Source organism: Ursus americanus, chromosome 26, assembly GCF_024610735.1.
Source record: "Ursus americanus isolate L20-20 chromosome 26, mUrsAme1.1.p, whole genome shotgun sequence".
Taxonomy (NCBI): Eukaryota; Metazoa; Chordata; class Mammalia; order Carnivora; family Ursidae; genus Ursus; species Ursus americanus.
In genome coordinates this window covers 8,353,752-8,891,653 of record NC_142152.1, presented here as the reverse complement: position 1 = coordinate 8,891,653, position 537,902 = coordinate 8,353,752, and the positions used below count along the sequence as shown (strand labels likewise).

Here is a 537,902-nt window from a genome sequence, read left to right as displayed (position 1 = left end):
GATTGTGGGGTATGTTATGCTTTTAGCTAGAAAAAATTCAAATTCAAGAAATGAGCAAATAAAAACGTTCTGACCTCCCTTACTTTTTCTTCTCTGCAAAGAAACCATTGTTACCAGTATTTGTGTTTCTGTCCAGAGATATTCAATTAGTATACCAAAAGATCTGTTTTGTGTTCTTTCCTTTTTGTACAAATAATAAGACTAGCATACACTTTGACTACCTACTGAATTTATTTCATATAACAATATTATTTGGAGCTTATCTCTCACCAGTTCACATATATCTAATATTTTCACTATTTACAATGAACAGATGTATATGACACAGAATGCAAAATCATCAGAATTTTAAATTAAAATTAATGTTAATATGTATGAACAAATATCTTTAATTTTGATTACAAATAAAAGTGGGTTTCTCTAAGCAGGTTAACAAAGAGACATTAAATAGCTAGAAAGACAAATTTTCATATTATAATTTGCTTTGGCAAAACCTCACCATGTCATTTTCCTTATTCATTTCTGAAAGCTATCAACTTTAAATTAATTATAAATGGGAAAAAATGCCTGTATTTTACCTGTACCAATTCTAACCAGTTATAAATTATTTTTTCTTTCTTTTGTCCTTATTATCTTCAGAGCAACTACTCTGATTTTGCATACCATACATCATTTTTTTCAGCGGCAGGGACACAAAACTCCTTCACTGTAAACAACTAATGACTTAAAAATTCAGTTCAAACCAGCTGGGTTTCATCTGGTTTTTATGAAAGTGAAGAGTGAAAGGGACACTATGAATCTAAGAATTCTATAGTAAAGAGTTTTAGGAATTCACTTAATAGATTTTGAGCATTTCTGATTGTGATATGAATTAATATTACATAATTATTTTGGGGGATAAAAATTTAGATTTGCTCACGTATTTCTAGAGGAGAAGTATCTTCAGTTTCTAAATATAGTCTGATGAGGTTCTGTCAAAACCCTGTTAAACAATAAGTTCTTGCAAGACTATAGCCTTCCAGAAATTCTGTGCATCTCCGTCAAATTTTGTTTCAATGCTATAAGCAAAAAAAATTTTTCTAAGTATAATACAGGTAACCAATGATAGACGGTAGGTGAGAGAATCCAAGAATAAATCTTTGGACCGAAGTGCTTACTTTTAAAAACTGTTTGTGTGATATACTCATTCTCCCCAAATCAACTGTGGTTTCTATTCGGAAGAAAACACTACCAGAACATTAAAAATGCCAGTGAACATGGCATTTAAAAAGTACTTCTCCTTTAGATGTTAATTTCTACTACAAATTTATCTTTCTTTCATCCAGGGAATTTAAAATAATCATTTTTAAGTCAAAAACTGTGATAGAAAAATTATACCAGAAAGAAAACAAGAATCTTACATTGCTTAATATTTATCCTAGCTTGGTTTTCTTTCCATGTGCACTAAGCCACTGGCAACTCATATTTTCCAAATTTTGGGTGGATAATATTTTCCTTTTGATTTTCTTGTGGGTAATGCAGAAACATTAGCTGTTTGGCTCTTTTATTGGAAAACTTACAAAGATTCCTTTGGTTAAGTGTGTTAAGACTTGCCTACGAAGAACCAGAGGCAGTCACAAGAAGTTGATTAATTTTATACCTGGACTTGCAAAGACAGGTTAGCTACTCTCCTGTGTGAGTGTAAATCACATGGCAATACCAAATAAGCCAAAGCTTCACAACACTATCTTATTATCAAGGCTCATGATACTCATGATATTAAACACACACTGTGTGCCAGGGTTTGGGGTGGATCTTGGGAATCGCAGACATTGTCTATCATTACTTCAACCAATACCTTCTAGTCCTGACCCTCACCTCCACTCCCCACTTCCTATCCACGTTTCTAGGATTGTATGGGATAAAGGGAAATCAATCCTATAAGTTATTGAAAGCTTTTGTATTTGGACAGATAAGCATCTGGATTTATGAACTGTTTCTCCCTACTCCCTGTGTGGCCAGGCAGCAGAACATCTGTGATACTTGCTGCATAAACATTCCTCAAGCCCTTTCCAAATCCCGTTAGCAGGATCTGTGGCAATTAGGTTTGGGACAAGAATTTATCTCAAGGTGTTATTGCTGCTGGTACTTCATTGATACTTTCTGTTGAAGCAAAGACAAATCCCAGAGCGTAGCTATCCTAGGACCTGCAGGAGGAAATATTTGAGAATATTATGTGGCGCGAAAATAGGAGTCCATCCTAAGACATTATCATATTGATGTGGTGGTGGATACACACGTACGCCCATATTTCAAAACACACCAAACTCACATTGAATGGTTTTATTTTATTGCGTGTAAATTACACCTCAAAAAATTGATTGGAAGTGACACTATTATAAAGAGACTGACCACCTATTCACTGTGCAACTGGTCTAATTTCTGACCCTTTCTTTGGTATTATCTTCACAGGCTACATTTCAACTATCAATTGGTTGATCACCTGACTGCTGCCTTCATCCTAGTCCTTGGTTGTCTTTCATCTTGGCTCTGTCTATGGCTCATTGAATCCTGGATACCAGCTCCATTTTTCAGAGCTTTACGTGCTCTGTTCTCACAACTCCAACCAGGAGAATATATAGCAGCTGAGTGTCAGCTGGCATAAAGAAGAAGAATTCAGGAGGATAAAATAGTTGAATGAATTTCCTCTGCTGCAAAGTGTGAAGGGAAAATAAAATGGCCAGACACAGATGTTAAAAAGTGGCTCTTTTCTCCTTCCTGCTCAAGTAAGGGCTGCTCCATGCTTAGGAAATGAATGTCACCAAAGGTCTGTATTAACAATATATGTTTGTCACTGAGTATGAGGCAGATACCTGAAACATACAGGTGTATGTTTCTCATATTGCATGTGGGCCTCTGTAGGCATATTGTTAAATGGTGAAAGGACTTGGAAACTATTTTGAAGAAGACCGAAACTTGAATATTAGTCCAATATGGAGAAGAAATGTTCCAATAGGAGACTTCCAACTAAAGAAATACACTGCCAAGGAGAGCATTAGCTGTGTATCCTATAAGCTTGAGCGAACAGGTTAACATGTATATTGCTTTTATGTCGTGTTTCAATAGAATATAAGCTCTATTATAGCAATGATTTGTCTGTCTTGTTAAATGCCGATTTTTGGTGCCTCAACTAGTACAGAAAAGGAACTCAATAAATACCATTTTGTTGGTCTCCTAAAAACTGGGCTCTATGAGCACTGGTGTGTAAAAGCTCTGGGGATAGGAATGGTGTGAATGAATACCACAAGCTTACCTGGAGGGCTGGTGAATAAGTGTGATGGACAGCTGTTCATATTGAATAATCTCTGAAAGGAATTAATGTCCTTGAGGGCAGTCTTCTATGATGTGTGAAGTGAGTAATATGTATTGATCAGGATTTGGAGTTCCTGACCTTTTATGCCATCCACAACTGAGATAACCTATCTTTCTTGGGGACTCAAATTCCTCATCTGAAAAATGAGAGATTCAAGCTATGTAATCTCCAAAGTCCCTTCCAGCTCTAAAATTCTATGGCAAAGCTCCTCTAATGTAATTTATCTCATATATCCTTTAAAGATTGATTGAGAAACACAGAATGAATATCATAGCTTACTTAGTAGGTGGACAATTAAATTCAAAAGGTAAAATTTTAATTAAATATTATAAAATAAGAGTCCTTCACATTTGAATAGTACAGTTAATATTTTACAAGCACTTTCATATCTATTTATCTGATTGTGTGTTTGATAATCAAAGCCACCTTGTGAAACTATTTAATATGGTGTGGGAAGAAATAGGTTCACAGCATGAGATCACACAGAAAACTAGAGACAGAGATAAGACTAGAAACCCGATTTCCAGAATCCTAGTTTTAGGGTATTTTTTCTTTCTAAATATATAAGTACTTTTAAAGTTGCACAGTAAAAGCTTCATGCTTTCTCTGAGAATGTAATAGGACATCCTAGTTTGGCTAAAACTAAAATTCCAATACAGTTATAGGCAGACAGGCAACTTCCTGTCTACCTACATCTTTTCTTTTTTTTAAAGATTTTATTTATTTATTTGACAGAGATAGAGACAGCCAGCGAGAGAGGGAACACAAGCAGGGGGAGTGGGAGAGGAAGAAACAGGCTCATAGCGGAGGAGCCTGATGTGGGGCTCGATCCCATAACGCCGGGATCACGCCCTGAGCCGAAGGCAGACGCTTTAACCGCTGTGCCACCCAGGCGCCCCTACCTACATCTTTTTACATTTATTCCATTTGATTCGATTTATACAGATGCTGATAAGCCCTTGAGAAAATAATTGGGATGTCAATTACTGAATTTCAGGCACCTGTAAATTGTGAAGAACTCAATGGAAGCAAATTACAATAAAAGGACAACTAAATCTCAAAGACAATTTATCCTATAGAAAGTCTGGTGTAGATTGTATCTGGCAACATAATCTAAGTGATTGAAGAAAGCAGACCTTGTTTGTCTGATTTTTAACATATTTGATTTTAAGAATGTTGCTATGATATTGTTACTGCACAGAGGACTGGTTCCGAACTCAGGTTTGGCTGCTGTCCTTTGGAGAGACAAGTATTGTTTGGAAAGGAAAGGTTGCTTTACTCAGGAGGTTGGCAACCTGGGAAAGTGGAGGACTTGTGTCCCAAGTATCATCTTCCCCTTGCAGGTGAAGCCAGAGGTTTTTATTTATTTATTTTTAAGATTTTTTTTTTTTTTTTTTTTTGAGAGAGAGAGAGCGCGCACGAGCGGGATGGGGGAAGGGGAGAGGGAGAGAGAAGCAGACTCTCTGCCAAGCAGGGAGCCCTGATATGAGGCTCAGTCCCAGGACCCTAAGATCATGACCTGAGCCAAAGGCAGACACTTAACCTGCTTAACCGACTGAGCCACTCAGGCGCCCCGGAGATTTTCAAAGCAGAAGGCGCAGGAAATGGTGAAGGGACTACGTGCAGGAGAAGCCAGTGCTCAGCAGTTAATCTTTTGTCCTTGCAAGGCTTCCAGAGTCCTCCGCTCTGTCAGTAATCAAGGCTCCCAGGTGTCTCTCGGTAAAGGATACCCCTAGAGCCCGACAAGTCAGGCCTGGCAAGGCCATCCACACTCCTCCTGTATCAGGAATCAAGGCTCCCAGGTGTCTCTTATTGAGGATACCACAGTCAGGGGTGGCTGTTTTTGAGTGTGGTCAGGCCTTATCTTTCCAAAAGATATCTTTTATCTGCCCAATCCTTTGTTTCTCAAGGCCAGGGGTCTACAGGATTTCAAGGGAAGTAGGTTAGTTCTGTTATAAATTACGGAGTTTAGGTCAGTAAGCAAGGAGTGCATAAGCTTGAAGTAAGTTAACCCTTAAAACTAGTTGGAGTGCTGTTAAAAGACCCTCTAACAACATAATGCAGAGGGGAGAAAACAGTTTCCCTTCTCACTTTGCAGCTCCCTGCTGCTGGACTATTACGTGCAGCAAGGGTTGAGCACACTGGTAGCTGGAGTGATTGGCAAGGATATGTACCTGGCGTACAACGTCAACATGGCGGAAGCAAGCAACAGCATTTAAGCGGATCTCGCACTGGCACTCACCACAGCAGAGCCCGAGCACTGCGGGGGCCAGCCATAGTAAGGAGTGAAGGACCTGCACTAATCAGGTATGTGAGATACTTCTCCGGGACTCTCAGAAATACTTCGGGGAATTGGAGTTCTTACCTAAACAGGTGGGAACTTCCACTAACAAAGTGTCATGCAGGATTAAAAGACAATGAATTTTTTTTTCTTCTGGATTTGGCTCTTAAGCCATGCTGCTGTAGCTTGCTAACTGGTTAGAAGTTTGACTTCTTAAACTGACAAATTCTTTTTTTTTTTTAAGATTTTATTTATTTATTTATTCAACAGAGATAGAGACAGCCAGCGAGAGAGGGAACACAAGCAGGGGGAGTGGGAGAGGAAGAAGCAGGCTCATAGCGGAGGAGCCTGATGTGGGGCTCGATCCCGTAACGCCGGGATCACGCCCTGAGCCAAAGGCAGACGCTTAACCGCTGTGCCACCCAGGCGCCCCTTAAACTGACAAATTCTTAACCTTATTCTTAGTGACTAATGCATTGATTTCAGTTAACTCCTGCATTGTTACATCATTTTCTCATTCAATTGATTAAAGATATTTCCAGTTCTCCAGTGAAGGTTGCTAAAATTGCATATTTATATAATATATAATTTCACTTGAAGTTGAAACGATACTTATATTGAGTTTTCTGAAAAATTCAAACCATAGTATATAAACTGTTTTTTGTGTTTGCTGATCTCCTTTGCTTCATCTGTCTCCGTTGCTTTCTGAAAAAGGAATTATTTCAAAAAGGCTTGCAAATCTGGTTAGTTTCCTTCAAGAAGCCATCTGACTTCTGTTTGCAGAAGAAGCCTCACTTACTGTTCCTTATCAACATTAAGTTTTATGACAAGGTGATCATATTTGCTATGTGACTATTTGATTGATGGCTTTAATCATAGTAGTGAGGTAAAGGACTGGATTAACGTTTGTTGCAACCAGTTGATGTCGATGTACAATGAAGTTTATTGCAAGAACTTCAGCATATATACTTCCTTTAGATGGGCTGTAAATCTTTGCGTCTTCCAACTGTGTAATTTGGTCCATCAGAAGCACAGGGCACTTAATTCTACAATGGTACTTATATTTCATCAAACCAAAGTTCTACAACAGCAAAACTACATACTCTAGTATAGTTAGTTTCTAAAGAACTTACAAACATCCCTTCTAACAGTATATAATCATCACAGAGAAAACAATAGTTGCCATTAAAAGGCCTTGTCAGTAACTGTATTTCATCAATCTCAATAGAAATTTTTCTTGCTTTTTTTTTTAAGAGAGAGAGAGTGTTTATGCGCATGGAAGGGAGAAAGGGAGTGGGGGACAGAGGGAGAGGGAGAGAGAAAATCCCAAGCAAGCTCCAGGCCCAGTGCAGAGCCAGACCTGGAGTTCGATCTCATGACCCTGAGATCATGACCTAAGCCGAAATCAAGAGTTGGACGCTTAACCGACTGAGCCACCCAGGCGACCCAGAATTTTTCTTGTTTTTAATGTGCCAATGGCAGTTCTTTTAAAATACTAGATTTTGCTGCATCATTATTGAAATTGTAGTCTCTACATTCATACGACAGTCTTAGCAACTTTTTGAGCACTATCAAGTTTTGTAATGATTTCTGCAATTTTCTAAGACCCAAGCACTCTATTGTTGTTTGTTCATGTGTTCTTCTTAACTACGGAAGTAGCAGTGTTACATAGCTCAAAATTCTGTTTTAAAGATTTGGAATATTATATACATTTACGTACTTTATCAGGCTGTTTCCTTTTCCAGTGATCAAGTGGTTTCATAGCCTTGGGGGTAAAGAACTATCACTATGACATATATACTATCTGAAAGCCCATTCATTGAGTTGAATGGGCGTTGGTAAAACCATTGGCTGATACTCAGTGAGATACTGCTGACATCTCTTAAATGCTTGACATAATTAATGATGGGTTGAAGGACTTTTGTGGAATTAAATTATAAAATATAAACTATTTTTACTTAATTATTAAAATCCAAGTCACACACATCAGCACTGAGGATCAAACATAGATATCTACAAGGTAGGAAATGGCAGCCAATAGACACATACACACAATCTACTCTCACTATATGACTTCAAGATAAAGCAATCCATCAAGAGAAAATCTGCCAATTGCAGCCATCATTCACCGTAGTTTTAAAGCACTCATCTTATATATGTCTTGTGTATTTTTCATGAAATCAATATTAATGCTGCTCATGTAATGGCCAAGAAAATCCAGAAAGAGAAATGAAATATTAAGGAATATGATTTTGTCAGGTAGAGTTGAGCTTTAAAGAACTACAAACCATTGTATTATCTGTGAGTTTTTTCTCCACCCAAGACTCATTTATTGTGGGTGCTATCATCCTTATTTAAAATGAGTGTACTAGAAGTATTTGTGGTGGGAAAAGATATCATTTGTAGTTCATGGCAAGTCTCAAAGGAAAATCATAATGTAAACCTCTGGGGTTCTGGCACAAGTCCTTACCTTCTGCTGTGAAAACTACACACCATTCAAAAAAGCACTCAGTGGACTATTGGGCCATGGTAGAGAGAGAGCATGTGACCATGAGACATCAAGTAATCTTCCAGTTTATGATGCCTGTCATTAGCTGGATTCTTTCAGGGCCATGGAGGGACCTACTTTACAACAATGGGGTGCAGCAGTGGCACATGGCCATGGGGTCCATTGGTCCTATCTCATGCTGTATCCCCAGAAGCCATCAGTCTGGTAGAGTGGTGAAACAGCTTCCTAAAGATGCATCTGAGGCTCCATCTTGAGGAGGATACCTTGGGATGTTGGCACCATCTCCCAGCATGCTGTATAAATCCTAAATGACAAACATTATATGGAATTTCTGTACCCCTGATAGGTAAAATACAAAAGTTTGGAAACCAAGGATTGGAATGGGGCTGTCCTTTTATATCATCACTCCCAGGGACCCGTTTGAGAAATCTGTACTTCTCATCCCTGTTTTGGGCATTGTGGGTCTGGAGGCCCTGTTGTCAGAGGACATATTAAGAATCCCATTACAATTTAGCTTCAGCTTTCAACTGGTTACTTTGGGCTCCATGTGCAAAGAGACTAACAGGCAAGAGAGGAATCACTATCCTAGCAAGAGTAATTGACCCTAGTCATCAGGAGAAGTAAGGTTACTGCTCCATAGCAGGGGTAGGGAAGAATATGTTTGGCAATTGGGTGATCGATTAGAGCCTGTCTTGTTTTTCTCATGCCCTCATGTTAAGAGTAAATGGACACCATCGGCAGCCACCACCTGAGGAGAGTAAAGGTAACTAGAGGCTCGTATTCCTCAGAGATGAGAGTTTGGGTTACTCCACCAGGCAAGCTCCCTAGATCACAGAGGTGCTAAATGAAAGTGGATGGTGAAGGAGGATAATGAGTGTCAGTTATGGTTCTAAGGTCAACTGCAGCGTCAGGCGGTATACTTCATCCCACTAACCTTTCTAAGTTGCCCAGGACACATGAGATTTCCCAACCGTGCTCCTGGAGAAGCTACTCCTGGGTGAAGTAAACTTCTAAGAAACAAGTGGACTCTGCTGTGCGATGGTGGGCTTTCATGGATTCCACGAAAGCTTCTTTCTTCAGGGCCGGCTCATCCAACCCCAACTGCTGGGAATATCAACAGCTTGCAGGCGTCTCTCACAGGGCATTGCCCTCGGCTGCAGAGAACAGCCTTGCCAAATGCTGTACCCTCTCCTATGCAGCGGGCTATAGCCAATGCCTAGCCAGCCTGGGAGTACAAAGGCACAGTTGGATTGCCTCAACTGGGGACAACTCTGAAGGACCATTCCTCTTCAGAGCTCTCTGTTGGACAAGCTGAAGTCTCAGTTGCAAATGTGTTGTGGATTGGCTTCTCCCTCTGCCCAATTCTATTTTCCTCTCTTCTTTGTAAGAATAACTCCTTAAGAGGTCTCTCCAGTAAGTCTTCTGCATGCAGTTTTTCATTTCAAAGCATGTTTCCAGGAAACCCAATCTCAGACACTGTCCTAGAATGTAACCAAAAATGTCCCCAACAAACCAACCCTAACAGTTAGTATCAACTGAAACCAGGTAGCCAAAATTACAAACCTTGCTTATGACATTATTATTGTTAATGTCAGATAAAATAAATATTCATTGGTATATTCATGTTTTAAGAAATCATTTTTTAATGTAGTTTACCTGAATGAGTACAACATATTTTTGTAGAACAGTACAAATATTTATCACTCAGTAGAAAGTTGACTGATTTTTAGGGGAAAATAAGGTGAGGTGGTGGAGGTGAAAAGGCAGAAAGGATGTATCCTCTTTTCATGTATTTATTTCATGGATTTTTTTTTTTAAAGTAAAGGCTTTTGTTACTGATGGCTGAGAGAAAAGTACTCCTCATTTAAGTCACATAAAAAAATGAATGGGGTAATTGGGTGGTGGGCATTAAGGCAGGACTTGATGTAATGAGCACTGGGTGTTATGTGCAACTGATGAATCACTTAATTCTGCCCCTGAAACTAATAATACACTATATGTTAACTAAATTGATCTTAAAGAAAATCTAAAAAAAAAAAAAAAGTCTCCCTAGACCTTAGTACTCTTTTTTTTTTTTTTTTAAAGATTTTATTTATTTATTTGACAGAGATAGAGACAGCCAGTGAGAGAGGGAACACAAGCAGGGGGAGTGGGAGAGGGAGAAGCAGGCTCACAGCAGAGGAGCCCTATGCGGGGCTCGATCCCAGGACTCCGGGATCACGCCCCGAGCCGAAGGCAGACGCTCAACCGCTGTGCCACCCAGGCGCCCCTAGACCTTAGTACTCTTAAGACAAAGTCTTACCATTAAACATTCTGCTAATTTTTAAGTTTAAAGCTTGCAGGTTTATCATTTATTCTTATAAAATGCATTTTCAACTTTCTACCTCATAACTATCCATAATAAAGAAAGGAATTTATAGAAGAAATTGACCTAAAACCAATCTGACTTCAATTATAGTCTGTGCTAAGAGAGAGATTACTAAAGGTCACACGCACTGTGATGGATTCTTAACCCAGGGGAGTTTTATGGCATGCTAAGTAAAAGCTGTGTTAATCCAAGAAATTTTTAGAATACCTCTTAAGAAAACATTGTCAAAACATTGCTTGGAGACCCAAGTATCTTGCACATTGCATAGGCGCACGAAAGGCCCTTCACATATATTAACCATAGGAAATGAGACCCATCTGGTTGTGATTTAAGGGCTTTGGTTTACAGATGGGCATTGTGAGGCATAGGGAGATTATTTCTATCCACTGGCCCTTCTGCAAGCAGATTGTACTGTAATTATGACTGATAATTTAAAGTAAGTCTCAGGCAATGAAAAGCTTAAAGAAAGATGAAATTATGTTATAGATAGCTTAGTGTAGTATTGATTACATTCTATCCTACAGTTTTCTAATTCCGTGAAAATTGGTAAACATGCACAGTATACATGGAAACTATTAAACAGATCCATCCAATAACCTTGCCGTTTGGATTGTCCCCTCCTCCTCCCTAACAGCCACTGTCCTGGCCAGCATTTCACAAAGAAAGTAGAGGTGAATGGACAGGCCCTTACTCTGCTTCTTGGGTCCCCTAACAACTTTGCCTGTGTCTATTCCCATCCTTGCTTCTCTGTCTCCAGGAAGAAATCTCTCTCCTGCCGCCAGCAGCTAATCTTTGCTCCTGTTTGGATTTCATCACCTGCCCTTTCTTTGGGGATCTGGAAACACTGCTTATCTCCTCTCTCACCTCTCCAACCTTTACCCTGATTCTTTTCCCTCCTAGTACAAACAGGCTCAGATGCCTCCCATTTCAAAAAGAGACTCTTTCAAGAGTCCCCTGTCGCTGTCACCTGATACTGCTTTCCCTTCACAGCCAAATTTTCTTAAAGGAGTAGTCGGAGCTTCTCTCTACTTTTTACTTCCCAATCCCTGTTTGTCCCCATGGTCTTCTACTTCCACTACTCCATGAAACTGCCTTTACACGGGTTTTAAATTACTTATTTCAAGAAATGATTTAGTTCTTATCTCACTTCACTGATCTGCAGAATAAGACACTGTTAATTGCTTCCTTCTTCTTGAAACACTTCCCTTGATTGTTAGAGTACTGCCCCTGTTGGCTTTCTATCTGCCTCTTCAATTTCTTTTCTTTTTTCTTTTCTTTTCTTTCCTGTCATTCTGTTCTATTATCCTTTACTTTCTTCAGCCTCAGCTCATTTTATCTCCTCAACATTTTATTATGAAAAACTTCAAGTTAAAGAAAAGCTGGAAAAATTGTGCTGTGAACATCCATATGCCCATTCCGTTCTCATTCCCATCCCATTTGAACTTTTGTAAGTTCAGACCTATTTAGTTCAAATGCAAATTTCTTCCTTGATGGACAAAAGACCTCTCAAACCCAACATGTAGAATTGAACTCATAATTCTAGATTTACTCTGTATTTTTTCCTTTGTCTTATCAATTAGTCACCAAGTCCTGTCAATTCTGTTTTTTTAATATCCATCTCTCTGCTCTGCCCACGTTCAGGCCCTAATCTTTTCATGTCTAGCTGTTTTTCCTATAGCCAGCCTTGTTTGGCTCTAAGTCACTTACCACACAGCTTCCAGAGTGGTGTTTGTAAGTGCAAGTGTGGTCATCTCCATTCCTTGTTTAACATCTTTCAAAAATTTCAGTTTAAGGTCTTAACTCTTTAGCAAGGCCTTTCTTACCCCTAGTTAGCCTCATCTTTTACCATCTTTCCTCTCAAACTCTATGAACCAGGCTATGCGAAGCTACCTAAAGTTTCTGGAATGATCCTCTGTGTTCACACCATGTCAAGTTTCCTCACTGGTATGCTTTCCTTTGCTTTTTCACTGAATTGTTCTTTTTCTAACTGCCAACCACCTTTCCAAGTTGTCCTTCAAAATAGAGTTTAGATATTACCTTTTCTGGGAAAACTTCCCCATCCTTTCCTTCTCAACCTTCTACCACCTGGGTCTGGGTGAGATGCTCCTTATATGGCACCTTCCCAGAGCACCGTGTGCTTAGTTGATTGAATGAATCATTTAATAAGGATCTGAAGTCTTGCAATGTGCTGGGAACTGTGTTAGGTGATAGGAATATGACAGCGAATAAAACAGAGCTTCTGCTTTCAAGGAATTTACACATTATTTGAGATTTAGTACAGTAAGGGGAAAAGCGTGATAAAGTGTGTTTAGCTCATGCACTGTGGGGATACTAAGAAAGGACACAAGCCCGGACTCGGAGAGTGAGGGGTAGCTGTTTGGAGGAAGACTTACCTAAGGTATGAAGGAAGAATAGGAATAAGTTAGGGGATGGGAATGGGTGAAACAGTGGCTGGGGAAGAGGAAGGAGAGGTGGGGTGCTGGTTAGTAAGAGCCTGGCTCATTCAGGGTAAGAGTGTCCTGAGTACTTGGCCCAGTGTGTGACAGAGAGAATAGGCACTCGGTGAACATTTACTGATTGAATGCACATTCAGTGAATGAACAAACGAGGCTGAAGAAGGGGCCAGATTAGAAGGACCTCTTTATGAAAAAGAATTTGCATTTTATTCTGAGGACACTCCGTTGGTCCTCCATAGAAGGAAGAAAGGTGTTAAGCAAGAGGTTGACATAATCAGATTTGTACTTTATAAAGCTTACTTTGGGTAAAATGAATTGGAAGGAGAGCAAGAGGCAGGTCTAACAGCAGGAGATCAGTTGAAAGGCACATGTGGTCATGGATGTCAGGGATGATAGTGACCTGAAAGAAGGATGTGCAGCTGAGATGAAGAAGAATGATTGTTTTGAGAGACAAAGGAGACAGGGCCAACGGACTTGGGGACTGATTGTCAGAATGAGGGTGAGAACACAATCAAGGACGGTATCCAAGGTTTTGGCTTGTGTAGTTGTTGGCAGCAGTCATTAAAGTGGGGGGGGGGGCGGCAGGAGGATGGAGAAGTTTCTGGGGATCGGGTTCGGCTGTGAGGGAAATGAAAAGTTCAGTTTTGAAAGCTGTGAGTTTGAGGCGTGTGCTGGTCCTGGGCATTTGCCCACAGATCATTTTCCTCGCTGTTCCCTGCTCTGTTGTGTATCAACAGGAGCTGACTTGCTGGTTAGGATTCCCAGGTTCCCATGTTAGCTGGCTCGCGGCTTGGTTTGGGCAATGGGAGGCACTGGCAAGGGATTAGACAACAAAGGGAGGGGAAAAGCCAAGATACTGTTCTTCCCTTTCTACCTCTGGCGGTGTCTCCAGCAGCAACTGCATCTGCTCTGCCGCCCAGTTCCCTCCTGACAGGCTTGTTTCATTCTCCTCCAATAACCCAGAGCCTGCTTCCTAGTGACTCATCACCTTCCTTGGTCCCTCCACTTTATAGGTGGTACTGGCTTCCTAGTGTTGCCAGAGGCAGGGTTTCCTCTGAATCTCCTGTTCAGCCTTTCACCTCTTCTCTCCCCTGAGTAGCATTAAACTTTCTCAGTTTTAAAGATTTATTTCTGGGTGCCTGGGTGGCTCAGTCAGTGAAGTGTCTGCCTTTAGCTCAGGTCATGATCCCAGAGTCCTGGGATCAAGCCTCCCCCCCCTTGCTCAGTGGGGAGCCTTCTTCTGCAGCTCCCTCTGCTGCTCCCCCTGCTTGTGTGCTCTCTCTTTAATAAATAAATACAATATTTTTAAAAAGATTTATTTATAATGCAACTGATAACTCATTGAACACTACATCTGAAACTAATGATGTACTGTAAGTTGGCTAATTGAATTTAAATGTTAAAAAAGATTTATTTATCTGAGAGAGAGAACGAGAGAGCAAGCACATGAGCAGGGGGAGAGGCAGAGGGAGAGAAATCCTTAAGTAGACTCCTTGCTTAGCCCTATGTGGGACTCCAGCCCAGAACCCTGAGATCATGACCTGAGCAGAAATTAAGAGTCAGGTGCTTAACTGACTGAACCATCCAGGTGCTCTTAAACTTTCTCTGTTTTATTTTATTTATTTATTTTTTTTAAAAGATTTTATTTATTTATTTGACAGAGATAGAGACAGCCAGTGAGACAGGGAACACAAGCAGAGGGAGTGGGAGAGGAAGAAGCAGGCTCATAGCGGAGGAGCCTGATGTGGGGCTCGATCCCAGATCGCCGGGATCACGCCCTGAGCCGAAGGCAGATGCTTAACCTCTGTGCCACCCAGGCGCCCCATCTTTCTCTGTTTTAAATACTCAGATGTCTGAGGAACATCTAAGTGACGCTATTCAAAAAAGCAGTCAAGTATGTGGAAGAGATAACCGGAGTTTCTATCATAGCATTTACCTTCCTGAAGAGCAATTGTCTCCTCACTTTTATGTGTCCTGAACCAGCCCTGGGGATCCTTAAGTACAAAAAGATTATCTTCTTTCTTTTTTTTTTTTTTAAGATTTTATTTATTTATTCGACAGAGATAGAGACAGCCAGCGAGAGAGGGAACACAAGCAGGGGGAGTGGAAGAGGAAGAAGCACGCTCCTAGCGGAGGAGCCTGATGTGGGGCTCGATCCCATAACGCCGGGATCACGCCCTGAGCCGAAGGCAGACGCTTAACCGCTGTGCCACCCAGGCGCCCCAGATTATCTTATTTCTGTCCATATTGCCAGGACCACCTCAACACCTGGCAGGGAATAGGCACTCAATGATGTTTGCTCACCAAATGAAGAAATGAATGCATAGACCCTACACATTATTTTTAGGTGACATTTATTTGTGAGTATATTTTTACAAGAAAGTTAAACACAGTTGACATGGAGAATGCCGAATCTGAATTAATAAGAAATCCGAATCACTGAATATTTGTTAGCGTATATAGTTTTATTGCCCTCAGGATTGTCATGATACAAATAGAGGAACAGGAAAAAGTGCCCCAATTGTTAAGTCATGTATTGAGTAGATAAGAATAATTAGAAATCGTTGCAGTTGTGTATACAACTGTGTACACAAAGGATATTGCTAAATAAATTGAAGATAGCAGGTTTGCCCAAATGCGTCAAACATTCTCCTGAATCTCTTTATCTTAGATACGCAATCAGTTTCCCTGGAAATGATTTGCAGAAGTAACCTCAGTCAGAGCTCATATTAGCAACTTTGAACTGTGGCTGAATAAATTAGATATTACAAACAGGGCATTACAACGTGTAGATGTTGGCTTTGACCTTGAGGAGAGTCACGTCTGTCTCTGAGACTACGGGTCATGGGCTTTGCTTCTGTCACCAGTGGAAGGGACCATGCTGGGCTCTAGGCTCTGCACACACATTGCATACTGCTGGATTTGCGGTTGGGAGGGAAGGAACGAGGCCAGTGACAGCTTCAGTTCGTCCTCTGTCTTCTGGTAACTGAGAAACCATCAGAAACCTTCCCCCTCCTTCCTATATCAAAAAAAGGAAGAAGCAGTGAGAAGCTAGGGAAAGTGAGTCTTTGATAACTTACTTTGAGTCGCAGTGATGAAACTTGTATTTTAGAAACGTTTCAATTTTGTAAAACAATAACAAAATTAAACTATACAGATAAGAAAAAAAAAGAAATTAAATCATTCTTAATTCCACTGTGTAGAGGTAATGTCTTCTGACAATTTGGAATAAACTCTTTTGCATCATTGCCACATGAATTGCTATAGACTAAATGTTTGTGTCCTCCAAAAGTCCTATGTTGAAACCTAATCCCCAATGTGATGGTATTTGGAGGCAGGGCCTTTGGGAGGCGACTAGGTCATGAGTGCGGAGCCCTCATGAATGGGATTAGTGCTCTCATAAAAGAGACCTCAGATTGCTCCCTTGTCCTTCCCTGCATGTGAGGACACCACGGGAAGACCGGCATCTATGAACCAGGAAGCAGGCTCTCACCACACAGTGAATCTGCCAGCACCTCGATCCTGGACTTCCCAAACTTCAGAACTGTGAGAAATAAGTGTTGTTTATAAGCCACCTAGTCTGATATTCAGTTCTAGCAGCCTGAAGAGGCTAAGACACAAATATGCATATTTAAAAGTGTCTTTATACTGTACATACTGCACTGTAACCCACTTTTGCCATGCAAAATATGTCATGAATCATCGTCCATGTCAATACATGGTTGCATTATTGATGGTTGTATGATATTCTATTTTATAAATTCACCACAATTTATTTAACTAATCACCCACACAGAAATATTTGGCTCAGCTCCAATTTTTCACTATTGCATACATAGGATAAACTATCAGCAACTGATTTTTAAGGTGTATCTTCAAGTACTTGTAACAAGATATTGGAGCAGGCTGTGGGCAGGACAGAATAGGCATATGAAAGGGCCCAAGGGAGAGAAGTATTTATGCAATTATATTGTTCTTGATATATAAAGGACATCAGTTAACAGGAATCAGGTAGGGAAGGATGGTGTAAGGTGGGAGAAAGTAAGAGAGACTGAAATGACAGGTCTGGAAAGAGAGAGAAACAGACTACAGGCTGAGAGACAGATAAGGAAAGAAGGAATGTGACTAGAATAAATAGAAAGGATCAAATAATTATCAAGGCTACTCAAGAAAAAAAAAACTTTTGTGATGATCGCCAAAAAAGACAGTGACATTTGTACAACCCAAATGATGATATGTCACTGAATGAATGAAATGGTGGGACAAATTCCTCAAAACCCAAAGGGGACTTTGATTATCAAATTAGTAACCTTTAAGAAACTCTGAAACAAAGGAAAAATAGTAATTAAGGAACCTCATTCTAGTTTGCTTAATTCGTCAACCTATACACATATGCATATCATGTGTTGAACATTGTCTTTAAAAAATATATACTTTTTAAAAATATATGTTTCTTTAGCTCTTTGACGCTTTTAATCATGTTTTCTGTTATGGTGATTGACTGGAGTTTAGATATTTTTCATCATTGCTTTGCATCACAGCCCCTGTGAAAATAAGAGGAAGGAGTTAGCTTCCCCTTTCTCCCCATTATCTTGGCTGCTTCCTGTTTTAGAAGAATTAGGGTATGAACAACCACTTTCTCTTGAACATCATTCTTCCGTATATTTGGGGAGTGGGGTGGAGTATATATTTGCAGGAGATGGAGGATGGCCTCTATTACCAAACTTCCTATATACACTGTAGGGAACGGTGAAAGTCTCTTGAACACCACTTGTGCACATATTACAGTGAATTCAAAGTTTTCAAAAAAATCAACTTCTAGAAAGAGAACAATATTCATATCTCATGGAAAGCTGTGAGGCACAAATGAAAGTATTTATGTGAAAGCATTTGGCAAACCGTAAAAGTCTATACAAGTGTAAGGTCTTTTTAGTTATTGGGACTCTATTACACTCTGGCATCAGAAGAATCTTACTAAAGACAGAAATTTCTGCTACTTCCCTACACCCAGGAGTTGGAATGCGGGGCATAGAGCCACAAATAGCCTTGCCATTTGTTCTCCCCAGGATGATCTTTTGCATGGACAGAAAAATTAAGAAAATGCCTTTTCCTTTGCTGAAATGTAAGATTTGGTCAGGTTTCCCTTATTTTAACTGAAAAAAAAAAAAAGTCTACTCTACATTGGCTCATATGAATCACATCCTGTGTGGGCTCTGTCCTGTGTCACTGACACACATCAAGCAAAGGAGGAGGGTAGGTCGTTGCTTCCAATGCTCCTAAGGGCACTTTAATTAAAGCAGTAATGCTACATGCCCAACAAGTTCAACATGACTCAGCAGGATTACTCACTTACGCCATCCCAGCCCAGGAGTAGATGGACATGTCCAATCACATGACCTTGGAGAACAGGGGGTACCAAACCAGACTGCTTTCGGTTGACCGCTTGCTCACATCAGTCCCGTTACTGAAGAGCGACCAGAGAGGCTGGGCAGAGTGAGGGCAGCTCAGACCACGGTAGATCTTCTTCACGTTTCTCTCTCATGGTACCTGGTGTCTAGCTGAGTGGGTGCCAGCCACTTCTGCAGGGCGGCTGGAGGCAAACCTCCTCAAAGATTCTGATTGGTATCTTCCATTTGGAGAGGGCTTTTATTCTGTTCATATCCGTGGCTTTTTGTCCATTAAGGATTGATGCATTGCACACCCAAATGAGTCCCAAGTATTTTAAGTGAAAAAAAGCTCTGAGCCTCATCTTCATCAACTGCACCCTACCTCATCATTTTTTCATAATATCGACATAATTTAGTACTTCCCGAGCATTCCGTTCTTTCTGAAAGCATAAGCACCGTATGTGTAATTTGCTTGCCTTGTCATTTCTGCAATCTTTCATGCGTGCGGTTCAGGGATCCTGTTTGCTTCGTATGCGCTGTGCCAACTTATTTACTGTAAAAAATGGACTTCTTTCTTCTTCTGGAAAATAGGAAAATTAAATATAACACACAGAGTTAGGCTGTTCCAGTATTCCAGTCTAACACAGAGGCTGTTGCTGAATACTTTAACACAGTGTCAGGGAATTTCACAATCCTGCTTGCTTTTTGGTTTTATTTTTATATGTTTTTTTTTGAATGTCATATTGTTTAATTGCTACAATACAGGGCAGAAGGACATTTTTGGTGTCTAAATGATACACAGTGTCTTCACGCACTTTGGAAATTTAAAATTGGCTGATTCTAAAAGTGGGAGGGTTCAAGAGAATGAACAGATGTGGTCAATTGTGCTCTTATGGCTCAGGTTTGTGTTTTGGAGGTATTAGGCAAACATATCTATAACTGCTCCGACAATTCTGGTATTTAAAATTTTTGTTGGTTTTACGTGGGAGTTTCATGACCTTCATGATATTACTCATGTGTATTTGTAGGTTTAGCTTTGAATGTGGAAAGGATGCCACTTGGTAAACTTGTTTTTCTTTTGCTTCTTGGAATTTTTGTATCTAGCTCAGTAATCACCAATATTTGCTCCCTTGGGCTTTAGGTATCTGTTGGACTCTATATTTCTCTCCCTTTTTTTTGTCAGTAAACTTGATAGGTGCATTGAAATGTCCTCTGCACAAATTTACTCTTCTATGTAGCAGAGAGATTTGTCTTTTTTTTTTTAAATCCCCTTCCACTTGATTTTCCTCGTACAAATAAATAGCCTTGCAGCTCGTGGTGTGATATGCTTAGGTCTCAGAGTAGCCACCGTGGTAGACAATGTCTGAAATTCTATACATACACTGATTTCTGACCCCTTGGAAAATACAGTCCTTGAGAAGTTGAGTTGAAACCCACACAAACTTTCAAATGCTTGATGGTTTCAAATTCAACATCCTTTCCTTTGAAGTTGTTGCTAGGAAATAATTTGAGTAACAAGTCTAGTCGTCACCATGTCCTGATAACCCACCAGGAAGATAAATTACTTCCTGTAAGTTACAACAGTTCACCTCCTCCCACACCAGTTCATTCTATTACCCAGTTGTCTTCTAAGTAAATGATGTCTGAAAATAGTTAAAAGGGATCCAGTGTAAAATATACTCACAAGTACTCACGTAAGTACAAAGCCACGCAGTGTTTAGAAAGAAAGAAGTAAACACAACCTTTCCTCCCTTTCAATGTGTCAATGACTGAAACTTTCTGTGGCACCCTCATCCTAAAAGGAACCTCACAGAACCGTGTCATCCATTCTCAGACATCTGGACAGACTGGCTAGTATTGTGCTTGTCTCTCACAAAGTGGCCAAGGTTCCTTGGTGACCTTTACAGTTTTGCTTTGTTTGTGGCTTGGGTGTTTTCCTCTCAGCTGAATAGATCTGCTTGAGAATATTGGGCCAATGACGGGTTCCACCTAAAGGTGAAGAAAAGAGAAAATTTTGCCAGGACAAACTTAATGGGGACAACTACCGTAGTTTAATTTGGCAATTGTTTTCAGACCATACAAGCAGACATGACATGCACATTATTATGAAATAATGTAACCGTGGCTTTAAAAATACCTTCTAATGGTTCTGTCGCTGGGCTGTTCCCTCTCTGCCCACTCAGAAATGGAGCTTTCCCGACTCTTTTCTAACAGCTACGTGTTGATACCAGTTAAGGAGTAACCTGACATTTGATCCATGTCACAATGATCTAGACCATGTGCGTGTTTTAGGAATGGAACAGACAGGTCATTTAATATATAGCAAATTTGTTTCTTCAATTGTCCAATAAGTTGTGCAGGACTAGGCTACCTCACAACTATGTGTGCTTCTTCTCATAGTTCCTTTTTGTCTGATGGAATCCTCTCATGGCTTTTCAGGGTCCAGATCTAATTTGGCAATTCCCAAAAATTATACTTTTGGAGAAAGTATATCTTTTGTGCTTATTTTCTGTAATTTGGTTGCTTTGTCATTCAGAAAGTCTTTACCCAGATACTCTATTTATTTAAGGCCAATTTATTTTCTTTGGTAGTATCTGTTGTTGTCATAAAAAGCATTTCATTTTTATCCTAACGGGAATTTATCTGATCTATTCCTCTCATTTCGAGGTTAAAAAATACTGAGCCCAGAGAAGCTAAGTGATCTCTTCATGGTTAATAGACGCTGGGGTAGTTGACAGAGCTGAGACTACACCTTCTGATTTCTGGTCTAGGACTTTTTTTGAGGAGGGGGGTAGAATTTTCATCTCCTTATGTGTTTTAGCATATGGATTTCAAAAATCCTACCAATAATTTAAATGAGTGACCAGTTTCTCCTCTGATCGTTAAGATTATATTAACAGTCCCTTAATGATTTAGAATTTAACGCAAGTAGAGCTTTCTCCCACTTGAAAGTGGGGACAGTATTTTCTGGACCCACTCTTCTAAGGGCCGCTAAAAAAATAAGCCAAAATATTTACACTTAGATGGATATAGTGTTGTACCACTTAACTTGCTAGTAATCAGCCTGGACCTGTATTTGAAACAATTATGTTCACATTTATTTTCTCCTTCCAGAAAGCGCCAAGACTACAAAGCAAGTCCCACTAATCGTGCTTAAATCTCATTAGAAAGAATTTCAGAAAAAAAAAAAAATCCAATATCTAGTACTGGGAAATTCAAGCTACATCAGCAAAGTAGGCAGTTTCTTGAGACAATCAGAAGGATTCAAAGGAAGTTGGAAAACGGAAAACCTACCTCTACAATGTCATGTTCCCCACCTTGCCACTTGCTATTCCCTTCCACTGGATAGATTTTCCCCAGATCTTTACAGAGCTCCCTCTCACTGACTGCTACTCAAATCTGCCTTATCAGAGAGGTCTTTCCTGACTGACCACTCTCAGTAAAAAAGCTCCCCATCTACACATCCATCCACCCATCCAGTCAGCCAGTCAGCCAGTCAGCCAGTCAGCCAGCCAGTCAGCCAGTCAGTCAGTCAGTCATTCAGTCAGTCAGTCAGTCAGCCAGTCAGCCAGCCAGCCAGCCAGCCAGCCAGCCAGCCAGCCAGCCAGCCAGCCAGCCAGCCAGCCAGCCAGCCAGTCAGCCAGTCAGCCAGTCAGCCAGCCAGCCAGCCAGCCAGCCAGCCAGCCAGCCAGCCAGCCAGCCAGCCAGCCAGTCAGCCAGTCAGCCAGCCAGCCAGCCAGCCAGCCAGCCAGCCAGCCAGCCAGCCAGCCAGCCAGCCAGCCAGCCAGCCAGCCAGCCAGCCAGCCAGCCAGTCAGCCAGCCAGTCAGCCAGTCAGCCAGTCAGCCAGTCAGCCAGTCAGCCAGCCAGTCAGTCAGTCAGCCAGCCAGTCAGTCAGTCAGCCAGTCAGTCAGTCAGTCAGTCAGTCAGCCAGTCAGCCAGTCAGCCAGCCAGCCAGTCAGTCAGTCAGTCAGTCAGTCAGTCAGTCAGTTAGTCTGGGTTAACTTCCATTGCAGTCTGTCTTGCTTCCTTCCTTATCTGACTTGATTCCTCTCGGAATGGCTGGTTTTCTTTAATATACACTCAACCAAAAAAAAAAAAAAAAAGTAATTTCTTCTCCTCTTGTTAGCTAAATGATACTGTTTGGTGTGTATAGCAGGATTAATTTTTATAAAACAAATCTGCATATGCAAAAACTACACAGAAGAATACACAAAACATCTTAACCAGTGGAAGTTACGGTGATTTTCATTTCCTTTGTTATACTTTTTTTCATTGACTGATTTTATTCCAAGTAAAATCAGTCAAGATTACACAAATCTCTGTTGTTGTTGTTTTTTAATCAGAGAAAACAATAGTGCCAGTTCCGTGTGGGAAAATGAGTGCTGTTTAACAGAAGTCTGGAGGACATTAAACTAGGGAGTCAGAATAAGGGCTCAGAATCAAGCCTCGTTTAGGGGAGTAAATTTAGTGAGAGAAATTCTAGTCTACAAAGAAGAAAGAAAAAAGAAACTCTCCTCTACAGAATGTAGATTTTTTAAATGTGCCTGTGGTCACACGGGGTGAAGTTAGAAAACAAATCAAGGCTTCTACCCTATGGATGGTGGATCAGATGTCCTTCTTTCCCAGGACAAAAGACCGTGCTATATGCCAGCCTCTAAAGCTTATTGAGTCTTCAGCATTCAGCACTTCCCTCCTGCCCTCCCCAGATTCTGCTTAGAATGTTATAGGGCAGACCAATGAACCAAACAAAATTAAGATCTGTTAAACTAATAATTTCATTTTCCTGATTAAAAATTTATTTTGCATTTACAAAATTGAACTATGGCCTTGTGTTTATTTTTAATGGGGGAATATATTAGTGAAGCAAAGTTGTCTTCTCCATTTGGTATTTTGGAGCAAGTTTTATTTATACTCGGGAAATGATAGCTTCTCTGGTAATTTCTCCTTTTCCCAGCAAAGAAACCTTAATCTCCTCTCTGAAAATGATTCTATTTGGGCAGCAAACCCTACGTTGCAAATTGTTCCAGATCTCAAGTTATATAACTGAACAGATGGCTGTCTTATGGCTTTGACATGTTAGGCTGCCATCACAGGCCATGCTGAGGACCAGCCCTGGAGCCTTCCAGTGGTCAAGCAGGCAGATCCTAGGAGGAGGCAGATATGTGTGGCCGGGGGATCCGATTAAGAACTGCGCTCTGGATCAGCTTCCCACATTCACTACTCAGGAACAAATTCCTCAGGATCCCGAAAGAGGCACACATGGTTATGGAGACACTAGTGGTAAATTTGATTGAATCATAAAAATAAACAACTCTCTCCTGTGGGAGAAAACAAAACCTCTCAGGGAATGCTATACCAGAAGAATGACTTCGTTTATGGTGATAGTTGAAATGTCACTGGCAGGTGGATATAGAACTGAACACAGTCTAATTGTACCTTGGGCTTGGAGCACAAAGGGACACAATGGATAAAAATCCCTGTCTTCACAGAGCTTGCAATTTAGTGAGGGAGAAAGATAATCAATCAATCAACAAAGGAACAAACACATATATGAGAGTGATAAATGCCAAGAAGGAAAAAAAAAAAAACACAGAGAGGTGTATATAAAATTTTAGATAGAGTGGCCACAGAAGTCTTCTTTTAAAAAGATCACACTTGAGTAAGACCTGAAGCAAATGAGGATGCAAATCATGTCTATATCAGGGGAAGAGCATTCTAGAGAGAAAAAATAGCAAATCCCCAGAGTCAGGAGATAACCTGGAGTATATAAGAAGCCACAAAATGTCCACTGTGGCTCAGGCACATAGGTGGCCCCGTAGGTTAAGTGCCCAACTCCTGGTTTTGCTCAGGTCGTGATCTCAGGGTGGTGAGATGGAGCCCTACCTTAAGCCCTGCGTGGACTCGGCGCAGAGTCTGCTTAAGATTGTCTATCCCTCTCCCTCTGTCCCTCCCCCGCCCCATGCACTTTCTCTCCCTCTAAAGTAAATAAATACATCTTTTTAAAAAAGTCCATTGTGGCTGGAGCAGAGTACACCAGGGGAGGGTTGTCCAAGATGATTTTTGAGATGTAATGTGAGGCGAGATCCTATAGAATTTTAAAGGTCATAGTTTGGGGGCACCTGGGTGGCTCAGTTGGTTAAGCATCTGCCTTTGGCTCAGGTCATGATCCTGGGTTCCTGGGATCGAGCCCCACGTTTGGTTTCCTGCTCAGCCTTCCTCTCCCGCTGCTGCTTGTGCCCTCTCACTTGCTCATTCTCTCTCTCAAATGAATAAATAAAATCTTAAAAAAAAAATAAAGGTCATAGTTTGAAGTTTGCCTTTCATTCTGAGTGAAGTGGAAACCGTTAAGAGGGTTTTCAGCAGACACAGGGCATGATTGAATTATTACTTATCAGGATTACTCTTTGCAGGAAATCAATTGCAGAGTGGTAATGGCAGATAGGAGGAGCGGGGGAGTAAGGAGACAGGAGGAAGCATTTAGGAGGCCATGGAGAGAGAATGAGGTGAGAGATTATAGTGGTTCGAACCACATCAGCAGTGGAGGTGGTGAGAAGTGGGTAAATTCTGGCTGTATTTTGAAAGTACAACCAACAGTTCTGGTTGATAGATTAAGTGTATTGTCTAAGAAAAAGAAAGGAGTCTAGGATCTTTCCAAGGTTTGGGATCTATGTGGCTGAAAGGGTGGAGTACATCTGAGCTTAGTGAAAAGGAAAAGAATGTGGGAGGAGTAGACTGGGAGATAGCAGGAGTTCAGCTTGGGATATCTTATTAGACGTGTCTATTAAATGTCCAAATGGAGATCTTGAGTGAGCAGTGGTATGTGAAAGTTCAATGTGCCAAGGGTAGACTTGGGCTAAGGATATACATTTTGGAGTCATAGGGATATGCACGGTATTTAAAAATATGAGGCTTGATGGACTTACTTAGACAGTGAGAGTGAGTGAACCAGGTGAGTATGGAGAGAGCGATCATATGTATGGAATGTTGCTGATAAGTAACATGAGGCAAGTTGAAAATTGGATTTCACCATGCACAAGTCATCATGAATCTTCATCAGAGCAGCTATAGAGAGTTTAAGGCAAAATCCTTGTTGGAGTGAGTTCAGGACAGAATGGAAACATTGGCGACATTAAACAAAAACAATTCTTTCAAAAAATGGGCAGAAGACAAGAACAGACATTTCTCGAAAGAAGACATACAAATGGCCAAGAGACACATGAAAAAATGTTCCACATTAGTTGGCATCAGGGAAATACAAATCAAAACCACAGTGAGATACCACCTGCACTAGTCAGAATGGCTAAAATTAACAAGACAGGAAACAACAAATGTTGGCGAGGATGCAGAGAAAGGGGAACTCTCTTACACTGTTGGTGGGACTGCAAGCTGGTACAGCCACTCTGGAAAATGACATGGAGGTTCCTCAAGAAGTTAAAAATAGAGCTACCCTATGACCCAGAAATTGCACTACTAGGTATTTACCCCCAAAATACAAATGAATTGATCCAAAGGGGCAACTGCACCCCAATGTTTATAGCAGCGAAGTCCACAATAGCCAAAATGTGGAAAGAGCCAAGATGTCCATCGACAGATGAATGGATAAAGAAGATGTGGTGTATATATGTGCATGTGTATATATATATATATATATATATATATATATATATATATATATGCACATATATATATATATACACACATATATATACAATGGAATATTACTCAGCCATCAGAAAGGTTGAATACTTACCATTTACATCGACATGGATGGAACAGGAGGGTATTATGTTGAGCAAAATAAGTCAAACAGAAAGACAATTGTATTGTTTCACTCATGTGGAATATAAGAAACGGTGCAGAGGATCATAGTTGTAAGGAAGGGAAAACTGAAGGGGAAGTCATCAGAGAGGGAGAAAAACCATGAGAGACTCATAACTATAGGAAACAAACTGATGATTGCTGGAGGGGAGGGGGTGGAGAGATGGGGTAACTGGGTGATGGGCATTAAGGAGGGCATGTGATGTTATGAGCACGGGGTGTTTTATGCAAGTGATAAATTATTGAACACTTCATCTGAAACAAATGATGTACTATATGTTGGCTAATTGGATTTAAATTAAAAAATTTAAGAAAACATTTGCTTTAAAGAGGAGTGGAATGAAGTGGTAGCTGGATAGAAAGATAGGATCAAGAGAGAATTAAAAAAATTTTTTTTATTAAAGCATAAGGTACATGATAAAAATAGCTCTATAGTTTCACAACCAAATACACTAGGTAGCACCTGTTTTCCATTTATCAGTCTCCAAGAAGCCTCATGCCTATTCCCTCTCAGTCACTGTAGCACCCCCCTCCACGACCTCCCTCAAGGGCAACAAGTATCCTGACTTTTGAAACCATAGATTCATTTTGCCTGCTTTTGTACTTCAATAAATGGAATTATATAATTCATGTTCTTTCCTATTTGTAGTTATTTTTTTATAATACTTTTTTATTATGATATGTTAGTCACCATACAGTATATCCTTAGTTTTTGTGTAGTTATGTTTTAATCATTCTTATTGCTATATAATAATCCATCATGTGAATAAATCAAGATTTATTTATCTGTTCTACTGTTGCATGGCAATTGGGTATTTTCCATCTGTATTTTCTACTTGTATTTTCCATACAAATAGTGCTGTTATGTACGTTCCAGTGTATGTCTTTTGGTGAGCATTTATTGGGTATATTTCAATGAGCAGAATTGCTGGGGATAAAGTATACATATAGTCACCTTTAGTTTTCCAAAATGGTTATACCAATTTACTCTCTCACCAACACTGTAAGAGAGTAGTAGGAGAGATATTATCTCCATCTGTCACTTCTTTGTCTTATATCTCAATTTTTGGAGAATTAAGGCAGTATAGAGGGCTAATACTTATTGGGCCCCCTCAAAACCTTAAGGATAAGATGCTACTGCTCACAGGGTGTTCGTGATGACTGACCGACAGGGAAGTGCTGGCACCCTGCCTAGCACAGGATATGTGTCCAGAATGTGTTTACTTGTGGCTCTTCTTTTGTAGTCATCTTCTCAGACCTGCCTCCAGGCAGAGGTAAGGTAAAGCAGTGATAACTGCACAAGTCTTCTCCTCCAGCTCCCGCTTATCCAACCATTCTTGCTTTGTAGGGTTGGGAAAGGATGAGAACTCAGGATGCTTCACTGACCATATTGTAATACCAAGAACAACACAGAGCCTCAAATACCCCTTTCCATAACTTGCACTGCATCCTTTCACCGGACCAGGCATTTCACCAGGTTGTTGGAGAGGTTGAAGAACAGTAATGCCCTGGCTGTGTTAGGTTTCATTGTAAAATAAGTCATCTAATACATGAGAGAGGATACTCTAGCCAGGCACTGAAATTCTAATGGTAGAGATCCTAAGGAGGGCTAATTATACAGCTAGGTATAGTTTCTTGCCTTTTGCAACTATCTGGAAATTGTAATTGTTTATTTAGCCAAAAAATTAAATATACTTCTGGATTTAAAAAAAAATCTCTTTTCCAATATCTGTATCAAACTGAAATCATCATTACATCTAAGGAGATAAATTGATTTTCTACTGATTGTGTCTAATTGCACCTTTTATCCCCATGTTGAAACTTGTTTATGGAGTTGTTGAGAAGCAGTATCTTTCAGTGATGTGATCTTCTAGGTAAAACCAAAACTTTCCCTGTTTAAAAAGATGTACTTCACATTTTAAGCAGTTTTATATTTAAATAAAAATTACAAAGATAGGGGCACCTGGGTGGCACAGCGGTTAAGCGTCTGTCTTTGGCTCAGGGCGTGATCCTGGCGTTATGGGATCGAGCCCCACATCAGGCTCCTCCGCTATGAGCCTGCTTCTTCCTCTCCCACTCCCCCTGCCTGTGTTCCCTCTCTCACTGGCTGTCTCTATCTCTGTCAAATAAATAAATAAAATCTTTAAAAAAAAAATTACAAAGATAGTACAGAGAGTTACTAGCAACCCCATGCTCAGCTTCTACTGTCAGTAAGATGTTAGTATGGTACATTTGCTATAGTTAATGAACCAGTATCAATGTACTATTACTAACTAAAGCCCATACTTCCCTCAGTTTCCTTAGTATATAGCTAATGTTCTTTTCCTCTTCTAGAATCTCACCCAGGATACCGCACTACATTTAATTGTTGTATCTCCCCAGGCTTCTCTTGGCTGTGACATTTTCCAAACTTAATTTGTGTTTTTGAGGAGTGCTGGTCAAGCATTTTGTAGAATGTGCCTTAATTGGAATTCATCTGATGTTTTTCTCATGATTAGATGGGGCTATGGGTTTTTAGGAGGAAGACTACAAAGATGAAGAGCCATTTTCATCACATTGTATCAAGGGTCCATTCTATCCATATGACCTATTACTACTGATGCTGACCTTCATCCCTTGGCTGAAGTAGTTTGTCATGTTTCTCCACTGTCAAGTTAAACTCTTTCCATAATGTACTTGTTGTAAGGAAGTCACTATGCACAGCCCATGCTAAAAAAAGTGGGGAGATATGCTCTACCTCCTTGAGAGTAGAGTATCTACATGAATTATTTGGAATTCTTCTGCAAGGGAGATTCATCTCCTTGTCCTCATTTATTTATATATTCAATCATTTATTCATATTAGTATGGATTCATAGATGTTTATTTTTACACTTCGGATTATAGTCTAACACTACATTATTTATTTTATTGTTCAAATTGTTCCAGGTTTGCCATTGGGAGCTCTTTCTGTTGGCTCTTATATCCCTTTGACATTCCCTATCATTTGTGTGTGTGTGTGTGTGTGTGTGTGTGTGTGTGTGTGTGTGTGTGCGTTTTAATACTTCCTTACTTTTTGGAACTACAAGATGTTCCAGGACCATCTTATGTATTTCCTGACCTAGTCCTAGAATCAGCCATTTCTCCAAGAAGCCCTGGTTCCTTCTATTGGAGAATAACATTAGAAACTAAGATCTGGGGGTGCTTGGGTGGCTCAGTCATTAAGCGTCTGCCTTCGGCTCAGGGCGTGATCCCAGGGTCCTGGGATTGAGCCTCGCATCGGGCTCCCTGCTCCGCTGGGAGCCTGCTTCTTCCTCTCCCACTCCCCCTGCTTGTGTTCCCTCTCTCGCTGGCTGTCTCTCTGTTAAATAAATAAAAATAAAATCTTAAAAAAAAAAAAAAGAAACTAAGATCTGAGCACTAGGAGTGCTTCTTGGTAGTGGGGTGTCATTGCTTCTCAGCTCGCTCAGCTGACAGAACATAGAAATATACTTGTATATACTAACTCCTGTATATACACAAAATTATAAATATTTTTGTATGTAGCCATATGTATGTTGAGCTAAACATGAATTCATACTGATAGTTCCAAATCTAATCCATTACCACATAGAACATTCTAGCCTCCTCACATTGTTGATCTGTAAACTCCTACTCCAACAGTGAGAAACCTGGCTCTTCCTAATCCGTTTACTTAATTGTTCAATTCCAGTGTATATATAGCAGTATCAAAATTCTTTTTTTTTTTTTTAAAGATTTTATTTATTTATTCGACAGAGATAGAGACAGCCAGAGAGAGAGGGAACACAAGCAGGGGGAGGGGGAGAGGAAAAAGCAGGCTCACAGCGGAGGAGCCTGATGTGGGGCTCGATCCCGGATCGCCGGGATCATGCCCTGAGCCGAAGGCAGACGCCCAACCGCTGTGCCACCCAGGCGCCCCAGCAGTATCAAAATTCTTAACCTGAAACCCCATGGGAAACATTATATTCAACTAGAGTTATAGTTCGATGTACATTTTCTTTTGGCTTTAGAGGTTTTTTTTCATTTTTTTAAATGAAGTATAATTGACGTACAGTGTTATATTAGTTTTGGGTATACATGTCATAATTCAGCAATTCTATAAATTGCTCAATACTTGCTAAGGTAAGTGTACCCTTGATCCCCTTTATCTATCTCACCCCTTCTCCCACCAAGCCCCCCTCTGGCATCCACCAATTTGTTCTCTGTATTTAAGAGTTTGTTTTTTTCCTTTGTCTCTTTTTTCTTTGTTTATTAATTTGTTTTTTAAATTCCATATATGAGTGAAATCATATGGTATTTGTCTTTCTCTGACTTATTTCATCTAGCATTGTACCCTCTAGGTCCATCCATGTTACTGTGAATGATAAGTTCTTTTCTTTTTTCTTTTTCTCTTTCTTTCTAGCTATCTATCTTTCTTATCTTTCTTTCTTCCCTTCCCTTTCTTTTAATTTTTTTATTTGAGTATAGTTGACACGCAATGTTACATTATGTGTTACAGGTGTACAATATAGTGATTTAACAAGTTTATACACCATGCTATGCTCACCACGAGTGTAGCTACCATCAGTCACCATGCAACACCATTACAACATCATTGACTATATTCCTTATGCTGTGCCTTTTATTCCTGTGACTCATTCACTTTATAACTGGAAGCCTGTATCTCCCACTTTCCTTCACCCATTTTGCCTGTCCCCCACCCCTCTGGCAGCCATCAGTTTGTTTTCTGAATTTATGGGTCTGTTTCTCTTTTTGTTTATTTATTTATTTGCTTTTTTTAGATTATACAGGAATGAAATAATATGGTGTTTGTCTTTCTCAGTCTGACTTATGTCACTTAGCATAATACTCTCTAGGTCCACCCATGTTGTCACAAGTGGCATGATCTCATCCTTTTCTTATGGCTGCATAATGTGTGTGTGTGTGTGTGTGTGTATCTCACATTTATCCGTTTGTCTACTGATGGACACTTAGGTTGTTTCTATATCTTGGTTATTGTAAATAATGCTGCAGTAAACATAGGGGTGCATATATCTTGTTGGATTAGTGTTTTCATTTTCCATGGGTAAATACCCATTAGAGAAATTATTGGATCATACAGTATTTCTATTTTTAATTTTTTGAGGAAATTCTGTACTGTTTTCTGAGTGGCTGCACCAGCTCGCATTCCCACTGACTGTGCACAAGGGTTCCTTTTTCTCCGCATCCTCCCCACATTTATTTCTTGTGTTTTTGATTCTAGCTATTCTGATGGGTGTAAGGTGACATCTCATTATGGTTTTGATCTACACTTTCCTGATGATGAGTGATGCTGAGCATCTTTTCATATGTCCGTTGGTCATCTGTATGGTTTCTTTGGAAAAATGTCTACCCAGGTCCTCTGCCTATTTTTTAACTGGATTATTTGGTTTTTTGCTTTGTTTTATTCTTTTGGTGTTGAGTTAAGGTCTTTATATATTGTGGGTATTAACTCCTTATTGGATACATCATTTGCAAATATCTTCTCCCAGTAGGTTGTTTTATTTTGTTTTGTTGATGGTTTCTTGGCTGTGCAAAAGCTTTTTATTCTGGGGTAGTCCCAATAGTTGATTTTTGCTCTTATTTCCCTTGTCTGGGGAGACATATCTAGAAAAATGTTTCTACATCTGCTGTCAAAGAAATTACTGCTTATGTTTTCTTCTAGGAGTTTTATGGTTTCAGGTCTCGTGTTTAGGTCTTTAATCCATGCTGAGTTTATTTTTGTGTGCGGCATCCAGAAAGTGGTCCAGTTTCATTCTTTTACATGTTCCTTTGCCTTAGGTCTTACAGACTCCGCCCATTTCCAAAATTACTTAGGTCAGCACCTTTACCCCTACCTCTTTCAGTGACGTTGTTTCAAATATTTTTAATACATTTAGATTGTGCTGTCACTTTCTGTATTTCATCCTAGGATCCCTTGACCTCCTAAATAATTTTTAAATTGACGTGCGTTAAGGTTCGCTCTTTTGCTGTAAATAAAGTTCTGTAGGTTTTGACACATGTGTAGTGTCACACACCCACAGTTACATACAGAACCGTTTCACCACCCAAAGACATTGCCTGTGCCTAATCTATTTAACTCTTCCTCCTCTTTCTCTGAGCCCCTGGAAATCACTGGTATCTTTACTGTCTCTATGGTTTTGCCTTTTCCAGAATGTTATGTAAGTGGAATCATATGGTATATAGCCTTTTCAGACTAGCTCCTTTCACTTAGCACTATGCATTTAAGATTCATCTGTACCTTTTTGTGACTTGATAGCCCATTTCTTTTAATCTCTGAATAGTATTTCAGTGTATGGATGTACCACAGTTTGTTTATTCATTCACCTGCTGAAGGACATTTTGGTTGCTCCCAGTTTTTGGTGATTATAAATAAAGCTTCTATAACATTCCTGTACAGGTTTTTGTGTGGACATAAATCTTCAGATCAGTTGAGGAAATACTTAGCTGCGTTATATGGTAATTGCTGAGTTAAATGGTAAGACTATGTTTAGCTTAGCTGCTCTATTTAGCTCACATGCCATTCCTCAAAATCAGGTGGTGACCACCCCTACGCTTACTGACAGCCATCACTATCAGCTATCTGTTTCTTCTGCCCCCATTTGAATTTTTGCACGTAAATACAGTTACTGAACTTCCTTCCTATGTCAGAAAAATCACTCTGTGCACTCTTCTTAGTTCTTTCACATACATGATGGTAGTAGCAGCATAGTAAATAATCTATTCAAGGGAGAATCCTGTTCCTGCCCCTGACCTATAACCTGACTCTGGGAAGACACCTAAATCCTTTCACCTGTGAAAGGCGATACTGGTAGCACCTATATAACCCTACCACAATGGTTATGAGGATTTAATGAGTGCTTAGAGCAGAGTCCTTCTTTGACCAAGCACAACGCTGTTTGAAGACTCTGCCAAGATTAGAATGTGAATCTGTTCATTCCTATTCCTATGCTACTTCCACTGGAGATGAGATAACACCCCAACTTCATTTTCTTGCTACCTAGCCAACATATGGACTTTGCTGACACCGAAGCAATTGATCTAGCCAGTCAATTTAGGAGAGCCTCTTGTAACTTATGCATGTGCATGGTAGGCAAGGAATCTGTTTTTAGTTTAATAGGATGATCTAGTAGTCATTAGCAGAAATAATTAGTCTTTTTTCATCTTTAAATGGAAGAAAAAGGACAACAGACTCCATTTTAAGGTATAGGCTTGCAGATGAATGATTGTGCTAAGCACTGAAGTGGTTTAATGATCCATGAATTAAACTGCATGAACATGAATTAGTGCATTAAACTCTATGGGCATAAAATGGATCTGTTCAGAAACAAGTTTGGGCAGTTCACATCTGGTACATAGTGTTTTCAGAATAAGGTTTAATTTTTAAAAGAGGTTTTAGAGCTCTGTGTCCTCGCCAGAGAATGCTTATCTGCTCTATGCTAGTTTTTACCTGCAGGGTTTTTGTCTTTGTGACATCATTTATTTGCTCCTGTATTTTAAATGCATTGCACAATGGTGGGAACTCATCTAAGAAAGTTAATCATACCCTTGCAATCCTTTTTTTTTTTTTTAAGATTTTATTTATTTGAGAGAGAGAGAGAGCACACACATGCACAAGCTAGGAGAGGGGCAGGGAGAAGACTCCCTTACGGAGCAGGAAGCCTGATGCAGGGTCCTGGGATCATGACCCAAGCTGGAGGCAGAGCTTAACCAACTGAGCCACCCAGGCACCCCTACCCTGGCAATCCTTGAGTATGCTTGTAGTTACTGAGAAAAATTTAAGAAAGATGTTATATCAAGATACACTAGGTTTTCTATATGGTCAAGTTGATTTCCTATGATCATTTGGTTGAACAGTGAATATGCAAAAATCCTAGAGAACTGACAGGCAGAGATTAATATTGTGTTAGCAAGATCAGCAAGCAAAAAAAAAAAAATCCACAAATACTTTCACACACACACACACACACACACACACACACACGCAGGCACAAACATATCTTTGCTGGCATCTGTTTGGCTTGGACTAGATATATGTGTGGGATGTAACTGGAACTACCAAAACGGATCACCACGTTTCCAAATCACTTGCAGTGATTGATATCAGTTAAAACTGCGTGAGTTACCCAACTGATCAGGGTCACAGTCTAGTTTGGAAACCTTTTATAGATAAAACGACATTCTAAACATACCAGAACAACTTAAATATATAGGTATCTCTATAGAGATATAAATATTTCAATTAAATGTTAATTACATCCTAGTGTCTTTATCAGGGAAGAATAATAATCAGATCATTCAGTGTTCTTTTTACAGTTATAATGTGAAGGATAGCTCTCTGTTGGATGGGTCAAATGTGTGTATCTTGAATATTGGTATCAGAACTCAGAGCTATTTCTTTTTTTTCTTTTTATTTAAAATCAATTAATTAACATACAGTGTATTATCAGTTTCAGAGGTAGAGTTTAGTGATTCATCAGTTGCATATAACAACCAGTGCTCATTTCATCAAGTGCCCTCCTTAATGCCCATCACCCAGTTACCCCATTCCCCGACCCACCTCCTCTCCAGCAACCCTCAGTTTGTTTCCTGTAGTTAGGAGTCTCTTATGGTTTGTCTCCCCCTCAGATGTATTTCTTGACCTACACACTCCTATCAGGAAAAGCACGAGGTGTGGAATTTTTTATTAATTAATTCGCTTAGTTCATTCATTCTACAAATATTCGGCACTTACTATGTACCTGGCATTGGACTTGTTACTGGGGAACAGACAATCCAATGGTTGTTTTGGGGAGTTGAAACAGCTATAGAGCCACGTGATTTGATTGACTAAATGTTTTTGTTTAAAGTTGAAGACTCAGGAAAATTAAGCAACCAAAAAGTTTTGACCAGTTTTACCTGTGCACACCCAGTATGCCCACACCCACCTGCCACTGAATCTCTCTTGGCATCTTTGCCTGCTATCTAACCATCGCCTGTTGGCTGTAACTCCAACCAGTATATAGGCTGTAATTGACAAACGTGATGGTTTATAAATGCAAAATATCTTAACCTATTCAAGTAGGTACCATGAGAGTCAAATAAATGTAATTTCATACTAAACAATGAGATATGAAGTTTTAAATTTTCATTTAAAAATGTCAGAAGGGATGCAGAAATGACCACAACAGAGGCAGGTGGACATCCCCTGGAACCCCTTTCTACTGTCCATTTTCTGACACTGTTTTCCTATAGCTTCTTCCTTCATTTTGTATCACAGATGACTACTTGGTAAATGTGTTTAATTCCCCTGCAATTAGATTTGCAGAACATATTATTTCATTTTAATGAAAAAGTTTTTTTGAACGACAGCCAAATAGCTGTAGGACAAGCAGATTTTGTTTTCTTACAATTTTATTAGTAAAAAAAAAATGAAGATCCAAATATTGAGAAGTCACAAATATGAAATTTTAAGTCAAATATCTGTGTTCTCTTAAAGGAGAATATCCTTTCTGAAGCTTGGGAGTTTCCATTAGCGGACAAATTAGTTAAATAGACATTTGCAATGAAAGAAAATTCCCATTAGTTTGGTTGAATGTTTTGTTTTACTTCAGGTTTATTTCATTATAAAAATAGAAAAAATCCACATAAAATTATAGAAGAATAAGAAAGAAGGCAATTAACTTTGGCTCTGCCATGTAAATGATTCCGATGTGCTTCACTGAACTCAAAACGTAGCCTGAGACTCCAAGAAGCTGGTTCCTTTCCCTGGTTTGGCAGAACATCTGTTTCTCACAGATGCCTGAAAAAATACCCAGCTCTCTGGATTGCTGGGCTTCATTTCTGGCCATTGCACTTCCGTGGCACGGAGTATAACCACGCGATCTTTGCGTAAGGGATGGAACGCTGTGGGTGGTTGTGTTGGGTGTACTTCCGATTCTACGTATGCTGAATGCCATGGACTGGACATTTGGATCCCCCCTCCCTCCAGTTCGTCTGTTGATGTTCTGATCTCCAATATGATGATATATGGAGGTGGGGCCTTTGGAAGTTAATTAGCTTGTGAGGGTAGAGCCCCCTAGAATGGGATTAGTGACATTCTAAGAACAGACATGAGAGAGATGATCTCTGTCTCTATCATGTGAGGATACAGCAAGAAGGTGGCCATCTGTAAATCAGGAAGTAGTCCTCACCAGAACCCAACCATTCTGGCACCCTGATCTCAAACTTCACAGCTTCTAGAACTATGAGAAATAAATTTCTGTTTTTTAAGTCACCCAGTCTATGGTATTTTGTTACATGGCCTGAGCACACTAAGAAATTCTTGTACAAAAAAAAAAAAAAAAAGAAATCATGTTGAATTCATGGTCCATGGTTGTACAAACAATAAGAAACACTGTGTCTGATACTGCAAAAAAGCAAATGCAAGAAAATAACAATTTCTTTTTTAGATACAGAAGTAAAAAGTGCATATCCAGTACAAAGGAAGGGGTGACTGGTCCTCTCAGTTCTGGGAATTTTATCTTTAGTTATTCCGAAGAAATGCCGACAAGCTGGAAGGTGAGTGCATGACTGCTGTGTTCCCTGCTGAATACCCAGCCCTGGTGTGGAGCACTCAGTGGACACTCATGTGGAGCACTCAGTGGACACTCAGTGGTTGAGTGAATACAGGGAGAGCAATCGGAACTGAGGCGGAGTTCTAAAACAGACCATGTAGTTAAAGAGAATGAAGATACCTTCCTCTGGGAAAATGGCAACTCAGGGCACACAACAGTTCTCTTCAAGGTATTTGAAAGACATGTTCATGTAGGAGGAGACCTAGACTTAATCTATGGAACAAAATTATTGACATTATAAATAGGAATTTACTACTACAGCTGCTCTCGGTAGAAGAGTAACCACTGGGATAACTCTTGGTATGCCTTGACCACTTTAATTCTGAATTAGTTCCCACATCTTCCTGTCACTGGGGTTGCTCATTCATTCATTTATTCATTCAAAAACATATACTGAGCATCTTCAAAATACTCTTTGAGGTACCAGGAAACAACAGTGAACCCAACAAACATGGCGTCTTTCCTCATTCAGCTTATAAGCTAGTGAACAATGAGATCAGATACTGCAGTGAGTTGCTTAAAAAGAAGCTACATGATCATTTGTTAAGGATAGCAAAAAGGGAAGTTCTGAGTCCCGTGTAAGGGCTGGACAAAATGATCTTGCTAGTTCTTCCAAGCCTGAAGATTCCTGGGATTCTTCATTCTCTCCCTGGATTCCCATTTTGACCCCATGATGACGCCTGGGAGTCATTACATTCACCTTCATCCTCCTCACCTCCACTTTCAAGTCACCACTTTCTTTTTTAATCATTCTAATTCTAGTTTCCATACCCATATCACAAGCTCATCCTCATGGTTGCTGACATCTTCTGATTGGGCCCATATCTCTAGTCCAGCAGAATGCAAATGACAGAGCACAGCATTCCAGATCTTTCAGGAAACTCTAATGGAACTTTTCTGTAGATCAGAGGTTAAAATATACAAATCTGTAGTGGGTTGAACGATGACGTCCAAAAAGATACGTCTATGTCCAAATCCCTGGAACCTGGGAATGTTACCTCATTTGGAAAAAGAGTCTTTGCAGACGTAATTAAGTTAAGGATCTTGAGATGAGATCATTCTGGATTCCCCAGGTGGGCCTTAAATGCAAAGACAGGTGTCTTTAAAAGAGACAGAAGAGGAAAAGACCAACAGAAAGGAGAAGGTGATGCAAAGGCAGAGGCAGAGATGAAGTGATATGGCCACAAGCCAGGGAAGTGAAGGATTGCTGACAGCCACCAGGGGCTGGAAGAGGCAAGCAAGGGTTCTCCCAGAAAGCCTCCAGAAAGAGTGCAGCCCTGCCAACACCTTGATTTTGGACATCTGGCCTCCAGAATTTTGAGAAAATAATTTTCTGCCTTTTAAAAGCTACCTAGTTTGTGGTATTTGTTGCAGCAGCCTTAGTAAACTAATATATGATGCCCTCCAGCATCCAACAACCAGTTTCTCCCGATGCTGCTAGAGGGGTCTTGCTGAATGCAAACGTGACCATCTCACACCTCTGCTTTAAGCCCTTCCTTGTCTCTACGCAGCCTGTAGCAGCCCTTCCTTTCCTCACCATGACTCCAGGAAAGACGGTGTTCTCTTGAGTGACACACGCCCCTGGGGGTACACAGGTGATGTTCAACTCACAGCATGATGGAATTAATGCCACTTTCCCTCGCACTCAAGAATTCAAACCACAATGGAACTGAGATGATTGGTGTGTGATGATGATTACAGGGGTAGACACTCTGATCTCATTAAACCTAACAAAATCAGAAAAGAAACCATTTTCAAGCTGTTGCCTGCCATTAGGCTGCTTGAAACTCATCCCTGTTGATGACACTTGGCTGCTGTCTGGGGTCACCTGGTGTCTGCCTTTCTCTCAAGCTGTTTTCTCCCCTGAGCATACCACGCTTCAGCAGTGCCAACCTGCTTCTAGTCCCTAAGACACAACTTGCTCTTTCAACCCTCTTTATCTTTGCACATACCCTTCCCTTTGCTTTGAATGCCCTTCCACACTTAGTCACCTGCTAACTCCTATTCATCTTTTAAAGCCAAATTCATATGCCATTTACGCTAGGAAGACTTTTTGCCTCTGTAAGGTTTGATCGTTTCCTCTTTTGTGTAATTAACTTACTTTTTATAAAATGTAAAGTCTTATTTTACTTATTATACTGCACTGCAATCCATTGTTTATTTGTCCATTTTCTTGACACCCAGGCCATTTAAAACTCACCTTACTATTCTGAGCATCTAGCACAGAGACGAAGCTCAGTACCAGTCTATTGAATTATATTGATTCAGAATTTACATTCTGGAGTCGGTGATCATGTTTGAGGCTTGTGATGCTTCTGTTGTGACGAAAATAGCACAGATATCAATATTTAATGGAATTTTTCATGATTTTAAGGGAGCACTCTGTGAGAGGTTGGTAGAAAAAGTGAAGAAAATGTATTTATTTCTTAGGACGTTCGATTATTAGGCGGCAACACTGGGTATTGTACAATTAATTTGAGAACCGAGACCTTGACGATCTACTTTTATGAAGACCCGGTGGTAAAATTAAAGAAGAGTTACTTCTGTTCTCCACAAAAAGAAACAAAAGTAGTTTTGAGAGTGAGACGGCATTTTCTCTTCATGTTTCACGTGCAGATTTGTCCTGGACCCTGGTCCTTATCAACTGTCATCTGCCAACGTCCCTTCACATAGCTTTCTCAGCCCCTCCCTACCAGAACAGAGCAGCACCCCCCTCCCCCCGACACAGAAGGACATTGCGGCTTAGGGTTCCTTTGGGAATAGATGTTTGGAATAAAAATAATGCACGATACCATTTCCATGAGTTCTCTAAATGGCTTGAAAGGATGTATCCTGGTAAAAGCACCATTTCTATCCCTGTCCTCAAGCTCGGCTTCTGCCCGAGCTATTTTCGGCGTTGTTTCCTGTTGCCGCTGGCCAGTGGCAGGATTTCACACTTGGCTGCCACTTCTCATTACTGCCCATGGCTCCCTATCTTGGTAAGGCTTCTCCTCCCAGGCTGACGTATGCAGAACTGCCCCTGCCTTGCTGGGCCAGGAAGATGCTATGTGCAGTCTGCTGTGTTTGTGTTTGACTAGGTAGGACCTGCATGTCTCCTTCCAGGAAGATACTGCTTTCTCCCCTAAGGCTGTGAGTGCAGGGGATTTAACCACTTCTTAGGGAGCTGCATTCAGAAATGTAACCAGGTAAACACAAATGAAGCAGACTTCTCTACCCTGGAGTACTGAGCCGTACGGACATCTATACGTTTCCTTGCACTCATGCTTCAGGTGGGGCTTGACCAATGGGGGGCCCCAGGAGGATGTTGGAGGCAGGGAAATGAGGTCAGGGTACATTTCCCCCAACTCCTCCCTATGAGGTTGCCTCAGGCTGGCTGTGTTCCTTGACCTAAGTCGCTGCTCTTCTCAAGGTGTTTCTCGGCACAGGAGTCTTTTTCTGAGTTCCAGTAATCGTCTCCCCCTTTGTTCTTTCAAGCGCAGGTGTGGTAAATATTCTGCAATGACTAACCTTGGGTTTCTGCACAATCCCTTGTGGCTCTAATCAGTCCCTCTCCCCCCAACCCCCCCCCCCCCCCCCCGCCGGCACACACACCTTTGAAATCTTCAAGTCGAGTGTGCCATCGGTTTGCTGCTGGGGTTCTTTTTGACACACTCACCTAAAGTGGAGTTACACTAAAAGGTTTAGTGAAAAGGGGTTTTTGGTTTCCAGGGATTATTTGGTTTCAAGGAACAGAGACTCACTCAGACTTTGAATGAACAGAGGGTTGATTGAAAGGACAGAGCAAATAGAAAAACAAATGAAGTACCATAAAGGCAAGTCATTCTCTCTGAGAACGAGGAGACTCTATTTCTTGACCTCAGCTCTTGTAGTTTGTCTCTCTCGTCTGTTCCATTTGCTCAATAGAACATCTTCCTCTGCTTTCTCCTGCTTCTTTCTTCATGCCCAACCCCCAAACTTCACCCGTGCATCATTTGTCTTGCCAAGATCTAGACTTCATTTTTCACCTCTGACACGGCAGTTGCCTTAATAATTAAGTAGACATTAAAGGATCATAAAGCAAACTAATAAACTAACAAGACTGTAGTTATCAATGAGGAGATGAAAGCAAAGTCAAATCCTTTTTGGAAGAGGCAGAGTACAATGAATGTTTGCAAAAGATGGAAAGTTGGGTCGCTTAAGATATGCACTAACCTATTTCTATAGGATCATAAATGGTGACATATGTCTGCTATGTACTCGTATTTTTCAGAAATGAGGGTCTAGTCTCCCAGGCAGTTGAAGAGAACATTGTTGTTCTCAGACATGATACTTTCGGGATAACATGGAATGGGGGGCTAGAGTTTTCTGTATATAGCAGCCTATTGGCTTTGCCTCCCTCAAGCTGGTCTGAATGTCTCTAGGAGCTCAGGATGTTTGCACCTTAAAATGGTGATAAAGAATCCACAGCACCTTCATAATGGTTGAGTTTATTAGACCTCAAGAAAGAATTTGAGTAGACTGAGACTAGACCCTTGAGCCTTCTTTCTGGTGTGTGGCCCAGACCATAAGCATGGATTGGAGAAAAGAGTAGAGGGCTAAAACAGGGTTGTTTCAGCCAAAATGACATTTATTGCTGAAAAGATCATTTACTTGAATGTTCTTATTTTACACGAGGAAACTGAGGACCAGGAAGTTGAAGTGACCTATTCATAGTCTCACAGAGAGTTGGCGTATACTGCCCCAATTTCTCTATAGTTGATTACCTATAGTACCAAAGATGTTTTCAAATGTAGGATGACCAGAATAGAAGCAGATTTCCGTGTTCATGGAAAACGCTTCAAGGGTGATTTCCACAGTAGGTTGACAAGATGTGGCACTAACCATGTAATTTATGGTTCCAACTAAGACCATTTGGAGAGTGAAAATGAGTGCTGTTATTCACTGGGCCAGAACATCAGGCATAACATGAGAGTGTCTCTCCCAATAAGAAGCCATGGCAGAGAAGTGGTAAAGAGGAAACTTTATGTTAATCCAGGACACCAGTGAAGCCTGAAAAATCCATGCCTATGTGACCAGGTCCTTGTCAGCAATGTTTGCCAAGATTCTAAGCCTCTGGCTGCTGAAATCCAGAAGAAAGGCTTGGGCTGAGATTCTTCCTATAATTGGGGGTTTCCTATTCTTTTTGGTGGGAAAGGGGAACGATTTATCTCTCAAATTATAGACCACTAGTCTGTTGGACAGCTCTCAGAAGCACTCATGTCTTCTCAAATTATGGGGTCAAGTTTTTCAGTCTAGTACCTTGTGTGAAGAGCAAAGATGTTATGGTATCAATTCCGCTACTGATTTTGCTCTGTTCTCTTTTATTTTATAAAAAAAGTAGGTACAAGTAATAGAGGTCCTTTCATAGTGCAGATCAATTCCCTCATTTATCTCACTCCATAAATAGGGGACCGAACTCTGTAATCTGTTTTCAGGCCACTGGTCATTACTATTTTTTCTGTGGCTGTGTCATGGCACCACTGTCAAAGTCTTGTGTTAATTGAACTCCAGCCCTAAACTGTAGAAAGTTGGACTGTGTTCTAAGTTCCTTATCTCTTCTTTCCAATATATATTTAAATTACCTTGTTACCATTATGCAAAAGAATAGGATCTATGCCTTCCAGGTAGAGCAAAAAGGAAGACAAATTTTTGAGGGCTTGATTATATTTTTTCAAAACAGAAGCAAATGAGCCTATTGACTAATAATTTCCAGGAAGAGCAATGTGACTGAAGAATACTAAAACTAAAGTCTCTCAATTAATCAACAGTCTTCCTCAATTAGTTGAAATACGAAACCACTCCATCAAATAGATAATTTATTCACTCGTTTGTTCTTTCCTTCCATCAATAACTCTTGAATTCCTTTGGTCTGGCCCTGAGCTAGATACTAGGTACCAGTTTAATTTATCATATTAATTTTTGGTATGTTTTTCTTCTACTCTGTCCTGCCTAACCTAGCAAGAAAAATATTATGGAGAATTAGATGTTTTACAGAAGACTTAGTGAAGTTCCTTCGTGATCAGGGCAGTCAAGTGTTAACACCTATTTTTAGTATTTTTCACGTCAAAATCATATTTTCCATGTTAGCACCAAATTCTGCATGGTCAACCAAGTACCTGTCTACATGCATGGGTAGATTCAATGCTTTCCTTTTGGAAAAATATTAGCCTCACTGACAGGTACCCTCATAGCTTGCACCAACACTGAAGAGGAATGACTTTCTTTCTGGCCGGTTCTGAATGACAACTCTTCCTCGCTCATTCCTGCTTTCTTAAGTGCCTGGCTAAATCTCCCTGTAGTCAAAAATAGTGTCTCCATATTTTCCAGTGTCAGAACATGCCCTTTGACATTTCCAAGGCTTCTCTTGTGACAGCTGATATTTGAAAAGGACAATCCAAAGGATGTTACCTGGTTCTTCTTCCAGGTTCTCTCCATGTGTTGAATAAAGCAGCTTCTCATCCACAGTGTCTACTCAGACCTACACACCCTTTGGGAAACTCTCAGAATTATATAAGATGGAAGGTGTTCCAAGACCTCATTTTTAATGATCTTATTTAATGAAATGTGCTATATACAGATGAAAATTAGTGTTGAAATATGAAATTATATAGAATTTTCTATCCTCTATGTAATAAAAGGAATCATATTTCTGTCATTTAGTTTTCTACCTCAGGAAAGGGCATTACTGCCTCGTAATCCTTCCAAGTTTAACACGAAGTTGAACTGTTTCATATTTGACACCACTAGGAAAATATCAAAAGGAGAAAATTGTGCAGAAGACATGGATTTAAACTTTTCAGTGTGTGATACTAGATAGGTAAATGGTAGTTTCTCCTGAATCATTCTTTTGCCCTCCTCCTAGTTTTGGGGAGTTGGGGGTTATTGCTGGACCACTCTGTGTCTTAATTCCTGCAAAATCCAAGTAGAGGATTCTGCAAAGCTGTCATCTGCTATTAACTCTACTGTAAAAAAGAGGATCAAGTAAAGTTTGAATCAAGACCATGATCAAGGTATGGAGTTTCTTGGAGGTTACATTTACTAATTCTTTTTATGAGGAAACGTAAGGGTTGTACTAAGAAATTAGATTGTCAATATGTTTTGAACCTCGTTTTTTAAAATTCTTTTTAAAATTTTATTTATTTATTTGAGAGAGAGAGAGCACGAGCAGGGGGCAGAGGCAGAGGGGAGAGAAGCAGACTCTCCCCTGAGCAGGGAGCCTGATGTGGGACTCAACCCCAGGAACCTGGGATCATGACCTGAACCAAAGGCAGGTGCTTAACTGACTGAGCCACTCAGGTGCCCTATTTTGAACCTCATTAATAGACAGTAAATAATTCTATTTAGTATCTGTTAGTCATTTAAATATTAAACATAGACTCTTTAAAAAATTCAATATTTGAGAGGGGTCATGGGAATGAAGAAAGGTGAGGGGCCATTTTGGAAAAGAGGTCATGTTGCCAGTAATTTGATATTAATACTGTCAGTCATTTACCTTCTTTTTAAAATATTTTTGTTTTATATAGAGAGAGATCGTGCACAAGTCGGGGGGATGACAGCAGAGGGAGTGGGGAGGGACAGAGGGAGAAAACGAAATCTTAAGCAGGTTCCACGCCCAGTGCAGATCAGTACATAGCCCCGCCCTAAGATCAGGACCTGAGCTGAAAACAAGAGTCGAAGCTGAACCGACTGAACCACCCAGGTGTCCCTTACCTTCTTTTCTAAAGTAAAACAGTATAAATATTATGCTCATAATACTGTCCCCTTAATTTGCATCCAGATGTGCTCTCTTAAATGGGAAAGATAGAAAAGGATGCAGAAAGAATTAATTATCCGTAACTGTGATAGTTCTGTGGCACTATGTCACACTTTTAAACATATACGCACTTTGTTTTGGTGGAACCACAAAATTAAATCACCATAAATAAATTTCTTATACAACTTCAGACAATCTTTTCAATGAAATGCTTTCATGGAGTAATAGTTTAATTTTTGATCTTCAGGCTTTATATAGGATCAATACATGAAAGTTCTCTAGAATACTTTCATAATTCTATAAAACTGTAGTTGAAGAAATTATGTCTCATTGTTTGAGGACCACACAGCAGCAATTCATCCCTGAATTCAGGTTAAAAAAATTTTAATTTTATGCAAATTATGCTTCTTTCCTTTTATTAGACAAAGGTACCATATTATACTTTATCCCTACTCTTCTCAAAGCTACTAAGGAACTCCAAATTAGATTCACTGCCCCAACTGGAGCAATTCTTTTAATTCAAGTGCTTGGTGACTTTTGTTATTTTAAAAGTTGGCCATATGATAATTCAAATTGACCATGTTGAAATGAAAAGGTATAAATATGAAATAGATTACAGATACATGTTTACATTCATAAATTCTGTTTGGTTGCTTTTAAAAAAATTCTCATTATCCTAGAGTCATCCTGTTTTTGCTTTGCTTTTGCCAACATGAGCATTATTTATCATGTCGAAATACAACTTCATTGATATTGTAAATGGGGATTATTATAAATAGCAAGTTTGTTAAAAATATACACACGTTTTCTCTCACACCGCAATTAGTAGAGAGGATCATAAAATTAACTTCTAGTCCTTCGCTGAATTGGCCAATGGTCAGGAAAAAATATTGGTTGCTTTGTCAATGTGTTTACTTTCAAACTTTACCAATATGGTCGTTCTTGCTATTTGCCTTAAAAATAATTATGGATACAGATTTTGTTCACCTTGGTAAATGAACATATTCTCTCCTTTACCATGTCTTGATGGAAAAAGGAATATATTTATGTGAAGGACGTAGCATCCTGCCTGGGGAGAGAGGAGCTTTGACTGAAAAGATGGAATTAGTTTTCTGCGACAGCAGCTGCTCTGCGATACGTGTAGCAAAATCAATGAGTTCTGATCCTTGAAGTACTTATATTCACAATTCCTCCTGACTTCCAACAAGAGTCATGCTTCTAGTTCCTAAGGGTACTAACTTCAATATTGTATGGAATAACTATAACCAAAAGTATATACATGATTTTTATGGTTTACAATATACATGGATAGGCAGTCCCAAATTTTTTCAAACTTCTCCATTGGTTAGGATTAAATTAGGCTATATAGACAACAAATAATAAAAAAAAATACACACATAAATATATAAAAATTACACTGGCTGAAATAAATAGAATGGTAATTCTTCTTTAGTCTAAGAGAAGATCTGAGATAGGCTGTCTGTGGTTCATGTCCTGGTTCTACAATATCTTGCTGCTCTGTCATCCTTATTATTTCACTTTATGGCCCATAATAGCTTCCTGCACTCCAACCTTTGTGTCTACATTCCAGTCAGAAGAAAGGAAGAACAATGACATGTCTGCCTCCCTCCATTTTAAGGAAATTCCCCAGAAGTGCCACAGAACAGTACCACTTACACATATTAGTCAGGATTTAGTCACATGATCACATCTTGCTGCAGGGGAGGCTGGGAGCTGTTGTCCTTTAGCTGAGCACATTGCTTTCCCAAATAAATGCAGGGTTTTGTTACTAAGGAAGAGGGAGAGAATGGATATTGTGCCAAACACTGTTTTGTTCACTGGAGGAAGAGTATCATGTTACAGTCAAGGGCATAGGTTTGGAGTCAGGCTGCTTGGTTTCAGATTCTGGCTCCTTCCATACTAGTTTTGTAAATTTGAGCAAGTAACTAAAGAAATGCCTCAGTTTATAAAATGAATTGACAGTGGAAACTAACCCATAGGGTTATTGATTATAAGAATATAAGCGACTTAATATGGTACCTGACACAGAAAATGATCAGTGATAGTTATTAATTTGCTTTTTATGTATCTTATCTCATTGATTCTTCAGAACAAGTCTATGAAGTACAAATTCTTATCCTTATTTTACAGATAAACAATCTGAAAACTACAGAGATTAGTCTCTCTATGGGCATTCAGTCTGCAAATGGCAGAGACTAGACCAGAGCCCAAGTCCCTTGAGTCCAAATCCTCACTCTTTTTATCATACAGACTGTTTCATTACTACATGTTGGTTATGTGATATATCAGCAGTAAGAAAGCCCCAGGGTAGAGGGTCATACTGTATCATGGACATGAGGCAAGGCATTTTTAGGATGTTCCTATCCAAAACTGAAGCCCACACAGAGTTGATATGATGGAAGTGGCTGGAGCAGAACCAGCATCCATGGACCCTGGATGAGGTCAAGAGGATATAGGGAGTGCATAGAAATTTTGAGAAATATTGCTACTGATACTCCCTTAATAAATCTTTAACAGCTCTTAGCTTGCACCCAGGTCAAATAGGATATTGCTTAGTACAATTGTCTAGTTTATTCTGACACTTCCAGGTTTAATAGCAGTTAAATATAAATAGGAGTAAATGCATTTTGACCAAGAGAATCTTAAGCTGGGGTTGCCAGGTAAGGTAGAGGATGACCAGTTAAATTTGAATTTCAAATGAGCGATGTATAAGTATGGGTCAAATATCTCATGGGCACCATGTTAAATTTGACTTTTGGGTAAACAATGAATACCCTTTTTACTGCAAATATGTCCCAAATATTGTCTAGGACATACCTATATTTAAAATGTGGTTTGTTAGGGCACCTGGGTGCCTCAGTCGTTAAGCGTCTGCCTTCGGCTCAGGTCATGATCCTAGGGTCTTGGGATCGAGCCCCGCATCCAGCTCTCTGCTCAGTGGGAGTCTGCTTCTCCCTCTCCCTCTCCCCCTGCTTGTGTTCCCTCTCTAGCTGTCTCTCTCTCTGTCAAATAAATAAATAAAATCTTAAAAAAAAATGTTGTTTGTTGGGGGTGCCTGGGTGGCTCAGTTGGTTAAGCATCGGACTCGATTTCCGCTCAGGTCACGAGCTCAGCGTTGTCAGATCAAGCTCCCCATTGGGCTCTGCACTGGGCATGGGGCCTGCTTAAGAGTCTCTCTCTTCCTCTCCCTCTGTCCTTCCCCCCTCCCTCTCTAAAAATAATAATAAATAAATAAAAAGTGTTTGTTGTTTATCTGACATTCAAATTTAACTGGGTGTCCTTTCCTTTCTTCTTAAACTTGCAACATTAGTGCTATCTCATGTGATCATTTAGGATTCTAGCTAAGCACCCAGAACCGGCTCCACACAAAAGTAAGCAGGCATATAATACATGTGACTGAAGAATTTAACAGGCCTTTTCTTTTTTTTTTATTACAATATTTTTTTATTATATTATGTTAGTCACCATACAGTCCATCAAAAACCAGGGATGTACTGTAACAGACCTTTTCTACTTAAAAAATGTTCCCAATAAATTTGTAAGATAGGAGCTGAAATTTCTACCATTTGAATAATTTGCATTATGACATTTTTCACTATGACACCTCCATAATTTGTTATACTTTATTTGAGCATTGCAAAATCCTGGAAGTTATATGAATATAAGTAGTCCCATTTTATAGATTAAAAATTTACAACTGGAAGATTAGGTGACTTGCCTGAGGTCACAAAGGTGGTAAGTGACAGAAAAGAGACTGATCATACATTTTGTGACAAATTTCCTGTACTTTCTACATCAGTATAGTTCAAATTTATTCAAGTGGCAGAACCCCTAAAGCTATGGTATTCCTTGTGGAACACCTGTTTTATTAAAGACTACATTATGTGCACACAATACAAAAATCAAAATCAGGGGCGCCTGTGTTGCTTACTCGGTTTAGCATCCAACTCTTGAGTTCAGCTCAGGGGGTGGAGCCTGCTTAAGATTCTCTCTCTCCCTTTCCTCCTACTTCTCCCTCCCCCATCCTCTCTCTCTTTCTCTTTCTCAAAAAATCAAAATCAGAAACACTTACATCCACATCAAAAACAGGCTGTTAAAATACAAATGAAGTGTCTACAAGTTTTTCCGTAAGTATCACCATAGCAATTAATAAGCAATTTACAACAACCCTATGAGACAGGTGCTGGTACTACTGCCCTTTTGCAGATGAGAACATGGAATAAAGAAGTTAAGTAACTGGCCCACAGTCACCCAGCAAGTGGTGAAGGTAAGAATCAAACCCAGGCTATCTGACTCCAGAGCCCATGTTAAGTATAAAGCTGTCATTTTGTCATTGATGAGGAGCAACAAAAGTGTAAGAGAAATTTAAAAATAAAGAATGTTTAAATGGGGAGAAACCTATATGTTAATTTGTGTGAGTGTATGAATTAGAAGAGGTTGACATTATTCAATTTTAGTGGTAAAACAACTCAATCCACCAATGGTGTCCACTGCTTAGAGGGAGTCCGGTTTGAGCATCTCAGCATTGGAGTATGAGAGAAAGGCATCTGATGGGGTATGACTATAGGAAAAATAGGAGTGCCCAGGGCATCTTCAGTGACAGGCTCTCATTGTCAAATATACTCTATGGACAACGGCGTCCAAGTTTATTTCCAAGCCTTGACAAAGAAGCAGCGCCATATAACCCCTAAATGGGATATATGCATTAAAATGACAGATGCCAAGTTTTGTTTAGTGAACAATGGGCAGAAATTCAGGGGATAGTCAAAAGTCACCTATCTCCAAGATACACCTATATTCGTACCACATCCCCCAACCTGATTATTTTACTGAGCGCTGCAACCTACTCTTATACTATTTCTGTGTTCTGGGGAGCTGCTGGGCAGTTTGAGTCATTGTCTAGTTGCAAGAAAGGCCAAGCAGCTTCCCTGGAAGAAACTAGTTTTAAGGTAAGAGAATCAGGATGCTTGATACCTTTCCTTGAGGTAAAAGAATCAAGTTTTTGCTCAAGGACAATGGGTCCTGGTCGAAGGACAGGAGGTGGAGAATTTTTAAATGTCAAAAAGCTGCCCTCTACTCAGTCTCTTCTAACTACATGGGGAAAGGACTGCAAAAGTAGAGTCAACAAGGGCAGTTTCAGACTTTCTGCTTTTGTTCAAAACAAGTTCACTCCAGCTTTTATCTGAGAAAACACATTCACCCAGGCATAATCCCAAGTTAATCCTACCCACTCTGTTTAGAGGCAAGTCTATTACAGTATGGTGGTTCCTCAAAAAGCTAAAAATAGAACTACCCTATGATCCAGCAATCACTCCACTAGAAATTTACCCAAAGGGTACAAAAATACACATTTGAAGGAGTACATGCACCCTGATGCTTATAGCAGCATTATCAACAGTAACCAAACTATGGAAAGAACCCAAATGCCCATCAACTGATGAATGGATAAAGAAGATGTGGTGTGTGTGTGTGTGTGTGTGTGTGTGTGTGTGTGTATACACACACACACAATGGAACACTCAGACATCAAAAGGAATGAAATCTTTCCATTTGCAATGATATGGATGGAGCTAGAGTGTATTATGCTAAGAGAAGTAAGTCAATCAGAGAGAGACAAATACCATATGATTTCACTCATATGTAGAATTTAAGAAACAAAACAGATGAACATTCAGTAGGGGGAAAAAAGAAAGAGGGAAACAAATTAAACAGATCATAAGAGACTCTTAACCATAGAGAACAAACTGAGGTTGATGGAAGGAGGTGGGTGGGGGATGGGCAAGATGGGTGATGGGCATTAAGGAAGGGCACTTGTTATGCTGAGTGCTGGGTATTATATGTAAATGATGATCCACTGAACTCTACTCCTGAAACCAATATTGAACTATATGTCAACTAACTAGAATTTAAATAAAAATTTTAGTCACCATACAGTACATCCCTAGTTTTTGATGTAAAGATAACATAATATAATAAAAAAAAGTTATTAAAAAAATGAAAGTTGTTGAGAGAGTAGACCTTAAAATTTCTTGTCACACACACAAAAATTCTGTAACTATATATGATCGTGGATGTTAACTAGACTTACTGTGGTGATCATTTTGTAATATATACAAATACTGACCTGTTATGTTGTATACCTGAAACTAATACAATGTTGAATGCCAATTATATTGCAATAAAAAAGTCGATACCAATTAAATACTAAAATAAATAAATAAATAAATAAATAAATAAATAAATAAATAAATAAATTTTTTTAAAAAAGAGGCTGGTCTATTGACTGGCCACCTCTTGTTACCATAGAGCATGGCTCTTGAAGGGAGAGGATATCTCATCCTCTTTTATTCCTCTCTCCCTTTCACCTCGAACAACTCATAGAAATATGTCTACCAACCACATACCATACTTCTCCTGAAATGGTTTCTGGATAATATTGTTTTCTCTGTCTTGTTACATTTTTTTGATGTCTTATTAACTAGGTGATACTTTAATGTGCTTTATAGATTGGCAGCTGCTTCAGGGGACTCTTATCTAGTGAAATAAGGGGAGGTGTCTTCGTTCTGAGGTAAATGAGTGTTCTCCTCATAGATGGCTGAGAATCATTATGTTGGAACTCTACAGAGAAATAGAAATCAATATTCTGCAGACAAGCACTCCAAAATATTGCTCTCTTACTATTATTGAGAAACTTTTGTGTCCACAGGTGGATATGGTTTGAGCAAAAGTGAGAGTTGTGGGTGATGGTGTAAGTAGATTAATCATTACCTCCCTAAACATCCTGATCATGTGTATTGGCCAAGGTTCTAGCAGGAAACAAATGGCATTAAAACTGGATGAATGGGGAAAGTTTAATGAAGGGAATATATACAAGGGTGAAGGCAGGGTTGAGGGAAATCAACAGGGGATAGTGCCCCTGCCATTCCTAGCAACAGCAGGGACTGTTTTCATTCCTAGGACCTTTAGACCTAAGAGGCAACAGGAAGAGAAGATTACAGGTGTCTGGAGAAGTCCACCCGTAAGAGCTGTGGCATTTAGTTGAGGAATGTAACCATTGTCAGACTGTAACCGGGCAGGGTGGAAGCAGTCTCTGTCTCTCCTTCCTTCCTCTGATCTCTTGCTGGTGATGCTCATTGGTCAAACCAGAGAAACCAGAGGGCCAAGGAGCCAAGTTGGTGCAATCCTCAGAAGTCAGCCTCCTGGAGCCACAGAACAAGGTAGAGAATAGATCTGAATCAGGCAAATGAAGACGATTCGCTGCATCATGTACTGCAATTAATGATGACCATATTTTAAAATGGACTGAATCTGCTAGGATTATGTTAAATACAGTGTGTACACTGAATCCAACAATTACATGTAGTTATTTACAACCCGATAGCATGATTAAAGTCATCCCTCCTGTCTCTACATATTGCAGATGAATTCCATAAAATTTCTGAATTCATCTTTTAAAAAGAACTACGTGTTTTTACACGGGTTTCTTAAAGGAATCATTACCACATCAAAAACACTATAGTATGTTCACTAAAGGCTATAATTAATTTTAGACAACTTATAGACTTTGAAATGCCTTATTTAAAGGCCAAAATTTCTGACCTTTTCTGGAAGGAAATTTACCCAAGAGGCAAGACAGGAACGTTATTGTGGATTAATAGTTGTCCAGGTTGTGTGATTCACCAGCATCAGGAAAGTGCCTCCCCACTGGACCCTGAGATGGTACATCAAATAATTCAAAATTTCTTTTTATGGCTTAGTAGTTGTTTTTGCCACCCCTTTTCTTGTAAAATGTAAATTCCCTGAGAGAACATCATTTATCCATTTAATTCTTCCCTCATTAAACATTTACTGTTACTATCTGCTAGTTGTTTGTTAGGCCTTAGAGTAACAAACATGAATAAGACAGTCCTTGTCCTCAAGGTGCTCAGAATCTAATGGAGATTGGACACAAAGTATTCAAGGACTCCAGAACTGGTTGATACATGCTAGGGGAGAGGTATTCTAAAATACGGTGGGGGAATATCTAACTCTTTCTCAGAGGATGGAAGAAGGGAAGGAGAGCGGTAAGAATAAGGAAAGACTCGTCACGTCTGAGATAATACCTGAATGAAGATAAATGAGAGTGCACCAGGTGGACAAAGTAGAAGTGACTGTAGAAATTAGACTTTACAGGGGGAAAAAGGGCCCTTCATCAGATCATAGCCAGGGAATAAGAAACTAGAAGAGTACACTGAGGTCAAATAATAAAAGGCCTTGAATGCCATGCTAAGAGTCAATGGAGGATTAAGTGGAGCAATGGTCCTTTAATATTTGATCTACAAAAAAATCATCCTTGAGACTGTGCAGAGGATTGGATGAAGGAGACAAGACTAGAGAACGAGTTAAGAGGGGCTTATGATGGTTTTAACGAGAGATGAGAAAGTATGAATAAATGAGGTAGAAGTGGAGGGATTCTAAAAATATTGAGAAGGTTCAGAGCATTAGACTGTAACCAACTTGTGGTGAAGACTGGGAGGGGCTGTGAATAATTGAGAAAGAGCGATTAGAATGTTGCCCATATATTTGCCTTGGGTGACTGGGTAGAGGCTGTAGCATTGACTGAGATGAGGGATATAGGAGGAGGACCATGTCTGCAAAGGAAAATGAGTTTGGTTTTAAACATCTTGAGATAGAACCTGGGAGAAAGGTCGGAGGGTGTCAGAGTATGGGTGGTAATTAAAGCAGCAGGTGTGGGGGCTTTTCTCCGGGGGTAAGCAGAGAAGAGGCTTAAAGATTGAAATTGGGAAGCACCTATGTTTGAAGAACATGTGAAGGAAGGAGAGTACATAGTTGAAACTCAACTGACTACCATGGAGAGAAGAGTTTTTAAGAGAAAAGTGGTCTATCTACAATATCAAATGCCACGGGGAGAAGGTGTATCAATTAGGATATACTTGGCTGCAAGTAACAGAATAAAAGTGACTAATGTCATTACAAATGACTTATCAAGAAGTCTGAAGTAAGTGGTCTCTAGACGGGCTTGTGAGGCAGCAATGCCGTGGAGGACCCAAGGACTTTCCATCTTTCTGCTCTGCCACCTTCAGTGTGTCAAAATGTTTCTCACAGGATCACAGGCTGGGCATGGCAAGTAGCTGAGAGCCTCCCAAGCAGAAAGCAAGGGGGGTGGAGACAATACGTTTTTCTCTTTGTGTGCTTCATTCTCATTCAAGGAGAAATATCTTTCCCAGGAGAACCATCGACTTCCCCTTATGTCTCATTGACCAAGGCTCATTCCCACTCCTAGATCGATTGTTGGCAAAGTGAAAGGGGCTGCCATGACTGGAATAGATCAATCATGACTCATCCCTTGGGGCTGGGCAAATAAACAGGAGTTCTGCTGGCAAGAAGGACAGGAAAATAGCAATTTTCACCATCTTTCTCCTACAGGAGTTTATTAAGAATTGGACTGAGGAGTAGCCATTGGATAAGTGTGATTAGGAGCATATTGGTGGCCTCAGTAAGAGAAGTTTCAGTGAGAGGTTAGAGGTTACCACCGGAGCCAGAATAGAGTGGGTTGCAGAGTGTATAGAAGTAGACCTTAGACTACTCTTCAAATACATATAAATATGTTTTTCTAATCCTTTTCTGAAAACATGTCTTGATGAATGAAAAGATGGCAAGGATTATCCGAAGGGTTCAGGGGGAAAGAAATCAACAAAGAAGCTGGAACCTGGAAGACAAACTTCGCCTAATTCCTCACTTGAACAAGGACCTCTCTTTGGCCAGGAACATGGTTTTCTCCAGATTTCTCCAAATTTGAATTTCTCCTCATTGCTAGGCTCAGCCACAAACTGTAATTTTTAGAAATCTGAGTCAGCAACAAGAAAGAGGTTATTTTGAACTCTAAATAGAGCCTTACTATTCCACAGCTGTGTACAATTGGGGGGGGGGAGAATGTGATTAAAAGGTTTCTACAAAGCACTTAAATTAAATTAGCAAGGAAGAGATTCAATTTTGAACTCCTTCCAAGATTTCTAATAAAGAGATTATATATTTCATTAAAAAATAAACATAAGGCAGGGTGTGGAATGCTACATCTAACTGAGGAAGAGCACAGACTTTCTACTAGAACGAGGCACTCTATTTTTTTCTCTGGCTCTTGGGAATAGTTTGTGTGCCTGTATCAGCCTCAAAATGCATCTTTTCCTCTGCTGCTCACTGAGTAGAATAGTAGATAGCCTCCTCTTCGTATCAATCAGTTTGAAGACAGACATAATCAGCTAATCTTTTCGGTTGATGAGTGTCTTTTTTTTTGCCCCCTTTTGTTTGTTTTTAATAGACTTTATTCTTTAGGGCAGTTTTATGTTCAGTTTAGTTTAGCAATAGTAAGTGGAAGATACAGAAATTTCCCGTACCCTGTGTCCCCACACGTGCACAGCCTCCATTGTTATTGACATCCACCTCACAGTGATACAATTGTTAAAGAGGAGCCCACATTGACATGTCATCACCCAAAGTCCATAGTTTACATTACAGGTCACTCTTGATGTTGTGCATTCTATGGGTTTGGAAAACGTATAATGACATATATCCATTATCAAGTATCATCCAAGGATGTTTCTGCCCTAAATTCCTTCATGCTCCTCCTAACCATCCCCCTACCTCACCCCTGGCAACCACTGATCTTTCCACTCTCTCTATAGTTTTGCCTTTTCCAGAACGTCACATAGCTGGAATCATGCAGTATGTAGCCTTTTCAGAGCGGCTTCGTTCACTTACTGATATGGATTTAGGGCTCCTCCGTGTCATTTCATGGCTTGAGAGCTCATTTCTTGTTAGTGCTGAATAATATTCAATCGCCTGGGTGTGTCACAGTTTATTCATTCACCCACTGAAGGACGTCCACATCCAAGTTTTACAATTATGAGCAAAGCAGATATAAAACAAACAATCAGCCAATCTTCCCGGTTGATGAGTTGTCTCTTAGGCAGCTCTGGTCACTAGAGTCCTAGTTTTTGAGCTTAAGAAAATATAAAGCAGTAAGAGAAAGGTTGTGGCCTGTGGATAAATTTACTGGACAGAACAAACAGAAGACAATAGATGACCGCTTTTTCTGGTTGTTAACACTATCTCTAAATACACATTTTAGTGAAGGAGTCTTAAGTACAGAGAAGTTAAATACAGGGTAATTCAGTCTGACTCTATCTGGCTGGCGCCGTTTTGAACTGCTTTGACCAATTTGGAACAGAATTCGCCATGGGTTTTAATAATTTAGAAGTATAACATACCAGAGATGAAGGAATCTAAGCAGTCATCGGATTACTACGGGAAAACAGAGATCCAGTAATCTCTGTCAGATACAACCCCAACCCAGAATCTGGGTCTCCTGACTTCAGTTCAGCCTTTTCTCTGTTTTATCCGGTGACCTCACTTTCACAATATCTTATTAAATTAAGACAAAACCTTAAGACAGTCTTAAAATCTAAGTCATTGTCAAGCTAACTTTGATTTTCAGGCACCTGAAACGACTTAAAACCCACACTGACTTGCAGCTCTTATTCTAGGCAATGACAAGCAGCCAGCTCAGAAAAGCTTTATACATGTGGAATTGGTAAAGGAAGGTTCAGCTACTGTTTACTTATTTATCCAGTCCTTCATGTTTATGTCTCTTTTTTTTTTAAATTGAAACTTGAAGAGTGCTTCATCTAGGTCTTATAATTATTCTTCCTTGCAATAACAAGCCAAAAGGTAGGCATTGTACCAGTCAGAGTTCTTAGCTGCAAGCGAAAGATACCGAACTCTGGCTAATGTAAGCAGAAAATGGAATCTAATAAAAGGATATTGGATAGTTTCTAAACTCTCTGGAAGGGGTGACAATCAGGTTTAGAGGACATATATCCAAAACAATGTTGAAAATCATGTCAACGGAACCACCTATGAGCACGCCCACCCGCTGCTGCTGAATCACCAGAATTGAACCCTGGATGTTGCTACTTTCCCAGATGCCTCTGGAAATTGGATGTTCCTACCATTCCTGCCACCGCTCCATTGCCAGAAAGGATTTGGTTTGGGTCCCCTCTTTATCTCTCTGTACTTTCTAATTTAAAGTCTGGGGAAACTACATGTGATTGGCAAGACTTTGGTCATGTGCCAATGTCCTAGAAGCAGAGGAGGCAGGAAAAGTGAGCAGCTGGCATATTCAGTTTCTACAGTGGGAGGTTAACTCTACTTCATAAGGTGAGTGGTTCGGATGCTGGGTAGCCAAAAAAGAAGGACGATCGTTGACTACAGTGACCTATCATAGGACTTTCATTTTAATATTTTTACTATTTTTCACTGTTTTGAGTAGGTGATATATTTATATGTTACAAATTTCAAAAGATAAGAAATGATATATAGTAAAAAAATAAGTCTTATTCCCTGGAAAAGGGAGAGAGATTTAGATTTATTTTAAGGAAATGGCTCAGGCATTTATGGAGGCTGCAAGTCCAAAGTCTGAAGTTCAAATCTGAAGGCTGTCTGCTGGCAGAATCCCCTCTTGCTTCAGGGAGGTCAGTCTTGTGTTCTATTCAGGCCTTCAACTGATTGGAGAAGATAATATTATGGAGGGCAATATTGCCTCGAACCCCACCAACTTACACGTTAATTGCTTCTAAAAACACCCTCGCAGAAACATCCCGAATAATGTTTGATCTGGTACCATGGCCCAGACAAATTGACACATAAAATTGACCATCACAGGGGGTTATGTGACTCATGGGTAGGACTCAATGCAAAATATTGAAGGAAATGGTAATCTGATTCCATTGGCAGAGGTGTTTTAAAAAATCAGATACATGTCAGTTTCTCTATCTGTCAGGGTCAATCAGATTAGACACTGGGTAAAGTCTAAGTAAAATTTCTAGTAAAATTAAGTAAAATTTATTTTGTATATAAATTTCCTTTATAAGCCATACAGAACAATTCCAACCATGTAGCCAGAAGTATGGATTTTCACATCAGACAGTTTTAGCTTTCAGCCCTGGCTCTACCCTCTGCTTGTTTGGACAAGCTCGTTGCTCTCTTTTGGCTTTGGTTCTCTCATTTATAAAATGTTTTCTTTAATGTGAGGATTAATTAGAAAATGTATACAAAGCCTTTAGTATCTGAAGCAAAATAGATGCTCACTATGGGTATTGTTGGTAAATCGTCTTCCAGAAAGATGGAGTGCAAATTTGTATTTCAGTTCATAATCACATGAAAAGAGGCACATCACTATGAAGTCTTTTAGATATTTTTTTCTCTTTGGAAATTTGAGAAATTGTGGTGATGAAACTTGCCACTTGCAGACTTTTATCTGGTGTGCGGGAACCACAAGAGGATTCCTGTAAGTGAGGCAAAGAAAGGGGGCTTGGCTAGGTGGGTAGGAGAACAGCTCAAATGTCATAGCATTCACAAACCTTGTGTCTGGGAGCAGTTTCAAATTTGGGACAGCTACATGGATGTATTGGCAAAAAAACGTTCTCTCCTTTAACTAATTACAAATTCATTGCTAACCTTAATGAGAAAAATGAGAAAGGAAGTGTGAGCTCAGCATTGGCAGGAAAAGTCTATGTACATTGCCTTCTGCCTTTGAGTGATCAGGACTGTGATGTATTGTATGAATTTAAGCCTCTCCTTGCTCGCAGGGCAGAGAAAACTGATGCTGTTGAATCAGGAGTGTATTCAGTTTAACACAAGAAAGGGTCAGGGATGAGATGAGCAGCGATCTTGTAGCTTTCTAGGTAGAAGTAACCAGAGCTGACCATGTACTCTCCTGGGTCATGTTCCTGACCTCTGCCTCACCATTTTAGCTATTTGCAATGTGTCTAATGGGCAGTCACTAACACTCTGAGGTTATTAGTCTGTGATCATCAAAAACCATGTGTTGTTAAGCTGATTTAATCCAATGCTGCTTGAAAGGTGGAGGAAGCCACAGAGCAGCCTTGACATTTGGGGGTAAAATTCCGTAGCTTCCCACAGAGCTCTGCTGCTGTTCATATGAAGGCTTCTGGATGGAACAACTAATAAATGTGTTTCCCTTTGTATAATGATCTTCACTCTTTCTTTACTCATCATATTTTGCTTTGCTCTGTTGATTACCCAGGTCCTAGAACATTAGCATCAAAAAATTCTAGTAAGAATTGTTTTGAATCTTTTGAGTACCTGGTCATCTTTTATATACATCCACAAAAAAACTGATAGAATTTTTCAGAAACACTCCCCAGTTTCACGTTTTCCCACTTTTAAAAGTAAAATTATAAAACAAAGTTCCTATGAACTTAGGGAGTTCCCAGGTTAATGTCAGTTGGGTGTAAATATTTCACAATATTCTCTCATACTTTCAGAAGTCATCTGATTGGATTTTTGACAGAAACCTTCCTCTAGAAGCATCGACATTTCAAGTTTGCTGTTACTGTTCTCAGGGATCTTTCTTTTTCTGTTCCTTTCTTTCCTCCACTACCTATTCCTTCAGCAAAGATAATGTGGGACAGGAAGATGGGAGAGCTGGTGGGGAAATTGGGAAGGCAAGGAAATCAGCGGGACCCGGACTTCCTCAGTCACACACTCTAATATTTGGACTCGGCAACTATAATGGACTTTGAGGCACAACAGAGTAGAACAACATCATCCTTAAGTGTTTCCAGCCTTATAATTCGATGAACCCCATGAAGCATGTAAAGTATGTTATCCTTTTCAAATGAGGAAAGGCCAGGCTTACAGAAATGCTCCTTCATCCTCAGGTTTAAGGCTATCGCTTAGTGGGCCATAATTTTATCCCTGTATTTGAAGAATAGTGTATTTGTCTTTACATTTTAAAAATTACAACTATTAAAAATATTTTTTTAAGATTTTATTTATTTATGAGAAAGAGAGAGACCAAGCAGGGGGGAGGAGCACAGGGAGAGGGACAAGCAGAGTCCCCACTGAGCACTGAGTCTGAAGCAGGGCTCCGTCTCAGGACCCTGAGATCATGACTTGAGCCGAAACTAAGAGTCGAACGCTTAACTGACTGAGCCACTCAGGTGCCCTTAAAAATATCAAATATTATCTTATAGGGTAACTTTTTAATGTTTTTTTTTATTGTGGTAAATAACACATAACATAAAATTTACCATCTTAACCATTTTTAAAGTGTACAGTTTCACACTGCCGTGAAACACACTCCAGCACTTTTTCGTCTTACAAAACTGAAATTCTATACTCATTAAATGACAACTCTGCTCTGTTCCCTGTACCCAGCCGCTGGTAGCTACCGTCATACTTTCTATTTCTATGGATTTCAGTGATTTAGATCCCTCATATAAGTGGAATCATCTAGTCTTTGTCTTTTTGTGACAAGCTATTTTGGTTATTGTGATATCCCTGTTTTTTAAATATTAAATTTAACTTTGACTTTCTGGTTCCTTCTGGTAGATGTAATAAACATGCCATCATCTATAAGGAACTTCTGGCAATCAGGGAGAGAGTGTAGCATGAGAAGAGAGTTGAAGACAGAATCCTTGAGAACCCTGTCCCTTTCAGATGCTGGCAGAAGAAGAAGAAGGAGACTGAGGTATAAGGATCAGTAGGAAAGGAGGAGCCCAGGAGATGCGGGTGTTTCCAAGGGGAAGTAGACAAATGTCAGAGAATGCAGGGGAGCCGAGGAAGAAAGGTGTTAGCAGTAACAGAGCTGTTAGGATTGTTTGCAGTTTCAGGAGAGGACAGAAGCTTGGTAAAAGTGGGTGGAGGAGCGGGAGGTGAGAAGGGAGAGAAATCTGTTGGAGACTACTTGGGGAGTTTAGAGATGAGGAGAGGAAGGAGACTGAGTAGTAACTAGAGGGGAGTGTAGAGCTTTTTTTTTTTTTTTATATTATGTTTTTTTAAGCTAAGAGAGGCTTGAGAATGTTTAGTTGTTGGTTTCAATTGTGGCTACTTAAAAAAATGATCCCAAACTGAATGTCTTAAAACCTCCATTTTATTGTGCCCCAAGATTTTGTGAGTCAAGGATTCAAGAAGCGTTGTCTGGCTGGTCTGGCTTCTACCCACGTGGTGTCAGTGGTGGTGGCGAGGACTGGAGGAGGGTCTACTTCCAGGATGACTGTGTCACCCGCCTGTGTGGTGCCTGGGTACTCCTTAACACCTCCTTCTCCTCTAGGGCCTCTCTGACTGGGTTGGGCTTCTCGCAGGATGGTAGTTTCAGAATAACCACACTCATTACATGGCAACTCACTTTCAAGGCTATTATTTTAAGGGACTCAGATGGAAGCAGCAAGGTTTCTTTTGACCTAGACTTTAAAGCCTGGGGTCAATTCCATTGCTTTCTATTGGTCATACAAGTTGTTAAGACTCATGCATATTCAAGAGAGTGAAGGACTAGACCCCACCTCTTGACTAGGATGGCCTGAGCCTGTAGCGAGGGAAGGACTTCATGGCAGCCATCTTGGAAAGAAGTAGAGGAAGGTGGTTTGAGGTTACTCAGGTACCTGAGGTTACAGGAGTGAATGAGACTTTTGAGATTTGAAACCAAAGATGGGTACACGGAAAAGCCTTGGCAAGAGGAGGAAGATCCTTTTATGACACTATAATCCTTTACAAACCATAAACTCAAAGGTAATGCAAGGACATTTTTCAGTATGCTGCAGTCACTGAGTTCTACCTACTTTTTTCAAGTACCTGGCCCATCCTGAGAGGAAGTTCCAATACTCATGGAGCACTTTTCTAAGGCCGAGGGTACTACACAGGGTCACAGCTGCATACACTAACTGGTCTATTGCCATACATTGATCTTCTAAACGCCCTCATTTCAAATGCTTGCTGAGGACATCCCTGCTTGCTGAAGACATCCCTTGCTATCTTTACCCATCCACCTTCATGCGTGATCAGCTGTAACAATTCCAATAAAACTATCATTCTATCTGTTTGAGAGGAAATACAGCGTATAATCCCTGGAGTTAAGTTAACTACTCCATCTACTAGCTGTGTGATCTCCAGGCGACTTCCTTGGCCTCCTAAAGCATCAGTTTTCCCATCTGTAGAATAGGCACTAATCACCTCAGGAAGCGCAAAGGGTTGTTGTGAGAATAAAATAATTCATGTAATGAGGCACTTAGTAAGCTCTCAGTAGGGGATAAGTATTTTTATTATTAAAACTGTTATCCTCAGATGAGCTCCTCAGTTTCATCTTTGGGTGGGAAACCAAAGTTTGGATTGTGAACATCTAAAAGCATTTGCTAGACAAGCTGGAAATCATTGTGACTCACTCTCCACAAATGGTACACTTTGAACCAGAGTGGAATTTTACCTTGTGTGCCACAAATCTTTACAAGCTTCTCCAAGGCCTAGTTTATAAGGAGAAAGTATCTTGGGCACTTACATAAGGTAATAAAGTTCACTGAATCAGAGGACTAAGAAAGGGACTGTGAGCATCTGTCTAATTTGCTACTACCTAAGCCATCCAGACATGTGAGAATCTGTCTTGGTGCAGACAGCTCCTGGGTCTTACCAGTTCTGTTTCCAGCTCCTCCTCCTCCAGCCAACCCTGCCCTCCTTGGACCCAGCTGGGCTCCTGAAGCCCAGTCTGGCCTGGGTTAGAGCCCTGAGCCTCCTTCTTACTAGGGACCAAAGTTAGCATGTTGGTATTAACAATCTTTTGCCTTATTTGAGAATGAGATACGGTAACAGAGCACTTTGACTAGGATTTTAATAAATACTATAAAAGAAAATCTTTCTTGGGCCAGTTTCAAGAATTCAGGTCATTGTGCTGGTGAGTAATGATTCAGAACTGACTTGATCCCTTTGTTTTGGCTGCCAAATACCCATGGCTGGTCACAACCACCTATGGGTTCTCCAACACCCCCCTTGCCCTTCACAATATTCAGTTTCCTGCAGTTAGAATAATTTCTGCACATGACACTGAGCACTCCCATAGCCCCGTGTTACCCTCCAGAGTCCAGACTAAACATTGCCTGACCTCAAAGTTTCCCTGGTGCCTGCTTTCATCTCTCACCCTTGCCCTGACAGTACAACGGAATTGGGTGAATCCTGGATGTTTTTTGTCCTAACTGTGCACAACAAGGCTTCTCCCTCACATTCTAGAAAGGGTTTCCTCACCAATTCTTCCATTCTCACTCTTCATTCCCCAGAACATCTGACCTTCTTTTTCCAGTGAACTCACTTTCATAAAGATGGAGTTTCTATGTATGCTTGGTTTTCCTTCCTTCCTTCCTTCCTTCCTTCCTTCCTTCCTTCCTTCCTTTCGTCTTTCTGGGAAAAAAAAGGAAAAAACCCTAATTCGAGCTCTTAATCCAAAGTGATTCCCCCCAGACTGTCAGGAAAGGGGACTGAAATGATGCAGGTGAGTGTGGGGGGCTGGGAAGTGGGTAGGTAGCTAGAGGTATAAGTAGCCGCAAGGAGATTGAGGTCAGCAGGACTCTCTGACCTTTTTGAGGACAAGTGTTCGTCTCTGGGTCAGAAGCACCTTGTAGGCCAGGCCCAGGTCTGTTTCCTGTTTTTTTATAATTATTATTTCATTATTGTGCCAGATCCCACAACTGAGGTAAAAATGAAATTAGAAGTCAATATTCATATTTGATCAGTCATCCTAACAAATGAGATGTTTTTACTTTTATTTGTCTTATTATTAGTATGAGTCTGTTCCCCTGCCAACCCTTTCACAATATTTCTCAGCCTTTGTAAAAAAAAAAAAAATTAACCCCCTAAGGAACCTTTTTAGACATTTTTTCCTTAATCGCCCCCACGTGAATGTTTAATATAATAGATGGACTGTAAATTTGTTAGTGTAATGTGTGTATATCTGTGCTTTATATATAAAGAGTGAAATTTTGTTACCCTTCCTCCAAGTAACCAAGCATCACCCCTTGAGGACTATATCACTGCTGTGGAGAATGTATGCCCCAGAATCAAACCAAGACCAGCAAGGAGTTTATTTAGGCGATGAGGAGAATGCTGCTAGAGGAGCGCGAGAGTGAGACAGAGAAGGAAGGAAGCCAGTAGCATGTGATTCAGAGCAAGAGACACTGTGGGCACCTGGGGCGTAAGCTAAGTGGGTTCTCTGGGACCCACGGCGGGACACCCCCCTCCAGGATATCTTGCCCGAGGGACCAGGTATATACCCAGACGCTTTCATCAGTCATTTGTTGAGGTTTGCTCCCAAGAGGATGTTAATTCTCCAGCAATTTTATTTTGTCCCTCGCCTGGGTAGGCTGAGCTGTGGAGGACAGAGAAAGTCCTCAGGCGGAGTTGTGGGTGCTGGTAGCAATCTCCTGTGCTCATTCAGGCCACATAAAATGATGCGTGCTGGACGGCATGGCGGGGGGCACTGATTTTTGTATTTTCTTTTTTAAAGATTTTATTTATTTGACAGAGAGAGAGAGACAGCCAGCGAGAGAGGGAACACAAGCAGGGGGAGTGGGAGAGGAAGAAGCAGGCTCCCAGCGGAGGAGCCTGATGTGGGTCTCAATCCCAGAATCCCGGGATCACGCCCTGAGCCGAAGGCAGACGCTTAATGACTGAGCCACCCAGGCGCCCCTGTACTTTTTTTTAAAATAGACTATTTTTTAGAGTACTTTTAGTTCACAGCAAAATGGAGCAGAAAGTACAGAGAGTTCTCATAGACCTGCTGCCCCAACTCATGCATAACCTCCCTCACTATTAACATCCCCCACCAGAATGGTCCATTTGTTACAACTGGTAAATCTCCACCGACACATCATTATTACCCAGGCCGTAGCTTTCATTCACAGCTGCATGGTTACATACATCATACGTATCAGCTACGGATGGCTCACTCTTGGAGTTGTACACTCTATGGGTTTTGGCAAATGAATAGTGACATGTATCCACCATTATAGTATCATACAGAATAGCTTCACTGCCTTCAAAATCCTGTGCTCTGCCTGTTCAGCCTTCCCTCCCGGCTGTGTTATTTTTACGTTTCCTTCTAGTCTGTGTTACCATGTTATACAATTTTTACATACGTATAATCACAATGGGGATATAATTTTGAACTGTGCTTTTTTTACTGGAAGCATTTTTTCAGGTCGATACCGTCTCCGTAATTGTAACTGTTAAAGACCGCATAATTTTGCTTCCTATGCATACACCATAATTCCCACAACCATTCCCCCACTGTTAAACATTTAGTTTATTTCCATTTTTCCTGCTATTATAAATAAATAAATTGCTAGAAAAACAGAACTGGAAGAGACTCATTAAAAGCAAAGTGTTGATAGTGGTTGTATGTGATAGAATTCTGCGCTTTTTTTTTTTTTGGTTTGCTTATTTTTCTAAAATTGCTTTTATGACAGGAAAATAACAGTTTTCTGTGTTAACCTGGCTAAGCTAAACCTGATTGTTGAGTTGAACACCACGCTGGGTGTTGCGGGGATGGTATTTTGTGGATGTGAGGGATAGCTACATTCAGTTAACTTTACGTGGAGGAGATGATCCTTGATAAGCCGGGCGTAGCTGATGCAATCAGTTGGAAGGCCTTAAAAGCAGAACCGAGGTTGACGTGAGGGAGAAATTCCGCCTTGTTGTACGATGTCAGCAGCTGCCCTCGCTTCCAGCCTGCCGGTCCCGCAGCCTGTCCCGTGGACTTGGGAGTCGCCTACCCAGCTCCCATGGCCACATAAACTAATCCCTTGCAATAAACACTTTATATATATATATATATATATATATATATATATATATATATATACACACACACATATATATATACACATACATACATGTGTTTATATATTACATATACTATATGTTTATATATATTATGTATAATGTTGTTTATGTATAATATTTATTTATATATGATGATTACTTTACATATATACAACCCCCTTTCCCTCTGGTGAAACTTAATGGCCTAATAACCTATTAGTGCCCCACCCCTCCTCCTGAAAAACACGTTGCAAACAACATCTTAAGGCATACAGCTTTTTTCTTCTCATTCTGTCCTTTTTGTCTTCCCAGGATTGAGCTTTCTGGATATGGCATGAACATATTTAACTAACATATACATTCTTTATTATGAACCCCAAACGATTGGTGTACTGAACTCAGGAGCCAAATTAAAGCGTGAGCCAGATGGGTCATTTGATGGAGTGTTGATTAAAAATGGGTCCTGAAAATATCTGGAAATGTATGTTATAAGATGGAGCAAATTTTGTTCACCAGGAGCCCTCTTGGGGAGAGTACTGTGTGTGATTAGAAGGAACGATTTGGTAAGTTGCTTGGGCTGGGGCAATGACACTTCCAAAGAAAATGCTCAAAGAAAATGCTAATGGCCTAAACTGCCCCATTAATTGTAGGACTTTTTTTTTTTTTTCCTGACTGGAGTGTGCCAGTTTGGGACAAGAGCTGAACTGCAAGGGACAAGCAAGGAGAGGCAAACTCTGTTCCAGTGGCCAAATTCCCCCCCAAGGAACCCTTTGCCTCCATTCTAAGAAAATTTGAACAAATATTTAAACAAATGTCTGTTGAATGGGGTGCCAAAATATTAATCAGCTTGAGTTGTCCACTACCTAGGCCCTCCAACCTCAAGTTGGTCCCTGGATTAAGCTTACCAACCAGATGCAGTGTACATGTAATGTCTTCGGACAGTAAGGGGCGAGCATCATGACGTTGTTAGGGTTTGGAACAGAGAGAGTTGCACGGTGCTGGGGATATGAAGAACTTGCCTCCCAGAAGATCGCATGAAAGATGTGGAGTTTCAAGAGCAGTTTTCCATTTATTCAAGCAATATAGTTCAGGTACCAGGCATTATACAAAGTGTGATGGGTATAGAAGCGAGAGAATTATGGACTCTCCTTCCGATGGAGTCTGGGGGAAATATGGACAGGAGTTGCATAGAGATTATGTATATAATTATTTAGTAAAGAGTACAGTGAGGGAAACACATCTGGTGCCGTGAAAACATGTAACAGAGTGAACAGATCTAGACCAGTCAGAGTGGTGGAGGCAGCTTTGTAAAAGCAGAGGGTGTTCTGGGGGGACTGACAGAGGAAGCTGACTTTCCTAAGGTGTACCCGAGTGTCTGAATTAGAGGGGTGTGTGTGTGTGCATGCACGCGCTGGGGGCGAGAAGGAAGAGCAGATGGGAGATAGGTTGAGGAAGCTGGTACTGGTGCCGATTCATCTTGATATTTAGAAAGACCATCTAATTACCTCTTAGCAAAGCAGCAGAGGGAAGGCACAGCAAACATGGCGCTGGTACCGGAAAGCTACCTCCAATGGTTCTTGGTCCTTAGCAGGTGCTCACCAAAGACTAAATGAGGGAAAGATTGCCCAGGTGAGGTACTATGTGCGAGGCACTGTGTTAGGGCGCTTTCTGTAATCTTTCTTAATTTTCCCATGAGGATGTCACTACCCCAGAAGAAAAAGGAGAAAACCTTAGTCTAGAGATTTTAAAGAACTTGCTCAACGTCATCAAACCTAACACAAAAGCGAAGTGTTTGTCACAGCTGCAATGGAGAAGAATGGAATCAGTAGGGATCATTTTGGAAATCGAGTAGAGTTTGAACTGGATTCTTATACTGAATGTTACCCACTCCTGTGATACGTTATAGAATTAATGTTTCTGCAGCTTGTGGATGAGATTTCCATTCCTTTGATCTGAGAACATTCAGAGCAGAGCAAGCAATTAAAAATAAATGGCTGGATGAGACATTTTAAACTTGGCTTTCAGACTTCTACTGACAAGATACCTTCTGTTTCTCTATTATTTGTCTTTTGTTTGCCTTAACCACAGCCCTTACTGGATACTTTGAAAATGGTTTTTGCCCCTAATTTATTTTACATGGAGTAAACTCTATATAGATTTTTCTAATCAAAGAGAGCCTCTGGCTTTTGTCTTATCAGCCCTCCCAAGATCTGGCTAGGGTGGTCAGGGACAGTTAGCATGTGAGCTAGGCTTTGACATTTCTAGTAAGGCCACCTCTCTATATCTGTAGGGCTCTTATTTGTCTGCTATAGACAGTTATCATGGACTCCAGAATCATCCTCAGAGTCTTCCTTTGAGTTAGGAATACCAGTAAGGGTTTTTGATGACGAGTAACACACTGGCTCTGGTTAACTTAAGCAGAGAAAGAATTTGCTAGAAAGAGTTCAGGAAGCTCAGAGAGTCAGCTGCATGCCCATTGAATCAGGCTTAACAAACACGCAGAAACCGAGGTACATAAGAAGGCCAGAGTTAGAGGCAGAATCAAAGGACAGAAAGGGTCTGGCTAAACACCTCTGCTGCCCCACTCCAGGCCCCATCGCCACTCCCACAAGGAGGGATTCCAAACTATCCCTGCATCTTTGAGTCACTTGCTTGAGATCCGAAAGTCCCGGTGGAATTCTGCTGACCCTCGTGGGCCAAGCTTAGGTCAAGTGTCCGTGCTCCAGCTGCTGCAGCTCAGAGAATAAGCAAATGTACTTTTCGGATTTCCATAGTAGGAGGCATGGCTGGGGTTAAGGGGAGGCACAAAATTGAAGGAGGCACTCACTTTAGGCATGTCTCATTTTCAAACAATTAACAGTTTTCATAAAGAATAAATTTTGATTTTGAAGAACTTCAAATTCAGTAAAATATTTCATGTATGACCTGAAATTTGCACATAAACCAAAAATATTACATCAAACAGTTTGCAATCTGTTTCACTGTCTTGAGTTTTATTTTATTTTATTTTATTTTATTTTATTTTATTTTATTTTATTTTATTTTATTTTATTGTTTCATTGTCTCCAGTGTTAAGTACAGATGAAAACTCCTTGTGGTCAAATAGGCTTGAAATAATGCATGTCCTGTTTCTTCATCTAGACAATGGCTGTGTTATCATTGCTTATTCTGAACCTGCTTAAATGCAGGAATGTCTGTATAACAGGGTCGGAGACACAAAATGTGCAAAAGGGAGCTTGGATAATTCCAGGCTGTCACAAACTTACTTTCAAAAGGAACACCTGCAGCTGAGTCCACCTGTGTCCAGGGCAACAACAGATAAGCAGTTGTTTAGAGCTCATCGGCAGAAGTATTTTATCACTGATACTGTTTAAATTGTCAGCATGGGTGATAAGAAGCAGCAGTTTTATTGATTTGGCAATTTTGTTATTGTTTTTAAATTCTCCGCAGCAGTGTGTCCTCTTATTGCCTGTACCCCCTGTCCCATCTCCCCACCATCGTCCGCCTCTGAGCGGAGCATACGCGGGAAGCTGGTAATAGACATTAACTCCTGGGAGGAACCCGGGTCCAGCGGAGGCCAGGAGACCTGGTGTGTAGCAGCTTCCTCTTGCCGATCCAAAGACAAAGATAAAGCAAGATGGCTTCTGAGGGTTGTCTTCGTTCCAGCCCTTTCTTACGCCAAAGCCCAGTGTTCATGAACCAGCTGGCAGCTTGTGAGCCCAGGGCTGTGTGGCCCAGCGAGCTGCCCCCAGCTCAGGACTGGCCAGCTGCCTCAGACGTGAGTGCCTCCGGCCGTGCTGGCAGCAGGGACAGGCGAATCGTCCGTTCGGTTCACAGGCATTGCCACTGTGAGAAAGAGAAGAAAAAGTACACAGTCTGCCCATGATGCGTCCTCATCTCTGAAAGATGGGACGCTGCTGATTAAAATCAGATTCCTATCCTAAAAGCACATCTTCCGCTAATTAGGCACATTAGCTTTGTGCAAGGCTGGGTGTAAAATAACTTCATTGTCACTCACTTCAGAAGACAAGGCTGACGAGGGCAAGAGGATGTGCCCCACATAACCAGCGCTGTTGTTCGGGTCCTGAGGAAGGGATTCCCAGTGCAAGACAGTGGGATTTTCACAGCCGGGCTCACCTCCAAAACATCATTTTATAAATAGTGTTCTTGTGTTTTTTTCTTTTCAGCTTCATTAGAAAATATAAGGGATGCCTAACCCTACCCCTAACCCCTGGACGAATAGACGTAACGAATTCCCAGACGCACAGACTTGGCAGTGACTGCTTCACCCCTGAAAGGTTGCTTTGCGCTAAGCGCTTCTGACACTAATGTTCATGCTTAAGCAAACACATTACTTAGCGAGAAGAATGGCTCTGTCAGCCTGCCCCGGCTGCTCGGCACCATGGGAGCCGCAGCTGCGCTAGGTCTCATTCAGACGGGCACACGGACACAGCCCCGTAGACGCACACGGAGACCCTCGGATTTGCACCCTCTTGCTTACACACCACACACAATCAGCGTCAAACAGCGGACTTCAAGCAGTTCCTAAGGAGCAAAAGAAACCTTCACTCGTTATTAACAAGCCTGACATGTCTGCAGATATTAATAAGCCTGAAATACTTGCAGTATTATCTCTGGATTCTCTGCCATGCTTTTGTCTTCCCTTTGTTTCTTTTTGCTTTACGTGAAAATCTTCACGTTTGTGAAAATCGGCCTGTTGGAGAAGCAAATGATTTGTAAAGAGAGCTATATTTGGGACCATTTCTTAATCTTTTCCACTGGAGCTGGTTCGTTGGAGTGTCTGTGTTCACATTAGCATTTCTGTCTGGGGCTATGAATTATGCTGTCAAAGGAGTTTCAAACTGGGTTTGTTACCTGGATACCCACAAATATGCTTGGTCTGTTTGTATAAATCTGAAAAACCTTCCTTGTCCTTAGGAAACCAGGCCACTCTGCATATTAGGAGGGGGGCCGTGAATCCAAGCTCCCGTTGGTGCTCCAGGCCGTTAGGGAAACGGTGCCTGGATAAATAGCTATAGAAGGGAGCCCAGAGTCCATTCTTGACTGGGGTGGTTGTATTCCATTCACAAGGAGGTAGCCTTCCCGGTGGCCGGAGACGCAGAGTGGAGCGTGCCGTTAGACGTCCTAAAGGCGAGCTTAAGACCAAGTCACGTCTGGCTAGCATCATAGCAGAGACTAGTAAAGAGCTCCTTCGCACGGTGCACTCTGCCACGGGACAGTCCAGCTTGAAGCATCAGCTGGAAGGGACCAGGGGAGGCAAGGGCAAGGCAGGCCCTGGAGGGATGACAGAGTCCTGTGGCTAAAATCCTGGACCACGTGCGCACGGCAAGAGCCCACCGGGAGATTTGCTGAGAGACGGGGCAGCCTGTTCTTCTGAGGCATTTGATTCCGACAGTGCGTCATTCTCACTCCTTTCATAGCCCACTTGCCCCAGCCCACGGCCCAACCCCCGCAAGCCGTCTGTGAATGAGGGTGATCCGGCCAAGCGCAGACGTCTGGAGGCACCACGCCCACAGCACGCTCATGAAGGAAATGCCTCCGCGCCTTCCGGTCCGCAGTCGCCCTCCCCAGATGGCTGTTGTCGATTTCCATCACCCAGACCCCTCTGCGCCTAGCCCGCCGGGATTGGCTCTCCCTAAAGGCAGGGGAAGCAAGGCTGCCCGGGCCAGCTGCCTGCGTGTCGTTTCTTTGCTGCTCGTGCTGGGCAGATGTTCACTGCCATCACCCCTGCTGGTTCATCTCCCACCACTGTCGTGGTAGCGTGGTGTAACCTACTTCATGGCGCCTCCAGCGTGGCCCAGGGTCCACTTACAGGGGAATCATTTGAGGGGTATGTTTAAAATGCAGGTTCAGGATCTCTGGATGTGAGGCCCCCAGATGCGTTTTTCAGCAGGTACCACAAGCATTCTCATGCACGCTAAAATTTGAGAGTCCCTGGAGTTCTTTGGCCACTGGCCCTATGTATTTCTATTTGATTTTATTTGGTCCTCAGGAGAATGGCCTAGAAGTTAATCACTCATCAGTTCATGTACCACCGTCATCATCCATCTGCCCTCCTTAACTGAGGTATAGGGGACATACAAAAACCTGCACTTGTTTAAAGTTGACAGTTTGATAACTTTTGACACACACGCGTGCGCACACACACACACACACACACACACACACACACACACACACAATCTGTGAAACTATCTCCACAATCAAGATAAGCATTTCTCATCCCCACTTCTTCCTCCACCGTAGATACTAACTTGAACTTCTGTGATTCTTTCCAATCTACCTCCACTGTTCCATGTATTCTTAAAAATACATTATATGGTGCCATTTTGTGTGAGTGTTCTTACTTCACAAATACAGTTCTGTGCTGTGGAACTCATTCTGGTTCTTACCTATTTTATTCATCATTGAGCTTTGGTGACCCAACCATGTGGCTGATACAGAAATCTCTTTTACTACTTCTGGCTAGCCTAGTGGGCCATATTGTTTCTATTTTTGCTTAGCCAAACCATTGCTTTATTAATAAACACCAGGTTTCCTCCAAGTTCTTGTTCACACACACACACACACACACACACACACACACCCCATTTATGTGCTTCCTTACAATCTACAGGTGAGAGTTGCATTGGGCATGTACTCAGTGCTAAGATGGTGTCCTTCATTTCTCTCAGGACTGACTGCTCTGACCAGCAGCCCCAACTGCTCACACTCACTAGCTGTCCATCTTTGCTGTCCTTGATGTTATCTAACTTCCCATGAGGTGATCTCTCCTTGATGTTTTAATTTGCATTTCTGGTTGCTCATGATGTTAAGTATCTCTTCATACATTTGTTGGCCATTTAGAGGTTTCCCCTTCTATGAATTGTTTATTCATATATTTTGCAAATTTTTTTTCTGTTGTTTTCCCCATCCATTTCTTACTGTTTTGCAGAATTTCCTACATATAGATTTTTTTGGTTTGGGATGTTAATGACATCTCCTTCCACTCTACTGTCTACCTGTTGACTTTGTGGCATTTTTGTTAGAATAAATCTTTAATTTTGTTTTATAGACAAATCTATCAATTTTTCTCCTGCTTATGGTTTGAACATCTGGGGCTTTCTTTCTCTTTCTTTCTTTCAAATAGATTTTTATTTATTTATTTGTCAGAGAGAGAACGTGAGCAGGGAAAGTGGCAGGCAGAGGGGGGGAATGCAGGGAGAGGGAAAAGCAGGCTCTTTGCTGAGCAAGGAGCCCAACACGGGACTCGAACCCAGGACCCTGAGATCATGACCTGAGCCGAAGGCAGCCACTTAACTGACTGAACCACCCAGGCATCCCAGTTTGGGGCTTTCTTTAAGTTATGGTCTCTGCTAAAAGTTACAGAGATAGTCACCCATATTCTCTCCTATTAATATACAATTTTATGTTTAACATTTAGGCCTTCAATACATTTGGGGTTTCTTTTTAGATCATCTGAAGTGGGACTGAATGTAGTTAATTTTCCCAACACTCTCTACTAATTGATCTATTGATCCCTCAGTGATTTTGCAATGCTCCCCTCTTATTATACACCGAGTTCCCAACCACAGCCATGTCTATCTCTGGGCTCTCAATTCTGTTGCATTGGTCACCTTGCCCTCCCCCGTCCTTTTTTATTGTGGCATTGTGATATGCCTTAATATCTTGTAAGGCAATCTCTTTTTTGCTTATTTTTAAAAATTAGCTGTGTGTGAGATGTTTATTCTTCTATATACATTTAAAATTTGGTTTCTCAAAATTTCAAAAGTTGGACAGTGGGGCATTTTACTGGAATTACATTGGCTCTGTAGTTTAATTTGGGAAGTGATATCCTTCAAACATTGTTTCATATAATTGATGTATCACTCCTTTTATTCAGGTCTTTGTTTACATCCATTACTGGAATTCAAACTTTCTCCAAAAAGAAAAAAAGAGCCTCCTACATTTTTGTTAGATTATTTCCTAGATAATCAAGACATTTAAATTTTCCATTCCTAATTCCTCTTGATCTTCCACTGGCTGACTTGGACTTTTCCTCCACCCTAGTCTTGTTTTCCCCTTTGGTTTTTATAGCCTCTTTGTTTCTCTTTGCTTTCCTGGCCTTGGCCTCTTCAGTTCTGCCTCCCTTTCCCTTGACCTCTAGCTACCTGGTCATCAGATGTGACCATTTAGATATTCTTTGCTCAGGGGGCTTTAGAGGTGTTCCCTAAAGCCTTATCTGACCTGTAGCCTGTGATGTTAATGACAATTCTATTTGAGAATAGATACAATTCTACAGCTTATATGGGGGCAGAAACAGGACCACTCATTTGCTTATGCTTAACATTCATATACCCAGCTTTAGGTCATAGAATTCACATGAGTTTGAGTCACAGTTTGAGAAAAAAATATTGGCTCCTACAGTATAAAATTCAAATAATAGTAGCCTGAATAATAAAGACATTTATGATCTCACATAAAAGTTTGAAGTGGTGGGGCGCCTGGGTGGCTCAGTTGGTTAAGTGTCTGCCTTCAGCTCGAGTCATGATCCCAGGGTCCTGGGAGCAAGCCCCACATTGGGCTCCCTGCTCAACGGGGAGCCTGTTTCTCCCTCTCCCTCTGCCTACCACTCTGCCAACTTATGCTCGCTCTCCTTCCGTCAAATAAATTAAAAAGAAAAAATAAAAAAGAAGAAGTTTGGAGGTAGTTCCAAGGTTGGCACAGAAGTTCAATGAGGTCATTTTGGCATTTCTTCAGGCCTTTCCCCCATGGTTGCGAGACAGTTGCTGTTCTAAACATGATGTACTGGCCCTGCCGCATTAGGAAGTGAGGGGCTGGGGGCAGCGATGGCTAAAGAGAGCTCTCTTCATATTTTTCTTTCTTTCCATCGAGGACAGACATCTTTCCCAGAAGCCTTCTAGATATCTCTTATCAGCCCATTAGCCAGAACAACATGGCACACCTATTTTGATCCATTGCTGGTACAAGGGAATGGGATTGTATGATTGATTAAGATCAATTCATGATTTAGTCCTTGGGCTGGTCATTTTGCCAACTAAACAAAATCCATATTCTTTTTTTTTTTTTAAGATTTTATTTATTTATCAGAGAGAGAGAGAGAGAAAACAAGCAGGGGGAGTGGCAGGCAGAAGGAGAAGCAGGCTCCCTGCTGAGCAACTAACCCGATGTAGGACTCGATTCCAGGACCCTGGGATCATGACCTGAGCCAAAGGCAGATGCTTAGCTGACTGAGTCACCTAGGCATCCCCAAAATCCATTTTCTGATAGCAAAGAACATGTGGAGAATAGCTATTGGGTAGAAAACTAACAAACGTTCCTGGTGTGGATGGGCAAAGATTTGAGGCAAGATTATCTATGTTCTTCAATCTTAGGGCATTTCATTGCAGCTGAGTTAGTGTGAGTATATCAAATCAACCTTATGGGGAAAGTGCTATTATTGACTCCTTTCTGTAGACAAGGGAATTGAGACTCAAATAAGATAAGTAAATTATCCAAGGTCATTTAGTTAACAAATGGCTTTTGAACTTGAGCCTAATGTGACTTCAAAACCTCTAGGCTTTTAAGCACTTACAAGATACTACTTAATAAGATGGTAAGTACAGTAAGAAGTACAGATAAACTTTCAGGATTATGTTGAGGAGGAAAAGATGGCTTTTTTCAAAATGGAGGACTGAAGAGAGCTTCATCGAAGACGTACCAGTTGATTCCATCTTTTCATCCATGTTGTCTGTCTTTCCTTATTAACAAACAATGGTGGGAAATTGTCAGTCCCTCTCAGCTACTTCAACCTCTGGATCACCTGTCTGTTTCCATGGTCTTTTTCCCCTTGGTTTTTCAGTCATGTGAACCTGTCCCTTGGTGTACCTAGTAAATTTTAATTGAACGCTGAACATTGTGTATACTAAGATGTCAGATGATATATTCTTTTAGAGAGGGTTTACCATCCCCCTGCTGTAACTGACAGAATGGTGTTTGGTCATGTTCTGGTGATTTGCTGAGTCAGGGTTGAATTATAGCTCTGGCATATCTCAATCTTCCACTGGTTCATCTCTGACCTGGGCTTCCAACAAAAAGCCTATTGTATTCTACAAGGCCCCTCCCACAGGGTACTAAACTCTAATCTTAGTCTTACAAGACTGCTGAAAAACTTCCGCTCTGCTTTTCAGAGGCAGGATTTCCCCTTGCATTTTAAAACCCCTGCTCTAAACAGCCCCAGTATTTGGCAAAAGTTCTCAAGAGGAAAATAGGCTGTGTGCTTGAGCCCCTCCCAAGTCCTTCACCGAAACTCCACGGGTTTCTCTCCCTCCTTAGCAGCCCTCTGCCAGGCTTTGCACTGCATCTTGCCCCGGCATTCTCAGCAGGCTGCAAATGCTCTGAGAACTTAAAAGTCCTTCCCCTTCCAATGCCTTCACGTTTCCAGTTTTCCTTGCCTCAGCAGCTCTCAGCTCCCTTCAAAGGATAATTTCTGTGTTTTATTTGGCTTTTCTAATTATTCTGTTGGGAACGCTGGTCTGCTGACTGCAATTCCCTCCAACCAGAAAGAGAAGCAATTGAGGTGGAAAGGGTGGATGGATTTGAATATGGGAAGTAAACTGCTCTAAAAAGCAGCTATGAGCTCCCCGTCACAAAATCCATTGGTTTTTTTCCTCATCCTCAACCTCGTTGATCTTTCTGTATTACTTGGCTCCTCCTCAGAGACTCTCCATTCTCCACTGTTAATCCTCCTTTCCTTCCCCCACAGTTTCTCCTCTAGGTCCTCCTTCACACTTTCTTGTCTTGGTGTGATACAAGGTTCGGCATCCATCGCTCTTCTTTCTCTACACGTTCTTCCTTGTAAAGCAACATTCTCTGGGCTTCAGCGGCCACCTCGGTGTGGCTAACCCCTGATTCTGTGCTAAGAGCCCTGCCCTGTCTCTGAAACTCCAATCTTACCTTCGTAGCCACTCACCTGTGCCCACCTAGTGTGGGGTGGAAGAGGAACAATTTGCAGTTTCTTCTTAAAGGCGAAGAAGAGGTACAAACACTCCTAAAATTCAGGGTAATATCTGTCTGGGAAAGCAGAAGTGCTGGCGGAAGGAACGTGAGAGAGGTTTAGAGCAGGATCTGGCTTGCAGAATATAACTTTAAAAAACATACTCAATGTTTTTAGAGCAGTTTCAGATTCATAGCAAAATTGAGAAGGCACAGAGATTTCCCAAATGCCCTCTGCCCCCACTCATGCACAGCCATTATCAACACCCCCACCAGCGTGCTACGTTTGTTGTAATCGGTGAGCCTACACTGACACATCAAAATCACACAAAGTCCATAGTTTATGTTAGGATTCATTCTTGGTGCACATTCTGTGAGTTTGGACAAATGTAATGGCATGTATCCATCATTATCGTATTACACAAAGTATTTTCACTACCCTAAAAATCCTCGGTCCTTCTCTTGTGTATCCTTCCCCACCATCATTCCTTGGCAGCGACTATCTTCATGGTTTTGCCTTTCCAGAATGTCATACAGTTAGACTCATACAGTATGCAGCCCCTTCAGATTGGCTTATTTCCCTTAGTAATATGCATTTAAGTTTCCTCCACATCTCCTTATGGCTTGATAGCTCATTCCTTTTTAGCACTGAATAACATTCCACCGTCCAGATGTACCAGAGTTTATCCCTTCACCTACTGGAAGGTATCTTGGTGGCTTCCAAGTTTTGGCAATTATGAATAAAACTGCTATAAATATCTGTTGTACAGGTTTTTACGTGGATATAAAATTTCAACTCCTTTGGGAAAATACTAATGAGAACAATCACTGGATGATAAGAGTATGTTTAGTTTTCTAAGAAAGCACCAAACTGACTTCCAAAGTGGCTTTACAATTTTGCACTCCACCCACAATGTCTGAGAGTTCCTATTGCTCCACGTCCTTGTCAGCATTTGGTGTTGTCGGTGTTCCAGGTTTTGGCCATTCGAGTAGGCGTGCAGTGGTATCTCCACCTGTTGTTGTTTTATTTTTTTGTTTAATTTGCATTTCCCCGATGACATATGATGCCGAGCATCTTTTCATGTACTTATTTCCTCTCTGTATATCTCCTTCGGTGAAGTATCTGTTAAGGTATTTGGCCCATTTGAAAAATCAGATTGTTTTCTTATTGTTGAGATTAAAACTTATACTCTTTTTTATTTGATTTGATTTATTTGCGAGAGAGCACAAGTGGAGGGGGGCAGAGGGAGAGGGAGAGAGTGAATCAAGCAGATTCCCTGCTAAGCACAGAACCTGATTCAGGGACTCGCTTCCAGGACCCTGAGATCATGACCTGAGCTGAAGTCAGATGCTTAACCGACTGAGCCATCCAGGTGCCCCTAAAACTTCAACTCTTAAAGAGTTCTTTGTGGATTTTGGCTAATAGTCCTTTATTAGATGTGTTTTTTGCAAATATTTTTTCCTGTCTGTGGCTTGTCTTTCATTCTCTTGACATTATCTTTCACAAAACAGAAGTTTTAATTTTAGTGCACTACAGTTTATCAATTATTTCTTTCAGGGATTGTGCCTTTGATGTTGTATCTAAAATGTCATTGTTATACCCAAGATCATTTAGTTTGAATTGTACACTTAGGTCCATAATGCCTTTTGAGTTAATTTTTGTGAAGGGTGTTAAGATCTGTGTCTGGATCCATTTTTTGCATATTGCTGTCCAGTTGTTTCAGCATCATCTACTGAAAAGACTATTTTTGATCCATTACTTTGATCCTTTGTTCCTTTGTCAAAGATGAGTTGGCTAGATTTATGTAGGCCTATTCCTGGGCCCTCTGTTCTGTTTCACTGATCTATTTGTCTGTTCTTTCACCAGTGCCACACAGTTTTGACCACTGTAGCTTTATAGTAAGTCTTGAAGTTGGGTAGTGTCAGTCCTCCAATTTTGTTTTTGTCCTCAGTATGGTGCTAGATATTCTGGGTCTTTTTCTTTCCACATAAACTTTAGAATCAGTTTGTCAATATCCAAAAAAATCACTTGCTGGGATTTTGATTGGGATTGTGTTGAAGCTATCGATCCAGTGGGAAGACCTGACATCTTGACAATATCAAGCCTTCCTGTCCACGAACGGGGCCTAGTTCTCCACTTATTTAGTTCTTTGATTTTGTACGTCAGAGTTTAATGGTTTTCCTCATATAGATCTTGTACATATTCTGTTAAATTTATACCAAGCATTTAATTTGGGGGGTGTTAATGTTAACATCATGGTTTTTAACATTTCAAATCCGCTTGTTTTTTTGCTGGTACATAGGAAATTGACTTTTGCACATTAACCTTGTATCCTGCAACCTTATTATAATCACTGACGAGTTTCAGAAATTTTTTTGTCAATCCTTTTAGATTTTCTACATGGATGATAATGTCATCTGTGAACAGAGACAGTTTTATTTCTTCCTTCCCAATCTGTGTACCTTTTATTTCCCTTTCTTGTCTTATGCATTAGGTAGGCCTCCCAGTATGGTGTTGAAAAGGAGTAACGAGAGGGGACACTCTTGCCTTTTTCCTGATCTATAGTTGGAAAATATTTAGTTTCTCATCATTAAATATGATGTTAGTTGTAGGATTTTTGTAGATATTTTTTTTATCAAGTTGAGGAAGTTTCTCCCTATTTCTGGGACTTTCATTATGACGGAATATAACATTTTATTTTTTTAATTTTTTTTATTTATTTATTTTTTTTAAAGATTTATTTATTTATTTATTTGACAGAGATAGAGACAGCCAGTGAGAGAGGGAACACAAGCAGGGGGAGTGGGAGAGGAAGAAGCAGGCTCATAATGGAGGAGCCTGATGTGGGACTCGACCCCAGAACGCTGGGATCACGCCCTGAGCTGAAGGCAGACGCTTAACCGCTGTGCCACCCAGGCGCCCCCGGAATATAACATTTTAAAGCAAAGGAGAGAAGTAAGGGAAAGAAAATGATGAAAATGTGTTTTCTCAGTAGTTGTAAGAGACTGATATGAAATCATTATAAAGATTTTGAAGACAGTTGTTACAAGGTAAAAAGTTTTATTATAAATTATAATATGTGAATATATTGAAAATATAAATATTAAAAGGTAGTACTTCAAAGCAATAGAGAAAAGAAAGATTATCTAATAAGTAGTTTTGAATAACTGGTCAGCCATCTGGAAAAAATAAAATTGTATAGAAACCTTAAACTTTAGACCAGGATAAATTTCAGATAGATTAAACATTTAAAAGTTAAAAATAAACCATAAATGTAGAAAAAATAAGACATAGGATTTTTTTTTATTACAATCTTAGACTGGGAAAGTATGACAGAAAACACAGAAGCCATAAAATAAAATGGCTTCTAAAATGCCAACTATAAAGTTAAAAGACAGACACCAACGGGGAAATACATGCAACTAAAACCACAGATAAACTGCTAATTGCTTCACTGTATAAAAATCTCTTACAAATCAGTAAAAAAAAGATCAATAACATACTAGACAAAACCCTAAGGCTATTAATAGTTTCTAGGACAGAAATACAAATTGCCTTTAAATATATGAAAATATTCTCAATCTCACTCATAATAAGAGAAATACAAATTAAAACTGTACTGAGATACCATTATTCGCCTATCACATGAACAAAAGTTAAAAAAAAAAAAAGTCGGTTCCATACTACATTAGCAAAGGTATGAAGAAACGTGCACTTTCTACACTACCGGGAGGCCTTTAAATTGATACAATCTCTATGAGGGAAAATTAAGCAATTTCTGTCAAAATTACAAATGCTCGTATCCTTATATCCCACATTTCCCTTTCTGAGACTTTATTCTTTTTTTTTTTTTTTTTTTTTTTTTAAAGATTTTATTTATTTATTTGACAGAGATAGACAGCCAGTGAGAGAGGGAACACAGCAGGGGAGTGGGAGAGGAAGAAGCAGGCTCCCAGCGGAGGAGCCTGACGTGGGACTCGATCCCGGCACGCCGGGACCACGCCCTGAGCCGAAGGCAGACGCTTTAACGACTGCGCTACCCAGGCGCCCCTCTGAGACTTTATTCTTGATATAAATTGGCGGATATGTCAAATAATATATTAGTTGCAGCCTTGTGTGTAATGGCAAAATTCAGACAATAAATACCAAGAGGGGAACTGGTTAAATAAGATATTCTTTATTCGTACAACAGAGTATAACGCAATGCATCTGTAACAAAGAATGAGGTAGGTCTGTATGTACGGATACGAATATCCTCAAGATAGGAAGTAAAAGCGGTAAGTGCTGAACGGTGTGTGTGGTACGCTACCCTTCGGGTAAACATTTTCACCAACGAATACATGTGTGTTCTTCTATGTTTGAATATATACAAAATAACTCTGGAATGGTCTCTAAGAAACTAGAACTTGTTTTTCCCCAGGACAGGAACTGGATAGCCATGGGTGGGAGGGAGATTTCTCACTGTGTATTTTTTGGTATCTTTTGAATATTAGACCAGATAGACCAGATTTCCTATTGAAAAAGAAATTAAACTAAAATATATCTTTAGGAAACTACACATACGTTTAAAACATCAGTGATCTTAGAAGGTTGTTTGCTAGAGAATGGATTTCCATGAGGTGGGAGGGGTGAGAGAGCCTGGACGGCTTTTCAAGACTATAGCCTGAAAATCTTCTCAATAGAGAAAAGAAAACACAAGCTTAGCACAGCTCTTCTGAGATGATCAGTTTGCTCCCTTGCCTTGGCTATAAAAAGCTTTTCTCCTTGGCGGGGCTCTCAGAGCCACACTTGTCCTGCATCTCAGCAGCCTGCTCTTGCTGGCATCTGACCTCAGTGACCTGTACAGAGCCAACCAGGGCGAGAGTGGCACTTCGGAGACATGTCTGAAACTTCTCTTCAAAAGGTCAATGCTCGCTACGCTGCTTCTATGGAATGCATGTGTGTATTTGCGTGCTCACTATTTAACACGTCTGTAACATTGAGAGATGCGTTCTTTCTGTGGGGAGTTTTCTAAAGACCTGTCAGTTGACAGCAAGGGCTCCTCCACATTTAACAAGTGCTCTGAAAACTTCTCATTTTCTTCCAAGTTAGATTCTGAAGATCTAGGACAAAAAGATCCTTTTATTAATTCTGCTTTTGCTGACCTTGATAGACCCTCACTGTAACCACCTTCATCCAGCATGATTTTAGGGGAATATGTCTTGGTTCTAGTCTCACTTCTCCATTAACTAGCTCTCACTCAGATCTTGGTTCCAGCCTCAGCTCTGCACTGCTAGCAGTGCTAACCATAAACAAGTCAGCTAATATTTCTAGCACTCACCTGTGAAACTAGGGCCTTTTCGTAGAAGGTCTTCAGGTCTTTCGACATCTGAAATTCTCTGACCTAGGGGGGAAATTCCCTCCTTTACCCCAACTCCAAAGTAAGTAAGTAGACTTGTTCCTTCTATTAGAAATAGCAGCCATTATTCTAAAAGCTTGAGGGGTCTAGGAAATAAGAACTTTCAATCTAGATGGTTAAAATAATAGGTCTAAAAGACTAACATTTATTTATTTGAGAGAGAGAGTGAGGGAGGGAGGGAGAGAGAGCGTGAGTAAGGGAGGGGGGCAGAGGGAGAAGCAGACTGCTTGCTGAGCAGGGAGCTCAATGTGGGGCTTGATCCCGGGACTCCAGGACCATGACCTGAGCTGAAGGCAGATGTCTAAGCATGATCCAAAAGTAAGAAGCAAAAGGAAATTATTGACACATTAGCCACTTAATGCAAAACAAAACTTCTATTTGTCTAAACTACACAAAGTTATGAGAAACTGAGAAAAGAATTCACAACATATATGACAGAAAAGGGTTGATATTTTTGGATTATGACAAACTCTTAGAAACCAATGGAAAAAAAAATCCATTAGAAAAATATAGTCGAAACATGGTCAGGCAAGTTACACAAAAGGAGAAATGCAAATGGCCAATAAACATGAAAAATATTTTACCTCACTAGTAATAAATGAAATGCCAATTAAAAGAAAAATGAAAATACCTTTTAACCTATAAAACTGGAAAATTTTGAAAAGAGTTATAATAACTAGTGTTGATGAGGGCTTGAGAGAGTAGGTACATTTATGCACTTTAAAGGGAATGTAAATTGGTTCAAACTTTCTGGAGGGCAATTTGGCAAATTGATGTAGCATTTTAAAATGTGCATACTGACATTTAAACGTTCACATTTAAGAACTTATCCTAAGGAAATAACAGGATAAATGCACAAAAAATGCCTGTACCAGAACATTATTTTTTCTTTTTTAAAGATTTATTTATTTATTTATTTATTTATTTATTTATTTATTTTAGAGAGAGAGAGAAAGAGAGAGAGTGTCTGAGCAGGGGGCGGGACAGAGGGAGAGGGAGAGAGGAAGCAGGCTCCCCACAGAGCAGAGAGCCCCACCAGGGGATCACAACCTGAGCCGAAACCAAGAGTAGGACGCTCAACCAACTAAGCCACCCAGGCACCCCTACAAGAACATTCCTCAGTGTGTCATTTACAAAAACAAAAAGTTGGCAGACCTAAATATCTGTCGAGAGAGGAAGAGAAAGCTATGCAATATTTTAAAAAATATGGACAGAAATGTCCTCAACATATTAAGTGAAACTGAAGATTATATAATGAAATATATAGTATGCTCACATATACCTATATTTTTTGCATGTTTGTATTAAAAATAAAATCGGGAACACCAAATGTTAATAACTATCTCTGAATATTTTGGATAATAGATCATCTTTACTTTCTTATGTATGCTTACCTGTGTTTTCTAATTATTCAGAAATAACGAGTATTTATTTTTATCATAAAGAGAAGCAATGAAGCTGTGACACTTTTTCCAAAACTCAAGTATGACCCTTAGAGACGAAAAGAAAACCATCATAGATGAGTGATGTGTGTATTTCCATGACATGGCTTTTGTTACCATAGCAAAGTGCACAGAGCAGCGACGTCCAAGACTAAACAACTGTGTGTCTGTCAACTGTCTCAGCAAGATCTGCTTCCTCTATTGCAGATGGAAAGCTAAATTTTCCAGTGAACGTCCCACAAAGTTGTCGCTTCACCAGGTGGGCTCCAGCAATAATATTTTGAACAAGGTTTGTCATGTGAATGGTCTTTGGTTTCCATTTTCCATACAGAACAGACGTCCAAGACAGAGCAACCTACAGTTCCTTCTGTCTGCCCGTCCCACCCTCTCTGTCTGTCCCACCCTCTTTCTCTGCCCCATCCCTATTCTCATTCCCTCCACTTCTTCCTTGACCTTTCTTTCTCTCTTCTTCCTTCTTTTTCTCTTTTCTTCCTCTCCTTGCCTTCCCCCTGGTTCTTTTTCCAGCCATTGCCTCCCCCAGACATTGCCTGAGAGCTTCCCAGACACCAAGCACGGGGCTGGATGCTGCACGCAGCTTCGGAAGCATCGTGGGGGCGAGGGAGCGAGCGTGTGCTCCAGGTCCCTGCAGCTGATGGCAATTCCAAGGCAAAATGGTAATTGCAGGATTTTTCGACTTACTCCACTTATTGGTGAAAAACTGGGATTGATACTGTGATTATATTTTTAAATATAAAAAACAGTGAAACAATACCTTTCAAAACAACACTTTATAAGCCTGTTTCAAAACATTAAGCAAATGTGTAAGTCATTAAAGATGTGAGCATTAAATAGACAGTATTAAGTTATCACAAGTGACCCAATTAACAATATAACATTAAAAATAAGCAGTCATAAAATGAAAATTTAAATTTGAAAAAATTATATTTGAAATATCATACTCCTGTTATTTGATTTTAAAAGGGAGTGCAATTTTAAAAACGAAGTGCTTCAGTGGTGTCCCTGTTGAATTGCCAGTGTACTTTTATGCCAAATTTCCCAAGTGTTAAAAATAACTCTACGATACTGAGGACCGATTATAGATTAGCTTTAAATTATTTTCTTCTGGCTCAAATTATAGGATTTCCTGCTTTGCAACCAAGGATTTCTGGGACCTCTTAAGAGTTTTTTGGTGTGTGTGTGTGTGTACAAGTGTATGATAGTGTGTATAAGGTGTGTGTGGGTCTATGTGTGCGTATGTGTGTTGTGCGGAATATATGTGGGTGAGTATGTATGTGTGTGTGTGCAAATTGTGCATGAGGTCTTTGTGCGTGTATGTGGTGTGTGTGGTGTGTGAACAACTGTGTGAGGTGTCCACGCCCGGGTGAGGTATACGGTATGTGTGTATGTGGTGTGTGGGCATCTGGGGTGGGGAGCTGGCAGAGACTAGCCAAATTCCCTCACTCTGCAGTTTGACTCTGAATATGGATCTTTCTCGACCTAATCTTGGCGGGCTGTAGTCAGAAGGTCATGTTTGGTGCCTTGTTTATTCATGCAGGGACACGCTGCCCCAAAACCACAGGTAGTTTGGGAAGCCGGACTGATAGAAAGTGTCAACCCCAAGTCACCCCTGCAGCTACCAGGTCAGGGGAGGGCTAGACACTTGCCTTACCAGGAAGAAACCTCAAAGAGATTCTGAGCAGCCCCAAGGGTGGGGAGGTCAGGGAGCCAGGGCTGGAAGCTGCCTCAGAGGGGGTCCAGGCCCGTGTTTGTCAACCTGAGGATTTCACATTTTAGGGGGTAGTAAAATCAGTCGAGTAGATTGCAAAACTCTTTTTTGAAAGGTAGAAGAGAAAAGTGGGCCTTGTACTAGTGAAGGTAAGTAGAGATTCTTGAAACTTCTGCTTCAATTCTGTGCGTGTGTGCGTGTACGTGTGTGTGCTGGGTTATGACACAGATGAATTTGACATCCTTAGTTGTGGTCACTTTATGTTTTTAGTTTAGAGCAAGAAAATGGAGAGTGTGAGGGGAAAGAGATTGCTTTCTAAGATCACAGCTCACTAGTGATGGGAACAGTCTTCCCATGATATCACATATTAGAGCCAATAGTGAGTCACTGGGAATGACCAGAATAATGACTCCTCTCTTCCTTTTGTGGAAAACAGCATTTTTAGTCTTTTTTTCAAATATGATTGTTTCTCAAAATTTTCAAACTTCCCGGAATTTCCAAATGAATTTGAACAAGTTGGCTGATGTTCAAAGTTCCCTTCAACTTTGAAAATTCTAGAGTTCTAGGATTTTAAGGAGGTCAGAGAGAATTTAAGTGACTCAGTGGGGGTCTATGGGGAAAACCATTTTTATCTAGAAACAGTGAACGGGGGTTCAAGTGTCACCTCTGTCCCTATGGGACCTGTCGTAAGTCATTGGACATCCTCCCCCCTATTAAAACAGTCTGTCTCATGGTGACTGTGGGAGTCCAGTGTGGTCATTGTGTGAGATGCTTGGGAAAGCGCAAGAGTGAGGCAAGAGTTGTTACGAGCGATCTAATATCTGCTCTGCTCTTGGCCTCCTGTCTTGGAGCCAGTCTGAGGGGCCAGGTACAGACACTGAAGGCCAACCTGGGTACCCTTCCCACACCTTTGCAAGGGAACGCAATGGACCTTTTATCCTAGTAAGAATTATGTCACATAATCGTGACTTAAAGGACTTTTTTAGTTTATGAACATACGATGATAGGATTCTCATTAGAAATATTAAAATCAAAGTGGAGTCGGACTCGATGAAACACTATGTCCTGACTTTGTCAGTCACTGTGCCGCTCACTCAGTGCCCCAGGTAGCTGGCGTGACCCTGCCCACCTCTGCAGTCCAATTCTTGACCGTTGTCCCTCTCACCTGCACAGTCGGGACGTACTGGCCTTCTCTGAGGCCTCCAGACATTCCATGCTTCATCTTTGCCTTCGTGTGTGCTGCTCCCTCAGCCTGGAAAGCTCTTCCCTCATCAATTTTCCTCTGACTACAATTTCTCAGCCTTCAGATCTCAGCTCAATGGTTAGTTTTCAGAAGTCACGTTAGGACTCCTTGGGGGAGCCCCCAGAGCACCTTGAACCTTGGCTTGGAAAGGTTTGGGTTGGAAATTTACATTCAGTTGTGAAATCGTGTGATGACTGTTATCTTCTTAAACTAGAAGTTCCATGAGGGAAGGGAGGTTTTCTGCCTTAAACTCCCACTGTGTCCCCAACACCAAGGACAGTGTCTAGTGCACGGGTCCATGCTTAAAAATGGCACGATGAATAAGTGAATGTATTTGTGGGTCTGGAGACCACACTCAGAGAGCGTGTGTTTCATGCCCCTTTGTAATCAAGCGCTATGCTCATGGTTACATAATAGGTGCTGAATGAATAAGGCCGTTCTTGAGCAACTTCATGTTTTAACCATGACCAAATAGGATTTTTCCAGAGAATGTCAGCCTAAACCTAAACCTCTTCATTGCCAGGAGAGTCTGTAGTCTCAATTGGCATATCTTGTGTTTTTCTGAATAACCGGTTAGATGCTACCGTTTTCTTCCTGCTGCCTTTTGACCCCTCAGTAGCTGAGGAGAGAGGGAATGAGAGAGGCCCTTTGTTTATTGTCTCCTCTTTATTTCTCATTCACTCCGTACAGTGGAGATTCAAAACCTGTTGGTAACTGTCTGATAGGTACTGTCCTATTGTCTGGTTCCATTGTGCATCTAGGAAACAGTGTTTGGGTGCCTGCCTATGAAATATTTAACAAAGAATATCTGTGCAGCATTTCGCAAAGCACCACTGCCTGTGTTACCTGATTTAAACTCCACAATGCTGTTATGAGCTGAAAGCATTTTCCATATTTTACACCCAATGAAACTCAAAGACTTTAAGTTACTTGCCCAAATTAATGTAGCAAGTATTTTGGAGAGCAGGACTCAAACCTGGCTCTTTCAGTTCCAGTGTTTTCTATTAATCTAGAACACCCCTTTTGCATTCATGTTTCATAGGATTCATAATACTTCATAATTGTTCCTTAGATTTTATGGCACTTATTTTTTCCAATTATACAACAGTAATTCATGTGATACTTAGAATAACTTCCTGAGGTAGGTGGGGCAGGGATTCAGCCCATTAGTAGAATGGCTTGGGGCAGATTTCACTTCTCTGCTCTCTGCATGACTCCCTATGGTAGACACAATGGCTCCCCATAGATGACCAAGTCTTAATCTTCAAATCCTGTCAGTATGCTATCTTAGGTGACAAAAGGGACTTTGCAGATGTGGTTATGTCAAGAATCTTGAGATGGGGAGATTATCTCAAATTATCTGGGTGGGCCCAATGTAAACCAAGGGTCCTTAGAGAGGCTGGAGGGTAGGAGAACAAGATGTGATGATGGAAGCAGGCATCAGAAAGAGAGAGACATTTGAAGATACTACATCATGAGCTGTGAAGATAGAGGAGCCAAGAAATTAGAACCAAGAAATTAAGAAATTCAGGCAACCTCTAGAAGAAAGATAATTCCAGAAGAAACAGATACTGCTTCCAGAAGGAACAAGACCCTGCCAACACCTTGATTTTGGAATTTCTGATCTCAAGAATGATAATAAATTGGTGTCATTTTAAAGCCACTAAGTTGTGGCGACATTTTGTTACGGTAGCAGTAGAAAATGAAAACACTCCCCCAAACAGTGATCGACCTAGAGTAGGTAAGGAGAATTTCAGATGATTTCTGGTGTATTCCAGACCCCAAGCTCGGAGAAAAGCGGCTATGGCAGGTTAAGAGACAGGCCTTAGGATGTAGAGAGAGGTCAATATGTCACCAACTTCTGCTGTCTCAGGAGATGTGAGGTCCTGCGGTTCTTGTCTCTAAAGTCTTCGTTTGTCCTCCAGCTGCCTGACCCAGCCCATGTGCCTGACCTATCTTAGCCTATCTCTTCCTTACTCACCGTGCTCCAGAGACATTCTTCCTGTTCCTAGAAGCCTCGGCACATCCTGTCTCTTCTGCCAGACACACTCTCATTGCAAAATTCCACATTGCACCTTCTCATTGCCTCCTCAGGCAGGATGTACTTGGCCTCCAAAGTGGACCCCAAATCATTCTCAACTCCATCAATTAATTTTATCTATTTTATAACTTTATCACTACCTAAGAATATCTTCTTCATTGTTCCCTCCTATTTTCTGGTGCCCCTCACTAAAATGTCCACTCCATGAAAACCATATGGGTCACAGCTCTATCCCAAGTGCCTGAATATATTAGGTGCTCAATAAATGTGTGTTGCCTGACTAAAGAGACCAGAGGCAGCCTTACATCAGGAGCACCTGGTTTCCCGAAGCCTCTCCTCCAGGAGTTCCCGCTTAAAACATGAACATTGCAAGCCCTCAAGTTCTTTTCTCTCCAGGGTTTCTGGCTACTTTGAGACGCAGACCTCAGTTCCAACTGAGAAAGAGAAAAGCTGCCCCTCAGATGTAGGACCCAGCCTGGCGCTGGCAGGCTGGCCCTCAGCAGTCTCCTGTTTAACAGAAATATTTCCATAGAACACCAACATCAGACAAGGCTGCCCTGAGACCTTGATGGAGCAGAGCAAAAACAAGATTACTCCATAATCATGCCTGGACTCAGACAAAAATAAGAACGTTGTCCAAACCACAAAATGACCAAAGATGCCCTTTTCCTGGCTTATAGGAGTGACTGATATTTCTTAACTATTTATAGCTTCAGCCTTGTCTCACTCCTCTTAGCCTTTTACATGAAAATAATCAAGATACCCAATCATAGAATCACCCCTGCTTCTGATAATATCTAATCCAGAGCAAAGTCCCACCTCTTTGAGCCCTCCCCCCAAACCCCCTGAACCAAGCCTCGCTCCTGTAAGTTCTCGGTGCCATCCTCTGACGGAGACGCCCCAGGGCCCCCCACGGCGTGTGTTAGCCCTCACTGCAACCGCTCTGAGACCCCAACACTGGGCAGCTCCAGGTGACCCTGCTGACCTCTGGCCGGAGGCCGTTGACAGTCGGGACTGCAAGTCAGGCCCGGCTGCTTTGCCATCTTGGAGGAAGAAATGCAAGTTGGGCCAGCTAGTCAGCTAGAAAATCCTGTACTTGGCCAGTCCATCAGTCATCCTGGCTACACGCTGGGTGTGTATTACCCGGCTTGCACAAGAGCGGGTGGTGAGGTTCCAGGTGGAGCAGCTTCCTTCCAGGCTCAGGGCACGTAGGGGCCCCGTAGGAGCAGCTGCGGCCTGCCTGGCTCCCCACAGGGATGCCTCTGCCCCAGACACAGCTGCTCCCTGTTGCCCAGCTAGTCAAGTCAGTCTCCCCGACACAGGTTCAAAAGCCAGTCACACCGCACTCTTTTCCCTGCCCCATTCTCCTTCCTGAGCCCATGCCTTTGTGGATCTTCTTAATACCCCCCCCCCCGCCCCCACCGCCACCGCCGAGTCGGAGCCACGGCAGCCACCAACACAGCCTCTGGCACAGGTATGCGCGTCTGTGCCGCTGGGCTCTGACCTCTGGGCCGCCTTCCCTCTTTCACAGTCCTGCTGGGTGATTAACTCACATCCTCCCCAAAGTGTTCTCGGTGGAGCCCGGCCGGCTGCCCACGCTGCAGCAGCTGCTCTCCACGTTGACCGAGCAAGCTCAGGTTACAGTAGCTGTAATCCGCTTGATGCACGGGTTTGGGATAATCGTGTGGACGTTATGTTTGTTTAATTTTGATGGGGCGGTGGGAGCGTGGTTCCTATTGACCATTCCCCCTTCCAGAGCTTAATGCCCCAGCGCCGAGGCCACACCTGCTGGCCTCCTTTTTTGACCACTTTCTTCCCACTTCCTGAGTCGGGAATGGTGACTGCCCGCACCCGGCAAGCTCTCCGTGCCCTAGCAGAAAGTCAGGCAAGGACTGATTTCCTGTGAAGTCGAGGAATGACACGGATTTCTCAGGCGATCCCCCATCCCACCTCCAGGACAGCATCTGTGCGGCCAGGAAGGTGGCAGAGGCAGCTGTTTTCAGGGATCCGAGAAGCTTCTTGGTTCTCCTGACCGGTCCCGCCCAGGTTGTTTGTTCCTAGCTCTGATGGCCTTCTTGTCACAAAACACTGACCCTAGAGTATTGTTTTTTTCTAAAACTGGACATTTGCCAGCCTGACAACTCCAGGGAGCAGCTCACTCCTGTTAGGGGTGAGAGTTAATCTCTGATGTCCTTCTCATCAACCATCTCTTGTAAACACCTGATGACACTTTACACAGCAAGGTCCAATATAGCCAGACACTTTTTTTTTAAAAGGGGATCATTAGGATTAAGGATACTCTCCTGCCTTAAATAGAACCAGATTAATGTAAATGCAAGATATGGAGAAATGTCCAAGATACAATGTTAACTGAAAAAAAAGCAAAGGTTGCAAAATAGTATATATACCATGAGCTCATTTTTATAACCCTATATTTTTAATGCTTTTATGTTTAGAAAAAGAGTTGAAGGGATGTTTACCAATCTGTTCTAGAAGGAGAGTTATAAGAAGACTTTCAATTTTTTATAAAGTCACGTCTGTTGTTTTTGCACTCAGTAACTAGTTTTTTGAAAAGGAGACTTGAGATAACAACTTACTTTCAACCCATTTTTTGCTTTATCATTAAAAGGATTTTACTTAAAGGGATTTTTATGTATATCTTTAACTTTTTATTATCTGTCATTTCTAATTTATTTTTTCCTTTTTAAAAAGGAATTTCTCACGAGCTTCACACTGATACCAGCCTGGGGAAATGCAAGAAGCAGGGATCATTCTAGAACCCCTCTGAAAAATAGTTCCTTGGGGAAGTGGTTGAGGGGCAGTTACTCGTTGTCTTCATTCAACAGACATTACTGAGTCCTGCTGAGTGTCAGGCTGTGTGCTTGTTGCCAGGGCCAAACAGTTGACAACAAGAGATTAGAATTTCAAGGAGACACTCTAGGCTCCTGGGTTGCGCTCAGACCGCAGGCTCGCCCCAACAGTCCAGGGCCGTGGGCAAGCATGGGGGCTGGAGAGTCGAGCTGCCTGAATTCTGACCCCAGCACCACCACCACCTAACAGCCTCAGGGGTGTATGCCAGTTAGGGCCTGGGTCAGAGAGTAATAACAATAACCAGAAATAACACAGGCTTAAACAAGATAGAAGTTTACTTTTCCTTCATTTAAACAGACATGTCTGGAGGGAGGCCGTGTGAGGCTGGGACAGCAAGTCACAGTCATCAAGGACCCAGGCTCCTTCTGTCCTTCTGCCGGGCCATCTTTAGCTTGTGGCTTCCTTTCTCAAGGTCGCAAGTTGGTGCTGGATCCTTAGCCACCAAATCTGTGCTCCAGGCAGGCAGCCGGAAGCAGGGGAAAAGAGTCAGAAAAGAAGCCCATGTAAGCCCACACCCTTTTTAGGAAGCTTTTTTTTTGGAAATCCAACCCAGTGAACTTTACTTCCATATTATAGGGTTAGCTGCCTACAAGGGAGTCTGGAAAATGTAGAAAAATGTAGACTTTGAGCTGCCCACATTGCCTGCTCAAGTGAAGTCAGGCTTCTCTTCACAAGTAAGAGGGGGACTTTACTAAGTCCTAGCTGGGTACCCAGTTGTCTCTGCCCCAGGGTCATAACATCACCTGTTTGCCCAACGGGGGAGGATTCGATAAGATGACACTTGCAAAGCCTTCCAATGTCAATTCTCTGAAGCTTTCCTCAGTAAAGTTGGTCATTGTTTGACTTACAGATCCAGGAGCACATTCTTCATGCCCAAATCCTAACGCTGCCCGGGGTTTATTGTAATTTTACATGACTATCTTCCCCACTGGGCTTTGAGGCCAGGGGTGAGGCCTTATTCACCTTTGTACCCGGAGTGTCAACACACTGTACGTTCTCAATCAATCTTTATGGAATAATTCAAAGAATTCCCTCTATTTCTTTTTGATGGAACGTCCAGAACCAAGTTTATTTCTAAGCCCAAATACCCTCCAGGCCCTAAACCTTCATCTTTGAAAAGTCACTTTTGGGTCTGAGACACAGCGGGAAGAACAATGGCACTGGCCTCAAACACCTGCTTTGTCCCTCATCTGCTGTGTGACATTAGGAAAATTGCTTAACCTCTCTGAGCTTTAGTTTTCACTGGGAAGTTGGGATAATATTAATGTGCATTGTCTGTGATACAAAGATTAAATGAAAGTATTCAGTACGTATCTGGCGTGGACCAGCACTCATCGGTAGACATAAGCATTTGTCTTCTTTTGATATTTTCCCCTGTGCTCCAGTAGAGCTAGCCCAGGCAAGTTAAAAATAGACAACACTTTTTGAGCGTTTGCTGTATGCCAGGTGTTACCTTGCAGTAGGTGCTATCATATCACCCCATTCTACAGATAAGGATACTGAGGTTCAGGGAGTCAGAGCAGTCTGGCCACAGAGCTCATGTTTCTATACGCACCACCATACTGCTCTTCGTGTTGGATTTGGCCATGTTTAGCTTCAGCATATCCCCAACAACTTCTCCAGGGGCCAGTCATTGACGATTTCTCTGGGTACTCCAGAGCCCACATCACGCTGGAGGTAGACAAGGAGGACTCTGGGTCAGTTTACCCACAGAGATGATTTTCTCAGCTTAAAAGCCTCCACAGAACCCAGCAGCTACTCCTACTGCCAGAGCACATCAGGAAAAGTTCAGTTTAAGAGCCTGAGAACAGCTGTGACCTCAGAGCTGTTGTCATTGTAAGAGTCACCCCTACCTCATGAAAATCCAGCCTGTGAAAAATTCAAACTTATAAAGAAAAGATCAATGTGTGTGTGTGTGGGGGAGGGATGATGTACATTATCTAAGGATAATTTACTTTATAAAGTATGGCACCTAAGCCTTCCTTTATTTGGGCAATCTTTCCCTGTGTTCTTATAGTGATTTCATTTTTTAAAAAATTCCATTTATGGGAAAGTTCACAGGGACACAGCTGTTAAGCCAAGTGAGATACACCCATATAATTCTGTGATCTTGATATTGCCAGGAAATTGCTGCAAACACTGCCCTGTGTTACCCTTTCCCTTGTATTCTTCTCTTCCAAATTTTCCTCTGAGGAGGTCCTTTTGAACCCAATTATAAGAAGAACATCATTGAAAATCATTCACTTATCACAATAGAAAGAAGTTAATTTTGGCTGTGCTGGGAGCTCCCATCAACCACTACCGTCCTTTTTCAGCACTGGAAAATTACGAAGTTTCTTTCCCTACTGTTTTAAAACTTGCAGAGCCTTTTGGGAATTAACCTAAAGGATCTGGCCGCCAGCCAGTAGCAGAGGGGCGGGGGCAGATTGCTCATGACATCAGCGAAGGAAGAGACGGTTCAAGGAGCTGGCCTCCTGAAGCTGGCCTTGGCTCCTGGGCAAGCTGGGCTACATGTTGTCTCCAGTGTGCCTTTCTGACCAGACTGCCAGTCACGGGGTGTGAGATTACTGGCCAGACAGGGCAGAAAGCAGTGGGGAGGGGGAGGAGGGCTGGGGTTGAGAATCCATAAAACCTTGGAGAGAGAAATGAAGTATATGTTTTCATTACATTTTCAGAAAGTTTAAACCATACTTGAATATGAAACAGAAGTTATGGGCTGCCAGGGACTAGAAGCTACTCAAACATCATCAGCCTCAACTGAAAAAGAATGAGGCACCCAAACATTTGATAATTTTTGTGAGTGGCCTTCTAGAGGAAACTGGAGCCAGCTGCAAGTTTACATTTCAGGAAAACCTGGCCTGGTGAAGCCTCTTCTGACTCATGCTTATGGGCTAGAGCTCACGTCTGCTGCTGGAAAAGCTTCACGTTTCCTTGTAAAGCAACCAAATACAGAGATGGGACCCAGGGCTTCTTAGAAATCCCCAGAAGCTCTTCTCTGAAATCCTGCACCGGCTTCTTTTATTTTTATTTATTTATTGTTTAAAGATTTTATTTATTTACTTGACAGAGGGAAAGAGCACAAGCAGGCAGAGGAGCAGCAGGCAGAGGGAGAGGGAGAAGCAGGCTCCCCGCTGAGCAGGAGCCCAACGCGGGACTCCATCCCAGGACTCTGGGGTCACAACCTGAACTGAAGGCAGACACTCAACCAACTGAGCCGCCCAGGTGCCGCCCCCCCTCCCCCAACCCACTTCTTTTAACAGGGCCTGTCAGGGTGAGACCAGCAGGAGCACGGGACACAGATTTAAGGAGGCCTTCACTCTCAGGGTTGTGCAAGTGCATGGTCGGGCCCAACAGTGAGGGGCTCCTTAAATCTGGCTCCCTAGACCCTTGCTTTGCTCACTCACCTCCCCACCCCATCTTTCAAAGTCTCCACCAAGCAGCCCCCATTCTAAGTCCCTGGGTTTGGGATAGGCTGTGAGATATTTAAAAGCTCTTCAGAAGATTCAAATGTGTAACCAGGATGGAAAGACACTGCTTTCAGTCAACAAGGGTTGATGGCAAATTGAAGGACTCTAACTAAGAGCCATGAATCAACCTTGACTTCATCTCTTCCCAGAATGTTAAGTGGGGAAAAGTTCTTACCAAATTCATTTTGGTTCAGTCTGTTCACTATATTATAGGTCACGAAGGGTCACTTCATCTCTTCCCAGCATGGTAAGTGGGGAAAGAGTCTTACCAAATTCATTTTGGTTCAGTCTGTTCACCATATTATAGGTCACAAAGGGTCCTCTATCCAGTTGCCAGATAAAATACAGGACATCCAGTTGAATTTGAATGTCCGGTAAACAACAAATGATACCAGTCCAACGAGGCATCCTATGTTTCTGTTTGCTAAATCTGGCGATCCTCATTTTGCATGACATGCCAAAGTATGTGGACTTGACTGTGGGCAGCATTTCCTAGTTTGTATTACAGAACAAAGTTGCAGTGGATACAACGTGTATTATACTAAGAAGAAAATTCCACAGTCAGCTAAATTTGGCAAACAGTGGGTGAAAACAAGTTAACCAGATTTTTTGACCACAAAACGTCTTGGAGCCTTTAATATGTAAATGTACACAGTGCCCCTTCAAGTTGGAGAACTAGGGGGTTCTTACATACCTGGGGGACTTCTTAAATAACAAATATTCCAAAAAACTTAAATGTGGAAAACACTACAGTGAGAGGTGGGTGCTGCTGAAGGGTTTTAAGCAGGCAAGAGACAGAGACCAGTGATTGAGACAGATAATTCCACTTGGAGAAGTATTGATTTTGAGAGGGACAAGACTGAAAGCCAAGGACTGAGATAGAAGGCTCTATTAGTTTGCTAGAGCTGACATACAAAATACCACGACTGAATGGTTTAAATGACAGAAATTTATCTTCTCACATTTCTGGAGGCTAGAAGTCTAAGACCAAGATGTCAGCAGGGTTGGTTTCTTCTGAAGCTTCGCTTCTTGGCTTGTAGGTGGCCATCTTCTCCCTTTGTCTTCATGTGGTCTTCCCTCTACGCATTTTTGTGTCCTAATCTCCTCTTCTTGAAAGGACACCAGTTAAATTGGATGATGTAACATTCACAGGACCTCATTTTACCTCAATTACCTCTTCGAAGTTTCTATCTCCAAATAAACATTTCTGTAGTACTCTGGACTAAGCCTTCAACATACAAATTTGGGTAGGGGAATACAATTCATCCCCAAACAGAAGCTATTACAATAATCCTACTGGAAGATGATGGAGTTGTTAATTAAGTTGGTGGTGGTAGGAATGCAGAAGAGATTGGATCCTAGAAATTTAAAGGCAGGACTAAAGGGACAGATGAATTAATTAGATGTGGTGAATGAACAAAGATAAGACATAGTTTCTAGTACAGAATAGCACTCAAATATCATTGTTTCCATATATGCTTTTCCCTGAGTCTGGAATAGAATCTTTCATGTAACAAATATCTACACTCATGCAGTGTTGGTGTTGGACTGAATTCATTTCAAAGATAGAAGCATGAACAACACAGTTATTAAATATTTCCTCTTTATTTCAAAAAATGACCACTAGTTTTTGTATTGGGGTGATTGACTAATCTCTGCATCATCTCTCCCCACCCTTGGAAAAAAATATCGAGCATTATGGGAATGCCTGGCTTACCTGTGCCAGATTCATTCTGGCTCCAGTGAGTGGAGTTCTGGTGGTTTCCAAGGAGAACAAAGCCTTAGTGAGGAGCAATGTCTTGGATAGACCCGGCTCCCCTGGAGGCTGAGGTCCTCAGGCCCTTTAAGACACATTGAAGACCAGCCACAGTCCCTGCCTTCAACCTAGGAGTTAGCCAGAGTAGACAATAACTTCAGAGAATTGAAATCCTGGTCACATTTTGATCATATGAAAAAAAATTACTGAGTGGTTTATACAGATGAAAAAGTAGCCAAAAAACATTTTGGGGAATGGTCTTCAGCTCTGCAGAATCTGTAGAACTAAGTCCACAAAAAAGAAACCCTTGGGATTGCTGGAGTTCGGGACTAAAGAGCCACAGGTCAATGCAACCTCTGAGTCCCAGCCTCTAAGCTCTCTTGGCCTCATTTGGCCTGGGCACTGAGAACATCGGCAACTGGATGGTTATAGTATGAAGGGGGTGTCTTGGTAACACCCTGAAGCTCTGCCAGACCTACCACAAGCTAGGACCCATCTTTGCTGAGGTATACAGAGTTCTTGTTGATACAAGTGTTCTTTAAATAAAAAGCAATAAATTCCTTTTGGTTTAACTTAAAAAAAAATCAGTTGAGAGAACTTGGATTCTTTTCCCTTTGTCTCCTGAGGATTGATGCATTTCTCAGCCTTTTGGCCTTTCTACCTATTAAATAAAAATGCTGGCCAAAGTGCAACCACTGCCTGTAATCTTCGTCTCTTTTGAGTCTTTAATCTTTCCATGGCTTCTTCCTTTCAGCCTACACTTGAAGTTTACCTCATTCCAAAGATTTCCCCTTGTCCAGTCATCTTCTAGCATTAATATTCTGCCTTGTCCTAGAGCTGACTTGCCCTGTGCTCCTTATTCAAGTAATAGCTACTTGAAAGGCAGGAAGGAGTTCCACCGTGACTCTCTCTTGGCTCCCAGCACATACCTTGATGATGGCAAATACTCATCCGGTTGTCCTGAATCTGATACACAGCCTCTACTACTACCTCCTCCACTCGCAACACTCAAAAATTCCTAGTCTGCTCCAGGGTTGACATCCTTTCTCCTTACATTTAATTCAAATTCATCCCACAACAATTTCAGTCCATTCCGTACTCCATTTGTAGTACCTTGTTTGCAAAAATGGTCAAAATCATCTCCTTCCTTGTATTCATGCCCCTTCGCAATGTGATTTTCCATCTCCTCCCAACAAGGGATAGAATCTATTTTCCACCCTCTGAATGCAGGCTGACCATGGGACCTGCTTTGACCAGTAAATCAGAGCAGAAGTGATGCTGTGCCTAGCCTTTTAGAGACTTGGTGAGTTTCAGTTCTCTCTTTTAAATTCTGTCCAGCTACCATGGGAACAAGCTTAAGCTATGCGAATGACCACATAGCCAAGTCAACTTCACCCCCCCACCCCGCCGTTGGCTTTAGCTGACAGTTAATTCTCAGAAGCAGAGCTCCTTAGCTGACCTGTAGCTGACCACGGATGCATGAAAGAACCCCGCAAAGACCAGAAGAACGCACAGCTGATCCCCCCACAAACTGCCGATTTGCAGAATCATGACTGAAATAAATGGCTGCTGTGTTAAGCCACTAAGTTTGGGGGTTGTTTGTTCCACAGCAATAGTTACCTACACACCACCCAAAATGTTCATCTGAACATCTGCAGAGTGTAAGGAACTTCCAGCCAATCCATATGGCTCCACCAATTCATGCTTTTATACAATTTTGGTGCTCTAAACTCATAGTAATAAGAAATAAAATTGGAAATAAAAACTGGGCAGCTGGCTCATGGACAAATATTTTGACAAACCAGAAATGTACAGTGCTCCAGGAGTGAAGGAGTGGGCACTGGGAGTTTGGTCTCTGCAAAGTAAAGGGAATTCCACTTGAGGCAGAGGATGAAAGCCAGTTTACTGCTGAAGCCAAGGGGTGGTGGGAAGTAGATAATGCTCCCAATGTCAACAGCTCATGAAAGGAGGCTTAAAAATAATTGCCAAGTATTACCGTCCAATCAGGCATCCTCCCCTCACCTCCCCCTACCGACTTCGCTAAAACCAGTGGTCAGTTTTCACTCTGAATTTTACCAGCAGACTTTGATAGAGTTGATCCTCTCAAACTTTCTTCTTTTCTGTGGGAGGATACAACCCTTCCTTGGTTTCCCTTCTACCTCACTGCCCACTTCTCTCAGTTTTGCTTTTTCTTTTTTCTCAGTTTCACTTTTAATGGTTCCCCCTCATCTTCCCAAACCCTTAATGTTGGCGAATGCTTAGACTCCATCGTTGGACCTGTTCTCTATCCATCTTCACTCCTTTGGTGATCTTACACATGTTCACAGCTTTAAATATCACCTAGATCCTGGCCACTTCCAATTTAAATTTCCAGCTCAGATCTCTCTTTAAACTCCAGGCCCATATATCCAACAGCCTACTTGATATCTCCATTTGGATGTCTAACAGAAACCTCGAATTCAAATGAACTCCTAATTTTCCCCTGCCTTACCTGCTCTACCCTCAGTCTACCCCATCTCAGGTAATAGCAACTCTGTCCTTCCATTCCTGAGGTCCCAAACCTCAATATAACCATGCTTTCACATCTTTCAACAAATGTTCCAGGAAATAATGTTAATTCTACCTTCAACATTTACCTAGAATCTGGTAATTTCCTCTTTGGGATCATGGCTTTGGCAAACAGTGAGCCCGGGAAAGTGAGAGGACCTGGACACAGTCTCGTGAATGGGAAATGAGTAAAGCTACCTGCTGGCTCAGTGCCTGGATCTAGAGTGCCCCGATCTCACCAAAAGGCAGAAGCCCCACCTGCTCCGGAGACCAAGTGAGGCAACTGTGAAACTACTATTTGGGGGGAAAGTAGGAAGAGAAGAAAGTAAAAATCTTCCCAAATAAGATTTGGAGAGCCTGCAGATCAAGATTCTAAACCCTACTCAAAAAAAGTCTAACATTAATGAAGTAAGTCAACAAATTATTTATCCTGAATAATAATTATTCTATGGAACAGCCTGAAAAATATTTTTAAAATGAGTATGTTTTAGAGTATTCAAAGAAATAAAGGACTAGCTTCTGTTTTTTTTTTAAAGAGCATGATGATATGAAACACAAATCGGCATAAACAAAATCAATTTTGTAATTATGAAAAATAAGCTTTTGAAATCTTTGAATTAAAAATGATAGTAATTTGAATTTAAAATTCAATCAATAGGATAAACTCAGACTGAACACAAATACATAGAGAATTAAAGAATTGCAAAATAGTACTGAGGAATTTACCCCTACACAGCCAAAGACAGAGAGAGAGAAAAGATATGAAAAAAGACAAGGACCATAGTTTGAATAGCTACCGCACATGGCAAATAGGAGTTCTGAAGAAGGAAACAAGGTAAGCAGTCTTTGAAGAGGTAAATAGCAGAGACTTTTCCATGACTGAAAGAAGAGAAGAGTCCTCAAACTCTGTGTCCTAAGATGACTAAAGGAAACTCATGCTTGCTAGGCACACTGAAGTAAAACTGCAGAATGCTAACATTAAAGAGAAGAGCTCAGAAATTTCCAGAGGGGGAAATATTATATTATCTACAAAGGAGTGACAACTGCATAACAGATTTCTTATCAACAATAACAAAGCAAAAAACTCCACTAAAAGAACTATTAAAGGATGTTATTCACTAAGAAGAAAAGTGAGCCTGAGGCATGAAATACAAGAAATAATGATAACAGAAATTGATAACTATTGACCATGAGGGCATACATATTAACATACTTTTGGATTTAAAAAAAAGAGTACAATTCAAGCTCTACACAGCAGTAATAAGATAGGGGGAAAGTAATACCATGTTTAATCTCTATTAGGTCTATGCAATAGTAAATAGAAGGATGGAAATTCTGAATAACTCTGGCCTTTGTTAAAAAAGTTTATGGCTAAATATGTATGCCTAGAAAATTAAAGGAAATCACTCTAATCAACAAATACATTTATACCTATTCAAACATTTTAAGTATATGGAAACTTTATATAGGAGAAGGCAGAAAAGGAGAAATTGACAAAGAAAAAAAATTATGGTAAGGAGAAAACCCAAAATAAGAAGGCAGAAATTCAAATATACCACAATAAATATAAAGGGATTGCATTTATCTACTGAAAATGGTTATCAGAGTGGATTTTTTAAAAATCCAGCTATATGCCTCTTATAGGAGACATAATTAAAACAAAACCATAAGAGAAACTTTGAATATAAAAGAATTAAAACGCTGTACCATGCAATAATAACAAAAAGAAACCTGGTATGACAATATTTATATCAGACTAAATAGAATTTCAGGCAAAAAGCACTGCATAATATTAGAGGAAATAATCCACCAACATGTAGCGTTCCCGACCCTGTACGCATCTAAGAGCATAACTCTGAAAACTACAAAACCATGGCTGAGAGAAATATAAGGAGACATCAACAAATCTATAATCATAGTGTAGATTACTGAGATCAAGGAAAATGAAACCTTATCAGGAATGTAAAAGATTTGAACAAGTTTACTATATATGTAGGAAAAAGCCCTTATATTCAACATTAGACCTAAATACATATTTATATAATCTTACCTCTTTTGAAATCACAAAGGATACTTTAACAAATATGAAAAGATATTAGAGACCATATTCTCTGATTATAGTGCAATGAAATTTGAAATCAATAATGAAAAGTAGTAACAAACTCACTATACCATATGTTTGGAAACCAGTAATCTACTAAACTCATGGGTTAAAAAGGAATTTCAAGAGGGATAGTGATTTGCCAGACTTAGTTTCCCTTCCAAAGATTTTCAGTTTCACCGATTGGATAAAACAAAAACCTGCCGTGTGAGAAAGTTGCAGGTCCTGCAAATGAGCAGAGGAGACCACAATGCCTGTTGTGTATGAAACAGCATCTCGGGGCTGCCGGCACCATTCGTTAGGAATTGCCTTGGGGATAAACACAGACTAGTGACTAAACAATGATGTCACACAATTGTTTTAAACAAATGAACCAAAAAGGCAATTTGTGCCACATTCCAACTAGGTCATAAAACTTTATTTAAGAAGTTTTGACCCTGGGATTTCTCTAAGCCTTTCATAATACTTTGTTTTGACTCCTCTCTCCATGGGCCCTGATTCAAAACAGTGCAGCCCAATCTCATTTTCAATGTTTCCTGCGAAATCGGGCTCTTTACTTCAGAACAGTGAAGTGTCAACACATGACCGACAGATTGTTTCCAGACGCTCAACACTATAGAGAAAGATCCGACGGTGGAGGACGAAAGCAGGAATATGGCGAAGCACCGTGGGATCACCGAGGAGTGAACATGAGTGCGGAGGAAGGAGGAGAGAGAAGTGAGAAGACAGAAGAGACGGAAGAGCAACGTGTGGTTTCAAGAAGAGTTTAAGAATGGGTTTTGGGAAAAATCTACCAGCCCCTACATGTTCACAAGATCTCTCCGCCGCCAGGTAAACCTTTTTGGTGAATAAGGAGAAAGTTCTAGACTGAAGGCCTTGGGAAGGTGGCACCGTGGAGAGGCATTGCTAGAGATGGAAGAGGCGAATACAGATTCCAGGTGTGTGATGTCCCTGGTTTCTCAGTAGATTGTGTGGGTCAGATGGGGCAGGCCATGTGGATTGTTCGGGACCTTGCTCGTTTTGCAGCAGACTCACTTTGCCAGGCTCCTTTGGGACGCCACTCTCCCCGACCCATCAGACCCATTGTCTTGGTCCTGTGTTACTTCACAAAGTCCGAGTGACTCTTGGGCAGATGGCACTCGCAGCATATTGGCAGCCAGAAGGAGACTAGCAAATTATGGCGCTTCTACCACATAGCACAGTTTAGGTTTTTAATGAATTCTTTGCCTCTTTATTTTATGTCAAATCCTGTCTATCTTAATTAAAATGACTTCGGAAGATAGAACCTGGACTGATCCTGGAAGTGCACATTTTACCACTAGCAAGTACAGAGGGTCAGGAACGACCTGCAATTTATATGCTGTGCCCAAGTATCATCATCTCTGGGGAGATGGCTTCGCTTATGGGGGTTCCAGCCTTGCTCCCTATTTCACCTGACCAAACCCCGGTCACAGCTCTTTCCTACAGGAAACCTTTCTAGCCTGGATGGGTCAGGCTGAGAATTCCTAATCTGCCAGACATAAGTGCGACTACCTCTTTCTAAACTTTCCTCCCTGACAGTTATCAGCTTTGAAGGATAAAAGAAGAAAAATCTGACTATCTGAAGGTAAATATTTGATGGGAACAATCAGTGAAGTTTCTGGTGCAATTTGGGGGGTCACAGAAAATAGTGCTAGTAGACAGCACCGTTCGAACTTCCTCTAGAACCCCACATTTCATAACGATGCCAAATCATCACTGCCATCTTCATCATCGAGTCCATCTTAACTCCTCATCCCTGCAAAAGGTTTCACTGAACATCATTGAAAACCTCCAGCTTAAGAAAATGAGGCCCAGAGAAATTGCGATCCATTCCCCAGGCCTGCCAGCTCATGGATAGCAGTACTGGGACCACAGCCCTTTTGCCCACGGAAGCATTTGCTCATTGCCTGGAAGTCACTGCATCACAAAAAATGGATGGCAGAGACTCCAGGAATTTTCAGTGTAAGAAAGACGGTGTCAGACTCAGCACACACACAAACGTGTTTTCAAGCCCTCCAAATACGGGCAGCCAGGCTAAAACTCTTTGCAGCATTTATATTCATATGTAGCAGACTACGTCTCCAGGAATTTGAAAGACTTCCCTCCAGACCAACATGAGGTCCAGGCTATGGAGATGGCGTAAGAAAGCAAACAAGACAGAGACGCTGGGCTTGTGTATTCTCAGGAACTCTTGCATGGATCCCACGATGGTGCCAGCCTTCTCCACTCTGGCCAGGACTTACATCAGGCTTGCCATCACATAGTTTGGCAAGGATTTTGTTCCTTTGTTTTTTTCCCAGGGAGCATAGGGAGAAAGGATGGGAAACACTGCCTCACATAATAGCACGGTTATATTTGCGTACTATTTTAACCCTTTGCCCAGTTCACCCACATACAGCAAATGAAGTAAGTTTTACAATAATTCTGTGGCAGCATAAGAGCAATATTTTCCTTATTCTGCAAACAAGGAAAGGAAGGAGAGAGAGGTCATGTGGTTTGCCCAAGGCCACTCCATCAGTTGGTGACAGATGGGATGGTCAGTCAGTAACTGAAGGAGGAACACTCCATTTTCTTTTCCAGCAGACTCTAGACCGGATTCGGGCTCTGTCCTTCAGTGAACAGGTTGTAGACCCAAACCGAGGGACGGTTCCGATTTGAAGGAACAGAGTCGAGGAGACATTTCCATGGTGCATGAGTTAGAAGGAAAAACCACCGTAGAAAAATGATAACAGACATCACAGAATTCCCTCTGACCTCTGTGTTTATAGATCATCTGTATTCAAATATAGACTTACATTTGGTGAATAATTAAGTTGCAGTACCATAGATTTGCATACCCTTTGCCGGTTGGAACTACCCTTCCCTCTGAAGGGTTTTAAATCAGTTTAATTCAGCCCTGAAATAAGGTTGAAAAAAACTTTTTAAATGAAGAGTAGACTCTGAAAGGAAAGATCTGTGGTCGTGCCAAAGCAACCCCAGGGGTGAGAGGGCTAATTTGGCAGCTGTCAGGACAGATCAGTTCATGGAAGGAGAAGTGGGTTGAAGGGAGGACATTCTGTCTACAAGGACAAAGCGGGGCATGTGAGTCCAATTTTTCAAGCTCTTCTCTTCCAGGGGGAGCCACCTGTAAAGCCCCACATGCCTTGCCACCTCGTCTGATGGAAGTCGAATGCAACCTCTGGCGCAGAGTCATTTCTAATTTCAATGGCATTACTAGGGCCTGAGACATCCATGCTCAAAAGTCCTGAAATAACACAGGTTTTTCAGCAGCTTGTCTGAGCACTCCTGGAATTCCTTTAAAATGCAGAAGGATGAGTAACTCTGGGGTCATTTCTGCACAGAGGGCCAGGGAAAGGCCCAGACACAAAACGCCAACAGTGCAAAATTTGTAAAGCAAATCTAGTGAACAAGCTATCCCTTCTCAGATCCAAACCTGTTGAGAATTAAGATGTCTTTCCGGCAACCCAGGGGTTGTTCATATGCCTGTTTCAATTGTACCTGCGGCTTCAGGAAGCGGTAAGGTGGGACAGCCCACAAGAAAGCTAGCATTAACCACAAAGGATGATCACGGCTCAGGCGGAACCAAACTTGGTCACAAAGGCTTTTCACACAAGGAATCACTTCCCACTCTAAGAGTTTCTCATCACCCCAGAAGGTGATCCTGGGAACTTCAGAGCCTTACAGTAAATGAGAATACCAAAGAACAAATGCAAGCATTTGGGGAAAGACAGATTCCTTCCGTCTCTTTCTCGGTGACCCACGTTCAAAGCCCCCGACAGCATTCCTGGGGAGCACATCCTCCCTCGTGTGCAGGGAACTGGGAAGCTGTCCTTGGTGTGGCAGCTGAGTAATCCATAGACCTTGGGCTAATCATTTAATTTGGAATCGGTAATTCTCAGTCAAAGCCGTGATTACTGTGATCTAACAGAAGTAAGCCTGCCTGGGCATGGGGACCCAAGGGTTATAATTTTAAGGATTTATTCCTTGGGAGTGGAGGCAAAATGCTGATGGAAATAAAGCAGCCCAGATTTGAATGCCTTAGCTGTGAGTTTTACCAGGGCTCCCACACCTTCCAGCAAGGGCTCCCACACCTTTCCACAAGCCCTGAGGGCTTTCTCGTGGGCCTGGGGAGGCATAACCCACACCAGCTCAGACGTACTGAAGCAGGACTTGGGTGGTACATCGCACTACACGTGGGACACTTGGAAGGCATCAGAGAAATGACCTTTGTGCTCACCACTGTCTCACCAGAACAATCTTCTGGAAACTTAAATTTAATGTTCTCATTCCCTGCTTAAAAGGGCTTTCTACTGTTCTGAAATAAAAGCCAAACTCCTCAATACTGTTTACACGTCCTCCTGTGATCCAGCCCCTCCCTACCTCTCCGGATCCCTGCTTGCCTCCTTCCCTTCAATCCAGCCTCAAGGACCCTATTGCATTTCCTCTAGTGACCCAGCTCTTTCTATCTTGAGCACTTCATTACTCCTCTTTACTTTTTAAATAAAGCTCTTTCAGAGCTCAGCTCAAATATCACTTCCTCTGAGAAGCCCTCCTCAAATCTTCCATTAGATCAGATAAAACCTAGTGTTCTTGTCGAGCCTCCCATTCTTTTCCTTTAGGGCCTTTATCACAGTTGGTAATCACAGGCTTACCTGTTTAATTATTGGATTACTTCCAGACTCTCCCATAGATTATAAGCAGTATCTATTTGCCATTGTATTTCTGATGCCTACCAAGGGCCTGGCACATAGCAGACGCAAGATCCAGCCATCTCCCTAGGATGAAGGTGATGTAAGTGGAAGATAGCAAACTTACTCTGGAAATCCACAGCACTGCTGTGGTCCACACCTGTGGGCCTTACTGCGCAATGGCCACTGACACTCTAGCTAGCCCACCACCTGCTCTTGGAGGAGCACTAATACCTGGGAATAAAACAAATCCATTCTTTTGTTTTGGGTGCTGGGAACACCAGGGGAATTTGAGAAGAGAAGAAATCCCAAACTTCCTTGTTTACTTTCCTTAAGCAGAGACCCAGCTTGAACACCTTCCATCACCTGCCCCGTCTCTGGGGAGTGCACAGGGCGAAGTGAGGGAGTCCCGTGTGGGGGCACTCTGGCCTGACGGTGGGGTCCAATACAGCAGATACTCTAAAATATGCTGACATGGAGTTATGTCTCTTCAATGCACTGGAGGCCAAAAAACCCTTGTTTTTAAAACAAAGCATTCATACAGAGCCAAGAATGTCCCTGAGTCAATAGTCCTAGCCCTTTCTCAGTCTGCCCATGAGGCCCTGGGTCTCAGATGGATGAGCCAAGGACCTGCCACCTAGACATTACTGTCTTCTAGACCCAACTGACATTGGTTGAGCACAGACTGTCTACAGGAGGAGCTTGGGGGGTAACAGGAGATGAGAAACACAGAAGGCTACTGATGTATTTGTGTGGACAAGAACAGGGCAATTCGAGAATAAATCCAAGGTTACACAAAAACGAGAGTGTGATGGTATGGTCAACCCTGCTCCCGAGCAGTGACTTTCCTTTGCATTAAGGATGAGATCCCTATGAGCTGAGGTCATTCAGGAAGTCTTCCTGCCCGAGGTGAGTTTGAGCTTTAAGGGGAAAAAAAATGGATTGGCAAAGTGAGCCAAACTGTAGGTAACTGGACCCACAGAAACCAGGCTGCCTGGGGCCGAGAGTCTGTGTTAGCGTTGTCACCACGTGGGATGCCTCTCCTCAACCATTTGGGGGAAAAAAATCCCTTTGTGGCATCTATAATAGCTTGCCTGGCAGTGAGGTGTTGGGGGTGAAGTTTTGTTCTGCTTTTCCACTATATGTTAGGATGCTATGTAGTCCCAGTGCCTCTTGGATTCTCTCACTAATCCAGGGTCCCAAGTAGTAATCACTTTGTTCCGCCAGCTGAATCAGGGCCAAAAAAAAAAAGGAACAAAAAAAATTTTATCACTTGGACTGTGAACTTTTGCTTACTGTTCGTTATCCTTCCTGTTTGAATCATTCTCCAAGGAAATGCTGAAGTTCCAGCAAATTTTAAGCAGCTGTGTCCACTTAGCTTCTGTTCACCTAGGCAAAGAGGCGAGAATAGAAGCACATGGCCCACCGCAATGGCAATTACTTTCCATGCCGAGTCAGAGATTGGAAGTGAAGCTAAAACATCTTCAGCTGTAATGGCATCTCTTTTAAGGCAAGCCATTTCCCCAGGGAGAGTTTGCAGCTTGGAGCAAAGGCAGGACAATAAAAGATCAAGGATGTCTTTCTAAGGCTGCAAACAGAGCAGCTGACACATTGCAGTTGGTCTGCTTCTGACCTCTTTAAAAGTCAGGACGGCAGCGAGGTGCCCACATCACATTTGCTATAAGCTGGCCAAGCAGCTCTCCTTTTTTAAACCACAAGCCCCCAGTATTTGTAGCAAATAGGCAGGGAGGGGTCTCCTGGGAGATCAGGCCCCTGTCTCAGCTGGTGTCACTCAAGCCTGTCTTCCCCAGGGTAGCTTTCTGCACTTCCATCTTTCCCCTGTCTGTCCCACTCTGCAAGTCTGTCCAGCTCTCTGCTCTTACCTCCCATGGTTTCTGCACCTTCATTTTTGAAGGCCAATGAAAATAGTGCTAGGCTGTGCAAATGAACCGCTCCAGGGTGATCCTTCTCCCTTCTCCCTAACGCATTTGGTAGTTAGACCTCGAGACTGACACCAGCAGCACTGAGGCCAGAGCTCCTGTTAAAGCTAAAGCCAAATTCGATTTTGTGTAGGACATGGTCCCTTGTCATTTTCATCTCCAAATAGAAGACCTCTGTTTCCCCAGAAAATAAAACAATAAAAAAAAAAAGTAGCCCAAGGTGGGTGACTCTGCAAACCGGTGGATGAGGTCTCTAGTGGAGGGAAGGAGGTGGGTCCTTTGCGAGCGTGGCCATCATGTCCTGCAGACAGAGCTTGGAGAAGTTTCACCCATCTGTTGTGGTTTTCCCAGGTAGGAGAAAGACATGCCCGGGACTCCACACATGACCACTATCAGCGACTTTGGGTCAGGGCTCTCAAACTTACCATGTATGCAGATGCCCCTGACTTTAAAATGCGGATCTCCTTTCACTCTGGTCTTCTACCAAGCACCTTGGGGATGTTGAAGCCACGGATCCCTGCACATTTTGAGTAGCAAGGGGTTAGGTTTTTATTTACTGCCTTCCTACCTCCAGCTGGGCTATGTCACTTTATCAAAACAATATGGTAGGAGTGAGACCCAATGATTAGCCTCCTGAATCATCCATTGTTAGAACTATTTCTTGCAGTTAAATTAAAAAAGCCCCTCCCGGTAGTTCCCCATTGCACAAGAAAACAATTTGTAACAAGACACTTGAGGCAAGCAAGCCACTATGCAAAACATTTTTGGCTCTTTCTGCCGCCTGACAGGTGGCTGCTGGTTGATGTTGGACTAGGAAGTTTTATATGATAGTGTTGATGGTGCGGATTCAGAAGGGGGTGACGAGTACTTTGCTGTGGCAGCTTGGGCTCCCACTCAATGGCCCCCCCTTCCAACCCTGGGGCTTATGGGAAGGATGAGGAGGAAGCTGGGAGAGAAGCAGTGGGCCATGCTCTGCAGACTGGGGGATATTATTTTTCACTTTCTCTGCTACAGGGCATCCCACGCCTTTTATAAATATTAATAGGACAACTTCCTTCTTGAGAATGCCCAAGTGTGGGGGATGGTGTGGAGGCTGGTTGAACAGAGAAAGTAGGTGCTCACACGTATGGTGATTAGAAGGTGGGGGGAAGCCCCGGAGGGCTTGTTTTAGGCCAGTCTCCTTATCTGCAAGAAGAGGAGTTCAACAAGAGTGGAGGTGTCAAGCCTGGGGTCTGGGTTTAAATTAGCAACTCCCTGCAGTTGTAAGCAATGTGTGGTTGGTGGGTAAATTTTTCTAGGGTGAAAGCCCATAGATTTCTATGGGTTCTCATAGGGTCCCTGATTTACAAAACGTTAACCAGCACCTTTTCAATCAGGATCATCTTCTAGCCCCTCCCAGAGTGAATATTTCGAGTGCAAGTCTCCTAGAAGCAGCAGACATCAAGTTCAGGTCATGGGATTCAGAGGGACAGGGCAGCCACTTAGAATCATTTTCTAGCAGAGGCGAAAAGGGGTCAGCTATCCGCAACCTCATTTTACAGAGGAAAAGCTGAGCTACAGTCAATTCAAGTGACTCCCCTAAACCACCGGGTTAGAAGATAAGCCTGGACTAGAACCCAGGCCTGGCACACAGAAAGCTGGTCTTCCCTAAGCAAAAAGCCCCCTTCAATCAGGCCGTCGCCTGGGAAGGGCAAGACATTTGTGGCCACAGCGCCAGGAGCCCAGCTGGTTATTTCTAGCTTGCCGAATGTCAAAAATCCAGGCCGCTTCTCACAGCAGCCTCTACTTGTCAGACCAAATCAAGGCATCCACGCGTCAAGCAGGCGAATCAGCTGCCTCCAGCACTGGCCTCGCTGAGCCTGCCCCGCCCGCGCGGTGCACCTGACCTTGTCCGAGCGCAGCCTCCCGGCGCGCCCCGCCCCCGCGCCCAGCGCGGCTGCTCCCACCTGCGGCCCCCGCGTCACGCCTGTGCGGCCACCGCGGTTTCTCAGCGTCGAGCCAGTTTGGCAGCCTGCCTTGGCCGAGCGTGGCTACAGAAGTCGGTGTCCCACGGCCTTTGACCCCAGTGAGGGATTGGGCAGAAACCTCTGGCTTCTCTCTGGTCTGTTGTGGAATCTCCCACCTTCTCTTGCTTTTCTTCTCCACACACCGCCCACCCCTGAGCCCAGTTCCTCTCTCGGTCCAAATCAGTGAGCTTGCTGGTGTCTGCAGAATCCAGCTTCACGCAATGCCAGCAGTCCTGAGTGTCTGCTCTTGGTTTCTCGTCCCGACTTCCCTTCATTGCACGAACACTGGAGCATCTGCTGGCTCGACTTTGGACACAGCAGGCTGGCCTGGCCCCTCAGGGAGCGGACAGTCTTCTGGGGGAAGAGAAGGTGATGTTTTAAAGCTGTGATTTGATGGTTGAGCTGGAGTTTGCTAGAGGAAATGGGGACTGGGGGCAACAAGCATTGCCCACAGAGAGAACCCCACAAGGTGTAAGGCCTGAAAGAAGGCAGGGTGGCCATGGGGGTAAAGAGATGGGCGTGAGTAGCATGCGATGAGTTGGGAAAGAGCCAGAAAGGCACTTGTGAGCAGAGAAAGGAGTGTAGACTATCCTGACAATACAGGGCTTTGGAGGGAGTTTTATGGGTTGGGTTGGGTTTTTGTTTGCTTTCCTTGGAGGGTTTTTAACAAATGATCAATCAGATTTGATTTCTTAGGCGGGACTGGAGGCAGAACTCCTGTCAGTCCCAATACAGGGGCCTAGCAGCATTTTCAAGGGCAGAGGCCATGTTCTCCCACGTGGGGCGCAAATGACCCAGTTTTCTTCACCCCCCCTCCCTGCTTTTTTCCAACCCCTACCCCCACTGTGACTGGTTTGGCCTTCTGCATCCTGCTGGCCCTCCCTAACCTTTAAGTAAGACAACAGGTTGACAGTACTTCTGATCCATCACCCATCAATCATTTATTTACTGGTCTCATTTATAAGAGGTTGCTATATGCCAGGCGTTGTGCTGGTTGCTGGGGGATGCAGAAGGGAAGACTCACATGTTTTCTGATCTCACAGAGCTTAGAATTTGTCCAGTGGTTCCTCAACTCCCCCGTGCATCAGAGTCATCTGTAAAGTTTTCAAAAATACAGCTGACTGGGGGCACCTGGGCGGCTCAGTCAGTTGAGCATCTTGATTTTGGCTCAGGTCATGATCTCAGGGCCGTGAGATCCAGGCCCCGCATTGGGCTCTGGGCACAGCAGGGAGTCTGCTTGAGATTCTCTCTCTCCCTTTCCCCCTACCCCTCCCTGCACCCCACCCCCACTCCTGCACATACACTCTCTCTCTAAAATAAATCAATCTTTAAAAAAATTATATAGCTGATTGAACATCACCAGACTGACTAAATTGGAGTCTTTGGGGCTAGTTTCCATGGAGCCATATTATTTAAACTCTCCTCCAGGTAACTCTGCTGAGCAGTTAGAACTGCTGATCTTGGGAGGAATTTCTCTAAGGGCTGTTTCTCTACACGGTCGATGGGGAGAACAAACCCAAAGTCCGGCTGCTGGTCATAAGAAAGTCAGAAATCACCAGAAAGGAAGACGGGACAAGCTCAGTCCAAAGAGCTGTATGCCTGGGACCAGCTCACATGCCTTCAAAGGACAAGGAGGGGTAGCACGGGGGGGTAAATGGAAGGGAGGAGTAGAATGTATTGGGATGTTGGGGAGGGCTGTGCCTGCCAGGAATGGATAGTGCCTCTTCCTCAACCTGATTACATACATTGTCCAGTTAGAAAGCAGGAGACCAGCTTGTTGACACAAAGACCCCTTTTCAGGACCACCTTGATTGTCATGGTCAATCCTAGGGATGTTCACACTGGCCAGTTTCAAATGGTGACTGTGATGAATGATAAAAATAAAGCAGCAAGCCCATTATACACAAGCCCGCACATCTCCACCAGCTATGTCTGAACACAAGGGCAAACCGAGGCAGAGGGGGTCTGTTCTCCCACTGTTTCCAGAATTCGCCCCCGTAAACTTATAGCCACCTTCTGGGAGATTTCAGGCAGGGGCTGTCTTGTCCAATCATGCCTGGAATCTCACAGCCCCGAGGATGGGTCTTCAAGGGGTTTGAGAGGATTAAACTTCCAGTTCCACTTTCTGTCTCTTGGTAAAGACTGTTCTGAGAAATCTAAGTGTTAAGTATTTATTTATAGAAAGCTAACTATGGGCCAAGTCCTGTGAAGCCTCAGTGACTATATGTACAATTCACCTGCGAAGATAAGACACAATTTTGCGTGAAAGTAAATAAATATAAGACAGATATTTCCAGACTAGCCTGGAAGAACTGGCTTGTGGTTGATTGGGGCTTGTATCCTGACCACTTAGCCACCCAGCATGTATTTGAGTACAATATATTCTGGGTCATATGCAGACGTGTAAGGCATGGTCTTTGCCCTCAAGGAGCTTGCAGTCCAATAGGGAAGAATGTATCAGTATGAAATATATAAAAAATAGCATAGGCTGGGACAAGCGAGTGATTCGGTGTCTGCTTTGGCATTAATAGGGCTTGTACTGAAATATCCCATTCTCTCCACCCGCCCCCCCCATACCCTGGACATCTTTCAGGAAGACAATTCTGATCACTTTGGGATTCATCCTATTGGAATTAGTGGCCAGGACACGACAGCCTCTTCTCTCACCATGATCAGACCCTGTGGTCTGGCCCACGTGCTGGCTCTCCCTTCTCCCTCCACCCCCGTACGTCACCTCCATTTCAGTTATACGCCCATCTCTGCTGCCAGGAGCTGAGTCACTCTGGGTGGGAGGCTGAGAAAAAGAGACAAAAGAAAACTTAATACCTGATCATCTCCAGAAAAGGGGGAAGGAGAGTGCCACTTCACAGTAGCAGAGTCTCAGAAATGCCAAGCATGCGAACTGGTCGAGGGTCTTGCACTTCTTTCAATCATGTCCCAGAAATGCCTGTGATTTAAAAGGACAGGCATCAAGAGCATCAAGTGTGGACAAGTGGGTGAGAAGTGACTTCCACCTGGACAAAGTCACTGCACCCCTGTGCAGAGAGGCAGGTGCCCTGATCCTTGCCCGCAAGCTGCAGGTGGCTCAGAGGCAGGTAGGAGGAGGTCACTTCGTGTCTCCCTGAGAGGAGGTGAGCTGTCTGGCTCCTGCTTAGAAACCTATGTGTGATTGTGTGATTTTCTGAGTCCTGACCATAGGCAACGAGGGAGGCTTCGCCTGGCAGGCCCGGGGAAGGCTGCCGTCCGCACCGCAGCCTCCGTGCGCGGCTGGTGTATGGCTGTGGAGGGGGGCGCAGGCACACACTCGCGCCCCCTCGCTGGTCACGCGCTGCACATGTGTGCTTTCCTCGCTGGGCGGCACCTGCATTCCTGCCTCTGAGGCTCGGGCAGGGGTCCTCTTGAGGTTCGCATCTCTGCTGAGGCCTCCTTCAGGGGGAGTGCGGGTAGGGGAGGAAACCACGAAGACACTCTCTTCTCTGCCTCAGTACCCAGGACTTCTCCACGCTGAGCCCTTCCCCCATCCCTCTCCTCCAACCTCAGGGGCCCTGAAACTGCCTTTTCTTCAGGGGCTTCCTCAGAGCAGGACAACCGTCACATCTACAACTGACCCATCGGACCCTGACTCGTACGCAGTACGCGGTTCCATGGGGGAAAATGGGACACAGGATGGCCACCTTCTCGGATTTTAGACTCTTGCTCGTACCACCGCAGCGAGTGATTAAAGGCTTTTGCTTTAATTGGCTCCTCCGACTCCTGACAGCAAAGCCCGCTCTCTCTCCCTTCCCCGCAGCTGAGCTCCTGCAGCAGGGACTCCGCAAGCTCCCTGCCCAATGGGAGCACACACTCCAAGCGTGGCCCCGCGTCTGTTGGCGGCTACGGCTTCTCCTGCACGTGTTCCTAGTTCAGCCCCATTCCCAGAGTGTCTGATTCGGTAGGTCTGGGGTAGGGCCTGAGAATTTGCCTTCCTAACAAGTGTCCAGGTGTGGCTCCTGAGAACCACCGGGCTCGACTACAAACAACCAAAAAGCAACAGAGAAAGAAAGACTGGAAACTCGGTGAAGGAAGGAGGAAAGGAGTAGGGGTGGCATGGTTTATTAGGGCAAGAAATGAACCTCAAGGGTTGGTCCCTGCAAGGTTTTCCTCTTCCTCACCCACCCTGACCTCAGGCTTGTCTAGAAGTGGTCAGAGTATCCTTTAAAGCCCTCCCCCACCTTCCCTGCTCTGGCCCACGGGTGAGGCCAAAGCCTCCACTTAAAGCCCTTAGAGGTGGTGCTTCAAAAAGCCCAACACGGGCTCCCCTCCCAACGCCTCTCATCTCTGCTTCCCCGTTCGGAGGTTGCAGGCTGCACAGCAGCCAGCCTCCCGTGAAGTCCGAGGGCTCGTGTCCCAGAAGCCCTGAGGATAAAGAGTCCTGGAGGGTGTGTGGCCATCTCTCCCCGGCTGCCTCCGCACACGCACAGGAGACCTGGAAGAGCGCCGATGCCCAGAGAAAGGTAAGGGGGGGCACGTTACAATAGGATGGGTGGAGGAGTTAAAAACCGCAGCTCACTGACTAAGCTCATCTTTCAAGTTCTCCTGAATCATCAGTGATGCGGACTTGCTTTCATAGTCCCCAGGTCTGAATGTGGGTCATAAACGTGTTTGAATGAACAGCACAGAAGTGAGCCAGGAACGCAGGAAAAAAGAGCTCTTAAGCAGGTGTGACAACCCAGGAGCGACCCTCCCCTCCAAATCTGTTAACTGTTTGACTAGCTCTAGTTGGTCGTGGGAAAACCAAGGCACAAGTGTTCTGTCCAGGGCCCCAAAGCTGTTCTAGCAACAGCAGGAGGAGGGCCAGAGAGTAGTCAACGCCAAGGCCGAGAGAAGGAACCCTGCACCTGGAGCAGAGGCCCGGGGGGGGGGGGGTGAGGACAGCTGGCACTGCAGCCCCTCCGGCTGCCTAGCGAGCCATAGCGCACCACCCGACAGGCGGCTGCTCTGAGCTTCTCGGCTCCGGGCTGGCTCCGCAGGTGAGAGGCTGCCCTCACACTGAGGAAAATGCACGCCATGCCCCTCAGAACCTAGAGACTTCTGCCTCTTTCATTGTTGCTGTGAACTCCAGGGGAAAAAAAATTCAAACCGTGAATGGATTTTCTGTTTCAAAAGACTGAAAATATTTCCAGAAGACCTAAGAATCTGGGGCTTTGAGGTCTCTCATCTCCTCCCTATTTCTCCAGCCCCATGGGTGGGGAGCTCCCAGGCAGCCCCCCCTCAGTCCCTCTCAGAAGAGCCTGTGTGTGGCTGGCGGGTGTCTCTCGCCACAGGAGAGGTGGTGGGTGAGGCCCTGGCCGTGCTTCCTTAAAGCCACGGGGAAAGAGGAGGGTGCTGATTCACCCACAGCTGCTTCCTGGAATTGCAGTGCCGGGCTGGCAAATGAATGGTATTTTTCCAAGGTGATCCAGAGCTCTTACAACATTCCTGCCCTATCCCCAGCAGACCTTCCTGTAAGTCAAACCAGAAAGTTACCCGAACCATGCATTCCTGAGCAGTCAAGCACATGAGATTCCAGACACAGTGTTTCCAGTGTGCCTCCATAGTTCTCTCAAGAGCTGAGGTCCAGTCACCCCCAGGACCTCCAGACTTCCCTAACGGGGCCATGCGTCTGGCTGGCTGGCACTGGGGTCATGTGGAGCCCTGTGCGTGGCTCCAAGTCAGCCAGGAAGTGCAGGTCTGGCCTGATTCCCCTAAGAGGACCGTCAGCTGAGAAGGGAGTGGAGCCTTCAGCCTGCTTTGTCCTGCATTTCACAAAGACCCTTTCTCTCCTCCTGCCCGGCTCTCCAGCTGGTCTGAAAAGAAAGCTATCGGGTCCCACATGGAATCAGTCTTGGCTTTTTCTCAGCAATAAGGCACGGGTTTGCGAGTGCCCCTGATTAACCCGTGGTCTCCTCTCTCTCACATGCAGGAGGCATGAAGAGGATCCAGTCTCTGCTGCCTTTGAGTGTAGAGGCGTTCACTTGGGGATGTGCAGACAGGGGCGAGGAGGATTCTGGGCTTCTCATGTTCTGCCTCTGAGACAGATTGCGGCGGCAAACAAAAAAATAAACCTACTCGGCTCTACTTCCCTTATCCCTTCCCCAGTAAGTGGAAAGCTACTGAGTGCGGGGGTGTCTGGGGAATGAAACAGATGGAGCTGAGGACTAGGGGCTTGCTAAGAGCTTTCTCTGGGATGAACTGGAATAGGACTTCCCCTCCCTCCCCCTTGACTGATGGCTTCTGGAGCCTTGAGATGGGAAATGCTGACTGTGCTGAAGGGCCTTGCTTTTAAACCTAATTCCTCAGTTACAGTAAGTAGAATATAATTATATTTTGTACTGAGAGTTAAGAGTTTACAAGGTATCTTTTTTTTTAATCATCACAGTCTTCTGAAGTTGGTATTATTATTATTATTGCTGTTGAATCAGTAAAGAGGGCAAGGTTTGGGAGCGTTTAACAACTGGCCCAGGGTGAATGCAGAGTCAAGTTTCAAATCCATGGTCTCCTGACTCAAAGTCCATACTCTTCAGAAACAAGGCATGACTGGCTAGGAAATGGTGTTTTCTAGGGTCAGGTGAGCCAGCTACAGCAGAGCTGGAGGGCTGTGATTGGTGTTCGGGCTCTTTGGCAGGTGTTTCCTGTTAAGCGCAGGCTGACTTAGATTTGTGATGGGGACCGGACCACTGGGGCAGCCTTGGTTTTGTGGGTCCCTGATACACGAATTCACTTTATCAGGGCTCTAACCTTCTGAGAAGATACAGATTAAATGGAGAAGTCTGGGGGCGCCTGGGTGGCGCAGTCGTTAAGCGTCTGCCTTCGGCTCAGGGCGTGATTTGAGCCCCACATCAGGCTCCTCTGCTAGGAGCTTGCTTCTCCCTCTTCCACTACCCCTGCTTGTGTTCCCTCTCTCGCTGGCTATCTCTGTCAAATAAATAAAATCTTAACAAAAAAAAAAAAATGGAGAAGTCTGCTGTGCCCGTGGCTCTGCGGAAATGTTGGTCTTCAGGCACGTGGTGGTTGTGATATTGTAATTTACCATAAATACATATTTAGTTTTTGACCTATTCCTGGTACGGAGCTCCTAAAAACCCCTGGAATTTCCTGTGTTGAGAGCAATAAAGATGTCTTGTTATGTTAATGAGGTGGTTTTAGGTTTTGTTTTGTTTTTTTTAAACACCTAAGGATGGGACTGCTTGCCAGGGGAACCAACCACCTGATTAGAGGGTTGGAACATCCAGTCTCACCCCCTCTTCCCTCCCCTCCCTTCCCTCCAGTTGAGAGAAGAGGGGCTGAAGATTGAGTTCAGTCTCCAATGTCTAAGGATGTAATCAGTCATGCCCAGGTAATGCCTCCATTAAAAACCCAATGAGCTTCCGAGGCGAAGACACGGAGATTTGGCAATTGTGTGCTCTGAGAAGCCTGGAAGGTCCGTACCTCTCCCTGTACCTCACCCCATGCACGCATCCCTTCCGCCTCTCTGTTCTTGAATGAATACTACGCTCTTAATAATAAACCGATAATCTAGTAAGCCAGTGTTTCTGGGAGTTGCTTTAACACATTGGTTAAAACCAGGGAGCAGGTCATGGGGACCTCCATTGTACAGCTCAGCTGATAATCTGGATCAGAATTGGTATGGGTGGGGCAGTTTTGGTGGACTTAACCCTCCGGTTCCCACACCATCTGCATGTAGATGGCATCAGAATTGTGTTGAATTGTAAGGCGCTCAGCTGCAGCTGCTTGGAATTACCCCCTCATCGAAATTGGTGACTAGAATCTTCGTGGTCCCGAGAGGGTGCAGAATGAACAGGGCAGCATGTCTTATGCTCTCACTATACACTGAAAAACTTTCCTTTTTTTTTCTAAAGTATCTTTTTGAGAAGTATTGATTTAAAAGGTTATTGTCTATTGCTGATTTTACTATTGATATAATTGACATGACCTGTATTTCAAGTGTACAACGTCATGATTTGATGTGTGTGTATATTGGTGATATAAGATTCCCACAATAAGTTAACATCCATCCCCTCACATAGCTGCACGTTTTTTTCTTGTGATGAGAACTTTTAAGATTTATGCTCTTGGCAACTCTCAAATCTACACTACGTGTTTTGTTAACTATAGTCACCATGCTGTATATTACATCCCAGGATTTGTTTATCTTTTCACTGGAAGTTTATACCTTTTGACTATCTTCACTCATTTCACCACCCTTCTTGCCTCTGGCAACCACCAACCTGTTCCCTCTATGAGTTTGGTTTTTGTTGTTTTAGATTCCACATAAAAGTGAGATCATACAGTATTTGGCTTTCCCTGACTTATTTCACTTAATACTCTCAAGGTCCGTCCATATTGTTGCAAATGGCAAGATTTCACTATTTTTTTCTTTTTTTCCTAAGAGAGGGTGTGAGCAGGAGGAAGAGCAGAGGGAGGAGAGAGACTCTCAAGCAGACTCCTTGCTGAGCACAGAGCCCAATGCAGAACTTGATCCCATGACCCATAAGATCATGACCTGAATGGAAACCAAGTGTTGGCTGCTTAACTAACTGAGCCACCCAGGCACCCTAAGGTTTCACTATTTTTTAATGGCTGAGTAATCCAGTGTGTGTGTGTGTCCTGTCTTTTTTTTACCCATCTGCCTGCCCATGGACGTTTAGATTTTCACGTCTTGACTGTTGTAAATAATGCTGCAGTGAATTAACATGGAGTGTATATATCTTTTCAAGATAGTGACTTTGTTTCCTTCCGATAAATGCTCACAAGTAGAATTGCTGGATCATATGGTAGTTCTATTTTTAATTTGAGGAACCTCTATATTCTTTTCCATAGTGGCTGCATCAATTTACATTCCTACCAACAGTGCACAGCGTGCTTTTTCTCCACATCCTTGCCAACACTTATTTCTCTTCTTTTGGATGATAGCCATACTTACAGGTGTGTGTGGGATATCGTGTGGCTTTGATTTGCACTTCACTGATGATTAGTGATATTGAGCACCTCTTTATGTACCTGTTGGCCATTTTGTATGTCTTCTTTGGAAAAACGTGTATTCAGATCCTCTGCCCACTTTTAAAAATCAGGTTTACAAAAATCAGGTTTCTTGTTCTCTTGGTATCAAGTTGTGTGGGTTCCTTATGTGTTTTGGATATTATCCCTCATCAGGTATATGACATGCAAATATTTTCTTCTGTTTTGTAGGTTGTCTTTTCACGTTGTTGATGTTTCCCTTTACTGTAGAGAATTTTCAGTTTGATATAGTCCCACTTGTTTGTTTTTACTTTTGTTGCATTTGCTTTTGGGTGTCAAATCCGAAACAATTACTGCAAATACCGACAGCAAGGACCTTACCCCATGTCTTTTTTTTTTTTTAAAGGAGTTTTATGGTTTCAGGTGTTACATTCATGTTTCTAATCCATTTTGAATTTGTGGGGGGGGCGGTATAGGACCCAGTTTCGTGCTTTCGCCTGTGGCTGTCCAATTTTCCTAACACCATTTATTAAAGAGCTTGTCCTTTCCCCACTGTATTTTCTTGGCTCCTTTGTCATAAATTGAACATACATGGTCACTCCCATTTGTGGGCTCTCCATTCTATTTTGCTAATCTATGTGTCTGTTTTTATGCTACTACCCTACTGTTTTGATTTCTGTAGCTTTGTAATATAGTTTGAAATCAGGGAGCGTGATGCCTCCAGCTTTGTTCTTTATCAAGATTGGTTTGGCTATTTGAGGTTTTAGGTGGTTCCATACAAATTTTAGGATTATTCTATGTCTGAAAACGCCATTGCAATTTTTATAGGCCTTGCATTGAATGCGTGGATTGCTTTGGGTAGTACAGACATTTTAACCATACTTTTCTGATCCGTGAACGTGGAATAACTTTGCGTTAATTTGTGTTGTCTTCAATTTCTCTCATCAATGTCCGTAGTTTTCAGTGTGCAGGTCTATGACCTTCTCGGTTAAATTTATTCCTGGTACCTTTTTCTTTTTGATGCATTTGAAAAATGGGGTAGTTCTCTTTATTTTTGATAGTTTGTTGTTAGTGTATAGAAACACAACAAATTTTTGTATGTTGATTTTTGTATCCTACAACTTCACCAGACCTGATTATTCTAACAGGTTTTTTTGGTGGAGTGTTTAGGGCTTTTCTCTATATAATATGTCCTCTGCAGTAGAAATACTTTTACTTTTTCCTTTCTGATTTGTATGTCTTTTTTTTTTTTTTTAAAGATTTTATTTATTTGACAGAGATAGAGACAGCCAGCGAGAGAGGGAACACAAGCAGGGAGAGTGGGAGAGGAAGAAGCAGGCTCATAGCGGAGGAGCCTGATGTGGGGCTCCATCCCAGAATGCCGGGATCACGCCCTGAGCCGAAGGCAGACGCTTAACCGCTGTGCCACCCAGGCGCCCCTGATTTGTATGTCTTTTGTTTCTTTGTTTTGCCTAATTGCTCTGATCAGGACCTCCAATACTATGTCGAATAGGAGTGGCAAGAGCAAATATCCTCCCCTGCCATCTTAAAAGCTTTCAGTTTTTCCCTGTTGAGTATGATGTTAGCTGTGGACTTGGCATATATTTGGTCTTTATTATGTTGAGGTACAATCTCTCTATACTCAATTTGTTGAAGGTTTTTTTAATGAAAGGATGTTGAATTTTGTTACTTTTTCTTCTATTGAGATGATCATATTTATATTTTTCATTTTTTTAATAAGGTGTATCACCTCAATGTTGTAGATGTCGAACCATCTTTGCTTTTCTGGAATAAATCACACTTGATTGTGGTGTATGACCCTTTTAATGTATTGTTGACTTCAGTTTGCTTATATTTTGTCGAAGATTTTTGCACCTGTGTTCATCAGGGATCTTGGCCTGCAGTTTTCTTTTCTTGTGGTGACCTCTGGTTTTGGTATCAGGGTAATGCTGGCCTTATAAAATGAGTTTGTAAATATTCCTTTCTATTCTATTTTTGGAAGAGTTTGAGAAGGATTGGCGTTAATTCTTCTTTAATGTTTGATGGAATTCACCAGTGAAGCCATCTGGTCCTTGGCTATTGTTTGACAAGTTTTAAATTATTGACTCAAACACCTTATTAGTAATCCGTCTGTTAAGATTTTCTATTTCTTCACGATTCAATCTTGGTAGGTTGTATGTTTCTAGGAATTTATTTCTTCTAGGTTGTGCAACTCATTGGTATATACAGGCATACCTCAGAGATCTTGTGGTCCAGACCACTGCAATAAAGTGAGTATTGCAATGGAGTCAAATTAATTTTTTGGTTTCTCGGTACATATAAAAGTTTATATTGTCATCTATTAAGTGCAATTACAGGTCTAAAAACGCACGTACCTTAATTAAAATATACTTTATTGGTGAAAAAATGCTTATCATCATCTGAGCTTTCAGTAAGTTGTAATCTTTTTGCTGATGGAAGGTCTTGCTTTGATGTTAATTGTTGACTGATCAGGGTGGTGGTTGCTGAAGGTTGCCGTGGTGATATTTTAAAATAAGTCTACAATGAAGTTTGCTGCATTGACTCTCTCCACAAATGATTTTTCTGTAGCATGCGATTCTAACTGAAAGCATTTTACCCACAGTAGAACTTCTTTTTCAAAATTGAAGTCAATCCTTTTGAACACCATCAATGCTTTATCAATAAAATTTATGTAATAGTTTAAATCCTTTGTCATCATTTCAATAAACTTCACAGCATCTTCATCAGGTGTGGATTCCACCTCCAGAAACCACGATCTTAAAAAGGCATAAAAAGGCATTTCTCATCCTTTCAAATTTGATTTTATAGCAATCCAATCACATCTGTAGGCTCCATTTCTCTCTTGCTCTCGCTCTCCCTCCCTCCCCCTCCCTTTTTTTTTTTTTTTTTTAGGGGGTGAGAGGGAAATGAAGAGGGAGGAGGGGGGAGAGAAAAATCTTAGGGCTTGATCTCACAACCCTGAGATCGTGAGCTGAGCTGAAATTGAGTCGGACACTTAACCAACTGAGCCACCTGGGCATCCCAAGTTTCCACGTCTAATTCCAGTTCTCTTGCTATTTCCCCTCGATTCTGCAGTTACTGTCTCCACTGAAGTCTTGAACCCCTCAAAGTCATCCATGAAGGCTGGAATCAACATCTTCCAAACCTTGTTAATGTTATTTTGACCATGTTGTTGTTAAAAAAAAAAAAATACTCTTCATGGCATCTAGAATGGTGAAGTCTTTCCAAAGCGCTTCTAATTTACTTTGCCCAGATCCATTAGAGGAATCCCTATCTATGGCAGCTATAGCCTTATGAAATATATTTCTTAAATAATAGTTCCAAGTCAAAGTTACATCTTGAATCGTGGGCTGTAGAATGTATTTTGTAGGCATGAAAATCAACATTGACCTCGATGTACACCTCCATCAGAACTCTTAGGTGACCAAATGCCTTGTCAGTAAATGGTAATATTTTGAAAGGAATCTCTTCTTAGCATCAGGTCTCAAAATTGTGTTCAAAATATTCAGTAAACCATGTTGTAAACAGATATGCTATAATATAGACTTTACTCCTCTATTCATAGAACACAGGCAAAGTAGATTTAACATAATCGTTAAGAATCCCTAGGATTTTCAGAAGAGGCAGTGAGCACTGGCTTCAACTTAGTCACCAGCTGCATTGGCCCCTAACAAGAGAGTAGCCTGTCTTTTGTTTGCTTGGTTTTTTTTTTTTTAATAATTTTTTATTATGTTAGTCACCATACAGTATATCCTTAGTTTTTGATGTAGTGTCGTATGATTCATTATTTGCGTATAACACCCAGTGCACTATGCAATATGTGCTCTCCTTAATACCCATCACCGGCCTATCCCAATCCCCCACCTCCCTCCCCTCTGAAGCCCTCAGTTTGTTTCCCAGAGTCCATAGTCTCTCATGGTTCATTCCCCCTTCTGTTCACCACCCCCCTTCATTCTTCCCTTCCTTCTCCCTATCTCCCTGCTATCTCTTATGTTCCATAAATGAGTGAAACCATATGATAATTGCCTTTCTCTGCTTGACTTATTTTACTTAGCATAATCTCCTCCAGTCCCATCCATGTTGCTGCAAATGTTGGGTAATTGTTCTTTCTGATGGCTGAGTAATATTCCATTGTATATATGGACCACATCTTCTTAATCCAGTCATCTGTTGAAGGGCATCTCGGCTCCTTCCACAATTTAGCTATTGTGGACAATGCTGCTATGAACATTGGGGTGCATATGGCCCTTCTCTTCACAATGTCTGTGTCTTTGGGGTAAATACCCAGTGGTGAAATTGCTGGGTCATAGGGTAGCTCAATTTTTAACATTTTAAGGGACCTCCACACTGTTTTCCAGAGTGGCTGTACCAACTTGCATTCCCACCAACAGTGTAAGAGGGATCCCCTTTCTCCACATTCTCTCCAACATTTGTTGTTTCTTGCCTTGTCCATTTTTGCCATTCTAACTGGCGTAAGGTGGTATCTCAGTGTGGTTTTGATTTGAATTTCCCTGATGGCTAATGATTTTGAACATTTTTTCATGTGTCTGTTAGCCATTTGTATGTCTTCATTGGAAAAGTGTCTGTTCATATCTTCTGCCCATTTTTTGATTTATTTGTTTCTCGAATATTGAGTTTGAGAAGTTCTTTATAGATCTTGGATGCCAGTCTTTTATCTGTAGTGTGTCATTTGCAAATATCTTCTCCCATTCCATGGGCTGCCTCTTAGTTTTTTTGACTGTTTCCTTGGCTGTGCAGAAGCTTTTTATCTTGATGAAGTCCCATAAGTTCATTTTTTTCTTTTGTTTCTCTTCCTTTGGAGATGTGTCATGAAAAACGTTGCTGTGGCCGATGTCAAAGAGGTTGCAGCCTATGTTCTCCTCTAGGATTTTGATGAATTCCTGTCTCACATCGAGATCTTTCAAACATTTGGAGCTTATCTTTGTGTATGGTGTGAGAAAGTGGTCAAGTTTCATTCTTTTGCATGTAGCTGTCCAATTTTCCCAGCACCATTTATTGAAGAGACTGTCTTTTTTCCACCGGATGTTTTTTCCTGCTTTGTCAAAGATTAGTTGCCCAAAGAGCCGAGGGTCCATTTCTGGGCTCTCTATTCTGTTCCATTGGTCTATGTGTCTGTTTTTGTGCCAGTACCATGCTGTCTTTGTGATCACAGCTTTGTAGTACAGCTCGAAATCCGGCATTGTGATGCCCCCAGCTTTGTTTTTCCTTTTCAACAGTTCCTTGGCTATTCGGGGCCTTTTCTGGTTCCATACAAATTTAAGGACTGTTTGTTCCAGTTCTTTGAAAAATGTCCTCGGTATTTTGATCGGGATAGCATTGAAAGTGTAGATTGCTCTGGGTAGCATGGACATTTTAACTATGTTAATTCTTCCGATCCTTGAGCATGGAATATTTTTCCATCTTTTTGTGTCTTCCTCAATGTCTTTTAAGAGTGATCTGTAGTTTCTAGAATATAGGTCCTTTACCTTTCTGGTTAAGTTAATTCCGAGATAAAATGATTTTTGGTGCTATTGTAAATGGAATGGATTCCCTAGTTTCTCTTTCTTCAGTCTCATTGTTCATGTATAGAAATACAACTGATTTCTGAGCATCGATTTTTGTATCCCGCCACATTACTGAATTGCTCCATAAGTTCTAGTAATTTGGGGGTGGATTCTTTTGGGTTTTCCATATAGAGTATCATGTCATCTGCGAAGAGAGACATTTTGACTTCTTTGCCGATTTGGATACCTTTGATCCCTTTTTGTTGTCGGATTGCTGTTGCAAGGACTTCCAGTACTATGTTGAATAATAATGGCGAGAGTGGGCATCCTTGTCATGTTCCTGATCTTAAGGGAAAGGCTTTCAGCTTTTCCCCATTGAGAACGATATTTCCTGTAGGCTTTTCATAGATGATTTTTATGAAATTGAGGAATGTACCCTCTATCCCTACACTCTGAAGGGTTTTAATCAGGAAAGGATGCTGTATTTTGTCAAATGTTTTCTCTGCATCAATTGAGAGGATCATATGGTTCTTGACTCTTTTCTTGTTGATATGATCTATCACACTGATCGACTTGTGAATGGTGAACCACCCTTGCAATCCAGGGATGAATCCCACTTGGTCATGATGGATAATCATTTTAACGTCCTGTCGGATCTTATTAGCTAGGATCTTGTTGAGAATTTTGGCGTCCATATTCATCAGGGAAATCGGTCTGTAATTCTCCTTTTTGATGGGGTCTTTGCCTGGTTTGGGGATCAAGATAATATTGGCCTCATAGAATGAGTTTGGTAGTTTTCCTTCTGTTTCTATTTTTTGAAACAGCTTTAGGAGAATAGGTATTATTTCTTCTTTGAATGTTTGGTAGAATTCCCCAGGGAATCCGTCAGGCCCTGGACTCTTGTTTTTGGGGAGGTTTTTGATCACTGCCCCAATCACTTCATAATTGATCAGTCTGTTTAATCCATTTCTTCCTGTTTCAGTCTTGGTAGTTCATAGGTTTCCAGGAAGACCTCCATTTCTTCCAGACTGTTTAATTTATTGGCATAAAGCTGTTGAGAAAAGTTTCTAATGATCCTTCCTATTTCATTGGTGTTGGTTGTGATCTCTCCCCTTTCATTCATAATTTTATTAATTTGGGTCCTTTCTCTATTCTTTTGAATAAGTCTGGCCAGTGGCTTATCGATCTTATTTATTCTTTCAAAGAACCAGCTTCTAGTTCTATTGATCTGCTCTACTGTGCTCCTGGTTTCTAATTCATTGATCTCTGTTCTAATCTTGATCAACTGCCTTCTTGTGCGTAGGTCAGGCCTGTTCTTCTGTTCCAGCTCCAGCTTCTTGAGGTGAGAATATAGAAACTGCATTTTAGATTTTTCTATTCTTTTGAGTGAGGCTTCGATGGCTATGTATTTTCCCCTTAGGACCGCCTTTGCAGTGTCCCATAGGTTTTGGACCAATGTGTTTTCATTTTCGTTGGTCTCCAAAAATTGTTTAATCTCCTTAATTCCTGGTTTACCCAATCATTCTTGAGCAGTTTCCAAGTGTTTGAGTTTCTTCCAAAATTTTCCTTGTGATTGAGTTACAGTTTCAAAGCACTGTGGTCTGAGAATATGCAGGGAATAATCTCAGTCTTTTGGTATCAGTTGAGACCTGTTTTGTGACCCAGTATATGGTCTATTCTGGAGAAAGTTCCATGTGCATTCAAAAAGAATGAGTATTCTGTTGTTCTGGGGTGTCGTGTTCTATGTATATATATATATATAGAACAATCTATGAGGCCCATCTGTTCCAGTATGTCATTCAAAGCTCTTGTTTCTTTGTTGATTTTCTGCTTAGGTGATCTGTCTATTCCTGAGAGTGGAGTGTTGAGGTCCCCTACTATTAACGTATTATTATCTATATGTCTCTTTGTTCTGGTTAAGAGTTGGCTTGTGTATCTAGCTGCTCCCCTGTTGGGGGCATAGATATTTATAATTGTCATATCCACTTGTTGGATACATCCTTTAAGAATAATATAGTGTCCTCCTGTAGCTCTAACAACAGTCTTTGGTTTAAAATCTAATCTGTCTGATGAGAATTGCTACCCCAGCTTTTCTTTTGAGGTCCCTTGGCATGAAAAATGGTTTTCTATCCCTTCACTTTCAGTCTGGATGTAACTTTATTTTTATTTTTATTTTTTTAAAGATTTTATTTATTTGACAGAGATAGAGACAGCCAGCGAGAGAGGGAACACAAGCAGGGGGAGTGGGAGAGGAAGAAGCAGGCTCATAGCAGAGGAGCCTGATGTGGGGCTCGATCCCATTACGCCGGGATCACGCCCTGAGCCGAAGGCAGACGCCTAACCGCTGTGCCACCCAGGCGCCCCTGGATGTAACTTTAGGTTCAAGATGAGTCTTTTGTAGACAGCAAATGGATGGGCCATGTCTTTTTATCCAATCTGCAACCCTGTGGCATTTTATGGGAGCATTTAGAGTGATTATTGAGAGATATGATTTTAATGATGTTATGTTGCCTGTGAAGTCTTTGTTTCTACAGATTGTAAATTTCTGTTCTGTATCACTCTTGGGGCCTTTTTACTTTTATAGAACCTCCCCCCTTTAATAGTTCATGTAGGGCTAGTTTGGTGGTCACAGATTCCTTCAGTTTCTGCCGGTCTTGGAAGGTCCTTATCTCTCCATCAATCCTGAATGACAGCCTTGCTGGATAAAGGATCCTTGGCTGCATATTCTTCTCAGTTAGAGCTTTGAAAATACCCTGCCAACCCTTCCTGGCCTGCCAGGTCTCTGTAGATAAGTCTGACGTTATTCTGATATTCTTCCCTCTGTATGTAAGGATTTTCTTCTCCCTGGCTGCTTTCAATGCTGTATCCTTGGATCTAATATTTGCGAATTGCACTATGACATGATGTGGTATAGGTCTGTTCTCATTGATCTTGGGAGGTGTCCTCTCTGCCTCTTGGACACGAATGCTTGTTTCCTTTGCCAGTTATAGAATCTCTAAGATTCTGGCCAGATTAGGGAAGTTTTCAGCTACAATTTGTTCAAATATCTCTTCTAGACCTCTTTCTTCACCCCCTCGGGGATGCCAATGATTCTGACATTGGAACATTTCATTGAGTCAGTAATCTCTCGTACTCTACATTCTTGAGATTGGATTATTTTGAGCCAAGTTTCCATTTTTACTTTCTCTTCTACCATCCCATCCTCCAATTCACTAATTCATTCTTCTGCCTCATTCACCCTGGCCGTCAGAGCATCTAGTTTTGACTGCATTTGATTCATAGCATTTTTAATTTCTGCCAGATTCACTCTCATTTCTGCCCTTAGAGATTCTATATTCTCGTAAATATTTTCGTTAATATTTTTTTTCAAGCCTACACGTCATCTTGACCATTGTTACTCCGAAATCCATCAAGGAGAGGAACAGAGTTGGGGAAACAGCTGGTTGTGGGAGCCGTGAGAACACACACATGAAGTTTGCAGTCTTATATGGGCATGGTTCATGGTGTCCTGAAACCATTTGTAACATCAAAGCTCACAGATCCCCAGAACAAAAGAAGTATTTCAAATTTCTTCATTAATATTAAAAGAATTACCAAAATGTGACAGAGATATAAAGCGAACAAATGTTGGGGGAAAATGGTGCCAATAGACAGGGCCAATGCAGGGTTGCACAAATCAATTTGTAAAAATGAAACATCTGTGAGTCTCAATAAATGAAATGTAACAAAATGAGCCATGCCTGGGATTGTTCATAATGGTCTGTTAGGATCCTTTCTACTTCTCTGGTATCAGTTGTAATGTTTCCTCTTTCATTTTCTGATTTTATTTGAGCCCCCTCTTTTTTTTTTTTTCTTGAGCCTAGCTAAAGTGTTCTCCGTTTATGTTAAAACAAAACAAAACAAACAAAAAAACTCCTGTTCATTGGTATTTTCTCTATTTCTTTTAGTTTCTATTTAATTTATTTCCACCCTCCTCTTTATTTCCTTCCTTCCCACTTTGGGCTTCGTTTGTTCTTGCCCTAGTTTCCTCAGGTATAAAGTTAGGTTGTAGGAGATCTTTCTTATTCCTTTAACGTAGGGGTTTATGACTTAGAAATTCACTCTTAGAACTGCTTTTGTTGCATCCCATAAGTTTTGGTAGGTTGTATTTCCATTAGTCATTTGTCTCATGGTATTTTTTAAATTTCTTTTTATTCTTTGGCCCATTGGTACTTTAAGAACATGTTGTTAAATCTTTATTTGTGCATTTTCCATTTTTCTTAGAGTTGATTTCTAGTTTCATAGCATTGTGGTCAGAAAAGGTGCTTGATGTTTGTTGAGATCTGTTTTGTAGCCTAACATCTGATCTGTTCTGGAGAATATTCCATAAGAATGTGTATTCTCTTGCTTTTGGGTGGAATGTTCTGGATATGCCTCTTAAGTCCATTTCATCTAATGTGTCATTTAAGGCCAATGTTTCCTTTATTTAATTTTTTTGGTCTAGATCGTCTATTGATATTAGGGGACTTTATCCCATTTATATTATTGCTCTCTTTTTTGTCCCTTCAGATTAATATTTGCTTAATAGATTTAGGTGCTCCTATGTTGGCTGCATGAATGTTCCTAAATGTGCTATCCTCTTGTTGGATTGACCTCTTTGTTACATGATGATTTTCTTTGCCTCTTATTACAGTGTCTCTCCTAAAGTCTATTTTGTCTGTATAAGTGCAGCTACCCCAGCTTTCTTTTCTTTTCCTGTTCCATGGCATATCTTTTTCCATCCCTTCACTTTCAGTCTGTGTGGGTCTTTAAAGCTGAAGTGAGTCTCATAGGCAGCATATAGTTGGGTCTTGTTTTTTCTAATCCATTCAATCCCTTTATGTCTTTTGAGTGGAGACGTCAGTCCGTTAACATTCAAAGTAATTATCGATGGGTATGGACTTATTGCCATTTTGTTAATTGCTTTCTGGGTTTTTTTTTTTTTTTTTAATGCACTTGTCCCTCTTGCTCTCTTCATTTGTGATTTGATGATTTTCTGTAGTGGTATTCTTAATTCCTTTTTCTTTTGTGTATCTACTGTAGGCTTTTGCTTGTGGTTCGCATTAGGCTTACATAAAACTTATTTATAACCATCTATTTTAAATTGGTAACAAAGTTTGAACACATTCTAAATCTCTACATTTTTACTCCCTCACCCCATGCTTTGATGTCACAATTAAGGGATACACAAAATAAGTTATTGTAATTGTTCTTACTACTTTTGTCTTTTAAATTTCACACTAGATTTATAATTAACCTACTACCACTACAACAGACTATTCTGAGAGTATATATTTACCTTGACCAGTGGTTGTTTTTTTTTTTGTTTTGTTTTTTTTTTTATACTTTCAAATGCTTTCCTGTTGCTACTTAGTGCCCTTTCCTTTCAGCTTAAAGAAGTCCCTTTAACATTCCTTGTAAGGCAGGTCTAGTGGTAATGAAATCTTTCAGCTTTTGCTTATCTGGAAAACTTTGTCTCCAATTCTGAAGGACAACTTTGTGGAATATTCTTGGTTGGCAGTTTTTTTCTTTCAACACTTCGCAGGCAAGAAGGGAATGGTGTAATATATTGGAAGTTTCTGCTGAAAAAAATTTGCTAGTGGTTTTATTGGGGTTCCCTTGTATGTAACAGGCTTTAAAAAAAACTCCCCTTGCTGCTCTTAAGATTCTCTCCTTGTCTTTAATTTCTGACAACTTAATGTGTCTTAGTGTAGGTCTCTTTGGGTTCATCTATATCCAGGAAAGCCAGAGTTCCAAATAAGAAGTCTGTTTCCTTTCCCAGGTTAGGGAACATTTTAGCCATTACTTTATCAAATAAGCTTTCTGCCCCTTCTCTGTTTTCCTTCTGGGATATCTACAATGTAAATTTGGCCTGCTTGATGTTGTCGCATCATAAGTCCCTTAGAAGTTCTCTTCACTCATTTTTTTGTTCTGTCAATTGGGTGAATTCTATTGTCCTGTCTTTGGACTTGTTTATCTTCTCCTTCATATAGGATGCTGTTGAACCCCTTTATTGAATTTCCCAGTTCAGTTATTATATTCAACTCTGTGACTTGTTTGGTACTTTCTTATATCTTCTCTTTGTTGAAATTCTCACTTTGTTTTACATTGTTCTTCTGACCTTGGTAGCTGTCTTTGATTTCCATTTTGAACTCTTTATCAGGAAAATCACTTATTCCCATTTCATTAAGATCTTTTTCTGGGGTTTTATCTTATTCTTTCATTTGGAACATATTCCTCTGTATTTCTAACTTTCTTTGACTCTCGGTATTGATTTCTATGCATTATATAAAAGAACCACCTCTCCTAGTCTTGATGGAGTAGGCTCATGTGGGAGGTTGAACCTTATTATTTAACCCTGCCTGAGCTCTTTGTTGGCTGCTTGGACGATCACAAATGTGTGAGAGACATCTTTGTTCTTAGTAGTTCCCAGTAGTTGAGGGTGTGGCAGGACCTGTCAGTGTCCCAAAGGGGAGAATCTCTATCAACACCTACCTGTAGGCTGATTGGAAGCTGGACCTTCAGACAAAATACCCCAATATATCTCTTTCAGTGAAAGCCTGGAGATGAGTGTTTCTGTCGTCTCTGCACTGAGCTGTGGAGGGATGTACTGTTAAGAACTATGTCATTGTTTCCTACTGTCCCATTGAACCTGTGAACATAAGCCCTACTGGCCACCAGACTCTCAGGGGTGTCATCCTCAGGCAGCAACCACAAAAGCTGGGATACCAGATGTATGTAAAAGCTCCATTGTTGTTTGGTCTTTGGTTTTTGTTTTTTTTTGTTTGTGTGTGTGTTTGTTTTAGAGTTAAGAGTGACCTGGGGCGGAGCAGAGGCAGAGTGTGAAAATGGCACCCTCTGGCCTCCATGGTCTCTGTAGAAGATTGTAGCCAGCAACTAGATATGTATTAAATTAGAAATCTGGCCCTCAGGCTTCAGCTTTTAAGATCTGCAAATAGGCCTTTCTTACAGAAAGACTGGACATTTCAGTCTGCTGCCTCTGCACTGTGCCTTGGGATGGTTAAGAACAGTTTCTGTGTCAGTCCTGTGAAATCCACAGATGTAAGCCCCACTGGCCACTAGAGTTAATCAAGTGGTGCCTGAGTGGCATCTAGAAAACCTGGGGTGCCAGATGTGTGCATAAGTTCCTTTTGGGGAGATAGTAGTGACCGGAGTGAGGCAGAGTACAAAGATGGCACCTCCCCAGTCTCTGGAGAACATTGTAGTTGGTCCCTAGGTATGTGTTAAATTGGAAGCCTGTGCTCCAGGCTGTAGTTTTTAAGATAAACAAATAGGCCTTTTATGGAGAGGCTGGGCATTTAATTCTGCTTTTCTGTGCTGGGCCTTGTGGGGAATGATAGCCATGGTGAGTCCATGTTGTCAAAAACTGTTTCTTAGTTTGCTATAACCTGTGGGTCTCATGGACACAAACTCCATTGGCTTCCAGAACTAGATGTTCTGAAGGCCCACTTTTCAGGTGGAAGTTTTAAACATTGGGGCACCAGATATGAGGTCTAAACTCCTCACTCCTCACGGAGAAGATTGGAGTTTTGAGTTCCTTCCTGGTTGTGTGTCACAGCACTAGGGGAGAAGTTTATGACAAGACAGTCTCTACCTCTTCTACCCATTTTGATGTGGGTTTTTTCTCATTTACCCCATGTGTAGGAGTCACTCAGCTAGATCCTGGATTTCTTTCAGAGGAAATTGTTCTGTATGTAGCTATAGATTTGGTATGTCCATAGGAGGAGAGGATTTTGGAGCTGCCTATGTCACCATCTTGAACCAAAACTGTAAAAGCTTAAACTTTGGGGCTCCTGGGTGGCTCAGTCGGTTAAGCATCTGCCTTTGGCTCAGGTCATGATCTCAGGGTCTTGGGACTGAGCTCCACATCCAGCTCCCTGCTCAGCAGGGAGTCTGCTTCTCCCTCTTCCTCCACCGCCCCCACCACCAAGTGGCTCATTCTCCCTTGTTCTCTCTCTCAAATAAATAAAATCTTAAAAGAAAAAAAATGCTTAACCTTCTCTTACCTACCCTTATTTTCTTAAATCTTAATTCAAGGCTTCGCTTCTGTTCTCAAACAGTTGAGTATCTTACTTCAAAGTACAACCATTTATTAATGCCTCTGGTTTTCCCTGCTGAGCTCTTTGCCCCGGAAATGTCCAGTAGCTGGGAATGGAGACCAGGGCCAACGTTGGTTTTATCAAGTAACCAGCATTCTCCTTCTTTTATCCCTCCCACACTCCTAGAACCTGATTTGGTTGTCATCCTTATCCTTCAGGAGAGATTGAATCCCTCTCTAGCCCCAGTTGGTTAAGTCATAATTTGCCTAAGACTTAGACTCTAAGCCACTGGTTCTGTATTTTAACTGCATATTGAAACCATCTGGGAAGCTTAAAAAAAATGCCACTAATCCCACCTGGGGCTCTGGGTTACCCTCAGGGACAGTGGCTTGGCTTCCATTTCCTTTGGCAAGTGACTGGTTTTAGGTATGATCATGTGATGCTAAACTGGTCAATGGGATACGGGGCTATGAAGCTAGGAAACTTCCAGGAAGGCTTTCTACTTAATTTTTTTAATTTTTTAAAATAATATCCTTTCATTATATTATGTTAGTCATCATACAGTACAGCCCTAGTTTTTGATGTACAGTTCCATGATTCATTACTTGCGTATAACACCCAGTGCACCATGCAATACGTGCAAGGCTTTCTACTTAAAAAAAATTTTTTTTTTAATTTTAAAAAGTCATGATTTGGAGGTGTTGTGTTGTGTGCATGTGCTCCAAGGTAAAGGAGCTTTGTTCAATTTAGGAAGTGATCTGTGGATATTATCTCATTTGATCCTCCTATCCTCTAAGGCAGTTAGTAGCTTGCTGCTGGTGGTGATTCCCACTTTACTACAGTCCAGGAGACTAAGGTTCACAGAAGTTTCAATGCCTTCTCCCCAATGACCTCTCTCCCCAACAACAACAGCTCATAGTAGCAGAGACAGAACAAACCCAGTTCAGCCTGGTTCTAGAGACCATGATTTTCAACCTATTAGCAGGAGTATGCTGATAAGCTGCCAAATACATAAAAAGCAAAAACTTCAGATTGGTAAATGCTACAAATGTTCATGGTATAAATATTCTCACTATACCCAATTTTAAGCTATGTTGTGAATTCACTGAATACTAACTTAGGAAGAGTTTCGTGCAGTCGAGTCTTGGGAGCCTGTATGAGGCAGCTTCAGCAAACCACTAGAAAGTGGGGCAAGTGCTTAAACCCAGCCTTTGGTGCTAAGAACCATATTTCTCACCAGCCTCCTAAATGGAGCTTTCTCTTAACACATGCCTCCCCAGAGCAGATTTTTTTTTTTTTTAAGATTTTTATTTGTCAGAGAGAGAGGGAGCTCAGCAAGGGGAACAGCAGGCAGAAGGAGAAATAGGCTTCCCACTGAGCAAAGAGCCCAATGTGGGACTCCATCCCAGGACCCTAGGATCATGACCTGAGCTGAAGGCAGTGTAACTGACTGAGCCCCCCAGGCGTCCCCCAGAGCAGATCGGTATGCTGAAGTTCTGCTTTGTTAGGATGGATGCTTAGCTCTTATCCGTAGAAGGCAGAGAAGCACTATGAGGAACAAACTAGTAGGGGTGAAATTCCGAGGTGTTCTAACGCCTCCAGGATGCCAGTGATGCAGACAGGAGTCCCAGGGGGCCATTTATCTTTCTTTGGTATAGTGAGCCAGGGAGCCTTTACCGTTTGCTGTATCTGTTTGCCATCTGAGCTGCTGTGCCTTTTGTACACACTCGCTGAGCACCCCAAGCACTGTTGTGCACAGATTCAGGACCGTGTGGTACAGCGAAACAGCAGGGCCTGGGGCATGTGGCCAGCGGAAACATTATGGTAGGACAACTCCGGGCCTGCTGCCGTGGGCCAGGGGAAACAGCACAGTGACAGTGTGCTTGCTAAGCCCATTTCAGACTGTGGCATGATAGTCTCTAAAAGCTGCCAGGGGCCTCTCTGATTGTTCAGTCTGACCTCCTGTCCATCATCCCGCCAAGGGTTTTAGACTGTGTGAAGATGTCCAGTGATGGTAAACTCCCTCCCTTCCAAGGCAGTTGATGGTACATTTGAGTACCTTTCTTAAAAGAAATTCATTTCTTAAGGTTATAACAAATTCTGTAACCCCCGTTGGAGCTTGTCATCCTAGTTCTAACCCTGGGGGTTTAAATTTCCAGGCTAGTTTCTGCGTATGGCAATCAGTCAGGGTAGACCAGGTTATGCTACAGTGATGAACTGCCATGATCTCAGTGGCATTAAATAGTAATAAAAAGAACTATTTCTTGTCAGGCAAAGTGTCCAACAAAGTTGACTGAGGGCTTGGCTCACGTTGGATGTAGGCTGTCAGAGTCCAATTGTCATCGTTGAACATAGCCATTCACTGGAGGAAAGAGTCTGGTCCGTCGGAGGAAAAGGGCCGTCTCTCCGCCGCACCGAACTGTTCTAACTTGCAAATACTGTGCATCATTCCTCTCTTGTAGGTTACAACTATCCTTGTGGCCTCACCTGTCCGCAACGAAGCTCCCACTACATGCCCGGGAGGCAGAGAGCTGGAAATGCTCCGACAGCAGCCTCCGCGATCATCACAATAGTTTTTCATATATTTGAAGGTAGTTAGGACATCCTCCTGCCTTCTTCCTCAGGCTCCCCCCGGGTAACCTCCTCACTACTGTGTTCTGTGTTATTTTGCTCTTTTTTTTTTTTTTAAAGATTTTATTTATTTGACAGAGATAGAGACAGCCAGCGAGAGAGGGAACACAAGCAGGGGGAGTGGGAGAGGAAGAAGCAGGCTCCTAGCGGAGGAGCCTGATGTGGGGCTTGATCCCATAACGCCAGGATCACGCCCTGAGCCGAAGGCAGATGCTTAACCGCTGTGCCACCCAGGAGCCCCTATTTTGCTCTCTTGATTGCTCAGCTGACTTTTCTCTGAACCTGGTGGAACTTTGTATCTTTTCGTACTAGGTGTCTAGAGCAGAGTCCAGTTTTCCAGACCCCTTCTAATCTCGGCAGAGCTCAGTGGGGCTTATCCTTTCCCCCGAGACCCCACAGTTAGAACTCTGGAACCTAAGATCCCATCTTTATTTTTGTGGCAGCCACAGCACCCTGCAATTGTATAGTCACTATTCACTGGACTGCAAGCTCCAAGGTGGTGGGGACTGTTTGACTTGTAGTGTCCCCATCACTTGGAAAAAGGTCTGATAACTCCTAATTTGTTGAATACATACATTTATTTTATGTATGTTGAATACATACATTCTTTACCTCTGCCTCTTTTTTTTTTTTTTTTTTGCTCATACTGTGAAGTCCTAACTCCATCTTGTCCTGACATAATTAGCTTTTCGGACTCAAGTACAGGCTATATTTATTTCTTAAATTTGTTCCAGCATATAGCTATGAAAGAATATTGTAGGTCAAAAAATGTGTGTTTGACACCCAGCTCTGATTATATCCTTCAATAGCACCTTTAAGCACCTACAATGTGTCAGATGCCATGGATACAATTATGAAGAAGACCAGAGGCCACCATTCCACTGAGTAGGTTAATTCAGGCAAACAATATCAACCTCCTCAGACTGTATACTCCGGGAATGCAAGGCTCTTTGGGTGTTCTTTCACTCTAGTTTTCCCAGCAACAAGATCATACCTGGCAGATAGTCAGTGCTCAGTAAATACTAGTCTAATGAGTACATGGACCTCTAAGCTTTAGTTTGCTCTTTCGTATCAGAGTCTGCTGGGAGGGAATGTGTAGTTTAACAACATAGTAGCTCTTCGTCCCATTGTCCAGTTTTTGTATTTCATCATGTTGCTTGTTTTGATAAAAGATTAAAGGTGTGAAATTTGTCTGTTAATCCTAAGGGAGTAGAGGTTACCTAAGGTTGTAGAACATTATTCCAGATTAGTATCCATCTATTAATTACCATACTTAGATTACCATTTTTCATTGAATCCAGCTAGGCCACAAGTTAGACTGTCAATTGCTCAGGTATGTGAAACCTATCATATACCTCTCGATCAACCAGTCTAGAAACCATCCAAAAAGCAAATGAGATTAGACTTTCCAGATTTATCTTTATGAGCCCCTGTACAGCCCTGATGATCAGTACCCTTTCTGGTGCTCCTAACTACTAGAATAATTCCGTAATTTTGCCTGTACTTGCCTAGATGATTTATATAATCTATTTATTTACCTTGGGCTACAATTCATTTTATCACTGACTTTTATAATCTTTTATATCTTAAATCATTTTCCTCAAGGAAAAACACAGGAAGTAGAGCTGAGAAATCTTTTTCTTTAATTGTGTTCTATTATCAGTTTCTAGAAGGGGGCTTCTCTTGATCTTGTGCTGATCTTTAGAAAGCCATTTTTCCTTTCCGTGTATAAACATGAGAAATAAGGCAATCAGGTGCGAGAGACCGGCATGTGATTTTAGGCGCAAGTGATCTGTATGAGCCTCGGGAATTTGGGATTGAGAGGGTCTGCGGAGAGGGTGTGTGGGTGTGAAAATTGCACGGAGAGGGACAGGGAGGCCATCTGAGTGATGGAGTCTTGTGTGAGGCATGAGCAATATGGCGGTGACGTCTACTGGTGGCGGATGACCAACCATATCCCTCTGCTTACCTTTTAGTCATGAGGGCACAAGGCTGGGAGAACTTGAGGCATCATCTAGGTTATGACTGACACGGTCAGGGCAAACAACCACTAGATTATCTCTGGTTTCTATTTTGAAATATCTCCAAAGAAAATTCCCGTCTCAACCTCTGCAACCCACTTGAATGTTTGGCCACACTCCGTGCCTACACAATCTTCACTTTGTTTAGCTGGAATTCTAGTTATGATCTAAGCCCTTAGAAGAATGAAACCTCTGTGGGTTAAGACTGCTCGGTGGCATGAGAAAGGCAGTTTTGGGTGGTGTGGAAGGGTGGTACATGGGGCCCGGGTTGTAATGCCCAGTTTCTAGTAAGAATACATAGGACTTCAGTGTCTCTCATTTTATTAGGAATGATCTTCACAGAGATCTTCATCTAGGTGGTCAAATCCCATGGTTCTACTAGTGGCTTCGAACCCTAAGGCATGCCAGGACCGAGGGAACATCTTGAGAACACATCCTCTTTTCTGTGAACTGGTCCACAGGCATGTTGAGTGTCTAAAGGGTGACCAGCAGGTACTGGGGTTGGTGTATGGACTCTGTTATCTGGTCAGAAGTGAGTTAAATGTGCCTTCAGCTTAAGTATGAGAGAACAAAAGCATACCTGAAGGGCTTGAGGGAAGAGCTACTTTAGGGAAAACGGATATTTCTTAGCCTCTTTTTTATACCGAGCAGCACAGTTTCAAGCATAGTACTGGTCACGCATGTCAATCAGGGCAGGATGAACTCAAAACAGCCTGAAAGAAGTTTGCAAAAGAGGCTCCTGAGAAATCTCTGCAGCCAGCCAGTTAGAAAAGTGAAAGCCCTCCAGCTTGGAGCTGGCACAGCCTCCCTGTCAGGTGGGACGGGCTGCATGAGGAACACGGGTGTCCCCTCCCGCCCAGGTTCTGGTGGAGCCCCTTTGCAACCCTCCCTCGGCGCTCTGCAAGAGCGGACCATCATCGCCACTACCGATGGGCCATTTTCTCGGTCCCAGCCCTGGGTTAAATGCTTGACCTAGAGTATCCCAGCGAATTTCTGCAGTAATAACACAAGGCTGGCAAGTGCTATTCTCCCATCTCACATGAGAACCTTCTAAGCTAGGGGAAAAGAACACCTTTCAAGAAGAACAGAGAGGAAATGGCAAATCTGGTGCATAGGTCTGCACCGTACTCAAGTCCATGCTCTTCAGCCCCGGTGAGGAGGCAGGATTACGCTCACCCGCGGTCCGCACCGGGGCAAGAGCTGACGCAGAGATGCCAAAGAGGCAGGAACACAGGGCAGAAACACCATGGTAGCCGCCCTTTCAGGGCTCTCAAAGAGCCTCCAAGATAAATACGCAAATCAGGATTTTTATGGAGTCTTGGTGGTTGGAAAACTCTAATTGGTTGAGCTCTGAAGAATCAAATGCCAGGGGGAGAGTGTACCGCAGTGATCAGCTCCCGGGGGTGAGTGAGGAAGGTGGCAGGAGGGGACCAACGCCTGCCGGGGGAGTGGAGGTGAGGGGGGGGCAGCCGGGACAGGATGAAGCGGACGGCGGCATTCTTCCTTTTGGATCTAATTCAACGCAGGAAGGAAGGGAGACTACAAAGCCCCATTTATAGCTGCCCTCCGGCCCACTGTGTCAGCCTGCAGCTCCGCTCAGAGGAGCATCTGACCCCGGGGTTGATTTCCACTGCAAATGTCTCGGGCTGTATCCGAGTCTTATCCTCAGATGATGTAAAATAAGTTATAGGACCCACTGGGACTCGGTGCCAAGGGCATTTTCATTTTCAGTGAGTGCAGCCAGATTAAGCCACTAGGATGACCAAATTTGGGAATAAAGAGGACAAAGTTTTATGGTGTTGGCCATTTTATGGTCAAGGCCAAATCGGCTGTGGCTGGGACATTTTTGAGGCAACATACACGGAATTAAGATTAATAAGTGATAAATGGGTGTTTTTATTTTTCTTCTTTTCTTTGCTACCAATCAGCTCTGTAGCTGTCACAGCTGCCAAGGTTGGCCCCACGCTACACACCTTCTTCCCAGTGATGCCATGGGTGGGTGGTGAGTTACTGAAATAGGAGGCGCCTCTTGGGGCGGCGGGGGGGGGGGGGGCTCATGAGGAAAGGCCTGGAAGCACCATCACGGGTCTAGAGGTTCTGCAGTGGTTCAGACAGGGTTCATATGGCTCAGTATAACCCAGACCATTTCCTCTTCCTCAGGGAGGCCAGAGACCCAGATTGCATCACTCCGGCCTGCCCCAGTTCCTTTGGTGGGGGGGGGTTAGTGGTTCGAGGCCCTTGACACACAAATCGTATAATCTCATTGCTGATAAATGGTTCTGCAGACAGGATGACTAATACTGTCCTGCCCAGCTGGCAGTTTATCTAGTGTTCCCTGCTAATCCCAGTCTACACCCTTATTTTCAAAACCCTACAAAACTGGGAAAAATAAAATTGGCCTTAATAGAAGGTACTCACCAACTTGGCTAAAAGAAGGGATTCTGGGGTTAAACTGCCTGGTTCGGATCCTGACCATAATGCTTTAGTTGTAGGACTTGGGACAAGTTACTCAATCTCTCTGTATCTCAGTTTCCCCATCTGTACAACCGAGAGTGCCCGCCTCTTGGGGTTTTGAATGAGAAAATACACTTAAAGCATTTGGAAGAAGGCCTCATGCAGAATACAGCTGAATTAAAGGTCATTATTAAGTGAAAACCTCTGCTGTGGTCAAAGCTGATCAACGTCTCCATATCTCTGTCCTCCTTTCAAAGACTCCAGCCTGCTTGTCTACAACGGAGGAACAGCTTGGGAAAGTAGGGGGAGCTGGGGATGGGGAGGAGGACTGGCTCGGGAGGACGGTAGGGTGATAAGGCCTGATTGTTTTTCAGGGTTCCTCATCCGAGAGGCAAGATGGTATTGTGGGGAAGGGTAAACATGACCTTGTCTTGACCTCCATGGTGTCAGCTGAGCTGGAGGGGAACCCAGCAGCCCCAGCCGACTCAGCACCTGCTGATCAAATGGCTTGTGTCCAGTGTGTTGCAGGAAGTATGGGCGGGTGACCTTGTTGATCCTCAGAAAGGACCCAAGAGTTAGGAGGATGGATTACAGATGTGAAATGGAGCCCTAACCCTGGATTTGGAGACTCCTGGAACTTTAGGTAAATATCCTGTACCTCCTCTGTCTCCTCACAGAAGAGGGAGGAAGCAGCAGCACTGGAAGTCTTCTCGTAGCATGATCATTGATATTCTGTTGGGTAGGCCTGGGATTGAAGGAATAGAGTTAAACCAAACCAGGGGGCCCGGGTAGCAGTTCTGAATAGATTGTGAAGAGGGAAGCCGCTGAGTGATTACACAGATTCATTAAAGAGGACAGGTGGGGCCTTTGTGGGGCCATGATGGTTTCTGTAAATAAACCCAGGAGTCATGCTTTATCGTTCATCCTTCTTTACCAGTGTGAAGTAAACTACATCGAGCAGCTCCTCGGCCCCACACAGCAACAGAAGACTCTGAGCAGCAACCTAGCTATGTAGGTTCCTGATCTCCCCACTGCCCCCCAAAATAGAACAATCCCTCCCTTTCCAGAAGTCTGTTGGATTAGAACTTTAGTCATTTGGAATTTAGACCTACTCTTTCCCGAGTCTGAAACCTCTGGGCAACCAGTTAAGCTTCTCTGACCCTTTCTCTTCTCCTTTGTAAAATGAGCCCTGGTAATCACACTGGAACAGTGGTAGAAGGACCTGAAGATGTAGTGAAATTGTGTAGGCTGAGTGTGCCTCTGCACTGCTAGGTGCTAAACGAAAGTAAAGAGAGGCTTCTAGCAACTCTCAATTAATTCAAAAGTCCTATTTCAGCCGGTAATACAAAAAAGAACCCAGGACCGAGATTTTCAATATGGGCTAGATACCCTCTGGCCGCTCTGCGGTTCTACACCCCGTTTGTAGACAGAGGCCAATCTGCTGTGCGCAGAAGCGATGCGTAGCCCTCGCTGGAGATGGAGTCGAGCACCTCCTCCGTCTCTTTCTTCCTTGCTATAGCAACCTTGGAATTTCTGTTTTCCAGATGGCATATTTATATGATCAGAGGGCTGTTGAACTTGTACTATATTTTATGCAGATGAGAAATTAACATTGGGCCGAGGCACTGGGAGTTTTGGGGATTTCTCTGTTGCGGCACCGCTTAGCAGTTTCTACCCTCGGAAGAGAAGTTCTGGTCAGTAAGAAAGAGGCCATGTCCACTTAGGGACACATAGGTGATACCAGCTTTTCAGGAATTTGCTTCAGGAGTTCTATCCATTCTGCCCAAAACATTTTAGCTATCTATCTCGTCTCCTAGTGGGGACGGAACAAATCACTTTAGACAAAAAGTTTGCTTTTGCTACAAAATGCATTTATTTCCAGACAGACAAAATTCTCCAACTGCATATATGAGTACATCTTATAAGGTCCTTCAGTAAATGTCCTAAGAGTCATTTCTAATTATTAAAATGCATACCAAACATTTTGGTCTCTTAAAATATAACTTAAATAACCTGCTAATGTATAAGCTGTTAAGTCTGGTCACTGACATGAGTGACGTGCACTTCTTCACAGAGTTTGGCGCGATATCAACACATCATCCCATGATGAGATTTAACGAGTCCTTCGGCAGCAAGCACTTCGCTCACCTGCTGTCCGTGTGAACAGTGGCTGTTGTGTCAGCGAGCCCTCTTCCGTGGACAAAGTTATATGCAGACAAAGAAGCATGATATATGCAATGTGGAAGGCATTTCACAGAATGCAAACACCATTCAGGTAAATAAGTGGACTGGAGCGTGGAAGTTCAGTGCACACAAATCTGTTTACACTAGCAGGGCACGTGGCACCACCTCACCAGGCTCTCAGTAAATATCCGTTCATGGGAGGAGGAGAGAATACGCTGGAAGAGTGGTCTTGGAGCCCAACATCTGTTTTCAAGATGGGGCTTTACGTTGTGAGTTTTGTTTCTTCAGAGTAAATCACTGTTGGGAAAGCCTTTCATTCATTTCCTTACCTTGGAATTCCTTAGCTTGTACAGACTTCTTGCACACGGCTAGTATTCAGGGCTCCCCGGCTTCAGAAGAGCACACAGTGGCCCAGACCAAGTCTTGATTTGTGAAGTCAAAGGCCGGTTGGCTCAGAATTTCTAGGATCTAGTTGATTCTTCACACCTTCTCTTCTGTTGGTTCCCTTTAATAGCCCAAGCCCAAAAGAGCCATGGCAACTCCTAGGTTGAGCAGTATACTTCTTCATGAAATCTCATTCTGGCATCCGCTCGTCCCAGTACCCTGAGGACTTGAAAGAGTTGACCTCCTGAAGTTCTGTCCTTCAGAGTCTCCCACCTGTGTGCTGAAGGTAAGGTTCTTGTTCTAAGGCTGATACGAGGGAATGCCCCACAAAGGAAATTCCTGGAAAATCTGGATCTGCTTGTGATTTTCATGCCATGTCTTTCATTCCCCATAAGGCTAAGGTTGCAATTCTGGAGACACAAAGGAAAAGTTTCTAAATTCATCCTGGTTAATCATAGGAAGATGTCCCTCATCAATTGGGGTTAAAACTGGCTCTTCCTTAATGAAGTCAGGGTCAAAGTTACTGACATCTTCTCGGGATTTCTGTCAAAAGGAAACAAGGGTCAGCTTTGAGGCACATGAGGCTTCCTCATCTTCCGTGGGCCCGCGCCGGGGCGGTCAGACGGGTGCTGCAGCCCTGGGAGCAGCAGTAGTTCCAGTCAGGACCGTGAGGACTAAACAGCGCGTTATAGTAAATCTGCCTGTGTATCGTTACGGGCATTCGGGAACCCCCGCTTCACCGACCCCACGGACATCTTGCTGAGCAGGCCCGCCCTGGCCCGGGAGGCGAAGCAATTAATTTGGTCACCTGATCCAGCCCTCTCAATCACCCTTTACTCGGCATTTCACCAAAATGCCCCTTCTCGACAGGCTCTACTGAGGGACACACACGTTCGGTTGTCAACAGAGTCGAAGTTCACACTTGCCTCACCTATCGTTTATACACAGGACTCTAGGTGTGAAGAGATTTTCCTGAAAGACGTGGAAGCGCTGAGTTTAGGAAACAACCGCCTTTCGCTTTACTCACCAGGTGGCTTCCTGCTGGCAAAGCCTCCCCGCTCCCCGAGGGGTTGGCAGGGGGAGGCCTGGTGCCCAACCTTAGGGGCTGTTAGAGATTAAGCTAGCTGTGACGCTGGAAAGCTCATTTCTGCCATGGTTAGACCTCTCATTTCTCTTACCTAAGTTGAAGATGCGTTTCTGCTTTCTCCACCACGGCTCTCTGGACCCACAGATGAGAAGGAGCTTTGCTCTCAAGTCAAGAGCTAGACCACCCTCAGGAATGCCGCTCAGCTGCCTTGCTTGGGAAGGTCCCCCCGCGCTCCTGGTATTTCTCCAGGCAAAAGGGATTGGGCCTGAGCTCTGGGCTGCTGTAGCTGGTACAGACCCAGCTCTCCAAGCCACGGAGCCAGATTCAGTGAGGGGGAGCATAAGGAATCTAGCTGAGAAATTCATCATTCCTATAAACTCTTTTGGGGCAACCTAGAAAGTTTCAGGTCTCTTAGTCTCCAAAAAGCTTCGGTGAAGTAAGAGGTGAAAGATTGGAGAGAAGTAAGCTGGAAAGGGAGAGATGTTGCCTCAAGGGCCAGCCTCGTCCTGGGTGAGGCCATCCTGCAGAGGGTGAGGCTGAACGTCCGGTTTGGTTATTCCATTGGGGACAACAGATTTTGGTAGACCACGGAGACATTTTAAGAAAGAGGAAAGTCTACTGTGATGGTCTTAGACACTTACGATTCTGGGTCTGAAAGGTGGTTCTACTTGGCGATGGTTCAGCTGGGCCCAGTCGATTTCCTTAAAGAAGGGATGTCTCAAGATGGCATGCTCCCCACCCTGAGTCAGGCTGCCAAGGCGCATGGTGGGGTTCTTGGTCATGAACTGAGAGGGGAAGAGAGAGAGTCGATCATTCGCTAATACACAACAAGTAGGTCACAAGATGGCGGCATCAGCTCTGGCAGAAGAGCCTGTGCAAGGCTTTCTGGCTGATCTTGCTTAACTAGCTGAATTTTCCATTATAGGCAGCACAGCCAACATGAATCATCCCTTAAAGGCGCAATTGCTTGTGTGTATTTATGGCCTTCGCCACTTCCATTTCAGACGTGGCCACTAAAATAAAGCTGAAGGGTCCAGTTTTCTTCACTGTAAATACCATGTATTTTTCTTTCCCTTTTAAAGAAAAACTCTTTATAAAATAGGGTGCCTTTCTCCAACATTGCAGTTGTCGACAGCCCACAGCTTATGAATAGGGCTACTTTTAAGAACAGCTGTGCCATTTTCTGAGGACCTGACCAGCCGGCCCGGATTCCCGCTCTCCAACAAGACCGCAGAGAGAAGAGTGAGGGTCATTATTTTGAAGATCTGTGGGAAGAAGCTGCGAGAGTAAAAAACCCAAAGTTGGCCACTTTTCTTTATGCAACAACGATGCTCCTCTTCTCCTACCCTTCCATTTTGAAATGTTTCATGATTAAGACTCTTGCTACATACACCATTTAAGCAATGTGTCTATATAAATCCTCTGAATTTCTACCAATTGGGAAACTCCCCTCAGGCTGAGCTCCTATCAAGATACTTGGAACTAAATCGACTTGGACAAAAAGGCCCATAAGGTGTTCTGATCGCATCCAAACCAGGATTCGTACGGGATAATTTACTCTTCAGGGCCAGACACTTAAGCTAATTTAAAATAATTCAAAATAAAAATTGCCTTGGATTAAAAAGTTTTGTTATAAAGTTTAAATCAAGTTGTTTGATCTGTGAGCACAAAAGCAATGCAGTGTTCCTAGAACTTGCTTTGCAGTGGAATTTCCAGAGTCATAAGCAGCCCCTGGTGTTGAAGGCTGCAGACATGAGAGGGGAGTGTCTGGAGGCGGCCGGCCCAGCCAGGCGTCCAAAGCTGCACAGCCTCTCATGGTGCTTCAAATGAAAACGACCCTGTGGAGGGAGAAGGCGGCAAAACTCCCTCAGCAAAGCTGACAGGAAAGTCCTCAGAAAATGCTAGAAAGCCCTCCAAGGGAGCTAATAAAAAATGCAGACACTGATGGGGTTTAATAGCTTTTCCTCCCTCCGACGGACAAAGAATGCAAGGCCGTGGTGGGGCTGGATTGGAGGTGGAACCTGAAAGTCTGAGGAGCTTTCAGAGCTGCACAGGTCCAGTCAGCACGGTGCGGACTGAGGAAGTACATGCCTCGCAGCTCAGTTTTGTGGGAACGAGGCATTCATGCTGCTGGGGTTCTCCTGGCTCAGCCTGTGCGCTCACAAAGGAAGGGGAAAGTATATACGCAAGAAACATGAATAAGTTCTCTGCATCAACGGGATGCAATCCCCGATGGAATAGCTAATTAACAATGCTGCAAAAAACCTCAGAATACAAGGATGGTAGAACAGACCCCGACGGCTTGTGGGAAATTCCCAGGCCTGCCAATGATGAGAGCAGAGGACATCTTGTGAGTGTGTGGGTACAACTTGTTCTTCTGGGCAAGGGGAACAGTGCCTGGCTCTTGCTGACAGAGTGGCAGAAGCCCAGTGTCCAACAGACTTTGGCTTCAGTGCCAGGGACAAGGAAGAATGGACAAACTTCCAAGGGGCACTGTGCATGAGGGAAAAGAGACCAGATCAGGGCTGTTCTTCCTCTAAACACTGCATCCCTGGACAAGAAGACCGTCAGAATAACCCTTTCACTAGCTTGATACCTTCTCTTAGGTTCTGGTAAGTCGTTCTGAATAACCAGTTTTGTTTTGACTTTTGTTCTGAGCCCTTTAGACACAGAATTCTCCACTTAGAGGACCAATTTACAAAGGTGTACATGGTGTCTACTGTATGCTAGGCAGCAGACTAGCCATTGTGGGGAGAGAGACGACAAAGACAGTGTCTATCCACGACAGAGCTGATCAAGTGAAGGGGGAAGAGGCCAGCAAGCTTTGTGGGCAGTCACAGCTGGGTGAGATGAAAAGAGCAGAACACGCGGGAGCTTTGAAGAGGGGCTGGTCATGAGGAGGCAAGTAATGGCTCCCTGGAAGAGGTGGCACTTGACGAGAGAGGAGGTGGATGAAGAGAATGAACACAGTCATGAAGGAAGAAGACCACTGTGCCCAAAAGCCAGCACAGGTGCACACAAACCCCTAGTATGCTGGGAGAGGAACATTCAGCATGGTATGACGGGCACGTGGGGAGGGCTGAGGAGACGGGGGAGGGGGCAGCCCACAGGAGCCACCAAAGTCCTATAGAGAGGTGAGTGATGACTCTAGCCACAGTGTACTGAGTACATCCTGAAGGAGGAGATAAAAGATTGGTGGTGGGTGAAGAGTTGAGAAAATGCCTGAGAAGAGTGGACAAGTTCAGAAACTAGAAGGGTTTCTGGTTAGTGGGAAGGCAAAGTTGGGCGCAAGTCCTGGAGAGCTTGTAGAAGAAGAATGAATGTGATCCACACTGGTTGGCCTTGCCGTGAAGGGGCAAGCAGGAGTGCGGGGTCACAGGGTCTGCTCTGGCTGCCTGCTGGCAGAAGTCGGCAGCAACAGAAGGCCAATAGATTACTGATAGTATTAATCATAGAAGCAGTAACCTTAGTAATAGCAGTATTTGGGGGGAATGAAACAAAAACACCCAGCATTTCTCAAGACCTGACAGGGTGCAGATCTGGGAGGCTGAGCTCAGCTTTGCATTTGAAGTGTGTGGACATCCCCCTGGAGAGGACTAGTCCTACACATCCAGGGTGCAGGCGAGGATTAGAGATCTGACTCTCCAAGACACCAACATTTGGTGAAACGGCAAGCGATGCAGCTGGTAGAGCAGGCAAGACTGTGGAAAAGGAGAGAGAGTATAAAAGTAAGACCAGCCCCAGGCCTCAGACAGCTTATTTGGCTCACACAGCCTGTTTTAAAATAATTTTAATTACTTGTCAAATATTTAAAAACTAGGAAATGTTATTTAAAAGTCAAGTTTTCCACTTTGTCTTGGAAAACAGGATATTCTAGAACGCCAAACCTGCGCCTCTTCATATAAAGGGCCTAGAGTCCAGCAGTGGCTGCCTTTCTAGATGGAGCATATGATCCCTGGTCAGCCGCATGTCCCACCACTCCGCATTGCCTCACACCTAGCGGGCTTCACTCACTGACTTTGCATGGCTCTAAGCCCTGGCCTAGGGACACAAAAAAGCCAGGGTGGGGCTTCTGGTTCAAGATGGCAACATAGGAAGACCCCGAACTCCTCTATGGACATAGCAAATCCACACCTATTTTATAAAGCAATTCCCCCTGGAGAGGAGTGAGGGCTGCCTGAACAGCTTCTGCTAGATGGAGACATAACATGATCATAAAGGGAACACCCAATGCTGCAAACTGCAGGGGGAGGAATAGTACTGAGGGACTTTGAGTAGATTCAATTGCCCAGGAGCACAGAAAAAACCATTTAAGAGTGCAACTAAAGCATTCAGCCCTAGAACCTTGACGAACGGCAGGAGACATTCTAGAAATCTCCCCGGGTTGGAGGGGCTGGCAAGTGTGATGATTACAGTCCCCCTCCACCTTGGTAGCACGGAGGGGAGCAAGGTCCAGTGCCCTAGTGAGCCTGACACCTCAGTAAGCCCTGGGCCCCTAGTCCACACCAGCCCCAGCTTTCACACCAAAGTGGCCCCAGCACGGCCTATCCCAGGGTTCTTCTGATCAGCACTCACTACAGTTCCAGCTTCCTGCCAAGGTGCAAAAGGCACACAGCACCTGAAATACTCCAGGCCATACCACTTTGGCTCCAGATGACTTGCTACGGCACCCCCAGTGCAGAGTGCTCTGGGACCTTCTAATTCAGCTGCAGCAGCCCAACCAGGGCCCCCCTGTGTAGAGCACCCCAGGCAGCAACAGCCTTGGCTACAGATGCCCCATGTGCCGAACACTCTGGGACACCCTGGCTTGCACCGGCTTCAGCTGTCTGCCAGGGCACCCTCTGCATAAAGAGCCACAGGACTGTCCCAGCCCACACCCACTTCGCCTCCTGCCATCCCACCAGGGCAGCCCCAACATGGAGTGCCCCAGGACTCCCAGTCCACACTAGCCTCAGCTCCAGTGAGCCAACCAAAGTCACCAGGCACAGTCTACACAGGGGACAACCCTATGCAAGACCATTCCTTCAAGTTTAGGAGAAATCGCTATTCTGCTTAATTCACACAAAATCAGGCAAAATGAAACAGGACTATGTTCCAAAACTAAAACTTAAAAAAAAAAAGAACTAAATGGAGATAAGCAGTATGCTGATAAAGATTTTAAAGTAATACAAAGATTTTCACTTAAGAATGAACTGAGAACTTCAACAAAGAAATAGAAACTATAGAAAAGAATCAGCTGAAAAATATAAGTGAAATGAAAAGTACACTAGAGGGAATCAACAATCCATTAGCAGATGCAGAAGAATGGATCAGTGATCTAGAACAGGATAAAGGAAAGCCCCCAAGCTGAAGGGCAGAAAGAATTGTTAAAAATGACAAATTAAGGGATCTCTTAGCATCAAGCAAACATTTGCATTATAGGGGTCCCAGAAGAAAAGGAGAGAGAGAGGGAAAGGGGCAGAAACTTATTTGAAGAAGTAATAGCTGAAAACTTCCGTAACCTGGGGAAAAACACAGACAACCAGTTTCAGGAAGCAGAGAGAGCTGCAAACGAGATGAACCCAGGGAGGATCACATAATGACACATAGTAATTAAAACGTCAAAGATTAAAGATAAAGAATTTTAAAATCAGCAAGAGAGAAGCAGCTAGTTACTTACAAGGGAAACCCCATGAGCTGGTTTTTTAGCAGAAACTTTGCATATGTCATGCTACTCCCTTCTGGTCTACAAAGTGTTGAGAGGTAAAAACTTAAGACCAAGAATACTCTAAACAGCAAGATTACCATTCAGAATTGAAGGAGAGATAAGGAATTTCCTAAACAAAAGTTAAAGTTAGTCATCAACATTAAACTGGCCTTACAAGAAATGTTAAAGGGACTTTTTTTAAATGCAAAAGTGAAGGCCATAATTAGAAAATTATAAATAAAAAAATGTAAAATATGACGACATAAAACATGGAGTGGGGAGTGAAAACATTTTTTTAGAATATGTACGAACTGGGGCACCTGGGTGGCTCAGTTGGTTAAGTGTCTGCCTTCCACTCAGGTCATGATCCCAGGGTCCTGGGATTGAGCCCCACATTGGGGTCCCTGCTCAGTGGGGAGTCTGCTTCTCCCTCTCCTCTATCCTTCTCTCTCCACTTGTGCTCTGTCTCTTGCTTTCTCTCTTTCAAATAAAGAATCTTAAAAGTGGGGTTAGAGAGAACATACCTTAACAAAAATAAGAGAAACCCACAGCTAACATAAGTCAGTGGGAAAAAGCTGAGAGCTTTTCCTCTAAGATCAGGAACAAGACAAGGATGTCCACTCTCACCACTTTCATTCAGCATAATACTGAAAATCCCAGCAGTACCAATTGTCAAGAAAAAGAAATAAAAGGCATCTAAATTGGTAGAGAGAAGTTAAACCGTTACTATTTGCAGATGATATGTTACTATATATAGAAAATCCCAAAGACTCCACAAAAAAACCCCTATGAAAAATAATATATAAATTCAGTAAAGTTGTAGGATATAAAATTAACACACAGAAATCTGTTGGCATTTATATATTCTGATAAAGTAGCAGAAAGAGAAATTAAGAAAACAATTCCATCTATTGCATCAAAAAGAATAAAATCACTAGGAATAAGCTTAACCAAAAAGGTTAAAGGCTTATACTCTGAAAAGTATAAAATGGAAGAAATTGAAGACCTCACAAACAAATGGAAAGATATTCCATGCTCATGGCTTGGAAGAACTAATATTGTTAGAATGTCCATACTACCCAAAGCAATCACAGATTCAATGAAATCTTTACCAAAATACTAATAGCATTTTTTTCCACAGAACTAAAACAATCCTAAAATTTGTATGGATCCACAAAAAACCCTGGATAGCCAAAGTAATCTTGAGAGAGAAGAACAGAGCTGGAAGTATCACAATCCCAAATTTCAAGATGTACTGCAAAACTGTACTAATCAAAACAGTGCAGGAGTAGCACGAAAACAGACACATACTTCAATAGAACAGAGCAGAGAACTCAAACTCATGCTTAAAATAAACTCAAAAATGGGTTAAAGACCTAAATGCCAGACCCGAAACCATAAAACTCCTAGAAGAGAACATAGGCAGTAATCTCTCTGATATTGGTCTTCATAACCTTTTTCTAGGTATGTCTCCTCAGGCAAGGGAAACAAAAGAAAAATAAACTATTGAGACTACATTAAAAAAAGCTTTTGCACAGTGAAGAAAACCATCAGCAAAACGAAAAGGCAACCTACCGAATGGGAGATGATATCTGCAAGTGATATATCCAGTAAGAGGTTAATATCTCAACTATGGAAAGAACTTACACAACCCAACACCTGAAAACAGAAAATCCAATTAAAAATGAGCTGAGAACCTGAGACATTTCTCCAGAGAAGACATCCAGATGGCCAATAGACACATGAAAAGATGCTCACCATCTCTAATCATCAGGGAAATACAAATCAAGACCACAATGAGATACCACCTTTCACCTACTCAGAATGGCTAGAATCAAAAACATAAGAAATAACAAGTGTTGGCGAGGATGTGGAGAAAAAGAAACCCTCACTCACTGTTGGTGGCAAAGGAAAACGGTGTAGCCACTGCAGAAAACAGTATGGAGTTTCCTCAAAACATTAAAAATAGGAACACCATATGACCCAGTAATTCTACTTCTGGGTATTTACCCAAAGAAAACAAAAAAACACTAATTCATAAAGATAGATGCCACCTCTATGTTTATAGTAGCAATATTTACAATGACAAAGATATGGAAGCAACCAAGTGGCCACTGAGATGACTAGATAAGGAAGGAGTGGTATATGTGTACAATGAAATATTTCTCAGCCACAGGAAAGAACGAGTCCTTGCCATTTGTGACAATGTGGATGGACCTAGAAGGTATTAGGCTAAGTGAAGTCAGAGAAAGACAAATACCTAATGACTTCAGTTCTATGTGGAATCTAAAAATTAAAACAAAAAGCAGAAACAGACCCATAAAAACAGAGAACAAACTGATGCTTGCCAGGGCGGGGGGCTCTGTGGGGGATGGGCAAAATGGGTGAAGGGTAGCGGGAGATAGGGAATGAATAAGTCACGGTGATAAAAGGTACAGCATAGTGACTCTAATCAATCGTATTGTAATAGCATTGTATGGTGACACAGCATAACAGACTTGCCAAATCACTTATGCTGTGCACCAGAAACTAACATTGTGTGTCAACTACACTTAAAAAAAAAAAAAAAGATGAATACCATGGAACAGAAGCCAGGACAGGGCCCATAGCAAGGAGGAGCTTCGAGTCTCTTCATGACTACCCATCCAAAGATGCAAAGATGGGGAGTTATGGAACATTTATCTCTACCCAGGCCTGAAATCTTCAGTGGTACATGTGGGTGGAAGTGAGCAGGGCAAGCAGGAGGAGCTTGCCGCCCTAGGCCAGGCACAAGACTCCCGAAACACCATATTCCTGCTGCTGTGAACAGTGACGGCATGATCCCTTTGCAGAAAACTTCCTCTGTTTGCTTATGTCCCTCATGGTTCCCAAATGCCAAACAAGGTACCGACAGTGGTGTTTGGAGCAATCATCTGTCCATGTCTAAGGTCATCCTTCAGCTTGCCTCGCCTCAACTGACCTTTTCCCCAACTGTGGTCCAAACGAGAAAGTCAGCCCAGGAGGAAAATAAAGTGACTTCATGAAAGATTCTGGACACATTTACTAAAGGAAGCAGAATGTTTTCTAGGGTCAATAAAAGCACTTTATAAGCTGCAAAGAGTAAGTGAGAAGGCCAGGGTGGAAAATCTGCTTCTACCCCAAATGTAAGTGTCAAGGCAATTGGAGAGCAGGGACAGGAGAGGGGTCAAGAATGCGTGGATTCAATTCGTAGTCTCCTTCCTTTTGGGGTCCTCATTAGCGTGGAATTTAACTAGAGGATACGGAAGTAATCAGAGATACATAGAAGCTTAATGGTTCTTTCAAGGCTGCAGAGAAGGTAGGACTACAGGGGAAAACAGACATGTGTCTTCCTGAAGGTAGCTCTCCGGTGAAATGGAGGCTGGGTTTGTACAAGGATGTCCTGGGAAGCCTCCACTCCACACACTAAGGAAAGGACAGACGAGCTCCTCTGATAGGGAGGGCGCAGAGGTTAACTGGTTAGGCTCTGCAGCCTGACTCTGTGTTCGTATACCAATGAGCTGTGTGACCCTGAACAAATGTCTTACCTTCTCTGGGCCTCAGACTTCTCAACTATAAAATGGAGATTTTCCTGTACTTCATAAGGCTGTTATGACAAGTAAATACCTGGCACAAAAGAAGCCCTCAATAAACGTATTGGTAAGCATCCTGTTAAACCCCTCGTAGGTCCGTCCTGTCCTACCTAAAGCCAGAGGCACGGGCTGGACGCCTCCAAGAGCGAAGTCTGAAGTCGGCCTTGACCCTGAGGCTCATCTGGCTCTCCCTGCTACTCCGCTTGGAGGCCAAGAAAGACACAACAAGGCCTGTTTCTGCTTTCACAGTTTCCAACAGTGGGGTTGTTATAATGGTCTCTGGAAAACAGTTTTTCTGACAGCAAAGATTTCTAGAGACAATCTTAAAACAAGAAATACAGATAACAGGTTTTGCTGTGCAGTTTTGTCTCCTTGAACAACAGAAGGGAGATACTGAATTCAGGATGCAGGATGCAATCGGGCAACTTCTTTGTGAGCCCCGAGCCAGGGCAGCACTGTCGCGTCTGCTAGGCTCTGCTACACCCGAGGCAGCTTTGGTTTTCAGTGGCTGAATGTCCCAGAGGATGGAGTTTAAACTCACCCTGTATATTAATGTGTCTTGAGAAAACAGGATCCAAATGTACTTTGAAACTCATTAAAATGTAGGCAATGGCTATTTTTTCCTCTTTCAAAATCTGTCTGATTTCAGAGGAAGATGACTGGTTATATAAATAGACCAATTAGTCTAATAAGATTTTCTTCTAGGAGGGAGAAAACACTATTTTCTCCTAATAGTTGGATTTGGCGGTTGGACAAACAAAATGACCTTCTCCTCTCATTCAATTTCAGACTGAAGAGCAGAAAGCGCTAACGCTGGCAAATCCGAAGGGAAGGAAACCATTCCACGGGACAGTCCCATCAGTGTTCCGGGGAGGTGCTCCTAAATGGGAAGAAGGTACTTTAAGGCTCTACAGAGGACGCTGGGGAGGGAGGGCAGAGAAAGCACACACGACCCGGAACACAGTAGGGTTCACAGCTATGATGGCCAAGCTCACCACGGGTGTACAGCCAGAAGGGATGACAAGATGCATGCCCGTGTGTGCCTGTTGCAGCCACAGGTCTGTCTGTTGCCAGTGTCACAGGCAGAGTCTAGCCTGGTGATGAAGAGTCATCAACCACCTCCTTTCAGCCCCTCATGCCAGCTGCACTGGTGAGCACAGACCTGGGAATGACCTACACTGGCAGCACCAGCCAGCCCAGAGCATGGGTAAGAGGGACAAGGGGAGGCATGTGAATTAGCTGATGGGGCAGCAGGGAAGGAGAGAGACACCAGGGCTCTGACTTGGCATTGCGAAGTCACTTTTCCATAGGAGAAGGCAGAGACAGATATTTAAACATGAGATGAGGGTGACAACAACCCACACTGGGGCTGGGATGGGGCTCAGAGGCAGGTGGGAAGGCTACATAATGTATTTTTAAGATAGCTCTGGGGAAACAAACTAATCTTCTCAAGTACAGGTTATTATACAGACTGGTGTTGCCATGGAATATTGGAAGAGCCAAGAGAAGGAGAAATGTTCTAGCTTGTTCAGATTGGGTCTGAGTGGAATTTACTAGGCAGGGCTGGAACTAGTAATCTGCACACCTATGGCAATAGACCACCTGGCCGTTCCCAAAGCACATAGGGCTCTAGATCCAGACAGACTTGGGCAGAAGTGGAAGAAAGAATGGTACAAATTTGAAGATTATTTGTTCTAGTTTTGTGAACAACAGTATTGGTGTTTTGATAGAGATTACATTCTATCTGTAGATGGCTTTGGGCAGTACAGACATTTTAACAACATGAATTCTATCTTTCCATTTATTTGTGTCGTCGAATAATCCTTAAATTTGTATGGACACAAAAGACCCTCAATAGCCAAAGCAATCTTGAGAGAGAAGAACAATGATGGAGGTATCACAATCCCAGATTTAAAATTATACTACAAAGCTGCAGTTACCAAAAACAGGATGGTACTGGCACAAAAACAGACACAGAGATCAATGGAACAGAATAGAACCCAAAAATAAACCCACACTTATGTGGTCAATCTATTGCAAAGGAGGCATGAATAATCAAAGTCTCTTCAATAAATGGTGTTGGGAAAAGTAGACGGCTACATGCAAAAAGAATGAAACTAGACCACTTTCTTATACATAAAAATACACTCTAAATGGATTTAATTCCTAAATGTGAGACCTGAAACCATAGAACTCCTAAAAGAAAACGTAGGCAGTATCTCCTGGACATTGGCCTTAGCAACATATTTACGGGTATGTCTCCTCAGGCAAGGGAAACGAAAGCAAAAATAAACTGTGAAGAATGCACCAAAATAAAAATCTTTTGCATGGTGAAGGAAACCATCAACAAAAGGCAACCTACTGAATGAGAGAGGATATTTGCAAATGATATATCCAATAAGGGGTTAATATCCAAAATATAGAAAAAAGTTAGACAACACCAAAAACCCAACGATCGGATAAAAAAATGGGCAGAGGACCTGAACAGACATTTTCCCAAAGAAGGCATACAGATGGCCAACAGACTATGAAAAGATACGCAACATCGCTCAGCATCAGGGAGACGGAAATCAGAACCAAATGAGCTATTACCTCATACTTGTCAGAATGGCTCAAGTCAAAAAGACAAGAAACAACAAGTGTTGGCAAGGATGTGGAGAAAAAGGAACCTTCGTGCACTACTGGTGGGAATGTAAATTGGTGTAGTCACTATGGAAAACAGTATGGCGGTTCCTCAAAACATTAAAAATAAAAATACTGTATGATCCAGTAATCCCATCTCTGAGTATTTACCTGAAGAAAACAAAAACACTAATTTGAAAAGATATATGCATCTCTATGTTTACTGTAGCATTTTTTGACAAGAGCCAAGATATGGAAACAACCCAAATGTCCACTGATAGATGAATGGATAAAGATATGGTGTATATACACAATGGAGTATCACTCAACTGTAAAAAGTAATGAGATGTTGCCATTAGTAACAACATGGATGGACCTAGTGGATATTATGCTAAGTATAATAAGTCAGATGCCATATGATGCATGCCCGTGTGTGCCTGTTGCAGCCACAGGTCTGTCTGTTGGAATCCAAAAAAAAAAAAAACCATGTGGAATCCAAAAAAAAAAAAAAAACCAAAAAAACCCAGAAACAGACTCCTAAATACAGAGAATAAACTGATGGTTGCCAGTATTAGCGGGGGGGGGGGGGGATATAGGCAAAACAGGTGAAGGGAATTAAGAAGTATAAACTTATAAAATAGATCAATCACTGCATGAAAAGTACAACATAAGGAATATAGTCAATAATATTGTAATGATTTTGTATGGTGACTGATGGTGACTACACTTATCATAGTGACCATTTCATAATGCACATAATTGTTGAATCACTATATTATAGATCTGAAACTAACATGATATGGTACGTTAACTACACATCAATAAAAATGGTATAGTTTTTGTAAATGCTATAGCTTAATAAGTGGTAGCCATTACTACTATATACACATATCTATGTTATATGTTCTTGTATTATAGCAGATATTGACTTAAGTGTTTCAAATTCATTCTGTATAATGTTTACAGTGACCCTGATTATCATTCCCATTTTACAGATATTGGAAAACTGAAGAACAGTCCAATCTGTAACCTGTCCGAGGCCACCCAGTTTGGGGGCGGTAGAGTTGGGATTCAAACTCAGGCCTATGTAGCACTAGAAGCCTCTGCTTTCAGTCACTCTGCCAACCCTCCTTTTGAGGTGACCAGGCATCTCATTTGGATTTTGGATTAAAAAAACAGTGTGGACTGACAGGTCAGGACAATCATGGGATGACATTCAGGACTTCACTTGAATGAGAATGCATAGCCTTTGTGTGCTTACTTATGTTCCACTTTCTTTGCTGGCCCATGGGACCAGCGGGTACTAAGAGAGGGGAGAGAAAACAGTCTTGAAAAGAACCTAAGGAATCCTTTAGTCAGACTACCTTGCTTTACTTTAAACAACTGGGGGTCTTTATATTGAAGAAAAAAGATAAAAGGGCACTGCTGATATTTTCAAATACCAGGAGAGGTGTTGGCAGTAAGAGGCATTTCTAAATAAAAGAAATATGTTTAGGGAGTGGGAGTTAAGGGAAACATATAAGCTTGTAAGGGCAATTAAACTAAGTTTAATACTCAACGCCATGAAGTGATAGAAAGGGCTTTCCCAGGAGGAACACGACTGTCTTATTGGAAACTCTGAAGAAGAACTTCTGGGATTTGTCAAGGACGCCGGATGACCTATCTGGCATCAGGTGGGAAGGGAGACCAATGGCCTCCATGGACTCTGCTATTATCAAGAGTCTACAATCTTATCCTCTCTTTTGTCTCTTTTTGTATTTATCATTAAAATTCAGGGAAAGAACAACTGACATTCTGAAGGTGACTGTACCTCCTCCCTCAGCTAGAGAAGCGACATTTTCCTTGGGTCTCAAATGGTCTTTATAAAACGTAAAATGAAACAAAACTTGCTCAAGCTCATCTCCTTGAACTAGTCATGAGGAAGGCGGCCTGTGACTATATGAGTATACTTGAAAATACCAATGGATCAACGTCTATACTGATAAGTTACTTATAACTAACAGAATATTCTGTTACATATATATATATATATATATATATATATATATATATATATACATACACACACACACACACACATCAGAATATTCTGTAAGTCTCTCCAGAGACACAGTACACAGTGTACTTTATTACTCCTCATGAAAGCCAGTACAGTCAGTGCCCCGTACTGTTGCCATTCCTACAAGGGGGCAGAAACAGTGCTAAAATCTGTAGTGGGTGTGTTGGCTCTATTTTTCGTGCTGCCTGTGGCTGGAATCCAGCAGCCTTTCTGTGGGCATCTACTTAATTCCTTTTCAGAGCTTTTAACACTCTGATTTTCCTGTGTTTTATAATCACTATAGCTTCTGCTGAATCCCAAGTCATAGGACAATGTTGGCTTAAAAAAGGGTAAGGGTTAGAGGTGAGTCCCAGAGATCGAAGTCCAAGGTCAGGCATTTGTGCCAACACCCATGTTGTTGGCCAATATGGTTTTATGACTGGCAAGTGAGTTTGAAGCATCTCTGACTGATGGGGTGGGTTTCATTGCTCTCCCAAGTGTTAAAGGAAAAGAGAGCTCTACTCACTGTGGCCGCTCCACAGGCCCAGACTACTTCTTTGTTTCAGGTGTGATCTCCCCAAACATAGCTATTTAAAGGAAGCAAGTACTAAACCAGGGTCCTCCGGAGGACACTACACAATGCCTTTTATTTCCTCCTGATGAAACCCGGGCCAACACCCTTCTTTATCTAAGATATACATTACCTTTGGTGTCCAAACCAAACCTAACCATCAGCTGCTAAAACTTATTGATCTTTGATAGTTGGAAAGAAGACAAAGCAGACAAGAATTTTTCCAGCTTAAAACAAAAAGCTCTTCTGACCCACAGATCTTGGTTAGCTAATCACCACGTAGAAAAGGTTTCTACACTCATTTTACAAAACCTCTGATATCTTTATCCTCCTGGCTGAGATATGGAGATTAAAGGGGTAAGTGGTATTAGTACTACATTAAAAAAAAAAAGAAGAAAAAAAAAGGAAAAAAAAGTCCTTCACACTGCCAGCCACAAATAAAACATTAGGACCTCTATTCAAGTAAACTTATAAGCTAAAATGAGGGGGAGGGAAGCTGAAAACAGGAACCTTCATAAAATATGATAAAAAATGCCAAATAAGTCTATGGGAAGATCAGTGTGCTAGTGTTTTTCTGTCTTCTGCCAACACTAGCATTGATCTATCTGTAAGGGAATGGTTCATTTCTGAAAGGTGTTAATAGCATGAGCAGTTTCAGGATGAGGCCTGCAGAGCAGCTCCATTTCTTCATATGGGAACTCCAGTCCTAGTAAAGGGCTGCCTGGCTGCATGTTAGCCATCTCTCTTGCTAAAGGATCTTTCAGTGAACTTCTTTTGGATTTTCCCCATCAGTGTTTGGAAATCAGTTCTAATGATCCAAAGTTGGATCTTCTACATTAATCTGGTCCCAGTTTTCCCTCCACTTCCTCAGCCTCCTTCTGGCTGACCATCTCCCTTGAGCAACTCAACTTCTGCCAGGAGGGGAGTGGGTAATGGAGGCGGTCAAACTCAATGCTGCTCTCACGGCTAAAAGAGGATCCCAGCATTCATTGTGATTCTCCCTTTGTGCACAGAGGCCACCAGGATTCCTGCAGACAAGGCACAGATGATGAAATCCGAGAGGTGTGAGGACAGATAAAACCCACACAAGTACACACACACTTCAGTTTCTATAAAGCCTAGGAACAAAAGCACTCTGTAATCTCCCTCTAATGCCAAGTTTACAATGCCTCCCGAACTGACAAAGGTGACTCAGGAGAATGCACCAAACTCCTTTCAGCGCTTATTTCGCCTGGCCACCTGTGTGAGCTCAGAGAAAGGGCAATGACTTCACCTGAGTCAGCACCCAGCCTCGTGATCCCTCACAGGAGATGATTTAGCACAAAGGAAGACTCACCTTACAGAAAGGCCCTTCTGAAGCTCTGTGGATTCGTGAGGACTTCCCCAAGTCTCTCTCTCTCTCTCTCTCGAGCTATGTGAAGGCAAAACTCAGTGCAACCACAAAAACTCTCTATTTTTGTCTGTGTTATGATTATTAGCATTTTGGGATCACTTTGTGCCAGTTAAGGAAACTCAGCCAGTAGAAAGCGTGTATTATTCTAAAACTAAGGGAAAAAACATTTAAAAAATCTTTAAAGTCATAAATCCGGAATTGGCTTTACACAAGTGTGTCTCATATATCTTTTCTGTGTTAACTTCGGTGGGTGTTGCCAGTTTCTGTCATCTCATGAGAGCGAACGGGTGGGACTGTTTTGCTTTTAGAGCATGGACGTGTGAGCATTTCACATACACATTTAAAGGGAAGATGAGAAATGAGAGACAAAAGGGCAAGCAAGAAAAAGAGTCTTCCCATTGCAGTTTTTTTGAGTGTATGCAATGGTTATTTTTAGTTGTAAGGATTACTTGTTAATGATTTGGAAATTTTTTCCCAAGTAGAAGTCCTGGGCTAACCACTGTGTATATTCCCGCTCCCCTCTTCCCGACAGTTCTGTGCCCCAGGGGAATGTCCTCACAAGCGAGTCCTCTGCCTCTCTCTGCCTCTATATGAAATGTTTGGACATCCACACGCAAAGAACTCAAAAGTTCACAACCTTGGGGGGTGTGATAAAGGTGATCACGGAAAGGGCTGGGAGTTCTGTTGGGTAAGACACCAGTGCCCGTTCTGTTCAACCACTCATTTTCTGTGGAACAGGGGACAAGAACACCCCCTCATCCCCACTTCAGGGGACTCAGTGACAGAATTACACCATATGAAGCCACAAGGTCCTTAACATCTATGAATCTACAGTATGCTACATAAATGGGTATCCAAACAGTGTGCACAGATAATACCTTCCATTTTAAAAGGTAAGAAGGAATTCAGAAAGCATTTTGTTTTGAAGAAAAAAAAAAAAGCAACCAAAATATCCAGCAGACACCAATTCCAGGAACAGGGCTGACCTTATGTTCCAAAGAAAAGAGCATCAGGAAATCTCGGAAGCCAAGTAGGGATGGCCCACCAGGCTGAGAGTGGCGCAGAGAGCGGATGTGAAAGGCTGGCTTGGAGATCTTGGCCCTTGCTGCCTTGGTGGGAAAGGGCGGACCCAGCCCGCAGGAAAGGATCCCACAGGGCAGCAGGGGAGCAGCTCAGGGCAGAGCTCACCAGTGACTGCTCTCTTCTTCCCTGTCGTTTGTTTAAAAATCCTTCTTTGGGGTACACTTAGTTACTCAACAGGGGTTGGGTAATACTTCTTGGGAAGGTACGAAGACTGTTTATGGATGTTGAAGAATGAATATGCTAAAACCACTGATACATTTTATCTCTTAGCATAAAAATGACCAGGGTGGTGTGGACTCTCGGCCCAGGACCTTGCGACTCTTACCAGCAATCAAGAGGTATAGTTGGATCCAGATCCACTGTTACTGAAACATTTCATAATAAATTCAAATCTAAACTGGGGGGGAAAAATCAAAGATGTAGCTGGATCAGCCAGATAGCTGGTATGTGCCTCACATTATTTCTTCTTTTTCTGTGTTTGTGTTGTTAAACCATTTTGTTAAATTAAATGAAGGCTGGGTTCAGTTTTTCTACACAGTCTGTAATGTGTGCGTATACATATATACACATGTACACACACACACTTTAAACTTGTATAAAACGGATTCATATGTTAATTTTAAAAATTTGCTATAGGGGCACCTGAGTGGCTCAGTTGGTTGAGTGTCCAACTCTTGATTTCAGCTCAGATCATCATCTCAGGGTCGTGAGATCAAGCCCTGTATTGGGCTCTGCACTGGGCATGGAGCCTGCTTGAGATTTGCTCTGTCCCTCTATCCCCCGCTTCCTTCCCAACCCAGCTCTCTTTCTCTTTCCCTCTCTCTCAAAAAAAATTACTATTCTGGGAATTTTCAAATATACACAAGTATGTAAACATCATGCAGCCTTGACACTTGTGAAACATGCCCAAACTTGTTTCATCTGCTCCTCTCTTGCCACCCTTGGATTATTCTGGAAAAAAAAAATCCTAGATATTTCATCTGCAAATGTTTCTGATTGACAATATCTCTTTATAAATATTCAGAATGATCACTTAAACACGAAAAAACATTTTGTCCCTCATACTTGCTTGAAGTCCTTCAGTGACTCATCTTGGCACTCCCTCACATGGCCTCCAGTGTCCTTCATGCTCAGCCTCAACTCCTCTAACCCCCGTGGCCCTACACCTTGGCTCATTATAGTCCGGCCACACTGCCAGAGTTACTCAAATGGACTCCTTCTCAAGCTCTTTGTGTACTTCTTGAACCTAACTTGTCTTCAGCCTTTGGGTTCAGCTGAAATGTCATTTCCTCAGGATGGCCCTGCTTGGTGACCTAGATTAGGTTTGGTCTACCTGTTATATCTTCTCAAAACACCTTAGACCTTTTTTAAAAACCAAATTGTAGTTTAACGATAATGTTATTTTATTTAACATCAATTGTAAGGTAATGATAGTTATTTGTATAATTTCTTTTTTCTTATCTGTTTTCTTCCCCATCCCAGCTGTACTTAAATTCCTTGAAGGCAAAGATGATGTCTGGCAAGGTCCTCTCTGCACTCCTGGCCCCTTGCTCGTAACTGAGCCTAGCAAAGCCACGGCTGCTACGCACATATGCACGGATTCATGCCTGTTAAATGAGTAGGTAGATCAGTATCTATTTGGCTATTTACATCCCACATACGTGTCTCTGGTTTAGCTAGAAAGCTCCTGGAAAAACACAATATAGTTCTCTCTGGAATAAAAATGGAACCCAGCCTCATGTACAATTTAGCACTTAGTAATCTTGATGATGTTGGTGGACCTTATTCAAGGAGAGGATGATGACAATGACACGTTCAGTATGTTATAAAATTACTACTCATAACCCAACAATACTAATAACTTACTCCTGCATTGCAACTTCGCAAATGCTTTCATGTGTATGCCCTCATTTGAAGTGGGTACTGTTGGTGTCCTCATCCCTGCTTTGCAGAGGGAGACTGAAGAGCAGTGGCAGGAGTGGAAGGAGGTCCCCTGACTCTCAGACTAGTGTGTGCTCCTTCCACGCTACCACGTGAGGTTGCGTCACCTCTCTGGGTCTCAGCTTCATCTATCAGCCAGGGATTCAGACAAAGAGCTTTTTAAAGATCTTCTATTTCGGCAATTCTGTGTGTGTGTTTTTAATAGTCACCAAGCTCTGTGAAATGAAAGGTGATGACAAGTAATTATAATTCAAAACGTAGCATGCAGGACCTCCTGGCAATTTTTAGGACCATGTAGGACACCATCCAATGGAGTCAACATTCAACATCAGGAACTCTTGAAGTCACCAAGCTCCCAGAACCATGGTGGGGGGGGGTGTCACAAAATCCTGGAAAAGGGCTTGGAGTCTGTATTTTTAAAGAAAGCAATGCCCTTTATCTTGAACAGGAATTGCACAACAAAATGAAGACTGGTTCACAGTCCTTAATGATGTCTCAGCTTACGTAACTTCTGACACGGATAGCTCCCCCAAGCCCTCAGTTATCTGGCCGAGGACTATTTGTTCCTACTTAGCTAGTACTGCTCAAAAGTTACTGCAGGCATCAGTTTCTGTGTAGATCACACTGTAAAACCACCGGCCTATTTCGCCACAAGTAAAACTAGTAGCCATGGTTCAGATTTAGATGTTTATATAACCTGAAGTCCTTCCTTCCTAACCTCCCCACTGAATCCACTTCCGTGGTCACTCCTTGAACCTTGGTGGGCCCTAAGCCCCATCCTCCAACCTCCTTTTATTCTTCAGCTCCTACCCCAGTCATGTCTGTGCCCATGTTCTTATTAATGGGAAGTAGAAGAAACATGGGGAATGGCCAGATGTTGTCTAGCTCAGAACCCCGGCCAGGAGTTAAGAATATCTGGATTCTGATCCCAGAGTTTTGGGGTTTTTCTATTTTTTTTAAAAAACTGTGGCATAGTATGCAGAATATGACATTCGCCTTAACCATTTTTAAGCGTCTAGCGCAGCAGCATTAAGTAGTCACACTGTTGTGCAACCATCACGACCATCCATCCCCAGACCCTTTTCCAGCCTTCAAAACTGCAACTCCATACCCTTTGAACACTAATTCCCTACACCCTCTCCCCTAGTCCCTGGCAAGCACAATTCTGCTTTTTGTCTCTATAAGTTTGACTTCCTAGGTCATTCTAGCTATTTCATAAACGTGCAATCATACATTTGTCCTTTGGGGTTTGGCTTTTTTCATTAGGCATGTCTTCAAGGTTCATCCATGTTGTAACACGTATCAGAATTTCCTTCCTTTTTAAGGCTGAATAATCATCCACTGCATGATGCATAGGCCACAGTTTGTTTATCCATTATCTGTCAATGAACACTGCATTGTTTCCGCCTTTCAGATATTGTGAATAATGCTGCCTTGAAGACGGGTGTACAAATATCTGTTCAAGTCCCTGCTTTCAGTTCTTCTGGTGATACATCCAGAAATAGAATTGCTAAACGATGTGGTAATTTTATGTTTAATGTTTCGAGAAACTGCCTGCCATACTGTTTTCCACAGTGACCGCACCATTTTACATTCCCATGAAAAAATGCACAAGCGTTCTAATTTGTTTGTTTAAACTACTGTGCTGAATGGCCTTTGGTGAGTCATAATTTCTCTGGACTCAGTTTCCAGATCTATAAAATGAGGGGATTGGAATGGACAATCCCCAGTTTCTTTCAGCAATAAAAAAACTATATTGGTCTAGTTAAATCAAGCTGCAATTAAAGCCAGAACGCAGTCCTAAAGGTTTATAAGCGTGACTTGATACCTTAAACCTTCTTCCTAATACAATAAACGAAGTAATCATTTTTCAAAGAAAAGGGCAAAGAGTCTAAAAATCATCTCATGCACCCAGCTGTCATGGATGACGGTAGTGGCCACCTCCAGAGCATCTCCTCTGCCGAACACTGTTCCAAGTATCCCCCACACAATATCTCATGCCCCGGTTGTACAGATAAGGAAACTGAGGCATGGCAAAATTACACTATGTGTACAAGGGAACACAGCCAGCAAGTGAAAGAGCTGAGATTTGCCCTTGGACAGCTCTGCCGTTGGGGGCAAGTTCCTCACCACCAGACCCGGATGAAGCCTTTCTTCTTCTTTTTTTTTTTTTTTTTTTTAAGATTGTATTTATTTATTTGACAGAGAGACAGCCAGCGAGAGAGGGAACACAAGCAGGGGGAGTGGGAGAGGAAGAAGCAGGCTCCCAGTGAAGGAGCCTGATGTGGGGCTCGATCCCAGAATGCTGGGATCACACCCTGAGCCAAAGGCAGACGCTTAACCACTTAGCCACCCAGGTGCCCCCAGATGAAGCCTTTCTTCCTCAGGTTTCTCCTTGAGTCCTGAGTGTTCTTAACTGTTTTCTTTCTTTTCCTTGATCACACTTCCGTTTAAATGTCTCAGCCCCTCTGCAAAAGAATAGCTGAATCTCCTCTGCTATGGCACTTAAGCTTTTTATTTTTAGGCATAGAGGCTGAAATGTACAAAACTGTCCCAGAAATCCTCTGGGTGAATGCTTTTTAGTAATTTTATCTGATACCATTTCAGTGTTTTTCAGAAAATCACTTTTAAGGGACGCTCCTTGAAGGAAGAAGAAATAGAATCCTTATGGTGTTCTGGGCAATAATCTTATGACGTGGCTTTTATTACCTTGATTTTGTAAGCAAGGACACTGAGATCCAGAGAGGTGCGGCAGCTCACCCAGGTCCCTGAGCCAAAACAGAATAGAGCTGGGAGGTAAGCCTGTCACCAAGCGAAGCCCACACTCCTTCCTACGGGGAGACATCCCACCAAGAACACAGAGCGCCACTTAGGAAAATCACTGCAGGGTCAATGACATATCACAATCTCAAGTGCTGTCTCAATCCAGCCGAGCAACTGGTGTCTGAAAGAAAAATACAGGGAAGTGAAGAGGTTCACAACTTCCCAGGAGCAAATCTGCAAGGAGAGGGAGCAATTCAGTCTCAATGAAGATCAGATTCTCTTTGGGCACCAGAGGCTCTCTTTTCTCTTAGAACAAAGACTGTGGAGGGAGGATATTACTGGATAACACATATTCTAGTTACCAAAACTTATTTTTATATATATCAAAGATATAGTTTAAAGTAATTGGACTTATCTGCTTAAGAAGAAACCAGCCTAATAATTCCATATGGTTCTGAATCTTGCTTAGTACCAGCTCTAGGTTTTATAGGGATTAGGTGGGGGCGGGGAGGGGGGGTAAGATCCTGGTCCCAGATTTAGTTGAGAAAAACTCTCTCAAAAGGATTCTGAAATACTAGAATAAAGTTAAGGACTTCTAGAATTTTGAAGAAAAAAAAGAGAAGCACGTGTGAGTGATGTTCAACTCAAATGATACGGTGACCTCAAGATTTCCACTGGATTCAGACAACAGGTAGGAGATATTTATCAGAAAAATGATGGTCTGGATTGTTAACCCTTCACAGGGAACATTAAAATCTCTTGAGGCACAGACTGACTTATTTCCTACCGTTCATGGTAGTAAACATATGACATTTACATACCAAGCCAGCAATGCACATTTCTTTATAGTTTGAACTAGTATTTTCATTTGAACTATCAACTTTGAGGTCTTTCTTTTAAATATTAAAAATGCTAAATGAGCTATAGTAATTGAATTAAAGACATGCGCCATGAAAAACCATGAAAATGATGGTGGTGGTTTTTGGCCACAGGGGGTTAGCACATCTGAAGAGCCAGATTCTGGACCTCGGTCCCGGAAAAGTAATAATGCAAAGTGAGGCTGATCCTGCAGCATGATAGGTTGTGTTCAAGTAGCTTAGGTCATCAGAGTTGGCCGGGCGGGGCCAACCCAGGTGAGTACAGTTCCTTTCCAGAAGTTAAGACACTTCAGGGCACGAATCCACAGAGACAAGCCCTCCTCCATCCTTTGTTCATGAAATTATAAAAGCCACAGTCTTTGTTTCCTCGGTCTTAAACTTCTACCAACGATACAAATCATTGTTCTTGTGAAAACATGCTAGATAGGAGACATTTGGGAGAGTCCAAAGTGACTTCACTTTTGTTTCCATAAGAGATTAGTGTTTCCTCAATATTAGGAGAGTCCTGGCACCTAACCTTGAGAATCAAGCCACCAATTACAATTCGCTTTGGCAATATTTGCCTAAGAAGGATTTCTATGATTATTTCACTTTCAGTGACATGGAGATTTCTCAGGGAGAATCATGCCTGCAGCCCCAGCACACAGTGACCTGCATACAAAATGTTCTTGAAACGGCACTGATTATGTGACTGGCGATTTCTAGAGAGAGATAAGTCTCCCAACAAGACAGCCAATATTTCCCAAATTTAGTTTTCTGTCTCAAATCACTGAAAAGGATATAACTTGAGGAAAGTAATTCTTATCCCATAGAAACTATCCGACAGAGAATGGATTGTTCTGATTTTTCCCTACTTGAAGAATTGCCCTTTTATCCCTCTTCATTCCCCTGTGCATCTAATAGGTGATAATACATGGTTTGTGAATTCAACTAATGTGGTTACAGGAATGACACAGATCACATGTGCTTTTTAAATTTTCAACATAAAGGCATCAAATCCATGTTTCCTCCTGACTTCAAAATAAGGCTTCCAGCATAGTACCTTAAATGCACGCGAAAAAGACTGCTCATGATACATTAACCTCACTGCACCGGAATCTGGGCCTGGCACCTCACTTGTTATTCAGCAGAATAATAGGGACCCAAAAGGCATCTGCAGAAGTTGGAAAACCTCTCCCGGCCTTGCCCAGCACGCAGGGAAAGACCCCTTCATCCCAGAAACACCGTCAATACCCGAACAAACCAGGAATGGCATTCATCTGACACAACCCCCCGGCGTGTCCCGACTGTATAAAGGGGGTGCATCACTGCACCTATGCTAGGGCCACGAGTGCTAAAAATACTTGATATTTGGCAAACGTTATCCATGGCTCACAGTTGGCCCAGAAAGAATTATTGCATAACAGAGGAAAACACTCCAAGAGAACTCTGGTTCTTTGATTCTGCAGATTAAAGCATACACTACAGTTAGCACTGGGAGCTGACCAGCGCGAGGTACTGGAAGAACACAGAGAAGGACACACAGCCAGCTGGTTGGCGGTAGGCCGGGAGCTGGAAGCCTAGGCCAAACTTACAGATTTCAGGATCCCTGTGGCATCTTCATGGAGCCACGTAGGGTAGACCACTTCATCATTCAGGATGGCCTCAAAGAGGTCGTCTTCGTTCTCCGCCTCAAAGGGCGCGTGACCACAGAGCATCTCGTACAGCAGCACGCCCATCGCCCACCAATCTACTGCAGGTCCGTAGAGCATTTCCTGGAGGATCTGTGCAGGGGGCAGTGGGAGAACAGCTGACTAACGAATGTGTCCTGCAGGACTAGGGGAAACGATGCATTAGGAAATAGGTTTCAGTTCATCTCTAGAGGGCGGTCTGTTTTCTCTGTGGTTCAACTCCGAGGACTTTTCATCCAGGTGATCAAACCTTTATGGCCTGTTTCGGCCAAGGTAATGGCACGTGCAGATCCAAAACAGAAAGGGTTTGGGCGCTGCGTCCCTGTAGAGGGAGGAGGGGGTTGGGCTCACTCGCATGGGAAAGACTGAGGAACTTTACTTCTGCTAAACGGGGCTGGGATCAAAGCACTGAGTAGAGACAAAAAGGAAAACAAATAGCTCTGAGTAGAGCACACTTTGTCCTCGTTCGTGGCTAATGCCTAAAGCAATTGCAAGGTTTACAAAAAAATTTTTTTAACCCAAACTGTTATTTATTGGAACCAAGGACGTTTTCAGGCATCATTCACCCAATGAGGCTTCGGGGAGTGTGGACGTGTCAGCTTTCCATGCGCCCAGAGCTCAGGACACAAAAGCAGCCTGTGACATTAACGCTCGGGGTTTCCCAAGCTGCACTCACCTCTGGAGCGATATAGTCGGGCGTGCCACAGAAGGTGGCCGTGGTGACTCCGTTACAGATCCCCTCCTTGCACATTCCGAAGTCTGCCAGCTTGCAGTGGCCCTCGTGGTCCAACAGTACGTTGTCCAGTTTGAGATCTCTGAGAGAGAGAGAGAGAGAGAGCAGTCTGTGTAGGACGGCCAGGCCCCAGACCCGGAGGGCTGGCTCGTGGGGTGGGTCATGAGACCCTCCCAAGCAAGCTTCCCGCCTGCACTTCAAAGGTAACAGGCTTCTTTGGGTTATCTTGGAAAAAACTTATGTCAACTCTCAAAATTTGCCTCATGGTTCCTAGATGATGGTCCCATGGGAACAGGCGAACCACACAGAACCACGGAGGCGCCATGGTGTCCCCTCACGGGGGCGTCTTCCCAGTCGCTACCGGCCTGTCGTTCTGGAGTTTCACCCCCACAGTGGGCTGTGGCGGGGCTCCCACGGCTCCGCGTTCCCAGCCCTGCTCTGGGAACCAAGCTCTGTTGGCCTGCTTGGCCTGAGGGAGAGACTGGTGTCCGTCCAGCCCGGATCACGTTCCACTCAGAGGCGGCTAGGTGATGACAGAGCTGGCGGGACCAGTTTCCAGGCCGTGCCCTGCGAGCTGACGAGCTGACACAGCCTGACCACACAGGTCTTACAGAGAGCGGTCGCCGCAGACACCCAGGAACGCAAACAAAGTCCTGTTTTCTAGGAATGCCCGATAAGCGAGGTCAAAGCGGAGGAGCTTCCCGGCTGGGAACGCGGAGCGGGCCTCCTCTCCGCCCGGCGCTCCTGGCCGCAGCCTCCCTGGGAGTGAGCGGCTAAGCCAAGCTGTGCTGGGCCTCTGAGCGCCTGCTTCAGAAGCAAGCCTTTCCCACCCTAAACCAAACCCGGCCTCGTCCCCTTGTCCAGACAAAATCCCACTTCCCAACAAGCAACTGTTTTCAGGGGGCTGTGATCTGTGCAGACGGTTTCCTCCCCCCGCAGCCCCTGCCCTATAGGAGCAAGCCGTATTTAACCCCCGCGAGGGAGGACTCACGAGAGGCAGGGTGGTGGCTGGGATGACTGCGATCGTGTACTCGGGAGGGAGGCCACTGCCAGAAGTGAGGTCTTTCTCAGCCATTCTCCCAGGAATGGTCGCAGACCCCAGGCCCTGTTAGCGCCTGGCTGTCTGGCTTCTCCGTGATGGCACACATCAGAGGTGGCCAAGGTTAGAGATGACAGCCTGCCGGCGCAGGAGAGAGCAAGACCGTGGGGGTCTCAGTGAGCCTGGGGGTGGCTTCTGTCGACACCATGTTCTCGCCCAGCCGGCCAGGCCCGTGTGGACCTGCGCCCCGAGCCTGCTCCTTGGCGTTGCCAAACAAGGTTACTGGGTCTCTGAATTTTCCCAAAGTTGTTAGCTTGCTAAGGACTTGTACAGGATTTTCTTTGGTAACAGAAAACAAGTGCTAACAGAAACCTACAACGGTCTCAAGAACTGACCTGCGATTGCTCAAAAGCGTTTGTGACTAACATCCCAAGTAAGCGGTTTAATTGGATATTACTCAGTTGCTGTCACGGGTAGCAGGAATTGTTCCGGGAGAGACGAGTGCTTGCGATCAGTTTTGTAAGCCACCCAGCACCATGCCCTCTGCACCGAGAAGTCCGGGAACACAGCCTCACTGGCCAGAAGACAGACCTGAGCAGTACATGGGGCGCGACTCATTCCCGTCACAGGAAGCCCGAGGCCGCAGAGGCAGCTTACACACTTCAATCCTGACATTTCAAACTCATTTTCGGTATTCTTCAGAACTGTATAAGGCCCGAGGGAAATACCATTGCTGGTTTCATAGCAGGTGCTATCCAACAGACAAAACTCCCAAATTGGGATCCCAAGGGGGCTCAATTAAGAGTGTAATATAATCCCAGGCTATCAGTTCTGCCCTTACGTCCAAGCATCTCACACCTTTTCTCTAAGTTCTGTCCTGATATCCCCGGAGAGTCAACGTTGCCCCTAGAGTACCCAGTTCATGCCTCTATAATGGTGTGTCCTGCACTGTATTCTGGAAGGCTCTGTGTACCTGTCTTCCCCTTAGCTGGAGCTAAGGCTTCCTCCTCCCTCAGTCTAGCTTGGGCCTGGCAGAAGGTGCTGACCACAGAGGTAAACAGAAGCATTTCAGACAGACAAGAGTGGGCTGCCCTAGCCAACTCAGAGCCTGTCTTTTTTTAGGGGAAGAAAGGAAGCTTCATAAACCTCACTGGGATCCTTGTTCCAAAGTAATTAAACTTATAAAAAGGGATGTGCTTTTCCCCTTAGAGATGGATTCCAGAGGGAAAAGAAGAATCCTGAAATACAAGTTCAAATTCTTCGCTTTGGTGAAGCTGGAGAAGGGAAACTACTTTCGGAAAGGCAGTTATGGACCCAATCATAATACTTTTGCTTGGGCTTGCAGCCAGATGAAAGAGTAAAACATTGACGGGGTTAGTCAAATAGATCCAAAGGTTAAAGACCCATTCATGGCCACAGTCAGCTTCCATTCTAAGGGTAATCATTATTTTTACTTTAAAAAAGCAAAAGCAAAAAAAGTCACCCCATGACTTCTGACTTCAAAATAGGCAGAGGTCAGTTTGTGGCTTTGGAGTAGTTCCTCAACCTTCAATGCCAACATGTAACTCAACAGCCAAACTTAACAAGGCTACACAATGAAGATTACAAGTTCATACAGGGCAGAGGCTCAGATCCCAAAATGCCAAATACACAATTACGGGCTCATCATTCATTAGCTCACTGAGCACCAGTATTTCATAGCTATAGCTTTTGTCCTATAAACACGGAAAGGTAGAAAGAGTTATTTTATACATTGTTGTTGCTGGGTAATTGGGGTTACTTAAAATGCCCTCAGTGGTTTCAGAGAAGCATCCCAACTGGTTGAGGACAAAGGAAATTCAGAAATTCTATTTATTTTGTTTACACCGTGAGCTATTCCGAGAGTCATACAACAGAATGACATGAGTCTTTCTGCTTAGATCACTGGAATCAGTGACTCTTCCCAAAGAAATAAAGGAAGGTGAGTTGAGAGCTGGCTCCCTGAACAAGAATGACTCTAAGAGGCTATTCAGTAACTATTTTTAATGTATCTGAAAAAATTTTTTATCATGGAAAATTTCATATCTATACAAATGTACAGAGACTATAAGAACTTCCGTGGTGATCGCAGACCATAAGCGACTGTCAGTGCATGCCCAATTTCGTTTGTGTATACCTTCACTCCCTACCTGACCCATCTCTTTTCAGATCTTGAAGCAAATCCAAGACATAAAATCATCTCATCTGTAAATATTTTCATATCTGAATCTAAGAGACAACAATTCTTCAATAAAATATAACTTTGATATTGGTCATTATAAAACATACAGTCAATATACTATTACAGGTATATTGCTTTTTGTCTGCTCATTTGGGTATGTGTGTGCCTGTGTCCAGAGAACCTGAAAAAAGATTCTGTGGATAAGAATAATAGTATGATAGTACCTAACACACACGGAATGTTCACTAGATGGTAAGTGCTTTAACCATATTATTTTATGCTCGTAACAACCCTCTGAACTAGGATCTACAGCAGCATTATTTAGTTACCCAGGGGTAAATCCAGGATTCACACTCAGGTCTGCTCAGCTCCCTCTAAAGCACGGGTGCGTAACCCACCATAGCAGGCAATCACTCTTTTATATCCTGGTATTACACTGTCGGCTAATCCTGCTAGTGGATTATTTCCTGAGAACACGTCCCCAATTGAAATAAGAACTATCTGATAATCAGTAAATATCCCAAGACTGAATTATGACAAAGGGGCATTTTTGTGCACATCGTTATGAAATGCATAATCAAAATTTTACCAAAAAAAATTTTTTTTGCTTTGGATTTTAGTCTGTGCATGGAGAGGGAGTTCAGTGGATTTTACCCAATCTTTGAATGTGCAGGAATAGGGGTGTGCACAGCAAATACGTCTCCAGTGGTCAAATATTCAGAAGATAATTCACTGCTCTCTTCTAAGGAGAAGAGACTGGTAGGTGGGTAAGGGTGAAGAGGTGGCTGGAAAGAATGAATTTAATATTATGATCACAAATTCACAACAAAACCACTTAGGGCTAGCTTGGATTTTGAGTGTCTGGGTTTACATAAACTTGCGATTTTTTTCAAGGCAAGACTGATTGTGTTAAATTGGTAAAAGAATGTTGAGGGGCGCCTAAGTGGCTCAGTCAGTTAAGCATCCGACTCTTCATTTCGGCTCAGGTCACGATCTCAGGGTTGTGAGATTGGGCCCTCCAGGCTCGACCAGCTCCAACTGGCTCTGCTCTGGGCGTGGAGCCTGCTTAGGATTCTCTCTCTCCCTCGTGCTCCCACACACTCTCTCTCTCTTAAAAAAAGATGGTGAAAAGTCACTGAAACAGCAGAAGTCTAATATCTGATTTTATCATCAATGAGCTAGAAGTGCCATTCATGTATTACTTAACGCAAGATGTTCAGCCATTCACCCACCCCACAAATCTTAGAGGACCATCTCTGAGCCAAACCATATGCAAAGGGCTCAGAGTCCCGAATGAGACCGGAGATAGCAGGAACCTGATAAGGCAGGGGCCAGTCAAAATTCCAGTCTTTGGTCCAAGAAGAAAGAGAAATCATCGAAAGGTCATACACAGGAGACGGATGGCATTAACCTGTGATTTTACAATGAGCCTCCAGCTACAATGCGGACAACAGGTTAGAGGGGGGTGAAAGAACTTGAGGAAACTAGCTGGCAAGCTACTAAAGTGTTCACGACACAAATGATAGTGGCCTGGAACAGGGTGGGGCAGTAAGGCAAAGGGCACTAGATGGTCCGAGACCAATTAGGGGGGAAAAGTAATGGGATGTAGTAATGGAAGGATGTAGACAGTAAAAGGGAACAAGGCGTGAGCCTATTCTGGCTCACAGAATTTATTCTGGACATACTGAGCTACTTTTTAGACATCCAAGTGGAGACGTTTAAAAGCAGCTGGATATACATGGCGAGAAGTCAGAGGAAAGGCTAGGCTGGAGATATAAATCTGAGAGTCAGTAGCTGGGCATGGATGAGTTCACCTGGGGAGAAGGAATGGAATGGGAAGGGTATCCTGAGGATAAGATCCCTGGTCTTTTTCACACCGGGACCACAAATACTGGTGATAAATTAGAGCCAGGGTGGGCGGCACCGTTGAGCGCCCGGGGAAGCAAGGACCCAACTCTTCTGCCTCCAAATGGGCCATCCCTAGTCTTGTCAAGGTTTAATAGGGTTAGAAAACAATAACCTTTTACATTCAAAATCATCTAATAGATTCTTTCTTGGTTTAACTCTCAACCCCTGCTACATGATGCGATGCCTCTGTACGCGTAAACTTCAGTATTCTGTTTTACAAAAATGTTCATTGCTGCATCTTACGTAACAGCAAAAATTTGGAAATAAGCCACATTATTTATTAATAGGGGAATGGCTAAACAAATTATGGTGTATACATGACAGAATTTTATGGAAGCTGCTAAAATTTTATAAAGGACTAAAAATGTAGGGATATTTTTATCTTTTTTATCTTTTGAAAATTGTTTCTTTTGTGATTACAAGGGTAATATTTCCATTACATAAAATTCAATCATTCCTGAAAAAATCATGGGGAAAATGATGACAGTCTCATAGTCTTCAAACCTTTTCTTCTTAATGCTTCACTAATATATATTATGAAGCAATTTGCTTTTCTTACCTAACAAATATTTTGGACATATTTCTATATCCCATAGATCTGTCTCATTCTCTGTAATGGTTATCTAAGATCCCATTAGAAAAGCTTATCATAATTTAACTAGTCCCCTCTCCATGAACATTTAGATGGCTCTCAATTTTTTACAGCCTCAAATCAGAGAGGAATGAACATTATTTGCACACCTGCAGGAAGGTTTACTTCAGATAGACTTTTAGAAGTAGAAATGTTGTGTCAAAGGATATAAATGTTAATAAACAGATGTTGAACTGCTGAAAAAGTTTGCACCAATTTATACTCCCACCAATAGTGTACGAGAACATCCATTTGGCTTCCTTATTCAGGTCAGACATCATCATCCTTAAATCCTTGCCAATCTGCTAGGGAAAATGATCTCATTGTTTTAACTTCATTTCTTATTAATGAGAGTAAGCTTTTAAAAAAATATATGTTTAACGACCATTTGTATTTCTTCTCTCTGTTGCCTGTCCACATGTTTTACCCATTTTAGAATTTGAGTTATCTGATTATTTTTTAGAAGCTCATTACATATTCTGGATAGTAGTGATTTGTTATATAGATTGCAAATATTATTGCCCAATTTGTTTTTAAGTTTTATTAACTTTCATATTTTTATACAGTCAAATCTTTCAATTTTTCCTTAATGGCTGCTGGATTTCATGACTTATTTACAGGCTGATACACTTCTAAGTGGAAAAGCAGTATACAAAATTATATTTTCAATAGTCTCTTAATTATGGTTGTGAGGAAGGTAGAGGGAAGGAAGCAAAACAGGAGGGAAGGAAAGATGGAAAGCTAAGAGGGAAGGTTAAAAGTCTATTTCTGGGTGATAAGTTTATAAATAGTTTTTCTTTGCTTTGTGTTTTCTAAATTTCTTATGGGAATTACATATTATTTTGATAGCCTGGAAGAAGTCATTAAAATATATGTTTACATGTTTTGGCTTTAATTATTTTCTTTGGTTTCTGTACCATTTACGGCCATAATTTCCAAGGAAGATGTGTAGGGAATATAATCCACTGGTAGAGATGGAAAGGATTTCTTTTGGAATTCAGGCTGCAAGGGCATGTTGAAAAAAATCAACTTCCTTGCTTACGGAACCTGAACGTTTGTGGGCTCAGAATTCCGAACCTGTTGCCACAAGCTCATTATTCACTCCTGAAATTACCTGAAGTGTCTACCGAATACATAATTGTTGTGATGGCATTGATTTTTCAACTGCCCCATGATGTGTCCCCATGGTGCTTAACCAACTTAATCATGAAAATGAGGCCCTGCTAAAGAAACAAAGCAACATTCCTAATTATGAAATGAAGTCCCCATGCCATTTCTCTTCACAAAGTGACATTTTATCTGGTTTCGTGGGGCTGATCTATTGGAACAAATTAGGAACAAATATGTGAGACATGAACACTCATTCTGAGGCTGAATGTAAAATAACTCGTTTTCTAAGGAATAAAGTCTCGAAGACAAATTCCAACCCTGGAAGTATTACCAACTCTCCTCTGAGGCTCCCCCATCCTTTCATAGTTCTCCCATCAGCTACTTAAGTTGGGAAATAAGCATACAAATGACCCTGTACAAGTCTGGCTATTACACTCCCTTTAAAACAGGGCCAGGGACTCACAAATCCCCCAGGCCAGGTGCTGGTTTCCATCCAGGTCTGGTGGCGGATGCACTCAGGATGCAGGCAGCGTGTTCCCACCTTCACCGCTGGGTATATACAGGACCAATTTAACTTGAGCAAAGGGATCGAGAAATTTCCCCTTGCCTTGTCTTATGGCTGGAAAAAAAAAATGTACAAAGAAAACACCCGTTGCCTCTCTGGACAAATGTAGCAGGCAATGAGTTTGGTGAACGTCCACGGCGTGCAGACCACACGTCTCCCTAGGGACCATCCAGTAAATGAGCCATCAAGCTGACAGCTGAGCCTTCTCTCTGAAGTTTTTCATTCCAGGCCTCCCACCCCTACTCCCAGGAGGGTTGAAATTCCCTAGCTGAAGTGGCACAAATTTATTTAGTAGCTCCCTACAGTACTTTTATTTTATAGTTGCCAAGAAAACCTCTCTCACTGACTCCCCTTGCCAAAATGCTTCCTACGTGATACCGAGTGACGTTCAGCGCGCAGATGCCGTCTGCGCGGGAAAGCAGGCAGGCAGGATGGAGGGCTTCAAAGACACCAAGGAGATGACTGATCCCTGGTGGTGATGGGACTCCTGACCATTGGGCCTCGTTCTGACAACACAGAAAGGATGCCAGAGCCAAGGATACACGTGCACTTGACAGTCTGGGGGGGATAAGGTGGTCAACACGATGAATTCTGCTTGACTTGTCAGGCTTCCCCCATGCAGACAGCTGGGTGCAGCGGACCCCATGGAAAACCACTTGCGAGGGCAGCTTTGCTTCCGGCCACAGAAATCCAACAAAGAAATGGATCAGAGAGTCACAGGGATTCCGAGAGCCTGCCAGCGAGCAATAGCATAGGTGTGGAGGAGCTCCCCGCCGGCTGCTCGCAGGGCGTGCTCTCTGGATAGATAGAGGTAGGGAATGATTTCCAATGAGGAGGCATCAGAACACGGGTCCCTCTTAACCCCCGTGATCTTAACGATAATTGGGGCAGCGGTGGAGTGGGGACGGGCAGGGGCAGAGGGATCCTGCTAGGTTTATGTGCACACACGGCACCAATACCAACAGACAGGTTCACAGAATGAAACTCTTAAACCTTAGAGGGCACACAGCGCTAGGCTAATAAATGTTAGCCACTGTTGTCACCATTATTACTGTTAGTAAGTGGCTAAATGTTGCGGCTGTCATGCTCAGAAAGATTAGCCACACAACTGAGGCATCCATGCAAATACACAGCCTGACGAGTGAAGGGACAATGAGACTTCTTAGCCGGTCCAGCTGTGGCTGGTGCCCTCAGAGGAAACCCAGGGCTCTTCTGACTTGGGGGTACTAGGCTGTCAGCAGCGAGGCTGGTTCCCTGAAGGCATTCTGTTGAGAAGAAATAGGAGCGTCTGAGAGGGGCTGCGGACACTGCTGGGGGGAGGTGGGGTGGTGAGGAACGCTTTACGACAGGAAGGAGTGCAGTTGATAGCACCAACCTCAGGAAGGGACAGTCAGGCTGTTTTTGGCAACTGGCCAAACACAAACCTTTGCCAACATTAGTAATGCCTTGTGCAATATCAAAGGGGAGGGGAGACAGACTTCTGACTTGAACCAGAACTTACGGCCACATCAGCAGGTCTCATTGGATTACCTGCTCTTTCCATCAGAGATTAAACCTGAGCTATTTAAACAGAAGTCTGAAAAACCCAAGAGAATACCTATGGTTTCAGAACCACTCCCGGGTCCTTGGAATTAAATAAGAATCTCACATTTTATTATTTATTTATAATATTGTTATTATTATTATTATTTATTACTTTTCTTTTTTTTAAGAACCTCACATTTTAGTTCTGGGTTATAGTTGGTATTGCTGTGTTCTCTAATTGTGTTTTGCATAAAGCTTTGTTTTTTCCAATATGATCAAAATCTCCAAGGGCAGGCCCGGAATATTTCTGAGGTCATTTTCAGAGTACCGATCACAGGCTGGACATACGACAGCAACACACATCTGAGTCCCTTTCCAAGGATTTACGGATCTCCTCCTAATTCTGGGCATATCACAGCAAAACGCACAGAAGACATCGAATTCGCCCCTAAGAAACTTCCTTTGGAAGAACTCACTGCTACTTCCTAAGCACCTACCCCTTCTGCCCCTAGCACTCAGTCTTATAACCAGGTTTCCCAAAACATCCATATTGTTGAGTAATCTATTTGAGTAAATGTGGAGACATCATCCAAAAACTATTTCAATTTTATGTAGTATTATTCTTAATAAAAGTAATCTCTTAGATGCATAAGTAAAGTCATTGTAACTTCCCAAGATCTTAAAAGTAAATAATTCACAAATTAGGGAGAAAATTATTTTTTAGCCTGTGTGTCTTAATTAGCTTAGAAAGTATCATCAAACCTGTAAGCAAAAGTTGCTGATGAAGAGACCTTTTGAGAGACTAACATTCTTGTTGCCTAAATGCTGGACTAATATTGGTGCAGTAAATAATGGTTACTTCAGTTTGCTCAATTTTTCAGCACCTCAGTTTCTCTGTTAAAACATTAAGGTCACAAGGTGCTAGACTTTAGTCACCAACCCTGGATTTCACTCCACAACTGACCTGTGTGGCAACATTTTATGTCCATATGTATATTACAGAGGCATTTAAAGATCTTTTGCAAATATAAGGTTTCATATACCAATAATAGTGGGGTATATTTTATATTTCCTAGAGAACTGAAATCCATGCTGATGATCTTATCTGGTAACAAATCTGGAGTGACCAATTCTGGGGACACAGCAAATTCAGACTAGTGGCCAAGCACGCAGTCCTCACACACATGGCTAGATAGAGGCCAAGGGCAAATTCTCAACTGTGCTCTTGTGGAGAAATACAGCTCCCATGTGCCTCCCTCATTCTGCTTCCTTCCCTAATCCCCGCACAACCTTGGAGAGGTTACTCAACCAACCTCTGTCTGATTCCAAAAGACAGTACAGTGTAAGGTTAAGGGTATAGATTCTGGAGCCAGGCCGCCTGGGTTTGAGTCTTGGCCCTGCTATTTACTAGCTATGCGATCTTGGGCAAGTTACGTGACAATTCCATACTTGTTTCCTCATCATGAAATGCAGATAGTAGTTCCTGCATCATGAGAACTGAGTTATTTAATGCGAATTATTTAGAACCGTGCCTGAATGCATTAAGTACTAGAGAAACCTTAACTATTATTTTCTCGTTAGTAAAAAAGATAACACATACATGGCTTATTCCTCAAGATTTTTATAAGAATCAAAACTGATAGAGAGGATACACAAACATTGGAAATATTAAATAACACTGGCAGCTTTTGCGTTTGGGGCAGGTAGGTCTCTTATATTATAAAGAGACACATCTGGCTTATAAACTGCTCTGTGGGTAGTGGAGCAGGGGGCCAAAGTAAGATGTGCATACAGTGCTGGGGCCCGGCGCTAGCCGTGAGCAAAACAGCTCAAGAACTGGTTAAGCTCCATCAGCCACCATACCTTCGTCTACTTTCCCCATCTTTGCTGAGACCAAATACTGAAGCGCTAAGATAGAGGAATTAGGCATTCCTCTGTTGATGGGCACCCGGGCTGCTTCCATAGCTTGGCTAATGTAAATGATGCTGAAATTCACACAGGGGTGCATCTGTCTTTCTGAATTCGTGTTTTCATTTTCTTTGGGTAAATACCCAGGAGTGAAATTACTGGATGATATGGCAATTTTTTGAGGAATTCGAGAAACAAAACAAAACAAATGAAGGGAAGAGAGACAAACAAACATAAAACACCAGACTCTAATTACAGAGAACTAGCGGCTGCCCGAGAGGAGGTGGGTGGGAGGGATGGGTGAAATAGATAAAGGGGAGTAAGAGTTCGCTTATCTTGATAAGCACTGTGAAATGCATAGAACTGTTGAAGTATTATACTGTACACCTGAGATTAATATAATACCGTGTGTTGGTTATACTTGAATTAAAAATAAAAAAGATAGAGGAATGATCTCTGTTCACTATCAGCAGCCCTGCTCAGTGCAATGAGAAAAGGTTGGCTCAAGTTGAGGTTCACCCAGTTCCATCCCAGTCTGTCAAATGCACAAATGACCCATTTTTCTAAGCAGAATAAGCTGACAGAGGAACTGTAATTCTCCAGAAATAAAACACAGAATTCCCAATAAGTAACATGGCAACCGTGCCTCGTAATGCAGTCAAAACTCCGCCAGCGCAGCCAGTCCTTGCTTTCTAGCCATTCCCTGCCTAATTATTTAGGACACGAACCCAATAGTGGACACTGCCTCATACACTCAGTGATGTGATAAAATCCAGATCCTGCAAGGCCACTTTTGGGAGAAGTTGTTTCCAATTTTTCACTGTTAACAAGCAACGCCATGATAGATAAAGGTATCTTTCCGTCATGTCCAAAGCTACTAATATTTTTTATCGCGTGTTTTCACAGGTGAGTAGTCAAATCCAGGTATCGTGCTCACACTTAAGAATCTCTGTTACGGCCATTGCGTTGGTGTTTGGCTTCCTTTGCCACAGGAAGCCGACAAAGGTTATGGGGATTCAAGGGAGTGGGCAGGCAGAGAGCGCAAATTCCAAAATCCTGCCCCAGGATACTATTATTTTATGATTCTTATTTTCCCAACTAAAATATGATCTCCATGAGGACAGGTGCCTCATTGTTTTCCTTTTTCTATCCTTCTATTTTGAGTTCTCTTCGGTGCTTAACACAGTGCTTTGCACATAGTAGGTCCCTGATAAACGGCTGTTCCTCTGAACGGCATGCCCCCCCCCAGCCCCCTGGTATGGGTTTGGTTCTGAAGACCCAGTGAGGCTAGAGGATGTGGGGCACTACTAGGAAACTGGGTGGATTCTGGTTTGTCCTGGGCCCCTGGCATCCATCCGGGACTTCCGAAGCCAAAATGAAGCTGGAGTCCTGTCTCAGGGATGACCTAGGACGACCAGGTCGACACCCCAGGAAACTCTGTGGCTCGGAACACACTCTCAAATCCACCCTACTCCAGACATTAATCCTTCCAAACCAGTCACGAGATACCAAGAGAAACCAGAAAGGAAAATTGGCTCCGCTTGGTGACTGCCTGTTCATGTTTGGCCTATAGGTGAGAGCAACCTTTGTTCCTATAAAAGAAGGATATTAAAAATTCTGTCAGCTGCCTAAACAGGATTTACATGAATTTAACTGGCTACTACAGGACACAGTGAACCTTGGAGTAGCTTCGGTCATGAAGGTAGGGACTGGGAGAAGAGAGCACGGGAGGTCAGGTAGGCTGGCTGAGTGTAGCTGGGCAGCGGGGTGGAGGGGTGTGAGGTGTCTGTGAGCTAGCTGGTGTCTCAGTGTACCTGGAACCTTCAGAAGGACACACAACCTTCCCTCTCTTCAGAGGTAGCATGGAGACTCGCGGTGCACACGCTGGAATGCTGGTATTACCTGGTATCCTGTCTGGTCAGTTAGTCAAGGGGTAAGAAAACTTGTCCTGAGCCAGAAAGCAGAACTTCTAGACTCAGCTCTGTCACCTGGCTGGGCCTCAGTTTCTTCATCTGTAAATGACCAGATGGTACTGGGTGACACCCCTTCCCCACTTCTCTATGCAATCACTGAGAACTGACAATCACTCCTCCCGACTGTATTTAGAACCAGACACCCTCTCTCCACCACGCCGCCCTGGCCTCCGTGTAGCTCCGTCATGTCCCACCTGGATCCCTGTCTCTCCTAACTGGTCTCACCACCTCTGCTCTCGCCCCTTCTTTGGGCTGGGCCAGCTGTTTTTCTGAAAGTCAGTTCTTGAATGCTTGTACCTTTAAGAGGCCCTGCCTAACTTCAGCGCCCACAGGGCTCCACGGTGGGGCCTCTGCCTGCCCCTGCAGCCCTATTTCCCGCCCCAGGGCTCTCCCTCTTCTCAGATCCCCCTGCTCTCTCGTGGACCTCTCTGCCCTCCCCTGTGCCCTGCTGTGCCCTTGGATTAGTACTCACCAATAAACCACGACTGGCCTGCAATGAAGTAGCAAATGAAAGAATGAAGACGAATAAATGAAGTACTAATGAAGTAAGAAGAAAAGTTGAGTAAGCGCTTAGAGACTTTTATAACTATTGGACAGTACTTTCATGTTTGTTGAATCTACTTTATGTCCTTCTAAAATTTTATTTTTCTAGTGATTGACTTTTATTACATTTTATAAAAATACCAGTCCTAAATGGATTGAAAAAGGAAAAACCCCACCGGTTTACCACCACAGACAGTGTGAGGAACCCCCGGCCTGCACCTTCCTTCCTTCCTCTCTCACGGGCAGATGACTTCTCTCTCGCTGAAGCCTCGCTGTCTCGGGAGGGCTCTGCATCCCTTCCAGGACAAGCTTGGTGTCTCCCCTCCGTGCTGCGGTGGTATGCGGTGCATACTTCTAATTATAGCATTGACTACGCTGACTGTAATTGTTGGCTTCTCTGCAGGTCCTCCCCATGCTTATTTCTGCTAACCTCAGAACAAGGTGCCTGGCCCAGGGCTGAGTGGGCAATTAAGTGTTGACTGAACTGAACAAGCCCGAAGTTTCTTACCCTAAACTCTGGTTGCCTTCCCTTTACCCAAATACTCCTTATGTTTAAGATCCTTCCGGCCGGTGTATCTCCCTCCCATGCCAAGCTGGTGTCCTGTAGAGACAGGGAGCTGAGGAAACGTGGAAGAAATGACAAGAGCTGCTTTCTGCATCTGCTGTGAATTTCTGATGCCACCCGTCCAGGTGCACTGTCCCCTCTCTAGCGCTCAGGCTGGTCCTCGAGTTAACTGAAGGAAGCTGGGCTTGTAGGTACAACAACCGGTGACTAATGTGTGTGCCTGGTGATTAAGCAGCCTTACGGCAGCGCGGACTGTAACCAGACAAGACAAATCACCCCTGTACGTCTTGCATAAAATTAAAAGGTCAGTCCAGGAAGAGAAGGAATAATGAGATTCCTGAAGTCCTTCATCAAGTTGAAAAGCTCATCTGATTGTTTTTTCTTCAGTTCAATGGAAAACTCCAAAACCAGAAGGGATTGGAATATTACATAGAAACTACTTAAAAGCTCAATTTAAGCCTAAACCAAAGAACATGATTTCCATCATATGGAACTAATTTCTTTTTTTGAAAGTTGATAAACCAAAATTTCACTGGAAACCAGCCGGGTGCCTGTGTTTTTCAGAGAAGGCAGTCTGGGAACACATTTCCTGAACCTCAGCTTCTTGGGTTCTACTCCTGGATTTTCCCCCTGACGCCACAGAACATGTCTTTGCTCTCCTCTCTGTTGCAGAGTCCTTTTTTTTTAAAGGGGTAAAGTGATCACCTGCCCATTTAGAGGATGTAGTATATGAAATCACCCCGAGAGCTTCCTGAGAGCCTTGGATGTACAGAGCCAGGGAACCTAGGCTCGCTTATGGTTAGCAAAAACCAGAAAACAGAACATAAAACAAAAAACCCAAAAAAACCAAGCAAGCCACAGAGACAAGTGATCTTTTTTCCAATGGAAAAGGGACTCTAACCCTCGTTCTAATTAAGAAGCAGAGAATCAGCTGATAAAGAAAATTATTAAAATTTAAGATCTGAAAAAAGTGAATTCCTTTGAAAACAGCACATTTGCACTGATCTAGGCGATACACAAGCAATCAAGGTCCACCCCCTCAGAGAGGCTCCAGTTTCATTCTGAGTTTTACGACCATTCCAGTGTCTTCTCTGCCTCTAGAGCCAGAATCCCGTTGACATAGAGGTGAACTTGGAGTTTTTGATCTGGGTTACCTGACACATTCCTGGCCAGAAAGGTGGTGCTCTCTCTCCTCCTATAACTTTCCGCTGATACAAATGAGGTCAGAAGCGCCAGGAGGCGGCAATGACAGGTCTGCGTAGGCAGAGAATCATGGGCCAAGGCACGCTTTCTCTTCTGTAAGAAGTATTTATACCATCCTGTTGGCACACATGGGGAAGGCTGTAAGCTTCCAAATGTAGTTTATTGCCAAAAGGAAGTTGAGACAGCCTCCAAGCCATTGTTCTGGGGTTGCCTTTTCTTTCTTGTGTGGCTCAGGAGGCAAAAGCTTCCTCTACCCTGCCAGGCCCTCAGAGGGTGGGACTCAGGGCCAACAGAGAGGTTCTCCCTGTTCTGGGTGGGGAGCTGCCTCAGCGGCTCCTGACTCCTGGCTGGCCCGAGCCAGATGGAACAGGGGTGAGTGACCTGAGGTAGTAGTGCCCTGCCCTAGGGACAGCAAACGTGGCCTGCTCTCCTAGGACCCACAGGGCAGGCTCTGGCTTGGGCGTTGCAGAGGCTGCTAGTTGTCCTGGGTGATGCTCATAGCCCCCGCTGGCTCTCAGGAACAGAGCCCCAGGTTTGATGGTTCTCTGTCCTAGCAAATGGGGACGGTTAACTCTCCCACCTGCTGGGTCAAGGCAAACCCCGTGGCTATAGGAAAAGGGAAAACGGACAGATAATATTAGTGGAGGCTCTACTTTGAGTCACTAAACCGAAGTCAGATGAGAGTTTACGGTGTGAAGGCTGTGTTTTCAAGTAAATTCCAAGGCAACCAAATACAATCCTACTTAAGTCTCTAACCCATCCTCATTGTCTCCTTTGTGGGCTCCTCCTCCACTCTCCCTTAAAGGGCGGGCTCTTTCCTAAGGTTCTGTGCTTGGCCTTTTCTTAGCTTTCTTTCCAGAACTACCACTAGACCAAATGGTGCCTTCGCTCAAATTAGAAAAAGGCTCCCCTTTCTGAAGACATGTTACCACCAGCTCCTAGAAAATTCATAGTTATGACACAAATCTTCAAGGACTTTGACGGGGTGCCTGAGAGTTGTTTAGTGCACAACGTGCCCAGCTGTGCAGTTGCTGTGTGCAACTGGATCCCACGGATTCGAACATTACCCTAGACAGATGGCTCCCCAGTTTAGATCTCTACCGTGACACCACTCTCCAGAGATCCAGACCTGCATGAAAAATTAGAGAGTGACTGACTTGGGGGCATAGCTACTAGGAATGTCAAACCTTCAAACAACAAAGGATGGAACCTGGATTTTACCCAACTGCTGTCTTCACTCAGTTAAAAGTTTTAGAGTTCTCAGCTGGGAATCTGGAAATCATCCTTAATGTCTACTCCTCAGACCCCATACCCAATTCCTCAGCGTCCTCCCTGCTCTCCCTCCTCCCCCTGCTGTCCTGGCTTGCTTCAAGTCATGCCTATTTCTTTTTTTTTTTTTTTTAAGTTTGCTTATTTTTAGTAATCTCTACACCTAGCATGGGCCCAAATTCATGATCCTGAGATCAAGAGTCACATGGTCTTCTGAGTGAGCCAGCCAGGGGCCCCACCACACCTTTTTCTTGCCTGACTTATTCCAAGGCCTCCTACCTGAACTCCTGGCTTCTAGGCTTTCTCCTCTATATTCTGTCTAACACACTATGTTTATTTCCTTCTCAAAAACCTCTGATGGCTTCTACTGACAGGTAAATAAAGCCCACAGTTCCCGGCCTGGCATTCAAAGCCTTCCGTGTTCTCACCCCAACCTACTGCCGCCTCCCCCTGCTCTGCTCTTCCGGTCACACTGAGTCCTCATGATTCCTTGGCACAGGACACACTTCTGCCTCCAGGCCTTCATTCCTATTGCTCCGTCTCCCTGGCCTGTATGTCCATAGTTGGCTGTTAACGAGAACCCACGGCTCAAATACCATTTCCTCTCTAAAGCCTCCGCTCATTCTCTCCATCAGAGTTAATAACTTCCTCTTCTGTGCTCTCATGACATTTTACATTGAGTATTCATGGTACTATGTCTTCAACTGTCAATTTATATATGCACTTGGAGCCCCCCCAGTAGACTAAATCCTTGAGGGCAAGGATCCTGTTTTACTTATCTTTTGGTCTTCAGAGACAAACCCACTACAAAGCAGATGTGCGGGACAGAGTCAATGAGTGACTCAATGGCAAAGTCCTCGTGGTCAGACAAAGCCCAGGGACCACTCAGGGATGGCCTACTCTGAGTCTAAATGTTTGTTTCAAAGCACCAGCCAAACAAGGACAAATGAGTGAACTAGAGTGTGTCAGGTGGAGGTGAAGGGCACTTTCCAAACAGAAAAGTCCATTTAAAACAAACACACATTTATGCTATAACTCGCAACCTGCATCAAACGCAAATCCTAGAAAGCACGAGCTCCATCAGGGGACTGAAGCTCGGCACGGGGGAGGACGGTTGGCAGGATGTAGGGCCCCCTTCTGCCTCTCCGGACCCTGGACTGGCCCAGCCCCACCATCCAGGCTAAGAATGCCTGACAAGAATCTGAACATTCCTCAGGACCGTGCTCACCTTGAGAATGTGAGAACTGGATGTGAACGAAGTGACAACAGGATGCTTACAAATCTAGTTAGTGGCACTGTCTTGAGAAAATAACAAAAAATGTGACTGTAAGTTCTGATGGAAAGCAATAATGTCCTCAGGCTCTACTGCTTAAGATACATTTAGAGAGGAGAAATCCAGCAGAGAAAGACCATTGATAATAGAGGGCCTCATTTGCAAGATAAACTCAACCACCTTCCGGGCATTTTTGATCTTTCCCCTATATAATACTGAGAGATATCCAAAGCCACTCTTATCTGAGACCAGATTCCCCAGTTTCTGGCAAAGGAATTACTAAGAGCACAAATTCACCCAGAGGGAAACTGAGGAGGGGCAGGCAGACTCTGCTTTTCTGACACAGTGGAAAATGTGGGTGTCTCACATACCACTGCTCTTTATATACTGTCCTGGAGAAGCCTGACTAGCACATAAAAAAGGAAGAACTTGAAAATCCAGCTGATCATACATTTTTTCCAACCATCTGGGCTTCTGTTTCCCTTTCGCTGTCACTAGGATGGCCTTAACAATATCTTTAACCGTGCTAATCTCTATCACTGTGCCTACAGAGGAAAACATTCCTTTTTTGCTCTGTAGAGAAGAACAAAACTACGACCTCTGCACTGCCTTGGTTTTAAGATCTATACCTGCTCCCTTCCCTCTAATGCCTCCGGAACAGGTAAGTTCCTTAAAACTAATGACCAAAACAAAACAACAACAACAAAAAACTTGCCAACTGCCAGTACTTTTGTCTTCATCAAATCAAAAATTATCAGTATCTTGTGATCTGTAGTTTCTTGGAATCCAGGGAACGTAGTGGTTAGTACACATTCCTCTTGTTAGTTGCTGTGTTAAAGGTTGGGGACCAAAGGGAACAAGGACGTTTATGCATATAGATTCACCTTCAAAGGAAACAGAGTCTAGGTAATTCCATTTGAAGGCATCAATGCCTCGTAAGAGGCTTCGTGGAAGGCCACTGACTACAGGAACTCTCTCATTCTATTACGACCGAACTACTACATTCAGTGTCTGCTTAGGAAGTCACTGTGTGGTCGAGAGGAAGAGGAGGCGGTCAGGTGACCGATGGCCTATCCCATCCTTCATGGAAGTCTCAGGGAAGGATAGCTTCTGGTTTACTCTAGGAGACCCACTCTTGGCACTGAAGAGAAACCTTTTGGGAGAGTGGCAGGAGGCGGATGTTGGAAAAACAACAAAGGAAGATGAGCTTTTCAGAGACAGCCCACCCAAGAACCCAGGGAGTTTGAACTTGGCTTCGGAGAATTAGTGTCACACACTCAAAGGAGCCAGCATTCCGGGGCTGGCATGGACGGTGACACCACTTACCCTGCACATACCCCTGCTGGGGCTGGGACCCTGCCGCATCCCCACTGATCGGAGGCCTGAGGCCTCAATGTGGTGAAGTTCCTCCTGCTGACTCACAGGAGACCAGCAGTGTGTAGAAATTCCATGATGAAAGATGATATTCCCGACATTTCTCTTAGCTCTCAAATTTTCCAGCAGATTTTCTTGAGCAGTTTTTCTGTCTTCCAAACTTTGGAGGGATGGCTCAATGTTTCCAAAGTGAGATGGAAAACTCGCTTGTGGTTGTAAAATTCTAATACTGGCCTCATTTTCTCTGAGAGAACCACAAGAGAAGCTACTGAAATGGAAGACTGAACCAGGCCCCGTGGGTATTGATCTGGAGCAAAAGAACACCTGGGGGATTTGGAGGAAGTTAATTTAGCAGTTAGGGCCAAATGGAGTGTGGACAGTTTCTGATGGCCCAGCCTTGGGCCCCTTGTTTTTGTGTTTTAAACTGAACTTTAGTTGTGTAGACATATTAATTCTATTTGGCTAAAACTCTGTGATTGGAATGTCCTCATCAGACCCAATTCTGAAGCTATTTGAGTTTGAACCCCAGATAAAATACATTAGACATTCAACAATGACACATGGGGAGAGGTATCTCTCTCTTTCATTTCCCTTTTCTTTAGTTCTATGGAGTAAAACTAAAAATGAAAAACTCACTTATCTCCTTCCACATAATTTTCACGACTGGTGGTTACTTTTACGTCTTTATATGTTTCACTGGAACACCTGCTTCCTGTGGGCTGAGTCCCGGCCCTATCCTGCTCACTCACTGTGATATCCTAAGGCACAAAGTGGGTCTCAATGAATATGCGTTGCATGAATAAATGAACCACTGACCGGATACATGGATAAACAGACGAATAGAGGCCCATAAAGTTATGACTACAAATTTGTATCACACAGAAATATATTAAAGTATCAAGCAAAGAAAGTAAACCATGGGACTCTGGGAAAGGCAGTTTTCCCCAATGTGTCTTTGACACCAAGACAGTGACTTACACTAAAAAAGGTGATCTAAAATGGTTAGTAGCTGCATTTCCAATTCATGGACTAGGAGCCGATAGTCTCTGAAAGGAAAATGCTGAGAGAATGCCCCTCCTCCAGAAGCGGGCTCCTCTCAGTTTGTAAAAATATCCTTTTTCCTTTGGTTCTACCATTTCACAGGAAAAAAAAAAAAAGCTGTAGCATGTAGACACCTCTTTGCAGGGTGACTGTGCACTGTGCTGTCCAAAATGGGACTCTGAGGATGAAAGGGGGCGCGGGTGAGGAGGTCACAGGACCAAACTGGGACTCCTCTGGGCAACCTAAGACATGGGGGCTGAGGATGTCTTCCGCCAGTGAATTCAGTGAATCTAAGCCTACTCAAAGTTCAAGCAATTTCTTGAAATTCGTCTTTTGTTGAAAGTGCTTGCTCTTCATTGAATTTTTCTCGTGTTGAACGCCTTGATGAGTTTTTATCTTAATTCTTAGAAGGTACAGTATCTTGAGTTTCTCTGATAAATTGTCAGTTCTAGAGTCAACCTCTTTAAACACAGTGTGACACAGGCCACCCTTTCTAGATTACAGGTCAAGGGAGATACTGTGGAACTATGTCACGCATGGTAAGCCCTTGACTCTACCTCTTTTTTGATGAGCACAGAGTATAAAAATACACAATAGCTGCAGTGAACCGAACCAGGTACAGCCGGCCCCGCAGACGGACTTCAGAGGGAGAGTGCTGCTTCACACATTGGCTTCCTCTGGTGGTGCCACGGCACAAAGATTACACTCAGCCTTCCTGGCCGTAAAAGCTTCAGTTTTTCCCATTCTTGCTGCCAACGCTGAAATGCCAAGAAGTGCTGGGAACTGTGATTATACACACTTCATATTTTACATTCTGAAACCCCAAGGAATAAGCAGCGGAGAACAGAGTCCTATTTCTTAAATGGCAGCCGAACACATGCTGCACTCAGGCTCCGCCGGGCAGGGCCGCGTATTTGCATAGGGAGAAGCAAACAAAGACCTCACAGACGCTTCCAGTCTGTGTGTACCTTCCTGGCATCTGTGGCAGACCTTGGCTAACTTTTCGCATTTATTTCTTTTTTTGTTATTTTTTAACTTTCTGAATTACTCAACCAGATTCTTCTGGGAAAAAAAAAATCACTACCCCACATAGAAGTCAGTCATAAGGAAACTCAGTTACCGCCTTTGACAGGTTTGAACCTGTCTGTTCACAGATGAGGAAACAAAACTCCACTGTTCTTTCGGCCCCAGTCGTCTCCCCTTCTTTCGTGCTCCGGTCAAGTGGCCCGCCAGCAGCAGGCAGATTGCACTGGGGCAAAACGGGTCTCCCCAGCTGTAAGTTAATGTCACGGCCACGGTGCATTTTTCTCAAGTCCACCCTCTAGTGTAGGCGTTAAAACAAACAAAAACAAAAACAAGACAGGTTTCCCTCCCGCCCTCCAAGAATTCACGCAAGAGCCACAGGTACCCCAGGAAGGGCTCGTGATGACAAGACCTGTTCTTCTGAAGGGTGAATTTCCTGACTCACTGTCACCTGCTCTCCTCTATTGCTCACACTCCCATTTCTTTGTCAAAGGAGTGTGAAAATCCTCACGAGGTGAACTTGGGAGGGGCAAGGCTTCTCACTGCATGGATTTAAAGGAAGATTTAACACCTGCTTCTTGCTTAATTTGCACAATTTGGAGGCCTCCACATATTCCCCGCATTCTCAGAGACCTCGAGCTCACATAGGATGTCTCCCCCTCCCCCAGGCAGCACTCACTCCAAGGGCCTTGCAGAGAAAGCGGTGGAGAAGCTGCTGGTAGACGAGCAAGCCCCTTGTGCAGGAAGGCAGGCACCGGCCCGCCAGGGTGGAAGTCTGTGCTGCCGCTCCGTAATCCAGTTATAAATAACAGCTGATGCAACGCTCTGCGTGTAGGGCTGGAAATAAACTTCTCTTTGTGGCCACGTAACTGCAATAAACTTTTATAAGCCTGTTACACGATCTGAACAAACCAGCACAGTTTCTCCAACAAGAGCAGAATTCTTTGCAGGTTTGAACCCTCACCCACACCCCATTCTCCGAAAAGAAAAGGAGGCTCAACTGCTACCTTTTCATAGTTTAGAGCTGGTCTTTCTAAAGACTTAAGAAAAACCTCTGTTCTTCCAGGGTATCTGATAGCACCATTTGTCGTTCAATAGGAAACATATTCAAACACGGAGCTTGCATATGCATAAGCCATTTCTGGAAGGACATAGAAGAAATGGGTAACTGGGTTGCCTTGAGAAAAAGAAACTGGGAGGCTGGATTTAGCATCCACTGTAATCTTTTTAGAATAGCTACACATTTCTTTTTTTTTAATCATATGTATGCATTATCTCATCTAATTAAATGACACTGACATTCCTCTCCATCTTCTCAGATTAAACAATACCATGTTTACACCCATCGTCCTATCACTTCTCTCTCCCAGTGCATTCCCCCAGACATGTGTTGGCTCTGTTGCTAGAAATAAAACAGAAATGAATAAGAAATAAGAAATACCGTTGTGTCCTACACCAGAAACGGAGCAATACCAAATGAAAACAAAAAGCAAAGCAAAGCTCTGGATGCAAGTCCTAGCGGAGCCATGACAAATGACAGAAAACGATGAGTCCCTTGGCTTTTCACTCCGCACCCTCCTGGACAACACCCTTTCCCGCTGAGGATCCCCTCTCATGCCTTATGGAGAGATTTCTCCTCTTCTCTGGTCTATCTTCCCCCTCCCCCCCTTTTTTTGGCTTCTTTTTAAAAAAATTGTTCTCAGAAATCACAAAAGTAACACAACTGCACCACAAGCAGTGATAAAATATGAAAACACATAATAAAAAATGAATAACTGTCCACCCCATCCCAAACGGCTTTGTTTCCAGTCTTCTACAACTTTCTCCACACATATATCTATGTTCAGACGGCTTTTGCTACTTGTTTAATACAGAAAAAAAATGGGACTGAAATGAGCATACATACTGCTCTTTAACTTCTCTCTTCTTCACTTATCTATCTATCAGGGACAAGCCCCGTCCCCACCCCCGGCGCCACTGTAGGTCTAACTCATTCTTTCTTTTCGTAGTCGCACGGAACCCCACAGAAGGGCTGTGCCATAACTGGGTCAACCGTTTCCTTACTGAATCTGTCTACCTCTGCGGTAGACTCACTGTTGGAGTTTCTTCCCTGAATCCCTTTTCTTCCTTGGTACTGATAACATGCACAGAGCATTAACTGATACCAGACCCTGGCATAAACACGTTCCACAAACTGAAGGCTCATAATAGTCCCCGGGACAGGTAGTGCTGTTATGCCCGTGCTAAAATTAGGAAATGAAGTCTTAGAGAAATGACAGCCTTTATCTGGAATCACAGAGCTGGTACAAGGTGGAAGTTTCAAATCTGAGTTTGATTCCAAAGCTTCGCACTTTACCATAACCCAATACTGCCTCATTCTCACACTGTTGCCACGCAACCAACCTAGAGTCCGTGGTCACCATCTTAACGGGTAGCCTGGCATTTACAACTCTGAGATGGATCATTTGACCCGGAGTTCCACAGGTCCCTCTAACTTGAGGTGTTCACTTCTTCATCTCCCTGGTCTCCCCACACCTGTGCTCACCCTGTGCCTCAACTTGGGCAGTTCACCCTGGAGCAAGACACTGGCTGGCCTGAGTGAAAAGTACCCACCTTTTCAGAGTGGACAACAGCCAGGGACCCCTCATTCTGGGGTTCACGACTACCTTCTCTGTTTTCATGTCCACAACGAGGCTGACGCTATACTATAAAGGGAGCAGGCATTACATTCCTCTAAGATCTACATGGAAGGAAACCTTGAACGCCCTATTCTGACATCACGCCAACAACTAACTTCTCGGCATGCTGGCTACCCTGATATTCAGCAAGAAAAAAATTCAATTAAACCCCAAATCCGACCTGGAAGAGGTAACATGAGCACTACTACTACGATTCATAGTTTAACCAATTACTAACTCAGATATTTCTGGTTTGACGGGAGAAGAAGAATGTAACAAGTCAACTGGATATTGGCTCAAGAATCTAGAAGAAAAAATTACACAGATGGCTTATGATTGCTCAGAAATCAGTGACTGCAACAAGAGAGCCAGAATAGACAACATCACCCCACTGGAGTTTTCTTCTTTGACAGGTAAACTACATTAGAAGATCCAGATTGTATTCAAATATCTGAAAGGCTTTCTTGTAGAAGATCTGTGTTTTTTCACCTTACTCCTTCAAGGTGGTCCAGAACCCATGAAGAGATGATACAGGAAGACACTGTTTGAGCCAGTATAAAGGTGAAACTTCCAATAGCCATAGGTCCCTAGAAGAGGAGGTAGCAAGCTACTCTCTGTTTGGAGGCGCTTAAGTATAGAAAAAAAAAAAGAACCACCTGGCAGCTTGTTAGGCATTCATGCTTTGAAAGAGAAGGGTATATATCTTTGAACTCCCTTCCAACCCCAAGACTCTAGAATTTTATCAGTGGGACATGGGACAAGTAAGTTTCAATGCAAGTATCAAAAATGGTGTAGCGTGGTGACTTTGTATGTGAAAGAGATGGTCTGAATGGGTATTCTGGAGGCTAGAGGGCCGGTGCCAAGGGAAGAAGGAGAAACGAAAGGCCACACAATCTGCCGCCTTCCCATCGTGCACACCATGCACACACCTCCAGTCCCAGATCACCCAGTGATGGCATTCTCCAGGGTGTGGGCCAGCTTGCCTGTCAGTCTTCACTCACTTCTCTTTGCAACTGAACCCAGAAATTCATCAATGTCTGAGCATTTTTGTCAAATGCTAACAGGGCGCAGGCACCGAGTTATATTCCTGCTTAGGAAGTTTGCTAATATGTAAAATTTAACATTTGCAAGACGATGGAAAAGCGTCCACCTTCAGAAATATGTTACAGACTGTCTATCAAAAGGCAAACTCTAACACCATGTTCCGCTCAGCTATTTATCTCACCAGGCTTAAGTACTGGGATCTAGGAGAAGGATTTGGTCTTAACACATCTGAAAACATAGCTCCAAGACTAACATACATGGCTCAGTGAACCGAAAGAATGACAGAGCTGTCATCTAACCCTCAGCTGTTCGCTCACATCAGTCCACTGTGTTTTCAACTCCAGCAGGTGCTACTCTCTTCCGGGCTGAAATCATTTCCATATAGATTCTGCACTATCAGGCCAAGTAGTTGCAGAGCACCTTGCTTAATGTAATTGAAGACATTAAAAAACCAAATACATGTGTGAATGAATGGATCATATGGACTGAATGTTTATGAGACCCTCCAATTCATGTTGAAGCCCTAACCACCCAATGTGATAATATTTGGAGACGAGGCCTTTGGGAAGTAGAGTTAATGAGGTCATGAGGATGGGGCCCTCATGATGGGATTAGTGCCCTTGCGAGAAGAGATACTAGAGAGCTTGCCTCTTCTCTTTCTCCCGCCATGCGATGGAACAGCAAAAAGTTGTTGTGACAATGTCACTCAGCAGGACCTCCTCCAGGAATGTGGCTCTAGGGAAAGAATCAAAGACTGATCCCAATAGATGTGTATGAGAATATAAACACATCATTATTAATAAATGTACTGTGAATTAAGTAGGCCCACGTGACAGACCACTCTGCATCACTTAATATTAGCTTGAAAGATGAATGGATAAAGATGTGGTATACAAATACAATGGAATATTACTCAGCCATCAAAAAGAATGACATCTTGCCATTTGCAATGATGTGGTTAGAGCTAGAGAGTATTTGCTAAGTGAAATAAGTCAGAGGAAGAAAAATTCCATATGATTTCACTCATATCTGGAATTTAAGAAACAAAACAGATGGACATAGGGGAAGGGAAGGAAAAGTAAAATAAGATGAAAACAGAGAGGGAGGGAAACCATAAGAGACTCTTAACTATGAGGAACAAACTGAGGGTTGCTGGAGGGGAGTATGGGGTAATAGGGTGATGGGCATTAAGGAGGCCAGTTGATGGAATGAGCACTGGGTGTTACATGCAATTGATGAATCACTAAATTCTGTCCCTGAAACTTATAATACAATATATGGTAATTCAATTGAATTTAAATTTAAAAATTAAAAAAAAAGAACATAGACAACTTTCATGGTAGGGGAAAATGGTTATAACACATTAAGTAATTAAAAAGTCTGTTTAAGAATGTTTATATAGTATGACTCGAACTTTCTTTTTAAATAAGTAAACACATTTAAAAACTTTAAGAAAATATATCAAAAGAAAAATGGTTATCTGTCAGTGGTAGGAATATAGGTTATTTCATTTTTATTTTTTGTATTTTAAATTTTCAGCAGTGACTATGTGTTACTCTTATAATTAGAAAGGCAAGAATAAATTTTATTTAAAAAATTTTAAATGCAGGGGAAAATCATTGCTCTCATTAATGAATACATACCCCATGAAGACAGTATATATATGTTTTTATGAGAAGAATAGTTTTGTACAGCCTAGTTTGAAGATACAGCCCTTAAACTTTAGGGTGTGAGTATTATTCAATAACTTAACACATAACTGTAGAAAAGTGACATCACTGGGCTTTCTACCTCAGTCATTATGCGTAAACATATGGTAGGTTTAAGAAATTTACAAAACAATGTCCAGTTTATAAAATGACCGTGAAAAGTCATTACCTTTGCTTTTAGTCGAAGGGCATAAAAATTGAAATTGATAAACACTGAAGTCCTCTGAATAGAGCAAACAGATCTAATGTAACTCTGAAAAGGATTAGCGTCACCTTAAGCAAAAACGCATACAACCTCTAAGTCAGCAAGTACAGACACGTGGGCGAAGAATCATGGCAGAGACCGCCATCGTTTCTCAAACTTGAGTACTGCATGGCTCCTTTCTAAAGAACATTCGAAGAAGCACTGACCAAGTCTTTTCCTATGAAATCACTTTCATTTGAGAATTATAATCGCGAGGAAGAACTGTGTCCTTACAGCAGGTGAAAGAATTATTTATATTATCAAAATGAAAACCCAAATTTAAAAATTCTTAAAAAATTAGAATGATCAGTTGAAAAATACCAGTATGGATTCTCAACCCTCTTTTCAGCAGAGCAAATTCTCAGAAGGCTTTCATTTGTGAAAAAACACTACCTCGAATTCTGAGCAAATCATGGGTTTGGATTAGTGTAGTGCTGGAGACAGACAACGGGTTAGCCAGGCACGTTCCCTGCCCTCGTGAAGATGCCCACACGAAGAGACGCACAGGCCAGGAAAAGCGTGACAGGGCAGGTCTTACAGGATGCCACAGGAGCAGACGGGACAGGCACCTAAGCTAGCTAGTGGCTAAGGGGGTAAGGAGTTAGCCTGGCAGAGAGAGCAGAGAGCATTCTGTGCACCTGCAAAGGCCTGTTGGTTGAGGAACTCGGCACCTTCATGGATTCCAAACTGAGGTGGGATTGTAGAGTTCCATCACATACTGTGTGACCTTGAACAGTTATTTTGCTTCCCAGAGCCTCAAGTTTCCTTACGTGTAAAATAGGGATATTACCATTTGCCTTGGAGAGATGTCCTAAGAGGTTAAAATTCATTACATAGAAACTCCTTACAGAGATATTGGCCCTTAGAGAGAAATGCTAAGTACATGTGGCCGTTATTCCGTATCGCAGAACCAAGGCGAGAGCACTCGGGTCCTCTCCCTCCTGCTGCAGCCCATTATTCTCTCTGCCATTCCTTGGCTCTGCAGAACACACTCCCATCCCAACAGCTTTGTGTTCTTGCCATTCCTTCTGCCTGGAAAGTTCTTCCCCCAGATATTAACACAGAGCTTGCTTCCTCATGTCCTTAGGTCTCTGCTCATCTCCTCAAATGTCCTATTCTCCCTGAACTTTATCTTCCCCTTACACAACTTTTGCTCCATAGAATTTATTGCCCTGACATTCAATATATTCACTTTTTGTTTAACTGACTATCTGTGCTAGAATTTAAGCTCCTTGAGAATGGGGTGGGGGGGGGGGGTTGTCTGATTTGTTTCCAGAGCTTAGCACAGTGCCTCGCACACGGTAGGTGCTTAACACATATGTGTTAAAGGATTGAATAAATACCCCAAGCTTGAGGGAAGGCCTTTCCTTAGTCTTCTTTTACTCTCTGGGGACCTGACATAAAGCTTTGCACTGAGTAGGCATTTCATGAACATTTGTTGAACTGTACAACTGAACCACTTTTTACAAATGTTCATCTGATACCTAAAGACCAAGTGACTGTATTTTTATTGCTTAGCAAATAAATCCAAGATTGTCTTTAATTATAATAAATCAGTAGACTGCTTGAACAATTTGGTGAGGAGAAGAACAAAACTGGTGATCAGATTTCAACAGTGAGTGGCATCAATTAACACATTTATCCATTAGTTCCGAATAACCACAGCCCTTGTTGATGCGAAAGGTCCAACGCAGATGTGGTATGCCAGGATCAGGATTCTGATTTAATAAGAACAGAAAGTGAAGTACGGAAACAAAATGTTTCAGGGCTGAAATTTCTTTCTGCCATTAATCTTAGTCCCTCGAGAAACTGCATTGCTGGGACTAAGCTGCCAGGATACGGGCTCCAGTAATGGTCCAAAAAAGTTCTTGAATCTCCCCTCAAATGAAAAGCCAAAAATTTGCTTCAATACTGGAAAAGGCAAATCCCAAATGAATTCAACTGCTCCCCCCATACATTAGAGAGTTAAAAGTTAAACAAAATGCAAAAGCATAGTCTCCAGGTATTACAATCTGTCCCATATGCTCCAGGACCTCTTAAGGAAACTATCTTAAGGATTTAGGATAAGTACGTGGTTTAAGTATACTAACTACACACAATTTCAAAATATTGCTTAAATAGAAAGAAAATGATTTGGTTTGAAAGGAAAACACAATTTAGTTTACTATAAAAAGACTGGTCTTCGGAGGGTTGATATTCACAAGCTACAACTCCAATTTCTGTAAATAATTCCCTGTCATTGAGGAAGCATCTTAGGGATAATTTCAACTCAACCCATGCTACAAAGAAAACGCAAATCATCTGATAGCCTGTATACAAAGAATAACCTCTTATATCGACATGGCATGTTTCAAAGAGCTTTCACATTTTCACTTTCATCTGATCTGAGCTTCATGGAAACACTGCAGGGAAGCCATGTCAATGTATAGATGGGCAAAGCGTTCTGCAACCTGCCCACTCCCCCAGGACCAGCAGGAATCAGGGCTGGGTCTAGCACCCAGAACTTCTGAAAACCAAGCCCAGCATTCTTTCAGTTGAAAGAATATATAAGTGATCTTTTTCTATTCTCTTACAAGCATTGCAATTTAAATGGAATTGTACTTTGGGGAACACTTACTCTAAATGACACAATATATCAAAAAATTTTGTAAGCCCCAGAGCCAAATTTAGGCAGATTTCTAATGGGGTCTGGTTTCCTAGGGTTCTGTCCTTGGCTCACCGTTCCATTTAAGACACTCTTGTTGGGCGATGTCATCTAGTCTCCATGATCTGAACTAATAGCTATGCCCTGATGATTTCTAAATATGTGTTTCAGCCCATCTTTTTCACTGAGCTTCAGACTCATATCTACTGGCCCATTTCACATCTCCACAGGAATGTGTCTCAGGTACCTAACATTATGTTTCTACATCTCGTCATCTTCCTTCTGCCTAGATGTCTTCCTGGGCTCATGATCTCTCCCAGATAATGGTAGCATCAGTTTTAACTTTTCATCACCTCCTACAAGTTTGCCTAAACCTCCATGTTAGGGAAAGTGGCCCTTCTCTGTGTTCTCATAATATGCTGGGCATTCAACCTCCTACCTAAACATCACAAATGACCCCAGGTTTCTCCTTCACCCCCTGGACCCACCCAGTCACTAAGGCCTGACTGTTGTACTTGCTCACGTCTCTCCATCTTATGCCCTTCTCCTCAGCCCCACCATCACCATCTTGGTTCAGGTCCTCATTATCTTCTTACCTGGAACACTGCAACAGTCGCAAATTGAACCTTCCCCTGCTACCTACATGTCCATGTCTGCATGCGCCCTCCCCCAAATAAATAGGAAATGTAAGTCCACTCATGTCAGGCAAGCTGCTGAAAACTCTTCAGAGGCTCTTCTTCACCTGCTACATAAAACCCAAATTCCCTGGCATGAAATTTGCATCCGACACTAGGAGTTTCCTATCAAATAACTATCCTGCCCCTTTTTCCTTAATAAGAAAACCCTGATTTGTAGCTGGGACATGGCCACGTAATGATTTCCTAGCCATCACTGAAGCTAGGTGCGGTCATGAGACCAAGTTCTGGCCAATTCCTTGGTAAGTAATGTGTGGAATTTCAGGCTCTTTAAAGGGAGCTAACTCAGCTGGGAGAAGTGCTCTTTGCACTTTTTACTGCCTGGAACAAATACAGAGATGACTTTGGAAGCTTTAGCAAACACATTAGGCCATGAGGTGGCCTTGAAGATGGCTGAACAGAAAAGATAGAAATCTCGGTCCCAAATGACTCCATGGAGCTTTCATGGCAGAGCTGGACTGCCTACTTCCAGACTTTTTATGGGAGAGAAAAATACATTTCCAACTGGTTTAAGGCACCATCATATTCCATTTCCTATTACAGGCAACGACACCCAATCCTAAGTGATACAGAATTCAAATATCTCAAGAATGTTAAGACTTTTTCATAGCTTCATTTCTGCCAACCCCTCAAGCCTTATCTTCCACCAGAGCTCAAAATTTAAGTTCCAAAATTCTTGTAGTTTTCCACTCCACCCACGTACTCACCATGAGCTTTCATGCTTCTCAACTTCTGCTCAAGCTTGCCCCCTACCTAAACACCCTCCTTATTTCTGTTCAAGTTTTAACTTTTCATGACCTCCTACAAAAGTTTGCCTTAACCTCCATGTTAGGGTAAGTGGCCCTTCTCTGTGCTCTCATAATATGCCGGGCATACTCCAATTCTAGAACCCATCTGCCATTAATTATTTATGGGCCATCTCTCCCAATCCACAGAAAGAGGCTCAAAGGGCAGATACCACATCTATTCATTTAGTATTTACATCTCCTAATAAAAGTGGGAGCTCAGTACATATGTTCTGAGTTCAACTGCATTTTCCTCTGCCTCTAAATGTCCTGCCTAGCTCTTCATGTCAGCAGTAAGTTAAAGACTGAAACAAAATCTTTTCGTGGTATTTTTTTTTTTCCTGAGATGGGAAACAAATGACAGGTGAGCCACCCTAAGAAAACATCCACTCGGAGAAGGAATTTACTGTTTGGTTGCTTCAGACTTGAAATTTCCTCATCTATAAAGAAGAACCTGGCACTAGGCCATCTCAGAGGCTTCATATGGCTCTAGTATTTATATAATTCCACTGTTGAATATAAACACATAGAACCGGACATAAGGGACTCACTGTGAATGGACAGTTCCTCCAGCAATTGGCAGCATGACCAGCCTTACCTAACTTTTAAATAAAACACTTATAAGGAGTGTCTAACAAAATCTTGAAGTCATCAGATGACAATGAACACTCAGGATAATGAAAATTCTATTGTGGGAGGATATGCCTCCTAGACTCCAAACTCATTGGCCTCCTTTAGAGCTCCAGAACTTCCCATGCTTCCTCCTGATAGTGGGAACCGGCATTTGCTATTCCTTCTGTCTTAAATGCTCTTTCCATCCCTCTTCAGTGGCCACCTCAGCTCAAGAGTCACTTGCTTAGAAAACTCTTCTGTCTTTCTCTGACCAGACTGAATCACTGTATTAGAAGTTCTCACTCATTGCAATGCACTCCTCTTCTTCATGGCACTGGTCACCACTGCGGTTTTCTATTAGTGTGGTCATTTGATTGATGTCTTTCTCCCTTACTCAACCATACCCTCCGCAAGGGAGTAGCTTGGTTTTACTCATCATCGTACTCATATCCTCAGCAGAGAGTTGATGCTCAATAAACACTTGCTAAATATCTCCAAAGACTGTGTGGGGGAGGAGAAAAGTGGTCAAGTTTCACTGGGGGAAATGTCCAGCTATTCTAATGAGCTGAAAATCCTCTAAGCTCTCCTTCACATCTTGGAAAAAGGATCTTGAAGTCACTTTCTGGTGGAAGAGCAGGCACTGAATGAGGCCACCATCTGACAGAGCAATCCATGACAAGCTAAGAAGCAGGAATGTGACTAAAAAAGTTTGGAGTTTTAGTAACCATCCCAGGTAAGGGTTCAAAGGCAGAATCGGATATGAAAGTTACCAGCGTATGGAGAACCCCATGGCTAGCACATCCTGAAGAAACAAGGGCTATGATGAAAATGACAAATGACAATTTGTAGTTGTCTTTGCAGCAAGCAGATCACAAAAGAGTAGACCTATTTCTTGGAGCAGAAGGAAGGATGTTACCAAATGGCAAAGGGAAAACAGAGCTCCTAAATTCGGCTTTCATCTTTATCTGAAAAGATTTTTCTCACTAGAGTGAGTACAATAAATATAAATATTGAAGTGAATTCCCATATAGGTGAAGTAACAGTAAGAGTCCAAAATTCCAGACTCAAATGAAAGACATTTGGGGACCCTGAAATTCTGCTGGTAAGAACTACTTAGGAGTGAGAAGTTCCCAGGAGATGGGAATCTAACAGATGTTGTAACAGATGTTACAATTTCCAAGAAGGGGAAACACAGATATCAGAAAACAATGACTCAAGTGTGCGGTAGTCATCACTGACCCATGCACGAATTGGTTGGAAAATAGATTAACTGTGAATTCATAGACACAGAAGCAATGCTCACAGAGGTGACACTCCAGATAAAACTAGGCTGAGCTAATTTCAAATCTCACAGGTGTCTGAAGTCAGCAAGGCATCTGTTGGTCCGGTATGATATCCTCGAGAAACAAGAGTCTGATGATATTAAAGATGGGTATACCCACACAGCTCCAGTAACTGTTTTCAGAGACTAGGTTAACAGACCTATCTATCTTGGAGGGAGATTGTCAATCTTCCCAAATTCTGAATTAAAAAAAAAAAAAAGTCAAATGAGGTAGAGACTGTTCTCTCAATTTGAGAACTCAAAGGTGATTTTCTTTAAAAGTTCATGTGCCATGTTAGGTATACATGTAAAAGACAATATATTTCAGGTCTGGATCCTCTGTGGGTTAGTTCCACATCTGGACCATGGAACAACGAATTACCGCAGCAAGCACTTGGGGCTTTAGGAGTAAACACTGATTACCATGCACACAGGATGCCGACAAGTGCACAGGGCACAGAGCGATCAGACGCATGGGTTCCAAGCGTGTATTAAAATGCACTGTGTTCAAGTGTAAATGGTAAGGAGGAATGAAAACTTAAACTGTGCTCTTCTATAAAGTGTCGCTAAACATATTTAAGATACACTCTGTGCTTTGTTAAAAACAGCAAATCCACTATGTGCTGGCTGGCTTTAGGGGTTTGGGGTTGAAATGTCAACTATGGCTGAATTCCCCTTTAATATAGATTATGAAACATGATAGAAAATGGGATCTGCAATGCTAGAGGGCAGGTAAATGGGATGCGTGCCCCTTTGTCTTCTAACTTTTCTGTAGGACTTGACTCTGAAAAGTCAATGGCCGTGTAAATTATTCATGAGCTCTATCTGGGTTCCCCATCAGCCAACAAGCCCAGGACAAAGGAATGAATAGTCTTTTTTTCCCCTTAGCAAAGTGGCTCATTGACTGCTTACTTCCCAGCCCTTTCTTCTTGGTCTCTGGGCCATGGCAGCCCCAGACCTTCCAACCAAAGGCAAAGGCACAAACCCTGCTCTTGCTCTATCTCCAGGGGACCAGGCTTCTGTTCCTCCATGAAATGCAAGTGAACACATCTGAGAATCAGGGTCAAGCGGAAAAGCACAGAAATGTAGCTGGCCTTTCTCCTCTCACACAGGCTCTGTTGGCTAAGGGAGAGAAGAAAGTCAAGGAGCCTAAGGTACTTCTGAAGTCCTATTGGACAATCACTTGTCCATGGCACCACCTTTGTAACTTGCTGAAAAATAAACACCTCCCCTGACAAAACCCAAACAAACAACCACGCCTCTACAGACATACCTCTGAGATACTGCAGGATCCGTTCCAGACTGAACTGTCTGAAACGAGTAAATAAATTTTTTGGTTTCCCAGTGCACATAGAAGTTATGTTTACACTGTTCTGTAGTCTGTTAATTGTGCAGTAGCATTATGTCTAAAAAAATGTACATATCTTAATTTTAAAATACTTTATTGCTTAAAAAAAAAATGCTAACCAGCTTCTGAGCTTTCAGCAAGTTGTAATCTTTTTGTTGGTGGAAGGTCTTGCCTCTTTGTTGGTGACTGCTGATTGACCAGGATGGTGGTTGCTGAAGGCTGGATTGGCTGTAAAAATTTTAAGACAACAATGAAGTTTGTCATATTGATTGACTCCTTCTTTCATGAACAATTTCTCTGGAGCACGTGATGCCATTTGATAGCATTTTTATCCACAATAGAGTTTCTTTTGAAATTGGGGACAGTCCTCTCAAACCCTACCCCTGCTTTACCAGCTAAGCTTATGTCCTATTCTAAATCTTTTGTGCTCTTTTCAACAATCTTTCACAACATCGTCACCAGGAGTAGATTCCATCTCAAAAAACCACTTTCTTTGCCCATGCATAAGAAACAACTCCTCATCCATTCAAGTTTGATCATGATATCACATCTTCAGGCTCTACTTCTAATTCCAGTTCTCTTGCTGTTTCCAACACATCTGCACTGACCTCCTCCACTGAAGTCTCGATGCCTCAAGGTCATCATCCATGACAGCCGGAGTCAACTTCTTCCAACTCCTGTTCATGTTGATATTCTGACCTCTTCCCATGAGTGTTCTTAATTGTATCTAGAATGTTGAATCCTTTCCAGAAAGTTTTCAGTTGACTTTGTCCAGACTCATCACAGGAATCACTATCCATGACAGCTATAGCCTTTATGGAATGTATTTCTTAAATAATAAGAACTGGAAGTCAAAATGATTCTTTGATCCATGCGCTGCAGAATGGATGTTGTGTTTGCAGTCAATGAAAACAACATTCATCTCATTGTACATCTCCATCAGAGTTCCTGGGTGACCGGGTGCATTGTCAGAGCAGTAATATTTTGAAGGGAATCTTCTCTGAGCAGCGAGTCTCAAAAGTAGGTTTAAAATATTCAGTAAACCATGTTATAAACAGATGTGCTGCCATAGAAGCTTTTTCGTTCCATTTAGAGAGCACAATCAGAGTCGATTTAACACAATTCTTAAGGGTCTGAGAATTTTTTGGATGGCCCATGAGCATTGGTTTCAACTTAAAGTCACCAGCTGCATTAGCCCCTAACAAGAGAGTCAGCCTGTCTTTTGAAGCTTTGAAACCAGTCATGAACCTCTCTTCTCTAGCTAGGAAAGCCCTAGATCATATCTTTTTCCCATAAAAGCTGATTTGCCTACATTGAAACTCTGTGTTTAGTGCAGCCTCCTTCATTAGTGATCTTAGCTAGATCTTCTGGATAACTCACTGTAGCTTCTACACCAGCATTTGGGGCTTCATCTTGTACTATGATGTTTATGGAGATGGCTTCTTTCCTTAAGCCTCATGACCCAGCCTCTGCTAGCTTCAGACTTTTCTTCTGCAGCTTCCTCGTTGTCTCAGCCTTCACAGAATTGAAGAGAGTGAGGGCCTTGCTCTAGATTAGGCTTTGGCTTAAGAGAATGTTGTAGCTGGTCTGATCGTCTATCCAGACCACTCAAACTTTCTCCATATCAACATTAAGGCTGTTCTGCTTTCTTATCATTCATGTGTTCACTGGACTAGCACTTTGGTTTCCTTCAAGAACTTTTCCTTTGCATTTACAAGTTGGCTAACTGGTGCGAGAGGTCTAGTTTCACCCTATCTTGGCTTTCGTCATGCCTTCCTCACAAAACTCAATCATTTCTAGCTTTTGTTTTAAAGTAAGAGACATGTGACTCTTCTTTTTACTTGAACACCTAGAGGCTACAGTAGGGTTATTAACTAGATTAACTTCAACATCATTGTGTTTCAGGGAATAGGGAGGGCCAAGGAAGGAGAGATGTTGGAAAAGCTGGTCAATGGAGAAGTCAGAATACACATATTTGTGGATGAAATTTGCTGTCTCATGTGGGTGCAATTCATGGCACCCCAAAACAATTACAATAGTAGCATCAAAGGTCACTGATCACGGATCACCATGACAAATATAATGATAGTGAAAAAGTGTGAAATATCCCTAGAATTACCAAAATGTGACACGGAGACACAAATTGAGCAAATGCTGTTGGAAAAATGGCACTGGTAGACTTGCTCAACAAGAGTTGCCTCAAACCTCCAATTTATGTGTGTGTGTGTGTGTGTGTGTATACATATACACATACACAAACAAAACACAGTATCTGTGAAGTACGATGAAGCAAAGCACTATAAAGTGAGTATCCCTGTATTTGGACAGGTCAGAGGCATCATCCACGAGATCATCTTGGCTCCGATATAGGCCATCCCAGGACATGTCTGATAAACGGGCTTTCTGATGCTCCCAAGCTTCTCTCTGTGCTCTCTGGATCAAATTCACACCCTGGGCGACCCAACTGTGCCCTTTACTATGTGTGAGTTCCAAGGACTTGGTTTTCAAAGGCTTATCCTTAAGACTCTACTCACAGGCTAGTAACCTGAATGGAATTAAAATATCCTGTGAAATTAATCCACAGGATAAAAATAGCTTTTCAATCTATCCTAATTAAATGTGTCCCCTTCAAAGTCAATCATATCAGTTAGAGCCTGCATATGGGATTCAAATTGAAGAGTAAATTAAAATAAATTCTCAAACTTGAACTGCAGATGCCAAAAGTTTAAATAAAATTTCTCAAGATGTGGGCTGATACAGTTTCACAGAAATGACATCAGGTTACGCATCCTCCTCATTTCCAGACCAATGAAATGGGTAGAATGAGAAGCGATCACCACCTGCACAGGAAAGCAAGTCTGTAATGTGGTGCTCAAACAAAGCCTGTAACAAACGATTCAAGAAAATGAGTTTTGACCTTATTGCTTTTCTCCACTGCTATGGTCTGAATGTTCATATCCCTGCCTCCCTGCCCCGGGCCGGCCCAAATTCATATGGAGAAATCCTAACCTCTAAAGGTGATGATATTAGTAATGCGGGGCCTTGAAGAAGTGCTTAGGTCATGAGGGTGGACCCCTCATGAATGAGGTTAGTGCCTTTATAAAAGAGGCTGCAGAGAGTTCCCTAAACCCTCTGCCATATACGGACACAGAGAAAAGATTAGCCTTGACCGGACACCAAATCTGCTGGTGCCCTGATCTTAGACTTCCAGCCTCCAGACCTGTGAGAAATAAATTTCTGTTGTTTAGAAGCCACCCAGTCCGCGGTATTTTGTTAAAGCAGTCCAAAAGGATGAAGACACACATTCTGCCTCCTTTTCACGAATTCAAGTTGCCCTGTCACCAGAAGGGGAATAAGAAGGCTCCTCTTTAGTGGTGCACTAAGTCTGCAAGTCTCTCCTCAGGAGACACGGTAGCCCAGTGGTTAGAGACGTAAGTTGAATTGTGGTTCGGGGCGCCTGGGTAGCTGAGTTGTTAAGCATCTGGTTTCGGCTCAGGGCGTGATCCCGGCGTTCTGGGATCGAGTCCCACATCAGGCTCCTCTGCTGGGAGCCTGCTTCTTCCTCTCCCACTCCCCCTGCTTATGTTCCCTCTCCCGCTGGCTGTCTGTCTCTCTGTTAAATAAATGAATAAAATCTTAAAAAAAAAATTGTGGTTCTACACTAGTTAACAGTATGGTTATTAAGTCTTTCTAAGACTCAGTTATTCATCTAAATGACACGAATGAGGTTACTGTTGTATAATAATAGTGCTAGGAGGATCGGGGAGAAATGCAGGTAAAGAGCCGGCTGTCACATTGCTCCATGTAGCTCTTGTTACCATTGTTAATATTATTATTTGGATTTACAACAGAAGTCCCCATCAAGTAGGGAAGTCATAATTCTTAAAAATTAAATGTGAAGAAGGCTCTCTCCAGGGTAAACAGCAGAGATGGATGGATGGATGGATGGATGGATGGATGGATGGATGGATGGATGGATGGATGGATAAACCACGGAGAGGAGAGAACAAAAGGAGAGCTCATGGCCCAGAGTCTGCTGCTACCACCAGAAAGACCTCCAATCCCTCCACCGTCAGACACTGGGTCAGCAAGCCCCGCCAATCCTGCACTGGGCAGGATGCTGCGGCAGGAACGATTCCATGCTGGAGCTGCCGGAAGAGATGGCCTGGTCAAGAAGGCTCAACACACAGGCCATCTAAACCCACCTGTGGCAGCTCCGTGGCCAAAGGATGAGTGGAGATTCCTGTTACCTCCAAGCTGGTATCCAGCCTGGCTCGAAGCTCTGCACCCCCTCCTCTGTCTCAGAGCCGGGGCTGAGACAAAGGGCTACTATCTAATTGAGGTTTTAGGGCCCTGCGCTGAGAATTTATGTTTCTCTATCGTGCCTGTTGTACCTGCTTTGCTTTCTCTCTTCTTTCTGGCATCGTTGACCAGCCCTGATGTGTTCTTTCCTAGCCTCGCTCCTCTTTTCCTATTTTGACTCCTAGGATATTTAAGAATATTCCATTCTTAAAGCTCTCTTACACTTTCATCGTGATGTCAGTACGGTTCTGAGCCCACAAAGGGAACAGCATTAGCAAGGCTAATAAACTGCCAGTTTCAATCAGGAAATTCTTGACTTTGACATTCATGCTCCTAAAATAAAAATGATTTTTTTCTCAAAGGAAAGCAACAATTGCATGTCAAGAGAAAGAAAGAGTTCGTGTGGTGACTAAGTTACAATGTTATTTAAAAGCAAGACATTGACCTCACGGAAAAAATGAAAAGTTAAGAATAAACATTGTCTAACATTCGCTGTTACATATCCCACCTTACCTAATCTTATGTCTGAATAAAGTTTCATCCATCCATATCCCTTACATTCTGAGATCTAACAATGGCGACCCGATTTTAAGCCCCAAATATATATATATATTTTTTAAAGATTTTATTTATTTATTCGACAGAGAGACAGCCAGCGAGAGAGGGAACACAAGCAGGGGGAGTGGGAGAGGAAGAAGCAGGCTTATAGCAGAAGAGCCTGATGTGGGGCTCGATCCCACAACGCCGGGATCACGCCCTGAGCCGAAGGCAGACACTTTTTTTTTTTTTTTTTTTTTTTTTTTTTTTTTTTATTAATAACGATTTTTTATTATATTATGTTAGTCACCATACAGTACATCCCCGGTTTTCGGTGCAAGGCTCGATGATTCATCAGTTGTGTATAACACCCAGTGCACCATGCAATATGTGCCCTCCTTACTACCCATCACCGGTCTATCCCATTCCCCCACCCCCCTCCCCTCTGTAGCCCTCAGTTTGTTTCTCATAGTCCATAGTCTCTCATGTTTCATTCCCCGAAGGCAGACACTTAACCGCTGTGCCACCCAGGCGCCCCTAAGCCCCAAATATATATTATACTCAAAAGACTGTGTGCCATGAAATGGAATCAAATAATATTCAGGAGGGGCTACAAATGCTAAATATTATCAAGCAGGACACTGCTCATCAACAGTTTACCTCTTAGCTCCTTGACTGCTGAGCTATAACCCAACTGACCCAGATTCTTAGCATGGTAATTTAGGGCAACAGATAACCTCGCTCTTTGGTGTAGGGATGGATTCTTAAAATGGAACGGAGCGCTTCCAACATGAAAACAGAAAAAAGAGCAACACCGTGGTCAGCAGCTTGTAGGGTCTGGCTGTATGAACTCATGAACCGTTTCCGTGGAGCCGCTCAAGTTGGCTTTATGAATACTACACGGGGGCAATTCTGGTTTGCAGGCAACGTGGAACACTACGTTATTCATTTATTCTAATGGACACTCAGACCTTTGTGAATTCTAAAAAGATTTCAGTTGATTCCCAGGAAGAATGGAAGGGTGGATGAAGCCAGGAGGGCAAACAGGGGATGAATTAGGGGAGGGGTTTAGCAGTGACCAAAACTCACCGATAGATGATTCCTTTCTCGTGTAGGAACATGAGCGCCGAAATGATTTCTGCTGCATAGAAACGAGCTCGTGCTTCATCAAAACGACGAGACTTCTGAATGTGAAACATCAAGTCGCCCCCATTCACAAACTCCATCACAAAAAACAGACGATCCTGGATAGAAACACAAGAGAGGACCCAGCGTGGTGTAGCCGTCGGCCTAGAGTTCGGTCAACAGGTTACCCTGGGCTGTGGCATGGGCAGAAGAGGTCGTCAAATGGAGTTCTGGGTGAAACATTCTGGCAGGGTCAGTGCTAGGCATGAGGGCTGTGGGATTAGATCCCTGGGTTGGGGGTAGGGTGAGGGAGTAACACCTGGGTCTCCTTTAAGTGAGTCCACACAGCTTTGCTCTCTGCTTTAAATAAAAAGCAGGAAAGCCTCAGAAGCCTCTAGTTCTCATTGCAGCTCTGCACCTTAAACACCGTAACCTCGAGCTTAATTGTTTTTGGACGTTCGCCATTAATAAAGTGAGAACGATGACGCTATCCCTCGCTGAATCATGGGGTTTTAGAAAGCGGAGGAGAGCAACGTAAATGGAAAGGCACATGCCTTTCCTCTGGAACATGTAGGGTAAAGCACAGAAAGCAAGGGATGCCTAACAGCCCCTCACCTTTGGGCAGGGAACACGCACAGAAAAAGGAAAACGTTGTAGACAAGTCTGCCTAACAGCGGTCTAATGACAGTCTCAGAGTGGCGTCAGCTTTAGAAATTCCACTCAGCCCAACAGAAAATTCCCAAGTCAGGAGGAGAAACGTGCAGACGAGTGCGATGCTATCTCCACTTGGAAAGAGCTCTCAACCCTGCAGATGAAATGGGCTCTTATGGGCGCCTGGGTGACTCAGTCTGTAAGTGTCTGCCTTCGGCTCAGGTCATGTTCCTGGTGTCCTGGATCGAATCCCGCATCAGGCTCCCGGCTCAGCAGGGAATCTGCTACTCTCTCTACCCTTCCCCCCTATTCACGAGCTCTTCTCTCTCTCTCTCTTGCACTCTTGCTCTCTCTCAAATAAATAAAGTTTAAAAAAATGAGAGAGAGAGAAATGGGCTCTTAAGATTCCCCATGCAGTGCACTAAGTACTAAGCGGTGTGAACAAAGTGCTTTTATTAAGACTTTAATAAAAGAAATTAAAGTCTCCATGAAAAAGTGATGTCTCCAAGACGGAGGACGCTATAAAGTGCTTTGTTTCAGGAACCCCTAAGAGCAATGGATTTCCCGGCTCCCTCTGCTAACATTTATGAAGGCCACGGCTAGCCAGGTGCTGAATGAGGTGCCACGGATCCAACAGAGAGTAGAAAGGGCATAAAACAGGTACAACCTCTAGCCACATAGTCTGGTGTGGGAGACACACATTACTTAAAAAAAAAAAAAAAAAAAAAAAAAAGAGTTATATACCCTGGTAAACGTACAAATTCTGGTAAATCCTGTGAAGGAAAAGTAAAGGAGGCAGTGACGTCTGGTCATCCGCCTGGGGTCCGTGGAGGTCTCTTCGAGCAAGGGACACGCAAGGTAAGGCCTGCGTGATCACCCCGAACGGCCAACCACCATCCTTTTGGGGGAGGGAGGGTGGGAGGTCATTTAGTAGGGAAACTGGTATTTGCCAGTTCACAAAGGACGCGTGCTCAGAACTCATCTGTCCTTGTGGGTTTAAGCACCCTGGTTCTGCTCAGTGTTGCCACATGTCCACAGCCACCCAGCTCACACTCCTAGTCACCACTGGTTTCATCAGGCCTTCCCAATCCGAAAGCAGAACTCATGACCTCTCTATTCCTGATTTTAAGTAAGACCTTAATTCGAAGGAAAAAAATCCCCTGGCTCTGCGAAACCTCTCTGTTAATGAGAACTATGAATGTAAGGGTAAAGATGGAACAGCAGGGGCGCCTGGGTGGCACAGCGGTTGGGCGTCTGCCTTCGGCTCAGGGCGTGATCCTGGCGTTGCGGGATCGAGTCCCACATCAGGCTCTTCCGCTATGAGTCTGCTTCTTCCTCTCCCACTCCCCCTGCTCGTGTTCCCTCTCTCGCTGGCTGTCTCTGTCTCTGTCAAATAAATAAATAAAATCTTAAAAAAAAAAAAAGATGGAACAGCAAAATTCACACGCATGAAAACAAAAACCAAACAATAACAAAACAACTCTTCTGGTTGGCCAATCTAAGCCAATTGGAAGCTCAACACAGTAAGCCATCGGACCGAGCCAGGGGCCTTCATCTGAGTGTGACTGACAAGCGGAGCGGAGACTTGGGAGGGACACGCTCAGATGAGCAAGGGTGTTCTTTCTTTTCTCTATGGGGAGGACTCGAGTGGAAAGAGCAGGGCAGTGGTGGAGCGGGTTGGAGGGTGACTATGTGACGGAGACCTAAGAGCTGCATCTGCTCGGGCAGGTGTGACGCTGATGCTGTGTTCGTTTAGACGGGGTGCCCAAGGGGGACCCGATGAAGACTCAGGTAGGAGAGCCACCCTAACCACCCCTCAACAAGCAGGTCAGCCTTACATGTATTTGTTCACCCGCCTGTTCGCCTTCCTCGTGGCTGGGACTGGCAGTCACATGAATTCCAAGAGCTCGAAATACCTGATTACGGGAACTGGGTCAGTAGGTAAGTGGCTATTCCTGAGGCTGCTGGAAGTCAGTGTACTGGGCAAGGCCTTCTAAGGCAGTAGGCATCAAAAAAGATGAAGATATTGTAAGGGCAATTTCATCCATTTCTAGTTCCCTCCAAATCATTCTCATGTCTCAAGTCTGAAGAGCCAAAGCAGGGGCTGAATTCCAAATCTGGGGGAGGAAATACCGCCTTCTTGTCTCACTCTTTCATCTGTTTCTCAGCCCAAAGCAGGAGGCACATTCTCAGAAAATGCAGGAGGGTCAGAGGGGCACAGCTATCTGTGATGTGCCACGAAGTCATAAGCCTTAGAACTGAGAAAACAGGGGCCTCTTTTCATTCAGAATTTCATTTCAAACCTCCGGTCTGGCACCACCTAGAACAATTCTCAACCCCCAAGTTACATAAAAGTCTTGCAACAAGCAAGCAGGAAGTCGAGACAAGCCAGCCAGATATCATGACCATTTGACCAAAAGTCATGGTCTGTCCTATCAAAGACCTAAATTAATATCACAAGGTTGAAAAATAAAAACGTGTTCGTCAGCTTGCCAGATGTTTTTCCTGAGAGGAGACCCTCTCTTTACATGCCCCTCTCTTCACCCTATTCGTGGCCTTTCTGAGGCCTGAGGTAACCAGGCCATCAGGCTTGTTGGAGTAACGTCCAAAATGAGAGGCAGTCGCCTCTGGTTTGGGTCCCCGGGCTCCATGGAGTTGAGGGTCTGAGTTCTAGTACGCAGGCTTTCCAGTACCTAGTGAGGCTTTCAGAGATCTGTTATGCTTCCTTGAAGGTTCTCAACAAGAAAGAATGTTTACTGAGCACACACGATACCAGGTCCTGGGTAGAGAGCAAGGACCGTAAATGAATGCAATCCCACACCTGCTCTCAGGACATTCAGAGAAACGTGGAGAACATCACCCTGGTGTGCTAAGCGCAGTGGAGGCACAAAGAGGTCATTGTGGGAACAGAGCAGGGGCAGCCGAGCAGCCTGGAGGCTGGGGTGGGGTGTGGAGAAAGCTTCTAAGAGGCGCTAATTCCCCAGCCCTGAAGGCTGAGGAAGCAGGAGTCAGGCTGGATGGGGGAGGAACCAAGGTCTCTGAACGGCTGAACTGTCAGGTGTGAGGCAGGGTACCACGGCTGCAAAGGGAGTCAGTCCCTAAGTGCTGCAGCGGCTGAGGGTGGGGCCTCCCTGTGACACTGCTACTTTCATAACCGAGTGTTGATAGAAAAAGCAAAAGGCTAGTTAGGGTGGGTGCTTCCTTTCACCTCATCCTCAGGCCCCCTACACCTGTTAATCCAGGTGGTCCCTCACCTTTGGTCTCTACCGTCATGACAGGCCCAACGTCTGGGCTAGAACAGGTGGCAGCTGCAGTCCTTGGCTTGGAAAAGACTCCAGGGAGGGTGGGACAGGCTGCACACACTAAAACGACCTCAGCTACAAAAACAAATCAGTCCGCTGGATGTTGCTGCCCTGGAATGACTTCCAGCAGCCTGAAGGAAATCTTTCCTATTTCACCAGTGTCCCTTACAAAGCGGAGGCACGTCTTCGAAGTTCTGACAAGAGGCAGAAGACAACCTCCTACCTACAACCCCACTCTCAGTCTGTGCTGCTTAAGAACGCGTCTCCCTGATTACCCGACAAACGCTAAGTTATGCTTCCCAAACTCAACTGTGAAGCAAGTAGAGGGAGCACCTGTTGGGACCCCTGAGTTGAGGGAGGCATTGCATAAGGGATTAAGGTTGCCCGTGAGTCACTTCTGGGGCAGGGAGGAGGTTCCAGATCCCACCCGAGGCAGAGGGTTTCTGTGTTTAAGCCTTCCCAGCTTTTCTGAAGTCTGGTTTTCTAGACATTGAGTCTGGATACCTGCAAGCTTTCCCGGAGGCCTCTGGCTCCTGTAAGGTACATTTTGCCCTGACCTGCATGGTAAGAAACCTAAGGTACCTGAGACTGGTTTAATCTCAGTTCTAAAGCCAAGAGGCCCAGCCCTTTGTCTGTCCCTTGCTCCACCTTTGCCCCCCATTCAACGAACCACAAATGCAAGTCATTCACAAGGGTGAGGGACACCTGGGGGAATAAAAGCAACTCAGAAATCCCTTTGTCCCATGCCTCCGTGCGGACTACAGCAGGCCAAGGAGCTGATGCCTAGTTAATAATAGATTCCTGTCATCGCCTGCCTGGCTGCAGGAACCGCTGCAGCCTGGGCCAAGTCTGTCTTGGCTATCAGCTCAAGGCTGCTACTTCTCCAGGTCAAAGGGGATAAAAATATCCCCTGAACTGATAGTGGCTCTCAGTACAAGCAGTGTGCATTCCCTAAAGCCCCTCATAAAGATTGTTCTTTAAGAATTAAAGCTGATGAGCAATTGCACAAAGTTTGAGACAAAACACTTGAGTCGTGACATACCAAGATGGTAACTGCGACAAAGTGATGTCACCTCCGGAGGGTGAGTGCAGAGGAATGGGGCGGGGGAGGGGTAGGTCCTTCAGGGCCACTGTGGTGGGCACCTTTGGAGGTGTCTGTTCAGCTCACAAATCCCTTTCTCAGAGAACTGCCCTGGCTTGGTCTCATGGGGAAATGCTGGACATCCTGCAAACAGTTAGTTGGGACCACGCTGGCTGCTCCCTTCCCAGTCTCTTTCCCAGAAAATTGGAACCGAGATGGAGAGGTTTTAATTTAGGCTGTGCAGGGCACAGGAAGTGAGGAAACGTGAATTAGGAAGCTGAGGCTATCTTTGTGGTGAGACCATGTGAAATGTCTTGGTAAAACAGAGTACTGAAAGCATGGCTGGAGGGATGGATGGATGGATGGACAGAAAGACAAGAGAGAAAAAATGGAGCAGAAACACATGTTGAGGCAGAGACAAGAGATGAGGGAGCACGAGGGAGCCGAGAAAGAACCTCCCTGGGTTCCTCCTGCCTTTCCAGTTTCAGATCCCTGAAGACAGCTGGACGATTCTGGCCCCCAGGTTCCATGAGACACCCCGCCCTGTATCTCTGGAGCTTTATTTTCACTTCTCCCTTTTTTGCATGACCTTGGTTAAGTTGCTTTCTGTTACTTGCTACCGGGAGAATTTTAACTGAAACACACACCAATTCTTAAGGGGCGGGAAGTTTCCTTATAAATCTGGGATAACCACACCTATAACTACAGTGATCAGGTGAGGATTAAACCAGAAGCAAAGTGCCCCATAAGAGCCAGGCCCAGAAGAGTCTCCACAAACTACTGTTATTAGTCCATCATACAAAGGGCCTGAAATTGTTCTAGGGTGTGCCTAGTGCCCAAGTCCCTGGTGTCACCAGGACAAAGCCCAGCACAGTGGGGAGGGTACGTGGCCTCTCAAGCCAGGACACTGGAGATGCAAAAGCAGCTCTTGCTGTGCTGTATTTATTTTCCCCTTCTCTCTCTCTCTCTCTCTCTCACTCATCGCCCATCTGCAAATCAGGGATAATATGATTCCCGAACTCACAGGTGTGTGAGGATTACATTATTTAAGCTAAGAGTTTCTAACAGTGCCAGGCACACAGCAAGGATTCCAGAAGCCTAAGCCAATATCATCCTCACTGACACTGCTACCTCCACTCTGGCTTTGGCCACCACGGCTGGCTGCTCCTGGGGCTCTGCCCTCCCCCCCGCCCCCCCCCCCCCCCGGGGAGCTGCAGCGTCCTGGGCAGTGAGCTGTCTGCCGCTGATGCAGACATGGGGCCTCGCTCAGGGGCTCTCAGGCTGACAAGGAGGCAGGACTGAAACAGCAGCCGAAACTACAGTTGTGGGTAAGAGACAGGAATCTGGAGGGTTCGAGGAGTCAGGGGGATGCCAAGCCAGTTGCAGGGTGCAGAACATTTCCTCATATGGCATGGTCATGGCCTTGAGCTATGAAGGACTTTTCTTTCTGGGAAGTGACGACTAAGCAAGGGTTACAAAACTGGATTTGATAACCAAAACGTCAACCAAGGGTTTCAGTTCCAGCAAGCACTCTAATTTTCTAATTTCAGATGATAATATTCTCTATTTTAAGAGCTTTATAATCATGATTGTTATTACTGCAAAGCAAATGGACTGCTAACATATTATAGTGAGACCTCTTGGAATAGCTCTTCTCCCCTTCCCTAAAGTTGATTTGCTCTAATCAACAGATTAAGAAGATTTTTCTCTTTAAAGCAAGAATCCCTAGTCCCTACATGTAATCAACAGATAAACATCTCAGTTGAGGATGTATTATGGTGAGGATGCAGATTACCTTTTGGAAATAATTCAAGGAAGAGAAACCACATTTAAGGTTAATGACTAATTTAGTGATGGCTTTAAGGTGACATTTAAGCTAGAAGCCACATCTAGACTTACTCCCCCAAGTCCTAAGAATTGCTTTGGAATAATTTCTAAAGGAATAACACATCAATCTTCTATCAAAAGCCACAGAGTGCCACTGACTGGCTGTGGGCAAGAAGAAGGAAATCTCTGGTAACAGATGGCATTGTGTTGAATTTCTCATAAATGCTCCCTTGCTTTATGGTTTTTCTCCAACGAAGTCAACCACGGGGTGAATAGGGAGTTCAGATCAACAGGAAACAGTGACTGACGTCAAAGAGGTCACAGTGGAAAAGCACCCTCATGAGGAAATCTGATTGCACCATGCCTGAACTGGAAACAACTTCAATTTAACCACATTAAGAATGATTACAAAGGCCTCAAGGAAGAAACAAGGAGAAGGAATCTAATGGCTTCATTTTTTTCTTTCTTTGACTTACCATTTTGTGTAGCCCGAAAGACAGCAGCCGCTAATCCAATCACTCAGCCACCCCTCTCTCGAGTCCAGGGGCATGATACATCCTCTCTGAGCTCAGAGACTCGTTTTTGGGAAGGTGAAATATGTCTCCAATAGGACAAGCCCTTAGGAAGGTACATTTCAAAGCTGGTGGGACCCACGGCTCTTTGCACAGACCGAGTGTTTTCCCAGGACACGGGATGCAAGGGCCATCTCTTGTAATGAAACGTGACAAGGCTCACTGACATACGTAGCAGACTAGGCTATGGGAGGCGATCTAACTTGCAGTTCAACACGCGGTGAGGCACATGAGCCAGAAGATCCTTAAAGCGTAAATAAGTACTCAACATATGATTGGAGATGGAGCAGTGTCAGGGCTTAAGTCCCCCCCCTTCCTGGCACAGCCACCTCCGGGCCACACGCATCTCGCCCAGTCTCACTGGGCTGAGCTGCCTTTGTGCACTTGGTCTTGTTTTCTACAAAGGACGGAAATCTTTGAAGGCAGAGCCGGATCTAAACGCTGTATCTCGAATACCAGCAAGCTTAGTGCCTGCACCTGGGGGGCTAACATGACAGGAGGCCCTTTCTGTTTTCTAATACAATTTAAATTAGAACATTAGAAAAGCTGGAACGAACTGCCAAGATTAGTTCAATCCATCCATTTTAGGTGAGTCAAGTGCAAAGAAGGGAAGTACCTTACCCGTAGTTAAAATAGTCAGTGGGATAGTTCAGGAAGAGAAGCAGATCTGTTTGACACATCACTTCATTTCCCTTTATTTATAAAGCTTTGGTTTTTCTGTTTTTACAAGTAATTGCATGTGCATAGTTCAAATGTAGTTATAAAGTAAATACATGGAAAACCGAGTGAAAAATAAATAAAATGAAAATGAATCACCTATAATCCTGACACTCAGAGACAGAAGTCCAAATACAAGGAGAAACAAAACTAGCTGTGGCCTCCAGCATCCAAGGAACTGGAGATTTCAGGGCAAATAAGAAATTTACAAGGAAGTTTTGAACTAGAATTTATTTACCCCTTATGTCCTACTTATACTTGCCGCTTTTTAAAGAGAAAAAGAGAAAATGAAAAACCCATCCTTCTTTCTTCACTTCTATTACGTAATAGTTCCGGATGTACTCTGTCACTAAACTGTGATTTTTTAACAGCTGCATACTATTCCCAGGGCCATTTCTATGGAGTCCTACAATTAGCCAGACTTCCGGTTAAGTTAATGGAACTGAGAGGATGTGGTATGAGTAGTCTACTTACTATACTGTACTACTATTAAAGATAATTTTTACTAGCCTGGAAACCTGGAACAGATTATTGTCAACTGGGCATGCTGTTTTAATTCTGACTTAAATACACAAGTCTAAATTCTGAACTTAGATTTACAAGGAAGATAGCTTATTATTCACTTTTTTAAAAAGGTTCAATCACTTAAAAATATGCACAATAGGATTCCTCTAAATCATTATTTCACATGGTACAATTCTCTGTGTAAAGATTTCGATTTAAGCCCCAAATAGAGGAAGGTCTATTACAGATATTTACGGACTTAGTTTGCACAGGGCTAGAGGATAAAAAGTAAAAATGCCATTTACTTATTTAGGTTATTTTTTGTGACCGGAGTTCCTAAACCTTCTCTTCAAGAAGGCAAGATTTCATCTCTACCTGTGATCTGTGGATGCATTAGACATGTCCGCCTCCCAAGAGGAGATTCTGGGTTACAGTTGTCTAAATAAACATTCTGCCCAGTTAGAGAAGTAGCAAATCTGGCCAAGAATATTCTCTGCCTGCCTTGAGCGGACTCCTGGGAACCTGCTGGCCAAGACCCTGCTCCTTCCTCTGCTCTGTGGGCTCGTAGCACCTGCTGAATTTCCATTTGGAATTCATTCCACGCGCTATTTGAGTTTGGTTCCTCCAGCGCCGCCACAATATGTTCTTCTCTGGCCCTTTAGCTGGGGAATGAGATACGTTCAAGCCAACGACACCCCCTGCTCCCCCAGTCCCTTTCCAACCTTTCTGCACTGTGGGCCAAACACTGATCTCCACCATCCGTGCAGGAAGAAAGATGCACACCTTTCCACACAGGCAGGGGGACCAAAGTAAAACAGGCGTGGTCTAATAAGATGAGGGCCAGGTGATTACAAATGGAGTAAAAGGCTTAGCCAGGGGGGAGGATATTGTGTTAACCTCGTAGGGAAGCTTCTGTTGGCTATGGGGAGTTCTGAGGGGCCCTGTAAACCCCAAGAAGGAGAGCAGAGCCTAAGACAGCAGAACCAATGATCTCATCCCAGATCCAATTACAGCTTCCAGCCCTTTGGTGAACCGACTTCATCTGGGCACCTGGTTCCTCTGCCTATGAAACCACTTCCTTCTATTCTTCTGCCTTTCTGCCACCCGCCCCCACTCTTGCTTAGAATTCCTTTCTCAGCTGTCCTCTGCTCTCCATCTATGAACACCCACTGAAACATTTTAAATTACACTTTCTACTATACCCAGAAGACACCGAGGACACCAAATCCAATCTCCTGAGTCATGTTTCTGAGCAACAAACATCTTACCATTGGGTTTCCTGCTAAGTGAATTCATCATATTCGATTCCCCCAGGCTCCCAACTGGCCAGAGCTCTGGCCCCTCCTCCCACTCTCTTACCCTAACAAGTCTTAGCAATTCCACCTCCTTAGTGTTTCCTTGACTCCACCCCCATGGAGCTGGCAGGTCTGACAGGCCACTGTTTCAGTACCCTAACCAGGTCTGTGACCCCCTGGTCTCCTTCTTCTGCAGATGGCCGCCAGAGAACGCCTCCTAAAATGCACATCTGATGTTGCTCTTGGACTTAAAACCCTTGCCAGCTCCCTTCACCTCCATGATGGAGGCTGAGCTCCTAAGCAAAGGACGTCAGACCCATTAGGACTTTGCTTCTTCACTCCCCACATTTCCTCTCCTATAATCTTGCTGCATCAAACTATTTGGGGTGTCCTGGGCACATCACATATTTGAATCCTCTGTGCCTTTGCACTGCTATTGCTTCTGTCCGGGAGGCCCATTTTCTGTCCTCCCCTCACCCCTGCCCCCATGACTGTAGGGCTCATATTCATCCTCAGAACACAGCTCAGACAGCCCAATCTTGTCTCAGAGCCCTTTCAACCTCTGCAAGGGCCAAGCGATGACTCTCTTCTACACACGGTTATAGGTGCGTGTGTTAATACACACGGTTATAGGTGCGTGTGTTAAAGATGATCCCTGATTGAAAGCAACCAGCGGGCAGGTCCACACTTTGTTCTTCCATGTGTCTTCAGTCCCCGGCACACAGTGTGTGCTAAGGAAACATTTACTGAATTGAATTAAAAATGCAAGCCAGATATAATACTACCGTTCAACAGAGACCCGGCCAACGCGTCCAGTGGCTAGGGTCTACGTTAGTCAATATTTAGAGAGTACTCGCTCTGAAGACAGCATCTAAGGCACCTGTGCCTTTAAGCTGAAGTAGCATTCCCATGTATGGAAAACAAATAAAAGAAAATAGCAAGCGCGCTTCCCCCAAAGCACACTCATGTTGCTGCTAGCACATTTTTCTAGGCTGGTTGAGAAATGTTTCTTAAAGCTTTGATTATCTCTGTTTGTAAAATCCAGTCAGATGCATCACACATGGGATGGGAATCTGACTCACAGATAGGCTGGCACCTCTCTCTGGGTGGAGACGATTTTCATAAAAAGTGACTGATTCCACACCTTGATGGTAGGAGAGAAGCATAATCATTAAATGCCAAAACAAGAGAAGCTGTGCTATTTCAACCTCTTGCTTTTAAACATAACCCCTTATAGATATATGCTCACTGAGCTCATCTTTGGCTCCCCAGCCGCCCCCAGGCTCCGATACGTCTGTCTTATCGCAGCAGGCTTTGCCGTTCAGAGCTGCTGGCCGGGCGCGAACCCTGGCTCCCGCCCAACAGACGCCGTGTGCTTCCACGGCCTCCTCCCAGCCCGGGGCCCTAGCCTGAGCAAAGGCCACAGGGCAGCCTCTGATAACCGGTACAAGCCCCCAAACAGGAACTTTGCTGGTCTACAAACTCCGGGAAAAAAAAGAAAAATAGTAATACTTAATCTTACAAGGAAGATTTGACACACTTTGCTTTGGCCCCTGTAAAAAGTCAAGTGATCTTCTAGTCCACTTAACTTCTTAGATCTAGAACAGACCACCTGACATTCATACAAGGCAGTGGTTTTCAACCAAGCAGAGCCTCCTCCTCCCAGGGGACATTGGTAATGTCCAGAGACATTTTTGGTTGTTACAGCTAGGGACGTGTTACTTACATGGAGAGTCAGGGATGCCGCTGATCCCACAGTGTGTAGGACAGCCCCCCAGTAGAAAGGATTACTCTGCCTCAAGTGTTAGCAATGGGCAAATGACATTATGCAAATAAGTGAATATTTTTTACTGGAAAGGTTGAAAATGCAGCAGGCATTCAGTTGTTCAAACTATGTGACCTGTTGGCAAAGGTCAAAGTAGTGGGGATAAAGTTCTGAGCCAGGTGGAAGGGAGCTTCCTGCTTTCAGATCGGTTCTGAAGCCCAAGTACAAAGGGACAGATGGAGTTAAGGAGCAGTCTCTCAATTCCATAGGCTTCCGGACGAGAAGCTTTGACCCATCTCTAGGTCAGCTCTGCCATATCTGTCCCTGACCTGTTGATGACATCGGACACACCTTGAACTCCCTTTCACCCACTGGTCGACAGACCTTGGTGGTCTGGGCTTGTTGTGGACTGTGGACGTGGGCCAGTCCCCACTTCACAAGCTGATCACAGCTCAGGGCTCCCTGGGAGTGAGGGGGTGACAGGACGCACAAGGAAGCAGATGGAGGAGCTTCCCATGGTACGGCCCAGGAAGGGAACAACATGTATCCGGAAGAGGGGAGGAATTTTGCAGGACCGACTTTCCTCCTTTATTTTGGTTGGGAATTATATATTACATCATTTTAATGTTGAAATCTCATACGCCATGAGAATGGAATTAAGAGACTCTGGGAAAAGTTCCAAGGCTCCCTTCATAACAGCTAAGCAGTAAATCATTAGAGGCCATCCTCAAGGAGTGGGCAGGAGTGAGCTGGAGGGAGATACACAGCAGGCTCTTTCGCAGGACAAAGAAACTACAAGTTGGATGCCTCACACAGAAAGGAAACAGGAACTCCCTGGGTGGCCTGAAGGGAAGACAAGAGCATGCCAAAGCCCTCCAGCAGAGAGGGGAGGGTCTGCTGGTGAGACCCGCCAAGGTATCAGCTGACCAGAAGGCCCCTGCCCTTGAGCAGAGTCAGTCTTGAAAGCACGGGGTTAACATGGGGGAGCTGGTATCTCAGCAGCCCCATGCCCGGGCTGTCCTCGGAGAGACCAGTTTACCCAGTGGGATGAGGATGATTGCACCACGGCAGATGGGAGCAAGGAAGCAGGCTGGGCTGCTGCCCTTCCTATCGTGCCTCGTGCTTTGGACCCCCAAGCCCAGTAGTGCTACGGGACCCACGGCCACGCAGAGGCAGTGCTGACAGGTTAAGCCACCCCTCCCCCCAGTAATCCTCACCAGGTCCTCCACTCACTGCACCCAAGTAAAAACAGGGGTGTGCTTCAAATGCAAATGCAGCTTCAAGACAAGCGCCCTATCTGGCTGTAAAGAACGCTGTCATCAACACGGGGGCGCATATGTCCTTTCAAATTCGTGTCTTCTTTTTTTTTTGGCTAAATGCCCCATAGTGGACTTACTGGATCATGTGGCATTCCTATGTGGAACGTCCATGCTGTTTTCCACAGTGGCTGCACCAATGTCCTTCCGCCAACACCTGCAGCCACCCTTGCAGTGAGCAGAGTATAATGCAGAAACTTGTTGAACCGCTACGTTGTACACCTGATGCTAATGAAGCGAGGGGTGTGCCAACTAGACTCAAAAGACAAGTCCCCTAGACTGTCTTTGAAGCCCACGGCTGCTCTGAGCCTATCCCGTATGGAAATGCCAGAACTGCTTCTGTGACCCACACACCGAGGGGCGCCAGCCGACTGGGCGTCACAAACGGCCGGGTGGGGCCCATGGACGCTGCAGGAGAACAGCAGCTCCCCGAGGGTGTCCCTGCCCGGGTTTGTTCCCTGCTGTGCACCTCCCCTTGGGGCTTCTAGCAGAGCCCCAAACCTTGAGGACACTCGGTGCACACGTGTTGAATGAGTAAACACCTCCTCACCTCGCCTTCCGGCAGCGACTCTGCAGACTGCCAGGTGGGCTGAGATCACACTGGCAGGTGAGGCTGATCAGTCATGAGAGGCCCTGGGTAGGTAGTTCCTGGGCTTAGAAAAGATGGACGCAGCTGGGCACTTACCAGCGATGAGGTAATGACAGAGAACTCAAGGGCTGCAAACCTAGACTATATTACCGTCGATGGTTTTCACCCAGAGCAGTCGGGTTTCACACTGCACCACTCTGTGGTCAGGGTGGGGTGGACTCCCTGCAGCCACTCACAGGTGGAGCTTGAGGCCCCGGCCTGCACGTGCCAGTCAGTCCTGGCAGGAGTCAGCCCACCTGCCCAGGGAAACACCTGGAGGTTGCCGCTTGGTGTTGCTTAAAGCTCAGACGCTAGTGGGTTAGCCCTGTAGCCATTCTGGTTACGTGTCTAAGGAAAGACTGGCACACGAGTAAGATTTCCTCCAGACCTCAGTGTTCATTTTTAACTACCTCTCCTCTCGTGGCATAATGACCGTGTTCACACCACACTATCTCCCATATCCTGCTATTCCATGTGTACTAATCCTCTCTTCCCAACAAAGACCGAGGATTAAAAGGACTGTTTCTCTTGCCAGCACTCAGAGCGATCATGAACTGATAGATTTTCACTGAACTATTTGGTGAAAGGCCTGTTGCCTTCTCCTCCCAGGAGCCAGCCCGGGCACTTCAAGCCCTATGCTCCAACACAGCGCCTTGGTGAGGCCGGAGTGTCTATAGTCTGGCAGCTTCCCGTCACGGTCAGGGAAAACCCTAACAAAGCACTTACCACCAGAAAGCTCTGACAGCACTCGGAAAGCACGGGGCCAATTCTGACCAGGGCCAGTCTTGGATACATCTGGGGAAATGACACACAGTCCATGCCCCATCTTACCAAACATGGAGGTGGCAGGTCTCCATGATCTCCAGATCATTAGTGTTGACAATGGCCAGTGACAACAAGGCCAGTTACAACTGAACAACCTCAAATTGAAAAGCATTCCAACTCTTTCAAAGCTCTCCGTCACACCAGGTCTCTGGGCAGTCCTACCCAATCAGGGAGAGCCAAAGGAACAGCAGGAACTCCAGCTTCTCCTATTTCCCACTCATTTACATGGCTCTGCTTAGCCACAGAAAGCCCAAGAGGACAGATGCAAAGGTCCCAAATGACCGCCCCCCCCCAAAAAAAATCCAGACCCTAGAGATGGTCTATGTGCATTTTGTCACCAGATGGAACACTATTAATAAGTTGGGAACATGCCCAACTGGGAAACACCATGTTCTGGCTCATGTTCTATTTTGATCTAAGCCAAAGGCAAACTATAACAAATGACCCATAAACAGACCAAATAGTATTTGTGGCAGGCATTGCTCAGGGAAACGAGGAAACCTAGTTCTAAACAGATAAGAGGAAATATCCTTTGGTGTTTCATAAAAGGCCGCAAAACTAGATAATGTAAAAAACTGTCTTTATTCCTGCCTAATGACACTATTCTCGGCACATATTCCAGGGAGAAGACATTTCTATATGAGGTATTTTAAAGGTCATGGCATAGATCACTAAGCTAGATGACCCGGTGAAGAATCCATGGTCTGACTCTTGCTTGCTGTGTGATCTGGGACAAGTTATTTAACCTCTTTGGACCTCTCAGTTTCCAGATCTTTAAAATGAGGAGAAGAGTATCTACATCGCCCTGGATTGTCTTGGGTATTGAATAACTCATTGCATAGATGTTCACGCAATGCCAACACGCACAGCCGTATAGGCACCAGTAACGGATATAAGCGCCTAGAACACACGCTAAGGTCTCAACAAACAGCAGCCGCCATTCCTCTTCACTCATCCCTTCCACCAGGCGGATACCACTCGGGCCCTAAGAATCCACCAGCTCTCTGAAGGCATTAACAGAGGCCTCTTCAGACCCTTGTTCTTTCTAGCTTTTTTGGCTGCACTTTTCCCTCTCCTCACCTAACCACTGTCACAGGGTTTCTTCCCCTAGTTCCGAACACCACGGGTAACACCACTCCAGGGGCCGAGTGTGCCTTCTCGTCCTCTAGACCAGTCTCTGGCAGGAGCTCTGCACACAAAGAGGCTGGTGACCGCTGCCAAGTACCCACTCGACACTCAGGGAAGGGAAAGAGAGCTGGAGGGACTGGAATGGGTCAGGGCTGCGTGGGGCTGTAGGGAGGCCGGCGGGGCTGGGGGAGGGTGCTGGCAGGGGGCTGGGGGGCAGTGGGGGGGCAGCGGGATTACGGTGGGGGGCTGCGGAGAGCTGTAGGGGACTGTGCAAGGCTGGCAGGGGGCTGGGGGATGGTGGGGGGCTGGCGGGGCTGTGCAGGGCTGCAGGGGGCCACAGGTGGCTGCACAGGGCTGCGGGTGGGGGAGTGGGCAGAGCTGTGGGGCAGGCTGCAGCCTCCCACCCACCACGTGCATGAAGCTAACTGCAGGGTCACTCTCTGGACCCACAGGTCCATGAGAGAAAAACACAGATCCGGATGGAGGAACTTAGATGGAAAAAAATCAAATGCAAGACCTTCCTAAAAACAAAGGGGCTATGAGTTAAGCCAGAAGTAGAACTCAGAGTTCTGACACTGGAGGTGGCAGTGTAGTCGCCTGCCTGATAAAATTCTGAAAGATTCATTCCAGAGCCACATGACTTGTTATCTCATCTGTCTGTCTCTCACATACACGCACACACACACACACACTCCTTTGCTAATATTTCCCATAACAGCAACGGAGAAAATAGAGAGTAACATCCCTGCATACTCATGTTGCCAGGTGATTTTCAGAACATACTTAACGCACAACTCAAATATACTGAAATCACGGTTAGCAGTTGTGTAAGTGGACAGCGTTTAGTGTGCAAGATTACTGGACACCTTAACCTTGGGAAGGAGGATTTCTGCTTTGTTGACCAATATTTGAGGAGCGGTTTCTTCTGGAAGGCTGCGTTCCTGTGAGAACCGAGGGGCACTGTGTTCGTGGCCAAGCCTGGCAGGCGGACACCCCGACGACACCCCACCCCCCCCCCCCCGGCAGCAAGGTGTCCTGAGGAAAGCCGGACAGGTGGAGGATGGGTGGGGGTAGCAATCCAGAGCGCTGGCCTTCTGTCCCTGTGGAGGAAGGGAGCGTGCGTTCTGTGGCCCACCTAAACACAGCAGATTGCAAACACAAACGGCAGCGTTCCCAAAAAAGAGAGGCTCCGCATGACTTGTGTCTCTGACCTGGGCCCGGGTCCTGCGCATGACAGGCAGCTCCTGGGCACCAGGCACACAGCATCTTCCAAATGGAAATTTTCCTTCAATAAACTGGGTCTCTGAACAAAGACTAAGGCATCTGACCAGTATTTACTTTGCCACTCCCCCTCCTGCTACTGCCCCCTCTTTGTTCTTCCCTCCCTCCACACTCAGCTGAGGCTCCAGGAGGAGAGCCAGTGGACAGCCCCTGGGAGCTGGGGGCGGGGGTGAGGGAGGCCTGGATTCAGGCTGCAAATGCCAGGAGGCTCAGCGGCTGCCACAAGGGCCACTGATGAAGAGGAAAGGGGTGTGAGGCGAATTTAACCTGGAAGAGCGGGGAAGGCAGTGTTCACTAGCCTGAACCCCAACAGGGACCCCCCTCCTCCACCCTGGCTTAGTAATGCCTCACCCCTCCCCATCCCCACTGTTAAAGAAATAGAGTCCCTCGACCAAAATCAGCAAATAGAACAAAGAAGAAAAAACATCCTTCATGTCACTACCTTCGAGCCGTCCCTGGCAGTTATTTGGTGTACTTTCCCCACAGGCCCTTTTTGGAGGACCTAGTTTGCCCGTTCACCATCTCGAACAGAACCTGATACGGATACACGCCACTAACCGTCATAAATTCTGCATTATTTCCCGGGCTCTAACTTTCTAGTTCCATCATTTACTATATCAGATTTTAAGCAAGTGACTTAACTCCCCGGTACTTTATCACTTGGCAAAATGAAGATAATAATTGCACCTGTCCCATAGGGCTGTTGTAAGAAGTGCAAGGAGCAAATAATACACGGTAGATGCTTAGGACAGTGTCTGACACCTGATCATTTCACTACGGCGAAGGTTTGAGGATGGCAATTTAATTACATATTTGCAAGTAACATGCATTCTCATGAAAGAATTGGAGGCAATAATTTCTGAGCTCATAATCCTATGAAGCAAGCTTGATAAATTATCTACTAATTCGAAATTTATTTTTTTCTGTTTGCCAAGAACGAGAGTGGCTCCAAAATTCCTACTTTTGGGGTATTTACTCTACCCTCTATGTGGGGTCTGTGCTGGCCCTGGGAAGCCCCAGGACATTTTTCTTTGGTGTAAAGAAGGAGGCAGTCATCACAGCAGCGAGTCTTATGTGTGAATAGTGCTGCACGTGTACAGAGCATTTCTGCACTCTCTCCTCTGGTCCTCACTATGCTCCTGCTTTCATGTTAACCATGAGAACTTTAAAGCTCAAAAGAATTTTTAAGGTGGGGTCGAGCCACTCCAAGAAAAACAAAGCTGGAAGAACTCGGGTCTTCCACGTCCAAGGGCAATGCTGCTTCCATAGCAGCAGGTTGGAGGGGAGCCGAGGCAGACAGGAGGTGCTGAAGCAGATGATGAGTCAGTGACATGTGCACTGACAGGTCAGGGCACAGAGCCGGCTCCGGGGTCAGCCTGACCCACAGATGAACCTTGTCTCCCCCACTTGCAGTCCAGGCGACCCTCTGCAAGTTACCCACTGCCTGTCTCTGGGCCCCAGAGACACTCATTCCACAGGGCTGGATGTAAGAGGAATAACCATTCTCTAAGGGCTTCCATAATGAGATGATACTTTGCAGAGAGCTGGGTGTGACCCTAATACCTCACCTCGGCTCACTTCTAAATGCTGGCCTTAACAGTTCAGCATAACACACGGATTAGTGGCTCATTTTAGAGGCCGTGGCTGCCAAACTGAGTAGCTCCAAAGTAATATATCTGCTGTAACGTAGCAACTAACATTTTCTGTTCTGTATAGTTAGTTTTTCAACAGCAAATGGGGATAGCCACTGGGGATTTCTGACAGATGGACAGATGTCTGGCAAATAAATGCCGTGCATATTATGGAATCTGAGACCTTGCAAACTGGAGAGAAGGTATAAACTATAGCAAAATGAAAATTGTATATCTCTAGCTCAGCAGGAGAAAAATCCACTTGATTCTTTAGGCTGGTTCCCTCTACTTTACCATATAGACTTAAAACAGGAGAACATTCTTTTTACCCTTTGCTTTGGAGACATCTACTGCAAAACACAAATTCTAACTCCCAATGTCAGGTCCTATCTCTGGTGGAAAAAATAAAATCACCTTGCAGTAACGACTGCCACCTTGTGGCCACACATGAAACTACCACTAGGGAAAAGACTGCCAGTGCTTAACACCTGGGGAACGCTGTGGACATTGTGTGTGGCCACCAATAATTTGCTTTATTGTATAATATATTTTTCTAGAAAATTCTGCACTGTTTATGCTATTTTCATTGGGATCCCAATCTGTTCCAGGTTCATTTCTTGTTCTACTCTACCATAACACAATCTAATTGTGTTGAGACCTCAGACTGTTCTATAGAATCATGGGCATTTCCTTTTGCAGGTACGAGTCCTCCGGTCTTCAGTGTGAGACACTTCCTTACTTGTTCATTAGAGTGCCTGGAAACAACAGACACTGCACAACCAGACTAAGTTCACTAATTGCCTGTCAACTGTCTGATTCAAAGGTTATCAGCCAGTAAAAATTGTCTAACTTAATGTCATAGAAAACCATCCATTCTTTGGCCCAGGCCCCAGACAGATGATCCGAGAGTAACCCTGTCTGGCTGTCTTGATTCATGGTATGGGCCCAAGGCTCAAGCTTGAAATGCAGGCAGACAACTGGTACCAACCCATGGTACCGTCCTTCTTGACAAGGGTGTTTTCAAGCCCGACTGTCACTGCATTCCCCTCTGACGCAACAGCTGGATGAGAGAGGTGAGGGTGAGGGAGGGGTTTTTGCAGGCAGAACACAGCACAGGAAATAGAATTTCAAGGGTTCTCCAGGAAGTGGGGAGGATGAGCACAAGTAGAGCTCCAAAGGAGCCCTGGACCGCAGAGATGGGCAGCCCGAAATCAGGCAAGGCAGCAGGGGCCGCGTGGGCTCCAGGGCTGTTGGACTGAACCACAGTCCATGAGGTGAGGAGGGTGTGGTCCCCTGGAGTCCAGACTAGGAGGGGAAGGAGGAAGGAGTGCAGGGACAACCAGGACCCATGAAACTGTTAGCTGATGCCCCAGCTCCTTCCAATATGCTCGCACAGCATGGGAGTGCATGTCTCTAGTACATTCTCCCATCTCCCAGCTCCCAGCCTTCTGGGAACATCTGTGAACGCTCAGCCTCATACAATCAGAGGAATGCCAATGAGAACTCTGAAGAAACCATGTTTTAAATCTGTCTGATCATCACCATGATAGATTGCATGGCATGAGGGGGAAAGAGGCCTCACATATGGCCTGGAAATGTGAACCCAGAAATACGGCGAGGGGCGCCTGGGTGGCACAGCGGTTAAGCGTCTGCCTTCGGCTCAGGGCGTGATCCCGGCGTTCTGGGATCGAGCCCCACATCAGGCTCCTCCGCTATGAGCCTGCTTCTTCCTCTCCCACTCCCCCTGCTTGTGTTCCCTCTCTCGTTGGCTGTCTCTGTCTCTGTCAAATAAATAAATAAAATCTTTAAAAAAAAAAAAAAGAAATACGGCGAGCAAGAGAGAAGAGCCTGGGCTCTGCAGTCAGACTGCCTGGGGTTTGGACTCTTGGAAGTTAAATTTATTTGGGCCTCAGCCTCCTTTAACTGGAAAATGTGAGTGGTGCTAACTTCACGGGGCTACTTGAAGGATTTAGGGAGACAATGCTCATAGACACTTAGAACAGTGCCTGGTATATACGGTGATAAAATGTTAGCCATCTTTTACTGCTGTGGGGAAGAAGGCTGATTGGAGTCAGTCACAATTCTCAAGCACACACCACTGGCCAAGCGATACCACTTCTAGTTGTGCGTCAGATAGAATAATAGAACGATATGTAAAACTAAAAGTGCAAGGGGACTCAATGCAACACTGATGGGAATAAAAGACTAGGTACAACCTAAATACGTAACAACAGGAAACGAGCTAAATAAATAATGCCACGGTCTTAAAATAGAAGACTTTGCACCTATTTTTTAAAATGAGGCAGCTAGATATGTACAAATATGACACAATTTCCAAGATATATGTTACATTAAAAGAGTAAGGTGTAGTACGGTGGGCAAGGTATGCTACCATTTGTGTTTTAAAATATCTATCTATCTAGATGCGAGTCTGTGTTGTGTATGCTTTCATGCGCAAAAGCCTCTCTGAAAGGCAGCACATGAAATTAGTAATAGCTGTTCCTTTCAGAGAAAGGATACGGATAATTGGAGGATGCTCCCATTACCCATCGCAGAAAGTTAGCTTTTTTTATAGTTAAAAAATAGAATCTGAAATGTCATTCCTCCACTTAAACTTCTTCCATTTGCTCTTAGGACTAAAATCTAAGGCCCTTAACAGAGCCTACAGAGGCCCTTCCCAGCCGGGCCCAGGTCACCTCTGCCCCATCTGTTGTTCTCTCCATGCCCCTCCCCAAACCCCACACTTCAAGCGTGCTGAGTGGTCTTCACACCTCTTGCTCTCACTAACCATTACACCTAGATGGCACGTTTACCTTCATTCTCTTTGCCTCATTATTTTAACTCACCCTTCTGGTCTGAGCGTAGCTGTCACTTTCCCTAGAAATGGACTGCAGGATCCCCGGTACGGCTGGGATGTCCCTATTCCGCCCCCCACACACACACACACTTTCCACAGCCCTGATGCTAGCAGAGACAAGGTACGTGTTCTGGGTTCTCTCTCCCAAAATGCCTTTTGACTGCAAGAAGGTTCTGAAATATCTCTGGGTGCCTTCTCAGGAGCCATCTCTCCTCTTCATTGAAGACAGAGGCCGAGTTCCAAGCCCAATGCTAAAGAGACCGCAGAGTGCCATGCCCCAGGGGATGAGTCAAGGTTGGTGGGAGCCAACCAGGGTAACCTGCTTATCTTGGCCAGATATATGTTCTTCTAGCATCCTTTGCAGCTAAGAGTGAGCAGGTGACTCAAGTCTAGAAAGATTTCTCTCTTTGCTAAAAGAAGAGTGGCCCACAAGGCCCTTGCGCCTCTGCCCTCATGCTTCCAGCTCTGGATGCCATCACACGAGGTGTGATGTTGAGAGGACTGTGGCAAATAACTTGAGACCCCATGGGGAAGAGATGCCCCATGTCACTGGATGACTAACCCAACCCTAACATTGTCACTGCCAGACTTCAAGAAAAAAAGGGGTTGTACTAATGAGCTAAATTCATCCTTTCTGTTTATCACATAAAGGACTCTTGGTTGGGTATTCCGTTAACTGCGGCCAAAAGTATTCCTAACTGCACACCATGATAGCGTAGACAGACTTGAATCCCAGGATCAGTTCGCAGAAATCAAACAAAGGGCCCCTGATTACGGTGAGGAGCAATGCCTTGAGACTTGACAAATTAAGTTTCTTTCTCTGGACCTATCCTGATCTGAACTTTCGTGCCCAGGTCATAACTAGCTCAGCATTTAGGGGTAGAGCCAAGGTCAAAGTCACCAAGATTAGCAGCCCATGACATTTACTCTGTTCTTAGACTTCTATACCTTTCACTCTGCTAGAGGAGACTTACATACGAAGACCTTTTCAACCCTTGAGATGATCCTTCTCTGGGACAACATGACAGTAAGTGGTTAGTTCACTGGTTTCAGCTTTCTCCCAGAGGTCATCAGAAGTTACCGGTACCTCCCTATGGCCCTACAGTGAGAGTTCATCCCTCAAAGTCTGATGTACTTCTTTGTGAAATCTTCAACACCTTATTGTCCCATCGCTTTAAGAAAGGAAGCCATTGAGGTGGTGAATGTGAGTCCTACTTACGGGTGTTTGAAAGCAGCAGAACAACTGTGTGAGGAAGGGGTGATTGCGAGCCAAGGACAGGATCCTTTTTTCCGTCATTGTGCATTCCACATCGTCATCCTGCAAGATCACATCCTTCTTCAGCACCTTCACGGCATAGAGGTCTCCTGTCTCTTTTATTCTTGCAAGCATCACCTATGGCAAAGCAGGAGAAGGGAGAACTCTTGAGATTCTCAGGGTGTGGGAACACGTGGGACAGAATGGGCCTGGCACTTGGGAGGTGTGACCATAAATATGTATGCACACACTCAGAAAACATCCACGTAGCATGCTTACTGTAAGCCAGACACCTCAGAAGCCAAGCCTCACCTTCCCGAAGCTCCCCTTCCCCAACACTCGGATGAACTCGAAGTTGTCGATACCAAGCCGGCTGGAAGAATTAACCCCGATCCCATTTCCTTCTTTGGTGTTTTCCCTTCCCTGTCGTCTTAGAGTTGACCTGGAAACGAGCTTCTGCAAAGAAGAGTAGGAAAACATGGAGTCAGAGGACACAGCACGGGCGTGAAGCATTTGTGGATGGAGACGACCTTATTTGCTGCCTCAACTCTCAACACAGCATATGGGGAAAGATCAATTCAGCTTGACATGTGATCAAGCTCTGCCCTTCAAAACTACCTCAGTAGCAGCTCCTGATCTGTGCTTACTGTATTTGGGAAAATAATCACTTTAAAATATATCTAAGCCACCGAGAGTTTCAGTTTGAACTCAAATGGGAGTGTATGAAACACAAACGCCTTAGTCTGGTCCCTCCAGTGGCTTGCGGTGGATTTCCACAGGATGGTCGGTTTCCAAGAGCGCCACCTGGTGTCCACTTCGTTCAAAGAGCCGGTTTCACATTTGCTCAAGGAATCCATACCAGGATGTGAACGAAGCAATATTTATTACGCATTATTTAAAATTATATAAGAGAAATAAAAATTAATATTAAAAGCTAGAATAATGAAAGAATGTATGAAGGATTAAAATTTAAATACCTCTAATCTTATCAGCACCCCCTTCAAAAAGTAAAAAATAAAACCTGTTACACATACACATATATCTATCTTTACACTTGATTTTTAAAGATATAATAAAATTGTGGTTTCATAACACACATTTTTATTCAACGCATTTCATGTGTATTTTTGATATCCTTCAAGAACATGAGTTTTAAGGGGTGTCCAATATTCTGTTTTATGGGTATATCACAGTTGATTCATTAATTGCCCTGCTATTGGAAGCATAGATTATCTCCCTTTTTTTTTTTTTTTTTGCCAGTTTAAATAATACTATCATGAACATCCCTGCAGGCAAATCTCCAAAGCGGGGCGATTAAGAATGTAGCTCTCAAGCAAGCTGCCTGGGTCCAAATCACAGCTCAGTAACCTAATCCTGGAACTTTGGGCAAGTTACCTACCCATCGTCTCTGTGCCTCAGTTTCTTCTAACAAAGAGGAGGTTATAGCACCTGCCGCACAAATTATTATGAGGAATGAATAAAAGCACATAAAGCACTTAGATCGGTGCCTGGCACATTCAATACACATGAACTGAGCTGCTTCAACAACATGATCCCGGGCATCATCTATTTTCTTATGATAACTTTCTGGAAATGCAATCTTTTGGGCCAAAATATAAATCTTGAAGACTTTTTTTTTTTTTTAAAGATTTATTTGACAGAGAGAGAGACAGCCAGCGAGAGAGGGAACACAAGCAGGGGGAGTGGGAGAGGGAGAAGCAGGCTTCCTGCTGAGCAGGGAGCCCTATGCAGGGCTCGATGATCCCATAACGCCGGAATCACGCCCTGAGCCGAAGGCAGACGCTTAATGACTGAGCCACCCAGGCGCCCCTAAATCTTGAAGACTTCTGATATAGTCAAGTGGCTCTCTAGAAAGATTGACCACCAGCACAAGGAGGGCTCCAGTCTCTCCATAGTGAACTGGAAGGAGGCCCACCGTGGGTAAACCAGCCCCATCCCACTGGTCCAAGCCCTGCCACAGCGAGGGAGCTCCCTAACGGAGATGACTTGCAGATGTACACCTTGGGACATTTATAAGACGAGCTACCGCTAGACGACAGGTCAAAAGTCTAATGTTCTGAAGCTCCTGACCTATTTAGCTGAAAAACCCCAGCTTATCTGGAACAACTTCTAAGTAATGTTTTTGATAAACAACCACTGTGCAATTGCTTGAAGCTACAAGGCTTTGACTTAACCCAATAAAACAGTGATTATAGATATAAAACGGATCATCTTTAAAAATCCAGTTGTTGGGGCGCCTGGGTGGCTCAGTCGTTAAGCGTCTGCCTTCGGTTCAGGGCGTGGTCCCTGCGTTATGGGATTGAGCCCCGCATCAGGCTCCTCCGCTGGGAGCCTGCTTCTTCCTCTCCCACTCCCCCTACTTTTGTTCCCTCTCTCGCTGGCTGTCTCTCTCTCTCTCTCTGTCAAATAAATAAATAAAATCTTAAAAAAAAAAGAAAAGAAAAAAAATCCAGTTGTTTTTAGTAGTTTCTTCCCCCGGATCTCTGATCACAAATATTTCAAAGATAGAAAAACTTTCCTAGCTTGAATCTCACTTCCTCCACTTAAATACTTCCTCTGGTCATGCTAGAAAACTCTAAGCCAGTATTTCTCAAACTTTTTTTTTTTTTAAACCCATTCTTCTCTTTTGATAGACTTAAGATTCTTTTTCATGTTGTGGCGTCAAATGACAGGTAATTTTGCTTTTGCCACTTTTAAATATCATAACATTAAAGATCCTTGGTTCAAGTGACAATTGACAAGTGGCAATGTACATTCTAGAGCTTGTGCCACATGGTCTATCTTATTCCCATGACACTTTAGGAGCCCTGGTGCAGGCTGAAATCCTTAATCCATGCCTTTCGGGAATAGCTGTCCCATGCATTAGAAATCCCCCTCCTGGGGCGCCTGGGTGGCTCAGTCTTTAAGTGTCTGCCTTCTGCTCAGGGCGTGATCCCGGTGTTACGGGATCGAGCCCCGCATCAGGCCCCTCCACTGGGAGCCTGCTTCTTCCTCTCCCACTCCCCCTGCTTGTGTTCCCTCTCTCTCTGGCTGTCTCTCCCTCTGTCAAATAAATAATAAATAAAAACTTTAAAAAAAAAAAAAAAGAAAGAAATCCCCCTCCTGGTACTAGCATCCTGCCTGTCTGTCCATAGTCTAGACATTAGACTTTGCTGATGCTTCCCTTAAATAAAGGAATACAATTTCAGTCCAAGTCCCTAATCTACCAGTAATAAGAAAATGGGGTGATGAGTACAGACATTTTCTGGACAACCAAGAACTTGACAGTGATTGCGCATCCCTTCCTAAGTACCCAGAGATATTTAAGTCTAGAAGTTTCCTAAACCGGTTATCAAGCTACACCTTTCACAAGCCACAACAGGAGCCAGGGCTCTTTCCCAGCTCTCTGCAGCCCCAGCCAGGAAGGCAGCCACAGGACGTGGGCCTGGGAAGTGGCTGAGGCTCTAATGGTCAAGAGCGAGCGGAGGTCACTCGGGGAGGCCGAGAGACAAAACACGCCCAAAGCAATGGACAACTCCACCCACTCCCAGGAACTGAGAGGAAGGAACTCCTCTTTGTTGCTGAACTTGAGAGATAAATTCACAATCCATAAACAAAAACTGTAGAACAGTGAGACTTCAGAGCTGGGGAGAATCTCAGACATCTTCAAGTTCAACCCCTTTAGAGAGGAGGAAGCTGAGGCCCGTAGCTGCTGGTCAACTCTACTGCCGGGGCCCCAGCAAAGAGGGTAACCCAGGGCCCTGGATTCCAGAGCTTCACCACACCACACTGACAGGAAGCTAATCAAAAAAAAAAAAAAAAAAAAAAAAAAATCCTCCTTCTGCTTCCTGCTATATGTGCATGCTTATTTTTTCTTGTCATATAATTGTAAAAAGAATCCTTTTTGTGGAACAAAATGCTCTTTAAAAATACAATAAGTCCGTTTATTGTGTTTGCTGAGATTAGGAACTTCGATTATGCCTCACGCACTCATTCGGACTCACCACATCTGAACAACTCTTCTAAATTACGATACATCAAAAAAAGCCAAGTCTCACCGAGGTTGGAGAAATATTTCCAGGCTGGAGGCCCATCCCGGCCAGGGTCTTGGCGAGCTCCACCGCATTTACCCCACAGTTCGGGGCCACGTTCGCCTGACATCGGATGTGGACATTCATCTTACAGACTGGAGAGGGGAAGAGAAGGGAATCCACGTTCAGGAAGGAGTCAACATGTGCTGCAAAAAAGAACGTTAGTAACCTGAAAGATTATGACAGGGGAATGATCCAGGCTGAACAATGCCATCCTCTCATTAAACTGAACTTGCACTCAAAACAAACCCTGACATTTCTCCCATTGCTGCTTTATGCAGCAGCAGAAAGCCTGGCATACTGACGAATAATATATTTCAAATCCACTTTTTTCACTGTGACTTGATGAAAGACATCCACCTAAATCATGTGTAATAGTCATTGCCGATTGAACAGCGTGATTCAATATAGAAATCAAAACGTTCATCACGGTGACATTTCAGTCAATTAACTAACAAGGAATCATGCCAACTGACTTTATGCTTTTCCTTGTATCACTCAATAAAAGGTAGCAATCTAAACGCCACGTGGAGATCGCTGTTCAAACAGGATGGAAATGGCGTGTCTGAGAGAAACACCTCTAAGTGAAGCTCTCTTTCTGAGTATTGTTGTGGTCGGGGAGCCCTCGCAGCCCAGGGCACAGCATCCTGTGGGGCTGAGGTTCTCAGGCCTTGCAGCCTGTGGTTCTAACTACTTCATGGGGGAGAAGAGCAAGTTTTTTAAAGGTCAAAATCAACGACAGTTGGAAGAGGAGAGAGAAGCAAGCTGCGTTCCCGGTACATAGGAAACGGACTTGGGATGCTGAAGGGACCCGAGTTCAATCAGCAGGAAGTTCTGACGCAGTTTCTTTGCATGGGCCCTGCTGACGGGAGGCAAAACTAGGGACCGCAGGCAACAAATTCCTGTATCTGGAGTGTCAACCCACCTCTGGAAGCATGCCCAGATCCAGGTTTGGGGGGCCTGAGTGTATGTAACTTAGGGTGTCCTCTTTAAGAAAAAGAACATCCAGTTAAGTGGAGAGCTCTGGAAGGTACCCTGGCAAGGGAGGGACCCTGAGGCTGCAGCTTCATTAGCCCCTCTTGGGAAATCCCCCTCTCTCGGGAAGGCAGGCACAGAGACACACAGGCCTGCAGTGCCCTTTCTAAGGTGCCAGTGACAACACGAGCAAAAAGCACTGGAAATGGATCACTGTCTATGTGCTACCCCCAGGCCACGAGGGACAAGAACCACGTGCAGGAGCCCCAGGCACAGCTCTGCATGTCGGCAATGACTACAAAAGCAGAAAGTGCCTTTTGCGATGAAACCCACGCCCAGGGGAGACCATTCAGCTTAAGATCAAGCCTAAGCAAAGCTATGCACGAGCTGGGTGCTGTTTGGGTTGAAAAAGAATTACTTCATGTATCTAGGAAAAAAGAATTATGAAATGATGTCCTCGAGAGATGAAAGAGTTTGCCCTTGTTAAAGACAAGGACTAGTCCCTTTCTGTCGGCAGAAGTGGGCTTGGTAAGTGCAGGCAGTGCGGGACGCTGTCCAGCTGCTCTGACATCAACTCCGCCTCCCCCAGTGACTCAGGACTTAGCTAAAGCTTCGGGCGGACACTCGCCTGTATTTCTGCAGGGGACTGCGCCCCGTGACAGCCGGATTGTTACAGCAACACCCAGTGGGAGATGACTCAACAACTCCCCAGCTCCTAACAGGACGGGAATCACCCCTTACTCTCAGACCCTTTGCTAAGGCAAAAGCTCCAAACTCAGGCTGCACTGGGCACAGTTAGTGACGTGTAAGTCCATGGCCAAAGCTGACACATCCTTCACCCCTACCTCTCCAATCCCTATCGATCTCTTCGAGAAGACCCCGGGGAAGCTCTTGTTGGGCTTTGACTCAATTCCTGCTTATTTCTGGTGACATCACTAGACCTACTCTCCTGCCAGTTCTTACTCAAAACCGAAGCCTCTCTTTGGGCCACCTCACCTCCTACCAACTTCTGTTTCTGACCCAAATCCCATTTTTCCCTCTTTCAAATACCTATGAAAATCCACAGCAACTAGCAGGCCCTCAGCACTAAGCAGCTGACCGCCGACTAGACAGAACACTGAATTTAACAACCGACTGGATCTATAGTTAGGAAATCTTTGGACCGGATGGGGCTCTCCTTACGTGCCTGACGAGCGACACATACACCTAGAACTGCGAAGACCTAGTTTACAAAGTGTCTAAAACCATCGGTCCTGGGTCAGCAGCTGAGCCTACAGAACTCCTAAAGCTTGCAGCGCGGCGCTCCCAGGACGCGGGTGCCCAGCACCCCAGCAGCTCACTTTTGCACTGAAGTCCTTGGCGCATGATGCCCCAGAGCAGCGAGCCACAGTGATCGCAGAACGTCGGCACTTTGTAGTTGTGGACGTTGAACTTGTGCGGGATGTTGATTCCAAACCTCTGCTCAGCGATCTACAAAAGAGCAGCAGGAGGACAAGAGCTGGGAAGCCTGCCAACAGCTCTTGTAGAAACTGTAACAGGAGCCCCCCCAAACGCAGCATGTTACCATGACACCTGAGCTGGGGAGATCATTTCCCTGTGCTCGGGCCTTCCTCACCAGGCTGAGCACCTTTGTGAATCAACGAGACTAAAAAGAAAGGGTCTAGTGGACATGAGATCATTCACTATTTTGGGAGATAAAGAGGAATGAAAACCTTTTTTTTTTTTTAATCATCTTTTATATTCAGGCTGTATTTCTCTCCCCGCCAACTCCCTCACACCCGTGTCTATTCCCTAGACCCCTGTAGCTTCAGGATTAAACAGGTCTCTTATAGACCATATGCACTTGCTGTTAGCGCAGGCTTTCCCTGATATTGTGTTGGTCGGGGGTCTGCGGGAGAAGGTGGCACCCGGCGAGCCTAGAGCCACAGAAGGAATTCACTGCAAAGTGACATCCTAGCAGCTTACTCAGCCCTTCTGGGCTGTGCCCACCATCTGCATATTACAATCTGAGTGCTCAGGTCCTGCTTTCATCTCACAAAGTGTTTCCAGCAAATAATTAGACTAGGCATATGCGCTACAGTCTACGTCACCATTGGAGTGACAACAGACCCACACGGGACAAGGAGTGGGGCAATTAGGACTCCTCTTGAAACTTTGCTGGTCTCTTTCTCATAAAAGCCGTGGCTCGAACCTCTGCAAGTGCCCTTGAGCAACCCTGTGTGCGTACCATAAGTGACCGCTGAGCTCCAAGTCAGACTCTCCAATGCACCTGTAAACCCACTGCTCATTGTCAGCAATAGTCCAGCCACTTTCTAGCTGCACAGTTTAGAAGGTGCTGACCCCCGCTGAATGCAATGCGAGTGATGAGAATGACAGTCAAGCATTTATATACAGAAGTGCGTCCTCCCGGAAATTTTGGAAGACACCGGAGGAGGCTAATAGTCACCTTACTGAGGAAGCACAATTTATAGTTAACAAATACTTGTCACATCAGTGCTATCACGTCGAAGCCTCACAAAAAGCACGTGAAGGAAATACGGATCCCATTTTGAGACTGAGGCTGACAGAGAAGCTGGCTAGCGGAAGCTGGATTCCGCATTCAAATCCTGGTCATTTAATGCCAAACGCAGGGATCTTTTCAGCCCTCTAAAATGCTCTCCAAATTAGGAAAACTGATCCTGAGAGCTTGTAACCAGCTGACCACTAATGGGATCAACTCAAGGACAGGTCAGGCTACGCAAGTACAGACATAAAAATAGCAAAATATAAAAAGGAGAGAAAGTTCAATTCTGATACCACCAATCACTTCAAGGAGTGCAGAAGGGAAGTGGAAAGGGGATGAAGCAAGAAAAGAGAGAGCGAGAAGTGCAGACATGAGCTCACGCAGGCACTTAATTAGCAAACTTCCATCTTCTTACCTTTGAATCCATTTTGTTAATATTGTTCTGGCAAGTGCAGGCTGTAACAATCAGATGATGGCAGCGCTTATGGACGACACAGGTGCACACTAGGGGATTAAATGCAAGGTTATACATTCCTCGGAGACTCACAGTCTGCCAGTTCTAGTAGAGTCAACAAGGGCTGCACCATGTCAAGGTGACTTGATTTGAGTGTCTGGCCCCCACGATGGAATCCAGTGCACCCATCCTTTCCACCGTCATTACCATCACCCTGATTCACGCCTTTGCTCACAGCCAAGCTATTCACACTCAAGTCTTGAGCCTACTTCATCCTTTCTGGATTTCCTCCTGCCTGCACCCCCCTCCACAGGAATCCTCTCACGGTAGAATTCTGGTCCTCTTGCCCCACGATCTAAACCTTCAATGGCATCTCACTGCTGATGAGTCAAGCTCAAATTTCCCAGCCAGGTTTCAGGCCCTCCAGAAGCTACCCCAAGCTTATCTGTTACCTTTCTTCTATGGGAGCTCTTTGTTCCAATAAAAACTAGATTGGTTGCTCTCCCTAGAGCAAGCCTTCACCCTCCCCTGCACACTGACCATGTCCTGTTCAATCCCTAGGATATCCTCTTTGCCTAACGCCTAACTACGTCTTAAGTTTATAATAAGACACAACTTGAGAAATGTCTCTTCCATGAAAATATACTACCCCTAACTCCCCTTCTAGACTAAACCATCTCTCTCTCTCCTCGGATCTCTTACAGCCCTTAGCCTGCCCCTGCATTTCAAACCTTCCACATGTAGCCTCTAATGCCCTCAGAATTCCCAGGCAGCACGATGCCTTGAACAAGACAGGCACCCATTAAATATTTGCAGAATGACTCAATCAATCGTTTGAATACTTAGAACTTCGGAATAACATTTTTTCCCATTTTCATCTGGATAACTGACATAATGCAGAGTCCAGTTTGCCATTAACAGATGAGCAAGTGCAATGCAGCAGTATGAAAATATATGTTATTTTTAAGACCTTTCAAGACATGTGGAGGTTTTTAGGATTAAATACATAAACACTGATGATGTGTCAGCAAATAAAACAAATCTAGCTTTCATCAGACTGAATTTGAAGGAGAACCAAATTGAAAGTTCCCAGAAAATCAGTCTTTTTATATGAGGGAATGTCAAAACTATCCCTCACATAGAAAAACCTAATATTCTGAAGCATCTGAGGTTTGCTTTTTTCATTTGCTTGGCTAGAACTTTATCAATTTTATCGATCTTTTTAAAGAACAGCTTTTTATTTGGTCATTTTTCTCTATTGTTTTCCTAATTTCAATTTTACTGATTTATGCTTTAATCTTTTTTCTTTTCTTCTTCTCACTTTAAGCTTCTCTCCTTTTTATAGTTTCCTTAAAGATGAAACCTTAGATTACTGATTTTAGATCCTTCTTTTCTAATATATGCATTCAATGCTATAAATTTTCCTCTGAGTACTACCTTGCCTGAATCCCACAAATTTTGATAAAATGTATTTTCATTTTCATTTGGTCTGAAATATTTATCACTTTCTCTGGAGTCTTCTTTTACCCGTGTGCTATTTCAAATGTGCTGTTTAATCTCTAAATATTTGAGGGGCTTCCCACCTATCTTTTTGTTATTCATGTGTAGTTTAATTCCACTGTGGTCTGAAAAGATACTTTTTATGATTTCTTTTTTTTTTTATGACTTCTATTCTTTTAAATTCATTAAGGCTTATTTCACGGGCCAGAATGTGGTCTATTTTGATAAATATTCCTTGTGAGCTTGAGAAGAATGCATATCCTTCTATTGTTAGGTGGAGTAGTCTATAAATGTCAATTTGATCAAACTGTGATACCCCTGCAGACTTTCTGCCTGCTGGACCTATCAGTTACTGAGATATTGAAGTCTCCAACTAGTGGATCTGTCTATACGTACTTGCAGTTCTATCAGTTTTTGTCTTATGTATTTTGATGCACTGTCATTAGGTGCCTACATGTTAAGGATCATCAGGTCTTCTTGAAAAACTGACCCCTTTATCATTAAATAATGCCTCTCCTTATCCCTGATAATAATCTTTGTTTTGAAGTCTGCCTTGTCTATTTGCTTCTGATTAGTGTTAGCACGGTATATACCCTTCTCAAACCAGGTATTTGATTTTATGTCCCTTAACAAGGTGTGAACATATTGGTGTCTTCATATCTCCTGACCAATGTTCTTTCTTGCTCTTTCAACAACAGGTGGCCCACTGAAAATCAGCCCATCAAATATCCTGGCACTATGCATAAGAGGGACCAGGGTTGACCACAGGGCACATCCCTGTGCTGGACAGGTGCCAAAAAGTGACATCGATTCTCACCTGTGAGCTATGTTCTCATTTGGGGCTGAGATTGATAGCATAAAGTCAATTAGTGTCATATTGATTATATATTCTGTGTTTTTCTAACTTTGAGAACTCAATAGAATTAATTGTTCATACATGTTAAGTGAAAATTATATCCAAGAGTATGTCCTATTCTATTCTAAGGGAATAAATGTTCTGCCTCACCTTCTCCAGAAGAGAAGGCAGGATTTCCTTCCTGGATGGAGGCTACCACTCCAGGACACGTAGTGCTATTTTACCAATCACCCGTCGAGCGCACGTCAAGAAGACAGGTCCCCTGTGTATAAACTGTGTGATGACGCTCAAGCCAGCAACAAGGGCGGCCCAAATAAAAGACAGACAAACCCAGTCTGCCTAAATCTGAGTGACAGCCTCCTTTCACTCCTCCCATTTGCAACACTAGTAAATTGGTTTTATCTTAGAATTGTGAAAATCAAAATAAATTTAATGTATAATAACTTACTCATTAACAGATTAACTTTGAACATTTCTCACACTTTTTAAATTAAAAAACCAAAAAGCAACTGGGATCATTGCTTCTATTCCCTATCTAGGTTAAGAGACAACACCATGCCACTTCTCACCCCTATTAACAACAGGGCTGTAAAAGACAAAAATTTAGCTTCAAGATTTAATGCCCACCAAATGGCATCACCTTTCAGTATTTTCAAGTTATCACAGAGACAAAACTTTAAACAAACTTTATTAGGTACCTTGGCTTTAGAAATAAAAATGTCCCCTCTATGCTGGTTAAAATGTAGCCAAAATTCGAACCACAACTAAAAAGTCGCGATTCTACAGGGGTCCCCTTTGACCTGCAGAGTTATCTATCGCAATATTAATGAAATGTATCCTGTTCTCCTCTTAGTCTAATCAGTTTTCAACATAGGAGCAATATTAAACACAGTTTTTAAAATGTTTTCTTACCTTGACACTGATAACCTTGTTTCCCAAATACTCCCCTGTTCAAGACAATAGAGACAAAGGTTAGCATCAATCTATTTCAGCAACAATGCTCCTACAATCATAGTATTTCAGGAAAACAAATGCATGCCATCCTCTGCTCCTTTATGAGAAGCAATCTCAGAGAAGCAGAGAGGAGGTGATTTCTGAGCCCTTGTTGGTTCCCACAGGACATGGAGGAAGTCACCTGATGATCAGAGTCCTCCAGCAATATACACAGGTGGGCGCCGGTGATCCTCATTCTACCCCCTCCCTCTGTGGCAAACCCAGGTCCTCATCTGGTCCTGTCACTGAGCCCCAGCCTGAAGGGTCACTCCACCACCTTCTTGGGTGTTCTCACCCACATACACAGAAAGCTGCACAGGCGGTGAAGGAAGCAGATGCGTCCACCGCAGGCGCCTGGCCTGAGACACCCTCCCTCTTCCCTGTGCCCCCATCACCCGGAGAGCCTGGGCGGGGGCGGGGCAGAAATGCTGCCGCAAGAAGCCTATCAGGCCCACAGTTATCATCCTGATCTCTCCCTAGTACGTTCTCTGGGCGATGATGACACTATCCTCATTCTCATTTAACACAGACCACATTTTATTAAGCCCGGGGGATGTGCCAGGCACCGAGCCAAGCTGCTGACGTACGGCATCTCATTTAATCCTCACAAAAGTCCTATGAGGCAGCACGCATAAGAGGGAGGCTCGGGGCACAGACTCTGAAACCAGATGGCCTAGGTGTGACCTGGGGCACATCACTAACTCCTTTGAGCCACAGTTTCTTCATCTATAGAGGGCAATAATGACCACAGTACCTACTCCATAGGGTTGTCATGAAGAGAGAGGTGATAATGCAAAACGCTTAGAATAGTGCCTAGAACTATATATATAAAAGTTCTATATAAAAGTTTATGATATAAGCAAAATAAAATTATCTTTATCTTACAAATATGGAGACACTGACGGACTATATAATTTATCTAGGTTCACACATCTAGTCCATACTCTTAACCATATATATGTAACACATATATTAATACTGTGTGTGAGTGTGTGTGTGTGAGAGAGAGAGGTGAGCAAGCAAAGGCTGGCTGAGTGGGAGTTAATGTTTCCCTGGTGGAAAAAATTTAGTGAAATTATCAAACAAGTTTCCATTGAGAATGTTAGTTGAGGTCACAGGTTGTCACCACAAATGCCCACAGGGGCAGGCAGGCCACATAAAGGAGGGAAGCAGAATGGTGTGACATGAAATAAAGAGTAGCAGACCTTTCGGGTCAGGAAAACCACAAGGAGAGAGGTGGACAGCAGCTAACTCGACAGTACAGATGACCGCAAGGGCGGAAAATGGGCTCAAAGATGCCAGGGCTTTTCGTTTGTTCAACAGAAAATGCAGCAGGAACTTGTTTCTGAAGACTCAGGCTGTGATGGCACATCTCTCAGCATCATGTCACCAGCCAGTTTAGGGTCTTTGCTTTAGACAAGACTCTATTCTTAATTTAAAATGCCAGAAACACAAACCCTGGATTCTGACTGCTAAAAGGTAGCAGGTACTTTTAAATCAAAGTAATCACACACACACAGACAGACACACAAACACACACAAAACAAAATACAAATTCATTGATCAATACTCAAAAAAAAATTACTCTGAACCAAGTGCTTTTGACTTAAACGAAATGACTAAAGTTTGCAACAAAAACAAGGATTTTCTTTTATGCCGTAGATACTAAACTGTCTTTTCTCCTTCAGAGATGGGTATATTTGTGTACATGTTTGGGGTGTGTAAGGGGGCATTTCCTTCTTCTCTTTCCAAATAAATGTGTTTAATGCTGGCTCTAAATGAAGAGAACTATTAACCTGAATTTATTTTACATTATGGATTTGCCACTGAGGCTTAAGCTTCAGTCACGTGTATAGTAAGATATTGCCCCATTCATCTAGAATTTCTCGACTGTTAATTATCTCAATTCCTAAATACCAAGGATTGTAGTACGCCATCGCTGAAAGTTATTACCTTTGGCCACATACCATAAGGCTGAAGATTAATTACTGTGTGCTTACTTTACTTACCACAACTAATTTCTATTACTCAGCATGTGAGTCATACTTTTTTAAAGCAATACTATTGTTTTTTCTCTTTTACTCAGTGGCTGATTATCCAATTTACTGATTATCTATATATCGATTGGTTAGCCTCCCTAATTAGTGCTTTTTCGCCAGTTCGTGATTCATTAGCACCTTTCACCAAACGACTGGAGAAAGAAATAACATCTAAACCTTGGATCCGTAAATTGTTTAGATTATTTCATTGGGAATTCAAATTACTGGGTCAACACATTGGAATAAAAGGCAAAAATGAGATCCTAAAACAACTCTTCATAATTATGCTTCCTTCTGAAACCACACACAACCGGAGGAGGTCTTGATTATAGAAAGAAGCTCCTAGGATACGAGAAGCCAGGGAACCTCTTACCAGATAAACTCCCTGCAGTGAGAGCAGTAGGTGGGCTGCCTCAGGTATGTGGCCATAAACTTGTGTCCATTGATCTGGTGGACTCGCCTTCGCATAGCCCTTTGGCGCTTCCTGGTAAAATGTTTGAAGATTCGGTCTCTCTGGAGAGTGGCTGTACAACAAAAGAAAGGAAAAAGAATAATATGCAATGAAGCTAGCTGTATCTAATGTACAAGAAAGTGTAAAAGTTCAAATACTCTCCAAATTGTTTCCTCTTTCTTCAAGATGCAAAACACCCCCAGAACATCATCCTGCTTCCTGGCGACCTTAGGACTCTTAGTTTGTAAGGGCTGGACCTAAGTGAACTCTGAGATCCCCACTGCCTGATTACAGCTGGCTATCTTGGACCAGTCTCCCCAGCACAGACCATGGGCCCCCAGGGTTCTAATGTTCCAGTATGGGATGTCAGCCTGGCCTCCAAGCTCCTGTCCCGCTGTGTGGGACCTCAGGGCCATCGACTGGCTAGAACTACTAGCCGGTAAAACAGATTTCTCATTCACCTTTCGTTCTGGCATCCTCACAAACAGAAGGAGGGAATGGCCTTAGCACGGTGACGACACTGCCCAAAAGCATCAGTCCCAACACCATCTCTGGAATAGGTAGAAATTAACCTGAACACAATGCAAGTTCCTTTTCCAATTTCACACTTTTAAAAAATCATGACTCCTGGCCTGAAGAATCAAAGCTGGGCACTATCTAAAGACAGTAAATTATGTCTTCCAGATAATTATAGAACTTTCCCAAGGTATACGGACTTATGATAAATAAAAAAAAGATTACTTCTTCAATAATGCTTTGCAATTAATCACTTCCATGCAAAGAAAATTTAAGAAATAATGCAAGAATAATCTGCTCATAAATTTTAAAACCTGGAAGAAATTGAAGATTTCCATGAAAACACAAATGACCAAAATTAACTGAATAAGAGCTACATACACCAAATAAACAAATTTTTTAGAAAAAAAAAATTAGTAAGATTTTCTTAGGACTGCCTCTCGAAAATCATCCAGGCCCAGATGGTTTCATGGGTGAATTATTTTTAGCCATGAAAAGCAAGATGATATTAAGGTTTAAACCTGAAAAGAAAGTGCCCCATTTTTTTTTAAAGGGAACTATGTGATACAATCCTAGGACTAAAAGATATAACAGATATAGCCAAAGATATATATAAAAGAAATATATATATTTATATATAATATTATATATATATTTATAAATATATATACTTATATATATAACATAATATATATATTTATATATCAATATAAATAAATAATATAAAATATAAATGTATTTTATATTTATACATATTTATTTTATATATATATTATATATATTTATTTTATATAAATATATTTATTATTAACCCCTGGTTTCATATATATATATATATATATATTTTTTATGTCATGGACTCCTTAGTCTAGTCAAACTTATGGATCCCTTCTCAAAGTAAATCTTTATCATCTTAATATATATATACATATAATTACAAAAGAAGTATCAAAATATTAAATTTTAAGTGAGATAGAATAATATATATGCTTTTTTAAGAAATTAAATACTTAGTGGAGCACCTGGTCATTCTAATAATTTTGAAGTCACGATTAGCACTACTACATTTTAGTAGTGGTGAAGTAGTAGTTGCATTTTAAAATATCTGTAAACACTATAACATAGTATGAAAATATCCATGATTTCCATTGTGACAACATCACAATTACTGCTAACAGTGCTGTGGGTTAGTTCATAATGGAAGAAAATGCTATATTTGCATTATAGGTTAATGAAATTTTTTTCTTCCATCAAATTTCTGGACCATCTAACTTCTAGTTATGGACTTCAGGAAAAGTACCCCTCTGTCTACATATCAAGCTCACTCATGAATACTGATGCAGGGATTTTCATTATTGAAGTTCGTATACTTACAAAATGAACAGGAAAGCAATATTAGAAAATATTAGTGGTTTTCATGTTATGGGGTCTTTGCTTTCCCATTCTTTTACAATTAGTCCCCCACACAAATATTCCTTTCCACTCAGTAACACCATCTATTCTTGCCCTCCATATTGACTTCCCAGTTTCCTGAACGTGGTACTATGTGTGGTGAACATCTTGATATGCAGTGTAAGCTAACTGCCAAATAAAATGAAAATCTTGTGAAAGTTGAAGAATTTTCATGCAGTCTATGGAAAGTGATATTTGTGAATGGCAAGATTCCCACCTGAAGGCAATGGTAGATAAGGCTTTGGCAGAGTTAGATCTGTTCATAGGTGAATAAAAGAAATCTGATATAGAAAACAAGATGATGGTCATTTTTAAGAGAGAATGAGTTGAATAATAACATCCTGGGAAAGGCCCTTGAGAAACTGATGAAGTCTCAAACACTTGCTAAATAGAGCCTATTTAAAACTTAACTATAGTAATCAAAAATAAAATATGTAGTATTCTGCCACAGAATTTTATCTGAAAAATTATTTTGTTCTAAAAATTAGTGTCTATGATGAAACAACGAAATGCATTCAACAAAGATTTTCATAATTTTAGCTTTTTGGTCAAACTCCTTCCCCCACTTTTTAAATATTAACAAAATTTAGTCCTCATTTTGAAGAATTCATTTTATATGGACTTTTCTCAGGAGCAATGACACTCAGATAACCAGGAAATTCTATACTATCGTGCATTACCATTTTTGGGGGGAGGTAGGGGCAGAGGGAGAGAAAATCCTAAGCAGGCTCCACACCCAGCACAGAGCCAGATGCAGGGCTCAATCTCATAACCCTGAGATCATGACCGGAGGCAAAATCTAGTCAGATGCCGCCACCCAGGTGACCTGATGTCACTGACCATTACCTTAAAAGAAAAACCCACCATAAACAAGTGGCAATTTTTCCAAGAGCACAACAATGGGCATATTATTAGAAAACTTACTATATTTTATTCTATTAACAGGTAAAAGAAAGTATGATCATTTCAATATATGTTTAAAAGGTACTTGATAAGGTTTAACTTGTAATCCAACAAAAAAACTTTTTGAAAAGAGTAGAAGATTGTCTCCTTGACGTGACTAAAACATTATGCTCACAGGTCAAAAGATAAATGGTAAATAAAAAAAATAATAATAAATCCCATGAAAGCTAAGACCAAATAAGACCAATTATCACCTCTATTGCTTACTATTATTCTGAAAATACTTGCCAAAGCTGTCAGAGATGAAGAAAAAATAAAGATAAAGCTATCGAGGGAGAAAAGGAGGAAAGATGCCATGATTTGGATGTGTTTAATACATGACTAGAAAACTCAGGAGACATTAGCCTAATCTACTAAAAACAAAGTTCAGTAAGATGGACAATGGTAAATCATTAAAAGTCAACAGGTCTTTAGTAGATCAAAAGAACCATTTAGAATATATAATAAAAATATATTCCCATTCATAAAGCTACAAAACCCAAACTAGGAATAATTTATCAGAAGAAGTATAAGACTTATATGAAGAAAACTATAAACCCCAACTGAAGAATATGAAAAGATATGTACAAATGAACTTCTTAAAAAGAAAGACTTAATACTATTAAGTTGCCAATTCTTCCTAAACTAAATTCAACAAAATCCCAATAAACATCCCCAAAGGAGGTCTTTAAACTTGACAACTTTTTCAAAGTTAATTTGGCACTATCAATACTTAAAAACTGTCCAAAAAATTCTGAAGAGGGAAGGAAGACTTGTTCTACATAAGACATAAAGTTATAGTGACTAAGACAGCATGCTACCTCTCAAGAAGAATCCAAAACTAGAAACCAAGTCTGCTTAGCGAAAACATAGCTCAAATCAGTGGTAAATGATAGATTATCGATCAATAGAATTTAGACAACTAGTTAGCCTTTTAGAAAATATCTTTGCCTCACTCCTTACACCAAAATAATCTCAGGTAAATGTTAAGGAGGAAGTTATGGAGAAATAGGGAAAAATTATATACTCCTAGGATGGGATAAGGGTAACAATACTCGAAAGCCATAAAAGACTCAGATTTGCAATTTAAGAAATTTAAAGTTCTATTTGGCAAAAGACACAAAACGGGAAGTTAAAACAAACTGGGAGAAAAAGGACTTGTCGCACATGACAAAGGGTTACTACTTAAAATATTTAGAAATTAATAATAAAAAGGGATGAACAATCTAGTAAAAAGGGGACAGAGGAGGCAAATAGGCAATTTATAAAACTATAAATGCAGACAGACAATAAACACACCAGATGCCCAATCCTATCCTCGCTGGACAAGTAAGAAGCAGGAGATAAATGACATTTTACTTAAACTGGCAAATATTTGTAAGGATTGCTAATGTGCCTATGCTTACAAGGGAATGGGAAATAGGCACCTCCACTTTCTGCTGGTAGGAGGATAACTGGGCTCCAGTCCTGGTCCTGCCACCTTCTGGCTGTGTTTACCCTGCTAAGCCTCGGTGTTCCCATCCATAAACCAGGTAGTGCTTTCCTCATAGGGTTTTTTCAAGGTCTGAGGCTAATGCAATGAAAGTGTTCAGCACAGAGAGGCCCACGGCGGCACTCAAGACATGTAGCTATTTCAAGAATTTCTTTTTTTTTTTGGAGACCAATTTGACAATACCTGTCAAAGCTGTATACATACATTTCATTCAGCAATTCAACTTCTACGATTGTTTTTTCTATAAAAATGCTAGGAAGAATATATGCTATATAGACATCAATTACTACTTTCTATTAAACAGTAAAAAGAAGGGTTTACATAAGAAATCTCAAAGAATGAAATGCAGAAATAGAGAAAATGAATTTGGTTAAGACACTGATGCTTTCAGAGGCTCTGGCACAGTTAAAATTGTACCTGCTTCAGTTTTTATTTTGGGGTGTGTGTGTGTGTGTGTGTGTGTGTGTGTAAAACCTTTGGCAAGCAGCCTAATTATTTTCATTCTCAGGTTTCCCATCTGTCTCAAGAAGATAACTATATCCCTGTCCTCAGACCTATGGGGATAGTGTCATAATCAATATTCTGAGTTTCTTAAAATTCTGGATAAGGATCACACATGAACAGAAGTCACTCTATTATACAGCTCTCTTCTGCAATATTTCCAGAAGCCATTTAGGAATGACAAAAAGACCAGATTTTAATTTTCCTTTGCTGGGCAGAGGATAAAATTTGGCCTAATGATCACACTATATCTAGCATATGTTATCACCAGCCTGAGACCTAGCTCAATACCAGCCAATGCAAAACGTGCATTGAATTACTAAACACTTATCACATCTAGATGCAAATTAAATTCTCCCCAGGGGTCTAATTATCAAGAGTTTACTTTTTTAATCCCTTAATAATATGAAGAGCGGTTAAAAGGTCAGCTCACTTGTATTTTTAATATTTCTTGAATTGAATCCCTTCCCCTCACCCCCAACAGCTATTGCCATAGTAATAACAGGACCTCTGAATTTTCCATGTGATTCTTTCTAGCCTGAAGGACTTAGGAAGAAACTGCTTACAACCGTCCACCATGTTGGTCATCCCTAATACCTTCGCTCCTGCTTTCCACACCTCCTGGAATGCCCTGTCCTCTTTTTTTCCCCTCCAACTAGTTAACTTAGATTTATCCCAGCTGCCTCAGAGTCTAAGTGGCGTCCCCCAAACCGTAAATCAAATCCCCTTCTTCCCAAAGCAATCTGGGACTGCCCCTCAATCTTTTCCTTTATCCCACAGCACTGGGAAAGAGTTCACCTCCGTATGGCAGATCTCTCAGAAGCACGTCCCATGCGGTCATTTTAAGGACGCTTCACTCCTCCCTCTTCTGTATTCTTTTGCCTCTTTGTTTAAAAAGCACAAAAACATACTCATAAACACCTGGGAATTCAAAAGATGTTTGGTTAAGAAAACGGGGGTGGGGGTTGCCCATGGCTTCAAAGGGCTTTCACTGTCACCTTCTCTTGATGGATGCCCAGGACAGGAAGAAGGAGCTCTCAGAGGGCACTCTGCCCGGGTACAGACTCCACCCCCACTTCACCATTACAGGAGGCTTCCTCACTGTTTGCACTGCCCCCTGTTGCCTTAGGACTGAGTTAACGAACTAAAAAAAAAAAAAGACTATTTAATCCTTTTGGGCCTTAAACCAACCCAGGCTTGGAGAAATTTTCCAGATCACAGGGGGTTTTTTGAACATGTTAGGCAACCTGATCGTGCTTTGCAGCCAAAACTTGCATCACAACTTCTGTTTTGCTCCTGAGGTGCTCACTGCCTCTAAGTAAATAGGAAGCTGGCTCAGTGCCCAGGAGGGAAACTCACATTCCAGGCTCAGAGGTGGGCAGGCCTGGAGCCCTGATCTGTCTCAACGGGAGTCAGTTTTGACAAGCCATCCCTTCCATGGGGTGGAGAATAATTAGGTCAAATACAACAAAGATTAACTATTTTGAAATAAAATTTTATGTCATAAAATCTGATTGTCATCCCACACACTCTTTAGAACTTTAGAAGGCGCAAGTGACAAGGAGCCACCAAACCACGCCAGGGTTAGTTTTCAGGGCAAGAAGTCTTGCTGGACGGAAACATGTTGCTAACCTGAGGCCTCATGGGGGGAGGGGCGTCTCTCTGAAGTCTCGATAAAGCTGCTTAACTTTATCTCAAAAACAATAAATGCTTCATCCCCTTCAGCCTTTTGTTCCATCTACCTAAAGCTACAGTTTTCTGTTCCAGCTCCAGAAATCTGTCATTTGGAAGTACTTCGGAAAGCTGAGATCACATCTCCTAATTTTCAAATGATTGTAAGCAAATTAAATCAGAGACTGAAAGTCTATGGCATGGCACCTTTAAATTTTCAGAATTAAATACAGATTTCCAGAATATAAAATGCATAAAGCGCATAACTTTGACTCAGTGTACAAATACCATTCAACTTTGTTCAGTTGGACTTGCTTAACAAGCAAGGGCACCACAGTTCACAAAGATCCCTGGCTTGTCTTCCTGGGGCCAAGCTGAGGAAGTTGTGTGACCTTTCTACACAACAGGCTGGAGTGTGTGGTGGTTGAAGCGGCAGGATCTGGAGCCTGGGCAGGAATCCTGCTTCCTCCCTTCCAAGCTGGGTGACCTTGGGCAAACTGGTAAATCTCTTATGCCTCACTTTCCTCATTTGTAGAACAGGAAGCGCAAGAGGACCTTCCTCAAAGGGGCACTTTGACGACTCGCTGAGGTAATAAGTGTACCATAATTAGAAAAGTACCTGGCAGGTAGCTACTACGTGTTACATAATTGTTAAAACCCTTTCTTCGCACTACCACAGAGACCCAGGAACAGAAAGGATTTAAAGATTTTATTTATTTATTCGACAGAGATAGAGACAGCCAGCGAGAGAGGGAACAGAAGCAGGGGGAGTGGGAGAGGAAGAAGCAGGCTCCCAGCGGAGGAGCCTGATGTGGGGCTCGATCCCATAACGCCGGGATCGCGCCCTGAGCCGAAGGCAGACGCCTAACCGCTGTGCCACCCAGGCGCCCCAGGAACAGAAAGGATTTAATTCATCACCTAATTGCCTAGAAATCAATACTTAGGAAACCATTACCTTAAACATCAATGCCCAAGGTTGATCTAGCTAGCTCGTGCCAGAACTACCACTAGAAATCCTCTGCTCCTGGTTTTATCCCAGGGCTTTATGGGTAACACCACACTGTACTGTGTCCTTTATGAACATCAGGTCTCCTGGAATCCCTGGAAAGTAATACATTTTTCTGGTGAGGAAACAGAAGCTAACAGGAAGGTTAAGTGAGGTCAAGCAGCTACTGATAGAAGTGGGGCCACCAGACTCACCAGACTCTGTGTACTACTGTTGAACTATTGAGCGATGCTATCCAACGTCTTTTTTTCCCTTCCTCCTGAGATATTTGTTTTATTGTTTGTGCCCGTGGAAGGGGATAACTGGGAGAATAACAAACAGGAAGACCTCAGAGTTAAGTGAGTTACTAGTCAAGAAAAAAACAAAGTATTATGTTGTTTATCTCTCCAAAATATATTCCTGAAAGGTAACAGGAGAAGGTCGTGAGAGAATCTTGCTTAATATCATCAAACACACTGAATAAGCAACCATCGGATCACAAAACTGTGAGCGTAGAGAATGATGCCTAAGAATTTAACATTAGATGATTCCTGTCTGAGACGATAATGATATAAACAGAGAGAGATTAGGACATGGGCTAGGCAAATACGTACCTTAAATGAGTCTTTACATTAAGTACACACCCCCAGTGGGTGAGAGCATTTAGTGGGTGCTGAGTGAAGAGAGAATCACAGGAGTTGTGTATCTAGGCCTCTGATTAATTAAGAATGACTTTATAAATGGACTGAACTTAGCAGTTGTTTGGAAAAGAGGAATGGGAATTTGATACACAGGATGGGGAGAGGGTTCCAGGACGTTAGGCCAGCACCAGTGACAAAGGCTACAAAAAAGAGTGTTCCTATTTTAAAATGGCACGCAAAAGCCCCCCAAACAACACTGAATAGTACAGAATCTTCTGTTTTTGAAAAGTACTAACCACATGACTCACAGTTATTTCCAAATTCACATAGAGTAATTAGACTCAACGCATTAGGAGACCTGACTCCACAGGCCCCATGGACAGGTGTTTCTTGGGGGTTTGGCTCCCTGCGAGGAAGCTCAGCCTGCATAAACACCTTCCATCATGCATCAAGCAGACGGCTACCGTTGGCAAAAGGAGGAGAGAAAAATCATTTGTTACTAGACTGACTCTCTTGAGTGGCCCTCATAGCACCATGAAAGCCGAGCCCATCCTCACCCACCCCTCTAGCCTCCTCTGTCAGCAGATAGGTGATCAGAATAGAGCTCCTGGATGTGACCGAAGCTCCATCAAGAGCAAAGCGGAAGGCCTTTCGCTCCACTGTTACAGGAGAGAGCACTGCCTCCCGTCATCCCTCACCATCTTCACCTCTGTCATGCGGGAGTAGCACCAAGTACAAGCTCTCCCCTTCCCAGTACTTGGAGAAAAGGACCTCAGCTCCGATAGCATCTGGCTCCTCTCACTCTACAATTTCTCCTCCTTGTCCCCTTGACTAGCTCCCCTCTCCCACCCAACCTTGAAACTTGTGTATGTCCCAACACTGTTTGTACACCATTCTGGTCTTTCTGGATCTCCTCAGAGACCTCATATGTTGTCTTGATTTCTAACAATTTCCTATGTACTGAGGACTCCCAAATCAACAGCTCTAGTTCTGGCTTCTCACTATACATAAAAAGATACTGAACATTTCTAAGTAGCTTCTTAGCATCTCTCCAAGGCATCCCCATATGACCTAAAATTGACATTTGTAGGCTGAGCCCTCTTCCCTGCCTCTCCAACCCACCCTTTCTCTTAGATAATAGTATCGCTATCCTTGGAGTCACCCAGAAAAAAACCAAAGATGTCTTCAGATCCTTCATCTCCACCCACAACTAATCAACTGTCAAGCTCTATTAAACCTATTATGATCTGACTAGATCTGTCCCTCCCATGCTCATCAGGGATAGTTCATGCCGCCTTCTTCCTCTCATCTAGACTATGCACTAGTTTCCCAACTAGACTCTCTGCATAAGGTCGCTCCCCTCTGCAATCCATCCGGTTATGCATATGAAATACAGGTGAGATCATGTCACACCCCGTAGGGAGAGAGCTCCCCTGCTATAGTCTATGTAAATCTCCTGAACGGAAGTTAGAGTAGTTGTCCTAGTTGGACCATAGTAAGGTAAAGGGGGTGAGCTTTCCCCAAAGGGTAGTGTTCCCACTGTCCAACATCTGAGAGAAAGTCAAATCTTCAGGCAGCAAAATGACTTTCACGGGGCCTTATTTAGGTGGGAAACAGAGTCTTTCCCCTCGGTCCTCACTCTGTGGGGTTTGGACTTGAGGGCCCAGGAATGGGGTGTCCACAAAGTTCTGCAGAGGCAGGCTGAGGTAGGCTAGGAGTAAGCCCGGTCGTGAAGGCACAGAGAAGATGTGTTCAACATTCCTTGTGAGGGAAAGCATCTAGTGCGTATTATTCTGCGTGCACTTCAGCTTCTGCCATTAAGCCTGGCTTACATGGTCCAGGCAGGCCTGAGCTCTGCTTTAGAGAGTGCATTAAAGCGGACAAGCCACCCTCTGAGGCTACCATGGTAGACAGAGAGTCCTAGTGAAAAGTGAGAATCCCCAGAGAAAGATGAGTCCTGGGACATAAGACCTGGGGATACAAAGTCTAGCCACATCTCCCAGATGGCAGGTCTCCCGGTTGCCAAGCTTGGCGCACTAGGACTCCCTTCATCAACAAGTCAGCAGATCCTACACTCTTCTACTAAGTCTGTTCAGTAGACACCAATGCCAACATCCCTGACCCAACATCCAGGAACCCATCCCATCTCCTGCCTTTCCTCTTGCCACATGACTGGGCTCCTTCAGCGATCAGAAGGAATTGATACAACATCCTCAAGGGGCAGAAAAACTGGGATAGTTCTCCTCCAGTTGCCATCAGTCATTGGTTGATGGCTGCCTCGGGTAGGCAGCACTGATGTTCTAGAATTTTCAGCCTTTCTTTGTGCCCTGAGAGGACATATGGAGAGGACAACTGCGGCGTTCTCCGTAGAATGAATTCATACTTACTCTGGTCCTGCTTTCTTATTTATAGCTTGCTACCATAAACACCTCCTAACAAGTGCTTCAAACTCTTTGTGGAATTAGGCATAAATAGAAAATTCCTATAATAATAATTTTCAACTATTATTGTGCCTACTCCTTTCTGCACACGTAATTTGATGACAGAAATTCCCTCTTGCTATTATCAAATGCAAGAATCCTATAATTCCTTTCTGCAAAAATGGTACAAATTTCTACCCTGTTGCTGTAATTCTACAAATATTGCATTTCCCTCATCCACACTGATTTCACCCATAAGCAGACTTCCAGCTGCCACTTCTTCATTCTTCAGTTTTTTAAAATGAAAGTTAAACACTGCTGAGTGGTTCCTCATCACCAGGTTCAGGATGATGAGGAAATGTGTTTGTGTTTCATCAAATTTGGATTGGATTATACAGAGGTAGGACCCCATTACGCCTCTCACTGTCCTCCTGACTATCTGGAAAATACCTCAAAATGGCATTACCTTCAACTCAAAGCTTAAGTTAGAGTAAGAATCTTGGTTGCATGTGCTTTAAAATGTAAGTATTTTCCAATTATCTGGCAATTTGTCTTTTATCCTTCGTTACTAAATTTAACTGGGGAGCAAATGTCTCACCCGTGGTATCTCCTGTTCACAAGAACATTTTGAGTTTAACATAAGAAGACAATGAAGCCATAATGTGCTAAGAGCAATATGTGAAATATCTCCTTTTTGCTCTTTTGCTGTAGCTGTTTGTAAAGATAATATATGATCACTTGAGAAAATGCAAATGATACAGAAAATTATGAAGAAAAAAGTTTCTTTTAAAAATCACCTTAAATCTCACTGTACAAAAAATCACTATAAATATTTTGGTGAACATGCCAAATATATATGCCATGTAGACATTCAATAAGTGCTACTTTTCGCCAAAACACCTCCCCGTATCTTACTTTTTTAAAAGACTTTAGTTGTTTAGAGTAGATTTAGATTTACAGTAAAATGAGGGGGAGGGGCAGAGGTTTCCCACATGCTTCTGGATGCCACACAAGCATAGATTTCCCCATTATCAACATCACTCACCAGAACGGTATCTTTCCGAACAAGGATAAACATATGATAATATATCACATAATCACCCAAAGTCCATAGTCCACCTGAGGGTTCACTCTTGATGTTGTACATTCTATGAGTGTAAAAAGTTGTATGAGGACATATATCCATCATTATAATATCATACAGAGTATTCTCACTGTCCTAAGACTCTTCTGTGCTCTTCTATTCGTCTCCCCTTCCCCTTCCATCACCACCTCTGGCAACATTTATTTCTGGTTTTCCTTTTCCAGGTCGTCACGCAGTCGGAATCATACAGTATACAGCCTTCTCAGATTGGCTTCTTTCACGTAATAACATTCATTTAAGGTTCTGCCATATCCTTTCATGGTGTGATAGCTCATTACTTTTTAGCACTGAATAATATTCCATGCTTCATTTATCCCTTCACCTACTGAAGGACATCTTGGTTGCTTCCAAGTGTTTGCAATTATGAATAAAGCTGCTACAAACGTACATGGTGCCTGGGTGGCTCAGTCGGTTAAGTGTCTGCCTTCAGCTCAGGTCGTGATCTCAGGGGCCTAGGATTGAGCCCCGCTTCGGGCTCCCTGCTCAGCAGGAAGTCTGCTTCTTCCTCTCTCTCTCTGCCTGCTGCTCCCCCTGCTTATTTTCTCTCTCTCTCTCTCTCTCTCTCTCAAATAAATAAATAAAATCTTTAAAAGAAAAAAAAGCTGCTACAAACATCCATAGGCGGATTGTAGTGTGGACATAAACTGTTCATAATTTTAAAAAGTTACTATTTGTTTTTATAGTAATTAATCCTAAAGTTACCATTTGGTCATTGTATCTTATAAAAATGAACAGATATCACAACTAACTTAGAGGAAGCTAATAGCGTTAGCATATCATCCCTGTGAGAACAGGGTTTCCCTGGCTGAAATCTCTGTGATTTTCTCATTCACTAGAAGCTTAGGGACTGCTTTCCCCACCCCCGCCCCCGGCCCTGCCCCTGCCTCCAAGCTCAGGTTGGTCTTCCTTCCTCACCAAAAAAAAAAAAAAAAAAAAAAAAAAAAAAAAAAATTCTTATACAAACAACCTGTCCATCCAAACTCTTTTCCAGATAAACATGTGTTTCCTGCTGAGAACTAAAAAGAACCCTGCCCCATAGCTTGGCTTATTCTATTTCCCTTTCCATTTTTTTCCCCTCTTTTCCATGAGTAGATTTCTGAAGTCTCTTCCAAGCTCTCAGCTTCTGATTTTATGATTTTAGAAAAACCTTACAGGATATTAGCCATGAAGAATATGATGCCTAATCATTTCCTTCTCCAACTACATGGCTGGAAAGAAAGCAATGCTGCTCCCTCATGCTGCTGACTCAACACGATTTTTAAAACCAGTACAGTATTGCTCATTATAAGCGGACTAACTCCAAACCCAGCACTGAAGGTAAAATACCTTTATCACACAGCCAAATTTCTTACAACACTAACACCAGGGCTTTGAACCTCAGCCAGCATTTTATGATAGTTTAAAAAAAAAAAAAAGCAAGGAGGCATCTGCTTTAATCAAATGTCACTTATATCATATGGTCACTTCCTGTCAGAAGCTGGCAATTTAGAAGTGTATATCTTGGCTACTAGGTTGGCTTTTCTGTTTGTTTGCTTTTTGACAACTGCATTATGCTTTAAATTGGACAGGAACAAAATAAAATTAAAAGGAGATGGAAGAAATTAAACTTGTTTTTTTTTTTTAAACAGTGTAAACAAAGACTTGGTATTGACAGGGATTGAAACATCTGATGAACGTACATTTTTGGATTAGCAGTGAATTCCATCCTTTATGATCCAGTGTTGTTATCCCTGTGCTACCAGAAAGAGAACATTCCACCAGTCAAGGACAAATGAATTCTCTTTTCTTAAAATCCATTCAAAGGGTTCTTTCTTGACTACCATGAATAACCCAGCCTAGACTGTGAGTAAGAGTTCATACTTTCCCAGGAAAGACAGAGATGTACGTAAGAGTTCTTCAAACGGCAGGCAAAGGTATGACAAATGCCTCCAGCTCCTGGAGTATTTAGTACCAGCTCAACATGCCACACCAACAAAAGCCTGCCTATTGTAGTTTGAATTCAGAGGCTTATCATAATCTAGTAAACATGCAGTTTCAACACACAACAGCTCAACAAACTGCTAGGGCCCCCACAAAAAACTGAAGGACAGGACTCTCAACCCTCAGTTGTCTGAATTCACAAATCATTTTGGGACAAGGAGGTATTCTGCTCCACTTTGGACACTGAATAGCAGGCCATCTTTCACAATGACGTTAGTCCTCAGTCCCCACATAGGCTCCAAGGACACTCAAACTCTTTCTTCCTTCTCCAGCATATGCTTATCCAACCAACAGGTCTCGAACCTTTATCAAGTGCTGGACACTGCAATGGGAATTAGGGGTACAATGGTGAACAAAGTATGGTAACGTCTTCAACTGTAAGTCTAATGCTGGAGAAAGACTGTAAACGGCTGTTACTATGCATAGTACAACCCTCCATGGGAGTGTGGATGGGCAGGGGCCTTACCTAGATGTGGGGGAATCAGAGACGGCCTCTCTGAAGAAGTACAGTAAAGCTAAAACTTTCAGAACGAGTGAAGAAGAGGTGAATTAGGAAAAACGGGGAAGAATGTTGCAAGAAGAGGAAGCCATATGTACCCGTGTCCAGCGCTGAAAGAATACAAGGTTTAAGGAACTCCTAATGTTCACCTCCTGACCTGGTCATTCTAACACCTAGTAGCTGCCTCGACATCATCAAATACTTGCCAAATGTCTACTACTTACCAGAGCCAAGAACACCACAGGGTAGGGATAAGAGTACTCCAAGAAGGTTCTTGAATCACTATGCTGGGGTCCAGGAAGAAACTACTGGGACTCCCATTTGTTTCTCATACTCTTCAGTTCAATTCTGTGATACTTTCTAGTGTTTATAATATACACAGTACTACATATATATAACATTTACAAGAAAACATTCATATATTTGGAGTACATGCTCAACTATTGTTCACTGACCTCTGCAGGATCAAAACCAGCTTGGAGCCCACGGCTCTAGATGGATTTACATGCTAGTTGGAGAAACAAGCTACACAGAGATGAAAGGCACCAAGCCTAAGAGCTCTCTTCAAGTGTTTGAGGAGCAATGGGCGGGAAAAGTTACTTGAGGGCCGTAGTGGTCGGGGAACGTTCCGTGACAGAGATGGCATTTAATTTAGGCCTTGACAGAGGAGTAGATCTCAGACCAAGTTAAGTAGAGAGGTTAGGAGAGGACATTCCGTCTGAAAAGAGTGACATAAGCCCAGGTATGTGGGCGCTGGGAAGCAATGAGAAAACCACCTCCTCTAACACAAATGGTTCCTACTGAGTAGCAGGACAGATGACGGGACCGGAGTGGACACAAACATAGGTAGGATGGCGGGCATCTCCAGTATTAGGCTAAGAAATTGCACTTTATCTTGCCAGAAGTAAGGACAGTTACGCTTTCCTTTCTGTGCCCAGGGGCAAGCCTTCTGTGGAAATGGAAACACCTGAGCTAAATGCACAGTGAAGGTGTTCTAATTCTTAAAGAGTCTACGTTACCACAGAAAATAGCTTTCAAGGATGAGGACTAAAGAAAGATGTTTCAGAAAACTGAGATAGCTCACCACCAAATACCTTCACTAAATAACTTTCAAAGCATTTTTTTTTAAGATCTTATTTATTTGAAAGAGAGAGCATGAGCAGCAGACAGAGGCAGAGGGAGAAGCAGGCTCCCTGCTGAGCAGTGAGCCCCATGTGGGGCTCGATCCCAGGACCCTGAGATCAGGGCCTGAGCCGAAGGCAGACGCTTAACCGACTGAGCCACCCAGGCACCTCTTAAAGCATTTACTTTGAGGGAGAGGAAAATGATCCTCTAAGGAAGGTCTGAGCAACAGAAGAAAATGGTGAGTAAAAAAACCTTATAAACATTTAGGTAAATATAAACAAACAGCTGTGGAATAAGTAATAACATCTAGTTAATGGAGCTTCCAAATAAAAATAAAGAGACATCTAAAATATCAACCAATCGTACATAAGCCAGGAGAAAGGGAGAGAAAGCAGTCTAAGATCCTTATTTGCTCATTAGGATCTTAGGCCATTTTTCAAAGTGGTTGTGCCATTTTGCATTCCCCCCAAGAATATGAAAAGTTCTAGTGTTCCATAGTCTCATGAACATATAGTGTGGTGAGTCTTTTCAATTTTAGCCATTCTAGCAGTATCTTATTGTGGTTTAAATTTGCATTTTTCTACTGCCTAAAAATGCAGAGCCTATTTTCATATGCTTATTGGCCATTAATAGTTCTTCTTTTGAAAAAAATATCTGTTCAAATCCTTTGCCTATTTTTTAAAAGTTGTCTTCCATTTGTACTATAACTTTCTGATAATAGCTGTTCATTTTTGGAAAGATGTTAGCAACTGTTTTTTCCTATTAAGAAAAGAAACATACTCCTCTACTATTAATTCCATGGGAGTCACCGGAGAACTCTCACCAAGATTGTGTCCAAACTGAAGAAGACAAGGAAGGTTTCAGAAAGATTATGGTTCATTTTTACCTTTTATACATATGTATTGGTGGGGAATGGGAGGGGGCAGGTGTCAAGAAATACCCAGGCTTACGATTTAAAATTCCATGCGTATAGTATTAATCTGACTAACAAGCACAGAAAATCATCTTTTTGCCAAGTTTTTTATACCATCTCTAGCTGAGTAAGATAATCCAGTAATTTCAATATTTTAAAGTTTTAATAAAATAATCCAAATTACAATGATTCTACTTCATCTCCATTTATAAGTCCTAGCACATACCACAGAGATATTTTTTTTTCTGGCCTCTCTAGAATGGGTCTGGTTAACATCACTGTCAAGTTCTTTATTAACTGAAATACATTTGGTTTTAGCAACTGCCACTGTGATCAGTCGACTATGGCAAAGTCCTCGGGACACATATTCTAGGATTCCCCGAGGCTCTGAGAGTATCCACAATGGGCATGACTGCTCACCTTCTTCATCTGGTAGTAGCATCCTTAGCTGTTGTATGGACTCATTAAAAAAAAATCCTGAAACCCACCTTTGATCGCAAGATTAAAAACAATGGATGAGAGTGTGCCCTCTACCTGTAAAGCATTTATCAACCTTCAGCATTTGCCCTTGAGGAACATAGTATGGACTCAGTTCTACAGGTTTCTATTTGAGCTGTTGCCCAAAGCTTACCACTTAGTTCCTTAATGTGACATAGTGACTGATGAAAGAGACCTGAAGATCCTCTATGCTCTTTCTGGCCTCCAAGTTTACTTTTTCTCAGTTCCCTATTTGTATCGGATGAGAAGGTAAGAGCCGGTTTCGCTTGATCTGTAAGGAATGAAGCTTTTCATGTTTCCCTCTCTTCTCCACATCGACTGGAAACTCAGTGTAAAACTGTAGGACTTCTCCATAACAATTAAGAGACAATTCCCTCTTGCTTTAATTTTGCTTCCTTTAAGAACTATTTTTAACCTTTCACCATGAACATGCAACATGAGATGGGGGGGGGGGGATTAAACAATGGCACTCAGAATTCTTTAAACCATCTGTGCAAAAAAGAGAAAACTGCCGTTATTGAAATTTTCATCCGCCTCCTCTCTGAAAAGGGGGGATTTTAAAGAGATATTTGGGGAATAGGTTAGCTAGAAAAACAATTTTTTTAAACTTTTTAGGCAATGATTGAATCTCAGATTCAATGAAACCAGTGGAGAACGTTTTCTGTAACCAATAGACACAGAAATTTTCACTTTCCCAAAGTAAGGGCTCCCGCTAACCCAAGTGAAGCATTGTGGGTGTTGACGAGCCGGGTTAATGCGCGATTCATAGAAATAAAGTGGATCAATTCTCAAACGACCTATTTTGGTAAGGGCCGACAACAAATAGTTGTGGCCTCAAATCAGAGACTTAACAGGCTCAGTAACTCTCCGCATCTGGTGTAGACTGTAACAAGGTGGAGATTTGGAGAGGAGAGCTTTGTCTCTGCTGCTGTGAGTGCCCACACTTCCGCATTACAAACTGTCCCTAATCCACTTTGGTAAACTGCATTCCTAAAGCAGTAACTCATAAGAGATGAAAGAGTCGAATTTCCTCAAACAAAACTTTCCACATTTTCTGGTAGTCTTACGAGAAAATTCCTCCGTGAACACAAGAACGGGTAGTTTAGCTTACACTTACACTGTAAGTGTAGGTAAAAGACTGAACAGAAAAACCATTTTTATAAGCTCCAGCTTTCTACTTAAAACTGTATAAATAATAATAATAGGAGACTTTCTTCTTCCTAGTTGTGGCAAACTCTAAACAAAAACAAGTCCTTACGGGAGGAGGCCTCTTGGACTTCCTTGGGGCAAAATTACCATCTAAGACGATAAAGGAATTACCCTGGATCAAAGGGTTATTAAGAAGAGACACCTTTGATGAAAACATTCTTAGCAAGGCTGTTTGCCCAGGCTTGTGAAAGAGCTGTGAACCTGGCTTCAGTGATGACAGGGTCAGTACGAACTGAACCCTTTATTCTAGATCGTGTGTCTGGGGGCTCGAGCCCTGTGTTTCTTATTAATAAACAAGGAAATCACAGTTCTGATTTTTTTTCATGTTTTCACTGAAGGCACTGGCAAACGCGTTGCACAACAGGGAATGTGACAGCTTGGCGGTATGTGTGGGGCACGCGCACTTGGAACAGGCAGAGACATGAAAACATTCTTCCCTGTGAAAATGCCAAACGAAACCGTCCCAGGATGCATCTTGGTCTGCTCCCCACTGCCCTGCAACTCAGGTGTGTGATCAGCGCTCTCCACAAAGAGGACAGCGTGCTCATGACCGTCATTACCCTAGATTCAGAAATCCATGACTTTGGTGAAGAAGGTAGATGGAGTTGGGGATAAGGACAACAGACTCTTCAAGAGCTGAAGCTACCTGAGACCGAGAAGGGCTGCATAGCTGCATATTCCAACCTTATAATAATAACCCCAGCCTTCAGCTGAAGGCCCTCTCGAGCCCGGACCAACATCCCCTTCCACGTTTACCACCATCGCCCCCGTGACACATTCCTACCCACTCAGGGCCCTTCCTCCTGCCAGACTCTGCCCAGGTCACTCCCCTCACCAGGGATGGCTTCTCACCTTCCTCACCCGAAGCTGCCTGCAGAATCCTCCTGCCCACAGCTCTCTCTCTCTCTCTCTCTCTTCTCCTTCTCCATTACCACTGTGCGGTTCTAAGGCTCCTCCGTATGCAGCACTCCACGGAGCCTTCGCAAGCTTGCATAGTTATTCCACTCCCTGGGTATTTTTGCCCTCTATCTCAAGTAGAATAAATTTCTTAGAGCAAGATTTTATAGTTTTATATCCTCCCAGGATCTGTCATAATGAGCATCTAACACCCATTAGTGATATCCTTGCAGATTATACTGATATGTCATGGAAAGTTATAAAATACAAGTTAAAGATCCCTTGTTTCCATTTCTGGGTGTCTAGAATGCTGTGGTTCAGTGGGACTGCCCGCTCCTCAAAGGCCGTCTCATCATGGCAACTGCGTTGAGTGATTTTTTTTTTGGGGGGGGGGGGTAGTGATCTTTAAAAGGGCTTGGCCATGGAATCATGTGTGAGCATTCATTTAGGCTCCAACACAATTTATATACCTACATTTGGGCAACTTCATTCACTTATTAAACATTTATAGCAGACTTTATCTCAAACTAAATCAGAATATCTGGGGTGGGGACCAAGAATCTGCACTTTCAACTCTAAGCACCAATGGCCCAGAAGGAAGGGCACAGCGATAAATAGTTAAAATACAAAAGCAATAGTTGCCTTATCTCCAGCCTGCATATCTAGGGTACCGTAAGACCAGAGGAGGGAGCCGGGGTGGTGCCAAGGAACCAGGAGCACACGCAGAGGAGGTGATGCCGGGACTGACTCTACAGCCTGAGCGGCAGTGTGCCAGGCACCCGAGAAGCAGAAGAAACACCCAAGGGAAGTCCTTTTGAGTCACTCACGCTCTGCCAGGCTCCCAGTTAAAAACCATTCAACGGCTGCCTTCAGGCTCCAGGGCGCGCTAGTGCACCTGCAGCTGGCCCAGCCCCCACCAAAACCTCCCCACTCGTCTATCCCGGCCTGGCCCTGGGGTCCATGCCTGCCCTAATCTCTGCCTTCCCCTCCTCTCCTAACTCTCTCCGCCTACTCCCAACCAAAAGGACTTCAGGACTTGCTTTACTGACCGTTATTCAAGTCAGGGTTTGATGGTCCTCCTAATAGCATCCCCAGCACCAACACCGAGGGTCTTATCACAAAGACTCACATTTACCTGTTTAGACTGTGAACTGGGGTGTTTGCGGGGCGAGAGGTGTGGGGGGGGAGGGGCATCCCCAGTGCCCAGTATATAAGAAGCAATAAATTAGTGAATGGATTAAATCATGCTTCTATGAAAAAGTTAACAGAAGTATAAAAGAGCTTGCCGGGTTCAGGTACCTACAAATAGTTCACTACTGCTAAGCCACAGTGAGTATGAATGAGTAGTAGGAGATGAGATTTCAAAGGAAGGTTCATGCCAAACCTATTTGGGAAGAAGGATCATGACCTTCACAGATCATAGGAAGGCACTGAAAGGTTTCATACGGAGGAGCGGTGTTAGGAGATTCCCTAAGTTCTCTCAAGATAAGGCCAAGACAAACCTAGGCTATGGGGCTGCTTTGTCATGATTAAATGGAGAATACACATAGGAATGATGTATACATTATAAAGTCATATGTAAAGGTGAGACTATCTTCTGCAAGTCCTGGCTATGAAACCTATCAATCTTAAAGTGTTTAGTTTTCGGGTCCCTAAAACTGGTTGTGTATTTTGATGATAAAAGGTGACAAAAGGGTAGAGATCAGGAAATGTAGCCACTTATTAGGGCACGGTGGGGGAACACAGCATCCTGGGAAGCCATGCCCTTTTCAGAACACACCAGTTATGTTCCTGGGTCACTCATAAAACCACCTATCAGATACTGTCTACTAGAAACTGGTCTATCAGTGCTAACCTTTGTTGTGCCTATTTGCAGCTCAATGCTTGTGTACTTATCTGATGGCAATAATCCACACCAGAGATGGAAGTCAATCAAATCGATTTAACACTTAATACAAAGAATAGAAATCTTTTTTGTAAATATTCTTACAGCAAGCTTCTCCATCACAGGCCAGAAGGTGTTGCAGGAGTCTCCGTTCGCTTACCCCAGCTCTAACCCAAGTTCAAACCCAAGCTGTCCCCCTGAGCTCCTGTCCTCCACAGCCCTTGGAGGCAGTGACAGGGAGGGGAGGGGGATGGAGGGGTGTTGCAACAGGCTCTTATCAGCGTCTTCCAGGAATTCTGAGCACACCTGCGGGACTCCTGAGGCATTTCTGGTATTGGGTTTCTCAGGAGGGTTGGAGAGCCACAGATGGACATATAGATAAAATGAGTTCTGGACTCCTTTGTTCCCAAGCAATCATGTGATGTTTGAGGAAAATGAAACATTTTTCTAAGTGCCAAGAGACCACTGCAAGCAGCCGAACAGATAGTTAGGACAGGGGGTGGTTCCCCAAGTAAGGCACAAGCTCTCCACCAATTTAGCGCTGGACTCCAGCTCTGACATGGGGTTTGAGTGAGCTTGCTGGACAGACAGATGAAAGCTGAGCCCTCTAGGCACCCGTTCCCTCCTTCCTTCCCTCCCGGAGCCACGCATCTTCCCACAGATGAGAGTGACTCACTAAGCGGTATTGTTCTTTATACTAACTGACGCCCACATACCTGGGGTACAGAGTCTGCCTGTGGGACAGGCTTCATCAGCCCGGGTTCATGAGGAAAATGGGGGAGTGGCCCGTGCCAAGCTCCCAGAAACCCTCCCCTCCCAACCCCTCAACCGAAACTGAGAATGGCAGGGGAGAGGAGACCACATGCGGGCTTCCTGAAGGACAGACAAGGTCACTCACACACATGTATACAGAAGCACACATTACTCCCTAAGTATGAAGGGCAGACATGTAGAAATCCATCCAATGACCTTGAAACAACATGGTCCAAACTGGGATTCAGCTGGAGTTTGGCTGGAAGAGGCTGCAGGTGCTAGCCCACGTTTCCAGCCCTCCATGAGCAGAGCCAGTCATGGTGAGTCTCATGGAAACTAGGGTTCACACAGCAAAGATGAGCTCCATCACTGGGCCGAGGGCCGCAGGCCTTCTGCTCATGTCTGTGGCAAAACAGGACAAACTGCAGTAGCCAAATCCCAGGAGTTAGGTGGACAGCACCCAAACATCTCTCTTCCCTATTCTAATGTCCAAGTACACCAACCACGTACACCTACATACATGTACAAAACTCTTCAGTGTATATTTGGGTTCAAAACACCTGTGGATTTGTCTGATTTTAGAGTTTTGGTTTTTGGTGGTTTTTTTTTTTTTTTTTTTTTTTTTTTTTGCTTTATTTATAACTAGTTCCCTGTGTTCCCGGCTTTAAAAATGATGACCTACCCCTCTGGGATGGCACACCTGTGTAGGTCAGAACTCCACACCAGTTCCTCAAACAGTAGAGGCCAGGGACCCTACACAGGGTTCTTATGGAGGTTAATCTCACTTCCCAAACACCAGTTCCTTCTTTTTAAAAAATCAGTTTTATATATTGTATTGCATTGGTCCTTAACCAGGTGTGATTTTGCCCCTAGGGTCATTTGGCAATGCCCAGAGACATTTTTGGTTGTCACAACTGCGGTGGGGTGGTTTGCCAGTGGCACCTAGAGCACAGAGACCAGGGATGCTGCTAGATCCTAGAATGCACACCACGGCCCCCATGACAAAAGCTACCCAAACCTAAAGGTCAATCCCGCTGGAGAAGAAACCCTGCAGTATTTGGATTCTGTAGATTTCATTTGGGAAAAAAAGGTATTTTGTTGCTCAAAAACAAGTTTGAAAGCTTCTGCTCTAGGACACCTGCCTGGACCCAAAGTATTCAACAACACAGTAAAGACTCTTTTGTATTAAGCTTCAAAGTCCTAAGATAGTACAGATTTTCACATCAGATATTTGCTTTTAAATTCCAATAGGTCTAGCTCCTATAAAGAGCTAAGGCCCCATCTTTTTTTCTACTAAACCCCGGGTGGGAATCAAGGAGCTCTAGCCACTTAGTAGGACCTAACGCAAGCCTCCTACTGTGCCGGTGTAGAATCCAAATAACTTCAACCGGGGGGCGGAAGATCAGATGGAGACCGAGGGTTTGTCTTGCTGGGAAGCCACGGGTGCTGGCTCCATAGAGATCAGCTCTCCATCAGTCAGGCAGAGAGCCAGAAGTTAAATATATTGCTTCTTTTAGGAAGGAAAGTGAACAATGGCCTCTTCATTTGAAACCACAATGGGAATTTAGGAAGGGGCAGAGCATAATTCCCAGGATGGAAAATGGCTTGGGCTCCAGCGTTACAGTCACTGCTCCTGTGGGACGGACTTGAAGAGATGCTCAGCCGTTGCTGGTGAACTCCCTAATTACTAATTCCTATGTGAAACCCAGCGACTAAGTGGCACCTTTCAATGCCAAGCCAAGGAATAATCCCGATTCTTGGGTCAAGGGAATAAATACAGCTGTTTATCCTATCATGAAGCCTTCCTGATACTCGGATGGTCTCTGGGGCGTCTCTCAGCAAATGGAAGTGACAGTCCACGCTTAGGCTAATCCTTCCAGATCTAACAACATGTCACACATGGCTCTCTCTCTAAGCCTTGCTTTGTCTTCCATCCCACTCTCTCCCCTGAGGCCATTAGGAAGAGGCCTTCTTCTAGAAGGCCCCCCAGGTCCCTTTCACTCCTCACTACATGCCATGCTGAACTGTGTTTACGCGACCACCTTCCTCTCCAGGCTGTGTGCTTTTTCAAAGTAGCCTGTGTCTACTGCCTGGCACACCAGGGACTTCTTATTTAATGAACGCATGGATGAGCTTGACCTGTCAAACATGCAACAGGCTCCGAATTATGAGCTCCCCAAACTCTCCTGGGCAGGCCAGACCCTCCCGTACACCGTACGTGCAACTTGCAGTGTGTGAACAACGTCAGTGCCGAACTCGCTTCAGTAAACACAGCCGAGGAACAGGATAGACCTGTGCAGATGTTAGATCTTTCTCCAGGAACCATTCCATATGTAAAACAATTGGAGGGTGGAGAAATTCAATAAACAGCTGCCCTTTGAGGTGGCAAAAGACACACTCTCCCTTTTCAAGTGTAATCAGCGGGTCGGATGACCTTGCCTCAACCCTTTCAGCAGAGAAACAACCCTGGTGTGGCTTCCTCATCAGTCCTTAGAAGCATCCACAAAAAAAAAAAAAAAAAAAAAAAAAAAGCCCTCACACACAATAAACTGCAAACACAAACACACTTTCAACCTAGATGCTTTTAGACTATCAAGTCTTAGAAAATAAAGATTCAGGGGCGCTTGGGTGGCTCAGTTGCTTGAGTATCTGACTCTTGATTTCAGCTCAGGTCATGATCTCAGGGTCCTGAGATCAAGCCCTGTGTTGGGCTCCACACTCAGTGGGGAGTCTGCTTGAGATGCTCTCTCCCTCTTCCACCCCCCCCCCAACTCACACTCTCTCAAAAATAAATAAATCTTTAAAAAAATAATAATATGATTCAATCCACACTATAGGCTTCCCCTCCCCCTCTTCTTTTTAAGAAAACTGGCTACTGGGACCATTCCCAAGCTGTGGGTCCGGAAGTGCTGGGCCGAACACCTTATAAGGGAAGATGACTCCATGGGTACCATCTAAGAGTACAAAATATGCATTAAATTTTTTTAATCCAATTAAAGACTTCACTGAATTCATCAAATTTTGCCATTAGGTATATTAGTAGTCCCAAGAGACATGGTGTCAAAATGGCTACACTTACACAAGACTCTGAGAAATGTAGTAAAGGCCTTGATAATCAAACCAGGGTTAGAAATCACTAAGCCAGCCCATTTAAAGAATTTCCTCCAGGGGCACCTGGGTGGCTCAGATGGTTAAGCGTCTGCATTTGGTTCAGGTCATGATCCCAGGGGCCTGGATGGAGTCCTCCCTGCTCAGCAGGGAGTCTGCTTCTCTCCCTCTCCCACTGCCCCTCCCCCAGCTCGTGCTCTCTGGCTCTGTCAAATAAAGAAATAAAATCTTATTAAAAAAAAAAAGCATTTCCTCCACTGTGCTGTACTAACAACCCTAGAAATCGGGCTCTTTTGGTTCAACTGACAATGAGAGATCAGGAAAGATTGCCAAAAGGAGGGCACTAACGGGGATTCTATTGGGTAAAACTGGGGTGCAGACAACAGGGAGGAAGCTCTTCCAAAGAAGTCTACTCTGGGGACCAGTCTCGCCTTGAGAGACTGGAGTTGCAATCACTGATTAATGAAGGAGCTTGAATCCACATCCTATACTGGACCCCAACCCCTCCTTTTCAGGTATGAGGAATACTGAAAGGGGGAAGACAGGAGAAAAATAGAATTTCAGAGCCCCTATGTGCAGCCGTCATAAATGTCATATTAACTAGGTCCCTTTGATTTTCTAAGTGTAGCAGGATATGGGCTGGGAATTTTCCTCTCATCCCAGAACTGTAGCTGAGGACAAAAGACACTAAGGAGCCATACTCTAAGTTCTGAAAGCCCCCTCCCATCAGGGCTTCCTGGAGACCTCTACCCCCCAATGCACCGGTTCTGTACCACTACCCCAAAGTCAGAACAAGTCTGAAAAGTCAGGGGTGTCAGCATTAGAGGGGGGTGCAAGACTATTTCCTCCCCAACCTGAAGCTAAGGAGAGAGACTCCAAGAAAATCACTCTTGGGGGACAGGCTGGGAGGAGGAAAGGAGAGGAAGGGGAGATGGGAAGGAGAAAAGGGGATGTTAGATCTCAGGACAAGACTTCACCCTCCTGGAAGGGGGTCAAAAGGTACAAACTTCCAGTTATAAAATAAGCTATGGGATGTAATATACAGCATAGTGACTATAATTAATACTGTTTTGCATATTTGGAAGTGGCTGAGAGAGTAGTTCTTAAAAGCTTTCATCACAAGAAAAAAGAATTTTTTTGTAACTATGGTGAGAGATGTTAGCTAGACTTACTGTGATTATTTCACAATATCATATTACGTTGCACATCTGAAACTAATATCATGTTAACATGTCAATTATTCCTTAAAAAAAGAAAAGACCTCACCCCCTTCTTCACTCCAAGCGTCTGGGCCACAGCTGGGGGAGGTGAGCCAAGGAGGTCTCAACTGAGCATGACTAAAGTTTTCAAAATGATCAGGATTCAGTCTAAAACACTAATATGAGATTGCCCATCAACTGGTGAATAGATACACAAAATGTGCTATTTACATACGGTGGAATATTCTTCCGCCTTAAAAAGGAAGGAAGTTTTGACACATGCTACACCACGGATGAACCCTGAGGCCATCATGCTGAATGAAACAAGACAGTCATAAAAGGGCAATACTGTATGAGTCCACCCGTAAAAGATACCCAGAGTAATCAGATTTGCAGACAGAAAGAATGGTGGCTGCCAGGAGCTGTGGGAGAGAGGATGAGAATTTATTATTCAATGCATAGAGTTTCTGTTTTATAAGAGTTCTGCTCAGTTTCAAAAAGAGATGGTTGGAGGTGGTGGTCACACAACAACGCAAATATAATAAATACCACTGAACTGTACACTTAACATGGTTAAGGTGGAAATTTTTATGTTATGTGTATTTTATCACAGTTAAAGAGAACTTAAAAGTACTGAAGGTAGTGATGGACGTGCTAATTAACTAGGTGGTGGGAATCCTTCCACGATGTATATGTGCACCAAATCACTGTGATGCACACTTTATTTTTTTTAAAGATTTTATTTATTTATTTGACAGAGAGAGACAGCCAGCGAGAGAGGGAACACAAGCAGGGGGAGTGGGAGAGGAAGAAGCAGGCTCATAGCAGAGGAGCCTGATGTGGGGCTCGATCCCAGGACTCTGGAATCACGCCCTGAGCTGAAGGCAGATGCTTAACCGCTGTGCCACCCAGGCGCCCCCAGTGTGATACACACTTTAAATATCTTACTCTTTGGTCAACTGTACCTCAATAGAGCTGGGGAAAAAAAACAAAAACAAAAACGGAAGGTAATAGGAAAGTTATAGAATTGGCCCAATATAGTGTAAAGGAATCCACTACCCAAAGGGAAAGAAGATTTCACATAGTATAACCCAAAGTAAGTGCTGTTAAAAGAATTCCTGTAAACATCCCCAGCAAGAATCCTCATTAAATGGATTCCATGTCCTCATCTTTTATTGGCTAATCCTGTCCCCTAGCTCTCCTTCTAGCTGGAAATAAAAGTCTGGATGAAACCTCTTCCAAAAATATCATTTCTGACATAATGTCAAAGTCAGAGGGGTGGAGGTTCTGCAGATGCTTGTTAAAGTGGGAAAGGGTTGGAACCATTTCTCCTTCTACCTTCTCTTGGCCTCACTTCATACCCTCACATACCAGCGTGTTGAGTAGGTGGGGTACAGGGCTACACAACAGAATGCTAACTTCAAATTCTCTTGCTTTGGTTGGAGAGACAAAACACACAGGTGGAGGAAGTATGTGGGATTCAAGCATGGGTGTCCAGGAGAAGAGAGGTAGCAGTGAGAGAAATGGAGTAAGCAGAAGGGATTGACATGAGAGGAAAATGACGACTGGGATTGGAGCTGAAAGTGTTCAAAAGATACCACAGAACCAGGGTTCATGGGAAGAAATGAGGTCAAAGGTAATAACTGACAGTGTCTCTGAAGATGAAAGATCTTATGAGGATGGGTGCCCACTTTTAAGACCTAGAATGAGGGAAAGAGGCCCGTTAAGGACATAGGGGAAGGACAAAGAGATGGGAGCAGGATCAGAATAGTATAGCACCTCGCAGCGGGGGAATGCTTTTCTTCCTCATATTCAACAAAACATGGGAAGAGAAGATGCATGTGTTTGCTAATTCAAAGAATGGATGAACACCAAGGTGGGAGTGCCTAGCGTGTGACTGGATACAGGAAGCTGACACTCATCAGAGAGATCGGGGCTGCAGACAGAGATGTAGGGGTAGAGAGCCACAGGCAGAGTAAAATCTCCGGGTGAAAACCGAGCCTCAGGGATGTGAGTGAGAACATCAGTGGGCTGAACACTGACCCTGGAGAATACAAACTGGAAGGGGAGGGAGAGAAGCCCAAAGATACAAAGAAGGAAGAGTCAGGGAGGTGCAAAGATGATCAGTAGACTTCAGAAGTCAAAAAGTATAGGGCCGTGAGGTGGAGGGAGTGATACGCATTATCATATGCACACGAGATGTCCAGTAAGATGAGGACTCAAAGCTGCTGACTGGACTTGGCACTACAGATGTCCTTGGTGACTTCATCAAGAGCTACTTGAGTAGAATGATGGTGAGGGAAGCCAGAGAGCTGCAGTAGGAGCTGGAGGAGAAAACAGAAGGCAAAGAAGGGGAGAGAGTGTACAGACTACGCTCTCAAGACATCTGGATGAAAAAGAGGAAATGAATTGGAATTACCCATGGAGGTGCTGGAGGTCTTTTAGGGTGAGGCAGCTTGGCATGTTTATAGGTTGGGAAAAGCAACTGAGAGTAAGGAAAACAGAGAAGTAAGAGGTAGGGAAGCAAAGTCCTTGAAGAAGCATAGGTCTTTGGCTAAAGGACAACTATCCTCTGGGACGGAGGCTAAGGAATGAGAATGGGTGGGAGTGTAGATAAGGTCAGGAGCAGGATGTCGTTCTCACTCACATCCCCAGGGATCTGTTTTCAGGGAGCCTAGCTGCTTTAGTTGGTAGAGCATGTGGCTCTTGATCTCAGGATCATGAGTTCAAGTCCCTCGTCAGACATAAAGCTTACTTAAAAAAAACTTTTTAAAATATGGGGATCTGTTTTCATCTGGGGATTTCACTATGCCTGTGGCTCTCTACCCTCCCATCTAGGTCTATAACCCGGATCTCTCTCTCTCTCTCTCTTTCTCTCCCACGTGTGCCAGGGAGGTCACACCTGATATGATTTTCTTGATTACACAGGAAGCAAGGCCACCTGGTTAGAATGAAGGCACAGGGTAAATGGGAGTCTTAAAAATAATGGTGAAGTTTAGTCATCATTGAAGGGAATGAGAGAAGGAGCTGTAGGTGTTGAGGACCACCACTCAGAATTCAGAGCGGTGATTTAGGGTCTCAGAAGGAGATTAAGCAGAACCAAACACAGCAGCAAGTTCACAGTGGAACACTGCTGAGAAAAGACTGGTACATTTTGAACTTCGGAGGCATCTGAACAAGACAGAATCAGAGACTGAAAAGAAAGGGATTGGTGAGGAGTAAATACAGAGTATTTGTTAAGATACTTGGCTATAAAAGAAGAAATGGAATGGTAGCCAAGGATCAAGTGAAGAATTTTTTTCCATCAACATCACCAAAAGAGAAGTAACCGAGGGAGAGTAAGGGACTGCACAAGGTGTAGTCAGACAAGTGAGGACGCAAGAACATGCTAAGAGGGCAGAGAGAATGGATCTGCCCAGGAACAGGTTATAGCCTCTGTGAGAAGAGAGGTTTCCTTGGCAACCAGCAGAAAGGCAGACAGGAGATGGCCATACTGGGGAACAGTGGATACATACAGATGGGAGTCATTGCAGGATTTTTCTCAGCAGACTACAGAACCAGAATTTGGATGAGAAAAAAAAAAAGATGGGCTTAAAGGTATGAAGGTTTTGGAGTCCCTACAAACCCCACAAGAAGCAAAGTAGGATTTTTGTTGGGTACCTGGTTATACACAGAGAAGACCTACACCAATGGATCCAGCAGCATTCTTTGCCTAGGAGCAGCACTGCAGGATGACTGCTCAGGTCTGGCACGGGCATGGCAGGCATGAAGGAAGGTCAAAGGGTCAACTAACTCCTAGGCATCACTGACTTAGCACTGCAGTAATGGACTGGGAAGAGCTTAGGAATCAGATACATTAGTAGGGCCAGGTTTGGGTCAGGTGGATTTGGTGGGAGTAACATAAGGATTAGCAACATAAGGAAGTAACATAAGGATTGATTGAAAAACACACCATGTTTGAGATCCAACTGGCTTCTTTTTAATCGTTCATCTCTGTATTTAACTTTTGAACATATGGAATAGTTATCATAACTGTTTTAATGTCCTGTCTGCTAATTTTAAGATCTGTGTTAGTTCTGGATTGCTTATTGATTTATCTCCCATTACAAGTTGTATTTTCTTGCTTCTTCACATGCCTGATAATTTTTGACTGGATGCCAAACATTGCGGGTTCTACCTGTTGAGAGCTGGATAGTTTTGTATTCGTATAAATATTCTTGAGCTTTGTTTAGGGACACAGTTAAGTTACTTGGAAATAGTTTGATCCTATCAGATCTTGCTTTTTAGATTCGCTAGGTGGGCCAGAACAGTGCTAAGTCTAGGGCTGGTTACTCCCCACTAGGCAGCCAAGACCCTTCGGTGTACTCAACCCAATGCTCCATGAATCTTGAGGTTTTCCAGTCTGGTTAGTAGGAACAGGCATTATTCTTGGCCCTGTGTGAGCACCAGAAACAGTTCTCTCTGACCCTTTTAGATGGGCTCTTTCTCTGGCCTCAGGCAGCTTCCTTATACTGGTCAGAACTCAGTTGAATACTCAAGGGGGACACATTGTCTATCTCTGGAGTTCTTTCTCTGGTCCACTGTCTCCTTCCTGGTATTCTATCCTTTGTCCTCCAGCTGCCTTACTCTTCCTGGACTCAGATCCATCTCCTCAACTCAGGAAGTCCACTGGGCTCCACCTGAGAGAGGGGAAGAGAGAGCATCCAAGAATATGAGGGAGCTGCGGAAGGAGCAACTTCGCCACAACAGTCCCCGCCATTATACTCCATGGGCTGGAAATGGTGCTAGAAGCAGGAAGCAAGCACCCAGATCTTGACTCTGTTTGCCTTCACAGCAGCAACCCCTCCCAAAGACCCCTACAGGAAAAGAGCCTTTAAAATACCTTGGTGATACCTGTCGGTTTCCCAGAAACAGTTAAGCCTGTCTTTGGCCCTTCGGATTCATAGTATTCTACCTGCCAGCACCGCGGAGCAAAGGAAAGAGGCTAACCCGAATCCACACAAATATTGTTTTTCAGTGCACGTTCTTTCTTCCCATGCAAAAAAAATTGCAATTTTGCCTCCAAAATATGCAGGAGGCATTTTAATCAATAATTAAGTAGTAGATTTAAAATGGATTTTCACTTGAACATAACCCCATCTTTAACTCAAGACGGAACTGGCTGGTGGTTAAGCCCTAAACAAAACAAGCCAGCAAGCAGACAAACCTTGCTTATGGACTGAAACAAGGGACACCATCTGGTAATACAAAGACAAGCAAGCCTGTAAGGTTAAAACCACAAAAGTCAACACACACTTGAACTTATAAATGAGAAAGTAATTTAATAAACTAAGGCAAATATTTGGGGAGAGACCGATGCTATAGAAATATCCACAGAGAGGGAACCAACTGCAATTTGTGAATAAATAACAAAGTAAACAACCAGAGCTGCTCCAAGTAGACGGGCAGCACTTAGGTCAGGCTAGCGACCGCACGTAACAAAATCCTGATGCTAGGACAAAGGTGGGAGATAGGGGCCAACGCTGCCTGACAATTTACAATGTCTGCCCTGGCATTTAATATTCGATCCTCCAGGGATAAGAAATTAACAGTAAATAGTTCATACAACCTGCTCTTAAAACACACCTTCTTTCTGGGACCTAGAAATATCCTGTAAATATTAGCCCATTCATCTTAACAGAGCTATTGGAAGAGCACACTTATTGCAATTGTGTATCTGTGCTAAAAGAACTAGCTGACCATGGATGGGAGCTGGTTTTCAATATGATCCCAAAGAGTAAGTAAGTCACGCTAGACAGGGAAACAGACTGCTAGTCCCTATCTGTTGTCCTATCAACATTCCTATGAAGCACCCGTGGCAGTGGAGCTGCCCATGAAGAGGGCTGGTCTACACACACACACACACAGACACACAGACACACACACCAATCCATGATACAGTCAGTCCTCTCAAGGAGATGGCAGCAACATCAATCTAGGCATTATCTAGAGCCTTGAGGAGTTTCCCTTAGGGAAAAGTATAGCATTGGCTCTCATGGGCAGAGATAGGAATAGGGGCAACACATGTTTCCAAGGGCCCAGCATGCAGGAAACTGACAAAATAGTGCTCCCTTCACAGGGAGTGATCCTTCCACACATTCTCCCCACCCACAGCTTCACTGACGGTAATTCCTACCAAAGGCACTTCAACACACACGCCAGGATGTACTTTGCATCCTCCCAGAATATGACGTGAAGTTCAATTGCTGTCTAGGATTTGAAACAATGGCCGAGAAAAGGGGTTTATAGCATCATATTTTTCCCGATGCCTCTTAGATGATTCACCACAAAGTATGTGGGGTAAATTGGGTATGGATTTCCTTCTAAAATGGGCAGGCACATAATCTGCATCAGGTCCTAATACAGCCCTTTGTGGGTGTATGCATGTTTGTATGACCTCATGTAACCTTCACAATAATCCTGGGGATACATGCCACTAGCCCCGTGTTTTACATATAAGGTAACCATTGCTCAAAGCCGCACGGCTAGGAAGTACAGGAAGCAGAGCCGGGTCCCTCTGAGCTAAAGCTGATGCCCTTCCACCAGGCACCACATCTCAAGCACAGTAAGAGATCCCCAAGGGCAATTTCCAGGGGATTCTGTCTGTAAGTCTCCGTTAAGGACACGATTAACACTAACACCAGGAAATAAGCTTTGGGGCATTCAAGAAGCTGGAGGCCTCACTAAAACTGACATATTATCTAAAAAGCTTGACTTATTTCCTGGATTAAAAAACAAAAACAAAACAAAGAGTGCTCTCCCTACTTCTTCTCCAAATCTCCCCAGAATAGTAAGACTGCCTGACCCCAAACCGGAAGTGGAAGTGCCACCGGGGCAGGTTGGGATGCTGATGGTGCAAGAGAGGAACCTTTATGGTATTCAGTAAAGCACAAGAGTTTTTTTGGTTGACTCCAGCAAAGAAGTCACCCTTTCCCCTCAAAGACAATGAAAAGTGCCACCGTAGCTAGTGCACGGTGCTGACTACACACACTGAGAGAACACTCAGATCCCAACTGAGAGATGCAGACGTGGAGGTGAAGTCAGAGGGGATCCGGATGACAAGAGGTTCTGGGGAAGGTGGTGCCCTGGACAGCCCTGCCCTGTCTGAAGAGGTCACAGTGGGAAACTCCAAAAACGTTGTACAATGCCATGTACAAAACAAAACTGGTCTCTGGGCCCCTTTGTGTCCATGAGCGGTTCATGATCCCTGGTCAGAGAAAAAGGGCCAGACAGACACAGCCAGCAAATAGTCAGTACTCTGCATATCAGAGAGAAGGCCCATAAAGACTGGATTTAGGGTGGCCTTCGAGCATTCACAGAGGCAAGGACCAAGAACGGAGGCATGTGGGGGCCTCCAGTGGGGACACGGAACACCTGAAGCAGAAGCATGAGGCAGGACACGACCTGTCACAGGTCCACTTGAGCAGGGCTGTGAGACTTGTCGCTGCACCCCGGCCAACTGCTCCCACAGAGTCCTCCCTGAGGGGCTAGCGGGAAATACCAGAGTCCTATGGAATCATCACGTATTAACGTAGTTAACGAAATCGATGAGGGTTCTCTCCCAGAGTTAAGCGTCAGTCTTTGTCAGTGAATCCTTCCTAAAGTCCTCTGTTAGAAACAACCCCTCCAGGTATGGTGACCTGGGCAGATGTTTTTTTCATTTTTTTAGTTATGAAAACATCACCACAAGTTTGAGAACAGTTCCATCACCTGTAAAAGCAATCACTTCCAGAAGCTCTAGACAACCACTAATCTTTCTGCCTCCATTCCTTTGCCTATTATGGACAGTTCATATTAATGGAATCATACAAAAAATATGGAAGGCTTCATGAATTTGTGTGTCATCCTTGCGCAAGGGGCCATGCTAAACTTCTCTGTGTCATTCCAATTTTAGTATATATCCTGCCGAGGCAAGATATACACCTGGGTGGATTTTAAGTAAGCATTAAATAAGATGGTGGTACCCAGATATGGAGTCCCTTCTACAGAATGGCATCTAAACAACTTGTGTAAGAGTTACGATACCCAAACTCACCATCTGAGCTTTCATTACCAAAATCGCAATAGTGATGTTGATATAGGTAACCTTAATGCCAAAGCATAAAAACAATCACCAAGGAACAGACTGAGCACTTTTAAATTTGTCCCTTCTCTGCTTAAAACTACTCTATTCCAGCCCTCCATGTGAACGGTTGCTGTTCTCACTTTCTGAGAATTAGAGACTTCCCATGCAACAACTTATGCAATAAACACAGGTGCCAGATAAAAGTGAGATCTTGCAGCTGATGCAGATCATGAAATTGACTGACAAGCTACTTCAATCACAGCAAACCCCTGACACAGTAAATCCAGGTGTAGGTCCATCACCAATGAAGAAAAGATCAACACTAATGGAGCCATGCCCAGCCTTTGGGAAAACTGAGGACACCTTCAAATATTTCTGTAAATAACCCTCTTCATGACAGTGTTGAGAAAGTCATCATGAAGTGGAAAATGTTATCATGCCTTCAAATAAGTCAGGAAAGTACACAACTGAGTTATTTGATCTGTTTTTGGTTCTAAGAATTAGTATAAAGGTGTCAGCGTTTAGGTTACAATGACAGGAAAGGAACGGACTTTCAGAATTTCTGTCATAATTTTTAAAGGCAAAGTACCAATCAAATCTTTTAAAACATATATTTTTTAAATGTTGGCTTCCATTGTAGCTGGAATCACTCTAAATTGCCTTTCCCTGATCCCGGTTACTCTAAGAGCGGGAAATGCCTATAACTTGTCTTCAGTCCAAGGGCTGATAGGTAGCACAGCCAACATTCCCAGCCTGCTTTTACCACTTTCAAACCCGGCTTGAGTCTCAGCATTAGCACTGAGTGTTTGCAGACATTAGCAAGGCCCTTAGCCTCTGAGTCTCATTTTCTCCTCCTAAAAGCACAGGAACTGTAACCTGACCTAGCTATGTCACGGTATTTTTAAAGCTCTTAAAAAAAAAAAATTTGGTGTTTTGTCAGCTCTTAAAAGACTACACCAAAGTAATATACTCCCCTCTGTGGTTTTTTTCTACATTTTTTTTTTCAACTAGCAAACCTTCCAATCACCAAAACTCCGTTAATCACATTAGATATGATTTGGGATACAACAGGGGTGCCGAAACTTGGTCAACCTTTAGAACCAACCAAGGTGTTATTAAGAATCTGTTTCTCTGGTCTCTTCCCCCGAGATTCTAATTCAGTCTGGGGCCTGAGAATCCTTATTTTTCGAAATTCTCAAGTGATTTCATTGCTCTAGAATAGATCCTCTCTTGTCATCTCATAGTTTTAAAGGCCCTATTTTCAGTAATTGATAAATCCCAATCCAAGGACTCAGATATTGGAAGTACACTCATTTACAGAAAATGGGAAGTATCATCAAAATTCAATATGAACTAAGCTTCTGAAAGTTATATACTAAGTCCCTACAACGTGCCCAGACCAAGCTCCAATCTATTTACTTCCCCAGATTTTTATCAGATGTATCACTAACACTTATTAAAGCTTCACAACAAATGATAGTTCCCACCAAGTTCAAGAACAGAAGACTCCAGCTAAGCCTAAGTTTTCCATGTTTTAAGTGGGTGAGGTGCATAAGAGTAATTTCTTAACAACCCACAAACAGAATTAAATTATAGCTAATTATATTGAGAGGTGCATGAACTTGTTATATATCTCCAGTCGATTTGAACTTTTAATGCTTACTTAAGCTGTGTAATGGATCCTAATTTAGCTAGAACAATCACAATGGAGTTCACAGAACTTGGGAAAGTCTTCATGATGAACTTAAAAATAATTTAGGCTTTAGCAACTTATATCAAATCATTGTTGTGGGGTTTTTTTGTTTGTTTAAGATTTCATTTGAGAGCAAGCGAACAAGAACCGGGAGGGTGGGGGTGGTGTTTGGAAGGGGGCAGGCAGAGGGAGAAGCAGACTCCCAGCTGACCACGGAGCCTGATGTGGGGCTTGATCCCAAGACCCCAGGATCATGACCTGAGCCACCCAGGCGCCCCACATTAAATCACTGTAAATGGATGTAATATGGTGCTCTTGAAGACCCTAACCAAAGGGGAAAAGATTATGCTCAATCAGCCAGCATCAAATATAGGTGAACTTTACCAAAACAACAAGGCATGTTCCGGAATAGGGCAGTGACATTAACAGGGTGCTGACCTTGTGCCGGCGATGATGCAGGGCACCTCCCCAGGACCTCATAGCCCAGCCACAGTCCTAGAGGCAACTCTCACTCACCGACCATCCCCCCACCCCCCACACACAGACTTAGGGTCTTTGTACTTCCTGTTCCCTCTTCTCCCAGACGGGCCCAGGGTCCACTCCCTCCCTCCCTTCAGATCTCTGGCTCAAAGGTCATCTGATATGAACAGAAAACACATACAGCCCTGCTCTGTGTCCTGACTCTGACTTATTTTTTCACTTACCACTTGGCATATTACATTAATTTATCTACTAGTTTGTTTCCTCCCACACAACAAAATTTGAATTCTGTGATAATAAACCAGTGTCATTAATAAGTCCATGTATACACACTTCACATGATGTCACACGTAAACACTCTCTGTGTGTATATATGGATAGTCCTTTTGATCCACTGGACTCAAGTGGTAATAATTTAGTAGTATTGCTCAACCGATACGTTTTGTAACCAAATGTAAATTCATAGAGGTAGAAACTGATTTTCTCCAAAATAATTTGAGAAATAAGTCGCTACTTAGAAAAATCCAAGGCAGCCTATGACATATGCAAAGAAGGTGCCTGCAAACCGAGGCCACTGAGCCCCCACCCACACACTCATACTCTCGACCTCCTGCAGGGAGTCTTTCAGCATGGACTTGAGACCGTAGAGAGAAATCTCAAAACACCAGAATGGAATCTTTTTTTTTTTAATGATTTTTTATTATATTATGTTAGTCACCATACAGTACATCCCCGGTTTTCGATGTAAGGCTCGATGATTCATTAGTTGTGTATAACACCCAGTGCACCATGCAATACGTGCCCTCCTTACTACCCATCACCAGCCTATCCCATTCCCCCACCCCCCTCCCCTCTGAGGCCCTCAGTTTGTTTCTCATAGTCCATAGTCTCTCATGTTTCATTACCCCTTCTGATTACCCCCCCTTTCTTTATCCCTTTCTTCCCCTACCAATCATCCTAGTTCTTATGTTCCATAGATGAGAGAAATCATATGATAGTTGTCTTTCTCTGCTTGACTTATTTCACTTAGCATTATCTCCTCCAGTGCCGTCCATGTTGTAGCAAATGTTGAGAACTCGCTCTTTCTGATAGCTGAGTAATATTCCATTGTATATATGGACCACAACTTCTTAATCCGGTCATCTGTTGAAGGGCATCTTGGCTCCTTCCACGATTTAGCTATTGTGGACATTGCTGCTATGAACATTGGGGTGCATATGGCCCTTCTCTTCACTACGTCTGTATCTTTGGGGTAAACACCCAGTAGTGCAATGGCTGGATCATAGGGTAGCTCAATTTTTAACTTTTTAAGGGACCTCCACACTGTTTTCCAGAGTGGCTGTACCAACTTGCATTCCCACCAACAATGTAGGAGGGATCCCCTTTCTCCACATCCTCTCCAACAATTGTTGTTTCTTGCCTTGTCTATTTTTGCCATTCTAACTGGCGTAAGGTGGTATCTCAGTGTGGTTTTGATTTGAATTTCCTTGATGGCTAATGATTTTGAACATTTTTTCATGTGTCTGTTAGCCATTTGTATGTCTTCATTGGAAAAGTGTCTGTTCATATCTACCAGAATGGAATCTTGATGCACAAGACAAGTTTCAAGGGAGAAGGGAAGAAACAGATCTTCCTCCTCTCTACCTGCCCACTAACACAGGGCGATACTGGGGAAGACCTAAGAAAAGGGATTCCAGGGGCACCTGGGTGGCTCAGTCGTTAAGCATCAGCCTTCGGCTCAGATCATGATGCCAGCGTTCTGGGATCCAGCCCCGCATGGGGCTCCTTGCTCAGCAGGAAGCCTGCTTCTCCTTCTCGCACTCCCCCTGCTTGTGTTCCCTCTCTCACTGCCTCTCTCTGTGTCAAATAAATGAATACAATTTTAAAAGAAACTAATAATAAAATAAAAATAAAAATAAAAATAAAAATAAAAATAAAAATGAAGGAAGGAAGGAAGGAAGGAAGGAAGGAAGGAAGGAAGGAAGGAAGAAAGGAAGGGTGGGCGAGCTGGTGATGGGTAGTAAGGAGGGCACATATTGCATGGTGCACTGGGTGTTATACGCAAATAATGAATCATCGAACTTTACATCAGAAACCAGGGATGTACTGTATGGTGACTAACATAATATAATAAAAAAAATTATAGAAAGAAAGAAAGAAAGAAAGAAAGAAAGAAAGAAAGAAAGAAAGAAAGAAAGAAAGAAAGAAAGAAAGAAAGAAAGAAAACGGATTCCAGTATAACTGGCTGTTCATTTGAAACAGAAAGAGCAGAGATCAGGGGTCATGAGAAATGAGATTGAAGCATAATGAAAATAGACTCTGGAGCAATTATTTTTTCTATCACAAAATTAAATCATTTCTATTTTGCCTAAATCCCAGTTCCACTGAGAGAATACCACATTAATGTAATTTCAACAACAACAAAAAAATGAAGTTTGAGAAAATTAAGAAACGAGTCAAACTCTGTGTTTTCAAGAACCTTGATGTCAAAAGCGCATGCTAGTTAATAAGCCAGTGCCCCATGAAGCGCATCCACGGATACTTCTGTCCATAGATCTCTGAGCTATTTTTGAGGTTCAGCTTTTAGCACTTACACCTCTGACCACTTGCTCAGAAGTCTTGTGACTGCCTTGTTCTGCTCGAATCAAGCAACGGTGCGGCATAAAGCTACCCCGAACAGCCATCTCCAAAGTTAGAAACCACCATAGGCTTCTGGTTGTTCGGTGTTACTTCCTGACCTTCCTATTTTTATGAGAAAGGGCCTGTGACAAAAACTGGCTAAAAAAGTACATTGCACAGTAAAAATAATTAGAAAAACAGGGTTACGGTTTCAAAAAAAAATTGCTGAATTATTCTGTTGCTTATAGGACCTGATTGTTACCTAACATCAGTCTCCAACACATGTCTGACAGGTCCTTCTTCCTGTGGTCACTAAATTAAAAGTGCTGGACTTCTGAAAAAAAGATAAAGGGAAAAGTCAAACTATTCTAAATTCTAAAAATAATTTGGTCTCAGGACCCTTTTATCATCTTAAAAATTAAAGACTCAGAGTTTCGGTTTATATGGATTTTTCTTTATCAATATTTGCCTATTTGAAATTAAAACTGAGACATTTAAAAATAGTCACTTAAAACAATAAATCCAGTGGATGACAACATAAGTAACACCTTTATGAGAGATAACTGTATTTTCCAAAACGAAAAAATAAGAGTGGTATCGTTTTACAATTTTGCAAATCTAACATCTGACTTTAACATCCAGCGGGACTCTTATATCTGCTTCCATGTTCAATCTGTTGCACCTTTGCTGTAGTTGAAGTAGATGAATTAAATCCAGCCTTACACAGAGAGTAGCTGAAAGAATGTTTTAAGAGCATTTTCCGATAATTGTGAGTATTCTTAGATACCATATCAAACTGGACAAGTGGCAGTTTCTTAAAACTTAACTGCAGTGTGAAATCTAAACCCACAATCAAGAAGCTTTTCATACTGTTACAGTAAATCCATTAGTCTATCTTACACTTTCCAGTGGATCCTCGCGTTGGTGGTATAGCGGTGAGCATAGCTGCCTTCCAATGGATCCTTGACCCACACGTGATTTTGTACCATCTTCCATTGGTCATTTTGAAAATACAGATTCACTGAGTTATGCGAATCTTCTTCCAAATGTTGACCTACTTTACTACACAATATTTAAAGATCAAAATTGTTAACATCAACAACAAACTCATGGGAAAATTCTTTTTTAAGTATTTCAAGCTGACAAGCTCCTAATGGTGGATAAAATTTTCCAAAATTCTAATTATGGCTTGGAGGATCCAATTTTATCATTGGTATCGAATACAGTTGTTTCCTTGAAGTAACAGGCTCACTTCATTCATTTTTTAAGAAAATACCTGAGAAACTCCCAAAACTTCACTACTATAGTTTGTCATTTCTACAAGTAAAAATTGTGTTCCATAAAAAAAGAGTGACTAGCTCAACTAACAACTCAATCACACAAGTGGGTTTTTGTTTTTGTTTTTTTGAGCCACAATAGTATTTCAGTATGTAGCAGAAGTGCTTTATGGATAATTTCCATTTTCTCACACAGATTATAAAGATATATAAGCTTAATAACACTGATAATGTTTACGGCTCAAAAAAGATATTCTTAAATGAAACTATTTTTCTTTCCCTGCAATTGTCTGGCAATGAAGAAGAGACTGGCTACACCGTTGACTGTATAGTTTGGTGCCTTAATTCATTCCAAGGCGCCAGCAGTTTTACCCATCGTTTCTTTTGCGCCATTGAGCAAACGTCAAAACACTAAAAAGGGCAAATAACCTCTTAGTATTATAAAGAGAATAGTTTTGAACTACAGACCTCCTGAAAATATCTTTGGAACCCTCGGAAGTCCATAGGACCCCACTTTGAGAACCAACTGAAACAGTGTGAACAAAGCAATCAATAGTCAATGAAAGTAAGACAAGTAGTCAGGATGAAGCCAATGACAATTGGGTTCTAACTACGCAAATGCAGTTATCATACCCTAAGCTGAACTTCCTTATTTTTTAATTCCTTCCAATGTCTAGTTTAAGATCTGCATTAAGAGAACCTACTGATAATCATGGTAAAGCTTGAGCAGTTCAAGTTCAATCTTTTCAGAGCTCTCTGATCCATGCCTGACATCCGAGAGGACGGCAACTTTCCCGGGTGAACATCGATCTTTAGGTTTAAAAACAAGGAATCCAAGGGAAGCTTTGCAAACACAGATCATCCCAAAAGATGACACAACTCTGAGGAGGGTGAGATTATACCACCTACAGGACCGTGCTCTTCCAAGGTAGGATAAAGAGAAAACATGAGCTGCCTCGCAGACAGCCGGGTGGCCTAGAAGGATCCTGGACCTCTGTGCTGCAGGCTGAGCTGTGCATGGGCCAGGCACTTACCCTCCAGGAGAACACAGCACAATCGGTGTCTCGCGTGGGATTTACCATTTGCATACGGAGCATAACACCAGCCTTGGAAATTTGGTGTGGGGAGCAAATGACATAAGGTCTGGGATTGCATGAACATAGGTCACCAATTACTAGGGTAAGAGGCCATCCTGCTTCCACAAAGAAAATAAAATAAGGGCTAATGCTGCTATTTGTCAAATTATGGCCTAGCCTAGTATCTGGTCCTCAGAAGGCGTTCAATAAATGAGCTGGCTGTGATTCAGAAGAGGAGTGGGCAAACTATGACACCAGACAATTAATCTCGATCCCTTAAAAAGATCAGTTCTTCCATTTCTAGTTTCCCTTCTTCTCTCCCTTCCTCAAAGCCTCTTTCTTGCTCTCCTGCCCTGTCTTCAACCTGACATTCGTTTCCAGCAGTAGCCACGGAACTGCCGGGACCAAAACTGAGGTGGTCACTCATTGCTCAGGCTGAATATACCACAGGAATACAAGTTTTTGTAAAAGCTAAATTGAAAACGAATTAAATCGACACACTGTCACCTGGCTTGAAACATGAGAAAGGAATCCTGAAAATGAACTTCCATCAGCGATAACCTTTTTCCCTTCAAAAATGACATGCACTGCGAGTATGAGATGCAGTGAGAAACTGTGGGTTGCAGCTTTCAAACGGTAAGACGTTTCATCTGCCTTGGTGTGTGTGGCCACAAGGATTTAGCAGAGAACTTCGTTATGTGTAAACCAATGGTTTGACACAGGAAATTTGAACTAAAAACTGAGGCAATGGTACTTAAAAAAAAAAAAGATTAGAATCTTACTCTACACAGTAATGCACTGCTTTGGCAGAAAGAATAAGTAGATACCAAAATTCAAGTGCACCTTCACGTTCTCCCCAGGAATCAGTGCCAAGTAAGGTAGTAAGAGCCTGAAAGAAGGAGGCAATTCAAAGTTCTAGCACAGTTGTTTTTTGTTTGGTTTTTTTTTTTAAGATTTTATCTATTTATTTGAGAGAGAGAGATTATGAGCTGGGGGAGAGACAGGGAAAAGGGAGAGGGACAGGTAGAACCCACACTGAGTGTGGAGCCCCTCGCAGGGCTCGATCTCACAACCTGAGATCAGGACCTGAGATCAAATCAAGAGTCAGATGCTCAACTGACTGAGCCACCCAGGGGCCTCTATAGCAAAGTTTTCTAGACAAGCACCAAATCCATCAATGATAGCTGTTTTGTCAGGTTGTATTTTTGTTTATTTTTTAAGAAGTTACCCCCCCCATCCCCCACCAAAAACAAAACTGGTACAGAATACCTTCAAGCATGCTTGGGGAACGCTGGGGGAAAAGCATGTCCGCCCAGACCTTTGGTCTTACCATCTTCATAAAGATACTTCTACCATTAATTCTTTTGATTTACTTTATTCTTTTAGGAAACTATCTTAAAATTAAACCTTGCAAATACAAAACGTTATGTAATTGTTAGTAGGAGATGATTTACTTGTCATTCATTTTAAGTGAGAACCTTACGATGGAATGAAGGGCATTATCTTACTCATGTCTTCCTACCTGCCGTTTTTGACTCATAGCTTAATATTTATTTAGAACTTAAAAAAAAAAGTACTGAAGTACCTTAGTCATATAGAATTTTTAACTTGCCTCTTCGTAATCCATAAAAATTGGGAACTAATGATAAAACATACACAGACCAAAAAAAGAGAGCCAACACCAGATTTAATTTACAAATGAGGATAGGCAATATGCATTCAAAGTTAAAGCATCATTAGATGTTATAGATGCAATCTAGGTTCTGTTTTTTGTCCAGGAAATAGGTAATTTTTTAATGTGTAGTTTTATCTTAATTTTTTACTTCTTATTAAATACAATTTGAAACACATGCAGAAATAGAAGAGTATAATAAACCCACATGTAACCAACACCCAGCTTCATCAATCAATTCTTGGCTAATCTGATTATATCTGTACCCCATTCCCTCCTCCCACTTTTTGATTATTCCAAAGTAAATCTCAACTATCAAATAATTTCAACAGTATTTCAAGTATCTCTAATAGATGCCCTTTTTGTTTTAAACAACTACAATATGCTAATCATATCTAAATAACATTAATAATTCCTTAATATCATCATGTGTCTAGTCACTCTGCCTATTTCCGTGGCTGTCTCCTGAGAATTATTGTTTGTTTTACAATTTCTGTTGGAATTGGGATAAAATATGGTCCATATACTGAAACTGGTTAATATGTCTCTCTTTTGTTATTTTGGTTTTCTCTCCCTCTCTTCTTTCTTCTAATTTTTGGTTGAAAAAACCAAGTCTCTCCCACAATAGCTTTTTTTTTTTTTTTTTTTTTTTGAGCGGGAGAGAGAAATGGCAGGGGGAGGGGGAAGGGGAGAGGGAGACAGAGAATCTTAAGTAGGCTCCACACTCAGTGCAGAGTCCAATGTGGGGCTCGATCTCATGACCCTGAGATCATGACCTGAGCTGAAATCAAGAGTGGGACGCTCAACCGACTAGGCCACCTAAGCACCTCTCCCACGGTGTCATTTAAAATGTTCGACTGTGCCCAGTATTTTCTCTAACCTAGTGGTTAGATCTGGAAGCCTGACCAGAATCAGGCTGAATTTTTTAAGCAAGGCTACGTCACAGATGGTGTGGTGTGGTTCCAACAGGAGGCACGAAACGTCTGCTTTCCTTTTTGGGGACCAACCATTGAAGTTTGGGGTACCCTGAGTCCAGGCAAACTTCACTTATACAAACTCAATCTTAAACTCTGACACTGTATTTCTTAACAGCACAAAAATGCAACAACATCTTTTTTGATTTGTTCTGACATGAGGTATCACTACTTTAACTTAATTTCTTTGCTACTTCTCTTCCAAGTGGAGCAGTTACCAATTCACGGTCATGCATTTTTCATTAGTTTCCTTTATCTCGTTCTTTTTTTTTTTTTTGGTCACTCCACTCTTCCAGGTAAAAGCCAGTCCAATATAGTGACAGTCATAAACATGGCCAGATCCTGCCATCCTGTCAGCATTTAGTGGCTGCATTAAAACCTATGGCTGTTTCATCACCATAATAAATTTCAGCTCGATTAGGCTGCAGATCCAGTTGCTAGCTCCAGAAGGGCTTCGCCAGAACGAAGTAAAGAGTGGCAGGAGACAGCTTTTTCGAAACAACAAATCACTTCATCTGTGTCTGCTTCAGCAGCAGTGCTTAGGGGAATTCTGCGTCTGATCAAGAGTAACAACGCCTTTCTGAAGATGAACAACGGCGATGGGTTCCTGATCTGGCTGATAACGTTGTGCCTTCGGCTCTGAGACACACTTCCACTAAGAGTTTTTCTTGCTCCATCTTAATTTGGTGAAGAGAGCCCTCGGTGTAGGTTTTGAGCAGATTTATCTGTTCTTCTCACCCCAGCATTAAGAATAAACCCGCACCCAGCACATTATACCAAACTTCGAAGCTGCTACAGTTAATGCTAACTCAAACGTGACTTTTCAAAGCCTTTTATGTTCTGTTCTTTATGAAAACTTCATTATCAAACATTTTTTTTTATAGATTTTATTCATTTATTTGAGAGAGAGAGAGACAGCCAGCGAGAGAGGGAACACAAGCAGGGGGAGTGGGAGAGGAAGAAGCAGGCTCATAGCAGAGGAGCCCGATGTGGGGCTCGATCCCATAACGCCGGGATCACGCCGTGAGCCGAAGGCAGACGCCCAACCTCTGCGCCACCCAGGCGCCCCCATTATCAAACATTTTGATGCCAATTTGAAAGACATTATTATACCGTCTGGTGAAACAGTCTCTGGCATACAGTAAGCACTCAAACATTACTGAGTGAGTAATGAATATATAAACAAAATGGGTGCTCATTAAGTAAACCTTCAACATACCTTGAGTGAGTTTGACAGACTATAATCTATGAGCCAGAGTCCTTACGTGCTGGGTTCCACAGAGTTCTGCTGTGGGTCAGCCTTGGTCTGGGGCTCGGAAGCTTCTCCCTGGGCCCCTTTATCCATGGATCTGTCTCTCACTGACACCTTGAGCTGTATCTTGGGACCCGATCTCTTGCCAGACTTCAGACTCTTATTTCCAGTTTCTCCTAGACATCTCCACTTACGTTTCCCACCAGCATTTCAAACTCCACCCATTCGAAGCTGAATTCATCACCTTCCATCCCTATATGTCTACCCTGGTGAATGACTCTACATCATCTGAGACTCATCCTTATTCATCCCTAACATCCAGTGAGTTGCCAACTCCTGTTGGTTATGCTTAGTACAGCTGTCCCCCTCTCTCTATCCATCCCCACAGATCCCAACTGAACCCAGGCTCTACTAACCTCTCTCTTAGACAACTTTAACAGTCTCATAATAGCTTTCCACACCCTTGTCTCCTCTTATGCTCAAACACTCCCCTGGTCCCCAGCCCCTTGAACCCATTGCCACCAAATCAGATCTTATTTCTCTCTGCTTAGAACCCTTCATTGGCAACCCCATCCTCTCCTAACCTAGAAATAATGTGACCATGTCATTATCTTCTAACCCAGGACCCTTTCAGAGTGAAAAGTGGCACTGTTCACAGTTACACTGGTACAGCAGTCAAAGCTGAGACCGTCCCAGGCAAATCTTCACGGAAGATCCTCCCACAGCACTGGCCACATCTCCCCCATGCTCCCCAACCTCTGAAACTAACCCACTACTTTCAGTTTCTGGAACCTGTCGCTGCTCTCTCACCTCTGTGCCTCTGTACAAACTTGTCTTCCCCTCCTAAACTATCCTTCTCTCCTGGCACATTTCAATTTATCATTTAAACTTGCTTTAAACATCATCTCCCCTGCGAAGCTTTCTCTCAAACCTTCCAGCTGATCTGGTTACGTACTCCCACGTGCCGACATCATGCCTTAGACTCATTCCCGTGGTAGGACCTGGACCCCTGCCCTGCCCACATGGGGTGTATCTGCCCCCCCTTCCTGTGAGCTCCGCTGGGTGAGTGTCTAAGTCTTGTCCATCGTTATCGCCCCAGCATCTATGGCGAATCGCAGGTCTATACCCGGTGGGTATGTCCCATGTCGTTTCTCAGTCATGTCTTCCGTTTAATAAAAACTGTTTGCCTTAGCTATTTCAGCATAACTAATGAAAGATAAGAAAATGAGAGAGGAAGAAATGAGTAGTCAGTAGCTCCTAACACCAGCCTTGTTTATCACAGATCACTGCCACATTAAAGCATTTTCTTTTTTAAGGAGAGCTTTGGAATTATAGAATCTGAGCTGGTGGCAGAATTCCTATAGGAGGCCATGAAAGGAAAATAGGCATGGAGATAAGCCAGCAGCACATCTGTCATTGTTCACTACATTCTTGAAGCTTCTAGGATAAAGTAAATCCAATGTCAAAATAAAACAAACCTGCTGAGTATTCATGGGGTCCCAGGCAGGGGTGGAGAGAATGACAGGAATCTTGCCACCATGACAGTAGGAACACGGAGATGGGAAACCCACTAGCATACTTTCACACAGCACTCTACAGTTGGCAAAGCGCTACACATTTTAACATCCGACCTTCAAGACCACAGCCTTCGATGCACCCTGAGGCTCAACCACCATTTCTCGAGCTTTGGCCAAATCTCTGGGATCCCAGGCCAATGCTCCTTTCGCAGCCGCAGCCCGAGAACACTACAGGCCTGACTTCGTGGTGCTTCCTTATGCAAAACCCTTCAGCATCCAAGGTAAGAACTAGAGCTCCGAATGTTCTATCACCCACCTGTCATTTTATGGCCAGGGATATTCTAGAGTGGCTGCCAGGAACAGAGCCAAGCCAGGGACATTCTCACATCAGGCCCCAGCTGGCCACAGCTGTAGCAGGTGTGTGGTGGGGCCCCATTCCCTCATGTAACACACACACACACAGGCCGCTATCACATCCTCTGTGTCTGACAGGGAGCTGTGCTCTAAAGCGGCAGCAATGTGCAAGCTCACGCTGAGCCCCAGCCTTGGAGCCAAACTGACAAGACGATGCCCCCACAGAGAGAGAATAGATCTGAGGTTCTAAAATATATCCCACACATAGATGCCAAAGCTCCTGAAATGTCAACATTAAAAATCTACTTCTCATGGAGAAAACATCAGTTTTAGCATCTTTTAAATACGCAGACACACCTCAGAGAGGGAGAGCACTAAGATATCGATCACTAGCACTCCAGTGTGAATTAGTCCGTGAATTCACTACCTTCCTTAGCCGCACCTGTTCCTAGAGAGAGGAGATCACTGGGTATCTTACCGGAGTAAGAGACAGTTAAAGGTAGAGAGCGAGGAAGACTAATTTAAAGGGGAGGTGGGAGTACCAAAGAGGAACTCGGCCAGCCTCACAATTTTACCCAGGGTCCCCTCTAAAAGGAATACCATTGCAATGCCCTGGTAAGAACTCACCCCTCATAATATTTGGCATTCCTTTCTTATCACTGACACTGATAAATTAATATAACGAGAACATCCACAAGGATTCCAGTCCCAGTGCTCTAGTGTTTCTAGTGTTACAACTAAGGAAGACAGAACCTTGATACGATTTAGTCCTTGAGAGGTGGCATAACTCTTAAAAAAAGGAAGTCACATAATGACTATGGCACAATGACACCTGGTCTACTGTGCACGGCCTCACTCCATCGGTCCCATGTAACTTAGTGCAGAAGGGTAGCTCAGCACGTTGAGAATCTCACCCACTCCTCGCTCTGCCTCTTGCCATGGCTGGGTTTGTCTCTACCACAGTTTTGCCCACGTTCCATGTGCCATGAGAATGTTCTACCAACAGTGTTCTATAATACCACATTATATTTTATTTGACGGAGCTATCAGTAGACTCCTTTTTCTCACAAATCCTCTATGTACAAGATACCAAGCAAAACAAAAAGGGTTTTAAGCTGACCAAACCGTAATCTGGAGAGCTTTTTCGTGTCCAAGTCTACCACGTATTTGCTAATTTCAATATTGGAGCAAAAAGATACGATGCAACAATTGAGGCAACAGATGGAAAAATTAAACATTAACATTAAAACAATTCTCCCACATGAATAACGGTCAGAGGAGAGGAGAGAAAACCAATTTTCAAAGGTGTCACCAATTTGCAAAATGCCAACACCAAAAGGACAAACCATTAAACCACATGTTTAAAAGTCTTCACAGGATTTGAGTAATGGTAGAGTGGCTTTTAATAGACTAACCCTCCCAACAGAAATAATTAAAACCTCGAGAAATATATATTAAAACAAGTAGTTGATAACACTGGAGAGCACCCAAAAAAGGACAGAAATTGGAAGGAATCTGACACTTGAAAGAAGGGACTTGCACTGGTCAAGATCCATATTTATAGGTCATCTCCCAAGGTTATTCCCCAGGCTGCACAGGGTCGAGTGAAAAGAATTTTACTGGCTTGAAGAGTGAAATGACAAGATCCAGGACTAACAGATGACTGGAAATTGAGCAGAGAAGTCCTGGAAAAGATAGGGCCCCAGAGAGACGAATCCCCAAATCTATAAACCCCTCCAATCTGTGCATCACAAGAGAGACTCAGGGAAGTCCACCAAAGCAGTAACCAGAAGGCTGAGAGAAAGGAGTTGAGACATCTGCTATTTCCCACCATAGGAGAGAGAGTTTGAAGGCCAAGTCCCACAAAGTTAAAAGGACGTAAAACACCTTAGGCTTTCCACTGACACCCCAACTTGGTTATGCCTTACAAGTGAACACTATGTCTTAGGACTATGAAATTTGTCCAAACACTAAGGGGAAAAGTAAAAACAAAAAACAAAAAACCCCCACAAAATCCCACTCTCAAAAGCCTTCACAATTTTAAGGTGATAGTCAGTAATTTAGCTGCCTGCTGGGGAAAAAAAAAGAAAAAAGAACAAAGGAGAAAAACCATATGCTTGTGTCAATGATAAAGAATAAGCCCTTGCCAAAATTTTACAATCACTCTTGATTAAAAGAAAGAAAGAAAGAAAGAAAGAAAGAAAGAAAGAAAGAAAGAAAGAAAGAAAGAATACCAAACTGATCAGAAAACTAGGACTTGAAAGAATTTCCTTGATTGTGATGAAAAGTATATACAAAGTGCACACAGCTAACATCATACTTACTAGGGAAAGACTAAATTCCTTCCTCCTAAAACTAGTCATGAGACAAGGAGGTCTGTCCTCAAGGCCTCTGGGCACAATAAGGCATGAAAAGGAACTAAAAGCCAAAAATATTAGAAAAGAAAAAGAAAACTACCTTATTCATAGACAACATGATTATTTACAGAGAAAACCCTAAGATATCTACAAAAAGAAGAAGAAGAAAAAGAAAAGAAAAACCTATTAGAACTAATAAATGAAATTTTGTAAGGTCATAGGATGCAAAGTCAAGCAAAATGTTCATTTCTATATACTGTTATCAATTTCCAAAATAAAAATTTTAAAATACCATTTATAACAGCATCAGGAGTTTAAAATACTTAGGAATACATTTTTAAAAATATGTGCAAGATCTCTATGTTGAAAATTATATAGAATATTGCTAATATTGATATGGATGAGAGACATTAAAGACCATCAGTAAATGGAGAAACATACCAAGTTTATGGATTTGAAGACGTTCACAGTCGTTAAGATGGCAGCTCTCCTCAAATTGATGGATAGATTCAATACAACTTCAATTCAAAATTCAGTAGGCTTTTGTGTGGAAATTGATAATCTGACTCTAAAATTGACATCAAAATTTAAAATACTGAGAATAACTAAAATAACCTTCAAACAAACAAACAAAAAGAACGTGTTTGGAGGACTCACACTATTTAGCCTTACGTCTTACTATAAAGCAACAGCAATGAAGATGGTGTGGTGTTGGCATAAAGACAAACAGATCAACAGAACAAAATAGACAGTTCATAAATAGATCCACAGTAGGGCCAACTGATTGGTGACAAAGGTTCGAAGAAAAAAGAAAGTCTTCAAGAAATACTAGGGAATAGAACAACTGGATTGTAGTATAGGGAAAAGAAATCTCAACCCCTCCACACACAGATATTAATTTAAGAAGAAACAAAGACCTAAATATAACGACACAGACCTAAACATAAAAGCCTATAATCCTCTAAAAGAAAATAGGACAACATTACTGTGGCCCTATGACAGATTTCTTATAGAGGATAAAAAATGTATAAACTATGAAAGAAGAGATTGATAAATTGGACTTCAGAGAAATTTAAAACTTTTGATCACAGACACCATTAAGAAAGTGAAAAGGCAAGCACACACTGGGAGAACGTATTCACAATATAAATTCCTCACAAAGGATGCTTTCTAGAAAACATAAGCAACTATAAATCAGTAATAAAAAGACAAACCAAATTTCAGAAAACAAAAAGACCTGAACTGGCACTTGGGAAGACAACGACCAATAAGCACGTGAAGAAGTATTCAACACCAGGGAAATGCAAATTAAAACCACAAGATATCATTTTATACCCACTAGACTGTCTAAAGTTAAAAAGAATGATCATACCAAGTGTTGGTGAGGATAGGGAATAATTGGAATGCTCATACATTGCTGGTGGGAGTATAAAAATACAATCACTTTAGAAAAACATTTGAGAGTCTCTTATAAAGTGAACATATATTTCCTCTATTGCCCAGCAATTCCAAGGCTACATATCCACCCAAGAGAAAGGAAAGGGTACGTCGACAAAAATGTATGTATGAGAATGAGTATAGCAGCATTATTCATAATGACTCCAAGTGTCCATCAAGAAGAGAATGGGTATGTAATGGAATAGGACACCAATACACACAATGACATGAGTGGATCTCACAGAAACTACGCTATGTGCAAGAAATCAGACACAAGAGAGAACATACTACATAGTTCCATTTATATGAGCTTCCAGGATAGACAAAACTAATCTTTGGTGAGAAAAGTAAAACAAAACATCTCATTTATAGCCTCTGGCAGCAGGGGACTGACTGGGAAAGGACACAAGGGAACTTTCAGAGTGGTGGAAATGTTCTTTATCTTGGATCAGGGTGCCGGTGACATGGCTGCATGCATTTGCCAAAACTCAAATTCCTCACTTCTCATCTGTTCATTTCACTGTATATACATTTTATCTCAATTCAAAAAAAAATTAGGGAGTGGGAGGTGGGGGTGACACCAGGGCAAGAGGAACAGAATCCCCTTAAGGGCAGAATGAGATAAAGAGTGTAAGAACGAGAACATGATCCTTAAATTTTTTTAACACATTCAGGGCAAAGTGAAAAGCTGGCTCAAAAACCAAACATCTAAAATACAATTTGATAGACATGAATGAAAAGAGGCAAGAACCAATTCAGCTAAAACGGTGATGAAAATAAAACTCAGTTTGTCAAACAAATCTTGAGACTGCCAGATTTAGCAAATATATTTAATCTGGCAATCCAAGCCAATAGATCATTAGAAACAAAATACCAGCCAACCCAACATACAACAATTTTTAAAGCATCTTTTACAAAATGCCAGTTTTATAACTTCCATGTTAGAAAGTCCTACTGAGTAGGAACTAAGGTTACACTTTTACCAGAAACGACCCAGAGCCCATCCTTACCTTCAGTGAAGCTCCCTGTTAGGGTTATTACCACAAATACCTTCCCTTCTGGCTCCAGGTCCACCTAGAAAGAGAAAAGAGTTGTGTGTTATATTCTAATTTTAAAGTACTTTTTGTTGGCCTCAAATAATTCTTTACAAAGAGGCCCAGCTGTGCAAATCACAGCCATCAATCAGACCTAAGTCTTTCATTCAACAGCAGAGGGGCAAGAGACAAGTGAAAGCACAAGACACTGTAAAGGTAGAAAAGAATCTAAGGGAAATCGCTCTTTCGATGTTTCCCCTTGTCTTGAATTTTATTCTCTTCCATTCTGTCTCTGTGATATTATTGAGAAGCACCTGTAAACCTGGTCACTGTTTCTAAGATATCCCTATAGTACGTCAGAGCAACACTTTATTAAACCACATGGCAGGTAGGTGCACCTGGGGGGCTCAGTCAGTTAAGCATCCAATTCTTGATTTCGGCTCAGGTTGTGATCTCAGGGTCGTGGGATTCAGCCCGTTGGGCTCTGCGCTCAGCAGGAAGCCTGCTTGAGATTCTCTCTCTCTCTCTCTCTCTCTCTCCCTCCCTCCCTCCATTTCCCTCTTCCCCCGTCCTTTCTCTCTCTCTCAAATAAGTAAATCTTAAAAAAATAAATAAATAACCACATGGTAGGTGTATGAAATAGAGAAACAATGGCAACATACAAGGTAATAAACAAATGTGGCATGGTCAACTGCAACCTTTCCTTTTAGGAAGCAAAAAGTATGAGAAGAGTACTGTCTCCATCTCTACCATTTTCACTTGAGTGTAACCGATCTTCCGCTAGCGCAAGGAAGGCCATTCAGGAGCTTTGCATTCACGACTCTTGCCTGTTCCTGGAGTATCAACGTCCCTTAAAGCTCTTATCTGTGCGCTGAGATATCGAGCCACCCAGTGTGCAAACTCAGCAGCCTGCAGTCTCCCGGCTCCACCCTGCCCTGGTGCCGCTTGCCTCTGGACGCCAGCGGCGCCCTCTAGATCTGCTCCAATCTCACTAGCCCAGGTGGACAGGCTCTGCCCTCTTCATGTTGGGTGCTAACCTTGAACTACCCAAGAATACCTCTAAGCCTTGGATTGTGAGGTTCTTTGGGACCCAAATACATGAATTTACAATCGTTAAAATCTTGTCGGAGTCAGCCCGTCGCTCCATTCCTGCCTTTGACCTTTCCTCAGAGAGAGAGGTCCAGAGGAGCTGAGTACAGATACAGCAGATCATTTTTGGTACAATATTACATGAAAGAAGCTGCAAATCACAACCGTGCCCAAACCAGACGAGAACACGGCCTCCAGCCTCAGTGCCACAGCTGCTTCTGGACTCTGGACAAGGTCCTTAACCACCCCAAGCTTCACGCTTCTCGTCCAAAAGTCTGTGACATCACTATTCAGCATTTCTGCCATGGCTTCCACCAGATGAGCTCAAAGAGCCTTGGCAAAACTACTTATGTTTTTACGTACCCACAGGTGACAAAGAGCAGGGGAAAAATGCAGTGACCTTCCCCTAGCTTACCACCACATATTTTTAATGCCACACCCTGATTACACACTTTTTCAAAATAAAAGATGCTTGCTTTGTTCTGACTCAGAAAGCTCTGCCCGTACAACAGCCTATCCTTATATGCCCCCCATTCTTCTGCACAAAATCTGCTATGAATGTGTTACCGCAGTGCAAATCATCCAGCGTTCAAATCAGCTACTTACATCATGACGACCGCTAAGTTAACAATATCCCCTGAACTGTCTTAATGCCACTTGTGAACCTTTATGGAACAGTTCTGAAAATAGAGCTCTCTGGAGAGATGACTAAACAGGATGTCAGTCTCTAATTGTCTCCACTCTCTGCCTTGACTTGTTTCAAGTCAAAAATATGTTATTTTTAAAAGCCACTCCCTCCTCTACACCATAAAGGCCTGGCAGAGAGCACACACAGGCACACACAGTCATCCTCGCAACACAAGCTGCTGCCGGCACCGAAGAACCGCTGCCAGCCTCCGGACAGACAGATCACCGGGGCCGCCTCCGAGATGCTCCAGCCCACCGCCAGCGTGGAAACGCCGTCCAACATTGCCCTGCGGGCCCACAAAGAAGGCCACTCCTCCCCCCACCATGGGTCCGGAGCTGCTCTGACAGCCAGGGAGTCCACTGCGCAGAATCAGGAGTTCTCACAGGTAGAACAGGTTTGCTTCCTCTGTGTTGACCAGTGCCCCTATCGCCAAGGAAAAGCCAGACTCAAACACCAGCTTCGAGCCTACTCTACCTAAACCCCTGACCTTAGAAAGGTTACGAAAGGCGGGTTTGACATTAGTTTGACATGAAAACAACAGAGTTGGGTTGCACACAACTGGGATTCTGGAAGAATAAATATGCACCTGTCACACAGGACAAGTACTACCCCCACAGCTGGCCTCTTTCATTCCTACAGTGCACAGAAAGATCTCTCTCTAAAAGCAGAAGCGTAGCAACCAATAGTTTCCACGCACTGATCCTAGTCTTACCCCTACAGCTCTGGTGGCTATTTTCTCTCCAGCTAGAACATTCATTCCAGCCTCCAGGAACTGCACTTCAGCTCTCATTCGAGAACTACCCCTCCCTTACAGGTAGTCCAAACGATTCAGCTGGGATTCTGCTCCCAGCTCCACTGGCCACATGACCCAGGCCTTGCCAATCAGGGCACTGAATTCCTCAGCCACAATGACTGGCCTGGAGCGGACACATGCCCTCTATCCAGTCAGCTGAGTAATCACTACTCTCTTCCCACAGTAACTGGCTCAGGTTTGGGCACAAAATCCAAGTAGGTCCAATTAGGGGTCCTGGATCTATAAGAAAGAGACAAGATCTCACTTCTGCTGAACTGTAATCTAGAAGGACACTAACTTGGGAGTGTCCAATACCCTTCCTGCACCACATTGGGGTGGAGAAGGAAGCCAGCTGAGAAGAGAAAGCTGAGAGACAGAGAGACCAGATCCTGGTATCACTTAAACCCTGAGATCCAGCCTTGCTTGATTCTTCTAGACTTTTCAGTTATTTGAGCCTGTAAATTTCTTTCACTTTGGCCAGTTTGAGTAGGGTGTTCTATCACTGGCACCCAAAGACTTACCCAAATTGGCAGCCAAAGAGAACAAGTCAGATATTTAAAAACAGTCATCACCTCCTCTCTACATCTTCTAACATCCATGCTACCACCTACAACCTGACCCTCTGCCTCCCTCTGGCATTGAAGCAGCTCCTGCAACACTTGGCATGTGCCACTGTCAAATCCAAAGATATGCCTGTCTTCATCTCCACTGATCTCTGCAGCTCTGATCCTCGCAGTTTCCTTTGTCACGAATCTCCTTGCTTCCAGGACACCCTCTTCCCCAGTCTTCCTCTCACTCTTCTCTTCCCTGTCTCAGGCTCCTTTCCAGCGTCTCCCTCCCTCTCCCCCTCCCCCTTCCCCTCTCCCTCCCTCCCTCCCTCCCTCAGGTTGCCTTTAAATCTTGCTAAGTCCTCTTTTTCTTCCATTGTAAGATTCAGCCTTATGATTTCAGCACCAACTTGAGATTCTTTGGGGCAGGAGTAGGAGAAAGAAACACACATATCCGAACCTCCAAAAGGGTACAGGCTAAAGACAGGAGGCAGTGTCGTATTCATTTCCTAAGTCTCTAGCACAGACTTCACTCCCAAACCTATATATGCACCTTTTCTGAAAGTCTCCACCCCCTTGTCCCACTGAGACAAGTTCCTTTAATTCAATATGTCAACATGCCCAGAATCCAAATTCTTATCGTATGCCGCCTTAATTGACTCCCCCCAGCCCTGACTGCACCACCGACTCAGCAGCCCAGGCTCCTCGCCACATACATGTAATTCTACTAGATCCCAACCAACACACTTTTTGTGCCTCTCCTAAACCTGCCTCTTCCTCCCTACTCCTACCACCATGCCTCACCTGGCCACCTGCAATGGCCTTCTAGCTATTTCCTGTCTCCAGACTCACCCTCCCCCAACTGCTGCCAATGACAGGTTTCAAAAATGAAAATCCAACCATGTGACTTCCTAATTTAAAAATCCTTCAGTGTTTCCTCTCCCTTCCATGATCAGGTCCGAACTCCTTAGCCTGGCACATCCTGCATGCTGTGTCCCCGCCACGTCAAACACATACATCCTGCACCCCCGCCTCTTCTAATTACTTGTAGACTCTCCAGGGAGGCATGTCTTTTCATTTAATCTGAGAGATCAACAAAACATGTTACATTCAGACAGCATACTGGGGCATGTAGCCAAAATTGTAAAAAATACACATTACCTGTACGACACTTATTGCCTAGTGACTGGGGGCATGCAATCTTTGTCGCTGGAAAACCCTTTCCTCTCTTTGTCAAACTCCTCTTTATCAATCAAGACTCAATGCAAGTGATGGACATTAAGGAGGGAATGTGATGTAATGAGCACTAGGTATTATATAAGTCTGATGAATCACTGACCCCGACCTCTGAAACCAATAATACATTGTATGTTAATTAATTGAATTTAAATTAAAAAAAAAAGACTCAACTTAAAACTCATCTTTACAGGAAGATCTTCCTGGACCTCTTGAAGCAGTTGGCCAACTCTGCACCACTACAGAGACCATCCCGGCAACCCACGTCATGTTGCAATCATTATGCCCTGTCCCGTAGAATCTTACCTTGAACAAAAGCAGACTGAAACATTCATGGAACTAATGAGTAAATAAGTTAATAAATATGGATATCCCAAGCTCCTTCATCAGCTTCATTATAGGGCATGGTTTTCTCCTCCCAACATTCTGATCAGTTTCCTCTAGATGTGCCCTATTTTCTCCATAGGCCTTTAAAGAGAGAATATCAGCCTTCTCTCTCACAGGGGAGAGCAAGATTATGACCAACCTTGACCTTGACAGTGACACTGTTACTGATGCAGCTACAGACTGCACGAGCACTATGAGAAGCCCTAGGGACCCAGACTGAATTTGCTATGAACCAAAACCTTTGCATCTCTTCTATGGGCCATAAGGGTCTGCTTCCCACATCCTGTGTAGTGATTAGGCCCCAAATCCTAGGAGCTTCATGTTTTTTCCCTAGAACTTCAGCTTGTTCTAGGCCCCAGGGTTTGCTGAATCCCAAATCCAGTTGGTTCAAATCACTTTCCTTCTCAGCTTTACGGACTCCAGGGCCTAAGGGACCTACGTCATCATCTAAAGCACTGAGACAATGTCCAACAGAACAGGGCTGAGGCCAGAGTGCTAGGGGGACTTCACATAGAAACGGACATATTTAGCATGCTTTCTGTAACAGACATTCAGGGAGGAATGATTATACTAACCCTTCTCCCCGCAGACCACTTCTGTGGATCAGGAGGGCAACTCCTGGGCCCTGGTCAAGACTCAATAAGCAATGAACTTTTTAAAAATGACATTCTAATATACAGATAAATGAGAAAAATTCAGGGTCAACAAATGGTGCTGTAACCACTGGATGTCCACATGCAAAACAGAGAACTTCAACTCCAACATTGTAATATACACAAAAATTAATTCGAAATGGATCACAGACCTAAATGAAAAACTTGAAATTTAATACTTCAAGAAAAATACACAAGGGAAAACTGGGGGGGACTCTGAGCTAGACAATTTTTTCTAGATACGAAACCAAAAGCGCAATCCATGAAAGAAAACCAATGATAAATTGGCCTTCATCAAAATTAAAGTTTCTGCTCTTTGAAAGACACAGTCAAGAGTATGAAAGATGAGTCACAGATTAAGAGAAAATAGTTGTAAATCGTATATCTGACAAAATATCTGTATCCAGGATTAAGAACTTGCAAAACTCAATAATAAGAAAATAAACAATCCAACTTTTCAAAAACGGGTTTCATCACTTCACATTTCACCAAAGAAGATATACAGACGGCAAATAGGTACAAAAAACAAGCTCAACATCATTACTCACTGGAGAAATGCAATTTAAAACCACAATGCAACAACAACAACATATACCGACTAGGCTGGCTAACATTGAGAAGTCCGACCATACTGTTTGTACAAATATGGAACAGCTGGAATCCTTACACACTGCTGATGGGACTGAAAAATGGTACCATTACTTTGGAAACAGTTGGATATTTTCTTAAAATGTTACATGTACACCTCCCATTTGATCCAGCCATTCCCCTCCCGGTAATTGCCCAAGAATTAAGACAGCATATGTCCATACAAAGGTATGTACACAAATGCTCAGAGGAGCTTTTTTCTTAAACGTGGTAAAGCCACACACCGGAATAGTACTCAACAATAAAAAGAATGAACTGTTGATGCACGCAACAACATGGAAGAATACTGAATGAAAGAAACCAAACAAAGAAGAGTACATTCTGTCTAGAAAAGGCAAACTTATCTATATTGACAGAAAGCTCATCAGTGGTTGCCTGGGGATGGGAGTACGGAAAATAGGACAAGTGGTAGCGAGGGATTACCAAAATGAGAGTACCCAGACAATTAAATGGAGAAAGAATATTCTTTTCAACTAATGGTGCTAAGAAAACTGGATATCCACATGCCAAGGAATGAAGGCAGCCCCTACCTTTTACCATATGTAAATATGGACTCAGAGTGGGTCACAGACCCAATGCAAGAGCTAAAGCTATAAAAATCTTACAAGAAAGCATAGGATTAAATTTTCCTGAACTTGGGTTAGGCAATGGTTCCTTAGGTGTGACATCCAAGTACGAGATACGACATCAAGTACAGGATATGTACAAGTGACCAAAAAAAAAAATTGATAAATTTCAAAATTAAAAACAAATCAAAATTAAAAGCAAACAAAAAGGATCACTGCCCAGATACCCTTTCCAAAATGCCACCCTCATCAACTTTCTCCAGCCAAGCTTCCGCGGGCTTCCCAATGCCTTCAGAATAAAATTCAAGCTGCTCCACCTAGCTTTCTGGGCCACCTGGGTTCCCTTTTCACTGCCTCCCCACTAATTTATCCAAACCTCTCTTTCAAGCTTCCATTCTTTAAACCAGCTCTTCTGGTCAGGCCTGTCTCCTCACCAGGGCATAGCCACACCTTTGCTCATGCTGTTGTCTCTGCTTGGAAAATCTCTCTTCGCCTATCCATTCATTCAAACCTTTACTGAATTATTCCGAGGGCTGGGATCATCGCCAGGTGCTCAGGATTTCCCAAAGTAGTTCCCTGGGGCTGCAGGTGGGATGTGTAACCAAGGGCACGTGACAAAACGATGCAGCCCCAGGAAGAAACTTCTGCCAGGAAGATCTTGACATGCACATTGATTCCTCCAGTCTCAATATTCCTATCTCAATTATTATCTTAATACTTATCTACGCCCTTGAACAATTAGATAAATTTCACATACTTCTATCTTGTCACTTGCACTAAGTCTGTATGCTCCATTCCAGTAAGATCTGACACTTTTATGTTCCCCGAAGGGCCTAGTAGAGGTCCTTGAACCAAGTAAACACTCCAAATATCTATTGGTTTGGTGTTGAATTGGAAGTTTTGTTTGTCTACCTCAATTTCATCACCTATAAAATAGGAACAATATTTTATCTTATAATAAAAATGTGACAGCAATTCATAAAATAGAAAAGCACTCCAAGATGGCACCAAGGCATACCAGTAGCATATGGACTGCATGGGCCCACTGCTTAGCAATCATGCTGTGTTCACGTGATATAGCCACCAGATCTCCAGGAACCCCTTTTTGCCCCCACTACACTGCTAGCCAAGGGTTGCTTTCCCCCTGGCATCACTTGACCAAGTCACTTACATCCTGAATCCAGCTCCTTGGCCATGAAATGAGAGGGTTGTCTAAATACCTTTCTAGCTCTGATGTTGCATGATTCTAAACAGGCTTGGATAAAAGCCTGCACACAGGACTCAACGGAAACACTCATTTAATTAGCTGGTAATAATTTACAACCATTTCCCTTCACAAAAGGCATTAGAATTGATCATAGACAGGAACCTTCTGTCTACTTAATATTCATCTTGTCCTGGGATAAGCAGAGGGATCTAGCATGTTAAAAGAAAAAACAATCCTTTATTTGGGCAAAGGTAGAAGTTCACCTCGACTCTCCTGGCCTTGAGCCAGCCATCTGTGATATCCAGATTTTTGGCTTGGTGGCTTGTTTCTGTAACTTTTCTAAGTCTTGCTCTAGGGATAAGTAACAACCTAAAAACATGATAAAGTATTTCATAATTCTCTTCCACCTGAAACTATCAGGCTTAAGAATGAGAGTTCTAATTCCTAGAGGAAAAAAATACAGGATTGGCCCAATAACTAACAAGGAGGTGTGTGGCTGTGTTCTTTAGTAATAGAAATACTAGCTACTATGTCTTGAGTTCATCAGTGCGTAGGAGCGAAGGGCCTAACCTACATCGTTTCTCACCTTCACCACCTGCAAGGTAAATATCACCACCACCACTATACAGACGGGGGAAAATAGAGGCTCAGCGAGGTTATGGAATTGACCAAGGTCACCAGCAGTGAAGGCCAAGCCAAGACCCAGATTTAGGGAAGATCCCATCCTGGTTCCATAGCAGCCTGCCTCAATGGGCTGTGTGTGACTGCATCTGCCTATAGGTTACTGCAGCCTTGCCCACTGCTTTGTTCCCCTGATGCCAGCTTGCCTGGGCTTCTGGCATGTGAGACCATCACATCACCCGTCTCCTGTGGGAACTCAGCAAGACTCATGCCGTCCGCACCTGAGGGTGCTCCCCGACAAATGCCAGGCTTCAGTGTACCAGGCTCACCTCTTCACTGCCAAGGCCAGTGGGCGTGGCCCCAGACCAGCCTAACGGTGTCACTAGATGGCTCCCTACGGGGTACGAGGCAGGAGCTGCTAAGTGTGGCAAGTCTGTGCTGTGGCTGGTGAAAAGCAGCAGGCAGCTCAGGACCCATTAGTCAGCTGCCGGGAGGACCCGAGTCAGTGTCATGTGCTGTAGACACACAATGCGTCCCCTCACTGTGGGAAGGAGTTTAGAGCAAAAGAGGGTGAATGAGGCAAATTCTACAGCCCTGCTGATTTTCTATTTTCTGTCTAACAATCAGAGAAGTTTTAGGAGTGAAACGCACACTAAGAAGTACCACAGATTACAAATTACCAGAAACAGGTGGCAAAAACTGAACAGAGAAGTGAGGCTTATCAAATCTGACTGAAGTTGAAAGTGAAGGAAGATATTATCCTTATTTTAGTGATTAAATCCTCCTCTTGCCAAGTCCAGACCCTCCACTGTGGTGAGAGAAGGGGATGGGAAAGAGCCCCGGGCTGTGACCACAGCTCTGGTGAAGGACATCTGGTAGACTAGCCTTTAAGTCTTTTTCATATCTAATATTCCATGGCTCCAAGTCAGAAGTGGTTTCTGAACTCCCTGAGCAAGTAAAGATGTTTGAAGACTACTAAAGAATCTGTCTCTAAAATTCATACTTAAGGCTCATAACTCTTCACCAGTCCAGCTACACATACCAGCAAAACCACTGTAAATTTAAATTTAGAATTATTTCAACTCAGAGCCAATTACCCCCATGTTCTAGCATAAACAATGTCTCTTCTGGCAAAGGTAAAAGTCTAGTGCATTAAAATTAATTTTTCGAAGTTTCTCTGCCCATAATGAAAAATCAGGAATAGTCAAGATTGGATATCTCTGCCGACTGATTTTTTTTTCCCTCTGCCAAGGAGTAGGCTAAGGAGAGAAAGAAGTGGTGTACAGCATGTTCTAAGCTCTGTGGGTATGTCTCTCTCAATCTTTGACTCCAGTATCCAAGGGACTGAAAATGTAAATTAAATGAAAGTTGCCTTAGGCTCTTCAAAATGCTCCACTACAAGTCCTCCCCCTTTACCTCTTAGGGAGCTTAATTTGGTGCTGCAAGGTTTACTTGACGCCTCCTTTGTGAATGAGGACAGAGGCTCTGAAGGGACCTGCCTAGGCCCCCAGGCAGTCTAGAACTGTTAGCGCTGCTCCTAATGGACTAAACAGAACAGGCTAAGCCCTTGTGAAGAAGCCGAACACCTGCCCTGGAAAACAGCAGAGGCCTCTCAAAATAGCAGCCTCCAGAACTAAGAAGGCACCCTCCTTCTCCTCCAAGAGGGTCTCCACAAGGACCTCATGCCAGAGCAGACACTGAATCTAGAGCATACTCTGAATCTAGTAATTGTGTTCCCTCTCCATATTGGGTATTCCCCACATCAAAGAACACTTTAAAGGGTCACTTTCTTCCTGATCTCAACCCTTCTCTTTTCTGCTCCATAGATCCTTCCAGAAAGAGAACATACTCTCTCCTTGCCAGGATGAGGCACTAGATGAAAGGGACAGGTGGCTTTTGACCATGACTGGAGACGAATGTCATCCTATTCAGCAGCCTCACAGCCTCCTTCCTTTTCCACAGCCTCTGTGGGTTGTCTGGTAAGAGCTGTTAGCCCCACAAGAAACCTCCTTCTCTGAGGGGAAGCTCCCACAAGACACACAGGAGATAGAGAGCCTAGTAAGTTTTGCCACAGATGTTAAGTTACTTTTCTACAGTGAAGAGGCAGATATGAAATATTTGTAATGAAATAATTATTCCCTCCTGCTCTGCCCCCATCCTAATATTTTAAACTGAAGATCTCAGGTTATTAAAAAAGGGGGGGGTTATAAATAAATCCAGAATTATTCTACATTGTTGACTCTTACTGTCCCTTATAATAGAGAAAGAATGCAAAAGCTCTAGCAAAACCAAAGCAAGGAATAAGTCAAAGCTGCATATTTAGCATACTTAAGCATTCAAAATGCTTTATAAACTTCTTTACTTAATTGCTCATTGCTCAGGCTCCAGGTCAACTTTAGAAGACTCCGAATTTGAAGGGACACCAGAAAATACTTCAAGCCCAAGTGTCTCTCCCAATGGTTATCTTATGACACCTTTATTCTTTTTGGTCTTCTGGAGAGGAGAGATGAAAGCTCTGCAGAAGAAGGGACATTTATACCCCTCCTAGAAATTCAGATCGTTTTCCAGGTAGATCAGAGAAAGAAGTATATACAAATGCATAGAGGACCTTTTGGGGTTACATATGATGAATGTAGAGTGTGTCAATGAAATGGGCCAAAAACGAGGCTGGAGAGGAAAGGGTATTCTATCAATCATGGTCTCACGGCACACTGGGAAGCTAGCCCTTACCCTGGGACAATGGAGAGCCACTGAGGGGTTTCAATCAGCAATGTTGCAGAATCACACCCACATGACAGGTCCCTACAGATAGGGTGTTGGGGTTATATGGCAAAGAGAAGGCGGTGTTGGGGATATACATGCAAAGGCTAGTCCAGTGGTCTTAGTGAAGAATGGGGAGGACTTGAGTGAAGCCAGCAACAGAGGGGATGGAGAGGAGGAGGCAGACAGGGGAAAGACAGGAGAGGGAGAAGCAGCTAAACCTTGTTACAGAGGTGTGATGGAGGATGAAAGATAAGCAGTCACAGAGTCTCCAAGGCCAATGATGATCCCTGCTGCTATTAACAGAGACAGGAACTCCAAAGGGATGGACAGATCTGGAGGAGAAACAAAGTTCAATGTGTGATCATCACCCATGTCAACGGACCATCTACTGGGCTGCCTCAAATGGAGAAGGAGGAAGGCTATAAAGATATAAAATACAGCCCCATGCAGTCTCAGTGGAAAAGGTAAGGATAACATCAAAAGCACTATGCAGATCAAGAGAAGGAACATTCAAGTTTCAGTAAGTGGAAGGGGAGGCCACTGTGAGTCAGGAGAGCATCATGAGCAGAGATAGAACAAATAGAACACGAACTAGAAGAGTGTCCATTCAGAGGATTAAGAGAAGGTTGGAGGCAAAACCATAGAAGAGGCTGCACTGGGAGAACTTTAACCTTATTATGCAGGCCAAGGGCAGTCATTAGAGGTTTCTAATTATGCAGATTGATGGACAATAACATGTAAAAGGGGTATTTTGTCTACTAGACCAATGAATGGCGAAGCATTATGGTCTAGAAATATGAAAAGTTTCATTAGGGTAGAATCAGCAGAAATTAAATATCATATGAAGAGAGTAAACGAAAGTAGTAGAAAGGCAAAGAAATACTGAATTTTGGACCAGGGTAACCTAGGGGTCAGCAAACTATGACCCATAGGCCAATTTCAGCCCACTGCCTATTTTAGTAAGTAAAGTCTTATTGAAACACAGCACACTTATCTTTGTTTACATATGATCTGTGGGTGCTTTTGTGCTACAAAGGCAGAGTTAAGTAGTTATGACCAAGACCTTAAGGTCCACAAAGCCAAAAATATTTACTGTCTGGCCCCTTATAGAAAAGGTCTGCCAACCTCTGTTGCCATTAATCAAACTAGGAACTCGGGGGGAAGGAACATGTTTTAGAAGGAAGGAAATGAGTTCAAATTTAGACACAAGGTACTCAAATAGAAACATCTGGCGAGAAGTCAGAAACATGGACAAACTGTAAAGATAGGGCTGAGGTTCTTATTTGGGAGTCTTTCTCAAAAGGTGATCACTAAGAGCCATGAAACTTTTCAAGAAAGAGCACAGGAATGGGAGCAACAGGAGAGGAGATTCATTTAGGAAATGGAAGAAAGAAGAACCAGGCATTCAATCTGAGAGGGGGTGGCCTCGCCCAAGTGCGGTGGGACATGGGACATGGGAGAGAGCAACTTCAAAAAAGAAGAGAAGCCACATGCTTCAGAGATGGAGGAAGATAAGGAGTTAATGGGGTCCTCAGGCTTGGGAACCAGGAGATAACAGACTTTTTCCATGATACCTATCCCATCTTTAGCAGCTCTGTTGGAAAGGTCCTTCTCGTTCTAAGCTAAAGTGCATCCAGACCCCTGTACCTTCCCCTTCAAGTTCAGTTCCACCCCTACAATGTCCCCTGCCAAGATAGGAAGAGAGAACAGCAGAAAGGCAGGAAGGAACATGTAGTTTAGTTAAATTATACTACATAGGTTAACTGAGTTTGAAGGTAAAGCTAGAAACGCAAGCTTTAGATGTCAACTGGAGTTCAAATTTAAGTTTAAAAAAGGAGACTAGTAATAGTAAAACACAGGCTGGAAGCCAAGCTGGCAGGGAGTAGACTGGACTGGGGACAGTGGGCACAGTTAAGAGTCTATTCCAATGGTACAGGTCGGCAGTGGAGGAAACAGGAGGAAAACACTGCCAAAGGAGCTCAGCATGACATGCGAACTAAGGTTCTGAGATGATGAAAAGCCAAAAAGGTCTCAAGTATCTGAAAGCTTCTAAGACAGCTTGGAAGAAGTAAGAGAGTCTAGAAGTTCAGTTGGTTGAGGACAACTTTAATTTTTAAACATATTGATTTTGTAAGGAGACATTCAGGTAGAAGCGTTTGGCAAAAAGATAGATGTGTCTGAAACAAAACAAAGGACCAGGCAGAGTTTAGGTGTCACCCGTACAAAAGCACGATTGAGCCAAAAGACGGTTGATCCCAAGGGGAGGTACAGTTGAAAGAGCAAAAGGTCAAGGACCTAAGCCATGTTTAGAGTCTAGGAGGAAGCAGAACCAGTAAAAGAGAAAGAAGAGAGTGCAGAAGGTCACCATATTCACGCTGGGTACCCTGAGCAGTTTCACATGCTTTTTTCCCCCATTTATCTTCACGATTGCCTTCTGAGTAAGGAGAGGATTAACACCATTATCCCCACCATACTGCACAGTCACCTGGAGGGAAAAGAATAAATTGGTGGCAGGTTAAACTAGGTTTGGACTTTAGGGTCTCCACTACCATTCCCACCACCTTGTGAATAGAATCCTAAAGCATTTCTCCTTTTGATAAACCTGATTCATATTGGCCACGCAAGAAGGTTTCATGAAGTTAACCTGCTCCATTCTCTCACTTCTTCCTGAAGCATCCTTTGTCTGCTTTTAGGAACTAGTTTCCATACACAGCTACAACCCCACTAGGGCATCGGACAGGTGACAGACTAACAGCAGAGCAGTTCCTAAACATCAGGTGGAATTAAAACGAGAATTGCTTTCAGATGCAACGGGCTGGTAGGACTTTCAACAGGATGTTAGACAAAATGGTGAGCTGGGGCTATTGATGGCCTTGGGAAGTAAGAAGAGAAACCTGAGACAGAACACCCACCACCCACTTCCCACCCCACGTCTAAATCGGAGGTACTCAAACACCTTGAATTAGGACTCTTTGGGGGGTTTTCACCAAAATGGAAAACCCAACCCACATTGTTTCCTTCTCTTAAAGCAGCAAACGACAAGGCTCCACGGTCTTGCCTTTTCCTACCAGATACTGTTGTCTAATATTTATTCCTATTTCTTCTACCTAGGAGCACTTCCAAATTCTTAAGAATGCCTTCATTAGCATAGGAGATTTTCTAGGGCAGGAGGAGGGTAGATGCAGGACACTCAGCATTTGTCAAAACCCTTAAAACTTCACAGCACAGTGAACCTGGATGCATGCCGTTAAAAAATAAATACATAAATAAAAGCATTTCGGGAGTCAAGAAATCTCAGGATGGAATCCAGACCACAAGAGGAGTATCGGCCTATTGAAATGTATGCAATCACCTCACTGAAGGGAGTGAGGTAAAGGGTGCTGACCTAAGGAACTCCAGACCTGAGGGAAGACTGGAGGCAGAAGGAAGCACTGAACTCTAGCCATAAAGTTGCTTGGTGGGAGTGATCCCAGTTAACTGTTCCAACAGCACTATACCTGTGAGTAATGGATGCGTGGAGGGAGGTGGGAGTCTGCAGACAAGGGAGAGAGGCTGGAACGGCCGCATGCGGTAGTGCCCTGGAGTTGGAGGCATCCGCATGAACTCAGGTTTGCTTCATACAGCTACGGAGGGATAGATCGAGAAATACTTACAGATATGAGTGTGTGCAAAAGTTAGGATGCATCCATCTGTTTCCTTGTCCTGTCACCTGGGAGGACCTGGACTCAATGAGCAACATGCAGATCCAAGGACCCAGAGCTTAGTTTCTAATTCCCTTCTCTGATAAAAAGGAACCAGGGCTCCTTGGAAAAATGGCTGATTCCAAGAATGTGACAGGGACTATATGAAATGAGCCTGGAGCATCTTATAGTGCCAGAAAGAGTAAGCACACGTTTAAAAAACAAAAAACAAAAACAAACAAAACGAAACAAAAAAAACCCCACAATGATGGGGGGGAGGGTTTCTGTAGAGTAGTGGTTATCACATTCACCGGACACAATGGGGGGGGGGGGATGCCGCAAAAGGACATGGGAGCCACTGAAACAGCTCCCGAAGGCCAAAACTGGATGAGTTTGAGCCACAGAGTAACACAGTATTGTATACAACCTAAAGTATACAGTAGATATTCACAAGTCCACACAGACCTAAATAAATGATGGCATAAATAAATGGGGGGAGGGGACAAATCTCCAAAGCGGAAGAATATCAAATAATGTGTGTACATACCCCCCCAGGGGGTGGGGCATAACTCACCACACCTTAAGGATGGGATGTGCATAGTGACGATAGTGACTCCTTCCAAAGAGTACTGTACGGAAAGAGTGGGGGGGAGTAATTTCATGGGAGAAACCTGACAAACACTACAGACCGAGATCTACATCGACAGGGTCGAACCATGTTGATGGCATGTATCTGTGTATATGTAACGATGTAATTGATGGGATGTAATGAAAAATGGCACTTTCGCTCTGTGGTCTCCCCCCCCCCCCCAGCCAAACTCCATAACCCCTGTCTAACCACTAGAGAAACCTTAGGCAAAGCAGAGTGAAGGATATTCTACAAAATACCTGGCTGGGACTCCTCAAGCTTTTAAGCTCACCAAAAACAAGGAATGTCAGAGAAACTGTGACAGTCTCCTTGAGACTAAGGAGTCATGACAATGAAATGTAGTATCCTTGAAGGAATCCTGACATAGAAAAGGGACATTAGGTAAAAACTAAGGAAATCTGATTAATCTATGTGGTTTAGGAATAATATATCATTATTGGTTGATTAGCTGTGACGAATGTACCATCCTGACGTAAGACAGTAATAACAGGAAACTGGGTGTGGGGATGTATGGGAATTCTCTGTATTATCTTCGCGATCTTTCTGTAAATCTGAAATTATTTTAAAATGTCTATTTAAGAAAAATGCCTTTTAAATAAAAACTGCCTCCGGTGAGCCCTAAAGCCGAGTAACTTTTAGAGAAATTTAAGTCTGAATTAGCCAACAATAGGATGGGTGATAAATCTGATTCTGTCACCAAACCGAGGAAAACAAAGCCAGAGGCAACAGTGAAAACAACACCTAACCTTTCCAGAGCAGTACGCAATTATTACCATATGAATGCCAAACGGCCGCTCCTAACCTCCCCCACCTGGTCCAGGGTTAGCACCTCCAGCCTGAGCCAGTTTTCAGACTGTGACGTTCCGTGTTACTCCACACTCCCGGAGGTGTCCACAGTGCCAACCCCAGGGCTTTTTAAAAAAAAAAATTTTAAGAAAGATCTTATTTATTTATTTGAGAGAGAACAAGAGACAGAGAGAGAAGAGCAGGTGGGAGGGGCAGAGGGAGAAGCAGACTCCCCATTGAGCAGGGAGCCGGAGACTGGAGCTGGATCCCAGAACCCTGGAATCATGACCTGAGCTGAAGGCAGAAGCTTAACCGAATGGACCACCCAGGCGCCCCCATAGGGCTTGGTTTTAGAAATATTTTAATATTAAGGAGGAGGGCACATGTTGTGATGAGCGCTGGGTGCTGTACGTCACGAATCATTGAACACTACATCAAAAATTAATGATGTACTATACAGTGGCTAACTGAACATAATAAAAGTAAAAACAATAAAATATTATCAAAATTAAAAAAGTAGTCCTTTCTCCACCTGTTTTCAGACAAACTGTTGGTAGGGTGTTTTCCCTTAAGTTACAAGTAGAAGTAGAGGAAAACACAAAGTGAGGAAGAGAGAGGGGGAAAAGAGAAGGATGAGGAGAGAGAGAGAGAGAGTAATCAGTTACAAACTGCTTCCAACTACCCTCTAACATAATGAGTATTTTTTCTGAAGCTAAGGCTGTGTAATGCGAATGACATCATGCCCATTACACTATCTGATTTCACAAAGAGTTGTAGAAAATCTGAATAGGAATGCCTCAGCTAAAAAATAAATGGACTCAGAGCGGGTTTTCAAGACAGCCCCGCTTTTCATTTTTCTGCCCAATGCCAAGGGGTAAGAGCTGTAAGACCTTCCCCTGGCCCCTGCTCATGCACCACCCCCTCTCCAAGCTAGAGTTTCCTGCTGCCTCACACTAATGCAGGCCCCCAGCCCAAGCCTAGTAAGCAGCAGCCCGCTTACCCAAGTCCTCCGGTGACGGACTCTGGTGCCCACTCAAGTCTGGCCACCACTATAATTACTTCTTCCTTCACTGTTCTCATTACTCCGTCCTTCCCTGTCCACCCAACAACCTAAGCAACTGTATAATTTGCTTTTGTAGAGTCAATAAAAAATACAATTTTTTACATATGCATTGTACCATATTATCTATGCACCAGTCGTTTTATTAAAAAACAATGTTTTTTACTGAGAACTTTCTCATCTTCTTATCAATTTTTTTCTTTTCAATGCATTCTGGTTAGCTGCTATCAATAATCCAAGCCTTCTGGAGAACCTATTCCCATAGCTAATGCATAAAACACTTAAAACATAATATTTTGGGGGCGCCTGGGTAGCGCAGTCGTTAAGCGTCTGCCTTCAGCTCAGGGCGTGATCCCGGCGTTCCGGGATTGAGTCCCACATCAGGCTCCTCGGCTGGGAGCCTGCTTCTTCCTCTCCCACTCCCCTGCTGTGTTCCCTCTCTCGCTGGCTGTCTCTCATAAATAAATAAAATCTTAAAAAAAAAAAAAAAACATAATATTTTGGAGTTGATTTGAAAGCCAAAGGCCCAAGAAAAGAACACTGACTGCAATTATATTTATCAATATACATTATATTCCACAACACAGAGTCCTTTTACAAGAAGTTATATAACAAAACTGCAAAAGATTAACAGTTAAAAAATCAGAATGGGGAAAATGAAACAGGAGATCAAGTCTGGGGCCAAGTTTAAATGTAAACAACTTTTATTAAAGTAGAGCTACAAATTTGAATCTGAACTTCTGAAGCAAAGCAAAAAGGGAATCAGCATCACAAACATGATTCACATTAACCATAATGAAATTATGCCAATTTCTCAGGAAGAGCAGCGTGCCAAGGACCTTGGGTCTAAAAAAAAAAAAAAAAAAAAAAAACCCTAATGCAGTGTTTCTCAAAATGTGGTCCCCAGACTAGTGATATCCACATCACCAGGGAATTTCTTAGAAATGCAGTCTAGCCGCACCCAAACCTAGTGAATCAGAAACTCTGGGGGTGGGGTGCAGGGATCCGGCTTCACAAGCCAGCCCTCCAGGTGCTTCTGATGCAGGCTTAAGTTTCAGAGTGTGTCTTCATATGGGGTGTACAGGAAGTGGTTACAAACCTCGGAATTATCCCAACAATAGATCAGTGGTGTATTTCACAGAGCAAATTCCAGTAGTGTTCTTCAGAGTAAAGCAGATAAAAAAAACCAAAAACCTGTGGCCAAGTACATAGGCTGGGTGTCGAAAGGAAGCACGGGCTGAAGCAGGTTTCCCAGGGCCTAGCACAGAGCAGGTGGACATATACACATGCTTTGGATAAACGATGAATACATGCATGCGTGCGCTGTTGAATACCCAGCAAACAATTTCCCTGAAGTACCAATTATTATCAACTGTGCTTGGATGCTTCCATCAGATATATTACCTTCAAAGGCTGCAAACATTTTTAATGACTTTATTTTGGGAGGAATAAATCACCATTTATAATCAAATATCCTTCTACCTTTAATTTTTTTAAAAATTGCAAAAACATTCCAACCTCCATGGCACACTCCAGCTATCAACCCATGTTAGCTCCACAGCCGCGAGGTAATTAGCGCTAGCCCTCCTTTTACCGTGGGGAACACACCTACCGGAGGAGAGCTGTGAGTTGCTAGAAGGCACAGCAGCATGAAGTCCTCTGACCTTTGGCCTAGTTATCCTTCCTTTGTTATTCCATAAACAAATGTGTGTCTGCTGGGCGGTGACTCCACAAAGTCGGCTCTGCCTTTGAAGGCTTTCCTTACAAATCATTGGGAGGATCCCCCTCCTCCCTCCATTAAGCAGAAGGAACATTAGCATGAAGCCTTCTGCCCAGGCAGGACACGCCCCAGGACTAAAGGAAGGCCAGATCATCTTGCAAGTATGGTTTCTGTCTCTCTTTTTTCTTTCTCCATAACGAGGGGGCAATTCGGGGAATGCTGGTAATAGCCGGGGAAGAACAGAGGGTGGGCTGTGTCAGGCAGCCGCAGCAGATGCTGCATGAGAGGGTGCTGGAACCCCATGCAAGGACGAGGCCAGGTTAAAGCACTACTGTTCTGCCCGGTTGGGTCACAGATGCCTCTGGCTCCTTTCCTAGAAACTCCTTAACACGGCATCCCACATTATGAGGTTCTCAGACACCTGGAGGCTCTTCCAAGGACCCCAGGTTAAGAGGGTGTCGTCTATCTGGGGAACACATTACTTGCAGTTGGTACCAGAAAGTCACAAGCAGGACACAATTCCACTCTGGGCAGAATTCGTTCAAGTCATAGAACCTCTTACAAGGGTTAGCACTCATTCATCCAGTTAGTCATCCAGGAAACATTTACTGAGCACCTACTGTGTGCCAGGCACCAAACTGGGGGCTGAAAATAGGGAAATCTCAGGGAGAGAGCAGCACCAAGGGACAGCCCGGACATGCTCACCTCCTGCACATGAGACCTCACCCATTGCGACCTGTGGGGCAGGTCATCAGCGCTGACCTCTGACACACAAACACACACACACACACGCAATATCTGAGTCGCACCATCTCATGTTGGTTTTCCTGGATGCGTGTCCTCTGGAGATGTTGAGTCAGACACGGACATTTAGACTGGGGTAGCGCAGGCGACACTGAGAGTTACTAGCTGACTCTCCCCTGTCTCTGTGGTTGTAATGCACGCATTCTTCATCCTCCTGTCTCTTTCCTCTTTTCCTGTTGTTCTTTGTCACACCTTCTGCCTCCTCTTAGCTCTACATCCGCACCTGCCCAAGTAGGACAGAATCCTGCCTCTGGTCCTCAGGTCACGAGTTCCAGATGCAGAGAGGGGGTGGAGCAGTGGGATATGTGAGAAAGTGGATATATTCGGGAAAATAAGAGCTCCCTATTCATCCAAATACTTGTTTCAGACATGTTAGTGCCTCTCACTGCTATTATCTCAGGAGAAGGGAAGACCACAGCAGAAGCAGCCACTTCCCTCGACAGAGAAGCACCCTTAGTGGTTTAAAGCTAAAATTCCAGGGCTCCATTTTCATCCCCGTTACACTAAGAGCCCCAGGATCCCTGAATACCTCAGAGCCTTTGGCAATTGGGACAAGTACATAAATATGAAGAAACATGGAGTACAGAGATGCTGCAGGATCACTCGTTGTACAAGAACGGGCCCCCTTAGTCTGGGTACAAGCTTCCTTGCCTAACGAATACCATTCATATTCCCAAAGTAACTAACAATATAGCTGAAATGCCTGACACCCATGTCCTTCTGTTTGGGATACCCATGAACTCTGAAGCCATCATCTCCAAAATGCCAGAGCTCAGGCTGGGTTCCCCCAAAGTGGCCACCAGCCAACCTGCGGTTCCCACTGAACTTCCTCGAGGATGCCAGGTGAACAGGTGAATTACAAAACATTTCTTTCCTAACTGGGATCTGGCTTCTCTCCTGTTTTGCTTCCTTATTCATCATTACCTTTTCTCAAGGAAATGAAGAAATAAACATGGAAACAATTTTCCCAAAGTAGTCATTTGTCTAGTAATTTGCTTAAAATGTCTTCAGAGTTATAGGAGTCTTTCCTTACCAGAAAACAAAACAGAACGAGGCCAAACTTTCGGCAATACACTGATTCTTCTCATCAGACTTGGTAAATGTGAACAACAGAAATGACACCCTAGGAACCTAAAACTCCACAGAGCCTCCCAAGGTGTGCAGTTGATACCTGCTACACAGTGTGGCAGGACCCGCACTCATGCACAAAGAGCACTGCAATCACGGTCTCGCCTCCTGACAGCCCGGGGGCAGCACACCGTCCGTCGGTCATTCCCTCTTCCGCTTGGGAAATGGAGACAAAAGGTAGGCTAGAAGTTGCAGAACAAGGCTTCAGTAATTCCCAAGTTTCAGTCTTTCTACTTAACCCCTTTCTTCTTTCCCTTCATTTCTGAAGCCATGACACCCTTCCCTTACCGCCACAGCCGGAAATGACCTTTCTTCTGAACTCCTGCAGGAATTGCTGCCTGAACAATGCATCTGTCCATTAGTCATGTAATGCCTTGCTATTTAAATCCTGCATAATTATCTAACTTTTCCTGTGTTTATGTCTTGTTTCTTCAACTAAATTTGAAGTCCTTTGGGGGCCAGAATGAAGTCTTATGCATCTCTGTGTCCTCACACCACCCAGCACATAGGAGTCCAGAAAAATACATGGTAATGTGATTTGTTCTGATTTTTTCAAATCTCAGAAGACACAGATGTGTGCAGTTTAAAAAAAAATTAAACACAGAAATACGTAGAGTTGAAAATAAAACTTCAGGTGGGATTGCGCAAAAGTGCATATAATTTGGCATCAATCTATTGCCTCCCTTAGCACTAGAAAATACTCAAATGTACTTTCGAGCTTTCAGTTCTTTTTGTTAGTAATTCTCTTACCCAGTGAAATATGTGAGTTACAGTTTCCCTCAAGCCCTACCTACAGAAAGGAACAAAAAAATTAACTTTGTACAACATGCATTTAAGAAGACTGCTCAAAATATTTAGGACACACTCCTATCCATCATGTTCTTGAACATCCAAATACAGTTTTTTATTCTACACATTAAGTTTCATAATTCGGTGTGAATCCTACAAGGTTGTCCAAGTGGAATCAAAGTCCTTTTTCTACACGGTTTTCCCTCCAGGCCATCCTCCAATCATCTGGCCTTCGCTGCCAGGCCACTTCTGCCCCCCACTCCCAGGCCGACACCCTGGAACTGCCCTGCCCTGAAATCCACACCACCCTACAGTCTCCTGCCCCTCTCCCACCACACCGGCTTTTGACCATACAGAGCCCTCCCTAGGCCATGAAAAGTTTCCTTCCAGCGGTTGAGGCCCCTCCTGGCCACATTTCCTTCCCAACTCTTATCAACCTCTCCTCACAACATCCTCACACCTTGCTTTTCAGCCACACTTGATTAGCACCCCCCCCCGCCCCCCCCCCCCGACCAGTTTCATGATCTGCCTCTGCTCCTGCCTACCATGCTGGGGAGCCCGGTACGCTGAGGCCCCGGTAAATTCAGTTTCTACCCTTGGCTGGGCCTCAGCACCTCTTCGTGTTTCTTTAACTTTTTCTTGATCGGCTCATCTCCCGTGTCCTTCAGGGACTGGAATGTTGCAAATAAACACCATTCTTTTCAAGTTCCCAACCCCATTCTACTTTGCCCATTACTTCATCAAATACTTACGGTGACCTGGGGTTAGCTATGTCAATTACAAACCCCTTAGGTCTCCTCTCCCAGCTCCTAGGACAACCACAGAGTTTACCTTCAGACCCATCCTTCTGGGACTTCTCCAGGAATGCCTTCTGTCATCCATCCCTCCGTTTCTGCCTAGGACTTCATCCTTTGTCCACTGCCTTCATCTGTACTCTCCTTGGGTGTCAAACTACTCAGAGTGTTTTACTTACCACCTCTATGCAGATGACTCCCAGATTCCTATCTCCAGCCACCCACCCTCCCGGAGCATCAGACACATTCGGCGGCCTGATGGACACTTCAAAAATCAATATATCACCTTAGCCCAATGTCAATTTTTCCTCCTACATTTCCTAGATTCATAATGACACCAGAATTTTAAGAGTCATTCTGGTCTCTTCCATCTCATTCATTTCCCAAATCCAGTTGATCAAAATCACATAGACTTCACATCCTGGGCACTTTCAAACCTATCTTTTCTCCAGCTCTGATTTTCACTACTTCTTTCATGTCTGATTCTCTTACCTGGCCTACCATGATAGCTTCCTGCCATCCAACTTCAAATCTATGATCCACCATGCTGCCGTGACAACCCATCCAAAAGGCAAATCTGACCATTTACACCCCTGGTTAAAGCTCTTCAGTGGTTCCCCAGCAGCTAGAGCATATAGTCTAAGTCCTCACATAATACATACCTGACTCCTCATGGGCTAGTCCCCAGCTACTCCATTTCCTTAATTCCCACCCCATGCTTTATATTTGATTGATATCAAAAAGTTTACAAGCATACACAGGCTATTTAATGCATTAACATTCATGCTATTCCCTTAGCCTAGGATCCTTTCCTTCCCTCTTGCCCATTCATCATCTAAGTCCTATTCCTCATTCAAGACTCAGAGCAGGGGACTTCTCCAGGAAGCTTTGTCTTGACCTCCCTTCTTCTCACGTGCAGTAAGAAGCTGTTTTCTAGGATTTCTCAACTCCCTGGCATGTCACTCATCACTGACCTCACCTGTGCTCACATCCACATCCCCTTCAACATGACAACATCTGCAAGGCTGGGACTATACTTCACCCAGCCTTGCACCCTAGAGGATTCTTAGTCCATCCTAAAGTGGGTGAAGTGTCATGATGCAAAGAGGGTCATTGACACATGCTGTGGCTTCAACAGAACACGCATCTTGCAGCCCAAGCACTGAGGAAAAGGGAACTTCATTTCCTTCTGCGATGAGCATGACATAGTGGTCTAGGGAGGAACACTTGATCATTCTACCTCCTCTGTGTCAGAGTCACAGGAAAGCTGACTTTCACAAATCTGTAATAATGTATGCGGCCAGTCAAAACTGAGTAGACTGACCTCAAAAACGCTCTGGAAGACCAGCTGACTTCATTATTTCACTTGGGCTGGACACAGTAAGCAATGATACTACTCCAAACAGCAAAAAGTTTAGATCATCAAGGGTTTAAGTGAATATCCTTTGAATATCCTAGTTCCCTTACTTCCCTTGACCCCTTTGTTTTCTTTTAAATACAGTGTTTTGTCTTAAGAAGCAATTTGCTATTAAAACATATCCTTCTGATCACCTTCGATCTTATTTTCAGATTAATGCCCTACTAGTAGCACAAAATCTGAGACTGTCTTACTGATTTCATCAAGAGTCCTTTCTACTTATGCTTTCACTTTTAAGATTTTATTTATTTATTTGACAGACAGAGAGTGTGTGTACAAGTCGGGGGAGGAGCAGAGGGAGAAGCAGACTCTCCGCTGAGCAGGGAACCTGACTTGGGGCTCGACCCCAGGATCCTGGGATCATGACCTGAGCTGAAGGCAGATGCTTAACCAACTGAGCCACCCAGGCGCCCCTCCTTATGCTTTCATAACACTAAGCTGATATGCATGGTAAAAACTAAATATGTGGCCTAATGTCATCATAACAACGATCAAGGAACATGGCATGTTTAATAATTTTTAAAGGTCTTTCTGAAAATCAGTCAACTTGACTTAGTTTCTTATTCCACACATGGAAATGTCCTTCTCTTGCCTGTGAGGTAAGCATTGTAATTCCCACTTTACATGTTGTAAAATTAAGGTTCAGAAATTGTAAAAACTTGTCCAAGCAGTGACCATGGGTTTGCCCCTCCTCTCTGCTCCAAAGCCCAAGTTCGGAAACTCAGCTATACCAGCTGCACTGCCTCTTCTCAAGAGAGGACAAACAGGGTGTAAAATGAGCTTCATTATCATTGAAGACGACAGCGCTGAAAGTTTTAGAAAAGCCATGAACAAAGTGCACAAATACTGACTCCCTGAAATTCTGTTCCACTGGTAAGTAACGGGTCTCATTGTAAAATAAACGCACCGTGTTGGTCAGGAACCCACTTTGTCTACACTACAACAACCACTGTGATTACCATCTAGGATAAACACCCTCAGCTCTTCATCTCTTATAAACGTTGCCACACTATACTCCAACTGACAGGTCCTCTATTCTTTCCCTCGTTAATGAAGCATTCCAAGAGGAAAAAGGCACAGAAAGGTAAAAGTAAGGGAGTTCAATCCCCTTTACCCTCAAGCTCCTATCTCTCCTCTCAAAACAAACAAACAGCAGTTAAATTTAAGAACTTCCCCAGGCACTGTTCTGACCAGGTTAGGAAAGGAGCTGTGGATAGGAAACAAAATAGCATTGCATAATCCAAAAAAGGTCCCCCTGCTGCAACCTCAGCACCAAGTTTCAATAGGCATGCAGGTGGGACTCATCTACGGTCTCCTGGGGTCTTGAACCACGTGATGACTCACAGCATACTCTCTGTGCATGGCAACCGTGTGAGTGAACGGCACAGGCCTGATGGTCTTGTTCTTTCTGAATGATGGCTTCTATCCCTCCAATCCCTCTACAGTACTGATATCTAAAGCGTTCTATGTACAATGTTCCTGCTCCACAAAGAAATATTCTAGTGAGTTCCATAGTATACAAAATGGCTAGAGCTTCTTACCATGATTCCTGCTGCACTAAACCTACGTTTACTCTAAGTTCCTCAGGCCACTGAAAGCCAAGTGGATAAGGCAACTGGGGAGGAAAATAAGACAGAAGATCTCATCCTTTGTTTTGCTTTTATTTTTAAAAGTGTTCTTACTGGGGGCACCTGGGTGGCTCAGTAGGTTATGCCGCTGCCTTCTGCTCAGGTCACGATCTCGGGGTCCCAAGATGGAGTCCCATGGTCCACTCTGCTCAGCGGGGAGTCTGCCTCTCCCTCTCCCCACCCCCACTCATGCTCACTTGCTCTCTCGCAAATAAATCTTTTTTAAAAAGCGTTTTTATATTTTCCAACAGTACAAATCCCTTGTTTCTCTGTCACCCAAACACACACACACACACACACACACACACACACACACACACACAAAGACGGGTTTAAGAAACGTAAATATTTCATTCCAGGATACATTTCAGCCTCTGAATTTTTCTGATAATGTGAAGCAAAGAAAAGTAATTCAATTTACTCATCCCATGTTCTTTCTTTTCCACTTTGTGTTTTATAAGAAAACACTTGCAGATAGACACTATAACCTTACCTGGTATCTGAACGTTGTTGTCTCTAAAGATAGAGACATGCTCAGATCATAAGGTGATGTAACACCACATCACTACATAAAACGATACAGCAACTCTACGGTGTTCCCAGTAAGAATTCTTATTTCACAGCTCTGTAAAATTCCCTCTGTAGGAAGGTGCCTTTGGTATTACCCATCAAGACTCCTACATTCGAAAATAGTGCCGTTCAATAACGTTTTCTGCAATCATGGGAATGTCCTATAGCTGAGCTGTCCAATATGGTAGACACTGGCCACATGTGGCTACTGAGACTTGAAATATGGCTAACGTGACTGAGGATCTGAATTTTAGGCTACCATGTCAGGCAGCAGAGTTCGAAAACGGTGGAAGCTTTTTAGTATTTGGCCATCATCTTTTTAAAATAGAAAATTAGGAAACATGCAGTCTCTAAAATAGGTCAGTCTACATCTCTCTCTAAAGAAGTTCAGTCTCAAACTATACACATTCTCTATCTCCATTATCGATGGAAAGTAGGTCCACTGTGGTGTAACACTACCCAGAAACCTTTACACATACAGTATCTCCTATCAGGGAAGTGCTCATGCAAATAGAACGTGTTAAGCTTACCATAGGTTTTAAAATATTAAAGTGCTCTCTGAAGGAAAAAAATAGAATTATGCCAATAATGTGATATATTTTCTTTCATTCTTCATAGGAATCACTTTTTAGGTTCTGACACTCCAGAGTTGACAACCTCCCTCAGGATCCAGGACTAGAGACTCAGAGGAAGGAATATTAGGGTGTCTACCTCAGGTGTGGCCGCCCAGCTATGGTTTGAACTGCTGATCCCCAGCCCTGCCCCCAGAATATTGTTGTCCGCACAAACAGGAAACCAAGGTCATCTGGAGGTTCACTCATTCTTGAATTCAGTCATTCATTTAACAAACATTTCACAAGACTACTACATGTCGAATATCAAGCCAGGCACAAAAAATATACAGTTAAGTGACACATAGTTTCTGCCCTCCATGAATACGCTGGAAAGAAAGGCACATAAATAGATCATGATCCAGCATGGTAAGTGCCTGATGAGCACCGAGAATGATAGGACTTTATGGAAGGTTACCTAACCAGTTTTGGAGGGCCAGGGAAGGCTTCTTGGAGGAGGTAACACCTGAGCTGAGTCCTCAGAAGGAGAAGTAAAAGCAGGGAGTAAAACATTCCAAGCAACGTGGATAATAAAAGCAAGAAATATGGGTGCCTGGGTGGTTCAGTGGGTTAAGGGCCTGCCTTCGGCTCAGGCCATGATCCCAGGGTCCCAGGATTGAGCCCCACATTGGGCTCCCTGCTCAGCAAGGAGTCTGCTTCTCCCTCTGCCTCTCCCCCCTGTTCCCCCTGCTCATGCATACACACACACTCTCTCTCCCTCCTTCTCAAATAAATAAAATCTCTAAAAAAAAAAATGAAATGAAAGCAAGAAACAGCCTAAATGTCGTGGCATGCTCAGGGAATATAGCAAGAAGGTATTGCTGGAGAATAAAGTCGGAGTCAGAGAGTAGTGAAAAAATAGGCTCAAACGCCAGCAAGGGTGAGGGGAAGGCCAGCTATACCCTGTTGAGGAGCTTGGTCTTTGATTTGCACATAACGGGAGTCACCAGAGGGCTTCATCCATGGAAGACCTCCTCTTAGAGACAGGCCACCTGGTAGCATACTAAATTTGGATGAACAAAAGGGAGGAGACTAAGGCTTTATATCGGAGATCAATAATGAGGGCCTGCATGCAGGCAGAAGTAAGGAGAATCAAGGCAAGAGGAAACTCAGAAATTTTCAGAAATAGCAAATAAACAGTAATTAGATATCAGCCACACTAGGTGACTGGCTGGACCTAGGAGCTAAAGAAACCAGTGTAACTCAATGATGAGGGTAACTAGAAGAGACCACGACCAGGAGCAGCTAATATATTTTTTAATTTTATTTTTTAATTTAAATTCATTTAATGAACATAGAATGTATTATTAGCTTCAGAAGTAGCAGCTAATACTTACCACACTCTTGTTGAGCCAGGCACTGTACAGAAGCCGTAGGGCCTGCCTCAAAGGAGCCCCCTGAGATGGGTACTATTTTTATCCCCATCTTTAAAAGGAGGATATTGAGGCTTGGGAATTCAATAACCTGTTCAAAATCAGACATCAAAGAAGTGTCAGGATCACAATTCAAATCCAGATGTGTCTGATTCCAGAGCCCAAATCTTCGCCACCATGCAATCATCTCTAGGGGCAGGAGGAAGGGGAGGTTTAGGAAGAAAGGTGTTGAGGGCAGCCCCCGCACGGTTAAGGAGCCTCTCAGATACACACAGGACAACTAGCAGACGGTCGCACACTGCGCTGCAGTGCAAGGCAGAGGCCTGGGGGCATGGGCACATGGACGGTGAAAAAACCCCAGTGAGCAGATGAAATCCTGAAGCTAGAGTACATGAGCAGTACTCCCAGAACTGAAGGCCAACAGCAGGGCGTGCGTACAGGAAGAGAAGCCCACAAAGGGGATATAAGACAGTGACGCAGCAGGAAAACCAGAAGCATGCACCAGGCCAGAAGCCAAAGACTCCAGGAGAAAAGAGTTGATAAGGTGCATTGCACATGACAAGGAGGTCCAGAATGGTCAGGACTACAGTACGTCCATTGGATTTGACCAATAGATCAATCATTAGTAAGAATGAGAAATGCAAAAACGGGAGACACAGAACATTTCACAGCCAATGGGAGAGAAACAATAAAGACGTGAAGGCTAAAAATTAGAGAATGAGGAAGGCACAATGAGTAGCAGAGTTAGGCCCAGAAAGGGGTGGGGGGAGAACCCCAGAGCAAGCAGGTGAGAAGAACTGTGACTACCACACTGTTTGCAGGCATCGCACAGGAAACTGGTGATCATTTCAGAAAGTCTCAAATTCTTAACCAAGTGAGATCAAGGTCATCTGAGTGAGGGGGTGGAAAGGCCTTCCAGAAAACAGTAACTGCTTGGAGTAATCACTCATTAGACGGGGAAAGAAATGGGTTGGCACCAACCTGCCACGCTGAGAGTCTCCCGGGCACCACTTGGTGGCCCAGGTGCAGGCTTAGAGAGGGAAGTCCTGGCTTTGGGGCAGGACTGCTGCCGGCCAAAGACAACAGAAGCTCACATATGCCACTGATCTGGGGGGACTGACCGGCGTTCAGATAACCCACCATTTTCTGGAAAGCCGCCTCACCACTAGTTCTCCATTGGTTTTTATTCTACTCTCAGGTGGGTTTTGGCCACAGTAACAAAGAACTAAGAAGGTAACCCTTTTCCCCCAAAGATCTCCCAAGACAACACCTAAAAAGTATCAAAATAATACTATTGTTACAGTTAAATTGTTTGATTCTTACTACATAAGTTTATAAACTGAGACTAAAAACAACTGATACTCAAAACATGTCAATGGTAGAGCCAGAAATAGCCTGTGATAAGTCTTTTGGCTTTCAAATTTTGCAGAAATTTGACATAAGAGAATCCCAATTCTTAACATGATGCTAGAATTATCATCAGTAGAGTCCAGGACTCAGTGTGAGGGGAACAGTAGGGATCACAAGCAATCTGGATTCCACAGCAACATTAAGGATAAGACAAGTACGAGTTCTCCTTGACAAAATGGCAGAGTACATCCACTTAGGAGAGCCACAATGAAGTACAAGATTCCAACTCCTCCCCTCCCCTAAACAACTGCGGCACTAGAGCTGACAGCCTGCAAAACAATGGAAATGTCAGGTCACCCTCCTGTTCCATGCACACCCCCTACTTCCTCTTTCACCCTGGATGAGTTGTCATCTTTCCATGAAAGAATGCCAAGCGTTCAGTCAGCCTGACTGGCAGTTCCTGTTCTTCAGGTTCTCTGGATGCTTCAAAAGGGTGGTGATGTGTGACCAGAAAGACTACCCTCCTTGGCAGGCTGTTTTCCAGGCTTCCACCCCTGGTGAGTCACCTGCCAGTTTCTGTCATATATGAGGAGACCTATGAGTATAGACTACATTCAAGTCTCATGGGCCTGAGGTTGCTTCTCTCACAAGTGACACTTCTAAATTCACACTGGATTACACAGGTGCTTTGGTGGAGACCTTCCAGGTTCTGGTGAACTAGAATGTGGAAGTGGCAACAAATAAAATGATGAAATAGCAATAGTAACAGCTGGTCCTGACTAGTAACATCCCCCCCGCCCCCGCAAAAATGAATTCAAAAGCCACCTATGAAGCAAATAAGTCAAAGCAAGAATAGTCAAGACATTTCCATCTTGAACATGAGACTCCAAAATCTCTCTTAAAATTATTTAGTGTATGTTTTTAGTAACCAAGAAAGAACATAAATTTTAGTCCATTATGTAAATACATATTTGATGATCATCCTTTAAAAAAAATCCTCCATTTGACCTAAGGGATACATTAAAGCATACACAAGAAAATGGATCTTCTAAAGTCTCCTACCAAAGTTTATCACCAACCCACTTCTGCACGAATCTGTGTTAGACATGACTGAAGATCAAACCATCCCTTCCCTTAAGGAACTAACAGTTTTTCAATGAGCATAAAGACCAAAATATAAGATAAGATCAGTTAAAGATCCTGAAACATTTTTTAAAATAAGAGGAAAATAAGAAAACAAAGATATCAAAATACGTCCAACAGCTGAAGGACGTTAATGGTGTACAATGCAATGACAGATAAAGGATTTGTACAAAAAGGCAACAGCTTTAGCAAAAAAGGACTCACGATGAGCCTGCTCCAACTGCAGAGTGTGGGCAAACATCAGGCTGTAAGACACTGAGCAAGATGTTGGCGGTGAGTCCTTCTCTAGGGACTTCATTGCAAAGACAAAAATTTCATTTTGTTTTTTTTTTATTATTTTTTTTAAGGAGGGGACGAGCAGAGGAAAAAGGAGAGAATCTTTTTTTTTTTTTTAAGATTTTATTAATGTATTTGAGAGAGAGAGCAAGAGCATGAGCAGGGGGAGGAGCAGAGGGAGAAGACTCCCCACTGAGCAGGGAGCCCGATTATGGGCTTGATCCCAGAACCCTAGAATCCTGACCTGAGCCAAAATCAAGAGTTACACACTTAACCTACTGAGCCACCCAGGCACCCCCCCCACACACACACACACAAAGCTTATTTTCTATAAAGCATTTACACATCCTTGAAATTATCAATCCAATCTATTGTTCAACTCTAATGTTGTAAAAACAGGTTCCAGTGTTTTTCAAAACAGGGAACACATTCAAGTATTTATTCACTTAATCCATTTATTCAAGTATTCACTTATTAGAGAAACTTGGGTACCTAGTTTATGCCAGGTATACAGTATTAGGTATAGAGGCCCCCAGGGGGAGCAAATCAAACATGAGACCTGCTTCAGAGTTTATAGTCTAATGAGGAAGGCAGAAATCAAACAAGTAATTCCAGAATGACTGTGTACTCACAAATCTGATTAAATAATAAATAAATAATAAATAATTTTTTTTTTAAAATGTGATTAAATGAGAAGGAACAGCACAAAAAAACCTAAGCTATTCCTTACAGGAATAAAAAGCCTGCTGGTGAAGTGGTATTTAAACGGAGAATTACCGAGCAATGGGAAAGATTCCAGGAAATGGACACAGCTCCTGCACGGGTCCTGAAAATTCATCTTTGCATTGCGAGAGCTTCACAAATAGTAGGTGTTCAATAAATGCTTATGGCATAAACTTTAAGATCTTACTGCATTCAGGGCCCCTGGGTGGCTCGGTCGGTTGAGTGCCCAACTCTTGATTTCAGCTGGGGTCCTGGTCTGGGGTGGCTGGATCGAGCCCTGGGTTGGGCTCTGGGCTCATCACAGAGTCGGCTTGTCCCTCTCCCTCCCCCTCTGCCCCTCCCCACCACTGGCTTTCTCTCTCTCTCTCAAATAAATAAAATCTTAAAAAAAAAAAAAAAAAAAGATCTCTTGGGAAACAAACTGAGGTTTGTTGGAGGGGAGAAGGGTGGGGGGATGGGGCAACTGGGTGATGGACATTGGGGAGGGTATGTGTTGTAATGAGCACTCGGTATTATATAAGACTGATGAATCACAGATCTGTACCCCTAAAGTAAATAATACATTATATGTCAATTTAATTTTTAAATGCAAAAAAAAAAAAAATCTTTTTGCATTTGGTAAATCTTCCCAAGAAAATAACCCCTAGATACAGAAAAAATTTTTGAAAAAATTAGAGCTACAGGCAAAAGAGGTGTTGTTTGGAACAAAAAAAATTAGAAATAGCAGAAGACAGCAAATAATGTAAAGCAGTGACTGAAATATTATGCAGCTATTATGAAGCAATATATAAAACTATGCTGGGCGCCTGGATGGCTCAGTCAGTTAAGCGTCTGCCTTTGGCTCAGGTCATGATCCTGAGGTCCTGGGATCAAGTCCCGCATGGGGCTCCCTGCTGAGCAGGGAGCCTACTTCTCCCTCTACCCCTTCCCTCTGCTCATGATTGTGCTCTCTCTCTCTCTCAAATAAATAAATAAATAAATTTTTTAGGAAAAAAAGACAATGCAATTAAGTGGGAAAAGGTAATAAATGGGTATGTTTTCACGAGAAATATGAAAACATTTGAAAATTAAGAACATAGGTCCTTACATATCAACTGATAAAACAATCAACTATCAGCCTTCTGATTCACATTCCATACATAAAACTGCAAACTCCTTCTGTTTTGAAGGAATTCTTCCAGTCAATTTTCAGACAAAGCCCATTCCCACCAACTCCATTCTTTTTGGCCCCCAAAGAATTGCAATGTTATTTTAGTAACACCTTATATTTCTATAAGGCCTTATATTTCTTTTCCCATACATTATATTTTTGCTATGATCATTTGCTTCTTCCATATGATTTTTATTATTTTTTTAAATTTGAGAAAGAACGTGCACACAGGAGCGGGGTGGGGGGGGAGAGGGAGAAGTAGACTCCCAGTTGAGCAGGGAGCCAGACCTGGGGTCTGATCCCAGGACCCTGAGATCATGACCAGAGCCAAAGGTAGATGCTTAATGGACTGAGCCACCCAGGTGACCCTGATTTGTATTCTTTTATAGGTCAGTATAATGTGTTAGACAAGTCAGTAAGAAAGAAGTGGTTCCTGGTTTCCCACATGGGACTCCAAGGGATTTATTGTTCACCAGTGACTTCTTAATTATCACATATTCTTTTATTTTTTTAATACTATTATCTAGGAAGAAAATCAAATATATGTAAAATATCACATTTCAATAATTTGAAAAATTAAAAAAAATCATTCAAATCTTAAGGTCCTAACAAAACATTGCTTTAGATTTGTGAAGTGGATCTTTACCTATGTTTCATGCATATCTTTAATAACTTTTTCTGATTATCCAAATTTTACATGCTTACCCAAAAAAAATATAATTTGGATAATCAAAGTCTTCCGTAATTCTATCCTACTTCTCCACCCAAGGAAACTATTGCTAAGGGTTTGTCATAAAATCTTCCAAACATTTTTTTTTCCCTTTGGCTATGCAGGTCCACAATCCCTTATCTATAATGCCATTGTTCAAAAGGCTCCAAAACCCCCCAAAAAACTTTTCTAACATTTGTTGTCAAAATCTGACTTGAACGCACACAAGGTAATTTGTAATCTTTATTTTTCCCACTTAGTGTGAATATTCATATTTCACCGCAGAAGCATTAATGTTTTTGATTACAGGGTGCCATCCCAACCCCCCCCTCCAGTGGAGCTATTACTTAATAGATGACACATGGCCCAATGAAAAATTGAAAAATCCTGAATTCAGAAACACGTTTGACTCCAATAGTTCAAACTAAAGATGTGTACTTATACTAATATCGCTATCATTAGCACCATTATTTCAGAAATGGTTCATACCATGCATACTTGTCTGTAATTAGATTTTTTTTACGCAATAACACATCAGGGATATCTTTCCACATCAATTCACTGTGCTCTTTAACAGCCACGCAGACATGAGAGAGGAGGTAGAAGGACAGGAAGAACAAGGGGAACCCTGATTTTAAGGAAAGGAAAAGCAATTCAACAGGAGACCCACAAGCACGGTTAGGGAGAAAGTCTACAAGCAAAGAGTAGATAACACACAATGCAGGGCCAGAAAAGCCCTTAGAGGTACCGGCCTGATGCTTCTGTCAAAAAGATAATCTGCGGTAGACAGATGTGATGATTTCCCTGGGTGCCTTGCTGCCATGTAGCAGGTCACCTGGCCCTGGAGCCCAGGGTCCTAATTCCCCACACCTGTTCGCACGCTCAGTGCTGCTGGTCTGAGACTCTGCCCTCCCGAAGGTGAGAGGGCACCGCAATTAGCTATGAGAAACATGGAAGCAACTTTCTCTGTGCAGCCGCAGGACTGCTCCCAGGGTCGGTGCAAGCTGCTAACGCAGGGTCTGTTCCCCTACCACTGTGGGTAGTAGCTGTCCACACTTAGCAGCACGCGTTTTTAGAGTTTTAGTGCTAAACAGGGATATGAGAAGCCACCTCCAATTACTGAGGATTCAAGCAGGATGTTCACATTTAAGTTGCTTTGTCTCAATACAAGCCATAGTGTGCTAAGAGCGTGTCGTTTTCTTTACTAATCTTGATTTGTCTTTTGGGGCCCAATAGAGCTAACCCCATATCAGAGAACACTGATAGCATTCTACCAACTGGAAAACCACCAACACCAGACAAATCTCCCCCAGAATCTCCCCACCCCTCACAGGGCCCCCAAAACCACATAGTTCACTCGAAAGTATCCCTCCCAACAAAGAAGTATGCTTTCGTTTACACCAAGCAAATCTTAAATATGCATGTGCATCCAAATCCTAAAATTCAGAATACAGAAAAGCAGAGGAGGAAGGAGGAAGGCTACAGAGTCTCAGCCTGCCTTTCCCTCGCCTCCTCCCCACAGGCCCCCAGCCACCATGTCCACCCCCCTCCCCAGGCCCGCATGCTTACAGCAGCGAGAGGGACGGACGCAGCTCTGCTGCCCTCAGCTAGAAAAGCCATCTCTGAGAACAAGGTTATGAACACTGCTTCCAGAATCCTGCAGCCCTTCCAAGGAGCCCCCACCCTACAAAGACTGTAGAAATAAAGTACAGAGATGCAGCCTTCCTCCAACACACCTGGTGCTACAGCCCAAACAGTGATGTGGGGGGAAATTCAAGCTTTTCAGTAGAGGATCGTTTCACAAAACCTCTGCCACGTCCTACAGGAGCGCTGCTTACACCATGTAAATTGAGAGCTTAAGAACACATGCAGTGTGCCCCTGTACCCTGGGCTCCTAATGTGCAAAGCAAAGTGCTGCTTCATCAAGGCCCACCCACTTCTAGGGGCGCCTGGGTGGCTCAGTGGGTTAAGCAACCCAGACTCTTGATTTCAGCTCAGGGTCAAGGGATCGGGCCCCTTTGTCGGGCCCTGCTCCCGCTCCGCAGAGAGTCTGCTCAGGATTCTCTCTCTCCCCCTGGCTCTCCCTCTGGCCCTCCCCACTCCCCTGCTTGAGCACAAGTGCGCCCCCTCTCTCTCAAAAAATAAATAAATCTTTAAAAAAAAAAAAAACAACCCTACCCATTTCCTCAGACGCTGAGGCTGCCTGAAACAGACTGGCTCTTACAGAGAGAGTTGAAAAACTAACCTCTAGAATCTCTCAATAGAATGTCTACCACCCCCCAGACACCAAAGGAGTGATCTCTGAGTGCTGTAAGATCGAAGTCAGCCAGGTTAGTTTGAAGTTACATGAGGGTCTAAGCTAAGAGAAGGGCTTTCACAGGGTCAGCACAGTTGACATCTCTCCCCCACAAAGGAGCACTAACAATATTCCCTCCCCCCCTTCCTCCCCAGGATGCTGGGGAAAGATAGTTGTAAAAGGCTTTGAGCTTCCCCAGCAGACAGACAGCGGGGAGAGAGGACATTCTTCAGTGTCTTCGAGAGGCATGGGACTCTGACGAGAGGTGAGACGGACCCTACTGCACTTTCTAGTCTGCTTCAGGCAGGACTCTGACAGGATGAGATGTTCTTAGTCCCTCGAGGAGTATGGAACCAGAGGATGAGGCATACACCGTGACTAAATACAAGAAATTATTTTCTGTAAAGGCCCATAAATCTAAATATCTGTCAGTTCTCTTCCTCCCTCTTTATGCTGTTTGTGTGCAAAACAGGCCTGGCAAATGCATGTGCTAGTGTTTTCTGGGGCCCAGGGGCTGATTGGATGGGCTACTGTCTCATCCTCAGCCATGGCGGGAGAGGGAGAGGGCAGCGGGGAGGGAGGGTGGAAGAGAACGAACACAAACAGGACTGAACTCAAGAGACAACAAGTGCTAGACAAACCTCGGTCATCCTCCCAGTTGTACATTACTACGACACTTTATGTCGAACTTTGGGGGACATGTTAACATACCATTTCATCATAGTTCTCTGTGTAGTCACCTTATTCATTGTCTTTGTATCCCAAGCACAGTCCTTGGGACTCTCGCTAAATACAGTATTTGTGACACAGCCACAAACACAGGAATGAACGTGCACTTAGACATTATCCACAATTTCTGAAGCAACGAACACTGTTCCCCACTCCCTACCAGGACAGTCACAAGTTTCGGGTGGCACCCTCTGCAGGCAACAGCTCTGCCCGCCAGCAATGCAGGACTGGGTGTGAACCCAGACCTTCCTGCCCCTCCTACTGGCTGTGTGTTCCTGTAAACCTTACTTGACCTCTCAGAGCCTCCATGTCCTCATCTGTAACATGGGGATCATCGTATCTACCTCGACAGGACTGACAGGAGATGAAGTAGATAAGTCTGAAAGACCAGCGCACAGTAGACGCTCCATAAAGGTGGGCAGGCCAGCGTGAGCCAGCAGGAGGAGCACTGTATCTCGAGTCAGAGCTGTAGTCAAGTCCCAGCTACGCGCCTGCAGTCACGGGCTGCGTCAACGCCTCTGTTTCCTCAGCTGGAATGGAAGTGGTGCTCTGCCTACTTCCCAGAATCGCTGGGAGGGTCAAAGTAAGAATCAAGTATGAAAAGAAACAGAGAGAACACTCTGAAACCTGTAAAGGGCCAAGCAAACCAACTGCCACTTACAAGTCTCGAGGGCCGACTTGTAAGGGTATAAAGTGACCACCATCATCATTCTAGCAAATTCTCAGAATGATTCCACTCAACAACACTTCCCAAAGCTGCTTCTGTGTCAGTCTACTCCCAGGCAAGCAACGCCCACTGGTCACCTACTATGCCCCAGGCATGGCCGGCAGCTGAGGACGCCGATGGACCATGGACTTCGCCTTCTGGAAGCCTACAGTCTCAGGGGGATGACTTATCAATTATAAATAATTATGTGCAAAGTGCTAAAAGGCCGAAGTGCCAGTTGTGATGAAAGCATAAAATGGGGGCAGAGGTGGTAACCCTGAGCCCGGAGGAATCACAGGAAAGATGACATTAACCCAGGGCTACTGGAAGTGGCGTTCAGTGACTGTGATGGAGAGAAAGAAGAGGAAAAGGTCGGCCGCAGAAATTATATACCCCAGCTGGAGTACAAACGAGCTCAGCAGAGCTTACTAAAATTAAGAACACAGGTAATAAAAATTCTTCCCTTTTATTGGACCCAATAAAGAACTAGAGAAGCCTCTGTCTTCACACAATCAAAATAGAAAAGTGGCTTCCTTCCCCCCAAGCCCAAACATCAGAAGTAGAGGCAAAGCCTTTGTCTCCCTCCAGGTGCCCACAAGCCTTGTCCTACCTACCACCTTTCCAGACACCACACATGCTTTAAACGGCCCTGTTTTCATCCACCCTGCCCTTTCCTTCTAGTCATTCAAAATCCACTGTTTGGCCACATGCTTCCAGAGCATTCTAAAGTACAGTGAGTCCTGAACATATACGGCACAGTCAGCCCTCTCTATGTCATCCTTCTCTGGCTGTGACACCCTCCCTGAGAACATACCTGTGCAGTCTGCCATGTAGGGGGCCATAAAAACATCTCGGTGCTGATAAAAATGGAAGCCTGGCTAACAGATAAACTGGGCGAAGATTGTATCAGAAAGAGGAATGGAAAGGAGCCAGGGAATTCCCCTGTGGGTTTCTACAGCTCTACTGGCACCTAGAAGAATCAGCTTTGGGAGCCTAATAACAGAAGCTCCCCTCCCAGGCCTATTACCTCCCTCCCCCTCTCCTCACCCCACTGCCCCAGTCATGCTCATTGAAGTGTATTTAATACCATTCCCTACAAAATCTGGGTCCTCTTCCTATTTTGGTAAAAGGTGGTTTCATTGCCCTCTACCCCAGGAAGCTTCACCAGATGAAGTTAACACTCACGGTGTAAAACAGATTTAATATCTAACACTTCAGATCTGCCAATATAAATTACTAATGAGATTCATTGCTAGATATATGAGGCTTCTGCGGTGTAAAACAGAGATTACTCAAATTCTGATGAAAAAAGGACCCAGGACCACTCTCTCAGGGGTCTACAGTAGGTGTATCACCTCCAATGCCTTCTAGTTAACACTGACCACTACCTATGGGTAATTAAATCCAAGCTAAGAGCACAAAGCTCCAGAAAATCGGGATTTCAGAATAAACTCCAGGGGCTCCAATTGCATGAAGCCCAGAAACACCACTGTTTCGCCCCAGCAGGAGAGAGGTACTTCTGGTCGACATCCACCCAGTGTGGGCACCACAGCCAGGGAGAGAGCAGATGAAGGCCGCAGGAGGAAGACGGCATGGACAGACCTGCACCGACACTTTCCACGCAGTCTTGAAGGTAATCAGAAAAATCTTACCTGCACAAAATTATCACTTTAAACTGCAACACCCCATCCCCACGGCTCCAGGGAAAATAGTTAAATAAAAAGTCAGTGCAGCTTTAAAAAGTCAGTCAGTATTCTCTCTTTAGCTTGGCACAAATCTTTGATGAGATTGGCAGCAATACGATGGTCTTTCCTGGATTTTCACCAAAAGCCCTCCAGTTTGGGGAACTTCTATCACTTATTCCCCTCCCCAACAGTCTCCACCTCTCCTCATCCGCTTCAAAGGAACACACACACACACACACACACACACACACACACACACACACACACAAAGCCAGAATCACTGGCCAACAGATTATAAAGGGGCAGCAGACAAGCCCAAGTAAATATATGGTAAAACTCCTACGCCATCCCTAAACTATGCTTAAACATGACTTCTGAGAACATTGACGTCATTGGCTAATGATGCAAGATAAACGAGGAGAACTAAAATGCCTAGGGAAACTCATTTAAAAGTTCATTCCTATAATGGCTGTTTGGTTGAAGTCTAGGATGGAAGGTAGCCTGTAAATCAGGCTCTCATTCACAGAATGCTCACAAAACACACACAGAACGATGTGCAGTGTTGGCCTGTGCTTGCTTAGCTCATGAAAGTTGTATTCCCTTACCGAGTTCGGCACCACGTCCTTATCAGACACACAGAATAAAAAACGTGATCCCTGAGTATTCCTGTATCTGCTTCCCCTGCAAGATAAGCTCCTTGAGGGCACAGAACCTACCTTTCGATTTCTGCACGTTCCACGTCCAACATAACCTTAGACACATAATAATAGCTTCCACAAAGTGGCGAACCTATTGGCAAAGTAATAGTTAATGTAAAACTACCCCAAAAGGGGGAAAAAGGCCATTGGTGCAGGCTACAGCCTTCAACACGGGGAAGAGCCACTGGCGAGCTCACGTTGCTGCTCTAGAATCTACCCCAAACGTTAGTGCTGATAGACTCAACCGTGACTTTACCGAGTAACTCACTGCTCGGTTAAAAGAGCGTGAGCTTAGGGGCGCCTGGGTGGCACAGCGGTTAAGCGTCTGCCTTCGGCTCAGGGCGTGATCCCGGCGTTATGGGATCGAGCCCCACATCAGGCTCTTCTGCTATGAGCCTGCTTCTTCCTCTTCAACTCCCCCTGCTTGTGTTCCCTCTCTCACTGGCTGTCTCTATCTCTGTTGAATAAATAAATAAAATATTAAAAAAAAAAAAAAAGAGCGTGAGCTTAAAGGTAAAAGAAGTGCACAGCGTAGCAAGCACAGTGTCCGAGGGGAGGTTAGTCCCAGAGGTCAGATTTGTGCTCTGTGGCCATTTGATACTTCACTCATGAAATTGCTACGCTGGCACGTTAATTTGGGGCAACACTGTGTTGCGGACCCGTCATCTGCTGTAGAATCACACGCAGCGAAACGTGTCCTTCAATCTGGAGCCCTATCAACAATGAAACCCTTAAGAATCTCCCTACCACTTTATCAGAATGAAGAAACATACACCCTTAAAGGGCAAATATGCGGGAGTTCATCTCGCAGTTTTCTGCTTGGCCTCCTCTCAATCACCCGAAGCAGGTGGCGCGGGGCGGGGGCGGGGGCGGGGGGGGGGGGGGAGTGCCGGTGGCGGCGCACAGGTGTTCAAACTCTAGCTCCACCACTAACCGGGAGCAAGTATCTTGACCCTCTCTGGACCTAAGCTGCCTCCTAAAGAGAGGAGAAGACAAACTATCTCAAAAGTATTCTGACGACTGACTGAGTTCTTCCAGTGAGCACTCAACCAGACATCTAGTTAACCCGTGCTGAGTATCTGCTATTATTTGGCATTAGCCCACCCCCACGCTACCCCATTCATCACTGCTCTGCCCCTCTGGACACTGCTCAGACTCATGCTGGGGGATCATCTGTCCTCTTCACTGCACGCGGGATTTCCACCACCATCAAATGACTGTTGGAGGCTCTGTCCATCTGCTCTCCATCAACAAACACTGCAAGTTTTAGTCTAAGGATGAGAGAAGGATACCGACAACATATTAGACATCTCGTGGAAGCTCCTATCTTTTACTTGAGGTCTATTACCCACACAGTCTGGGGAAATTAAGTATTAAGGGAAGACTCCTACAAAAGACCTGAAAACACCTTGCTCGTGCTTGCCGGAAAAGGGACCGCAAGTGACAGAAGACTTTAGAGAGAGACGGTGCTCTGTAAACGTGCTCACTGGGAAAGGGTTTAAGAGAAGAGATCATCTATGCGTGAGTATCTTAGGACTGGCTACCCTAAAAATAGTGGAAAGAGGAAAATGATTTGTGAGGAAATATACAAGAAAAAGGAACTGAGAAAGAATGAGTACACAGCCTAGTGTTGTGACAGGGACAGAAATAAGCCCTTAGCAGGCTTAAGGTCATTCTCCCAAAGCAGAAACCAAAAAACTACCGTGTAAAGTAGCATACTCGGTAAGCAATTCGAAACCAGCCTCACTCGCTCAACTGGAGTGCGGGACGGTCATGGGGATTTAAAACACAAAATCCTTCGTCCTGAATGACCTCTAAGGCTCCCTTAGCTTTAGGAAGCTAGCAATGGGGATCTGGTGAAAACAGAAGGTTACACAGACAAGTCATGGGAGGAACTTCTAGAAGTTTCTCTCTCTCTCTCTCTCTCTCTCTCTCACACACACACACACACACACACACACACTAATCACCCCAGTGAGATCAGCAGGGTCAGTCCTTCATCAGAGCAGACCTGCAGTGGCCACTCCACCTATCTCAGTCACAGGCAAAGCTGTTGATCACAGACCCAAGCGCAGCCCCAAGCTGAACCCACAGCTGTCTGACTGCTCCACAGCTGGCTGAAAAGAGCAGGTTTGGTCACAGAGCAAGCATCCAGCACTCTCCACCAGCTCCTTTTTTTGGCAAGTAAGCTACAAACATTAGCACTTCATTCAACAAATCACCAAAGGGGAGGGGAGGTAGATTACATTGGTCACTAACATCTCTGCTTGCACCATGCTATACCTGTCACACGACAGCTTACTTTCATGGAAACACTTGGCACACAATGGATCCTTTGGTCTGTTTCAGTTTGCATCACAACATGTGGCTGGGAAATGCCAGGCACCATCTCACTCGACTGCTGACCCACTTCCCATGGGCTCAGTGGAGTCAGCTCTCTCATACTTATTTCCTCTTCTTCTTACACATCCAGCGTCGCAAAGCAGCCACCCTAGCAGGGGATGTGAATGACATCAGAATTCTCAGAGCTGGGGAACTTTCAGAGATCTCTCACTTCATCAACGTCTGGAACCAAGGCTATACCTCTTCCGTCCCAAGCCTACGAGCAAGCCGTGTCCCTCAAATGGCAAGCTTCATGGTGTTTCAAAGGAACACTGACATCACTTCAGGATGATGAGAGGAGAGTGCTAGAAGTAGAAAGTCACCATCCAAAAGAGTCACCATTACAAAATACCTCTGCAGCATAAAGGCGACAGGATTCAGCGGTTAGAAAACTTACACTTAGGAACTCTCAGATGGAATATTGCTCCGCCATAAAAAAAGAATGGGATCTTGCCATTTGCAACAACATGGATGAACCTAGAGGGTACTATGCTAAGTGAAATAAGTCAGAGAAAGGCAAATATTGTAGGATTTCACTGACATGTGGAATTTAAAAAATAAAACAAACACACACTCTTACATAACAGAGAACGATGGTTGCCAGAGGGGGGTGGGGAGGAGTGAAATCAATGAAGGGGATTCAGAGATAAGAATTTCTAGTTATAAAACAAGTAAGTCACAAAGATGAATAGGGCAGCATAAGGAATACAGTTCAAATGTTATAGTGTTGTATGGTGATGACACTTATCGTGCTGAGTACTGAGTACTGTATAGAACTGTCAAATCGATAAGCTGTACACCTGAAACTAGTATAACATTGTACGTCAATTTACTTCATTAATTAACAAAAAAGAATTTTAAAAAATCTATCAGGATCCTAAACTCAGGAGAAAGCCAAGGGGTCAGGCTGTTCTTCCACACGGAAAAAGGAAACCTGGAACACACCTACCTGTTCTAATTGATCCAGCTCTGTTTCCTGCAGCCAACTATAATTCCACCCACTTCAGCCTAACGAAGCTATAGGTCAGACTCTTTTTAAATGTCTTCACACTCATACATATTTTCTAATCAATTTTTTTACTTTCACTATGTGTCACACGCTTCAGTTAAGCAATGAATATTACTCAAAATACTGTGTGATTACAAAAAGAGACCCAAGTGTTACTCTTAGATAATATTACTTTTAGAGGCACATCAGATTTAGGTTCTGTGTTTGAGGTAAAAGTCTAAAGAAATTTGTCTCTCTGCCCTACATTGTCTAGTCCTTGTTTTATCATAGCTTCAGAATGAATGAAAAACTCACCAATAAAATTTAAGACCCTCTTTTCCTTATAGGGTAGTCTTTTCATAGTTTTATAAGAGAAATCAACCAGTCTTTACATGTAAGTCTTCTCTATCCAGTCTAGGTTCTTATTTTTCAGTGTTGTGGTCACTATTTCTCAAAGGGCCATTCTTTCGGAAGATCTCTCACTTGGGTTATAATCATTTGAGATTAATTAAAAAAAAAAAAAAGCTTTTTTTACTTATTTACTTGACACAGAGAGAGAGAGAGAGAGAGCACAAGCAGGGGGAGAGGCAGAGAGTGAAGCAGGTTCCCCGCTGAGCAAGGAGCCTGACGTGGGGCCTGATCCCAGGACCCTGGGATCATGACCTGAGCCCAAGGCAGACGCTCAACGAACTGAGCCACCCAGGCACCTCGAGATTAATTTCTTCATTGGAGTAATGTGAGCCTTTCTCCAGGCAGTGCACTAACCCCCAAGCCATTCTTTTGACTTATCGATCCAAATAACTAGACCAGTATGGCAACTGCTCCACTGTGAACACCAACGGGGCAGTAACCACAAAGTGCAGTCAGCAGTGGACTGTTCCAGGCCATGCTGTAGGCCCCGGGAACAAAGTAAAGGCAAGAAGTCTGTGCAAGAGGAACAACGGATTCATTTGAAACAGTATCTGCTGATCCACGGAGAAGCCATTGCCTTTGACCACCTGTCTTGACGGTGATGCTAGACAGTTCGCGGACCTTCACAGCAGCTTCTCCACGGCACGGTCTAAGGTTAGCTGGTCGAGAAACTCTCCGTGACCCTTCTGGATGCTAGTCTTCAACAGATCATTTAAGACCTCTAATTATCAGTTCTTATGTGGTAATCAGTGAACCTGGTTTTAAGACTCCACGCTGTACCAGAACACACTGGAAAATCTGCGTTGAGAGATGGAAAGATCTGCTGCATTTTCAACGAGGGCTCAGCCACCTCCGCCCTGTGGTGGAGCCCTCCAGCCACAACAATGACAGTGGCGAAGGGCAGAGTTCCTGTGGAAACACTTACGGTGCGATTCTTCTGGTGGAAATGGGCCTCTGTAAAAACAAAGGCTTCACACCAACAGCGCGCAGTGATGAAGCCCCATGGAATGGTGGGTCTGGGGCAGCTAATTCACAGCCGAAGCCAAGAACAGACATTCACTTCACATATATGAAGACAAAATTCTCCCACGAATGAAAGCTAAAACCTGCGGCTATGACACAGTCTGGCATTTTCGGATCTTCAAGCAGGAGCTCCCTGACTAACTCATAATCAAGGGCATCTCTCCAAGGCTCTTCTGCAGTTAGGAAAGGACAAACCACAATAATCTACATTTATATGAGTTAGGTTGATCATATTATATGCTAATAAATGAGTTAGCTCCACCTTCACTAACCTTCTGCTTGAATTTAATTACTGGGTTAGCCTTTAAAAGGGCACTCCCTTCACCTGCAAATGAGCTTGGCACTCATGCTCAGAGCAGAGTTGGACATCTAGTTGACACTCTGCCCCTCCCATGAGATCTACTACAGAGCCACCTAAGCCACCAAGCTTAGGAGCTCACAGGGTCACCCCCACACAAGCCTCAACTGTCACACTGACTTTTACCATGTTCAGGGGAAAGAGAAGAATCTCTTCTCACCTCTCACCTCAAGGCATCCAATTCAACCATTTATTCACCACCTCCCAGGAGCCATGCACTGAGAATATATGAGAACAGACCAAGACAATCCCCCTGTCCTCATGGAATATGTTCCTCCGGGGTATGGACCAGGTACAATTTGCTTTTAAAAGGCACTTAAGTATTGTCATCCCCACTTAAAATGACCCACACAGATAAAAATTCCATGAGAAAAATACAAATCTCCAAGGGGGAAACAGGGAAAGGTATTTGTACCACCTCAAACCTAGTTAATACTGACTTACCCTGAAGACTGAACTCAAATATCACCTCCTCCAGGAAGTCCTTCCTGAATCCCCAGATTTGCAATCCCCTAACATTCATTTCTATTACTGCACATATCTCTGCTCCTGAACTCAACTACTCTCCGATAAAACAGTGGGCTTGTGCTGTCTTCCCCACCACAAGGTGAGCAACTTGAACTTTGCAAATCCAGCACCTGGCCACAGCAGGTGCTCAGCGAATGCTGTCAGCGGACACATGGAAGTGTGTAGGTACGTGCATACGCAGGCTCAGGCCTGTTTGTGGGTGTGTTTGTACTTACGAAGAGAGTGACATATTTTTTCTATATAACCTCCTTCATCCCTCCTATCTTTTCTAGTGTTATATAACAAGTCCTCTGTGCAAATTACAAAGGAATACCTGCCCTCCTCCCCAACATGTGCTGAAAATGAAGTGAATTAGATAAGAGCAGACACAAGAAAACCTAACTTGCTCCTTTGTACCCAGATCATGAACTGGAGACAAGGAGAGGTGGGAGATGGAATGGGGGAGGTAGGCGAGGCCAGACTCCTGGGAATCTTCCCAAGAAGCCTGAACTTTATGGGCGATGGGAAGCCTTTAAAAGATTTCTAGCAGGAGAGAGGTTAGGCTTGAGCTTCAGACAGCTCATCCAAGCAGCTCTGCGGAAGATGGATTTGAGGGAATAAGATTTGACTCATGGGGACCAGTTCCAAAGCTACTGCAAACATCCATCCATAGGACAAGGGCCTAAATAGGTGTGGTCCTGGTGGAAAAGAAGAAATTGATTCAAGAAGTATTAGCAAGCTAATTCAGCAGGACTTGGCAATGGACTGAAATGGGGAAACAGGTGAAAAAGAGAAAATTCAACAATGACAGCTAGGTGACTGAACAATGGTGAGACTAGTTCTAAGAAAATGAGCAGAGGAGCAGGTTAAGGGGAAAGATGGAGTATTTAGCTGTGGACAGTGTTGACCCAGATATCCTACTGGATGTCCAAGTAGATCTTCCCAGCAAGCATTTAGATGTGAGACTTTGGACCTGCTCTGGCACTCTCTAAGCCCCAGTGCCTCAGGAGGGAATGGTACCCGTTCATGCCTCACGGGCTGTCATGAGGATTGAAGGAGACAGAGTATAAAGCCCTTTGCCCCGAACTGCCCCAGGCCTAGAAGCAGAATCAGGTTCAGAGACAAAGACGGGAGACAAAGCGTTGGAAGGCCTTGGCATATGCACAATATGGTTAAGACTGTGAAAGCAGAGATCATTTGGAGGAAGGCAACAATAGAAGGACAAAGCCCCAGGAAGCACCAGTATTTAAAAGTCTCAAGGAGAAAGTAGCAGCCAACAAGACAAATGAGAAGTGACATGATGACATGGTCATTCCTGGGTTTTGCCGGAGTGCTATCCATGCAAACTGAGAAGAGAAGGGGAGACACTGAGCCCCACCTCGAAAGAGAAGCAGGCCAGGCCAGGAGAGGGCTGTGTGGCTCGTTCTGTCAGAGCTGGGAAGGCTGAGGGTTTAGAGGGATCGGGGTTTGTTTCTAAAGGGAAGGTGTCAGGAGAAAAGGGAGAGGATGAAGGTGTGGGAGAGGGAACACCTGACCCAGGGAGGACACAGAGAAGACCCAACAAGGCAGGTGGAGGGCGAGGCCTGACCAGCAAGCTCATCTCACCCAAGCCCGCCTGCAGCAGGAAAGCAGGGCCACACGGGGACATGCCACAGGTGGGAGCGGAACTTCCCGCCGTGAGCTTCAGTTTTCTTGGGACATGGGTGCACTTGCCTACAGAGGATGATCTGGGTGCTAGGAAACCAGTTCTCCCTGATTAGGACTGACTCTAACCTGAGCTCTTCCAAATAATGGCCCAAGGAGAAGACAAGTAAGGAAGAAAGGGTCCGGCTAAGAGTTAAGCGGAGGAGCTTCCGGAGAGTGGTGACAGCTCATTATTTGTTCTGCCAATTCTCAGTCGGTTTCTTCCTTTTCATGTGAGCTTCGCTGAAGCAGAACTGTCACTAAGTAATTTGATTTCAAAATTTTAATGGAAAGAATATTAATGGAAAGACTCGTTTTGTATCTTGACAGGAACAATTTCGGAATCATTATTTTTCCTGTTTTAAAACAAAATCCTACATACACAAGTTCGATAGGACCAAGCTACAGCAGAAGGAGTCGGCAATGAGCCATGAGAAATCCAGTTCAGAGAGAACGGCACATCAGAGTCACGATGAAGCCACTTCAGGAATCTCTTATTTATTTTGCCAGAATAGGATATTTTAGGAAAAAGAAGCTTAACAGGCAACTATCATGTCAAGGTCACAACTAAACCAGGATCTAGTTTATGCCCCTTGCCGGTGTCCAGTTCTTACCAAGGGCAGGCTGTCATTAATGTCTCCCTGACTTATGTGGACCAGAACATGGTCGAAGGCTGTCAGTTTTTCCTACTTTGAAAACTATCTCGTATGGCCTAAACAAAAGTTAGCATTTTATTTGGGGAACCTGGGATTCAGCTAGTCCTTGCACATACCTCTTACACTTCTTTAAATAACGAAGAGAATAAAAATCTTGCTGGCACATTCACTCTCTCTCAACTACTCCCGGGGCTGCTCTTAAACTTTCCCCCACACACAAAGTGTTAATGTCTTTATCTGAAATACGAATGTTTTAAACACAAAATCTTTTAGCAAAACTGGATGATAATGTTTGACTCCCAAGTTGGACTCAAGACATGAAAACCACGAGGAATTTCTTCATTCTACAAATGTTTCTTGAATCCCTACTGCATGTAAGACATTTGGCCAGGCGCTGTGGGGGGGAGGCTGAGGGGCCCCCAGAGAGGCGCTCACACACACAGTGGTACCGCTCGCTGGCTGCAAGTAGCAGGTCTGGGGGAAGTGAGGGCAGACACCCACGAACACATTCTCATTCACCCCCAGACACTTGCAACAGCAGTGCCCCAGCAAATCAATACGACCACAACCCAAGTACAGGACGTGCCTGACAAGACAGGCGAGGGGCCCAGCAGGGAGACTCAAAAACAATACATTGTCTGCACAGCCCACGAGCTAAGGCTTCCCAGTACCCAAAACCAAGACCGTGCTAAACATCAGTGCAAACACTGTCGGGCTTCCCAGGGAGCAAATGCGACTTCTGTTCTGAAAAATTAAATATGTACATGCCAGAAACCTCAAACTTAAAATCAGCCGTGAAAGATCCAGGACCCCGAACGAGTAGCCAGTCAACAGCTAGAACAGGACAAAAATCACCTTCGAAATGAGTAAGTTGGGGAGGGGGGCGAACTTTGTATTTTTCTGCAAACCAAATCAAAATGGTTGGTGCCCTTGATTTCATCCATAAATCCCCAAACTCAAATGACACACTTCTAAATTGTAGTTTTCCTCCTTGAAAGCATGAAAGAACAATTTACATCCATTGACTAGCATTATATGTTCAAACTTAAATCAAGGAAACATCTTTTCATGCCAAATCAAAGAGGCTATTTACCATCATCTCCCTTAACTGCAGTAATAAAAGTGCTCACTTCAGCTTTTGAAAGGGCTCCTTTACTCCTTTGCAACTAAATATTACAACTTCCCTCTGATTTGTTATTCACACTGACTCAGAATCTTCTATCTGTCCAATATCAGATTCCTTGCAAGATCTTTCAGGGTGGACATAGGTACAAAATTTACCTGAGATCCCTAGGATTCCTGGTAAAGAAACAATCTCCTCTTCCACCAGTAACCATCTTATTGATTTACACTCCAGAATCTTAAATAAAAAGCATAAACAGTAAGAAGGCTGGACTCAGGGGCACCCGGGTGGCTCAGTCGGCGAAGCATCTGCCTTCGGTTCAGGTCATGATCTCAGGGTCCTGGGATCCCAAGCTCCCTGCTCAGCAGGGAGTCTGCTTTTCCCTCTCCCTCTGCCCCTCCTCCAGCTTGTGCTCATGCTCTCTGTCAAATAAATGAAATCTTAAAAAAGAAAACAAAAAAAAAAGGCAGCTGGCCTCAAAAATCCCTTTTAAAATTCTCAAAACTCAAAATTCTAAACTCAAAATTCTCTAAAATCAAAAACTCTAAAATTCTATGTAAATCACTGTCTTATTGTTTTCAGAGTTAATTTCCAAAAAAGCTGGGCCCGTGACTTCATATTTAAGCATTGGCGGGAGGGGTGGTGGCGGCGGTTACGGGACATGGGTGATAATCTTCTGCGGTGCTATGTGTCACGCGCTGTGCTCGATGGTTGACCTAAGGCCTCACCATGTTCTCACATAAGCCTGGGAGGCAGCTACTGCGTTATGGTGAGAAAGCTGGGGCTCGGAGAGCTTCAGTGGCCCCTGCTAATGAGAGGCAGAGCTAATAGCTGAACCCCAACCTGGCTGAAACCCAACCATCACACTATGATGCATTGATAATTATGGTCGTTGTCCAATAAATATTCCTCAAAGCCTGTACTTTGTACTATTACTCTGTAATTGTAGATTCTGCATCCTAATTTATGTGGCTTAGGCAGATGCTAATGTGTCTTTTTACATTAAACACAGACCAACTGGATATTGAAGGGAAGGTCAGAAACATTCTAGAGGTCAAGGAGATGCCAAAATAGACATTATTCAAAATTATCCACGGTTAATTCACAAAATTATAGTCAATAAAGTAAACAGGCTTTCAGTGGTTAAGAACCAACTGTATCTAGTCATTCATAATTTTTGAGGTTTTATTTCCTTTAGGATTGCTGGCACCATATTTCTTAATTCTCACCCATAAGTTTATAGTTTTGTAAAAATAAAATAAAAACACTTAGAGGCCTTATCAATTATATCACCACAGTAGAATTATCCTATCCTTCTAAGAACTGAAACTTTCCATTAATATGTAGGAGTCTACAGAAAATATATCATTCAATAATTCAAAAATGAGGAAGTAATTTCAGAATCTTTGTTTTCTTTCTCCTTTAGAAAATACGGTGCTACAGAGAGTAAGCAGCTGCTTCTGTGTCACCTGAGGGGCACCAAGACTATCGCCACCCCCATTGTCTCAAATGCAACAACCGTCTGAATGTCTTTCCTTGGCCAATATGTCTATTTTCAGAAGGACCTTGTTAAAATATGAATATCCTCAGGAGATTAAAAGTAACCACAGTTACAAAAAAAAAAAAAGAAAAGAAAAGGAACCAAAGCTACCATTTCTTGAGAGGCTACTTTGTGTTGGGCACTTCTAATGTATTACATCTGATCTTCACACCAAGCCTAGAAGACAGCTAACACTAGCATCATTTTCCAGAGGAGAGAACTGTCAGAGATGGAGGACTTGCTCGCGGTAGCAGAGCTGGAGTAATGCACTCAACTTGGAAACACCTAGTCTACCCTCTTTCCATTACCTCCTTTTTGTTCCTCCATATGGCAAGCTTGTTCCTACCTTTGGACCTTTGTCTTAGCTGGTCCCTCCGCCCCAGATGCTCTAATGTTCACATGGCTGGGTGCTTATCACTTGGGTCTCAGCCAAAATGTCCCCTCTCTGTGAGTCCTTCTCTGTCCATGCTAGGTGCAGCAGTCATTTCATCACACTCCACCACGTCACCTTATTTCTGTTCTCCAGGGAGCATCTAACCACCATTTGTTGTTTTCATAATCACCTGTTTGCCTGTTTATTATCTCCCTCTCCACGCTAGGGTGCGAGCTCTGTGAGAGCCAAGATTCCGGGTGCTGTGTTCTCTGTCCTATCTGGAACACCTAGAATGCAGCTGGGCACACAGCAGGCGCTCAGTAAAGATCTATGAATGATTAAATGGCTTTTCTGCTGCCTCCACCACATACTGGGGTGGCGTCGGGGAAGATTTTTGGATTCAAGTCCACAGAGCTAGATTCTAACTTCACTTCTAACCAGCGAGGGGGCTGCGCTCTGGACCACCTCCACTCAGCTCAATTTCTACCATCAGGTCATTTCCCATGGTGAGGTGGCGTGAGCTGAAACTGAAGAGAAGATTGGAAAATCTTGCTGGATCAGGGCGACCCAGACCATACGAGACCAGGAGTCACGAGACAAGAGGAGTAGACAAGTATCACTGATTTCATGGTCTTGTCTTGGACTAACACAATGGTTCACCATAATGCCCAGCACCGCTCAAAAAGAGGGTAAATGTTTTAAGTATACAGCTAAAGCTTATCTCTTTTTAAAGGCAAAAGGTTGATATTAACAAAAGATACAAGCCAAAGTCAAAGTGTCCTAGTTTTTTAGGTGGTTTTTTTTTTTTTAACTTTTCATCTACTTCAAACCTCAAAGAAACCCCTTCAAAAATAGAGGCTTTTGAAAATACCTAAATAACACAACCAAATAAATCTTAAAATGGGTCATCATCTAGCATATTTCACCAGGAGCCAGAAGTGAGAATACATTTTTTTAAGCATGTATTTTTCTCTAAAATTTATAGCTCTTCTTTTCAACTAGTTAATTGTCTGCTATAATTAGTTGAAGTGAAAATGCCCTCAGATACAGGGGAAAATATTAGAACCACACCCTGGGAATTAGAAAGTAATGAAAGCCTTATTTTTTTTTTACCTTTCAATTGGGGTTTCTTAACCTGAAGCTCTCTGTCCACCATTAGGCTTTGGGGACCACTCATCTGGTGACATTGATCCCAGAACATTGTCAACATGCACATAAATGCATTTTTCTAGAACCAGGGTCCATAGCTTTCATCATCACTAAAATGATCCAGGGCTCAAAGAGGACTGGATTTCAGAAGTTTCAGAAGCACTGCTTTGCTGAGTATATGTTCTCAACTCTTCCGTACTATAGATAGAACAACAGTAAAATAAAATAAAGCATTTAAGAGGTCCGCAGCTCACAAGTTAGTAATTGTTTTCTTTGTGGGGAATTATGCTAATATATCTGTGACCTTTATGTACTCTTCCAAAAATAATTTCAGAGCTTAGAACAAATCTGAGCATCAGCGGAAGTCTCCAGAAGATATTTTGGAAGGGAGCAAAACTTTCATTGTCCAATGGAACCATCTCTAGAACCACTTAACTCTGATGCTGGAAGGGACCACAGGAAAAGGCCCTATGACACCACAGACAAGAATACCAAAGCGTCCCGTGAAGACAGAGGCACAGCATCACATCTAAGTGCTATGGGAAAGACCTGGAAAGAGTGCTCTGCAAGTACAAGGGATAAATATGACTTACAAATGACAATGCAGCTTTGGGGTTCTGGTTTAAGCCCTTAAAGAACAGGGGCTAGGTCTAGAACATGCTCACACTGGCCCCCTCTAATTTATTTTATTAATATAATTATGAGGGGCTCATATTGGCTATGGTTCTACCCTCTGGCCAATTTCTTAATTTTTTTTTTAATACCACAAGCACAAACTAATAAACCTTTTAAGCATTCCTCTCCCTGCAAGGTGCAAGGGTAAAGCTTATGCACATCTGAAGGAACTCTCCAGAAGGCAGCACTTAATAAAAGCACTGCTGATGAATCCTCTATTAAGTGGTCTTTCTACTAAAAAGTCCTAAGTGCTTTGAAAATCACTGCTGTATATACCGAGATACACCAAAATAATAATCTTGATAAATCTCTCAGGATAGTATCATGATTCTCAACAAAAATTTCCCCTCATAAAGTTCTTTGACATAGCCCTTCAACACTACAATAGCCAATACCCTTGGGCTCATTCCTCCATCTAATTAAAATGTCTGTTCTGCAAGTGATTTATAGTATTTGTCATCACCTAAGGTGAATATATAGACTGGTGGCTACAGACATGTTGTGACTACAAAGCATTAATTACCATGCTGGTGAGAATGGCTTCTAGCAACAGCTCAAACAGTGGGATTCTCAGTCTCTCTCTGCCAACAAGTAACAGGGACATAACTTACAACCGTCCCATAGGACAAGGAGCCCATTACTGTAAATCAAGAAATATAACTGTGTGGTTTGACATGAGGACCCACTGTTAATTCCTTAAGGCTGATTCTAAACCAAGGAAATAACACCAACATCACTACCAATGCTAAAAACCATTTAGACATGAGCTAAGTCCTCTTCAAGCCTGAGCAATTTAGATTGGGACCAGTTCTCAGGAGTTACTAACTTTGACAAGACATAATTCATCTTGACCGCTTAAAACCAAACCAATCACTCCAAAAGAAAAGAAATGATGTAACCACCTAACACATGGAGACAGAGGCTGTACCGATGGGAAGGGTCTTTGGAGATATTCTAGTGTAACCCCCTCATGATCTAAACCTGGGAACTGAGATCCTGACACACACAGCCTTGCCTAAGGTCACAGATGATAGATGGCAAAGCCGCACCTTAAACCTAGCTCTCCTGACTCCCATCATAGCACGGCACTTATATGTTGCTGGAAATTGTATAATGAAATACAAGAGGTTTGGGGTTTTTTTTTTTTTAATTGGGAAGTTAAGATAATACTGATTTGGGGGCACCTGGGTGGCACAGCGGTTAAGCGTCTGCCTTCGGCTCAGGGCGTGATCCCGGCGTTATTGGGATCAAGCCCCACATCAGGCTCCTTCTTCCTCTCCCACTCCCCCTGCTTGTGTTCCCTCTCTCGCTGGCTGTCTCTATCTCTGTCAAATAAATAAATAAAATCTAAAAAAAAAAAAAAAAGACAATACTGATTTGCAGTCAAAGTTAACTCCTCATAGGGGTGCCTAGCTGGCGCAGTCAGAAGAGCGTGCGACTCTTGATCTCGGGGTTCAAGAGCGCTCCCACATTGGGTGTGAGTTCAACCCCCACATTGGGTGTAGAGATTACTTAAATAAATAAATATTTTTAAAAAGTTAACTCCTCATATATTGACTAATAAACCAGCTTCCTCTAAAATTTTAGGATACAAATATATATGTGTGTAAATAAATATCTAAGTATACATCTAATTTAATGTATTTATGAATAAATTATTAGATATCTAAATAAATCTAAGTAAATATACCTACATCTTCATGTTAAGAGTGTGAGTGGGTGTGTCACACATCACGTGAGCCAAGGCAACAGCAGTGCTTCGGCTGTAGCCTTTGTTCCCACATCTGAAAACAAGGCCTGAGCTACAGGTGTCAAAAACTCAGAAACCTCCAGAACCAAGCGGGTAATGAGTGAAGAGGGCCAGTGTGTTACTGGGACCGCTGGGGTCTGGTTAACTGGAGCACCACAGAACTAAGTATCTTCAGATTCGACATGAAAAACGTCTCGGCCAAATGAATTCATCTGCAGGCTGTCCATGGGCCTAAGACCCATCAGGCTTTTTGTGATTGTCCTGAACTAGATATCTTCCTGCTTCAACATCTGTGGTTCTTTTCTGATCTTTACAAAGCATAAGGCATTTACTGGTTCAAATAGGGTGCTGGTCTGTTCTGCCTTTGGGAGTCCAGTGTCCTTTCAGGTCAGGTCATCTGTTCATAGGCATCACTACTTAGTCACTTTCCAAAGATGGAAACATTTCTAATGGGTCAGGAGCATTTACCTTTCAAAAGGGCACCTGTGATGTCTCCCTGGGAAAGCATTATCAGGACAAAAGTTCCTTTTCTTCTTTTGAGGAATGATATGTCACAGTCATTCAATTGAAGCAAGCCTGCGGCTATCTATGCTGGGGCTTTAAAAATCAGCTGTCTTCCCTCCAGAAAAATGTTTCTGATCTCCTCAAACCAGGTACTCACAGCATCTTAGTACTTACTTCTTTTCTGTAATTTCCGGGTTGCTGGTTTTCTCCTCCCATCTCTCTCCCCCTTGGAACTCCAGGGCCTATGAAGGAAGAGGCCATTGTCTGTCTTGTCTGTTTGCCTCTCCAGGGTAGAGCACAGTGCCCGGTACATAGGATATGTTCAATGGTGCATGAATGCTCACCCAGGGCTTGGCATTTCATACGGATACATGTAAGAGTCTGCTAGAGTAGCTACCCCAGGAGCAGAAGAGATAAATCGTAGTTAATCACCCATACTATTACACCCTGAACTCCCTCTAATCAGTATCCTATACTTTCATGAGAGCCCTTCCCATACGTCCAGTCTTTGAGGATGGAGGGAAGGGTGGGCAATGGAGATCTCGAGATGCTGAGGGAACACTAAGGAGGAGGACCCAGACTTGGGATGTCAGGAAAAGTTTTCTGGGTAAGTGATGTCTACAGTGAGACCTGAGGCACAGGTGGCCCTTGAGGATGAAAGATGTGACTGGAGCAGAGTGTGGGCTGGGGAGAAGTGAACAATAATGCTCAGGACGAAACCAGGGGCCGATCATGGAGTACATTCTATACCATCTTAAAGATGTGTGCTTTATCCAAGAGTAAGCAGGAACCACTGAAGGTATTAAGGAATGACTATCAGCTTGACAACTGAGAAAACTCATTCTGGATACAGCAATGTTAACAGTGGAAAACAGTGGTCAAGGCACTGAGTTTCCACGAAGGCCTCACTTTTATCATATTCTAATAAGACAGAGATAAGCAGTTAACAAAAAAGAAGAACCTGATCTAGTCAGGGTCCAGTCCTTCTATTTCAAAAAATAGAAAAGAGACTGCAGACGGTTGAGTGTCTGACTCTTGATTTCAGCTCACATTGTAATCTCAGGGTAGTGAGATGGAGCCCGGTTGCAGGGCTCCACACTCAGCAGGGATACTGCTTGAGATTCTCTCTCTCTCTCTCCTCCTGCCCCTCCCCCCAGCCCTGTGCCTTCTCTCTTTCTCTCTCTCTAAAACAAATAAATCTAAAAAAAGAGAGAGAGAGATTGCAGAAGATCCAAGGCACCTCTCTTATTCCAAGTAGATGCTACCCATCTCATGGGAATGCACTGCACTTTTATTACCATAGCTAATCTTCATTCTGAACACCTGCTAGATGCCAAAAGAGTTACAGAAGACGAAATGATTCACACTCTGCCCACCAACCTCATTAACTCTCCAAGGTTGAATGCTTACTTCTTGCCTCAGCCCCAAATTTAATATGTTAGGCTCACAAATTACAACCTATTAACAGGCTTGAAAATCAGTCTTTTAAACTGAAGCAAAAGCAAGGAATTTTTCATCCACAGAGTTTTCAATCCATTATCATACTCGAAGGGCATAAAAATCCAGCCCAATCTTTCAAGTACATATTGATACATCATTAATTGATTTTAAAAAAGGGACACCGTAATTATAATTAGTGACTTCCCCAATGACTTTTATGTCTTTCGGAAAGATGAATAAAATGTCTAAAGATGTTCCCAAAGTGTTTACACTTTACTTGCTCCAAAATCACATTTAAGAAATTCATTCTTTTGACAAATATTTAGTGCTTACTATATAAGGGACACTGCTCCAGGTGCTGGGTTTAGAACAATGAATAAGAGAGGAGGAATCTCTGCTCTCATGGTGTTTATACTTGAAAGGAGAAAGGTATAATAAGTAAATTAACAAGATGATCTCAGAGAATGATGAGGGCAATGAAGGATGACAAGATAATAACATGGTCAGAAAATGCTCTCTGTAGGGGGATCTTTTGAGCCAGAATCTGCCTGATGAGAAGCAGCCAGCCCCACTGCAGCAAAATTCTTACAATGAAACTGAAGACACAAAAATCCAATACAATTCCTATACACTGAAACAAAACTCCCTAGAGATGCGAAAATATGTCCTTACCCTCAACACTGTGAGTTCCTCAGTGTTGGACACTGCTGGCCATTTGGCTCAGAAAGAAATAATTGTTAGAATAAATAATTGCACTGCAAAGTACAGAAGACAATGAACCGCTAGATAATGAATCTGGAAGAACTTAAATGCTATCGATTCATGCACCTGGATCCAAGAATCAGGAAAAAAGGTAATCGACAAGTGTTCACTGGTAACCTGGCCGTTTCACCTGACAGGACTACCAAAAAGGTACCTCACAGAGAAGTTCAGAGAAAGCAGCCTTCCAGTGCTGCAGGGAACATAATGTCTTCAGGAGGGGTGAACAAGGAAAACAGCCTGAGATCCCGCCAAGCAGGTCCTTCCTTCCTGAGGGGATGCCAAGGTCTTTCCATGACGCAGCCTCCAGCTCCTCCTGCCTCCCCCCATTTCCCCATGTTCTGCATTAAGTATTAGATGCTGGTCCCCATTTGGACAGTCAGCAAATAAAGTACATGAAAGAAGGAAAGTTTTAATGTAGACAAACTTTCAGTTTTCAGAAATCTAAGAAATTGTGCAAAATCAACCAGTTCTAGAAGAAACAGAAAAAGAAATTGACAGTGACAATTTAGAAAATGAGACTATGTCCCCCAAATCAGAAACTATAATGAATTTTTTATGCTCTTACTCTGATAAATATTTTCTACACTGAAGCGGCACTGTAGTTTTCAAGAGTCAGCCTTGGCTCAAACCTAATTCACTTACTTAACATCTTCTTGGGTAAAATCCTCATTGTTTTTTCCTCTACAGCTTTATTGATGTATAACTGTCATAAGATACCATGCACATACTTAAATGTGAACTATTTGATGAGCTTGGACGTAAGAATATAACTGTGAAACCATCACCACAATCAAAATAATAAATATATTCATCTCCCTCAAAAGTTTCCTTGTGCTGCGTTTGTAATCCATCCACCTCCATCCCCCATTCCCAAGCAACCACTGATCTGCTTCCTTTCACTACAAACTGGTTTTCATTTTCCAGAATTCTGCATAAATGGAACCACATGGTATGCACTGCTTTTTGTCTGGCATCTTTCATGCAATATAAATTATGTTGAGATTCATCCATATTGTTGCACGTATGAATGCTTCATCACTTGTTATTACTGGGAGTATTCCATTGTATGGGTACACAATTCATTAATCACTCATCTGTTCAACACACACATGAAAAGATGCTCACCATCACTAATCATCAGGGAAATGCAAATCAAAACCACAATGAGGTATCCCCTCACACCAGTCAGAATGCCTACTATGAAAAAGACAAGAAACAACAAGTGTTGTTGGAGGAGTGGGGGAAAGGGAACCCTCATACACTGGTGATGGGAATGTAAATTGGTGCAGCCACTGTGGAAAACAGTATGCGGTTTCTTTGAAGAATTAAAAATAGAAATACCATACAATCCAGGAATTCTACCACTGAGTATCCCCCAAAAATGAAAATGCAAAAAGATACAGGCACTTCTATGTTCACTGCAGCATTATTTACAATAGCCAAGATATGGAAGCAACCTAAGGGTCCATTGATAAATAAAGAAGATGTGGTGTATACACACACACACACACACACACACACACACACACACACAGTGGAATATCTTGTCATTCACACCAACATGGATGGACCTAGAGGATATTATGCTAAGTGAAATAAGTCAGACAGAGAAAGACAAATACCATATGATTTCACTTATATATGCAATCTAAAAACAAAACAACAAACAAAATCAGACTCATAAATATTGAGAACAAACCACTGGTTGCCAGGAGGAAGGGGGCTGTGGGGATGGGCAAAACAGGTGAAAAGAATTTAGGGGTAGACGGCGTTGTGGGATCGAGCCCCACATCAGGCTCCTCCGCTATGAGCCTGCTTCTTCCTCTCCCACTCCCCCTGCTTGTGTTCCCTCTCTCACTGGCTGTCTCTGTCAAATAAATAAAATCTTAAAAAAAAAAAAAAAAAAGAATTTAGGGGTAGAAACTTTCAGTTATAAAATAAGTCATGGGGATGAAAAGTACAGCATGGGGAATATAATAATATTGTAATAACATCGTTTGGTGACAGATGGTAACTACAGTTATTGTGATGAGCATTACATAATGTACAGAATTGTCAAATCACTATGCTGTACATCTGAAATTGATATAACATTGTATGTCAACTATACTTCAATAAAAAAAAATTTTTAATTCAACTGTTGCCTGACATTTGAGTAGTTTCCAGTTCTATTACAAATAAAGCAGCTATTGAACATTCATGTATAAGTCTTTGTACAAATGGTTTCATTTCTCTTGGTAAATACTTACAAGTAGCTAGGTCATATGGTAGGTATATGTTTAATACTTTAAGAAACTACCAAACTGTTTTCCAAGGTGACTATACCATTTTATATTCCTCACAGTGGTGTATGAGAGTTCCAGTTGCTCCATTTCCTCACTAACACTTGGTATGGTTGATCTTTTTAATTTAGCCTTTCCATGAATTTTGGTTTTAATTTGCATTTCCTTGATGACTAATGATATTGCGCATCTTTTAATGTGCTATTTTCCATGAAGGTGCCTATAGAAATCTTGTCCCATTTTTAAATTGGGTATTTTTCTCATTGAGTTTTAAGAATTCTTTTATATGTTCATGTTACAAGTCCGTTGTCTGATTTAATGTTGAAAATATTTCCTCCCCTTCTATGGCTCGTTTTTTCACTTTCTTAAGTCTTTTGAAAAGCAATAATTCTATATTTTTATAAAGTTTGGTTTTTTTAATAGTTGGTGCTTTTTGTGTCCTATCTAAAAAATATTTGCTGAATCCAATGTCACTACCATTTTCTTCTGTATTCTTATAGAAGTTTTACAGTTAAGGTCTATGATCCATTTTGGGTTAATTTTTGTGTATGTTATGAGGTAAGGGTCAATGCTCACTATTCTGAATTTTGCTACTCAATTGTTCAAGTACTACTTCTGAAAAGATTATTTCCCCATCAAGTTACCTTGGCATCTCTGTCAAAAAACAAAACAAAACAAAACAAAACAAAACAATCATACATGTATGGATCTATTTCTAGATTCTCTTCCATTCCACTGATCTACAGGACTCCCTTCACTGCAATATCACATTATCTTGATTATGGTAGCATTACAGTAAGTCTTAAAATCACAGAGTATAAGTCCTCCAACTTGTTCTTTTTCAAAATTATTCTTAGATGTGTCTAGGTCTTTTGCATGTCCATACACGTTTTAGAATTGGTTTATCAATTTCTACAACAAAGCCTCCTGAGATTTTGACTAGGATTGCAATAAATCTATTGAACAATTTGGGAAGAATTGGGATCTTAACAATATTGAATCTTCCCGTTCATGAACACAGTACCCTCTCCATTAACTTAGTTCTTCATTTCAGCAGTATTTTGTCATTCTCAGTGAACAAGTTTTGCATGTCTTTTATCAAATTTACCCAATTTCAGGTATTTTTAATGCTCTTATAAATGGTATTTTTTCTATTTCAGTCCACTAATAGTATATAGAAATACAATTGACTTTTGTATATTGGTTTAGATCCTGTGACCTAGCTAAACTCACTTGTTAGATCTAGCAGCCCTTTTGTAGATGTCTCAGAATTTTCTACAATCATACAGAAGTAAAATACATAGCCAATCTGTGATGCTTATGCAGAACGGCTTAATAACACCTCTTAAAAGAGGTTTTTAAGAATTATTTGAAAGATTCATTCACCATAGTGAGACATCAGTGAATGGAGCTTATTTACTCAGTAATGCTGTCCGCAAATAAAGACAGTTTTACTTCTTCCTTTATAATCTTTACGTATTTTTATTTTTTAATTGCCTAACACACTGAATGGGACCTCCAACACACTGTTGAACAGAAGTAACAAGAAAAGACATCCTTGCCACTTCTGATCTTAGGGGAATATCATTCATTCCTTCAGCATTAAGATGTTCCGTACAGGTTTTTCACAGATGTCCTTCATCAGGTTGAATAAGTTCCATTCTATTACTAATTTGTTGAGAGTTTTTTTGATCATAAATGGATATTTAATTTTGTCGAATACGTTTTCTGTATTTATTAATATGATTATACCAATCTCCTCTCTTATTCTGTTGATATGAAGAACGCACTGATTGATTTTTAAATGTTTAATCAATCTTGCAGTCCTTGTTATAAACCCAATTTGGTGATAATATATTACCCATTTGCTATATTGTTGGATTTGATTTGCTAAAATTTAAGAATTTTTATGTCTATGTTCACAAGGGGGATTGATCTGCAGTTTTATTTTCTTGTAATGTTTTCATCAGGTTTTGGTATGGGTTCATGGAATGAGTTGAGATGTGTTTCCTTCTCTATTTTCTGAAATAGGCTGTATAGAGTTGGCACTCTTTCTTTCTTTCTTTTTTTAAGATTTTATTTATTTGACACACACAGAGAGAGAGACAGGCAGCGAGAGAGGGAACACAAGCAGGGGGAGTGGGAGAGGAAGAAGCAGGCTCTCAGTGGAGGAGCCCAATGTGGGGGCTCGATCCCAGGGTCCTGAAATCAGGCCCTGAGCTGAAGGCAGATGCTTAACGACTGAGCCACCCAGGAGCCCTGCACTATTTCTTTCTTAAATATATAACAGAATTCACCAGTAAATCCATCTTGAGACCTTGAGTCTGCATTGTGAAAGGTTTTTAACAACAAATTTAAATAACTTAATAAACATAAAGCTATTCAAGTTATTTAAGTAAACATAGGTAGTTTGTATCTTTCAAGAAATTTATTTCATCTAAATTGCAGAATGTGACATAAAATTATTCATAATATTCTATTTTTTTTAATGTCTGTAGGATCTATAATGATGTTCTCTCTTTCCTATATTGGTAATTTTGTCTTTTCTTTTCTCTTGATCATCCTGGCTTGAGGTTCATTAATTTTACTGTCTTTTTTTTACCGCCAAAGAACCAGCTTTTTGTTTCACTGATTTTTCTCTTTTGTTTCTCTTTTCTACTTCACTGACTTCTTTCTTTACCATTTCTTTCTTTGCTTACTTTTAGTTCTACTTGCTCTTCCTTTTAGTTTCAGATGGAAACTTAGGTCTTTGAGATCTTTTCTAATTTAACTGTTTAACGCTGTGAATTACTGTTTAAGAACTTCTTTAGCTGTATCCCGCCCACCTCCTTGGGTTTTTATGTAGATTTAACGAAATATGTATACTTGGTCAGGAAAGAAATATTTAACCGCCTAGTCCATGGTCAGGCATTATGGTTGGTATTAGGAGTACACCGTATTAAAATAAATCTAATTCCTTCTCTCATCAAGAGTAGAAGGTAATATGGAAAAAATTGGTACAAAATCAATGTTGTTATATTCTTGATACTTAGAAAGTACGTTAAGCCAGAACGCATAACTATGTTTTATTCTAATGATAAATGTATTTTCTGTTTTTGTCTCTCTACTCATGAACTAGCAAAAATTAAGTCACTAGGTTTTCTGTTTTTTTTTTTAAGTTCAGCGACTTGTAATTCCAATTGCACCACATGAATATGAAGTAAAATCAAATATTCTATTTGTAAATGTCTGGATAAACTACACATTTCAATACACTAAAGATAAATATTTCTGTAATTCTAAACGTGAAAACCACCTTTAAATCTATAAAGAATCCTTTCAAAAACAAGCATTCCATACATTTCTAATATTTTCCTAACAAGATTTTTCTTAAAAATTAACAAAACACTCTACTCAAAATATCTATCCTATCCTGTTTCAAATTATCCAAAATTAAAAAAAAAAAATACCCAGCACTTTTTACAAAATACTCTGCCCCTGCTCCCAATTAAATATAAATGCATGGCAAATCACTGTTTTCAAGGTCTTTTAAATGCTGACCAAATGTTCATGTTTTCAAAAACACTACCAGTGTGTCACTTAAACATCTCAGTATAATTAATTCAGACAATTGTAGATACAGATATTTAATATACATTTAAATCTTTGTTCATCCAGCGGGACCATCCCCAGCTCTGCACACGTCCACCAGGTAAGCTGGATCTTCCTACAGTATGCTTCTTCCAGTCCTAATCTCTTGGTCTTCATTTAGGCCACAGGTTCTCAATCTTGATTGCACACTAGAATCACCTGGAAGCCTGAAAGTACTGATACTAGCTAGGGTCCCACAGCCAGAGATGCTTAGAGTTTTTAAAAGTGGGGATTTTCAAAAGCTCCCCATGTGATTCAGTGGTACAGACCAGGAGTAAGAAGGACCAGTCTAGGTTCTCTCCAGGAAATGATGCTTCTAATAGCCATTGGCCATTCTGTACCACCATACTTCAGAACCTGGTTCCTCTAGAGCTTTCCCAACCTAACTCCTAATTAAACACTAATTCAGTAATTCCATTCGGATTTCTAGGCTCACCTCTACTTCTATTTAGAAAGTCACAGGATAAAATATAAGTCTCTATTTTAGCCATTCCTCTCCAATCCACTTCTAAATTTCATAAAGTTCAGCTGAAGAGAAATTAACTCAATATAATCTGATGATATTGTTAATAGTCCTCATGTTTTCTTCTACTTAAAATACAGTTCTACAAGCCATCTATAATTTTACAGAATATATGGTAAAATTACCAGTTCCTCAAAGTATAAAATATTGAAATGAGTCATTAGTATCCACCTGATTCCACCACTTGTTAATTTCAAACAGGTTTTCTATACTGATTCACATTCTGGACTCAAAACTGACATCCTCTGAACTTAAACCATTAAACTCCAGAGAGTCTTCAAACAGCTTACTCCACTCCGCCAAACCAGACCACTTCACTTTAAGTATCATTGCATCATGTAAAAGTGGGAAGGAGAACACCTGTATCACAAAGACAGTACGAGGAATAAGAACCAAAAGCATTTTTAGCACTGAGTAGAGTGCTAATAGAAATTTTAATTTATTTGCCGCAGAAATGTTGTCTCATGGGCACTATGTGAAAAGGAGAGGCAAGCAGGAAGTTGCGGGTAACAACTTGTCAATACACAGAAACACCAGCAGGTGAGATGGGGAGAACTGGGGGTGGTCCACAAACTACCGAGTTCTCAGACCAATTAGCAGCAGAAAGGAGCATGCAAGACTCACACCTCTCAGGCTGTGACAGAGCTACCTAAGTTACTTACAAACACATGTAAACCCCATCTCCTTGGAAAACTGCTAAACAATAAAACTTTGCCAACGTGCAGACCCAGGAACCCAGATCCCTGCCAGTGTAGGTTGTGTACCCATGGGATGTAATGATCTGCATGCTGGAACACGTGTGCACGTCAGAGCAGCTGAACCAACACGTACCCATAAACATTATGAATAATACTTGCGAGAATGTATGGCTTTCTCCTAAGAAGCGCTTTCAGTACTTTACTCGGATCAAGTCACTTTCCTATCACATCTTACTCGCCTTCCCTTTGTACTACCCGCATGCGGTGAGTTAGGACGCCTTATCCAAAGTCTGAGCGGAGGGGGGGTCACTGCCTCCGCCCTGACTTCCCGTTAGCCCAAGCTGCCATCCCAAAAGGGGACCCTGTCCAGGCTGGCTTCCTGGAGACACACATGAGCCCTCACACACCCACCGCGGTCGCGTCACCAGTGCTGCGGCCACCTGGGCGAGGACTAAAATCTGGAGGGAATTCCCTCCGCCGCGGAGCTCGGCAACAGGATGGGAAAGCGGGACCCAGGCGAGATTTGAAAAGTGGAGGGGGAAAGAGAGTCAAGTGGACACAACCGGGAGGGATCACAGCTACTCACCCAGCCCTCGAAAGTGTCCGAGGCGCCGGCCGTGCGCAGCAGCTCCTGGAATTGCAGGGTGCAGTTGGCCACGAAGTGGTCATAGCCCAGGGGCGTCTCGTGGAAGACGGCCAGTTCGAGGTGGCCACCGTCGGTGACGTTGGCGCAGAACTCTTCATTGTACGTGGGTTTGTTGGTCTTCTGTTTGGTGCTGGTCTGGCCCACGCGCACCTGGTCCACGCTCACCGTCAGGTAGGGGTCCAGCAGCTGGTAGCCCTTCTTGAAGAGCGAGTGGCGCAGGGACCAGCGGGTGGGCTGCAGCCCCACAGCCTCGCCAATGCGGACCCTCAAGTAACCATTGAACTTCATGGTGCCGGACGTCATGCCGGCGCCGCTGCCCCGGCCCCGGAGCGGGGGGGCGGGGGGGGCGCTGGCTCACAGCGGGAGAGCCTGGAGCCCCTGCTCAAGCCAGCCCTCGCGGCAGCCGCAGGAGTGGAGGCAGCTCCTGGGAAAAGCAGCGCCCAAGCCCCCCTCGACTGGTCATTCTGCCTCCTCCGCGGGACCTTCCCCTCCCCTCCTTCCCTTGCCTCCTCCCTCGCGAGGTGGAAAGGAGGGGAGCCCGGAGCCGAGCCCTCCGCGAGCTGGGGTAGCCCGACTGTCCCTCTCCAGCGCGCGGCGCTTCCCGGGGGCCCTCAAAGGATTCGCCCCTTCTCGGGAGCCGGGAAGCTCCTCTCCTGGAGAGCCGGAGCGACCCGTCCGGTTAGCTCCAGCCCCAAGCGTCTCTTGCCCCCGCCTCCTCCAGCTTCTGCTCCTGCCCCCGCCTCCGCGGGCTCACGCTCTCCCCCACTCGGCGAGCTTCAAACCAGGAAGCAGCTGCCGCCGCATCCCCGGCAGGAGCCTCGCGCCGCCAGGCTCCAAGTTCACAGAAGCCCTGCGCGGGGTTCCGCGCCTTTCGAACTCCGGGGGCGTGGCGCACAGCCGGCCGGGCCGTGGGCAGGTGGCCGGGCGCGCGCAGCTGGGGAGCCCCACGCCGGTCCGCTGGCCCCGCTCTGCGCTCGCTCCCTGTCGCGCGGGGTCTGGCTGTGCTCGGTGGGCGAGAGGCTCCCCCAGGTGCAGGCCATAAAGGGCAGAGCTCGTGGCCCAGCGCGAGCCAACACCTGAGGCCGGGGAGACAGGTCCAGAGAGTGCTGGGGGGCGGAAGGAGGAGGGGGGAGCAGGAGCCGGGAACCCGCGCTCCAGGAGTGGCCGGCACCTTCCTTACCACCGGAGGAGTTGGGCTGGCGAGCCTGCCTGGCGCTCTGGGAGAGGCCCTGGCCTGAGCGGGCGCATGGCGGGGAGGTTCCTTTTCCTAATCTTCACAGGGATGGCTCATCCCGGGTTCAGCTCAGGCCCATCCTGTTTGTGCGCCTTTCCTGCAGAGAGTAATTACACGGTGGTTTTTTTGTTGTTGTTTTTAATAGGGTGGTAGTAATGATGGAAATCCTGTCCTCCTCCTTCCTCCGAGAGGTGTGTCTTGTTGCACAAAGAGCAGGAAAGGTCGGTTCTGAAGACAGACATGGCTGAGATGGACTAAGTCTCCCTGCGGGGTGGACCTGGTCTTCCAAGCCCTGCATAGCAAGGGCAGAAGACGTTTACACACAAGCACTGTCCCTGACACACGTGTGCGGAAGAAATCGCCTCTTCGAGGAACATTCCAGCTTGTTGTGTTTGCGAGTCAGAGTGGGCAGCCTTTTGTTCCTTCCCACCCGTGGGTCCAGGAGTTTTGGGGCCCTTGGGTGAACCGTTCCATCTACTGTGCTTTACCACAAACCTTGCTCCCTGAGGGCCAGCCACAACCAATTTGTCTCCCATAAAGCCTCGGCCAGTTTTAAGGTACTTAATTACATTCCGTCTCGCTGTTCTGGTTCCCCCGAGAGCAGATGGGTCTTCCGAGCCCTGTTTGGGCCTCTGGAACTGAGGAGGTTCTCAACAATTTCACTCCTGTGAATAGAGGCACACTAGAGAATGAAAACAAGAACAATGGTGGGAGAGGGCCTGTCTTAAAAACATCAAAACTTCTTTTAAGAGAACAAGGCAGGGATGCAGCACATAATCCTAATGACACTTTAGCTTTAGGCAGGGCTTATAAAGCAAGCTCCCAGACATCCAGGGAGCTCCCACCTGGCCCTGGTGCTCCAGGGGAAGAGGTCAAGGGAACCATTTGGGTCAACTCTGTCACCCTCTCCTCCAAAGAGCAGGCCTCTGGCTTTAAGAACCACTGAAAGATGGGCTGCTGTTGGACTTTGGCACTAAAAAAAGACAGTGCAGCCCTGGGGTTGGGATGTGAGGGGACACTAGACACTCCATCTCTGTCCTATCAGTGCTAGGTACAGGTAGGCAGTGGTGACAGAGTCAGGAGAAAAACAGCGGTCGTACCTGCCCTGCTGGGGCTTAAGTCCCACAGCAAGCGAAAACAAGATACAGATCACACACATGGGCTGTGCAGTGAAGGAAAAGCTCAGGTGCAATGGGCCAATGGAAGCTGGAGGGGGTGATCAGGGAAGGGTCCCCTGAAGAAGTACATAGCAAAAGGATCAGTTTATTCAGAGTTCCCAAGGAAAGGACAGTTTGACCTGTTTCCAGAACAGAAGGGACTCCATATGGCTGAAGCCAAAAAAAAAAAAAAAAAGTAAGGGGAAAGTGGCTGAAATTCACCTGAAAAGGTAGGTCAGGGCCCAAGACTGATCAGACTGATAGGTCATGGGAAAGTCTTTGGACATGGTCTGTGGGCAGCTGGAAACTGCCAAAAGTTAAGCAGGGCCAGGGACAGGATGAGATTTGTCTTTTAAAATCTCTGTCTCGGGGGTGCACCTGGTGGCTCAGTGGGAAGAGTGTGTGACTCTTGATCTCAGGGTTGTGAGTTTGAGCCCCACTTTGGGTGTAGAGATTACTTAAATAAATAAGCCAACAAACTTAAAAAAAAAAAATCTCTCTTCGGGGCCATGTGAAGAGTGGATTGGAAGGAGCAAGCGTGGGTATGGGGAGACCAGTCGGGTGGCAGATGCCAAAGTCCCAGGAGAGGAGACGGTGACTGGGACTCGGGTGGTGGTAATGGCTATGGGTGTGAGAAGTGTTTAGGAGGTAGAGCACTCAGGCCTTGGTGTTGGACTGAATGGAAGGAATGAGGAAGAGGAAGGTGTCAAGGATGGCTTGCAGGTACCAGCTTAAGCAGCTGTGTGGATTGGGGAGCCATTGGTGATTAGGAACCACTAGAGAAGGAGCCGATTTGTGGAGGGAGAGGAACAGTTCAATTTGAAACATACGAGCCTCAATATACCTTGATACATTTGAGTTGAAATCTGAAGTGGGCACTCAGCCAAGCGCTTGTGAAGCTCAGAGGAGCAGTCCGAGCTAAAGACATAAAGTGAGGGGCCATTGCCATATAGACAGCAAGCAAAGCCAGAAGAGTGGATGACCTCGTGATTGTGGGGGAACGATGGGAATAGAGGGTAGCATGAGGAAAGAAAGGGCCTTAGGATAGATCCCTCCAGAAACCCCAACATGTATAGATGGAAGAGAGGCAGGCAAGGGAGATCCGAAGCAGCAGCAGAAGCATCAGAGAAAACCCTGGAGGACACAGTACCCAGGTATTATGAAAACCAACCAAAGCGTTTTCAAACAAGAAGTAATTGGTTGGCTAGGCCAAATGACACTAAGAGGTTGAGTAAATAAGGACTAAAGGCAGCCGTGAAGAGATGGCAATGGACATCCTTAGTAATCGTGGAGCCATTTCTGTAGAGGGATGGGGGCTGAAGCCCGTTTGGAGTAGCCTGGGGTGAAAAATAAGGAAGTGGGGAGAGTAAGTATAGACACTCTTTCAAGAGGTTGGGCTGGAATGAGGAAGAGAGAGCTGAGGAGGAAGACGGGACCACTGGGTGGAGGGGTATTTATTAAGGGGGAGGAACATAAGAAAGGAGAGAAATCGTGTAGTTCTGAGACTGTAGGCAGGAATGCCATCTGAGACACAGGGGAAGAAAGGGCACTTAGTTTAGGACAAACATCTATGTTTGTGGCTTTCAGCCTGCTGTCCAAAATTGCCTCTCTGCAGTCCAGAGACACGGTGACCAGCAGCCCCAACTGCCCAGATTTCCAGCTTCATGGCCCCAGTGGAAAGAGGATTTTCTCCAGTCACTTCCTTAAATCAACCTGGGGAAGACCCTGAATGTCCCAGCCTACGTCATGTGCCCTTTGGTGGCTTCTGGCGGGGGGTGGGGAGGAAACACTAGGCAAATAGTACATAGCACACAGTACAAAGCCCCTGTGGGAAGGGACCATCTGCCAACACAAACCTCACTGTGTCACAGCTTCTATCTGGAGCTGGTCCTGACTTTCAAGGAAGGCAGGGGACAAGAAGTCACCTCTCTATATACTTCCCACCCCGACTAGCAGCATGTAACGTAATGTAGTAACTTGCATATTCGTACTGACTGCTTTAAACTCAGTGTTATAGGTTCTTTTATACGGCAGCTTGTGTGGGTTTTTTTTTCCTCTATTGCCATTACTATTTCTTTTCTCAGTCACACTATAACTTTGGACTTCTCATGTACAATTCCTAGCACATTATCTAAATGCTTTTCTGATTGATTGCTTGATTGACTGAATTGCTGCCATTTGTCTAGTTTCTTAAGGAACATTTCCCACAACCTCCATTCCACTTTAAAATAGAATTAGAGAATTTAGAGAATAAAACAGCTAGGTCAAAACCTATCCCATGTCATGATGAAATGGCACAACCTTTGGAGGGCAGTTTGGCGGTATACATCAAAAGCTTCAAACAGGGACACCTGGGTGGTTCAGTCAGTTAAGCATCTGCCTTCAGCACAGGTCATGATCCAGGGTCCTGGAATCGAGCCCCACATAGGGCTCCCTACTCAGCGGGGAGTCTGATTCCCCCTTTCACGTTCCCCTTGCTTGTGCACTCTCTCTCCCTCTCTCTGTCAAATAAATAAATTAAATCTTAAAAAAAAAAAAAAGCTTCAACAAACCAGTTCTTTGCCTAAGGAGGTCTGGCAGTAGTAGAATGACTAAGTAAATTATAGAATAGCAACCGAATGGAATGGTTATTAAAATGGCACATGATCAACAACATAGAAAAAATAGTAAATATTTTTAAATGTAGGGTAAGAAATATAAATAGTCTATGAAGTACCTCAAATATGTAAACCAAAAGATAAAGAAAGCAACACAGTAAATGAAAACAGCTCTTACGGTGTTGGACTCACAAACAAATAATAAACGTACTTATCTAAAAGGGCTCTGAAGATAAAGTAATTCACATGAAGTATTTGATACATTGCCAAGCACATGTTACATTTCAACTGTGACCTTGGCTGTCATACCATCATTTACTGAGCATCCACCAGCATTGTATCAAGCCACTTGACAAACATTATTTCATTTGATCCTCGTGTCAACCAAATGAGGTGTTATTATCTCTATTTTACAGATAAGGAAACTGAGAGTCAGAAATGTTAAATGGATTGAAACATAGTTCGCACATGGTAGAGTTGAGATTTGACCCATTTATTTAAATGCATGCCCAGGGTGCCTGCATGGCTCAGTCGGTTAAGTGTTGACTCTTGATTTTGGCTCAGGTCATGATCTCAGGGTCATGAGATCGAGCCCTGCATTGGGCTAAGCACTGGGCATGGAGCCTGCTTGAGATTCTCTCTCTCCCTCTCCCTCTGCTCCTCTCCCCAACCCTCACCACCACTCGCACACATGGCCCTCTGAATGAATGAATGAATGCCTAAACCCCATCCCAGAGTGGTTGTAATGCACAGTAGGATTGAAAACTACTGCTGCACACTGAGGATAAGGAGGAAGACTGAGATTCCCAGTAGGCAGGAGAGGGTGGTGTGCAGGGCAAGAGTTAGAGCAGCGTTGTTCCCTATCCGTTTTCTAAACATGCAAAGGTACATACAAATAAGTGGGGCCACCATGTCCTACTTGTAGGTGTTCCAAAAAACATAGAAAAAGGTAAGATATTTCACAAAGATGGTAATATTTCTCAGAATGGAAGGAGGGCACTAGTCTCCTATTGGAAAGGACACAGTGTATTAGGCAGAATGAGTTGAAAAAGACCGTCACCTGGACACATCATTGTGAGGTTTGTGGACCCCAGGATAAAGGGAAGATCTTCCATGACTTACAGGAAGAAACAGAAACACAATCAGGGGGTGGGAGGGATGTGGGACGCGTGAGCCAAAGGCTCCTAATGCACAGTGTTCAATGGGTCAATGGCTTACAGTGAAAGAGGGAGCTTACAGTGAAAGAGGGAACAAGGGGAAGGAAGTGTGAAGGGCAGGAGTCCTTAAAGGGCAGGCAGAGTGGATGGGCAGAGCTTCTCAGCCTTCCTCAGGCTTCCTCAAAAGAGGAGCCTTCCATTACTATTTGCCTCAAAAGCCCACTTAAGTAAGACAGATTCCGGAGACTGAGGTCAGAGCAGAGAAGCAAGCGTAAAAGTAATGCCCTCATAAAAGGTGGTCAGGCTGATAACACTGTACTGACAATTGCCTGGACATAGCCTCGTGATCAAGAGCGAGAACTCTGTAAAACATTTCGGTCGTTGGTTCCTACCAGGAAAATCAAATGAAGGTAAAAATGTATGTGTGTAAAGAGAACAAACACAAATCTCTCCCCTGGCTGTTTTCTTTTTTTGGCATAGCGCACCGACTTAAATCTACCCACATTAGAATATTTTCATTTGAAATCCTTTACGTCACCTAAGTGCATTTCTTAGTAGGTGTGTGGAAACCTGGACAACCTTACAGTCATTCAATTAAGAAGCAGGTTCAGAAATGTCCTCAGCCTGAGTTATAGTTGTGTGGATTCAAAAAAAAAAAAAAAAAAGACACACATCATCTATAATAAAAGATCATTTAGAGGAGCCAAGACTAATGACGTTTAGTCACCTCAAACATTGCGTTGTACCCACCTCTGTAATAGCTACATAAAGTAACACGTCACCAAATGAGGCAAAAATATCTTTTCAAACTAAAATAGTTTAAAAATCCTTAAGTCCCGGGGCACCTGGGTGGCTCAGTCGTTAAGCGTCTGCCTTCGGCTCAGGGCGTGATCCCGGAGTCCTGGGATCAAGCCCCGCATCAGGCTCCTCCGCTATGAGCCTGCTTCTTCCTCTCCCACTCCCCCTGCTTATGTTCCCTCTCTTGCTGGCTGTCTCTATCTCTGTCAAATAAATAAATCTTTAAAAAAAAAATTAATTCTGACGAACCTACAGTAACGTACAAAGAACTTACGATAGCTCCTCATTTTTAATCTATTCTTGTTGTGTTAGTATTTTTAAGAAGCACTAGTGATAGAAGCGAGTGTATATGGTTTACAATAGTAATGACTTTCTCTAAAGCCTATTATTAATTTAGCTATTGGACAGTTTGTTTCATTAACCTTTATCAGTTAGTTCCAGTCCATTCACAAGCCACGTGGTTATGAACTACAAGTAGTGACCACGTTATTAGATTTTGTGGCGTGTGTAAGAAACCCATGAGAGGAAAATGATCATTTTGCTCATCTTTCGCTTGCCCTTCACTGGGTTTTCTCCACGTTGTTGGTGGCATCCACTGGTTGGCTCAGTGACCAGGCTTACTGAGAGTTTTATACAAGTTATTATTTCTAAAGCATTTGGAAGAGTACCTGGCGTGAAGTAAGCAACTTTACAAATGTTTTTAGTATACGTGGCTTTTTCTTCTTTTCATTTATGCACTTTGGGATTCTTCCATAACGAAAGTTTCAGCAACTTATCAAAAGATTTTTAAGCTAATATTAAAAAACTATACACCAAATCACAGATAAGTTTGACTTTAACCCTTTGAAACTGTAATCATTTCCTGTCATCTTTCTGGTGAAACTTCAACGTTTTCTGATTCTTGGAAATGAAAAGCAGTTTGGCCCTTGTTCCTAAGAGGGTATAGTTCATAGGAAGGAGACATTAAAAAAAAAAAAAAGACCTTTTGTCCTTGAAATCCTGATAATGAAGTATAAAATTTTCACATCATCCCCAGTCATCTTTCTCATACAAGGCCAAAATTTAACTTTCTACAGAACTAATCAAGACGTCTTCTACATTAAAATCCTTCAAAGTACTTCCCCTTCTCCCTTTTTAGAACTCTGAATTGAAACATTTGTTTTGCACACAGAACGTTAGCAAAATGTTTATTGTAGATACTAGAAGAGCAAAGCACGTAAATACTTTGTAGTCAACCAAGGTACTATTTATTTTGAATTCTAATTTAATAAAGTCCCACCATGCAGTCAACATAATTTTAACTCTGGAAGCCAACAGGTGATAGGAGGGCATTTCAGGCAATCTGACCATGAGCTTTGGGGTGGAGTGGGGAGTTGGACAACCCCGAATTGACCTTTTTGACAAAGTTTAACAAGCCCAGCTGGTTTTCCTGCACTCAAGTTTAAGAACCCTACACGTAAGAGACAATAACATTCAAAGACAGGTTTATAACCTCCAAAACTGTTAGACGACCTCAGACAAGTCACACAATTGTACAGAATTAAATGAGAAACCAACTTTAATACACGTTGCAAAGTCTTACCACATTATATAAATGTTATCAGTTCTGTCTTATACGACTGCTCACTTTCCCTTCCCCCCCACCTCATTCTGGCTGCCTCACACTCTGCCCCTTGGCATGAAGAACTGGTGTTTAAGACCTAACACAGCCCCACAGCCATGCAGGGACTCAACCCTGCCAACCACAAAACCCTTCAAATCAGAGACAGATATTTGACTCATTCTCTTCAAATAGAATCAAATTGAGATTCTAAAGATGGCAGAAAACTTGAAAAAAATAACACCAGTAGTAAGAAAACAAAAGAGAGAGCTGTTGAGTATAACAAAGAGAAAGGGAGAGAATAAGCTCATGGGCTCAATGGGCATAGAAATACAAACACCCATATAGTACTCAGATGGAGCTTAGGCTTGGTACAGGAGAAAGGAAGCCGGCAAAGGAATTTTACACATTTCCCTGAGTTACTCATTTTTTCTAAGAGTCTGAACAACTGAAATCAGGAAACACCTGTGCTTGTTAACATTAGTTAGGAAATGACTTTAAAAACTTGGACTCAGTTTAAGATAACTGATGGCAGGCAGTGATACCATTCCAGAGTCTATATTTCCATGTAAATGCTAAGCTATTTCTCTTAATTTGGGCCCATTTTTGTAATAGCAATCAGAGATTCAATGCATTATATTTATGGGGTAATTGTTACAGTTTTTAAGATTTAAAATTACCTGGCACTTAGCCGCATGTTTATTTTTTGTTCCCATTTGTAATTATCCGATGATTGCTATAACCACCCAGAAACATGGCTGTCATTACTTTGAGATAAAGACATATGGAAAGAATGTTTTAAGATTAAAGACAAAAATATGGCACTGTAATGAGAAGACGGGTCAGAACGTAAAAGTAAGAACATAGCAAGAATGGATCCTTTGCTAGGATCCTTTACATGCTAGACAACTCTAGACCAAAATATTATTTAACAGATGAGGAACTAGAACCAGAAATAGGGCATTTTCTGGATAGTTTATTACATAATCCTGGGTCTTCAGAATATGGCGCCTGAGCTCCCCAGAACAGATTCTAGTCTCAAGTAAGTTACTGACTCAACATGTCTTATCTCTAATTGATTTATGTAAACAGCAGTATCATTTATATTGCTTTGATATGTTTTGTTAAACAATAAAGTAAAACATAAATTATGGTACAGTCAATGATTTATATCAGTGTTTTTAGGAATACAATGTCAGGCAAATTTGTTTCTGGCATTTTCCTTTGACATGCCAGTAAAGTTAGAGCCAGTGAAAAAGTATTTTTGTTTTTAAGAAAACTATAAAAATTTTCTACCAGTGAGCAACAAAGTTTATATGGATTATTCTAGTGTCCTAGAATTTTATTGTATCCCACTTTTTAAAATAGAAGGATATTAGGCTACACTTTGTTCTACCCAAATTTTGTTTTAAACTCTTGAAAAAATGTCTTTTCTATGTTTAATAAACACTGTAATGAGTAATGTAAATTATTTTTGTAAAGATCTATTTATTTGAGAGAGAGAACACACACATGCGTGAGCACCTGCATGAACAGGGGAAGGGGCAGAGGGAGAAAGAGAATCTTCAAGCAGCCTCCCTGCTGAGCACAGAGGCAGACCTGGGGCTCAATCCCAGGACCCTAAGACCATGACCTGCGCTGAAATCTAGAGTTGGATGCTTAATCAACTGAGCCACCCAGGTACCCCTAAAGATTTATTTATTTTAGAGAGAGAGAGGGCACAAGGTGGGGGAGTGGTAGAGGAAGAAGGGAAGAGAAAGTCAAACAGACTCCATGCTGAACATGGAGCCCAATGTGGGGCTCAATCCCATGACCCTGATATCAGACCTGAGTTGAAACCAAGAGTCAGATGCTTAACCAACTGCACCACTCCAGTACCCCCAAGAAATGCTAATTATTAATCATTGTGATTTAGAAATGTTAATTATAATAACTTAAATGAACTTCAACAGACTAATGTTTGTTGAGGTTAGAGTAAAAACACATATAATCATCAAGAACAGTGCTCTGACATAGAAAGGAAACAGGATCTTTAAATAAGAAAAGTGATTTTTTGTTTTAATAGTTTATTAAGGGGTATGTACTATACCAAAACATACATAAGAGGCTATATACAGTGACAGGTACTAGACTTGCCCTCCCAGTGAAAATAGCTATAAATATCTAAGGTAACCAATTCCAGGCATTTGACAATAAACACTGCAGCACTGTGATCCTTAAGAGGAGAGAAACACAGAGAGAGCTCCATGTCTTCTTCTTCAGCTTTCTACTTAGAGACACCAACTGAACTAAAAAGAAGTGGAATCCAAGGGAATATGGAAGTCTAGCTGAGCTGAAGAGGTACACATAGAATTTAGAATGTTTGGGGTCCCTGGACCCCAGAGGATATTCCTTTAAGGCAGGATATCACAGAGAAATGAGCTGTGTAGGGGAGGAGGATGATGGACTTCATGAGTGTTCCCCTGCAGCCAATGTGCAGGAGGAGACTTCACAAGGCCTAGCAGAAAATGGCTGCCGCAAGTAAAAAAGCTGGGCCAAAACATCACACGCTCTGCAGTGCAGGAAACATAAGAACATTGGCCCAGCCTAAGTGGAGAGGCCTTCTTAAGCACCTCATGTATTCAACTGAAACTCCAAAGAGGCCACACCCTAGGAATAAGTACCATGCCCCAGAGAAAGGGCCATGTCCCAAGACTAAGGACAAAACCAAACTACAACTGCCCTAAACAAATAATAAAATAAAGCCTAACAAGATCAAGAGGATTTGCCAGTAATTTAACAGCCTCATAGAAAGAAAGCTCAACAGCCTTTGAAGGAAAATAAGATAATCCAGACTCTCTATAACTCCTTGATAACAATATTCAAAAATAATTTTAGGGGTGCCTGGGTGGCATAGTCAGTTGAGCGTTCAACTCTTGATTTCAGCTCAGGTCGTGATCTCAGGGTTGTGAGATCAAGCCCTGTGTGGGGACTCCATGCTCAGTGTGGAATCTGCTTGAGATTCTCTCTCCCTCTCCCTCTGCCCCTCCTGCTCATGCTCGCTCTCTCTCTTAAATAAATAAATAAATCTTAAATAAATAATAATAATTTTAAAAATATTAAACATGTGAAGAAGCAGGAAGATGTAACCCATAATCAAGAAAAGAAGCAGTCAATAGAAGCAGAATCCAAAATGATCCAAATGTTGGAATTAACAGATGAAGCCCTTAAAATAGCTCATATCAATATATTTAAAGATGCACAGGAGAAGATGAATATACTGAGTAAAAAGATGGGGAGTGAAAGCAAAGAATAAACCAAATGGATATATTAGAAATAGAAAGTAAACTTCTGAAATTACATGTATATCTGGAGTTCTCAGAAGAGAGAAGAAAGAATGGGGTAGAATAGAATTTGAAGAACGATGGCTGAAAATTCCTCTAATTTGGTGGAAAATGTCAGCCTACAGATTGAAGAATCAACAAACTCCAGGGAGAATAAATACAAAAATAAAAATCACACCTAGGCACATCATAATCAAAAGGCTGACAACCAAAGATAAAGAATAAATGTTGAAAATAGAGAAAAAAGTCAATTACATGCAGGGAACAATGCTATGAGTGACTTCTCATTAGAAACAAGGGAGACCAGGGGCACCTGGGTGGCTCAGTCGATTAAGCATCTGCCTGCAGCTCGGGTCATGATCCCAGCTCAGGATCCCTGCTCAGCGTGGGGTCTGCTTCTCCCTATCCCTTTGCCCCTCCCCCCCACTCATGTTTGCTCTCTCTCTCACATAAATAAATATTCACCCCAGAATTCTATATGCAGTAAAATTTTCACCCCAGAATTCTATATGCAGTAAAAATTTCTTTCGAAAGGGAAAACAAAAAGACATTTTCAGATAAATGAATGCAGGAATAATTCACTGAAAACTATAAGAAATTCTAATAGAACAGTTATTTAGGATGATGGGAAATGATACAAGGGAAAATCTAACCTACAGGAAGGAAGCACCAGAATATACAATACTACAGGAAGAAAAGCACCAGAAATGGCAAATAGACATGAAAGTATGAAAAACTATCTTCTTCTTTCTTCTTATAATTTATTTAAAAGACAAGGCTATTTAAAGACAAATATATTGTGGAGCTTTTAACCATGTAAAGTAAAATACATAACAACAGTAACAAAAAGGATAGGGAGTTAATAAAATTATATTATTGTAAGATTTTTATATTTCACATGAAATTGTACAATATAAATCTAAGTAGACTGATAAGAATGTGTTGTCCAATACAGTATTCACTAACCACAAGTGACTAAATTTAAACTTAATTAAAATTAAATATAACAAAATTCAGTTCCTCAGTTGTGTTAGTCACATTTCAAAGTCTTAATAGTCACATGTAACTAGTTACTCCCATATTGGAGAAGCACATGGAACATTTCCATAACCTAAAAAAATTTAGTTGGAGAATTCAGACAACCACTAAAACAACAACAACAACAAAACGCCACAGATGGATAACTTAAAATGAATTAAAATAGTCCTAAAAATATTTTATTAACCAAAACAAAGAAAAGGAGGAAATAAGAAAAAAAAACAGGACAAGTTAAAAAACAAACTTAAATCTAATCATATCAATAATTATATTAAATATAAATGAACTGAACAATTCAGTGAAAAGGAAGAGATTGCAAAGATGAACAAAAAGCAAGATTTGACTATATATTATCCGCACAAGATGCATTTTTAAGACCAAAATAAGTTGTAAGTAAATGGAGGGAGAAAAGATAAACCAAGCGAATCTAAGAAAGTTAGTGTTGATATAATCATGCAAGGTAAACTTCAAGTCAAGGAGAATTATCCGAGTTGAAGAATAACATTTCTTAATAACAAATTGTCATCATAAAGACTTAAAATTCTAAATGCCTGTGTGACTAAAAATCTTCGAGCACAAGCAAAAATGAGAATTAAAGGGACAAATATACAAACCCATCATCATAGTTGAAGATCTTAACTCCCCTCTCTGTAATTGATAGAAGAACTAAACAACAACAACAAAAATGACCTGAACAATATTATCAACCACCCTGATCTGACATTTATAGAATATCTCACCCAGCATCTGCAGAATACACACTGCTTTCAAATGTAGATGGAAGAGTCACTTTATTAGTCAAAATTCTCCAAAGAAAAAGAACCAGTAGGATAGATGATAGATAGATAGATAGATAGATAGATAGATAGATACATACATACATACATACATACATACATACGTACGTACATACATACATAGATGCATATATAGACAGATAGATAGACATTTAGCATAAGGTATTGGTTCATGTGATTAACAGAGGCTGAAAAGTCCCACAGTCTGCAAGCTGGAGACCCAGAAAGCTGGTGGTGTCCTTCAAAGCCCTGGAAGCCAGAGAGCTGATGGTGTAGATTTGAAAGCCTGAGAATCAGGAGTTGCAAGGGCAGGAGAAGATTGATTTCTCAGCTCAAGTGGTTGGGCAGATAGTATAGTTAACCTTCCTCTACCTTTCTGTTCTATTCAAGCCCTCAACAGATTGGATGATACCAACCCACAACGTGGGCGGGAAAGGAGAGGGAAAGGATTGAAAAACCTGAAGGGCCAAGGGTTGCAAGGCTTACTGCAAGGCTTTGGGCCAGGAATGCTGCGGCCTGAGGCAGGGGAGAAGGGAGGTTTTGGCAACAAATTGCCCTTCTACTCACAGATATCTACATATTCAAACAAGTCCACATGACGATGTTTTATTAAATGGCTGCTAGTATTCTCAATTAATATAACCAAGAAATGTATTTCCCTGTCAAGCTTTCTCTATGATATAGTAGAGAAGAAGTCAAGATCTAGAGCCAAACTGCCTCGGTCCAAATCCTGGCTCCTCTGCTCATCCCTGAGCAAGTTACCAACCTCTCTGTGCCTCAGCCTTAACATCTCTAACCTAGGCATGATAATACCTGATGTCTGTTATTTTGAGGATTAAATGAGTTAATGCATGCAAAATGGATATAGCAGTGTTTGACACACAGTGTGTGCTCTAGGAGTATTTTGTATTACTATGGAATGAATAAGTCCCTCTCTTCCCCTGAGGAAGTGAGTTCATAGAATGGTTAGAGGAAGAAACAGGAGTCAGGGAGCACACGCATTCCTTAGACACATCTGAAAGGCTCACAACCTCAATCAGACATTCTGGGGCTTAACACCGATATTGTTAATTGTATGATTAATTAAAGTGCTTAAATGATCATAATTATGAGTAATTTTCATGAATTGCATGAATAATTTTCACCAAGTATATGTTTGATGTTTTTAAACCTCAGGGTTCTAAGTAAAACAAATTTTTTAAAAAATGAACGTTGAAGGCAATAGTCGTAGAAACAAAACTAGACCTAGACCCCCAAATCAGGTGAAAACCCTATTCTATCTTGATTTGCTACATGATCCTCAGAAGCAGGAAAATCTCTTCTTTCTATAAATACTACTGGAGCTGGGAAGACAACTGATCTGGGGTAAAAAGGATGAGTAGAAGTGCCCAGGTCTTCACTCACTTATGCCAAAGAAACGTATTAAGCACTTACTACACGTTAAGCACTGTGCTGGGTGGTGGAGATACAACGGCAAGCAAGATAAATTCGTTTACTACAGTCTGAGGGGTTGACAGACCAACGGACAATTACCATACAGTGTGATAATGACTATGGAAAGCAGGAGAGCCCATCCTATTTGGGGAAGCAGTGGGGAGGAGTCCCTTCCCAGAGGAAGTAATATCTAAAGTGATTCCAGTAGGCATATCCAGGTGATAGGGGTAGAGAGAAAAGAATTGCAAATAGAGGCTGGAGCCTGCAGAAAGCAGTCCGTTTGAAAAGGTAGGCAGGGTGCAAGACCTTAACGTTCATGTTAAGGAGTTTAGATCTGTCTTGAGAGAGATGAGAGGCTACGGAGGGTTTCTAGCAGGAGCCAGACATGGAGATATCCACATGATACAAGGATCACTCTGGCTATCATGTAAAAAATGGGTTGACAGAGACCAAGACTAGGGGAAAGTTAATTGATCTTCATCCCAATGAGAGATGAGCCGATCCATGAGCAGGATAGTGGCAGAGTGAATGTCAAGGATCGGCAGACCTGGTAACAGGTCGGATGTGGGGGATGGTAGCAAGAGAGGGTGAAGCCAGACTTGGATCTCTGCATGGGGCAACTGCACAGAGAAAGGTGGCCAGTCCCCAAGAGAGGGGACACTAGTGTGGAGTTGGGCATGGTGAGCGGAGTTGGCTCAGATGAGTTTTTAAAAGGTTTCAAAAGTTGTTAAAAAGGGTTAAAAGTACCTGAAGACATCCAAGTGGAAGAAGTGGACAGATGGGCTAAAGATACAGACTGGGAAACATCAGCATCAAGAAGGTACCTGGAGCGTTAGGCAGAGGTGAGCCTGCTCCGGAGGCCTGGGGAGAGGTCTGGAGGGATGGGGGTGTGCAGTGTGGGGAAGGCTGGAGGGTGTGCTGCCAGGGTAGCAGAGGCTGTGGTATGCAGCAGGCAAAGTCTGGGGATAAACTTCAGTAAGGTCATCTTCCATTAGCTGCTTAACGATGAGCGTAATAAAGCCAGCTCCTGGGATTGATCTATCGATTCTAAGAAAGCCAATTAATTTTATTCTTTTCCAGAGTTGAGTTTAGCATTTCAAATAATTTGTAAATGAATTTGCATCCTATTTGTAAGTAAATGCTTCTGGTGATAAAGACTTCGAAATGAGAGAACATGGCTACACTAATAGAACTTAATCAAATTATTAGAAAATCAGCAGCAGCTGCTCTGAGGGGAGGTGAAGGACTTACATTATCTCATATGACTCAGGAGCCCCACATCCAAATCTAAATCTGAGAGGCATTATACTTGTGTCACATGGGAAGGAACATTTTCTTTATGCAGGGAAAGTTTCATATGGGACTGTGGGATTAAGTGCTAGATGTCTACTTAATAAATTATAATACTGGAAAATTTTATGTGAAAAATAAAACGTTTTTACCCTCACTGAAACAAAAATGTGGCAATCTTAACTAATGCATATTACTTTCTTCCGCAAGCCCCAGCATTAAAATTTCACAGGCTTTTCATATTTGAAATGCATAGTGCCATCTAATGGCCACAAACCATAAATCGAAAGACAGGAAGAAAAAGGATCAGTATTAAAATAATACTAATAAACACAAGTAATATCAAACAAATTTCAAGTTTCAAAATTGTTTAGTCAACTGACCTTGCATACAATTGTATCTTTTTCCTAATCATTGTCATGTGAATTACAAAAAATCATATTGCATAGATAACTAGAGATGATATTTTAAATTTAAACAATTTACGACACATCTATAACCATAAATTATACTTACTTTTGTTTAAATCACAAGATCATTAGAAACAATGTGTTCAAGAAATAATATGTTCAAGTAGGATGATTCTATTTTTTAAAAAAAGAGGTAGAATCAGGGGTACCCCTAAAGGAATTTATCTTGATTTTTATAAGGCATGACCAGTGTTCTGCATGGAAGATGATGATTCCAAACATGCTCCCAGGAGCCCATCAAGACTGGGGAGATTATGGGCCACTGAAGGAATCTTGGCCTCTAAAGAAAGAGGAGCTGGCGTCCATTGGTTCCTTTCTGGAAAGCTGTAGCACATGACATGACCCTGCTCCAGCCCCTGGGTCAGAGGAATTTTCCATTGCTCACACACGCCACCCAGCTCTGGGGGCATAAGTAGGAGAAGGGAGGGCAGGAACATGGCTGTGTACTGTCTTACTTAATCTCCCCCGAGGAGCAGCCAGGCTTGGTATTCCAAGAACAATGCCTCAAAGACTGAGCCTTGGGTGTGGGGCTCCCAAGCCACATGAGTCACCTTCCCTTCCAGCTCAGTGGCCTCTTCAAGGCTAGATCTCTTTGATCTCAGCCCTTCTGAGGTGGTGTGAACGCTCTGCTACAGGAATTGATAACTCCCATAAGAATTGCTTTAAAAATATCGTGCTATACTGGGTGTTATATGCAACTGATGAATTATTGCATTCTACATCTGAAACTAATGATGTACTATATGTTGGCTAATTAAATTTAAATTAAAAAAATATCCTCCTCTAATTGAAAAGGTTTTTTTTTAAGTATGCTGTTTTACTCTTCCCTCATCAAGTAGGACATTAACATGACAAAAATTCCACTAAAATGTCACGAATTGTAAAAGTGATATTTTACTGTTTAGTCTTTCCCATCTGTCTTTAAGTTCTTTGGGGAATGAAGATCACACATTGCTTTATGCAATACTGAAATATTTCTTGAATTAACTTCCAGGCTTGTCAGAATGCAAGGGGGATTCCAGTAATGAAAAGCCACACACACAAAAAGCAGTTTAAACAAAAGGGTTAAAAACATAAGTTATTTATCAAGGGCTTATTCCTTTATATGGAGATCATTAGAAATGATTTCTGCAAATTGGCAGCAACATCAATACTAAGTCATTACTTTCCTTGCTTTCTTCTTGGACTCAGATAAGACTCTAAAATGGGCTGGAAAGGGAGAAGAGGTAAGAGGTGTGATAAGCAATGACTTGTGAATAAGGTTGAGAACCATGGGCTAGATGCTGTGGAGACCAACATATCATTACAGGCTACACCACGCTCTGGGAACCGGATTAGGCAACTTGTGTACATTATGTCATTTAAGCCTCACAACCATCCTTTAAGATAAATGTTAATATTCCATCTTGAAGCACAGAAAAAAAAAATCTTTTGCAGTTTAGGTTAGTTACTGAGGTTCCACAGCCAACAAGAGGCAGAGAAGTTAAGTGTAATCTCAGCTAATTAAGTGGCTCTGTCCTCTGGCTGGTCCAAGGACTGGCAACAGCAGTATCATCTGGTAATTTTTCCAAGGAAGATGTTTTTAAAAATTTCTTTCAATAATTCTGTTCAGCAGAGCAGTCCGAGAACCACTTTATGGGACCTGGAGAAAGGTCTTTAGAGATATGCCATAGGGTTCTCTTTGATCTTTCTTCTACTTCTTTTGCATTTTTTAAAAATACAATATTTTTGTTGTTTTCTCTGTTTATAAAAGAATCCATTCTAAATTATTTCTCAGAAGATACAAACAAGCATTAAAAAGAAAATGAAAAATGACTAGTAGCCCGACCACTTAAGGTAAACACTGACTTTCTTGGGACATCTCTTTCCAGACCCTTTTCTATCTTTATACACATTCACACATATTTTGACAGTAGAATAAGAAATGCATAATATTACTTTTTTTTCATTTTTCAATGTACCATGCACATCATTTCAGACAATAAATAGATCTACAACAACACATTGAATGCTCATCTTATGCTCCATCAAAGAAATCTACCCCCTAGTCAATATCAACATTTAGCCAAATCTAATCAACATTTTGATTAGTGACTTAAACGAAGGGGTATGTTAGTCAAATATGTGGATGACATAAGCTGGGAGAGCTGGCTAATATACTAGATTTAAAGAATTACTGTAAATTGTCTGGAGGGAAGATGGCAGAAGAGTGGGAACCCTCATTTCATCTGGTCCCTTGAATTTAGCTAGATACCTATTAAACCATTCTGAACACCTGTGAATCCTGAGACCTAAGAAAAAATGGCTGCAATTCTAGAAATAGAAATGTGACCACTTTTTGCATGGTAGGAGGTGCAGAGAAGTGAATCTGAGGGGATATATTGGAAGATAAACCGTGGGTGGGGGGGAGCCTCTATAAGTCAGCGACCAGAAAGTGATACAGCAGCAGAGTGCAAAATTGGAAATTTGAGACATCTCTTCAGTGGGAGACGTCCCTGCCTGATAGGTGCTCAGGTGGCAAAATAGGACAGAATCCTAGGTGGGACAGTGTGGTCTCAGGATCCCCAGGGCCACAGAAAGAATGGGGGGTGCCTGAGTGCGGCAGAGTTCCCAAGCATTGGCGCAGGGAAGCAGGCTACAATCAGCAAGCCTGGGAGTGGGCTCTCATCTGGGTGTTGCCATAAACCACAAACCGGGGCATGATCAGGTGACTGCTCTCCAAGTAGGGGCCCAATAGGCGGCAGAACTGCAGCGGCCCTCCTCCCTCCTGTGGGAAGACTGGTGTGGGTGCACACCTCAGGAGTCTATAGTTTGGTGCATACAAATGTGATTGACTGCTTTTCCCTGAGGGTGCAATGAAGAGTGGGGGTCATGATCCTTCAGCTCTGGGGCTGGAGATCAGGGCACCACCATTTTCATATTTTTTCATCCTCTAAAGTGGCATGGAAAGTCTTCAGGGAACAAAAGCCACATAGAGCAACCCGAAGCAGCTTACACTGAGCCCAGCCCCTGGCAAGGGGTGATGCAACTCTGCCCAGACAGACACCTGAGAATCAGTGAAACACGGCCCGCGCCCAGAATATCAGCAAGAACGTCAGGTGAACTTGAAGCTTAGGAATCACACAGAACTGAAACACTCCTGCACTAGGAGAAAATAGTATATAGAATTTGAGGTTTTTTCTCATGAGTATTTAGTCTTTCAGTTTTAAATTTTCTTTTTCTTTTTTCTCTTTTTTCCTTTTCAACTAGTTTCTTATTTTATCAATTCTTTGTTTTTAAGTCTTTTTTTAGTTTTCATTTTTGCACTTATATTTTATAGATATGTTATTTTAGCTTCCTTTCACTGTATTCAATTATATATATATAGATATATCTTTACAATTATATATATATATCTTTATATATATATCAATTATATATATCAATTATATATAGATATAGATATAGATATTTACAATTATATATATATATATATATATATCTTTACAATTTTGGGATTTAGTGTCTTCTAACAAACAGACCAAAATACATCCAGGACCAAGTATATCACCCTGTTTTGTGCACCTGTGAGATTATAGTCCCTCTTTTTTCCCTTTTTGGTTCTTTTATTTTTTGGTTTCAGATCTCTTTGGATTTATTTGGTGTGTATTTCACTGGGGTCATGGTTGATATTTTTTATTTTGTTCTCATTCATCTATTTTTCTCTGGACAAAATGACTAGAAGGAGAAATTCACAACAAAAGAAAGAACCAGAGGTAATACTCTCTGCCATAGATTTAATCGATATGGATATAGGTAAAGTGTCTGACCTAGAATTCAGAAAAATGATGTTAAAGATACTAGCTAGGCTTGAAAAAAGCATAAAAGACACTAGAGAATCCCTTAGTACAGAAATAAAAGAACTAAAATCTAATCAGGCCAAAATTAAAAATGCTTAAACTGAAAATCAGCCTAAAATAGTTGCTCTAATGGCTAGGGTAAATGAGGCAGAAGAGAGAGTGACATAAAAGACAAAATGATGGAAAGTAAGGAAACTGAGGAAAAGAGAGAAAAACAACTAATGGAACATGAGGGGAGGCTTCAAGAAGTCAGCGAATACAATAAAGTGAAACAATATTAGAATTATTGGGGTTCCAGAGGAAGAAGAGAGAGAGGGAGAGGGACAAAAGGTATATTTGAGCAAATCATAGCTGAAAACTTCCCTAATCTGCAGAAGGAAACAGGCATCCAAGTCAAGAAGCCACAGAGAACCCCCCTCTAAATCAATAAAAATAGATCATCACCCCAACATACAATACTGAAGCCTGCAAATCTCAGAGATAAAAAGAAAATCCTGAAAGCCCTTGAGACAAGAGATCCTTAACCTACAAGGGTGGAAACATTAGACTGGCAGCAGACCTATCCACAGAGACCTGGCAGGCCAGAAAGGACTGGCATGATATATTCAGGATACTAAATGAGAAAAACGCAGCCAAGAATACTTTACCCAACAAGGTTGTCATTCAGAATAGAAGGAGAGATAAAGAGCTTCCAGGACAAACAGAAATTGAAAGAATTTGTGATCACTAAACCAGCCCTGCAAGAAATATTAAAAGGTTTCCTGTAAGTGAAGAGACAGCCCAAAAGTAACATAGAACAGAAAGGAACAGAGACAATATACAGAAACAGTGACTTTACAGGTAATATAATGGCACTAAATTTATATCTTTCAATAGTTACTCTGAATGTAAATGGGCTAAATGCTCCAGTCAAAAGACATAGGGTATCATATTGAATAAAAAAGGAAGACCCATCCATATGCTGTCTACAGGAGACTCATTTTAGACCCAAAGGCACCTCCAGATTGAAAATGAGGGGGTGCAGAACCATTTATCATGCTAATCGATATCAAAAGAAAGCTGGGGTAGCAATCCTTATATCAGACAAATTAGACTTTAAACCAAAGACTGTAGTAAGGGATGTAGAGGGACACTATATCATACTTAAAGGGTCTATCCAACAAGATCTAACAATTATAAATATTTATGCCCCTAACTTGGGAGCAGCCAGTTATATAAACCAATTAATAACAAAAATTAAAGAAACACATTGATAATAATATAATAATAGTAGGGAACTTTAATGCCCCACTCACAACCACAGACTACTTCATCTAAGCAGAAGATCAACAAGGAAATAGGGCTTTGAATGACACACTGGACCAAATGGACTTCACAGATATATGCAGAGTATTCCATCCTAAAGCAACAGAATACACATTCTTCTTGAGTGCACATGGAACATTCTCCAGAATAGATCACATACTGGGTCACAAATCAGGTCTCAACTGGTACCAAAAGACTGGGATTATTCTTTGCATATTTTCAGACCACAATGCTTTGAAACTGGAACTCAATCACAAGAGGAAATTTTGAAGGAACTCAAATACTTGGAGGTTAAAGAGCATCCTAAAGAATGAATGGGTCAACCAAGAAATTGAAGAAGAATTTTAAAAATTCATGGAAACAAATGAAAATGAAAACACGACTGTTCAAAACCTTTGGGATGCAGCAAAGGCAGTCCTAAAAGGGAAGACCATAGTAATACAAGCCTTAGTCTTTCTCAAGAAACGAGAAAAGTCTCAAATACACAAGCTAACCTTACACCTAAAGGAGCTGGAGAAAGAACTGCAAATAAAGCCTAAACCAAGAAGGAGACAAGAAATAATAAAGATTAGAGCAGAAATCAATGAAATAGAAACCAAAAGAACCGTAGAACAGATCAACAAAACTAGAAGCTGGTTCTTTGAAAGTATTAACAATATTGATACACCCCTAGCAGACTTATCAAAAAGAGCAATGTGTGTTATATGCAACTAATGAAACGTTGAACAGTACATCAAAAACAAATGACGTTTTTAATATGTTGGTTAATTGAACATAATAAAAAAATAAAAAATAAATTTAAAAAGAAAAGAGAAAGGACCCAAATTAATAAAATCATGAATGAAAGAGGAGAGATCATGATGAATACCAAGGAAATACAAACAATTTTAAGAACATATTATGAGTAACTACATGCCAACAAATTAGGCAATCTGGAAGAAAGGGATGCATTTCTAGAAACTTATGAACTACCAAAACTGAAACAGGAAGAAATAGAAAACCTGAATGGACCCATAACCAGCAAGGAAATTGAAGCAGTAATAAAAAAATCTCACAACACACAAGAGTCCAGGGCCGGATGGCTTCCCAGGGGAATTCTCCCAAACATTTAAAGAACTAATACCTATTCTTCTGAAGCTGTTTCAAAAAATAGAAATGGAAGAAAAACTTCCAAACTCATTCTATGAGGCCAGCATTACCTTGATCCCAAAACCAGACAAAGACACCACCAAAAGGAGAATTACAGGCCAATATCCCTGATGAGCATGGATGCAAAAATTCTCACCAAGATACTAACCAATAGGATCCAACAATGCATTCAAAGGCTTATTCACCACAACCAAGTGGGATTTATTCTTGGGCTGCAAGGGTGGTTCAGCATCTGCAAATCAATCAGTGTGATACGCTACATTAATAAAATAAAGGACAAGAACCATATGATCCTCTCAGCTGATGCAGTAAAAGCATTTGACAAAACACAGCATCCTTTCTTGATTAAAACCCTCCATAGTGTAGGGATGGAGAGAACATACTTCAATATCATAAAAGCCATCTACAAAAAGCCCACAGCAAATACAATTCTCAATAGGGAAAAACAGAGCTTCTCCCCTAAGGTCAGGAACATGGAAGGGATGTCCACTATCACCACTGTTGTTCAACATAGTACTAGAAGTCCTAGCTTCAGCAATCAGACAACAAAAAGAAATAAAAGCCATTCAAATTGGCAAAGAAGTCAAACTCTCACTCTTCACAGATGACATGATACTTTATATGGAAAACCCAAAAGACTCCACCCCAAAAATACTAGAACTCATACAGGAAATCGGCAACATGGCAGGATATAAAATCAGTGCCCAGAAATCAGTTGCATTTCTATACACTAAAAATGAGACAGAAAAAGGAGAAACTAAGGAATCAATCTCATTTACAATTGCTCCAAAAACCATAAGACACCTAGGAATAAACCTAACCAAAGAGGTAAAGGATCTGTACTCTAAAAACTACAGAACACTTATGAAAGCAATTGAGGAAGACACAAAGAAATGGAAAAACATTTCATGCTGATGGATTGGAAGAATAAATATTCTTAAAATGTCTATGCTACCCAGAGCAATCTATACATTCGATGCAATCCCTACCAAAATACCATTGACATTTTTCTTTTTTAAGATTTTTATTTATTTATTTGTCAGAGAGAGAGCACCAGCAGAGGAAATGGCAGTCAGAAGGAGAAGCAGGCAGAGGGAGAACATGTTCCTGGCCGAGCAAGGAGTCCGATGTGGGATTCAATTCCAGGACCCTGGGATCATGACATGAGCCGAAGGCAGACGCTTAACCACCTGAGCCCCTTAGGCATCCCACCATTGACATTTTTCACAGAGCTGGAACAAATAACCCTAAAATTTGTATGGAACCAGGAAAGACCCCAAGTAGCCAGAGGAATGTTGAAAAAGAAAACCAAAGCTAGTGGCATCACAATTCTGGACTTCAAGCTCTATTACAAAGCTGTAATCATCAAGACAGTATGGTACTAGCACAAAAACAGACACAAAGATCAATGGAACAGAATAGAGAACCCAGAAATGGATGCTCAACCCTATGATCAACTAATCTTCAACAAAGCAGGAAAGAACATCCAATGGAAAAAGACAGTCTTTCCAACAAGTGGTGCTGGGAAAATTGGACAGCCACATGTAGAAGAATTAAACTGGACCATTTTCTTACATCATACACAAAAATAAACTCAAAATGGATAAAAGACCTTAATGTGAAATAGGAATCCATCAAAATCCTAGAGGAGAACATAGGCAGCAACCTCTTCAACCTCGGCCATAGCAATTTCTTGCTAGATATGTCTCCAAAGGCAAGGGAAACAAAAACAAAAATGAACTATTAGGACTTCATTGAGATAAAAAGCTTTTGCACAGCAAAGAAAACGGTCAACCTACATAATGAGAGAAGATATTTGCAAATGACATCTCAGATAAAGGGCTAGTATCCAAGATCTATAAAGAACTTATCAAACTCAAAACCCAAAGAATAATCCAATCAAGAAATGGGCAGAAGACATAAACAGACATTTCTCCAAAGAAGAAATACAAATAAATGGCCAGCAGACACATGAAAAAATGTTCAACATCACTAAGCATCAGGGAAATACAAATCAAAACCACAATGAGATACCACCTCACACCAGTCAGAATGGCTAAAATTGACAAGTCAGGAAACAAAAAATATTGGCATGGATGCAAAGAAAGGGGAACCTTCTTACGCTGTTGGTGGGAATGCAAGCTGATACAGCCACTCTGGAAAACATTATAGAGGTTCCTCAAGAAGTTAAAAATAGAGCTACCTTACAACCCAACAATTGCATTACTAGGTATTTACCCCAAAGATACAAACATAATAATCTGAAGGGGCACATGCACCCCAGTGTTTACAGTAGCAATGTCCACAATAGCCAAACTGTGGAAAGAGCTGAGATACCCATCAACAGATGAATGGATAAAGATGCAGTATGTATACACAATAGAATATTATTCAGCCATCAGAAAGGATGACTAATTACCATTTACATTGACATGGATGGAACTGGAGGGTATAATGCTGAGCTAAAATACATCAATCAGAGAAAGACAATTATCATATGGTTTCACTCATATATGGAATATAAGAAACAGCACAGAGGATCATAGGGGAAGGGAGGGAAAATTGACTGGGAAATAATCAGAGAGGGAAACAAACCATGAGAGACTCTTAACTATAGGAAACAAACAGGGTTGCTGGAGGGGAGGAGGGTGGGGGGGTGAGATAAGTGGGTGATGGGCATTGGGGAGGGCACGTGATGTGATGAGCACTTGGTGTTATATGCAACTGATGAATTATTGAACTCTACATCTGCAACTAATGATGTACTATATGTTGGCTAATTGAATATGAACTTTAAGAAAAGAACGTAAGTCATCTTACTCGGAATTATGACCCTAAACTGATATAAAAAACTTAATTACAGATTTAAAACTTCAAACAGTGTCTGTCTAGTGTCCCTGGCCAAGTCCCATATTTCTGGGAGTGAGGAGCACACTGAGTCTGAGAAGGGAGTGAAGGCAGAGCAGGCCAACCAACTGACCTGTCCACCTCAATCAGGCATCAACAAACAAAGCGTAACAAGATTAGTGGCACAGCGCAAGTGATGAGAATTGTAAATGGCCACCTAGGAACATGCAAAATGTAAAACTTAATATAAATATATCATTACTTCAGAAGAGCTTGGCCATCCACTCTACTAACAGGCAAGTTCTGTGGCAATCTCCCTGGTAAGATTTTCTTGGGAGAAGTCCTGACTTTCAAATAGTGGCTGCTTCCTGAGATGCTAACTTTTCAAAGGTTGCCAGCAGAGGCTGACTGCTCTAAGTTTGCAAACGGGTCAGACACTGGGACCGGTGTGTATCATTTAGCACATTTCAAAAAATAGAGCTAAAGAAAATTCTTGGAGAAGATTGATAGCCTACAGATCCCTTCTAATACAGAGCTCCCATCTTGGTTAATTTATTTGCTAAAAAAAAGATTTTATCTTCAGTTGTTTTGGGAACCGAGTGACTTGGTCTTCTTGGCAAGTGACGTGTGTTTGTACAAGCTGGACAGAGGGAATCCTGCCATTTCCATGTTAGGATGAGGCATCGTGTCCCAAAGTGGATGTAAAGACAACCTGAGGCGGGTTGGGTGAACCTACAGGGAGGGCACACTGGGTGGTCTTTCCCCTGCTTCTAGAAGGAAGAGTTGGGACCAGCCCTTCCCAAGCCTGGTCTCTGTTGGTATCATCCTCGCTCCCCTGCCAGGCTCTTGGATTCTGTGGTGCTGTCCCTGCCATGGGCATTTGAAATTAGGTAAAAAGGCATTGCAGGTAGCCAGATGCATCTGCTTTGGGCCACAGCTGGCAGGCCTTCTAAGAAGGTAGGGTTCGTCAATCCATGTGGCTGTGGTCAATTACGCATTCTGGGTTTTGTCCCAACAGATGCTTGTTGCCATCTTAGAAGAGTAATAAAGATTAGTTTACATATAATTAATTTTGCAACTTCCCACTTTCACTGATCGCCTGCAACTGTAAAATACAGGGATCCTCACATATACACACGATTCCCACAGAACTTAAAAAACATTGAGTTATTACGTGGTTTTGTGAATAGATGGGGAAGAGCTTTTGTTGGTGGTATTTTGATGGAACTTTCTCCTTACTGATTGGACCAGAGTTTAGTCTATCACATTTTTCCTAAGGGCAATCATTTACTGTCCTCCTAATTTACCAGGTGGTCTATCTAAAATGCATGTCACCTTCCTGCTTGATAAACTGTAAGTTCTGGAACTCTTGGGCTAATGTTCTACACAAAGTGAGCTGTAGGCACAGCTATTCCGCCACTGATCATTATTAAACTCTTCATCAACCTTGTGGTACAATCTGATAAGAAACACCGAAGAGTGTTTGCAGCTTTTATTGATCTTTCCACAATCTTTGAGGACTGAAATCAGTTATAAACCAAGATACACATGCTCAGTATTGATTGTCAAGGCCCATTCCCACCCTCAGTCACAAGGCTTATAAGGAACCTGCACTTCGTGCCACTGTGTTTCAAGGTCAGGAATTACAGTCCATTGATGGATCAGAAATAGAGCCTATTCCCATTACAAGGAATAGAGAGGTGGACTTTCTCTGGCACGTCAATGCCAGGTTTGCCTTAGTATCAAAACCAGAATGGCACTAATACAGAGCGGATCTTATCTGTTATTATCACAAAGAAAAACTAGATGCTCTGAGTCCAAAATCATCAACTTTCTAGCTTTATGGATATTACATTTTTTAAACTTATGTATACACTTCTCGATATAAAAAGCTAGATGTTCTATGAATGAGTTACTGAGGTTTGCTTGTGGATAAAATAGATGTGTGGTTATGAGATTTAAATATTTTTCAGGCTAAAATCATTGAGACTGTATTGTATCATCTTGTTAGAGCAAACACCAAATTAGTCCTTAAGGAGAATCTGAGTACTAACAGACGGTCCTTTCCTAGCCCACCTCCAGGTGAAGGTGCAGTGGCCTTCTGTCCACCATATGTCCTCGTTAGGCACCTCAGATTTAATAAGAAGTTGTCAATCCCTCCCTAGCTTGCTTGCTTATTAAAACATATGGCTCTGAGTTTAACTGACAACATAGAGATTCTGTGCTTTAGGAACTTTTCGGGATGTTTAATCTTGGAAATCACCGCTGCTCTTTAACTATTGAAAACTTTGGGAAATGAGCATTATCTGTGGTAGATTACCTGAGGGATAGCAGTGCACCCATTCTTTTGTATGAGTGGTTTTCAAAATTCTTTTTTAACCCTAGAACCCTTCTTCAAACCATGTTTTTCTAGACTCCTAGAGTCAGAGAATGGGATGTGGGGAAGGGATGGGAAGGTTGAAGTCCACCACTGATGGGACCCTCAGAGCACAGCTTGAAAACCATTGCTAGATCTTCTAACACCTAACCACAGACACTGGGGCAAAGAACCACAGAGTGGCACCCAGTCTGGATCACAGAGCCTCCCTAGAGTGGCTTCAGTGAATTGTACTTTCACCAAACACCATTATATCTCCTTTTGGCAGATGTTATAAGAAACAGTCCTAGAAAATGACTACAATATTTACTTCAAGGATATTGCTAAAGATATTATTTACCTGGTTTTATAACATCTTCTCTGGGAGAACCCCAAGGAGAAAATGTTTCCTATTCTTTGCGCCAGAAATAGTTTAAATCCTTCTGGGCACATGGTTTGTTCTTCTCTCGTGAATGCAGTGATCCGTCATTCTCTCGTTGGGCTGGCCACTAGAGAGCTGAAGGAGCAATCCTGCAGACCATCCCGAGCAAGCCGCAGGCTTTCATGGCAGGTGCTTCGTGAACCAATTTCTCTTCCAGCTCCTGCTTATTTTACAAAATGTATTCCTTTTGCCTTCATACTTTTGCTTTGAAGTATGTTTTGTATGTGGTTCTATTGCATATTTTAAAGCCACTCTCAATCCTTTAAAAAATTATGATTTTTAAGTAGGCAAATTCTTTAATGAGAACAACTACTAACTCAAACCATGTGCAAGGGAAGGGAGGCAGAATGATGAAAGTCTAGATCCAGAGAGGACCACAACAAGGAACTAAGCATGTATGGTATGGAAATAAAGATCTTGAGATGAACACAATAGCCGTCTTCATATTCATAAAGAGCAAGGAGTAAGTTTATTCTGTATTATTGCAGAGAATGAACTTAGAATATAGGATGGTCACTACCAAAGAAGCTGTTGAGTACTTAGAACTAGAAAAGGAATGGACCTCATAAAATGGTGAGTTCCTTGTCTCAAGGACTGTTCAAGCAGAGCCCAAGTGATCCCGTCACTGGGAACTTACAAAGGTAGAGTGGACACCATTTTTTTTAACCATGGGGGAGTCTTCTGGTGAGGACCAGAAAAACTGCTAGACAAATTCTAAAAGAGCTGTAACATTTAGTGGATACCCTTTGAGTGCTTAGCCAGACTGCACTTCCCCTCCTTTGGAAGAGTCCCTTCCACTTTTACTGAGGAGGAGAAAGTAGGCAACCATGTGTGTGTCATAGGACCTTTCCCCACCCGTCACAATAGGCTGAATGAGGGCTGGACCCCTGACCCAACCTGGAGTTTCTCTTGAACTAAAGAACATGTATGCTAGAGTCAGCAGGAGCTGTAAGGTGATCCAGCGCTGGTACCGAGTCAGAGCTCTGGCAACCCAAAGCCATGCAAAGCCCAAGACTTGGAGGACCAAAACTAAGAGGCCTGCTGAAGAAGGTGGCCTGCCAAAGTGCAGAGAGAAGCCGTGACAAACAAAGCAGAGAGAAGGGAGCTGCCTGATGACTTTCTACCGGTGTGAGAGCCAGATCTATTTTCTTCAGTTCCTTCCTTGTGCGAGATTCCTCATCTCTGAACAATAGCCACCCCTTTACTAAAGCTGGCTTGGGTTTCTGTTCCTTGCATCACAGAAATTCTTACTAAGATCAAAGAGAATTCCTCAGATGGATTATGAGGCCGGAGTAGATTAGTGGCCCCCAAAGATGGCTGATCATCAGATTGCTCTGAGTAAGGTTTCTGGGCACAAGCCCCTGGAGACTGTGATTTAGGCAAAAGGCAGAAGGAATGCGTATTTTTAAACACTGCCCTCCCCCCTACTGATTTTGCTACTTGGTCAGTTTGGAAACCACTGGATAAGGTATCATCTAGGATCCTGGTCCCTCTAAAGTCCCAAACTTTGGTTTAGAATTTGACACAACGCAGTCATCCTCATGGTACTTTTTCCTACAGAAAAAGCCCCTAAAATTTTAAACACAACCACCTCAAATTCAGATTTACTATTCAGAGAGAAAGGCCAAGGGCCCCTGCAACCCTCCAAGGATATACACTCTCCAGATTGAATATTAACAAGTCAATATTGGTCAGCACACATGACAAGTACAGGTTCCCAGGGTGTTGGGACAAAGTATTTAAACATTTAAATCAGTGATCCAGATAATGAAATTCAAAGTATGTTCATTCAGTTTATTGATGCTATCCAACAGGGAAGGGCATCTAAGCACATCTTTCTTGGGCACCTCCAGTCTTCGTAAGATGTCAGCCCTCCTTCCCCAGCTTATGGATGTTAAGACATATGGCTTTGCCCTCTCGTGGCAACAGACGTCTACTTTATTTCATTTCACAATCTTGTAACTTTTTGAAAAAATTTTAAGTGCTTAGCTATTTATTCCTGATACATGAGTGAGAGATTCCTAAAGTTTAAAACAGATATTGTCGCCACACGTAAGGGAAAGCCAGTATGTATATTATAGTTCTCAGTGAGGCCATCCCCAAACCAGTGAGTTTCATCCCCTCAGGGACAGGGGGATGGCAGAGAAGGGTGGCCTCCAGCCGCCTCACCAGATTTGCTGGTCCCACAGACCCTGCTCGGTTCTGGTGTCTCCTCCCTCCCCCAGTCCTCACCCTGGGATATACCTCATCCCCTCTTTCATACTACATAGCTCCATTCCAGTTCTGATTTAACTCTTCTCCAGTTCCAGAGCTCTTCCTTCCCCTCCATCTCAGTTCTGTCACCCAACTTGTCCTCCTCACATTTTGGGTCTTTCTCCTGCCAACTCACCATGCACACCCCCTACAAACAAACTCCAACTGCACAATTCAAGTCCAATCCCATCGTGGCTGGTTTATCCACAGTCTTTCAACATGGCCAACCCATACCTAGTCAACGCTGCTGAAGACCTATTGTCACCTGTCTCATTCCCATTCTTCTTCCATACTGCTCCCTGCAGCTCTGCGCACAACTGACCTCCACTGTTTCTCAATAAGGTAGTGACAGGACAACCCAACACACCGCAGCAAGGAGCAGAGAATTCCTTCCTGCCTTTTGTCCCTCCAGTGCTTTCAGTAGTAGTAACTGAAGTTGCTTTGTACCTTCCACTAGGGGGTACCAACTCATAATTTTTAAGGACAGGAAGTCTGCTGAACACAGTTTTTAATGAAAAATGAAGTCCAGGCACAGTGAATTTTTAAAAACTTTTCTGAACATATGCTTAATTTTATGAAGCAATTTAATTTGATTCCTTTTAAATAAAAACTGCCCCATGGGCAGAGTAACAGGCAACAATCCTGAGTAGTATAAACTTGTGTAAGGGAACGCCAATTAAAAATGCTGGCTCTATTATGGTAAGATATAGAGTCATGAATTAAAAAGAAATAAATGCAAAAACTGAATAGAGACAGACAAGTGAAATTATTTTTACTTTAGCAAGAGAAATGGGCGTGCTAAACAAAAGTTGGCTTCAAAACAAAAGCTTTTGTTAAACAAAAATAAGGCAACTCGGAGGTTCTGGGACCCTCCATCTGTGGCGTGGAATTCTCCTATCTTTGGGGTATAAGAGAAGACCTGCAATACCAAAAACTGGCTCAATGTTACAGTGTTTGGGGTTCCTTTAAGAAGTATGCCCAGGCATTACAGTGTCGTGGGTGAAAATGCAGGACGTAAGAATTAAGCTGGCCTTCGACTTCCTGATCACCCGTTTACCTCCATGAGAACTTGGTGGGCCTCCATTTCCTTGGCCTAAATCTTAGTTCTGCGTCAGCTCAGTGAGTTTAATAACAGCACTTCCCACCTAGGTTTGTGGTGTGAATTAGATGAGATAATGTATACAAAGCACTTACAGAGTGACTGGCCCACGGCAGGTATACTCAATAAAAGCTAACTATCCAATGAGTCAGTATAAAGGACACCCCTTGAGATGACCAGGAACAGAAATCTTTGCAATGAAAGAGATATCCACTATCCTTTTGGCAAACATACTCATACAGGTAAGCAATCAGACCAGGATAGTTAAGCAATCTGACCAAGGTCAGTTATTCCTGAGGAGCTGGAGTAAAACTTGGACTTCCTTAACGTCCAGCAGCATTCTTTCCCCTACCCTATACTGCTTCTCCTAGTATCTGGTAGACTATTGGCATAGACGAAATATACTCTGTGGTTAACGATTGGTTTTGTTGGCCGTGTTGGTGAACATAGCGAAGTTCACATTACTGTGCAGTATCAGAGATTCAGGCAGTATGTGCCTTTGAAGAGTTTGACTTTTAAGCCCCTTGCCTACTTTTAGAAACTTATAGCTGAGAAGAAAAGGTTATATGCAAAAAGATGTCCGCTACCATATTCTTTGGAATACTGAAAAACTGGAAATAATCTAATATCCACCAATCTTTTTTAAAAAAGTAATTAAATGTGGTAGACCCATGAATTTGGGGACCATTTAAAAATGTATGAAGACCACAAAGAAATATGGAAAATATTTATTTTATTCCTTATTCCAAAAGGAGGTAACTTAATAAGTAGAATGATAGTAATTGTATTTTTATATTATTCCACCAATCAGAAATTAAATATTTATACAGATAAAACTGGGAAGACAAAAGGGGAAAGGAAGTAATTTTGAGAGTATTGTGATTGAGAATGCCTCTTTATTTCACTTTGAGTTCTCTTCATAATAAAGAGAGGCAATAAAAAATTGTTTAGAATGAGCTCATTTCTTCACTTTCTTGGTACTGAGAACTGAGTTTACATGATCCAAGTGTCCTTTAATGCCCCATGACAACGTGTATAATCAAATTAAAGACACAAGGTCAGAACCCTCGTTATACAGTGAATTCTGAGGGACACGGGATGTACATCAATCCTTGACCTCTCAAAACTTACAAGCTGGTGGAGGAAATAGGACATATACCTGGATCTCAGTACTGCTCCACCTCCAAAGTATTTACCATCCCATCTTATACCAGCACCTGTTCCCTCCAGCTTTCATGCCGCCTGCTCGAGAACATCATTAGGACTCCCAGCTTCTGATCTCTCTGTTTTCTTTTGATCCATTGGCTTGGTTTCATGTTCTTTGCCATTCAGCTTAAATACTAAGGTGTATCACTTTAGCCACCCCTGCCACAAGAACAGCACTAGCTTGAACGTTTCTCTCTCCAATTCACCTGCCCTGAAAACCCCCATCCACTGGACATGTTCAATCATTTGCCATCTCAGTCTGGATGGTGGGACTCCCCTAGACCAAGCCACTCAACATCCCTTCATGTGTCCCTGGGCAATTCCCTCTCCCCGTCCTCTCTCTCATTCCTTTGGAGATGACCCTTCATTTTAGTGCACAGAAGAAATCATTAAATTAAAACTTCCTTCTCTTGAGCTGAGCCCACAGCCCAGTTGAATTCTGTGTCCATCTTTATTCAAATCATCTAATTTCTGAGATGAGGTGACGCCACACCTGTTCTCTGAACCCCCTGCCTGTTTCCACCTTTGCACCATCCAGGATCACCCATCTGTAACCTTGTCTGAACTATTACCTTTTTCCCTCAGAATAAACACGAGTCTGTCTTCTATAAAGAAGCCTCTCCTTTGAAATACATACTCTTCAAAATGACTACCATTTGCCTCTCTCCTCCCCATCCCCCCATTTCTAAAGAGTTGTTGTACATTGGCTGTCTCCACTCCCCCTTTCCTTCACCTGATAGAGCTTGACTCCTCCCACCCCAACACCCAAACTGCTCCCACAGAAGTCAGATGCTAGAACTCCTTTTCATTTCTTATCTCGAAACTTGAACCCTCAGCTGTGTTTCACACTGCTGACGCTTCCCTGTCTGGAAACAGTCTCTTTTCTTGACTTTTGGGATGCTCTGGTGTTACCTTAATTAGCAGAATGAATAAACTATTGTCTTCCATCCAGGGAAGGTAGAGCTGGAAAGACTCTCAGCTCAACAGCAGGGCTCACACTTTTAGGGGAATGGTGGCATAGCAGTTGTTAGACTTAAGATCTGCTAGATTAAGTTTTGAGGACTGAATTTCTTTCTAGAGACTAGTTTTGTGTGCTCTCTGTCAAGCTGACTGATGATTTGATGAGACAAGTATAGATGGAACTCAATCATAATGATTTCGAGAACTCTTTGTTCTTTTATCTTATTGAAGAAAAGGTATAGTGGAGACTGGATCAGACTATAGGAACTTGTTGGCAATGTTGAAATTTCCTCTCTTGGGGTACAATTAGACATGAGGGAAGTGGAATTCAAGTCATCTGGCTCTCCCTCAGGGACCTCTAACAGCTAAAGCCTCTAATCTGCATTCAATAAGATAATTTTTCATTATTAAAATAATATTACTTTTTAATTTTTAGCATCATTCTTGTAAAGTGCAATTTGGTACTTGACTATATGCTGTCTATTCACTATTTTGATTCTTTTTTACTTGCAAGTAATATATATCCCCTATCAGACTGCAAATGCTTTGAGGTCAAGGGTACTTTTTAGTCTAATTCTCTTCTCTATTCTACAGTACTTATAGGGGTGAACACTTGGGAGATGATTTTTAAAATTCCTGTTGTTTAATTTTGCAAGAATTTTAACTTTCCAAATTTCAATGGGTTTTGAACAACTAATGAATGCAATCTATTGTTCTAGGTGCAAAAGCGTAATATAGAAAATATTTAAGCTATTTGCATTTTATGAGCTGGAGGAGAGACAGGAACCCCTCAATAACTAGGGAGAATTTAGCACAAAGCTGAAATGGCCCGATACTCCCTTGTGTATATGGTACATAAAGGCCAGAATCCCAGGCAATATTCCAGAGCTAATTTGGGTTCTCTTTAAAATAAGTCCTATAAATCCTTGTAGTTCACCTCCCTAGGCCAAACATTCCCAAAGTCCTTGACTGTGGATAGCAGGTAGGTCTTTGGGGACCTTGGATTAGGCCTTTCTCCAGTCAGGCAAAGAATCTGAAAAGAAAAGGAAATCACAGGTAGTCCAGTGCATTTTTACCCCTGTGTGGTTTTTCCAGTGGCTAGAGAGATATTTAAAGGCTCTGAACCTCTTGTAGTCGTTGATTCTCTTTTTTAAAGACTCACTTTATTTTTAGAGAACTTTCTACTTTTCTTAGCTTTGCACCCAGATTGGCATACCTGGCCGGAAAATCATTCGTCTTTAAAAATATGCTAGAATTTGAATGCAGACATTGAATGAATAACAGATTTGCCATAGTGTAATCTCTCGGCATTACAATTTGTGGTTAGAAATTGACTGAAAGGGGGTCCAAAAGTTAACCTACAAAGACAAGAGGGTCTAGAGTCACTCCCCTCCCCCTCCCCAGATAAAAGAGGATTAATAACCTGAAATCTCCAAGTCTCCGGGACCCACGGTACAATCACTCGGTGAACTTTGTGCGGGAGCCTGCAGCTCCTATGATCTCAGGAAAGGCTGGCCCGGGCACTCTTCTCACTTGGAAGGAGGAAGCGAAGGTGGTACCTGAGCAAGGCACGAGCCACTCAGAGGCAGCGTGGGGCCGCCACTCACCTCGGGGAGGAGGAGCTGGCTGCCGGACCCACCCAGATGGGGAAGAAACGGGAGCCTCGGAGCCGCCAGGTGAGGAAACCAGCGGCCGCCCCGCCCCGCTCACCTCCAAAGAGGCGGGGCGCCGCTGCCGTTTACCCGCAGGGGCGGAGCCGGCCCAGCTCACCTGGGCAGAGGCGGAACTGAGGGGTCCGGTCACCGCACGAAGAACTCGAAGACTCACCTGTGCGGGGGCCGGAGGCGGGGCCAACCCCCAAACTCACCTGAGCCGCCGGAAAGCGGAGCCGGGAGCAGCCCCCGGGCTCGCCGCGCGTGGAGGGGCGGCGCCCCCGGCTGGCCGCTGGTGAGCGCCACTCCGCCCGTCCCCGCCCGAGCCGGCTCGGCAGCCATGACCTGGAGCGCCACGGCCCGGGGCGCCCACCAGCCCGACAACACCGCGTTCACGCAGCAGCGCCTCCCCGCCTGGCAGCCGCTGCTGTCGGCCAGCATCGCGCTGCCGCTCTTCTTCTGCGCGGGCCTGGCCTTCATCGGCCTGGGCCTGGGCCTCTTCTACTCCTCCAACGGCATCAAGGAGCTCGAATACGACTACACGGGCAACCCGGGCACCGGCAACTGCTCGGCGTGCGCCCTGGCCGACCAGGACCGCGCGCCGCCGCTTCGCTGCTCGTGCGCCTGGTACTTCTCGCTGCCAGAGCTCTTCCCGGGCCCCGTGTACCTCTACTACGAGCTGACCAACTTCTACCAGAACAACCGGCGCTACAGCGTGTCCCGCGACGACACGCAGCTGAGCGGGCTGCCGAGCGCGCTGCGCCACCCGGCCAACGAGTGCGCCCCCTACCAGCGCCGCGCCTCCGGCCTGCCCATCGCGCCCTGCGGCGCCATCGCCAACAGCCTCTTCAACGACTCCTTCTCGCTGTGGCACCAGCGCCAGCCCGGCGGGCCGTACGTCGAGGTGCCGCTCGACCGCACCGGCATCGCCTGGTGGACCGACTGCCACGTCAAATTCCGCAACCCGCCGCTGGTGAACGGCAGCCTGGCGCTGGCCTTCCACGGCACCGCGCCGCCGCCCAACTGGCCGCGGCCGGTCTACGAGCTGAGCCCCGACCCGAACAACACCGGCTTCATCAACCAGGACTTCGTGGTGTGGATGCGCACCGCCGCGCTGCCCACGTTCCGCAAGCTGTACGCGCGCATCCGCCACGGCAACTACTCCACCGGGCTGCCGCGCGGCAGCTACCTCGTCAACATCACCTACAACTACCCGGTGCGCGCCTTCGGCGGCCACAAGCTCATCGTCTTCAGCAACATCTCGTGGATGGGCGGCAAGAACCCCTTCCTCGGCATCGCCTACCTGGTCGTCGGCTCGCTCTGCATCCTCATGGGCTTTGTCATGCTTGTCGTCTACATTCGCTACCAGGACCAGAACGACGAGGACGAGGAAGAGGAGTGATTCCTGCTTTCAAAGTACCCTTCTGGCTATTTGCCAGAAGTCTCCTGCAAGCTTCTTAGGCTTCTCCCATCAATTCCAGTTCCAGCCTCGCCTCACTTTTCCTCTTGCTGTGATGCTTGGACCAGAGGGAGGAATGACATCCAATTGGGGGCTACCAGAGTCTTGCCGGGGTGTTTGGACTGCAGAATGAGACATCCTTGTAAATTCTCTGCATCTTCACGATTTACCGAGTTGACATGTTAGGTTCTTAAAGTCCGAGGCATTTGAGTGTGGAAGGGACAGGAGATTCCTGTTCCACTTCTATCTGATGAAGGGACTGAGACCTAGAGACGTTAAATAACTCATCCAGGGCCATGCAGCTATTCATTGGCTCCTGTCTCTGACTCTAACTTTTATGGCTACGACACCGTGGTTTTCTTTGGGGGGTGGGGAGGGGGTGGTGGGGAAGAGAGTGAAGCCCACAAATAACTTGCAGAGGTGTAGAGGGGTGGGAGAGAATATACTTGTTAAAATTGTGGACAGATTGGAGACACCAGACCCATTCTGACACAATAAGGCTGGAGTGAGACCCCGGAAGCTGTGTTTTAACAAGCCTGTCTGGAGATTCCTCCTGTATTCCCTCAAATTTGGGAATCACTGTCCTGAACCAGGGAGCAAGTAGAACACTGGATGTTTCCCTGTCCTCATGTGTCTAAGGTTGGGCCTGAAGCGGTGACCTACGTCCAGCTTTTCAGGTCGTCATTTGTTCCCAGGGGCAGTGACAGTCATGCATCCTGCTTTCAACATAGAAAGCTCTCCATAATTTGTGGAATGAGTGGGGAAAAAACTTGCTATCTCTAGAAATCTGGCATACAGATTTGCAGGACAGGGTTTGTATCGATGTATTTAACATTGGAGGGTTTGAGTGAACGAAACAGTTTGCCAAGTACTGTATAGAAACTTGAAAATGCCATGTCATTTGGCACAGCTTGGAGTGAGTGTTTTAACTTCAGAATCAGATAGATGGAAGGGGTCTTAGAGGGAAAATGATTTCCCTAAAGTCGTATCTGTGTCTCCTGCCTCCTGACTCAGTCCTCTTTGTCATCTAAATTATTTTTTATGCTTAGAGAAAAAAGTTTTCCTTCATGCTTACATTTTCCCTGGAGTCTCAGAAAAAACTCTTTTATCTATGTTCTCAAATGATGCAGGCTTATTATTTCTAGTAATTGTTTCAAGTGAATGCTAAGGAATATAGTCATATATGTTACCTAGAATCTTAAGAATTATTTGAAACTCCAAGATAAAGTCTGATTACTCTAAAGTTACCCTACTGTATATAAAGTTTTTCTAAGCAATAGATTTTTTTTTGTTAGTTTCAGGGGCGGAATTTAGTGATTCATCCATTGCATATAACACCCAGTGCTCATTCCATCAAGTGCTCTTCTTAATGCCCGTCGCCCAATTACCCCACTCCCCACCCTCCCCCCTTCAGCAACCCTCAGTTTGTTTCCTAGGGTTCAGCGTCTCTGATGGTTTACCTCCCTCTCAATTTTCATCTTATTTTATTTTTCCTTCCCTTCCCCTATGTTCATCTGTTGTGTTTCTTAAATCCCACATATGAGTGGAATCATACGGTGTTTGTCTTTCTCTGACTTTTCCCTAAGCAATAGACTTTTTAAAAATCACCTTCTTTTTGTGGCAGAACAAAAACAAAAACGCTCAGCGATATCATCTTAACCAGTTTATTTCCTGAAACTAAATTATTTGGTATTCTGTCGGAATTGTCCAGTACCTGCTCTCTCTACAGCTGCTTTCCAGTTACTACTGTTTTTGCTCATGCCTGTACAAGACTTTGACATATTTTTTTAGTAGCCAAAGAATACTGAATTGTATTGAATAATTTACATTAATGTTATTATACTCTATTCTAGTTCTTTGAAAATTAATAATTGATGGACAGCATGCATGTTCACTGCCATCTGTCTCCAACCTTTGGGCGTAGTTGTGAGTTAATATTCTGCCCCACTGTTTCACATAAACCAAAAAATATTTTGGTCATTCTAGTGTGCTGTCCTGCCAGTTCTGAGTATGACACAGTTTTATTGTCAGATTGCATGTTGTGATTTTAGGCTATGAAAATCTGATGATTATGTGTATATAGGATCATTTTTATTTATTATGAATGTTTGACCAAGTAGCTCACTAGCCTAGCTTTCTTTACGTTGGATAAAAGAATTTACTACTTTTTTTTACTATGTGGCTGAAAGCAACTGTGTATTTTGCTATCATTTTTACAGTATTTGGTCCATTGCCATAAAATTTTTAATGAGACTACAAAATTTAAGGTATTCTGATTAAATCAATGAATGTGGTTCCAGGCCCTATTCTCTGGGGTTTTGAAAGAGAATAAAGGTTATGTTTGTCTTACCTTTGTTATCATGTTTGCTCAATTCTTTTGAACTATGATCTTAAAGGCACAAATGGTACCAACCACTTTGTTCATTTGTTATGAGCAGGTTTTTATTGCAGCAAGAAAATCATCTTTCAAAATAAGGCTCAGCGTGAACTCAGTCTTTCAGTGTTAACTTCCTAAAACAGAATTTGAACTTACATGCACATCAACATGTAATATGAATTAGATAATCTTCAGCTATTACTTGAATTTGGTAAAATGTGGTCAATTGAAAAAACAGTATGAAAATGTATTAAAGAATGTGATTATTGTAGTCTTCTCTATTTCTGCATTTTACTCAAATTCTAAATTGCAGTTATTTGTTGGGTATTTTGGACTACGATGCCTCAAAAACTTTACAAACAAAAATATGAAGCATTTTCCTGTGGTGATCCCTGTGCTGTGGCATTTGTTTGGTATCACAGGATTCCAGCTGGGCTTACATTTTCATGTTGTTTCGTAAATACCCCTAGCTAGAGCTGTGTCTTCTGGAATGAGACAGAAAAGATTGAACCTCAACAACCGGACTGGAAATGTGCTTTGATCTACATTGTAAACTAAACCACAAACAAAAGAGAAACACGTGGTCCATGGGAAACTCCCAAAACAATACATAACAAGAAAAGACTCCAGGTATCTCCAGGATCCAATCAACTAAACAAACAATTTACTAACTATGCAATCGTTAAAAATCAGAGACAGAATAATAGTCTGGAACTTCTGTTAGTAGCAAATAGGTCCTTGCAACGTATAGCCACAACCCTTTCTGCCTCACCTTAAATCTGTTGCTCTCTTCTTGTCATTGAAGATCTCAACAACCTTGAGCAAGTTCTCAAAGTAAGTTACTGGTAGAGCTGCAATGTAATCAGTTCCTTGTATGCTCTTGGATATAAGTCATCACTGACTATAATAATAGTAAATTTCCTCTTCCTTTATTTTTTCAGGCACTTTTTTTTTTGCAACCCAGATTTGTTTCCTCTGTAGCTAAAACATAGCTGACTGATTTTAGATGACAAAGTAAAAAACTTCCATTTTTTCCCCCAGGGGAATTTCTCTTAATTCCCCTCCAACAAAAACAGAGTAGTTTTTAAAATGTCATTAAGAAGGCTTTAATGAATCTCACTGAAAAATACACTACCTTCTCGAAGAGGTCTTACATGAGAGCAGCACTTTGTGTAAAGAATTCGCAAAGCTTGCTAACAGCGTTGGCTCTAGGTATACAGCCATCCCTCATCATTGCCCTGATAAGACTATAACAACGTGTATTCAGGAAAAAACCGCTTTCCTGCTGGTTTGCCACCTGGCGCTATGATTCCCACCATGTAGATCGAGTCAGTGCTGCAGGCTGCATTCCTTGTGGCCTGTACTCGGCTGAGCAGCTCATCATGGGACAGAGAAAAATCCTGGAGGTGATGAAACCCAGCAGAGACTGTTGCGGGCGCAGAGAGATAGCAGAGGGGGAGTAAGACGCAAAGATGAGGTTTAGAGCATGAGACATTTTTCTGAGCCAGCAAGGTGTCCAGAAGATAGGGAGGGGGCTGGCAGCAAAGGGAGCCCTTCACAAAGGGCAGAGCTTACCAGCGGGCTCGTGGGCCACGAGGCCTTTGAGAAATTCAGTAAGCAGTGGCTCACCTTCTGAACCCCTCAGCTTGTCTTTTTGATCAGTTTGAGTGTGATTTATCTTTTCCTTAGAAGCAAAGGTATTACTGTCAAGAACCTTTGCTAATAGCCTTGCCCTCCACACTGAGCTCTTAACTAAGTTCCCATTAGAGCGGCTGAAACTTTACATCACTGATGAAAACTGTAAATGATGTGTCATTAATAATGATACTTTGTTCTTCTAAAAGGCCTTTGTTCTGAAAGTCCAAGGTGCTTAACACTATGTGGTCTCATTAATCTTACCCATCAAAATGCATGAGCTTTTAGAAAGTCATCAAGACTGACGAGGAAGAAATATATTCCTTTCTCATATTCCTTTCTATTTTGCTCTCCCCCCCCCTCCCAGAACTCCCTAAAATTAAGTAGTATTCTAAAACAAAAGCGTAAGTTCTGGATGTGGCGGTGATAGCCACTTAAATGGGCCACTTGAGTATTTTCCAAGGAAGACTTAATTCTTGTTATGATTTTAATAGGTAAAAGACAGTTCCCGTTTGTGTTAAAGAATCCAGAATGGGAGAGGCAACACTTTCTATTCATCGTGATTGAATGTAAAATACTTTTTACTCTTTTCCCAAAAGGCTTTAGCAGTTAAGACTTACGTTACATAAACATAATTTGCAAGTAATTGAATTATGGTATTTCTCAAATTTTACTTAAAGGCGCAAATTAGCTCATACGTTCACTTTCAAAAATCTTTAAAAACAATATTGAACATCACATACGCAGATGGCATCGAACCCTGCCTTTTATCTAAACTCACATTTCCAAGGGCCTGTGGGGCACACCTAAATGTCTTATCAGTGGCGTAAGTTCCTTGTGCTCAGCGCTAACTCACCTCTTCTCCAAGCCCATTCTTCCAAAAACAGTCCTGGTCGCTGAAAATGACTCCTCTCTCTCTCTCTCTCTCTCTCTCTCTCTCTCTCTCAGTCACCCAAACCAAAACTCTGAACTGCTTCCTTGACTCCTCCTTGTTCCCTTTTACATCCAAATAGTTATCAGATCCTGTAGCTTCTATATCCCAAATGCACTTTCAATCAGGTCTCTCTCTGTCACCGCTCTGGCCCAGGTCTTTGTTATTTCTCATCTGGAAGTTGGAGGAGCCTGCTAATTGGGCTCCAGTTTATTCTCCACATCTCCGCCACAGCGAGCTAGCCAAAACATAAATCTCATCCCGTTCCCCTCAGCTTAAAATCTCTCATGTCGAAGCACAGCTTACAGGGGGAGCTCCAATTCTTCAACACAATCTACAAGGCCTTCATGGTTGGCCTCAATCTAAATCTGTATCCCTTTCTCCTCAAGGCCCCACCAAATTCCAGCCATACTGAATGATTCTAAGAGGCCTAAACCCAACATCCCCCCATGTCTTTGCCCACGCCCGTCTTGCTGGTCTACCTGACCATCTAAATCTCTCCATTCATCCTCAAGACTATGCTGTGTTCTCTGTCCTCTGTGAAGTCCTCTGCAAGTCCTCCTTGCCTCCTCTACTCCCTGCCTCCAGCCTAGTCTTCCCTTTGTGCTTATTCCTCTCTCAGAGCACTTAGTGTATCGCCTAGAAGTTGCTTATTTGCTTAGCCATCTCCATATCTGGACTGTTAGTTCTTGGCTGGCTGAGACTTTGTTTTCTCACGAACCTTTATTACTGCCAGTGCCAAGTCGAGTGACCAGCACATGGTGGGTCTGCAAATATTTGTTGACTGATCATGAGGAAACCAACGATTCCATTACTTTACTGCCACTGAACATATTATCTCCTCCAATCTAGTTGAGGAATATTCCTCAAAATAATCGAGGAAACAAATGAGATGTGGACATGACACCCTCAACATTTGAAAATTTAAAGTAAGGAGTGCTGGGAATGCACATATATTCCTAACAACACACACATGGTAAGCTCAGAGTCCCATTCGGATGACGTGAATGCATAAGCAGTTCTTCCTCCATAAACTAATTTGCAACAACGAATAGCGGAGGGGTTACCTTAGTCCATTGATAGTCAAGACAGTTACTATATACTCGAAAGTAATCAATGTCTTTCCTATTAAACTGAGTAAGTTAATGGAATGTTTACATTTTTGCAGTGCCTCTTTATGGAGGAGAATGTTTTACTTACTGTAGTATTCCATAATAAAATATAAATGAACATTGCTTTCCTCTGCCAGGTAATTACCCCCAGAATCCATTTAAATGAAAATAGCATTTGTAGAGAAATATCCAGAAAGGAAAGCAAAAATAAATGGACTTGTAGTTGTCCCATTTGCCAGCTGATGTTTGGTTTATAACATTTGGCACATCTTGATATCTACATAATAGTAGTTTTAAAACCATAAATAATATTTTACAGAGGTCACACCATAGTTATTTAAGTTCAGGGGTTTATTTCCCTGAGCACTAAGTAGCTATGAATGAATTATGTTTAGTCTGATCTGCCACAGAAGGGCCATAAACCTCCAAGTCATAGCAAACCGTGGAATATTACTTCAATACGTCAGGAAAATTGTATGTGTAAAAGAATAATGCATGATAAGGGAAAGGTATTTTTATTTTCTTAAAGTAATATATGTTACCGGGCAGGAGCTATAAAATTTTGTTATTATAAACTTTCCTCTGATTCTGGGAAACAAGTTAAGGGACAGCTTTGCATTGTCAACCCTAAGCTGACGAGGCAGGCTGTGGGACCAGAGGAAGGGCCTAGGAAGGCGAGTTTGGGCCTGAGTCAGGAACAGTCTCTCCTCCTCAGCACCCCGTACCTCCAAATGGTGAAAACAAAGAAAAGCTGCCAGAGCACGAGAGATGGGCTTACAAACTTCTCTTTGCCGTCGGCATTCTCCTCCAGCGACTCCCGGGCGAGTGCTTTTGTAGACACTCATGAGTGAGGGTAGAGAGGGTTTTTAGCATTAAGGCACAACTCACTCTTAAAATGAAGTCTAGTTAAAATGCTTAAATGAGACTGTTAAGTACAGACAGTGTACCAGACAACACGCTAAGCCATTTCACTGGGTTTTCTCACTTAATCTTTACAGCAACCTGATGACTCCCATTTTGCAAATGTAGAAACAGAATTCTGGAAAGATAAACTAGTTCAGGGCTACACAGTTTGGTGGGAGCCAGTCAGGAGTCTGGCTGTGGTCAGTGTGACTTCAGAAGCTCCCTAGCTGCTCAAAGTCATCAGGGACACAATCCTCTGAAACAGAGACTATTGTCATTTGCATGTCACAGGATGAGGGAGAGGAGGCTCCGGGAGGGTAAATCACTAGCCTCAGGCAACACAGCCAGTAATGCAGACCCCGCTTGTCAGACTGTGAGGCAACCACTACGGAACTCAACATCTCATCCTCTATTTTCTTTCAGTTGTTTATTAATAATGATTAATTATGAATATTAAAACTCATGAAGAAACAAGAATAGTCAAGAAACCCCTGAAAATGAAGAAGAGGGGTGGGGGGGAGTGAGGAGGTGGAAGGGGATACTGCTCGACCCACCAGAAATGAAGACTCACTATAAAGCTTCAGGAATTGACACAGGGACAGACAACTAGATCAATGGGACAGAACAGAGATTCAGACAATGAAGAAGAACATGGAAATGATTATAATCCAGGAGACTGGTTTCCCCTAAGACAGAAGGAAGTGAATGGAAGCAGGGAGGGGCAAACGGGGGCATCAAAGGCACTCATAATATTGTTTTTCTTAAACGTGGGTCTTGGATATCCTGGTGTCCATTTTGCTATTATTTCTGACATTGTGCATGTAAGATAGTATGGAAACAATAACGGCCCAGGCAATCTACCCCGTACTAATGACAAGCTAGGGCCGGCGTTCCAAGACTCTACACGCATGACACACCTAGATTCTGTTGCTTTCTGTGGTGTTTCCAGTGCTTCTACAGACTCAAGGATTAGAATAAGGTATTCTTAATCATGTGTTACCTCGTTAAGGAACTTGGAAAAAATGTTAAGATGTAACCCTTTCTTCAAATTGAATAATAAAAATGACATTAGATGGACTACTGCCCAAAGCACTGGGTTTTAATTGAAAGTTCAAAAGAACAGAGGTGCCCCTGGTGGTCAGTCCTTGGGAATCCTGGTGGGTCTGACATTCTGTTTGTCCAAATACTGTATGAAGGAAGCAAAGCTCTGGGCAGTGCTAGGATGGGGAGGATTAGAAGATGTCCCTGCAGGGGCACCAGGGTGGCTCAGTTGGTTAAGCATCTGCCTTTTGCTCAGGTCATGATCCCAGGGCTCTGGGATTGAGTCCTATATCGGGTTCCTTGCTCAGCAGGGATCCTGCCTCTTCTCTGCCTGCAGCTCCCCTTGCTTGTGCTCTGTCTCTCTCTGGCAAATAAATAAAATCTTAAAAAAAAAAAAAAAAAGATGCCCCTACAGGACTCAAATCTCCACACATTCTCCTCACTATCTTTCATTAGAGCAGGAAACAGGAGGACGTGCAATGTAATCTAATCTAATGCAGATTTCATGCAAGGGAATGAGTCCCATTTTTTTTTTAAAGATTTTATTTATTTATTCGACAGAGATAGAGACAGCCAGCGAGAGAGGGAACACAAGCAGGGGGAGTGGGAGAGGAAGAAGCAGGCTCATAGCGGAGGAGCCTGATGTGGGGCTCGATCCCATAACGCCGGGATCACGCCCTGAGCCGAAGGCAGACGCTTAACCGCTGTGCCACCCAGGCGCCCCGGAATGAGTCCCATTTTAACCACATTTCCTTGAATTTGTTGTCCAAGGTGAACTCAAGCAGCCAGGCAGTGGGGCTGGGGTCCCAGACCCTTTGCATGTCCTAGAGCCTCACATTTTTCCTGTGTCGCACCCCCCAAGGGCTGGGACACATTCCATAGAACTGGGAAGCCAACGTTCAATTCTGCCACCTTCAACTCCTTGTGGCCCTGCTGACCCTGCCAAGGACTGTGACCAGACCGACTCCGGAGACACAGAACGTGGTGTAAGGTTTCTCAGGTGGATGTCTGTCCAATCCGAAATGGGAATTCGCTTCTAAAGGTGTGCACTACTGCCCTCCGCTGGACGGAGATAGAATCACCAGCATTTCCCTGCCTCTGGGCCTAACCCAAGTGGGGAGGGGAGAAAATCTGCTTTTATGCCATGTGTATGCTCACGTGAAATATTAGTTTCAAAAATTAAAGTTCCTGAGATTAAATAAAATACAAATGCTCTTCAACTGCATAATAATTCCATGAGTTTTAATACATTCTAATCAGTCTGTTGAAGAAGAAACTGGCATATTTAACTTTTATTCAAATAATATAGAATATTGTTTCAAATCTAATTCTAATGGTTACTACTGATTTAAGTTTGTGTCTCTTAAAACATTTGTGCTTACTTTAGCACTATGTCATAAAGGAAAGACTGTTTAAAAGATTTATTTATTTATTTATTTATTTATTTATTTATTTATTTATTTTAGAGAGAGAGAGCACAAGCAGGACAGGCAGGGAGAGGGAGAGAGAATCTCAGGCGGACTCCATGCTGAGTGCAGAGCCTGATGCGGGGCTCGATCTCATGACTCTGAGATGAGGACCCCAGCGGAAACCAAGAGTCAGCACTTAGCTGACTGCACCACCCAGGCGTCCCTGAAGGAAACATCTTGATACGAAAAGTACATGCCATCTACTTTGTTGTAAGCTTAGGCACAAAAAATGAAAAAGGCTGTTACTATTCTTTTTTCACCAAATAACTTTGCCAATAGGCATAAATATGTCATTTTATAGTAGAAATTGTGTAAGTTTTTTTTAAATGAAGGACTGGGAAATATTGGCAGGTACTTTTCCCAGGAAGGATATGAAATTGCCTCTCAGGCTTGGCCATAGCCACGTCTTTCAAGAAGAAAGCTTTCTAGAGTCTCTCCGGAAGCAAAGTAAGTATCCTCACTTAGGATCCTATGAATAGGTTATACTGAGACTGTAATTAAAGTGTGGATAATTTGAAACTTCACATACTTTCCTGAGGTTGATATCGAACCTAAGAAATAGAGATAGAAATACTTGTAAAGTATTTTGAGATTTTGCATATGTGAGCCTCATATCATGCTTTGATACGAAAACATACCATATTTCTTTCATTGTAAGATACACCTTTGCATGCTCACACACACGCGCACATTGTAACACCTCTAAAATCAGAGTGTGTCTCAATTTCCTGTCTTCTCACTATCCATAGCAACTTACACTTGTGTCACTTAAACTCACTTTCAGCCAGGTGATGGTCATGCTGTAGTTGTCACTGGGCTGCAGAGTTGTGTTTTGGGACAAAACACTGTATTGTGTGCAATAACATAGACATTGAGGATTCCATCTCCAGAGGGATTTGGAAGAGTTGGACTCTGAATGTACAGAAGTTTTAGGAGAACCTTAGCCAATTTATTTTATATATATTTTCCCTTTTTATGTCTGTACAGGTATGATACATAATAAAAATCTATAATGAAGTTTAAGAGAATCCTTTCGATAAGGATAAAAGGCAAAAATTTGAATGTAAGGACTTATTAGGTCTATTTTAATTGGCAGCATTTTTTTCTTAGTGGTACATAAAATAATGGTACATGTTATCATGGATGGCATCTTAAATCCAGTGAATTATCCAGTATAATAACAGGGCAGTGGAAAGAATGCTTCTGAATTTAAAACCAGATGACATAAGATGACATTAACTGAAAAGGCACATTCACTCAATTTCCACTTCCATCGATCAATTTCGAGAAGGAAATGGAATTTTAAAAATTCCCTCACTCCTCTGATGTACCCAAATATTAGTAGAATAAAACAACGTGCCAGCTGCCAGCAAAGATCAGTCCCCCAGCCTTCAACATCCCACTACAAAGATTGGATACAGGCCAAGCAACCTTCCAGACCACAGAGAGGGTAGGTGAAGGGCCCTGAGATCAAAGCCGACACGTAGCTCATCTGAAGCCCAGGCGATATACCTCACTATGAGGATGCACGGGGGGATGGAGTGTCAGAAGAGTGAGAATACTGAAGTGTCTTTCCCAGTCCCTGAGGTCTCCTTTGGACCAGGAAGCTTTGCTGGATAGACATACATCACAGCTCTGTGTATCACATCTCTCTGCTCTTTCAGTATGAGTTTTACGTGAGTGCGTGAACTTGATGACCAAATATAAATCAGAGTTTTTTCTGTTGACAGGAAATAAAATTAGACCATCAGACATACTCAGAGCCAATATCTGCTTTCATGTTTTTCAAAGTTATAGGGAAAAGATGTCTTCCATTATAGTGACTGTCTTGTCAGAGCTCAGACTGAGCCCAATTCCATTCCACCTCCGTTCTTGGCCAAGAAGAGAAACCGTACTGTGATAAAACATTGCCAAGGGAGAGCTCCAAATAAAAGCCTCCCAGTCAATTTAGACTCGGCTTGGTTGAAGATTCACTTCAACCCCACCCTCTGCCATCCTGCCTAAGGAACCAGGTTTGGGGGTTTCTTTCCTTCAGAAATTGTGTTTCTTGTTCCCCACCACCCACCCCTGTCTCCTTACTTCTTTTTCTAGACTCCTTCTCAGAAAAGCTCATAATATCAGATTTTTAAATTTTTATTTTATTTTTCAGAGAGAGAGAGAGAGAGAGACCATGTGCAAGCAGGAGAGGGGTGGGGGGGCAGAGGGAGAGAGAGAGAGAGAATCTGAAGCAGGCCCCACATCCAGCCCAAAGTAGGGCTCGATCATATGACCCTGAGATCAGCCTGTGAGCAGAAATCAAGAGTCCCTTAACAACTGAGCCACTCAGGTGCCTCTATCAGGTTTTTTTGTTTTTTAGATTTTTTTTTTTAATGTACATAGAATTTTGTGCCGATTTTCAGGTCTCCAATAGTACGAAATTGCACACAAATCTGGAGAATAGAGAGTTTACAGATAAGTCAGGCATATCAAGTTGTTTCTAGTTGCACGTTCTCATGAGACGATTCTTCTCTGGCCCTTGAGAACATACTTCCGTCTACTTCCCTCTGGATCCCTGTCTCAGTGCGAGAAAACCACTGGCCCCAGAGGCTGGCAGACAAGTCCCCCGACAGTGTTTCCCCTCAGTGAGCTCTACCTTTTCTGCACCTTCAGAAGTTCCTTGAGTTTTGAAAACTTTCTTATCCACTTGCTTTATGAAGCATCAGGGTCTATTTGTCACTGCACACATTCTGGATCTATCATTTTCCTAAAAGCCTTGGTAGTCTTTCAAACTCATCCCCCACCCTCGAGCACCCCCTTTTCAAGTTCTTGGGGCTCTCCTCTTGGAGTTCTCTCCTGATACCCGATCTTCGGCCTCGTCTCATAACTGACAAACGTTAGCACAGGACGGGATGTAGCAATATTTCAATTTTGTGTTTTCGAACCCAGACAAAAATTATTCTGAATTGACAGATATTGGGGGTAGGGAAATATTAAAGGTGTTTTGAGTGGCAGAGTGGTGACACAGACCATGACTGCCTTGGGAGGTGGAGGTCCTGGGTAAGGTCAATTTCTATCACTGCACGTGACTTGGGTAAGTTACTTAATTTTTTGTGCCTCCTCTTCTGTGGAATGAGACTTTGGACTAAACTGTTGCTTTCCTTCTTGGCATTTAGTTGCGAATTTGTGTAGTGAACTGGGCGTGACTGATTCTTTGTTTTAATGTCGAAGGACTGAACATTTCCCTGAAGTGTCCTCCGTAGATTATTTCTATTTTCATGAGATGTTATATATAGTTGTTTTGCTACAGTGTAGGCAAAGTCCATGGTCAAACAGGTTACAACAAGGTTTCTTTCCTGCAGGATTTCTAGAGCTTTTAACATGCTAATATGCTTATGAAGCTCTGGGAAGGAGAGAAAAAGTTACAAAACTAGGTAAACGTATTTGAACACCTACCTTTTTTTGTTGCTGTTCAAACACCAATTACCATCTTGTAGACACTGGGTTCCACATAAGGCGTTTTGGAGAATGGTGACCCAGGAATGGTTTCTGGAAGAGAAATGCAGTCGTCAAAATTGCAAGAGTTCATAACAGAGGTGAGTCCTCTTACTTTCCCCTGGAAAAATTTAAAAGATCATATTGAGGTTTATTTCAGACTTAGTTCCTTCCAATGTCAACTTGTTGTCTTTTTTAAAAAAACAAAATAATGATATGCTTATTTAGTCCCCAACATGTGGGGGGAGAAGGAGCCCTTGGTGTCTTGGAGATCTTAACCCTCTTCCTACTCCACTCTCAGCCCACCGCACCCTTCTCCTCCCTCTTTCCTATCCTCACTAACCACACAGACTCTTCTAAAATGCAAACTGAGCTTGCATCATTGGAATAACTAAAACCTAAGGAATCCAAGCCTCTATGTTTCACTGCCAAGTACTCTTCCGAAAAGTTCACTGATCTTTGAAATCAGCCACCCCCAAAACCCGCCCAAGGGGGTCAAGAGAGTTAAAAGATTCCAGATGGGGCCAGAACAACCTCTCCAATTTCTTCCACCTCTGTTGCTCATTCAGGGTGTGACCTGTACAGGTCACTAAATCTCTATGTGCTTTCAACTCCCCATTTATAAAATTTGGCCGATACATATTGATTTCTAGGATGTTTAGAGATACTTGAATTAAAGAAACTACAAAGAACAAATTCCACACCTGATTTTTCTGTTATTACCAGTGAAGGCCATAGACATAACTCAACAGTAGGAAAGCAGCCATGTACAAGAAACTACAGAAACTGACCACATCAGTCTTTCTTGGCTCGGGAGCCTCTGCTACCCAATTAAGTCTGCACATTTACATTGGACCACATCGAGTTTATAAAGGCAAATATTTAATTAGTGGGACCCTAGGACTGGCAATGCTACTTCTAATGCATGTAACAAGATACTCGAAGCTTGAGAAGTAAACCCTGTAAACTTAAATTACCGCAAAATTATAAAGTTTAACATAAAAATGGAAAATCTTTAAATAGCTGTTTTGTGCAATGTTCTTAACAGACAAGACTGCCTCACAATGGAACTGTGTAACTGCTAGCAGCAGGCACTCCAGGAAGATAAAATAAACTGGCTTTATGGACCCAAGGAATTGATTTTTAATGAGACTCTGCTTGGCTGTAATGGCATCCTGAGAGAGTGATCCAGTTTCCCCGGCCTCTGGTACACAGTTACAAGGTGCAGAGCAAGGCCTTGCTTAAACAGTGCCCATGCATTTGCCTTTTTAGTGTATGAGACTAAATGAAATAAGGATGTTGTTCTAAGACACACTCCAGAAAATGCATGGGCATGTGTGGGCACACGTGCACACACGCACACTGCTCTGCTTTCACGTGCTTTCCTGAGACCTTGCCTGCTCCTATCTTCTGAGTGTTAGAGGACTAGAACTTTTGAAATTATATGAATATGTTCATATTTCCCTGCCAGAGTATAAGGACCCATAAACTAGAAGATAGACCTAATTCTTTCATATTTTATAACCTGGGTTTTCTGCTGACATTATATGGATATAGATATAGACATGAAAATATATAAATTTTTATATGAAATCTACACATGTAAATATAGATATGCACACATAACAGCAGATATGAATAAGGATAGGCAGAGGTAGAGGTAAAGATAAAATACAGATAACAAACAGTACAGAATGGAAAAGGCAGTGAGACATATTAGTGAAGAGCTTCAGCTTTTTATCTTGCTTCTACTACTTTCTAGCTGTGTGTCTTTGGGCATGTTAATCAACTTCTATGAGCCCCAACTTCATCTTCAACAAATGCAGATAATAATACCTATTTTACAGGGTTGTAATAAAGATTAAATGACACAGAAACAAATAACGATTAGGATGAATCTTAGCAATATAATATCAAGTGAAAAAAGGAAGTCCCCAAAACTTATATATAGCACATTTTTTTCATAGAGTTAAAGCTAAGTAACATATACATCTATATGTTTAAGGGTTCACATAGCATCAATAAAATTGTGCATAAAAAGGAATGATAAACAGGTTTCAGGCTGATGATGACTTGGAGTGGGGGGAGGGTGGGAGAATGCTCCTACTCTCCCCCATAGAGAGGATTCTATAGCTAGATAATAGGTGATAGCTTGTGTTATAACTTGTGTTTGGGTGGCTTGTAAGTACATATTATGAATGAGAATAACTAGCTAACTAGAAATAAAACTAGCCATGCATGGGCCAATGATAAGAATATACTATTAACCAAGAAATATGACTAATCTAGTTCTGTACACAGAAAGGTCAAAGAAAACAAGAAGATTAAATGAAATGATATGTCATAAAATGATTAGCACAGTGCTTGGTACATTGTAAACACTCAAAAAAATGTCAGGTGGCTGGCTACAAATCTCTTCATAGTTCCACAGACATTCTCATCCGCAATGGGATCAACTTCCCCAGTATCATCAATTCCCCTTCATCTTCTCTATTTCCTAATTTTCCCCTTCATCTCTCTTCCCTGGTTGCATCATCTGTATTTCCAAAATGCTTAGCTTTGTAATTTTTAAAACCTTTGAGGTTTAATCTATCTATAACACCAGGTACAGGTCTTAGGTGTTCAGCTCGATGTGTTTTGTCAATTATATTCACAAACACAACGATTATTTAAAACAAGATAGAGATTATTTCCATTGCCCCAAGAAACTTCCTTTGTGACCCTTTCCAGTCAATTATCCCCCCTGCCAGAGGCAACCTCTTTTTGACTTCCGACTTCTATGTCATTGTAAATTGGTTTTGTCCATTCATTGATGCAATATAAATAAGTCATACAATATATACTCTCTCATATCCAACATCTTTTGATTAACTTAAAGTTTTTGAGATTCTCCATATTGTTTTGGATCAATAGTTCATCTCTTTTTGTTGCTGAGTAGTATTCTGTTGTATGACTATGCTACAATTTGATTATTCGCTCTTTCTGGTGGACATCTGGGTTGTTTCCAATTTGGAGCTATTATGAGTAACCTATGAATACACTTGTACATTTGTTTTTGTAGACATATCTTGTTATTTCTCTTGGGTAGTAAGAGTGGAATTGCTGAGTTGTAGGTAGATGACTGCTTATCTTTTTGAGAAACTACCAGTTTTCCGAAGTGGTTGAATTGTTACAAAATCCTTAAGCTTGTAACGTCGAACCCCACTGAAGGGTGATTAAGTAACCACACGGACAATGACCCATTGGTGTCAGGTCCATGTCTTTTATCAACTCCAAAAGGATTCCCAGACCGGGATAATAAAGAGGGGAAAAAAAAGATGAATGTAAATGGCAACAGATCAATTTAGACTTGTCTGAGGGGAAAATGTACAAAATCAGAACAACAAGAAAGAGCTCCCTGCTGATTTTAGACCATGAAAAGAATCATTTTTAAGAATACAATTTGGGTGAAGTGAGCCTAAATCATAGATTCCCCAGTGGCATGGATGCCCCTTTCTGTTCCTGGCTTCAACAGACAGACTGAAGAATCTTTTTTGGGGGGAAGGAGTGGGTGACTGATGATAGGGACATTAATTGTCTTCCATTGGCTGGTTGCTTTGGCAGTAAAGAGAAAAGCCTGCCCTAGCCCCCAAGAGCTTACATCTGTTTCTCATACAGCTTAGCCACCCATGCTGCTTCAACCATCCCCTTCTGCTGTCCAGGCTACCACTTTATTGATTTTTTTTCCCCTGCCCTTTTAAAAAGATGAAAGTTCCTAAAAGCTTTTGCATGCAAATACGTGTGTTTGTATGCATGTGCGTGTTGGTGACAGCAATGGTTTACTTAACAAACTAAAGCAGCAGCTAGGTGAGCCAGTCCGGGCGTGTGTGTGTGTGTGTGTGTGTGTGTGTGTGTGTACCAATTACTCTGGGATTGTGCACCCCCAGTGGTGGACCCAGCAGAAGCACAACAATTAGAATGTGTTGACAACAACTTAATTAGTTGACAATGACTTGAGACCTCATTAACCCCTTTAACACCTCATGGTTTATGATTAAAATGAAATACTTAGAGATTGTTGGAAGGATGATTTGTCTTACTAGCAGCAGTTGTCTAAATACAGCTAGAATATTTGATATTTCTTTGATACATCTTCCCTTATTTTGTAACCATCAACAATGATTATCCAAAAAGGTTATCGTTATTCTGTAGAAATCCATAGACTAATGATTTCTACGTTCACTCAGAAACCTACTATTTTGCTTCTGTTCCCAATAACCTCCCACTCTCCTCCAGCCTTTTTAAATAAGTGATGTTCAAACTTTATTTTTTAAGTGAGCTCTTTCATTCTTAGAAATTACATGGACTGATAAAGTTAACTGTGACTCTTCCTAAAATCACTCCAGTTGGGAATTTAGTGCCTACAGAATTCCACCATGAGAATTCACGGGCGTGTGTGTGTTTGGATGGTCTGGCAATATTTCACTCAATTGCTAGGCTCATGCTCCCCAAAAAAACAGAACAATAGTTTTCATTTTCTTGATGGGTTCTCAACAAATGTTTAAGAAATAGATGGACTGATGCAGAGTTTCTCCGATCTTCCAGAATGTATTCAGTTTCACCCAGCCTCTAAAATAGACGTCATTTAAACCACTAGAGGTAAAATCCAGTGGTTCCTTTGTTCCTTAATATTTCTTCAGCAAGAAGCTTCAGTGCTTCTGGGCCAATCCAATTATAGTACGTATGGAACTGCAAATATCAGACGACATTGCAATATCTGAGAAAGTTTGAAATAAGATTTATTTTGATTTTAAAATCTGAATCTCCTATAAAGCTATAATCTTAATATCAGTAGTACTATTTAGAAATGCAATCCATTGTCTGTTTAGTTACTCCAACCATTTATTTGATATGGAAGTTTCATATCAATGAGGCCAACACTAATAAATTTGTTCACTTCCCGGACAATGGTCCTTAACCTTCTTTGGGCCGTAGACTCATTGAGGAATAGAGTGAAATCTATAAATCCTTCAATACAGAAGAGGACTCTAGTCACTTCTATACCAAACTGATTAGGTTTCCAGGGATTTATGGATTCCAGATTAATATTCTTTTATCATCAGTAACATAGGGATGATTTTAACCTTCCAGACATGTTGGTGATAATTAATCTATAAAACCAATAAAGGGAAAATGGGCCAATTGTGAGAAGATCATATTCAAATTGGAACTACGATTTGAGAGAACGACCTTAGTTAGAAATCCAAGAAGGCAAAAAAAAAAAAAAAAAAGTGCCTTATTATAAAAAAAGGGTCGCGTGTGCAATGGACATTTATTGAAAAGATTGATTGACCAGAAGTTCTAGGCAAGTGCTTCTCACAACATAATCTATATGACTCCTTCAGCAGAATTAACAGCGATGCTTATGTCAAGTGTGTATTCCTAGGCCCCACGTTTAACCAACTAAATTGGCGTCTCATCTGAGGGGAGCGGAGGCCCTGCATTTCAGTTTAACAAATTTCCAGGTAGTTCTCATACACAGTTAAGTTGGAGACTCCATCTCTTGCCTTCTTATTCTTAGCTCTCATTCTTAACGTCTTTTGCAAGTACTTTATTTATATTAGTATCGTTAGTCAGTCACTGTGAATGCAGATCTTCCATAAACATCCAGAAAATGCTTTTGATAACTCCAATTTGGATAGTGGATGTCATTAGGGAGAGAGCCCTTGGAAGGCAGCTGCAAACAATTGTCACTCCACTGCACTTATCATCAGACTCGGGGCACTTTAGATTGGCCCATCACATTGTTTCATTTTTTGGTACTTAGTCATTTGTTACAATAAAAATTAAGTTACAGGGAAGGAACACTGTGACAGGATAATGGAGTCCTGCTCAGAAGAACCCAGCCTGCCTCCAATTCATCACGGCATTTATGGTGCATTAGAAGACATTACAGTGACAACATCATTCCTTTGGGGCAGGAAGAAAAACCAGATTGAGTGGGAAAGAGGGAATTTACTTCATGAACTGGGCAAAAGTGAAATAAAAATAGAAATCAGGGGTGGTTTAAATTGCCATGTTCAGCAAAGGACAAGGAAAACGCTAACAGTCTCTGAGACTAACCTTCCAATATGTTAAAAAATTAGCTTATTTCACCTTGTATCACGTGAGCAGTTTGTGGGTTAAAAAGGAATGGTTGCCTGAGGAATAACAGAGAGGCATATGGAGAAAATGGGCAAAGTTAAGGCAATTTAAAATGATTAAAGCCCGCAAAATATTTTGCAAATATAAAATCCTGGAGAGAAGCTTAATAATAATATTTGTCCAATGAACTGGGCCAAAGATATCTATATTGTCTAGGTATTTTAATTGGAGGCCTGAAGTATCATTATAAAATCATAAGAAATCTATGTCTGTGTTCTCATAAAAATAAAAATGGCTGTTTGATGTTGGAAAGTTCTGTTTTGAGACATAGGAGCTAAAGGAATGTGGTGCTGGGTAGGCATGGCTGCCAATTTAGACCTGGGAACTTAATAACTTTATAGTACTTTTACTAGTATACCCTACACTATGTTAAGCCTGGGGGGAAAAATGAGAGGCAACTTGGTATAATGGGAACAATGTCTTAATTCTGGGAGATTTTTAAGGTAACATTTCTTTAAACTCTACTTTTTATTAAAGCGACATTATTTCATAGATCTCAGATTTTGGGTTGGGGGGGTCCACTGTACTCCTTAATAAAATCTTTAATTCACTTAAGAATCAATTTGAACAAAAGCCTGTGTGGTCTCATTTTCTTTCCCTGTCAATCTGTGTTATTTCCAGGTTGAAAGGTAATTTTGACCATAAACATGGTTTCCATCACACATTTCTAATTTTAACCTATTTGTCTCCGTTTGATTTACATTGGGTCTAGAGCAAATTAACTATTGTGAGCTTTTATTGAAAATTAATTAGGTGGCTAAAGTGCCCATGGCAGACTCTGCCAGTACATGTTTCTCTCTGGGTCGCCAGCCTTCTCTAGTTAAAACACCTAGCAACTTAAAAAAATCCATAAAACGAATGATATAATTAGTTCCAGAGTGGAACTCAATCTCTTTGAAATCAGATGCTTTCTTCTAGTGCTGAAGGGCCATGCTATAGCAAGCATTTTATGGTATCAGGGGATTTTCCCGGGGGGTAAAGAGTAGCTCATTCTAGCTGAATCACCTCACATGACTTACAAAAGGTGTCCTTGTGGTTCTAAATATAGCTGCATCTATGATCTGATTCCTAAGTCAAAGCAAGGAGAAAGAGGGAAACTGGGTTTACAATACCGTAATGATAGAAAATAAGCTATCCAGGTTGGAAAATAGACTCCAGGAGTGTGTATGTGCGTACGTGGGGGTGTGTGTGTAGGAGAGAAAGAGAGAGAGATCTTATACTTAGGAAAAACCAGGATGTAAATGTGATTTATTGTAAATAGTTCCACAACATTAAAATGAGTTTTTATTTTCTATGTATGCTGCTTCAAAGAAGAGCTCTGTGGGCTCATAAAAATGCAGAGAACAAATAGGGGCCTCTAAGTCCAATTTATATGCCATGCCCACTGTGCACTGAGACACATATAATCTGTAAAATGTCAGCTTCAAAGTTCCACCGAGATCGGTGCTAACCCTGACCTCTGGCCTTGCCGCCTCTGGCTGGGCCTGTGTGCTTTCTTTACCAGCTGTTTTAGATAAATGTGTTCCATTTTTAAGAGATTGTCTCAGCGTTTTTTACATGAATAGTGGTAATATTATTAACTCTCACTGGAGAAACCACCTTTTCTAAGAGGGCTTTACAGAGGAACCAATCATTTCAGGCCCCATGCAGAGAGTAGTGGATTAATAAATATGTCATTGTACTGAAAATATTTAAACAACACTGGGAGAAAAGAGCAAGGCACACAACAAAAGGAAAGCATATTAGTAGTGTTTCCTGTCAAAATACACAGAGGAAGCACTTTATTTGGACCATTTTCTCCATAAAGAGACATGGCGGGCCAAGATAAACACAGTGAAGGAATCTGGTTTATCCCACTTTGGAGGTTGGAGACCATCAGCTCAACCAAAGTTATGAGACCAAAACCAGGTTTTCTCTCTTGAGGCTGCTAAGTGAAGCCATCAACAGAGGCAAGCAGATAGACTTAGCGGATCAATATTACACAGTTAAGTGGCGCATACAATTTCTGACATGGTTTAGTGAAACAATTCCCTTATTAGGATCAATAAGCAGAAAACTCAGAGCAACACAGATAAAATTTTGTGACGAGGATTTACCCAACTAAGACCATAAACAAAGGTTTCAGTCAGAGTCTGGGGACATTTTTCCATTTCAGCAGAACAAAGTAAACCCTAAATTCATGTTTACCGAACGCTTCCTGAATGCAATGCAGTTCTTGATGTAGAGTGGGCTTAAAGACATACAAAGAAATTATAATTGCTACTAACCTAGAGAATTAACTTTCCAGGATCAAAAAACCAGTCAGACTTCACAGGGACGAGCACTGTCAGCGGGAGGAGCGAGAGCGACCGAACCGCAGTTCTGACAGAAGGCGGTACACACGGTGAGCTTCGCTGAGGGAGATGGGCCCTGACGTCCACTCTGACCAGCCACAGAGCAGACCCAGGTTAGCGACTGAGAAATGGACGCTAGTCTATTTGCTAAGGGAGACAGAGAATGGAGAGGAGACAAAATAAAAATAGACCATCTTTGGGTATGAAACATTCAGTGCGAACATGCTGAAGAGAGGAAAGTGGGGGCAGGGAAGCTGACTGAATTCACTCCTGGTCAGTTTTACCAGCTGTCAGTGTCTCTCATCCAGAAATTCTGGCTGGTCCCCATTTTGACAAGCCATGGAACTATGATTTATGATACATTCCAAATTTAAGACGATTACAGAGAACATTACAAGACCCTGAAATTATCACAGCCCCCTCAAATCCACATGCACTTGAAATAGGATCCTAAATTCTCACCATTAAACGTGATGCTCTAAAACAATTGGAATTTTTTCACGTATAAAGACTGACATCATGTAGATTGAATAAGTCACGACTAGTACTTTTTATTTTTATTTTATTTATTTTTTTAAAGATTTTATTTATTTATTTGACAGAGATAGAGACAGCCAGCGAGAGAGGGAACAGAAGCAGGAGGAGTGGGAGAGGAAGAAGCAGGCTCATAGCGGAAGAGCCTGATGTGGGGCTCGATCCCATAACGCCGGGATCACGCCCTGAGCCGAAGGCAGACGCTTAACCGCTGTGCCACCCAGGCGCCCCACGACTAGTACTTTTTAACATGAAAAGCTTCCTCAAAATAGATAAGACTGTCAAAAACCACTAGAGAAATTATTTTGAAAAAGTAGGATGTGCTCATTCTAGGATATCATATTATTAGTGAATTTGGCACTTCCAAATGTGTTACCCAAAAGCATTAAGTCTACACCAGGTGAGAAGGTTGTTTTTGAAATTGATCTTGTAGAATTGTCCCTTTTAAGTGGCTGCTTTCATGAACCAGCCAGTATTTATATATTATTATAAAGATAATACCCTTACTTACCTCACAAGGGTGTTTTGAAAATTAATTAATGTTTGCCAAGTACTTTGAGTTCTACAGATGAAAGGTGGGGTGGAAATGCTAAGTAGTATTATTATTTTCTTCTGTATTTGAACTTGCCTCTTATAAGACAATCTTTTTTTTTTTTAAGATAATGATCTCTCCTTTGGGGAGAAAAGGCAAAAACTGCCTCATCCACAATCAAGCTCTCATAAGGAGGACAGGTGTAATTATTAGGATTTGGCTAAAGAATAGATTGAAGCGGATGGCAACCTTCAAAAGGATGCATCTCCAACTCCCAAGACCTCTCCTGGGAGTCCCAAAAGTATCAAGTTCATCTGGTGATTTCTGCCGAGATATGGCCAAATATAAAGGCTGGGGTCAGTTGGGTATTTATGTGGCATATAAAGAAAAACCCAAACCCTTTCAATTAAGCTCTTTGCTGTTAGGTGTCCGTGAGGTCCACAATCTGCTTACTGAAGAGAAAGATGCTCTCTTAATCCTGCCAAGAGGTTAAAGGGCAACATGGAGGAAATTGGTTTGGCTAACCTAGTTGGCTAAACTGGCTCGAGAGAAACTGATTTTGCTCTGCTCTGGGTCCTCAACCCTCACTTTAATCCTGGTCAGTGCAGCCACAGATCTCAGTGGGTCCGTTTGGGAACGTGCAGGACTGTGGCGAAGAAGGAGCAGGACAAATCTCAAGAGCCCCCGAAACTCAGAAGCCTTGTCCCCTCCCCCTATAGACTGTGCATTTCTCACAGGCAAGGGATGGGTCTGGGTTAACAGCGTCCTTTCCGGTACTTGGCAGGTACAGAGCTAGTGAAGGAGGAAGCCATGTTGTACTGGTGATGGGTGGGGGTGCCTGTCGACACCAAGAAGACCGGATTCCCGTCGAGAAAAGTGGCTTCAGATTCCCTGGAGTTTTCTGACTCTGTTCTTTGGTAGAGAGGTTCATATAGGCAGAGAAACATTAAAATAGTCTCATTTTTATTCTTGCCCCAAATTAAAGGTTTACCTACCATCAATGACCTCCCTCTCAAAAATTAACATGTGATTGTCAATCTTTTGGATTTAAAAAAAAAATGTTTCTATGTCTTCACCTCTAATATTGGACATTGTCATTAAGCAATAGCCAGTTGATAAAACATCAAAGAGACTGAGAGCTCCCTGAGGGAAGGAAAAGTGCCTTTTTCAGCTTCTTACGCTCCCCAGTGTCTAGCACAGAGGTCTGAACATAATAGAGATTCCTAAGTATTTACTGAAAGAGGAAAGCAGGAAAGAAGGGAAGGAGGGAGGGAAAAACGGAAGGAGGGAGGAACCTGTCTGTGCACAGGTTTGGCTTACTTTCAGTAATTATATCTTGTATTCGCCGAGCATTTATTAGAGACCAGCTACTGAGCATACATGATCTCAAGGAATCCTCCCGATAGCCCTGCGAAGGGGGTACCATAAGCAGTCCCATTTTACAGAGGAGGAAACTGAGGCTAAGGAAACTTAGAAAACTTGCCCGAAGTTGCCTAACTGGGAATTGGCAGGTTAGAAACCAGTGTGATGAAGCATTTTCATTTTGAGAGTCAGAGAACTGAGCCACCAACTCTCTTCACTATGTCCCCGCAACAAAGTTAAAGAGGACTTTGCAAAGCAAAGCATATTTTAAAGCCTCAGGATATATGTTACATACAAGGAAACGTACTCTTTTTAAAAGCACGCATCCTGCCCCCCCTGCCAAATTAAGGACCTAAGGATTCTGAAAATATCCAAATTCCACTGCAGCCAAGGGGAAAAGTGTGGCAAGATGCATCAAGTTTTCTTTGAATGTTTTTGACCCCACTGACCTATCTCGAACACACCCCCTTTTCCCCAGGCAGTCTTGAAGTCTACCACATGCTTTTAGGTTTATCGGAATTACTCCTGCTCACGAAGCAGATAGATTCCGGCCTGTGCACAAATAAGTGGGAGCCTGGCAGACAGTGAGATGGAAAAGAAACAGTTCGGCCGCAGGCAGTTAAAGCTGCTCTTAGAACCCATGCGCAGAATAGACGGAGCTCTTTAAAAAATTGCTTAACCTAAGCATCAACGTACCATGGAAGTGGCAAACACTCAGAGAATTTGTTTTTAGAAACCTAAAAAAGAATAAGTCTTGTGCGTTCGGTTTTTAATTCAATAAATTTAAAAAGGTGACTAAAAAACCAACACAAAACAAAACATCATTTCTACTCCTCCAGAAGCACTACCTTAAAACAGTTTTCTCTTTTTGTTCGGTCAGTGACGTGCTGGTTTGTCCTCACTCATCCAGCAGGGGTCAGTCTTGCCCACCATACTCTCAACGACGCCACTGCTGGTCTACATAGTCCATGCCAGGGGCTTTATTCAGAGCAGCAGGGTGAATATGGGCAAAGACATCAGCCCCAAAATACTGAGGAGAAAAGAATCTGGTGTTGGAGGTGGGACTGCAATATTGGGAAAACGGATACTTTTGTAATGCTTGTGTATGAACAGGAGGCTTCAAGTCTGGACTTTAAACTTGTCAATTTATCGGACAAATTGGTCCGTTTCTATCACAAAATCCTAGCTTAGTTCCATTCTTGCTGCTAAATCGGAATATACAGGGTGTCTCTCTCCTCTGCGTCGTTGTCAGGCTGGGTGAATAGGGAGAGGGGAGTCGAGCCGCTGGTGTTTCCCTGTGGCCAGGCCGTTCTCGGCCAGTGCCTGAGCAGTGCTCACCTGGGCCTCAGCGATCGCCCCAGCCTTGCTAGAGCAACGACTGTCCAGCCCGCTGCGTCCTCAGTGATCGTGCTGTCTCCGATGGAAGTTAGTCTTTAGCTGTGGCAGCTTCCTCTTCAGGAAGGCAGGGCAAGCTCAAGTTCGCACGGGCTGTCTAGAGCAGATCGGAGGCTGTGGGTACCTGGAAAGATGTGTCGGGGGAAGGCTAATCTTCCTGCCTTCCCACACATTGGTGGTTCTCTTGAGGCCACAGGCACAAACCAGAGAGCGAACAGCCTAGCGCATGGCCACGTTCTGACACCCACGAGGGCAGGGGTGCGGTTCTGATACTGAGGAAAGTGGCCTACTGAGGATGGAGCTCCATCAGTCAGGGTGCATTGCAAATAAAGCAGCCCTTTGTGGTTGCTCTGAGCTGCTCAGAGGGTGAACATCGATATTTAAATCAAATATTTAAAAGACATGTTTATTCTGAGCCCTCTAAATCTTTTTCTTTTTAATACTTGAGACTTAAAAGAAATAGACCTTAGTTTTAGAGCAGTTTTAGGTCCACAGCAAAATGGAGCAGAAAGTGCAGAGAGTTCCCAAATACCCCCATCGCCCCCTCCAGTACACACACATTGCCTCTCCCACCATCAACATCCCCCACTAGAGTGGGCCATTTGTTACAATCAGTGGACCAACACTGATGCATCGTTATCGCCCAAAGTCCGCGGTTTACATTGGTGTGATACATTCTATGGGTTTTGACAAATGTATAATGACATGTATCCCCCATCCCAGGGCCGGACAGAATATTTTCACTGCCCTAAAAATCCTCTGTGCTCTCCCTAGTCAACTCTCCTTCCTTGCTAACCCTTGTCAACCACTGATCTTTTCACTCTCTCCACAGTTTTGCTTTTTCCAGGATGTCACATAGTTAGAATCACACAGTACATAGTCTTTTCATATTCACTTCTTTCACTTAGTAATATGCCTTTAAGGCCCGTCCATGTCTTTTCACGACCCCTTTCTTTTTAGCACTAAATAATATTCCATTGTCTGGGTGCACCACGATTTATCGATCTATTCGCCTACTGAAGGACATCTTGATTGCTTATGGCAATTGTGAATAAAGCTGCGATAAACATCGGCGTGCAAATTTTTGTGTTGACATACGTTTTCAACTCCTTTGGGTAAATACCAAGTATCGCCTTTGCTGGATCAAATGGTGACCTTGATACCTTTTCATTATGGTCTTTGCAATTGTTGTGTAAACATTCTACCTTCAAAATTATAGCACAGATGTTTTCTTCCCTTTGGAGCTTACATTCCGGTGGATGACTGACTGCTCCTTCTGCTCCAGGATTTTAGCACCAACTTCTGGAGAAGGGCCTGTGTCTGAGCAGTAATTGTCAAAGGAGAAGCCGCAATGCAGTTGCTGTTGATGCCTCTTCAGCTGGAGACATAAGGAGGGATAAGTGGTTTTATGAGTGGTTTATCCAGAATTAGACCAAATCATATACAGTAAAAAAACGCTGCTTCTAATGCTGGAATTTCCAATTGCTTGTTGATCATATAAATTGGGCTACTGAATTAGATTAGCTCCAACTTTACGTTCTGGGGGAAAAAAGAAAATATTGCATTGCAGTGATGGTCATGGTGGTAGAGGTATGAGCAGGGGGGCCCTACTGAATAATTTGATGCCTATTCCAATTCCCAGCGTTGGATACTTGTCAAAAAGAGTTGGAATTTCTGAGGTATGTCCTTGTTCCTTTTGGCCATATGAGCTTTCCTAGTATAGAGCCCCCAGAAGGTACCAACGGTTATGGCCTTGGTAGGCTTCTGTGGAGATTGAGAACCGTTAGCCAGGAAGCGCGAGCCGTCCGTGTGCACCCTCTGCAGGTTGAGTGGTGCCAGCCAATATTTTCGCTTTGTTTACATCGCTGTGGTCTTTCTGTCATTCACATCCTTTTTGTCTGACTGACAATTTTTGGTTTAGCAAAATAGTTTTCCAAAAAATAAACCAACTCCAGATTATTTTGATGGTTGAGGTAACATGCTGAATGTAAAAATGTGAGTCTCCCAGTAACTCTGGGAGACTAGTTGTACTCTAGGTGTGGTCCAGCCCACCAGCCCAGGAGCTCCAGAGAACACTGAGAAAGTAAAGACATCTAGAGGATACTGATTTTAGATGAGAAAAAATGTTGTCGGAGGATAAAGCTCATGAGGACTGAGGTGAGTTTGATGCATTTCTTTGTAGCAGACCCCCAAACTAGACGAGGAGGCCCTGTAGCCACACAGTTGTGAAACAACACTGAAAGACTGTCTCCACTCGCAGTCGATGACGTTTTTAGAATTATAGAAAAATAAGGCCCATAGGGACACGGAGGTCAGACTATCCATGCTAGCACTTCCAAATGATCACTACTATTGTCCAGGTAACCATGTAACTTCACTTCTACTGGAGGGTATTTGAAAGCCTCCCTAAGTCAGACGTTCTATGGTTTATTTTCCTCTTCCTTCCAATCATTTCACCAAAACATCCTTTAATCAACTCACTTCCAAAATTATCTGGCTTTTCATTTAAATAAATTCTTGAGGGGCTGAGGTGTGCATAGAACATATAGAGAGAATTATTAAGGATAATTAAAAATGTATATAGGTTGTGTTTTTACAGAGTTTTAAAAATATATCTAATGCCCAGGATCTTTTTGCCTTGGTGGGGCACTTTCTTTTTGGCAAATCATCATTTAGTTTAGTTCATCACTTTTTTTTTTTTTTTGAGAGAGAGGGGGAGAGGGAGAGAAAGAATCTTAAGCAGGCTCCACACCCAGCATGGAGCCTGGTGCAGGGCTCGATCTCATGACCCCAAGATCATGACCTGAGCCGAAATCAAGAGTCCGACATTTGACTGAGCCACCCAGGGGCCACTCATCAAATATTTTCTAATGATCACTCCTGCCAGATGCTGTGGTAGGAGAATTAGTTAATGGATAAGACATTGTCCCTGCCCTATGGTGCCCCCAGTGCCAGTGGGGAGCTGGGCCATTTCCATGTGATGTGGGGGTGCTGTGTGGGAGGATGGTCAGGGAGGCAACATCTCTGCACCTCAGCCTGGAGATCTCACTCCTGAGCTGCTTCTCAAAACCAGAAGAAGTCAGGCAGGTTGACAATGGGGGCAGAAGACCGAGAAGAGGATCTCATGTGTCACATGACATGAGCAAAAGTATTAAGGTGGCTTCCACCTGAAGGGAAAGGAGGAGAGTTGAAAAGGGATGATATTTGGAGGGATACATGCACCCCAATGTTTACTGCAGCATTATCGACAATAGGCAAATTATAAAAGCAGCCCAAGTGCCCGTTGACTGATGAATGGATAAAGAAGGTGTGTGTGTGTGTGTGTGTGTGTGTGTGTGTGTGTGTGAACATGCACACACACACACACACACACACACAGGAATATTACCCAGCCGTAAAAAAGAACGAAATCTTGCCATTTGCAAAAACATGGATGGAGCTAGAGAGTATTATGCTAAGCAAGATAAGTCAGTCAGAAATAGACAAATACCACATGATTTCACTCATATATGGAATTTAAGAAACAAAACAAACAAGCAAAGGGAAAAAAAGAGAGAGACAAATCAAGAAGCAGACTCTGAACTATAGAGAACAAACTGATGGCTGTCCAGGGGTGGGGGAAGGGGATGGGGGAACTAGGTGATGGGGATTCAGGGCTGCACCTGTGGTGATGAATACTGGGTGATGCATGGAGGGGCTGAATCACTCTTTTGTACGCCTGAGACCAATATAACACTGTATGTTAACTACACTGGAATTAAAGTTAATTTTTAAAAAAGAAAGAAAGGAAGGAAAGAGATGAGGCTGTGGGAGTGCTTGGGAGTACGTCATGGGGTTTGGACTCTACACTGTAAGAAATGTGGAGTCACAGCAGGAGTTTAAGCAGGAATTCACTTTTTTAGCTGGAATGTTCTGGTGGTTATGTGGGGGATCATGGATTGGACGGAGTAAGACCAGAAGAAGAGAAATTATTGAGAAAGCTTTGTCAAAAGTTCAGGACTAGGAAGAGAGGTGTGAATTCATGACTCCCAAGCAAGTTTAATGGGAAGATTCTTTTAAGTAGAAATACGTTGCAGCTCATTTCCCATTTGCCTAGTACATAAAAGCACTTTGGGAGCAGGAAGACTAGGGCCCCACAGGCACCCAGTCTCTTCTGGAAGCTCTCCCTCATGTCACTGAGCATCCCAAGACCAGAGGCCACCAACCACTGGGTGTGATTTTGGAAACAGAGGCAGGCCCTTCTTCCCCACCCCCTTCCAGATTTGCTCACTGATATTTCCATCACTAGTATCTTAATTAGGCCTAAAAATAAATCACCTCCGTGAGCTTACCTTCTCGTTCATACTTATTAGGTTTGAGATGCTAAAAAAAATCTGAGCACTGTAATAGGTTGACTAATCTGATGTCAGATCCTGTGCGGTATTTTCTGTCTGTCCTTCTAGAGGGATTCTCTGCCCCTCCATGGCCTGTTCCGTGCCGCAGGAGGCTGGCCCCTGAAGCACCTGCCAGCTCCCTGTCCCTGGACCCCTAGACCTCGGTGCTGGTTATCGTCCCCGGTGCTCCGCATTCCTCACTGACTCCCCTTACCTGCCCACACCTCGTGGCCCAGCTCCTTCATGTAATTCTCGTCCGTTAACTCTGCTATGAGTCCTTTCCTTGGTTTGCATTTTGGTAGGGGTAGGACACGGAGCTCCTGAGCATGAAGGTGGCCATGGAGAAAAGAAGAGACCAAGAAGGAAGCTTCTGGAGTCTCCTAGGACCTATTGCAGGGCTGCGGGATGGCCCATCTGCCAGGCTCCTCCTTTGCCTCCTGCTTATGCTGTCTAAGGGAAAGGCGGCCTCTCAGATCTGGTTTGAATTTATGTTTGATTTGTGCGGGGTGATCTGTAATTCGTAGCCACTCCATCAGTAGGCATTTCTCGTCTAAGCGTGTGACTTCGCAGACCCCTCACACGAAGGGAAACAAGAAGCACACAGATGTCATCCCACGGCGGGCACGGTAGAGTCTTCAAGGGTTAAGACACAGCCCCACGCTGGGCAGCCGGTACAGGTTCGCCAGAGCTTTCCTTTTGCGTTTAAACAAGAAGGTAGTTGGTGGTCTGGGGCCACAGCCTGTTATACATTCCTCGGTTTTATTAGGATAACCGTAAGCCTCAAAGACCCACCCTGATGTCAGCGGCAGGTTTTATAGAACACTCAAGTTTCTTCTTGTTGGGTTCAGGGCCGTGTAAAGTGTGAGGCATAATGGAGAGCAGGCTGGAAGACCAGTTGAGGGCCGACAACAGTCCCGGTTCCTGATGTGAATATTTAATAACTCCTCATTACAGGGGGAGGGTGACGACCAGATGCCTGTTGCTGGCCTCTCCAGAGCCCACTAACCCTTCGAGCGGCTCCAGGAGCAGGGGTGTGTTTGGCAGTCGCCTCTGCCGGTCACACAAGCCGGAGGGCGGGACGCGCCAGGTTGATGTGGGAACGCAGGAGAGGAGCATTTGCTGGAAACATCTCGTGTGTCATTCAGCAGCCAAGGGGCGAATTGCTTTTGATATGGTGATTTCCTGAGGTGCTAGAGCACGGTAGGTTTAAAACACGTTTTTTAAAAAATAAACTCAAAAGCACTGTAACAAATACAAACTCCCGCTCGGCGTGCATTGCTAATACGCCGTTTCAGGATGTGTGTTGACGGAGGCCCCGGAGAGCATCACCTGAGCTTGAACTTTGGCTAATGGGCATGACAGTGACCTAGCTCTGCACTCCTGAGCTGAAAAACACCCTCGCAATTTGTCAGGTCCTAGACGGTGTCTTCATCCAGCTGTGTTTTGAGCGCAGCTGGGCTGGGAATCCAGGCGTCTTGCGTTTCCGTGGCACATGGCGTTTCCCGACGGAATGCTCACGCCGCGGCTCCTGCCTCCTCCCCGGGGCCCCGGGAGGAGAGGGTTTCTGCCGCTCAGCCTTCCACCCCATGGCGCGCCGTCTTCCCCGGAGTGCTCCCCGGCCCGGACTGAGCCGGAGAGATCCGGGCTGCGCCGCTGTGCTCTGCTGCTACCCAGCCTCCCTGCATCAAGGAACCACTTCAAGAGCAACCGCTTATGATAAAGTCGCTTTTACCCAACATTTTAATATGTAGGATGCGTCCGTGAATTGGCCTTAAAAATCTGAATCCGAGACATAGGTAACAAGTTATTTGAGACACTTTTGTTGTTTTCCTTCTTTAAAAACAATTCCAAAATGGACATAACTGTATGTTACTATCCTGCTTAAAACTTGGGCTTTCTCTTCCTCTTAAAATCAAATGCAAAAACCATTAACGCAATCGATAAGGCCATGTTTGCTCTGGCCCTGTGCCCTGTCTGGATGTCCTCTTTCCTCCAAGCTGTAGCCCCTCTGGCCTGCGTTCAGCTTCTTGAATATTCCCCACACGTCAAGGTCTCTGCACATGCCATTCTCTACATCTGGGATGTTTTCCTCTTTCTAACCCCCTCCCTCCCCCCTCAGATTTTAGCTTTAATATGATTTCTTCAGGAATGCCTTCCCAAACTCTAGCTTAGGTCAAGTCCCCATTGACTTCATAGCCCCCTCAACTTCTCTATTGAGCCTATTGTCATTGGAAGCAATTAATTATTAGTATAATTTCTTATTCGGTGTCTCATTCCCTTCTAGACTGTAGATATCAGGAAATAATGGGGCCTGGATTCTCAATGCCTAATAGAGTACCTGGCATATAGATGAATGTCTGTTGAATTAATTATTTTAAACAATGCATGCTCATTACAAAACGAATTACAGAAGTGCAGAAAAATACCAAGAAAATTAAAATAATCTATAACCTTACATCTCAGGGATAAGAACTCTTAACATTTGGGTGTGTTTCCTTATGGCCTTTAAAAAAACAAACAAACATATGTGGCATATAAATAAGCATTACCTACTGAAAGTTAGATCCTATGGCCATTTAGGACAGTCTTCTTGAAATGCACCAGGCTCCTGGTATTCCAAACTGAAGTCAGTGGGTGAGAGCTCTGAGCAGAGTCACTGTTCATGGTCTCTAAGGCTAGTGAGGGATTAAAATCTAGCTCCCAGGAGCAAGTTCCAGGGCCTTCCTATTATACTCCGTTGTCACTCTAAGATTGTCTATTTAGGTCCTTTTTTAGTAAAGGAACAATTTTTTAAATACTCAAAATATGTCGCCTCACTGTTTTGTTTTTGTTGCTGCTTCCGTCGTTCTTCCCCTAATTCATAGGATAGGGACATTTTTCAGAATCATGGTACCAACTGCCAATTCCTAGCTCTTCTGCAAAGGGGAGGTGTCTGGAAATCGCCTGGGAACAACTGGATGATTCATTCCCAGGTAACAGTGTGACTTCTGTGCCCAGTACCTAACACAGTTTATCCCACAGACCCTGTTTCTGTCGATGGGCTAAGTCTACAGAGCAGATACTGCTATTATCTCCATTTTAAGGATGAGGAGACATGGCTTAGAGACAGCACAGAACTTTCCCATGGTCATGCAACTGGTCGGTGGCTGAGTCAGGGTTAAAACCCGAGCTGGCCCAACTCCAAAGCCCAGACTCAGAGCCACGACACCAGGCTGCCCAAAGTGGCTCGCTCCTGATTCTACCAAGTGGATCAGGAATGTGAGTAGACTTCACAGAGCCTTGAAGACCCCAAAACTTGTATATAAATGTTGTGTGCCTGCACAGATTTGTATTTTTTCCAGGGAGAAGTTCTCCCTATTTCATCAGACTTGTTTGGAACAAGAAAAATAAAGGTTCATCTGGATTAACAATTACACTAATATCTGTTGCTTGGTTACCAAGTACTGTTCTAAACACTTCACATGTATTAAATCCTCACAATAGCCTTGTGGGATAGGTACTATTATCACCATTTTATCGTCCAAGAAACAGACACCGCGAGCTGTTACTTGCCAAGGTCTCGCAGCTGACCTGTGGTGAAGGGATCTCATCCAGGCAACTGCTCCAGCCTGTGCTTTTACTAAACCACAGTGAGCAATGCCTCCTTTGCTGATAGTTCAATGCTATCTGCTACCTGAACTAGGGGTGTATCTTCTGATTAATGTATACAATCCATGTGGTAGTTTTTCCTTCCTCTCCCTAAAAACCACTAATAAATTAAATTGGTGGTGGATCTTTCAACAGAGGGTATCCTAGAAGAAATTAGTAACTCTCCTTGGCAGGATTAATCACATTAGCGAGTCACACCTTTGGAAAAACGATTTTAACAAGACTGCTGTCCCTCTGGCATGGAATTTGGACAAACTCCTGATGAAGTTGGGTTTCTGAATTAGAAGGGGCCCTTTGGGAGAAGGCGGGGACGGAGAAGTGACGAGAAGTAAGAGGGGAGCCCGCACAGCCCACCGCGTGTGGCGGTGGCCGGAGTTTGCATACACCTTCTCTGTAATGTGTGCGCGTGGGAGTGCACACTTCGATTCTACTTACGGCCCACTACACCTCTGGTCTGTATATATCGATTACCATGAACGCAGTTAGAATTATCTAATACTTTTCTCTACACCTTTTCAGATAATGAGACACAACCTAAATTGTTCCCAAATGGTTTTCAGGGATTAATGCTTTTGAGGACAAAACACACTTCACAGCTTTTCCCTTTACAGTTGGAAAAACAGAGGTAAGAGAGTTGGGCTACCTGCTCAGGAGATCCTAGGGGCTTTAGTATAAAACTAAGAAGACCATTATGACTTTATTCTCCCTGCTGAGGAATCAGCATTTTCCTGATTAAGTGACACTGAGACCAGAGACTGAAATAACAGAGTCTAAAAGATGAGAACTGGGTCTACCCCAGGGTCCAGATGAGGTGAGAGAAAAAACAGGAAGCGTCTGCGCTTACAACACAAGGCCTTGGCCGCCACCCGCGCGGCCTCCATGGCTTCGGCTGCGCGGGTGTGGGAGCAAGGCCTGGAAAATGCACCCCAGGTTGGCTTTGGAGAAGAAGATCATGTACCTTTTTTTTTTTTTTCCTGACTGTTCAAATTCTGGCAGATTCCTACTTTCAGACCCATTAAAATTCAGGAAGGAAAAAAGAAAAAAATTGAAATAGATTTCAAAGAGAAAAAAAAGACAACAAACACACCCATTCTTGCAAAAATAAAATTCCACCCCAAAAAACCTTTATGAAAATGTTTTTGAGCTTAGAAACAGAAGGGGGTTGGAATGCAGATGGGGCACAGGCCATGAAATAACCATTAAATGTGGCCTTGCCACCAGCTCCCTTGTGTGGGCGAGTTAGCCTTGCTCAGTCCTTGCAGGGAAGCAGCCCCATTCTCTCTCTGGCAGAAGGAGTAGAACCCAACTCTGTCAACGGGCTAGATCCCACTGTGTGTGCATGTGCTTAGGGGGGAGTGTGGGGAACTATTTGTTCTAATTCACTGCCTCAACATGAGAGCCTCTCACTCTGGAAGTTTCCTGTCCAACCCACCCTCCAGTGCTATCAACAGTCCTGGCCAAATCCTTCCTTCAGTCTCAGATTTCGGTTATATAAACTGTGCTACTCAAACAGACTCCTTCCAATTCAGAACAGGGCAAAATAGCCATTTACACAAACAGCAAGTGGCTTATGTAACCAGAGCCCAATACACAAGTTCGGAGAAATCTGCTCAATCATTCAGGTGCCTCAGGTGCACACAGCAGGCAGATTCCACAGCTCTGGCCTTGTGACTAAGGCAGCACCCCGTTCAGGCAGATTTTTTTACCCCAAGATGTCGGTCTTTCCCGCAGCCTCTCTTCAGGTTTAAGGCGCCCATTGTTCGATGCACTTTATACCCCAGACAGAGTCTTACTCTTTATAGAGGATGGATTTAGTATTTTTTATATCAGGGTTTTATCAGATGGGTTTTATCTCCTGGTGGTATGACTTTTTCTCATCGCACAAGCCATACACATTCAGAATTCTGAAGTTTGAAAAATTCAGAAAAATCGGAAAATTAATTCCACTCCTGAGTGCTGGTTACTTTTAGCATTTGGTGTATATCCTTCCAGTCTTTTTTCCATGCGTATCATATACATACACACACACGTGTAACATACAGACATATCCACATATCGAAGGCACGCACATATATAACATTTAAATAAATAATACATTGGGACTATACTGAGCATTTTGTTTTGAAATCTGCTTTTTTACCCAATATCATCATCATCATTATCACAATGATCTCATCTTCACTCTCAATTTTAGGCTTTGTTAGGACTGTGCCAATTGCATTTTATCTGCTTACCTTTGGTTACCCTTATAACACCGCTGTGAGGCTGGTATCATCAACCTCATGTAGCCCCTGAAATTTAAGGCCTCTGAAGTCTGTGGTCTTAAGCACAGCCTTATATCTCACTGCTATTAAAGACTTTTCTAAGGAAGGCTTTTAGTGGCTACTCGGTACTCCCATTGTATTCTATTCAACCCATCCCCTATTTCAGACTATTTAGGTAACTTCCATTTGGGGAGCCATTGTAAATAATTCTGTGAGGAACATTCTCTCATATAAATATTTTTACTACTACTCCCATAGTATAAATTCCTAGTAATGGAATTTCTGGGTCAAGGATATGCCCATTTTGATGGCTTCATACTGCCAAATTGTTTTCCAGAAAGGTGAAATGAATTTTCACTCCCACCAGCTACTGCCCAATAGTCTAACCAAAGTCATTTAATAATTTTTTTAATTATTTAAAATGAAAGAGGGGCGCCTGGGTGGCGCAGTCGTTAAAGCGTCTGCCTTCAGCTCAGGGCGTGATCCCCGTGTTCTGGGATCGAGCCCCACATCAGGCTCCTCCGCTAGGAGACTGCTTCTTCCTCTCCCACTCCCCCTGCCTGTGTTCCCTCTCTCGCTGGCTGTCTCTATCTCTGTCAAATAAATAAATAAAATCTTTAAAAAAATTATTTAAAATGAAAGAAAAAAAATCTTTCTCAAACTGCTTGCCTAGGGAAAATAGAATACACATAGAAAATGTTTGATGATCCACCTATTTTCTCATTTACTACTACAAAACTTCCAGAAAAGAATTTTGGAAGGACTAAAACACAACTGTTAGCTGCTCCTGGACTGATGTGATGGGTTCACCTTCAATCCCCAAAATACAAGCCCCAATTTTTCCCCTTTCCATTTCCCACTGCCCTGTGATCACCAACTACAGCTTCTGATGGCCAGTCTTCCAAGGGCTGATGGGAAGAGGTGGTCTCTAGCACTGCAGCAGAATGGAACTTGCTGGAGGGGGAGAAGAGGGGCTCAGGTTCCATGCTGTCAGCAAAAAGCTCCTGTAAACAGAGTGCAATACAGTAAGCCCTTGCTGTTAATATGCTGTCTAGACTTGAAAAGATTACTTTCCTCTCTGTCTTCTAAACTTCGACTCTTGACCTTGTGTCTGTCCTTGTGTCTGTACTGAACTGAAGCATTCCTTCTCTCCTGGAAGTTTAGTAGTGGGATCACCTGCCACCCAAGGTACTGTAGCCACTGAGTCCGGACATGACCCTCCCACTGCTCCACTAGGAAATGAACGAAAAACTTAACACTGACCCACGAGGCAGAAAATACAGGGCGTCCCCCTCCTTCTGGCTTCAGGGTAAAATGATACTCCCTGCAGAAATTAGAGCAGACAACCCCTTTGTTGGCTGTGGACAGAATCCCAGAAGGCATTTGAAGGAGGGTTAAGAAGAAGGGTCTGTGAATACCACACTTCGGAACAGAAACAAGTGGTTAGCAAAGTGATTGTCAGGCCTTAGGTTTGACTATGTTTTGCTCAGAGATGATTCTTCCCTTCCACATCACCAGGGTTCCCAGTGCCCTCATGCTAACATCTGGCTGCTCGAGTCCCACTGCAAGACATACTATTTATTAGGCACTTGCTAAATGGTAGGCATGCCTATGCACTATCCTAAAAATACTCTCATTTACTCCTCACAGCTGCAATCTGATGAGGGAGGTACTCATTATTGTCATCACTCCTGTTGTACAAGTGAAGAAATGGAAGCAGTGAGAAGTTCTAGAACTTGAAACTCAAGGAGGGATGGTGGTAGTCTGATTCAGAATCACATGATTAACCACTATTCTATACTGCCTGTCGCTCTAGAATATTTTTTGTCGTTGTTCTCGATTTTTCTTCTCTGTCATCAAAATAAAAAAATCACTGTCCTCTCATTCCACCTAGGCCTTGCCAAGGTGGCTAAGATAACAAATTTAGTCTGCTCATGGCTGATTCTGGGCCAACATTACCCATCTCGGTAAAGTTATAGTTCACTAGAACATTCACTGTGCCCCTAGTGGTGGCAGCCAAAGGTCTCTGAGAAAGATGTGGGGAACAGTGGTAGTAGGATGGGGTAGGGTGTAGTGGGTAGACTATTTGTGGGTAGGGGAGGCTTTCCCATTTGCTAATGGCTCATTCAGCATACAGGACAAGACAAGCCCTGGATATGATAATTAGCCTTGATCAACAATGACCAAAAGCTCAGATGTTTGCCTACATAATGAAGAGAACTCAGAATCTACCTCAGAAGTCGCAGAGATGACCATTGTCTGCCAACCTCTGCCAAACACCATGCTTTGTGGGAACCACATAATTTCACGGTCTATCCACACCATCCAGTTTCCTGGCACATTTTTATGATTAAGGAAAGCAAAAAGAGTATGACATGGTTGCCCCACACAAATCTATCTTTCACCCCAACCTGGTATAAACCAATTGAAAAATCACAGAGCCACATCAACTTGTCACATCCATTTTATTTGACTGACCCACAACATCCCCATACACACCTTTCCTCTCCTGACTCTCTGGGGCCAGAGCAGTTTGTGGAAGAGAAAAGAGGACTTGCTGAAGGGTGTGGCCAAGGAATAATATAATCTTTGGCTTGAAGATGTATGTTTTGGTCTTGGGCAAATGTATTTAAAAGAGTTTAATGAGTCATGAAGGTAGTGCTGACACTTGGAATAATATTTTTCAGCTCTTTAGGATGAATAACATGGAGCCTGGCTCCGAGTGGAAGCCAATAAACGCTTGTTGGTTGAAAGAGCGAGTGAGTCCTGAGAACTTAACATGGTATATAGAATTCGCCTCAGTTGAGACTGTGCTATAAAAGAGACGAATCTCTAGCAATGTCTGGAAGGAGCTGCCAGGCTTTCGTGAAATGAGTTTTCATTTGATCAGTTCTGCAAACCCTATCAGTTGACCTAAGTTTATTGCTTCTTTCTCATTGAAAACACTCTCCACTCTTGAAATTATATTTCTTTCTTTCAAGAACCTTGATATTTTTTCCTCACAGTAGGTTGTTTTGCTTTGCTTACTTTTACAAGCTGAATTTAAAGAAGAGGATGCTTTCCGGGTTCTGCTGCAGGACCAGGAGATGATACCGGCTCATGTGTAGAAAGGACGCCGGCTCGAAGCCAGAGGGCTCGTGAGTGCTGTTTACCGCGCCGCCTGCTCCTTGCCCTGTGAAGGGTTCACGGTGGCCAGAGGGGAGTTTCGTGCTCCACCGTCTTTATGTCACATCTCTGTCGTCAATGGCTGTTCCTTTTCAGTCCATCCCAGGCAGGTTACAAGGCGGTTAGCGAGATGTCCTGCGGGGGCCTCGAGCAGTCCTCTCCACTTGGCAGGTTGCAACTCTGAAGTCTCAGGAGGCAAAAATGAATTTCCCAAGCCTACATCGTGGGAGGCAGTGGTAAAACAGCACTAGGTTCAAAGATTTTTATTTCCCAACAGGAAACTCCAGAGCTAGAACTACAAAACACACATGCAATTACAAGCCTGGGTGCGTGCTTTTCCTGCGGACGCCGGCCGTCCTGCGAGCCACACACTCTTTCTCAGGGCTCAGATCAAAACAAAATCCAATGCAAAGCCCCTGAAATTGAATGGAGAAAGCATTTTCCTAGTGCATACAGCACTATGGTATTCACCCTTGTAAAAGCTGGTTGGCTGCAGGGGGTCCCTATAACAGCCGGCTTAAATGACAGAGTGAAAGTCCAGTAATCTGGTAAGTGTACCAAGTGCTTCTGTGTATGTGCAAGTCCTGTGAGGAGGCGAGGTCCTGTTGGGATCCACCGAGGGGAACAGTCTTAGCATAAGGTTTGGTGCTCCTAAGGGCCCTGCCAATTTACCAGAATATAGAGTAAGAAACACTGGAGGCCCCCTGGAGTGTGGCTCCTCTTAGGGACTCGCATCCAAAGAGCAGAGTGTGGAAAAAAGGAGGGGAAGTTAACTTCACAATAAAGAAACCAGGCACACACCTCCTGAGCCAGGTGATCAAGGTCAACACCAACAGTCGTAAGTCATGGTAACCACAGGTACCTGCTGATACGCTGTGATGGGAATAGCAGGACACCCCCCAGTCTCATCATGAGAAAAACACCGGTCAAACCCCAAATGAGGAACATTCTACAAAACACCCAGCCCAGCACTCCTCCAAACTGTCAAAGTCATCAAACACACGCAAACGCTGTGAAACTGTCACGGCCAAGAGGAGCCGAAGACGACGTGGTGACTAATGCAGTATCCTGGATGGGATCCGGACCAGAAAAAGGACCTTAGTGGAAAAACTAGTGAAAGACGAATCAAGTGTGGAGTCTAGTTAATAGAAACATGCCAATGTTCATTTCTTAGCGGCGACAAATGTACCTTGTGCGTAAGATAATATCAATGGAGGAAACGGGGTAAGGAGTGTATGAGAACTTTTGGCATTATCTTTTCAGTGTTTCTGTAAATCTAAAACTATTCGAAAAGAAAAAAGTTATTTAAAAAAACAGGTGGAAAGTGAAAATAAACAGGGGCACTGAAAGGATATGTAAGAAACTAATAAAAGTGGTTACACAGAGCGGGTGGGAGCACAGGGTCAGCGGTGGGAGTTAGATTTCTCAAGGTATTTTTTATATCACTCTGAGTTATGGGCCATGTGAATGTATTTACTAGCTTTAAAAAAAAAGACACGCTCTAGGTCTGCAGCCTGCTTACACATACTGAATGAGAATAACAATGACAAAGATTAAGCTTACTAGGCAAAATGTTAATTTTTTAAAAATATAGCTGGTTTACTAAATGAGGGCCAGACATGTGGGTATAAGGTTGCCAGTTGCAAATGCACTCCCCCACAAGGAGCTGTTTGTGGCTGCCCGTCTGGACTGCTGGATTGTGAGTGTGAAGTTTTGAAAAAGCAATTTGGCTCTGAGGGGCCTCCGGAGGGTTAGCTCTTTTGCAAGCCTCTGGTCCTTCCTTTCTGGGTGCTGACTTTCCATGAGTGTGTATGACAGCAGCGCCTCTCCTTCGCTCTGCTGCCTAGATACTGTGTCAGACAGGAAGGGTAGAGTTGTATATTATAGATCTGAGTCCTAATAAATAAATTCAGAGGCAGATATCATGCTGTATAATGGAGTGTGGGAAAAGAGCAATAAAGATCAGGCAACAGCGGCTTCCCAGGAGGCTGGGGAGGAGGGCAGCAGTTGCAGAGAAGCTGAACTCGGGCCAAATGGTAGGAGCCAAAGATGAAGCTGTAGGCTGCAGGCAGTGGAAATTGTGCTAAGCTCATCTCAGCTGGGATCGCAAAGGCAAGACACTCTAGACTGTCTGAAAGCTAAAGAAATGGGTCACAGGGAAACGCTGTCACTTCATTTAAAACCCAAACCAAGGGGCGCCCGGGTGGCTCAGTCGTTAGGCATCTGCCTTCGGCTCAGGGCGTGGTCCTGGAGTTCTGGGATCGAGCCCTGCATCGGGCTCCTCCACTTGGACCCTGTTTCTTCCTCTCCCGCTCCCCCTGCTTGTGTTCCCTCTCTCGCTGGCTGTCTCTCTGTCAAATAAATAAATAAAATCTTAAAAAAAAACAAAAACAAAAGTCAAACCTTTAACCTGTACACACACACCCCCTTCTTGTTCCTTTGATGTCAGCCATTTTAGGGAGCCTGATACTGGAGGGTGTCTGGAATCTGAAGATTGAAACAATCTTTTCTTTTCTGTGTAGAGTCTCCGTGGTTTTGGAGGATTCCTTCTCCTTCTACCTGGATCCCTTTGCTGCTGTTGAAACTGCTTAAATGGGTGAGACTAAATGACTTCTGGGGTCTCTCCCACTTCTAAGAGGCTACAAAATATCTTTGTTTAGAGGGAACTGGATTTCAGAGTTTAACTCCCCTAGGATGATCTCAGAAGGCTAAATTGGACTGTTGGTGAAAAAAAAAGAGAGAGAGAGAGAGAGTCACTGGCTTGGTTTTAAAAGTTAAAGAAAAAAACAAGGGTGTCCTGACAGGCTGAAAATACCTCCCGGGCTTTCCAGGTCTCCTAAATGTTATGGGTGTGAAACTGGCCACTGGGAATAAAATGTGGAAACAGGAATAGATTAATTAGCTGAACCTTTGAGGTTCAAATTTCATGAGCTCATGAGAGCTCTTTGGTCTTCTGAGAAGACAATATATGGAAGACGCTGAAAGCTTTTTGTCCATGCAGAGTTTATTTTCTCAAACACGGCTTATCCATTGTAAAACTAACAGTCTTTGCTGAAAGACCGTCTCATGAAACATTTCAGGTAGAAGCAGACTATTTTATGCAGTCCTTTCTCCCCGTGAGGAAATCCACCCAAAGCTCAAATGATTCACACGCAAAAAAAGTTCACAGAGTTGTTCATGTCTGAACTCAAAATTCTCGGGAGACACATTAGATTGTTTGATAAACCAGAAAGCACAGTGTTTTTGTGCAAGTATTTTTAATACAGGAAATATGAGTCTAAGTCTCTATCTCTCCAAGTCCATGTCTACGAGTGGGTTTTGAAGTAAAATGCCATTTATTGCCTTAAAACGTGGTTAAAAGAAATACACGTGAGGCTACTACCGCTTCTCTGATCTGTACCGTGCTGAATAAATACCCAAAAGGCACACAATCTAATAAGGATCACAGAACGAAAGCAAGATGCTAAGCAATGAAGAATCATTTCAAAGCTATTCCCCTGTGAGGATCTTTTTCAATGGTCCTGGATACACAATTGCATAATTAGAACACAACACTGCACATTCAATTGTGCAGTGGCCTATGGGGAGACCCAGAACCAGTCTGACAACTTTTCTGAGATTAGCAAAGGGGAAAATATCACTTTACAGAGTCTACTTTTTCGGAAGACAGCATCAGCACTTTGTGGGGAGGAGGGCAAGACCAGGCAGTGCTGGGGAGGGAGCACTGTGGGCTGCCTCCCCCTCCCACCTCGGACCCCAGAGAAGCTTAGCTAATAAGGCCATAGCACCAGAAGACAATCTCTGCGGACCATTTGGATTGTAAATACTCTCCCAGACTACCTTTTAGCAAAAAGTCACCAGGGGAAATAGGAACCTGAAATCCTTACTTCTCCTAAAGGGTGCGTGTCTTAGCAAAGGATCCTACAAGGCTGCAGCAGGAAGAAGGAAGAGGAAGGGAGTCTGGAGTGCCCGGTTTGGAGGAAGGCTGCCGCCCCGCTGAAGAGCAAGCAGCCCGGGAAGCTGCAGCAGAAGCCGCTCTGCAGCCGGCCGAGGTCTCCAGTGGACTGTCAGGTCCCGATCCTGGTGACACAACCAGTGTGGGAAGAAGGTGGGCGTGAGCAGCTCAGATCTCCGATAGGTGGCGCTCTAACACGCCCCCGCTGGGCTCGCAAAGAAGGTGAGCGAAGGCGAGGGAAAGGCGGGCAGGCACGTGGGGGAGGTGAGACGTGCCAAAATTTTCCTGAGCAGAAGATGAGGGCAAATAGAAAGAGAGACTTAAGACAATAATGTAAAAGCAGAGCTAATCACGACAGTATCTAACGCCCAAACACAATCCCAGTGATTTTGTCTGAGCTTGTGGCTAATAATGTTAATTTAATGGAAGATCCCTAGAGAAGTAAGCATCCAAAAAGACACGTTGTAGGAAATAAATGTCTCTCCTCCATTAGGGATCTGGAAGCTGGGTAACTGGTGGGTTTTTCAGCTGCTGCCCACTGGCACCCCACCTTTTCTTTGCCCCCATCCTGTTCTCCTTCATTTCTGAAAGCCTCACCTTTGTCCTAAATTTAAAGCTCAAGATTCATTTTTTTAAAAAATGACCTGCCACTAAGCATGTAATTTTTATAAATGGCTGCCCAACACTAACAGCACCAAGTAATAAGATTCAAATCCCCAAAGCAACATTATTCTGCCAACCCCTCCCTTTCCCCCAGACTTACCAGAGTGTGGGATGTCTGCCAGGGAAATACAATAAAATGTGGGAACGGGAATAAATAAAAATAAAATTTTAAATTCTGTATTTTTGCCTGCTTTGTTTTCCTTTTTAACTTTAATCCATTTCTTTCCCTCCTTTTCTCAGACAATTGGAGTATTTCTTTTTACCTAACTTTGTTTCTGCCTCCTGGGCTGATGATGCTCATATAGCTGCCCTACCTTGTGGATTTTCTAGGTTTGCCTGCACCATCTGAACCATTCCCTCCCTTGCTCTGTCTTATTGTATCTTTTGTGCGAGTTAGTCCTGCCCCATCAGGCTCTTCTTTGTCTTTCATGTTCTGCACCATGATTCTCTCTCTTGGTTCCCTTGTTGGTGGCTCTTGCAAATCTTACCTGGTCTGTCACTGTCACAGCATCGGCTTCCGGTCACTGTCTGTAAGACCTCCCCCATCACCTGTTGCATTTCTTGAGAAATCTCTTTAATCTTCAAATGCCCTGTCCTTCCTACCTGGCATGAGAGATGGTTCAGGGTGTTGTTTTCCTTTACTCGATCTAAGCAGCTCTGAGTATTGCTTTTTCCCTATTTAGTCCACTAGCTAGATCTCTGTCTAAGGAGATTTAAAAAGTCCCCCTCTTGGAGAGACACCTCCTAGCAGGACTCTGCCTCCTGACAGAGGAGGCATTCTTAGTGTGTGTGTGTGGGGGGGGGGGGGGCAATCAGGAGCACTCACCGCTGGCGTAGTCATTGCGGGCTGGGGTCCATGGACAGGAAGGTGGAGTTTGCTGTGAGAGTAATTTGGTTTAGGAGAAAAGAGGGATGGTGGGGGACCCAGGACTATGCCTTCCCAAGGGCTCTCTAGGACCATGGCAGCATCTCCCACCACTAAGCATTGAGCTAAAAAATACAGATTCCCCCGCACCAATGCATTTCTTATTCCCTTAGGGAAAAGAATATACTCTGAACAAAGTCAGGTGGTAGCTTCCCAAGTCCTATGGAGTGAATCTATTCTAACATCACCAGCTCCCCGAGTCTCCTGACTCCTTTCTCCGTCATATGGCAAAGCAGCTCTGGTATCTCTATCTCATTCCTCATAAGCCATTTTTATGTGGGCCCTAAACAACAATGATACATAGGACTTATAAAGAAGCTTTTTTATAAAGTCGAAAACTATGACACAGTTCATTAGAGTGACATGAAGTAATACAACTAGTCGGGTAATAAATCTCTGAGATACTGCACGGATCCATATAATAAACATTTTAGCATTCAGCTTCTGACATCTGGGATGGTGGCTTATCAGCAGCAACTTCCCTGCTCACTCGTGAGGCTAACTCTAACTCCTCACCTCGGTAAGAGGGACATACACAGAGCATCATGGCTCCTTTACTCCTGGAACACTGATAACAGTATGGTTGCCATGCATTGTTTGGGATATTAACACTAAAATATTGTATGTTATTTATCTGAAACTCAACCTTAACTGGGCATCCTGTGTTTTATCTGGCAACTCTAATCGTACACAACTACCACAGTGACTTTGGGGGTCCAAGGACAACAATCCATCTATTGATAACCTATACACACCTATGAGAGATTCAAACTCCTTCTCGGTTCCAAAGCCAAGGGAGGTTTGTGAAGTCCAGTTTTAGGTCACTTCCAGACTCAGTTTGGACTGTTTACTTCAGGGACACTGATTAAGTCATATATTACAAGGAAGCCTCCCATTGCCCCTAATTCAAAACAGCTGAGCCAGCTTCTCCTGCCAGCCAAGTCTCATGGCGGAAGCCTTGGGAGGGGACGGGGCTTGGGAACAGGGGGAGGGCGATGGGGGGGACAGGTTTAATATTAAGTGAGGACATGTCTTAATACTCTTGTGGAAATGCTCCTTATGGAGCATCAGGTTACAAAGCCCCAGTTAGGTGGGGGGGTGAGAAGGAATGGGGTGGAAGGGGGCACTGGAGAAATCACTGCAAAATTTGAGGATCAAAGAATCCAGCCTGTCAAGTGCTATGATATTTTTTCAATGAGGAAACAAGCTCACATTATTCCCCTGAGGGCTCAGAGACAAAAGCCAAGGTTCAACCAAAAATTTTTAAGACTTTTTTTTTAAGCCACAAATTATGTCTGTATATGCTTTGCTTCCACTATTGCTTTTTTCCCCTTGAAATTTGGGTGGGTGGAGGGGGGAGCAGGAGAACACTGTATTTTGAAGCTATACTGATAACGAGTCTGACCATTTTGGAATGCACAAAAGCATTCATCTGGTGCCCATAAATCTGGTGAATGTGTTCATTTACTTAACACAGCTTATCATTCCAAGGGTGAAGGATGTTTTACCTAAATGTACACGGTGACGAAGGGCTGGCCGCGGGTGCGTCCGTAGCTCAGCCATGCTTCCTGTTTCGTGTTTGCTTATTTTTCTTCCCTGAAGCATATCTGCACGGCACAGGGCTGAAGAAGAGAGTCTGGGGTTCGAGGATGAGGGAGGAGGACAGACAAGGGCAAAAGGATGGGAAGATGATTGTGATGAGTGAGTTAGCTGTACTTTCCCTCCCTTCAGCAAATATTTCAACTTTTGATTTTTGGAGAGAATCCAGCCTGTTTTAACTTCATTTTCCAGTAGCTAATGCTTCTATGAATTTGATTGAACTGGAGAACAGAAAGGAAAGAGAGGCAAGGTAAGCATGCTGAGGACTGAAATGTCCCGGTTCAGAGTAGTTCCGCATTCATGTCTGTTGACCATAAACATAACATTAGTTATGCCAGAGAAACGAACAGAAGATAAAATCGAAATTCAATCTTCCTGTGGCTCCAAGGCAGGCTCTTGGAGTGAGGTTGACAGTATCGGTTCTAGCTTGATTGAAGTTTGGAAACTTACAAAACAGGGCTTCTTTTAAAAAGTAGAAAGGGATTTTCGAAGAAGTTGCTTGTCAAAGATCCCCCCCGAGGTTTGAGTCAGCTCCGCGCATTCGGAGGGCACCTCTGTGATCACAGTACAAGAGCAATGTTTTCGTTCGTTTAAACGCCGGAATAACCTTCTCCTCACGCCTGGCCGCCGCCAGCCTTCCCCATGCCCATCAGGAGGATTCTAGAGGAATTACCATTAGTCAGTGCAAGAGAAAAGGCGATGATGTTGCTGTTGTGGTCAGCACGCTATGGTGGAGAGGTCAGGAAGACACGTGGAAGCAGTAAGCGGAGAAGCTGCGCGAACGAGACCCCGGACTGCTTCTCCAAGCACTAATGGGAACTCAAAACATATTGCATGGTGCACTGGGTGTTATACACAACTAATGAATCATCGAGCCTTACATCGAAAACCGGGGATGTACTGTATGGTGACTAACATAATATAATAAAAAATCATTATAAAAAAAAAAAAAAACATGGACTCAGCACCACTCCACCCTCCACACTGTAAGGGTCTTATTTCTTGTTTCCTTTAAACGGGGTTACAGCAGTACAGTTCGCTTTCGGTAAGGGGCACGAACCGTAAGCGTACAGCTTGATGAATTTTCACAAACATGTGCACCCATCTAAGCACTCCTGGATGAAGGATCTGGTGTTCCCGAAAGAAGCATCCTGACCACAACATTCCATGTGCAAGAGTTTCATACTTTTACATGCCAGAATAGCTTTCTTACTTAGCCTGGCCCCAAGTCTTTCCCATGGAGAAACAGCCATATTAAATGAATTATGATTTTTTGAAAATTATCTTAATTTCGTAACACAAGGCTGCGCAAAACAACGGAAAGCTTTCATTTTTGCCATTGAGCTTCGTCAAACCATCCACGTGATAACATCTCAAGCACCAGCCCTTCAGCAGCCCAGCTTCTTTTAAGACTGCAAAGCAGCAAAGGGCTCTCCGTGTGAGGATTTAAACCAGAATGATGAGCTTGGAGAAGTAGTGGCAGAATTTGCTAGGCTCTCCGTCCTTCAGGAGGAGGAAATGTCTCCCTCTGTTTACCACTGCTTCTTATTTACTTGGTAACCCTTGATTTGTCTAATTTTTTTTTAATCTCCAGGTTTTTTGTCAATCTGACAACAAAAGGTCCCTAGGATCTGGAACATAAAATAAATGTGGACAGAAATAGCCTGGAAATGCTTCCAATCCTGGGCCATACATTTTATTGGCCAGAGCAGTGTGTGAAATCTGCCAAGAACTTGGCTCCATGACCTTGGACAGAGTAGATTCTGTGGTCCCGGAGGCCCTGGTAGTTCTCCTGGATGTCTCTTAAAACCTGTACACATTCTGAGCAGTGTTTTCGATTCTGAGACTGGATCAAAGGCCTTCTATGTCACACAAAACTGATCCCAGGTTGCGGAACAGAATCTAAATTTAGAAGTATCTCCCAAAGCTTTATTGCTCAATGGAAAGTGGAACATAGCTGAAATAGAATCATACTCTTTTGTTAAAAATGGCAAGCCCCAAAAGGGAGGCAAACCTTAAGTAGAAGCTTTGATAAATCAAACAATTAAATCACAGGCACTTATTAAATATCTTTTGTTCTTAAATATGCTTATTTAATAGATATTTATAAATACTTATTAAACATCGGTATTAGGATTCTCCAGAGGAAAAGAACCAATAGGATATATTTATGTATAGAGACAGAGATTTATTTTAAAGAACTGGCTCACACAATTGTGGGGATGGTAAATCTGAAATCTACCAGGCAAGCTGGCAGTATGGAAATTTAAGTAAGGACTGATGTTGTGTCTTTGAGACTGAAATTCACAGGGCATGCCAGCAGGCTGGAAATTCAGGAAAGGTTTCTATGTTGCAGTCTTGAGGCAGAATTTCTTCTTCTCTGGGAAACCTCTATCTTTTGCTCTTCAGGCGTCCAACTAATTGATAAGGCCCACCCACATTATGAAGTATAATCTGTTTTACTTAAAGTCTATTGATTGTACATGTTAATTACATCTTAAAAATACCTTCACAGCAACATCTAGACTGGCATTTGACCAAACGACCTGTCATGGTAGCCATGTGAAACTGACACATAGAATTAACTATCAGAGCATCTAATTGTTTAAGCACTGTGTTAGGGACCACAGAGGATACTCATGGAAGATAAGACACAAAAGCTGATTAGAAAGAATTCTTCCTCAAGGAGCTTAAAACCTAGTAATGTAGAGAATATACAAATGCCTTCCTTCCCTTTCCAGAAATACGGTCAACTAGATAGTCTGAAAAGCCCTTCTGATGAAGTATTTAAAAATTATGATTTAAACCATGATTTTAAGTGATTTTCTGAACTAAAGGAAAGTGATGAATCTGCAGAGGCCAAAAATGTATGGAAAGCAGGAACTCTGGGAGGCTATCTGTCAAACTCTGGTGACCCTGGGCTTTGATTACGATGACTACACCGGACATGAGATAGGAGATAAAGCCCAGGACCCAACCAAGGTGAGGAACCAAATAGAAGACTTTCACATAAAGTGGGGTCACAATAAGCCTCGTGTCTGCATTAGAGTAGACTTAGAAGTAAGAAGAGGGGTACATCAAGGAAACTTGGTATGGATGGAATCAGTCTTCATACAGGTTTATGACCTGAATACATAATATCTCTATAGCTAAAACCTGCAAGTGGAGAATTTAGTTAAAAGTAATTCCAAGCTGTAATTCCCCCTAGGCAATTGTCAAGAGCAAGCACAGATCTTTTCTGGAGTCATCAACCACAACTCTGGTTTCAAAGAATTTCTATAGACAAAGTATTGAGAACATAAACTCACAACCGCAAATCACAAAACATATAAACAGAGCTCCATGAATGAGAACCAACAGATTTAGACTCAGGGAGACTTCAGGTACTGAAATGATTAGATACAGACTATAAAAAGGATTTAATATGTTTTAAGAAATAATAGAATTGAAAATATGAACATAGAACTAGGAATTATAAAAATGGAATTTCTAGAAGTCAAAAATTCAGTGCATATGTTAACTAGCAGATTAAAACATAAAAAGATAACTGGTAAACTGGAAAAAGGATTTGATGACATCCAGAAGTTAGCCCAAAGATACAGACACAAAAAAAAACAGAAAACATGAAAAAGTGGCTAAGAAACGCAGAGCATAAATTGAGAATCTACCATAAGTCTAATAGGAGTTCCAATTATTTCAAGAGTTACCCAAAAAAAGTCTTGAATCTGATACCCAAGAAGCCAAGGAATCCTGATTAAGATAAATAACTAGAAAAATGTATCTAGACACATCGTAATGAAACCAAAGACAAAAGAAAGTCGTAAAAACACCTGGAGAGAAAAGACAGGACAAATAAAAAGGAACAAAAAGTGCTCAGCAGTAAAATGAAAGGCAAAAGACTCTGGAATAATATTTTTAATGTGCAAGAAAAAATTAAGTCAATCTAAAATTTTTATACCCAGAAAACCTATCTATCAAGAACAAGTATGAAGAAATAGACACTCTCAAACAAAAATGGAGTGTTTAATACAAAAGAACTCCCATTCAAGGAGAAATCTAAAGGATATAAATTGAACCCAAATGTAAAGTTATTAAGAGGGAAAATTAAGGGGGAAAATAAAGTAACAAATTAGACAGGACAAATAGATGGCACAAAATAAGGTGATGAAAATAAAAGTAAATATGTTGGTAATCAGAATAAATGTAAGAAGGAAATCCAAGTACACACTGTTTATAGATATGCATAAAGACATAAAAGGGTTGAAAGTAAATGGGTAGAAAGCATCTATTGAACACATAAGCCAAAAGAAAGTTGGTATGTCTGTTTTACTACCACACCAAAAAGAGTCTCAGGGAAAAAAAAAAAAAAAAAGAAGGAGAAGAATTACTAGTGAAAAATAAGGTCATAACAAAATGATAAATGTTTCCATACATTAAAAAGATATCATAATTCTGGGGCGCCTGGGTGGCACAGCGGTTAAGCGTCTGCCTTCGGCTCAGGGCGTGATCCCGGCATTGCGGGATCGAGCCCCACGTCAGGCTCCTCCACTATGAGCCTGCTTCTTCCTCTCCCGCTCCCCCTGCTTGTGTTCCCTCTCTCGCTGGCTGTCTCTATCTCTGTCGAATAAATAAATAAAATCTTTAAAAAAAAAAAAAGATATCATAATTCTAAACTGGATATGCATTTGATATATAGAACAAAAATTAAGAAGATATAAATGCATTCTAGTATTAGTTTTTAAGTGACCAATTTTAAAGGAGAAAAATGAGTGAAATGCTATGTTAATTCAGAGGAGAAAGGGGATATTAGTTGATAAAGTTGGGAATGTATGGTAGAACTAGATTGTGAAGGATGCTGAACGTCCGAGAAATCTGGGTTCAGAGTGACCTCAGAAATGGATAGCTACCTATATTCTTAAGCAGAAAAGTGACATGATGAAAGTGGTTTCTTAGAAAGAAATACAGAAAATCTAGCTATTGTGTTCAAGATGAATTGGCTGGGAGAGCTCAACACCAGGCTGTAAGCAAACAGGGAAGTCACAACATTTTGGATTTGGGAGATAGAGGCCATGAGAAGAAAGGGTAAATCCAAGAGGCATTTTCATAGACAAAATCAACGGGGAAATGCTGGCACTGTGCCATTTGGTGGCTTATTTGTCTTAGGAAGTGACTGCAGGAAATACATTCTCCCAAGACAACCATATGAATAGAGACCTGGATGCCAGCTGACTCCTAGAAGACTCATCTCTATTAGCCTCAGAAAGTAAGCACAATAGCCCCAAATTTATGGGCCACAGGTCACTCCCTACATGGGCCATGACAGATGATTTAAAAATACTGATTGAATGAAGGATCAATGGAAGACTGTAGCTCCAGAACCGTTTGAAGATTGTTCTAAGTTTATTCACCCGTAATTATGATATAAGGCAGGGCACAGTCAAGCCAGACCCCGAATCACAGATTGCTTATAGAGATGGACTTCTGGATATACTTCCTTGAAAATGTTTTTCCAGCCTGAAACTATTACAATTGTGCTATAGGGAGTAGAACATTTGGCCTTGGTAACTCATCAGCTCGAGCATTAGCACAGATTCAAAGCAGTGTCTGCAGCCGCGGTGCCCTCCCCACAGGCTCCCTGATTTACCTGTAAGCACAGGTAGTGTGCGGCTGAATCATGCCCACATCTTTATTTGATTTCTCGGTTTTTACAAAATGATGTTAAATCTAATCTCAGAACAAATGTCTACTAAGTCACAAAGGTCTGTATTCAACTGGAAATAAAGAGTGACTGCAACTGAGACAGAAAATAAAGAAGGAAATTCAAGTGCATTGTGAATCGATGCTTAGCAAGCATTCAACTGAAAGGAGCTGGGAGGACGTCTACAATGGAGGGGGATATCTGTGACAAATTTTCAATGGAGGGGGACATCTACTAATTTTCAAGCAATGGTTTATAAGGTATTCTAAAATCTACCCCTGGATCAAGCACAAGCAGTGTGCTTGAGAACTGGTGGTGAATCTACCCCACAACATATCCATCCCCCAACAGGTGGATTTTGCTGAAATGTGTTTTTGACGACATATCATCAGCCTCTTTTGAGATCATTATTTTTAAAATAGTTATAAACTGTTTTTTTTTCCTGAAGGAAGTTAACTTATAAAATCATACCATGACCTCTTTATAAAAACTCTAGAAGAAATTCCTACCCTCTACTAGTGTAAAAAATAGTTGCCCTTGTGAAGCTGGCATTTATTGTCTGAACACCAGATTGCATAATTGACCAAGTTTCTCTTTCACATTATAGCCAGGCATGTGGCCCATGTTGGGGAAGCGTGTTGATTAGAGCACGCACTTTAGCCCTAATCTTGACTTCTTTCTTATGTTCCTCTCCCATTTTCTTTCTACTTTTCTCAGATTTTATGCAATCTTATTGTATTTTATATATCCTTAGAGTGTCCCTTAAATCCTATATGGAACAAGTTTGGTACAAATAGGTAAATGAACTATAATGGCTTGAGATATGTTAGAATTCCCCCATGTGGTCAGGACAACATACCCTCTGTGGGATTTTGCCTAAAAGCACGCTTGGTAGCTTCCTTCCCTTCCCTGTTCTGCTGTTCCCACTCAGGAGCACTTCTTTAATGAAGCACTTGCAGACAAATCTTTGTGTCAGTGTGGGTCCCTTCATGGAATCTCCCTTACCCCCTACCTTCAAGTGATCACCGAGTCTCCCTGACTTTGCCTCCTCAATGTCTTTGGAGCCCATCCAGTGTTTCTCTTCCCCACCGTCCCACCCTAGGCCATCTTATCTCCACCATATTGTTCCCATTAGACCGCATAGCAGCCTCCTGGAACCAGAATTATTCTATATGAGTCCATTCTCCATAGGTAGCCAATAGAGATCTTCCCCCAAATACAAATCTGATCATGTCATTTCTCTGCTTAGAATTCTTCAAGGATGTCCCACTGTCTTTAAGATAAAGTCTAGACCTTTAAATGGGCTTACAAAATGCTCTAATATGAGGACCCATCCTTCCCCTGGCCTCCTTCCTTCCTCCCGACTCCCCAGCCAACCAGTCTCTCTCCAACCTACCAATATTCTTGCTCACCCCTACCTCGGGCATGAGCTGTTCACTCCTTCCAAACACTCTCCCTCTCCTCTCTGCTAAACTCTCCTCTCGGCATTTGTTTGGAGAAGCCATTCACCTGACAAATATCTGTTGAGGCTCTGCCAGGTACCAAGCATTGAGATTGGCTCTGAGGAGTGCTACAGTCGACCAGCCACTCTGAAGTGCTCAGCACAAAGGCCACTTTTCCAGAGACACTTCTTCAATTCACACACACTCGGTGACTCACTGGGCTGCCTTGAGTTCCCACGGCACCTGTAACAGCCACCAGGTTCAGTGCTAGCTACCTGTGTGACGTGTGCCCGGAAGTTGTCTCTAAACTGCAAGCCCAGAGGGCAGGGTCTGGGTCTGTCTTGTTTCCTACAATATCCTCTGATACTGGGTATCCCCTGATATTGACACGGTGTAGCAGCTGGCTTTTAGTAGGTGCTCAATAAACAGTTGTTAAATGAATTAAGTCCTCCCATTTTTGCCTCACAAAGATGATGGCTCACGTGGTCAGTCCTTTTTGCTCCGCCTCTCTCTGCCATAGACTCAGGTACTGGGAGAAGCAGCAGACAAGCCTCAAGGAGTCCCCTTCTGAAACCATCGTTGCAGACAGTTTGGGTTCAGGAATCACTCAAAATGCCTTTGGCCAGAAGATATTTTTTGCCCACCAATTTTCATAACCCTGTTTGTTTGAGAGGCAATTTGATCCAGATGTTTCAGATTCATTTACATTAAACTCATCACCACGTGACACTCTAACAGCTTTGGATGGCCATGAAGCCCTTTTTCACGAACCAGGCTGCTGCATTTGCCAGCTATAAATGAGTGTAAGACCCCGGTTCTTTGCACTTGGGTCCAAATTTAGCAAGGATTGGAGGAGTGTGAAGTTTGGCAACTGTACATTCTCCCGTCCCTGCTGAGGCATGGATGGGATTTTATAGACTTTGGAATGTAGATTTCCTAATGATTCAGATGAATGTCACAATGTGATGATTCCACCCACCAAAAGGATATTGAAGCAAGACCCCTCCTTGTCTTTGTGATCTCTTCTATTTTAAAAAGAAGTGGGAGGGGGAAGAGAAGGTAAGGAAGGAGTTTTAGAAGAGTTGACAATTAAGCACACATTCGCTCACACACGAATGCACGCAGATCCAAAATTCTTAACAACCTAATGATTCACTAACAGCGCCAGGGAATTTAAATGTGCTAGTCCCTTGGCAGGCAAGAAGCCAAGGTCCCCCTCCCCTCGCCTCTCTCCCTGACATAAGGGTAAGTTTTGGCACAGAAAGACAGCTCCTCATTCCACTGAAAACTCAACACTGCAAAACTAACTCAGAGTGAACTGAAAAGATATTTTATGGCTCAGAAAATGTTTATACCAGGGTGGTTCTCTGCACAACTGGGAAATGTTATCTCGGCACAGTGAGTTGTTCCCTCTCTGCTCATGGAGCCCTTGACTCTGTCTTTGCTCTTAACACGTCATTTATCCCCTGGAAGGCTGTTCCCGCCACTATATTGGTAAGACCCAAGGACAGGAGTTGTATCTCCTTTACCCTTACGTACTCAGAATTTAGCAGAGCTTCTGGCACATAGCAGTTGCTCATGAAATGTCTGATGAATCAGTGAATGAGCCCTCAACATTAACCAGAGCTTGCAGATTACTGTGCCACCCACATAGATAGACACACATGGAGAGACGTAAAGAGATAAATGGACATAGACAGAATGAAGAGGAAAAATGGAAAGAAAGGAAAACCTATTTCTCGAAAATCCATTTCTCGAAAATCCTGTGACTAGAGCTGGAGAATTTTAAATAACTCAAACAGGTAGCAACAATGTATAGATTTGAGCATGCCTATCTAATACTCTTTCCTTTTACTTTTTGTTTCCATTTTTTATGGCTTTTCAGGGAGGCAAATCCCTGAAAATTGACACTCCTAAGCCTTCTGATGATACCATAGTTAGAGCCTCTCCGCAACAGGAAGAGCCAGGCCTTCAACGATATTGAAAAACACTCCACAAACCCTTCAGTGAGGCAGGACAGTTCTGCCCTTGCTTAGATCCAAAGTTAACGACAGCCATTTATAAAGGGGAAAAAGAGATCATAATTTTTTAAATTGTGTTTTTCCATGTGCGACTGGATTTTCTAAGTCAGCCTGAAAGCCACATGCTTGCTCGACCACAACAGTGCTCTAAAGCAGAAGTGGTGAGCCTCTGTCTGAAACGCAGGAACGGATGATGTCATCCACAGCAGTTAAGGACTGAAGGGATTATGAGATTTGAAGTGGGATTTGGAAAAATCTCCGGTGCTGTGAATATCGGGGGGCTGCTGGCTGTCTCCTCACCTGGGCAGAAACGCCTCATTCTCGCCCCTCGGGTTACCGGGGCTGTGTTGTAACAACCACCCTTCTGCTAGGACTGTGACGGGTTATTTTGTCAGTTTTTCCACTCCAAGTTTCAAGAGCTTTTTCTGTGGATCTTAGTTCTTTTCCACTTTTCTTCAAATCTTTTGGACAAGGTTTCAGATCAATAGCACTCTGCAGTGTGGAGGGATAGTAAAAGAATGGTGCACTTAGCGGCGTGGGCGCTAGGATGGGGAAGCGGTTAGGGAGTGGGGGGGGGGCTGCAGCCCGCTGGGGGTCACCTCCACGCCCTAAAGGCTGCACAGCTGTGTTTGGCTTCCTTGTGTGAGACTGCGAAGTAACAAGACTAATATTTAGATTATTTCATTAAAAAGGAACGTATCCGTGGAGCATCTACTAGGTGTGAAGCCTCCCACTAGACGTCGTGCCCGATTGTAACAAGGAAGGGCGCGTTCCTGCCGCCAATGCACTTTCGACCCAGTACATACAGAGAGATAGAGATAGTGTGCTTGGACCCCTAGTTCTTCACTTATCAATTTTAAATAATATTTGTTGACCCCCCCAATGCGAAAGATGAACATGATCTTACACCTTTTCTTTCCTCCTCTTCCTCTCAATATTTAATATTTACATTCTTATTCTTTTGTTACTTTGAAATTTTAAACTTTATACAAAGTGCTACCTATTTCTTCATTATGAAATATAAGAATATAGAGACTGTAACACCTACGTTACCTCTTAAATATTTTTTATACGTACATGTGTACGGGTCCATAAATAATATGTATTATCGCCTTTTTTAGTGTACATAAGCCATATTATTACTCTGAACATTTTATTTCACGTTTAGGTTTTTTTCATTCAATTCGATGTTTTCAAAATGTATCCATTAATACACATAAGCTATAGTCCTTTTGTCTTCCCTGCGGCCTCTGTTCCATGAATGTACCATAATGTCTTTGTTCAGGTCTTGTCGATGGAAAATAATAATAGCAATAGCAACAACAACATTGAGTGCCTACTATCCGCCAGGCATTGTCCTGAGTCCTTTATGTTGCTTAACTAACGTGATCCTGTAGCAATCTCATTTTCTATTTGGAAACTGGGGCACAGGGAACAAACCACATGCCTGAAATCTTGACAGCTAATCCATGACCATCTAGCTCCAGAGTCCTCTCTCGTAACCTCTATGTAGTCCTGCTTCTTAATCTAGACTGATTACTTTGAACCATTCCAAACAATGCTGTAGTGAGTCACTTTGCACTCCTGTGTGAGAGATCCCCTATGGGTGTGGGATCAGAGGGGGTCTTCATCAGCTTGCCTCCACATACTGCCAAATCGCTCTTCCAAAATACATTCCCACAAGCTTCTATTCTTCAAACGGCATTCCTTGACTCCCTCCTGTATAAAAATGAGGCAATTATCATTCCATTCTGTCTTCCTTCCTTCCTTTCTTTTACAATCTACCTTCCGTTGGTTACATTTACTTGGTTAAAATTGTTGATATTTATATTCCGTATAACCTCTTAACTTTTCTCTGCTTTGTCCTTAAGTTGATTCTAAAGTCAGACACCAGTGAAAGGTATTTACACATTTATAACCATTTAAATAGTGTTCAGTGCCTGGAAGAGCAGGGTGCTGGAATGGCATTCCCTCCCTGCGGGCCCCAGAGTTACCACCCTAGGGCCACATTAAGTAGAATGTTCATAGCATCAAAGATTAATGGAGTCCCTTTTCTTCCTTTCTTTTTTTTAAAGATTTTATTTATTTATTTGACAGAGAGAGAGACAGCCAGCGAGAGAGGGAACACAAGCAGGGGGAGTGGGGGAGGAAGAAGCAGGCTCCCAGCAGAGGAGCCCGATGCGGGACTCAATCCCGGAACGCCGGGATCACGCCCTGAGCCGAAGGCAGATGCTTAATGACTGAGCCACCCAGGCACCCCAATGGAGTCCCTTTTCTTACATTTAGCTTTAAATTGGGTCATGTTTAGTTGACTGAGGCACTTGTGTACCTTCCCTGCGCCCTTGAAAGTCATTATCTTTTTCCTTTTCATTTTGTTTTCCATTTTCATATTCTCAAATTTTCCCCAAACTTTCTTTTGCCATCCATTCTACTGAATGAGTTGGCTTTTCCTCCAAAACTCCCCTGCACCACTCTGGACTTGCCCTCTGGGCCTGCAATACTATTCTCATCGTAGAACCTTTTGTCTGCCCCTGCTCTCCTGCAACAGAGCCGTTTATCGATTGCATATCTCCTTCCTCCTTAGTTTACTCCCTTATTTTGCTGGAGTATATCCTTAAGTAACGTCCCACAGAAGGGGGCATGGAAGATAGATCTTCTAAGTCCTCGCACATCTGAAATGTTTTTACCCTCACACTTAATAGTTTGGCTCTACATAAAATTCTGACCAATTATTAAGCTGTGGGAGAAGAGGAACAATATCTATATGGGAGGTCTTAGTTTTCCTCCAGATGGCCAGTTCAAAATTTTTAGAGCAGGGCTGGCAGACTTTCTTTGGCCCTGGGTGCGTGTCAGCTGCCTGGGCTTTCTGCCCTACAGGGGTAGGGGACTGCCGGGGTGTACCAACAGGGAAGTTGCCAGTGTTCGCTCCAGTTATCACCTTGACCCTTGGCCGTACCTGCTGATTCTGAGCCCAGAGCCTCTCAGCAATTTTGTTAGTAGACTGGCTCCAGCGGGGAGAATACATGGGATCTCAAGTTTCTCCACCTGTTTCATTTAATAGCCTTGTCCCACCCACTTTCCATCTTGCAGAAATCTGTTGACCATTTTCTATCACTTTCAGTAGTTTTATTTCCCCATTTATTAGCTCTGTGACCTGGGAAATTTATTTAACCTTCCTGTACCTCAATTATCTCATATATAAAATGCAAAATAATGGAACCTACTTTATTAGGTTGTTATGAGAATTAAAAGAGTTAATACACACACAGCACTAGAACAGCACTTGGCACATACTTAACTCCATGACACAACTCAGTTATTATTGTGATGATGTGATGGAGTCTTGAGGGGGTGGGATACAAGATCCCAGGCTGTAGTATTTAGCCAATTTACTAAGGGCTCTGGTCTCAGGTGGAAGAAACCCGTGGAATGAAATCATCTGGGGTTTATTTGTCTTTGAGCTTGAGGTCCCCTGGAGCAGTGCTTCTTAAACCTTAATACGCACCATGATTACTTGGGAACCTTATTAAAATGCCAATTTTGATTTAATAGGCCAAATGTGAGCTCCATATTTCACATTTCTAGCAAGTTCCCAGGTGATGCTGATAGTGTTGACAGTGCGTATGTGTCTGTGTGCGTACAATGTGTGCCCTGCCTGCGTACACTACATGTCAATCTGAAATAGATGTTTTACTGTAAGTCATGATAAAATCGCTTGAAAAATCACTGCCTAGAGAAATCCAGCCTCATTCTCGGCTGTCCGTACAAGAGACTTTCCCCTGCCCCCTGCCCAGTGCTAACCTTGGAAATCAGGATAGGGTTTTATCCAGGAAGCAGTCCTTACTTACTGCAGTAAGAGTTCATCTCAGACCCTAAGTCCTGTTATTTGAGGCCCGTTCTGCACGGTGCCCGGGATGTTACGCAGCACTATCTACATCTCTTGCTGGTTTTCCCAGCACTTCCGGGCTTCTGGCTTGGTGCCTCTTTCAGACCACCAGAGACCCGACACCCCCTACCCCTTCCCTGGGATATCTGGTTTCACTCTTTAGCTACTGGTTTAGGGTTTCTCTTCCTTGGAAGACAGGGACAGCTGGGAATGTGGACCTCATCCTGTCTGGGTTTTCCCCTGACAAGTGGCGGTAGTAGCAGGATATGAGGTGCTCAAAGACCACTCACACGCTATTATCACCGAGAGCCGAGTGAGTAACGAGAAGAACAGGTGCAGTGGACTGGATTTCACTTCATGGGCAAGTGGGAACACTACGGGACTCAGGATGACACGGATTTTTAAAAAAATCAATTGGGGGGGGATGAGTAGGTGAACACAGGGGATCTTTAGGATGGTAAAATTGTTCTGTATGATACTATCATGGTGGATATATGTCATGCATTTGTCAAAATCCATAGGATGTCAGACATAAAAGAGAACCCCAGTGTAAACTAGAGACTTTAGTCCATAATAATGTACAGTATTGGCTCCTCAGTTGTAACAGACGTACCACACTCATGCAAGATGTTAATAATAGGAGAAACTGGGGAGGAGAGATAGGGTAGGTAGGTGGGAACTCTCTGTACTTTCCACTCAATTTTTCTGTAAACCTAAAACTGCTCTAAAAAATAAAGTCTATTAATTTCAAAAAAGTAGAGAAAAAACTAATTTTGCTGGGCTATTGTGATGGCTAAAATGGATACAACCTATGAAAGCGCTAAATGAATATCCATAGCAACAAGAACAAAAACAATCAATCACCCGTGTCATACATGAATACATCATCCCTCCACACGCCTCTCCCTAGAGGTGCCCACTGCTATTGAAGTGACTTGTATCCTCCTAGACCTTTCCATGCGTATGTATATATGTAAGGGGGATCATACTTTTGAGGCACTTATATACTTTCCCTGAGCCCTTGAAAGTCCTTATTATCTTTTTTCTTTTCATTTTGTTTTCCATTATTATATTCCTTTCCAGCACCCCATCTGCCATTAAGGCCAAGCCCTGAGGCTTATTGTGCCCTGTGTCAGAAAGGTAAGACACAGACCCAAAAAGGAAGTGGAACCCACTATGCCTTCTCATCCAGAAGTAAATGCAAAAGAGAAAAGAGGGTGAGAAATTCAGACACGAGGGTCCTTGTTTTCTCTTATCTCTGGGCTGCACCTTGGGGTAGGTGGGGGTATAAACACACTCAGAGAGCTACAAAGAGACCCCAGGGCGTGGTGTTTACCCTCTAGGGACTTAGCTCCAGGCTTAAAGCCCCTTCTATAATGTACATCATGAGCATTCTTCTGGGAGGGAAACCTAGATGTGGACTTACTGAATGAGGGCTATGGGCATGGTTCTTATTATAAAACATAATATGGGCACATGGAAATAATCCTTTAAGGTATAAAATAAAAAGTAAAAATCTCGCTCCATGATCCACACTCCAGGCCCGCTTTTCACAGATAACTGTTTTTCATCTGCTTGTTTATCGTTTTGGGTTTTCTGGTGGTCATCTACATAACTCAACTAACCTGTTTATCCTGTTTCCTGATTTAGCTATTGAACGATGTTTTGAAAAAGAAAAAATGGGCTCACTTATACGAAACCCTCTTTCAACTTTTGTTAATTTATTTTTATTTTTAGTTCTATTATCTATTTTTATCGTTTTAAAGATACAGCTCTTTTGATGCAGTAACATTAAACAATATCTCTTCCACTGGGAAATATGAGGAAATAAATACTCTTTCCCTTCTCTTCCTCCCTCTTTCCCCTAACTTTTTTCTATATTATCTGTATGTGCCCAAGGTCTTTTGGATTTATAATTAAGTTTTACACGCTTTATCTATAGAAAGATTCTTTTAAAAATCCAAAGAGCATTTACAATGGTCATGTGACTATCATCCATTCTTGATGGGGATAATATAGCCTAGCCAGAATATATCATAGTGGGAAAGCCTGAGGCTTAGAATAACTCTGCCACTTAAGAATTGTGTGACTTGGTTACTTAATTTCTCTATGCCTTAATTTTTCATCTGAAAAAAATGGGATAATAATAACTACCTTGTAGGATTGTTTGAAGATTAAAGGAAATTATCTAAAGCACTTACCACAGTGCCTGTCATATAGTAAGAATTTCAACAGCAGTTGTATTATTATTAGTGTTATTATATTGTTATTATTTAGGTAGTGCGAATGGATCCATTAAGAAGATATTATAAATCTTATGTTATTAAACCTGTGTCATGAATAAGGAAAATATTCCTAATACCAAGGTTAAGTGGATTCTCTCTCTCAGCACAGTTCAAAATTTCATGTCACAGCTTAATTTGCATTTTAGACCATGATTTTTGTATTTCCTGACACATCTAATTGACTTTCTATTTTCTTGTTGAGTGAAGAAACTAATAATAGACTTTATCATACTGTGTGTCAAATAGCCAATCTTGAGAAGAAAGAGATTATGCAATCCCTGACAAATGAAGAGAGAGAGCCCCTGGTTTCTAACCTTCTAGTTCTGGTTTCCGTGTGACCTGGATTTTTTTCCTATTCCTCAGATACCTGAAAGAGCCCCCATCCTAGTCTTATAATATCCCCCCAACACACACATATTCATTAAATGGTAGCACATGAGGGCTCCTTTCTTTGAAACCCAGCGATGTTATAGAGGGAATTGTAGTGAACACATCTAGAGACTCTTCCAATCCTGACATTTTTTCTATGGTTTTAAGCTTTTCTGATAGTCTGCTTATCTAGGCTTTCCGCTCTGGCTAAAGTTTTCCTATTCTCTTTCTCTCTCTTTCTCTCTCTTTCCCTCCACCCTTCTCCCCACCAGCCCCCCCCCCCAACTTTCTGATAGAAACTGAGGACAGAGAAACACCCCCACCTTGCAGCAAGGATCATTTTGGCACTTTCATCATTACTTCTCCTCAGGTATCCACAATGGATACCAGTATGCTAAAGATAATCATCCTCTAGCTTCAGCAAGTTCCAAATCCCTGCTCCATTTAAAGGGATACTATATAAAACACACATTTCAGTACATCAGATCCACAACCACTATGAAGGAAGAGAAGGAACGTTTCTGCTTCTTGATAAGAAGAACTAGCTGATCACTGTGTACATCTTAGCAGTTACCAAATATAAATGGGGGGCGTGGGACACAATTTTTTAAATCTTGAAATGTCCTAGAAATAAATACCCTTGAGGTATAGTTTGAGATGTTGTGCAATGCCAAACTTCCCTGAGGACTGGGGGAGGGGGTTACGTACTAACAGACATAAGCTCTCCATAGAGAACTAGCTCCTGATGTTTCACGACGCCTTCCAACAATGTAAATGGTGTCAGTTCCCCTACATTGACTGTGGTGTTTTAATAAATCAAATTATCAAAGCTCCATAGATGTAAAAAAAAAAAAAAATGAAACAAAAACAAGTGAAGCAAGCATAGTTTGCTACTCTAACATCAAAGAACTCCAAACCATAAATCCATAACATTCACTTTCAAAAGCAGAGGATGAAAAATATGGAATGAGTTTTTTAGATTTAATTTTAAAACAGCAAAAGTATGTGAAAGCAGAAGAGAAATGCTGAAAAGCAGAAACCAGAGCAGAGGGCACTTCATTTTAGAATTTTTAGCTTCTCCAGGGAGCATGAGAGCTTAGTTCCTTCATGGCTGGAAAGCCATAGGCAAAGTTTGCAAGCGCTTTTTGTATTGAGTCCAGTCATTCAGCTCAAGTCAGTAAATCAGACACCCAGGGGATACATAACACATTATTAAATTTATGCAAGAGCTCTGAGTTCATCAAGGAAAATAAAGAAAGGTGCTAAATGTCACAAGTGAGTTTGCTGGTAATCAAGCCATCCAATATTAAATTGATTTTGAAGTCACACAGTCTCTTTTTCTGCAAAGTTTCATTCATAGCAGACACTTGTCACTTTTTTTTTTTCTTTTTTGGGGGTAGACACATTTCATTTCCCTTCTGATAACATCTCAGTTTCCTTTCAGGGAATTGCTTTTCCCAATGTACGCAATCTTGGTGGGAATTAGTGCCTGCCCCCAGCCCCACAAGCTGGCAGGCTGGGTGTACCTCATCCAGCTTGTCCATGGAGTGAGCAGACAGAAGGTGAGCATTAGCACAGACTCACTCAACAGGACACTCTCCCCAGCCTGAGAATCCCAGGGGAGGGATATGAATGGTCACGAGAATTTATTTGTCCCTGCTGATTTGCCCTCGTGAGTTCCCTTGCGTCCAGCCCATTCTCCAAACCTGGTTTTCTAGCCCCTCAATGAGTTGTCTCAAGTAGTCATCCAAAAAAAATCTATTTTTTCTTGAGATCGTCAGAGTCTATTTCAGAGGTTTGTGATCAAGAGGTCTAATGTATTCATTTGTTCAAAGAAAAAAATTTCTTGAACATCTGTGTTTAGCACAGGAATACAGAGACATGGCTCCTACCCTCAGACAGACTGAGATTGCTACATAAATAGGTAATTCCGGTGTAATATAGGAGGCGCTATTATAGATAAACAAAGATCACAGGGACAGAAGTCAGTGATTCTGCATAGGGGACATAGAGAATGTTCCACCAAGCAAGCATAGTCTAGTTTTGAAGGACAAGTAGTCCACCTTCACAAAAAAAGATGAGCCAAGTTTTCCAGGAGCAAAAACAAAGCACACACAAGACATACAGGCCTGGAGGAGCAGGACATGTTTGAGATGCTTCCAGAAGTAGGCTGGGGCAGAGACTGCATGAGCGAATGAGTTTTTGGATGAGGCTGAGGCTACATCATGAAGGACCGTGCATTCAGGACAACGGGACTGGTGTTGAATAAATGGCCGATGGAATGGCTAATGCCAAGAAACTCGAACACATTGCCCTCAAATACAGGAGGTCTCAGAAACAGTAGGTGCGCAGAAGTAAAACTTAAAGTGGAAAAATAGATGCTTCAAATCAATCATATACAACTTTTTTTTTTCAAGGATTGACTTAGGTTAAGTACAAGGGTTTGCAGGCCATAATTAAAAAACAAAAACAATCACTTAAATCTCACGGTATTCCAGATTTGAAGATCTACTTCGTTGATCAGAAGCATGTCAAGGAGATAATGGGCTGCTCTTATTAGCTGCTAAAATATCAATACTCTGGAATATTTGAGAGTTACCTACCATTGGGAGACAATTCTCCATGTGTGTCTTGCGTTTCTGCACTCGTCACAAGCAAACACACCAACTGTCCCTTGTTTCAGACTACGTTTTCAAGGATGTGGTATATGACGGGCAGCCTGATAAAATGGCAGTGACGTCTCCTGCAGAGCAAAGGGCATAATATTGAACACCTCTTCAGTGTTCAACACTGGACTAGTCCTTATGAGAGATAAGAACCCCTACTTTCACTGCATATAGGCAGAGGTGACCAACGCATGTCAAACTAGCGTGACCAACACAAAATAATATGTAATCCAGTATGACAGTCCCTAGCAACACAAAATAATATGTAATCCAATATGACAGTCCCTAGCAACATTTTATTTATATTGTTTAGATGCTTAGTAAAATGTTTTGGAACACTGTCAAATTTCAAATAAGACGAAAATCAGTAAAGGCTCAATGACGCAGAGAAAACCTCTTTGGAGGAGAACTTCAACTGGACTCTGAAGAATTGGGAGGATTTTTATAGGAAGGGATGGGGGGAAACATTTATTATGAAAGTTGAGAATGAGATTTCTTTTTTTTTTTTTTAAGAGAGGAAGCGAGTAAGGAGGGACAAAGGAAGAGGGAGAGAGAATCCTAAGCAGGCTCCACACCCAGCACAGAGCCCGACACAGGGCTTGATCTCACGACCCTGAGATGACGACCTGAGCCAAAATTAAGAGTCGGATGCTTAACCGAACGAGCCACCCACACACCCCAAGAATGAGATGGTTAAGGAGCAAGTTGTTGAATGTGGGTTGCCTAGGCTGGTCTCCTGTATTTATCCTCTAGGTGTCTCAATCTCCCCATCTGTGAAGTCTGGGAACTAATGGCCCTATTCCCCAGGGAAGTTAGAGGGAAGCGATGAACCAGCAGGTGTGAAACCTCTTTTGAAGTGAGAGCACGTAAAAGCTAAGATAGCTAAACTGATTAAATCAACAATTATCTTATTACTGCTGAATCTTCTCTTCCCCAGGCTAAATGTCCCTTGGTGGCTATACCCATGTGTCACATGGCAAGGTACGAGTCGTTTGTTGTTCTGTGTGACTACAACATAGTTTATGTTCTTCTCCAGTGTGGTGCTCAGAATTCTCCAGTTGTAGCCTGACAGGTGCAGATTGGAGAGGGATTTTCACCTTCTTTGGTGTATATATTGTCTTTGTACCGATGCAGGCCAAAAATACAATGAGCACCATTAACTCTGACAGTCCTGTCAACTAAAGTTCCATTTTAATGAGATCCGCTACTATATCTTCTCCATCCTGTACTTCTAGACTCAAAGGCAGGAATTTCAATTCAAGTCTCAATTTGTTGTCTCTAGATGACAGTTGATACAAAATGGTAGTAACGTTTGAAAAGATTAGCAACCTCAAGGATGCATAAGATGTTTACCTACGTTCACCCAACTGGGAAGACTGAACCATTATCACTTCCCAGTTTCCTGGTGCAGCTGGGCCATAAGCAACCACACCTCCATCTTTCTCCTCAATCCCTTCCTCCTGACCATCACTTCATTCTCAAATGACTTTGCCTCCTCCACCAGCCTGGAATTCCCTACCACAACACCTACGGATGCATCCATCTCCACTGGCACCAACGCTTTCCCTCTTAGCTCTGTTATCCAAGGCTGTGCTTTGGCCTCTTATGGTCATCATTCCAATAGCCCATGTTCTCTCTCCTGCATTTTTAATATTGCCCTCCTTACTGGCTCTTCTACCTCCAAACACACAACACACACACACACACACACACACACACACACACACACACACACAAATACCTTTCTGTCTTTTTCACAAAATCCATCTGTCATGGACTCAATGTGTGCCCCCTTAAAATTATATGTTGAAGCCTTCACCCCCAGTCAGCCTGTATTTGGAGATGGGGTACCTCTAAGGAAGTAATTAAAGTTAAGTGAAGTCATAAAGGCAGGGTTCTGATCCTCATTTCTCTCTCCACTAGCACTCGCGGAAGAAAGGCCAAGAAGGCAACCATCTACAAGCCAGGAAGAGAGCTCTCACCAGAAATGGAATTTTCTGGCAACTTGATCATAGACTTCCAGTCTCTAGAGCTGTGAGAAAATAAATTTTTGTTGCTTTAGCCATGCAGTCTGCAGTATTCTGTTAGGGCAGCCTGAGCAGACTGAGATGCCATCTGTTGACCTTCCCTCACTCCAGTATTGTCCAACTGGTCCATTTTGGTCATGGCCAAGTTTCTGGAAACAGCTCCTTAAGTTCACTGTTCCTACTTTCTCTCTTCCCATTTACTCTCTAACCCATGTCATGCAGTTTCAGACTCTACTGCTCTGTGACAGGCGCCCCTCCAAAACCCAAACTCTTAACAACTAAACTACACCACCTTGTAATAGCTATTGTTTTAAATACGCTCCTGTTCATTGCTACATCCTTATCTCCACAGTTACCCCTCATCCCTTTTTGCTTACATTATTGCCATAGCTTCCTGATTATTCTCCTCAGCTCCAATCTGGATTGCTTCCAAGACAATTTCAACATTGCCACCAGAGCAATCTTTTGAAAACACAACTCTGAGTATTATGCTAAGTTAAATACATCAGACAAAGAAAGACAAATATCATATGATTTCACTTATATCTGGGATCTAAAAAATAAAACAAATGAACAAACAAAACAAAACAAAACTCACAGATACAAAGAACAGATTGGTGGTTGCCGGGGGGCGGTGAGTGAAGGAGATCAAAAGTAAAAATTTCCAGTTATAAAATAAATAAGTCATGGGGATGTCGTGTACAGCATGGGGACTACGGTCAATAATATTGTATTGCAAATTTGAAAGTTGCTGAGAAAGTCAATCTTAAAAGTTCTCATCACAAGAAAAAAACCTGGAACTTTGTAGGGTGGTCAATGGTAAACAGACTTACAGTGGTGACCATTTCCCAATGTATACAAATATCGAATCATTATGTAGTTCATCTGAAACTAACCTAATGTTGTATCTCAATTGTGCTTCAATAAAAAATAAAATAAAAACCAAGTATAATAAAAAACAAAGCAAAGCAAACGTAAGTCTGATCACTACCCTCCCTCTGCATGAAACCCTCTTGTGCTCCTCACGGCCTGACTCTTCAGCCCACGAGGCACCTTGGGTTCTGGCCCCTGGCTACCGTTCTAGCGGCCTGGGCAGGCCCCGTTTGTTCCAGAGCGACTTGCAGTTTCCCCAAAAGTGCACAACACTTTACAACTCCAAACTTTTACACATTTGTTCCCTGTCCCTGAAAGGATCCCCCCCGCCCCCCTTAGATTCACGCACAGGCTGCGGTGACTGACCCCAGAGGCCTTGCCAGCACCTGGTACCTCCCTCTCCAGAGGCCCACAAGCCAGACCCCCCTTTGCCAGCTTCCTCGCAGCTGGAAGTAGCCACGTGACCCACTGTCACGGGCAATGAGATGCCAGAGGAAGCCTGCAGTGGGACTTATGAACAAACAGACGTGGCCGGTGCTGTCCTTCCCCCGCTTTTATCCACCTTCAACAGGTATGTTCTTTTTGGAAATGTGGCTGTCCTGTTGACATCATGAGACCATAAAGCATGAGGATAAGAAGCCATCACTGTAAGGGTGGCAGAGCAGAAAAAGAAAGAACATGAATGCACAGCGAAAATCAATGTCCAATGCCTCTGGACTTTCATCTAAGTCACTGTTACTTGTGGCCAAACAACTCTTAACTAAAACATGGGTCTAACAACTTAACTCTTTTAAAATTCAGTCCAAGGTGTCTCTCTTGGGAAATACTTTCTGACTCTCAATTCTGATTCAGAGGTTCTTCCTTTGGCTCCTAAAATTACCCATGCATGATTCTATCACACGGGTTATCACACTTGATGTCCTCATTTATTTACCTGTCTTTCCTAGAAGACTGGGAGTTGCTAGAAGACAACATCACGCCTGTTTGATTTTATATTCCCCGTGACTAGCACATTGCCTGACACATGTTGGGCCTTCCAGACCTGACACATTACCGATTTGGAATCATAAAATATACGTTGAATCCTCCCTTTTAGGCAAAAGATACACCTTTAAATAATAAACTATAAAAATTTCTCGTAATTATTGTAGTCTCTTCTTGAAGGTGGTAAAAGTAATTTATTTGTGTTAATTTGGGCAGAGAAAGTGCCACAAATAGAAGAAAAATTCATTTATCACATTAGTAAGTTTCAAAACAAAGACTCTCAAACAAAAAACTGAGAGAATGTGCTGGCAGTGGATATTTACTTAAAATAAATACTAAAAAGAAGTGATTTAGGCAGAAGGCCTATAATCCCAAATGGAAACATGGTAATACAGGAAAGAATGTAGAGAAATGGAAAAGGTAAACATGTGGGTAACACATAATGAATATTGACTGTTTAGAACAATAATAATAATGTTTTATGGGATTAAAAGTGTGTAGAAATAAAACACATGATAACAGTAACAATGCCCAAACAGGGAAATCAGCTTAAATGTTGTAGGGTTCTTTTATTGTCCAAGAAGTATTAACGGTATCAATTTATAGTAGACTGTAATAAGTCAGGGACACATGTTTGTAATCTCTGTGGTAACTACAAAAAGAATAAAGAGTGTATAATCCAGAAGCTAATCACAGAAAATGGAATATTTTTTAAAATACTAAATTAACGTAAGAAAGAAGACAAGAATGTAGAAAGAGAGGAATAGAAAAAACCAGATGGGACAAACAGTAAACAAAGACGATGACGGTAGATTTAAACTCACACAGGCAGGCATGGTGGGCCTATCGCTCACCACACGGAAGAAGCCAGCTTGGGGAGGAAAGGTGGTTATCGCAGAGAAGGTGTGCAGAAGGAGACAGGAGGTGCCTTGGACCTTAAGACAGAGATGGAGGGATGTACTGTCAGATGAACTTTCTAAACTGATTACAGCCCCTGAACATGAATTTTCTGAGAGAGAAAGTTCACAATATCCTTACAATAAACTCTCCTTTCTGAGCTGATTTCAGGCAGTTCTGTTCCAACCTTCTGTTGCAAACAAATGACCCCTGACTGAGACAGCGGTCACGGTTAATAGGAGCTGAGAAATATGGTCTCATTAGACTGGCCTCTGGGGAGAGAGAACTAGTGTCTTGGTCATGAAGCTTCTATCACAAGAATGCTTTCATAGTCCAGCTTTCTATAATGATGGTTTCTGATTTTTTTTTTTAATATTCCAGAACACCAGGCAATCAGTCTTTATATTAATCTTAATGAAAAGGTATTATTGCTTATGTATAACAGAATACTAAAATTTGTAAAGCAAAAATGTTTCATTCTAAGAAAACAAAAGAAAAACAAAGACCTCTTGATTTTTCTGCCATGACCATCTGGTTTTATAATTAATGTCCTGCCAATATGCTAAAATATTTTCTATGTAAATCTTTTACATTCTTGCTGCATTTTCAATTAAAGTCTCTGAATTAAAACTTTGTACCATGAGTCAGCAGTTAAAGCAAACATGTTTTTTCCATTTATCTTCCTTTGGGAAAACCCAGTCCCAAATGCAGAATGCCTGCCATCCTGTAGTTCTTTTCATCAATCCAGATGTCCATAATTACTTCTGGAGGTTGCCATAGTGGTTTGCCCTGCCATTTGACACCATCTTTCCCATGATTACCTACTACGGCTTCCCTTGCTTTTTTCACTGTTCCCTATAAATACTCCCATTCACAGCGTACAACATACCTGTGGTCTATGCATCGTAAGACCTGGAGACACCTCATGTTCATGGGTGGCTTCATGCAGGGACAGCCGTTTCAGATTTGTGCTGGGGCAGAGAGACTCTCTCTTTATATCCTATTTTAGAAGCCGTTGTCCAAATCTCTGAGCTATAATGCAGAAAGCTAATATTCTAAGAAGTAGGGAAAATGAAGTTCCAGAGATCACATACGCAAAAGTCATGAGGTCTTCACAGGCATTATTTATGATAATGCCCTCCAAAGTGTGGCCCAAAGCCATTATGACCCCCATCAACATTTGGTTGGCCTTGGACAAATGGCCAACTGACCATCTGCTATAGACGTGGGTCTGTAAAGAGGCTGAGCTTAGTAGTGTCCTGTTGCCTAAATATCTAGGACAGGAAACACTGCTTTTCTTTTTCTAAAGAGGTTTTTTGTTTTTTTTTTAAGATTTATCTTTTCATTTTTGAAAGCGAGAGAGAGAGGAGGGAGGTGGGCAGGGAGGGAGAGTCCTAAGCAGACTCCAAGCTGAGCCCAACGCGGGGCTCAATCTCATAACCCCGAGATCACAATCCGAGTCAAAACCAAGAGTCACCAAGAGTCAGACGCGTAACCTACTGTGTCACCCAGGGGCGACCAGAACTACTTTTCTTAGAGAAGCCCTTCTGAAAGCAGCCCACCTTGGTCACCTGGCCTCTCTGCAGCCATTCCTTTCCGCGCACTCCTCTGCGCACACGCACGATAACCATCGTTATGACAGCGTCCCATAAAGCTTCATCAAAACTATTACTAAAAACTATACAGATAGTTTTGTTACAAGTCTACTACAAGCCACACGTTATTCTAGCAGCTTTACCTGCATTATCTCTAATCTTGCAGCTCTGCAGATGGGTTATCTGTATTCCTAACTAACGGCAGAGGAAACTCACTCAGAGTGGTTAACTTGTCTTCAATCACATGCTAGTAATTTCCTCTTACTGACATGACTCTTCCCATAGGGAAATTCGTCTAGTATGGAAGGATCTGCTGGGATTTGAATAAAGAAGGGGCAATCCTGAAATGCCAACGAGTAAATAAAAACCACTTCTTATTTAAAAAATGAAATTCAAATAACATGCAACTCTGTTGTCTAGTGCTTAGAATCTTCCTACGTCACACGCCAGATCAAAGCGAACTATTAGCGTGGCCTATTTAGGATGCTGAGCTAACACGCCATCCTTTCACGCACACACGCGAAGGACAGCTTGGTTCTTCACATGCTTCAAATGCGTGTCTCTCTGCCAGCGATCCTGCGATGGACTGAGCATAAATGAATATAACCATGTGGGTTACATTTTTTTGGAAATACATATGAGCTGGTAAACTAAAGGGGAAAGAACTTGGGGAAAAGTTTATTTGGGGGTTTGATCAAAACCAAATTACTTAGAAAAAATATATATATATGGAATCTGCAGCAGTTCCACAAACTCCCAAAACCAACGGCCTCTAAACAACCCAGGCCTGGCACATCAGAAAGAGTGAGTTAAAACTTGAAAAAAGTCAGACCCAATTACTAAGTACATACTGCTTCCATAATTTTCTCTACGGAAACAACAACAACAAAAAAATTCTTTTATGTTAAGAAAACAAAGCCCATTGGTGGAGCCTGAGAAAAAAAAAATAAGTGGGCAAAAACTGATGGTCTTAGCAGACCCAGGCAGTGTAGGTATTGAATACACAAGAAATTATCATAACTACAATAGTAAACCCATTCTCTCCTCCCACTTTCACTGAAGCTGCTTGGAGAAAATATTGTTACTTTCTTCAGGATGAGGGGAAGTCCAGTTTTTTCACTCTTCTGTGAGCCCTGCAGTAGTTGTCTTGGGGCAGAATCCTACCCACCCGAGCTCTGACCCCAGGCCATAGAACCAGGCTTCTTATTAACAATGATTTTTTTATTTTAAAAATTGGTTAATCCTGTGACTCTCACTCCTTGCTTTGAAAGCTGTTGCATCTCTTTTTGTGGTCTTTTGGTTTGAGCTGATTGTTTATTAGTTGTTCCTCCTCCCCCTCCCCCCCCTCCCCGTCCCCAGCACGCTGAAGGCTTATTCATTCAGTCAGTGGATGAATAAGTAATTAATTTCAGTGCCGTGGACATAAACAAGGTGATGTAAGCAGAAGGTGACTCGGGGTGGCGATCAGGTAGTGGGACGGCATCTCTGAAGAGGTGACATTTGAGCTGAAGAGTCAAGAGTTCAGGGGAAGACAGTTCCAGGCCCAGGGCTCAGTAAGAGCAGAGCCTCCAGGCAGTAGAGAGCTGAATGCCATCAGAGAGCAGAAAGGTCAGAAAGGTGGCCAGTCGCTAGAGCACAGAGAAAGAGATTGAGAGAGGGGGGAAGGCTGGACGGGGAGGACCTGCACAGGGGATCCTGGTTCCTGAGAATGCAAATTAGATCTTATTCTAAGTATAAGGGGAAACCACTGAAGGGGTTCCAGAAAGGGAGTGACATTCATTTTGGATTTTCAGGGTGTTTTTTTTTTTTTCTGTTTTTTTTTTTTGTTGTTGTTGTTGTTATTTTGTTTTATTTTGAATTTCAGTTTTTAAAAAGCCACTCGGGCTGCTGTTTGGAGCACGGACTGGAGTGGGACGAGAGTGAACGCAGACAGATGGAGAGGCTGCAGCACCCATTCAGGTGGGAGAAAAACCTCAGGCCTCCCCATTTTGGGGAAGGATACAAATATTTAAGCTGAAGGACTCTGAAGACCTGATTGACCTAAGATCCCAGAACCTGAAACTGTCAACTCAAGTTTTCTTAAAGGGGGGAACCAGTTATATTCAGAAGAGCAGCATCCATTATTATAGCTGTCCTCATTGAGTGTATTTTATGTGAGTACATCTTTATAGTTAAGATATTTTATCAATCCTACAATCTTATAAGTTGGGCATTACTAGCCCCATTTTTCAGATAAAGAAATTGAGGCTTAGAAAGGCTAAATGATTTGTCCAAGGTCACAAGCTAGTAATTGACAAAGATGAGATTTGAACTAGTCCTTGAAAAGGGAACAGAGAAAGAAAAAGGGAAAAACAGGAGCTACCAGGTAGAGAAGTAATAGACCCATTACATGAAAGGCCATATGAAAATTATATCACTGACTTTGGGGAGAGAAATGAGGGGGTTCTAAACATATATTAGAAGTTAAATTTTAAACACTTCAAAATTTAGGTAAGAGGGTGGGAAAAAGAAAAAGAAATAGGTCAGGTCAAATTTTGCTATTTAAAAAAAGCAAATAGATTTAAAAAGCACAGGCATCATCAGAAAGAAAAAAAATCAAATAGACACTCAAGCCTCAAGCAGGAAGGAAGGAAGGAAGGAAGGAAGGAAGGAAGGAAGGAAGGAAGGAAGGAAGGAAGGAAGGATGGATGTGGTCCCTCACCGCAGGAAATAAAAACTTCTCTCCAGAGAAGCAGCGTTTCAGTGCAGAGCCCCTTTATCAAGGAAGCATCTGGAGTACCCAGACAGGGGAAAGGCCCTCCAAGTGGGACAATTCGGTGAACAGGAATATCTTCGAGAGCGTCCCAACTCATTCCCCCCTTTGCCTTTTCCATAAACTTGAGAATTTTGCAAAAAGCAAATTAAGGGCTTGGCCAATACTCTGTTTTTTAAAGAAACAGTGACCTAGTGAGAAATCTCAGCGAGGTCAGGGCCTGGAGACAGACTGGTTGGGGCCCCCGCTGGGATTCCCAAACACAAGCCGCCTCCCTTCCGCAGGGAACCGGGGTCGGCCGTGGGCCTCGCTGGAGCTGCGGGGAAGCGCTCTGAGTCGACGCCGCTCGCTCGGTTTTGCTCAGAATAAGCAGCTCTTCTTTTGAACCACATTTCCCTCGGTTGCTGTTGTTTTCCTTGTGACCTGTGGGGTGTTGTGTGTGTGTGTGTTTTTTTTTTTTTTTCTGTTCGAATTACACAAATGCTGGGGCGAGGGGGTTGCCTCGGCAGCCCCCACGATCCCCAGACGCAGCGGGACGGGGACTTGCTGCGCCCGGAGCCGGTCCAAGGCGCGCTTCCCGGCCAAAGCCCAAGAGCCGTGGCGCTGGCGGCCCAGACGCCGGCTGCCCCAGGCCTGCTCCCCCGCGCCGGCAGGGATCGGGAGCCCGGCCCTGCCTTCTTTCTTTTCCAGGGGGCAGCGGGCAGAGAGCGGACCGCATCCTCCTCCCTGCCCGCGACCTCCCTGCCCACGAGAGCCCTGCGCTCAGCTGGCCGGAGCAAAGACAAAACCAGATCTTCTCCCTCGGACTGGTCCCCTCTGGGTCCCCTTGGGACAAATGCAATGGGGAGAGTAAGTATGATATATACTACTCATCAGCTCATTAGTAAAAGTCACATATACAATATATTGTATGCTTTATCTTAATCTTCCCAACGACTTGACCTGAAGCTCAAAAGGGTTAAGCCACCTGCCCAGGGTCACACAGCTAATGAGTGGGATGCTGAGATTCAAACCCAGGTCTCTACTCCAAAGCCCTGCTCTGAATTTGGATTCATGAATTGATGCAACAGATATATTAAGCACCATCTATGTGCCAGGGAAGGACAAAACCGTGGGAGAGCAAGGACTCTGAAAAGATCATTGTGTCCCCTGACTACCACCCCTAATGTGGAATTTGATTTTTTTTAAGGTTTCAACATTTATAAGTCTGCTAAAATTAGCATAGCATATTCGATGTTTAATTTCTGGTGTTCTGATTGAAAAGTTCTATGTAAGTTCACTGAAGCTAAGCTTTTCTCTCCCGCGTGTGCCTGCATTCAAGCGCACGCTCCGGTAATCCAGGCGTGGGTGTGCTGGGGAGCAAGGCAGTGCAGCGTCTTTCTCCTTCAGGAGCTCGAGCCAGAGGAGAGGCAGACATGACACCTGTAATCAGGCAGCGTCCTGAAGGGGAAGCCTCACTCCAGACTCACCCCACCTGGCCCCCACCCCCCAGGTCTAGCCTCTGGATACCTCCTACACTGTCAGACCCCAGAGCAAATCTGGAGGCCAGAGAGCAAGGCGGGTAAAGCAGGGCTCCCTGGGGTAATTAGAGCCCAGTTGCCCACAGGTGCGACACAGGTGGTCTCAGCCACCAGCAATGACCTAGGAAAAGCCACGGGACCCCTCAGCTGCGACCAATCGTCTGCCTGCTGCCTTCTTGAAATAGTCCAGATTTAACTTATTAAACATATTAATCTGAAGTTAACAATTTGTGGTGGTTTCACTAAACGGTTTGAAGAGAGGAATGTACGGAAAAAGAATTCGATCTGATGGGAAAGCGGACTCCTGATGGACTAAGTGGCCTTCACATTCTGGCTTTGAAATAACTGGAAATGGAGGGACTGTTCACAGAAGTGGAGAGTCAGAGGGTAAACCCCACTGGAGTTAAAGAAACACAAACAAAACCCATCCCCTTCTGGGCCCCGACCTGCCATGTGACTCTGAGGACATTGCTTACTGCAGTGACAGCATTTTAAACAGCTGCCCAGAGGGGTTTTAAATAGACTTGATGTAATTCAATGATTTATAGAGCATGGGTTACCAAAATATTAAAGTTCTGAAATGCCCCCAAACCAAGACGGTGGCCCCAGCACTACCCACTCTGAACCAGAGAATTCCCTGCTGTTGGAGTGTGTGGTATATGCAACTTCGGAAAACTGCAGTTGTTCTGAATGTGGGGCCAGAAGAAGATAAATAGCCTCTAATGAGGAGACACTTGGATCCGTTTACACTCAACTCATCCCAGGATCACTGGCAGGGAGATACACAGTCAAAGTACGTGAAGAATAAGAAACTTTTCCAAAATACTTTGTGTGTGTGCACGCCTGGTCTGATGGCACATTAGCTCAGAGTCCTTAATAGGCAACGCCAACAGTTAGGTACTGTTCTTAACATTTTAAGACATACCCTCCCGGTCTTCGATGATTCAGTCCACGGAAGACACCCATCTCCAGGAAACAAGCCAGGCAATTATTCTCCAATTGCATATCAAATCTAAATATTCAAGGAAATTGCAGGGGGATAGAGAAAGAAAGAAATCTGGTTAATGAAGTGCCCGCAGACCTCTATTTTATAAAATAAGCTGCAATTATGTAAACATTTTATGGCTTTCATCAATTCCCCCCCACCCCAAAATGCAATGGTCTAAAATTGCATACGAGTTTGGAACTGGAGATCATTTCCATTCTTCCATTACATTCTTTTCAATATCTTGGAGCAAGCCTCCTTTTTCTAATCCTTACGGATCTCCACGCCTCAGAGAGAACACCCTGAACCAAAGGCAGGTCTAGGTCTCCGAGAATTCTGACAGCTTTGTTTATGTCAAAAATAATGAAAGATGACAGGCTATCACATTTAGACTTGTAACATGATCATTTGCTTCAGGACTCCCTGCTCAGATTAATTTGGAGACGGGGACGAAGAAAGAGGAGGAGGAGGAAGTGGGGGTGGATGAGCAGGAGGAGAAGGGCTCTTAAATGTTCTCCTTAAAAGAAGGAAGAGGGATGGGCAACCTGACGGATGCTTTTTACTTAGCTCAAGGGCAGGTGAAAACTGAATCTCTGTGTGGGCTTTTATCTAACTGTCCCTCCTATTTTAAATGCTTATTTTTCAGAGGACCTTTATGTTGAAGAACAATAGAAACCATGGTGATAATGCCTTGGATGTGGAAGAAAGTGGTGAGAAAGGCCACCCTCTCCTGCGCGATCCTCACCACCGACACCAGCCGCCATCATCGCTACTACCATCACCCCAAAGAAGGAAGCGTCATTTCTTGGCGTAAGCTTGCATATCCAAAGTAGTTACTTGCTCTCTTCCTCTCAATCCAAACCAATTATACCATAGACCTTAACCTCTCTATTTTTCTTTTTTTTTTTTTTTAAGATTTTATTTATTTGACAGAGAGAGAGACAGCCAGCGAGAGAGGGAACACAAGCAGGGGGAGTGGGAGAGGAAGAAGCAGGTTCCCAGCAGAGGAGCCTGATGTGGGGCTCGATCCCAGAACGCCAGGATCACGCCCTGAGCCGAAGGCAGACGCTTAACGACTGTGCCACCCAGGTGCCCCAAACTTCTCTATTTTTCAAAATCCCTTCTCATCCTTAAGCTAAGGCCCTGACATACTCTCAAGGAGAGTAACTGTTTTGTGAAGTGTGTCTTGGCACATTCGGTGGTTGGTGGTTAGAAGAAGCCAAAATAGCATGGCAACCAAGGACCTTCTCTCTCAGACGGGGGAGGTCATACAAGATTTTCTACTAATACATCGGGGTGCAGAGACACAACACTTAAAACTTTAAGCCTCATGTAGAAACCAACATGCAACGATCTCCTTTGAAAGAGACTCAAAGGCAATGGATCCAATGATCCAATGAAAAGGAGATTTTAATATCTGAGGCTAATTCTCTTCTATTGGTGCTAGTTTCTATGGACACTGTATTGAAAGGGTTTTAGTTTTGTCTTGTTTAAAGCGAAACAAGAGGCTAGTATGGTGATTTGTTGTTACTGCATGCCATGCAGGAGGGGGAGAAAAGTGGGAACCCTTCCACCATTACTTACCATCGGCACCCTCCTCACTCCCCTCCTAGATAGCTCATGTGTCTGATAATCCCACGGTTACATATGATCACTAATGCTGCACTAGCCTCGGAGGCTTAGTATCATCCTTGGAGAACCAGGAAACCCATTACTAACATGATGGTTATCGGGTCACCACACCAAACCACACAAGACCAGAGGTAACTTGAACAGAGGTCTTAAACACCATCAGGATGCACCAGCTCTCATCTCTGCTTCTCTTAGTTGGTGTCTGCTTTACTCTCCCAAATCCACTTTCTCCATGCCTCTGGTTATGCTTACTGGAAGCATTAGAATCCCTCTCATGTCCTCAGGAACATAGAAGGGCACTCCTCTTTCCTTATACAAGCTTCAGTTTGGGGTGGGGGAGAAATCCTGGGGGAAGGACTCCAGTTGGCTTAGCTGGAGTCACTGGAACATCTCTGCATCGGTCACTGGGGGCAGAGGTGGGGCACAATGACTGGTCCAGGTTAGGTCAGCTGGCCATCCTTCAGCCCATGATTATGGCCAGAGAGGTGAAGTCCTATAAGCAGAAGGCTGCTCCAATTTGGGCCCCATGGCTGGGTCAAAAGGACGGAGAAGGGAGGAGAGTTTTACTCCCCGAAGACGAGTAAGCAGAGTAGTGATGGTTACTAGGGTGGTCGGCTGGAGTTACACAGCCATCGGAATTGGAGCCTACTACGGAAGTAATCTGAAAAATCTGCACTATAACTACGCAAATATTATTAAGAAAAACACTTGTTCTTGGTTCCATGGACTTTGCCAGTTTAGAGACAGTGGTGGCAGAGATATTGATAAGCTCTACTGTAGACAGGCAAACGAATCAAATAGTGGGGGAGAGGATGCTGATAAACCAGATTCCTGGTCCCATCCCCAGAGATTCTGCTTTACCAAATTTGGGGCCCAGGAATTGACATGTTTAAAGCCCCCTCCCTAGGGTAATTTGGAGGTATCAGGTTCACAGAGCACCCTTCGAGAAATACAGGCCCAGCATCTCATTTGGTATCATGGCCAAGTTCTAATGAGAGCGTGAGTGGGTGCAGCAAAAGTCTCTCCCCTTTCCCAGCTGTGGAGGCTTTTTCTGCGGTTTCAGTTGTAGGTTGAAAAGAATGACCCTCCCTTTCCTAGTACTTTAGTCCTAAAGTCTTTTCAACAAAGCCTCAAAAGCCCCAGGCATCTAGCTCCCAGCTAACCTACTGCTCCAGGGTCTCACCCTTGCCTTCCTGCCTAGAATGGTTCCTACCGCTCCACCCAACTGGCCTCCGGGGCTGAGCCTCCCCCCAGCAGCCAAGAAGACAGCGGTGAAGGCTCTCAGCTGAGTCCCTTTCCAGGAACCGTCTTTAGTTCCTGGTACCTTTACACCTGGTCTAAAGTCACATGGCCTCTTGTACCCAAAAACAGGTCCACACGGGATATAATGACCCAGTCCCTTCCCTGGGGGCAGGGCAACTCCAAAGGGCCGTCCTAGCCCCAGAGCTTCCTATGGGATTAGCTGAGTCTCAGTGGCAACTACACTGCTCTTAGTATTTAATCCTTCCTCTACGTAGCCCTGTTTCCTCCACCCCCTTACCCCCTACTCCCCTACCCCCCATCCCCATTCAACTCCGAGGAGGTATGATCCTGAGGGCCCTCTGCAATAAACATCCTCCATACCATTTCTATCACAGAAAGTTTCCCTGGGAACCCAAACTAAGACCCAGACCAGCCCAAGGACCCCATCCTCTTATCAATAGTTACGTAGCCCTGTTTTCAAGCAAGAAACTACTTTAGCTACAAAGAGCCTGCAGGTAATAAATATGCATTTCAGAAAAGCTTTCTGAAGAAAGAGAAAGTTTGCAGGGATGACCTTGCAAGGAACAAAATATGATAGAAGCCAGTCAAATCACCTCCTATCCACGCATGAGCACCCAAGCTCTTAGGAGACCACGGGAAGCAGCACAGGCCCAGAAGTGTGTGTGTGTGCGCACGCTCGCGTGCGTGTAAAAGGCAAGGAGCTCCACCTTTCCTGGAAAGGACAGGGGGAAGAGAGCCTTGGGGAACCGAGGACAGGCCAAGAACAAATTAATCCAGCTCTGAGAGGAAATGCGATGTACAGATGGAGCGTTAGCGAGGATTCCAGAGCCCTGGGATCCAGTCACGGCTCTGCCAATTCTAGCAGCGGGCAAGGGCCTCCATTTCTTTATCTGTGAAATGGGAATAACAATGACTGCCTGATTTCCCTCCCAGAATTCTCACAACCCTTCAGGGAGATAATGCATGCCAAACGTCATGGAGAAGCCCCTCTGCCTGTGACCTGACCTTGACCCCCACACTCCCTTACTGTCAGCATTTGAAGCGGGAACCCAGTGCTTTCCAAAGTGCTTCGGCATTAATAGTTCTGTGATTTATTGAGCACTTAGGAGTTACCCTCTCTGCCAAAGACTTCCGTGACAAGCAGAAAGCAACGTGCCAGCGCTTGACTCACGTTCTCGCTGACAACCCCGGGAGGTGAGTGTTTCCTCTGTTTTTCAGGGGAGGAACACCAGGATCGGAAAGTTGATCCACTTTCCCAGAATTACACATCTCGTAAGAGCGGGACTTACGGGTTGAACCAGCTCTGCCTGGTACCAGAGCTCTTAACCACCGGGCAAAACTGAAAACAAAACAAAACAAAACAAAAAACACCAACAATGCAGACGACTACTCATACCCCCCCTTAAGCACATCATTTTAGGAGAGAACGTCTGAGTAGCTAACGGAGTTGGCTTCTCTCTAGGCTTGAAGAAAGGGTTAAAAATGCAGGGTCCCGTCCAAAGCACACTAGTAACTTTTCCCTTTTGTTGCATTCCAGGCACACATGTACTTCCCGCCTGCTCCAGGGGCCGGGACATCCTTGCCGAGGCTGCGGCTTATGACCTATCATCACCTTCAACATCAGCCTGGAAAGTAAGAAAAATATTATGTGAGAGGTTTTTCTCTCTTAAAGCCAGTCTTAGGGAACGAGCCATTTTCAGAGGGAAAGCAAGATCGTTGAAGGCCAATACACAGCGGGTTTATTTTAGCCCTATGTGATGCAATAATAATAATAATAATATATTTTAAAAAGTGTTGCTTAAGAAAAGGCTGGAGAGAATTGGGAGTCAGCTGGCTTGGGTTTAAGACCTGGTATGCAGCAAAACAGCCAGATATAGTTCTTTGGGGGAAAAGAAATCTAAAAAGAAAAGAAAAGAAAAAAACCGTCCCCAAGTTTGGGAAAGGGCAATAAAGCATAAGGTGTGTGGTGCTGTGCCAAAAGCGAAAGAATATTTCACTGAAACCGCAATCCCAGTCATATGCTATTACTTACGCTATGTTTGACAATGACTGGCACGGGGCATGAAGCAATAATGTCTGCTGGATTTGGCATCGCTCTATGTTAACAGGAAACCGTGTTCTTTTGATTCCGTTGATTGGTTTCCTGCTGAAGGCCATCCATGACAGGGCAGGGAGTATACAAGACTATTGTCCAATTTCCATTTTTCCCAGTGCCTCTTGCTTCTGGCAGGGGAAGCTGGCAGCCTTCATTCAACATGATCGGGCCCCAGCCTGGCAATAATGCATGCGACGCTGGTTGGAAATGTTGCATTTAGCAGGTTGGCTAGGGAAGGAGGGAATCGGTGACGTGCGGAAGCGCACACGCGGACAGACGACCGCAGATGAAGCACCATTTGTCCCGGAGCAAAGGCACAGCCTCATTCATTCCCTGCCACCGGCAGCAAGGGCCCTGCCACCACGTAACCGAAGATCTGCCTCCCACTGAGCCCTGACAACGTTTCAAAGGGCTAGACGGGTGCAAGAGACAACAAGAATGGGAATAGGTGGGGTTTGGCTGAGGGGAGGGTCTCCTTCCTCCATGGTTTCTAAGCCAAATCGTCTTGCTGGAAGTCCCTGAAAACTCAGTAGAGGGTAGAACGGTTGGGCCTGAGCCTGAGACAACCTGCATTGATTAGACCAGGTCACGTGCCACGTCCACGTGCGTGGCTGGTGTTCTCGGTGACACCACGGACAGAGTTTGGTATTTGATAGAGAGCAGGCGTGTTTTTTCACTGAGTTGACTTCAGGATGGAATGGTGAGCAGTTTTTGCTTTGGCTGTTATTTTAATATCATATCTGTCATAAAGTAATTCTTTTTAAAATGATAAAGGAAGACAATTCATGTGAATAGTGGGCTGGGGCTGGACCCTGGTAAGGCCATAGCCAGCTGCCAGGCCATCTCCGTGCTCAGCAGGCTCTGTTCCTCCCCAGCCTCCTGGCCGCCAGCTAGCGTGGAGGTTCTCTCCTCTTGAACCAGAGACGCGGTAAGCTCCAGAGACTCATCCCGAATGTCTCGTGACCATCCTCACTGATCTGACCCCTCTGCACATTACACACTCTATCTCCTCTTTAAAGCAAAGTAACAACAACAACAACAACAACCACTCATTTGTTTATTTCCAGGTAAGGAATTGCAGGCCACGCAATAGTATGGTGGGTAAATTATAGGAATTTACTTTCACAGAGTCTGCAGAGCGTGGCTTAACTCATACCTTCAGATTGCCTCCAGCTAAGAGATCCTTCCCAGCCTCTGATCTGTGAAACCCAAATCCTTTTTGTCACAGCTATAAGTCACCTCCCCACTCCCATGACACACACTCGTGCACACACACGTGTGTGTGCGCACACACACGTGTGCACACACACCCACGCACGCAGAGCTCTAGGTCAAAACCATACTCGGCAACCACCAAAGCTCTGATTCCGTCACCCCCTTGGTTGGCCTTGGTGGATGATCTGGGGACAGGGCGGGGTGGCCAGGGCCAGGTGTACAAAAGGAGGACTCAGAACGAGTAGCTGAGACTGCTCCCACAGGGTGAAGCTTCTTGGCAATTTATAGGAGCAGGAGGGAGAACCGAGCTGAGCCCCCTCCCGGCCCCTCCCTGCCTCCTGTGGCCTGGTGGGAAACAGGCAGAACTTCGAGAACCAGAACCGAGCTGCATGGAGGACAGTAATTAAGAAAGGAGGGGCTGGGGAGAGGTTGGTGGGGTTGCACCTTGTTTCTTCTGGAGATTGAAAGGAAGTGCTGGCTGGTTGGGCTCTCTGTTAGCATTGCTCCCTCACACTGTCTCCTCCCGCCGGGCCTCAGTCAGCCATTAGCCAAAACCTTTGCACTGCCATCTCCCTCCCTCCATGTTTCTTCTTTTTTCCCTTCCTTCCGCCTTTCCTCTCTCTCTCTCCTTATTGCGATATTTTGATCCTGTCTTTAATAAAGACTTCGCTGCAAGGCTGCCTGTCTGGATGGATTGGTGTGCAGTGGTCGCTAGAGGTCAGTTGGGAGGAGGGGACCCTGAAGCGTGGGCCAGAAGGCAGGGTCAAGGGAGCAGCCAGATGGCCAGGGGATGTCAGGGCGGGGGTGTCCGTGAGTTCAGACCTGGGTTGAGAGAACACAGGGCACCAGTGAGGCAGAAGTGCCCTCGCTCTCAGCAGGAGGGCAGCCAGGCAGCAGTCCAATACTTCCTCCAGGTCCTCCAGGCCCAGCCTCCCTTGGCCAGGGTCACTCAAGCCTGGGAAGTTTCTCCATCCTTCACTCTTTGGCTTCTTGAAGATTCTGTGGCATGCTGGGATCCTGCCCAGTTTATGTCAGTCTTCTCAGATACCCACCTTCTTCCTAACAGGTCTCTGCTGGGGACCCTTCCCACGGTCCAGAGGACTGCCCGCCTCTCCAGAGCCAACTAGCGGCAAGTCCAGATCGGAACCCGGATCTTTGAATCCTGGCCCTTGGTTCTCTCTGCCCCTCCATGTCACTACGCTTTACTCCCCAAATCACCGCCTACGGGCCGCAGATGGTCCTTTTGTAGGAAACAACCTCAGACTCGCTAATCTAAGTCAAGCAGAAGTGAAGCTAATCTGGTGAGAAGTGTTTTCTGTTTGGTCTGGTGTGGTCTTTCTGTTGGTGGTTTGGAATCCTGCTGGACTTCGGATATTGTTTTTCCTGTCCCCGATACACTTTTAGACTCCATGATTTAACTGTGATCAACATTTACGTTAAGAGAGCTCTTAACCAGGGCACCTAGGTGGTTCAGTCAGTTAAGCCTCCAACTCTTGATTTTGGCTCAGGTCATGGTCTCAGGGTTGTGGGATCCAGCCCGCATCAGGCTCTGCACTCAGCAGGGAGTCAGCTTGAGATTCTCTCCCTCTCCTCCTGCCCCTCTCCCAGCACTCATGCTCTCTCACCTATTTTAGAGAGAGAAAGAGAGCTCTTAACCTCTGATGAGGCTTCAGACACACATAACGGGAAGGAGAGGGTTCAAGGCCATCAAGGTCCCTTTGTTTCCACCTTTCTGCAATCAGCCCCACGGCCCTGCCATTCTTCCAGGAGATGGGAGTCCCAGGTATGGGGCAGGGCAGCTGCGAGAGCCAGGACTCAAGAAAAACCTTTGAACCTTTGAAGCACAGCACCCCTGACAGGTCCATTCAAGTCTCTGCCCCTTGAGCCCAGCAAAGTGCACACGTTTGCGGATCCTGGAGCTAGAAGTTCAGAACATATTTCTGTTAATTAATTAAAGGGCTGGACTCAAAGATGCCGTTTGATTCACTATTTCACTGTTGTCTTGCTCCTCCACTGAGATCAATATCTCTGGTACCTAGAACAGAGCCTGGAACATGGAGCATTCTCAGCAAATACTTGTGAAATAAAGGAAAGAATGATAGTTCCATCTCTTAACATCCTAAATTTCTGTAATGACAATAAGAAGCCAAAGGTCAGAGTCCAGCTGGGCTGCCCCCACCCCTTCATCACCCCAGAGAGAGACCCCAGTTCTCCCTGTTCCACTGGGAAAGGATTCCTTCCTCCTCAGTGTCCTTCCTTTTGCCTTGTTTTTCTTTCCATTTTGCATGTCTTTACCTCTCCTCCTAAGAACACCAGTGACCCTGTTCCCTCTGCTGTTTCCAAACCACCGTCCATGCCATTTTCCCTTCAGTTTGCCTCTGGTGAAAAAAAAGTTCCTCCCAGAAATGTGACTCAGAGGTAATCAACGTCAATGTCATCCAAGGCCATGGGGAATTTCTTAGCCATGAGTCACATCCCCTGTGCTGAGAACCTGGGTTTTAGTCAAGGCAGAAAGTTTCAACACCAACCTCTAGAGACAGCCCCTTTCCTCTCCAGCCCCATGCCCACTGACTGCAGAAATTTCTCCTTGACATTCTTTCTGTTGCTCCCCTTGGCCACATTGGGTGAAGGCTCCAGCTCCCTTCCCTTCCCAGCGAACTTCCATGGCTGCTGCGACAGAGTTAAGCTCCCGGCAGGAAGTGCCTGGCTGCCACTGCTCATTGAGGACAGGGAGACGCGACCCACAGCCAGGTTCCACTGTGGGCCCAGGGCCAGGGCACCTCAGATTTTCCACTCCAGCTGGAAATAGGACATGAAAGGTACAGGTTAAGAAGGAGCCAGGGCCACTGAGTTCAAAGGCCTCATTCATAAAGTTAAAAAAATATATTTTTCAGTATTTCGGTTGCACTGCTTTCTTTGTTCTTTCTCTTTCCTCTCAGGTTTGTAGAGTAGGTCCTAGTGCATGAATTCGAAAATAGAATGGAAGGAAGGAAGGAAGGAAGGAAGGAAGGAAGGAAGGAAGGAAGGAAGGAAGGGAGGGAAGGAATCTAAAGCTCACCAAACATATACGAAGGTGACCCTCAGACACATGCTATCCCAGTGGAAGGGAACTCAGTCTGTGCCCACACATGAAAAGCAGTGACAAGTTGAGAAATTGTTATCCAGGTCATGGGAAGGTCATTGACACGTTTTCAGGTCTCCAGCAAGTTGGAAAATGATTGAAACCGACTGAGCTTGTAGCAACCTTGCCTAAGACCGCATGGGCAGCCCCGAATAAGAGACGCAGGACAGCACAGGGTTAAGTGCATGGCTGGGAGCCCCTGGCGCCCTTCGAACTCTAAGAAGCAAGGGAGAGAACGAGGCAATAGGAATGATCCCGGCACATGATGGGCCCTCGGCAAATACCAGTGGAATGCGTGAACGACCATGTGAAGTGCTTCTCAGCGGCCTGGAGCACAGAGAGGGGCTCGCTGAGTAGCAGTGGTCATTCCTGAGCTCATGGTGGGAAATGATGGGACCCTTTCCCATCACTGAGCTGGATATGACCAGGAGCCTTCAGGGCGCCACCACACCAAAAGGAAAGGGGCGTTCAGCCACACTCAGAGCAGTTCTCTCACAGTGAGCAAGAAATAGCCACAACAGGAAGAGCGGAGGGGCAGTGTCTTCAGAAAGGGCAATGTCTAAATGGGTCCAAACTGAGTCAGACCCCCTCCAAAAGAAGGTTCTCACCCACACACCCCCACTCTGCCTGGAAACTTTCTTGGCCAGCGCTCAGGGGATGAAGGCACCATCCTTTTGTCCTGTGCCCACAGCACAGGCAGGCAGAACGTCTTATTTCAAGGGCAAACGTTGACATGTAGGGTGCTCTCTACCTGCAGGCGGTCAGTTCACAAGTCAGCATGTGGCAGAAAGTCTCCGAGAACTAGGAGAGAATTTGAACATTATCCAGGCAGCTCTGCATTAGCCAAGACCCTGCCTTACTAAGAACAAAACAAACAAACAAAAACCTACCTCCAACTAACTGAAGCAAAAGAAGAAAATTTCCTGCTCACAAAACCAAACTTCCAGAAGGGTTAGGACTCACTTTAGGAACTAGTAGGACAAGGTCCGTTCTCATCTTTTGTTTGTTTTGGTTGTTCAGGCTCATATCCAAGCTTCGGGACTTCTGGCTTCAGTTTTTCCATCTGCATAATGGGAATATTAACTTTCCCATCTGCCTCACGGAATTAGTATAACGATCAGCTGAGAAAGCCCATGAGTAGAGGTACCGTATACAGTCTGCTATAACACTTGTTTTGAAAATGCAAATGTATTCTAATTAGATTAATATATGATGGGAACACTTTGAGCATATGCAAATTTCTTGCTGGCAATTTTGTCTGAAAGTTAAAAAACTACATTAACATAGAAAACTGCACCCGCTGAGCCAAGTCTTGCAGGAATTCATGAAATGCACAAATGCACACACTTCACACACTGCCCCCTACCTTGTACCATCCCCCTTACCCCATCCAAGTGTGTGCTCCTACAAGATTATGTTTGCCTCTTATTCTTGTGAACTTCTCTATATTAAAAAAAATAATCATTCAACATCTCAAACATGTCTAAGCATCCTGATTTAAAAATGCCAAACAGGTCGTGAAAAAGGAAAATTTTATATATTGAGGAGAAGCTTGAAGTAAAAAAGCAGTTTGAAAGAATCAAGAGCTCATGTACGATTTCCCAAGCAACAGGCATGAAGGAATCCACACGCTGAGACAATAAACGACACGTATCTGGATGAAACGGCTCTGAGGACTAAGACGTCCATGAGAACGACCCCTGAAGAAACAGAAGGGATGGAAAGACGAGCATTGTTGCGATTGAAAACCAAACAGTGCAAAGTGGGGGCAACCTGTCTCACAAAGAGAAAGCACTCTCTCCATACAAGACCTTAAGGCCAAATGCCAAATGCTGCAGCAGTGGCACCTGTTAGTACTACGAGTGGCCGATTTGGTGGTTTCAAACTTCAGGCCGATTTCCAAAGCCTTCAGCTGTTAGGTGAAACCCCAGGTGCAGACGAGAAAGCCACCGAAGAATGTCCAGAAGGGGGACAGATGTTAACTGAAGACAACGACTACACATGGATCAAATTTTCAATTTTGATAAAGGGGGTCTCTATTGTAAAGACATGCTTCAAAGGTCCTATGTCTCAAAGACAGAGAAACAAGCCCCAGGATTTCAAGCCTGCAAACTTTGATGACCTTCCTCCTGTCACCTCACAATACCTCCCAAGCTGCAACGCCTGCTTCCAGAAGCCAACTTCAGGTCTTTTTCAAGATAAAGCACCATATTTACTGTAGTACTGACTCCTTTCTCCATCACTTAACATGCGTGAGGCTGTGCTATTTCTATTAGATTTCTCTTTTTTCTGTGACTGACAAAATTTTTAGGTGGCCGCAGCTGTCTCTAAGCCCCACAGTTTTTACGGTGTGACTTCACGCAGTGAGGGGAGTTTCTACATTAAACCAAACACCGACTATACTGTAATGAAAGATATCAATGCACTGGGATGTCATTACCTGGATCTTTTAATTTCCACACATTTCTCACTCAACCACAGGCTACAGGTGTGAACCCCTAAATTAAACTGAGGCCCAGCATCAGAACCCCACAAGTGCCTTCTTACTCCTTGAGGCCCTCAGAGCTGAATCAAATGTCTTGACAACCCTACACTGTGCAGCTACTTTTTGAAGGACTCCCCGAAATCTCATTTGTCCTCCAGAAGCATGTTCTTTCTTCTTCATCTCCATTAATCTTGCCCTTTCTTTTTTTGAGGCCACCTGTTGGAGGTCCCTGTGGTCCCTATTATCTGCTTTCCATGGAACAGGCACCTCCTCCCCTTCTCCATCATCAGGCAGTGCTGGCTGAGATGTCAGAGCCTAATTAAAGCTGGTACCCTTTCCTGGGTGATCCAGGGAGTGGCCAGGGAAAGCTAGCACAGCTCTTAGTGTGACACCGACATACGGTCTCTACAGGCGCCTCAGTTGTGGGCTGAGCACCCTCCAGGCTGTCCTTGGGCTGTTCTGGAAGGCTTGGCGCTTGTGCAGGACTCTGAAGGATCTGTCTCAACAAGAGAACCTGAGACCAGCCCCACAGGAGGTGAGGAGCATAGGATGGAAATCAGACCCATGGCCACCTAGAAAACCATATTTTAGCCACTGCCATTTGTGAAATGCTTTTCCTGGGGAATTTTATTATTCTTTCCTGACTACCTAACACATGTCAGACGTTGGAGAGTTAAGGAAATCCCCCACTGTGTAAGCTTTATTTTACTTTTAAAAGTGAGTTTCAAGCCCTTCCTGTTTCTAAACTCCAGTAGCTTTGTCTGTATAAGAACACCACTGTGCAGCTCAGCTGAGACAGCCCCAGAATGAAAGGTGTAAATCATGTCACTCCAACGATGCAGAAACTTCAAAACTGGGTTAGCACTAGAGTCTAAAGGTGGAGATCAATAGAATTCTTCTGAAATCTGACTTTCCTTAACCCCTTGGTGCAGCTGAATTGCGTGTGGTTTCGGAGTGGTTTTCAAGGGGATCACATTGAACTTGACTAGCAATTAGAATTGTGTATGATTCTGAATTCATCTTCTGACCTCTTAGAGTGTGACTACCTCAGCTCGAAATCACAGACCACAATAACATAATGCTGAACGGTATCTACCGCGAAAGTGAAAAAGGTAGTGATTACAGCCTCAGAGAAGTGTGTGTTGGGAAGGGTGGTGGCACATAAAACATTTCAATAAGAAGTGCATTGCTTTTAAATCAAGGTCAGACATCTACACTGACAGTCAGGGATGTGCCTAGGAGCATTTGAGCCTGGAAAGATGGTGGAGTCCTATCCACAAGAGTGAGCTTCAGGGCCAGGCTGCCTGGGTTTGATTCTTGGCTCTGCCATCAATGAGTTATCTGACCCTCACGATGTCACTTTCTGTCCTCTATTTCCTTAACTGTAAAAAAAGCATCATAATGACACCTGACCCATAGATCATCATAAAAATTCAACACAGAAAGTTCACTGAAAATAGCAGGTACGTAGTAGGAACTCTATAAATGTTTGCTATTTTTAACATCTCAAACTACCTTGTGAACAATCTAGAATACACTAGACTACACATGTAGTTTTATTCAAAAGTATTCACCATGGTTATCTGTTGAAAAGGTGAGATTTTCCTAATAATACCACCTTTCACGAGTTAAGACATGGAAGATATCTGATACGTCGTGGGTTCTCAATAAACATTACGTGTCGTGGACCATCTCAAACTGTCCGTGACTAGCTGCAGGATGCTATCTGAAGAACACTAAAAAATATTTGTTCTTGTTATTTCACAAGAGTTGTAATCTTTAGTTCTATTTGAGTCCAAATGTAGGTTTCGGTTCTGATAAATGATTTATTTTAAACCCTGAGTTCATGAGGTCATACTTGAAGGAATCACAGCTGAATGTTGGTTGTTTATGTTGAAAGAGGAGAGGGAACACAAACAAAGCAGAACACTATAGAAAATACAACAGTTCCCCTAAGAATTTGCTGGATCCCTCCCTCCCTTCTGCAGGGGGTCTGCAGGCCTAACCCCTGGGGCAGTGGAATGCTGGAGCCACCGCCCCCCCCCCCCGCCACCCCCCCGCAAACCCCACACCCACTTGCCAGAGCTGATTTTGCTCATTTCTTCCCAACTCCTCTTCCAATAACTCCTTGTTCAGGTCAGGAGCTTGCAGTTGGGGATGGGGAAAATGTTTACACCATGAAAATTGGCCAGTGCTACAAACCAGAGATTTCTTTTCTGGACGGCCGTTTGTTAAGCATTTAATAGCACACACTGCATGATGGTGCCTGAAACTTTGTTCCCTCTTGTTCAAATCCTCTTTCCAGAGATCCTCCACAGGCAAGGGACCATCTGGCACCCCTGCTGCTGGCGTCCCTGTGGGGAGCCTATTACCATCTGGCACTCTGCAGAGCTCTGGTCCTCTTGATGGGCTGCCTGCCTCTTCCACCAGAGAGGAGGAGGCAGGATGACCCTCTCTCTTGTCACTTTGCCCCTCAGTCACAATACTAATACACAGGCTGCAAAGACACAGGCAAATGTCTTTACGAAGGGGTTAATACACTTGTTCCCCCCAGGGGAAGAGAAAGACTACCAGTCCTCTCAACACACGTTAGTCAGTCATTAATCTTCTCAGTTTACCTAGGAATTCAGACCTGAACTCAAACTTTTTAACTGCTAAAAGGTAGCACAGCTGATCAGTTTGGGTTTCGTCTCTTTTTCCTGTCTTTTCTCCCCCTCAGGCTCTACTTGACACAATTACAAAGAGAACCAGAAGAAAAGAGTAGAAAAAACCCTGAAGATCTGGTTAATCGTCAGCTTCCATCATTGCCAGGGTTACAAGTAATTGTCCTTCACTGGTATGTGTCTGCCCTTGGCTGGACAGATGAGAGCATTTTCATACCTACCATCATCTTTACCAGGAAATGAAATGCCATTGGCCCAGGACACCCCAAAGAATTTTCCCTGTCCTAGTTCCATTGACAATTCCTCTGGAAATTTCTGTAGCCATTTATTCTAATTCAGTAGGAATTTCTCCTCCCAAGACCTTGACCCAGAATTCATTGAGTTCCTCATTGAGTTCACTGGCATTCCAAGTGGCCTCCATTCCCTTCCATAACCAGCACAGCCCAGACTCAGAGTAAGGTTCCCTCCAACAGAGAGTTAGATGAAGGGGATGAATGGGATTTGTCCAGAAGAGCCAGAATTGCAGTGGAAATTTCCTAATGACATGGCTAAGAATGGAAAGAACCACATAGCAAAATTGGAGCAGAGTCTGGAGAGAGAACACGATTGAGGTTGGGAACCCTGAGGTTGTGAAGGATAAGGGGAACGGAAAATGAGAGATATTGGCTACGTTCACGAATGAGGTCCATCCACAGTGGGTACGACAGCAGAGGGCACTGGGCTCCTGTAAAAACGGGGCTTGGGACCTGCCCAAAACAGACTTAGACTACTCTCAATTACCAACAGAACCTCTCATTTCTCTAAAAGTTGATTTCATTTCCAGGAAAGAAAAAAAAGGAAAACTTTCCTATCAGTGGAACAGTTGAGGTATAAGTACTGGAAACAAATTCATACTTGTGGAGACAAACCCAAGTGTTTTGTTCCCCACGTAAAATTCAAACAAAACACCAAAACAAAACCGTGTCAGTTTGGAATGCAGTCTGAGTTCCCTGAATGTTTTGAAATTTAAATCCAGCCCCAAACCTAAAGTATGTTTGGCTACTTCTTAATTATTAAAATTTTGGGGAAATTTGAGGGAAATTTTATCCATACACTTCTGATCTGTTTGCATTCAACCCATCAAAAAAAATATTTAAATGCTACGTCAAGAGATTTTTTTACAAAATCAAAAAACAGGAAGTTCTATTTTACAAAGCATAAACAAATTTAAACACCAAACTGTTCTCATTTGGTGGGATTTGCCTAGACCAAAGAGACTGAATGAATTCTAAACTTGGCCGGATACAGCCCTGCCTCCCTGCCAGACTCATTCTATCACATGCAAAAAGCCATGAAGTGCTCCTAGGAGAAAAAAATTTAAATGTATTTTTGATTTGCATACAAAGCTTTGTTCACATCAAACTGGAGTAGAAACTTAAAAAGCGTGAAAAGTTTCTGCTCTTTTTGTTGTGATTTCCATCTCAATTTCTCATGGGATTCCACGGCACTGGGCCAGTTTTCTCATTTTGCTGGAGCTCAGGTCCCTCAAGGAACAAAGAGTGCCAGCATAGGTTGCTCTCATAGGAACATACCGAAGGGTTTTCTTCATTGACTACAGTGCCTGGAACAGCAATAATTTATTTTGCCATAAATTGTGGTGATCTTGTGAACTGCCTTGTTACATTTAAAAGAAAGTTTATAAAATCCCCAAATGGTTTTCCATGGTGTCTAATTCATTAGCTTTATTTCTTTTTTCTTTAGTTTTTCAGCTTTTCCACTGGGAAAAGATAACATGTGAACTGCTAGCATTGCAAATACCAATGAGTTTAAGTAAAGATCACTTTTAAATTGACCAGATGACCATAAACTTTGAATTCTCAGTCTCTTAGAAACTACGTGAGATCCAAGCACAAAAACATTAGATTTCAGCTCAAGAGGTAATAAGAAATGACAGCATTAGAGGACCAGCCAGAAGGCTGGAAGGGAAGGAGACGCAAAGACAAGTGTGAAGTAACAGACTCTTTATCAAGGGTGAGGTTTGAAATCTCCAGCAACAGAGAGACTCTATTTAATCATCAAACCCGGTATAGTAGACGGGTTTCATTAATTGCTCTAATTGTTCACCCTTCCCTGCACCTACAATTTGCCAAGGAACTTTTTACTTGTCACTCTGGTGTGAAGCCCTAGACCTAGAAACTTTTTTAAAAATTAGCTTTATTGAATTATAATTATATACAAGAAAATATACCCATTTTTAAATGTTTAGTTGGGTGGGTGTGCTTAATGTATAATCACTACCACAATCGAGATATTAAACATTTCCATCACTCAAAAGGTACTCTTCGCCCAGGTGCAGTCAATCTCATTTCACTGTCTCCAGACCCAGGCAATGACTAATCTGCTCTGTCACTCTACAGCTTTGCTTTTTCTAGAATCTTCTAGACATCAAATCATGTGGTCTTCCACTTTTGGCTTCTTTCTCTTAGTATAATGCTTTGGAGATTCACCATGTGTTTCATGCATCAGTAGTTCATTTCTTATTGTTGCTGAGAAGTATTCCATTGTTAGGAAATACTACAACTTATTTATCCACTCATCAGCTTATAGATATTTGAATTGTCTTCAGTTTTCAGCTAGTGAAAATTAAGTTGCTATGAACATATATGTACGTATCTTCATTTAGACACATTTTTTTAATGTAAATATATAAGGATTGAATTGTCGGGTCATATGATAAGTGTACATTCAATTTTATAAAAAACTGAGGAACAGTTTTCCAAAGGACTGTACCATTTCCCATTCCCCCTCAGGCATGGAAGAGAGTTCTCGGTGCTCCACATCCTCACCAACACATGGTATTGTAAATATTCTTAATTTTAGTCATTTAAGTACACGTGTAGCAATAACTCATTGTTTTTAACTTGCATTTCCCTAATGATGACTGATGTTGAACATTTTTTCATGTCATTATTTACCATTTGTATATCTTCTTTAGATGGACTGTCTTATCAGTCTTTAGACGGACTGTCTAAATCTTTTGTCCATTTACTTCTCATTTATCAGAGTTGTAAGAGTTCTTCATATATTCTGGCTACAAGTCTTTTATAATACATTTGTTTTCCAAATATTTTCTCCCTGTCTGTGGCTTGCCTTGTCATTTTCTTGATAATGTCTGTTGAACCGCAAGAGTTTATAATTTTGGAGAAATCCAGTTTATTTTTATTTTTCAAGGTTTGTGTCTTTTTGTAGTCTAAGAAATCTTTGTCTAACCCAATTCAATATTTTTGTATACTTTCTACTAGAAGTTTTATAGTTTAGATTTTACATTTGGGTCTATTACCTACTTAAAATAAATTTTGTATATGGTGTGAGGTAAGGGTAAAAGTTCATTTATTTCCTTATAGACATCAGCTTTTTTTTAAGACTTTCAATTTTTTTTAAGGATTTTATTCGAGGGAGAGATATATAAAGCACGAGCAAGGGGAGGGGCTGAGGGAGAGGGACAAAGAGACTCCCTACTGAGTGGGGAACCTGACACAGGGCTCTATCCCAGGACCCTGAGATCATGACCTGAGCTGAAGTCAGAGGCTTAACTGACTGAGCCACCCAGGCACCCCTAAACATCAGCTATTTTTTTGAAAAGACTCGCCTTCCTCCTTTGAATTACACTGGCACCTTTTCTGAAATTTGATTGACCATGTATGTGTGGATCTATTTTTAGATTCCCTATTTTGTCTGTATCTTTCCATTAATTTAAGTCGTTAATTTCTCCCAATAGAGTCTTAAGTTTGCACATATTTTGTTAAATTTATCCCTAAGTATTTCATGTTTTGAGAGGCCGTTATAAATGTTATATTTTAAAGTTTCAATTTCTAGTGATTTATGACTAATAAAGATACAATTGAATTTTGTTTAATCAATTTGCATATTTCAACCTTGCTAAACTCGCTTATTCATTCTTCAAACTTTTTTGGTAGGTTTAAAAATTTTTTTTCCATGTAGAGAATCATGTTGCCTGTTAATAAAGGAAGTTTTGCTTCCTTTGTCCAATCTCTATAGCTCCTATTCCCCTAAAATCTCCAGTACTATGTTGAATAGATGTAGGAAGAGAGGAGAGGACCTTAGGGGAAATCATTCAGTCTTTTACCATCAAGTATGATGTAAACTGTAGGTTTTCCACACCTGGTTTTTTATCAGGATAAAGAAATTCCCATCTATTTCTCATTGGCTGAGTTCTTTTATCATGAATAAGTGTTGAAATTTGTCAAATGCTTTATCTGCATCTATTGAGATAATCATTTAATTTTACTTTTTCAATATGTTATATGATGAATTACATTGATTTCTTTTTTTTATTAAACCAACACTGAGCATTCTTGAAATAAACATCATTTGGTCATGATTTATTACCTTTTTAATATATTGATGGATTTAATTTGCTCAAATTCTGCTAAATATTTTTTGAGCTACATCATGAGGGAAGTTGAGCTTCGTGTTCTTTCCTTGTAATGTCCTCGGTTTTGGTATCAGGGTAAGGTTAACTTCATAAAATGATGTGGAAAGTATTCCCAACTGAATTAGTAATTGTTTCCTCTTAACATTAGGTTCACCAGTGAAGCCATCAATGCCTGGAGTTTTCTTTGTGAGAAGGTTTTGAAGTACAAACTTGATTTTTTAGTAGCTATAGAATTATTCACATTTCTTGAATGAGTTTTGGTAGTTTGTGTCTTTCACAGAATTTGTCCTATTATCTAAATTGTTGAATTTATGATCAGAAAATTGTTTATGCTATTCATCTATGATACTTTTTTAATTTATTGAGGAATAAATGACATCGAGGACAATTTGCCCTATTTAGCCCTATTTAGGTGTACTCGTCTATGAATGTTGAGAAACTCAGGCCTGTCACATAACCACCACAACAATTAAGATATAGAATATTTCCAACACTGCAAGAAGTTTCCTCATGTTCCTTTGAAGTTAGTTCCATATCTCCAAGTTCAGGTCCCTGTCGACTGATGACCTGATTCCTATCCCTACAGATTTGCCTTTCTACATTGTTATATAAATGGAAGCATACACTGCGTAGACTTTTGAATCTGCCTCCTTTCAACTTAGCATACTGTTGGATGTATCGATAGCCCACCCCTTTTCACTGCTGAGTAGTATTCCATCATATGGAGATACCACCATTTGGTTTTGTATTCACCAAAGATTTGGCTTGTTTGGCCAATGTGCATAAAGGTACTGTAACATTTTTGCATATTCGTGTGTGTGTGTGTGTGTGTGTGTGTGTGTAAAGACACAGGCTTTCATCTACCTTGGGTAAATATCCAGTTCTGCTTCATGTTTCCAAAGCTCTCATATTAGGTGCATATCCATCTAGGGTTGTTATGTCTTCCTAATGAGTTTACTCTTCTCTAATTAATAAATTTCCCTCTTTGTCTCTGTTATTATATCTTCTGTTGTGCACCAACATGCTGCATTCGTGGAATAGTCTGTTTAAAAAGCCCCAGAGGTTTCTGGAAGGTCTCTCACTCTGAAGAGTGTACTGAGATCAGGGTTATCCTAGTTATCTTAGACTGGGCTTACAAAACAATACTTGAATCACCTTCAGATCAGAGCCTGGCCAAGGAAAAATCCAGTTGGCAAGAAAGTACTGGATCGCCTTAAACTATTTTCAAATATCACAGTCTTGAATCTCCTCAAACCAACAGGAAATTAAAATTCATTGAAAACTCCTATATCAAGGCTCACAAGCCAGAATGAGTCAAATGTGAGATGATGAAATGTCAGGACTGATTTTTGAGGTTTTGGTTCATGAACTTTTTGGTTACTCCCTTTTTCTCTCCTCTGTCTTCCTTAGTTTCTTCTAAAACTTTTTGCAAATTCATGTAAGTTATTCATGGCTGTGCCCATGATTTCCACAAATATTGAGGACAGAAAACTGTCCTAATGTCCTTCTGTCATTCTTCCTTCCCTCCTTTTCCTCTTCTCTTATGCCCCTTTTTCTTTCCTCCTTGTCATTAAACATTTATTTATCAAGTACCCACTATGCATAAAGTACAGTTGCCTCAAAATTTCTCATCATGACCCATAGTAGAGAACACATTTTTACATCAAAACCCAGCACCCTCCCATCTTTCTCTCTCCACTCTCTCTTTCTTTCTCCTCTTCCCCCTTCTCCAGACTGTCTTCCTGTCTCTCTCATCTGGTTTGAGGGCGGTACAGTTAACAAAACCGTGTACACCAATGCCAGGACCGCATTCCCAGCAACTCTAATCTAATTGGTGTGTAGCAAAACTCACAGACCCCTTGTAAACGCTGCCCAGGTGATTTTAATACAGAGTCAGGGCTGAGAGGCACTCAGCTTAATAGTGTTTAAGCCCCTTGCATCTCCTTTCCTGGGAAACTGTGATTAAAATATTGAAGGAATTCACCCCCAAGTAACCCCATGAGGCACGACTAGAGCCCCAAGATCTTGCGTGTATCTACACCCCACCTCTATCTGCCCGAAGAGCTGAATATACAGGCAGCTCCTTGCCCTCTATCTAGCATGGTCTGAAGAGTCCTGTCTTCTCTTTTGCTATAGTTTGTAGGTACTGTACCTACTACCATTAGTATCTCTGCTGTTACTGGTTCTTCATAACCCAGACACTATCGAGACCCTAAAGTGTGCTCACTAATAGCTGGAAAGCATCTTAATAAAGACCAAGCCTTTTTCAATGGATCAACATTGATCATTTCCTCCAGTTAAACTGGCTGAGACAAAACCTAGAGCAGGGCGTGTTCTTTTTGTAGTTAGTGAGGGTCCATGAGGAGGCACAGGTGATGTGACTTCCAGGCCTAACCCCGCAGGTAGAACCAAGCTGACAGCAGAGAGGAGAGCACACTCACGCTGATGACCAGGGCCAGCCTGCTGACAGCTGACGTGTCTGGTTTAGACACTGTAACTCAAGCTGGGGTTTGGATTCCTTCAAACAATCTACACATAAAGAAAGGAAAACACCAACGTGATTTTCTTTGACACTTTCCCCCAAGTTCCTTTTCCATTATTATTGTTAGAAATTCCAGAAAGAAAAACACTGAATTAAGCATTACACACATTCCTCCCTGGAAGAGAACTGGGTGTGTGGGTTTTGGGCTTATGATTAAAGTTCTTGTGTACCAAGTTACTTGGTAACCCAGGAAAAGCCACAGGAACTCCATGCCTACCTTCTCTAGGGATAAACCGGGGACAACATGTTGATTTCAAAGGCCAAACTACTAACTGTAGCCTTGCTTGAATTTTCCTGACTGGATGTTGGGACAGGCAAGAAAGATGTGGACTTTCCTCAGCGGAGCTAGAATGTCAGTCGGGGTCTCTGCAGGAAGCAGACGGCGCACTCCAAAGGGGTAACAGGAGAGAGTTTGTAAATGGGTAATTTGCAGGGGTGCGGGTCAACCTACAAGGGATGGATGCGGGTTACCCAGGGCCAACAATAGTACTGCGTCTTCCCATCCCCAGGCTTGAAAGGACAAAGAGGTAAAAAGCAGCTCCTGGAATCTGGTGAGACCTGCCATTACAGGAGCTGTGGTCTTCAGTGGAGGACTGTAGCTGCTGCCAGCCCACAGCCCCACCGAGAAGCAAATACCCCAACCTCAATCTCCCCCACCCTGTGATCTCCTGCTGTGCCTCCCTTTGGCTGAACCCAGCAGGAAATGAGGGCAAAGGGGCCCAGCTGATGCAATCCTTAAAGGCCAGCCTCCCAGGGCACTGGAGCAGGGTGGAAAGCAGGGAGGGAGATGCATGGATCCAAGGGGCAAACAGAATAGGACAAAAGCCCCAGAGTCCCCCAGAAAGAGTAGGTCCCAAAATACACTTCCACAGCATACACTCCTACTTCAACATTAGATCATGATGCATGATGGTTAAATATGACTCTGGACCCAAAAACACATGATCAACAACAAAGACCTACCCATATTCCTATTATTATTAATAATATTATTCAAAGGGGAATTAGAAAACTCAATCGCGATTGGATGTCAGGAGCTGAGTAAATAAATAATTTAGCAACTGTAGGATACACGGGTTGTTATCAGGCTGTCTCCACCCTGGTGCCCTGCCCCATTTGGCCCCATCTGTAACACCAAGTGGCCCTACTAGGGATTCCAACAGTGTAAGCTACAGTCCCTTTGCCTGCTTACTGTTGGTTTTCTTCTCTCTTCAGCTCCTGCAGGGTGGAATGTCAGCTGAGTGGCAGGGAGCCTGCTCACCAAGGGGCTGGATGATTGCTTTGGAAACCCATCCCTCTACTGGAATTTAATAAAAACCACCCACCAGACACAGGGTGGGGGCATTGGCTCTTTAAATGATGCGTTCCTTTAAGGGGGGAAAAAATCTATCTGTGCCAATAAAAAAGAGAAAGAATCTAGTTATTCAAAGATGGAAGAAAAAATGTTTTTAATTTGTAACTTTGCTAATTTTATTCCCCTGCTCAAAGCTCTTTGATGGTTATCATTGCTGAGCAAATAAACTTCAAATGCTTTACCCTGAGCTTTGCCCTCATCTTTTTCTACCAAAACGCTCATGACTCTCCTTTGATTGTCCTTCTTCCATCAGAGGGATGGACTCAGAGGACATTTTCTAGGTAATTCCATGTGTGCTCCCAAGCACCAGTTTTTCATACTTTAGACCAATGCTTTCCAACCTACGACAGTTTGCTACTTAAGGAACATTTGGCAATATCTAGAGGCATTTTTGATTGTCATAACTAGGGAGGGGACCTGCTACTGGTATCGAATGGCTAGATTCTAGAGATATTGCTAAACATCCCACAATGCATAGACAGCGTCCCACCACAAAGAGTTAAAGAGTCCCAAATGACAACAGGGCCAAGGTTGAGGAGCCCTGCTTGAGACTACGCCAGGATGTCCTCCTTCCCTCCACATCAAAATCCTGTCCATTCCTTCACTACTTAGGCCTGCCTTACCCAACAGAGTAGCCACTTACCATCTGGGGCTATTAAACCCTGGAAGTGTGGCTAGTACAAAGTTGATGTGCCGTGTCAGATGCTCTTCAGATTTCAGACACTTAGTATGAAGATTAGAATGCTAAATGTTTCATTCATAATTTTCATATTCATTACACGTTGAAGCAACATTTTGAATATTCTGGGTTAAGTAAAATACATTATTCAAATTAATTTTACTTGCGTATTTTGACTTTATTAATGGGGTTACTAGAAAATGTTAAACTACATATGTGACTGAATTATATTTCTATTAGTGCTGGTCTAGATCAGGTATTGGCAAACCTCTTCTGTAAAGGGCCAGGTAGTATTTTAATGTGTATGGCCCACATATGGTCTGTCATGTATTTTCTCCTTCTTCTCCTCCTACAGCTCCTCTTCCTTCTCCTTCAACCTTTTAAAAATATAAAAACCATTCTTAGCTCCAGGGCTGTAGGGAAACAGGCCTTGGCCCCAGACTCAGCCTGTGGGCCATCGCTGGCTGACCCATGGAGATCCATGAGCTCCAGAAGCAATCTTTCCTTCCTGCTCTTTCACCAAGAACTTGGACTTCTCCACATCCTTCCTCCTATAAGTGCTGATGTCTGTATCTCAGCCCTTCCCAAATCCATTAGCTCCTAGAAAGTTGATACCATCTATCCCAAACATGGGTCCTCTAGAGAGATGAACAAATGCCTCCCGCCAAGCGTGGCCCTAGGAGGAAGGCCTTATCACACAGGGGTGAGGCACCCCAGCTCTGGCTAGTTCCAAGGACCTCCCTGACATTCCATTTTCCTTAGCTCTAAGTGGAGCTAATGGTACAACCTAACTCAGAGAGTAGGTGTGAAGATGGATGGAATAACAGACAAACAGAGCACTCAACACTTCGCCAGGAACATAGCTGTGCTTCTCATTACTGTTATTATTTTTATGAGTAATCATTAGAATTAAAAATTAAGTATTTATTGAGTTACAGAGATGAGAGAAATATGAAAACGATTCTTGTTCTTCTTGTTGTTGTTATGATTATGCTTTAAAAACCCAAGTATTTATGAATTGAATTATAAAGTCTATAGAATTATAGCCTACGGCTTCCAAAAATCTGATTGTTTTTCCAGGGAGTTACACACACGCATGAATGTGTCTATGTTGGCAGCTCAGAATTAACAAGAGTATTTTTTCAAGTTCTAAATTCCTCTCAAATGGGAACGAAGTGTTCTCCTGACCCTTCCTACACTTCATATTACTGTCGACATCTGCAACTAATCGGTGATCTATAAGTCAAAACTGTGACCAATGCAAAAAACCTTTAGCAAAGCTGGCCCGAGTTTGGCTGACCCTTCTTAATGTATTTCAGATTAAGGCTAAAACAAGCCACCTTTTAACTGTTCAACTGAGTACCAAACAGTAGCGGTGAATATTATCAAACATCAAATAATAACATGATCAGATAACATGCTTACCAGTGAAAATCTAATTTGGAGCATTTCTTAAATTTCATTTGAATTTTTAAAACTCAGACGTTTTTGAGAGGTATAGAGGAATATATTATCAGCTTGCAATTTGATTGATTAAAGCAACCCTTTAAGACAACAAATCAAATCACGACCATTTGAATATCTTTGCAGTAAAGGAATGACACTTTAAGAAACCGTAGGAAGAGGCAACATAGCATTTTGCTAAAGAACTTGGGCCCTGGAATAAAGTGGCCTGAGTTTGTGTTCCAGCTTTACTATTTCCTTGCTCGGTGATGCTGGGCAAGTTACTCAACTGCCCTAAGGCTCTGCCCTCATCCATGAAATGGGGAGAGCAGAAGCTTCTTTCTAGGGGAATCCCTGGGAGGATTAAATGTGATACATCTAAAGCAGTGTCTGGCACACTGCAGACTATCTGTTTCAAACAGTAGAAACAAAAAGGCTACAAAATGTACAGTCTAGACAAGTAGCTATCTTTTTAAAATTAAAACATATAAAGGTAATGGACTTGAGAGCCTATCCGTGTGTCGCCTAACTGACCTGCCCTGTGCTCTTTAGAAGAAGAGTTAAATACATGTTCTGCATGGATCTGACTTCAGAGAGTTGCCCATCTGAGAATCAGCTTGGTGCAAATCAACAACCACATTCCAACTTAGGGCCCCTATGCAGCAATTTGTTTTCTTGATCCAGTGTCTTAGTTCTGGAGCCAGTAGCCCTCAGCTGCCAGTCACGGCTACCTGTTGCCAAATATCAGTTTCATTCAGTCTGAAGAATAACAGCTTATCTTTTTGAGATTTCCCCCAGGGCAGGGCCCACATTTTCATACCACCCTAATCTGCTCTTCAAATTTGGTAAAAATCTACCCAGTTATTTTCATGAGATGTGGTAAGGCAAACAAAGAAACAGAAACCTCATTTCTAAACTGAAGTTCATTTATGTTCATTTATGATCCATGTAATTCAGAAACAGATTTTATACGACGATGTTTGTTTATTTTTAAAGTACTCATAGTTGTAAGCATGATGATTAGACTTTGGATTTTTTCCATTGACATTTGCATGTCTCGAGCTCTGGGCCAGGCATCTATAAAAGTGTAGATATTTTCTTCCACCTGACCTGCTACTTCTTAAAGTTGCACTACTAGTCTGTGAAACGAAGTGGCCTAACAGCCTGATATCTCTGCAGAGGCAGGCTCCCCAGGGCCAAGGATGCAGGCACAGTGGCCTTGTTCTCCCCAAAGGGGCAAGCTCCTTGGGCTGCAGTATTGGTACACATTAGCTTTTCTTCATTTGTAGGGTTCTAAAGCCACTTGGAGGTAAGGAAAGTACACCAACCACTTGGCCATGCCATGGTTTCCAGGGCCTTCTGGAAGCTGTGGCCACCTCCAGCAGAAGACCAGGTCACCAGGGAGCCTTGAAAATAATCCTCTGAAGCCATGCTTAGGAGAAAGTAGTCATATGCCTGAAGTCACTGATGGGCTAGACCAGTCCCTCTTCCATAATCAGGGTAGGATGTGTCCATGGGGCGATCAAACGTCAGTGGTGCCAGCACACTCACTCCTCCTCCAGCCCAAGTATGGGCTGCAGCAGGGGAGGGAAAGTGGCCATCACTAGGCACCTCCAGCCAAGCTGCTTAGGCGAGGAGCTGGGTGATTTGTGTATATTATCTCATTTGATCCACAATCATCTTTGGAATTAAGCATGTCTCTCTCCATTTTATAGCTGAGGAAGCTGAGGTTCAAGGAGGTTAAATCATTTGCCCAAGGTCCTGCAGATCATAAGTAGCAGAGTCCAACCCACGTGTGACCAATACATTCCTGCTCCGACCCCTACAGCAGGCAGGGAGGGAGTGTGCCCAAAGTGTCCCCTGATGGCTACCTGTCCGGGTCACCGGGACCGGGGCTTTGTTCCGGTGCTGAATGCAGGCTCCCTCTCCCTCTCCCCCTCCCCTTCTCCCCAGGGCTGTTGCCAGAGTAATGTGTCTGTTCTGCTCTCAGTTTTCTAGCTCAGAGCGCGGGAGTCCTCTGCTTGGCTTGCGTTCATTCTGAGCTGAGAGCGGGCCAGCTCTCGGCAATGCAGGGCCGTCCATCACTCATGTCTCAGGTTTGCTCCTCGGAGAGCCGGAGTTGACCACAACTGCTTTGGCACAGTTCCACTGTGAGGGAGTCACAAAACTGGCATTTAAGTCCGGAGCGGAAAAAACACCCCAAGCTTGTTCGTTTTTTCTGACAGGTGCTGGAGCCCATGAAAGGTCAGATTCCAGCTCGCAGTCACATCCTGGCTTAGCCGGCTCCAGGCACACAAAGGCCTGTCTGTCTCACCCGAGCGCGGGGAGCGAGGACCCAGGCCAAGGGCTTAAAATGGCCGCCTGATGGCCTGCGCCTGCTGATCCATTCCTTCACGGGCATTGGCCTAAATGAAGCATTGGGCAGCCCAGCTGCCAAGGATGTGTGAAACAGGCGAAATGAGGAAGAATGCAGGCTTTTTTCTGATTTGAAATTGCAAGAGATATTAACCCCCCGGCAGCCCATGAATCCATCCCCTGACATCAAGCCTGCTGTGGCTCATTTGTAAGAGCCCTGGGACGCTTCTGTTTCATGTTCAAAGCCTTGCTGGGCTGGAAAATGGAGCGAGAGCTGTCCCTCCAAGCCCCAGCAAGCACGTTGGGAAAGGAAGGAGTTTGTTCTCTTCCTTGCGGGTGTATCAGGGATAGCGTCGAGTTGCGGTGTAATTGGAACAGAGGGTGTGTGTTTAAATGCACGTAGCACATGCTTTCAACTGGGAATGTTTGTTTTCGCAGCCTTTATGAAAACATCCCCCAATTCAAAATGGCTCCAAGGCCCCCACGGTCCTGTATTTTAAGCTCCTCATCTACAGCTGTAGGCTGAGGCTCTTTGACACCTTTAACTTCTTCAAAGATGGTCACTCTACTGGCCCTCCAGCCCTCTCTAGTCATGTGATTCCTTCCCTCCTCCTCCCCCTCCCCCCCATAACTTCACACCAAACTGTGATGCTGGCGGGGAGCCAAGGGACAGTGGCTACTGCATATAACCCTGTAAAGGAACATGGGGGATCTTGATTTTACAAGGACTTCATTTGAGAACTCCTGTTAAATAGCAAGCTCAGACTACCAATAAAATTCTTACCAATATAAAATAATAATAATAATAAATCTGCATAAGAAATAAAAACAGTTGTTTTGGAAAAATTTCTTCCCCACCAGTTGCGAATCTTACCCTAACAAGAAACTTTCTCAGTAAAATAAGCCACAGACCAGAAACTGGAGCCCTAGCCTCTTGTCCTAACTGTGCCACGGAGTTGTTCTGGGTCCAAACGTGTTCATACCCGGATGACAGGGGAGCCCCAGCTTTCTAAGGGGGCAAGAAATGCCATGAGCACCAGCAGGAGGCTGACTGCCAACCTCTTCCTTTGTCTACCCCACTCCCCAGGTGTCTTAAATGTGCCCCCAAGCCCATAAAGTCCGGGCTCTGCCACCTCAGTAAGGTTCCATCCCACAAACTCAACCAGTGGTTTGACTCCAAGAACTCTTGTTAGCAGCCTCTGTGAAAAGACAAGGTGTCCTTGGGGCCTGTCCCACCGCCACTCTACAATCTATCTTCGGGAAGCACAAACGTAACCCTAATAAACGTACTGACGCTCACACCTGCAAGACACGCGTATTGTGCTCAGCTCCTTCCCAGCACGATCGCAGGGCTTCCCCACCACTCGGGAAGTAGGTATGTTCATCCCATTTCATAGAAACAGAGCCTGAGTCTCAGAAAGGCCCCTTCATGGGGTGGAACCCGCACGCCCACCACACAATCTGACATCACGGTTCAGCCACCGCGCTGCCGTGCCTCTCCTCCTAACTAGGGATGTTAGGAAGAAATAATCCCGAGTAATCTTATCAAAGAGTAGAGTAGAAAAAACATTCTGGCCGAAATAACTATCACTTATTGGGCTCTCAGTATGTGCCTGGCACTGCTAGGAGCTTTGTATAAATCTCTTTGAGCATTCCTGCAAGGTAGCTAACATGACTCCGTGTTATGTCAATGGCCTGACAGACATGAGAACAAAGCAAAACCCTGAGCTCGATCCTAGAGTAAGAGGACCCTGGCCATGCAGCTGGACTACATACAATATAAATCTGGCAGCATTCAAACAACGTACTGCTCCATCCTGTTATTTATTATGATCAGAAATAATAAATGGCATTTATTAAGCATAGAGCACATGCTTTAGGGTTCCTGTCCTGGTAGGCTTGTGGTCCCTCTTTAGGGATGTCAGCTTTCCAAAAATGTGATTCCTGTGATTTCCCAGACTGCCTGGAGCTCCATGCATATGTGTGTGTGTGCGTGTGTGTGTGTGTTTGCACACTCCCGCTATGTGTCTGTCACACTGCAGGGAGCTTTTCCTCATTTAAACAGCCAATTAAAACCCACTTTGGCACTTAACGCATGTCACTGCTTCTAGGCACTCAGCTGCCTTCCCAGCAGGCCTTTAATTTGATAAAGAGCTTCTAATAACGACTAACAGAGCCCTGGTAAGTTAATTAAACCTTGTCCTTTATTTTGCTTTCAAGGTGTACCCTTCCTGTAAAAGGCCCAAGGTTTGTGCTTGCAAATGACTTTAGACAATGTTCCATGCTTCAATGAGAAAAGTATGTCTGTCATGTCCTGGCAAGTTACACTTAAAGTCTCAATTTCAGCATCATGTCAGGCTTTAACGGAGGCCAGAAGCAGATGGAAAAAACCTCTGCACCCAATTGTATGGAAGCCAGAGTTAGCAATGGAAGATGAGTTTCCTCTGAGAGTATAATGCTGAAAGACGACCTGGCTGTCATACTGAACTCCATTTATCCCATTTCTTTAAAGTAATCTGAGAGTCCAGATGGGTTGTATAAACAGGAGAGGAGGTTCCTGGGAGTTCACTAGCTTAATGAAGCCCGTATGTTTGACTCATGTAATAAGTATTTAATCATGCTGATGAAATTCATTTAAACCTCAGCCACACACGCTGTTGTGAAGCCTGATAATGCCCTATATCACTCGTGCTAGCAGTGCTGGAGCGAGATAGGTGACACAGAAAGCTGGTGACATTTCACTTGGTAAGTGGGCTTTGGAAAAGATAATGAGCCGTGAGAAGCCAGCCTGTAGCTTTACTGCCTCTGAGTCCTGGACGTTCTGCTCTGCCTCTGCCCGTGGTGAGGTGCTAAAGGCTGGGTAATAACTCACGCATCCCCTCTTCTTCATTTCCGAGTGATCAATGAGAAAAGATACGTCACTTGGGAAGCTTTCTGCTGCAAGTAACAGAAACTCCCAACTCAACCAACTTACACAATCTGGAAGTTTTCTGAATGCACGTAATTAGAAGTCCTGATACACAGTGCTGTCAGACCCAGTTAATTCAGCAGCTTGACCACATCACCAAGGACCCGCGTCCTTCCCCTGTCTTTCTTCTGCAGTCCACGCTGTGGTCAGCTGTCTACAGGCCAGCTACCTCCGTGACCTCCATGACGGCTACCGGCGCCACAGCACAGCCGAATGTAAATTACCACAGTCCATTCGTGTCCCGTGGAAGGGCAGAAGCCATTCGTTCCTTCAAGTGCCCAATCCCATCCCTAATATCTTGGGCTCACAAGCCAATGACTGACATGGGGATAGGATCACCATGATTGACTCAGACTCTCTCTGCATGGACACAGCAATGTGGACCGGAGCCACTCAGGCCAGTCTGCAGGAGCAGAGAGCGCACAGCTTGTACTAAAACCCTCCACTGAGTGACCTCGTGTTGGTGTCTTGAAACTGGCCACAATGGGCAGAGAGTTACCACAGGAAATGGCAGACAGTACATACCGGGCTTTTTTCCTGAAGAGCCAGTTGATGCGTACTTCCCAGCACATCACCGCGACAGGGTCGCCTTCCATCAGGCAGGATGCCAGAGTGAAACTGGGGCTCCTTTAGCTAGAAAGACAAATAGGGAGAGGGTGCCAAATAAGCAATCAACAGTATCTGTCTGAGAAGCGCTCAGGGGCCCGCCCATTCTCTCTAGAAAACACAGCACTTGGAGTCTGAGCAAGATCAAAATACCTTAAGAAAGTGCAGGGAGAACCCTAGGTGGCTTTCAAAATATCCTAAAAGAACCTGCTTGGGTAGAAAAGCACTGGTTTTCATTTTTTATTTTATTTTATTTTATTTTTATTTATTTTTTTTTTTGCCAAAATCGGAAAGCTTTTAAGAAAGCTCTTGGTGCCCTTTTGTCTGGAATGGTTCTCCACACCTAGCATGTTCGACGCTCACCCAGGAGAATCTGTGACCACAGCAGCTTTCCTGGGCAGTTTCCCCACTAGTCTGTTTCACCAGGTCTGCTGAGGGGACCAGGAAGCTGCTATAGCCCATAAGCTGAGACAGATTTTTATATTTGTAAATGGTTTCTAGATATCAAAAGAAGAATATACTGTTTTGTGATGTTAAAATAATATGAAATGCAAATTTCAGTGTCCACGATGAAGTTTGCCTGTAACCCAGTCACACATGTGCGTATGCAATGTCTATGGCTGCCCGTGTGCTATCATGGCCGAGTTGAGTAGAGCTGCAACAGGGATCCCATGGCCCTCAAAGCCTAAAGTATTAACTGGCTTCCCCTTAACAGAAAAAAGTTTGCCAACCCCTGCTCTAACATATTCCATTCAGTTGAAGAACCAACTGAATGAGAAAGACTTTTCCTATCAATTCCCTGCAGAGGGGTTCCCAACCGATTAAGTCAAAGCCACCAGCCACATCAGAGCCCTGCAGCCTGGGAATCATTCCGTGGGTCCATTTCCTTTGGCTCAAAGATGGCTAACAATGGCCAGATGGCTTTCCCTTTGACCGCTAACGGGTCCTAGATGGTGCGTAGAGCAGGTAGCGGTGCTTTCTTAGTAATATGCTCCACTGCATACAAAATCATTGTGCTTGCCTGTGGTCGGGGTCAGTGGGGAGTGGATACAAACACATCAGACACGTGGCCTTTGCCCTTCTGGGACTAACACGTCAGCTCGAAAGGAAATACGGAAAACCTCCAGGCAAGGCAAACACAGCAACTCTTCCATTTCAAGCTGTGGGACTGTTCTCAAACAAAGTCAGAAATGTGTTCAACCATTAGCCATCCTAGGTCAACATCCTCTACAAGAGAGGGACCACAAAGGAGAGCTCCCAGGACTGAAGGCCTTCGCCGAGGATTCTGGAAAGTTCCTCGGACACAGAATGTGAACGCAAGGAAGACGAGGACTCAAAGTGGGGGCTGAACAGAGACGAAGGAAGAACACACAGCGAAGATGACATCTGAGAAGATCTTAAAGGGGAGGTGACAGAAGCATCAGACAAAGGGTACAGAAACAAGAAAGTATAGGATGACTGAACAGAATAATGAGTCCCCTGGTGAAGTTGGACTAGGGGTATTAGGCTGAGAAGGTAGGTCAGGTCATAGCGCAGAAGACCCTTAATGCTAGAGTCAGAAATTGACACTTAACTCCATAGAAAGGGAGGAAAAGTTTTTAAATGTACATTTTGCACTAACATATAACATAGACAAAAAGGGGCACAAATCACAAGTGAATTCCCATCAAGTGAGAACATCCAGGTAACTAGTAGTTCTGTTCCCTGCAGTACCCAGTCTGTGGGAAGTCTCCCCATCCTGGGATATAATTAATAACAATGATCATTACGTCTTATATTTATATAGGATGTTATGATTTATAAATATATTTACATGCATTATTTAAGCCCCCCCCAAATTATGTACTAGATATCATTACCCTTATCCTTGTATTACAAAGGCATAAAGCAGTGAGACCACGTGAGTATTCAGTAGAAGTTGGACTCTTTGTATCCTCATTTCATTAATGGTACAATCACTAAAACGATGTGGTAGGTATATATTCATCCAAATAGAAACATGGCTAAAATATATTATGGAGTTAAAGAAAATAGACTACCGAACAGCCGTATAGTATATCGCTTGTGGAAGGGCTCATGGGGCAGTAGAACATACCAGAGTCAGACCATCTGCATTCAAACCCTGCCTCTGACATTTACCAGCTATGTGATTGCTATGCCCTGAATATTCTGTGCCCCCGAAATTCATCTGTTGAAGCCCTGATCCCCAGTGCAACAGTATTTGGAGCTGGGCCTTTGGCAGATAATGAGGAACAGAGGAAACCCTCACAGCTGGGGGCTGCCCAGTGCCACAGAAGGACAGGTGGTGTCTCTTCTTCGTCCCCACTCGTATTCTGGGAAATTGATCACTTTATCTGAAAAGCCTGGGTTTAACTGTTTGGAATTTTGACTAATTTACCTAGTGTTTCTTAACTCTCTGAATTCTGATAACCCTTGTGGAAGGGGGCCAGTATAATTCACTTATTAAGCGCAGGAGTGTTGGAGTCATGTGTAGAATTCTTGGCTCCCTCGATTACTGGTTGTTTGACCTTGAATAATTAACCTCAAAGGAAGTTCAGTCTCATCTACAGAAGTTGAACTATAACGCATCCCTGGCAGGTTGCTGAAAGGAGCCGAGGAGATGACGTAAGGTGCTGAGCACAGCCGGACAGAAAGTGGGCTTTCCAGAGGGGTATCATGCATTAGCAATCACCCACAACAGCGCATCATCCAAGAGCGGGGACCCCTGAAACAAGCACGGTGGGTGCCCTCCCTACAATCCATGAGGCCCCCAAAGCACCCCGGCGTCTCCAGCCCACGTTTGTGCTTAGCTCTGCTGACGGAAGAGGGGCAAGTAGGCTGGTGGAGGCCACGGAGGCCAGCAGAGACGGGGGGGGGGGGGGGGCAGCCACACGCAGCGCCTGGCGAGCTGAGAGCAGCAGCCCTGGCCTCCCGAGACCTGCCATACCCTGCTGCTGGCTGCCACTTTGGGGGCTGGAACTCAGTCAGCCTGGCATCTGTCAGTCAGTTCTCCTCAGCAGGAGGCAGGGGGGCTGCCGTGGGTCTTGGTGCGGGATCGCCGACCCGTGCTCCCCCGTGCCAGGCGGGGCAGAGGGGAAGGGGCCTGATCTCACAGGGCGGCGGCTCTTGCTTTGTGCTTGAGCTTGTCCGTAGAAGCCTGTCTCTACATGGTGAGCACCCAAGCGCCCCCTGTGGGTGTGAGTGAATGAAGGTTCTTTGCCAAGCAACTCTGGCTTCCAAAGCTGGCAATGCCGGGAGGTGCTTCCCAACCTCCCTCCTCCTCTGTCTTAGTTGTGCCTCTGCCATGTCCCAGACCCTGAGGACACCAATGCCCTGGTGTAGCACGAGCGTAAGGCCGGGGCACCCAAGAACAACGAAGAGGTGAATGCCATTCTCTTGTTCCCTCTTTGACTTCTTGGGGCAGAGGGATGATTTTGAAAAAGCTCAAGGCCCATTCATGGTACAGCACAGAGTGGGCTCAGGGCACTAGCAGCTTGGGGACAGCTTTCGTGACTGTTCTCCTCTTATGGAAGGAAACCCCAATCCCCTCAGTTTTCATGCCAAGAAATCAGAGACTTGTGGATTCTTAGAGAAGGAGAGAAGGAGGTAGGAGGAAAAGAAGGACAGAGGGAAAAATGGGACCTCATTTGGAGCCAGGCCCGCAGTAGACGGAGAGTAGATGCTGGCAAGCAACAAAGCCGTAGTGGGAGGCTGATGACCGGGGCTGTGGCCCAAGTGCGACGCAAAGAGCTGAAAGTACCAGCAAAGCACATGTGGCCACGGACCGCAGCCACCCCTCCCCCAACGGCAGGTGCTGTGGGGAGACAGGCACACCCACAGTGCCTATGCTGGTGTGGAACCCACTTGACCGGGGAGAAGGGGCAGAAAGAAGAAAAAGAAACAATGGCTGGCTCGCTCTGGCTTCATAAATCACTGGGAAGGAGAGACCTTGCCCAGTGAAGCTGGAGACTCTACCTGGCACCGTCCTGAGGGTAAGCCCGGGTGTCATAAATCATCATGGCTCAGCCCACCACAGCCCCGCCCACTGGCCCAGGGCAAAGATGATGGTTATTTTGCTGGCTCTGGAGCAGGTGTCCGCCAGTCCGTGGACACAAGCCCATTCTGTGTGTTTTCCCTTGAGTGTGATTGGGGATAGAGCAGAGTGGATATCTGTCCCTGGGAACCCGGGAACATGGCCCATGGCCTGGCAGAGCTGGAATGTCCTTGGCCAGCTCTTTGTGAGCAGTCAGAGACAGTCAGGAGATGAGTCTCATGATCAGATGACTTAGGCTTGCTGGAGTATTTTCCTCAGGTTTTGGAATCATCTGAGGTCACTTGAGTGTCCTTGTTGGGTCCCTCAGGTAGCTCGCTGAGTTCCAACTGTTTAGCTTGTGTTGACTGTTTAGCTCGGGTGGGCTTGCCCAAGAGGTAGATGTCACAACAGACTTTTAATAGTTCAGCTCACTGTCACATCCATCAAGGAGGGGCCATACACAAAAAGGGAGAGATTATGGATAGCAGTCGTCTCCTCCCTACCAGCCCAGGCGAGCTCCATGTATCCCTGCCCCCAACCGCTTCACCACTGTCCGAATCGTATCCTTGCTAGTACACCTATGACAGCCCTTCCATCTGGCAACACCTAATAATGCTACAAGGTGCTATTCAAACGCCCCGTCTTCTGGGAGGCCTTCCATGGCATCTCCCCCACCTCACACCACCGCATGCCAGGAAACCAACAAGAGCCCTTCCTTCTTTTGTTTGCTTAACAAATGATTGTCGAGTCCTACTATGTGTCAGACGCTGTCAAAACCAAGATGAATACAGTCTCTGTCTTCATGGAGCTTAGTCTGATGTGGATTAGAGAGATAACAAAATATAGATAAATAAGATAGTCATGCTTGAAAAATGCTTTAAAGGAAATAAACAAGAAACTGAGAGCAAATAATAATGATTAAAGTTGATAAGTGACCATAGATGGGACGATGACAGATTGAGGACAGATATTCAACAGAAGCTGGAAGATGGGCAGCCGGTGCTATATAATTCAGAGGGGACGATGTGTGCAGAGAGACCGCTGAGCGAGAGGACAGAGGGGCTCATGCAGTTGGAGAGCAGTCAGGCTTAAGTCACTCAGGGCCAGCAGCCATGGGAAGGAGTTGGGTGGCAGTCCCCACTCAGGATCCTCCATCATTTGGTGTTTTATCCTATTTCGGCAGGCATCCTGTTACATTGTTCCCATTGATTTACCTTCCTACGTTCCAGGCTGAGTATGAGCCCTTCCAGGGCAAGGTTGTGTCTCGCCCATGATTGCGTCTGTGGCACCAGCCCATTCAGTGCCTCATGGATGGACGAGATGGGCACTGACCCCTGACCACCTGAGTACATTTCATACCTGTCTGTTCTCTCCCCTTCCCTCCCTTTCCCAAGGTAAGAAAGAAGCTCCGGTTGGACGAGGGAGTTACAGAGCCAATCGGCTGGAGTAACGGACCCAGCCTCTGTCCTGAGATAACCCTGGCACCTGAGACACAAAGTCCCCAGGCCTGGAACTGGTGGAGGCTGCGAGCACCTCTCCAGCTGCTGGCCGTGCCAAGGGTTCTCAGCCACACTGAGCACCTTTTATGGACTCCTCCATGTTTTGAATGCACGGCAGAAACTCATGAGGAGTTCCTGCCCATTGTTTAAGAATTGTTTACATATAAAAAGTCTGGTAAAAACAGATCAGATAATACATGCTTATTGCATGTTTTGATCTGTGGCAAGAAGCATTAATCCTAGGTACGCTTTTGTATTTCCACTTAACACACGATTCTAGGCCAGGCCCTGCCTTCAGAGAGCTTACAGTCTGGTTAGACGTCAAGACTTGTAAACAAGTAAATGCTAGAAAGTATTTTCATTGCTATGACATCAGCTCGTTTTACAGATGAGGTGATCAATTATAGCTGGGGAGAAAAGGGAGCAGGAGACACCGGAAAGGTTTCCATCTGGGAGAGAGTGAGTACATGTGGACCAGGAGGATGAGAAAGGGTCTTTCAGGCGGAGGGAGCAGGGTAAGCTAGGAGGGGAGAAAGGGTCAGAAAAGGTACACTGCATGACTTTTATGTGTATTTGGCAAGGCTCAGTGGGGGCTACTGGAGAGAGGCGAGGGCAACGGGGCAGGTTACGGAGATTTGAGTGCTGGGCTGCGGAGCTCAGACTTGATCCCGTTGGCACAGGGCACCCGTGAGCAGCTTCATGCGGAAGAGAGAGCGTAGAGGTCATACTGGCCCTGGGGAAAGATGGCTGGGTGGGAGTGTGGAGCCTGGAGGCGAGGACACCAACCCGGGAGGCCCGGAAATCAGTCAAGGCACAAGTGAGAGCTGACGCTGTGTGGAAGCCCAGGGCTGAAGGAGAGGGAACATTCTGAGGGTGGGGAGGAGGCCTTAGAAAGCTGCTCTGGGGATGGAGAAGGACTTCTACTCTCAGGGTCCCCTCAGGATGGTAGCAGCATCGAGGGGTGCGGATTTGGCAGGAAATTCATCCCATTTTGGGCAGTTGGAGTTTGACATACTCAGTACCAGATGTGTAGCTGGGCAACCGGGTCCCCGCCCTGGGCTCCTCACCGCGGTGGCCCCATTCCAGCCCTTTCTGGGTCACACTGCTTTCCATGAAACAAGCAGAAGTCTGTGGGACCATGGGGATGTGCCCTCCTAGATGCAGGGACACCTCCTTCTAGACTTGTCCCAGGTGACTAGAACCCGGGGATCCCCTGCCCAAATGGCCCCCGTCTGTGGCCTCTCCCCAGGCCTGTCCACCCAAGGGTGGCTGACGTGCACACTTTGGTCCCAGGCAGTGGCCAAGTGGCTGCTGTTTGGGGCAGTGCAGAGACAGGGCTTGGTTGTGGGTTCTTTGTACATATACATGTGTGTAAGGCCTCTTGGGGTCTGGGACAGGGGAGGGGTTTGGAAGAAAAAGAGTCACAATTTGTCTCCCACAAATATTAGGGATTGACCTAGAGGTAAACTGTAGGGTTACTTTCTTGGTGTTCTGAAATCTTTTCTACAGACTAGCTCTAATATCTGCAAGCCCACTGTACCCCCTACCCCTGGCAGGCTGGTCTGACTCTGTTTTGTGTAACTAGAAAATCAGATCGCTGCTGCATAAACTCTACAGTCAGGGACAACTGGGGAATTCAGATTCAATTAGTACATAGCCCCCCCCCCCCCCCAACACTGATGGACGCAGAGGTGACTCAGGAATTAGGTTAGTGGCGGGAGAGAGTGGCGACCCAGGAAAGGGTTTGGAGCTCTACAGCCGTAATTCAGATGAGAGAGAATGAGCAAAGAACGGAGAGGAAGAGGCACTGAATGCATGCATCTCATATGACTCCAGAAGAGACAAAGCCACACCTATGTGTCCCGCAGAACAGGAAACACAAAGGGAAGGGAAGGTCCACTTCACTTTCAAGCCCGTGGTGCTGACCCTCCACAGTCTTCCTTTTGTGTCTTTCCTGAGCACAGGCGGGCCCCCCCTTCCCATCTGCCCTGATTACAATATGGCGCCTTCTCCTGGGGGGGCAGCAACCACCCGGATGGTCTTCTCTGCCTGGCCCTCTCTTCAACTCATCAGCTTTTTCATCATCTCATCTGAAAACATATCCTTTTTCATTTGTCTCTTAATTTCTCCCTCCTCCACAAATGTCTTTCTCTCCCTTCCTGTCTCTTTCTCTCACCTGATTATTGTTGCTTTATAGACCACTGGGGGATAGACTGCCTGAAAAAACGCGCACTGTAAAGTAAACGCACGGGGCCATGTCTCGGAATTGTCCAGATCCACACCAGCTGTGCGACGCCACAGGCCCAGCTGCTCACTGGTGCACAAGCCGGCAGCCGCACGATGTGGGAACCGGCTTAGGAGCTGCTCTGCTCGTGTCAGGAGCGCCTCGTGCATGGCTAACCTCGGATCCCTGCGATTGCTCGGCCCGCAGCCCCGGTAGATCACCCAAACCGAGGTTCCTGGCCAGGCGAGCGGGAGCACTGCTCCAGCCTGCGGGGGGAGCAGGAAATAATTCCAGGCCACCGGCAGGGGCCTGACATCGGCGTCCCCAGGGTGTTTCATAAGCCCCGACAGCTCCTCACCGCAGCTTTAGGGCGAGTGGGGGCTCCTCTCACTTTACCACCCCGTTGCCTTCCCCGGAAGTGATCCCTCTCCCACTTCGAGTCTTGTCCCAGACAAAGGAGGGGGAAGTGACCGCACGTATCAAGAAAGGTCAAGTCTGGCCTGAAAGAAAAGGTGCGCCTTTTCTTTCGCCTCCTTTCGCAAGAGCCCTTTGCAGTTCCTTGGAATTCGCTTGTTTTGCGTTGCCCTCAGGTGGGGAGAGCCCAGGATCACTCTGTCAACAGCTCTATCTATAGCAGGAGCCGGGGCAGGCCCGGCCCTCACCCCAGCCTCGCTGCTGGCCCCATGCTCGCTAACCCTGTGGCTCAGCTGTGGGGATCAATCATCTCCTTCCAGAACTCATCCTTCAGCAGCTGCACGGCCTCGGCTATTTTTACCGCCCCAGGAAGCCGGTGGCCAGGGACGTGCCGGGCCACCTTTGCAGGAGCTGTTGCCGTAGAAGCCTGCGGGTCGTCGGGGCAGCTGGGCCTCTGTTCAAGGTTAAATCCAAAGTGTCTGACCTGGAACAGGAGAGCACTCGATCTTCTTCCACTCTGCAACGGCGAAAGCACCCCAGAGGCTTAGCCTGGGGAAGCAGGTGGCCCGAGGAGGGACAGAGCCAAGGAACACTCTGGAAGGGCTGGGGGTGGGAGCAGGGAGGAAAGGAGGGCAGACAAGTGTGTGCATGCACCTGGGCTTCTCTTACCCAAACAGGGAGATCGGAAGTCAGAACAACTGAGGCAGCTCGCCTCAATCACCTGCAGCATTGCAGCCCAGGGACACCCGTCCCGCTGCCTTCCCATCACCGGCCGACGCTTTCAGGCGCTTTCTATGTGCTGGGCCTGGACGGGGCCTGGGGAGACAAGGTCTGCCCCGGAGTCATCCAGAGACCAGAGAGGCCAAGTCAAACCGAACATCACCAAACCCATGAGGGCCCCTTGCTCTCCAGTCTGCCCATCACCCCAGTTCCTTCGCCCAGCCTGAGTTCATAACTATCTTCCTGCTTGGTACCCAAGGGAGTAACCTGTGCAGCGTAAGAACAGGTGACACAAAGCATTTCGTATTTGTAGAGGTTCATCTGATACCCTAAACAAGCTCCTTGGCATAACCCTCTGAGGTAAGTCAGTATTATTAGTCTGTTTAAAAATAGTCTGAACAGCCAGAGTCTCAGCTGCTTGTGCACATGTGTGCTTTGCTCACAAAGTGGGAAAAGCAGAACTCGCTAACACCCTCCTGACAGGGCAAAGGGCGGCCACCCCAGATTCCCTAGATGTCTTCCATCTCCAAAAAGGAAAGAAGGGGCTCTGGAAAGGAGAGCTCTGAGGCTCTGTGTGTGCCCTCCTGGGGCCGTGAGGGAGGGAGAAAGCAGAGCCCATGAAATACTCTACTCGAGGGTTGGGATGGTGGAAGGGCTGATGCTCTGAGCCCTGCCAGGCTCCAAGAAGGGAGACAGAAACAAGCGAGGTGAACCAGAGACCCAGTGCCCCCAATGAACGAGGAAGAAGGCTAGTTCCCCAGAGCGACCCCGGTCTGTTGTGGAATCGCTGGGGGGAGTGGCTGAGGGCAGCTTATCCAAGGTGAAATAAGAGATACCCTAGGGAGTGTTGCTTCTCCAGGAGCAGGAGGCAGAGGGTGAGGACCTGGGTGGCTGACATGAGGCTGCAGGCATCCGTGCCTGGGTGGGGGAGCAGGACCAGGGGTCCTGAGAGTTTTGTAGACTACCCCAGGGCTCTCAAGTCCAGCCGGGCCAAGAACTCCCTCAGCGCCCTGGGCTCTCTGTGGCTGTAAGCGACCAGATACTTTCCTGCCCTGAAATAATATTTCCCACAGCCAATGCCAAATAGCAAATCATTTAAAGAATAAAGTCACACAACACTCTCATTTACAGCTGTGTGCGAATTGGCATAAGCTTTCTGGAGAACAATTTGGCAATTAGTATTGGACCTTAAAAATATTCACACCCCTTAAGCTAATCATTTCTGCTTTATAAATTTCCCGAAAGCAAAGAATGCCCAACAATAGGAGAAAAGTGAAATGGATAACGGAGCATCTATTTAATAATGATACATACTAATGATATGGGAAAGTACTAAAAATGTACAACTTGATTTACGCAGACGGGATGAAGACTATAGAGAGTATGATCTCACCATTCTTATTATTATAACAGTGGCTATAAGATTAGAAAGGTCCTTGTTCAAGGAAATTATGAGGAAATTCCTTCATAAGCCATGTGTATTAGAAGAGAGACCTTGAAGGTTGGGTATTGAACAGGTGCAAAGTAGCAGAAGAGCTCTGGGGGGCTGTGGTGACGACCATGGGGATAAAGGGGCATGGAACCGAAGGAGGAGCGAGGAGCCGGGGGGCATGATTCCGAGACCTCCCAGAGTAAAGCAGCCAGAGATGGTCCATACTGGGGGGCGGGGGGGCTGCTTATGAGGCACAAAGATGCCTGCTGTTCCATTTAAAAGTGCCATTGTGGCTGCCATCGACACCTCAACTTTGTACCCACCTGAAATTTTCAGGAAAGTCCACCTTATCAGTAAATGCCTCATGTGAGTGGACATTTGGGGAAGAAATCCAGAGAAAGACTTAATATCCATCTAAGTTTATGAAATGCAGAACAACACAATTAAAATGGCTGTAGAAATAGATGCTTGTGGGCAGAGTTAATCCAGAGGACATAAGACTCCCTGGAATTTCCAGAAACAGTGGGGAAGACTTTGGACTTGTGGAGTATATACCGCAGGGTTGAACCTCTCCAGAAGTACAGGACTCCAGGGAATCTTTTTAATATCACACGTGCATGTATACACACACACACACACACACGCGCGCGCGCACACAGAGCACTGAAAGAAGCAATACCAGGATTTCAATAGTGGTTACTTGAGTAGTGGGTCTATGACAATATTTATCTTCCTTTTTATAAAGTATAAATTTCCAACTCAAATAATAAACATACTTTTTATAATTTTTTAAAAAAACAACAAATACAAATAAAAAGCACAGCCATTCCTGTGGCATCTGGAGTATTCGTGTTTTTCTATGAGTGGATGAGAAGGCCGGTGGGCCCGGATCCCATCATCTATGCTGACTCTTCATGTAACCTGGTGCAGCCCTGGGGGCCAGGGGCCCTGCCCACACATGGACAACCAAAGACCACATGAACCCCCAAGCTGGAGCTCTGGGACATTCTGCTGTCTCCTGCAGCCTAGAGGGTCCTACAAGCTCACATCAACGGGTCTGTGAAAGGGAACCTATTTGCCTGCAAACTGAGGCACAGTTACAGTTGGGAGAATATAATCTACCATTGTCTCCTGGTTTCTCTGCCTTCCTTTGATCTCTGTTTATAGGCGTCTTCTAAAAGCTTTCAAGTAAAATATCATTCCACACTGATTTTCATCTTCAAATATCTTTCCTCTCCTTATGATAGAACGGAAACCTACACTGCTGGATTTATTCTCTTTTCTCTATTCCTTCATTGAAGAGAAATTCTGCACATAGTCAATAAAGATGAAAAGACAACCAACCCCCTTCACAGAAGTAGAACGAATGATACTAAAATTTGTATGGAACCACAAGAGCCCTGAATAGCCAGAGCAATCCTGAGAAAGAAGAACAAAGCTGGTATCATAATTCCAGATTTCAAGATATACTACAAAGCTACAGTAATCAAAACAGGACGGTAGTGGCACAGATACAGACACACAAATCAATGGACCACAGTTGAGAGCGCAGAAATAAACCCGCGCTGATGTGGTCGATCTACAACAAAGGAGGCAAGTATGTACGGTGTGAAAAAAATGACCTCTTCAATGAACGGTGTTGGGAACAACGGAAAGTTACATGCAAAAGAATGGAACTGGACCAGTTTCTTACACCATACACAAAAATAAACTCAAAATAGATTAAAGACCTAAATGTGAGACCTGAAATCATAAAACTTCTGGAAGAAAACAGGCAGTAATTTGACATTGGCCTTTGCAACGTTTTTCTAGATAACGTCTCCTCAGGCAAGGGAAACAAAAGCAAAAATAAACTATTGGGACTGCACGAAAATAAAAGGCTTTTTGCACAGCAAATGAAACCATCAACAAAAATAAATAGGCAACCACTGACAAAGAGAAGATATTTGTAAATGGTATATCTAATAAACTGTTAAATCCAAAATACATAAAGAACTTACATAACTCAACACCAAAAAACCCAAACAATCCAATTAAAAAATGGGCAGAGGACACAGACATTATTTTGAAAAAGACATGGAGATGGCAAATAGACACATGAAAAGAGGCTCAGCATCCGTCATCAGGAGGGAAATGCAAATGGAACCACAGTGAGCTATGACCTTTCAACTGTCAGAATGGCTAGAATCAAAAAAGGCAGGACATAGCAAGTGTTGGTGAGGATGTGGAGTAAAAGGAACCCTGGTCCACCGTCAGAGGGAATATAAATGCTGCAGCCACCATGGAAAACAGTACGGAGCATCCTCAAAATGTTAAAAATAGAAGTACCACATGATCCAATAATCCCACTACCAGGTATTTACCCAAAGAAAATGAAAACACTAATATGAAAAGATAAATGCACCCCTATGTTTATTGTAGCATTATTTACAATAGCCAAATATGGAAGCAACTCAAGGGTCCACCGATAGATGAATGGGTAAATAAGATGTGGGGTATGTGTGTGTTTGTATACACACATACACACACAATGGAATATTAGTCAACCATAAAAACGGAATGAGATCATGGGACACCTGGGTGGCTTAGTCGGTTAAGCATCTTCCTGCAGTTCAGGTCATGATCTCAGGGTCCTGGGATCGAGCCCCGCATCGGGCTCCCTGCTCAGCGGGGAGTCTGGTTCTCCCTCTGCCACTCCCCCTGCTTGTGCTCTAACAAAATATTTAAAAAAAAAAAAAAGAATGAGATCTTGCCACTTGTGACAACATAGATGGACCTAGAGGGTATTATACTAAGTGAAATAAGACAGGGAATGACAAATACCATATGATTATATGTGGAATTTAAAAAACAAAACAAATGAATAAACAAACAAAAAGCAGAATCAGACCCATAAATACAGAGAACAAACTGATGGTTGCCTGAGGAGAAGGGGATGGGGGAATGGGCAAAATGGGTGAAGGGGAGGGGGAGATACAAATTTGCAGTTAGTGAATGAATAAGTCACAGGGGTGAAAGGTACAACATAAGGAATATAGTCAGCGGTATTGTAATAGTGTTTTATGGTTACGGAGGGTAGCTACAGTTGTGGTGAGCACAGCATAATGCATAGACTTACGGAATCACTATGTTGTACACCCGAAACTAATGTAACATTGCACGTCAACTATACTTCGATTAAAAGAAAAAAAAGGGACAACCAACCCATATGCCCATTGCACCTTCAGGTGGACAAGGCAAATATTTCTGTCTTAGATGAGAACATATACTATCACACTTGGAACTTTCCTACCATTGTCTTTGTGGAGATCTGAAAATTCTTCATTGCCAACCATTAATTCTCAAACCATTCTGAGGAAAAAGGGGAAACTAGGAAAAATTACTCTCAATGTCCTTTTTCTGGATATTGCCCTCAAACGTTTTTGACTGTGGCCAACTTAGGCTTGGCAGAAGTCGCCACAGCCTATGTCCCTCTGCCCGTTCCCTCCTTCCAAAAGAAAACAAACAAAACCCAGTGGAAAGAAAACTAGAAGAATTTTTTATTCCCTTTGTAAAAACATTATAAACATATACACATGATTTTATACTAAATTTCTATTATGTAGAATACCTATTTCTCGTGTATATATTTTATAAAAACTTAAAATATTTTTACGTTGCATTATATCTTATAATATGAAACAATGCTTTCTTCAAAAGTTTAGTAAGGCTTAATGATTCTTAGTAGGCTTCAAATAAATAACCTTTGGTAGTCCATAGTGATGAAAGTTTGTAGAATCAGGCATCACTTGCATGGGAGAAATTGGCATTTCGGATTTCATAACCCTCTCTCAGCTCTTTCATTAGCCTTGGACCATAACTCAAGAACCATCTTTTTCCTGGGGATAACAATGCAAGCATTTTGAACATAGACCCTTTTTGTTAGGAAATGAAGCCTAAGTGTAGTGGTAGGAAACAGACATCCTAATCACAAGTTTTCTCTCCAAATCCTCGGAGGCAATGATCTTTTTCCAGACCCTGGATTGCTTTTTCCCAACCAAGAATCCTGAAGTAGTGGAGTGAAAAAAAAGTAGAGACACCTGGACAATGAATACAGAAAGTTGGCCAACTTCTTCCTCTAAATGCCCATGATTTTCTCCCTGGGGTTTTTTGGTTAGGATGGTGAACACTCAGAAGATAGGCACGGAGAAACAGAAGAGTGGAGTTTCAATTAAAAAAAATTCATTTTTTTTTCACAAGAGTGAAAGAGTTTCCACTCTTTCAACAAAAGAGTTTGGTTAGTAAACAAAAACCAAGCCATGTTTTCTAAAAGGTCTGAGTAGAGAGAAAAAGACAAGACAAATAACAGGTGCCATCTCCAGGGCCACCTCCCATCATGACAAAGGCCAATGCCAGGGAATAATCAGCCATCTTAATCTTTGACTGATTAAAATTCATCCCCACGATCTAAGGACACACATAGTACAGTGAAGGAAGCTACCTAAGAGCTTCAATCCCCAAGGGCCTGGCAAAGGTCAACCTCCTTTCTTTGCTTTTCTTCTAGAACTCAGTTTGAATGCACATTTTTCTTGGATTCAGTGAAAACGCAGGCTTCTAAGAAATACGTTTCAAAGGGGCTCCCTAACCATTGTTACCTATCAAACAAACCCCGCTGGAGAAGAATACCTTTCTTTCACACTTCCCTAAAATTCCGGAGTTGTTTAACACCAGATTCTATCATCTATAATGTAAAACTCAGAGCTGCATTAACCCTCTCTCTGTTTTCACAGAGAAAGGCGCTGCGGCTCAGAGAAGTCCAGCAATGAGGGATACCCACGTAACAAGTGGCAGAGACAAGCCAGCACCCAGGCCTGGCTCCAGAGCCTGGACTCATCCTTCTGCTGGGTGGATGCCCCCAACTGAATCTTCAAGAGCAGTTTGTGGACATCCTCGGGGACGTGAAAAGGAGGATGGCCAAGCCAGAGGCGGAGGGGTTGGACGAAGCAGTGGGATTGAGAAGACCATGAGCCATCATAAAAGAGGGTGTTCAGGGGCGCCTGGGTGGCACAGTCGTTAAGTGTCTGCATTCAGCTCAGGGTGTGATCCCGGCGTTATGGGATCAAGCCCCACATCAGGCTCCTCCGCTATGAGCCTGCTTCTTCCTCTCCCACTCCCCCTGCTTGTGTTCCCTCTCTCGCTGGCTGTCTCTGTCAAATAAATAAATAAAATCTTTAAAAGAAAAAAAAGAGGGTGTTCAGTCAGCACCCTCCAGGGTTCCATCCCTATGCCACGTGCTGGGGAGGGCACCAAGGCACCAGAAGAGACAGACACAGTAGCATGGCCCCTGAAGTGAGGTCAGAGGGCAGATAAAGGGGCTGTAACCATGGGGATGAACAGGGAGAATCTCAGGACTCAGCTCTGGGAGTAGGGGCAGTCCCAGTGGAAGACACAGGCCCCAGTAAGGAAACGCATGAGGACAGCGTTGCCGCTGGGCATGCTGCGAACAGTACAGTTCACAGAGGATAGAAGGCTGCTCACCATAACCATTTAGGCCTCAGGTGACCCTCGTGTCCAGGCTAGGCACAGGTGTCTTTCCTTGACTGAAAAAAATGACCTGCAGGTTGACTTCCAGGGCTGGTTTTATTTGCACTGCCAAAGTATAAATAGCAGAAAAATTGGAAGACACAAAATTAAGTAAAGGCAGCAAGCCTCTGATGCAACTCAACACATAAGGACACAAAACTTCCTGACGCAAGGTTGCCTGCCTCTCCCTCCCAGGCATTCAGTCCCCGAAAGAGCTCAGTCAGGCTGTGCTTAGTCCCCCGCCTCTCGGCCACCTCTGGGGTGCTTTGCCACACGCCATGCTGCCCAAACACGTCCTGGCCCCTCAGGAAGCGTCCTGGCAGACAACATGGTCTCTCCTGAGTCGGGTATCATTCTGGCTTTTGAGGTCTTCCAGGGTAGCTAAAGCTGCCTGTGAGATGAAGAGATTGGGTGATCCTCTCCCCACCTTTTATATTTTATAAGGAGTGGGCATTGTCCCCATGCTCTGGAAACCTCTGCGAACTTGGTCCGGTCTTGCCCGCACGCAAATGGAAATGCCTAGATGGAACTGAGGCCGGCGGAAAGGGTTTGGCCAAGTCCCAAAGAAAATAAAATGATTCGACCCGGAGGAGGCAGACAGCCCCGATTCCGGGCACACGAGGTAAACGCGAATGGAAATCCAACTGTTGCAGAGAGTGATTGCTCAGATGGAGCAAATGTGCTGTGAAATCAGCCCTTGGAAAATCATCTGGAGTTCATCTCAGTGAAATCCAAAAACAATAACGGACTCCCCAGCTGCCCCAGAGGGAGCCTCAGGAGCTCCCCTCGTCAGAAGCCCGGAAAGCCGCGGCGGGAGCCGGCCCGGTCTCCAACTCTGCCCTTGTTTATTTACAAACCTGCTTTCCTTTCCCACCTCAGGTCAGCCCTCGGCTTGGCCCCCCGGGGAGCCCAGGGCATCCATCAGGCCTCTCCCCCCGCAGGCGCGGAGGCACACGGGAGAAAGAGGGACCGTTACCTCGGCGCCTGCCTCCCCAGCCCCAGCCCTGGCGCAGAGTACTGCTCACGGGAGGCGGGCGGACCAGAGACTTCGCTCTCAACAAAAGTCAGAGGGGACGTGAATCCAAAGGCAGCCCCTGAGATCCCTTAGAAAAGAGAATGACCCTTTGGGTTGGGCTTTGCCTGTTGGGGTGCACATTCTAGGATGTCCGAGAAGCAGCTCTGGTCTCTGGGGTGTTTCACTCTTGCAAAGTGGCCTGAGCTCATCCACATTCCCAAAGGCACCAGGAGTCAGCCCCAGGAAGCTGGCACCCCCAGCAGCCCGAAGAGCCAGGAGGTGTCTCAGGGCAAGGACTGGGACTGCTCCCACACAGGAGGCTGGAGCTCTGAGGAATTCAGGGATTTGTTGTCTTGTGATGGGCAGGTTTTGACTATCACAAAATCTCGAGTGAAATGGGTGACTTTCCGGAAGACTGATGGCTCCTGTCCCCAAACCTCACATCTGCCCTTGACACCCTCTTAGAGCCTGGAGCCAGCCCACTCTGGGTCTGTGATCTCACTTGGAAAATTCAGATGGTCGGGCTGAAGCAAAGAAGTTGGAGGGAGTCATGGGAAGGACTGGGAGAATGTTTGTAAGCTGCTTAGCAGATGAAAGTGACAACGTGTCAAATTTTCCAAGCCGGTTTCCAAAGCATTCTGTTAATGGGTCTTCCAGAAGCCCATCTCTTAACAACCTGAAAGAGGTTTGGGTCCCAACTTTCTCTGCCACAACATACAAGATGGTGACATTCATACAGGCACACACTCCCATGGCCCATCCCATGCCTGTGCCCAATTCCTGGCATGTTGGCCAGCCTCCACCCTTCCCCTCCCACCCACGACACACATCAGGATAAAAGGGAGTACAAGGGCATTGTACTGGAGGTAATCTAGAAACCACTCTAGTTGCAAAATATAAATTAGTGAACAAATCATTCACACATTTTACTAGAAGAGACAAATAACTGCTGGCTAACTGTAGTCTTGTTGAGATGATTGTTGAAAAGGAAAGCTGGAGGGGTACCTGGGTGGCTCAGTTGGCTAAGCATCTAACTCTTTTTTTTTTTTTTTTAAAGATTTTATTTATTTATTCGACAGAGATAGAGACAGCCAGCGAGAGAGGGAACACAAGCAGGGGGAGTGGGAGAGGAAGAAGCAGGCTCATAGCGGAGGAGCCTGATGTGGGGCTCGATCCCATAATGCCAGGATCACGCCCTGAGCTGAAGGCAGACGCTCAACCGCTGTGCCACTCAGGCGCCCCCCTAAGCATCTAACTCTTGGTTTCGCCTCAGGTCATGATCTCAGGACCCTGAGATCCAGCCCCGTGCAGGGCTCCATGCTCAGCAGGGAGTCTGCTTGAGATTCTCTCTCTCCTTCCTCTGCCACTCCCCTCACTTGTGCATGCTCAAATAAATAATCTTTTTTTAAAAAAAGGAGAGAGAGCTAGAGCAGCATAGAGCTCCCTGAGGGTGTTTGACCCCTGGGCAACAGGCCTGGCTGCCCTAATTTCAGGGTCTCGTGTTGGGGACTGGCCATCATTCCAGGCTAGCATTCCCAGCCTTTCAGAAGTGGTGGCCCCAGGGCTGGTATTGTCCACTCTGCAACCATTGTAGCATTTGGCACCCCCATTGTTGCAGACTGAGGGCTTCCATGTCGGGCAGGGGTTAGGGTAACTGAAGTGTAATCACTTTGTCAAGATGATCATACTTCTGATCTTGTGACCCAAAAGAAGAGACTGGGCTCCTGGGCCATTGAGGAGAGATGAAGCTGAGGAAGATGGGCTGGCAGGGAGGCCTTAGAAGAAAATGGGGGGGGGGTGTCTGTGAGAATTCACAAGGCATGGGGTGTAGGATTCTCTCGGCATTTAGAATCTGCTTTCTTTGTGCCATATCTTGGACCTCCAGCAAGCTAATACCTTCTTTTTCCTTCCCGCCTCCAGTAAAGAATGCAGCTGCAAATATGTATTTCAGAGCTTCACATCAAACCAGCAGCTTGCCGCACCAGACAACGCTGAGCCCTGCTCCTCACGCAGTAGCCAGAGGTCCTTGGATGAACTATCACTTGGGAGGCCACTGACGGACCACGGGCAGGTCAGAGTGCTTTCAAGCTAATTGGGTATTTAGATGTGCTAGAAACCAGAATAGACATTCCACAGAAAGTCTGTGTCCCTCTCTTTTAAACATCCCTCAGGTCCTCCGAGTCACGGCCTCTGAGCGCCAAATAAACAACTGGGAGCTACGGGCGCACAGACCCAGTCACACTGTCATGGAGCGGCTCTTCTTCCAGTAGAGACAGACAGACAGACAAATGCAGACACATCCAGTGCGCTCCAGGACGGTCAGGACTTTCATCTGTTTGTCTCTCCAGCCCTAGAACACCTGGGGCAGAATAAGCGCTCAAGAAATGAGTACGTTAATAGCCACGGAAAAGGCACCTCAGCTCTGAGCATGCGGAGACGGAGGGGGTCCGGAGCGGCACCGCCCGCGAGGCGGGGCAGCGGGGAGAGCCGGCCCATAACGCCTGTTCCTGCGCATGCGCCACACGCAGGAGCGGATCATTGGCTGGCGCAGCTACAGCCAGGGGTGGAGACCGGGAGGCCTAAGCTGCAGAAATTACTTCCCAGTTCTAGAGGCCGGAAGTGGCCGCGGTGCTTCGTCCTGGGGGTGTGAGGGAAGATCGGTCCCAGGCCCCTCTCCTCGGTGTGTACGTGGCCAGCTGCTCCCAGGTCTCCTCACACCCTCTGCCCTCCATGTGTGTCTGTGTCCAAGTTTCTCCTTCTTATAAGACAACCAGTCATGCCCCCTCGCCCCAGGATGACTTTACTGTAACTTGATTTCCTTCGCGAAGATCCTGTCCCCAGATAAGGTCACGCTCTGAGCTACTGGGTGGGTTAGGACTTGAACATAAGAATTTCGGAGTGGACACAATTCAACGCCTACGTAAGCGTTTCGTAAACATGAGCTGTTAGTAAACTAAAAAAAAAAAAACCCAAAAAACAAAAAGGGAAGAAGTAGGAACAACAAAACAAAACCATTAATAATAAAGTTAAATTTTTGTTTCATTAGCTCAGAATCTTCCAGTAGCTCCATGCAACCCAAGACAGGAAGGCCCAGTCCCTCGGCCCAGCGGCAAGGACTCCCTGCCTAGGCAGCTTGTCCCTGGCGTCCCCGCTCGGCTGCGCTCCCCTGGAAAGCCCTTTCTTCTCTTTCCCCCCTTCCAGCTTCAGCCGCTGCCCGGAAGCCCGGCTACAGGCTCTGCTCTTTCCAGGGTACTTCCTAAGATGGTTCACTAGTCCGCATGCCAGCACACTCACAGGAACTCTGAAGAATAAAGGGACTGTTTTCAGAGGAGGGGGGAGGCTAAGCGAAACCAGGAAGGGACCCAGGACCAAGCGGCAGCAGGAAGCCACACCATCCTGTGTTCTATAGGAGCTGCGGCTTTAGAGGAACCCGCCAAACCAGAATCGTGACAAGACAGGCAGGAAGCAGGGGGAATACATGGCAGGCCTCCTTTCCTTCTGCCCTCCTGTCTCCTGCCTGTGGCTCCACAGGCAAAGCCCACCTAGAAGCTGGGGGCAAGGGGCCAGTCGATGTGGTCGACAGCCGTGTCTCCCAGGGCACCCAGCAGGGAAAAGAGAGTCTCTGTGCCCGAGTCTGGGGCAGAGAGAGTAATCAGCACGCACCCCGCCCCTGTCACTCTTGCCCTCCTGGGATCCCACAGGGCATTTTTCATCTGGACCATTTATGTGACCTGTAGCCAAACAGAGCCACCCTGGCTGGTGATCTCACTTTCCCAGGGTTTGGCTGTCGCTATGGCTAGAGGATAAGCCCCCAAACAGAGGGCATGTCAGAGGCTTCCTCTGCATACACCCCCCTCGCCCCCGTAGCTCCCCTGCCTACCCCCCCTCCGCACCCCGCGGGGTTGAGCACAAAGCTGGGCTTGTAGTACGTGCTTAGTAAATCAGAGCCGAACATGAGCTGGGTTGTAGAGATGAAGTGTGGGTGGGATCCACACAAATACATATTGAAAAATCACCGGCTCTGGAAGAACAATCGTCAGGCCCATTTCCTGCTGCAGACGGAGCCAGGAGACGCTCGGGGCTTGGCAGCCTGACAGCTGAGGAGCAGCCGGGGAATTCAGCAGGAGACAGAGAAAATGAGCCCTGCGGGTCTGGCCCAGCCCCATCAAAAGCAGACTCAGGGCAAAGTCTCTCTTCCCAGATTCAGGGGCCAAGGTGGGGCGGGTGCTGGCTCTGTGTGCTCAGGTCTGCTGCGAGCCAGAGTGTGGGGGAATTAGGGAGGAGGCAGCAGCATTTTGGAATGGCCGATGGCTGAGCCTGAGGCCAGGCAGAGCTTGAAGGCACAGAAACTGTCAGCTGAACGGAGAACACAGACGTGTCAACTATAGCACCTGCCATACCCCTGCCCCGACTCTGGTTGAAATGGTCTGCCCTTGACCTAGGCTGGGTTGGGGCATGGGGTAGCAGTGGGCACCTGCCTCGATGACCACCCGTCTATAGGCTAGTCATTGACATATCTGATAGACCCTGTGGTCCTTGCCTCAAAATCCTCTCTACCCCAGAGGACCTGGTCATTTCATTTCCCTTTCCAAGGAATGCACATGTGACTCTCTTCCAGCCAATGAAATTTATAGGAAAGTCTGCTGGGGGACTTCTAGGAAAAAGAAAATGACAGAGACAATCTCCCCTATTCCCTGCACGCTATGTCTCAACGTGATGCTGCCGCCATCTTGCTACCGCCAGAGGTTAAACCAACACTGAAGCTTCTAGCACAGAGGTGGCAAGAACTTCAGTCTCTGAGGAGATAACTGAGCTCCTAAAACAGCCAGTCTTCATACTCGCAATTGCAGTTCTCAGTTGTGTGAGGTGGTAAATGCCATTATTTAAGTCTGCTTCCCTGGGGTTTCCATTACTCTATTCGATATGACCTGACAACAGCTAAGCTGGGTAGACAGTCCCCCTCCAGGATGTGAGCAGGACAGGTAGCCCACCAGTGGTTCCAGAGAGAACTTTAACTGGTACACAAACTTTTATTTTGATAGTTATGTGTTTATCATCTATTCATTTAAACCTGTAAGTAGCATATCAAACCTAGGACACCATGTTTCTTTTAAAAATAAATTTTCTTGGGGCACCTGAGTGGCTCTCTTGATTTCAGCTCAGGTCATAATCTCAGGGTTATGAGATCAAGCCCCTGTGGGGCCCAATGCTGGGCGTGGGGCCTGCTTAAGATTCTCTCTCCCCCTCTGCCCCGCACCCCACCCCCACCCTCTACTTTCCCACCTCACGCGCACACATTCTCGCTCTAAAAATAATAAAATTAATTTGCTTGTACAAAATGTGAATTATTTTAAAGAAGAACATTCAGTAAAGTACAAACAGTACAAAGTGAAACATGGTATATAGAATGTGACTCTGAAATGTGGGTAAAGTAGATCAGAGGCTACTGAGGAATTAGCCAGTAAAGACTGAGAGAGGGGAGCAGAAACACCAAGAGGGGGAGACATTCAATTCAACAGCTGAGAGCTAAGTACCTTCACGTGCCAAGCCTGGGTCGGGGCTGGGATGCAGCAAAGAACGAGACTGTCATCTGCCCTCTGCCTGTAGGCCAGCGTGGAGGCAGACATCGACTAGCTAACTTCACGACATGCCAGCTAGTTCCTGCACCAGGAAATTCCATAAGAGACACAAAGGGGCATTAGGAGTGTGCATAACAGAAACACCGACTTCACCTGGAGGAATAGGCCAGAGAGAGAGATGGAGAGAGGAAAAACTCCTTGGAGTTGCCGCTCACATCGGCCTACCTCAGCTCAGGGCTGTGAGCATCCTTAAAATCAGCTTTTGCTTAGGAAGCCGTTATGGGCTGACCTGCATCCCCGCAAAAATTCATACATGGACGTCCTAAGCCCCAGTACTTCAGAATGTGACTGTATTTGGAGAGAAGATGTTTAAGAGATATTTAATTAAAATGAGGTCATTAGCACAGGTCTTAATCCAATATGACTGGTGTCCTAATAAGGAGGAGAAATTCGGGCCCAGAAAAACTCACAGAGAGAAGGCGTGTGAAGACAGCCCCCGACAAGCCAAGGAGAGAGGCCGGGAACACATCCTTCCCTCAGGGAGCTCAGAAGGAAGCTCTCCCGCCGACGCCTTGACTTTGGACTTCCAGACTCCAAATCTGTGAGACGATGACGTTCTGCCGCTTAAGCCCCCTCGTCTGTGGTACTTGGTTACGGCAGTGCTCAGAAACTAATACAGAGGCCTAAGTGGGTTTTCGTCCTTCACAGTTAAGACAGCCCAAGTGATCCTGAGAGCACATCGACCTAAGTTTGGGAAGGGAAGATCCTGGCCAGGGAGGACTTTCCAGGGCAGCCCCCTCTGTGTCTGGTAGGCCTTGGGGTCTTCCTCCATCCCCCTTCTCCCCCAAGGGGGAGATTTGGAGTAGACACCATCTTCCCTCCTGGATGGGGAGGGAGCTGGTAAGGAGAAGCCCCACTCCTGCCAGGTTATGGGCTCCATGGCCATAACCTTGGATCACTTGTAACAGTCCTGCAGGGACAACGGGGTTTACTGCCAGGAAGAGAAACCCCAGGAAGCCAGCCTTTCTGCTTCTCGGGGTAGTGGGGTGGAGTGAGATTCTCCAGCCATGACTCATGCAAGGTTTCATGGGGAAGGGAAGTTAAGAGAGTCATAATGACCATACTGAAAAGCAGTTAAGCCCATTTTCATGGCAGCATTACACAGAATTAAAAACTGGACGATCTGATCCTACTTTGCGACCACAGCTGCCATGAACTAATGCACAAGCAACCTGGACGGGGTGAGCTTCGCGCTGGGACTGGGGCTGGGCACCCGGGCCTGTATCCAGGGGAGGGGGCTTTTGAGCTTCAGCAGAAAATACCCTCACCCTTCCAGTCCCTTCCCATTCCTCAGACTCCTCGCAATCACATAGGTGTCTACCCTTTGGGAGGGGACGCCACGAGAGCCGGCCTATGCCAGAGGGAAAAGGGCCAGCGCCTTGGCAGGCCAGACTTCAGAGACTCACTGTTGTCCTGGTAAGAAGAATGCACCCCCCGCCCCCGGGGGGCTGCGAGGAAGGTGAAGAATTTGTAGCCATGCCTGCCTAGAGCTGACTAGATTTTCCTGTCCCAGAGTTTTTTGAGCAACACCTCCAACAGCAGTGAGACTTGGACAGACAGCACTGAGGAAATCCTGGAGAAGTGGGGGGCCCAGCAGGGAGAAAAACGAGCTCTTTCACAGAGGACAGGAGATTGACAGGTGCTAAGTGGGGGGTGCGGGGCTGAGCCAGAGCTGTGCCCCACACCGAGACTCAGAAACCAGCTCTGGAAACTGGGCAGTCAGTACTTTCAGACCAGCTGGTTGGCTTCAGTGTTTCCATCTGTCTGCCAGCATTTATTGAGTGCCGAGTGTTTACAAAGTGCAATACTAACAGCAGAGGCAAACTTTAATATTAAACAGGAGATCACACTTTGATGTCCCCGTCTTTGAACTTAGCCTGGATGAGCAAAGGCATTCTACTCATTCTTGTATGGAGTAAACAAGAGGCAGGAACGATCACGGAAAAGGGAACTATTCATCTGACTGCTTTCGCTGTCCTGGAGCTCATCCAAGCCCTATTTGCTTTGTGCTAACCTGGCTTCCAAAGTCAACCAACCAGCATTTGCTTCGTGCCCTGCTGAGGGCCATACAAGGATTTTTTCTACCTAACTGAAGGACACACGTGCCTGTGAGTAACCAGTAATGGCACAGGCGTTGTGGGGGAGGGCCCCAGACTTTTGAGAGCAAGGAGAAGCTTCTCACCCACTGCCTCATGCCACCCTCGGAGGTCGCCATCTTGTCCCTAAGTTATGGCAGCAGGAGTAAATGTTCTTAGAAACAAGAACAATGAAAGAGACCATATTTTCCCAGCACCCCCCAAAACCGCACCCCTGTCCCAGACAGGGAAGGAAATGCCAAAGGAGCCCTTTCCCCTCCCACCCTAAGAAATTACTGCTAATAATTGCCAGCACCATTTGTTGAGACTCTGTGTGTCTGGCACTGTACAGTGACTCTGGTTTCCACAGTCTGCACTGCAACAGCTATCTCCCCATTTTTCAGATGTGAAAGTACAATGAAAAGATCAAATCATGGCCCAAGGCACACAGCAGGATTTAATGCAGAATCTGATGACAAAGGTTTCCTCCCAGCCCGCCTTGAAGTTGCTCAATGTTTCCATAATCAGTGATTACAACCAATTCAATTTCAAGAATAATAAATTTGGAGTGTGTCTGAAAGGGAGTCCACAGCTGTAAATAAATACTCATGGCTGTTTCTCTTGAGCAAGCTCCAGTAAATCGTGAGGAGTCACAGTTCTACCTGGAATCCATTTTTCATCCGGGACACAAGTCAGCAGCACGTGGGTCTTTCCCTGGGCATCACAATGCAAGAAGAGTGAGGCCGTCAGCACTGCTTCCTGGAATCCTGCTGTGCAGTGGCAATTTATTCTAGAAACCACGCTGCAGAGTAGGACCAAAAATAGAAATGCAGGTTTTGCATATTTCATTCCTTAATGCTAGCACTTTGACCTTGTCCATAGTGGACTGGAATGGCTGCTGCGATTAATCAAACTTTATTGACACTTGATGTGTCCCAAGTTGGCCTGAAATGCCAGGTGCCTCGAAGGTGACAGTACCTTCACAGCAGCATTTACGTCACAGTCTAATATTTTAAGCACATTAACCTTCCTGGATGCAGTGAAGGTTTGTAAACTTCAGTGGGCATTTAGAACTAAAGTGTTCTCCAAGGCCTGGGCCATGGTCAAGCATGGGGGTTTCAACGATGTTTTTAACTGGGAAGGATGACTAAGGAGATCTGATATGGCCTTCGTTAACAACAGGTCCATTTAGGTCAATTGCTGACCCGGACGGTCTGGGCAGTCCCTCCTAGCAACCAAGGCTGGGTTCCCATAACAGTCACGAACGGGAGGCTGATGAAGCCTGGCTACCGAGGCACGGACAGACCCGATGGTGGGAATGGAAAGCACACTAAGACCCCATCTCTCTGTCCGTCCCCACTCGGCCCCTGCAGGTGTCTGACTTCCCACTTTCAGGTATCCATCCCCTCTAGTTAGTACAGTGCTTCCCAAATGACCATTGCAGTCAGCGGCAGAATAAAGGCGGCTGATTTTTCATACATCAGTTACGCTCCATGGAAAGGACTCCCTTTCCCACTATTTGTCGCTGTTAAAGTAGGCTTTCTTTTAGGAAGGATGATGATGCTAGGTAGGAATTTGATTGCTTTTTTAAGGTTCTCACTTAGCAAAATAAGAAGTAAGCCCTTTGCCAGGGGCTGCCAAAATGTTTGCAAATTTCACTGCTCTTAGGAGCCTCTGCGTTAGAACATTCTCAGCCAGCTTGCCGTGCGAGTGCAGGTAGTGCGTGAAGTCCAGACGGCTCCCGTGACAGTGAGCTCGTGAGCTCCTTTTCCTCCAACAGGTGGAAGCCTGACTTCCTGAGTTCAGTGGGCGCAGGGAGGGCTGGCCCTGGGAGGCAGGGAACCAGACGGCACGCTGAGAGGGGAGGCAGGCAAACCTATTGCATTTACTCTGTGATTTTGCCGAGGCTCTAGCTGCCTCTCCACCAAAAGAGATGAAAATGAATCCCCTGAAGAAAGAGAAGGGGAACTGGGCAGCTTACAGTGTGGAAGAGAAGTGTTATTACGGATGATTTGCCGGCCTTCAAAACAGACGGGCTCTTATCGGGGCATCTCTCATCAGTGTCTCTAGCTGTCCAAAGCCCTAAAAACGAGGACATTGCCTCAAAACGAAGCAAGAACAAGTCTACGTAGTACTTGCTGTTCCTCTAGCCTGGAAAGCTCTTCCTCAACCTCCTCCAGCTTCCGAGGCCCAAATTAAACTTCTTCCTGAGACCAGTCCCAGCTTCCCGAGATGGCCCAAGCGCCCCCTTTCTCTGGGCCTCCAACACTCTCCATTCATACTTCTTCTGCTACAGTACTGCTCATTTTTACAAAGGCCATTTGCTTCTGACTAGGGAAACAAAGTTAAAACGTTGGAACTTCAATAATAACTTAGGCAAGGCTCGCTACATGCCTGGCCCTCCTCTCAGCAGTGCACAGACGTCAACGCATCGATCCTCTCAGTAACCCAGCGGCTCCGCAAAGCCGGCATCAGTCTCCTGCCTGGTCTTCCTGCCTCTGGCCTGACCCAGTGCTGGCCGCAGTCGGTGCCTACTGCAAGGAGTGGGAGTTACAAGACGGTTGGATTGCCTATATCGGGTGTTGCCAAACCGAGGAATATGGGGCTGGTCTAGATAATGTTTGAGAGTTTTCTCCAGCTGCTCGATTGTGGGAACATTAATGAACTTGCACACTCCACAGTCCTATTGAGTTGTTTGTATAAACGTATCAGTACACTCATAATTTACCAATTGATTGATCATTGACTGATAGCTACGGGTGGGTACATAATTCTATCACCACCTTGGATCTTCTGAAGTTATAGGAGTGTCTACAAAATTAGTTACGTGTGTGTGAGTCCCAAAAGGATTAGCAAATTAATACATTATGCCTGTGTCAACACTTCTATTTTTAAACTAAACTATTTACTTACTTAACTAACTTTTGGCTTTACTGACAGCTGTTAGTACAGCAAACTGGTGTTTAATGAAGCAAGAAAAATAATAAACCATGTTGATGTTATTTCCCAAGTAAGTGCTTTTTAAAAACATCTCTTTGCTGGGAAGGCAAAACGGAGCTGGAGAAGATCCAAAGAAATGCAATAATATGGTCAAGAAAATGGAATAATTTCTATGTAGCCAAAAAAAAAAAAAAAGTTCTTTTTCCTGGAAAGATGAAGGATGAAAGAAAATGTGATAAGAAGCTATAAAATTGTGAAAGTTACACAAAGAAGATAAACATGGAGAGTTATTTCCAAATTCCAAAATAACAGAATCATTTTTTCCTTTCTACCTTAGAGATCAACATAAATATAGGTGCCTAAAAAGAAGTGTTAACTGCTTACACATTGAGAAGGAAGATAAAAAGCAGCACTAACTTTTTACACAGTGACAACTAGTAAAAGATATTTGGCTTAGAGGTGGATGGATGAAGGCATTGTAGTAAATTATGAAAACAGTATGTGGGAGGAGGGACGTATTTCCTAAGTTGATGAGGCAGACACTGTGGCCAGTAACTATGCCCTCTACCTGTCGTTCCTCTAACCAAATGTTATACTGGACAGACCATGAATCAATGTACTGATATTTGAACTTACACTTCTCCCTTTCCTATTGTGTTTATGTATCAGACGATGACTTTTATTTTTGCTAGGGCATATATAAAAATTTTCCCCTGCTGACCAGTTTCATTGCATTACTATTCTATAAAAACAATCATCTTCTAATAAAAGGTCTTATTTTAGTGACAAATGATAGTCCTTCTTAACAGAACTACCAGCAGGATGCCAATTAACGCAGAGGCTCGTTGGCTGGTCTTATGAACATTAGTCCAAGCTTTGTCTTGGCCACACACATCTCTACCCTTCTTCCTCATGATTCCAAATCGCTGAACTGCCATGTGTTCCAGATGCAACAGCCATGCAAATGATCCCTCTGCTCATAAACTCACCTTGGGCTGTGGACATTGAATCATGGCACCCAAGCCATGAAGGTGCCCACAGGGACATTTTCTAACACATAAAAGAGGACCATGAAAAGGGCTGGGACCCCTTTTTGGGTTCTGGCTCAGCGAGCTGTTGCCATTCCTCTGGCTTCTCCCAACACAGCCTTCTCTTAGTGGATAATCACATCTCACCCTTTAGAACATGTGATTGATATTAATGTTGCAGCCTTGCCTAGCAGGGCGGCCAGCTTTCCCATGGCTGCTGGATGAGAGTGGCGTATGTCCACAGAGCACAGACTGTGCCAGCATCTTCAGGTCCAAATAAAATCTTGGAGATCTTTGCCTTAAATGGTAATTACTCTGGCAAAGATCCTTTATACCTTGCTCTAAATGTTATCCTTCCAAAGCAGAAAATGACTCTGTGGAAAGTCTTTTGTGTTGAAAGAGAAGGAGAGGAAGACGGGAAGGAGAGGAAGAAGAAGAAGAAGAGGAAAAAGAAGAAGAGGAGGAAAAAGAAGAGGAGGAGGAGGAAGAAGAGGAGGAGGAGGAGGAAGAGGAGGAGGAGGAGGAAGAAGAGGAGGAGGAGGAAGAAGAGGAGGAGGAGGAAGAAGAGGAGGAGGAGGAAGAAGAGGAGGAGGAGGAAGAAGAGGAGGAGGAGGAAGAGGAGGAGGAGGAGGAAGAGGAGGAGGAGGAAGAAGAGGAGGAGGAGGAAGAAGAGGAGGAAGAGGAAGAGGAGGAGGAAGAAGAAGAGGAGGAGGAAGAAGAGGAGGAGGAGGAAGAAGAGGAGGAGGAGGAAGAAGAGGAGGAGGAGGAAGAAGAGGAGGAGGAAGAAGAGGAGGAGGAGGAAGAAGAGGAAGAAGAGGAGGAGGAGGAAGAAGAGGAGAAGGAGGAAGAAGAGGAGGAGGAGGAAGAAGAGGAGGAGGAGGAAGAGGAGGAGGAGGAGGAAGAGGAGGAGGAGGAAGAAGAGGAGGAGGAGGAAGAAGAGGAGGAGGAGGAAGAAGAGGAGGAGGAGGAAGAAGAGGAGGAGGAGGAAGAAGAGGAGGAGGAGGAAGAAGAGGAGGAGGAGGAAGAAGAGGAGGAGGAGGAAGAAGAGGAGGAGGAGGAAGAAGAGGAGGAGGAGGAAGAAGAGGAGGAGGAGGAAGAAGAGGAGGAAGAGGAAGAAGAGGAGGAGGAGGAAGAAGAGGAGAAGGAGGAAGAAGAGGAGGAAGAGGAAGAAGAGGAGGAAGAGGAAGAAGAGGAGGAAGAAGAAGAGGAGGAGGAAGAAGAGGAGGAGGAGGAAGAAGAGGAGGAGGAGGAAGAAGAGGAGGAGGAGGAAGAAGAGGAGGAGGAAGAAGAGGAGGAGGAGGAAGAAGAGGAAGAAGAGGAGGAGGAGGAAGAAGAGGAGAAGGAGGAAGAAGAGGAGGAAGAGGAAGAGGAGGAGGAAGAAGAAGAGGAGGAGGAAGAAGAGGAGGAGGAGGAAGAAGAGGAGGAGGAGGAAGAAGAGGAGGAGGAGGAAGAAGAGGAGGAGGAGGAAGAAGAGGAGGAGGAGGAAGAAGAGGAGGAGGAGGAAGAAGAGGAGAAGGAGGAAGAAGAGGAGGAAGAGGAAGAAGAGGAGGAAGAGGAAGAAGAGGAGGAAGAAGAAGAGGAGGAGGAAGAAGAGGAGGAGGAGGAAGAAGAGGAGGAGGAGGAAGAAGAGGAGGAGGAGGAAGAAGAGGAGGAGGAAGAAGAGGAGGAGGAGGAAGAAGAGGAAGAAGAGGAGGAATAGGAAGAAGAGGAGGAGGAGGAAGAAGAGGAGGAGGAGGAAGAAGAGGAGGAGGAGGAGGAAGAGGAGGAGGAGGAGGAAGAGGAGGAGGAAGAAGAGGAGGAAGAAAAAGAGGAGGAGGAAGAAAAAGAGGAGGAAGAAGAGGAAGAGGAGGAAGAAGCAGCAGCAGACACAGCAGCAGCTTTAGTAAAGGCATAGGAGCTTTGGAGATAGAAAATGTATATTTTTACAGGCCATTGTGAAACCGACTTGTGTAGCCAATAACTATTTCACATACCCATTTGCCTCCTTCAGAGAACTTCCACGATTCAGGATCCCAAACCAAATACAGTCGTATGTGTTCCCAAATTATTTTTCCTCAGAGTTAAAGAGAAACTCCCATAAAGCCCTACTTTTCCAGGATGCAGCACCCTCTCCATGCCAAAGGAAAAAAACACATTTAAAACGGTGTTTCTCAATATTAGGAACATTATGGATATGAAATCTTAGTCCAAATCCCGATGGTCATATAAAACATGTCACAGAATAGTGTTTGGGGGCATGGAGGAGTGTTACAAAATAAATATTTCCCCATCAGAGCACACTGGGAAATGTTTGCTGACACCTACACTCAAACCCGGCAGGTTCCCTCGGAAGAGTTTGGCAAAGAACAGGCCCCTCCTTAATGAGGTGCTGGAATTGGTTAAAAAATTTAATATTAATTTACAAAAATGGTGCATCTTAAAAATCAGAACTGAGGTCCGCCTGGGGGTGTCTGTGTGGGCTGTGTGGCTCTGGGCTTTCAATCTGTGAAATGTCTTGGGTCAACCAAGGATCATCGCCTTGTGTTGGGTCGCATCATTCCTTCTGTTTCTAGAGCAGTCTGTGGAAAACATCAAGATTTTTTTTTTCTTTCTTGGAATTTTTGTCTTTATTTCCCCTCCTGGAAAATTCTTTCTGAAACAGTTGATGGTTTGTTTCAGAGGATTCCAAGAGATTCCTATTTGCAAGGGCCTTGGGAGCACAAATCAATTGGTGTGGTAATTGCTGGTTCCTCTTGGAGAACGTTTCCCTCTACACACCCTCTCGGTAGTCTGCACTGCCTGGTCCTGCCAGATGCTTCAGGGAGCCTCATCTGCCCTGCCTCTGGCTCGCCTCTGTGGCCAGCTTGAAGAGGGAGGACCACAAGGGTGGTCGAGGGCTCTCCCTCCCCCTGCCCTCCTCCACCAGGAGGTTGAGCATTCTGATTTTCAACCACTCAGGTGCTCTCAGTTCCAGATTCAGTAACTTCCCCTCCAGCTTCCATGTCCTTAACAGAATCCCCTTCCCTTCCTTACACACATTCATATACTCACTCAAATCACACAAAAACTCTGTCTAGTTCCATGGTCTTAATTTGTAAGTGGAGTGATGGTTGCAAATTAGTTATTATACTGGCCCTTCCAAGGCAAACCGCATGAATTTTAATCCCTTAAGATTCTGTATTTCTCTTACCTCCAATGCTGGAATTTCAAGGCACCAGAGCAAACGGGCAAAGTTTCAAGGCAGGCTGGCCTTTGAGCATTCTTCCAATCACAACACCTGCTTTGGCTGCTATGTTCAGATCACGGGGGTGGGAGTTGCGACACTATCTGGGACCCAAATTAGTCTACATATTTTAACACCATTTCAATCAGAAAAGATTTTTTTTTTTTTTTGGAGAGTTTGGGAGATGAGAAACTTGACAAAACAATTCTAACATGTATTTAAGAGAATAAGTACAGGAGAATAGCCAAGAAAGATTTTTCAAAGGAAAAGGAGAGGGTACATGCTTGATTAGATATGAAAACATGAGTTCCGCTTCTGTCCAGTGTGTCAAATGCTGAAAATAGTGCCTTTCCCATCCTCACAAGCACAGAAAGTCAGATAAACTACAAAACCATAAATTTCCTTAAACCCATCAGAAAGCTATGCTCATATAGAATCAAAATGCCTGAAATCTATGGAATGACAGCCCCTCCAAGAAGAGATGGGACATATGCAAGGGCTTTCTTGTGGTTGTGAATATGAACCAGGTGCCATATGAAGAAGAAAGAAGAAGAAAGAAGAAAGAAGAAGAAAGAAGAAAGAGGAAGAGGAAGAAGAAGAAGAAGAATTTAGCTAAAAATTGTAATAAATTGTTAAAGGCTAAAAGTGGGCTAGCATGAGAGTATAGCACCCCTGGGAGTTGGAAATACAAGTGGAATTTACACCCACCTGCAAGCTTTCATCAGAGGCCTCCACCCATTGCTTGAGAAAGGATTAAAAGTAGGGCAAGAGACCAAAGACACCCCCCTTTGTGGTGCAGGGCTGCGGAAGGGAAGCAGCATTGCTGCGGGAAAGGCATGGATTTATACCTAGACCCTTTCCCCCTTAAGCCACTGGGGAAAGGCAGTAAACGCTGCTGCACTGGGCCACAGATGAAGACCCATTGTTGCTGGGAGAGGCTAAGAGACCCAAGGAAAAAAAAAATCCTCTATTCCTAGAAAAGGGGCAGGAAACAGTCATGG

General features: G+C 43.4%; 3 protein-coding genes, 1 long non-coding RNA gene and 2 other non-coding genes across 19 annotated transcripts; 2 read left to right on the top strand and 4 right to left on the bottom strand.

The window, feature by feature from the left end:
* Window positions 1–141,020: 141,020 nt before the first annotated feature.
* On the bottom strand, window positions 141,021–508,081 carry PRKCH (protein kinase C eta). 3 transcript variants are annotated; one of them, XM_087855982.1, is made up of 18 exons: window positions 508,066–508,081; window positions 505,038–505,145; window positions 474,203–474,289; window positions 411,293–411,385; window positions 360,871–362,829; window positions 296,131–296,194; window positions 244,401–244,551; window positions 241,908–241,942; window positions 238,601–238,689; window positions 237,023–237,152; window positions 234,675–234,853; window positions 230,929–231,072; window positions 230,581–230,754; window positions 207,946–208,100; window positions 167,732–167,870; window positions 166,960–167,148; window positions 143,462–143,605; window positions 141,021–142,276 (listed from the first exon to the last, which is right to left on the bottom strand). In XM_087855982.1, the coding sequence occupies exons 5-18, from the start codon at window positions 361,231–361,233 to the stop codon at window positions 142,130–142,132; spliced, it is 2,103 nt and encodes a 700-aa protein (XP_087712108.1). In that variant the 5' UTR covers window positions 361,234–362,829; window positions 411,293–411,385; window positions 474,203–474,289; window positions 505,038–505,145; window positions 508,066–508,081; the 3' UTR covers window positions 141,021–142,129. The 3 variants fall into 3 exon arrangements, with proteins under 3 accessions (XP_087712108.1, XP_045666412.1, XP_045666413.1); XM_045810456.2 differs by lacking the exons at window positions 505,038–505,145; window positions 508,066–508,081 and adding an exon at window positions 474,454–474,586; XM_045810457.2 differs by lacking the exons at window positions 411,293–411,385; window positions 474,203–474,289; window positions 505,038–505,145; window positions 508,066–508,081 and having other exon boundaries at window positions 234,675–234,802.
* On the bottom strand, window positions 278,158–278,264 carry LOC123800762 (U6 spliceosomal RNA). Its single transcript, XR_006782011.1, has one exon. It is a non-coding gene; the product is annotated as a U6 spliceosomal RNA (small nuclear RNA).
* On the bottom strand, window positions 390,437–390,497 carry LOC123800757 (U7 small nuclear RNA). The gene has a single exon (XR_006782007.1). It is a non-coding gene; the product is annotated as a U7 small nuclear RNA (small nuclear RNA).
* Window positions 396,952–400,741, top strand: CDC50B (cell division cycle 50 P4-ATPase accessory subunit B). Its single transcript, XM_045810471.2, has one exon. It carries the CDS (start codon window positions 397,274–397,276, stop codon window positions 398,333–398,335), a length of 1,062 nt encoding a protein of 353 aa, XP_045666427.1. The 5' UTR covers window positions 396,952–397,273; the 3' UTR covers window positions 398,336–400,741.
* LOC148107679 (uncharacterized) lies at window positions 439,834–445,208 on the bottom strand. The gene is made up of 3 exons (XR_015721714.1): window positions 444,172–445,208; window positions 442,565–442,616; window positions 439,834–441,360 (listed from the first exon to the last, which is right to left on the bottom strand). It is a non-coding gene; the product is annotated as an uncharacterized LOC148107679 (long non-coding RNA).
* Window positions 470,541–493,318, top strand: LOC123800695 (uncharacterized). Of its 12 annotated transcripts, none has more exons than XR_015721776.1 (9): window positions 470,541–470,613; window positions 470,870–470,964; window positions 474,909–475,072; window positions 475,178–475,351; window positions 478,264–478,351; window positions 478,695–478,789; window positions 480,128–480,180; window positions 481,534–481,768; window positions 488,793–493,318. XR_015721776.1 is itself a non-coding variant. In XM_087855984.1 (7 exons), exons 4-7 carry the CDS (start codon window positions 474,940–474,942, stop codon window positions 481,592–481,594), a joined length of 342 nt encoding a protein of 113 aa, XP_087712110.1. In that variant the 5' UTR covers window positions 470,541–470,613; window positions 470,870–470,964; window positions 472,448–472,606; window positions 474,909–474,939; the 3' UTR covers window positions 481,595–488,159. The 12 variants fall into 12 exon arrangements, 3 of the variants coding, with proteins under 3 accessions (XP_087712110.1, XP_087712109.1, XP_087712111.1); XR_015721775.1 differs by lacking the exon at window positions 488,793–493,318 and adding an exon at window positions 484,609–488,109; XR_015721778.1 differs by lacking the exon at window positions 488,793–493,318 and having other exon boundaries at window positions 478,257–478,351; window positions 481,534–488,113.
* Window positions 508,082–537,902: the final 29,821 nt, after the last annotated feature.

Coding starts and splice junctions, on each gene's coding strand:
- PRKCH (XM_087855982.1), bottom strand. CDS start 361,233: ATGACGTCCGGCACCATGAAGTTCAATGGTTACTTGAGGGTCCGCATT. Junction 234,854..237,022: donor CCAAGGACTTCAGTGCAAAA/GTGAGCTGCTGG, acceptor TCTTTTTTGCAG/CACATGTTGACTCCTTCCTG. Junction 230,755..230,928: donor GGAAGGGGAGCTTCGGGAAG/GTGAGGCTTGGC, acceptor GCTTTGCCATAG/GTGATGCTTGCAAGAATAAA.
- CDC50B (XM_045810471.2), top strand. CDS start 397,274: ATGACCTGGAGCGCCACGGCCCGGGGCGCCCACCAGCCCGACAACACC.
- LOC123800695 (XM_087855984.1), top strand. CDS start 474,940: ATGGTGATAATGCCTTGGATGTGGAAGAAAGTGGTGAGAAAGGCCACC. Junction 478,790..480,127: donor CTTCAACATCAGCCTGGAAA/GTAAGAAAAATA, acceptor GTTCCTCCCCAG/CCTCCTGGCCGCCAGCTAGC. Junction 480,181..481,533: donor CCTCTTGAACCAGAGACGCG/GTAAGCTCCAGA, acceptor TCTTCCTAACAG/GTCTCTGCTGGGGACCCTTC.